The 576716-nt window shown below is 35.7% G+C and overlaps 8 protein-coding genes and 2 pseudogenes across 29 annotated transcripts; 2 read left to right on the top strand and 8 right to left on the bottom strand.

The window, feature by feature from the left end:
• Nucleotides 1-87971: 87971 nt before the first annotated feature.
• Nucleotides 87972-91123, bottom strand: LOC129235479 (protein tailless). Its single transcript, XM_054869345.1, has 3 exons — nucleotides 91008-91123; nucleotides 89854-90375; nucleotides 87972-89514 (listed from the first exon to the last, which is right to left on the bottom strand). Exons 2-3 carry the CDS (start codon nucleotides 89912-89914, stop codon nucleotides 88265-88267), a joined length of 1311 nt encoding a protein of 436 aa, XP_054725320.1. The 5' UTR covers nucleotides 89915-90375; nucleotides 91008-91123; the 3' UTR covers nucleotides 87972-88264.
• Nucleotides 91124-183830: 92707 nt separating this feature from the next.
• On the bottom strand, nucleotides 183831-234880 carry LOC129236087 (streptococcal hemagglutinin). Its single transcript, XM_054870287.1, has 3 exons — nucleotides 234710-234880; nucleotides 187115-189620; nucleotides 183831-184751 (listed from the first exon to the last, which is right to left on the bottom strand). The coding sequence occupies exons 1-3, from the start codon at nucleotides 234758-234760 to the stop codon at nucleotides 184096-184098; spliced, it is 3213 nt and encodes a 1070-aa protein (XP_054726262.1). The 5' UTR covers nucleotides 234761-234880; the 3' UTR covers nucleotides 183831-184095.
• A 99-nt stretch (nucleotides 234881-234979) lies between these two features.
• On the bottom strand, nucleotides 234980-281777 carry LOC129236431 (uncharacterized). Its single transcript, XM_054870824.1, has 3 exons — nucleotides 281618-281777; nucleotides 279620-279758; nucleotides 234980-235402 (listed from the first exon to the last, which is right to left on the bottom strand). Exons 1-3 carry the CDS (start codon nucleotides 281775-281777, stop codon nucleotides 235141-235143), a joined length of 561 nt encoding a protein of 186 aa, XP_054726799.1. The 3' UTR covers nucleotides 234980-235140.
• A 26217-nt stretch (nucleotides 281778-307994) lies between these two features.
• On the bottom strand, nucleotides 307995-397042 carry LOC129235462 (mucin-19). 11 transcript variants are annotated; one of them, XM_054869316.1, is made up of 8 exons: nucleotides 396519-397042; nucleotides 395877-396414; nucleotides 358780-358981; nucleotides 358365-358476; nucleotides 357512-358088; nucleotides 316130-316744; nucleotides 314779-316069; nucleotides 307995-308162 (listed from the first exon to the last, which is right to left on the bottom strand). In XM_054869316.1, the coding sequence occupies exons 2-8, from the start codon at nucleotides 395896-395898 to the stop codon at nucleotides 308114-308116; spliced, it is 2868 nt and encodes a 955-aa protein (XP_054725291.1). In that variant the 5' UTR covers nucleotides 395899-396414; nucleotides 396519-397042; the 3' UTR covers nucleotides 307995-308113. The 11 variants fall into 11 exon arrangements, with proteins under 11 accessions (XP_054725291.1, XP_054725293.1, XP_054725290.1 ...); XM_054869318.1 differs by having other exon boundaries at nucleotides 395877-396401; XM_054869315.1 differs by having other exon boundaries at nucleotides 396528-397042.
• Nucleotides 397043-397582: 540 nt separating this feature from the next.
• On the top strand, nucleotides 397583-399388 carry LOC129235460 (dimethyladenosine transferase 2, mitochondrial). The gene is made up of 5 exons (XM_054869313.1): nucleotides 397583-398132; nucleotides 398195-398334; nucleotides 398386-398547; nucleotides 398602-398756; nucleotides 398813-399388. Exons 1-5 carry the CDS (start codon nucleotides 397691-397693, stop codon nucleotides 399252-399254), a joined length of 1341 nt encoding a protein of 446 aa, XP_054725288.1. The 5' UTR covers nucleotides 397583-397690; the 3' UTR covers nucleotides 399255-399388.
• LOC129235461 (uncharacterized) lies at nucleotides 399258-401155 on the bottom strand. Its single transcript, XM_054869314.1, has 3 exons — nucleotides 400832-401155; nucleotides 399947-400043; nucleotides 399258-399884 (listed from the first exon to the last, which is right to left on the bottom strand). The coding sequence occupies exons 1-3, from the start codon at nucleotides 400946-400948 to the stop codon at nucleotides 399493-399495; spliced, it is 606 nt and encodes a 201-aa protein (XP_054725289.1). The 5' UTR covers nucleotides 400949-401155; the 3' UTR covers nucleotides 399258-399492.
• Nucleotides 401156-401787: 632 nt separating this feature from the next.
• On the bottom strand, nucleotides 401788-404070 carry LOC129252853 (putative OPA3-like protein CG13603). 6 transcript variants are annotated; one of them, XR_008583671.1, is made up of 8 exons: nucleotides 403844-404070; nucleotides 403620-403785; nucleotides 403414-403556; nucleotides 402932-403345; nucleotides 402689-402857; nucleotides 402478-402620; nucleotides 401949-402394; nucleotides 401809-401896 (listed from the first exon to the last, which is right to left on the bottom strand). XR_008583671.1 is itself a non-coding variant. In XM_054890988.1 (6 exons), the coding sequence occupies exons 3-6, from the start codon at nucleotides 403071-403073 to the stop codon at nucleotides 401838-401840; spliced, it is 513 nt and encodes a 170-aa protein (XP_054746963.1). In that variant the 5' UTR covers nucleotides 403074-403556; nucleotides 403620-403785; nucleotides 403844-404070; the 3' UTR covers nucleotides 401788-401837. The 6 variants fall into 6 exon arrangements, 2 of the variants coding, with proteins under 2 accessions (XP_054746963.1, XP_054746962.1); XR_008583670.1 differs by having other exon boundaries at nucleotides 402932-403556; XR_008583673.1 differs by having other exon boundaries at nucleotides 401949-402366; nucleotides 402932-403556.
• Nucleotides 404071-406790: 2720 nt separating this feature from the next.
• LOC129235454 (sodium/potassium-transporting ATPase subunit alpha) lies at nucleotides 406791-536783 on the top strand. 7 transcript variants are annotated; one of them, XM_054869304.1, is made up of 11 exons: nucleotides 469300-469700; nucleotides 473071-473126; nucleotides 496571-496651; nucleotides 502498-502629; nucleotides 502694-502960; nucleotides 503031-504812; nucleotides 504939-505154; nucleotides 508183-508277; nucleotides 531537-531711; nucleotides 532835-533067; nucleotides 533150-536783. In XM_054869304.1, the coding sequence occupies exons 2-11, from the start codon at nucleotides 473112-473114 to the stop codon at nucleotides 533268-533270; spliced, it is 3117 nt and encodes a 1038-aa protein (XP_054725279.1). In that variant the 5' UTR covers nucleotides 469300-469700; nucleotides 473071-473111; the 3' UTR covers nucleotides 533271-536783. The 7 variants fall into 7 exon arrangements, with proteins under 7 accessions (XP_054725281.1, XP_054725278.1, XP_054725276.1 ...); XM_054869306.1 differs by lacking the exons at nucleotides 469300-469700; nucleotides 473071-473126; nucleotides 496571-496651 and adding exons at nucleotides 406791-406879; nucleotides 492216-492559; XM_054869303.1 differs by lacking the exons at nucleotides 469300-469700; nucleotides 473071-473126; nucleotides 508183-508277 and adding exons at nucleotides 406800-406879; nucleotides 522879-522973.
• A 15811-nt stretch (nucleotides 536784-552594) lies between these two features.
• Nucleotides 552595-552781, bottom strand: LOC129236570 (U2 spliceosomal RNA; annotated as a pseudogene).
• Nucleotides 552782-553045: 264 nt separating this feature from the next.
• Nucleotides 553046-553232, bottom strand: LOC129236558 (U2 spliceosomal RNA; annotated as a pseudogene).
• Nucleotides 553233-576716: the final 23484 nt, after the last annotated feature.

Below are 576716 nucleotides of genomic sequence, written 5' to 3'. Positions count from 1 at the left end.
CCATCAGCACCTTCTTCGATTCAGCTTTTATCTCCTCAATCGACTCGAAACGCGTTCCCCGGAGTGGTCTCTTGAGTTTTGGGAATATCCAGAAGTCACACGGAGCCAAATCAGGCGAATGGTGCAGTGTGAGACGGTGCATTATCGTGATGCAAAACCCAGGAGTTGTTGGCCCATAATTCTGGTCTTTTTAGACGAATTGCTTCACGTAAACGACGCATAACGCTCAAATAATATTCCTTATTAACAGTTTGGCCAGGTGGAAGGAATTCATAGTGCACCAAATGGTCTTTCAAAATGGTTTTCACAGATCCTTCTGATATTCCAATCATATCAGTAAGGTCTTTAATAGTCAGCCGACGATTTTTGAGCACTAACTCCTTCACTTTATTGACGTGTTGGTCATCTGTTGACGTCGATGTTCGTCCGGAGCGCTCCAAGTCATCAACACGTTCTCGACCCTCTTGAAGTCTTTGTTCCAATTATAAACATTTTTCTGCGACATGGTCGAATCACCAAATGCCTTCTGCTTTCGAAATTTCATTCCGCAAGAAAAATTTGATGGCACTTCTCTGCTTAATCAAATCAGACATTGTAAAAATCGAAAAATGCACTCTTGGTCGTTTGGTAAACACAAGCGAAAATATATTACTGATAATCACATTCACATGAAAGTTGGCCCAGATGTTATTAACATTGCTGCCAACTCATGAAAAAAATAACTAGAGCGAAATTTTAATCCCGCGAACTTTGACAAATAAATTCACCTTACTTTTTGCCCACAATTGTATATCTTTTATACTTCATGAATAATCGCGGCTCCTTTTTTCTAAACAAACTGTAGATGAGAACTGTGTATTGAAGGTGATAATAAGTAATTATATATGAAATGAAAATAAAATGCTTTACAGAGTCAATTTTGTAATTCGATACCTACTTCTCGATGTACTATATTAACACTATACTCGTAAGCATGTTTCGTTTAATTTCAGCTTACTCGAGAAGGCATCCATACATCTCCACATTTTTAAAGATCTGCTCGTATACCTGTAAGTAACAACTTAGCTCATTTTCAACGTCTCCAGTTAAATCTTTACACCATCTTTAAGATCAGTGTAACTGTACGCAATAGTAACTCTCCGGCCTAGATTTATTATATTAAGAGGTCTAGTATGATATAAATACATGGAATGCTGGAAACCGCGCTAAAGTTACTTTAAATCACCTGCGTTTCAAATCTTAAGGATGTGATAGCCCTGCATCTCTTATTAGTCGAATGCTGTTTTGAAACTTTGACATGGCACGGGTGCCCAAACAAATGTGTGTAATTTATGCGTTCATTACAATAGAGAAATCGTGGAATCGGATAGCCATGTGAGCATTTATTCCATTATTTATGGTATGAAGCGAAGAAGTAGGGAGATATGTACTCCAAATCGAATAATCCCGATTTTATCGATTTCATAGTCGAAATAGCACGAAAAATCGCTCAGAACTTTTTATCTTACTTCCACATTTATTTATTTGTATGTTACTTATTCATTTATTTACTATTTTTCCTAATACAGCTGGATTTTGTGCTCAAATGCACAGCTGACCTAATTACATCGATTAATGTTGGCCTTCATTTAATAAGTATTTTTGTATATAAAAGATTACAAATTTAATTATAGGGGCGAGCGCTTAAAAAATGCATGCGTATAAATATATGTATGTTTGATAAATGTTCGACATGCAGTACACGAAATATAATAGTTTTTACTCGAAATTGGTTTTAGTCTCCTTTTTGGTATTCCATTTATTATTTCCGTAAAAATTTGGAAAATAGCAAATGTTTATTGGCCTGTTTAACATTAATTATACAATTTTATGCATATATCTACGCACAAAAGTCATTAGCTTGCAGTGGTTATGCTGAAATTTGATTTTTGAGACATAGTGTTGTTACTTGTGCTATAATGAACTTACTTAAATAATTAAGCAAAACAATAATAATAGAATCACGATTGTCTACTATTGCCCACGGTTCCGTCCGCAAAGTGTTTCTCAATTAGTATAACACCACCGGAGGCAAACACACAATATGTTTTTAACAACAATTTTTATCTAACAAAAATTGTTCATGCATTCGCCGTCACAAGAACTCTCTAGTGTATGTCGTATTTGAATTTCTTTACATGGATGCAGATTTCTTATACAAAGTGGCGCAAAATTAATGAATTGTTTTTTTCTAATATACATATATATGTGTGTATGCATGTACATATAGTATCTCGCATCTGCTTGTTTTACATGAATGCAGATTTCCTATGGTGGCGCAAAATTAATCATCCTCTCTGTCAGGATGATCCAAAGTCAAAAGGTGATGTAGTGATTAAAATGAGCAGAAAGGCTATTAAATAAACATATTTAAACATATTTATTTAATATTGTAAGCAATGAAATTAATGAAAGAGTGTTAGATGCAGCAAAGTCAATTTCAAAAGATTTGTAGATAACTACGAACTCTCTCAGAGCTCTCATGACGGGTGCATTCCTTGCATATATAGTTCCTATAAAGCCAATAGGGAAAAAATCTAAATTACGAAGCGCTCTAGATGTAGTATTAAGATAGATTTGCTCAAGAAGTTAAGAGCAATCCACAACACCTTGAATAATGTCCAAGACGTAAGTTAAGAGCAAAACAGATCGCCGAGACTGGAGAGATTCCTAATTGATAATGAGGATATGGGTAAACTGGTAAAATTATTGTAATAGAACGTTAGGCAAAGCCAATGAAAACGTTTTGGCTACGTTCAACTCGAGTTACATGACAGACATGATAAGGCCTCCAAATGATTGATGTAATTCCTTTTTAGAACGAACAAATGATGTGTTGAGCAAGATTGCGAGGTTGTAGGTGCCTTTGTAACGCAAAGTAGCATCGGTTCGCGGCAAGTATTTTTTTATCAATTCCAGTCGTTATGTTGTTTTTATTGTCGATTTTGACAACCAGATATTTCAATTCCTAAACGATTTCCTATTTTAAGGCTTTGGCCGATGTTCTGCACTGCTTGTCCTTGTGGGCATGACTCGATTGCCTTCGTCTTGTCTGCATTCATTGGGGATTATCACTTTCTTCTTCTTGCAACTTAATCAATTTTAAAGGCCAACAAGGGATGTCGCTATAATGTCCAAATTATCTGCGTATTCCATACGTCTCACGAGCGAGATAAAACAGCAATCAAATAAAGTAATGAAGATATAAATTTTGATGACTCCGAATTTCCAATTTTAACGATGTTTCTTATATTTGCTTTTGTTAATTTCTTGATAGTCGAATAAGCTTGTGTGGGATTCCAAATTCGCTCATAGTGGCGACGAGATGAGTTCATAAAATACTATCATATGCAGGTTTGAAGTTAATAAACAAATGAAATGTAGTTATGTTGCTTTTTTGGGTAAAAATTGTAATAATATAGCATAAAATTTCGAAATTATATAAATAATATCACTAGTAAAAATGAATTTTGCTCGATTTGCAACGGCATAATTGATTTCTTGTCTGAACGGCCAGTGCTATGCTAACTTTGGGCGAGGCACGTGAGGCTGTCGTACAGATGAGGCGTAGCAAGTTGTCGTGTGAAAGGAACACAAGGCATTATTTTTTGCTTTATTTTAGTACAATTTGTAAAAATGTAAGTCAAGTAACAAAATTCTACAAAATGAGGGCTGAGAAATTCTTAATTCCGCTGAATATTGGGAAATCGGCTCATTGAGTTTATTTTGATTGAAGTACTTGTGGATGACATACAAGGTGAGGTCCAAAATAAACAAGACTAGCGTCATAAAAATGTTTTGATGACGCAATCTTTTTAATGAGTTAGTGCGTTGGAAGTTACATCCCTAGCTAACTTCCAGTGAAAGCTTGGAGGCATTCGGTTCAGTGGAAGCGAAGTTATTGCGTCTAAAGTGTCAGTATGTTTGTGTCATCGGTACAAAAATGAGTTTTGAAAAAAGAGCTAATATCTAATTTTGTTCGTAAAACGTTTACCGAAACATTTGAATTGATGAAGAAAGTTCATGGTGATGATTGTATATCTCGTGCCAGAGCTCTTGAGTGTGAGGACATAAATGACAATGAACGTACCGACCACCCAATATCAGTAATCACCGAAAACTTCATCGAAATTATTCATAATTTATCAAAAACGAACCGAAATTGCTGTTGAAATTTATGGAATCGGAGTTGAATATCTCCAAAACATCGATTTATCGCATTTTAACTGATCATTTGGGCTTACGGAAGGTCTGTGCTCATTTCATTCCGCAAAAGTTAACTGCGGACCAAAAATTGCTCAGAATTCAACCTTCGAAAGACCTCATTAAAGAGGCGAGGAAAGACGAGAACTTCCTTTACAACATTGTAACTGGTGATGAAATGTGGTGTTTCCACCATGAACCTGAAACTAAGCATCAAAGTGCCGAATGGAAAGCCCCAGATGAGGAAAGCACCTTCCAAAAGTTGGAATTAACCCGTGAAAATGTTCGTGCGATGATACATAGATTATCGGGACGGGAGTGCGTTGATCAACTTTCGTCGACTTTTGAGGTTGAAACCCTTCACTTAGCCACTGGTAAACGCAGATACAATGAGTTCCAATGGCGCTGTCGATCCTTGCTGGCTGAATTTCCTGAAGGTCGTCCAGAAACGGTTGTTGTGACGAAAACAATCGTTGCTGGGCGTCAATTAACGTATCGTGAGATAAAGGAATCCTAAGACATTAGTGTAACAACCAAATAATCCATATTTCATGACCATTTTGACATTTGTTGATCAAGAAGATCTGTTCTCATTGGATACCGTATAATTTGTGAGCCGCGGTAGTTCAAAGCACGTTTATGGCATTGTAATAGGTCACGAAATTTGGATCTATGAAGAATCTAAGGAAACAGAAATCGACAGTATGTGAATTCTAAGACGAGCCTAATCCAACAAAAGAGCAAAGCAAATGTTCGCCCTTTTCCCGGAAAATATGGCCATGCCGCAACTGTACCACTAGAGACGCTTAAAACAGTCAATTCTAAGCAATACACAACTATTTGTTAATCAGAAGTATGATATTTAGAGAATTAAGGAAAACCAAGCGCCGAAGACGAATAATTATTCACCAGGGCAATGCGAGCTCTCACGTATCGGCTCACATAAGACAGTTTTTGAGCGCTCAAAATATCGAATTAAGGAGTTATATGTCTTACAGCACTGAACTAGCACCTAATTATATATTTTTGTTCTCGAAGATCAAAAATAAAATGCGATGTCAACATTTTTTGTTGAAGCCTTTAAACAGCTTGTTTTAGAGGTATCCTCTTCAGAGTGGCAAAAGCGCTGTGAAATTTGGTTTAACATCCGAATACAGGAGTGTATTGGCTTCCAAGAAGAATATTTTGAAAAACAAAAAATGGTTTCATTATTATTTTACAATGTATATATAAAAGGCAAACTTCCTATGTAGGTATTTTCAATATGATATTTTGTTCAACTGCCCGAAAATTGTCGCTTAGCAGCTTATGCGACGGCGGCAATAATGACGGCGATTGTCGGATTTGTGGCAGCTCATAAAAATATGAAACTTGCCATGAATTGATGTGAGAATTTACATATTGTCTGAACTAATCCCACACACGTGCTTAACACTGTACGTAGGACGCAATCACATGGGAATGTATGTATGTATGTACACATACACACACTTACCACATACAGTGCCAGCGACGTACGCAAAAAACGGTTAAAGGTCTTCTTAATTACTCGGCAGGCGAAAAATAATGCAGGAATGAGAATGCTCATATGCAAAATGGCGAGTGACAAATGCAAACTACTCGAAAGTACATACATTTGTATTGGTGTGTGTATTTATGTTTCTAGGTATGACAAGTATTTATCTCTACATCTTTCAAAGCTAACGGCGTAAAAGTGCTAACTAAACGCACGCAATGGCACACGAGTGTGTGTTTGTGCGTGTGTGTATGCTGCAACAGCAGCAGCTTTTGGACCAGTTCTAATGCGGATTACGTAAATATACAGGAACACACCTTTTAATGAAGTCGCCTGGTGTTCATGCAAGTACTTGTGGTTAATAGCATTGACTGAATGATTATTGGAATGGAAATTTCGCGCACACTTAAAAGCAATAACAACAAGACCAGCAGCAGCAGCAATTATGACTATTACTATGACTATGACTATGACCGAGTGTGACAATGGCAGTGGCTGGCAATGGCAATGAGCCGCCGTCAATATGACACACACTTAATTTACGCCATCATTCGCTTTGCCTTTTTGCTTTCATCTCTTTCTCACCCGTCGCACAGGCAAACGTGGGCATCAGCAGTACCATCAGCAACAGCAGCAGGGGCGGCCAAGCGACACACAGCGGGTGTGCCAGCAAGCGAGCAACGCTCCTCGCCAGTATAAACATCAAATCAGCGCTGTGGCGATGGTGATGGTGGTGGTAGAATTTGATTTTTTGCCATCTCTTTTCCCCAGACGCACGCACACGTACAACTAGTGCGCAAACGGAAATTGAATTATGAAATGAATGCCATGCAGCAGCAAAACAACAACAACAATGACCGTCACTAACTAACGTTTACGGACTTGCGCGCCATTGCTCGCTCTTCAGCAACGTGCGCGATTAGCCATCAGATTCGTCCTGCGTACGCACGCTAGTGTTGGCTTGCATGTGAATGTATGTGTATGGGTTTTGGTTTGTGTTTTACCATCCAAGGGGGTTGACAATCTTTAGTAATCCCTCGAAAACACAATTGCCTTGCATTCGCATGCATCGCTCACAGTACATACTACACTTCGCTTCCCTTTGCTTGCCACTTGCCCATCAATTCCCTTCTTTCCTCTTTTGGGTGGCTAAAGCGCCTGAAAAAGTCCGCGCAATGCCTTTTTGATTTCGAGGCGTTTGCTTGATGAGATCCTAGCACCCATTAAACTGATTTTTCACTCTCGCTTTTGTTCTTATTCTTATCATTTTATTCATGTTGTTGTTACGCATTTTCACTTTGGAATTTTGCTTGTATACGTGTGTGTGTTTTGTTTTGTGAGATCTCTTATTTTTCTGTTTTCGCTAAAGGCATTGCCGTTGCATTTCATGTACTTTTGCGAGTTAATCACAACACAAGAGATAATGAGGGTTCCACACAATGGGTGCCTGCTGTACTCGTCCTCATTTTCGTCCTTTTGTGCTAAAAGCGTTTCATTGCCGGTATTTGGGGTTGATTTGCAATGCAATTTGTATAAAATTAATATTGTTATGGGAAAATATACCGTAAATGGGAGTTAAATGTCAACAGTTTCGTAGTTGGCTTCTAGAAATTCTGGTTGTCCGCAAAAGAATATACAGTGAAATGTATTTCGAAAAAAATGTATAAATCCTTTGCGAAATGTCTACTCAGAGACTTCGTCAAATCTGCCAATATATCTGTTTCTATTATCCTCTGAAACCTGACCTTCTTCTTAATTGGCGCGATAACCGCTTACGCGATTTTGGTCGAGTTTAACAAAGCGCGCCAGTCGTTTCTTTCTCGTGCTAACCGGCGCCAATTGGACACACCAAGTGAAGCCAAGTTCTTCTCCACCTGATCTTTCCAACGCAGAGGAGGCCTTACTCTTCCTCTATTACCACCAGCTGCTACCGCATCGAATACTTTCAGAGCCGGAGCGTTTGTATCCATTCGGACGACATGACCCAGCCAACGTAGCCGCTGGATCTTTATTCGCTGCGCTATGTCTATGTCGTCGTAAAGCTCATACGGCTCATCGTTCCATCGTCTGCGATATTCGCCGTTGCCAACGTGCAAAGGTCCAAAAATCTTACGCAGAATCTTTCTCTCAAACACTCCAAGCGTCGCTTCATCGGATGTTGTCATCGTCCACGCTTCTGCGCCATACGTTAGGACGGGCATTATGAGAGTCTTGTAGAGTGTCAGTTTTGTTCGTCGAGAGGACTTTACTACTCAATTGCCTACTTAGTCCAAAGTAGCACTTGTTGGCAAGAGAGATTCTACGTTGGACTTCAAGGCTGACATTGTTATCGGTGTTAATGTTGGTATACGAAGTCCTTTACAACCCCGAAATTATAACTATCAACAGTGACGTGGGTGCCGATACGCGAGTGCGCCGACTGTTTGTTTGAAGACAGGAGGTACTTCGTTTTGTCCTCGTTCACCATTAGACCCATTCGTTTTGCCTCTTTATCCAGTTTGGAGAAGGCAAAACTAACAGCGCGGTTGGTAAGGCCGATGATGTCAATATCATCGGCATACGCCAGCAATTGTACGCTCTTATAAAATATAAACTGAAACCTGACCTACCACATACAAATTTCGCAAGGTTTTTATGTTGACTTAAAAATACAGCGGTCGCTGTAGCCGAAAGGGTTGGTGCGTGACTACTATTCGGAATTCAGAGAAAACATAGGTTCGAATCTTGGTGAAACACCAAAAGGAAGAAAATTTTGTTTTCTAAAAGCGGTCGCTGCTCGGCAGGCAATGGCAGACCTCCGAGTGTATTTCTGCCATAAAACGTTCTTCATAAAAAATATCTGCCGTTCGAAGTCGACTTCAAACTGTAGATTACTCGACTTGTGGAACAACATCAAGACGTACTCCACAAATTGGAGTTCCTTGGCCAAACACCCAAAAAAGGGTACGCGCGCCAATCTATATATATAAAAATGAATTGCTGTTCGTTAGTCTCGCTAAAACTCGAGAACGGCTGAACGGATTTATCTTATCTTGGTCTTGAATTATTCGTGGAGGTCTAGGGAAGGTTTAAAAGGTGAGAAAAATTAATATAATTGCCGGGAAAATCCTCAAAACAGCATCAAAACGTGGACCCGGGTAACCTTCGGATGTGTATATACAATATGGGTATCAAATGGAAGCTGTTGGTGAATGCTTTAGTTCAGAGTATTTTTCATACCGCTCTGTGACTAGGGTCTCGAGATAGAGACCAAAACGTGGACCCTAGAATGTGTTTGTACAATATGGATATCAAATGAAAGCTGTTGATAAGTGCTTTAATACGGGGTAATTTTCATACCTATTGATGACTAGGGTCTCGAAATATATGCCAAAACGTGGACCCGCCGTGTCTTTACACCGAATTAAACCAAAGTTACACACATTGTTAAGTAGGTATTGAAGATGGTTTCCGTATAGTTTGGATACCTATTGCCCAACTGCAAAATGAATAGCCCTGATTGTCGGTCATGTCATAGCTACCACATTCCACGGTATGTTCGCAACGTATTTGCCGTTGGCTTATCTCTTAATATTCATTTGCGAGTCGAGTATCTCAATTATTTCAGCTGCTTCTGTGCGCGCACTTCAGCAAAAACCAAATAGCAACAAAAAAAAACATCACAGTAAAGGCAACAAATCCCAAATACATCGAATTCAATATTAATGCGCACAAGCACACACAAACGGCTGTAAAATATAACAGACGTACACAGATGTGCAAAATTATACATACTCGACAGTCTGTCGCGGCAGTCAGCCACCCAGTTGAACTGGGTGATCATTTGAAATTGTAGACGCACTGAGGCATTCAATGAAATCGACGCTGGCCAACAAGCGATGAGCGAAGAGAAAATGCCTTGCTCCGGTTACAAGCGATTGAAGGCAACGGATTAAAAATATATATGTATAGCATATATGGTATGTATATGTGTGCGCTTGTTTGTGCGTGAATTTGTGATTTGCGTGAATGTGTAAAAGTCCTGCTATCCTTTGAGCAGTAACAAAAGTTAGAAGGTTAACAATTTCGCTATTGTGTTGCCCTTTGCCTTTACTGCTATTATTGTTGTTGCTTTTTGCTTTTGCTGTTTGCTTAGCAGAAGCGAGTATGCAGCACTGGCTGTTGGCGGAATCAACGAAATCAAACGTTATCGCCGTAAAATCTATATAAGCAGCAATGATGAAAGTCAAATTCTGCTTAACTAAACTTGCTGGGGAAATTCGATACTGCTGCTTGACGTTACGAGTAGCGCATTGGCGTAGTAAGGGGAGCGCGCAATTACTACGAAATATACAAATGAATATAATAGAACTTTGCTTGATGTAGCCGTAGAAATTTAGAGATAGCCAGCAGTTAGACTTTTTGTAATGTCTACAATTATTATGATGAGTGATATGCGATTTGATTTCGCTTTTGTGCAGAGTTAAAATGTGAGCAGGAAGCATGTTGCTAAAGTCAGATTTAATGCGCACCCATCGGATACTCGTATAAACTACATGTGTGTATGTATATGTGCACACCTTCCTATATATATATTGCATGCACCACAGTGTATTTATGTAATTCGAAACCGGTTGATAGTGACTTTTAATGCGCATCTGCAGCTATTAATGCTGATTATGGGAACCTTTCTCAATAACTAAAAGGTAGACTATAAAAGAGAGGAAAAACAACACAAACGATAAGCATACATACGAGCTGTGCCTTCTGACCTTACTGACTTTTAAATCGAAAATGCGCACCTCTCAAAGCAAAAGTATCGAATGCGCAGCTACAGTTGCGCCAAAAATGCCCACACAAATGCGGAAATCGCTAAAAATATGCTAAATGTTCATATCCTAGTCAAGTTGACGACCTTGAACAAGAAAACGTATTCATATGTATGTCTACATGTATGGTGTGTATAGCCTTCATATGTAGTTGACGACGGCAATGCCCTCGCGAACCCACCAGAAAGAGAACCTGCACTCGTAGCTTAATTGATTTACGCGTGAACCCAATCAAACTCCAGCCAAGACCCTGCAGAGAATTTCGTTGGCTGCAAGCTGACGACTGACAAGTGAATTTGAAACCATTATTCAGGGTACAAGTGCCCTCTGCCGCCATTCTACATATGCTGTGCTGTTATTTTTGCTCGCAACAATGTCGCATTTATATTTCGCACTTTATCAAAGCTGTCCAATTTCCGATTTATTTTCTCAAACTGTTTTACTCTGTGCAGACAAGCGCGTGGCATTTTCTACCCTTTACAAAAAATTTGGACGAGTTTCATTCAACTGATTTTTGTTTACACAAGTTCGTTCAAATTCAAGGTGGCGCTAAATTAATGATCCAATTTTGCTTTCAAATAACTTTTTACTGAATAAAAGACCTCTGTGTGCTCCATTGCTTGCCTGTTTATATACTGCAGCTGTTCAGCTCACAAGAGTACATGTCTAACGTACGACTCCTTTTGCAAAAAATATAGATCTTCCGATAGCGTGATTAATTTTGTGCCACCTTGTAGTTGAACGAAACACTTAATTGTTACAAAAATTGGAAGTGAATAGTTCCATATCATTTCCATTTTAGTCAATATATCTCTAATTTATTAGTGTCGAATGAAAGAAAAGTTTTAGAAGTGTTGAATTTTTCTTGGTCTATTCTTATATGAAAAACACAACCTTTCCAGAGAGCGTATGGAAATATTTTCGTCATTTCGACACTTTTTTTCGAGAAAAGAAAACACTATTAGTCACTTTTGCATTCAGCAAATAAACTCTAATTCACACTTCGTCAGCTCTTTGATAAGCTCATATACGCAAATAGAAATTTTGACTTGATGGTTGAAAACCTTTCATATTGCAACAAATTCTGGAATCCAAATTTAAAAATAAATTTCTTGCTGTGGGAGGAGCGCCAATGCATTGCTATAGTGGACAAATTTTCAAAATTTCATTACAAAAGCTGGCATGAGGTATTACAACTTTAATTTTTTTGTTTTTTAATTCGCAAATCTTTAGCAATGTGAGAGGTTATATGTAAGAGGTTTACAAAAATTATTATAATTTTATGGTTGCAAACTTTTACTTCTCCTTCTTGTTTGGCGCGATAACCGCTTACGCGATTTTGGCTGGGTTTAACAAAACCCACTAGTGGTTTATTTCTCGTGCTAATCGGCACCAGTTGGACACACAAACTAAAGCCAAGTCCATCTCTACCTGATCTTTCCAACGCAGAGGGAGCCTTCCTCTTTCTCTGCTATCACCAGCTAGTACCGCATCGAATACTTTCAGAGCCGGAGCGCTTGTATCCATTCGGACTACATGATCTTTATTCGCTGCGCTATGTTTATGTCGTCATAAAGCTCATACTCGTACAGCTCATTGTTCCATCGCCTACGACATTGGCTGTTACCAACGTGCAAAGGTACAAAAATCTTCCGCAGAATCTTTCTCTTAAAAACTATATACAAGGGGCGCCTCATTAGATATTGCCATCGTTCAAGCTTCTGCGCCGTACGATAGGACGGACATAACGAAAGCCTTATAAAGTGTTAGTTTTGTCTGTCGAGAGAGGACTTTACTACTCGATTGCCTACCATTAGTTCAAAGTAGCACTTGTTGGCAAGAGAGATTCTTTGTTGGAACTCCAGACTGACATTGTTATAGGTGGTAATGCTGGTTCCTAGATAAACGAAGTGTCTTACAATCTGTGTAATTATTACCTTGGAATTGGGTTAATTTAAATCAGCTAAAGTTTTGGTTCTTAACGAGAAACGGAAATGAAGTGCTTTCAGATTTTCTCCACAGACTTCTGCATCGTTTAAGACGACTTGCGACGTCATTTAACAGCACAGGGAGATAAGGCTCAAGTAATTTTAAGACTGATTAATGTTCAAAATGGTTGGAATAAATTTATGAATGGAATGGGGAAACCAGAATTGCATCTCAACATAGCCTATCATAATATAACTTCAAATATTGTATTATATATACTTACTCCTTCCTCTCCATAGTGAATCATTGGGCCACTGTGGTTTTAGTAATCAGTTTTAGATAGACAGCTGATTAAGTTACGCATCCGAATCCGGTACTGGGGCTGCTAGCTTTTAAGGGCAGCTCACAACTAGGAGGCATATGGCTTTCGTATATAAAAAATTAAATTAAAATGTCTGCTTGTTATTGAAATTAAATTCCAAGCCTTTTATTAGGTTACTTTTTTCTGTTGAAAATCCACTCACCTCGCAGATTGTATGCTCAATTTCAAAATAAATTATCTAATTTTGCCAGCTAAGATTTTCTCTGCAGGGTATGCACTTGTGTTCTTACATAAGTATACAAATACACATAAATACACCCAAAAGCGCTTACGCACATGTCACTGCGCAAATTCGAGTTTTAAACTCTTGTATGTAGGATGTGGGACATGTGGGGGTACATAGCGGTTTTGTTTGTGTCAACATTCCAGTGGCGACCACAAGAAACTTAAAACTTGTGCACCAGTTTTCCGATACTCACATACATAGTCATGCACTAACACACTTACTCTTCTGTTACTCTATGTACTTGACTTTATACGCACTAGCAGCATAAGTTTCACAGAACATAGCAGTTCACACGCATACCATACAGACTCATACGCACATAGAGACATGTTTACTGCCTCATTCAGTTGCAACAGTTTTTTTTATTTTTCTCATTTATTTTTCCCCCTCAACTGATTTACAATATCAAGGTCAATATCAATCATAGTAGTGTGCGATTGCGCGTAAATGGTAAATAGCATAGAGTTCACATTGACCAAAGAGTCGTATAGGAATGTGGTCATAAGCTGTGGAAAGTGCATTGACTTGGCCGTTTTCGCCGTTATTAAAAAAAATCTCCAACACAAAAAATGTCATATATATGTAAGGTTGGACACATTTATGAGTGCGAAAAAATAATTTACCATTCAAATAAGCAAGCTTGCAATGGGCCACTACTCTTATGCCAGCTTGCTGGCTTAAATTGCCAATTGCTCTTAGGCTGGTGCATTTTCCTTTTTCGTTTTGGCTTTTCTATCTTCTTTTGCAGTTTCGTTAATCGATATGCCATGAAATAACCAAAAAAATGTTTAATGTTTATACGCAGCATGGCTCAGCAAGTTACATACTTCTAATAGCAGTAAATTTTTTACTTTTTGTTTAGTATTTAATTTTCTCACACACTTCATTTGCTCACAGCTTCCAATTTGATTTTCTAGTTAATCGAGATTACTTTCGATATGCTGCAACTAGGCAAGCAATAATTATTTTAACATTTTTAACATTGACCATTGCGACCTTGACAATCATTTTGAAATGTTTTCAGTACAAAACAAAAACGATGAAGAAAGAAAGGTTATGAATTGTAAGAGAAAAAAATGCTGAAAATCTTTGAAATAAAGATCAGCATCATATGCACAATTTTTTTAAGTATTAACACACTCCAGTGAAACCCATTAGCCAGACAGGCACAGTTTTAGCGAATTTATGTACAATGATGATGACATACACACCAGTTTATTATGCTATGTAAAGTTGGCTTAAGCATAGTGAGCCCACATAGGCCAAAGCTATATACTATTATCTAGTATTGCATTAATTTGATGCCCCATTGGTTTTTAAAGGAGCGAAAATTTCAACCCATTTCCCCAATGCGTAGTAGACTTGAAATCTTTTCCTCTGTCACTATCCCTACCCGAAAATGAAAAAGTGCAATGGAATAAATTGCAAAACATATTTCTAAAGGCAGCTAGGATACAAGAAAAATATTCACAAAGAAATGATATCAGAAGGAACGATCGCACTTTTTCAAGAAAGAAAAGATTTGAAAGCAGGCATCAATGTCGCAAAGACAAGAAATGACAAAGCTCAACTAAAAATTAAATACGCTGAACTAAAAAAAAAAGAAAAAAGAAGCGCCTGTAAAGACAGAAGAAAATTGACTCAAGAACTAGCGGAAGAAGCTCAGAAAGCGCCCGAAACTCACCGATTAAAATACCTATACAACCTAACGAAAAGGCTAATTACCAACAAATTTTCTACAAGTAAACCTCTGAAAGATGACGATGTCGCATTACGACCAACAAAGGAGAACAAATTAAAATACATTATAAAGACATGCTACTTGTGCTACAGAAGAGAACATTAGAGTATGCGAATGTGTTGCTCACACCAAGGCGGAAGACAAAAATATAGATAGCCCAGACGAAGCAAAAATCGTAGCAGCAATAAATAATATACGTATAAACAAATCAACAGGCCCCGACGGTATTCCCCCTGAACTTCTGAAAGCAGAGCTTCTGAACTTCTGCACGGCGAGCTTAAAGAAGACCTAAGCGTTAACATTTCCAAAAAAGGTGATCTGGCGAAATGCAGCCTTCCAAACATGGCGGATTAAGTAATCGCACATATAATAAACAATCGTTTAGCTACGTCCGTAAATATAAGGAAATAACAGGCTCAAATCATGCGTAGATCATATAAATAGCATACGAATATTCGTTGAGCAATCAAATTAATGGCGATCCCCACTTTACCTTACGTTTATTGATTTCGAAAAAGCATTTGACCGCCTAGAACGCAGAGCAATTTGAGAAGCGATGAGATGCAAAGGCGTGCCATCGAAACTAATAAGGTTAGTAAAGGCACTCTATGCAGACGCCAGCTGCGTACTTTCCCCCCTACTATTTAACATCGCTCTCGATGTGATACTGACGTCGGCTCTCAAAATGAAAAGAGGTATTCGCTGGGGTTTAACATATCGTCTAGAAGACTTAGATTATGCAGACGATATGCTTCGAACTTGTTGCAAAAAGATGCGCAAGCACTTCAAAGCTTTATAAACCGCTGTTTGCGCAAACTAATGCACGTATTCTGGCCAAATACAATCCAAAACACCGCGCTCTGGCAAGCCACAAAAAAATACGATTGAAATTGAAATCACTAAACGTAACTGGAACTGGCTTGGCCGCTCTTTACGTAGATCAAACAACGGCAGGGCATCCGCTGCAGAGGAAGACCGTAAAACACATGGAGACGGATGACAGAGATGGAGATGGAGAAGACGAATAAAATATAGAACGAAATTAAATTACCGGCGCAAAACCGGGACCACTAGAAACAATTTGTTGAGGTCCTATGTTCTGTATAGGAATAAAAGGTTCAAATATATAATTGGACATAAAAAACCAGCATTATCACCGATAACGGTCCGAACCGAACGGAGAATCTCTCTTGCCAACAACTGCTACTTTGGACTAAGTAGGCAATTGAATAGTGCAGTCATCCTTCGACGAACAAAACCGAAACTCTACAAGGCCCTAATCATGCTCGACCTGAATTATGATTTTTATACCTTTGCACGTTAGTGGCGGCAAACATCAGCGGTTCCATGCTAAGTGAAACCTATCGAATGGATGCAAATGCTCCGGTTTTGAAAATATTCGATGCCGCACCTCGATGCGGTAGCAGAGGAAAAGGAAGGCCTCTTCTGCGTTGGAAATATTAGTTAGTGAAGGACTTGGCTTCACTTGGTGTGCCCAACTGGCGGCGGTTAGCAAGAGAAAGAAACGACCGATGCGCTTCGTTAAACTGGGCCAAAATAGCGTAAGACAGTTAATAAGGACTACTATTTGGACGTTATGAGACATGGGACGTTTACGTGAAGCAATGCGCCAAAAAGAATAGGTTTTTGCGAACAGTGCCATCATTATCCGTGAATTGTTCAACCAAGATCGAAACGAATACCATCTAACAGCCATCGAACTCACTTGATACGGCTCCCTGCGTCAAAAAACCACTACGGGAAACCCATTTTATAGGTGTGTTGCATAAGTGCGTTGCAGTTGATGGGGAGTACTTTGAAGGCGATAATATCACTAAATTTTTAAGTGTATTTCTGTCAAAATGCCATTAAAAAGCTTCTTATAAAAACCTTCTACTGTACGGAGGCGGCATAAAACTAAAGGACACACATAAGAAAATGGCGGAGAGCTCGGTTTAACGAACATAGCAGATGCTATACTTGCATCAAATATATATATATAAACTAGCTAATTCAATTATTTTACTGATCTTTAATTTAAAAATTTAACCATTTAAAACTGGATCATGACTCATTAATGATAAATCAAAAAATCGATAAAATAAAATATTTGAATGACATTATTCAATGTCACCTATTGGCTTCAGGCAATTATAGAGCTTTTGTTATAATAATTTTCTGATTACGAATGTTTAATATTCATTACGACGCAATAGACCTTTCAGGTCGCAGTGCTAAATCTCCTCATAATAATGTACGTATATATACATATTGTACGCATTTACGTACATATGGCTACTATACGGCTAATAAAATTATGAGCCAATTGAATAATTATCTACATACATACAATTTGTTATTGATTTTTTTAAACCATGATAATCACATAACATTAAAAATAAATCTCGCAACAGATATATTTTGGGCGATCACGGTGACGAATGCACTTAAAAACTTGATAGTGTGCAAATGAACATACTTGGAGAAGTATAAATGTATTTAGTATATTATTGTAGTTATTATTACAATATTATTATTGTTATAAGGAAATTTAGTACAGCGACCTTGAAAGATTTGTGTATCCACTTGATAGATTCAAAATATTTCTCTGAGCCTAACTTTCTCAATAAAGTTTAGTAGTTGTCCTATTTTATTGAGCTTTATTTCTTTCTCTGTTTAATCCGAGGATAGTTCGAAAAATCAGTGCAAAGCCAGAGACATGGAAACACTCACAAGTTTCAGCCATATCTTTGTGTATGGCAATCGTTTGAATCAAGGAAGTCGAGTGATTTTCAAAAAAGTCATTTTCCATCACAAAATTAATGGTCGCAAAATTAATGGGTTTCAACTCATTTAGCATGCCCCTATTATCCAAACTTGCCTCCCTCGAACTACTATTTGTTCCCAAATTTGAAGAAATGGCTGGCGGGAGAAATATTTCATTCGAACGAGGAGGTGATTGTAGAAACGAATGACTATTTTTCAGATTTGGACATATTTTTCGAAGAGATCAACAAACTAGAACAGCTTTAGAAGAAGTGTAAAAGGAGACTTTGTCGAAGAATGAAAAAGGTTTATATATATACAGTCTGTGCCAGAAGAAAAGAACCGGTTTTTTTTTGTAACTTCAAGATATATTTCGTTCTGCTTTTTGCTACGTAATAGTCCCACTCAAAGGCTACGACACCAGTGCTAACCCAGGTTGGCGTCGTGCGAAACTTTGCCGTAAGCGCCAACCAAACAGAAATGAGTGTGAAGTACGCGAAGCGTTTCGAGGCGGTATTTTTTTGCACGCATTCGAAAAGGCCGATATTGTCTTACGCCGCGGCTGCAAAAGTGATTAAAAAATCAAAAAAGTTTGTTGTGATGTGGAATCAGCGGTATATAGTGTACAAAAATGTTGATGACTTTTCCGAGCGAAGTTTGAAGCGATTGACGACAAAAAAGCAGGATAAAGTGATCGTCTAGCTTTTTAAGCGCGACCCCTCTTTGCGACTACGCCAAGCACAATTAGTTCTTGCTAAAAAGGGAATAAATGTGGCTATCAACACCATCGAACGACTACTGAAAGAGGCGAACATATCCTACCGTCCCACATCATCAAAACCACTGCTCTTCTGATTTATGACGTGCGTCTTCATGTTGTTCCACAAACGGAGGGACCTACAGTTTAAACCGACTTCGAACGGCAGATATTTTATGAGGTGCTTTTTCATGGCAAAAATACACTCGGAGGTTTGTCATTACCTGCCGAGGGGCGACCGCTATTAGAAAAAACTTTTTCTTCACCGAGAATCGAATTCTCTGAATTCCGAATGGTAGTCACGCACCAACCCATTCGGCTACAGTCGCCATAGTAATAGTTTTTGTATGTTTATCAGGAAAAATTTACGTCGAAAATTTAAGCCGATAGCCACAGCAGCTACTGCCGGCAACTACTACTACAACAATTATTTTTGATAAAACTAAGGAAATCGTTGAGTCGGACCGGAATGTGAGCACTTGCTCCGCTGCCTAGCCACACAACTGTTGGAAGCCATTTGCATGAGGTTAATAATGTTACCTTCATCGATGCAATCAAACTAACTTTAAAAGCTTTTACTTCGCCTAATCCCGATGGGCGGCCGCTGTAACCGAATGGTTTGGTGCGTGCCTACCATTCGAAAATGCACAGGTTCGGAACATGTTGCCCGACAAACCCATGATAGAAAAAGTTTTTTTATAATATTCGTTAATTAAAACCCTGATAACCCTGATTTCATACGAAAATAAATTCGGAAGATGCCATTCAAAATCAAAAGCCAGAGTTGAAGAAGACTATTAGTTGTCTTATTTGAAAGATATTTCAGTGTTCAGCGTGTAGAGGAAATGCTTATAAGATTTTGCGTTTTATCAAGCGATGAGATATTATAATAAATCATCAATACTTATAGCAAAAATAGAATTTCTGTAGTGTTTGGCACAAAGATTACAAAGTCAAAGATTTATAAATTTAGGGTGGAATTATTGGTACAACAGTTCGATTTTTTATTTTGGATTTTCTTATATTCTTTGCATCATCATTATGGTCAATGGTGAGCTTGCAATATATTCGATAGGTAGAGCGCTATTCCACACAGCCCATCAAACAGTTGATCTTTTGTGATGCTAAGCTCGATAGTTCTGCTAGATTAGCTGCTTTGGCGGAATGAGTTAGTAACCTTGGTTTCTATATATTTTATTTTTATTTTATGGATTGCACTGAAACTCCCAAATTCAAGTAATGTTCAAACAACTGTTGAAATAGAAACAGAAACGATTAACAAACTATTGAAGAATGGATTTTGCCATCATTTCTTTAGTTTCCCAATGAGCTCTGGGTATAGTATAAATAATTTGTAAAACTTAAAAAAAAAAACAGTACTGAGAAAAAAGTCAAAATAAAGTATAGTATAGTAGTAAGTATATAGTAAAGTATTGTTCGAACTACTCGAAAAAGCTCGATTACTCGAGCTCACGCTCTAAAATTTTCGCGTAATGAGCATCGCGTAGGTGTGAAGGGTTCGTTACTTATTTACCCAGACTGCAAACAAAATTGACAGCTCCAGCCTGTACTATAAATAAGTGACTTTGTTCAACAATTTTGAAATATTTGATTATTCTTCCGCTTTACAGGTAGCAGTAGTGGAGTTGCAATTTTGATTTTTTTGTTTTCTTTATTGGGTAATAAGTGATCCAATAAGCTTCCAAAGGAAGCCTACGAAATCGAGATATGGATCTTCTACCTTTAGTAAAAAATTGATTCAAAATAATGCGTGTAAATAAATAAAAAAGTAAAAATATGGTCGTGATGCGCCTGTTCCACCTATTTAAATGTTATATAATTTTTTTACGAATAGTTATATTGCAGGGCAAGTAAACGAACGTGTAAGGTCGCGAAATCCTTCTGGCCACGTTTGGATCGGAGGCGAGGGATATTCTGAGGATGACAAAATCTTAGCTCTCAAATTTTGTGGGCATCCTCACGGGGCACTATCCGCGGGGTATACATGCCGTGAGACTCGGAATTACTTCGAGTCCTTATTGCGTCAGCTGTATGGACGATGAGGTGGAATCATCTCAAAACCTGTTCCTTAGCTGCCCCGCTCTCGCGGGTCTAAGATTTAAGCATCTTGGTTCTCACTTCTTTTCTGCACTTGCTGATAAAGCAGGTCTTGATATCAAAAATCTGATGAACTTCATCAGCAGCATAAAACGGCTAACACAACCGCAAATTAGTCACCGTTCATAGTCCACAAATACTCAACCCTCCCCACCCCTCTCCTTTACGTCCTATCGTTTTTTCCTTCACCTCTTTTTCTCTCTTGAAATGGTATTACAAAGAATGATCCAAACTTCTTTCGTCCAAGTGGGCCCACTCTCTGGGCAACTATTAAAACCTAACCTAACCTATATTGCAGGTGATATTAAGGGTAAAAATTCAGATCTAGGAAGAATTAAAAACCTTATATTGGGTAGTCGAAAAAGTCTTTTCGTATTTTGTCAATAGATGTCGTTGGAGTCATCTATCTCCAGTGCTACCAATCACATTATGTCATATCATATGGTGTTAGAAAGGTGACATTTTAAACTTCATTTAACAAAAAAAAAAAATTAAATTCGGAGAAGCTGAAAAAAAGTTATAGCTGTTCAAATTCGCTATATTTTGAAATTTTTGTATAAAAAAGGGAAGAAGGCCACGCAAGTCACCAATGAAATTTGTAAAGTTTACGGAGACGATGCTGTATCAGTTCGTGTAGCACAACAATGGTTGGCTCGCTTCCGTTCTGGAAATTTCGATGTGAAAGATGCACCTCGCTCCGGTCGACCTATCGTTGAAAAAGTCAATGAAATTATGGAAAAGATTGACCAGGACCGTCACATAAGCTGTCATGACATCGCCAAGGCACTAAACAATCATAAAGGCTGGTTACAAAAAGAAGCTCTATGTTTGGGTACCACATGAATTGTCTGTGAAAAATTTAATGGACCGAATTAACATCTGCGATTCTTTGCTGAAACGAAATGAAATCGAACCGTTTCTGAAGCGAATAGTAACAGGAGACGAAAAGTGGATCAAATACGACAATACTGTGCGAACAAGATCATGGGGCAAGGGTGGTGAAGCTCAATAAATGATCGCAAAGCCAGGATTGACGCCTTGAAAGGTTATGCTGTGTGTTTGGTGGGATTGGAAAGGTTTCATCCACTATGAGCTGCTCCAGCCTGCTCAAACGATTGATTCTACACTTTACTGTCAACAACTGAAGAAATTGAAGCAAGCATTGGAAAAAAATCGGCCAGAACTGATCAGCAGATCGTCTTCCATCAGGACCACGCTAGGCCACACACATCTTTGATAACTCGGCAAAAACTGGGAGAGCTTTGCTGGGAAGTTTTGATGCATCCACCATATAGCCCTGACCTTGCACCATCGGACTACCATTTGTTTCGGTCAATGCAGAACTCCCTTAATGGAGTAAAGTTGGCTTCAAGAGAAGTCTGTGAAAATTACTTGTCGCAGTTTTTCGCCGAGAAACTACAAAAGTTTTACACTGATGGAATAATGTCTCTAGAAGAAAAATGGCAAAAGGTGGTCGACTAAAATGGTACATATTTGCTTTAATAAAGTTCATTATAAATATGGAAAAAAAATGAGTTGAAGTTTGATTAGAAATACGAAAAGACTTTTTCGACTACCCAATATTTTAAAAACTTGTTGGTCGATTTTTAAAATATCGGGGTTATTGTAAAGATGATTAAACTCATTTTTCTTTGACATGCATACTTATGTACTTTGTATAAACAAATTTCAAGAGAAAACTTTTAAAATGAAAAAATTCCTGTTTTTTATAAAAATAAATTAAGCAAAAAAGAAATTACTAATTAATAATACTATTGAATACTTTATTTATATAAAAGGGAAAATTACATTTTCTTTAATATATAACTTGTTATGTTTAAAATTAAAACATTTTCTTGATTTTGAAGGCTAACATCGAAAATCAAAGAAATCGCGTTTTCACTTAAAAAATTAGTATTGCCCAATACCCAGAAAAAAAATTTACTTTGCCGTTTAGTGCTATTGATACAGTAGCTGAGCTCGATATTTATCATTAGCTTTGGGCCTATAAGAATTCCAAAATGAATTCAACTAAGCCCACTCATTCCACTTATGTGCCCGTGACTGTTCACAACAGCAGAGGCATGACAAGACATATTTTTCATACGTAGGTATTTAGCTTCTAAGCTGTTCTAAGTATGCTTTTTAATACTCTTTTTTAAATGTAGCCAATTTAAGATTTAATATCTCATTGAACTGCCGCCACAGTGGCAATTACAGTGCGTTATTTTTCTAAGAGCACTTTATATCTATGTACTTATATATACATACACATGTGCATACACCTATGAGTAGTAGAATGAGTGCTTGCTTTAGCTGCGTAATACGCTTGATTATGAATGAGTAGTTAATAAGTAGCTGCGACATTTCTGTCAGAAGGAATTATAAAGCACATTTGAACATGCATATATGTACATATAATAGGAACTTAAGTATGTACAAGGTGGCGCAAAATTAATCATCAATACTTCATTTTTCATTTATTTAATTAAGTCTATGATTACAAGAACTTAAAAGTACTTCTTTCATGATAGAATAAAAGAGAGCAATTATGAATTGTGGGACAAAATTTTTATATGGGAGAGATATCTGAGCATAGCAAAATTTCGGTCTATTTAACACAGTAATAGGGGCAAAATTATAGTAGTTCGATTTGACGTTAAAGGGATAGTAAAATCGTAAAGTTTGGTGAGCGACATTGAAGCCAGTATGTTCAAGAAATTCGGGCTGCAGATTTATTAGCATACACAATGCTGAAGTAGCATAAGCCTTCGGCAATACCTGACTAACATGATTTACGAATGTACAAATGTCAAATGCCACGCCTAGATCAGAAAACTACTTAACTTTACTTGTATTTCCAGCTCTTTTGTCAAGAGTGCGAAGATTTATAAGGTTTCGACGACTAATGTGGGAGAAGGCAGAAATTATTAAAAGCCCTTTTAAGCAATAAAACGGCATACCAAAATCATTTCCAGAATTTCTAATTAAAATCCTGGAGTTGTGATACAAAATTAGCGCAATGAGTGAACTGCTTTAAATTTAATTTCCTTATATTTAAGCTTTCAGTTTTTAGTTGAGACGATACGTAAAACCTTGTGCAATAGTTAGCGGTCTATTTAGCAGGTCTGAGACAAAAATCGGAAGCTCTACTTATATAATCAGCTTCTTGGCAGTGGTTTCAGATGCTGGCGGCGAAATTCGAGGACATCGTTCTTAGATGGTAATATTGTTGAAGCAGGTTTTCATATCGACGGCTCTTTTTCTTGGGAATGAGGGTAGGAAAAATTAATTAATGCGAACATTTTACCGATTAAAAACAAAAAAATTGATATTAGCTCTTTGTTCGAAACTCATTTTTGTACCGATGACACAAACATACTGATACTTTAGACGCAATAACTTCGCTTCCCCTAAACCGAATGTCACCAAGTTTTCACTGAAAGTCAGCTAGGGATGTAACTTCCAACGCACAAACTCATTAAAACATTTTTATGACGTCAGTCTAGTTTATTTTACACTTCACCTTGTAGACAGCACAACATTTATAAGAGGAAAATCATAGCATTCAGAATTTTTGCAAAGTTGACATGAAAACGTTTCTTTATATGAGGTGTATTCAAAAAGTATGGCGAGGTTTGTGTGTCTGTTTTTTTTAGCTATTTATTTATTCATTAATATCTATTTTGTCCCCTTCAAAGTAATCCCCACTTGTACCAACGTTTTTTCCAATCTTCGAAGCACTTCAAAAAATACAATAATTTTTTTTTTGTTTTCTTGTTCAGCTTCCTTCGATGCCGTCTTTATCTCGTCAATCGTTGTTTAAATTTTCCTATACTAAAAAAGCATCCGATTGGCAAGTTACTTTACTAAACAGTTTCAGATCATCAGCATAAAGTAAGAACTTACAGTAGTTCGAACAGTCTCCAATGTCATTAATAAAAAATGAAAATAAAATAGGGCCAAGCATTTTCCTCTCTTGGGCACTCGAATAGGCTGCAGAAGTGTACAATTTGTTCAAACGATCTTGTTGTGGAAAAATAAGATCTCAACCATGACACGAAAGTTAAACCCAAGCATTCAAGTTTGTCCGAAACCGTGTCGAAGGCTTTTGAAAACTCTCTGCATGTAGTGTCGACTTGACAACTATTCATAAGTGTAGAGATACAGTATTGTGAAAATACCACGAGATTGGTAACTGCGGAGCGCCCGCAGATAAAACAATGCCGACGCGGGTTTATTATTGGTAAACAACAGCTTATTGTTGCCAAACTTTTCTAAGAGTTTGGAATTGTTAGCTATTTTCGAAACAGGTCTGTAATTTCTAACATCGTTGCTATTTCCAGACTTATTGTTTGGAGTGATAGACAAAGCTTTCAGCGGTGAATAAATACACCCGCAGAAAGGGAAAGATTAAAAGTGAGATTTAATAGCAGTTTTGTTTTCGATTAACTTTTTTAGTAAATAAAAAAACTAATGATTTTGAGAATGGAAATCTTTAAATTGACCTTTACGCGCTCCATTGCTTTGTATTCGTATACTGCAGTTGTCTAGTTCACAAGTGACAAATATGATAGGCAGACGCCATTTGCAAAAATTATAAATCTTCCGTTAGGGGGATTGATTTTTCGGCACCTTGTACGAAATATATGTAGAATATTTGTGATGAAATTTAATAGCTGGCAATGAAGGTTCAGGGAGGGTTTATTTACTTTTAATGTTGATTGCTCAATTTTGTAAAGTCCAAATTAATATTAATTGACATTCTTGCCGGTCCTCTTTATACGTACGTATATTTATTAGTATGAATTTAATTAATCAGAGCCCACAAACCCAGCAAGTATTGCAGATCGTGGTAAGGTGTTCACTGATGAAACCGAGTGGTTTCGCTACTTATCAGGGGATAATTAAAAAAAAAACTTTATTTCTAATGATGAGCTAATTTTGAAGGGACTCGCTTTTTGCAGCGAACTAGCGTTTCTAAAGAAGCTACGACAGGTAGAAGAACTGGAGATTCCCCACGAGGACGAGATCGATACATGTTCCCAGCTAGCCGTCCTTCACATGAGTGGATGAAGTGACGACGCTTTTTTCCAAAATAAGATGTATCTATTAATTAAAAATTTACTCAAATAAATTTTAAATAAAAAAGTAACTTATACTAAAATAATATCTACATATAATAATTAGTTTATGTAAGTATAAGTAGTTTGTCAAGTACTATATGTAGTAATGTACGAAAAATCCTGGCTAGATGGGGAACCCTATGCATCATATTATTACGGGTGATAACAAAAAGTTAGGTATTTCACATTTCCGGAATATTTACCTCCCGTAAGTCATAGTTTACTTTTTAATTTGGCATTTCAATTCATTAAAATAACGGAAGTTTAAGTGTGTTCAGTGTATTAATTATTACTTCGTGAGATTAGTCGAGTTTCATGTATTTACAATACTTTTACTCTTCTTTTTCTTCAGTGAACGTACTAAAATTAAAATTGGTGAAAGAAGGGAGCTGCGACCAATCGCAGTGATAAGTGTGAAAAAGAAAGGCATAATGGAGAAAACAAAATTTGCGAAAACATAAAATTTGCTAAGGGGAATAGAAAAACTACCACCGTACAACAAAATCCAACTTTTATCAAAATAACGAGATGCCAACGGATTATGCTGAATATGCAATATGCAAAATATGCAATGTTTTTCTAATTTACGTCTACATTTTTTACAACTCTGACCATAAGAGTTTACTCCCTCTTGGGGAAATGGACAAATAAAATCAGATCCTAACCGTTTACTTTTATCAAAATAAAAAAATAGGTTTACAAATCTTATGTGGAATAAGGTGAAGAAATATTTAAAGCCTCTGTGTGCTTGATTTATGTTTGGAAGAGCTTACATGGACAAAAAATTCGTCCATGCAGAGGAAAACAGATTGAAAAAGGAAAGGGAGGCCTTAGGTAAGAAGGGAATAACAAACGAACGATGAGTAATTGCGATGGCATTTGGCGTTAGCAGCATCAAAGTTACTGATGGAATTCACACATCTGTGTGATATCTAAACCTGTTAAACCGTAGATGTAGCAAAAAAATTCAACGCGAATATGTCTGAATCTCAGCTGGACGAGAGCAAGACAACTGTCAATGATTCCAGAGAGCTGATGCATAAAGGACTCGGTGACATAGATGACGATGTTTTAGCTCTGGTCGTGTACACCACAAAACCATTCAATTTTCCACTTACCCCCAAACGGGTTGAACGGTTTTTCTTAGAAAAATGTAAAAAACTTTACAGTTTTAAATTGAAGAAAATTTTATTACTAGCAGAATCCGTTAACCATATATTAATGTTAAATCATATATTGGATGTTTTTTTAAGAGGTTGAGAACTTAAAATGATTAAAAAAAATGGAAATATGGTTGAAATATATTACAATCTCGTAGATAATTTCATGGTATTTATTTTTTGAATATGATATCCGGTATATGTCCGCCGCGGCTATAAGTTGCATGATTCCTTCAATCAGTATTTGACTACTTTTTCTAATAAATTTGTCGGTATGGTGTCAATGGTGTAGAATATTGAAATAAATCGATTGTTAAGCGCCCTGTATGGCAAGTCTGGCCGTCTTTGTTGGAACCAAAGGCCGTCGATGTGTAGCTGATTAATTTTTGGAACATGTCGCCATTCACGGTAATGTCAGTCCCCTCTTCATTTCGGAAAAATAAAGGCCAATGATGTCGCTAGTACTCTATGAGTTTCCCGAATAGATTTTTCTTTTTTTTCAAAGTAAGTGTCCACGATTTGGAAGCGTTGTTCTGGTGTTAAGCGATCCATGATGATATGCCAAACCTTACTGAACAGAATTGTCAACACAGTTTGCCATTATCAGCTGTCAAACCATAGTTAACGATATCGATGTTTCCCATGCAGCTAAAAAAACATACTCAACAAATACATGTATACTCACAGTAATTACTGTAAGTAATTTGTTACTAGGAAAGCCAACTAATAATATCACAAAAAGTGATATTGAGTAGGCCACTTGTTAAAGTTTACTTAATGCAAAAATTTCTATTCTCATGCGAATAACTTTTATATCAGTAAAAGGATTTTTTTATCTTAAATTTTTTCCAGGTATATTAGATTTAAAACGATTTTTTTTTAAACCGTTTTCTTAAAGATTTTTTACGATATACGAGCAAATTGAATATGCTCATATTTTGTCTAAATAATATGGATTTTTTTAATTTCAATGAAAAGTGGAATATGAGCACGTAATAGAAAATTTAATTATCTTTAATATGATATATAATTGTTTTTTAATCGATTGATGAATTTTGCAGACTTTAGACATTTTTTCTATAATCTTAAATCGTTATTTAGTATTATCTCGATAATTACTAGACAGCAAAGGAAATGATGTAAGTTTTCGGACTAAGCGACTGATTTTATAAATAAATTGGATGGCCTGCTTCTGGGTTTTGTGTTTTTACTGCAAATTGATGTTTTTAATAATTTTTGTGAAAAGAACAAAATAAACTCATATGGATAGAATGTAGCAGATTAATAAGTTTCCGAAAGCTATCCTCACAGTATTCCACATAAAATTGTAGAGCATATTTCATGCCTCAGGTGTAGGGATGTTCGAATTCGGTTGGTGTATCATCTTAAAGGATGTGTAAAACTGAACTTCCTAAGAAAACTTAAATGAAAACTCTACATTATAAATATATATAGAATAACTCCTTAGCTTAAGTCGTTGTCAAAAAAAATTTATTTTTTATGTTGTATAGTGTAATCAAAAAGCTATATTCTACAGTGAAAGATATAATAGGCACATAGTTGAAAATTAAAAGTGAAAAGAATGCAAATAAGAGCTCGTTTAGCCAAGCTTTCGGAAACTGATAAGCAATAAATTGCGCATCAAGCGCCAATAAGACCATAAAAAACCACAATAGATATAAACTTTAAATACGGCACGTGCTTTATTAGGTCAGCTAACATGGAAAGGGGATAGAAAATAATAATTCAAAAATACTCTTAACTTAGTAAAATGTATTATCAACATCAGAAGAAAATCAACTTAAGTGATGACGCTTATTTTTAGATTAGGATGACGCGAATTTCCGGATTTGGAGGGCGGAAAATTCATGGCCGACTCATTAGATATTTAACAGAGATATCCTAAAAAGTCACTGTTTGCCACATATACCTATATTCGAAGATACCGAATTAGTTGCGTTCACTGTCATTGGATGTCATCCAAAATGGCTCACTGAGATGGGCCGGAAGTTGCATATATTTTACACATACAAATGAAAATAATTTAACTTGAAATTTCGAGCGCTCTTAATGAAAAATTGGACGTATCAGCAAAAATAGGCGTGAAGACTTGCATATAATTGAAGGAGGGATGAGCCACCGAAAATGGTACATCCCCTTTTTGATATCACACCTTCATTCGAGTGTTTAAAGAGTGGTATTAGAAATGTAAAAAGGATAGAGATATTCCAAAATGAGCACAGTTCTTCAGTTGCTGGACATAAGTGCCACTGGAAATAGGTGCTACAAAGTGGAAACGAGCTTACAGCAAGGAACAATTCACAACAAAGTACGACTTATAGAGGCACTTCAATCGGAGGTGGACACTGTTTCTGGAGAAATAAGCCAAGTGAAATAAACTCCACTGCAATGGTAAAGCATAACAAATAAATAATTTTTCAGTTATTTTCTGTTTTTTTAATATTCCCCTAACTAGGTTCCTGGTCATAAACTACATAACGGCCAATACTCAATGCGACGCCCCGAGGACTACACTGTACGCAGATGACATTGTGCTAGTGAGCGAAGACCCAGCCGATATTCAAGCCACACTCAATAGAGTGTTTCAGCAGCGGCAGCTGCAGCCAAACAATACGAGTATCGACACCCTGGGCCACGTCTAGTTTCAATCTATTCAACATGAAACAGTGTTTCAGAGGAGTTCAACTTCAGACATACCGACGCCAATTACAGACGCTTGAGTTAAAGACTCGCGACCATATATGCAGACTAGGCGGTAATGCACATGTCATTATTGTACCTTTTCGAAGTTCTATCTGCTTCATAACGAAACTAGGGAAGACTATCAGCTTCGTGTAACCTCCATACGTCATCGCCAATCGATCGTCAATCTCGATGTAGTGCAATTGCGGTCCTGACATGGAAGTCAACCAAATAGTAGAGGTTTGTTTTAGAGGGAACATCACCCACATATCACTGGTGCGACAGTATCAATTAAAATGTTTCTGACATTTTTATCCTCCCCTTCCGCAAAAAAAACTCAACTCAATCAGTGGTAAAACAAACTTGAGTGCTGTGAGTTTTTTACCAATTCCACATCAACAAGCAGATCACCGATCGTGCTGGGTGACAGCCCACTAAACGAGGTCTCCATGTTTAGTCTTAGAGAAATCAATAAAGACGCGTAGCAAAGGGTAATCTTAGTTTGGTTATAATGAAAAACGCAAACGCGCGTGCTATGCGACAGAAGGGTGCAGCTTCATCTAAAAGTCAACATCTCTAAAACGGGTGCGCATAGCCCTGTTATATGGAAACATCACGAAAGAAAACTTCAAGCAGCAGAAATTAAAATGTTGAGAGGATCAACATGGGTCTCAACGTTGGGCAAAGTACCAAGCTCATATATTCGTGGAAGCCTTAAGCAAAATATACAAAAGAGCCATCTGCGCTGGCACGGTCATACCCAAAGGAAGCCTGAATCCGATATGGCAATAAAAGTTTTAAACATCGTGACGACGTCGAGGAAACCAGGGTGATCCCAACATCCATGGACGAAGCAGAACGAAAGCGACATGAAACGCGCGATTGCAAAATTTCTTTATTACGAACTAGGCGAGCTGACCCCAAATTAAATGGGAAAAATAAAATAAGAAAAATAAGAATTGGCCTAATAGTCGTATTTTCTTCTTTCAATGGTTTTGTTTGTTTTTTAGTTTAACTTGTTCATACTTACTTATTAAGTTTTCTTTTTAAAATAGAAACAGCAACGAAATTTAAATAAGAAGAGTTACAAATTTTGCTTTATTTAAGAAAACAAAACTGAGTTTCTCTTCATTTAATAAATGAGGGCTTACTTTTTGGAGCCACAGTACGTATTTCTATTTAGATTTGCGCCAGAAATGCAGGTGTAAGGATGTGGCTGATGTGTTTGAGTGCAACTGGCCATTGTGTTACATGTTTGGTGGCATGCCTTTTGATAATATTTACGCAAAAATCCGTAATAATTGAAACCAATTAGTGTCCATGAAATACAGTTAATTGCCTTTTAAACAGCCGCTCCGAAAATATGCTCAAAACCTATTATCCTGGCTAAAGGAAACACGTTATAACGCACATATGCGCATATGTGTGGATATACTTATGTATGTATATGCATATGGATGCATCCCTGCAGTGAAAAGCCGAAGTACCAAGCAAATGTACTGGCGTATGAACTGGCATTCGCTGGAAGAAGTTCGACTAGTACGAAAGTGCCTAGAATTGGAACAGTTGCGAGGCCAATTCGAGTTGTACAAGTAGGCAAAACAAATATTATTCTATTACGAGTACTATAAACAACTTCGAAAAATACTTGCAGCTCTAAGGATTCAATCACCTGTGAGGTAAATCTTAAAATTTCAATTTTCCATTACTTCAAAGAATCAAATCAAACAAAATTCATTAAGTCGAGCGGCAAGTTTATAAATAAGAAATACTATTTGCACACTTTTCTTTCGAAAAAAAAAAAAAATTTCCAAACCTTCATTACTTTTCCAACTGGTTCAAAACTGGTGAATTTTGCCAAAAATTGTACTAGTATTTTTAGTGTCCACTACGAACTAGTTCGTTAACTGGCATTTTGCTAGTGCAAAAGCTGACTAGTTCGTTATTGTTGTTGTTGTATTTGTTGTTCAAGGAATGCTGCTTAAGTGACAGTCGTTAGTCGAATAAAACTCGTTTGGCCCATTTGTGTAACCCCGAACCGACCGTAGTGGGAATGACTGACCAGTTCTTAAATCGTATGAAGCTACTGGTAGTTGTAAAAAGTCAGTATATGGACTACATTAAACGCAAAATAAACTGGTAGTAAAGTATGTTGTTCAGAACTAGTACTTTTGATTGCAGGGATAAAACTCTTCTCAGACCCATAGACACACATAAGTAGGTATGTATGCACAAACAATTGCACGTCCGCATTCCTGTAGCAAACAATTACATGCAAAATGCGGATAATCCTCCTCATTGTCAATATTCCACCAAAAAGATTTTTTTTATTTGCAAAAACGAAAGAAAAATAATAAAGATTGCAAAATAATTACAGGCAAAAAGAGAAACATATTTTCAAAAACTATAGAGCATAGAGCGAGTGAAAAAGGCATCATCTTCATTAAAATCAACACAGAAAGAATGCGTCCTTTATTGTGTATGTGTGTGTGTGAACAGGATTTGTTTTCCTTGTTCTTTATCGAAAACCAGCAGCCGCTACACCCAAATGCAATGGCAGCAATACAATGGGAAAAGTCGACTTTATCCGACAGTTGAAATAAGAAATTTGCTTTTGCTATTCCAGCTAATGGCCTATTGATTTGTGTACCTACATGAAACCGCCTGTCTAAATACTCACCACATACGCAGACACATACACATACACGCAAGTGCAAAGGAGTCCAAACAGCCGTTTGTAGCAGCCAACAGAATGACTTTAAATTAAAAAGTGAAACGCAGCGGCCATTGCGATTAATGCGCATTGGCATGGATGTTGTTGCTGTGAGCACAGCCTATGAATGCCGTCCCTGTGCGTACGAGACTTTTCATAACTGCGGCACGGGAAATACTTATTAACCGTTCACATTATTGGCATTTAAAGTAAAATAGTCAAAATTCATTATTTGTTGCCGCTGGCTGTTGGCTGTTGGCTGTTGGCTGCTGCAACCTTTCAGCTACTTCTTTTTTGCAAAACCACTGCGGACAAAACAATTTTTTTTTCATCTTTTCTTCATTTTTGCATCGTTTTGCTTTTGTTGCATACTTAAGCAGCGATTGTGTATGCGTTTGTTTACTTTTTGATTTTATGCTGCAGTTAATTGCATCTTGGCTTTGTTTGCCCTGTGTAAACAAATTTTCACATGATGTAATTTTTTCCGTTTCTTCCCATTATTACTTTGTATCTATTGTCGCGTTAGGAAGATGGTAGAGTTTTAGCACATACAGTAGCTCAAAATATTATCGTGATGTGGATGGCGCGCAGACAGATTTATTAAGGTACGAGGATGTGGAACCAAAATAATAGTGGAACTCAATTTATTTATCCTTCAGCTTGGCGCAATTCGTATAGCTATAACTTTTAATAGTTTTGGTGCAATCTAAACACCATTTCAGGTTAGTAACCACTATTTTTTTTCTCTCCGGAAATCAGAAGAAAATTTAGCAATCTCTGCTTTTTTTGGAAGTGTTTCGTTTTTTTCACCTAATTCTAGTACTACAAGGTGGCGTAAAATTACTCAAACTATTACCACTTTGTATTTTTATATTTATAAAAAATTGTACTATTTTAAGAAACTTAATGACTTAGTTCTACTTTTCTCTCATAAAATAATAAATAACGAGTATATACGAGGCAACAGCAAAGCTGCGCTCATGGCCTTAGACAGCCCTCCAACCACTTGAAAGGTAGTTGAGTCCCGTTAATACGGGTTGAACTATGTCGGTAGACATAATATCCTGATGCTAACATAGGCTCCGAGACACATGGGTATCGCGGGTAACGAGATCTCTGACTCTTTAGCTAGGATGGGCTCTAAGGCCAACTTCTTTGGCCCGGAGCCTGTTCTGCCACTGCCTTCTGCAGCCATCAAAGCCACGGTTAGCAAACGGGTTACTTTAACCCACAAGCGAGTTTGCAGAGCTCGGCTGCAGATGCACAAAACTGATGTTACCGGTCATGTCCGACCGACTTTCGCAGATGCTTCTGACATGAAGCAGAAGGGACTGTAGGCAGCTGGTTATACTGATGACGGGTCACTTTCTATGGGCGAGGCACATGGAAAATGTAAGCATCTCAGACATTTCGCTCTGCCTAGCATGTAAAGAGGAGGATAAGACGGCGGACCACCTTCTGTGCGTCTTCTTCCCTCGAATCAGGCTTAAGGTCTTTGGCACTGATGTGTTAAGAAGTGACCATCTCGGCTCATTAGAACCACAAAATCTACACAGACTTCTTCGGAGGTCGGGTAGATTTAAGGAAAATTAAAAAGGGGACCCGAGTGCAGTACAATGGACATAATTGTGTATGAGTGCTGTACTGGCTAGTTTGTCCCGACAAACAAAACCAAAAAAAAGTATGCACGGTGGCGCAAAATTTCTCGAGAAATGTTAAGGGTTTTCCAATAACAGGTGTTACCTATCACTATCGAGAGATGATAAACGATTTTTTATGGCCGAAATTGGATGGTAGTCATCTTTATTTTCAACAAGACGGCACAACGTGCCACACAAACAACGAAACCATTGATATTTTACTAAAAAAGTTTCCGGACTGTGTTATCTTTCGAAGAGGTGATCTCAATTGGCCACCGAAATCTTGTGATTTAACTCCTTGTGACTTTTTTCTTTGAGGCCACGTGAAAGAGAATGTCTACGTCAACAGCCCAGGGTCGATTCAAGACTTCAAAGATGGAATTCGTGAGGCTATCGAGGACATAAGGCAGCCACTTTGCAATTCGGTTATGGAAAATTTCATGAAAAGGATGTTGTCCTATAAGCGTGGTCGTGGTGGTCATTTGCCTGATGTAATTTTCCACTATTAACGGCATACCTTCCTCTTTATAATGAAATAAACATCCGATCATTTATATTAAAAAACAACATTTTTCTTTGAATATCAAAATAACACTTCTTATTGGAAAACCCTATATAATAATATATATAAATATTGTATATTAATATATTGTAAATGGTGTCGTACGTCAATCATAGTTGACGCAAAATAAAGATTAATTAATTAATTTTATCGGATTAAACAGAACAGTTTTCTAAAAGTTCTTTAAAAAAATTGATGAAATTACGTTTGTAGAAATTACAAAGCTTCACGAGAGTTGATGATATGTTTGATGACTAGTACCTTTATGCTCGTATATGAGTTAAAATACATACATTTTTTTAGTTTCTGCGCAATTATTGCTTTTCAGTAGTCTTTTGCTGTGTCCGACACTACCAAGCCTTTTGCTGGACTTACTCTAGTAGACCTAAAACGGCATCTAGCGTAACCCGTTCGAACTTATATTTACAGTAGAGCTCTTGCACCACCCTCAAAATAAGCTGCACTAATTGGTTTCAGGTGAGAGAAAGTTACCGCCCCTTGGTGCGCCAAAGCAATGGTAAACGAGCGCTGAACTTAACAAAATCCTAAAAATTCATTTCCCAAACCCTGAGCGTAATGAATGCACCACGAAGATTTCGAAACAGTTAATTACTCAAACATAGTAGAAGCATTTCCAACCGAAACAACTTCATTACCAACGATTATGAGCAATTATGCAAAGCTTGCCTACAACTAAATGCTTCGAAATTATGAGAATATTGTGACATTCCACGAATTATGCAACCCCCGCCGGCATATTCATGTATGTATGCACGTATGCATGTACATTAGGGTGTTTCACCACAAAATTAACAGTTTTTTCACCGGAACTAGAAAAAAATTTATTATACAAGGTGAAGTCCAAAAAAAAATAAGACTGACCTAAAATAGAAACGACAGGAGCTTTCTTCTGACAACTTCGAGTTTATTGATTCAAAATAGTCCCCTCTGGCCTCGACACACTGTTTTGCGCGATTCAAAAACTTTCCGAAAGAGTGTTTCAGGTCATTGACCGGAATGTCCTTGAGGATGTCGGTACAAGTCTTTTGGATGACCTCTACGGACGCAAAACGTTTTCCTTTCATGGCCAAATGCAACTTGCCGAATAGGTAGAAGACATGGGGAGCCATATCAGACGAATACGGTGAGTGATTGATGGTTAAAATGAGATTTCTAGTCAATAAATCATTCACAATAGTGGATCGATGAGATGGTGTATTATCATGCAATAAGCACTAGTTTCCTCATTCGCGGTATTCAGAGCGCATTTGACGAACGCGATTCCACAAATGCTTTAAAACGCTCAGATAGAAAATTGCTTTGACGGTTTGGCCCATTGCCATGAACTTCTTGTGGACAATTAGCTTGGAATCGTAAAAACAAATGAGCATCGACTTGATTTTTGACTTCTCCCAACGTGATTTTTTGGGTGTTGGCTCGTCTGGTGCCTTCCATTCGGCACTTTGGCGCTTAGTTTCAGGTTCATGTTGGAAACTCCAAGTTTCATCACCAGTTACAATGTTGTAAAGGAAGTTCTCGTATTTTCTCCGGTAGTTTGGTGGAAAGCTCGAGTAAAGATTACAATATCAAATTACTTAGGAGTATACAAAGATCAGCCTGTGCATTTATATCTGGGGAGGCTCTTAATGCACTGACACACGTTATTCCGATAGATCAATATATCCACAAGATGTCGACCATGAGTGCATTTAGTTTTAATGAAGCGGGTCCCTGGAGGGAACAAACGTATGGTTGTGCCAGTCTATTGTTGCGACAAACTCAGTTCACCGCGGGAAGGACTGATTACATTGCTCTAACGGTGTCATTCAATAGGAATTTTGCCACTTTCTTTTCATCTTGAAGAGAAGGTAGTAAAGGGTTTTTCACTAAACAACTTCGACACCACAGTTTACACAGAAGAATAGAATTGAAAAATCTGTGCTGCGTCTTTCACGCGGAGGTATTGACAGTAGGGGAATTCATTTACAACAACCTCTCAACTGGTGGAACAAAGAAGAAATAACCTTACCACCTTGAGTCTAAGCCATAAAGTTACCTTAATGTAGATCCGGGGACATTGAAGGAATCGAAAAAGCGGACAACAGGCTAATCTGCCATGAATAGTGTTCTTGGAGAATCGGTATTCACACTACTGTGTGCAATCAAGATTGCAATTTCTTTAAAATATCTTCAAATGGCGGAACGAAGATGGAGGGACAAGGCAACATGCAAAGATAGCTGAACGTTCTGTCCCAACTACAACCACAAACAAACGACAATACTGACAAATATGAAACGAATTAATGCCTGCAGGTTCACCGCGGTGATAACTGGCTTCTGTCACACTGTCAAAGTTATAAACAACCAGAGCAAATGGAAATGATTTTCCATTTCCTCTGTGAATACCGTGGCTTATTTAAGGTGAGAATGTCAATCCTTGGGAAACCATTGTTCGAGAGTCTCGATAGATAGGATATAGTCATGCTGTAAATAACCATTAAGCAAGTCGGTAGCGAGGATGTGGCAACAAAAGTATGCGGACACGCTAGTTGGATTCTGGATGGATCAGCACTTTAACCAACCAACCACACTAGTTTTAGGAGAGAAAGGACAAGTTCGAAACGCGGCATCCAAATGGGCTATGAGCTTGATGTGTCCCAAGGCGGGTAACCGCTACAACAGAACCTAACCTAATTACCTCTGGGTATGCTACCCGAATCTTCAAGTCCAAAGACAGCATCACTTTAATGTCAATCCATTCGAATTGTTAAATAACCCGACAGACAACAAAGTTAGCAAAATATATATATAATTTCCTCAAATGATCTGACCTTCTTCGACGCATTTAATCTCACGCTATGCAACATGCCAGCCGAAGCCTCCGAAGCTAGCGCTGCATTAGTTTATGTAAATTTTTTTATTAAATAAAAAATAAAAAATTAAATTGAAAACTAGAAATATAAACAAATGATATATTTGAAAATACTTCCAAAGCGGTCCAGCCACGTAAATCTTAGTATTTTTGCGAAATATTTTGGGGAAAGTCATAAAAAAATATTACAAATTTTATAATACCCATGGATAATCAGTACCAATTTTTTGTGTTTGGAGAGTGACGTACCCTAATGTGTGTAGATAAATTCAGTTTTTTAGATGCTCAAAAAAAGTGACATGAAGCGCCTGTTACCCTCATTAAAATTAGACAACCTATTGCACCGTATTATTTTCCTCGCAGTGCAACGGAAGTTTGTAGCAATAGAAAATATCAACAACAACAATTGATACAAATAAACACATACACACGTACATACATATGCACATTCTAAGTGACAGTGAATCAGAAGTAAACTTTTTGTCAAACTTCTTCCGCCTTCAACAGTATTCACGTATAAGCAAAAATATAAGGTGGCGCAAAATCTTCATCCTATCGGAAGATTTATAATTTTGCAAATGGCGTCGTACTCAACGCTAATCCTCAATCATACTAGACACTTTTGACCTAGACAGCTGTAGTGTACAAACAGACAAGCAACGGTGCGCGTGAAAATTAAAAATATATATAAAATCATTTTTTTTATTTAGAAAAACAGTTATTCAAAAATAAAATTGGACGATTGGTTTTGTGCCACCTTGTGTTATACCACACACGCAACGTTCAATCATTTCCCACTTCATTTTGTCATACTTTGTTGCAACATCCCCTTCCATCCAGCGCACTCGTCTTCACGGAAAGCATTTAACTAGTAACTACTACTCGCGCTCTTCATGGGACGAATTTCACAACGGTGCTTAGTGATTATGCATAAACACACACATTCTCATGTACTTACGTTTTATGACACATTGAAGTATCTGCGGTATACATTATTTGTTTTTTTGTTTATTGTCAAAGCTGTTTGTCATCGACTCATTTATCCTGAAAAAATAATGAGCAGGCCAAAGGCTAAGGGGATGGCAGCAGCGGTTGCCGGTGGTGCTGTTGTTGGCAGTTGGCATTGCGATTGTGGCCCACACAAAGCTGACAAGCCAAACCGAGTCAGCGCGCCAAGCCGCCAGGCGATGGCCGATGTTGTCGCTTAACGCGATCTACTCGGAATGACTGCCGCCATATTTCGGCACTCAACGCTAATCCTCACCAGCACCAAATCAGCGCCTTGAATCAGTGTGTCACATCACCCTGCCGCACCACCATCCTACATATGTATGTATGTGTGTACTTATTACAAATAGCACGAGTGAGTGTCATGCAAATATAGTGCGCATGTATGTATGTGTGTATGTGGTATGTACTTAGATCCTCGCAAGCGGCTTTTGGTTGCGCCTGTACTCGAGGGTACTTCAGAAATTATTTCCCATGTAAACGCTTAAATTGTGTAACAGTTTTTATTATTTCACTTTTTTGGCAGTTAATCTGTTTGCTGCATTGCTGGTAGGGCTGAAATATTATGTAATCAATTTTTTTGATGTTTGTTCGATTTCGCTGTTGTCAAATGCCATGTCAAAAATGTACGTGAATTTTATCACCAACTGCCTTTTACTCTTTAAAAAATTTAAAATAACTAGGTGCCCCTTCTCCATACTTTGGAATGTGATTTCTTCATGGAATATCTGTTGAAAATCCTCTTAAGTGAAAGACAAATATTTGCCATTAAAAATGACAAAGCCAGCTGCCAACTGATTTTGAGGGTTAGAAGTAAAATGGAGTTCTTGAAAGATGCGTTACTAATTTGTAATTTTAATTAATTAATTAATTTAAATTAATTTATTATTTAGTCAAGTACATACATAAACAAATAAATAAATAAATAAGTTAATTAATTTAAATTAATTAACTTATTTATTTATTTATTTGTTTATATATTTACTTGACTAATTAAAAAATCAGTAGCACTGCCAAGTGGTCAAAAATCGGTATAGAGATTTCTATGGGCACTAAGTTAGAGTTTAAATCGAAGACCTGATGTTTTGGGATTCACTCAATGCTAGATTATGGATTTCAAAGATATTTATGCTATCAAAGCACCTTTTACTTCTACATGGACTTGGAATATGGTGGAAAAACGTATAAGTAGTATAGAACCCAATGTATTAAATGCGTCGTGGTAGACTAGAACTGGCACAAAAAAAATTTCTGTTATTTACGCTAAGGAATGGTAATGGGATTCATCAGAAAATTGAACTTAAAAATTTTAAATTTTACCTATGCTTCATATTCGCAGAAAAATTCTTGTTCGATAGTAGGTTTTACGCTACCGTAGCGTCCCGAATTAATATCCGACCAAATACTGTCGACCAAGGGAATATTTATGCTGCTACTACAACCACAACAAATTCAACCCAGCATAAAATTCTGGGCATAAAACAATAAATGATTGAAAAAGTTTTTTCTAACAACGGCCACCCCTCAGCAAGCAATGGTAAACCTCCAAGGATATTTCTGCTGTAAAAGAACGCCTCATAAAAAACCTTCTACCGCTTAAGGTCGCCTTAAAACTGTAGGTCCCTTCATGGGGGGAAAAAAATTAAGACGCACGCAATAGGCATTTCTTTAATTTTTATTGGTGAAAGGGTAGAATTGGTTGCAATCCTATGCATTTTGCGGGTTTCGTTCGATGTCAAAGTCATCGCATTTCTCCCTTTGTAGATATTACCACAAGGGGCATCTTGTTTCACGTAGTGATCCATTTGATCATTCCAGTGATTTGATGTCGATCCATCTTTTTGGCAGTTTGGCGATTCGAAAGATTTGTTCCTCTTATCAATCTGTTAAACCTTTCCGTTTTTTCATTATATTCTAAAACTAGCAAACCCGGCCCCCTTTGCTGGGCACACTAAAATAGAATAGATATGGTTTAGAACAGAAAATATATGATTTTCATATTATTTATTTCTTTATTCTTTATTCAAGCGCTTTGGCATAAACAATATTTTTTGTTTTTCTATTTGTTTTTGAGTAAATATAAAATATAAATTGAAAATCAGGAAAAAAGAAGATTGTTTTTAAATTTCAAATCAACGCATATGAATAAACAATCGTCTTTTTTCCTGATCATCCATGAATTTTTCGTTTCAATTTATATGTTTTATTAAGCATTGGAGCTTTTTTAACCATTATCCATTTATATTTTTCAAAAAAAAAAACGAAAAAAAATTTTTTTTCCACGAACACATAATTTCATTCGGATTTCACATTAAATTCTCAAATTTCGTAAGAAATTATTCACTGTTCCAAAATCCACTCCAAAAAAATGCACAAACAATTTTTACATTTTGCACTTACGTTTTTTCCTTATGGCATCCAAATCAGAAAGAAATATTGACACATTGTAACTCACACTGTCAATTTGACAGCTCAGTTCCGCCTCAAGCGTTAAAAAAGTAAGCGACATTATGGCTGGTTCAAAAGAACGCTGTACCCGTTGCCAGTGCTCCGAATTACAACCAAACTTTACGAAACCCATTTTCAATACTTACTTAACAATGTGCGTAAGTTTGGTTTAATTCGGTGCAAAGACACGGCGGGTCCACGTTTTGGCATATATTTCGAGACCCTAGTCATCAATAGGTATGAAAATTACCCCGTATTAAAGCACTTATCAACAGCTTTCATTTGATACCCATATTGTACATACACAACCAAAGGTTACCTGGGTCCACGTTTTGACCTATATCTCGAGACCCCAGTCACGTAGCGGCATGAAAAATACTCTGTACTAAAGCATTCACCAACAGCTTCAATTTGATATCCATATTGTACAAACACATTCTAGGGTCCACGTTTTGATCTCTATCTCGAGACCCTAGTCACGGAGCGGCATGAAAAATACTCTGGACTAAAGCATTCACCAACAGCTTCCATTTGATACCCATATTGTACATACACATCCGAAGGTTACCCGGGTCCACGTTTTGATCTATATCTCGAGCCCTATTTCCAAAATAAAATATAATCCATGTTACTTGTACATGATGTAGCTTTCGAATGGTGAAAGAATTTTTAAAATCGGTCCAGTAGTGTTTGAGCCTATTCATTACAAACAAACAAAGTTTTCCTCTTTATAATATTAAGTATAGACTAAAGACTTCGTTTCAACCTTTTTTGTGCAAATAATGTAGACAAACTAAGCACTTCTCTTCAGTGAATTCATCAATCTTGCACAATATTACAGCTGCTGAAGTTCTATTACAACGCAACACCTTCCGCTGGAGTAATATTTCGGTACGTGAGTATTTTTATACAAAAGGCAGTAAGTAAGCTAGAATTCTCAGAAAATACTTTTTTAACCAGATCACATACAGATGCTTTAATAACCATTTTATTCTATGAAAATTATTGCCTCTAATCTAGTGATCCGGATTGTAGGTAACTCTTAATGTTACAATGAGGCCGGTACGTACGACCAATAATACAAATTTTATATTCATTGCAAAACAAGTTATCAAAAACCATCGCTATTTTTTAGCCACTTACAACTTGCACTGTATTATAATAAAATTGAATGGGCCAAAAAACTGAGTACCATAAATTGTTCTAAAAATTCTGATTCAAATGTTGTAAATTTGAGTAAAAATTCTCGGATTTTCATAATTTTTTATTAGAGTTAGAAGAAACACTTTAAATGGTTTTTACTTTATAATGAGTTAAACTTTTTTAAACAATTAATATACACTAAACTGAAATTGTCAAAACTAGTCAAATGGGGCAAACCTATTTTATTGTCCCTGAGTGTAACTTTTATTTTGCTCATAAAATATTCTTTTAAGAATCCGCTCGAAATCTTTTTCTTACCTAAAATAACATTGGTTGTGTATTCATACGCCTTTTATTGACTTCATATAGTACTCATTTTGGAGGCATATTTGACACGAGTATATATGACCACTTTTTCTCATCAAACATTCTCAATTTTATTTAATCTTCCATACAGTTTTTGCTGTTTTGCCTTATAGATTACAAGGTCCCATGCAGTTTGGAGCAACTTTGTTCGGAAAGTTAATTGAATATTATCGACCTGTGTTATCGTCTCATAGGCAAACGAGCCGTACGCCTTATGTACGTGAGGATGTGGAGTTTACCTCCATTTAAAAAGGAAGCCTCTCCTAAGCTCATCAACACTCTGGTATTTCTGCGTGAAGGTGATTGGGAGCGGAAATTAGCTATAGAACGTTACCGCTTAGTCATTTTGGATTTACCGCGAATTGTGCGCGACGGCGCAAAATTTCGTTGAGCCGTTGGCTTCCTCCCTTTGCCGGCGGCACTCGTACATGCAAAGAGTCCACAAATTTGCCAGCGAATCCTTTTTTTGGATATTCCAAAAGTCGTCACATCCAATGTAGTCATCTTCCAAGCTTCCGGGTTAGACAATAGGACGGGATTTAATGTAATTTTTGTTCTTTGGTGAAGGACTTTGTTTCTCATTTGCCTACTCAGTTCAAAGAAGTGCTTGTTTAAATGTTTTCAAATATTAAATTTCTATATCGCAGCATATAGATGGCTTTTATTCGAGGGGCTTCCAAATCGGCCTCAATCAGTGTTTTAACAATGGATTAAATGATATCTTAAGTAGAGGGATTCTCCGGTGATTGGCCACCTTTTCCTTTGAAGTTGGCAGAGCACACATAAATGTTGGTCACCGTGGACTTATATATGCTCCTCTCGTAATATTCTACATACAGAGCTACCAATTCTGGTCTCCCACCTTTAATAGCTCAAGTGGCAGTCCGCCAGCCTTCATGACTTGATTGTCATTTGTATTGCTATTTTCACTTTTTTTCATTACTATCTGATGGGGCGTTAACTTTGCGACGACTCGATCGAGTATTAGAAAACTTCGTTGATTTCATTACCACTCTGCATCGAGCACAGGCTAACGTTATTGTTTCTACACAAATTAGTGTCTGATATTTAAACCCTTCGGACTTTCGGGCGTTTTTCCTGTTGGATAGCACCTCAAGCTGTTCACTCTTGCGACTTTCTGCTTTTATTTCTGGTGGAGACTTAATTTTTCGACTATTGAATTAAAAATCAACTGTAGCTTTGACTTTGTCAACATTATTTCGATATATTGCTAGGGATAGTGCTCATAGGTGTGCTCCAAGCGCTTAAAGAAGTGGATCTTATATTGATGGTTATGTCAGCCTTGTCTTCTCGAAGGCATTAACCTGCGTGCAGAATCACGTTTATTATTAAGACAGTTAGCAATTCGAATTATAGTTCTTTAGACGTCATAAAAGCAGAGGCGTTTTGTCTCATCAAGCACAAATTGTTTCTTTATACAGGTTAAGCGTAAAAAAAGCACATCGCCCATTGCGCAATACCTCTCTGCGGGGCTTAATTTGCGCGCACTCTCACTTATGATTACAGCCACTTTTTTTGATAGATTGGCACGACAATATCAATTTTTCTAAGGCTTTTCATAGGGTATCTCATCCAATATTAATAACTAAAGTTGAGCGTTTCGGCTTTCACTATCAATTTCCTTAGAGTTTCATTTCTTATCTTAATAATAGACACTGTGTCGTTTGACTCGATAACGTATCGTCTTACTCTTTTGTTGCTTCGCCTGGTGTGCTCCCAAGTATCCTAGGCCCGTTACTGTTTGTTCTTTTCATTAACGGTATTTCCTCCTATGTTTCCTTGTGTAATTAAGTGCCCAGAATATTCATCCATCTCCAGCGTGAGTTGAGTAAGTTTACATGTGACCGAAGGGGAAACTTATAAAGATATAGTCAACAGGTACACCTCATTTGCGACCACGCCCAGTCAGTATTATCTTACTAAACCGGGACTTACGAAACAGTACACCTACGTACTTAACCCTTAACTCCGACCTCTGTAGCTTTAGTTTTGCACGGCTTCACCGCCGTTTAAGCATTGCTTCGCAGGACAAGCTGGTCAGTATGGCTCTTCATATACGCTTCTGTCTACTCTTCGTCACTTGCTTGTCTCTTTTCTTTACTGCGTTGACATTCTTTTTTCCGCAGTTGCTGTAGCGCATTGACGAATCATTCTTTCATTTTGGCCCACGTCAACTTCGGTTGCAGCACATGATTTACAATGTTGTCTACCTTTACCTTCCCTTTTATTATTTCTTTGATCGACGTTCTTTCGCGTTCTTTCCACCTAGTCACCTATTTAGGCATTTGGCTTTGTCGTACACTCTACCTAGTTCGGAGGCCATTATATTATATCTGGTGGCATGATACCCGATATGCCACACACCGCTTCATACCACACTGTCCTGAAAGCGCAGCCAACTCTAAGGACGCTTAGCCTTAAAACTATTTACGCCTTCTTCGTTTTATGTTTTCTGCATCTCGGATGTTCTGCATTGTCCATGCGGGTGTTGCATACATGAGTGTATTACTAATAAATCTCATGTCCTTTGGGTCTAGACGTGTTCTGTTGTCGATGTGCTTTGCCTTTGACACCTGTGCGTGCTATTGAGCACGATTGCCGTATCTGCTCAATAAAATTCATTTTAATGTTCTCTCACGCATTTTTCGTTGTAAGGAATTGCTTTTGTAGGGTATTACTAAAACTCTTTATGGAATGAATGCTCCTTTTAGGAGGATGCTAGCTCAATTGAATGCTTATTTTTCTTCCTCAGACTTTAATTTTTCGTACTCTAAGTTTACTATTAAAAAGTTCCTTTTAAGATTCTTGCCATAAGGTCTTTGTTTGTATCTATATATTTTATAGTCTGTAAGCATCCTGTTGATTAATAAATAAATAAAAAAATAAATAAAATCCATTTGTTGTATTCGATAAGATTACCGATCGCCTATGATGGTTTTTCGCGGTTTTAATAGATTAGGATACACTTTCTTGTTTTTTTTTTTGCACACATATAATAAAATAATTTACTTGCTGATGAAAACTATTTTTATAGATTTGAGTTTTTAGCTCATCTCGCTTACTATCAATAATTGTGATGTAGAACGGACTTTTTCTTCGTACGTTTTTATGTTTTCTTGATCATATATTTCTTGATTTCTTATATTTTTTGCTAGTCGGGACAATAACATTGTCGTTTTCAGAATTAAGTCATGCATTTCGTATTTAATAAAACTCAAATTTATCCAGCCGGCGGCTTTTGCAAGCAAATCCTGTGTGCTGCACCCAGCAACCAGCAACCAGCAGCCAGCCAACCAAAATCACTCGTCTCAATCGCCAAGCTGCAACAAATTCAATACCTTGCACAACCATCCAATTCGTATGCATTTGTATGTGTGTATGTACAACACTTGAATAAGCATATGTGTATGTATATGTGTACACACAGAAGTATGAAATTATTTGGTCCACTTGAGATTTGTAACAAAGTTTCACCTATTCATACAATACCTATGAGCATATGTGTGTGTGTATGTAAGTATGTATTAATTGCAACACTGTGTCGCGTCGCCTCAAGTGGTAATCGCGATTTTATATTTTTTTTCATTTGAAATTTTCCTTTTGTGTGCCTTATTATTGCCGTTGTGGCTAAATGAACGGTAGCACCAGCAAAAATTATAAAACAAAAGCGAATGTAAAATATTGGAGAAAACTTAGCGAATCTACAAAAAAAAAGTTGAAAAAAGAAGTGAAGTAACAAAAGCCCTCAACAATTGTTTGGCAATTGCTTTGCATTTTGCTTTGTAGGCCATAGAGATTTGTAGTTGCACATGTGATTTTTTGCTTTATTACCTTTGTTTTGAAAAAAAAAAAAACCAGAAATTTTGCATTGCAACCCTTTCGGCCAGTCTTTAAAAGTTTTTTTTCTTTCACCGCCGCCGATATCCTGGGAGCGTTGTGTGTCGCGGCATTGCGAGAAAGCGATAAGTGGCACTTTTGATTAAGTGGCGCAGCCGAGAGTGGTACAGGCGCGATGGCAAAAAATTAAATGTCCCTTGCCCTTTTTGCATGTGCACATATGTATTTTGTGGTTTACTACTTTGACACAGCATACATTCGCGTACATCGATATTTCTGATTTCCGAACACTATGCCCTGACTCGCTGAAGCTTTTGTCAAAGTCGATTTGTTACATTTCTGAGTGCTTTCCCTCTGGGCTTTGTACACTAAATTTATTTGCGTTGCACTTCTTTGTTAATCAAATGCTTACACACGCAGAAAGGCGCACGCTCACACACGCACACTTACTTACCTATATTCACATTCACATTCCCTGCAGGAAAATTATGAAATGATGAAACCAATTCTTATTTGGAGTTCGGGTGCAGTTGAGCTGGTCTGCCGACGACGTATATTTTTTAGATATTGCAAATATTTTATTATGATATAATGTTTCCTCATAGATATTGCTATTACCTGGCAACCGTCCTTTGTTCAAATTGTCAGCAAAATGACGCAAAAATTTTCTGCTACGTGTTTTTAGTAAGCCCTATCTCACGGTCTAAACAAATGCTTTGACTGTTATGTATTTGGTAAAGCCAGTTCTGTGTTAAGGCATTGCAAAATAAAGGTAAAAAAGTGAAAATTCTATAAATTTCTCAGTACCACTATGACAAATATAAAAGGCCGAGCCGACGACCAAAAACTGTGCACTGTTTATGAACCTAACACAGTATCGAACGCAATAGCAAAGTGGTGATTTCGACCATCGCATTTTGGTAAATAGAAACAACAAAGATGAGTGGGCTCTGTGAAGCTAATCGGCGAAAATGTCGATAAAATTATGGAAATCATTTAATTAGATGAATGCACTTATCCCATTGCGCAAGAGCTCAAAATTAGCCAGAAAACCATTTAGTATCACTTGCTTAAGGTTGGCCTTAAAAAGAAGCTGAATATCTGGGTGTCAAACGAATTGGCTCAAACCGATTTTGAAGTGGCTAGTAGCTGACGTTGCCGCTGTTGGAATTTTCAAGAGGACAATACTTCGCAAAATTTTTGGGCCAGCTCGCGTAGATGACGGTTCGAATTAACCACGAGCTGTATGAGCTTTACGGAGATAGTGACATAGTCCAACGGCTCGCCCTGCCACGACTAAGGTGGCTGGGCCATGTGCATATGGAAGGAGCACCTGCTCCAGCGAATAAGGTATTTGAGGCAGTAATCGGCTGTTGACGGCGAAGAGGACGTCCTCGTGTTTGGTGGAAGGTCCAAATTGCAGATAGCCTGGTTTGTCTTGGCTTAAAAAACTATAAAAGGTGTGCGGAAAAAAACACTTGGCGAGACATTATTCGACAGGCTGTAACTTGGTAATGGATTGTTACGGCCAATTAAGTAAGTACAATGAGGAAAAATATCCAAAAAGATCGTGATGGGGGCCGGCCTAAATGATCGCCAAGTCTGATTTAATGGCCAACAAATTTTGCTGTCAATTCATCAGTGCAGGCGATCGCCAGAATAAAGTAGTCGATCGACTAGAATTGACGATTAGTAAAGATGTTGATGTACACAATACCGTTCCATATATGATACATCTTTATCGAAGTATCTGAAGCTTCGAGAGCTTCGATGGGAGGTTTTATTGTAGGTGATGTATACAAAAGTATTAGGACTAAGCGATTATCCGCTCTTCAAACATTTGCAAAACTTTCTTGGTGGTACAAAATTAGCCTTAATCGGGGCTAGTGGAAATGAGGCGGTCAAGAAATTATCAATAGCGAAGAGGATGGTTCAATCGCAGATTTATGAAATTACCTTCCATTGCAAAATTAATCGAACAGAACATACTTGATATAACATAAATCGGGTAAACCTACCTGCATATGTGAATTTTATCATCGAAATAAAACGAGAGAATGGTCAAAGATTTTTAATGACCATAATAAAGGTGTGAAATTATCATCATTATAAAATATCAATAACAACTCGCGATGAGCCAGTGCTTCCTCCACAAGCCCGCTACGTACGGCTTGGTTCATTGTATCGCTTCTCCTAGCATTTATAAGGCGTAAATCTGCATGAACATTGTCTACCCATTTTCTTAGTGGTCTTTCATGCTTTTTACTGTTGAAGATATTTTTCATAATTCTGCGGTCGTCCAGAGTAGATAACAAAACCATCTCAGCCGTTGAGGTTTAGCGAAACGCACAATCTTTTGATCTGATATCAGCTGTTCGATCTCATCTTTATATTATATCTGCTTCTGTAAGATCCATCAGCTTCCCTTACTGGTCCAAATATCCTTCTTAGAATTTCATGCTCAAAGCGGAGAAGGTAGTTCTTTATCTTAGATGTAAGGATCCATGCTTCGCAGCCATATGTTGCTACTGGTATTATTAGCGTCCTGTAGATTTTTGGCTTACTCGACCTGGTTAGTAATTAATTTTTGAGATGTTTCAGGCGAGCAAAATAACTTTTATTAGCACCTTGTTGTCTATCATTCACGCCGATTAGGGGTTCTGAAGCGCTGCTAAGGTATACACCCAGATAATTAAAACTCTTTTGAGAAACTTTGTGAAAATTATAATTGCAAATAAACGTTTGCTGTTAAAATATTAAATATTATTATTAAATTAATTTTATTTTCATCTTTCATACAAAAATATCTATTTTGCAACACAAAACAAAAATTTTACCTAAAAAGCAACTTTTGTCCCCAAAATGTCTATATTCTCGACATAAATTGTATCCGTCAGTTATTAGATACTTTCCAGGAAATAAAATATTTATCATTTTAATCAAAATTAATTAAATTTTACCATCAAACAGCACGCTCTCCGTTATACTTCCACCCAGCGACTAGTAAGTTTTCTGGACGATATTCTGTAAAGGGTCAATTGTGCATAACTTCAGAGGAGTGAATGTGGAGTTCCGCTTTTTTGGATTTTCACTATATATTTATGTATATAATTTCTGTTTGCCTTTTGGTAAGTAACTTTTTTGAATTATATTTTGACTTATGGGAATCTAGGGTTCTAAGCTTTAAAACTACATATCAAAAATTTGTCAGACATTCTTATTAATAACCATGGGGTTGGGATCAAAATTTTGTACAATCGTTCTGATTTCTTTACAAAATGTTAAAATTGGATCAATTATGGATTTAATATTTGATTTCAATTAGATTTTTGTTCGACAATGAGCTACATTTTATATAAAAAGTAAGAAAAAATCGAAAAAGGAAGAAAAATAGTCAAAACTCTTGATGCTCTGTCATTTGTCGCTATGTGTACATAAACATTTATTCTAATTCAAATTCATCAGATTTCCTTACAGGGTTTTTTGTATTAAACTATTGGCAAATCTACAATCAGCGCTGCTTCGGAATTTCGCTTCGGTTCGCCACATTGCCAGCATACAACATATTTGTGCAGACGTATGTATGTATGTATGTACGTACATAAGAACATGTTGGATGTACTCAAGTTGGTGGTTGATTGACGAACTACTGCGTTCATGTGGATGTATATATGTAATTATGTGTGGATGTCAGTCTGTGCATTGCATTATTTTGACATATGGCCTCATTGAGGAAGGTGTTTACTGTTTATACATACAAATCTATGTATGTACGACGAGTAGCACGAACGCATTCGACCTTCTGTTGCCTGCTGTAAGATATGCGCGATTGCATTTGCGACTGTCGCAGTTGTTGCCCACTTCAGCCCAGGCAAATATAGTATGCACATTCATACAAGTAATATAATTCCCATATCGCACCGCATCGTCTCGATTGCGTGTTGACAGTACCACAGCAGAGGGGAGTAGCCGGGATGAAGAGGATGTGTTGATGACGCTGCTGGATTTCATTAGTTTTTGGTTAACTTAGGCTTTTGATTCCCAGGCTGTCGTTTCGACATTTGCTGAAGAATAAAATACTGTTGCTAGCAGACTACTGGCCGTTTATTTGTACTATAGTTTGACCCTCGCTCTGGTAGTGATGTCCTGTAATTATGCTTTCCTGACAATGGGATGCACCTGATGGTTGGAAAATGTGCTCATTTGCACGAACTGTTAATTTGTCACTTATGCACTTCTATTTATTTGTATTTGTATTCATATTTTGCTTGATAGTCAGTGGCAGAGCAGGTGGCCTTTGTGACCGGAAGTTGAGAAGTTTGAAACTTTTTGTTTGTTTTTTGTTGATGGTGGGAGATTTCATGCAACTGATGGGTGAGTATTTAAAAATTATGCTTGCATAGACAAATTACTTACAAGATTTGAAATATTTGTGAGGTGTATGAAATACGTATTTGAGCGTTATTTCGGTTGGCAAATATCACTGACCCCGGATTTTTAACTTTTTCTCTCAGCAAAGGTTTTGATAGTTGATCTTACGTAATTGGGGTCTTCTGAATTTTTTTTTTATTTTTCGAAAGTATAGTGATATTTCGTCCAGGTCCAATTCTTAGGGAGGGTCAACTTCAGCGGCATTTTTAAAATTATTAAAATAAAAAAGTATTATTTTTTCATTTTTGTATGTAAAAGCAGTTACATACGATACAAGCCTAAAAATTTAAATAAAATAGATTTTATTGTAAAAAAATTCCCAAAAATACCCTAATTCTCTAGCTCTAGACCACCGGGATCCCTTAAGAAATATTAATACGCGGCCATTTCGCATTTAAGCAATCACTTCCGTGGAAGTTATGTGCAAAAGTGAACCGATTTTGGTGACGTAACTGAGGTTATTTCGGGTGTTTCGCCAGCTTTAGAACTTAAAATGATAATAAAAAACGGAAATATTGTTGGAATAAATTTATTTGTATTATAATTTGATAGATATTTGCATTTTATTTTTCGAATACGATATCCGGCATATGACCGCCGCAGCTTCGAGTTACTTAGTTTCAGTTAACAAAAGTGGGACGCAAATGATGGTTGTTTGGTTTCAGTTTTTACACGAGCTCAGTTTTATAGGCATGTGAGCCAAGATCCTTACGTAAAAAATCCATGTAGTTGAAGGACAAAGGCCTACAAGTTTAGAATGACAACAACACAGTTTACTATTCTCAGCTGCCAAACCTTAGTAATCGATATTGATAGATCTCATGCAGCTAAAAGAAAACTCGATATTAAAAGACAGTCCCATGCAAAAGGGACTTAGCTTAATAACTTAAAACCTGAAGGAGTTGTTTACAATGAAGTTAAAATTGAATGTTTATTTCAATTTATTTATATTATATTAGTAAATCAAAAGTAGCAATCAGATGCATGGTCTGAAAGCTCTGTCCTCGTTCCTTTTGCCCAACCCGTAAGATTATTTAAGCATGTCGTACAACATTTATAAGGGGCTCAGTTCTTACCTTGATGTGCCAGAGGGATCTTATCGCGGTGAGGTGAAGCAGCGATGCATTGAAATGTCCTCGTTGACTTTTGAAAATCAGTTCACCACAAACATAGCAAAAACTGCAGACTTTCCGATCCAGACCAGGCTTTATTCATTTTTAAAATTTTCTGCAGAAAGGAAGAAATTTTTTTAAGAAATTTATTTTTAAAATAAAGTTTTTTTAAGAAATTTATTTTATCCTAGAAAATTAAGAAAACAATTAATTAAGTTGTTAAAAAGAATCGAAGATATCTCCAAAACTTAGACAAAAAACAGTGTTCCCAAACATTTTCTGCAAAAAACTTAAAAAAAAGATGTATAAAAGATTAAAACAAAAACAAAAATTATAAAAATGTTTAAAACAACCGAAGATATCTCACTTTAAAAAATTTTTTCAACAATGGATAAATCTCAAAATAAATTTTTTGTTTTTAATTTTCAGTTTACTTTTATTATACATCCGCACATCGCTGCAGCCTGGGAGAGGGAAAACTTCCCAACGTCTTGGAGGCATTGTGATCAAGCTGCCAAAAAAAGGCGATTGGAGAGGCATCACGTTGCTCAATGCTATTTATAAAATAGTCGCAATTTTTATTTTGGACTGACTTCAACCGGTCGAAACGTCATTACGCGATGAACAAGCAGGCTTCCATCCCCACCGGAGTTGCGGAGATCAAGCGAATACTCTGAGGATAATTATTGAACAATCTTTAGAATGGAACACCCCACTTTATATAGTGTTCATTGATTTCCAAAAGGCTTCTGATACCATCAGCAATATGGGCTTCATTCGGAAAATAAGGAGTTCCTACAAAAATTGTTCAGATTATAAAGGCACTCTACTTTACTGTAGGGCTAATAGTTCTTCACAATGGCGCCACAATCACTCCATTTAGAACATCCGGCGTGAAAACGGGCTGCCCACTGTCGCCACTTCTTTTCGCGGTCACACTTGACGAAGTGATGCAGTATGTTGAAAAAAGCAGCCAAGGCATAACTTGGACGCTATCCCTCCAACTACACGACCTCGGCTATGCTGACGATATTTGCCTGCTTTCACAGAGGCAATCCGACATGCAGGCCATAATAGATTTTCTAGTCACCGCTGCACGAAACGTTGGAGTGGAAATAAACAGCAAAAAAAAAAACGGTAGCGAATCAACAATACAAATCCCAACAATATTGTAATCGAGGGAGGAGCGGTGCAATATGATGAAAGTTTCGGTTATCTCGATAGCATAATTGCAACTAAGGGGGGAGCTGAAGAAGACGCAGAAAACCGTCTTCGTAAAGCTCGGTCGGTTTTGGACAGTTACAGCCAATTTGGAAAAATAGACAAATCACGCAGAAAACTAAAATAAGAGTATTCAACTCCACACTATTATATGGCAGTGAAACGTGGCTGGTGTCGAGAAGCATTACGTAGAAACCAAAAAGCTTCTCAAATAAATGCCTTCAGATAATATGAAAGCTTTTTGGCCGAACACTATCCGTAATATGGACTTGTGGCAAATGACCAAAAGTGATAAGTGGTCGTAAATAGCGATGGATCGGGCACACTCTCAGAAAGGAAAGGGAAAGCTTTAGCAGAACAGCATTGGAATAGAACCCACAAGGACACAGACGACCTGGTCGGTCACGAAATACTTGGAGGCGTTCTAACCTTCGTGAACTAGAAACCGATAGCCAAACATGGGATGTCGTAAAGAGAACAGCGGTTAACAGCAAACGATTTAAATGTTTCGTTCAAGCCCTATGTTCCCAAGTGAAATAATAAAGGAATAAAAAAAAAATATTCAAGTCTACAAATTTACCAATTTTGGTGGATGGCCTATCACTGCGATGCTATACTAGACTAAGTAGACACATTGCGTTTGTGAAGAACACATGACTTTTTCTTTCACAATTCCGACCATACTTCTAATATTAATAAAAAAATTATTATACGAGGTGTGTTCAAAAAGTATCGCGAATTTTGAGTTTTCGCAGGTTACATATATTCGAATTTCGATTTTTTTGTGGCGATATGTTGGTACTCATGTCTCTCACTCATGTCGACGAGTTCGGCCATTTTGAATGTTCAGTTAATTTTTGACAGCTGCTTTTCTTGCACGTGTTTCGGCTCGTCTTCGATTTTTACCTATTCAAAAAGATGTATCAAAGAACCTGTATCTAATTTTGTGTGAAGAACGAAATTAAGTGCGCGGATACATTCCGAATGTTGACTGTGTCATACGGAGAAGTTACTTTGGTCCAAGACAACGTTTATCGGTGGTACAAAATTTTCTCAGAAGACCGAGAAGATGTGAGCGACGAAAAGCGTGCGAACGCTCGAGCAGTTCAACAACAGACGAAAAAATCATCAAATAACTGTTAGAGAAGTTCCTGAGGACCTAGAGATATCGATTGGCTTGACGGGTCGCCGCAAAATTCGTACCAAAACTGCTCAATTTCGACCAAAAGCAGCATCGCAGGAACATTGTTAATGAGATGATGAACTCTGTCCGCGACGACCCAAATTTGCTCCAGAGGGTCATAACTGGTGACGAATCGTGGGTTTATGGTTATGACGTGGAAACCAAAGCTCAATCATCTCAATGGAAGCTGCCGCACGAACCAAGTTCGAAAAAAGCGCGCCAAGTTCGGTCGAATATAAAAGTTGTGTTTACCATTTTCTTCGATTGCAGGGGCGTTGTGCATCATGAGTACTTGCCACAGAGTAAAACGGTCAATAAGGAATATTACCTACAAGTTATGCGCAATTTGCGTGAAGCAATCCGCCAGACACGTCCGGATTTGTAGAAGAACAAAAATGGGCTCTCGCATCACGATAACGCCCCTGCTCACACATTGTTGCTTGTGCGCGACTTTTTGTCCAAAAACTAATGATGCCACAGCCACCGTATTCCCCAGATCTGGCCCCCTGTGACTTTTTCTTGTTCCCGAAACTGAAGAGGCCCATGAAAGGACGACGCTATGCTACGATTGACGAGATAAAGTCGGCATCGAAGGAGGAGCTGAAGAAGATAAAAAAAATGATTTTTTGAAGTACTTCGACAAAACGGTGGCAGAAGTGCATAATACCTCATGGGGATTATTTTGAAGGGGACAAAATAGATATCAATGAATAAATAAATAATTTTTGAAAAAAACACAAAATGGGCGATACTTTTTGAACACATCTCGTATTATGAAAAAATTATTAAAACAAAAACATTCCACGACAGCGAGCGTTATAGAATTCGGGGGAAAGTCTGTTTGTCGAATGTGTACTTTTTCTATAGCAACATCAGGCTCGACATCAAGTTTATCGCACCTCGGATTCGAATACTCCAAAATCGCCCAATTGTGAGCCCCTATCATTCATTGGGGACCCGGTTCGAAAACCATTGTAAGCAAAAAAACATAGGAATGAAAGAAAATGTTTTTTTGTATTGCAGTTCGCCCCTCGGCTAACAGCGTCAAGCCGCCTAGTGTATTTTTGCCATAAAAAAGCTCCTCATAAAAAACAATCTGTAGGTGGCCCTCCATTTGTAGGCCTAAGTTACAATATAAGTTTTTTGTTTAAGGAAATACTTTTCCTACAATATCTGAAAATCTGACCCATAGTGAAGCGTTGATTTTATTCAGAACAGAGTCTACAGAGACAGAAGCTTTCTATGTTTGCATACAGTTTAGTTTTGAATGGAACTCCAGTTTTTATTTAATTTAATACAATAAATGACCTTTTCCTAAGAGTCAATGAAAATCCAACTCATCAATGCCTCAGCTTCCTCAAGTCATCTGCCATTTTTTCATACAAACAGACACCTACATATGCACGTACGCACTCTATCTCATCTCTCATACTCGTATCTATCATACATATAATCTGGGTGAGCTTACGCATATGTTTACCGTTACGCCTAATTGGCGTAGATTTTTCGCGCTTCGCCGCTCAACAAGGGTGGCAAGTGATGTGATGTAACTGAAGACTATCACAGATATGCCAGACTGGAATTTTAATTTAGCATTAATTGTAGGACCCCAGTACCATTAGGCATAAATGCTATCTTTCCATCTGGGCACACATTATCCATTAATGTTTCATTAAACTTTTTTTTGTTTCATCAAAATACGGATGAAGTCGGTTGCTTATTGCTTGGATTATGAAACTAATGATGGTACATTGCAGGGTAGAATGGCTGCAAATTCTATTCATGAAAAATATATTATCTGATATTTCTATGAATTTATAAAAAAAGTGTTAATACATATATGATGAAGTTGTTATTGTAAATAAAAGGGTTTGCTGAATTATCTATGAACTGACGCTATTAGTGGCAATAATTCGTTAAAAATGGCAATAATTTACTATATATAATTGTTAAATGTAAAGGCTATTTGAGTACTCCACGCTGTGTAAATTCTTAGAGGTTTACGGCTTAGAACACGACTACAATTCTCCGTAGCCTTGAGAAGTTATTTGTGGACCTAGCAAGCGCTTTCAAGGTATGAATACTCGTAGTTTTTAACCTACGCTCATCGCGTTCCTAGGCCCGCGAAATTCTTAGTAAGTTGCAAATATCGATTCTTACTTGAGATTAAGTTCTATTCAACCTGAGATATGTGCAATGATCATTAAAGTGAATGAATTATGAGACTTAAGGCTAAGCTCTACCTTATAGTTCTCGTCCACCATTCGAAAGTGGCAATCCAGTTGATTTTCTCAATATTTTCTAACTACCCAGGTAGACCAGCTCTTCGTCGGCAAAAATAGTCTCATGAAGCAGTCAGAGATCCTGGGTCAAATACGCTGGCACTTACCTATCAAAGTTTAGTTCGAACTTCTTCTCCAGTTAGTACTGTTTTTCAGCTTCTTCTGCAATCGATACCAATAAATGAGTGGGAGAAGCTTTTGTATTGTGTGCCGAAGCGCATTTTTTATTATAAAAAAAAGCATATAGTTTCATCACATTTTCCCGACATTTGGCATCTGACTTAAGGGGACCCGGTGGTCTAGAAATTTCAAAATACCTTTTTTTGTTTTTTCGAAAGTATACTATATATATATATAATTGGCGCGTACACCCTTTTTGGGTGTTTGGTCGAGTTCCTCCTCCTATTTGTGGTGTGCGTCTTGATGTTGTTCCACAAATGGAGGGACTTACAGTTTCAAGCCGACTCCAAACGGCAGATATTTTTATGAGGAAATTTTTCATGGCAAAAATACACTCGGAGGTTTTCCATTGCCTGTCGAGGGGCGACCGCTATTAGAAAAATGCTTTTCTTTTTCTTTTAATTTTGGTGTTTCTCCGATATTCGAACCCACGTTTTCTCTGTGAATTCCGAATGGTAATCACGCATCAACCCATTCGGCTACGCCGGGCGAAAATATACTATGTTAAGAAAATACTTTATAGCTTCTATAGCCCATTAACAAGGTAGAGAGCGGCCCGCTCTCATTTATCTCGAATCCACTGTTTTCGGCCTGGTGTTGTCAAAAAAAAAAAAACTATTCGACCGAATCGTCTGAAATTTTAATATGTTGTATAATATCAATGGTTATCGCCCGTACTAGAATCATATTATTATTTCAATTACGAGTATTTCATATATTTTTATTAAAAAGCTAAAAAAACCCGATTTTTAGAGTGCCAAATTAAAAACCGTGCCGTTTTGTCAATTTTTTTATTCTAGTACGGGACATAGCTACAGTCATGCTGATTAATAATTTTTTTGGTTTTTGTGTTTCAGATAAAAAGAAGCGCCAAAATGGACAATAACCGTCCAGGTCCAATTTCTCGAGAGTCAACTTCAGCGCCAGTTTTTAAATTATTAAAATTAAAAAAAAAATGTTTCTCATTTTTGTATGTAAATAAGTTAAATAAAAAGCTTAAAAAATTTAAATATCCTCTTTCATTTTTTTATTGTAAAAATCATTTCTGGAAATACCCTAAATTTTCTAGCTCTAGACTACTGGGACCTCTTAAATGATCCAAAGTGGGCGATACCGAGCGAATTTCTAAGCATATTTTCACTCATCAGGTTTCTTTTTCGAAAGAAAAAAAGTATTTTTCGAACTATTGATGTGGCCTGGGTCACGTGGCGTTTAGAGATATGTCGTATTTTGTCAGACACAAATATTTCCACTATAATGAAAATTTCTGCCGAAAATGTACTACTTTTTTAGGAATCCGATTTGTCAGACATTTCAAATAAAATCTAATTTTTTAAAATTCGAAATACTAAATCGCGTACAATTGTGGATAGTATTCTTGGTCCGTTATTCTAAATACAGGGTGAACGATATGAAGTGTTACCAACTTCACACTGCTTGTATCTGTAAATCATCTCATGGCATCAACGTCAAAATTGTTATAATAACAGTTCAATATATTGTTTATAAGCCAACAAAAGCATTTGCGTCTCAGTTTTGTTGATTTTTTTTTCTGTGATGGAATTCAAACGTAATAGTGTGATTGCGTTATATTTGGCTGGAAAATCACAACCAGCCATTGTTCGTGAGCTCAGTCACCTCAAAGTGAATAAAATGTTTGTGTATCGCACTATAAAACGTTACAATGATACTGGTCGCATTGCAAAACGCTATGGAGGTGGACCAAAAAAAACCGCAACAACGCCAGAAATGGTTCGGAAAGTGAAGGCTCGACTTGAACATAATCCACGTCGAAGTGGAAGAAAAATGGCCAAAGAACTGAAAATATCGCAAGACAGCAATCGACGCATATTGAAAAATGAGCTCAAGGTCAAGGCTTACAAGTTCCAAAAAGCACACCATTTTTCACCCCAGGAAAAAAAGTTCGGTGTGAAAAAGCAAAGGAGTTGTGGCGCTTGCACGAACGTGGCGAATTTTCTAACATTGTGTTTTCTGATGAAAAAAATTTCCCAATTAAGCAGTTCATAAACACTCAAAACGATCATGTTTACTTGTTCGAACGCTCATACAAGAATTTGAGCCTACGTATGGCCACTCGAAGCAATTTCCCATCGCAAGTAATAGTTTGGGCCGCAGTGACCGCTGATGGACGCTCTCCAATCGTTTTTATCGAGCCTGGTGTCAAAGTGAATGCGACTTATTATCGGGAAAATGTTTTAAAAGCTGCTTTAGAGCCGTGGACACGCAAACATTTCGATCGTAGACCATGGACGTTCCAACAGGACTCGGCACCGTCTCATAAAGCTCGTGTGAACCACGAATGGTTAAAAAATCATGTTCCACACTTCATTTCGTCCACACAATGGCTTTCGAATTCGCCAGACGCAAATCCGATGGACTATTCCATCTGGTCCATTTTGGAGAGCAAGGTGAGGACTAAAAAATATGCCAGTATGGATGCGCTGAAACAAGTTACGGTGTTTTGAATAGGTAACACTTCATATCGTTCACCCTGTATTAATTCTATGTAGACGAATTGAAACTTTTTCGCAGAATCTTCTATCGAATGTATTATTATTACAGGAAGCTTACTCATTACCGATATAAAATCCGGTACCATTGACTAGTAGAATACTTCCCGCTTTAACCGATTTCGCATTGAAGTTCTCAGATCAAATTATCTGAATTTCGCGATGTCAAGGCTTCTGTTTAAGCTCCTCATTGGATCTTTTTAATTATCAAATTAACAAACTATTATAGAAGTTCTTAAGTTATTGTTAAGTAATCTTGTAAATCTATTCAATAAAGTTTGTTACTTAATAAATGAAAAAAAAAATAGAAATGAGATTTTATAGGGACTTCGCACTTACACTTTATTCTTATTAGTATCGATCCTAAACTTTCAACTCTTTACTATTGAATAATTCCTTTTATCCTTTTTGATCAGTCTTTCAGCTTTACTTTTGTTAACCACATAAATGGCATCATTCCCAAGGTTAACTATAATCTATATTTTTAAAGCGCCATGTGAGAGATTTTAAGTATCCGTATACTAGAAACACTTCTGTTATCTGAAATCCATTTTATGTCTCCCACTCTGATAGATTTGAGTGAGTACAATGAGTTAATGCTGGTTCCTACATAAATAAACGAAGTCTTAATTATAACTGTCAACAGTGACGTGGGTGCCGATACGCGAGTGCGCTGACTGTTTGTTTCAAGACTTCAAACAACACTTTTGTCCTCGTTCACCACCAGACCAATTCGCTTTGCCTCTTTATCCAGTTTGGAGAAGGCAAAACTAACAGCGCGGTTGTTAAGGCCGATGAGGTCAATATCATCGGCATACGCCAACAATTGTACGCTCTTAAAAAATATTATGCCTGAGCGATTAAGTTCTGCGGCTTGTACGATGCAATATCAGGTTAAAGAAGTCATACGACAAATTCAGAGATTTTAGTAATTTCAATTAGGGCTCTAGTAATAGGAGCATTTCGAACATAAAGAGATTTTGAGAGACCAACATAGACAAATTTCGAACTAAAAGGAGCTCTGGTGGGAATATTAATGAAAATCCTCTCAAGAAGCACGGGAGAGTCAACAGCTCCACTGATCAAATTGAAAATGAAAGATAAAGGCAATATTATTCTCATGTTTTGCAATAATTTTAACCTAATCAATAAGCATTGTACTTCATGGGTAGGAATAGGATCCGAGAAGCGTAAATTACCCAACGGGAAATGTAAGAATACTTATTGGTTTCATTAAGCAATTACGTTTTCATTACTCCTTTTAATTTTAAATTTAATTATGTTTATTTTGCCGCAATTACCAGAGCTTTTAATGAAATTAATAAATTTTATAGAAAACCAGATTTCGATTCTGACATGCCAATGTCCTATTTTGCAGTTGGGGTTACTTCCTATTATTCATAAGAAAAACTTTCTGGGCTTAGTCGTTAAGAAACTAACATTAAGAACTTTCTGTATATCTGGTCTATAAGATTTTGTAACCATAGAAAAAAATAAGTGAATAAATAAATATAAAACTGCATCCCAGAAACCATTCTAGAAGTTCTAATACAATTTATGAAATTGGAATGAAGAGATTGTGGAATTTTTATAATTTTTGTACAAAATTTCAAACTTGGATTTTCATGGCCTTTAATAGTTAGAAAGCTATACTTTTGTATCATAAAAAGAAAAGCCTTAAAAAAGAAAAATAAAGCCAAAACTAGTCAAAACATTGATGTGCTATGGTAGGGTAGGTAAGATTAGCCAGGTTGCTTGTCTAAGGCAAGACACTCGGTGGCACTAGGCCCATCGTGATACCTGTTATTAATTTCTATCTCCAAACTAAACTTCTTATACAACTTAGATCTGTTTAAGAAGGTAACTAGTCCCTCCAGTGGAATGATTTTGAAAATTTCCCAGGTTTTTCAGGAAATAATCGCCGAGATATTTAGGCGACTTCTATGAAGGGCAGGTCATTCCCAGAGGAGGTGTTGTACCGACTCCATTTCTTCTTCAACACCACAACTTCTGCAGAAGTCATTGTGGGGTACACCCATTCAACTGGCTAGGGTGCGAATAGGACAGTGACCCGCTATAACACCTGTGAGGACGCTGTTAGTTGATCTGTTGAACCCAACCAGACATTTTGTTCTTTTAAGATTCAGTTTTGAATAACAAAATAAATAAGGTTTACCGGATGTAAGTCTATAAGTCTTATCGTTTTTGTTGGTTTGCCTATAGCGCAGGTCTCAGCTTGGAGAACGCTACCCTGTTCTGGGAGTCTAAAGAAACAATTTAAGGATAATTATTCCGAGGACACTCACGATCTAGTGTCATTACCCATCTTTAAGCAGTCAGTATAAATATGATATTTATAGATATTTTAACTGATGCATGACCGTGAATGCATTATTTTAGAGTGCCTGTGCTTTAAACCTGAACGCAGATTTGGTAGGATGTATGTAGGATCGCTGTTATTCCGTTATTCCTATAAAAGCTTAAGCGCGTTGGACTTTTATGAGATTCTTTAAGTAGGATTGTGTCTGCACCCCCTCCCACCACACGAAAGCTCTATAAGTGAAAATGGAGCTAAAAATCGTATCGTACGCCCACCTATGGTGCCATGTTAAGTGTATTTTCAATATATTGGTCATTGACCTCATTGTAATTTTAAAAACTTCAAACACGGTATCTTACATATATTATATACCCAGATTTTTAAATTGACTTGCCAAAATCGAATTCTCTCGCCACTATTGGCACATTTCTGTATCAGCTAAGCACATTTGCCGTCGCCATTGTGCATTGAGCAAAACCTTTTCTACCAACACAGTGCCTGCAAATTTGCTGTTACTGTAAAAAAAAATTAAATAAAATTGAATTGGGAGGTTTGTAAAAGTAGAACTAAATATATATATACAAGATGGTGCAAAATAAATCATCCAATTTTGTTTTTGAAATATTTTTTACTCGATGTAAATAAAAACGATTTTAAGATGGACATTTTCGCACTTTAATGTTTGTATGTTTGTAGACTGCAGCTCTCTAAGATAGTTCACAAGTGCCAGATATTATTGACGTACGACGCCATTTACAAAAATTATAAATCTTTCTATAGAGGCATTAATTTTGGGCCATCTTCTATATGTATAATTTTCGCTTGCACCATTTTTGTAGGTTTGACCAAGTTCCTCCTCCTATTAGTGGTGTGAGTCTTGGTGAAAGAGGCATTCGGAAGTAGCCTCAGTAGAAAACTAACTTTTCCAATCAGACCAACACGTAAAACTTAAAAACCTAAGCAAGCTCAGTAAATTTACGTTACTCATTCTAGTTCTACTGCAGATCCAACTTGAGATGCTCTAACGCCTTCGCTCTCCTTACAGAGTTACAGCCACGATAGCAAATGTTCTGTTAGAGTCCCAGTAACAGCTAAAATTTAATTAGTATGGGACATTTCTAATTTTAGGACTTGCGATTGAAAAACAAGATTTACACAGGTCGACAAAATATGATTAACTTTAAGAACAAAGAAGCTGACCGCAATTTGCAGATGGCTTTCGACATGTTGATTCTCAATCTGCTTATCAGAATAGCTCCAGCATATTACACTTTCGAGATACGCTTTTTGGCTATATTTAAGTTTATAAATAATCGCAAGAGATATTGTTTTTAAGATCGGAGGGGTATCTGAAAGTACAAATCTTTCTTTTTCAAAACAATTTTCGTAAGCAACCTTTCCTTTACTTACTGTTTTTGTACCTTTCTATTTTTTTATTTTTGTTTTCCATAACGTAACTCATTGTAAATTTTCACTGACTGAATTTTTAAAAAATTCATATGAAATCCTGTCAAGCCCAGGCGCCTTATTTGCTTTCGTTTTTTTAAGCATTTTAACTATTTCGGCTACAGTGGTTGGGCAGTACAAGAAATCATTTTTTACTTACATAGCAGCGTAGAGACTATTATTCTATGTCTAGGTTGGATTTAAAAGTAGAAAATTGTGATAGAGCGGAAGTCTCAAATTATGGAGGAATATCATTTATAAATTGCAGTGCAAAAATTCTAATGGGTGTACTAAATTCTTGGCTGGCCCAATGGGTTGAAGAAAATAACTTACTCACAGAGTTTCAAGCAGGTTTTCATCAAAAATATTCAACGATTGAACGAAATTAAAGTTAAGGTAAGTTAACTTAATTGAAAAAGTGTATCTAGAGACAAGATCCATAATATGGACAAGTGAAAAATATTCAGATGACTTTGAAACATTCTATGGGGTAAAGTAAGGGTGTTTGACGTCTCCTTCACTTATTGCGCTTTATTTAAATGACTGTCACGAAAATTTGGGTGGTGGTTTGAATATTGACGATCTAAATATAAGGCTTCTTCTCTACGCCGATGATATAGTCATTTTGGCGGTTCAAATAAATGCACTTCAAAAAAACAAAAAATAATAATAATAATCTAGAGGCTTACTGAGAAAAATGGCCAAATCGGCAATAATGGTTTTTCGCCGTGGGGCAAAGTGTCGAAAAAATAAAAACGGCAATATAAACGAGAGGATACTATTATGACAGATACGTACTGCTACCTGGGGGTGGTTGTTACACTCAAAAATGGTTTTCCAGAAACATCTAAGAAAAAAAGGAATAGCGCCGCAATGTCAAGTTTAAACTTCTCATGGAATAACTTTTCTGAAAAGAAAGAAATAAAATTAGATGTGCAATGAAAAATGTTATTGTACAATAATTTGTCGAGCTGCCCAAAGTTATGCGGCACAGGTATTGGAAGACTGTATGTTTGAGAATGTTGGCAAATTACAACTGCAGTTCATAAAGAAAATTTTTAAGGTCACAAACTGTTCGCCTACAACTTTGCATTTTTATTGCAATTTATATTGCTTCGAACAACTAACTGTCGCTATTTTTGTACAATTACATCAGCACAAATGTTCGGCTAACAGATATTGAACCTTCATAAATATTTTCCCATACCCAAATATGGAACCATAATTTTAGCACGAAAAAGAAGTGTGATTCTCAAAATCAAATCATCCCCAAAAACACCGAATTCCGAACACACAAGACGCTCTTCGTGGTGGTCCACTTAAATTCGCGCTCTAAAGCGTTTTTGATTGCCTCAACATCAACGTAAGCAACATCAAAAAGTAAGCATCCCATTCAAAAGAAAAAAATTATCACAAAATGCATTCAAGTAAACCATTAGCTTAAGATCACATGACACTTGTTAACTGTCAGCAAAGCGAAGACCTCATCAACCCTCCTTTCAATATTTGAGTACCGCTACAATACTTCGCAGAAACTTTTTCGTAAATTCAACCACATAAGGATACTTGAAGTGTTAGGAAAAATTTCTCAACATAAAAAATACGCATGCGGGCAAAACTTTTGAGGTTAAACGCAAGCAAACAATCACGCAGCGCTATTACTTGATTAATATATATACATACTTATGCATGTATGAGTATGCGTTTATATGTGTATATTTGTGTGCATATATGTATATGAATGCACACTCGTATGCTTGAGCCTTGATCGTATTGGCATTTCGAGTTGCCGGCTGGTTGGTTGGTTGGTTGGTTGGTTAGAGGCAAATTTGATTTCTTTTTTCTCACCTCCAGGAGGTCCACTCATCAAAACCGATGAGTGCATTGTCACAAGCATTTCAACAATACCCGGAATAAAGTTGCAACAATAAAAAAGTGAAGAGATTTACTTGGACTTATGGATTTCAGGTGGCTTTATAAAGGACGAGGCAACCATACACACATATACATCCACATATTTGTATGTGTAAGAATTTATAGTTAGCGCTTAGAAGAAGCGAGGTGAAGAGTTTCGCATTATATCACATGAGGAGTGCTTGTAATAGTTGCACAATGCGAAGATGTGACAATATGACTATGTGAAGAAGTGAAAAGATCGAGAGTGCAAATCCTTAAAATCTCTTGAACTGCATTGCGGTTGAATGATTTTGATCGACGAATTGCATGCAGGATTAAAGGTGATGAAGTGAAAGAATTTCACGTGCTGTTGCATTGCTAATAACGCAAGTATTTACTGGAGTTGAAGCATCTGAAAAGTTGTATTGTATTTTATTCGTTCTAATTTGTCTAAATCCTGTGACATTTGTCACGTTTCTGATTTAAACTTTCCACTTGAGAAAAATAAATACAGCTGCGGTTTCCATTGCAAATTCAAAAGGAGAGAGGCAAGGTGGGCTTAGGTTAGTATAGATTGGGAGAAAACCTTAGAGTCGCACGCTGGGACATGACTGCCCTTAGGGAATGCCTACAATGGGTGCAGGAAGAAGGGGCATCCCTCTAACCGGGACAATTTTAAAATATCAAAGTACTTTTCAGTACAATCCGAGTTCAGATAATTCTATTTTCCAAACGTTGAAGTTGCTATGACTAGAATTCTAGGCATAAACAGAAAAAGTAATAAAGCGGTTCCACTTTGCCTTGAGCCTTACAACTTCTCCAACGGAAACTTTTGTCTGGGGACCTCATAAATAAATTAAATAATTGGCGCGTACACTTCTGTTAAATGCTTGGCCGAGCTCCTCCTCCTATTTGTGGTGTGCGTCTTGATGGTGCTTGATAAATGGAGAGACCTACAGTTTTAAGCCAACTCCGACGGTTAAATGGTTTTTATGAGGAGCTTTTTCGTGGCAGAAATACAACCGGATGTTTGCCATTGCCTGCCGAGGAGCGACCGTTATTAGAACATTCCTATTATTTAATGTTCATTACCGGAGATTCGAACCTATGCCTACCAACCATTCGGCTACGACGGTCACCGTCATCACTTTCAATTAACATTAAGTATGTATTTTCACTTTAAGAAAGTTATAAAGTTTTTAATTAAGTTTCAATTCTCCTGCTTCTATACTCGACCGACGCTGTCACTCTACTCCCCGCATTCGGGTCTGATAGGTGCCACATTGCACCCGTAAGACTATATAGCTGCAGGGTTACCAGCTCGCTGACACAAGCTACTTGTTCAAGAGGACTGTGTATCAACACGGGTAAGAAGCTTTACTGCAGGTTTTTCGCTCTTAAAATATCTTTTGCTTTTTTGTAGCCCTAGTGACTTTGAAGCCCCATTTTGGGAATGCTGCTGAAGTGACAATTCTTAGCCGGTTATAAATGCGGGTTGTACCGTTAACGTAAAACCGATTGTTAGAGGAACGTCTCGGTTTGGTTGATTGACTATCTCTTACGGTTTATCAACTGGGAACAGCCATTTCAACTGTTTTATCATACCCTACAATATTGTTATGCCTGTGCCCCAAGTTTAAATTTTACTACTGCGGAGCCTATTGTCTTCAGCGCTGCCTTTCTGTCAACGGTATGTGCTACTTCGTAGAAGAATGGACGCCTTTTCTATAGCAAAGATGTATCCCTTATGAATGTTTCATTTGCTGAATGGAGGTCGATTCCAATTATTCTCTTCATCATTCAGTCAATGGTGTGGATGGTAATATCTAGAGTGAAACCGTGTAATAAAATTTCCATTTCCCAAAAATTAGTTTAGCGCAATACTGACTACTGGGCTTAGCGTTTGGATGGAAAACGTCAATATTAAGTGTTATTTTTGCTACTCTAATCAACTAAATGGTCACTGTACCCGAATGGGTTCGTATCTCTGTGCATGAAACGCCAAATGGTAAAAGAAGTATTTTGTAATAGCAATAGCAAACAATGGAAAATTAGCCCAAAAATGAGAGAAGGAAGAATGCATTCTGTCAAAAAAATATCCGTAATTGTTCATTTAAAAGCGTGCTTTACAAGTATGTCTAAATTTTTTACACTTTACAACTGTCCTCTATAGTGTCGTAGAGTTTGAGCGTAATCTGTCAATTAGCTTGTTTTTGTGTGCTCTGCGATTTTCACTAGGGATAAAAATATCGAACAAAGCATTTGTCTTAAATTTTGTGTTTTGAAAGGGATTTCGGATGCCGAATAGTTGAAAATGTTGCAGAACGCCTATGAAAGCTTTATCAAAAAACACGGCTCTATGAGTGGAATAAGGCTTTTGCAGATGGCCGAGAAGTCGTTGAAGATTTGTCCCGATCTGATCACCCATCAATGCGTTCAACGGATAAAAACGTTGACAAAGTCAAGGAAATGGTGCTAGAAAATCATCATTCAAGTTTGAGGGAGGTAGCTCGTTACCTTAGCGCGTCTCACGAATCAATTCGCAACATTTTACACCATCAAATGGGCATGAGACGCGGGGCTGCTCGACTCGTTCCAAGAAAGTTGAATTTCTTTCAAAAAATTCATCGGAAGAAGGTGGCTGAAGACATGCTGGAGCAAGTGAATTCGGACTCAACGTTTATCCAGCGTATCATAATAGGTAATAAGACGAGGGTATATGAGTTTGACATACAAACCAGTCAGCAATTGCACTTGATTGCTACACCTCGAACTTGTATGTGGTGGATTCAGTGTTTGAGAGTATTGCACAAAGGAAATTGGAAAATGTAAGGGAGAATATGCGATTTGTCAAAGTCACTAGTAAAGCACATGGACACTAATTCAGGCGTAGACTAAATTTGTAGCGAATCGGCGATTTTTGATTCCTTGAATTCTTTTGTTATTGCTCATCAATTCAACAATTTAGAAACTACATTTGTTCAACACTCTACTTATTTTCTTGGAATGGTTTGTACGAAAGTTTCGACGGTAGAAATTGTATTCCTTAAATTTCATTCCATCGGAGTCACTATGGTACGAATAGAATTAACGTCATGAAATGTAAGCGAAAAGGTAATGAGAGTACTATGAATGCTCCCCAGCGATCGGTTCTACGTTACCCGGATTTATGCATAAGTATATACGACCAAGGACTGTCACTTCAGCGACATTCCCCAAAAATGTGTGAGAAATGCGTGATGCTATTGCAGCAACAACTCGAACAACAACAAAAATGATTTTCCAATTTCATGCACCCGCGAGGTGTAAATTGGACAGCAGTTTATACGCAGAACGGGAACTTAAGCATTGCAAAACTTGTTCAAGTCACAAACTGGTTATTGTTTTAGTGTTGAATATTCCAATCCTAAAGTATTATTTTCAAAAATTTTACTTATCTCTTTGAAAACCCTATTTACAAATCAGTTTGAAAGCACTTCATTGGAAAAAGATAGGAGGATTTGCGGTCACACGGCACAATAATGAAACATCTCGACTGAAGGCCTGCTTGAAAATACCTCGGAATTCATCAACTCCAAAGGCTTATCGTAAAGGTAAACTTGTACGCTGAAATCCGTCCGCACTTAGCCTGCCAAGCACTCGTTTGCCAAGTCGCGATTAAGCAATTTCGTATCTGATAGTATTCGGTGTTAAACAAATTCGCGCAAGTGCGCTTAACCAGCAGGCCTTCGCCTTAGGCAAATTGTCAAATTTCGGAAATTTGTGGAAGGCAGGTGAGCAAATATATTTACACAGATGTGCATACATACATCTCAAGCCCTCGAATAATATATGTAGATGTATGAATAAATTCGTTGACCGCAACAATGAACAAGGCAAAAACAAAGAGGCCAAGCCAAAGCAAAATATTTTGCAAGATCATCCACAAGACGACAAGTCTGCTTAGAAGAACTTCTGCCTCGTCTGCGACTGTCATCATCCGCTACTTAACTGCTGACCAATTGTCACTAGAGCGCACAGTAGCGCAGACGCAGAGGCTTCATTTCGATGCTTATCCTTTCGCAATTATCTAGTAAAACAAAGATGTGCGCATGCAAATGGATTTTAATGGGCTGGATTACCCTTTGGGCGGTGGAGTTAATCTTTGTGGAAAGTATTAACGATATACTTAAATATAAGATATGTGTATGTATACGTATGAGTATGCGTCTATATATTGATGTGTGTACGAGGGGACTAACTAAAGTTCAGTAAATTGATGGTATTTTATATGCTTTTGAAAAATCTAAAAACGTTATGCGTTTTGTAATAATCTTATAACTAAAAAAAAAAAAATTATATTCTTATAACTACAGCAGAGCGAATGATATCTACGGTCGAAATGCAAACGCTGCGAGCAATAGCTGGCCTTAAACGAAACGTGGAGATACGAGAGATATGCGAAATCACTGACGTAGTAAAGTGGAGCCGCAAAAGAAGAAAAGAATGGAACCAGCATGTAAAGAGAATGGGAGAGGAGAAATCGGTTGGCAAAGATTGTGAAGGAAGGTCAACTTAAAGCACCACGACCTCCAGAAAGACCAACAAAGCTTTGGTTCGATCCGAAAGGTGCAATATTTATAATTTTCTTTTAAATAAAAATAAATTTTCAAATATTTTAATATTTAATATATTGCAATTTTTTTCATTGAAATATAACCTAGCCCTATAATAAGTGAAGAAGAAGAATCGTATGATGTTTCACTCTAGACCTAAGAAAAATCGGTAAGAATGCAGACGAGAATACGTAAAATTACTGATAAAAGGTCAGTAGAAATTCCGCTACCAATACAGCAGGTATAGCCATTCCTTTCAGCTCTCGACGTCAATTTAAGGTCATTGAAAATTTCAAAGCATTCAAAACTGCATATAAAACCAGCATTTGTAACTGGTATCAAAGATTTGAGACTATACATTTTCTTGGGGGTGATCACACTCGGACAGCCAAAATCTTCGGGTCGGTCGATGACTGTGGCCCTGGAAAGCAAAATGTAGCATACACAAATTGATGAAGATCCATCAATGAAATGTGGAAAATGTAAAAGCATGGAAGATAAAAAATATTAATTTGAAAACATGTTTATATGACTTTTTCCAGGTAACGCGCCGAACTTTCGTTAGCGACCCTCGTATTAGTGTTATCTGTAACTGCAGTTCTGATAGAGTTTATGATTTTGTAGGTTTTTCAACAAAATGTAAATGTCTTTAAGCCAAAGTATTACCTCTCCATAGCTTTGTTTATGCCCACATACACACACACATCCATACAAATGAACTACTGTAAGCCAACATTTAGTTAATCAGCTGTAGGTGTTAGCACTCATGTACCAGAATTTGCATATCCACATCCGTTTAAGCTGCAACTGCTACCTGAGGTCACAACGAATTCATTAGAAAATAAACATAGTTTGCTAATAAGCCGAATTAGTTGATCGGCAAGCCGAAATGCAAGATAATTGAAATACTGATCTGAAGACATCTTCCTGCCGGCGGCGAGTTCAAACACTTGGCCGATAGAAGTCAAAAGCTGCCCAAACCGGAATTAAAAAAAAAATATCTGCATCTACCGACAGATAAGAATAATCGATGCTGATCATTTACACGGCAGTAATATTATGTACCTTAGCGCTCGTCTTTCTTTGTCGCATGGCCATCTATGGCCACTAAGACGATCTTGTTTGGCTTGTTTGCTTTTGTTTGTGAGCCTGGTAAATTTGTATTTACTTCTCATATAACTGGAAAATCAGTTTCGGCTACTGCGGAGGGTTTGCTGTGAGGAATAGAATTTTTCACAGAAATGCTTTCTAATTTTTTGCCTTCTAATGGTTCACTTATGCGGCTTTTGTTTTCGTTATGTTGACACAATTGGTTGTTGTAATTGTGTTGGACAATATCCTTTAGGATTTTTATTAGCGAAAACAAAACATAACCAAGCGTTAATAGTGAGAAGCGAAATGTCCGTGTGATCTACAGCCATGAGTCTTATAGTGGATGTATGCGTAGGCATTTGCTTCATCCATTTATTCTATAACAAGCCATTTATTCTACAACGAGTCACGCAGGTCGAACAAGTTTTAGAATGAAGAGTGAATAAGTATTAACACGTTACAATATTCAACGTTTACGTGATGCCCCAAGTGAAGATTTCGTTCGTTCAAGAGTGCGAAGATTCCAGGCAACAAGTGCGGGGTCGGGCCACGGTTAAGGTCAAGTCGCACTTCGATAACAAAGGAAAATATTAAACTCGTCGCTACAAGTTTGCACGATAATCTGCGTCAGTCCATGGGCAAGAGAGCGGCTGCTCTGGGACTTCCAAAAACTCGTCCAAACGCTTGAGCCTAACATAATGATGAAGCGCATTTTCACTCAAATGGAAGCGTACATAAGCAAAATTGCCATTTTTGCTCATCTAAAGGACAGCACCCACTATTAAAACATTAACGGCCCGCAGCCACTTCACAATCCCAATTCAACGGTCTTGCATGCATTGTCCCGCAAAGCAGTGTAATAATAATGATGGCAGAACTTTCTTCTTTCAGTACACACGCATGTGTTCAGCTAAATGACGAATCGCTGTACATGGCCAAAGAGACCATGCCGATACTAGATGATTTCTTCCTTGACAAACCAGATCGCCCGATCTTACCCCTATAGCATTTTTTTAGGAATTAAAAGCCAAATAAAAAACGAGTTAAAGATGATACAAGTTTATTTCAATAACTATACAAAGAAGACAAGTGCGCAAATTAATATCGGGCGGGTAGCCAAAAAGAAAGTGAAGAAATCACGCAGTGTCGCCATGCTCTCTCTGGCCGTGTGCAACGAGGTGTCATCTTGCTGAAACAACGTGTGTGTACTGAAGATATCATCTCCACTCATTATTGGCAGCAAATCATAGCTTAGCATGCGCCGGTAAAAGACACCGTCCTCAGAAATTGATGCACTCGACGATTTTCAGAAATGTATAGCCAATTCAACTGACTTGCTTGACAATGCATACAAAACTATTACTTCGGGACTTTGAAGTGGCTGTTAATGTTTTAATAGTGGGATCTGTCCTTTAGGTAACCAATAATGGTAATTTTGTTTTATATATACATATATATAATAGGCGCGTACACCCATTTTGGGTGTTTGACCGAGCTCCACCTCCTATTTGTGGTGTGCGTCTTGATGTTGTTCCACAAATGGAGGGACCTACAGTTTTAAGCCGACTCCGAACGGCAGATATTTTTATGAGAAGCTTTTTCATGGCAGAAATACACTCGGAGGTTTGCCATTACCTGCCGAGGGCGACCGCTATTAGAAAAATGCTTTTCTTTTTCTTTTAATTTTGGTGTTTCACCGAGATTCGAACCTACGTTCTCTCTGTAAATTCCGAATGGTAATCACGCACCAACCCATTCGGCTACGGCGGCCGCCACTTGTTTTACACTTCCATTTAAATGAAAACGTGCTTCATCATTCCGTTAGGCGTAAGCGCTTGTACGATTTAAATTTTGCACGGGTGAAGCTTAGAAAAATACTTTTGCATTTACTACATACAACTCAGTCTTGGCACTTTCTTATATCCAAAAAAGCACCGAACTCTCTCAGCAAAGGAAAATTCCTTTGAATTATAATCCACCTCAAACCTGAAACTTATCATAGCAAAATTCAATTGGAAACTAAAGAAAATTCAATTGAAACTATTCAATAATGTCGGAAGAGAAAAATTACAGCTATTCGAAAATCATAGAGTTGCAAAAAACGGGTTATCGTACAAACCCGTTCCAAAAACCATTGCTTTGAAAGATTTGTAATATTGTTCCGTGTATAAAACAGCAAAAATCGATCCCAGAAAAAAACAAAGGGCGAAAGACTACTAAGATAGGATGATCGATAGATTGTCAAAACAGGATCCCAAGAAGAGTGCATCTTACATCTATCGAGAACTTGTTCCCCTGGAAAAGCCCATATCGAAAAGAACAGTTGCACTTCTATTGGCAGAAGCAGAAGTCCGAATTGAGTTTGCTCGAGAACACATATTCCAGACTTAAAATCAATGGTGTTATATTTCATTCAGCACTGTAATAAAAATAGAGTTGGAAGTACGGCGGTGGCCAAAACTTGCATCATTCGACCCCAATTCCGTCTCTCAGCTCAGGGGAGGCTCAATAATGTTGTGGTGACCTTTCGGGGAACGATGTCGGTCCAATTAATTGTATTGAAGGTAGTATGGATGCGGTCAAGTACGTGCAGATACTTCAAAATGTAATGCTATATGATTTGTGTGTAATGCTAATTTGAGTTGTGGCAAACCAGTTTTTCGAAGACAATTTGATCACTGTTCTGGAATGAGCATCTTCGAGTGCCGACTTAAATCCAAAAGAACATATTTGGAGCGAAGTGAAAAATTCACACAGTATGCAGAATATTACAAATTCGGATCAGTTATTTGGAAAGGCCAAGGCAGCATGGGAATGCATTCCTGTTGAACTTTGTAGTGGTTTAATAATGCCAATACAAAGGTGCTGTGCAGCAGCAATAAAGCAAAAAGTATCTTCAACAAAATGTTAATATATACTTTTCCTTTTCGCTTATTTTATGATTTTACTATTATTTTTCTTCGTTCTTAAGTATTTTTCTCGCAGAATTTTCGAATTGTATTAACATTTGTAAAGGGGTTTTCAATTGGCGCGGGTCGATTTTGGCGCCCTGTGGCAGCCATTTTGTTTTGGTGACATCTGCCAAATCTTTTGTTTATTATTCAGTTGTTTATGCCAAATCATCGTGGCAAGTTACACGATTGAACAGCATGTTCAAATGATAAAACTTTATTATCAAAATGAGTGTTCATTAACGCAAACGTTGCGCGGATTGCGCCCATTTTTCGGTAGGCGTGGTGGCCCTTCCAATTTCTTATGGCCCATATTGAACCATATGGACCTAGATGACATGACGGCGCTACGTGCCATACAGCAAATGCCATTTTATTCCATTTCAACATCTACCCGCCCTTATTGAAAACCCCTTAAATGAAGAAAAATAATTTATATTTTTCTTATATAACAATCGACTGATACAGATAAAAAAAACATTTAAAATTTATAAAATATAGCCTAATATGCAAAACATTTAAGTGATTGTATTGAAGAAAACTGGATATCGTTCTTAAGTATTTTTGAATGGCTATATGAAGCTCCAGCAGATTGCACCGGATTTTTCGGAAAACCTTTGAACTTGTTGTTAGTTCAAAATACAGACATTTTTTAAACCAAAATCGTATAACAAATGCATTTAAAAATATTCAAGGCTTTCAATTAACGGCGTGGCATGTACTTCATATTTTCCGAAGTACCATCGTGTTTAACATTTAAATAAATTAGTTTAGCTGACATTTTCACTCTCAATTAATTCTAAATATTATTTTCTAATAGGTGCTTGAAATAAAGACATTTTATAAAATAAAAAAAATAAATAAAGACATTTTTTAAATTTTTCTCAAGTGGCTAATTTTTTGCGGTTTATAAAAAAGTAGTAGAATTAAAAAACTTTGCCCAATAAAAAAGAAAAAGCAAAAACTGTTCCCAGTAGAATACACAAATTTATGAATTACTATTTTTCATATATTCTCCACTATTGGCTTTCACACTGCCTTCATTTGTGATTAGCACACAAATTGAATACCTTTTCATTTTGTCAAATTTGCCAGCCAAACAATCAGCTTTCACAAAATGTCAATGAAAACGTCAGCGACGAAAGAATGACGAGGATTAACCCAACAAAACAAAAAAAAAATCAGAGCTCACTAACACTCACAAGCGCAAGCGCACCGTATTTACAAATAATAAACAACAACAAAATAAAATTTCAACGAGTAATGCTTTAAGGAAAATGTACTATTTTACTTTACTTTACATCTCTTTTGCTCTCTTTCCCCTACCAACCGCAGGGATGTGCTGTGTGCGCCGTTCGCCGAGTCTATTAAAAGTCTAAAGGCAGATAATAAAGGGCCATTAGGCCTTTAAAGAGCTCACCCCAACAAATGGTACTATCTACATATATACTATATATATATGTGTGTACATGTATGTGTGTAGCCTAAATTTTTTTGGTTGTTGTTTTCTTTTTTGTTGTGCTAATTTGGTTTTCGCAATAACGTGTATATGTATTTTATGATCAGTGTTGTTACTTTCAAATGAGAAGTATGGAAAGCGAAAGGGGTTGAGTAATTTTGGTAATTTAAAAAAAAAAAAACACAGGGCAGGGATTGCGTTTTAGAGGTTATGAGTAGAAAGTTTAGAAAATATGTGTATGAAACGGGATGAGTTTATTAACATAATTTCAAAACACATGCAAAGTTCTGCTCCCATTTGTTTAATTTCTTACTCTTATGCAATAATATTAACCAAACCAAGCACACCGCTCTGACTGACACCGAGATGTCAAGATTCAAAATATTTCCAGATACAAAAAAGTATCCCTAATTAAAGATGCCATTCTTAAGAAAAAAAAGAAATGTTATATAGAATGAACGTTTGGAAAAAAATTGTCGGAGCACACAAAGGAATAATTGTTTGAAAAGATCTGTACAAGCCCATGTCTTTCACTTCAGCACATAGCAAGTCGATAATCATGGCACAATAACGTCTACCTTTGACAGAAATGTTAATTCCATCATAATTTTCAAACAATGCAAATGGACAAACAATTTCGGCCCTCCAAAATCTGCGCCTAACTGTCACTCTGTGGATACGTAGACTTCCCAACAATCAGGAGTACATAATCAGATTCTCAATTTTGCTTTTAACACCCCGTTGAAATTGAGCCTGGGTAGAAAACAATACTTTTGTATCCTGAAACTGACAAATGGATGGGTATTATAATATTAGACTAAATTTAATCACGAAGAGCAACAAGCTTTAACTTAGGCACATGAGTACCAGAACGCTATAGTGGTCAGGATAAAAAGCAGGCAGATCATTTAGTGAACTGTGAATCTGCTATTCAGCCAATGGGATCAGAGTCAATTAGAAGGCCAAGAACCATTGGATGGATCTCGGTTCCCGTATACAATAGATACACCTTTAAACCTAAATACTTCGTGATGAAGCCGAATAGGTCGATAATGAAATTCCTTAGTAAGCTGAACAGTAGTAAGCTGTCATCGCTAGTTATATTGATTACTTTCTCTGTGTTTTGCTGGATTCGCTGGACTAAGAAGGCAAACTTTTGTACCAGGTTTGTTGAGAATGAATCAATTACATGCATTCTATATCCTTCAACAGACTTCTCAGATTCATTCCATCCATACTTCCTCTCTTAGGTTTAAGTACAATATATCATAGATATATTATATATAATATTGTAGATATTGCGGCGGCCGCCGTAGCCGAATGGGTTGGTGCGTGATCACCATTCGGAATTCACTGAGAGGTCGTTGGTTCGAATCTCGGTGAAAGCAAAATTAATAAAAACATTTTTCTAATAGCGGTCGCCCCTCGGCAGGCAATGGCAAACCTCCGAGTGTATTTCTGCCATGAAAAAGCTCCTCATAAAAATATCTGCCGTTCGGAGTCGGCTTGAAACTGTAGGTCCCTCCATTTGTGGAACAATATCAAGACGCACACCACAAATAGGAGGAGGAGCTCGGCCAAACACCTAACAGAAGTGTACGCGCCAATTATTTATTTATTTATTTATTTTTTTATTGTAGATATTGCATAGCACATGGGTTGAAAAGTCCCGGGCTAACAAAGGAAACACGTTTTTTTTTTGTTCAAAATTATGTTTATGCATCAACGTAATTTCCATGAAGATCAACGCAATTATTCTAACGCCGCTCTAACATTTCAATACCACATTTGTAGAACAATTTATCTTTTGCTTCAAAATAGGCCCCAGTTTCACCGATAACCTCTTCATTCGAGCTAAATTTCTTACCGCCGCGCATTTTGTATGTCTGTGAACAATTAGTAGTCGCTGAGAGCCAACTCTGGCGAATACTGTGGATTTGAGAACAATTCGAAGTTCAATTCGCGTAGTTTTGCCATTGTTTTGAGTGACTTGTGACACGGTGCGTTGTCTTAATGGAACAAAAACAGTGAGCAAACGGAGCACCCACTTTGAATGGAGCTTTTTCATAGTCAAATGCTCATGCAATATAAAGCCAACTCGTTCTTTTGATATGTTTACGATGTCAGCTAACACACCAAACTTCACTTCTCGATCATTCAAAACGATTTTGTTGATTTTTTGATGTTTTCTGGTGTTACCACCTCATTTGGACGTCCACTGCATTGTGCATCCAGCATCGGCGTCTCTTTGACCACGTTTGAAGTCAGCAAACCATCATTTTATTGGGGCAGTTCCCATAAGACTTTTCAAGTCATTGCTTTGCTTGAACGGTATTTTTTCCATCAAGAATCTGTGTAAAATTAAAACCGGAAATTCTTTTTGATTTGAATATAACAAGAGTAGCGCCCCTCTTAGCACAATAACTCACGAACTAATGAATAGAATATTATGAAATTTTACAGCTGTCCGTTTAAGGTTAGTACTAACTGAAAGAGGGGTGAATGCAACAAAATTAGTGCCATCTATGTGTTAGGCCCGGGTCTTTTAAGCCCATGTGCTCTACCGGAGTACATGCATTTTGTAAACTATGATCCCATGCCCTATTAAATGGAAAAGAAATATCCGTTTATCATAATCCAAATCGAGGAGTCTGTAGATATTTTTTAACTCTTAACATCAAGGACTAAAGGGTACGTATATTGGTAAGGGACTGTTGATTTATAAACGTGCACCGAACACTGTAGGGTGGTAGTGGATCAGAGAAATAAAGAGGTGGAGCGAATCGAATAAAATTTTGTTGTACCCTTTTAATTCTATTTGAATGAGAGGCATAAATCGGACTGCAAATCAAAGATGTTGTTTGATCTGATTGCCTGTATTAAGAAAATTTGGGAAGTTCTGTACATATCAGTTAAAGATTAAGCCACATAAAATATTCAAAGCGACAACACTGTTCGCTGTGCCCCAGTTCCATATTGTACCTTGACGGCTGCTCAACACTTTTTGTTGCTTACACACATATACACATACACACACATGCCCATCTTTATGAAGTTGTGAGTTGAGTGCAGTTCATCATCGGCACATCACTTCCACATCAACAGCATTTAGGCATATTAAAATCTAAATCCCTACACTACTTACTGCAAAAAAACAACTTCATTTCACTTCGGCCTTCGGAAGTAGAATAGCAAAATAGGGTAGCTAACATACGAGTATCAGTCACACCGGGCGATGTACACACTTCATAATTGTTGTTGTTATAACTGGATGGATGGAGGGAGGGATGAATGGATGGTTGAATATATGGACGTATGGCTGGTGTGGTGAGCGGTGCATTTGTTTACATTACGCATTGCTCCGACGTAAGCAACTTGCAAAGGTATTGGTGCTTTGGCTTCGAAATCGAAATTGCAAATGCTTCACCTTTTCAACGGCAGCAACAACAGTAACAGCAACAGAAACTGCAACAGCAGTCCAATCTATTCTATTTTAATTTTATTCACTCAACCAGTTAAAATTTGTGTCCTTTTTGCCTGGCTAAGCGCATGCGAAGATTCACATACATACATATATACAAGCATACTTAAAATGCCGCAAGCAAATCAAAAGGCTTAAAGCAGATGGAAGTGCATACACACCCGTACGTGCATACATAACTATAATGCGTACACAACCATCTACATCATGCATATAATGAACTTAGAAATACAATTTCGTGCGTTTGTGTGGATCTGTCGGCATTACATTGTTGACTGTGTGGCAGAGAAAGTCAAAAAAGAGAATGCCTTCCTTTTAACTTTTCCCTGATTAGGATTTGTTGGAGCATGAACTGGAAAACAAGTAGATTTGCAACTTTTATAGACCAGAAAAACGCAGTTTTTATTTTTTATTACAAAATCAGATATTAGTTGGTGTATTGTAGAAAGTTGCGATTTATTGAAAAACGCGAAAGAATTTATAACGCTGCCAATTTTTTTTTTATTATTTGCCATATTAATCATACATCTGTTTTACTGAAGTTAGGAAGATTTGAAATATATTTCATCATGACCAGTGCCAAGACGAATGCAGTCTAAGATAGATAGGTATTTTAGCATACGAGAATACATATTTCATTTAGTAGGTCAATTGGACGCGTCCTCTTCAGACATCGTACATTTTTTGTCATCATTTTTTGTGTACTTGTCGGACATTGTTATTACACGTAAGATTTTTGATTGCTCTCTTTAATTTTTGTTTGTGTGAGTTCCTTTTGCGTTGCATTCACGTTATTGTTGATAGTTATGAATTTGAGGTTGTAAGAAACTTTGTTCCAACGGAGAATCTCTCTTGACAACAAGTACTAATTTAGACTAATGATAGGTAATCGAGTAGTAAAGTTCTCTCTCGACGAACAAAACTAACACTTTATAAGGCGCTCATCATGCCCGTCCTAACTAATGGTGTAGAAGCTTGGACGATGACAACAATCGACGAGGTGCGCCTTGGAGTGTTTAAGAGAAAGATGGCAGATTTAGGGAACTTTGCATGTTAGAAACGCCCAGTATCATAGTAACGGTAAGTATCGATGTAACAATGAGCTATATGAACTTTACGACGACGTAGCCATACCGCAGTGAATACAAATCCATCGGCTACTTTGGCTGGGTCGCGTCATTCAAATGGATACAAACGCTCCGACTCTGAAAGATCCGATGCGGTACCAGCTGAAAGAAGCAGAGGAAGGCCTCCTTTACGTTGGTAAGTTCAGGTGGAGAAATACTTGGATTCACTTGGTGTTTCCACCTGGTGCCGAGAAAGAAACGACTGGCGCTTTTTAAACTCGGTCAAAATGGCGGTTATCGCACCAAGACAAGTGCAGTTCCCCACACCCAAAGTCCGTACATCCAAATTAGTTTAATGATTGCCTTGTACAGTAATACAATAGTTTGTTGGAAATGCTGATTTTCGAATTTATTCCTACTAGCCAATGCAATTGTCTTCATTTTTCCTTTTTTTCTGTTTGATGATATATTTTCAAGTTTATTTTGAGCTCAGATGGAATCCAAAATACTTTGCAGATTATTCAGCTACAATATTTTTATTGTTCAACTTAATCGGCATAGCTGCAACCTTTGTTCTTGTCGTAAATATTACTTGTGCAGATTTTCCTCATTTATTTTTAAACTCCATTATTTAAACCACTTCTTTACATTATAAGTGTATAAGTCTGTAATTTTTTTGGTGCGGTTGAAAAATTTTTGTCAGATGATAATAATATTGTGTCGTCTGCAAATTTTGCTATAGTTGAGTTAGTTTCGTCTGGGAATGGTATATCAGAGGTAAAAAAGACGTACATCAGTGGACCTAGAACGCTACCTTGAGGAATTCCTGCTGTTTTTGGATATCTATGCGAACATTTATATAAAATCAATGACCAGCACTCTTCATTATTAAATAATATTTCAGTGGTAAGTTCTAAATTTATGTAAGAGACTTTTGTACCAAATTTTCTCAAATGCTTTTGCGAAGCCCAAACATACTGCAACGCAGTATACAGTAGATTCTGTTTTTATTCGGTAAATATGTTCCGCAAGAAACAACATAAAAAAAGCTACCAGTTCTATATACTGTAGATACGCATTATAACTATAGATACGTTCCATATACAAAAAAACAGCATAAAAAAGCTACCAGTTCTATATTATAGTAAAACTATAGATAGGTTTCAAAAATGCTAAGAACCGCATAAATCTGAAATAATTAAATAAAATCGCATTAACAAAAAATTGTACATTTGAAAATTATATTTTTATTTAAGAAACGTCAGAATTGAAAAATAAATTTACATCGTCAGAAATAGAATCAGATAATATCCGCATGTTGCGCATTCGTTTAGAATTTGGCGAAAAATCACTTTCGTCACTTGAGGAAATGTACACGTCTGATCTAGATGGTGATGCAGGCGGTTCCATACTTGTAGGGTTAGCATTTCTGATGTAATCTGTGATGAGTTTTTGCTTAGCTGGTTTAGAATCTTGTTTATACAACTCCCGATAGGTCGACATGAATTTTTTAATTAAAAAAAAAACCGCACTATTTCAAAACCGCATAAAAACAGAATCTACTCTAGTTTATTTTCCATATCTGAAGTTATTTTTTTTGTGCAACTCGATGTATTTGTTGGATAGTTGAATATTTTTGTTTGAAAACTGAACTGATGACCTGGAATGTTATTTTTCGGTCAAGAAATGGGGTAATTCTGTCATGTTAAAGTTTTTCTTCAATTTTAGATATAGTCGGAAGTAGGCTTATAGGTCGATATGAAGTTAAATATATGAAATTTAAATACATTCAAAGCTTAAGGTGTGCCGCAATATGTAGCAAAAACCCTGTAATTAACTTTCTTAGTGTTGGCCGGCAAACAAAACGGGAAATAAATTGCTGAAATTGCTATTTTTATAAAGGCGCAAACTTGCTGTGTCCCCTGTCATAGGTCTTTATATTTATTTGAAGGAACGAAAGCCTAAGCTGCTCGTTTTCCAAATTTTATTTACATGTTTTTTTTTTACGAGAAGGAAGCATCGAACCCTGTCAGTGTAGCACTTTACCTGTAGCACTTAAACCGATCCCCTCGCCGTACTACTGACAAGTAAATTGTCGGAAGGCGGTTGAGCATTAGGCTCTACGCCAGTTACACTTCATACACAGTCCGTCAAAAGTTGCATATACTTTAATCCTCCCCCCGTTTATTTCCGTGGGGAACCACACCACTCCAACCCTTCCACTATACTTATAACACTTTGACTTACAGGTAAGAGTCTGATTCCTGATTTTCTTTTTCCTGACACACTGGACATAAAGGAGATTCATGCCTTTTTTCGTTGTTCAGGATTAGCTTATGGGTCCCCCTACCTTTGGAGAGTATTCCCTCCTGCCATTTTAGTGAGGATATAGCCTTCTCTCTTTTTATGATCGCTGATATGTTAGTGTGACCCTGTTATTCTACCTATCGATGATGACTTTGTTTTGTTTTGAAATTTTAACTGGAATTAAAATAAATTCCGTTCGTACACCCGATGTATAGAATGCAGAGGTGTAGCCAACATCAGCCGATAACCAGCTCTAGCGACTTTGAAGTAATCAGCTGATTTGCTGACGTAACTGGGATCGTGACAGCGGTTTGCTTACGAAAAAAATGAAATTTATTCTTGGTGATATAAGAAAAAATCAACGGAGCCATTGGTCATGTTACTTCATTGCCGTCTGAAAAAAGGACTGTTTGGACAAAGGGAAGATTACTTGTGAAATTGCCGGACACAATTTTGCTGGCAAGTCCCCGATGACGTGGTACCGAAGTTATCTACTCTTACAATTTTCATTCGGATGGCCGAACCTTTTGGTATTGTTGTCATTATACGAAATTATGATTTTTTTTCAAAAACATTTACCTCAAGTCAAATATAATTAATTTATAATTTTTGCAAATGGCGTCATACGTCAATCATATTTGACACTTGTGAACTAGACAGCTCCAGTATAGCAATAAATAAGCAATAGGGGCGTAAAGGTTTAAATAAAGTTTTCCCTTACTCAAAATCATTTTTTTTTTTTTTGATTTAGTAAAAAAGTTATTCAAAAACAAAATTGCATAACAGTCAGGTCTGTGCGAAAATATACAGACTCGGATTTATATACGATTAAAGCTGTAAATTCCTAAAATCCATAGAAAATACTTTAAGCTATTGCAAAAACGAAAATCCGAGAGTCGTTCGAAAAGTCTGTGTGAAAATAAAAACTACTTAATTGTTTTGGGTAAACCTTTTTGTTTTTCGACAAAGTTTCGTTTTAGGCTTATACACTTCGTCCAACGCCGTTCTAATTTGTTGATCCCTTCCGAATATGAGGATTTGTCCAAGTCTAGAAAATAGCCTACTCGTTTGAATAAAATCTTTTTCCCGCCAGACATTTCTTCAAATTGACTAACAAATAGCAATCAGAGAGAGCCGAATCTGGAGAATAGGAGGGATATGAAACGAATTACAACCCTATTTTCCATAATTTTGTGACCACAACTGCTGAGGCGTGAGTTGTGGCGTTGTGAACTTCGATCCGTCGACTTCCTCGATCCAAACGAACGCCAAACTTAAAGAAATCGACCGATCTGGCTGAAACTTGGTGTGTGAGATAAGAGTTTATTAAGTAGAAAACGTTACAATATTTATGTTATCGCACAATTTACAGAATATGATATAAATCTTAATTCTACATCATTATATTTGTATATTTATCACAGGTTTGGTTTTTTAAACGATTTTTTCTTTTTTTTTTTCGAAGGAAAAAACTACTATGAAAAACCTCCGCTATACATCTTACAAGCTAGGGTTAATCTGTACGCATTTAAGTACCAGGGCCTAATTGAACATTAAGAAAGTTCAGTTATTAGTAGATTGTCCGAAAAACTGGAACGAATTTTGAATCTTTCAGTCAAATTTTGTATTTGATCTGACAAAATCTTAGTTTTTGATTCATCATGAAGCTTTCTGGTGGAGAAATGCCATGGGAGTCGTAGCATCATTTTGAGTACCTTATTTTGGCAGATTTGCAGTTTCTTAACATGTGACTTTGCGATATTACTCCAGGCTGGACAGGCATATAATATTATTGGCTGAAATATAGACTTATAAATTATTAGCTTATTTTCATCACTTAAGCCTGAGCGTCTATTTATTAGGGGATATAACATTTTAATCGCCAAATTTACTTTCTCCTGTATGTACTTTACATGATCGCAAAAAGATACTTTTTTATCAAAAATCACCCCCAGATATCGTACGGTATTGGCCCACGGGATATCATAACTACCTAATTTCAAACCTGTACTTGGTATAAAGCAATGACTTCTTTTTCTAGTGAAAAAGATAGCTTGCGTCTTACCAATGTTTAATTTTATTTTCCAAGTACACAAGTAGTCTGCCATGTTTTGTAGTGCATCTTGAAGTTTGGTTACGATTTGGTTACCAAACGCATGCGAATAAAATATGCCAATGTCGTCTGCGTACATGGCATATGAACAGTTGGCTAATTTAGGAAAATCAGAGCAATAAATAATGTACAGTAAAGGACCAAGTACCGATCCCTGGGGAACTCCAGCGGGTAATTCGATCATGTCAGAGTATTCGTCATTCAGAGACACGCAAAAGTAACGATTTTTTAAAAAGCAATTTATGATTTTTACTAGTGGTAACGGAAATTTTAAATTTATTAATTTGTAAATAAGACCATCATGCCATATCGAATCAAAAGCTTTCTCAACGTCAAGAAGCATTAAACCGGTTGATTTCTTGTGATCGAAGTTAGATTTGACGTGATTATAGATTCGTTTAATCTGATGAGTCGTACTATGATGTTGTCTAAATCCAAATTGCTCGTTTGGTATAATCTTATGGGTGTCTAGGAACACGGATATTTTATTTTTGATAATTTTTTCAAAAACCTTGCTTAAGCTGCTTAGAAGACTAATAGGGCGGTAGCTATCAGCTGCGTTTGCTGGCTTGCCCGGCTTGCGAATTGGAATTATTTTAGCAGTTTTCCACGCATTAGGGAAATATTGCAATTTGATGCAAGAGTTTATCAAAAAAGTAAAATATATCACGGCCTCTTTGGGTAGGTGTCTGAGCATAATATTTTTTATTTCATCATGCCCTGCAGATTTCCTCAGTGGTGCATCATGCAGAAGATCCTGAACATAATCTGAATCCACGTATTCAGTTAGTGGAGTGTCTACTTCTTGCGAATTTAGTTGGTTTATAGCTGTATCAACTAAATTTGAGACGTGTGGAGATCCTAGTTGATTGGACACCTTATGATTTTCTAAAAAGGTATATGCAAACAAATTTGCTTTTTCGTGACTTAAGATTAATGTCTTATTTGACTCACGCAGAGGTGGGATTTCTGAATGTTTTCTTCGCATTATTTTACAAATGTTCCAGAATGGCTTACTTCTCTTTTCAATTGAACTAAGTTTCTTATTCGAGCTGGCATTTCTATACTGAAAGATCTGTTTGCGGATTTGCACAGAGTAATGTTTTACTGCTTCGTAGTCAGAGACCTGTCTGTAATGACTCCATTGTCTACGAAAATAATTTCTAGTTTTTATTAAATTTAAAATGTATTGGGGTAGTTTGAGAAAATTGGTATTCAAAGTTTTAAGTGGGACTGAACTTCGTACTGCTGCTATTATTTTTTCACTGAACATTATTACTTTTTTATCAATATCCTCCGTGGAATCAATTAAATCAAGGTTGGTTGACCAAGTACATAAAGAATTTTTTAATGAGGATCGATAAATCTTCCAGTTTGTCTTATCGTAATCCATTATAAAGTTGTCGATATGCTGGAAATTTAAACTGAGATCAAATTTTACCGGTAGGTGATCGGAATCAAATTTGTTTATCGTTAAAGGCTGAGATATATACGTGGGTATATTCGAGAGTACCAAGTCAATATTGGATGGGGAAAACCTACTAGTCGAAGGTATATATGTTGGATCGTTTGAGTAGGAAACGCTTGGTGTGTGTTTTTCCAAGAAATGCTACAATACTAACTAAACCTAAACTTGATACGCTCCAGTAATGCCATCTCTTTGACTTTGCACGGACTTTTCAAACGACCCTCATTGCTATAGAGCTATAAAAGCCGTCCATATAAGCTTTATTGGCCATAAAAAACTACAAAACTCAGTAATTTTATGTAGTTTATGGGGCATATATGTGGAAAAATTTATCGAAAAAGTCAAAGCGGGTACCAATAGATGCGTATTGGTCCCAGTAATCTGAAGGAGCGAAACGATTTTTTTTCTCTGTCTAACACACACTCTCCACTATCTACCACTCTCCCCGCGGAACTGCCAAAAAGATATTACCTTACGGGGCTGCTTAGCTCGAGTGTTTTTTGTTAATTACTTTTAAACAGAGAAAAAAATCGTTTCGCTCCTTCAGAATACTGGGAGCAATACGAAATACGTGTTCAACGTCTTCTTCACCCCGTGCCGTGAAAGGAATTGAGTTAGATGGTAGTTTGTTCGCCCGCGGTTCCTTTCTAATCATATTGTAAGGATGGGTATTAGCTCATGCGTCGATCTACCTTGGATTCCACCGGTCCTGCCAGTGGGCGATAGAGTGATGCCATTCTTGTTCAGCGATTTCTTTAAGCATTACTCTTTCGTCGAGTTCCGATAGCCTTAGAAATAATCTTTGCATTTCCTTAGCCATAATTTCAACTAGGATTAGTCCTGCGAAGATGCGTCGTCAGAAAGTCCGCAAAGCGCTTAGCCGATAAACGGCTATTAGTTTGTAGTTGTTTTGCATTATTCATGTCAAACAGGACTGCACACTCAATACCTTCTTCACAGCGTTTTCTAGGTTCGCTTTAAAATTTAGCCGACTATTAATCATCACCATGCCAAAGCTCCTCATAAAAATATCTGCTGTTCGGAGTCGGCTTGAAACTGTAGGTCCCTCCATTTGTGGAACAACATCAAGACGCACACCACAAATAGGAGGAGGAGCTTGGCCAAATACCCAAAAAGTCTGCACGCGTCAAATATATATATATATGTATATTAATTATTTAATGGCGAGTTTTGAATTGATAGTTACAGTCCCAATTTTTACCAATAAAGAGCTTGTCAACAGACTTTTTTTCTGTGTTTGACCTATCCACCTCCATGTTTTTACTTTTATATGTTTAGCCATTGGCTGCAAGCTGCTCTTTTTATAAAACTCATCTCTTGCTGATGACGTTTGGCCACCACAACTTCAGAGAACACGGGAGACAGCTGTTTACAAAATTGGAGTTTTTCCGCTTACATGCCTTAGGTTACCTTAATGATTAAATCACTACGAAATTAAATTCTCTTAGCGGCCAAACTTCATTTTCTCGATGCACATTGTAATATATTTCAACTGTATTCACCAAACACAAAACTCTGAGTTTAGAGTTTAAAAAATAAAAATCAGTACAGCAAAGCACTTAAAGAAAAATAACCGTTTTGTCTTTTTTTTTTCTTTGTTGTTGCCGAAAAACTGGGTTCCTATACACTCTGTGAAAATGTTACGTATCTCATATTTCCTATGAGAATAGAACAAAAAAAATTCAACATTTCCAAAAATTATCTATTGAATATATAATAACAAAATTTGCAAATTGAGTGATTTATTTCCTACTTTTGTTGTAGCAATTGAAGTTGTCGCGTAACCATCTTGACAAACTTGTGGGCACAGTTAAATTAAAATCAGCTAGACAACTATCAACTTCGATTGGTGTACGAGTATGTGATAGAAGTTACAAATGCTCGGTTAGTCCCCATTTACACAGGGAAACATTTGGAAGGGAAAAATTTTGTTCGTGGGAGCAAAGCGGACGGGGTTCTTTCCCCAGTCTCCCGTACGGACGATACGTTTTGTGCTTTTATTCCTATTGTCAAACTTAAAGAAATAAACGGCAAAAGTCACGAAATTTGCCGAAAAACATTTTGCTAGTTTGACCGCGAATGAAATACCAAAGGAGACTTTTCAGTGCCTCCCTTCTAGATGCCTCTGTGTGTAAATCGGCACTTAGAGTGCAAAATTTTGAGACAAGAACACACAAATTTGACATCAGGAATAAGTCCGCCATTGTTACGGAGTAAAGAAAACTCTATTGGTGTTAAAAAATATTCCAAAGATTGAATCTGAAATGCTCTGAGAATACCGATATCCGAGGTAGCAGGAAAATCAAGTGGAGCAAGCCCATTTAAAAAAAACCATTGCATTTTTAAAGTTATTTACATATTTATATATTTGGTGTCGCACTTATATCTAAGTTTTTTATATTACCAAAGAAATCTAAGCAGTACAATGCATTATGTGAAATAGTAAAATCATAAAGAACCATAATAAACCACATGAGAGACAAAAAAACTAAAAACAAAAAATTAAAAACAAACAAAAAAATCGCAAATTCTGCGCCAAATCGAGTATAAATTACAAAAACTCTCACGATTACAAAACTTAATACAAAATCTACATTCATTTAAAAATCATTATTTTCTTGGATAAAAGTTGCTTTGGAATATAAAAACAAAAAATAAAATTTCTAATTTTCAAATCACAATTATTTGTGATGTGTATTAACGAAACCCTTTCTTTCGGGCGAGAAACAATATTCGAATGCACTGTTAATGCGTAGCCTTCTTTATATAACTTATTCACTCTCAAATGATTACTTAAATTTAAAAGTAAAATTGAGCTTTCCCCTGTCAAGTACAAAATTATATCACAGTTATCAGCACTTTTCACATACAAACAAGGCACTGCGAGGGCGAAAGCACTTAATTGAAACGAACGCCCGTTGAGGCAATAATTCAATTTAAACGATCCTGCGCGCATTTTCTGCACAACGAATTGCGGCAGTATAATTGCTATAGTTCCCACAATATCAACAACGATCAGCGATTCTAAAAGGTGCGTTTGCCGTACATATCGGCTATGAGTCTCACAATGTTGACCTCGCCAATTGTCTTCCGGAAGAACAATTCCTCGATACTGAATCCCGACAACTTGCTTATGGCCGGCAACATAGTGATCAACGATTGGAAACGCATCGGTTGTGATGGGTTTGTACGTAACTCGTAGGCTTGAAGGGTATTGCGTGCCTGCTCGTACAAATAAGTCACCCTGTATGCATCCGTGAGGCCCCGAGATCCGCCGGACGAACTTGAATTTGGACTACCACTGGCACCAGTGCCAAAAGAGTTATTGGCCGTATCCTCGTTCTGGGATGGATTGCGGAAGAGCACAATTGCACGTAAACATTCATATTCGCGGCTGTCGATATGCAGTTGACACATTTGATTAAGCACCTCCTGGAAGAGATGAATCTCGCATTTCACAATATTCACCATGTCGCGATTCGTATTCTCCGATTCATAGACGAAGAGTAACTGTTGGAAGTTGACTGGCATGAGGTACTGAGAAATTGCTAAAACAAAAAACTCCTTCCAAGACTCCTCCAGCAGGTAAAATTGGTCGTGTAATGGCAATTCCCGAAAAGCTTGCACACTCTTAATCCAATTAACGTTTTTGAATAGATGTTCAGCTGCTGTCTCTTTTAGATGTTCTGCTGCCATCAGTGGTGGAGTTGGTGGAAAAGCGGGTGTATTAACGAATGCCGAATGACTCGGTCCAAAGAATCCAAGTGGATTTTGATGCAGCGGATGATTGGATGTACGTGCCGATACTGATAAATCCAAAACCATCGGCGGTGGGAATGGGTGTCTTAGAGCCGGATGTAGCGGTTGCGGTGGTGGCACGCCCGCTAACAGCATAGGATTCACAGGAAAACCATTATACAAGTTGGGATTGACCATTAGGTCTGGTCCCAATTCGGTCGAGCTCAACACTGCCTCCTTGAACATGCTCATTTGTCGACGCAAGGTGGAGCTGCGTGGTCCACGTTCATGTTGGACAGCGTCCTTGTTCATGCCCCTATCGATGCACTTGCTCAGGCGGCATGCGCGACATTGATTGCGATGAGTTTTGTCAATCACGCATTCTCCTTGCTTCTGCGATTTGCAAACATATTGACGGGAGCGGCGAATGGATCGTTTAAAGAATCCAGCGCATCCGTCACAAGCGTAAATGCCGTAATGTTTTCCGGAACTATGATCGTTGCAAACTCTGCATGGCACATGAAAAAGTATGCGACCTAGAAAGAGGTAGAAAAAAAGAACAAAAGAAATAATAATGAGTTAGGTTTAGCGGAGAGGAATAGGATGCAGGCAATTCACATTTCAAAGCGAACAGCTGGAGGCGGAACAGCGACGGCCTTTTAGCCGTTTTTGCGCAACCTAATATGAATGCAATACGAACAATACGGAACACGCCTCCAAATTCCAACTCCTCTGTAGCGAAGTGAAAAATCAGAAAGCAACGAAGTGTTGCTGAATTTGTGAATTTGCGCTTTCCCAGTTCCAGCTGAGGGTGTCGAATGTGCTGTTGTTTTTGTTTTTTGTTTGTTTTTATTCCTTAAACTTTGAATACTTACTTGACGAAGGTGATGATAAGCTCTCCGTGACTCCATGTTTATAGTCTTCGTCCGACTGCATGTTTATAGGTATCCGTTTAGAAACTTTATTAAAAATTTCACTTCACCAGAGGTTTTGCATTTGCTTCCGCGTATAATCTGTTTTTTTTTTGTTCTTGTACGTGTGTATGTAAAAATATTAATAAAATATAATAAACGATCGTCTTTAATGCACACTTTGTGCTGCTAAAGGACTATTGCGCACGATATTTGAGAGGTTTGTGAGGCTTGCTTACAATTTCCGCACTGTTTTATAGTCCTTCTAACCACTGCTGTATCCTCTAGAGGAGAATGGCAACACATACTCTGTACAATACCGTTCATTGATGCAGCCACTGATCATCCCTTTTCAAATTGAGTTCGTTCATTGGCTGTTGCAGATGCGCAAACGGGTGTAGTTCTCCTGACTCGCTCACTCTAATGTTTTTACGCCCGACCAGAATGAGAGTTAAGTCTCTCTTCGCCAGATCCTGCCACGACCAGCTATTGTGAAAAATACATAAAGAAAGGCAATAAAAAAAGCAAAATAAATCATCTTTTCTTGGGACGTCAACAAAAGAAAACCATGCGTTCTCAAACGCTACTCAAATGGTCAGTGTTCGTCGCCGTCAACGTCTCAACCAACGTTGAGCTGTGACCTTCGCAGTATTTCAGCGCAACCGGGCAACAACAAAGTACGCAACTTTTACTGTGATGTTGCAATATTGACTCTCTTCTTGCTCCTCTCTCTCTCTCTTATTTTGGCTGTTGTTGTTGATGTCGCAAATTGTTTACGTTCATAATTATGTGTTCAGCTAGCGCCATTGTGTGACAAAGATTTTAATGTCCCTGCCATGCGTGTGATTTAATGGCGAATGTTTGAATGCATCCATATCATCGCATGTACCTGCTCTGGGAATAGGGTTGTTTTTTGTGCAGAGAGTGTGTATATATAGACTCATACGCCACAGTTGTTCTTCACTTTGTATCTATGGGCTGGTGGGTGTTTTACATACATACATACATACATACTGTTTTTTATACCACCTTCAATTTGACACTTTTAACCTTTTTATTTTTGCGCATTTGATTAAATGAATATCAATCTAGTTGTATTACAACGATCATTCAATTACCGTCTGAAAGTTCAAATTTCTCTTGATCTTTTTAGAAAAATGTACGCTGGATTGATAAAATACTAACAATAAGTCAATTAATATGTTAATAAAATCAGTCCTCAGCCACACGTGAGTATACGTCAAAACTTATTATGTTTCTCAGATCCGTTATTCGCCTGCGAAATTCATTGAGTGTGCTAAATAGCGCAGAGTTGTAATTGTTTACGGAAATTTTATCAAAAAATGTATAACATTGTACAAGTCCAAAAATGCAAAATAATAATAATATTAATTACTTTTCCTGGTGAATCGCGGACGAAAAAATGCAAGACGAGTAGGTGAGAAGTAACTAACTATTTAAGAAGAATAAGGAGGTAATTGAAAAATCATGGTAAGAAATAATTTCAAAAATGTGTATCGAGTGTTAAAAATAATTCAGATATAAACTGATATAACTCCTTGATACATTTTACCAAATTCCTTAAGCAACACTTCGATATATGGAAAACAGTTGGCGAGTCTGAAAAAGTATGCACAATTGTACACTTTCTGCTTTTAAAATCTACACCCGCAGAAATCGATCGACATACCGCTCATTTGCGTCAGTAGTGTCATAATCCAAAAAAAACATTTTTTTTGCTGTGTAAAAAGTTCATGGAGATCTCTATTCTATTAACAGTACCGCATTGAGTGAATAATAAATAAATATATTATTTACCTAGAAAGAGGCATAGATAGATAGGGTTGCTGTCGTAATGGCATATTTAGATCTGTCGTAGATTCATTGCGATACTACTGGAACTTCCCTTTTAATCCATCCTGTGGCTTTTATAAACCTTCTTAACTTTGCTAGTTTAAGATGCACTATATCCGCTACATCTGTTTAAAATACACTACCAAGCGTGTAAAGTCTTCTTCTAGCTAATCCTTCCCACTCACATAGGAGGTGTCCGATTGTTTCTTCTTCTTCCGTGTTAAGACAGCTTCTAGAAAAATCATAGTATGGGAGACGCAGCCTTCTGGCATGATTACCTATTAAACAATAACCAGTTAATATATGATTCTTGTAACTTCTCTATTAAATCTCAACAGGCTTTTTGAGCGACCGTTGTTCCATTTTGGCCATGTCTGTTTGCTCAGTTCGCTTGTAGTGAGATTTTGGCAAATTGCATTTATCCTGTTGATGGGTTCCCTATCTATTAGTAATTTACAAGTGGCTATGGACATACGTGCAGGTATCAATATTTTATTTATTTGGCTATCAACAGTTGTTCCTATTCTAGCAAGATTATCTGCTTTGCATTTCCTGCTATGTTCCTGGTACCCAGATTAGGATTACTTTATAGTATTGACATTAAGTCTAAAACATTCTATAACTGTTTTTAACGAGTGTGACTGGATTCTGAAAGCTTTTCCTTTATAGCAGTGACTTCCGCTTGATATACACTGCAATGATCAAGGGTAGGCGAAATAATTGGTTAACACCAAGTTTACCAGAGTAAACCCCTCCACCTACTCTGTTATCTATTGTAGTTTCTCTAAAATCGACGAGTGTCCTCTATGGTTCGTTCTGAGTAGATCGATTTCTCTTAATCTGAGAGCTGATTTGGCAGCTATTTGCTTACTGAATTGCTCTTTGTGTAAAAAGATTAGCATAAGGTTGTATTTAGTGCCTCTGCAGGTGTAGTCCTAAGGGCACCGCAGATAGACTGGCCATCCTTTGTACATGTCCCATAGTCTTTTTGATATATAATATTTCTTATCTAAAGCCAGCCACCATACTAGTAAACAGTAGGTTAGAATTGGTCTTACCATCGCTGTGTAAAGCCAATGTACAATAAAAGGGGACAGACCCCAGCTTAAAACGATTAACCTTTTGCAACTTCTATCTTCAACATTAGACTTCCATCTGAGTCTCACAGGGAGGCATAGTAAAGTGAAAACTCTGTAGCCGTTTTTCTCGATATTGTTTTTTTTTGTTATGTCACTATTGGAGTAAATGAGCGAAATATACATATTTCTGATGTATATATGTTAATATGACATTAGAGTACAAATTTTAATCAATATATGTATGTCATGTTGATACCTTCTTTGAAATATGTATGGTATGTATGAAAACTTCATCGTTCCGATTATGATGAAATCTAGCGTAGAGACTCTACTGCAATAGGGGCTTCCCATCCAATTTGGAGTTTGTGTCTTAAAGTTGTTTTACGAATGGAGAAACTTACAGTCTTACGTAGCAGATGGGTTTTACGCACTGCTTTCCCAAGTTCAACCGTTATTAAAAACACCTTTCCTATCATTTGGTGTTTGGATTTCGAAGTCGGGCTCTACTGTTGTAGCATAAATTGTGCAAAAAAGTGCAAGTACAGCGCTCAGACAACATTAAGGCCATTGTACACGGGTTCCCTTTTTAATTTTCTTTAAATCTACCCGACCGGCGAAGAAATCTGAGTACATCCTCCTCTTCAAAACCTGGGCAGAGTTCACTGTCTGAGATGCCTACCGTTTCCATGTGGACCGTCAACAGTCCAACCAGCTGCATATAGTCCCTTCTGCTTAATAACAAGAGGATCTTTGACAGTGGGTCGGACATGACAGGTAACATCAGTTTTGCTCATCTGCAGCCTCTATCAGCCTGTCAAGCTCGCTTGTGGGTTGCAGTATCCATCTCCATCTGTTTTCCACAACAAAGTTCATTCTTTCTTGAATAGTATACGCCTCCACTTGAAACACAGATGCATACATTTCAAGAGCAGAATATAGTTTTGTCCCGCTGGATTCTAAGTAGGCCCCAGAGCCGGAACCGTACTCGATCTTGGAGCCATCCGTGAAAATGCGAAAACAGTGTTTGCTGGGCTGATTTTCAGAGTATGACCACATTTGAGCCTCTGGCAGCACCACACTGTATCTCTTTTCAAGTACGACTCGAAATCCAGTTGTCAGGCCACCGCATGCGCTGGATTGTTCTAAGATAACGGTTAACAAATGATTGTAAGCTTTGTGTGGTAAATGATGATACCAGGAAAGTTTACAACCGTAGAGAAGAACTGATTTTATATTCGAATTATAAATCCTTACATTTGTGCGTTTAGTCAGTTGCTTGGAGTACCTCATCTTTTTTAGGTTGGCGAATGCGGCTTTGCCTCTTTTTAATTCTGCCACTTATATTTTCTTTGATGCCCATATTATTATACTGCTTGAAGTTTAAACCTATTTTTCCCGTTTTTTTTTTTAGTGAATAGGAATGGTAAAAATCAACTTTCACGAAAATTTGACGTGTTACACATTTCTGGTGGTGCCGATTAATTCAGTAGGCTTGCCGTTATTTGACAGAATTTACTAGAACGTTAGTTAACCCATTAAATCCCAACCTTATATAAAACAATTTTTTTTAAATGCGTTTATAAAACGTTTATTGAAATAGTGTAATTAAGCTCCTTAAAAAAAAAAAACACGAAAAAAAATCAAAGAAATGCATTTTTTGGGCTGTACCCAATCGAGTACAATGGGATAATATGTATATACATTGCCTGTATATGAAAATATGGAGTATTAAATAAAAAGACACTTTCAAAGACTTCCTTGGTTATTAGTTCGGTTAACAGTATGGAAGTTTTTGAAACATTCTCTCTCCACGCAAAGGGCTACATTGCATAACTCGCAAATCCATCGAATTCTTTGGTAGCACTCCCTGCACCTCAGCTGATTCGATATCCTTTTGGGAAAATGGTTATATGAGGAACCAGCTATTGATGCCGTTGTCGATCGTTTTGAAGATATGTCCCGGATATTATAATTGCGTAAATAAAATCGCACAATTTCACGTTGGTATTGCAACAAGTCGCATTGACTCTTACTTGCCATTTTATAAAGCTTCCATGCGTTTACTACGCACGAGCTTATCATTGTGGTGAAAAGAGGCCACCACCATTTCTTTCCTCTAAACTTTATATTGGAAGTATTCAAAGCTTGGTCGTGGAGGTCAACTCCTCCCATTCCTGAGTTGTATTCCGCTATCAACTTCGGCTGATGGGCATTCACCTTGCGCCTCTCTTGTCTTGACCATCGTTTGACGGTATGTAAAGGTTCAATTCTATCAAAGTTTGTTCCCACTGTCACAACGCTATTGTCATTTCACGTCACAAAAAGTATTCCTGAGTCAGAAAACCTACAAAATTTGATACAAAACAACTATTCAAATAAATCATTATGATAAACTTACATAAAATCAAACGGGGAGACCGTTGCTTCTTTGTAGTTCTTTGTTCGTTTTCAGGGGACATTTTTTGGTCCGCCGTTCACAAACAGTCCCAGTAGCCTTAAATCCTTGTTCTTTCAAAATTCTAAGAAGGTCATATGACGTAAAGAAGAATCGAAAAATACGATTCCAAGGTTGGAATATCATCACGCAATATATTATCCTCTTCAATGTCCTCCTCATCTGTGTCACAGTGGATATTTGGCGGTATAATAGCGAAGTCGAAGTGACTACGGTCGCTTGATTCAATATAGTCGGTGGCCGCAGAAAGGTTATGAAACCTCTTTCCGTAAAATTTTTTTACATCCATTACCAAATCTACATGAAATATGCACACAAAATATATATGAATGTTCCCACTGTACCCATGCGAGTACACTAGAATTTAAACCTACCGAAATGCACTTTTCCACAACTTTTTTCGTTTTTTTGGTATAAAGTATACAAATTATATGTATTATGAATATTACAACACTGAACTTTTTCCGTGATAACTTAGATTTTGTCAAACAGAGAGCTTATTGCAAACCAAACCATGAAAAGAAGAAAAATAGCAAAGGTACACGCAAAGACAAGTGAATAACGGATAACGGGACTCAAAAAAAAGAAGGAGAAACATGTGTATTCCTTTTCAACATTGCTCTGTATTATAAAGTGGCGAGTACATTTAAAAATTTGTAAGCGGTGGCTTTTGACGTCGTTTCGAAAAAGATGCTTTTTCTGTACTCAAGCGAGTACAATGGGATGGAATGGGTTAAAATGTTTTTACGTTATGACCTCATTTTTGTTTTCGCGAAACAAATCGCATCGGTATTTACTGTTACTTCAGAAGATCATAACTACTCGAGGCATAGCTGGAGTAGAAGTCGGTGGGTGAACCTGGTGGGTGATATGGTGGACATGGGTGAATCTGGTGGAAAATGGTGAAAAATGGTGAAAAACAGGCGTAGCAGCAGCTGGAGTGGGTGGGTGGACATTGGTGAACCTTATGGGTGATATGGTGGACATGGGGGAACCTGGTGGAAAAAGTGGGCGGGCTGTCTTGTTGGAACCAAATGTTGTGGGGATTAAGGACCTCGGCATCCAAAGGTCGTTTATCATGGCGCGACAGCGTTCGCTATTTACTGTTACATTGACACCAGCTTCGTCTTTGAATAAATGTGAGCCGATAATTCCTCCAGCAAATAGGCCCCACCAAACGGCTGTTTGGTTGTTTTCAAACGATGGCTTCGGGTTGCTCTTCAGCTCAAATATGACAATTTTGCTTATTGACGTAGCCACTTTTCACAGAGCGTCGATTTTCGTAAAACAATTGCTTGATTTGTAAATGTGGTGAGGCGTAAGTCTTTCCACGATGAAATGCCAATGAATACTAAATACTGAAAATGACGTTTTTAGTTCAACAATTGCCACGTGCGATCTGTCAAGAAACCCCCCTATTGGCAAAAGTACCTCCATTCTGATCACCCTTCATAAAAGAGAACTTGCTCTTCAGACATAAATTGCTTCATTAGCATACCCAGCAAATAATTTCTCATTCTTTCAATTATTTGTTATTAATCTCTACCACTGCCATTACTATTTTTTCATATTTTTCTCCCTTCTTTAATAGCTTCTACAAGTTGAATTTCTTTATTACTAACTAAAATTTTAATTTAATTGTTTTATTAATTCTTTTCTTCAGGATTAATTGTGTAAGCCATTAAGGTCAATTATTATATAAATAAACTATGGTTGCATGTTCGACATAAATTAAAAATTAACTCAATAAATAAAATAAATAAATTGATAATATTGGATGTCCACATTTGCTTGCATTATTTTTATATATTAAGTGGAAATAGACATTTCTTTGCAATTGGTTCAGAACAGTTGTCTGATTAGTCTTCAGTGTCCGCGTAATGAAATAAGTGCTTACATATTCTCACGCCTAGATGATTCCGATGATTTTATTGTACTTCATGTGCGACATTCATATCATAACAGGAGAATCTTTGCTTTGTATTCGATACTTTTTTGCGTTCAAAAACAGCAAACAAAATGTTTGACTTCTTGCTACGCCTTTTTACCTTGTTCTTTGTAGTACTGAAAAATATATCACATTTACTGTTTTTTGCTTCACCAACCACTTTTTTGAAGTCTAATACCGCCCTCAAATCGCCATGCAGTATGACCCGATGCAACGTGATGGCTCATTAAATTGTATGTAAAAAGCATAGCAGATAGCGCTCAAAACTTTCGACTTCAAATAATATAACTCTAATTATGAATAATTTTTATTAAAGATCCTCTAACTTTTTATAAAGAAAAAAATTAATAAATAAATCCTCCCCTGTTATTCCTCGATGCTTAATTTGATTAAATTTATTTTTTAAAAGTCGAAGTAACTAAAAGAAGAAAATAAAAATAGGCAAGCTATTTTAAGATTGGTTATTGGTCTTAAACTCTTGCTGTTTATATTATTACAAATACTTCTCTCCAGTTCACCAATTTTTATAAGAAGTTTCTTCGTGAGAACCAACCACTCGGCTGTGAAAATATAATTCACATTTCAAATATCAATTCCACATGTCAAAACATTGTTTCCTACTACCTATTCATCATTAAAAGAATAAACCATAACGTTCGCCAAAATCAATTAAATGCGACGGGAAACTTTTTTCACTACAAATTAAGTAATAAGAAACTGAGCAATAAAACGCTTGACATGAAAATACACAAAAGGTCTAATTAGAATAAACCTACATACATATGGATAGTAGTTACACTACTCAACTCATATTGAATCCACTAACCGTTACGCACCCACAGCTCATATTCCAGTTTGTCTCGACTTCCACTTCCCAATCAATTTGCCACCCCACAGCGACACCAACACAAGAATGAACATCAACCATCAAGGGTTGTTTCAAGAGTATTCTTATGTTCATCAGCCGGTGGCATCACATTGTAGGTGGAAATTAAACAACAACACTAACAAGACTTTAGCTCGGTGATATATGCGCACTTGAATGGTGCCCAACCACCTTTACATTGTCCAGTGCCTGCCAGAAGCAATCGATGTATGGGAATTTGTTGATTTTTCTTTTAATTCTGTGATGATTCGGTTGCGTGTGATGCTATGCGCTTGCTGATGAAAATACAATTATTTCCACCAGAGAGTGGACTACTTTAACTTGTATTCTGTGCCTGGAATTAATCCAGATGACATGACATATGAAAAATTTAAATAAGCGGTGCTGATAGATTGATGCTTCAATGATGACCATTTGTTTGGTAGCAAGAGCGTGGGAACTTTTATGCGGCCTGAGGTATTTTGTTTATTACTTAGTCATTTCTATATTTGATAATAATAAAAAAAATGCATTAACACATTTTTTCCTTATTCAACTTTTCCAAAATCGTTCATCCTGTTGTTCTATAAAAATGTGAAGAAAATATTTGCAAATTCCTCTTATAAACTCACGTATATGCAATGGATACTATAAAAATTTGTATTTGTGCTGAAGAAAAGTAATCAAATATAAGTTTTTAATAAGTGGACATTGGTTTGATATTAAATCAATATCGTACAATAAGTACAAGGTAGCGAAATATTAATCACCGCATCGGAAGAGTTATCATTTATGCAAAGGATGTACAATCAAATTTGACACTTGTGAACAGCTGCCGTAAAAAAGAACAGACACGCAATGGAGTGCGTAAAGGTCAAAATAAAGAATTACATTACTTAAATTTATTTAGTAAAAAATGTTATAAAAAAATTGGATGATTAATTTTGTGCCACCTTGGTCAAAAAATAGAATTCGATCACTAAAAATATATATTTTAAGAGAAAGCTTTTAAAAAACAAAAAAAATTGTGTGATTAATTTTGTGCCACCTGCTATAAAAAAATTGCTTGTTGTCTAAATGAAAAACTGAATATGCAGCATTAATAAATAGAGTTTATTGTTTCACTTGTATTAACACTTTCTTCAGAATAACAAAAAAGAGTTGATTCTTGTCGCACGGTGTAAGTGTCACAAATTGATGGAAAACTGATCACAACAATTGAAATGAGTACAATTTTAAATTCTTAGAATATTGGGGTAGCGCAAATTTGATATGGTATGAGATTACTTGGGCCGCCGTAGCCAAATGGGCCGGTGCGTGACTACCTTTCGGAAGTCGTAGGTTCGAATCTCCGTGCATGAAACACCAAAATTTTTTTTCTAATAGCGGGCCCCCTTGGCAGGCAATGGCGAGCTTTCAAGGGTACCTATTTCTGCCATGTAAAAGCTCCTCATAAAAATCCATTCTGTGCAGCAACAGCAACACGCACATTACAATCAACAGGAGGAGCTCGACCAAACACCTAACAGAAGTGTACGCGCAAATTATTTATTTTATTTTTGTTTTACGAGGGATTATTTGGCAGATATGCTGTTGCTTATTTTGATGTTACACAAAACCGATATTCGAATCAGTTCTTCCGCCAATGTGTTGCAATAAGTTGTCTGTTTAATTGTAAACAATTGACAGTTTTATAAATGTTCCACACTCAGACAGTTAAATCAAAAACAGAAAAACAAAATAAATAATGTCCGTCATTCTTACAATATTTTTGTTGATGGATGACACAACAGCAGACACATCGCAGAAAACGGCGGACTTTCAGAGATAACAGCAATAATCAAGAACAAATATAATCTTGAGATGTCGGAGTCAGTGCAGTGCACAAATGCATTTATTTACTGATATGTAGCGCAATATCGCTTAAGCAAATATGTAAGCGTTTATTTTAGTGTTGAAGCTATTCAGACACAATTGTCTCCGTTCTCGATTTACGCATTTTGTCAATTAGTTGCGATACTACGTCTTTGTAGTCGAAGGATTATTATCAGAGTACTTTGGCAAATGCTACATTATTCAGAGGAAGAAGCTAGCATTCCTTTCTTCCATAGAATCAAACGAATTACGTGATCCGCATCCGACGCGACACTTAATTTATTTACTTAGCCCTTCATTAATCATGGCGCGATAGCTTTCGCCATTTACTGTTACATTGATACAACCTCGTCTTTGAAGAAATATGGGCCGATGATACCTCCAGCTCATAAGGCACTTCAAACGGTTATTTTCAATAGGTGTAATGACTTGCAGTTGCTCTTCAGCCCAAATACTGAAATTTTGCTTATTCACGTAGCCATTAAGCCAATAATGAGCCTTATCGCTGTACACCATAAGTTGGCCTGAGCACGCGATGAACACTCTTCACAGAGCGTCGATTTTCGTAATACAATTGTACGATTTGTAAACGTTTTTGAGGCGTAAGCCTTTCCATGTTGAAATGTCAATGAATATTGAAAAAATTATACATATACATACTTAGTTTGACAGTAGTTAAGCGTGATCTGTCAAAAAACCCTATTGGAAAAAATATCTCCAATCTGAATCCAGACTGATTGATTGGTTTAAGTGGTGATTCGTCCAGAATCCTACTAGCGCTTCCGTACCATTTTGTTGCCACATCCTCGTTTCAACTTGTTTAACGGTTATTTACAGCATGACTATATCCAGGCTGTGCGGTTCAAGAACCTTATTAGGTTGTTGAAATCTAAGGCAGACATTTGTTCGAGTCTCTCGAATAGCGGTTTGCCCAGGGTTGATATTCTATCCTTACATAGGGCAGGGCATTCACAGAGAAAACGGAAGAGTGTTTCCTTTTTCTCCGGTTGTTTACAACAATGTGGCAGAAACCAGTTATCACCGCCGTGAGTCGGCAGGCATCCATTCGTTTCATATTTGTCAGTATTGACGTTTGTTTGCGGTTGTAATTGAGACATAACGTTGTGCGTACTTTGCATGTTGCCTTGTCCCTCCATCTCATTCCGACATTTGTAGATATTTTAAGGAAATTGCAATCTTGATTGCACCTAATGGTGTGAATACCGATTTTGCAAGAATGTTATTCATGGCAGATCCCCCTCTTCCCCGTTCATCTGCTTTCTCGTTACCTTCAATGTTCCGATGTGCCAGGAACCAGATTAAGGTAACCTTATGGTTTTCACTCAAGGTGGTAAGGCTATTCCTCCTTTGTTCCATCAGTTTAAAGGTTGTTGTAGTAGAATCCAGTGCCTGGATTGCAGCTTGGCCATACGAAACAACTGCGATATTGCACTTAAAAGAGGAGTCTGAGATTGATGGTTTACAAGCTTCCCCAATTGCCAGTACTTCCGCCTTGAAGACACTACTGGTATTAGGACGACGTACAGATTTTTCAATTTTAAGTCTATGAGAATATATACCTAGTCCAAGCCCACAATCCATTTTACTGCCATCTGTACAGACTATGTAATGTCGAAGTTGTTTAGTGAGAATCCCTTACTCCATTCCTCCTGAGCTGGAAAGAGAGTGGCAAAATTCGGGACGATGTAGTCGGTCCTCTCCGAGGTTAACTGAGTTTGTTACAATAATAGACTGGCATGACCTCCAGCGACCCGCTTTATTTAACCTAAATGCACTCATGGTGCCATTTTCTTGATATGTTGATCTATTAGAATCACGGGTGTCAGTACGTTAAGGTCCTCCCTAGGACATGATCTGATTGCACCGGCCGTTATTGCACAGGCAAGTATTCTGCCAAGTAATTTGATGTTGTATTCTCTTTTTAGAGCTTTCCATCCAACTACCGATCCACATAAAGCGTTTTCTGTTTTTTTTTTTTCATAAGTTCTTCAATGGGCAATAAACAAACTTGGAAAGGGTTATCTGAAACCTATAAGATAAACCAGAATATGTTAATATGGTACACGAATGGAAACCTTAGAGTTCGTGTATACTTACTTAAGTGACTAACTGTGCTTATACAATACATAACATATTTCAATATCAGATTAAAGAGTATTATTGTAATGATCAATCTAACTAATAGGCTAATAATAGGCTGGAAGGCAAAAATCCACAAAACTGTACATGCACACCATTAAAATGTACATGTGTATGTATGTATACCTGCATACATAAAGCAGACCAATGAATTTTGGCCAATAAACGAGCAACTTTATCATTATACATACATACATATGTACATATTTTCATGCATTCGACTTCGTGAACTGAGTGAGCGCCTTCAGCGTGCACATCAAGAAAACTAAAATTACCTAGCCACCTTAGCACTCGTATGCTCGTATGCATCAAAGGCTGTTGTTGTAGGATTATTAAGGCATACAAACATGCAATTTAACACTCCTTTGTTTGTTTGTATTATCGGTCACGACCTAAAATAAGACAAACTGCTTTAACAAAAGACAGTAACTGTTTAAAAAAGAGGAGCTACTAACAGCCGCAGATTTTGTTATGGTTAGTTTTTGTTTGCTTTCAGAGAAAGAAATTGCTTTTGTGCCAATACAACTACCGAAATCTTTATGCGCACTGGCGACTAACAACTGCAGGACTCACTATTAGGTGCATATGTGTGCATGCTTGGACATGGTTCCAGGGGAATTCCCACTATAAGAAGAGTTACAAAGAATTGAGGGTCAAAAAATTCCCATGTGTTCGTTGTTGCTCGAAAAAAAAAAATGATTTAGAAACTCTTACCACAACAATAAACAAGAACTAAGACTTCTAGAAACAAAATTATGACAGCGACAACTTGACGCCAATTCTAATGACTTCATAGGTATATGTAGATACATAAGTATATACGTAGATACATACATACATACATGTGCACTGTAAACGGACATTTGTTTGTTTACACGTCTTAATACTCGTAATTAAAAATTGTAAAAGATTTTGTGTGTCCTCAGACTTATTGACGGAAAACATTGGATGTACCATAGTAGACGCGCAATAAATGACCTTCGCCGAAAAAGTAGATACATATGTATGTATGTGTGTATGTGCACATTTATGACGAGCTTGTCGTTTAATAGTATAATTGTAGAAAATTGTGGGAGGATGCGCCTAATAAGTGTATCGCAAGTATTTTCGCAAATTGCAACACTCTCATAAATTTGTACATATGTATGTATGTATCTATGTTATGTCCCTACTGTTGCACAGCAAGAATGAACTGCGCAATCTTTCTACCTCGCGTGCTTCTTTTTTTTATGTATGAAGAACTGGTAGCTAAGGATAAAAACTACCAAATGATTTCAATAGCCTTCAAAAGTTAAGAAACCCTGCTTAGAATTAATATTGAAAAGGACGAAATTGCGTGGACTGTAAGCGCAATCATAGCTCGTTCGATGCAGTACAATTATACGTATATATGTACGAGGGCGGTTTAATAAGGACCCGTGTTTTGTGACAGAGGGCGTTCCTGAGAAAGTTGACATTAGCATCGTGTGGTGTCATCTATCAAACGACGGCAAAATAAATTTCGGACTGATTAATGGGCTAGTTTGGGCTAGTGGGGACGCTTCGCTTCTATGACCACAATTAGATATTGGTTCAACGAGTTTAAACGTGGGCGAACATCCGTTTTTGATGAGGAGCGACCAAGACGCCCGACATTCGTGGTTACCGAGGAAATCATTCATAAAGTCCGCGACATGATTCTTTAATAATTCTCTAATTAATATTTTACGTGATAAGTTGGCGATGAAAGCTTGTCAGCCCGATTGATGCCGCGATTGCTCACGGTAGACAACAAGCGGATGCGGATGTTAACTTCGAAGTAGTGTTCGGAGCAATTTAAGCGATATCCGAAGGAATTTTTGCATCGAGTTGTCACCGTTGATAAAACCTTTTATTACACACCGAATCAGAACAATGGATTTCTCTCGGTAAATTTGCTCCAAAGAAGGCGAAGAAAGAAAAAGGAAGAAAGATCACTGGACAATACTATAGCGAGTTATTAAACCTCATTCACAAAAATTTAAGGAGACACGGCCGCATTTGGCGTAAAAGCATAAGCTGTTATACTATAGGTCTATATGTAATATACATATGTGTAAATACGTCACACTAAAATATTTAAAATCGCACGATTTCAATAAAACAAACACCGATTTGAAGAAAATAAGTTCCTTAAGTGCAGAAATATTAACCCACTTATTTAAGGGGGACGTGGTACCTGACACATATGTACTTGTAGATCAAAATGTGAAAACCAATATACGAGTGTCATTTGAGAAGTCCGTGCAAAGTCAGAGAGATGTCACTACTGGCATGTACGGAGATTATGTTTAGGTAGTAGCACACACACAAAGTTTCAGCCAGATCGGTCGATTTCTTTGCATGTGGCATTCGATTGAATCGAGAAAGTCGAGTTATTTTTCTTTTGCACCAGGACAACGCACCAGCTCACCCCTTAGCAGTTGTGCTCGGAAAATTAATGGAAAAAGTATCCCAACTCATTTTACATTCCACCTACTCTCCGGACTGGGCACTCTAGGATCCCTGGGACTACTATTTGTTTCCTAATTTGAAGAAATGGCTGGCGGGAAAAAGATTTTTTTTCAAACGCCATGGTGACTGCAGAAACAGATAACTATTTTTCAGAGTGGACAAATCCTAATATTCGCAACGGACCAGCAAACTAGAACAGCGCTGGAGGAAGTTCATAAGCCTAAAGGGAGACTATGTTGAGAAATAAAAAAAGGTTTACCCCAAACAATTAAGTAGCTTTTATTTTGGCACGGACTTTTCAAAAGACCCTTGTATGCACATATATATGTATGTGTGATAATTTATTAGACATGGCCTACAAAATTAATTAAAAAAATCTGGTAAATATTTTCCTCTTTCCTCCTGTGGAGCATCTTTGAGCTGATGCTTTGTTGCTACAGTTTTCCATCAAGACGTGTTAGCTCCATAAGTTCTTAATATCAACATTCTTGACTCTACCGATTTACATTCGTACATATGCACATTGTGGTTGTTGTTTCTGTCAAAATAATAATTTAATCAGGCGCTTCAAAAGTAACAACTGCAGTGCGATTCACTAACACTTTTTAACGATATTCGCGTTGTTTTCCTTCCTTAACCACCATTTTAACGATTTTGCTATTTGGTAAACTATGAAATTATATTAACAAAAATTTATTATTACAACAATGCGAATATGTATTTCGAGTATTTGGCCTATGAATCAATCAGACAAGAGAAATTAGTTTTATTAATAGATAATATTGAACCTGATAGAAGCTTTTTTCAAAATTAACAATATGGCGGCCTCAGGAAATATTTTTCAGATTTTCGAGAAAAAAATTGAAATTTTTGAAAAAAAAACCCTTCAATTATATGCTTTTCAAAAGCAGTATACGTTTTATTGAAATCAACCAAGCGGTTTTTAAGATATAGTGATCAACATTTTATAAAACATAGTTTTGAGAAAAACAATATTTTTAAGATAGTATACTTTAAGAAAAAGCAAAAATAAATTCAATTTTTTGAAAATTCTGATTACTCCTAATCCCATAAGTTTGTGAATAGCACAATCGATAGTGCAAACGTCAAATGTTGTAGTCAAAAATAAAATCTGTCGAATCGTTAAAAGTTAGTGAATCGCGCTACTGATTATATTTCTTTTTTTCGCAATAATATCGCACTTATTCCACCTTTTTCCTCAAACTCTTGTACTCGCACCAGGTGAATGTGTGTCATTTTCTACCCTCTATGAGAAGTGAAGGCTAGCTTTGATCAGCTGATTTTTGATTATCTGTGTGCACAAGCTTGTCAACAAAGTTGTACAAAAACTGTAATTGCTACAAGAAAATATAAGTTTTGAATGTTTCTGGCTCGCACCTGAAATTCGAAGCATTTTCACAAGGTGTATGGTAATATCGTAATGTCGACATATAAATACTTGTAATACGGTGACATTTTTTTCGAGGAAAGAGGACACTAATTGTAAGGGATTGAGTGGGTAAGAGTATGGCTGCTGCTGGCTTGTTCTAAGAATAATGTTATCTGTTAACACAGATCTAATATACAATTAAATAATCTACATAGTGTTTGAAAATATTTACATCGGCTTCCTCTAATTTGCTTACGCTGCGTCTGGTATCCGAGTGTAACAGCTGGGAGTAATTTAGCGAATTATGTGGAAAGCAACAACACAAATTAGGCTACTCGACAGATACAACCGGTTTGGGTTGAACGCGCTTAACCTATGTACGACTTGATTCATAGGTCAGAACAAAAAAATTATGTTTATCCCTGTGCCTATCAAGCGGGCGAATCCACGGAGACTGCAATACATAGCTTTACGACAAAAGTAAAAAAGGCTCTACTCTAAAAATATAGTACTGTGTGTTTTCATCGATTTCTTGAGGGCTTTTATCAAATAATACAAAAGGCTTTGCTGAGTAGATGCTTTACTGATTAGTCGCTTAGTGATATTAGTCCAGTCAAAAGAGACGAAAAAAATAGCCAACTTCGTAATTTTAGGAGTATGCGAGTTTATGGTTTTATTATGTAAAACCCATCACTGTGAACTTAAATTTGAGTTTTCGGGGTCGGGGGTTGTGTCCCGCGGCCGCCATCTTGGAAATAAGGGTGCAACTGGTTTTTTGCGATTATCTCGTGAATTTCGAAAGTTACGAAAATTTTGTAAAATACTTTTTTGTAGACAATAATATTATCTACAATTTTCATTCAAAACGTTTTATTGTATTATAAAATTAATAATAAAAAAGTTATAAACAAAATTACGCGAAAAATTAAGGGATGAATTGTTTTAAAGCGTAATAACTTCTTTTTTATAGATTTTATGGAAAATATACTTTAGAGCTTTTTTATAGAGCATTCTTTTGTGAACATTTGTGTCTATAAGTTTTTTCCGCTATCTTTATTTAGTCGTATGATTTTGAGCTGCTAAGCGGAGCAACCAATACATTAGCGAAGCGCGTACATGATTACACAGGCCGACAAAATTTAACCAACATTCAGACCCAGAAACTAGACTGTATATTTCCAAAGGTTTATGATGCGCTAAATCCAAATCCGGCCTCAGAATTGCTCTTACCTGAAAATCGATTAAGATAACATAGACATGATATATTCGATTACTAATTTTCTTGAATTGAGTCTTATTTTTCTTAAAATTTTGTCTCACACCATAAGTGTCCTGACTCACCACATCCCTACACTATCTAACCTTTGGGTACCGAGTCACACACAGCCCTAACCCCTAGAAACCACCCCTATCATACCGCGAGCAGGCTTTCCCACAAACTCCAAATTTACATACTATTAATCCATATATTTCAGGCCCTCAAACCCAAGAAAATTAATATAGTAAACGTCTATCATGTCTATGTTATCTTAATCGATTTTCAGGTGTAGGAAACATGAAAATTTCAAAATGCGATATCTCTGCGAAAAAAAATGATATTTGAGCAAACAAAACGCCATTTGAAAAAAGAAGGATTGTATTTAAAGATGCCATCCTTTAATTTTAGTGAAAGAAAACATCTGCAAGGCTACATAACCTCAAATATGGGCAAAAATGGTGTTTTTTGCACTTTTAGGTTAGGATATCTCGAAAACCAGAGCTGATAGAGCAATTCTGAGGCCGGATTTGGATTTAGCGCATAATAAACCTTTGGAAATATATAGTCTAGTTTCTGGGTCTGAATGTTGGTTAAATTTTGTCGGCCTGTGTAATCATGTACGCGCTTCGCTAATGTATTGGTTGCTCCGCTTAGCAGCTCAAAATCATACGACTAAATAAAGATAGCGGAAAAAACTTATAGACACAAATGTTCACAAAAGAATGCTCTATAAAAAAGCTCTAAAGTATATTTTCCATAAAATCTATAAAAAAGAAGTTATTACGCTTTAAAACAATTCATCCCTTAATTTTTCGCGTAATTTTGTTTATAACTTTTTTATTATTAATTTTACAATAAAACGTTTTGAATGAAAATTGTAGATAATATTATTGTCTACAAAAAAGTATTTTACAAAATTTTCGTAACTTTCGAAATTCACGAGATAATCGCAAAAAACCAGTTGCACCCTTATTTCCAAGATGACGGCCGCGGGACACAACCCCCGACCCCGAAAACTCAAACTTAAGTTCACAGTGATGGGCTTTACATAATAAAACCATAAACTCGCATACTCCTAAAATTACGAAGTTAAATCCTCTTTTGACTGGACTATATCTATACTCAAGACAAGAACAATCAGTATATAACTAGGAAAAACACATAAAGCAATAATACCCACCACAGGATGGGAGAGAAGTGTATTATTTTATCTTCTGTGGAATTTAGTCACAGATGAACTCGTGCCCGTGCTAAATGGCACGAGGTTATGCGAACTAACTGGGTATTTGGCTGAGCTCCTTCTCCGATTTTTGGTGTTCGTTTTGATGTTTTTCCACAAATGGAAGGGCCTAGAGTTTTATGCCGCTTCCGAATGACAGATAGCTTTTATCAGAATTTGTTTCGTGGGCGAAATACACTTGCAGCTATGCAAGAAAAAACTGTTTCTATCATTTGGTGTTTCATACCCGAACCTTCAAATCCGTGCACTACCGAATGGTAGTCACGCACCAAACCATTCGTTTAAGGCAGCCGCTGAGTCAGGTTAGATTTAATGCCTGTCCATGCAATGCACCACTTGGACCAAAAATCAAATCCGTCCATTGTGATACCATACAGAGGGAGAAAAGGAAGGGAGGAAGTGGGGCTTTTGGTGAGAGGAGGATGACGGCTAAATTTTAATTACATTTGCCATAACCAGCTTAAAGCGGAAATTCCTCAGGTGTGTGATATTCAAACCTGGTATATGCGCAGGTGTAGCAAAACAGTGAGAGCCCAATAGCTTGAAGCTTAGATCGGCGAGAGTAGGATAGCTGCGGAGATGCTGCCGAAGTGACTCCACCCCAACCTCCATATAGTTGTTGCAGAAAGAACTCGCAGCAAATATCAAGTCTCACAGCAAGAATTACCTTACGGCCAACCGCATATTAAAAGGATTTTCTGCCTGTGGAATGCTGGATAAAGTCTGGAGATCGATACATAAATCCAGATGTATGAAGTTGCAGATGTTCCACGTTAACGTAAAATTGGTGGTCCTATATGGCTGTGAGACTGGAACCCTAACACGTGTGATTTGCAAACGTTACAAACCTTTTTCAATCATGCGGATATTCTGGCCCAAATCCATACATCACATTGACCTATTGACTAGTACTAAGCAAATACCTATCCTCCTCGAAGTACGTCGTCGCAAATGGAAGTGGGTCGGCCATACATTGCGTAAACCCCTGGGCGATATCACAAAAGCTGCGTTGGATTGAAATCCACAAGGGAGTCGCAGGCACGGGAGATAGTTGAAATGGCTTATTGATACTTAATTCCGCACAATATATGCATATTATATGATATCTTCCAGCCTTAGAAAACAATCTTTATGCTGAATATTATATCAACATCTCCCGTTGCAACATAACGCCTCAAACAATATCACATGATTCATCATAAACATGATATCGTAAGACCAGATAACGAAAGTAGGGATAATCAAAAGACAGAATTCTATGCATTATCGAAAGAAAATACCTATTTTGGTATCAATAGTATCACCGAACAGGTATCGAATCGTTATCGATATCCCTAGTATTGGAATACAACTATCGATACTAAGATTATTTCAGTGGGATCGCAACATCTCTAGTTAGGGTGCTTATGGTAATCTCATTGATTTCTTTGCAAATTGACTGTCAATAGAATAAATTGCTTGTTAAAGTTGAGTTGAGAGTTGGCAAGCAATCACATGGTCAGGTTTACCTTAGGGTACCCATTGTGAGCCAGTATTGTTTCTTTTATTATATTTAAGAATGAGTTATCCCATTGCTTTAAGATTGGCATGTGTCTAATATTTACGGATTTATATACATATATAATTGGCGCGTATACCCTTTTTGGGTGTTTGGCCGAGCTCCTCCTCCTGTTTGTGGTGTGCGTCTTGATTTTGTTCCACAAATGGGGGGACCTACAGTTTCAAGCCGACTTCGAACGGCACTTATTTTATTTTGTATGAGGAGTTTTTTCACGGCAGAAATAGACTCGGAGGTTTGCCATTGCCTGCCGAGAGGCGACCACTATTAGAAAAATGTTTTTCTTCATTTTGGTGTTTTACCGAGATTCGAACCTACGTTCTCTCTGAATTCCGAATGTTAGTCACGCACCAACATTCGGCTACGGCGGCCGTCGGATACTGCACTATAATTTGGGCGTTATCTTCAACTCAAACCTTTACTGTACCTTATTGTACTGGCATCCTTTATGATGATTGACGTTGATATAAAAAGAGGAGAGAGAAGTTCCTTTCTGAGGGCATGCTTTAACAAACATTTATTCATATTTGCGTTTTCAATGCGTCCGTTTGAACGGAAAGTTGTCGATCGAATAAAATTCTTGAGCAGAATCTTAGCAAATTACTTTTTGGCTTTTACTATTTTGTTTTTAGCCATATATGTAGATGGTACATGTGCGTTAGGTTAAGATGGTTGCCCCTCTCCATCAGGGAGCCCACTTAAACCTGGAAGACCATTCTAATGCTACTAGTTCGGGCTCAAGCTCCCCCTCTATTCCCAATGTCGTGAAACTACTTCATGCCTCGGATAAACGATAAAATCCTGTAGATGACTGACGATTCCAAGACTGCTAGACATCTATAGAAGTAAGAGTCTGGGCAGCGATATTGCGTTCTGGCAAGAGCGGGATAGGGCAGAGGAAGTGTTCAACGCTGTCCACCATCTCCTCGTTTCTGCAGCTGCGAGAGAAGTCATTTGAGGGAAACTTCATACGTTTCTCATGTATTCCCATTAGACAGTCCCCAGTGACAATGCCCACCCCCATACTAATGGAAGGCCAGTCTAAATTGATGAGGTGCTTAGTTCAGTGCTCATTCCTTCAAAACCAAGTTTCTCTAGTTATCTTGCAAATGGGCTCCATGCTCCACTGTTGGCTTGCTCGATGAAGACCGACTGGATCCAGAGCTTATTTGAGGGTAAAGGGATGAATTTACTGTTATTTTAAGGTGGATCCCGCTCAGTTTCGCAATTTTCATGAATGTCTCTCTGAGCTGAAATACATGTATCATAATATTATCTAAATTTACAAATCCAATGTAAACTGATTTGAGTCACCAGATATAGAAATGACTTTACTTAGTGCAATAGTGTTTACAATCAACAGCAATATAGAATAATTTAATGAATATTGTTATGGAGTCAGAAAATTCTTCTTTTGTGTAAATCTGTTCAATTTATTTTAAATGTTTGCCCCACACCTCATGAAGATCGGATAAAACGACACTCCTTTTTAAATATATTAAGTCTAAATTTTCACCCATCCATCTAATGGAATAAGTTATAACTCACTGAGCCATTGCTATTGTCTCTGAGTTTGTTTGATTCCAAAAATGAACAGTCAGGCCAAATTAAATTTTACTAACACGTGCGTGACCAAACTTAGCATATCTTAATTGTTATATTATATTAAAAGCAGAGACAAAATGTCCATTAGAAGACACCTAGGGTAATACAGTAGTTCGACTCTTCAATTCACACTTAGCTCTTCTTCCTCTTCGCAGACTACTTGCTACCTCATCAAACAAGAAAACTCAAAATAAAACAAAAAAATTGCAATTGCAATTAGGGGTTGTTTGTGTTATAGGTGCATACATACATATACATACATTCATAGAAATGTATTGCAGTTGTTATAATTATACCAGTTGGTGGCTTTACCTTGTAGGTGGAAAGTAAACAACACTAACAACACCTCAGCTCAGAAGCCGCAAAGTGCGGGACCACCTCTACTTTGGTGGTTCAACTGCAGCAGCTTTCATTGCATGGGAATTGCGTGTGATGCTATGCTCACTGATGCAAATACAATTTTTTTAAATAGAAATGATGCAGCTTCATGAGGCTCATGAGAATTAATACACATGACATGGCCAGCCAAACAATTTGAATACTGCGAAAATTATGCATTAATACTTCTATGATGGCCATTTATTTGTTCAGTGGTGGAAACGTGTGAAACTTTGAAGAATAAATACAACTTAGGGCGCGATTTGGTCTTATTGAGCATCAATAATATATTTATCTGAAATACTTAATTTAAGTTGGTGCTTAAATTGGCGAGCTCGGTTGAAAAATACGCCTATTTCATACAAACATACAGTGGCCGACAGAAGTCTACATACACCCCTCCCTTTCGTTGTTTACAAAGTATAAACACTTTGCTTAAAAATGTGTTTATGCAATTTCATTTGAAATCTTTTTCTAAAATAAATCCATTCTTTAATATAAAACAACACAGTTATGCTAAAAAAACGCAAAAAACAGCGTTGACAAAAGTGTACATACAGAACCCGTTTCCTAGCTTGTACTCTGATATCTTATGTTGTGATAACGGTAAAATACCAATTGTCTGTTTCTTTCCTTTTCTTATGTTTGTTGCTTTGCTAATATTGATTTTAGTTGCAATTTGAATACTTAAGCATCTACAATGGCTCCTCGCAAGGAAATATCAGTTGACATTAGAAATTTAGTTATTCAGCACAGGAAAGAAAAACAATCATATGGCGAAATTTCAAAAACTTTAAACTTAAGTCCCGCAACAGTCCAGACCATTGTAAAAAACTTTAAAAACATTGGTTCCACCGAAAATAAGCCACGCAGTGGCCGCCCTAGCAAACTATCTCGCAGAGACGAGTTTGTGCATAACAGATTGATTTATATTAACACTTTATTAGAGGTTACTATAACTCTTAAAAGGCGATACTTGAAGAGTCGAACCAAATTAGTCCAGAATACACAATACAAAAAAATCTTATCTGTATCAAATAAGGTGTGAGTGACTGTATGTAAATTTTGGAAAAGGCTCTTTATTAGTAGGCATTTATCCAAGAGAAGACGTCATCATTTTTGTTGAAACCTGGCTCAATGCTAACTTTTTTGACGATGAATACTTCGACTCAAACTTATTTATATTTAGTGCTTTTCGAAAAGCAAACAATCTCGCAGAGACGAGGATATAGCAAGCTCATCCAACAAGTGTGTTCATCCAAGAACAATTCAAAGAGGTCTGAACAAAAACGGCTTTCATAGTAGATCACCACGAAAAAAGCCTCTTATTTCTGAAAAAACCCCGTAAACTTCGCCTGGAGTTCGCTAAAGCACACAGGGAAAAGGGGATAGATTTTTCGCAAAAAGTTTTGTTTACAGATGAGTCGAAGTTTAATATATTCGGTAGCGATGGAAGAGCAAAAGTGTGGAGGAAAACAAATACTGCACTGAGTCCGAAGAACTGGTATCAACAGTGAAGCATGGTGGCAGCAATGTAATGGTTTGGGGAGCTGTTGCTGCATCTGGAGTTGAAAGATTAGTATTTATTCAAGGTAATATGGATCGTTATAAATACAAATCTCTATTGGAAGTCAATCTGAAATCTTCGGTGGATAATTTGGAGCTTGGTCCAGGTTGGGTCTTTCAACAGGATAACTATCCAAAGCACACAGCACACATGGTGAAGGATTGGCTGCTTTACCATGTTCCAAGGCAATTAAATACACCACCGCAAAGTCCAGATTTGAATATTATTGAACATGTCTGGGAAATTTTAGATCGAAAAATTAGAAAAAATCCGTTTTCAAGCGCTTCAGTACCCAAAGAACGACTAATAGAAGCTTAGAACAACGTAACTTCTGCAGAGTTAACAAATTTGGTCACCTCGATGCCCCGACGACTTCAAGCTGTAATTGATGCTAATGGACCAACTAAATACTAAGCAGCAATATTACTTAGAGTTAAGTAAAGTTTTTCACACTGGAGTAAGATATTTGTGTACTGTATGTAGACTTTAGTCAACGTTGGTTTTAGGTTTTTTTGCCACAGCTTTGCTATTTTATGTTAATGTATCGATTTTTGTAAGTTTATAATGATTAGAAAACGCTTTCAAATAAAACTGTGTAAACACATTTTTCAGTAAAGTTTTTGAACTTTTAATCCAGTGGAAATGGGGGGTGTATGTAGACTTTTGTCGGTCACTGTATATTACAAGGGAAAAACAGTTTTAAAAGTTCAAACTCAACAAACTCCAATTTCGTTTTCATGATGTTTGATATTCTCTTTGAACAAACGCTTTGCTCTTCCCATTATGCATTCAAACACAAAGTATTGCACTCATCGAAAACCGAATAAAAGTTTCACAAGCAATAATAATTGCATGTACGAGTTATTACGTCTATTACTATGATTTCATTAAAAGTTACTGGGAACGACATTAAAGATAACTTTAAGCTTCTTAACTTACAATTATATAATAGTAACCGTAATCTTAAGACCTACAACAATTCTGAATTTCAAGTTTCGCTAATTACAATTTTTTCGAGTAATCGTAATGGAAGTAATTCAAGAAATGTTTTCCAAATATTAATCAAATTTATTCCGAAGCATCCTACTGACTTCAAGTAAAAGTAAACATTATGCTGCAAACGTATTTATTCTGATTAAAACCCACTTTATGAGGTACATATAATAACACTGATTTTTACTCAGATTTATGAGGTGAATGAAATATTGTGGGTAAGTATATACCATATGTATGTATATATCTTGTATGCATTTTTTAATATTAAATTTTTAGTACTTAGCTAATTAGTTAGCTGATTTTCAGGGCAGCCGACTCCCCTACCAAAGCTTCTTAAGAGAGAACATTTACTTCTTTTACCTTCGTTGATTGTGGCATTTTAAGAATCGAATACAGAACTTTCTAGATGGAGTACACTTATTTTAGAATCGAACACAACAAAAATAGAGGGAAAAGAAAACAACAAGCAACATTTTTTGAGGCGAAATCGCCATTCGTTAAGCTTTTAAGCTTAAGCACTTCGTCAAACACTGATCTAGTTTGTTGATCCCTTCCGAATATGAGGAATTGTTCAAGTCTGAAAAATTACCATTCGTTTCTGCAATCACCTGCTTGTTTGAATAAAATCTTTTTCCCACCAGCCATTATATATATATATATAATTGGCGCGAACACCCTTTTTTGGATGTTTGGCCGAGCTCCTCCTCCTATTTGTGGTGTGCATCTTGATGTTGTTCCACAAATGGAGGGACCTACAGTTTCAAACCGACTCCGAACGGCAGATATTTTTATGAGGAGCTTTTTCATGGCAGAAATACACTCGGAGGTTTGCCATTGCCTGCCGAGGGGCGTCCGCTATTAGAAAAATGTTTTTATTAATTTTGGTGTTTCACCGAGATTCGAACCAACGTTCTCTCTGTGAATTCCGAATGGTAATCACGCACCACCCCATTCGGCTACGGCGGCCGCCCACCAGCCATTTCTTGGGGGAATTAGGGAACAAATTGTAGTCCGAGGGATCCTAGAGAGCCAAGTCTGGAGGATAGGAGCGATGTGAAACGAATTAAACCTCTATTTCCTTTAATATTGCGATCACATCTGCTGAAGCGCGAGCTGGTGTATACATACATACATATTAGGCCGGGTCGATTTGTGGGAAGGCAAAAAAATCGCCCGTTGCTCTGTGAAAATCATGTTCTAGGGATCAAAATAAGAAACTTTGCCGAAGGAACCATACCCCTAAAACGAACTCTGATGTCCCCCAATTTGGGTCGAACTTTTAGTGTCTTTTGTGTGGAGGCAAAAAAATCGCCCATTGCTCTGTAAAAATGATATTCTAGGGATCAAAATAAGAAACTTTGCCGAAGGAACCATACCTCTAAAACGAATTCTGATGTCCCCCAATTTGGGTGGAACTTTTTAGTTTCTTTTCTCATGTAAAGACCAAAAATGGTGATATTTTGAAATGATTGTATGGGGAGCCCCCCCAGGGGAGTTCCAGGGGGTGTGCCACTGGCATGGGTGGATAGGCCGTCCAAAGTTAGGTCATACATTTGGACTCGATTGGAGCACTCTAAATGGGTCAAAGTGGGATTTTTCGTTCGAGCCAAATTGGGGGACATCAGAATTCGTTTTAGAGGTATGGTTCCTTCGGCAAAGTTTCTTATTTTGATCCCGGAAAAGTTTCTTATTTTGATCCCTAGAATACGATTTTCACAGAGCAATGAGCGATTTTTAAATCAACCCGCCCTAATACATAATATATATACCTGTGTTCATGAAGACCTGTATTTAGACGTTTCAAGACGAAACTGGGTAATGAAAAGACTTGGGAAAGCTTATGTTAAACCAACAAGATAAACCAGAACATGATAACATGGCACACAGAGGGATCCCTCAACGGGTTCCAAAGTACTAACTTACTGGGAACGACGTAGCAGATAAATAGCCAGGAAGCGAGCGGCTTAACCACTTATAGACCCTGGAAGAGGTAATTTCTCCTATTACTATTATTCAGGAAGTAGAGAAAATACCAATAAGATCTTACTGAGGTAATCTATCGGATACAATCTGTCGAAGGAAGGTGCACACAGTGACCTTGATCATCTAGCTGCCAAACCCGGGCAATTACATAGAAAAATGTGCTCGATGGTCCGCTTCTCTGAGAGATCCCCTCAGATTGTGCAATGAGGGTTATTAGGTAAACGCAGCTTTTCTGCATGTGTGCCGATCGTCCAAATGTCGCAATGAAAAAATAATCATTTTAGAATCTTCACAGAACCTGCAATAGGGCATTATAGATTGAATTATTATCTTACTAATCTGGGAATATACTCCAAAGCACAGTGCTATATCTCCTCATAACAATAATAATAATATTGATCATAAAATATTTTTTTATAAGTATACATATAAATTGATTTAATGCAGTTACAAATTTTAAAATATTAACTCTTAGATGCGCACAGATTCCACGCCGCATAGAAGTTACCTTGGCCCCTAGTGATTTCTTCGAATTGTTTAGTTTTTCGGGGAAGAAGTGTTGTGTGAAGTGCGACAGGATTGTTAGTGACTTATGCTAGCCACTAACGTCGGGTAACTAAGCCACTAACATGAAAAATGACGATAAACACGAACAAATCAGAAGGTCTTTGTTGGTCCTTAGTCCACTGGTTTAACAAACATATGCAGAGCAAAAACATATTTTTGGCATAGTTAGTGGCAAGAATTATCAACTAACTGGCAGAGTGAAGGGGTTATTTACTGTACTCAAACAATGGCAATGCAAAAATATTTATTTTCATAGAATTTACAGAAGTTAGTGTTTGTTTTAAAACAATGCTTTGCGATATCGCCTAACAACATGAAAGGCCCAGCAGCTATAATGTCGGCCACAGTTTGGCGCCAACTTAAATGACTCATTATAGACAATTAAACATTAACATACTATGTACTTAATGCACAGTGAAGAGCATAACAGAGTACATGATTCTAATATTTACAATATTTTTCGAGCAGGTATTTTTTAACATTTTCCAAATATTTTTCATTTTTTCACCAAGTTCAAATACAACTAACTTTCTACGAAATTTAGAAACATTCAACACCTTTTTTTAATCTGAATATTTAACAAATGTTCGGTTACCCAGTACTAAGGTTACCTTTATCCTTCGCTCCTTTTCTGAATTACGCGTGATGAGCTATTACTGCATATTTTTAACGAAAGTTTGGTATGTTTTAACATAAACGTCTTCACTTACAAGCCTGATTTGTTTTTTTTTTCTTAGTTCGATGATTTATTACAATTTTCGACGTGGATAATCAAAACTAGAGGGCACTGATTAACTTACTTCGAACGTCGGCCCACATGGAGCCTCAGTGAAATGCTGGTATATCGAGTTCCAACATGCCGTCGATCATTGCAGGATGAATTTTGTGAAGACCGTCCAAAAACGGTTGTTGCGATGGAAGCAATCGATGCTGTGCGTCAATTCATAACGCAATATCGTGGTGTGACATATTGCGAGATAGAGGCTTTCTTGGGCATTAGTGGGTTAAACATATATTCAATATTGCATACAAATCTAGTTGTCAAGAAGAAGATTTATTCTCGTTGGATATCGCATAATTTGACAACTGTCAAAAAAAGTGTTAGTAAAATCACCACTAAAGAAACTTGAAATAGTCAATTCTGAGTGGGACACAACCATTTGTTTGCCAGAAGTTTTCAAGAAAATTATGGAAAACCAAACGCCGAAGACGGATCATCTTTCACCAAGGCACTGCGAGCTCTCATGTATCGGCTCGAACAAAAGAGTTGTTGAGCACTTAAATGTTCGAATTATTAATTTATTTTTGTTCCCCAGCATTAAAAATGAAATGCCAAGTTAACATTTGTCAACGCCTGAGGAAACTGTTGAATCCTTTAAACAGTTCGTTTTGGAGGTATTAACTTCTGAGTGGCAAAAGTGCCACGAAAAAGTGCCAAGCGAATGCAGAATTATATTGACTTTCAAGGAGAATATTTTAATAAAGCAATGAAGCAATTTTTATTATTATATTATTTTGCTCTGTTTTCGTTATTGAGCGCAAAATGTAAAAGGGTAATGGGTTTGGAAGTTTCAGTGAAATAAATAGTAAGTGCATGTTGTAGGCGGCTAAAAAATCGCTTGGATTCTTAATTTTTTTTTTTGTTTTCGCAGACGGCTTTTGGCATTTTATTCCACATAAAAAGTAGTTTAATGTGGAAGAAAATGCGCAAGACCGTTGAAAAAAAATTTGAAGGAATCAACTCCAGTTTTTGCATTGTTGTCTGAAAAAACTGCGAAAGCAGCACCAAACCAACTTTTTTAAATATCAAAGCGATTCTTTAGCAACTTAAAATTTGCTTTTTATTGTATCAAAATTCAATAGGGTTTAAAACTACATACTTGAAATTTTTCTAAAAATGCAGATTAAAAAGTTCAAAATTTAGATGAAAATTTGTTGAATTTCCCTAAGTTTTGTATAAAGTTTAAAAGTTTGATTTGCATTATTTTGGTTAAAGGATGAATATTTAAAAAGAAAAAAAAATATAAATATTAAAAACAAGCCATCATTCACTCAGTTATGCTCGCCACTGTACATATTAATAAACGCGTCAGTTATGAACCGATCAACGCAAATACTTTGCCGGCGAAAGGTCGATGGCCAAAAATGCGATTTTTCACACCCATCCTTTGATAGATTTTTGTTGGTATATCCTAATGTAGAAAATGTAAACAAAAAATTGCAGAACTATTCATGCATTCACGAAGACAGTAATTTACAAAAAAGATAAGCAATGGAAGTGCAACCATCTGCTGGGCAATCCATATGCTTCGCTGAAAAGGAGAGTGTTTTTGAAGCCGTCTGTTTTTTTTTGTGTTGCCTTACAAGTTGAAAATAATATTAGGCGTACAAATAAATGTCTCGCCTTTTGGCAATAGATGGCACCACCTGAAGGCTAGGTTTAAAACTGTCTGATGAATGTTTTGACATTTGAGAACAACTTAACCTTCAAATATTAGCTACTAAAACCACGGCGGTGGCAACGTTGGGCTTGCATCTCATCAAAAGGAGTTGGAAATTTTATCGGAAAAATAATGGGCAAATATGTTTATTGAAAACTTCAGTAAGAAAATTTGGTTCACAGCGCTAGAAAATTATAAATTGAAGATGGCTTTCGCTTTTATCAAGATAACGACCCTAAGCACAAGCCACAAACAATACAAACTAGGTTAATGTATAAATGCCCCCACATTGTTGAAACTCCTACACAATCATCGAAAATGTGTGGTCGGTTTTGAAGACAAATATAAGAAAATATGGCATCCATAACGAATCTGATCTTAAAAGATAGATTACAATAAATTACGAGTTTTTAAAAAAACTTATTTATTTATTTCTCAATTTTGAATCAAACAATATGACTGGCTTGAAAAGGTTAAGGTATTTCTTCGATTTAAATTCAAAATAAATGCTTACTAGGTAATTACAAAAAAATGCCAAATAAAAATAAAAGTCAATTCCAAGGAATTGTTTACAAATAATATAATAAAAATAAAAAATAATACAATAAAAATAAAATTAAAAATCAATTCTAAAGAATTATTGACCAAAACAGCTTAAAATGAATTTCCAAGAATTTTGTTACAAATGCATTCTGTTTCCGGGTTTAATAGTTTATTGATCTAATTAAAATTAATATTTTTGATGTCAAGCACTCCTGGAATTTTTTTAAATGAATTTAAGAAATGCAACTGCAGAAAAGTGAAAGCATTAAATGTTTTGTTTGTGCATAACAGAATGATTTATATTAACACTTTATTAGAGGTTACTATAATTCTTAAAAAGGCGATACTTGAAGAGTCGAACCAAATTAGTTCAAAATACACAATACAAACAAATCTTATCTGTATCAAATAAGGTGTGAGTGACTGTATGTAAATTTTGGAAAAGGCATTTATAGGCATTTATCCAAGAGAAGACGTCATCTTTTTTGTTAAAACCTGGCTCAATGCTAACTTTTTTGACAATGAATACTTCGACTCAAATTTATTTACATATATTTAGTGCTTTTCGAAAAGACCGAAATGTAGAAAGTACGGCTTGCTCTTTAGGGGGTGGAGTTCTCATTGCAGTGCAACGTAAGCTACAAGCATTCCATATCCCGCTTTTAAATGAGGCTCCCATTCTTGATTAATTGTGTGTTTGTATAAAGAGATCATCTCGATATGGCTCTTTATACTTACTTGTATCTTACATACTGCCTAATAGTAATTTTAATCTTTACAAGTCGCATACGGATTACATTGTTGCCCTAGTTCTAAATAAGGTTGATGATAACCATATTAGTGTTTTTGGGGATTTTAATTTTCCGAATGTTTCTTGATCTACTAACTTCTGTAAGCACAGTCTAATCCCAACTACTGTCACATCATCACTAGAATCATATGTAATTGATAATCTATTAAGCCTTGATTTAGTACAAACTAAAAACGAAAATAAGCTTAATAGAATTCTTGATCTCATATTCGTCAGCGCTAATATTAATAGTTCTATCACTGAATGCTTCTCATCCTTCTCGCCTGCTGATAAACATCATGCCATTTTAATGCTCAACGTTGAGTTTTACGAGTTTGCGATTAGTAAACAAGTCGAGATAATAGCTTTCAATTTCTCCTCTTGTGACTTTCCTAGGTTAAACAGCATTTTACATGACATCAATTGGGAGGATTTACTTTCTGGGTTAGATATTATTTAGTGGTATTCTACCTATAAAGCGCAGTTGCTAAACATTTTTATGAAATATGTACCACAACTTAAAAAACAACCTTTTAAACTGCCATGGTACACTTATCAACTTAAAAAACTTAAAAATAAGCGGAATAAGCTTCACAACAATTCTTGGAATCTAAGAATGAGTCTATCTTTATAAATTACAAGCATTACTTAAAAAAATTAAACTGTTTAAATAAATTTTTGTACAGGAACTATATTCTTAGGACTAAGGAGAATATTAAGGGGGGAGCCTGGTTTATAAAGTCAAAAAAATCAATTTTTTTTTTCATTTTAAGCGATTCCTAATATATTTCAGAATATTCACACAAAGTTACAGAGCCTAATTCTCAATATTTCCGTAGATACAAAGCCAAAGGTAGGCGAGCGTTAGGTAGTTACGCTGCACAGTGCGGCTGATTCCCGAAAAGCTGGCCAAAAACCAAAAAAAAGTTATTGATTCAAAATTTCTTACTCGGGGGTTGTCGGGGTCGCTGATTACGAATTTGATCTTAAAATTTTGAAAATCCACCCCCTTCCACCCCTATTGGCCACCCCCTCACGTGAAATAGCGTATATTCTAGAACATAATCAAGATGCATGTAAATTTATATGTTTTCGGGGTCGCTGTTTACGAATTTAATCTTAAAATTTTGAAAATCCGCCCCCTTCCCCCCCTATTGGCCACCCCAGCAGATCCCCTCTTGAAAGTATAGGCTTTCACTGTTTTCTCTCATTCTCTCTTCGTATTTATTTCTTGTGCACAAAAAATAGCATAAAAACCAAGGTAGCAAGTGGTAGCAGCTGAATCTTGTTTTATTCAGTAACCATTACTTTTTTGAGTAACCTTTAATAGGTTTCAAAGCAGCATATGACGGCGTTGTATTACTATACAGTTTGAAAACTCAAATTTTATAAAAAAAATTGCAAAAAATGTATCTACGTATTGCTGCAGCTAAAAATTCTGTATCGAGGTATTGATATGTACTAAAGATTTCTCGTATTTTACTAACCTTCCGAAGATGATTCCATTTGGTTTTGTTCAATTTACTCCATTACAAAATCTTTCAAATATGTACAACTTTCACTATTCATCGAAAGTAATACGATGCTCAAACGAAGGCCACGTTGCGACTGAAAATACAGAGGATACTTAGGGTGCAGGACGTTGCTATGAACGGTTTTCACTACTCAAGGCATTACTGTAGCCAACCCAAAGACAAAAAAACTCTATCTAGAAACTTTTTTTTTCGACTTTTGGCCAGCTTTTTGGGAATCGGCCACACTGTGCGCTGTGACCGGACAGCTATAGTACAAACTTTATCTTCTTTTCTCGACTTTTCATTTTTATGATTTCTTTGAATTGGCGTACATGAATGAAAAAAAAACTAATGAACCTTTTGAAATGAATCATAGCTTGTTCCCTTCAGTATTAAATTCTCTTCTATTTGAACTAACAAAATAGATTAAAAAAAATGTTTCAAGATTTTTATACCAAGTTGAAGTGAATTTTTTTTTTATAGAAAGGCAGTTTTTTCTTTAAAACCTCCAAAAAGTTGAAATTTTGGAATTTCTCTCAGTTTTCTTAGTTCATCTAGAATAAAAAATCATGATAATTAGAAATCCATTTGAATTTTTTGCTTTAAATAATAATTACGGGCTGTATCTTGTACGCCAGTTGGAAACTCCAGGGTTGCAGCGCTCTACTAATTACTATGTTAAATATTTTTTTCAACTTATTTTAACCAGTACAAAAATTTTTTATACTTTTTAAATGTTCATTAAAAGATAGAAAAAACTTTACAGTGCTAAATTAATTTTTTCCTTAAAAAAAAAAAATCGCAAAGAGATGCAATTTTTAGGCCTCATAAACCAGGCTCCCCCCTTAAGCCTAATCCTAAGGCCTTTTGGCGATTTGTTAAATCTAAAAAGTCAAGCGCAGGAGTCCCTTCTGCGGTTCGTTTTAATAGCAAGTCAGCATCTACTCCTGTGGGCGTAGCCAACTTGTTTGTCGATTTTTTTCAAATCTAATTTTACTAGTGATGATACGTAATCGTTTTCTCCTTGTCATGATAATCCACTTTCATCCTTGAATTTTGGCAATTTAAACCTTGTTTCCCTGGACATTGAGAACGGGATTTTGGGTTTAAAACCTTCTTCGCAGACTGATAAGGATGGGCTGTACGTAATTTTTCTTAAAAACTACCCGGCTATTGTCTTTCCTCTCAAATTAGTTTTTAATAAATCTCTATCTTCGGGAGTTTTTATCAACGATTGGAAAATCACAACTATCACCCCTATTTTCAAGAGTGGCAAAAATAATGATGTGTGCAACTACAGGCCGATCTCGAAGCTTTCTACTATTTCTAAACTTTTCGAAGGAATTGTAAAAGAAAAAATGTACAATACTTTGCAACTAAGAACTTAATCTCGCCCAATCAGCATGGATTTATCTCGGGTAGGTCTACAGTTTCCAACCTGGCTGCTTTTGGTGAATACTACTTTGGAACTTTTACTGAAGGTTTCAAGTCGATTGTATTTACACGGACTTTTCTAAAGCATTTGATAGAGTTTCTCATACAATTCTATCACTTAAATTAGCCTCGCTTGCTTTCCATTCTGTTTTCTTTCAATGGTTGAAATCCTGCCGATAGACGATGTGTGGTAACGATTGAGGGTGAATATTCGGAACCTTTCATTGCATCTTCAGGGGTGCCACAAGGCAGCATTTTAGGGCCTCTTCTCTTCGTTCTATTTATTAATGATATTTTTACCTGTTTTTCATTTGTTAACTTTCTTTCGTATGCTGATGATTTGAAAATATTTTCGGCCATTAGAAAAAAATGAGGATGTTCCTATGTTGCAAACGGAAATTAATGCGCTCGTACGCTCGTGCAGTAACTCTGGAATCCCTCTTAATATTAAGAAATATTTTCATGTCACCTTCGCTAAAACTCAAAATGTTTTCCAGCCATCTTACAACATTGATGATACTTTACTTCATTCCGTTCATGAAGTCAAAGATCTAGGGGTGATCTTTGACTCACATTTTTCTTTCAACAGTCACATTAACTTTATTGTGTCCACTTCTTACTCAATCCTAGGTTTTATACAATGTAATAGCTCGATGTTCTCAGACCCGCACGCTCACAAATTACTTTTTACTTCCTTTGTTCGCTCTAGATTAGAATATGCAACTTCTATCTAGAGGCCTTGCCACCAATTTGCTATTGAGAGAATTGGACGTGTACAGAAGGTGTTCCTTAAATATGCTCTTAGGTCGTTAAAATTCTCAAATCCTATCCCTTCCTTTCATTCCCGTTTGATTTTAATTAACTTAAAGTCTCTAGAGAGTAGAAGGTCTATACTCTCACTGTCTTTTGTTTTTAGTATAATTAAAGGAGAAATGGACTGTTCATCCCTATTACGTTGCATTTACTTTCATATTCCTACTAGACCGTTACGCAATACTTATCCACTTCATCTTAAATTTCTTAACACGAATTATGCGCGTAAAGCTGCTATTCCTCGCGCTTAAGAGATTTCAATGAGATCTCGAGTTCTATTCCGCTTGACTTTTCGGTTTCAAAGAATGAATTTTATAAATTTCTAAACTCTTTTTACTAATTTATTTAATAATTATGGTAATATAGTAGAAATTTAAGCTCATATTAGATCAACGTGGAATGTAAAAACAATAATTATGTTTTAGACTTATAATAAACGAAATAAACGAAAAAGATTTAACGTTTGATCTATGTAGTAAAAAATCGATTATTCTCTCCCTCAATAGTAAAGAAAATGTACATTCAAGTACAGTTCAATTACGATTTTCGCTTTTATGTCACAAGTGAAAATTGATAATTTAGTCACAGGAAAAAAATAATAACAAAATGCGTGTGTCTTAGCCCTACAAGCACTCGCTATTAAGATATATTGATCTCGCTCAACTTTACGGCAGTTAATTCTCCTATCCACCTATTTACACAAAATCAATCAAAGACAAAGGTGAAATCAAATTGTTGTATTTTCCCAACTGAAAATTCATAAGTGAAATGTTACTTTGTTGGTAAAATATCTACTTTCAGCGAGTAAGACATGGCAACGTACTTGGGCACCTTTTAGTCTAGCCAGAATGGATCTTTTGCGAGGGATGACACAATGAAACTATTGTCGTATACAAACAAGTTAGCTGGCCTATATTGTGTGTTGCCTGCATTGTTGTTATGCCGGACTTGCCGTACAGCAAAAGTAAAGAGTACCGACATTTGTCTGTTCCGGCAAAATATGCGGCACGATTTTGGCACTCCTTATACAAATACAGACAATCAATTCGGATGTCAGAGAAATGCGGTGTCACAAAAAACTGATTCTGGCGAGTCTATTAGTATGAATGTATGTTGTTGTAGGGTAACTAAGCCACCCAAACAAAAGTAAGATTAGTAAGCACGCTGGGGTAAATTTAACCATTTTAAAACTAAGGCACGACTTTTATACGGCGTCGGCTGCCACGTAAGAGGAATTGGATAGCAGAATCCTGCCTTCTGATTTCACACGAATTCTTAGGCTCTTTCAATCAATCGTTATTCAGACGGCAACGAAGCAAGCATCCATGAGCACTGGCTGCATTGATTTTTTCACCAAAATTTCTCAATCTTGTCGTAAACAAACCGCTGTCATAAACCTGGTTGAGTCAGCAAATCAGCTGATCCCTTCAAAATCTATGAGAGCCGGTTAACGGTCTGATGTTAGCCACACCTTCTGAATTCTCTCCATCGTGGCGACGTAGTACAAAGTGAAAATACATAGTCAGCCTCTGCAGAAGTTTGTGAAGACATTCTGTTTTGTTTGTATTGACATATTTCTGAGGGGGCATCTCAAAAGTAAAGTCTATGAAACAATCCCAGCGACCATCTGCTGTACTTATATACACCCCTCGTTCGTCCTACGCTTGAATAAGCTGCATTTATTTGAATTTAGAAAAAAGGCAGAATAGTTTTAAATAAAATAAAAGAGAACATAATAAAGTTTATATGTACAGTGAATAAGAAAAGTTTAGACAAAACTATTATTCTCACGCTTCGTATTATTCTGGAGCAAATTAACGAATATTTGTTGAGTTTAGTATTGCATTTGACAGCACCGACAGCAACTCTCTTTGGAACTCATTGCCCAGTAATGATATTTCGGAGAAATTAAACATGATCAAGACACACTTTTAGAATGCAACGTTTTGCACATCAAACAACTCTTGGACCAGATATGCCCAAAAACTGGTATAAATCAAGGCCGTCATGGATCCGTTGCTGTTGCTCATAGTTCTCGATGATTTGCTGAACAAAGCGCCTACCCTGAAACTTCAACAAATATCTAGAAGAATTGGCGTACGCTGATGGCATCGCCCTTCTTTCTGTCAAAAGGTCGGACCTAAAATAATTTAGATATGCTCAGTGCATGTGCGAGCGAAGTTGGCCTTAAAAAATGTAAATAAACCCGAATTCAAAAGCTGTGATAGACCAAAGATCTCCTGGCTACGTGCGATAGGTGCCGACCTAGGGAACTCCAATAAAAATTAATAAATGGCGCGTACACTTCTGTTTGGTGTTTGACAGAGCTCCTTCTTTCATTTGTGCCGTGCGTCTTGATGTTGCCTCACAAATAGATTGACCTACAGTTTTAAGCCGACTCCGAACAGTAGATATTTTTTATGAGGAGGTTTGCCATTGCCTGCCGAGGGGCTATTAGAAAATTAGTTTCTATAATTTCCAACCCATTCGACTACGGCGACCGCCAATATTAACTGGAATACCTTACCTTAAAAACTTCAACTTTTTGCTCTACGCTACACGCGAAGTTGAAGGATATTAAATAGGTATACATAAATAAAAAGCTTAGGAGAGTGATTAACTTAGAAAGACAGACTCATCATAAAGCTGACGACCGTCTTTTGAAAAGTTATCACGAAACCGATTTTCGACGCAGCAAACCTCAATTAAATTAACATAAACATAGAAAGAATTGTAAAATTTTTAATTCAACAAAATTCTTACACTTATGCTCACCTAATTAAGTCGCTTTATCGTTTTACAATATTTGCAATAGTTTTCATGGTAAAATTTTCTCGTTAATATTTCACAAACTTCATTCGGATTCAGTTGGAGTTAAGGTATACGAGGTGGGTTCAAAAAGTATCGCCAAAGGGGGCCAGATCTGGGGAATACGGTGGCTGTGACATCATTAGTGTGCTGTTTTTGGCCAAAAAGTCGCGCACAAGAAACGATGTGTGAGCAGGGGCGTTATCGTGGATGCAAAAGCCAATTTTTGTTCTTCCACAAATCCGGACGTTTCTGGCGGATTGCTTCACGCAAATTGCGCATAACTTGTAGGTAATATTCCTTATTGACCGTTTTACCCTGTGGCAAGAACTCATGATGTACAACGCCCCTGCAATCGAAGAAAACGGTAAGCAAAACTTTTACACTCGACCGAACTTGGCGCGCTTTTTTCGGTCTTGGTTCGTGCGGCAGATTCCATTGAGATGATTGAGCTTTGGTTTCCACGTCATAACCATAAATCCACGATTCGTCACCAGTTATGAGCCTCTGGAGCAAATTTGGATCGTCGCGGACAGAGTCCAACATCTCATTAGCAATGTTCCAGCGATGCTGCTTTTGGTCGAAATTGAGCAGTTTTGGTACGAATTTTGCGGCGACCCGTCTCATTGAAAAAAATCGAATGCACGAGCCAATCGATATGTCTAGGTCCTCAGTAACTTCTCTAACGGTGATTCGACGATTGGCCAATACCATTTTCTTCACTTCATCAATTTTTTCGTCTGTTGTTGAAGTAGCGGGCGTTCGGCACGCTTTTCTTCGTTCACATCTTCTCGGTCTTCTGAGAAAATTTTGTACCACCGATAAACGTTGCTTTGGTCAAAAGTAGCTTCTCCGTATGACGCAGTCAACATTTGGAATGCATCCGCGCACTTAACTTCGTTTTTCACACAAAATTTGATACAGGTTCTTTGATACATCTTTTTGAATAGGTAAAAATCGAAGACGAGCCGAAACACGTGCAAGCAAAGCAGCTGTCAACAATGAACTGAACATTCAAAATGACCGAACTCGTCGGCATGAGTGAGAGACATGAGTACCAACATATCGCCACAAAAAAATCGAAATTCGAATATACATAACTTGCGAAAATTCAAAATTCGCGATACTTTTTGAACACACCTCGTATTTACTAATTTTGTGTCTGATATTTTTAATTTGCAACGTTCTTACACGTGTAACTTTCTCCACCAAATTCTTCGGGAAGCGACCTGTGATGGATCAACTCTCCGAGCTTTTTGTAGGACATTACTTTTAATCCAACTTTTTCCCTAACTTTGAGTGCACTGTATCATAGTTCGCAAATGGATGCAATTATAAAAAGACGGGATAAAATGATATTTTTAATTATATTAATTTAATTATATTTTTTATATACATAAATATTTAATTCTTTTAAATTTAACTTCTACTCAGGTAATCACTAAATGTCCTTTTGATGTTGCTTTGGGGAGGTATTTTTTTGTTTTGGACTTCGTCCGGGGATGTCGTTGCTCCCATTTACTTATGAAAGCCAGCGACTTCTTCAAACATTTTGCTGCAGATTCACGTGACATTTTTGGACCTCTAGGGTGTGTATTTACATAGCAGCACTGCTTCAAATCGCATTTCATACGCGAAATTCATGTTTTAAAAACAACGTATGCCTTTTAAATTTACCGCAAAACTAACAAATTGCACACCGCGTATTACGGCTTCGCTGGCTGGGTCATGTCGACAGAATGGACACAAAGGCTCCGGCTCTGAAAGTATTCGATGCGGTACCAGCTATTGGTAGCAGAGGAAGATTAGCATGAGAAAAAAACGTTTTGTTAAACTCGCGTAAACAGTTATTGCACAAATCAAGATGAAGAAAATTAATATTCAATTAAGTTGTGTCGCAACTGCCCATTTTATCACTTATTGTCGGCGGACGAATTTCGATGGATATCAACATTTTCAGGTAGTAACTTAACATTACATTTTAATCGCCCAATACTCCCTAATTTTTAAACAATTAAAATAAATAGAATTGAAGTTTTGTATTTGTAAATCCCTTTCTTCAAGTAATATGCCTTTAAAATACATAATTAGCTGACTCTTTGTTTTGGCATTTGTGTACCAAAAGCATGTTACTTTTTGTTTGCGTGCTTCTGCTATCATCTTTAATGAATTTGTCTTGTGCAGGTCTCTTTGTTTAGGTTTCAATTGTCTTTTACACTCGATAATGAGTGAAATGAAACAAAACAGACCCTTTCATTTCATTCATTTGCAAAATCTCTTTGTGACGTTCCACTAATCTGTGGACGACCTTAGCCGAAAATATGTTGTTTTAGTGGGCGTCGCACTTTTTATTATGCGTTTATTATGCGCGGGCTTCGTTTCATACAAATATTTTTATTAGTAATTGGCAGCAGCGATTTATTTAAATTTATTCTGCCTGTAGCGCAATATCTGCTAGTGGGATAGAGGTTAAAAATTGTGCATTTTTTAAGTATCTGTTTAAAGGATAAGCATTTCGCAGGTACGCTAACAATAGATGATTCGTGACACCATGTGACCGTACATGCAAATGTAATAGATTCACATAATAAGTTATAATAGCCAACTGTGTCACAGAATTTTTTAAGTCTTGTCTTTACCTTCGTATTAAAATACTGGCAATAAACCCATTGAATATCATCGTTATTGTCTTCACCAATGGAAGGAAGGTCCATCTGACCAAACTTACCTTAGCTGGAGTGAAAGTGAAGCTGTGAGTAAAACTGGGTAAGATCTAATTGGAATTCACAACCCATGGCAACTATCAATAAGGGGCTACCAAGGTAAAGTTAAGGGCTATTGAACTTGCGAGCTATTCAATAAGTTGATTAAGCCGGCTATCACGGTGTAAATTCCATCAATTGAGCTGACTGCCTTGCCAGTTTAACTGATACACCTGACGTTAGGGTGGCCATCTCAATTGAAAATGAGTATTGTTTAGGTAAGCTATTATTACTCATCATACAGAGTAGAGATTTTTGTGTTCATATGGGAATTCTTGAACCATGCCTCAATAATGTCGTTATAAAATATCCTATAAGGTTATAAAAGGCATCAGAATGTAGCGGTAGTACCATTTCCCTGTGAAGGATCCCTAGTTCGGTTCACTGAGGGATTAAAGCTGGAATAAGGGAGTTGAGGCAAAAGTATTCGGATGTAGTAAATTTGATTGCAAAAACTTCTGTCAATGGCTAATATACAGGTATATTATTTATTAGTATATATTTGCCGCTTAAACCCTTTGCTTGGGTACTTGGCGGAGCTACTCCTCAAACTTGTAGTATGTTGCTCCACAAATGAAGGGGCCTCCGAACGGCAGATGGTTTTTATGAGGAGCTTTTCCATTGTCCAGGTTCCAAGTTTGCAATTATCTGCAAAGCGGCGACCGCTATTGTAAGCAACTTTCTCTAGCAATTGGTATTTCGTGCCCGGGGCGCACTTTCGAATGGTAGTCACACACTAAATTGACTGCTGCTCAGGCCGGTAGTATTGCATGTATATATATTCGTAGACATAGCAAGTATAAATTAAGCATTAATTTAGTGCTTACTTGGGGCGAGTGCCAAAAATTATCTATTTGTATGGCTGAATATGCTGACTTACTTACTTATTTAGCTTATGCCACACTTGATCTCACCAACGTAGATTGGAGCACCTTCGATCATCCAAGCCAGCCAAGCCAACGCAGCCGCTGTATTTTAATACGCTTCACTATGTCCACATCTCGGTATAGCTCATACAGTTCGATATTCCTTCGGATACGTAACTCATTCTCGCCTACGCGAAGAAGACCAAAGATATTCAGATATTTCATCGTCCAAGCTTCTGCGCCATATAAAAGGATGTGGATGATTAGGCTTTAATACAGTGTTGTTTTCGTTTTTCGAGAGAGGAGTTTACTTTTCAATTGCCTACTAAACCCAAAGTAGCACTCCTTGGCAAGAATTATCCTTTCTTGAATCCCTAGGCTCATGTCGTTCTGGCTGTTAACACCGGTATCTTGATAAGCAAAGTCATTCACCACTTCAAATTCGCGGTTACCATCGGTAACAATCGGTGACGCGTTATCCAAGGCGCGAGGACTCTTTGTGTGTTGACAGCAGGTACTTTGTTTTATTCTCGTTCCTCGCAATACCCACTTTTTCTATTTCCTTCTCCAGACTGGACTACGCTGAACAGACAATATCAATATCGTCAGCATAGCCTAATATGCTGAGACGGGGAAAAATTCTGAAGTGATATTAGCCCTAGAGTAGTCGCGCTTTCTCGTAGAGCCTGAGTGATCACCTGGGGAGTAGTTTCCCACCCATATTTAAAACGGGTTTTTCTGAAATTATTTTACAAGGAAGTGAGAGGTAATGACTAACACTTAAGCATATTCCAGCAAAGCTTTGCGCACAAAAAAATGTGTGTCCGCGAATGTCTTCGAAGGAAAGAAAACTACAGCGATAAAAACGAGAGTATTATCCACAAATGAAGTCTTCATTTACTCAGACAGTCAAGCAGCTATAAAAGCGCTATAATTCAAAACGCACTCGTCAAAAACAGTCCTATAATGTTTTAAACCACTAAATTGCGTGTCTTAATACTACAATGTACACCTTAAATGGGTTCCAGGCCACAGGAATATAGCAGGAAACTGCAAAGCAGATGAAATCTTGATATCCAATTGGATAAAACGTTCATACCTATACCCATTGCCACTTGTAAATTACTGATAGACGTAGCAAAACCTAACAACATGTGAATTAAGAGAATTGACATGGCCGAAACTCACCAGTGGTCGTTCAAAATACCTGCTAAAACTCAATAGAGAGAATACAAGAACATTGATAGGTCATTCTTTAATAGGTGACCACGCCAGAAGGTTGGGTCTCCCATATTACGATTTTTCTAGAAGTTGTACTAACACGGAAGAAGAGGAAACAATCAGACAATTCCTCTGTGAGTGTGAAGGATTAGTTGCTTCTAGCTTTACACGCTTGGTAGTGCATTTTAAACCGATGTAGCGGATATAGTGCATCTTAAACTAAATAAAGCTCGTTTATGAAAGCTACATGATGATTTAGAAGGTCTAAGTGTGTCATTTTGGCAGCCACCAGACCTACCTACCTGCCTACCTATGCCTTCTAAGATGAACAAATAAGCATAATTTATATTATCTTGGACAGTCAAACTGCTTTATAGGCCTAAAGCGTTGAGTAAATTATAACATAGTCTCAATTTTTGCCAAGGGTCCTATGGATGCGGTTGATCGGATGAAAAATGGAGCAAAGGCAAATCAACGCGACTCGTATGCACGAAAGCAGACTATAAATTATCGAAAAAAGTTTAGCATGAAAAATGTTGCGAATATTGAAAATAGAACAATGTGAGCACAAGGATGCCTCAAATGATCAGACCCCTAATAACCATAAAATTAAAAATGTCTAATCACTAAGGTGATCGGGTGTACGAAAAAACCTCTTCAATTGCATTGGCAAATCATAGTATAAGTAGTAACTATATGTAAGGTGGCTCAAAATTAATCACCCTATCGTAAGATTTATAATTTTTGCAAATGGCGTCGTACATCAATCATATTTGACTCTTGTGAACTAGACCGCTTCAGTATACAGACATCGTAAAGGCTAATATAAATATTTATATCATTCAAAATACTTTTTTTTGGAATGTAGTAAAGAAGTTATTCAAAAACAAAATTGGATGATTAGTTTTGCGTCACCTGACCGGTTTTGTGATAAGCCTATAGGTAAAATTATTAATTAGTCATTAGTTGTACGAATGGTACGAAGACACAACCAAAGTAACGAAGCATAGTACCACAACTTAGGTTAGGTTAGCCAGGTGTACTGTCTAAGACAAGACACTTAGTGGTCCTAAGCCCCATTTTGATACCTGCATTTGATTTCCCTCCCCTTACTAAGTTGCTTAAACCACTTAGATCGTTCTAAGAACGTAACTAGTCCCTTCAGTGAGACATTTTGCAAATTTTCCAGGTCTTCAAAGAAGAAATCGCCAATATATTTGGAAGTAGTGGTGATTTTCTTCCTGATTGGCGCGTTAACCCTTTACGCGGTTTTGGCCGAGTTTAACAAAGTGCGCTAATCGTTTCTTTCTTATGCTAACCGGCGCCAGTTGGACACACCAAATGAAGTGAAGTCCTTCTCCACCTGATTTTCATAACGTAGAGGAGGAATTTCTCATCCTCTGCTATCGCCAGCTGATACTGCATAAAATACTTTTAGAGCCGGAGCGCTTGTATCCACTCGGACGACATGACCCAGCCAAAAAAGCCACTGGATGTTTATTCCCTGCTCTATGTCTATGCCGCTGCAAAGCTCATGCAGCTCATTATTCTATCGCCTACGATACTCGCTGTCACCAGCCTGCAAAAATCCAAAAGTCTTCCGCAGAATCTTTTTCTCAAACACTTCAAGGGGCCCCATCATATAATGTCAACGCCTAAGCTTCTGCGTCATACGTTAGGACGGGCAGGTTGAGAAACTTATAGACTGTTAGTTTTGTTCGTCGATAAAGGTCTTTACTACTCAATTGCCTGCTTAATCCAAAGTAGCATTTGTTGGCAAGAGATTTTCTCCGTTGGATTGAGAAAAAACACAGTTTCGGACAGAGCGCTTTGGCCTGCAGTTGGTAGTCAGAGACCACCTTCTATTGGTTTACGCGAATACTTGACTTGTTTTAAAGGTTTGTTATAGTTCCACACGACACATCCGCGGACCTCAATCCCTTCTCTGCTTAAAATTTATTAGAATGTTATTTGACAGGCTGGCGGCTTTCCACGATCGTGTCATTTTCACCAATCATCCAGCGTGGGTACCTATTGAACAATCCTCGTATTTGATTCTTTCAACCAACAGCGGCTATGCCTATTCCCAACGCCGACAATGAAAATTCATTGCATCCCTTAACTTTTGGTAGAATTAAATGCACTTCACTTGACATTTATAAAAATTGTGTGGATTACTTTCCAAATAAAATTTCTATGCAATAACAAAATATTCACAAAAGAATGAAAACAAGTGCAGCAGCAACAGCATCAGCACCAAGCGAGTGGGAAAATTTTGCGCAACAAAAGAAAGAAAAAAAATTTCAAATGTGAAATGTAAAACTTGATTTGGGAAGCGCGCATTAGAACGCTGATTGCGCTGCATTACGCGGAAAACGCAACTTGGGGGTAACACGAAATCAATTTGTACAACATTTCGGTGGCAGGTTCAACAGTCACGTTCAAAAGTTGAATGAACACAAAACGGCAAAGTGGTTTGGAGAAATTCATAATTTTTGTTGTTGTTGGGCATCAGTGAAACTTAAGTTAACACAATTGTGGTTAATTTCATGGAAGGAGTTTGTAGTTTTTTACTCTATTCAAGCAGATATGCTTTTAAAAATGTTTTTCTATAGAATAGTGAAAGGGTTTAGGCTTTTTGTTTGTGCTTAGCTGAATAAAGACAACTTTTTTATGCAACGAATTTTATTTAATAATTTTCAGTGGAATACAGAAATTTGAAAGGAGAGCTAAGAATTCGTAAGTTATCAATTGTGCAAAAGATTTATCTAATAAAATCACGAACATTTCAATAGCTTCGCTTCTAAATTGATTCAAGTGGGCGTTCAGGCAGCATCAGTCCTTTCATCTCATCCTTTCGTATTCACACATTTTTACATACAAATACGCATGTTTTGCCGAATTTACGAGGAGTTGCGTGAAGAAAGAACCCTCATCACTCCAACCAACGATCGTTTAGTCGCATAAAGTGTTTGCTAGATTATGATCGTATGAAGTCGAGCAACGGAAAAAAACAAAAAAACACAAAATTTCTACACCTTTTCCTGCTTGCTGCTCAGGGAGCACAAGGCAGCTCAATGCTTGTCAACATTTTGATGCCTTATCAAGATGATGAGCTGTGGCAAGATATCAGCTACAAACATACGCACATATGTACATATATAGCGGACTTCTGAAGACATTTCGGAGCATGTAGGCATTTTTATTGTTTTTGCGCGCTCCACTGGCTTTCAAGTTGTCTGCGCAGGTCTCAATCTCTTCTCAATCAATTGTTAATTCATATTCATGTCCAGGCAGCCAACTGGTGGTGCATCATTTAACTTCATTTAATAGTCTGATGGCATTTTGATTTCATCACATCGCATATCGTATGACAAATTCGTGAGAAGCACGCACACGCATCAGTATTTTTTGCATTCTTCTTCTACTACGCTTACTTCTTCTACTACGCTAGTGCCTTTCAAATCGGCCGCTAACCATCGTATTATCCCCCGATCAACTTGTAATCCTGGCAAATCATAGTGCAGCAATCAATTGAGACACTTCAATAATGATTGGAGAATGAACGCTTCATTGTTGTTGGCTGACATGAAAAAGTAATTTGAATCATATTATTCGATATTTTCATTGTAACCCCTTTAAAGTTTTAATCAACGATCACTTACGAATAAAATGACCGCATTGCACATCATCAGTGGCAATCATGCCATATAGTAAAAATAATGGAAATTAAAAAATGCATAAAATTCTTAAAAATGTTTTTAGAAAATTTGTCAATTCAATTTAAAAAAATTAAAAAACATTTCATTTTTTTCTGTATCATCGCCATTGGCATTTCACGGGAATTCTGCGCTAGCTGTTGATTTTGCTCCGATTTTCACTCCCTTTTTAATGTCATGTTCAAGTGCATTAATACAAAAACAATACCAGCGTAAAGGGGTTGGGTTTCGCAAAGGGCGAAGCACCAATATTCTCCGGTTTCGATTGACACTTGCAGATTAGTGAAGTGTTGAATGCGCATGCGCAAATTTTTCCAGTTAATTGCAGTATTGACATTCAATACATTCGTGTAGTGCACACAAACAAGCACACTTGTAAATACGCAGGAGAATGTGTGTATATAATATGTATGTGAAAATTCACAAAACAAAAAAATTTTTTTTTGTCTTCTTTTGCTATTATACATATTTTTTCCTCTTTATTTTGTGAAAATGCTTCATTTGCGAGTAGTGTACATATTTTGTCCAGAATTATGTTCGTAACTGTCCTCCAGACATCTGTACGATGATTTGCATTTCTGGCATGTGCGGAGGAGTATTTTTCTAAGATTTCGTATTTTTATAAGAATTAACTTTTTGGTTCTTTGACTTTTGAAATTGAATTTTAATTCCATCTTCCGGTTTTTAAGTGGTCAAACTTTTTGTTCCATTTTCATAGAATCAATTGAATATGAATGTAAGGAATGTATGGACAAATATATTTATTTACTCTTCCTCTTTTCAAAACAAACATACAGCCAGCCATTTCAAATGAATTTGCATGGAAAATGCGTTACAGTTTCGGCAAAATAAGGAATATTTTGAAAATGTTTTTATTTCGTCACTTGCCATAATGTTCTCACATGCTCATATGTAACAGTAAGTTTGTCATATCAAAGTGAAAGAGAAAAGTAGACCTCCAATTTTAAACGGATCTAAGTAGTCAGCAGGAAATTTTCCAATCATGGAGGATATTTTTTTAATTCGATGCTCTGTCTAATCAAGTCAAATTGGCACTACGTTATACTTCAGCGTTTGTTTGATTTTATAAATATTTTTCAAGTTCTACTTGGCCTGAACAACCCAACTCAACCCAACCCAAATGACGATTGTATGTTATTGATTATTATTATTATTATGAGCCCAATTTTGTCAATGACCGGGGTTGCAATTTAGCAGGATCTGCACCCCCTAGTGAATTAATCATTTAAACTGAAGTGCCGATGTAGATGGTCTCTCAGATTTTTAGTTAAAAAACTGCTTATGCCTAGCTCAGCCTCTTACCTTTATCTCCAATTACTCTCTGACCTCAAGTATGTTTATTTATTGACGATTGGAAACAAACGTCTGTAAGCCCTGTCTTTAAAACTGGCAATAAATATTTTGCCCGAAATTATAGGTCGATCTCAAATCTATCTTCAGTTTCTAAATTATTTGAGATCGTTGTAAATTGTAAATTATGTGAAATCTATAGAAGCCAACTTTCGTTCGTAGCCAATCGCTCAACGGTCACAAATGTGATTGTTTCCAGTGATTTCCATTTCCCTGCCTTTGAAAATAAGTCTCAGGTGGCTACTATCTACACTGTCTTCTGCTGAATTTTACGACTTTTGGTTTTTATTCAACATTCTTGTCCTGGATTAAATTATACTTAACTAAAAGGCGTGGTTTGTAGCTGTTGATAACGTTGTTTCAAAGCATTGTGTCCTCAGGCGTCCTTCAAGGTAGCACCCTCGCACCTATTTTTTTTATTTTTCTTTTCATCAATGATATTAGCTCATGCTTCAAATTTGCCAATTTCCTGCTTTACGTTGATAGGCCAACCATCATAGATTTACGCAACGCAGCCAACGTGAAATCCGACATAAATAGAGTCTGAATGAATACGACTTCAAAAACGGTTGACGGGATCTGTCTTGCAATCTTAGACCCAAATGAAGGAATTTTACGTTATATTTGATGTTTGATGGTAGATGTTGTCTTTTCTCCGCCGAAACAGCGTTAATTTGGAGATCTTACACTAAAATACTATCTGGCCATTTTGAACGAGTTGACATTTTTTTTTAATTTGCTCTACGCTCACTAAATTTTTCTCTACCACTACCTTCGTACCATTCTCGTTGCCAACAAATTAGCCTTTCTAGGGCAGTCCCCTTCTCTTTTAGAAAATATTGGTTTTAATATTCACTCTAGAATGTTTCGCCATTCGGAATTCCTTAAAATTGCTTTTCTAGAAGTAGTTATGGTGCAAACGATCGCTTATTTAGAACCTATATATGTTGAACTATGGTTCAATGCTTTATATTTCGATATCTCGGAATCAAGTCCCAAATAGGAGGAGGAGCTCGGCCAAACACCCAAAAAGGGTGTATATATATATATGTACTCAATATTTGTCCTAGTTTTAAAATTGATCATTGAATCATATACTTAAATAAATATTGCCTCAGTATAATTTTCTTTGTCTTTCCCCTACTTCCTGAATAAAAAGGAAGAAGTTATCTTCTCATACTCATTACTCGGGCATAAGATATTCAGCTTATCAAAACATTCCAGCATCAGTTTGATGCAACCTGAAAGAGTTGAGAGCCTTGATTACTGTCTGCCTATCAGTAGGGGCAGCTTTGCTTCTATTCTTATAGTTAAATTCAAGGCTTTCTACTGCTTAGAGTTCAACTTGAAACATATAAACACTTATATTCATCCTTAACGCTTCCAAGTATTCTTTTTCTGCTCTTCTGATTCATGCTTCTGCACTTTCCTCGGTGAAGGATCCGTTCGTGTACCATTTTGTCATGTTCTGGTATGTCTTGTAATTTCATATAATCCATCCCAAGCCTTCTTATGGCCCAGCTCAGTCTTAAAACGTTTGACGCAACTGAACATCATATCAACAACATATCACCATGTGCCATGGCATTGAGATCTCAGGAGATGGTTCAGCAAAAATATCAAACTTCCTGCGGTTTTAAAGAACGCCTAAGCCAATGGTAGCTTTGGTTGTTCTTAGGATAACTCTCCTCTCTAATACTGAGTGCACTAACTTACCCTGTTCCAGGAACTACATGAATAACTTTGAAAATTCCCAGTGGATCGGCTTTTTCAATTACCTTTTTCAGAGGGGCTTCTTCTTATTTGGCACTAAATCCATTTATCGGCTTGAGCCGAGACCAAAAACTTTGTCAATTTTCCAATTGCCTCTGATCTTTGCGGAGTTAATCCCGTTACTCGCACCAAGTGCAGACATGTTTTTTTGTACCTGGTTCGTCCACTGTGGTGTTCGATTCGCAAGATTCGAAAATTGAACGATTTTTAACTGCAATATCTTCGTCCTTCCACGAGAATTGTCTACCGAGCCCGAAGTAGCCCCTTTCGGCGAGAATTATTCTTTATACACTATACTGTTAGTCATTTACAACTTCAAAGCTATATCTGTCAAGAGGGAGATGTATCTCATGTATGCTGAACATACTCACATAAAAGGTTCCCAGTTGTATGTTGCAACGTTTTGGGACTTTGAACAAGTCCGAGTTGTGTGGCCACTAAAATTATTCTTCTTCCTCTTCTGCGAAGACCTCCTTCCCGGAACTACTTTCTGCATTATTTCAGGGCGCCCAGAACGACGTCCATGAAATGGGCCATACCAAACTTGTAGCCAGCTTAATCCTATAGGCTCGTCTTCTTACGTCTCTATCTGTGAGGCTTCACTTTGTTGTACTCCGTCGAGGTCTATCTTTTTTCTCCGTAATACGCCTTCAACGTATCTTTTAAGTGCATTCCAGTTATCCTCGCGTTCAAACATCTTGTTAGAGCATCTCTTTCCAAGAGCCACTTGTGGTAACTAAAGAAAGTGTGTTCGGCGTCATCGTTCAGTGCTTCGCAGTACATGTGCCTGTATAGGTATTTCCGGAAATATTCGTGGTCTGAGAGGAACTGAATCATGAAATAGCCCACTTCCCCTATTGTAGAAATCAGCCAGACAGCTTTTTCATGGCGGAAATACGCTCTCAGGTTCGCCATTTCCTGCTGAAGGGCCACCGCAGTATCAAAAAATCGTTTTCATCACTGCAGGTTTCAAGACGGACATTACCAAATAGTAGCCAAGTGTTAAACAATTCGTTTGCGGCAACCGAATATTTTTCCACCAAATACAAAATAGTCTCAGCGGCAATTTTTTCGAATGCAAACAGAAAATCAGATCTTAACACAAAAACTGACATTATCGCTCGACCGAGAATAAGTTTACGAATAAAATCTATTTTGCTAATGGTTTGTTGTGGTTTTGCTCACAGATTACCATGCGTACTGTGAAATATTTCAGAGCCGTCTATTTTGACTAATCTTTGCCATAGCAGTCCTCTAAACACGGGTACTTTAAGTTAAACCGCAAAGTCAATGCTCCACATTAATATTATATTATTTTTTTGGGAGTTATTTCTAAAGCAATATTTTTACTATAGTAACTCCACTGCCAAATAAAAGTCCATCTCCATTAACAAGTTATGTAAACGAGGACACAAAATCAGCGACCTTAAAAAACTCTCAGCTTCTGACAGGAAACGAAAGACCGTTGCGCGCATTTCCGATGACGCCGAAATTCACAAAAGGATAGGAAAGACTTTTAAAAGGCAAATCGGCTTATGACGAAAAAAATGAGCAACACCTCTCGAAGGCAGCAAATAAAAAGACATACAGCAAAACAAAAATAAAAAATAGGACAACAATATTTCAGGCGAACCCGTAAAACAACATCAACAGGAAACTCTTAAGAAATCATGTCAAGACGAGGTGAAAATCTCAAATGTAAATGGATCCCAGGAAATGAACTATTAGAGAGGAGCAAAAGTGGTAGCAAAAATAAAAAAATCCCAACGCGATTGCTCAATAGTTGGCCGCGGTGAGCGAGCAGTCAGACAGTGGCAGCAATAAGGCACAAATGACAAGCAAGCAATAAGCGCAACAAGCTAAAAGCCATACGGGAATAAATATGCAACACAAAGCCATACGAGTATTCATATTCGAATTCATAAAAGATAAGCAATCTGATATGCACAAATCATGTGAATTCACGATGCCGATCAAGCCGCCCTGAATTACGTAAAAACGAGGCGGCAGCCATGCGCATAGTCAACTAAGTAGGTATAGGCACGTAAAGGCATGCGGACGACGCTATTGTTCCAGCGTCGAGGCAGAAAGTTGAACAACTTTTGCCGAGAGTGGCACAACACACACAGAGCGAACGGCGAGCATTCCCATAGCTGCACGTGCAGTAGTAGTCTTTTGAGGTGCGTTTGTAGGATCCGCTTGCCGTTGAGTGCGCATTAGGATGTCCCGATTTATTTTTTTTTAGTTTTTCTAAACGCAAGACCTCTTAAAATTTGTGTAATTAATTGTAGATTCCAAAAATAATTTTTAAATAAAAATGAAATTATAGCTTCAGGTCTCTACCGATCTTCAAACTTTAGAATATTTTACCTTTTTTTGTAATTTTTCGCATTTTTTAATTTCGCTGAACTGAATTGAATATACAAAAATATTAACTTTTTTATTACATTCAAGTATAATGTAAACATAATATTTTAATTCGCATGCATTGACAAGTTCCCAATCACTAAATCTTTGCTAGGTTTCAACCTGCAAATACCCTCAATTTTCAACATAATTCGAAGTGTTTCTTACCTTAACTAGGGAGTGTTTTCTTCAAAGCCACTCAGTTTCTTGTGTCGTTAAAGTGCAGTTGTGATTGTTTTATTTTTAAAAGTGGATTAAATAATGAGTTTGAGGCGTAGTGAAACTACTTGTGCTATATTGGGACCTTACGAAGAACTTGGCGATCGACAGCTACCAACCATAAAGGACGTCATTAAATATATTTTATTCGTAAAACACGATCTAAAATTGAAGTACAATGGAAAAGATCCATCAAATTCAGATACATTTGCGATTGTTTCTGAAAAAAAATATGCGATATTTGGACCAAAGCTTCGATTCCAATCGTAACAAAAGAACGAATTATTCAATTACAAAAACAACATTTCGAAAAATATCTCCATTTAAAAAGATACCCTAAAAACAAAAGAAGTGATAGCTATGAAAATAAACTGAAATGTTTCTCAGTGTTATCAGAAAAACTCTTCAACGTTGCTGCTTGTAAATGCACTTCTTTCAAATTTTGTTCATGTTTAAAACCTAAAAAAGTTCCCATCAATGAAAGAAATTTTATGTTGGATCAGAGAAATGACAGGAAAATGGCTATTGGCGGAATTGATAAGAAGGAAACGACTAGATTAATGAAACGACAGCAGAGACAAATAGAAGAATCAACAAGGGCAACAAAAAAGTTCTGTTCTACTCAAGAAACCTATTCGGACTCAGCCTGTTATGAAGATGCGATGAGTGAATCTTGTCTGGAAATAAATCCGATATTAGAGGGATCATCGACCAGCATGCCCTCAGTAGAGGCGCCATCAACTTCAACGGCAAATCGAAACACACTGCCGTTGCCTACCGTGGCTAAGGTCTGTGACAGATACGGCTTATAGTTGCGATCTGCTGCGGCTGTAACTTCGGCGGTTTTGGCAGACGTTGGCTTGGTTTCTACCAAAGAGTTAACTCTGGTTATTGATAAAAACAAGATCCACAGAGCGGTATCTAAAGCCCGGACCGAAGCCTCAAAAGATATTGGAAGCACCGTTATAAAAAGCATTTACTTTGATGGACGTAAGGACAAGACTCTGATAAATGAGAAAATAGGGAATCGCTACCGTCGCAAAGAAGTTTTAGAAGAACACGTCTCAGTTTTGGCTGAACCTGGATCAATTTATTTAGGTCACACAACGCCGAATCGTGGGACTGGGAAGGAAATTCAGATTTCGATCACAACTTTATTAGAAGGACAACGTTGGAAGTTAGATGACCTGATTTGCGTGGGATGTGACGGAACTGCAACTAATACCGGTTGGAAGGGTGGCGTGATTCAAAATTTAGAGCAATATTTAAAACGGCCACTCCAATGGTGTGTTTGTTTACTTCATGCTAACGAATTACCGCTTCGTCATCTATTTTCTACTTTAGATGGCCCCACTTCTGGGCCTAAAGAATATTCTGGACCTATCGGAAAACAATTAGTTGGCTGTGAAACTAAAACCCCCGTGTCTTTCTGTGCGGTGGCTGGTAATTTGCCTGACTTGCCGAGAAATGTGATCGATGATCTTAGTACAGATCAAAAATACCTTTATCAGATGAGTAATGCTGTATCAACTGGTTTCTGTGCTCCTGAGCTGGCAAACCGTCAACCTGGAAAAATGGCGCACTCGAGATGGCTTGCTACTGCTAATCGTATACTCAGACTTTATATAAGTACTCTTCATCCAACAGAAAATTTGAAACTGCTTGTCAATAATGTTGTTAAAGCATACGCCCCGATGTGGTTCCTTATCAAGCAACAAAGTTCTTTTAAGGATGGCGCGAAGCATACTTACCAATTGACTCAGTACTCTCGATTTCTGCCAGAAAGTTTGAAATCTGTTGTGGATCCTGTTATCGAAAGAAACGCCTTTTATGCGCACCCAGAAAACCTACTTGTCAGTATGTTATTTGATGAGAGGGATCACATTCGGGAGCTGGCATTACAGAAAATAATAACAGCTAGAGAAAATGAATCTTCAACAAAACTCAGAATATTCAGGCCACCAAAACTTAACTTCTCGGCCCGAGATTACACTGAAATGATTCTATGGGACGAATGCCTAACTACAACACCCCCTGTTCTTCGTCACATTTCAGACGAGGAGCTAAAAAACATGGCAAAAGATAAGATCTTGGAAATCGATGACTTTCCTTGTCATACACAATCAGTGGAAAGGTGTGTAAAACTGGTAACAGAGGCCTCACAACGTGTAACTGCCGCAAGCTCTAGAGATGGTTTCATTAGAACCAGGCTACAATCTCGAGCAGAAATGCCAAATTTTGGGCACAAAAATCTTTTTAAATATTAAGATTCTTTTATTAATTGACCGCTTTACTTCGTTTATTTTATTTTATTGTTCTGTAGTTCACTAATTTGCATAATAAACCAGCTTATGAATTTAACTTTTGTTTTATTTTCGGCATATGGTTCATTCTTGTAAAAATGTAAGATTTAATAAACTTTAACGTTCTGTAGAGCCCTCAAGATAATATGTAATTCAAATTTTCTGATGATATTCGTAATCTGGGTAAAATTACGCAAATTTTGACAACTCTTGCGTTTGGATATCTTGAAAAATAAAAAATTTCATACATTGACGGGACACCCTAGTGCGCATACTCAATTCTACAATTACTGAGAGACAAACAGACCGACAGACACACGAGACACACCTTCCGAAATTTGAAATACCAAATTGCGCTACCAACCTGATATCCTCGATCGTGGAGTGTCCTTCTCCGCTTACAGCCTATTCAATGTGCATCTTATGCCGAAATTGGTTTGTGTGTATGCGTGAGACTGTGAGAGTGTGTGCGCAATGCTAAAGGAGGAGACAAGTGATGAAGTCGTTGCTTCCATTTTTGGGGCATTCCGTTCTTTACCATTACTCTGCTAAGGGAACATGCGTTTTTTGGCATTTCGCTTTTTATGTCATTTCACCTATTCGGCATTGTTCGCTGCATACAGAGTATTCATACTGCTCTGACTGGAGCTTGTTTGTCGGGAATTCGTATTCGGGCACTCAAGTACCACTTTTTGTTTAAAATAATTCAGCGCTATATTTCTGTGAGGGCGATGTTGGTTAACAATTCAATCTTATTTTGTTGTGAGGTAGGCATCTTACTTTGAGTTTTCAGTCCCTGCAGGAAACATTTTTATTTTGGGCAAAGATATAATTTTTTAAACCCAAATTAGTTGAAGTACCACTGGGATTTAAGTTGGTGCATTGCCCCAGGCTGTAGAAGAAAGGAGCATTCAGTAACCTTAGTCGTCTAGATGCCAAACCTGGACATTTACAGAGAAAGTGCCGTCTCTTTCTCTGAAAGGTCCCCACACTTCTGCAATGGGGACTAAATGGTAAGCCTATATTTTCTGGTTGTGTGTCGATCGTCCAATGACCGGTAAACACTGCCACGAGTGAATGGCGTGGAGTCCCCAAGACTTTCTGAGTCCTGCGTCTATTGTACTGGGGCCAAAAGCTTTTCAAAATATCACTCGAATATATGAACTGTGCTTTCCTGATAAATAAGTCTCCTCTTTAACAATAGGGCACGAGCTGACAGGGCAGGAGATCTCTTAGATTGATTCAGTCGACACCTTCCTGGCAAGCTTCTCGGCAATTTCATTTTCCCCTATGTTTATATGTCCTGGAACCCAGATTAGAGAAGTGTTACTTACATACCCAAGAGATTTGATCTCTTCCTTACAGGAGTTTACCAATTTGTATCTGCACCATGACGTCGTCAGAGTATTGATCGTGGCATGACTATCGGAAAAAATGTTAACACTTCCACGCTCCCAAGTTCACTAAGTAATTTGCATGCGCGCAGGATCACAAAAACTTCTGCCTGAAAAACACAGTCTTATGGAAATAGATAAATTGGCTGATTTAGAGAAAACTCTTGCTTCGACTCCCGATTCCATCTTGGAACCATCAATGAAGACAGAGCTACCAGCCTCGGTACAGGTTTCCCCTCGTTCCAATCCTGCCTACCTGGAAAGATTGCCCTGGCATGAGCCCCGAACTCCAGTTCGCGGATAGAGAGATCTGTCCCAAGGTCAGAGAAATACGATGTTAGCTCCCTGAAAATGCTACCATGTCTCCTGAGAGATTGCCAACCTGATTTCACTTTGAAGCTGCGATGGAAATAACGTAAAAGCCATTAAAAAGTAAGTGCAAAACGACATTAAGAGCAGCACTGGGACAACTTCTACATGCCCCGGTGATGCCAATACACGCAGTCCTTTGCACGCTCTCCAGTTTAGTCTTGTTACAACCCTTCCCATGCCTCGCAGGCATCCATACGTTAAAAGTGGAAAAACCACTACATTGCACGTCCAAACACACAACTTTTTTTGCCGAACATAGATTTGCAGGAGTAGAAAGTTATACTGGCCTTCTTTACCTGATTTTCAATGTGGTTTGGAGTCAAGTACCACTCCAAGATACCTTACTTCCAATGAAAGCGGGATAACGTGGTTGTTTGATTTGGGAAGTTTAAAGTGTGAGGTTTATATTTTCTGGTAAATAGCACCAGCTTCGTTTTTTCAACTGGCAGCCCAGCGACTAAGTACAGTCTCTACAAAATCTCAGCCATGACTGAGAGAACGGTCCGGATACCATTAAAAAAGATGGAATTTACTCGTCAAAATTTGTTTGCTATAGTTTATTAGAATTTTCGATATAGACTACCGATCAACATCGATCAACTTACTTCGATTCTTGAAGTTTGAAGCACTACACATAGCCATTATGCAGTGCTGGTACAACGTGGCCGTTGATCCTTGCAAAATGAGTTTCGCGAAGGCCACGGTGCATACGGTGGTTGAGGGCATGCATATACTCGTATGTGGCTATAACTTCCCTAAACCATTGTTTTTCCAGATAAGACATGAAGGACTACAACTTAACTGACAAAATGAAAGTGCATGCAGTTATTGACGCTATATGCGCCAATCACACCGATTTAGAAATCTCTAATTTTCTTAAGTGCATTCGTTCACCCGTTCATGAAGTTTGCCGTGAATTGAAAGCATCAGGCGGCAATGCAGAATCTGTTTCAACAAGTAAAAAACACGAGGAACGTTCTGACACTGTCCGATTTGCAGAATTTATTCAAGAAGTGCAAGCGATCTTTGAGGAGAATACTTCAAAATCGATGAGGTGCCTTGCGAGGGATGATCTTACCCATCAATTTGTTCATGAAAATCTCCGGTATACATCCTATGTTACCCGTAGAAGACAGTTTATATCTGAACAAACACGAGAACAGCGAGTTGTCTGATCAAAACGTTTGAAATTTGAAAAAAAAATTTTACCAAGGCCAAAAGAGTAACCCCAGAGATGACCCAAACGATAGATGGGCAACAAAGGGCATGCCACGCCATGATGCATATATCGAGGTTTCACAGGCACAAGTGAAACACTGGGTTGGTAGTACACGCGGAAACAACCCATATATCTTTCAGCACTTTACTCCTTCACACAAAGAGATGGCGACACAAGATTCAATGGCTGAAATTTTCCATGACCACATAACACCGAACTTAGGGCCGCCTAACTCGCTAGACCTTGATTCCCTGTATTACTACAAATAAGGAGTAGTTGAGCGTGAAACCAATCAGCAGCCTCATGACACCATTTATTCTGCATCGTTTCCGGACCAGGGTCGAGGAGGTTATTGCAGCTAATGGAAATTTTAGTGAATGATTTAGGCTTATGATAAGTAAATTTTATTAAGCCAATTGGTTACACTCCCAAGTTGTCCTCAAATAGCGTACACATTTTGCACTTAGAAAAAATCACCATGTATCAAGTTACGCTCGCCAGGTTATGTGCGAAAAAGTGAGCAGATAATTTATTTCAAAGCACTTTCTCGAATTTCCTACTGGGTGACTACTCCAATTTAATATGCGTATTTAGCAGCCAGTACATCAGTCATAATAGCGCGCTCATAACATAACTTAAGGACTTTCGTGTGCCTTTTAGTTCATTTTCCGCTTTAAAGTTGAAATTTGAATGCTAAAATATAAAAAAAACCTCTTTTATTTTGCAAATTTTTTACCAAACAATGCAAAATACTTACGGGCATTCAAATGGGATGTCTTGTGACAGCTCGTCTTTGTTTTCTGCCTTTTTGCCTTCTATCGAAACTAAAGCGCAGTCGGCTCAAATATCCATCGGTCCCTTTGTTTTAGGCTCATTCACAGTTCACACCTAGTATTACGATATCCTCGCACATGCACACATACATGCGTATAGGTTCAAATCCATATTAGAAATTGATTTCCCGATGCGATATAAGTATTACGACATCTTATTCCCATCCATTTTCTGATGGCTGACACAATTTCTTACAGCTTGGTTTTTTTTCTGCTTTGTTTACTTCCTTTGCTGGTTAATTTATGCCATCGATGGAATTAAGTAGCTGAGAGACTTTACACCTTCCTTTCGCATGTCGCAAATATCTACTTTCATGTTTGTACAAAATATTTATGCGAATATTTCTCGGCGATCGTAATCTTACTGCTTGAGTTACGCTCACTTTTCAAGGATATTTTACTTTTACTATATCTTCAAAGGGGCATCTTTCTTTTAGCGAAATGTGTATGCACTTAGTATCTACGGTTACTTTTGCAAAAATGTTGCCGCAGATAATTGAAATACCGGCCAAGGTTCACACATTTTATAGACACCAATACACTCGCACACCAGGGAGTATTTGCAAATGTGATAATTATTTGCTCTCGCGTATTGATTAATAAAAATTCTACCTACATTTCATGAGGGCTTATTTTGGTATTTGGCATGAGTCTTCAAACAACAAATAAAAATCGCGAATACTTTTAAAAAGAGTGCTTACTCCAACTCCACCAGAACAGGTAAAAATGTGGTAACTATGTAAGATGCGTAAAATAAAGTTTGGTTAGAGACTAAGAAATGCCACATATCACAAAATAAACATCTTTAAGACAAGGCGGCGCAAAATTAATCATCCAACTTTGATTTTAAAAACTTTTTTTTTTTCTAAATAAAAAAAAAAATGATTTTGAATAATGGAAATCTTTATTTTGCCCTTTATACGCTTTCGTGTCGATTTTTTTTACCGAAGCTGCCTAATTCTCAACTGTTAGAACGGTTAGATGTCACGGCACCATTACAAAAAGTATAAATCTTCCGAAAGGTGAAAAGGGTGCAGACTCAAATTCAAATGCACATTAAATATTTTTATTTTACTATTTTTCTATTGGGTATGCAAATAGGATTTTAAAAATAGTAAAAATAATTTACAAATCTATTACCTCCTTGTTATAAAAAATGTATCATGCAACATTTGCAAAATTGGTGCCAAAAAAGAAGTCGGACATCTGGCATTATTGCGATTAGTTGGCACTTTAAAACGAAAAGTCCTACACTTAATTTTGTCTTCTATTCTTATATATTTATATATTTCAACAGTCTTCTCAAATTGTTTCATTAAAATATATGTCATATTATGCCTGGTACAAGCATTTTGCCAAGGTGCCTCGAGTGTGCATGTGTCGTGCGGCGGGAAAGATGCAGGTCGCAATTTTCATCAGAAACCAAAAACCCAAAATTATTTAGTATAGTACAGCTTCTAGTTAAACCAAGAAAATTAAACAAAAAGTGAGAAGTTCAACAATTTTTCGCTAATTAAAAAAAAAATCATTTTTTGGAAAAACAAATTCACTTTAGATTGTTTAAAAAGTGGGTTCATCATAACTTTCTTAAGGTTTTTTAGGTTCAACTAGAATTTAATTCCGAATACAATCAATGTTATCTCGTTTCGATAGGACGTTTAACTTTTTCCCAATCTTTTCCGCCAATTAGGAAACATCGTAAAAATATAAAACCGAGAAATCGTACTTCGAGCGATCCGGCCGCTCGTATACCTACTCTACGCTTGCTCACAATTTCTTCTGTAACTCAAAAAATATTTTGAATTGCTTCTGAAATTTTGAGGACACATTCTTGGATAGTTTGGGAAGACATTTGTGCAAAAAAAAATCGATTTTTTGAAGCCTCTAAAGCAGGCTCCCCCCTTAAAACTCAATTCAAGTCAGAAATTTAATTAATAGTCATCATGAAAAGGGTAAACGTGATAAAACGTTTCAAAGAAACAAGGAAGAAATCACGACGAAACGAATTAAAAACATCAAAATTTGAGCGTTCCTTAGCTCGCAACAGAAGTCACCCAACACCTTAACATTAACTGCAACCCCGAAGGTATACGTATAGTGCTGCGAAAGAAGAATTATAGTGGAAGAGTTGCACGAAAAAACCTTTCATCAACGAGAATAATCGGTAGAAGAAAATAAAACTTGCGATGCGTCATGGGGATAGGGATTTTGAGTTCTGGAACACTTTTTATTTGCAGAAGTAAGCAAGTTTAACATATTTCGGTCAGAAGGCCAATCATATGTATGGAGATTACTGGAAGAGTCACGTCCAACAGTTAAACATGGGGGAATGGAATAGGGTTGTATGTCCGCTCGCGATACTGGAAATTTAATAACGGCAATATAGTCCACAAACAGTACCTAACAATTATGAAAGAAAATGTGGTCCAAAGTGCTGAAAAGTTGGGAATTAAGTACAATTTCCAGTACTATCAAGACAACGATCCCAAGCATAAGGCACTTGATGTCCGTCTATGGCTTATGTACAACTGCCCTAAATTACTTGAAACACCTCTACAATATCCAGATAGCAATATAAATTAGTATATGTGGTCTCATTTGGAAAACCAACTGAAAAAGCTTGTTATTAGAAACAAGAAAGACCAAGGAGATGCTATTAATGATGAGTGGGGGAAAATAGATCATTTAACATGCAAGGAGCTGCTGGTCGAATCCATGGTAAGAAGACTGAATGCTGTGACAAAAATTATTTTAAAATTATATTGTTTTCTCTTAAATATTATTTGCCTAACTCTAGTTTATAAAATGTCCGAGTTCTTTTTTGTCATGCTAAGTTTTTATGTTTGTATTTTCTATGGAAGAATGAGTTAAGGTTTGTTTATGTTTTTTTTAGTTTTTAAAAATACGCTTGAAGAACGAAAATAAATGTGACACATAAATGCATTAGATTTGCATTTTAATATACAGGGTGAACGATATAAAGTGCTACCAACTTCACACTGCTTGTATCTGTAAAACAGCTCATGCCATCGACGTCAAAATTTTTCTAATGACAGTTCAATATATTGTTTATAAGCCATCAAAAGCATTTGCGTCTCAGTTTTGTTGATTTTTTTTCTTCTGTGTTGGAATTCAAACATAATAGTGTGATTGCGTTATATTTGGCTAGAAAATCACAACCAGCCATTGTTCGTGAGCTCAGTCACCTCAAAGTGAATAAAATGTTTGTGTATCGCACTGTAAAAGGTTATAATGATACTGGTAGCATTGCAAAACGCTATGGAGGTGGACCAAAAAAAAAACGCAACAACGCCAGAAATGGTTCGGAAAGTGAAGGCTCGACTTGAACGAAATCCACGTCGAAGTGGAAGAAAAATGGCCAAAGAACTGAAAATATCGCAAGACAGCATTCGACGCATATTGAAAAATGAGCTCAAGGTGAAGGCTTACAAGTTCCAAAAAGCACACGACCTTTCACCCCAGCAAAAAAAAGTTCGGTGCGAAAGAGCAAAGGAGTTGTTGCGCTTGCACAAACGTGGCGAATTTCCTAACATTGTGTTTTCTGATGAAAAAAATTTCCCAATTGAGCAGTTCATAAACATTCAAATTGATCGATTTTACTTGACCGAACGCTCATACGAAAATTTGAGCCTACGTAGGCCACTCCAAGCAATTTCCCATCGCAAGTAATAGTTTGGGCCGCAGTGACCGCTTATGGACGCTCTCCCATCGTTTTTATCGATCCTGGTGTCAAAGTGAATGCGACTTATTATCGGAAAAATGTTTTAGAAGCTGCTTTAGAGCCGTGGACACGCGAACATTTCGGTCGTAGACCATGGACGTTCCAACAGGACTCGGCACCGTCTCAAAAAAGCTCGTGTGAACCAAGAATGATTAAAAAATCATGTTCCACACTGCATTTCGTCCCCACAATGGCTTTCGAATTCGCCAGATGCAAATCCAACGAAATACTCCATCTGGTCCATTTTAGAGAGCAAGGCGAGGACTAAAAAATATGCCAGAATTCGCTGGATACGCTGAAAAAAGCGATTGTACGATAATGGGCCAAAATACCTATAGTCAAGGCAAAAGGTGATCATATCGAGCTAAAGGGAATATAAGTATGTTAAAATTGTAATCATTTTTGAACAATTTTGCCTTTGAAATCAATAAAAATTAATTTCACAAAAAAAAGTGATGGTGTTTTGAATAGGTAACACGTCATATCTTTCACCCTGTATATAGGTATATTCAACCATATTACTTGGGTGTCCGAGTTCTTTATTGAGCCACTGTAAGTATATATTTGGCGCTCACACCCTTTGTGAGGGTTTGGTCGAGCTCCACATGAAGATACCTGCAGGAGAATGAGGAGAAATACTCTTGGAGGTCAGCCATTGTCTGCCGAGGAGCGACCACTATTGGAAAAAACTTTTTCCCGGAGATTGAAATCCGTGCACTTCCGAATAGGCCGTCAAGCAAGTATTATCTTCTTTCATTTTATGCCATACCATAGCACCAAATTATGATAACAAAAGAATCTTGGAGTCGCCAAGCGTTAGCGAGTGGCGAATAGATGAAGCAACTGGTATAAATGACCATATCTTGGCAAGGCTGGAATAGAAGCTGTCTTAAATTAAATTTGCTTGTAAGACAACTCACTGTCTAGTTTAATGAGGTATAACGATACTCGATAGCGGCGAATCTTATAATACGTTCACATATCAGTAGATGATCTACTTTTTCGTGCTTAACTCAAAATCCGTAATTAAAAAGCGAGATTTTCCATACAAAATTTCTCTCCCAAAATCTGAAATTATAAAATGATCCCAGATAAAACCATACCTTTGACACACAATCCTGTGTTTTCTGTGTTATCGATAATTATTATTAGGAATGTAAGGAGAAACATCAAAATAAAAACTAAATAAAATGAATGCCGGGAAAGAAAACAGGTTTGTAGACATAATTCTAATAAAAGGTTTGTTAGGTATTATAAACTATGCATTCATATAAAAGAAAAAAGCGTGTGCCCTCTTATTACTTATTATAAAATGTAATATCGAATTGCGAATGCGTATTGCTGCCATAATTTTTTGAAACCTCAGTAAACGTCGCATACGGATTTCCTCCAACTGTTCATTACTAACAGCCAATTGCGCAATTAAATTAGCTATTCCGTCTCCTTTTATTTTCTTCATATCGTTAGTAATAATTAAAGAAACCAAAAATACCGAAATATTCCACCAAAATAATTTGTATGAACTCTCAAAGCAGTATTGGCAGCTGATTATAAGTTTTGCAGGTAATCTGCCATATGTGAACGGGTAGATTAATTTGGTGGATTTATAGGTGATTAATGCATAGCTGAATGCATAATTTGTTTGTTGCTTTAAGGGGTTACATGGGTTTCGTTTTTGTTTGGCTTATTAATTTCTACAACATCTCAAGAATATTATCCTAAATTTTCCAGTCGATCCGAAGAATAGTTTCGGAGATACAGGCTTTGGAAGGTGTGCGCTCCAAGCCACTTTTATTGTTACTCAAAACTTTAAACGCGTTTTTCTCGGAACCGTGTTTTCAAAGTCGGTTCTCAAATGTTCAAGAAAACTACTCAACCGATCTTGATGAAATTTTACACAAGTGTTGGAGATACAATTTACTCGTGCTTGGACGTAGTATTTTTTTCCGAAATTTTCATTTTTTTTTTAAATGTCTGCCAAAATTCCAATTTTTACTTTTTTTTCTTTCCTTCCTTCAAGCACGAGTTGATGGTCTTAACTAAAACACTTATTTTTGTTTTTTCATTTTCGATAATCCTGTCAGGAGTTATTCTGACAACGCGGACGCACCTTTTTTCGAGGGGTCACCGGAAATTACGTCACAATGGAGGAGTTTTAATTTTTTTTTTTTTTTGAAAATTTCAGAAATTATTCTTTAAATATGTATCTATAAGACAGAAAAACATTTGATTTAAATAAATAATTTTTTACATAGAAAAATATTGAAAACAGGCCTTTTTTTAGCCGACGGAACCCAAGTAACCCCTTAAGGAATGCTTGGAATGCGATAGATCCTCCTTACATTCAGCTGCATTGTTGTCGTTAGCGTCATGCATAAACGTAATAATAATCAAATATGTTTTAAAAAAACTAAAAGGTAAAACCTCGTAAAAAATCGGGAGAATTAAAATGAACGCAACAAAAATAAAACGCGTTAAAAGGTGATCAACTCAATTTGAGTGCTTCACTGAAATAAGCAAGAGTTTGTAACACACAAAACCAAAACGTTGTGCGCCGGCGTACGTATGAATGTGCACATACACTCATAAGAGCTAAATAGAGCGCGTTAAGTTCTCTTATGTGAGTAGTGTTATTTTTCCAACTATCTACCGCTAGAGGACGTAGAGGTTGTATTGCATACTTTTAGGCAGCTATTGAGATTTAGTCCGCAAATTTCCCTCCAACTGTTTGATCATACAAATTCCCAACACTGCTGAATGATAAATGCCATACATACATGGGCACATGCATACATACGTATATATCTTTACATACACACATATGTATTTACAATGAAATTCCTGATACCACACATGACACTCATCGTAGCGTGTTTAAGGGTAGTCAGAGGCCCGAAAAAAATAATGATTTTCCATAATTTTTTTTGCTAGTCAATTGCTTTATTTTACAAAAATAAAAACACAGCATTAATACATCATATTTCGACCTGACTTTAGCAAAATATCAAAAAAGAAAAACATATGTAATTGTAAATGTTGTCGCTGTTTGTGTGGAGCCCGTTTCTCCAGAAGTCCATTGCGGTGATCATCACAAGTCCTTGAAGACTCATCTAAAATCAATCGAAGAAGGAAGTTAGTTTTATTAATGGATAATATTGTGCCGCCGTAGCCGAATGGGTTGGTGCGCGACTGCTATTTGGAATTCACAGAGAGAACGTCGGTTCGAATCTCGGTGAAAACACCAAAATTAAGAAAAAAATTTTTCCAATAGCGGTCGTCTCTCGGCAGGCAATGGCAAACCTCCGATCGTATTTCTGTCATGAAAAAGCTCCTCATAAAATATCTGCCGCTCGGAGCTTGAAACTGTAGGTCCCTCCATTTGTGGAACAACATCAAGGCGCACACCACAAATAGGAGGAGGAGCTCGACGAAACACCTGATCGAAGCTTTTTTTTCAAAATCAACAATATGGCTGCCTCAGGCATTTTTTTTTAAATTTTTTACAATTAATTGTTAAAAACAAATCGAAAGTTTTGAAAAAAAATCCTCCAATAAGGTACGAGTGTTTTATGTTTTTCAAAAGCAGTATAAATTTTATTGAAATCTACCAAGCGGTTTTTAAGTTACAGTGATCACCAGTTCAAAAACATAGTTTTGAGAAAAACGCATTTATAGTTTTGCTATGGATTTATTTAGAGTATACGAATTATTTAATTACTTACACTGTGGCATCTATTCCTGGGCCATATAATAGTTCTTCAGGCGTCATAGCAGCTTCCAAAATATCGATTGCTGTTGTCTACATACCATTCTACCTGTTATCGTTAATGCTATGTAATCTGTAAATTAGTGTAATTGAAATTCACGTTTTTTTAATAAGTAGCCACGCACAAACTAACTCGGCTATGTCTGTTACACGGTTGTTCTGAGAAAATTACAAACGATTTCTGAAAATATATACTATCCTGTACTTGACCAGTTTCGATTTCATAGCAGTTTTGATCTTTATGTCGGGCCCATTAAACTAAAATTCTAAAACTACAGCTATTGACAAGTTTTTAATATTTATTTATTTTTTATACCATATATTTTCTTATAAAATTAATAATTTCTATTTTTATTTTTTTTTTATATATCTTTTATTTTTTTTGTGTTTTGGTTTGTCTTAATTCTTTTTTATAAAAATATACTTCATTCATCAGTCGATATTACAAACTTTGTACAAGATTCATGAAAAATCGACTAATTTTTATGAAAATTCCTAAATTTTTAAACGGACCTGAAAATTAAAAAATTAAGGTATTCGGTTTTATAGCTCATTAAATTTTAATATGCAATAAAGTGCAAATCTGAAGTGGCTCGAAATTCTCATTGATTTTTGATGCTTTTTTATATAAAACATAGTTTCCTGAATTCGTTATTTTCAATCTTTTACGCAGCGCTGTCAACTTCTGAATTTCGAAAATCATCAAAGTTTAGAACAAGCGTTTGACCATACTAAAAGTACTACATTTTTGATGTAATCAAATGCATTTTTTTCATAACACGGTTTTTTAGCAGAAGTTAAATATAAAAACACTCGTTCTGTAAAAATAACTTGGCGTCTATGCATTTAAAATATGCAAATAATTTCACAAATTAATTTCAAAATCGATTACCTCATCAATTTCAACTCGTGACCATAAAATTGAAGTTGAAGTCTTATTTTGAATTTTAATAATTGGTAAATGATATATAATAATTGGTACAACAAAAATTTTCTCTTTTTATTCCATTTTTATGTGGATCAATGCATTTACTGAAAGGAGGAAAAGGAACAACGGCTACAAATTTTGTCCTGTTTCTGCATTTGTATATGGCAATGAAAAGAGCCGAATTACCAAATTTTCAACATTCTTAAATAGATTCAGATTAGCTGAGTTGTTCTACATCTTAACTTAAACCCATTTTAGTGCATTCAGTAAAATTAAATTCTTGCAGATTCATTTAAGAAAAACATGGCTAAAAAGGGCACTTATTTGGCGTTTTAATTTTTACAAACCAAAAAGCTCAAAATTTAGCGCTGATCTCATCAAAATATTTTACATACTTCAAAAATTGAATAATCAGCGGAAACGATGATGTTAATTAGCAGCTTATAATACGTTCACATATAAGTAGATGATCTACTTTTTCGAGCTCAACTCCCAATCCGTAATCAAAAAGGGAGATTTCCCATACACAATTTCTCCCCCAAAATCTGAGATTATAAAATGATCCTAGATAAAACCATACTTTTTGACACACAATCCTGTGTTTTCTGTGTTATCGATAATTATTATTAGGAATGTAAGGAGAAACATCAAAATAAAAACTAAATAAAATGAATGCCGGGAAAGAAAACAGGTTTGTAGACATAATTCTAATAAAAGGTTTGTTAGGTATTATAAACTATGCATTCATATAAAAGAAAAAAGCGTGTGTCCTCTTATTACTAATTATAAAATGTAATATCGAATTTCGAATGCGTATTGCTGCCATAATTTTTTGAAACCTCAGTAAATACGCAATTAAATTAGCTATTCCTTCTCCTTGTCTTTTCTTCAATCGTTAATAATAATTAAACAAACCAAAAACACCGAAATATTCCACCAAAATAATTTCTATGGAGGAAAACCTTTCACAACAGTAATGACAGCTGGTTGCCAACTTTGCAGGTAATCTGCCATATGTGAACGGGTAGATAAATTTTGTGAATTTACTGGTAATTAATGCATATGTAAACGTACTTTTAGAAATTAAGATTTGACTCTATTAGACTTTTAATGCACTTTTTGTGTTGAAAGATGAAATTGATGTTGCTATTGGTGATATAAGTGCCGAAACTAAAGTGAATCGGGTTGACAGAATGGGCTACTGTACAGCCAGCCTTCACATAAGAGGTTATCATCAACCGATACTGTCCTGATTTAGAAATCGGTCTCTGTTAAAAAATATACTCAGCAGTCATCCTAGACATTGAATGTGCGTTTAATAACATCTCTCCAGAGAAAATACTCTTAGCCCTTTGTAAGATTCCAGTTGATGTGTCAATTAAACTACATAACCTACTACTTAGTAAGAAAATGATTTCCAAATTAGGTGCTTCTTACACCGCCCGCACAGTCAGAGGAACTCCTCAAGGTGTGTTCTTTCTCCTATGCTGTGGAGTTTGGTCGTCAATGATCTGCTTTTCATGCTCGATGGTCGACGGCTTTGTAAAGCCATCATTAAATGGTGTAAGGCTAGAAGTAGAAGATAGCTCTAAACCTTTAGGTATAATGCTCGACAAGATACTAATTGCACTGTGAATGTAGAGGATAGGGTTATAAAAGCCACTGTAGCTCTATTTTCATGCTAAAAGGCCATAGAACCCACCTGCGTCTTTCTCTGAAGAACACTTACCGGCTATACAGAACCGTTGCCGAACCTAACCTTCTTTACGGGATTATAGTTTATTGGGCGACTCTAGACAAGACAGCGATTAGAAATCGGCTTCAGAAAGTTCAACGTTTGGTGTTTATATGTATCAGCGGCGCTCTTAGAACCACACTCTCTGATGCTCCGAATACTCTCTTCTTCTCACCTCTCCTGGACTTTGGTTGGTAAACAGAATGCAGGTAACACTGCTGCTCGGCTTACCGCAACTAATCAATGGCGCAATTTAGATATTGGACACTCGACCATAATACCCGGTCTGGATCAAATTAATCCTGTTGACTAGTGTTTGGTTGAACCATATTTTAATAGATTATTTAGTACAAGAATTTCAGCTGGACGTGAGTGGGTTCACAATATACCTGGTCGAAAAAACTGCTTACAGTTCTTTACTGATGGCTTAAAACTTGACGATAAAGTTGGCTTTGGCGTCTACCGTAAGAAGCTAAGAAGGTAGCTCTGGTTAGGATAAAATATGACTACCTTTAGAGAAATCTGTATTTATTCTGATAGCCAAATGGCGATTAAATCTTTTGATGTGGTTGTCCCGAATTCCATCATTGCTCACAAATGCCGGGCATCTCTTAACGAGATGGCGGAATATTTCCACATCTATTTGATATGGGTGCCTGGGAATTGTTAGGCAAACAAATTAGCAAGAGAATGCACCACCACTCGCCTCCCTCTTGGTCGGAGATCGTAGTTATACCCCTCTCAATCTACAAACTACATGGTAAAAGTAGCATTATCAATTCAGCCAGCACGAGATTGGTTAATACTCTGATATGTAATACTACAAAAAAAATTTGGCCCAAATAAGGACCCAGGCGCTTAAAAGCGCTGCTTAATCGGTCAAGGAAAAACGTCTCTGTATTAATTGCTTTAATCACAGGCTGTCTTTTAAGCCGACTTACTCAAAGCTTGAATATACCTCATTTCGACTATTGCAGAAGCTACAGGAATGAGGAGAAGGAAGAGTCTATCAGATATCGTCTCTGTCACTGTCCCACGTAGCATGCCACTAGGTTTATATACTTTGGCTTATCGTTCTTGAATGATAGTGACGATTTTAGGAATGTTACTGTCAGCCAGATCAGTGGGTTTGTACTTAAAACAAAATGGTTTAACGAGGACTAGGAGATAAACTGCTACTGTGGTATCACAATGGATCACCAACGGTCTCAGTGAGTTGTCTTTAAGACCGACTGCCACTTCTTCCTACCTGAGGCTAAATCCAGCTGTGGAAGTCATTTTAATTCAAATGTGTTCCATGTTTAATAACAGACAAGGTTTAAACTTTCAAATAAAAAAAAACTTCTTGGAGAATTTTGTTTTTTTTATTTATAGGCGCACTGAACTCTAAATGCGAGATAGATCCCCCTGTACTCAGATATAAATATAAATAACTTCAGTAGTAAAACTGTAGTTTCTCATTAATATCCTTCAGCTTTGGCAGGTGAATATGGAAGTACATATATACACTGTACACTTCGCTAATATCTACACATCGCAACTCATCAATCATCGAAAGTATAATAAATACAAATTACTGTGATTTTTCTCTACACCAACGAAGATAGCCTCCTTTCGGCTACATCTGTGTATGTCTTTATTAAGGAGGACGGAAAAATACTTATTTGTGTATTCAAAAGGTGAAACTTTAGCAATAAATTAAGTGAAATGAAAGGGCACAAAATCCAATAGCCCAATTGAGGGCTATGTGTTGAGAAGCGCAAAAATTTCTACCTCTGCCGCCTGTTGCCTGCAGCCTGAAAAATCTACAGTCGATCGGACGTGAAACTAAATTTAGAACAGGCATTTATTAATAAATTAAAAGCAACAGTAAATGCGCAAACAAGCAGCGAGAGGTGGCTGTTAAATCCACAGGACACTGACAGGGGCAACATTTAGCCCAACTACAATGTAAACGACAACAAAAAATGAGCACTCATTCACTTATTTAATTACAAGTAAAGTGGTTTTACTGCTGGCAGGGCGCTACCTCCTGCGGGCCAACTGTCAATCGGCGACGTTCCAGGGCGTTCATAAAAGCAATAAAAGCTTTTAGTCAAGTCAACGGAATGCCTTTCTGCGCGAAAAAAGGGAAAAATGTAAGAATGGAATTAAAATATGTAAAAAAGGGAAAGCAAAATGCAAGCTTACGAAAATTGGTGGAAAAGGTAGGAAATAAATAACTAAAATATTGCTGAGCAATCACAATTAACTGCCCACAGTTAATATTTTACCTGTCTTTGTACATATATATAGGTATTTTTTTTGTACTGTGGCGGCTGGCTACAGTTTGCCGGGAGTTGTGCGATTGACTTGCTTTGGAGGAATAGCGGTCAATCGCTGAGTTCCTCATTAATTGTTGACAAAGGGAGGTTGGTGAATGATAAATGCTTTGTGGCGAAGTTTGAGTGACACTGGCAATTGGGCGCAAAAATTGCGAAATTGCATCAGAATTTCGCTATACATCAATCTGTCAGCGCGGTGGACACAAGAATCCTCCGTCACTGCTCATCTGCCGCAACAACAGCGGGAAGCAAACTCCAACTACTTTAAAGGATCGCCGCAATAGCTGCCACTGCGATTGCCCCAAGCCGATCGCTGTGACGCTATAATTGACGAACGCATACGCATTACACTTCACGCTTTTTGATTTTTGTGCTTATTCGGCTATACGCTAAAATGTCTTGCGACGTTGTCGCATTGTTCTTACCACTCAACATTTATTTGGCTCTCAGGCGATTAAATTGATTTGGATTGCTTGTGATGGCGCATTTACGTTGAAGCTGATGTAATAATACAGGGTGGGCCATGAACAATTTGCTTTTTGAATCGGCTGTAAGAAAAAAACTAATCAATATTTTTTCAAACTTTTTTTTATTTTGAAGATTGAACATTGTCATTTATGAATGAAAAATAATATCGTTCATTTGACTGCCACGACTGGCTTTACAGTAGGCCATTCGATCAACCCAATTTTTAAGCACATTTTCGCTTATTTGGGCTCCAATTTCATGAATGGCAACTTCGATTTCGTGTTTTAAAGCATCAATCGTCTCTGGGTGGTTCGTATAGCATTTGTCCTTAACGGCTCCCCACAAAAAATAGTCCAATGGGCTTAAATCACAGCTCCGAGGCGGCCAATTGATATCGGAATTCAAAAACGGTAGCCAAAAGTTCGAGTGTAACTTTGGCAGTGTGACAAGTTACACCGTCCTGTTGAAACCAAATATCGTCCATGTCATCCTTTTCAATTTTTGGAAACAAAAACTCGTTAAGCATGTCACGGCAATGCTCGCCATTTACTGTAACCGCGGCTCCTCGCTCATTTTCGAAAAAAAAATGGCCTGATGATGCCGCTAGACCATTACCATTCTCAACAAAATAGGTGGTTCAAAAAACAAACGCTATATGGCCCACCCTGTATATGTATGCATTTTTATGCCCTATTCTATAAATATAACCTTTCTATTGTCCCATCCACAGCAACCAGCACCCATTTCTGATGCGAACGCGAACACTACCGTATTTAATTGCTTCACTTACAACCACGAATTATTCTTGCTGTAACAAAGTGGCCAAAATGGTTCAGTAAACTCTCTATACTTACCCGACCTGGCTTGCGGCTGGAATTGCTAGTGAACAATATGGAGCGTGAAACAAAAGGCCGTTAAACAAGATAAAAAACAACAAGATAAAGAAAAAACAACAAATTAATGAAATAACAAAAACATACAGCTTTGCATAAATTTTTGTGTAAGCAGAGTGAAGAATGCAGAAGCCATCGACATCTAAAGTGTTGTTGCATCAGGAATTTCGAGCACAAAGTTATGGAGGCACTGCGCACTGCCCACTCAAATGGACATTCACTTCGGAGCAGTAAAGTAGCGAAGCGAAGAAGCGATCGCATTGTTGCAAATTGCAATCAAAAGCAGAACTTGAACAAGAAGAATGCAATGAATTTGCAGTATTTATTGTTTAATTCGAAAGCAGAATTTTGGGTTGTGAGTCAATGATTATGCATACATGCACCCATACATATGTAAGTATTTGTATATACTCGTACGTAAGAGTAAGAAATTAAGGTTAATAGAATTTACAAGTACATTTAAATTGTCAACAAAGTTGTTTGAGGGTTTTACAATAAATGCATAGTCAATACCTGTTTTTTGTTTTTTGTGTTTTTGAATCAGTTCGATCTTTTAAATTACTTCACTTTTAAAAATGTCTCCACCGAGCTTTAATTTCAATTTGTGCTTAGCTATAGCCCAGTATAGTACGAGTATTAAATAAGAGAGTTCCCGCGATATTGTTGACATTCGTTAGTTTTCCTTCAGTAAAGAGTTAACTCCACTTTACGGGCCTAACAGAATTGTTGTAGACCTAACAGAGTTATGTTAGTAGTGTGAGCCACTTTACAAATGCTGATCATTTTTACAAGACAATCTGAGTAGCAGTAGTTAACAGAGAAGAGAGCATTCATTGGATAAGTTTTGTGTGGTGGAATATTATTACAGAATATTACTTTAGTTTTTCATTTATTTTCAACACAAATTTAATATACTTTCTTTAGCATATGGAGGAACTAACTTTCTTTATTTGGAAATGGAAAACCAAAGCATTGAAAAGCATTTTTGTAAGAGCTCGAGAACTTAAAATGTTAATGAAAAAGAAAATATTGTTGAAATTAATTTTTTTTTATTATAATCTGGTAGATAATTTCGTGGAATTTAATTTTTGAATATGATATTCGGCATTTGTTCGTCGTATCTATGAGTTACATGGTTCAATCAGTAAATCGACTGTTAATTGTATTTTTGAATTATTTAATTTTTTACTAGTTTTGAGTCTTAGAAATGGAAGACCCAGGAGGGAAAAATCAACATTTTCGGTATCTGCCCTCATTTGGTTTTCATCGAGGTCGAAAAGCTGCCGAAGCAGCCTAGGACATTTGCAACGTGCGTGGAAAGGTGTCATTGGCGTGTCTACAGCACGGAAATGGTTTGCAAAGTTCTAAAATGCCGACTTTGACGTCGATGACACGTCCCGCATCTGAATTCGATGAAGAACGTTTCAAATCACTTTTGAAGAAGAACTGTTGTCAAAATAGTCGTGGATTGGCGGAAAAAATGAACTGCGATCATAAAACGATTCTCAATCACCTTGATTCAAAGAGATTTACCGAAAAATTAGGAGCCTGGGTGCCTCACGAGCTCATCGAAAAAAAAAAGAAAGTTGCCTTCAAATTGCTTCTCAGCATTTCGCCCACCATAGAACAGTGCTTTTTGTACCGAATTGTTACGAGAGATGAGAAATGGTGCCTATACATCATCAATTTGAAGCTGTTTCGCTTGGACGAAAGCGGTCAAGCCCCGAACATTGTGTTTTCTGATGGGAAAATTTTTCAATTTGAGCTATGCGTAAACTCTCAAAACGATAGGGTTTATTTGCTCGACCACTTATACAAGAATTTAAGTCATCGATTGGCCACCAGGAGATAACAACCGCACAGGTAATGGTTTAGGCCGCTGCAGCCGCAAATAGGCGCTCTCTAATCGTTTTATCGAGCCTGGCGTCAAGGTAAATACGAAATATTATCGGGAAAGTATTCTGGAGGTTGCTTTGAAGCAACCTGCTTGGGCAGATAAACATTTCGGTAGCAGACTATGGACGTTTCAACAGGACTCGGCACCATCTCACAAAGCTCGAGTGAACCCAGAATGGATTCATAACGTCCACACAATGGCTCTCAAATTTACCAGACGCGAATCCGATGAACTATTCTCTTTGAGCCATTTTGGAGAGCAAGGTCCGAACTAAAAGATTCAGTAGTCTCAAGGCGCTGAAAAAAGCTTTTACCGCCAGTGGACCAAAATACCTGCCAATCACATTCGGACAGCTTGGGATTCGTTTCTGGACCGTCTCAAGGCCATAGTCAAGCAAAAGTAAATTGATTCTTATTTTGTATTATGTCCACACATTTTGAATTGAATAAAAGTAATTTTATAAACTAAATTTATAGCCCTTATGGTTAACTTATTGATATTATTATTGTTTTTTGTTCAAATAAAAGTCATCGGTAAAAACGCTACGCACTTATTCCCCAACCTAATAGATTAGCTGTCTCGGTAATCCCGACTAACGCCACCATCTGTCAATTCTATTATGTTAGATATATTTTTAAATTAATTAGCTCCCGGTGGTCTAGAGCTCGAAAATTTAGGGTATTTTCAGGAATATTTTTTTACAATAAAAAAAATAAAAAAAAAGTTTTTTTCTAATAGCGGTCACCTCTCACAGTGGCAAACCTGCAATGTATTTCCATGAAAAAAAAAAATCTAGTCAGCATAAAACTGTAGGCCTACACTTTCATCGGAAGTCAAGTATCTTGGTGTAATACTTGACCCCAAGCTCCACTGGAAGCTGCACATAGAAAATCGAGTTAAGAAGGCTAATATAGCCTTCTATGCCTGCAAATCTATGTTCGGCAAAAAATGGGGCCTCAAGCCACGTGTCGTACTCTGGATGTACAACTTAGTGGTTCTGCCAATTTTGACATACGGTTGCCTAGTTTGGTGGTTAGCTCTTCAGAAGGGCTACAACTTCACTAAATTAGAGAGAGTGCAGAGAACTGCATGTGTGGGCATCACTGGTGCCTGCAGAACATGTCCCACCGCTGCGCTCAACGTTATACTCCACTTAATTCCTGTGGATCTGCAGGCTAAATCCATTGCTGCTCAGAGTGCTATCAGACTGAGGGAGTTTGGCCTTTGGAGGCAACTCCCTGTTGGGCATAGCAGCATCTTGAAGCAGATCTCCCCTTCCTTCTCTGATATTCGCACCGACCTCTCCATCCGCAAACTGTGCTTTGAGGGTTGTGCTAGAGCTATCTTTCCGAGCAGGCAAGATTGGAAAGAGGGGAGAGTTGTTGCGGATATAGAGGCCTCTGTTTTCACAGACGGATCCAAAATGGAGTCTGGAGTGGGAGCGGGGGTCTACTCCAAATCAGCCAACATCTCGGTCTCCTATAAACTGCCGGAGACAAGCAGCGTCTTTCAAGCAGAGGTCTTCGCGATCCTGCAGGCATGCAAAATGCTTCGGGATCGCTGTTGGGAGGGAGACATAAATATATTTTCCGATAGCCAAGCTGCAATCAAGGCACTGTCGTCGCCGCATTGCAGATCTCTTCTCGTAAACTCCTGTAAGGAGGAACTTAAACGCCTCGAACGGGCAGGAAACATCTCCCTCATCTGGGTTCCTGGGCACAGGAATATAGAGGGAAATGAAATTGCCGATGAGCTTGCCAGGAAGGGGGCGGCAGAACCGAGTCCAGCTGCCCTCTTCTCAGACATCGGTATCCCCTTGGCCGTCGTTAAAGGGAAACTACACAACTTCTTTCTAAGAAAAGCGCAAGACAGATGGAGGTCTGTCTCATCGTGTGCCATTTCAAAAGCACTATGGCCTCAATACGACATAAACAGAACGCTTAAGGTGATGGGAACCCCCCGCCATTCAATTTCCAAACTCATCGCGGTGATCACTGGCCACTAGGTGATCGGCACTCACGCGGAGAAGCTTGGAATTCCGTACAACCCCCATTGCAGAAGCTGTGGGGATCCTACAGAGAAAGAGACTGTGGAACACTTTCTCTGTAGATGTCCGGCTTTGGCGGCTAGGCGCTTGAGATTCCTCAGCGTCCCCTTTGGGGATGACTTGATGAAATTCTCCAGCCTAGATCCCTTTTCTCTCCTCCGCTACATCAACAGCACTGGATGGCTGTAGACGGTCTTATCTCCTCCCTTAATCCTTTCACAGGTAGTGGTCCACTCTATGGTATCAAAACGGCACGTAAGTGCTACTTGTAGCGTACCTGGGGTACTCTTGCCATCTTACCTACCTACCTACCTACCAAAACTGTAGGCCCCTCAATTTTTGGGATAAAATGAAGACGCACACTACAAATAGGAGGAGGATAATGGATATACACATCGGCATGGTTGCTGAACCCGACTATATCAATATATTCGTCAAACGCCACCAATTACATTCCTTGTCAGTATCTCGATCATTACATTCCAGCATTAGATTAAAGAAACTACGCAACGGAAAATCGCTTCTCTTGAAACAATATGACATTTACGCATTTCCTTTTCATGATGTTGTTGTCGTTGTTAGTGTAGCATTAGAGTAGGTTCTGACAGTGCGGTGTAGTCACCGACAGTTATCGTCTAAATTATCTAACGGTAGGCCCAGAAAACGTGTTGTTTCGACAGGTTAGGCCCAGAGGGGGAGAGGTGTTAGATGAGTAGGATTGAGAAGGCATGTGAATAGGTAGTTAGTATCGTGCGATGTGCTTTCACGTGCCGGACGTATATTGAGTATGTCGGGGTCGATTCTGGATAAGTAGGAGTTTGACATTTTACAATACCCAGGCAGGATTTGATCCAAAGTTACGCGGGTCTCACGAGGCAGCTGGAAGATCTTCGTCTGTAATAATCGGCATTCGAGGGTCGGGAGTTTAGAAAGGTTGTGACAGTTGTCTAATGAATGTCGTTTAATTCCTGTCTATATATTGCCCGATACATTAGTTGCAGTCATGTTTAGTATTGGAGCTCGTCGGTGTAGTTGAAGAGATGCCTCCTGACTCGCCTGAGAGGCCTCTAGAAAATGTCGGCAGGGGTTGTTCCTATGATAACACCCAGGCAGAATTGCTTCCTGAGCATTTTACTGTGCTCCTTGACCGGGAGCATGTAAGCCTCATTGCAAGGGAGGCATCAAGAGGCATCCCGTGGCTGTCCTGAAAGCATTATTTTGACAGATCTGAGTCCCTTGGTATATTGGCAGGGTATATAACTTGTTTTGATCAGATATTAGAAATTCGTATAGTCTGCTTTTTTTCTTTAATCCAAACCCGATATCTCGAAAAGTACATGACAGATTAAAAATGATATAAATTTATGGACTAAGAGACCGATTTTGCATATGCTTTATGGCCTGAATGGCTTGGGTGTTGGGTAAAAAAACATTAATTATTTGTAAACCTATGCTATTTCCAGTTTACAATACATGGTGGCGCAAAATTAATCACCCTATTGAAAAGCCGCCGTGGCTGAATGGGTTGGTGCGTGACTACCATTCGGAATTCAGAGAGAAAACGTCGGTTCGAATCTCGGTGAAAGATCAAAAATTAAGAAAAAGTTTTTTCTAATAGCGGTCGCCCCTCGGCAGGCAATGGCAAACCTCCGAGTATATTTCTGCCATGGAAAAGCTTCTCATAAAAAATATCTGCCGTTCGGAGTCCGCTTGAAACTGTAGGTCCCATAGATACATACCACAAATAGGAGGAGGAGCTCGGCCAAACACCCAAAAGGCTGTGCGCGCCTATTAGCGAATGGCCGCTGTACGTCAATCATATTTGGTAGTCATGAACTATATAACTACAGTAGACAAACAGACAAGCAAAAGGTCAAAATAGAGAGCCCATTGGATGATTAATTTTGCGGCACCATACCCGTATAGTATATATTAAAACGCACACCTAAGCAATCGTGTTTTCACCTGATCACCCTAATGAAGGCTCCGAACTTTGGCATGCACTAAGTATGGTGTACGAACCTATTAAGTATTTACTTGTATGAAAGCACATTGCTGTTTTCAATTTATTACATTCTTAAACGATTTCCAAATCCATTAAAGCACTGTAATGAATACCCGTAAGTGATGTCAGCCTAATAGCCGCATTCAAACCTCTAAAATTAGCAAGAGCGCATGCACTTCCCCCAATTGGCTGCCATGGCAGCGTCTTACCTTGATTTCCTTACCTTGCTGGGATTTGCCTTGTGGTCAATAAGCGGAAAATTTTTACAATGCACTTACTTGCTACTCTTATTTTTTCCTTAATATCATATTAAAAGCAAGAACAAGAACACTACAAGGAGCACACCACGTAAAACGGTTCAAATGCGACAGCACGACGCCAAATAGCGAGAAGGCCGGTTGCCAACCACAGGAGGCACGACGCAACAGTAATAAGAGCAACATTACCAGCTACAACAACAATAAGAGCAACGATGTAACAGCAACGATGCAAGGCCGTTCAGCGACCTTCACAATTTTACAACCTTCCTTGCCATTGCAGGCTAAGAACTCCAAAATAAAACTTGTTGCTTTGAAATGGAATACAGAATATTGCGGATTTGTTAGGGCAGTGCGGTAAACCGTTACGGCCACAGTAATGCATTTAACACCAATTTTGTGCACTGTTGTCTTAATTGGCTGAAAATGTTGCACCCGCTGGCTATAAGGCTGGCTGATCGATCTTTTTACTTGCCAACTGCCGCATAGGTTTCGTATTTGTATGTGTGTATGCATGTGGTGTTATAGGCAGATATACATACATACATACATCAGTATGTGAAGATCACTGCTGCGATAATGCAACCACAAAAATTTCAACCTGATTACACCCATCGCAGGACGACAGCCAAACAAAGCGGTGCAGAGAAGAGCAGTGCAAGAAATCCTTCGTGTGCAGATTAAATTTTATTATCGTCGAATGGAAACAACTTTTATGACGCTACGCCGTGATGCAGTATCACTGGCAAAACTTTAAACGCGACACTTAAATTACAACTGTCCAACAGGCCAAACCACATATCACCCAGTAGACGGCGATTGGCGCACAGCGAGCGGTGACAATGCATTTGCCGGCGCTGGCATTTGTCACCCGGTCAGGTGAGTGTGAGTGGTGCCAGCGACTTACGGTATTTATGATTGTGCGGATGAGGTGCATCCTATATTCATTTAGTAGCAAAACAATGCAGTGTTGGCATTACGATTTACGAGTATGCGTGTATGTATGTGTGTGCCTGTGTGAACCCTGTTGACTCGATGCCTCCTTCACTTCGCTGCAATGGTTGAAGTGTTGCTCAGCTGATTGACTGCGTTGAGTTGCGGTACGATGCGATGCTATGCGCTGCATTGTATGCGTGTTTCCGCATTCTTAGTGAAGTGCGAAACATCTTAGATATAATCGAAGCGTGTTAATTATTACCACTCGAATGAACATTCATATGCTGGTACACTCGTCTACTCGTATGTCTTCGTATCTTTTGTGGTTTTGCAACATGTTAACATGTCGCTTTTCCTCTTAATGCATCAAAGGGTATTATTAATCACTTGTGAATAATATCAAATATACTTATATACAAATGTATGTACAATAGGGCGGGGTAATTTTTATTCGACATCGTTCCTAGCTGATTTGGAGTCTACATAAAATTCATAAAAAAACACTAGGGCATAGGTTAACTTAGCCAAGTGGCTTATCTAAGACTTGGCAAATTGCCTATATCGTAGATCTCAGCTTGAAGGACGCTACACCGGTGTGGAAGTCTAAAGAAACAATTGAAGGGTAATTGTTCCGAGTGCACTATCATCTGATATGACTCGGGTCTGCCAATCCTTTCTGTGGGGTATTTGTATTTTATATTCTTTGTTCAGATCTAGCTCGAGAACCAGATATACAGTTTTCGATGCGTCTTGCCAGTATTCCATAGATAGTAGAACTGATCCATGACCGTGTTTTCTTTTATTGGGCCTGCTGCTTTAAACCTGGAAGCAGGTTTGGCCGCCTTCACTTCAACATATAAATACTTAAGTATATCAATGGGTGGAATATGCAGAATCTCTTCCAGTGCTGCCTGAGGGGCCGATCGGAGCGCACCTGTTATTCAACACAAGCTTATCGTTAGACTTTTATGAGATTCTTTAGGTATAATTGTGTCTGCAACGCTTCCCACCACACGAAAGCTCCATAAGTTAAAATAGGGCTGATGATCCCATCCTCTTACAGGTATACTTGGCTTCGTTCGATAGGGCTAGTGTTACTCCATCTACAGATGGTAACTGAAAACTCGGTATTTTATATTTTCTAGTGAACAGAACTAGTTCGGTCTTGTCTGGGTTAACCTTTAGAAAAGAAAAGAAATAATGAAAACCAAAACTAAATTGGGTACAGTAAGGGCGTGTGAGTGTCAATGAATTTCAATAAGTGCGGATACCAGCTCTTTTAAGTACTTTTCTATTAGATCAGTGCGCAAAATATGATAAAATTTTCAAGTGGACATCAAAGGACATCAATATTTTGTTGTTAGTGAGCATCAAAAGTTCAGTAATTTTTTTTGTGAAAGCAAAATTGGCCGCCGTAGCTGAATGCGTTTATGCGTGACTACCCTTCGGAGAAAGGAGGTTCTAGTCTCCGTGAAACACCAAAACACCACGAAGAAGATGTTTTTTCTAATAGCGGTCGCCCCTCGCCAGGCAATGGCAAACCGCCGATAATATTTCTGATATGAAAAAGGTCCTCGAAAAATATATCTGCCGTGCGGAGTCGACTTAAAACTGTAGGTCCCTCCATTTGTCAAACAACATCAAGCCACACACCACAAATAAGAGGAGGGACTTGGCCAAACACCCAAAAAGAGTACGCGCCGAAGAGAGTTTAAGGGTGATATGTATATACATATATATAATAAATTGGTTGTTAAGCGCATATAATGCGTCCATGGTGCAAGCACCAAAAAATATGGTTAAAAAATCTATTTGTTGAAAAAAAATATTATAAAAAGTTTGGGGGTTTACAAACTAAATATACTGTAAAAGACTCGTATTATTTGAATGAATGTCACGCTTTTGTAACAATTCAACACACTATGATAACTTTGACAATCGGCCAATGACATATAAAAAATCGAAAAGTTAACTTTGGGTAACCCACTTAGGAAATCTCGGTTCAATTTGGAAAAGTAACTGTATGAAATTTTTGTTTATACATAAATAAAACCAAAACTTGAAAAAAGCCAAGAACAATTAATATTCACAATATTTCAAAATTTTATTTATATAATAAAGGTATTGATTGTATTGTAGATCCTTTCTACTTTCTATCTTTATTGTCATAACTCCCTCCGAATTTTCGTATTAATTAAAGATAACTTTTTTCAAAATTGGCGGTGCCTGAAATTGACTTTAGAGTTATGTTGTAATGAACTTTTTTTCCTATATCACATGTAGAATGCGAAACTTCTACAAACGATGTCAAAAGAAAAACGTTCATACAAATTGACCCGCCTTAATGTACTTAAAATAGCTAATTATAGATCTCTGTCGGCAATGCTAACAGCTTTGAATAACGTAAGTGTACAGTTTAGGTTTTCATGAGGAGTAGAAATTATTTTAAGACTTAGTATCAACTTAAAATTTGATATTAATGGCACTGTAGATAACGTCACTTACTATATTTTATATATATTTATTACGTGATCAATATGTGGGTATCTGTGTAGTCACGGTTGCAGTTGCACTATCAGTTGTTGCCTCAAAGAACAGGCGTCACTGCATACTGGAACAACTTATGAGCGACCGTTGGCTGTCACACCCAACTGGCGTGAAGTTGGTTTCCAGAGTTAAGACAGAGTGTTTGAGGTCAAGGCTAACAGAGATTGAAAGGTTGATACAAATCTACAGCGTCTGTTCAAAAGGTGGTGTACCTGTAAACGAGAGGGAAATCAAATACAGTTCCCAAATTGTACGAGTAAAACTCTGTTCTAGGCTTGAATATAAAATAAATTAAGTTTCAGATCGGATATATTTTTCAAACTGACTGTCGCGGCTTTTTTTATTTTATTTATTTATTATTAAAAATCTCTTAAAAAGGTAAAGGTCACCTTGAGCTAGGTCCAGACTATGGACTCCACACTGCTAAAGTTGAACCACTTGTGACAAACGCATCACCAGCATAGAATCTATAGGTGAACAAAAATCCACAAAATTTTGGTGGCAACAAGTGCTCTTTTCGATTATTACAATATGGAGCAATACGAACTCCTATCACCCGCTAAACCTAGTAACAAAGACTGGTAATTCTGACTCAGGAACCCCAAAGACGTATATACATTCTGTCAAAAAAGTACAGGGAATTGTTCTATAAAACGTAAAATAATTGTTTAATCATTTTGACGCTGAATCCTCCTTAATGACCTCTATCGACTCAAAGCAATTTAAGTTTTGGGAAAAGGAAAAAGTCACAGGGTGACGGTGGTTGTTCGATGATATTTGTCGAGTTTTTGGTCAAAAATGTGCTCACAATATGAGCCTGGTGAGACGGTGCGTTATCATGGTGCAAGATCTATGAGTTTCCTTTACACAAATTGGGCCGTTTCCTACGCACATTCTCTCTGAAACGTCGCATAACTTCCAAGTAATATTCTTCATTTACTGTAAAACTATTTAGAACGAATTCCGAGATTCCGAGTGCACAACACCATGATAATCAAAGAAAACGACTAGCATAACATTCACTTTTGACCGACTTTGACGTGGGTTTTTGGGTTTCGGTTCATGTGGATAGCGTCATTCAGCCGCCTGTTGACTTGTTTGTATGTCAAACTCATATGCCCACGTCTCATCGCCTGTTATAATGCGCTAGATAAACGTTGGGCCCGACTTCAATTGCCAAACCATGTCTTCAGTCACCTTCTTCCGATGAATTTTTTGAAAGAAATTGAACTCTTTTGGAACGAGTCGAGCAGCCACGTGTTACATGCCCAATTTATGGTGTAAAATGTTGCGAATTGATTCGTGAGGCACGCTAAGGTCACGAGCTACCTCCGTCAAACTTAAACGATGGTTTCCAGTACCTTTGTCTTGTCTTTGTCAACGTTTTTATCCGTTGAAGTCGTTGATGGGCGACCAGATCGGGGCAAATCTTCCAGGATTTCTCGGCCCTCTACAAAAGCCTTATACCACTCGTAGACCCGTGTTTTGGGTGAAGCACACTCGCCATAGGCTTTCTACACGTTTTCAAAGATTCGCCGCACAAAATCCCGTTCAAAACACAAAATCAAAAAATTTAAGAAAAATTCTTCGCTCGATACTTTTATTCATAGTGAAAATCGCAGAAAACACCTGCGATTGATTGATATAATTAAATTCCAAAAACAAACTAATTCACAGATCACGCTGAAACTCTGCGATACTATAGAGGACAGTTGTACCAACATTCCAGCAAAAAATATGCGTATATGTAACGCGCGCTTTCAATTCCCTATATTTTTGTGACATAATGTATCAGTTTTTAAAAACTTTGCAGTGAATACTTTATGTTTTATGTTTGATACTGAATGGACCTTCAAGTTAACCCCGCACGGACAAACAGACAACGAATGCGAACTGGGCAACCCCAGAAACATGTATATCAATTTTTTGAAATTTTTAAGTGAATATTCTGTGTTACTTTGAAAAAAAAAAAATAGTTTTAAGGTTTTAGTCATTTAGGGTTGATTTCTATCCTTAAATGGGCTGAAAATTGCTGGACCTGCCTTGATTACAACAACAATAAAAAATTCCAAACCGAATTTTAATGCGTATAATAATATATATAACAGATGGAAAAGAGGGCTTCATTTTGTACTAGAGAAATTTTAGCCAGCCCAAATTATCCATCACGAAAACATGTGATCTGAAAGAATGTAACTGAAATTCATCACGATCGTATTCAGCTTATTGCAACGTAGAAACGTTTCAAAAACCATCAGTTTTTACGCTTTGCATAGCACAAAAATGTTTTAAATACCGTTACGTTTTGGACATGAAAAATGTTTCAAGCCGTCAATTTATCTGTAATTCTAAATTAATAATTCTTCGATTTTTTCGCGTAAAAACTTTTACTATCATTATTTTTGACAAGCTAAGAAAAAATTAACAAAAAAGTTATCATATTGTCTTTAAAAAACATTTTTTTCCTTATCGAAAAGTTATGGTTTTGTCACTTAAAACGTTTTTCGCCGCAATCCTTCAATTATTGATTTTCTATTTAATTCTGCCAGGAAAGGCGTTATCGAAATCTGATTGCTTTTAAAAAGCAATAAAATACTGCTAAAAAATTAACTTCAACTTGAGAGAGATTGTTTTTCGAAGGCATTTTAGGTTCCTTCTAGCTATGTTCTAACTTCGGGTGGTTGCCGTTTCGAACAAATCAATCAACTAACTCACTACATATTTTAAAATTTACCGTTTGTGAATTTCGACAACTTCTGCTGCTAGTTGCATTTTTTCTTAACATACAGTTTGTCAAGAAAATGTTTTACATACTAAAATATTCAACTTACTTACACTTTTTTAACTAAAACCGTCGCTTCTTATTGAATTTGGATAGCCTTTCAATTATTTCATTAACTTACATAGTTATCATTACTTCGTAAAGGTAGACCTTTTTAATCCACCAAAGCAAGAATAAACTTTTGTTGTTTACAAAAGCTAAGCACATGCTTCTCTCAGTTGTCAAGAAATTGTTTTTAAATATTTATTTTCAGCATCGTCTGCTAACATGATTTGTTATACTATTATCTCACGCCAAAATACCTGGAAAACGAGCATCATTTGAGTAACTCAGTCGACCTATAAAAGTGTAACTATGCAATAGGAAAAATGTGCATCAGTTATCAGAAAATTTTCATTTAACCCCACAAACTAAAGGGTTTTTCAATAACATTTGTTATAGGTGAATGGATTGCGCTATCGAGAGATGATTAAACATTTTTTATGGTCGAAATTGGATGGTATTGATCTGGACAACGTTTATTTTCAACAAGACTGCGCTACGTGCCACAGAAGCAACGAAACCATAGACCTTTTACGGGAAAAGTTTCCGGATCGTATTATCTCTCGAAGAGGTGATCACAATTGGCCACCGAGATCTTGTGATTAAGCACCTTGTGACTTTTTTCTTTGGAGCCACGTGAAAGAGAAGGTCTACGTCAGCAGCCCAGGGTCTATTCAAGACCTAAAAGATGGAATTCGTGAGGCTATCGAGAACACAGGGCAGCCACTTTGCAATTCGGTTATGGAAAATATCATGAAAAGGATATTGTCCTGTAAACGTGGTCGTGGTGGTAATTTTCCTGATGTTAAAAAATTAAAATAGGCTGTAGATAAAATGAACAAGTTGCTTTGTTAAAGTGGTGATCCATCCAGAATCCATCTAGCGCTTCCGCACCATGTTATTGCCACATGTTGTTTAACGGTTATTTACGGCATGACTATATCCAGTCTGTGAAAGACCGCGGAAAATATATGACCGTGCCGAATATATTTTCTTGATGAAATTAGCCGCAAACCCTCAGATTTCGAGAAGAAGAGCTTAGAGTTCAGTATGAGGTCGAAGTGTCCCATTAAACAGTCCGCCAAGAAACAGTTTCCAAAGCTCAATTATACTTCACGAGTTGCTCGACAGAAATTTTTGCTTTCTGCGCAGCATTTTGAAAAGCGGTTATCTTTTGCTAGAACGTGACTAGCTCAACCAGATAGCTACTGGGTAGCTACTACTGTGGTATTCTGTGATGAAACTAAAATAATGCTGTATTGCTACCCAATAGAATGTAGAGGCACCCATTGTGGAAAGGCGGAATAGTATACCGACAATGAAATACGGTCATCTTTCAGTCCTGGTATGGGGATCCATATCCAGCAAGGGAATGGGTAATTTCGTGTTTATAGAAGATAAGATGTCACTGCCATTTGACAAATAGTGCAACAAAATTTGACTTCACTACTGACAATAATCCTCAGTTTAAACTCTACAAGGACAACGATCCAAAACATGATGTTCATAAGGTCAGACTGTGGCTTTTTTAATTGCAGTAAGGTATTGCACTACAAGTGAACCATGACAAAACCAAGTATACTGCGGGCCAAATCAAAAAACAACCTAACCCATCTTGTTATTGGCAATGCGTATTTGGAAGCTGTAGAAGAATTTAAATATCCTAGAGTGCTGCTTAGCGCCAACGATGGTACAACAATTGCCATACAAGAGAGGCTACAAGCAGCACAGAAGGCTACTTCGCGTATATAACACTTTTCAAGTCCAAACTCTTGTCAATAAACCAAAACCTAAGTATGTATCATGCTCTCTTACGCCCAATCATGACATACGGTTGCGAAGTGTGGAGGATGAAGATGAATAATGTGAGCCAAATAGCAAGGAATTTGAAAGGAAAATACGTAGGAAAATATATGGTCCAATCAGGCTGGAAGATGGCGCATATCGTATTAGATACAACTCTGAACTTGAGCACTTCATCCAAGTACAAAATATTATAAAATATAAGTATGTATAAAAGCCCAACGAATATGCTGCCTTGGACGAACTGCCAAAACGAGCCTTCAAGAAACAACCTTATGAGAAGTGAACTAAGAGTAGACCGAATAAAAGGTGCATAGATGCAGCTATCGACGATCTCAAAGAGATGAACGAGGTCGGATATTAATTCAATAGAAAATTTGTGGGCATATTTAAGGAAAAAAATTGTCAGAAAACACTTAAAAGATGGCGTAGAACTCAAAAACTTTATTTCCGAGGAATGGCACAAGATACCCGACGGGCTTGCTATTCCAAAAATTAGTTCAGTCTATGAGAAGCAGACTAAAAGGTTTTATAGATGCTTGGGGTAGCATAAAAATACTGATTCACATTTAATATTTTAAAAGATATAACTTAAAGATATTACCTGCAAATGTAAAAAGACTTTTCAAACAGATGTATTTGCAGTCTATATTGCTTTTGGTTTTATTTTCGTGTTATTTTTGAACTGAATAACTATATTTTCTACTATTGTATTACTTATATTAGTCAAATAAAATAAAAGATTGAAAGAAGACCACAAAAAAAATACATATTTTCCTGAGCAATACGGCTGAACTTCGCTGGTTTAGTAGATGTAAAAACACTTCCTTGGCAAACAGTATACGAGTATTTTATTATTTTCAATAATTTATATTATATTTCATGTAAGTTAATAAGTAATTCGATTCATTTACCAAAATTGATAGAAAATTGACTAAAGTGATTATTCAGCTCATTCATATAACTAAAAGAAATATTTTCGCGATAATTTATATGAATTGAAAACCCCTATTGTTAATTTTCTCTTTTAGCTAAAGTATAAATAATATCCCGCATTTATACGATTTTCCATCCATTGTGAGTTAACTTGAGGACTTCAAATACTTTGTAGGATTAATTGAACACTAAACAAAACAGCAAATTTGCATATTCTAAGCTTAACCAATGTGCATTATTCATTATTTACAATTGAAGTGTTGCAAATAAGCGACAACTTAAAGTTTACTCGAACTCAATGAAAATATAACAAACAGTCGTAAATTAAACCTTCACTTTACCCTTTTTGATATGATCATTTAAATTACCAGCTTTCAGCAAAAATAATTTATTTCATATTACAAAATAGTTAACGGCAAGGAAAGAGCTTAACTGTTTAATATATTTGCATTTGTATTGGTATCTCAATGGAAGTGCGCGTCGATGTAAAATCACTGAGCTATAGACTTGAACTTTTTGCTCTATACTTGAACTTGTACGACGAAAAAAAGGAGATTTAATTAAATACGATAAATCGAGTGCCTAGACATATAAAAAAATATTAAATAAATAATAAATTAGGCTTAATACACGAATTAATTCCTTCTGCAAATAAATGTATGGTCATTTAAAGCGTTATTCGCGGCCGATATAAAAGCATAGGAAGTTCATTCAAATACAAGGTGATCCAAAAAATCAGCTTTATTTTATCATTTTAATATTTAATTAATTTATTTATTTTGTCTAGTTTCTAATAGACTAATTACAATGCACAGTGGAGTAACTATCAACTAAGAATTAAATACTTAGAAAATAAAATATGAAGTAAATGAAAATCCACTTTTCGGAGTCTAGTCGGATAGAGCACGAGATTGAAACAAATCCACTTAAGGCTCGAACAAGAGAAGCATTACATGAATACTCCGTTTTATATTTAACCCCATAGAAAGTAAGGAACTACGAGAACTACAGGTGTATTGAAATAAATTCTTTGCAAAAGAAAGGACTGTCAAAACTGTCATCATCAATTATAACTGAATGAAATCAAGAGGGCCAAAGACTTTATGTTAATCAAAACCCACGGAGATTGAAATTAGGAATTGGCTCAACAAATGTGAATGATCTTAGACGGTATTTTAGAAAATTTTTTTTGGATCCGTTTAATTCAGTTCATGTAAATTTTATAACTTAGTCACCGAATGAAAGTAGCGAACTCCAAATTAGAACGAACGCAAGCCGTATAAGTAATTTAACAGAATAAGATTGAGTGAATTTAGAACTACTCCATCTCACAAACCCTAACAGCGAGTAAGCTGTCGAAATAATATGACTCCTATGTCTATTAAATGAAAAGTTACTCGAAAAAATCATATCACTTTGCAACAAAGAATCAGAAATTTTGAAAAGCGTCGGATAGATTTTGTGAGTTTTTGAATACTTTTCTATTTTAAAGTACTTTTTGGTGTTTAAAGAATGCTTTACTGCTCTAATCCACAAATTTATATGTCCTTGGCCTTATGTCCTACTGGAATAAGTGTTCACATGTAGGCCCGATTCAACGCTATTCTTATTTTCAACTACCATATTACCTGAATGAAATTTTTGGAACCATCGGGTTGCTTTTCCATTCGATAATGTATTGGATTCATAACAGAACAAGCATTTATGACCTCCTACTCTAACGTTTGACCTCTGGTTTGGCTTCACCAAAAAACAAAACAAAGAACTTTTTTTATAGGATAGGCTGCCACCGCGAGGGGCCTACTTGGACAAAGAATCCAAATTCGTCCATTGTAGTGTGTGACATTTAAACTTGCTATATCCGCAGTTGTAGTAAAAAAGTGAGAGCTCAGATTTCTGAATCTTAGCGTTCAAGAGCAAAGCAGCTTAAAAGAAGATGCAGAAAGGAAAGGCAAAGAAAGCAATCCCAAGTATTACCGCATGGATACCGAACGGATAATGCTCGGTAAGGATACCCACCAAATAGGAAAGCTGCGGCTTTGTTAATCTTAGAAGTTCCCTCGAACGCCCCTGATTCACGCGTTGCCAGAAGGATCTAGCGCCTTTACACGTTTGGGTACTAGCCCAGCACTCGCTGAGTTAAGGCGAGGCTCATATTTCCAGCAGTAGACCACAGGTTCTCAAGAGAACCCCAATTTTCTCATTTCACGGTGAATATGTTTCCATAATTCGGTGTCTAGTCAGCTCATCAGCCCAGCAATTTCCTTCTATGCTACAGTTACCGGGGCACAAATGAGCCTAATATGAAAGTATTCGGATGCAGTGAAGAGAGAAGCTGAGCCCTGACTGTCGGAGTAGATATGTACGTGCTTTACAGCAATTACAGAAGTAAGCAAATAATACCTGCTTCTTTAATTGCTGCTACCTCCCCTTGAAAGGCATGCACTTTCTCCAATTGTTTTAGTATTACTATTACATTTTTTTTAACGCTGCCTTTTCGCTGAACAGAGGTCGTTGCGGAGCTATATTTTCCGAATTTCGCAAATTGAAGATGCAGAGCGTTGATTTTATGCATGCCTTGATGCACACCATGAAACGACAAACGCCACTCCAAGTTTGGTTATCGTTATCAAAAGTCAGTTGCGATATGAAATGGCCGCATCTGATCATCCGATTTTACACTGTTGGCCTTTTTTAGTAGGGTGGCTTGAAAGATCGATGTTATGTGGGAAATCCAAGCGATTCGACCCTTCAAAATGGCGACCACAGAGAGAATCCTATAGGATAAAAACTTTGTCATGTTCTCTTGTTTAATTTGAGCGATTTATTTGCAGTTAAAATTATGTTTATGCTGAAATTAGACTCTTCCTAGTTCTTTGCATTATTTTGAAAAAATAAGTTTGCATTTGCACCCTTTATAAAGAAAAACCATTTATTATTTTTGCGTTCGTTCTTTGCTTTATTTCGCAATTAATTATAAAAATTCAATTCATTATTGACTTTATTTATTTAGACACAAATAATAGTAAATTAACATTTTTATATACAATAATATTTACATAATATCATTCGGACATTTAGACTAATTCTGTAATAAATTTCTAATTGATTTAAATAGTAAGTGTTGTAATTAATTACCAATTCGAAGTTACTTCAGTTGTTATTTTCGAATTGTAATGAACATTTCACGCTTCTTATTATGCTAAGTTACGTGTAGAATTACAATTAGTTCAAATAAATAAATTAGAATTTCACGCTTACCTTTAAGTTTCTAACAAATTCTTTTACATGCTACATGGATTTTTCATTCATTTGATGAGTTTTTCTTTAACTTGTTTAGAAAGGAACAATTCAAGGTAACATTGCATACCTTTTGTAGGAAATATTGCAGCTTGCAATGGCTGCTCGAATGCTCTTTTATTACTTATTTATTTATTTACTTTTTGTATAATTTTTTCAAGTATTTACATTTACAAACCACTGGCTATTTATTATTTAGTTAATACAAAAAACTTACTTAAGTATATTTATTTACGAATAGGCAAATCGCTAGAAACATAGTTTATTGAACTTATTTGTTTATAGGGTTAAGTTTTTAAAACCATAATTTCAGATAATGTACGCCTTTAAAAAGCAATACAAAAATTCTCTCCAAAAACTCTTTCATTGAGATTAATTAGCTTATTTTTGGAATTTTCTAAAAAATTCTCTATGCATTTGAGCAAAAGTGAATAAAAAATCAGAAACGAGCCGGATTTATATCCGACGTTGGACTGTCACTCCAGCAGCCTTCCGCGTACATGTATGCTGCTGAAAACCAACAACAATAAGAAGGACTGTATACACCTCTCAATAATTTATATTACATCACGTTTTCTAGACGAAATTTAGTTTTTTTCTGTTAGTTTTCGAATGCTAAAAATGTATCGGAAAACAGTCAAAAAGTGACTTTCTTTTGATATATGCTACCCTTGCATCCCTTTATAGCATCCACGACCAAAGCTCAATGTCAACTGTCATTCTTATTTATGCGTCGAAGCGGCTACAATTTGACTCAAATAAGCTTCCCCATTTAGTCTGCAAAATGAAGCTCGCATGCTTATCGGAGCTATTGATGAAAGTAAGAAGGCACTAAGCTGGTCGGAAGTGGGCACTAGGATCTCGTGATTACAGGCGTTAGAAAATTGTGCTGTGGATGAGCAGCTATGGAGCTCTTGATTTTATTATAGTAAAGGAAGATATTCGTTTAAGCCTTATTAGGTTGGAATAGCCGGTCTTAAGACAGAGCTTATTTAATGGCCAACGTTCATCAAATGTTACGGTGATCAGTAAAAATTACAGTTCTATCGTAAAATTCCCTTTTATAACTTCGATCTTATTTTTACTCATCTCCACAGCTTCTATATAAATCGTTATGCAGGGTTCCAATAGACCGACAACCAGATAGCACTACACCAGCCCTTAATTTGCAGAAACAAGAAATTCAGCTGGGATTGTATACTAAAATTTGAACCACTAAAAGGATCTGCTTTCATTTCGCGTACACGTCTGCTCAAAAGCTTCACTATATAGCAAATATTGACTCTGTACTGTCGAAGAGTTTGTAGGATTCTGAGACATTCTTGAACACATAACAAGCTAATAGTTACCAACTCAATTCGCAATTTGGCTGCTTACAAAGAAGGCGTGTTCTGAAAGAGCGAAGTTCAAAATTCGTAACAGCTCTAAAGCTAGAATTGAAAAATCTGAGCGTCTTCCTAATACCGGCAGTGTCTTCCAGGCGGAAGTACTGGGAAAGCTTGTAGGCTACTAATCGCAGACTTCTCTTCTAAGAACCATATCGCTATTCTTTCGGATGGCCAAGCTGCAATCCAGGCATTGAATTCAGCTACAACAACCTCTAAGCTGGCGGAACAAAGTATGAATAGCCTTACCACCTTAATCTCGGTCCCGGGACATCGAAGCATTGAATGAAATGAAAAATTGGAGGAACTGGCAAGCTATGGGTAACATTCTTGCAGAATCGGTATTCACATCATTGGGTGCAATCAAGAATAAACAATTTCCCCAAAATACCTCCGAATCGCGGATTCTAGATCTGGTCAATAGGAGAGCAGGTAGCCAAAATGGACATCACTTACAACATACTCATATGCTGCCATAGTTGGAATCAACCAGAGAAAAAAGAAACTATCTTCCACTTCCTCTGTGAATGCCCTGCAATCTCGAAGAGCTGGCTGGCATAGACGTAAATAACCTCATAGAGATTCTCAATCGCTCAGACTGGATATAGTCGTGAAAGAATAATTGTAGGTAGCGAGGATGTGGCAACAAAATGGTGCGGAAGCATTAATTGAATTCTTGGTGATTCACCAACCACTCGGACTTGGTTAGTTCTAAAATGTACTTATTGCTCTTACACGAAAAACTTTTACGTAATAAAGCATTCTTTTAGGAATTATGTTTTGTTTAAAACAAGATTTTTTGTTTTGAGATTCATGCAAAAACGAAAATTTCGTATAAAAAATGTATTATTTCAAAATCGCGTAAAAAAGGTTGTTTAAAGAGTGAGTTGGGTGCATCTTACTTTAAATTTCATGCGCTTAGTGAACCACTTTCAGCAATTATGGTAGCTCTTTCTTTAATGTTAATGAACAATTTTTTTACAATTTAAGTAGAAAAAAAAAACAATTAAAAGAATTTAAACCTTGTTTCACACTTTTTCAAATAAATTTTTTCTTTGCTGTAGAAAAGGTTCTCCCACTTAAATTAATTTAAAATCAAATAATTAGTGCTAAATATAAATAACAATTACATTTAACTGCGGCTAATGCCATTTCGCTTGAAATAATATTAAAATAAAATCTACGCTAAGTCCGCGTGTAAAAAATATCGACTTGCTGTATTTGCTAATGAGTATTAAATGTACAAACTTGCATCTCTATTACTTAGAAGAATTGCATGTGTATGTATGTGTGAACATACGATATGTAAGATTAAAACTATTTTGCTAAATTACAATTACGATTAGTTGTTTTTTGTTGTTGTTATTTTTGTTTTTGCTACGGAAATTTATGGCAAGTGGTTTTCATCTGAAATAAATCACTAAACATGAGTTAAACAAAACGAAGACTAAACCATTTCAAATACACACAAATACAAACTGACCCGTATGGTACATATGCCGCTAAATTCAGTTTATTACATGTATTTGCAAAAAAAAAAATGAAAAATAAAAATAAATAAAAAATAAAACTACAATAAATTAAACTCACAATCGATTGCAATCAATGCGCAAAATTGTCGTTTCATAAATTATAAAAAATGAGCGCTAGTTACGAGTGTCTTCTAACTACTTACATACATACAAACATAAGTATATTACTTATACCTACTGGATACATATTGTACATATGTATCTAATAATTTGTGTGTGTCGCTTTATTTGTGCCTAAGTGTGTTAGTGTGCTTGTGTGTTTGTGTTATTTTGTTTTTTTTCCTTCTTAATATTTCTATGTATTTGTAGTAGTGTATTCCTTTTAAACTATCTACAGTACGACTTGGATCACATATTTTTTTAGCTTGTCTAATGGGATTTAAAAAAAAGAAGTACAAAATATAAAAATAAATTGTAAAACAAAACTTTATAATTCACAAAAAATAGACAAGAAATACTTTGTGCTTAAGAAAACTGTCTTTACCAGAGGCGGCAATAGCTGCCACGGCATCGGCATCGGCATTGGCGTTGGCGTTGGTGTTTCTTGGTTGGTACATATTCCCAGTGCAATGTGTTTTAGGCCCAGCTCAGCTCAGCTACGCTATTGGTGACCACATCCCACGCGTTAACAACTCGCATCTTGTCCCTCAATAGAGATGCGCTTGCAGTCGTACGCGCTGATTTTGGCGCCTGCGCACTCGCTTCACATTGCTGCCTGTCAATCTCTGCACTGCTAACTACTTACCATGCAAACTGGCCACCCAACATCATTTTCCATTCGCCATAACGCCCCTATACCACCTCCGTCACCTCCAACGTCGTCCATTTGACTATTTGAGCTTCAGAAATGTTAACAACGCCTTTTGTATCAAACTCCGATTAATGGTCGAATCGGCAGTGTAACGTACGCCTCGCAAATTGCCATCGTTATGATCCACCACACCATACTCGCCAACAATGAAACCATCATCCGTCTTCTCCTCTACGCGATATTTGCGATAGTTACGTCCCTCCACCACATACGCCACCTTGGCATCCTCATCATCGTTTCCAGTTTTGCCGCCATCTGCATCAACACCATCATCGCCAGTGCCAGTGCCATCACCATCCAACCCACCTGCATCTCCACCATTGTCATCGTAGTCGTTGGCCATATTGCCATTCGCGTTGGTATTGCCATGATAATGATGTTGTTGCTGTTGATGATGATGATGTATAGACCCGCGATTGGGTAGCTTTGTGGTGCGCGTTGCATAGGGCTTTGCTGTTGTTGTCGCCGCTGAATTGCCTTGTACACCGTGGGCTCGTCCGTTTGTCATAACACTTACGGACTCTTCAATTTCGTAATTTTGCTCTGGGGTCGGCGTATACAAGTCACCGTCGTCATCGTCGTTGTCATCATCATAGTTGCCACTCTGGCTGCTCTCTGTTGTCGCTGTTGCTGTGGCAGATGGCCGGTTGTATTTGGAAACACACTTGACTAGATCTGCATTTTGGACGAATAGAAGAAAATAAAAGAGAAAAAATATACATAAAAAAATGAATAAAAAAAATTCAGTGGTAAATGGAAAATAAATCGGAAAATGTTTGCAATTCGTGAGATTTTCTTACAATTTCTTAAGTCGGCTTGGCACTTTCTACTTTTTAAGCACTTAACAGCCAAATTCTAAATATAATAATTAATCTCTTATTTTTCCACAGACTTAGCTTAGTGTTCCATCAAAGATTAGAATTTAGTGACAAAAAAGCGTCGACCCTACAATTCAAACATTTATTAATAAATCTATGGAGTCGTACCCAGCAAGACACTGTAATGGTAGAGATTAATCGGCGTAATTGGCGCTAGATTGGTCACACATTCCGCAAGCCCGTGAAACATATTATAAGACAGGTGCTGAGATGGAGTCCCCAAGATTCTTGAAGACCTGGCATTCCAGCGAATACTTGGCGCAGAACCACTGTTACAGATATATGATAATAGAGTGAGATTTAAATCTATTGTACAGGTCCTCTGCTTCACGAAGAGATCAGGAAGGTAGTAAGTAAGTAAGTAAGTAACAACCAATCGAAACGAATGAGTCTGAAAGTGAATAAAACTGTATGAGAGTAGAACGAAGTAGCCTTACTCAACAAACTAATGTCCAACGCTCTCACGCGTCTACTACGTAGAACCAATAAGCCCATTTATGAGCAAGACCTTCTATTTGTGAATAAAAAACACATCATATCAAAGTTTCATCACACCTGTACGCTTGTACGTTGAAAAAATCTTATGACGCGGCCTTCGGGATGCTAGCGAGAAAGGGTTTTCCGGCAGATTTTGGGAGCTTTAAGCATTGACGATGGTAAATATCGTAAACAACGGATCTATGAGCAGCATCAGCTTTATTGCAACATGGATAGAAAGAGTACACCTCCACGACAGTATCTAGGTTGTGACGAGCGAGAGGATCTAAATGTTCCTAGAAAGTATTCTATGCGGCACCATCTGGCGGCAGAATCAAAAAAGAAAGTAGAAAAGTACTTGTTTCCACTTGTTTCTATCTGGTGCCGTTTAGCACGTGAAGGAAATTACTGGTGCTCTTTATTGTGCGAATAAGAAATATAATAGTAAAGCGAAATAAGAAATATAAGCCTATTGATATCAGCTACCATTGGTACCCTAATTCAGTCACTATCGTGAAGCCTTTTATAATAGTTATGTTTTGAGCCAAATGTTTCAGCCATTTTTCCTATCCCATTAACATTTTTCGGTATCTCCTTTCTCTTACGGAAATTAAATGAACTTTCTTTTGGAACTGATGCTCCCATGCAGCTTTCGTTTTGCCCTCTCACGCTGTGGTTCTATACAAATACTTTTTTTGCAGTTTGAGTTTTTCTCGACTCTCTACAACCCAATGTCCGTTCGAGTCTCAGCAGAATCGATGAAAGTAGAATTTTCTGGCTACTGAAGTAATGAGTTTGCAACATTTAAAGCAATCAAAATTGGCTTTAACGCGTACATCTTAGTAGTTACAGCTCACATCTGTTGTACTTATACACTCTTGGAGGTTGGAACGCAAGTTCCAATAACCATCTGGCCATGAGTGTTCACCATGTTGCTAGAATATCAGCAATTGTATCCTCGAGAAAAACCAACTTCTGATCAGAGTCATGCCAATCTTGGGCACTTGTTCCCAATTAAACGAACATTTATAAGAATATTTGGCGTGATTAATGATTAAAGCAAAGAATTCTTCTACTCTCAAGCCAAAGGGCATGCTTAGGACATGCTCGACAGCTGCGTCTGAAATAATCAGGATACGCATCCGCAAAAGCAAACACTGAGTGCAAATTAGGCATCAGAGAGGTGGTAAAAAATTTCATTCAGTTAAGCATACTAGCATGACGCACGACCATGAAGTGATCTGTTACTCCATGTTCATAGCATCCACGAAATTATAAGTATTTGTGGTTACAAGGGCAGAGCACAAGCAAAATATAATATTTTATATATTTTATAATGAGAATAGTCCCCCACTAAAGCTCAGTCACGTTTATTCGACTCTCAAGATCTAACAAGGGATACTGCATACTACTAATAGATTGATTTCGCTGTTAAGAGTATTAACTGACAACATGGGCTTCGAAACTCGATACAATTCCTCCTCTTCCCATCAATAACATCATCATCAAAATAACAGCAACCGCAATGACAAGAATATAAACAATATGCCCAAAACTATTCAACCATATTTATCTAATATATTCATATATACCTAAGTATTTACATAAATTGCTACTGCTGCACACAAAACACAAGCAGCAGACCTCACTTTGTCAGCACCAAACGCTTCGTATTTTACTCACCTCTATTAGGCAATCCTTTGGCATTTTGATTAGAATGTTGGTCCGACAATGATGAATGTTGACGTTGCTGCTGTTGCTGTTGCAAGGCTGATTGAGACAATGACGCTGAGAAGGCGGACTCCAGGCATTGACGTTGTCTGGGCGACGAGTAGGTAACGGCCGCTGGGGGGCTGTGCGAGAAGTCGGGATCCAAGAGATGTTGCGATGATTGTACCGGCGCATTCAATAAATCATACGGCAATTTATCTAAGTTGAAGAGTACACGACGTGGTTGTGAATGCGCTGCATGTGACTGGGATTGTGATTGCGATTGAGCAGGTTGGGCTGCTGTTGCAGAGTGTGACTGACTGGGCGAATGAGTGTGCGAATGCGCATGTACCGAGCCATGCGAAGTATGCGCACTATGCGTACTATGCGCGGCATGGCTGTGACTATGGACATGTGGATGTGGATGAAAACGTGTGTTTGACTCGTGATGTGCACTGTGATGTTGTTGTTGCTGTTGGTTATGATTAGTGAAAACCGCCATTGTAGCCGGTGCGTGTTCATCGACAGCAAGTGGTGCTGCTGTAGAGGTTTGTGCTTCACCGAAAGCAATACGTGACACGATCGCGGGACGGCGTGAAGGCATATAACGTCCTGGCCGCACAGTTGTTGTCGATGTTGTGGTTGTTGTACTTATAGAGCTGGCGGTTGTAGTGGAAGTGGTTGCAGTGGGCACACCAGCGCTTGGCGACCAATATGTCTTAGCCGGTTCGCCATATATTTTGGCCGGCTGTGAGTATACCTTTGCTGGTTCCGAGTAAAACTTGGACGGTTGCCCATACACTTTGGCCGGTTCCGAATACAATTTCTCTGGTTCACCATAGACTTTAGCCGGCTCGGAGTAAACCTTGGCCGGTTCAGAGTAGAACTTGGATGGTTCACTGTACATTTTTGATGGCACGGAATAGAATTTAGCCGGCTCTGAGTTGTGCGCCAACTGCATGGGCTTTAAACTTTCGCTAACATTGCGCTGTGCTTCGGCCAAAATGCCCGAGTGCCGCCACGCATGCAAATCTGCGACATTCTGCGATAGCGAGCTGTATGATATCGATCGTGATTGTGGGCCATGACCTTCTTTCGTATTGTGATAGATCACCGTTTGGAATGGCAACAATTTTTCATCCACATCGGCAGTGGCATCACCGATGGCCGCCGCAGCTGACGTATCCAGCATAACTGTGTCGTCGGTCATGTCATCGTCAGCACTCAAGTGACTACTGGCATGTGACTGTGCTACGTTTGGACTACTGTGATTTATGTGTGAGGACGTGCTGTTGCGATTACTATGGCCACTGCCACTGTGATACGCAGCTGGCGCGGTAACTGTAGCTGTGCGTGTCGATGCGGACTGCACCAGTGGGGCAGCCAACACGTTTTGTATGTTCGTCGAAGCGCTATTCTCCGAGTCGTTCACATCTGGCAGGCTGCCAGCCATTTTCACTGCTCGTCCACTGACTGCATGTGGCATGTGCAGTGAACGCGGACTATTGACGCGTGTCGCATGCGAGGAGCCGCGTAGCTTTTGAGGCGACATTGTCAGCGGCTCGGCTTCCTCAATTGAGAATTCACTTTTGTGCGAGCGATTCACAAAGTCGTCCATTGTCGAAGTGGCAGACGCGATCATTGGCGCTGTTGGTGGCGTTGTAGTTAGTGTCAACTTCATGGCTGACATGCTATCAATGCTATGACTATTGTCAGCGCTGTCATGCGGTGCTTGCTCGTGCTGCCGGCGCATTATGTCACTTTGTTGCGAAAATTTATTACTCGACTTTGACATAACTGCATCAGCTGTGTTGTAATGATTGTGCGTGCGACTTAAGCTGCCACGTTTACTGGAGGATGACACACTCACCGCAACCACCTTTACTTCATCGCCAGGACTGGCTTTATGTTGCGTCGCAGTTTCTTTTAACGTTTGCTTGGTTTGTGTTTTCACATTTTCCTTCTGCAAATCAATATCACGCGCCACTGCATCCACAACGGCATCATTGTCATCATACTCTTCTAAGAAGACTATTTTACTGCCTGACGTCACGAATTTTACCACCTGTTTGCTATCGTCCTCTGTCGTCTTTGCCGTTGTCGTCGCCGTCGCCGCATCGTTCTGCACATTGCGACTCTTGTAATTTAGGTTACGCGCAACCGCACCTCTGCTACCTAAATCAGTTGACCGCGTGGTTGAATCGCCTGCCAGCTCCGAGTGATCAGCGCGCGTCACTCGCCTTTCCCCAACAGCAATACCTCTGCTTGTACTGTCGATACCACTTTTGCTGCTGCTGCCAGTCTGAGCTGCCATCCCTCGCACCACGCGTTCATTTTCGCTGTATTCACCGCTATGTAACTCGCGCTGCGATTCGTCACGCTCGAATAATAACTTGAGAAACTCATTCCCGGCAATGAGATCGGCTGTTGGTGGTGCGATGGCGGGCCGCGTGTCGATTGTCGGTGCTCGCGCCAACATCTGTGAATTGAAGTGAAGAAATTAAAAATTAATTGACGTTACTTTAGCGTTATGGTGTGTCATTTATTTTTTCAAGTTTTTCACTTGATCGTAATGCAACAGAAATAAATGCGATATGGTTGCGGAGGTGGAGGGTCAGTGCTTTTGGTTGCAGCCACACAGATCTGGTCTTGTGAGAAAATCATTTAAACTTCATGTTTATGGTAATTAGATAGCCATAATACTTGTTGTAACGGCACTGAACACTCATTTTTCCTTAACTCAATGTACTTATATTTACATACACACATACATGTAAGATGTTTTCAGATTGGAAGGTGGGTCGGTTAAAAAGCTACTTTCCGAAATAAATTATGGCCAATAAAAAAGTAGTGTTTGTCGTTTATTAAACTTATTTATGAAAGCATGTGTAAATGTGAGCTCATTAATTAACTACAAAGCACAATTCTTGACCATTAAGCATAAAAAGATATTCAAATCTATAATAAATGGAGTGTGGGTAAAAAAAATATTTTTTTTCGTTGGTTACAAAAATCCATATGATGGTTCGGTTATTACTAATTCCAAACAAAAAAATTTTGTAATATTGATTTACAACAAAAATATGTCTCAAACCATGCTCGTTTTTACTAAAAAGTATTAAACTTCCGCCGCCTTAACAACAGCAGGCATGAAAGAATGATAGAATTCAAGATAGCGTCACACCAGGCCGTGACGTCAGCACAGAAACAAAACAAATGAAAAGAGGCGGAAGAATAAGCGAAAATAAATGGGCAACAAAGAGAAAAACTGCACTTGGAGGCTTAGTTACCGTTCATAATTTTATAATTTAGCACGTAGCACTTAGTTTTTCTCCTTTTGTTTAGTTTTAAATTTAAAATATTCACCGATTGATACATAAAGAAGTAACTTGCCCACGAAGGCTTGTTTACTTTCAGTGACGGCAACTAAAAACACCTGATTCTGTCAAACCCTCGGCATCGAAAATTATTTATTTATTTCCACATTTATATGTAACTCATTGTGTAATGTAAAAAGTACTTGCGGACTACTTAAAGCTAATGCTAACAAATAGTATTTGGCAAATTGAAGAAAGCAAGAAATCAACAAAGGCAGAACTCAAGATCTCAATGAGAGGTTAAAGATTTAATAAATACAGCTACGAGGGTAGATAAAGCACCAGGATATCACCTCATAATGAATAACATTCTAAATGAATTACCTTTATGCGGCTACAAATTTATTACCAACGTTTTCAAAGCTATTTTAAGAACTTAGCATCTTCTTGTGCAATTGAGAGTAGCCCAAATTAATATTTTTTTATTTATTCGTTTATTTGTCTTTGAATGGATACATTCTTACAGACTATGTTAAATTACCAGCACCACTACTATGTTAAAGCATAAGAATAATTGAAGAACAAATTAAAACCTGCGAATGCCCTAGAAATCGGAGCATTCACGACGTAATTGGTTCTCGAAAAGCCAATTTTAAATGTTTCGTACCGTCGAAGTTTCTTATTAGGAATATTAAATTGAATTTTACTTAAAACGGAACGACACTCTGGAACTATTGATTGTATTGATACGAATATAAATGAGCACGATAGAATAGATCTTCTGCTATTATCCTCATACCAAAGCCAGGTAAACCTTCAGATATGGTTTCCTCCTATCGGCCAATAAGTCGACTACCCGCGTTATCAAAAGCTTTTGAAAAACTATCCTTCAAAACGCTGTAACCAATTATTGCGCAGAGGAAACTAATTCCCACACACCAGTTTGGATTTCTTCAGCACTATTGGAGAAGTGCTAGAAAAGAGAGAATATTGCGCAGCTGTCGTTCTAGACTTAACACACGCATTTTAGAAAGCTGGCATATTGGCCTGTTATAAAAGCTCAAAATAAATCTACCTCACTGCTATTACAAGTTACTTACCTAGAGAGTAGACCCTTTCTTGTAAAATTTAACAACGAAGTTCTTGACGAAATTGAAGCAGGTGGGCCTCAAGATAGGGCATTGCGATTGGTCCTATACACTTTATTTACAGCCGATCTATCATTGACAAAAAGCATTCACACAGCTGCACATGTGGACGATACGGTTGTAATGGTCAAAAATGATCTTGCCTCTACCTCAACAAAGTTAGTGTCGGGGAACAAGTGGTGGTGAATAAGTGGTCAATCAAACCAAATCAATGCAGATTACTTTCACACTCCGCAAAGACTCATGTCCTCGAGTAACCTAAAATCATTGCCACATACTGTTTATGCAAAATACCTGACTATTTAACTCGATAGAAGCTAATATGGCTTCCACAAATATTTTTGAAGTATAAGCAGCTGGAAGTAGAACTTCGCTCCCTTTATGGCTACTAAATCAAAAATCTGCATTATCATTGTCTGGATAGCAAGAATTATAAATAAGTAAAGTTTACAGCAGAGAGATACGAAGAAAGCGTTGCAGTAAATCTGAGCAATCAATAGTTGCACTAACAATTCTAAAAACAATTCAGAGAGAAAAAACTTTTCTTCTCGTTTCAAGAGCTTGAAGGCCAATCTTATGGAGAAATCGAAGGACAAATTTCACAAACACATTTTGTATGCATTCAAATCTATCTATGAGAATGTGGCCTCCAAATAAGCGCAGCATACTCCAGTTCATAGACAACAAAGGATGAAAATGGCAGTTTTAAGGGTTGAGTCAAAAACTTCATACGATTTAGAGATAATAAAATCAATGTGTGAATTAAAAGAAAAGTTAGAATAAAAAAAAAATAACAACAAGCGGTGTTATGCATGACTAATATTCGGAATTCAGAGAACGTAGGTTCGAATCTCCGTGAAAAACCCAAGTGAAGAAGAAGTTTTTTCTAAAAGCGGCAACCGGCAGGCAATGGCAAACCTCCACGTGTTTGTCTGCCATGAAAAATCTCCTCATAAAAACCATTTGACGTTCGGAGTCGACGTAAAACAGTAGATGCCTCCATTTGTGAATAACATCAAGACGCACACCATAAATAGGAAGAGAAGCTCGCCAAACCCCTACGAGAAGTATACGCACCAATTATTTATTTTATTTTAGGTGCACAAATGGTTTAAAACTGTGTTATGGTCAATCCCTAGCTCCTGGGCGATGCTACGACTACTAACATGCCTACCAACTTCGATTGTCTCTGTGATTTTATCGACATTATCGACATTTTCTTTAACACCAAAAATGCCTGAACGGAATCGACGAAATCAAAATTGCACTTAATTAGCTGTTACAGTATCGGCACCGTAAACACCATTCACAATTCACTCATTCAGCGGCGACTTGCATTTTCGCCTTTATCAAAGAAAAACTGTAAAATGTACCGAATTTTCTCTTTGTTGACTTCCATTGTTAACATCCATACACTGGATGGAACAAACAAGAAACAGAAAAATACTTTTTTTAGTGTGAAATGTCACCTTAACAACGAGCATAAACTGTAAATTGTTTGATTGATACTTTACGAGATATCGATCATTAAAGCCATTTACCAAGAAGGAATGTATTTATTTTTAAATGTCTATACAGGTTGGGGGAAATGTTTTGAAATCGACAACTATCAGAACACAATACCTAGAGAAATACAATTTTATGCGGACTACAAATTTATATGACATTTAATATTCGATCTTTCATTTAAATAAATTATATTTTGATCTGTCATTTACAAGCCTTTGGGAGTTGACTTGCGGGTGTATTTTTACCATGGAAAGAACCGAATGTCATGCAGTGATACAACTATTTATTTTAGAAGGTTTTTAACAACCGAAATGAATGGTGAAAATGGTAATGGGATCTGCTCCTTCTCTTCCAACTGTGAAACATCTCGAAGAGCAATAAATTCTGCACCATAAGCTGCGCAGAAAACCAAATTAACACCAAGAATCCTGGTATTAGCCATATTACCATCGTTAAGATTTAATGACTTTCTGTTTTACTCAAATCCCTCCCCACACAAATACTCTTACTGTAGAAGCAGGGAGGTGTTGCTCAATCCCCTCTTCATACATGAAATGAATTTCAGACATTTGAGTGTGGTTCAATAATACATAAGTATAGCCTTAACTTTACGGATTTGAGCAATCCAACTCTGAGGAACTTCTCATTTTCGGAGGGGACGTAATTTTCAAAACTTATTTTGATACTTTCTTAAGAACTAAAACGCTCTGCAAGAAGTGCTCACCACAGCTAATGAAACAAAGAGTTATTTAAGGGAAACATGTCTATGGAATAAGGCATTTTGGATTAAACGCATAGTTTTTTTTTAATTGGCAAAGCAAAATAATGTCTAATCTTGTCATTGTGAAAAATCAAATCATCAAATGTATTTACCCATTCCGGTTATTCTTCTTCAATTGGTTGCTTCAATCTTCCTAAATTTTTTATGTAGATATTTCCATGGAAATTTTGGCTGATTTCTTCAACTCGTGATAAATCATGCCCTTCATATGGGATTAGCTTCATTGAGCTGTACCCAAAATTTTGTTTTCGCTTGATATTTTTATAGAATATTTGATTTATTTTCATACCGTAAATTTTGATTTCTTAATACAAACCCATCCCTTTTCAAGCAATGGGAGGAAAAAATAGTATTTTTGCATTTTAATCAAAATTTGTTTTTTTTTTTATAACTTTTTTACTTTCTAATATTTCCGTACAGCAAGGACATTCATTTTTCAGTTAGCGCCCATTAGAGATTATGCCAATGGCTATTCTTAAATTCAATTCGTTACTCAACGCCTTCGTTGGCTGCTAAACTAAGTGACGGCAATTGTCCCGGATATTGATGAATTGGTATACAAATAATATTTTTAATACAATATTTATCAACTTCTACTGGCGTAGTAAGACAGAGGTGTGGCTACTTTGACATTAACCTTGGGCTTGGAATAAAAACTCAACGCCAAGAATTCTTGTGAATTGAGGGAATTTTAAATTTGATTTCGTTTAAAATTGTATGAGGCTGGCACAAAAAGTTGTACATGAATTTGTTTCTGACGCAAAACTTTTTTGAAGATTTTTCAACTTACTTAAGTTACTTTTTCGCATTGATTGCTTTGAATATATTTGAATAATTTCTGATTTAAAAATAATATAATAGTTTATAATAATTTTGGAAAAAAAATAAATAAAAGAATCCAAAGTTAGTTAGCATTCAATGTTATAAAATATTTAAAAATTTCTATTTAATCAAAATTGTAGTTGTTTAAAAATATCCACGAAGTATGAACCAATATTTTATATTTATAATATTATTAACTTATTTATTAATATTTATATGAAATATTTTATGAAAATTTAATATTTTTATGCACCTCGAATTTAGTAACCCCAATTTCATCGATTCTATCCAATTTACACTAGGTGAGGTTATGTTGGGTTATCCAACTCATATTACCATTAAGCGAAATATTTTCCAATACATTACATATTCTACAAAAATTCGTTCTGCATTTCCGTCATATTCATTGACACTGAATCAATTTGTATTGCACAGAAAAAACATACGAATGTACATAGACATTTTTTTGCTAAGGAACTCGCTTCTCTCAATCAACTTCGCCTAGCCTTGAGTAATTGACGTTGAACACTGTTTATTAATGCAGTCATTTTTCCAGCTAATTTGACTATACTACACGTACGCACGTATGCATGCATACACATACACATATATACATATTAACTTAGGTTCAGTTACACCAAAGTGCTTAGGTGCTTAGTATGTTATTAACTCAACATGATTGTTGACAAACGGTTCAGGTTACCAAATTACACTTGCGCAAGAACAAAAGACTTAAGTAACGAACTTCGCAAACTGTGAATAAATAATGTCTTTGACAGGTCATTTAAAGTACAATTAAAAAAAAAATGTATAAATTTTACAAAATTTGCGAATAATTTTTAATTGCAACACTTGTATTGGCATAGGAAATTGAAGTAAAACCAATGTGGCCTTAGATGCTTGGCAGTGCGCAATGCAAACTTTATGCTAGTGTAATACATACATAAACATGCATCACATAAACAATATTTAGCAATTTGCATGTTGAAAACTCAAAGTAGTGCAGTAACATAATAAACCTTCCCATATATGCGCGCATTGGTGTGTGAGACCAAAGAATTTATAAGAATTTGTCTCATTGTCTTGCCAATAGCAGTAATAAAGCGCTATGCGTATTAAATATTGGATATGGGAATAAGTCTCCATCCTTTCTTAGCCAAAGTTAAGAATTATTTAAACAATTAAATAGTACATGATATTATGTGAAGTATTTGCCATTGGAAGCTACAACTTTACTCAATATTTCAGGCAGTATACGGATTCCTCTGAAGAAAAATTCGAGTTCTTTTGACTTGATCCATTCATTGAGCCAGTTTGCGATGCTCTCGTAAAAAGTGAACCGCTCTCCAATAAAGGCTGACTCCGAATAGATGGTAATCCGAAGGTGCAATGTCTGGGGAATACGGCGGGTGGGGAAGATTTACCAATTCAATCCTTCTAAGTATTTCTGGACCGATTTAGCAAAGTGTGGCCTGGCGTTGTCAAACAGCAAAATCAGTTTGTCATGTCTACTGTCCCATTCTGGCCACCTTTCTTTGAGAGACCGATTCAAACGCATTAGCTGCAGTTGGTAACGATCGCCAGTGATGCTTTCAGATGGTTTAAAGAGTTCATAATAGATGACACTCTTGTGATCCCACCAGCTGCACAACATAACCTTTAAAGTAGGAATTTTTTTCGCTGTCCATGGACCTGGTTCACCTGCCAAACTCCAAGATTTTCAACGCTTAGGGTTTTCATAATAGATCTATTTTTCATCGCCAGTGACGATCTGCCATTCAAGAAGCATCTCACACGTCACCAAACGTCTCCCGATATCGCAACTCCTTCAATTGATGTGGCACCCAGTTACCTACTTTCTGGACCATTCCAATCGGGTGCAAACGTTTACCGCCGGTTGATCTATCAACATCCAACTCTTTAAATACATCATCAAGAGTTCAACATGCGTCTTCCTAGAATAATTTTTGTAGTTGAGTATCTTCGAATTTTTTTGGTGCTCCTTCGGGATCTTTATAACTCACGTCGAAGTTGCCGCTTTCGAAGCGTCGTAACCATTGTTTACAAGTTGTATTTGATGGAGTGTGATTACCATAAGTATTGATCAATATACAACACGTTTCAACTGCACTTTTCTTTAAAAGGCATGACTTCCCGCAAATTCCGTTTTTTCGGGACGAACGTAGATGTTTTTGACGTCAGATAAAAAAGGATCTTCACGTTTCAAATGAATGTCAACTACTGCGATCGGGACTTCACATACACACCTTCAAATCACCAGTATATTACTACAGCGAACCCAAAAATAGTATCAGCAGGGACACCTGTTCTACGAGAGCGGAAACTTATTCCTATACCCAATACAAGAAACGTAGTCTATACAATTTTGGTGTATATGCTTTAAATTGCTCCTTTCTAATATTAATAAATACAAATCTAATAATCGTCCCATGCACGCTACACGGTATACCTAATTTAGGCTGATCAGGTTGGAGATCCTTTTTCCAATAGGACTTCTTGACAGATCACGCGTGGCTACTGTCAAACTCAATACATAATTTTTTTCTGTACATATTGACAGTTCATCATGGAAAGCCCTACGCCTCAACAAAATCTATAAATCACATAATTGTATTCCGAAAATCGACGCTCTGCGAAAAGTGTTCATCGCGCGCTCAGGTCAACTTGTGGTATACCGAACGCACTATTCGGCAAACCATCCGCAAAATTGGGAATAATTTTAAATTATTGGGTGGCACTCGACTGATTAAACTACACACAACCCCAAGTGAAGAGAATATTGCGACTATACATGAGAGTTTTCCCTAAGACCCGGAAGAATCGATTCGGCGCCGATTTCAACAATTTGACCTATCTTATGCCACTGCTTATGCAATTTTACACAAAGATCTTGGTTTGAGAGCATCTGAAATACAGTTAGTCCAAGATTTGGAGCTGATCTACCAAAGCGTTATAATTTCAGTCGTTGGGCTCTTGAAAAACTCGCCAAAGATCTCCGTTTTGGGACCCGAATTTTTTTCAGCGAGGCCCATTTTTGCCTTAATGGCTACGTCAGTAATCAGATTACCATATTTGGGCTGAAGGGCAACCTGAAACCATTCAAGACCAGCCATTACATGCATTGAAAGGAACCATTTGGTGTGGCCTATGGGATGGAGAAATCATCGGCCCATATTTCTTCGGAGACGAGATGAAAGTTATTCTATTCGCAAAGAAATGTACATAAATCCGCATAACCACGACTATAGCTTTTGTATGTTTTTTTGCTCACTTCTCTCTATTTTGCGGATATAAAGGTATACTTCTTAAGCGCCACGAGAGTCAAATGGGTATGACCGACATATACGTCGCTTACGCTTAAGAGGTTCAGATCACACGACGATTTGCCACTGCGCGCAGAAGGTTGCTATTAAAAATATATTGGAAATTAAATGAAGGATTTATTAGTGGTATTTTGTTGTATATCAAAAACAAAAACAAAAAAAAGGAGAGTAAAAATCAATGGCTTAATTTTACGCCCTCTTTATGTTCGATGTACAAAATCACACCCACTCTGTCTTTGATTTCACCCGTTTGAGCTCTGCTGCAGTTGAGTGGGCGCAAATTCTAGATCGTATTTTAGAGATTAGCTGTTAACAATTATTAGCAGCCAATACAACAAACACAAAAAATAGAAAAAAATAAGAATTAAAAAAAAAGAAAAAAAAATTATTTAAAAATAACAAATGAAATTTTGCTTAGAATACACACATACATAGCCACCACTGCAATGATTAAAAACAATCTAAGCTGCACTGCAATCTATTAGCCCGAAAGCTTGCAGCAATCAGAACGTAAGCAAAAGGTAGCAACCACGACAACAATGGATGAATAACAAAAAATGCGCGCGCACCTTTTTACCTTCGCATAAGTGGTAAAATTACAAAACATTTGCATTTTCTTACGTACTCTAGTGCATGCACTTACTACACATGACCGCAACAAACAACCGTGTGCGAGTGGCCAAGTAGAAGAGGGTTAAATGCGAGCAAACATGCACGCATTCATCCATTCATTCATGCATTTGGTTATATCGAGCGGCTAGTGTTGCTCGTTGTCGTTGATATAAAAGTATAAATTAGCAGAAGTGCTACATATATTGTAATTGAACTGTAAAGTAATGGTATGACACGCACACATAAGCAATTTGCTGGTATAGGCGTACATTGATGTCAGCCTAAGGTACACAGGTATGTATGAATGTATGTATGTATGTGTAATATATATACACTCATATATGTATGCATTGAAAGGCATTTTGTATTCTTTTATTTCAGTGAATTGGAATTTAACATTGACACAAAATCACTCAAAGGTATTTAATTGCTCGCTTTCAAATTGTATATCCATATGAATGTGTACAAGTACATACCCATGTACTCACAAAAAAATGTAGAACTGTAACAAAAAATGTCTTTCTAAGTATTAGAATTCATAGAAACTTATACATTTGTGTGTATAATTGCATATATTTAGAACAAATATTACACAAAAGAAATATAAAACAAAAGCATTCTTCCATTACGTAATCCACATTGCTGGAGCCCTACAAAATGAATAAAAAAAATAAAAATCTAAATTTAAATAAAAGAAAAATCTTAAGAAAACAAAAAACGAAAAACTATGCCAAAAATATACGGTTACCTTTGCATTAAAAAATTGTGCAATTCATTGCCTAAGTGTCATTTATATAGCAAATTTATGCGCACATGTGTGGCGGCATATGCCAACATAGACACCATCTAAACGCTTCATATCACAGATATGTTAGGGAACTGCGACATATTGAAAACAATTAGAAAAAATACATAGCATGCGCATGTTGGCTGTTCTCTTGAATTACCAACTATGACGGAATTTATACCTTTTAACGTTTACGCCACCCGTTACTTATTGTCCCACTAAAACCAAGTTGCCGAAACTATTCAAAGGTTATACGTTTTGATTAGGTGGTCTTTGCGTTACTATGAAATTTATTAAATTTTGTCATAAATAATTGAGTTTGAAGCAATGATTAAACTAATATAGTATTTTAATATTTCCGGCAATCAAAAAGATTAATATATAATAATTGCATTATTTTAGTTATTTTTATAAATAATTTGGATATATTGGTAAATTCCGAAGCTGGGTGCGTTAAGCTATGAGTTACAATGACCTGTGCGGGCACTCAATAAAGTTGTTTATAACTACCATTCGCCCAACAGAGGCGCCACGAAATTGTAAAACTCTACATTTTTAGAAAAACTTGCAGGTGCACAGAAGAAGAATTGCAGGCGGAGCTTTAGTTGAGCACAATTTTTGGAAAACAACAATCTCAGCTAAATTCAAAAAAGCATTTGTATAAAATGAATACCTTATACAAACTTATGCCGTCTCGATGTGGTGGCCTCTAGAACTCAGATAGGAAACATCTAGAGCTAGCTTGTCTCTCAACCACAGGTTTGAAAACAACTTGGCTCTAATTGCAGCTCATTTTAGGCTTGAATATTTTTTGGAATATTAGGGCAATTTTATACGTGGTGGTCCAAGCATTTTGGAGATTGTATGATACGAAAGTTGCTTAATTTAAACTACTGTTATTACTTATATTTAAAAACAACTGTAACATCGAATTCAAGAGATTTAAAAATGCTACTCTTGAAGGCGCAAAATCGAGAACAACATCATTATGAACGGTATTTAATTCCCGTAAGGCACGAATAATGGGAGCATTACTGGCAGACTTAGTTTTAAAGTTGCCCCCATAAAAAGGGTAGAAGTTCCTAAGAGATCGCCGGGGAACAATAAATCGAATCCTCTCCAACAAGTAGGGACAATCAATTATGAGTAAAAGGCAAACACAGTATACGAGTAGTATATGATGGCATGGGATTAATAAGTTTCAGAGACCGAATGACATATTTGAGAAATATCATACATATTTTTTGCACACGTTCGATTCTATTGATAGCTTGATGACTACAAGGTCTCCAAATAAAAGCAGTAAATTCTAAGAGAGACCTAACAAAAGATGTGTCGAGTAACTTAATGGTATAGGGATTAGAGAACTAAGTGGTATTCCGTCTAACGTAGCCCAATAGCGAGGAAGATTTTGAAGTAAAATATTTATTTATAAATATAAAAATTTATTATGAAAGATAACGTCAAGATCCTTAAACTCGCTACCACATTGTAGGCTAGATGTCGAGATATTGTACTTAGTGCACAAAATGTTAGATAAGTTCAGCGAAAGACGTGAATTCTGGCACCACAAGTAAAGCCTATCCATATCGGCTTGAAGTTAAATGGCATCCTCTTGAGTCTTGATTGTGGGGAAGATCTTAAAGTCATCAGCATAAAGCAAAAATTTAGCAAATGAGAAACAATTTTTGATGTCATTAAGAAATAACACAAATAAAAGCGGTCCAAAGATATTTCCCTGCGGAACACCAGAGGGGGCAGCCAAGGGAGTAGATGGAATACCATCAATTGTTGCAGCACAACGTCTATTGCTTAAATAAGAGTTTATTCGTTGCAGAAATGCAGAATGAAAGCTAAAACAAATAATTTTTTAACTAAGATTCTATGAGAAAATTTACGGAACGCTTTCGAAAAGTCAGTGTAAATACAGTTGACCTGGAAATCAGCCGAGAAAGAATATATGCAGTATTCACTAAAAACAGCCAGATCAGATACTGTAGACCGCTTAGCGACAAATCCATGCTGATTTGGGTAAATTAATGATTAAACCGCTTTGCACTGACCGCGTATACTTCAGAATAATAAGAAGTAAACCGAAAAGATATTAAAAAATTAATCATTTTGAGATTTTCCAATGTTGAAAATATACAATAGTATTTTTTTATGTTTTTTGCGGCATTTTATAATTCCATTTGTTTTTCTTTTAGTTTTTTTTTTTTTTTTGGTTGTAATTTTTTTTTTGTTGTAATTTGTATTTATTTTGTCTTTTTTTGTAGTTTGTTTTTTCGTGTATTTTAGTTAGTTTGTTTTTTTTTTATTGTTTATTGTAATTTTTTTTTTGTAATTTGAATTTTTTGTGCGAATTTTTTTTCAGAATTCCTTTGTAATTTGTTTTGTTTTTCGTTGTTTAATATAAAATATTGTTTTTCCTATTTTAATTAATTTATTTTTAAGTTGTTAAAAGAAACTTTAAATAAAAAAAATTTTTTTTAGGTTTTTGTTAAAAATATTTGGAAATACTTTTTTGTTTGTTATTTTTGAAAGCTTCATAGTGAGATTTCCACAACTTTTCGAGTTATATTTAAATATGTACAGCAATCCAGTGAAAAATCAATGCAAAATATTATGTTAGCGAAGCAAATCGATCGAAATGTCGCTACGAAAATTAGAAAGACGATTTCATTGGTTTATTTTAGATTTTTGAATATACCTCGAAAAGTTATGGGAATATCATAATGAAGCTTTCAAGGAACTATTAAAACCAAAATAAAAACTAATTGAAACGGTGCACTTTTTAACTGATAAAAAGTTTTTTCCCTAAAAAAATGTACGAAAAAAATAAAAACATTTTCAAAAAAAAAGTTTCAAAAGAAATTTTTTTAATAAAAATAATAAATAAAAAAACAAGAATTAGAAAAAAATATATATAAAATATTGTATAAATATTTTTAATTTAAAACATTTTTTCAAAAAGATATATTTTATTTAAAAAATTATGTTCATTTTTTTTGTTTTATTATATTTTACCCTAAAAAATTAAAAATGATGCATAAAAATGTTCAAAAGAACTGAATATATCAATTTAAAGACCTTTCACCAAAATTTTCAACATTGAATAAATTTCAAAATTATAAATTTTTCTTAAAATAGTTCAAAAGATGTAATTTACTTCTTATTTTGTTAAAGCTAGCAATTAGACCAAGTTTCATACAAATTTACGACAATGTCGCAAATAGTTGGACTACTTGGATGTATATTTCTCCAAATTTCATTCTTTAATATCTATTTTCTATTTATTGGTTACTTAGCCCTAACTACTCTTAACGGAAACGGTAATATTGGAGTTGGTTTTGGCTCAACATTTTTATTTCACAGCAATTTAAACTACATCAGTACCTAGTTTTATTCTCTGTACGTTAAAAATTGGAGTATACTCCAATAATCGGTAATCCATTATTTTCCAAGGCAGAGCAAAGTTAATCATCCAATTTGGTCTTGGAATAACTTTTTTATTGCATTAAAAAATATATCTAATTCTGAGCGATGGAAATTTTTATTTTGATCTTTAGGCGCTTCATTGCCTGTCTTTTCAATGGCTGTCATGGCTGTTCTTGCATGGCTTCGGGTTGGTCTTCAGCCCAAATACGGTAACTTTGCTTATTGAAGTAGCCATTAAGCCAAAAATGGGCTTCATCGCCGTACACCATAAACGCCTGAACGCGCGATGAACACTTTTCGCTGAGCGTGTTTTCATAACAAAATTTTACGATTTATAAAAGTTGTTGATGCGTAAGTCTTTCAATGGTGGAATGTCAATGAATAGTGAAAAAATTATAGTAGTAGTTTGACAGTAGTCACGCGTGATCTGTCAAAAAAAGTACCTCCTTTATAACCTTGAATAGTTAGGTTGAACTGATGTGACTGACTTCTTCGCCTTTACACGTGAACTTCTCTTCGCTTATGTACTACGCTTTTAAATATGTCACAGAAATGCTTAGGTCCGCTTCAGTTAGGAATTGATCTTTTCTTAACATAAACGTGCCAGCAACTTCATTCTTAAAACTAGATTCTGCTATGAAAAAAAAAGCAATGACCTCTGTTTAGCTCGCGGCGGTTTGAAAAAATAACAATTTATGTTTCAGAAGTATGCGATTATTTATATGTACGAGTATTCATACACTTCCATCTGTCAATAAAATAATAATAAAGTATTTTCTTTTATTGGAGAAAGACAATAGATCAATAAATACTTAGTTATTTTTAGCCACAGCCTGCAGGAAGTGCCATTAACACCTTTAATTCGAACTACTGCAGCTGATCCATTTAACTTTGCTATTCTTGTATGAGTGAGTAGAAGTTTGTCTTAGCCAAAATCTGTATGCTAACAATCATTTATTATTTCAATTATTGAACCTTTTGAAAACTACATAACAATACTTTTATTTGCGACAATTTTCACGGCTGTCAACTTAGCGGAAGTAGCAGACACACATAAACATAGCAAATGCTTACTGCCAATAACAACGGTTTATATTTGCATACCAAGCAAATGCAAGTGCGCGTACTCGTTTCACTGTAATAAATTATAATTCATTGTAATTTTTCGCAAAAACTCAAACAATCAATTGAATAATTCAAAGCGTAATTGAATGAGTATATGTCAAATATTTATTGTAATTCGCTCAATCATTCGATGATGACGACGAAATGATTCTTGTCCATTTGAGCGCACAAGCCACTCAAGAGAAAGGAAAAAAATCAAAAACACAAACGGAGCATGTAAATTGTCACCGAACAAGAAGAATGACCCACACACCTATCCATATGTGTGCTTGTAAACAGGTAGAGAGGTATGCAGGCATGTGCTAGTACCCTGCTGCTAAAATTCATTGCCTTCTAACTGGTGTGCAATGGAAATAATTTGCTGACGATTGAAAATGGACTGGTAATGACCAAAAAGAGGATAGTTCGACGCTATTTAATTAATCAATATCGTGGTGAGTAATAATTGGCGAATAAATTTGTATGATTCTTCGAAATTGATTGAATATTTCACATTCTTACAGCGCCACACGCTGACTAACTCTCACCTACAGGGCGGTCCATCTATCGTTTGGTATTGGAAAAATATATATTTTTTACATTCACAGCTAAAATAGAATCGGTGATATGTCAGAACATTATTTCAAGAACAAACATTTACAAAATGGGCCGTCTTTCACTTGAGCAAAGTAGTAAACTATCGCGGGCCACTTTCTGTGGGCAAAGCACATGGAAAGGTTGGGCATCTCAGACAGTGTACTCTGCCCAGCTTGTGAAGAGGAGGATGAGACGGCGGATCACTTCCTGTGTGTCTGCCCCGCCTTCGCCCGAATCAGGTTTGAGGTCTTTGGCACTGATGTGTTAAGAAGCGACCATCTTGGCTCCTTGGCACCACAAGATCTACTCAGATTTCTTCGGAGATCGGGTAGATTTAAAGAAAATTAAAAGGGAATCCAAGTGTAGTACAATGGACTCAATTAATGTCTGAGTGCTGCACTTGCTAGTTGTCCCGACAAAAAAAAAAAAAAAAAAAAAAAAAAAAACTATCGCAGACAATCAAAAACCTTCGAAAATCGAATAATAAACCGAATGGGTGATGCCAATTGGCCGCCTAGACGCTACGCTACGCTACGACTCCATAAAATAATTTTTATGGGCGCCGTTAAATGCAAATGGTACGTCAACTAAGCAGAGACGAAATATCAAATTTAATGCCAAAATGTACTGAAGAATAAAATTTACAAAATTTACAGAATTGACCAATGTTAAGCAGGCGATGTGAATCACTTGAGTGAAGTTGTAGTCAATTTAATTTGAGAAAATTACTCTTTACAACAACAAAAATAACATTTAAAAATAGTTACTAGATATGCCACCTTAGTATATAAAGCCCACAAACGAGGCAATTACATTTATGTTCAAATAAAATTGTGAATCTGTTTGTGGGTTTTGAGTTCGTACAAACTTTTCAGTTTCTCTGAAAGTTTTAAGGAGATAAAGTTAAGTTCTGAAACTATCAATTGCTCTATTTGATTCATATATATATACCTTCTGCTCAAATATGAACGAGACGTTATCAATAAAACGGTCCGCGGATGACATATGGCAAAAATAAATTTTTTGTTTTTTGGTAGGACTGTTATAAGCTTACATGGCAAATTTCAGCGTGATATGTCACATAGTTTGTTTTCTGTGCTACTGTAAACAAGTCAAGCTCGAGTGTGTTCTTCGAATTTAACGATGGAGATTCAAGTTGAACAAAGAATTTGTTTGAAATTTTGTTATTCCAAAAAAATTATACAACTTAAACCTTAAGACTTATTACAAAACTTTTAAAAATTCGGCAAATTTTCATAAATATTTCTAACTTTTTAGTCAGAATAAAATGAAAAAAAATCTGAGTACGCACTTTTATAGCCCTAATCAATTACAATATATATATAATTAGCTCTTACACCATTTTTGGGTATTAGGCCAAGCTCCTTCTCCTATTTATTATGTGCGTCTTGATGTTGCTCCATAAATGGAGCGGCCTACAATTTTAAGCTGACTGTGAACAACAGACGGTTTTTTATACACAGTTTTTTCATGGCAGAAATACACTCGGAGATTTGCAACTGTCTGCCGAGCAGCGACTGTTATGAGAAAAAAAGTCTATCACTTTTCGTGCCCGAAGCTTCAAATCCTAAACCGGTAGGTTAGCTGCCAAGAGTATCACGGGTACACTACAAGTACATAGCAACATTGTGCCGTTTTGGTACTGAAATGCAGAAGTCTATCTGCGAAAAATTTCACAACTTGATGGAAGAACCCACCATCTACAGTCATCCAATGCTATTAATGTAGTGGAGGAGAGAAAAGCGATCTAGGCTGGAAAACTGTCTCAGGCTATCCCCGAAAGGCGCACTCAAGCGCCTAGACAGCCCGGACATTTACAATCAAAGTGTTCAATAGTCTCTTTCTCTACAGGATCCCCACAGCTTCTGCAATGGGGGTTATACGGAAGTCCAAGCTACCGTGCATGAGTTCCTACCACGCAGTGAGCGGTGGCAACTGAATTGAGTTTGGAAATTGAAAAGCGAGGAATCCCCAGCCATTTAACCATCCTGCTTCTGTCGTACTGAGGCCAAAGTGTTTCTGTGATAACACACGATAAGATATAACTCCATAGGTCTTCCGCTTTTTTAAGGAAGAAATTGTGCACATTCGATTCGTTTGATCTCCTCCTTACAGGAGGTGACCAGAAGAGAGCTCCATCATGGCGACGACAGGGCCCCCATCGGAACTTGACTATCAGAAAATATATTTATGTCTCCCTCCCAACAGCAATCCCTAGGCATTTTGCATGTCTGCAGGATCGCATAAGCCTCTGCTTGAAAAATACTACTAGTTTTCGGCATTTTAAAAGAGACTGAAATATTGACTGATCTAGAGCCCCGCACCAACTCTAGATTCAATCTTGAATCCGTCGATGGAAACAGAAATAACTATGTCCGTGCAGACTCGCCTCTATGTCACTAAAAAGTATAAAACAAATTTGCTTGTAATAATCTATTAAATTTTTGCATAAAAGCAATGCAAGTATTTCTCTTATCATGCGCAGCCCAGCCACGAACTACCAGCAACTGTTGGTACACAAAATATAAAAGCAATTTTATTAGTATTATATGTTTGTTGTTGTTCATCTAGTGCGGTCGCCCACATATATTGACACCTCGTAAATGCCAATCAAGCCATTATCGCCATTTTTCCCCTCATTTCTTATAGCTCACTCACATTCGTTATTCGCCCTTTTTTCATTACTCTGAAATGCTTCACAGGCGAAGCAACTTTTTTTGCTCCATTTGTCACACACTACATTTATTGTTATTACCACAGATTTCTAAACGATTTCCATTTCTCTTCGCTGATTGGATAAAGATCGCGCACATGATACTTATTTACCGAGGGTGAGGTGCCGCTTACGAGTATTAACAGAAATTATACTAAACAGCACCAGCAGCACCCAGCAGCAGCAGCTTGGCAAACAAATGATTTTTAATTAGCCGCAACCAGAATCAGCGACAAACAGCTAAATGCAGGCGAGTGTCCATACGTATGAGTACTTATGTACTTATATACATGTACGTATGTTTGCCTACTTGTGCACTCGTTAGTACATTTGTTTCTTTGTCTATGTTAAACTCGTTTCCAGCTCATGCTCAGCTCATATCAGTTAACCGCCCGCGCAACTTCTAAATATATTATAATTATAAGTCCATTTATGTACATATATGAATATTTGTATGTTTACATGTATGTGTACACATTTGCATTGGTGTGCATTTTTGTGTACTATTCCAATAACTTCAGCTGTCTACCATTGGCTGTTTACCTGTCGATTAGCCTGATATGCACACACCCGTATTACTTACTTGTACTCTTATACATTCAAACATACCTACATCCCTACCTAGTACATATATTGATTGCCAGTTGACAATTTGACATGCAGCTTTCGATTCGCCGCAATGTGCAATTAAATTTGTCAGAATGGCTTAATAAACATTTCGGAAGTTCTTAAGCGATTTGCTAAGTGCCGTGTTAAACTCGTATTCTTTTCCTTTTTTTATAGTTTTTTACCAATTTTGTTGCCTATTCATGCAAATGATTTATTTGTTATTATGTCTGTTTTATTTTGATCAATGCAATGTATGTTTAGCATTAACTACAATTCTCCTAAACATGAGCCCTTTTAAATATCTTACTTACTTCCTCATATCTAAAATATGCTAAGAGAAACGAGGTTGGCGTAGGGCATATGTTCGCAAAAAAATTTATTTTTAACTGATGTTTCTAACAGGACGCGCTTCTACTCATACAAATGGCAGTAGCTCTCCTACGAATATAGCATTTATGACCCCTCTGGTGGGAAAATGATTTTTATAAGCACCCTTTTTATACTCGTAGCAGAAATTCACTATACGGTTTGCCTTGAAAAAAGAGTGGCCTAATGGATTAGCAGAGGAGCGAACAGTAGCAGCCCAGACTGCTTTATAAAGACTTTTCCAATAACAGGTGTTATTGGTGAATGGATTGCGCTATCGAGAGATGATTAACGACTTTTTATGGCCGGAATTGGATGGTATTGATCTGGACAACGTTTATTTTCAACAAGACGGCACTAGGTGCCACACAACCAACGAAAACATCGATCTTTTACGGGAAAAGTTTCCGGACCGTGTTATTTCTCGAAGAGGTCATCACAATTGGCCACCGAGGTCTTGTGATTTAATACCTTGTGACCCTTTTCTTTGGATCCACGTGAAACAGAAGGTCTACGTCTACAGCCCAGAGTTGATTCAAGACCTCTAAGATTGAATTCGTGAGGCTATCCAATTTACATGGGACAGCCACGTTGCAATTCGGTTATGCAAAATTCTATTCAGAGTGGTCATTTGCCTGATGTTATTTTCCACTATTAGCGGCATACCTGCGTCTTTATAATGAAATAAACATCCGATCATTTATATTAAAAAATAGTATTTTTCTTTGAGTATCAAAATAACACCTCTGTTTGGAAAACCCTATAGGATCACAGTCATCATCATCATCATCATCATTACCCTTTTCAGGTGTTTGGCCGAGCTTCTCCAATTTGCGATGTGTGTCTTGATGTTGTACTTCAAATGTGGAGGAATAAGCATACAATTTTATACGACCTCAGAATGGCAGATGATTTTTTATGAAAAGTTTTTTCTTGGCAGAACCAGATCTCCCGAGATTAAAACAAAATTGAACTTAAAAAATAAACACCTACACACAGCGATTCAGACATTTAAAAATGATGCATTCAATCGATTCCTATCTGTGCTCATAGCTAATAATTCCACACAGTATTCTTTATGCACAGCAACTAAATTTTTCAATAGACCAATTCAACACAGCGCTGCTGTTAAAATTTGCGAGAGAAACTGGGCTAAAACAAGCGAGCTAAACAGCGAATCTATTTGCTGAGCATTTGGAAAAGGCCTTTAGCCCTAATGAAGGCACTGATAAAATAGAACCCGTTGGAAACTGCCTTGAGCACAATAAATATATTATTCCAGTTACACCAGAAATAGTTGGTGAGGAAATATACAAAATGAAGCTTAAAAAATCCCTTGGATTTCATTTAATTACGACTGAAGTCTTTCATAAACTGCCATAAAATTGCATTGTCTATTTAACCAGTTTATTTAACAAGTTCCTTCGCTTTAGGTACATACCTAAATATTGGAAATTCGCCGAAGTAATTCCTCCGTTACCAGTACTGCCGAAGCTTTTCACAAAAATTCTTTTAAAACGTTCACGATCGCTCATTAAAAATAAACGACGGATTATTTTCATATACCAATTTGGTTTCAACGCTCAATCAAATATACAGAGTCGTAAGTACCATAGAAAGCGCTATGGAAAAGAAAAAATGGGGCTCAGCAGGTTTTCTTAATATTATATATCGCAAGTTTTCGACAAAGTCTGTCACGAAGGGCTCCTCCAAAAGCTCAAGTCTATGCTGCGAACACAATACTGCAAGGTGCTCTCATCATATCTTAATTATAGGTATTTTTGTGTAAAACACGAAAATTCATATTCCCACTGCATATTTCAGGGCATATAGTGTTTTCCCGAAAAACCTACTTACAAGTCATATTTCATCGACCCGTGGATAGTCCCATACATAAACGAGGACAAATACCAGGGCATAACAATTGATACCAAACGAGGGTGGAAGACTCATGTCAAGGAAAAACGAGAAGAGCTTGACTTGAAATTAAACAGGGATATTATCTTATTGATATTCTTTCAAGCGTATCAATCCGCAACAAACTATTTATTTACCAACAAACACTAAGACCGTTTTGAACTTACGGTATACATTCCTGGGAATGCGCTAGCCAACATCACCTCTATCCAACGCCTGCAAAACAAAATCCTGCATAGTAAACGCGCCATACTATAAGTATACATATAAGAAATAGCAACCTTTGTCGTGATTTTGGCATATCAAAAGTGACTGAAGTAACAAAGAAATTTGACATAGCTCACAAGCAACGACTAAAAAATCATGTCAACGATTCAGCATAGAGCTTACTTTGACTGATTCTTTTCGAAGACTAATTTACCTATATGCGCAATTGGCTGCTAATAACAAACAGTTGGAGGATATCCGTAAACTACGTTTACTGAGATTTCAAAAATGTATGGCAGCAATATGCATCCGAAATTCTATATTATATTTTATAATAAGTAAAAAGAGGACAAAGCGTTTATGCGCACATGCTTTTTTTCTGCTAACTACTAATACCTAACAAACATTTTATTAGAATTATGCCTACAAACCTGATTTCTTTTCCGGCATCCATTTTATTAAGTTCTTATTTTGACGTGCTCCTTTACACGCGTAAAAATAATGACATATTACACAAAAAACACAGTTTATTATCTAGGATTATTTTATAATCTCAGATTTTGGTAGAGAGATTTTGTATGGGAAATCTCGCTTTTGACGTGATAACGTCTTATAATTCGCACGAAAAAATGTGTCGTTACCTTGCTCATTAGTGTTACCTTGCTCATTTGTCGTTACCTTGCTTATTTGTCGTTACCTTGCTCATTTATCGTTACCTTGAATGAACTGCAAGTGAAAGCGCGGAACGAACAAAGCAAACGAACGGCAACGTTCGACATCTTGCTCTCTCCTACTTAAGTGAGCGTATATATGTATGTATATGCGCATATGTACATATATAAATTCACGTATTTGTATTTGCATATGCCTTCTTATTGATTATTATTAATTTGATATAATATACTTGAAGAATTTAAAATAAAACCAAGTTTGTTAATAATACCTGTTGTTTTAATGTTATTATTATTATTAATTTTTTATTATGTATGAAGGAAAAAATGTATGGTAATATTTACCACATACCTTATAAGATATGTTGTATACTAATATATAATATGTATATAAACATGCATATACATATACAATTTCGCGCAATTTTCAAAAAGGACAAATCTATATGTAAGGATGCATACAAATCATATGGACATATCAAATATACGAATCTATTCCGTACGCAAGCAAATGTAAGCTAATGTGCTTGAACTGCAAGCGAGAGCGCGGAACGAACGACAAAGAGCACAATCGGCCCCCGCGTTCGGCAACGTTCGACATCTGGCACTGTCCTACTTGAGTGAGCATATATATGTATGTATATGCGCATTTGTATATAAATTCACATACTTGTATTTGCATATGTCTTCTTCCTGTGTGCATGGTAATGAACCATTTCTCTGTTGAGAATAGGACGATGATGGAAAAAGTAGGAAATGAAAGGGAGTGTTTCCAGTGTAAAGTGTCTTGAAAAAGGCAAATCGATGATGGTGCCTCTTAGTGTTGTTGACTTATTAACGTCTGATGCACAATCGAAATTGAAGATATCTTTGATGAATTTGATAAATGTTTCGTCATTTTTCACGTTTGTGTAAATGTAACTTGACCTATTCCATTGCAATTCCATTTACCTCCTCCTCTATATCCATACAAAATATCTATCAAACAAATAAAATTAAAATTTTGTTTTGGAAATTGCAATCATTCCATCAATATTTTCTTATGACGTTGTCACGTTAAACTATCGTCAGTAAACCGACTTTACAGACAGCCTCTTTTTTAATTAAGGATTGGGAGTTAAGCACGAAAAAGTAGATCATCTACTTACATGTGAAGGTATTATTACATTATAAAATGAAAATTGGTAATTAGTATCCTTTTATATATAGTACTATGTGCAATTGTACAACAAGCTTCTAAATAATGTCTAAGAATCGATAGAAAAAAAAAACACAAAAAGTTAATACACTCGGAGTTTAGTCATTGTCTGCTGAAGAGCAAACGTCATTAGAAAAAATTTGTTTCTCTCATTTGGTGTTTCAGGCAGACATCATTCGCCTACGGCGGCTGTCTCATATAGTTACACTTCCGAAAAACCGTAACACTTTAGGATTTCTAGCTCTATTGAACTGAATATGTTATATGAGAAGAGAAGAGGCTAAACATATATAAATGTGGGCTCTTAACAATTATAAATGAAAAATCACCCCATTTAAATGTCTACACGCTTTTATACAAGAATTAAAATTTTCAAGGACTCGGTCACATTTTATCGCACTGAGCTCAGGAATCTCAATCTTAAAGTTGTGCTTCAGCTCTGGAATCGTTGTTGGCTTTCCTTTTCAAACAACTCCAGTCTGCTCTGCCAGCCCTTTTCTATCCTCGCAGAATGGAACCAGTTTTTTTTTTAATTTTTTCACCAACCTATGAATTGTCGACTCAATCGCCTATTTGCATAATAAAATTCAATAATTTTAACGCTTTGCTCTATTGCGTATGCATCCATGTTTAAAATTGTACATCTGTCTACTTCATGAATGTGAAAGATGACATAAAAAAATATGCCGTCTAGGAGTTATTCACTACTGACATCTAGACGTCACTTTTTAAATACCCTTTATAACACCCAGAGGTGTGAGACAACGAATGCCTCACTGTCGACTGTCGCGACTGTCATAAATAAATTACAGTGATCGTATATTCGAGCTTTTAAGAGGGAACTACAGAGATACATAGAGAGAGAGAGGTACAGAGAGTTAACAGATATATTCTTGGAATGCATTTTTTTTTTATTATAATGTGGTAGATAATTTCTGGGCATTTTTTTAATATCCTAGCCGTCATATGTCCGCTGTGTCTACGAGTTACATAGTCCATTCAATCAGTCCAATAAATGGATTGTTACACGCACTGTATGGCAAGTTGCGCTGTCTTGTTGGAACCAAATGTGCTCGATATTTAGCTGATTAATTTGTGGAAACAAACATTCAGTCAGCATAGCTCGATAGCACTCGCCATTAACCGATGATGCCGCCAGTGCTCTATGACTTCGCAAACAGATTTATTTTTCAAAGTAAATTTCCACAATTTGGAAATGTTGTTCTCGCGTTCAAAGATTCATGATGACTTGCCAACCTTACTAAAGAGAAATGTCAACACAGTTTGCCATTCTCAACTAAAAAATGCAACATAAATCATGCAACTAAAAAATCTTTGATATTTGTTCAAACCTTTTTTGGCATTTTATTTTTATTTTTGTACGGGATTTCATAATATCTTAACAATATTTCTTCAAAATTTCAAGTGGATAGGAGTAAAATTTATGAAGTTTTAAACGTTAATGAAGATATTAATATTAATTTTTGGCGAAAATCGGCTTTTTGGCTTCAAGCTACACGACAAGTTTAGAAACCGAGAAAAATCTTCCCAGGGATACCTCGAAAAACAGCTTAACCACTGTATTCACTGTCATTCGCTCAATTTTCAATATTTTGCATTGAAAATTCAGGAAAATAGTTTGGAAGTGTTGCAATATTATAAGTAAATTTAGGGTACAAACAATAGGCAAAAAATTCTTAAAAGCCTCTTAACCAGGTGCTAACTCGACCAGTATTGTATTATTGATCAACGCAATAAAAAAAATTAAGCCTTAACTTTAACTCACATCGGCCCCTAAACTGTGTACAACCAACTAATCATTTGTATTATTATTTAACTGTTTGTGTGAAATCTTTAATATTATAAGTGTGAAGACATCAAATGCATGAAAAATGTATGCTAAAATAGAAAATTAACTGATTAATTAGTTAATCAGTCAAATGTTTGGTGTTAAATCCACTCCAAAAATTTGATATTATGTCACCGGAACCAATGACCCAAGACACTTCTTTACTAGCGCATAATTAATGAAGCTATTTTGTATTTTTTTGTTTTTTGTTTAATTAGTGGCTGTTTTACCTACAAAACTAGCTTTGGCCTCGTGAATCCAGTTCAATTCATTTACAAGCCTCAAATTACGTTTGTATATCTTTTTTTTCACATTAAACTTCTTGAGAGTTTGGCAAACCATAATTAGTGTCTGAAATAAAGCAGGAAGTTTATTATTACTACTTGCTGTGTATAAAAAATATTTTTGAAAATCCGTAAAGGCTTGCACCAACCTTTTCGCAGCATCAACCTTAATGAGTTTAGTTGTAGCACAACACAATTAATGGACTACACAAAGTGCTTTCAACATTAACTGCTCAGGCTTGTATGTATGTACATATGTGTACGTGTATGTGGCAGTGGGTATGTGTGGTTGTTGTTCTTATTTTTATTGATTTTCTGCGAAATACATCATATGAGCAAAACAATAAAATGTGAAAAGTACCCATGGCAATACTGCATACAATTATCTATGGTGTATGCTATGCAAACTTGTTCCCCACCCTAATATTGAGCTGGTTATTGAAGTTCGTTGCTTAAGTCTTTTGTTTGCGATTTTTTTTTCTCGCAATTAATCGTTAAACAAGAAAATTTAAATTACAATTGAACATAACATTGGTAAATAGAACAATAAAAAGAATATGCAAGAGAAATGAAATCCGTTTGATTTTTTCGTACCTCTGGGCATGTGAGGGGGTGTCACATATTTTACCACTTTTTTTTCTAATTTAGATAGTCAGTTGGATAATAAATTGTGTTAATGTAATTTCGTTGCTGAAATTTCTAGTACGCAGATACTGTGCTGCCGCTGGATACATTACAAAAATAATACTAACATATTACAAAAATAAAATAAAAGTAGCTAAAAATTGATAAAAATATTATGAAGAGAAAAGTTTAAGCGTGCGCTTACCCTGTGGGTTACTGTTACGTGTAAAATTTTGTATGGATGAATAATGTAATAAATTTAAAAAATAAACACCTTTGCCACACAATCACACATCTCTGCATGCGAAAAAAACAAAGCACAAAATAGCATTCCCAACAATTTGCACTAAGTGTAAGTGGTGGCAAACCCCTTCAGGTCGTCGAAAGCGTCGTGGCAGCCAGCTAACAACTAACTATCAGCAAGCAACTGCTAGTCGCTTAGTGTTGACGCTTTGAATGTGGCCTGTCACTAAAAATAGAATCTGCCACACAGCCATGCAGCCAGCGGCACAACGACAAACACACACATACTTCCATAGTTGAAATGCATTATATGTCAGACGGCAAAAGGTTTACAGTGCGGCGGCAAGATGACTGAAGTGGTAAATCAGCTGTCTGCGCACCACAAGGGAGCAGTCGTCGCACTAAACGCTGCGCATTGTCCTCTTAGCCTCCGCCCCCTTTTATGGTCTTAGTGTTATTATATGGCTAAGCATTGCTGTGCGATTTTGATAGCAGTGTTGATCACACAGACACACACACAGATACTGGTGCTGTCCATTTTGCCTTTTAATTGCGCGCGCACGACATTCACATGCCTAAACAGCGACAGCTAAAGCAGAAAGAGTTGCCACGAACATTTTACAAAGTGATGGACTCTAATTGAATTTGTTTACGCACATTGGATGTACTTTTAGACAATTTTTCAAGAAATTTTATGAAAAACTTTTTGTAAAATAGAATTGCAAGGATTCTTGATTCTGAAAATATCTCATCTGGTCCTTTTCAAAAGGCTTTCTGAATTTAGCTTCTAATAGTAGCTGCTCTCCACTTTTCCAGGTGTGTATCTCGTTCGGTCTTCATTCAGCCTTTTGTGTGAAATACCAACGTAGTTCCTCCTTAACCCTTTGACTATGCGGGAGTGATAATATTTCCGTGTCTAAAATGCGAGCCTCTTATCAGACACGTGATGCCTTGCTCTGGGCAAAAGTGAGAACCTCATATCAAATACGAGATTGTTTTTACGCAGAAGAAACGCTTTCATCAGAAGTGGCACACACAGTCGTAGTTTCATTCATAAGGCAAGAGATTAAATACCCAGCGCAGATAGCGTCACTGTTTTCAATTCTTTCGGTCATCTCATCACCGCATATGTTTCTATGTCGGGAGAACCAGACGAATAAGGCACACAATCTCCGACTGTTCTAAAATTTTTTCATTGGAGATGTTTATTAGTTCTTTATTCAGTCGCCTTTGGAAACATAATAACTCTCAAAATGTTCCATGCAATGTTCTCAGAAATCACACCACTATTTCAATTATTCACTGGAGGAGAGCTCATTGTGAAGTCACCATTTGTTGTCATATAAACTGTATCAACTTTTATCTTATGACGAATACTGAAATAGTGGACTACCATTTTCACAAATTCTCATACAGGTAGTTTTTACTTTAGCGAAAATTTTGAAAATGTTTGAAATGGTTATTAACTGTTTGGTAATAGAAGTGAGCTTGTTCGGTAGATCCGATAGAACCTTCATTCAAGATTTTTCAAAATTCTTTCGTTAAAGATATGTGGAGCCTGACATTGCCTTAATGTGACATAAACCCTTTCTATTCACTAATACGTCTGCTTAAATCTGGTCAGTTATTCAGAATAGAGGTCCAAGCTTAGTGTTTGCCCTGATGTAAACAGCTGACAATCCCATTAAACACACCGCGAGCATTTTTTGGTCCGACTGACTGCGATTTTTACACAAAATTTTAGGCTTTCATTTTCGTTTTTTCCTATTACACTTTTTTTTTACTAAGGGAAGTCTCATTTCAGTCGCATATCTAGCCCATGAACCACTTGTGATCAAAAGTTTTATATCTGATATATTCTTTAACAAAATTTTAAGCAATGCAAAAACTTCAGAAAAATTCATCAAATTTTAAACTTTTTAAGTAAAATCTTTGAAAAACTTTTGAGTATAAAATTTTAAAGCCAATTAAATTTTAGTATTAAAGAATGAACATTTTACGTGAATCAAAAATCATATCCACTTTTAACATTTTTTGTTTTTTTTTTGTTTTGATGATATACATATTATATATTTTCCTCCATATACGAGTAAATCTGGTTTTTATATAGATGAAAAGTTGAACACCGTAAGGAAAACGATTTTTTTTAAATCAGCACAATTTTTGAACCACGTCTTAAAGCTGCATACTCCGAAGTTTTCTTTGTCTTGTTAAAAATAATAGGATTGGTAGCGGCTGCCGTAGCTAAATGGGTTGGTGCGTGACTACCATTCGGGATTGCGTAGGTTCCAAACTCCGAGCATGAACATCATATAATAGAAAAAGTTTGTTCTACTATCGGTCGACCCTCGGCAGGTAATGGCAAACCTCCAAGTATATTTTCTGCCATGATTGGTTGTAAAGGGTTAAGGAGTAGCCCTTTAGCACTGCGACCATGTTGATCTATTGTGCACCCTATGCTGTCTATTGACTGTGAAGTATGCTTATGAATTGTACCAGCTCCTTCTGAGGGAGTGATTGAAGGTCTTCATCTGTAAGCATGAACTTGTTTAAAAACCTTTTCCTTCTATGCGTCAACCCCGGACATTCGATAATGAGATGTTCCATAGACTCCTCATCTTCGCAGCAGAATCTGCAGGTGCTGGTGTTAGTTATGCCTAATTTATGTAAGTGTTTGTTGCAGGTGAAGTGACCCGTGAGGGCGCCTGTGAGAGTGCGAATGCGCTTTTTGTTTAACGTGAGGGCCATGTTGGCTCTTTTAGCGTTGAAACTTAGGAACTTTTTGGAGTGTCTAAGACCCTCTACATTGTTCCAATGCTGATTTAATAGAGTTTTGGCCCAGTATTTTATTTTTTGTTTTAGGTTGTTTTTGTTGAATCCGAACATAGGGCTAGGTCCGATGAAGTTTTCATCTGCCCCTTTTTTGGCTTGAGCGTCTGCCTTTTCGTTGCCGTCGTATCCCTCATGTCCCGGTACCCAAATTAATGAAACATTATTTTTGGATGCCAGATTATTGAGTGCCTTGTGGCATTCTAAGAGGGTTTTAGAGTTGTATGTATAGCTATCTAGAGCTTTTAGGACTGATTGGCTGTCCGAGAGTATTTTAATCCTTACTCTCTTGTGGTTCCTGCGTTGCATGATGTTTACTGCTTCCATTATTGCGTATAGTTCCGCTTGGAATATAGTGGTGTCCCTGGTGAGAGTGTATGATTTGTGGATTCTGGGTCCCACTACACCTGCTCCTACACCGTAAGGTGCTTTTGATCCATCAGTGTACCATTTTTGTGAATCATCATTCATCCATTTCGGGTTTGTTTTCCACTCTATCCTCTCTGGAAAGGTAACTGAGTATCCTTTTGTGAAACAGAGGGTTGGGTCAATGTGGTCTGAAACTTGAGCCATGCTTATGGTGTTTTTGATTTTGTTTAGGATATTTAGGTGACCGGTGAGGTTGCCCAATTTGAAATTTACTTTCATGTGTAGCATGAGTGCTTGCGTAGCTGCTTCCTCTTGGATTGCTATATGAAGTGGTGGGAGATTAAGGAGTGCTTCCATGCCAGCTGTTGAGGTAGTTTTCATAGCCCCTGTGATGCATAGGCAAGCAAGCCTTTGTACTTTTCCCAGTTTGGTTATCGCTGTTTGTTGGATAGATTTGCCCCACCATACTAGTGCCCCATACAGTATGATTGGTCTAACCATTTGGGTGTATATCCAGAGGGCCATACTAGGGCTGAGGCCCCAGGATCTCCCTAGTAATTGTTTGGTTGTCCACAAGGATTTCGTGGCTTTTTTTGTTATGTTATTTATATGTGATTCCCAAGTGAGTTTTTTATCTAAGGTTAAACCTAGATATTTGACCTCTTCCTTTAGTTCTATCACTGTTTCATTTAGTTTCAATGCAGGAAACTTTATCTTTCTTTTTCTTGTGAAGGGGATTATTGTGGTTTTGTTAGGGTTGATCGACAGCCCCTCCTTTTTACACCATTCCCATGTTGCATTCAAGGCATTTTGCATTAAGTCCGTTAGTGTCCTTTCATGGTTGCCTTTTATTATAACAGATATATCATCTGCATAACCAATGGTTATGAATCCCTTGTTGTTTAGGTGCTGCACCAAGTCATCAACTAGTAGGGACCATAGCAGTGGAGAGAGAACTCCTCCTTGCGGACATCCCTTTACTGTTGTGACATTGAGTTCAGCTTGGCCTAACGAGGCTTTAATAATCCTCTGATTAAGCATTTGGCTTATCCAGTGTGTTAATATTGGGTTTGCACCTCTTTTTTCGAGTGCTGTTTCCATGGATTTGTAATTTGCGTTGTCGAAGGCTCCCTCTATGTCCATAAAGGAACATAGGGCTATTTCTTTTTGATTTAGGGCCTTTTCTATATTGACAACGAGTGTGTGCAGTGCTGTGACTGTGGATTTCCCTTTTTAGTAAGCAAATTGCAGCTTATGAAGGGGTTTTTTGAAGATTACTTCTTCTCTTAGATGGTATTCGAGTAGTTTTTCCATTGTCTTTAGCATGAACGATGATAGACTGATTGGCCTGTAAGATTTTGGAGAGTCAGGGGGTTTGTTACCTCCCTTAGGAATAAATATTACCTTCACTTTCCTCCATATCTGCCATGATAAAGCTCCTCATAAAAAATATCTGCCGTTCGGCTTAAAACTTCTAAGTCCCTCCATTTGAGGAACAACATCAAGACGCGCACCACAAATATGAGGAGAAGCTCGGCCAAACACCGAACAGTGTACACGCCAATTATTTCTTTTTTTTAGGATTGGCAGCGACATCCACTCAAAGATGCTGCAGCTGAATCCAAGGCCACAGCTACCTGACCATTGCAATGTCTTTCAAGCTGAGCTAATAGCTATGATGTAACAGAAGCTGCGTTGAAGGTCAGGGGCTCGCCCAGAGTAGAATAACTGGTTAGTAATTACTCTGACACTCAAGCTGCCATAATAATTATTTCAAAGTGGCAATTGGATGTAGGGCTTTTCTTAATGAGCTGTCTAAGCGTTGCACCACAAATGATGTTTGAGCCACAGGACGCAGAGACATTCCTGGAAATTGCATTGCGGAGGAGCTGGCTAGTAGGGAAAGTGATTTTAAATCAGTAAGCTCAGCCCAGCATGTGAACATCTCTTAAACCAGGCCTGGTTTTCAATTCATAAAAACAAAACTAAACTCCTTATCAATCTCGACCAACCTTCCATTACACCAGTAGAGTAGTTGGTATCATCACTGGACACTAGCTAATGCAAGCACATGGGTAGCGTATCGGATTTCTCTCCTAGCAGGTACAGGAAAGAGGAGAAAATAATCAATGTTGAATATTTTTTGTGCCACTATTTTGCTCTAACCACAAGCAACACCGCTTTCTAAACTTTTTAGACTTTTAGTGGACTTATAAATCGCAGCCATCCACAATATTCCATGGCTTATTAGAGAGACGAAGTGGTTTCACCACATCGGGAAGTTGAAAGGGAACTTTAGTAACAGAATTGGTCCACAGGCCTAAGTCAGAGCCTCTAACCCCTCATGCTGAGTGATAACCATTGTAACGAAACCTAACCTAACATATTTAAATGTATCTTTTTCATTTCGCAAATAAATGAATCAAAATAGATTGCCTTCAAATGGTCATTATTTTTTTGGTTTTTTACTGCACTACAAAATACTATAAACCAAAAAACGCAAGCAATAACTTAAGACTCATAATTGTGTTTCAACAAAAACCTGTATTTTCATGTGAAGTCTGCGGCAATCCTTTTTAATTAACTGATTTATTTATATATATATGAATAATCGTAAAACTTGGCAATCCTTTAATTGTGACATAATAACACATTTACCCGTTTTAATAACACCCTCACCACAACCGACCACAGCAAAAAAACGATATCAAAAATGAACAAAGCCAAGTGAAAAGCAAAAGTATTCCTAACTAAAACCCTTTTTCGAAAAAATCATTACCGATTTGACAATGGATGCATAAGTTTTGCTGTACTGAAAATTCTGAAAATGCCGTTTCAGGTGTATGTTTTTGTTCAATAGCTTAAAATTACTAAATGAGCATTTCAATACAAACGGGCACTAAATTTTTTTACCAAGAAACCAGACTAAGCAATCCGTATTATTTTACTTTTGATTAAAACTATAGACTATATATTATATATGGGTACATGGATGCCGCATCTTTAAATTTTCATGTAGTTTATTCTTATTCTCGAGAATATTCTGGCTTAATGTTAGCAACGAAAAGCGCCTTGGATTCGCTACTTTTCTGCTTGCTTTGTTTGGACTCTGCTGGTTTAACGAAAAATTTACTTGAGAAAGCAACAACGAGTTATCGAGTACAACTCGTCGCTATCGAGTAAAGTTGTACCTGATAAAACTGGGATATTTGGCAAGGTGCATTATACTGCGTTCATACAGGGCAACTTGTTTTGCTTTAAGTGTTCAAAACAAATATAATTTTTGGCAGCTTCTTTCAAGTACTGTCAATATTTATTGTTTTAAGCCAGTCGCTCCATCTATGTACCTCGATGAAAAAGTTCCCGGAGCAACCGTCATGTGACGCCATAAGTGAACTGATTTGAGTTATTTTTTTGTTACGTTGTCACATCTGTGACTAGCATTTCATCTAAAATTTTAATGCTATTATTTACAGTTTTAAAAATCTGTTTCGCGAATGATATCCTAAAGAAAACAGCGGCTTACGGTCGGCATGAACGCTTCAGAAGATATCGTGAGTTCATTGAGGATAACGAATGCATTGGCAGGCATCGACATCGAAAACTGATGAGACATCAATAAAATAAAAGGAGAGTAGATCAGCCGTTTTGCTACAAAGTTAGTCCGCAAGGACCTGAATTTCATGAAAGAACCGCGTTGATAACGTCAAATACATGACTTCCAAGCCTGAATCTGGCCCAACATTCATCAAACGCATCATTACTGGAGAAAAGACGTGGATTGATCAGGCGAGTGAATGAAGAGCTCCGAATGAACCAAGACCAAAAAAACATGTCATTTTCAGTCAAAATAGAAAGCGAATTCTAACGGATTTTATGAAATACAATGGTATTGTACACCACGAAATTTTACCAGAAGGTAAATCGTAAACTTCAACCATCTTCGTAAACTTTAAAACGGACCAGAGCAACGAACGGACGGTTTTGCAACTCTTAAAGGAAAAAATTATGTTCTATTTTGAAATTTGAATTGAAAACACAACCTGGGAAATAACAGCTTACATATTTAAGAGCTGATCACTTTTGTGTCCAAGCTGCAAAAGAACGGGTGTTACCGTTCTGAGGAATTTCGAAAAAATTTTGGTAAATATGTATATTTTTCTAATATAATATTTACTTTATTTATTTTATTCTGAAACATGAATCATATTTTAGCCGATATATATTTTTTTGTATAAAAAAAACTATGTAATTCATTTTTGTTCCAGTTTTGTTTAATTTACCTGTACTTCCAGCAGTCCGACGTTTAGCTGGAATTTCATAAGTACCTTCCTGGGGACCGATCGCATTTTTCTTACTTTGCAATACGGTCAGCTTACATATAGTTATGAGTTTTCTATTCAAACGGGTTATACCAACTCAAATGGGTTATTTTTCTTTACTTTCCAAATAATTCGCTAAATTTTCTAGTGTACTTTTGCTGGTCGGATGCAAAAACTACATAAACTTACTCAGCTAGGTAGGAAGAAGCAAAGAACAGTATTTAAGCCACGCCATTAGGTCATCACTAGGTCGCAATATCTGCTTAATCCTTTTTGAACCAGTTTGTTCCTGTGGCCAAGCTTTTAAAACTCGTTAGTCTTTTTTTTAAGAAGTCTCTCAGATATTTGGAAAAGAAAATAAATAAGATCGACTCACTCTATCCCACCCACCTCAGTCTGACTGCAGCATCATTATAGTAGCATATCTGCAGATATGGAAAAGTGTCTACTATTTATCTTGCTTTGAAATAGCCTTGGCCCCTCTATCATTAGCGCACTGTTTTACAATAGCCGTAATTCAAGCTTAAGCTCCATGGCTGCCCACGCAAGAACTCACTTGGAGCAGAAATTAATTCCATCCTTTGTGATGTCATACAGAGGAAAACGGAGATGAAAGAATCTAACAGAGGCGAAAGGGCTGAGCGGCTTTGGGTGAGAGGAGGATGACGACCCAACGATGGCTACTTATATTTGCGTTAACCGTTTCAAACTACAGGTGAAATTCACCAGGCGTGTGATATCTAAACCTGCTATACCCGTAGGTGTGGCCAAAAAATGAGGGCCTAGATGTTTGAATCTCAGCCCGTTGAGAGCAGGACAGTTGAGCAGCGGTTGAAGGATAATAGTAAGGTGATTCATAAACCAATTTGTATGCATTGGACCGAATTTTTAAAATTTTATATACAGCGCCCACTTGTGTCCCGCTCTAGTGTATATTCAAAATATATAAACCTGGCATAAATTTACTTTTAATCGCTTCATATTTAAATGAATGAAATATAGGAATTCATAGTTTGCCGTATCCACTTGCGGGCTGTCACGTCGGGTTCAAGTGGTACTCAAATTAAAGCTCGCTTAACCTCTTACATTTGTTGCTAATAGATATAATATTGGTTTACTTTTGTTTTTTTTAATAGGAGTGGCACAATTTCATATTGACAAAACGGGTTAAGGAGTAATGCATTTGATATTGCACTCGCTTTGGCAAACTTTTCTATTTTCTTTTCACGTTCGTGAGGTGTGAGCGCAATTAGATATAAAAGAAATCCAATCTAAGTTTGTATTGAATGAGTAACCTCCTCTTGAAGTTGAAAGAAATAAAAAAAAAAGATAACCAATAACTGCACTCGTGGGACAGTCGGCATCTAGACGTAACAAATCAACTCAATGCACGAAAGCACACGAAGCTATCAGCGCTGCACAGATAGCGCTGACTAGAATGTTGTTCATATAAGCGTGTATGTATATATGAATTTGTGTACAAATTGATAGAAAAGGTTGTAATATTGTAATATTTCGCTTAATATTTATATGTAATTTAGTTAGTTTTTTTGTTTTTTTTTTTCATTTTGCGTCCACTTTGAATTGGCTTCCCTTAGAAGCCTCTGGCCACTACTGACTGCGCTAGCTAAAGCACAGACAGACAATTCGCCACTGAACGGTTAAATGCTTGACTGGCTCACAATAATAATTCACAAATTATATACCAACAACACAATGACTAGATGTATGCTCCGAATGTGAGCGCTTGCAGATCCAGCCACTATATTTACGCTGGCGTCGCGTCGGGTCGATGCAATTGTGATTGTTGTGATCGGTGTTTAAATATAAGCTCACTTATCGAATGAATGTATGTACATACATACATATATGTACATGAATGTATGCGTCGGTGGATTTTCTGGCGCTGCGCATACTCACAATCGCGTGCAATTATTTGTACCTAATGAACGTTCAAAAAGCAACTGAAATTGAGACTTTGGATTTTAACAGCAGCACACACACACATAGCCGCACATAAATCTAAACATACGTACGTAAATGATAACTATGTATCTAATGAGGAAAGCATTGTTCAGTCCAGCACGAAATGAAATTGTAACTTAGCCTGAAAGTATTACTCGAAAATATTATTAGAAGTGAAGTAGCAATGGAAGATGGTGAAACAATAAAAGCAACAAGAACAAGCTAAGAAGAGTCTGCCTTCGGGCGCATTACCCAACACAGTTTTTGAGGAAATTTCAATAGCATAAAGTAAGGTTAGGTTAGGTGGTAATCGGTCTGTAAGACTAACTCACTTAGATCTTACAGGCCGTTGTGATACCACTGTGCGGCACGGGAGCCTCATTTATTTTTCTTCGCAGAACTATTTAGTGGCTCTTATGAAGCGCAGGATTCCTCCCATTCACACGCCAGACGATTCCGTAATCCGAATTGAAAAAAATATTTTCCTAGAAAACCTGCTCTGATTTTAGCTAAGGCTGGACAAATGCAAAGGTAGTATCCAACTGTTTCTTTCTCTTCATCATCTCTAAAATCTTATTGTATTTGCTTTCTACATTTGATCCGGTTTATCCGTAACTCCGATCTCGAGCGCGTCCTAAATATGAATTCGGTAGCAGATACAATAAAAACGCAGCAAAAGCCCACGATGCAAGATTGAAAAACCATGTCAATACGGAGGCCTCGAATCCTGTTAGTCCAACAAATTGGAGAAGAAGATTGAAACGCAAAAAACCCAAAAACTTAATGGACTAAACAGAATCACACCTTAAGTGCCAAATCACCGATTATAAAAGCCGACACCTTCGAGATATCTTGAAAGGCTAAGAAGATCTTTTGTCGTTTCCTTATTAATCTTCATAGTAACCTAGATTTTACGTATGCGTCTCAAAATAAAACTTATTTTAATATTTCGAAATTTCCATTGATTCATTTATTCTGTACACACAATATGAGATTTCAATTTGTATGCGGGGTGTCACGCCCCCTACCACTTTTCACCATAAGTACGGTACATACAATTTATGAATTCGTGCAAGGTTTCAGTTCCCTAGCTGAGTCTGAAATTGAAAGCATCGAGAGATTGGTGGCTCCTAAAACCCTTAGGCTAAAAAGCCCATTGTATTCAAAGCTTTGCCGCCGAAGCCGAATGGGTTGGTACGTGACTACCATTCGGAATTCGGGTTGGCTCAAAGCTCCTCAAAATATCTGCCGTACGGAGGCGGCTTAAAACTGCAGGTCCCTCCATATGTGAAGCAGCATCAGACACATGCCACAAATAGGAGGAGAAGCTCGGTTAAACACGCAAAATGAGTGTAAGCTTTGAATATATATAAAAGGGTAGGTAGACATGGAGAAAAGAAGAGAAGGAACTAAAAGAACAAAGAGATGGGTAGTCCTGTGACAATTTTCCATATTCTTTTGCAAATCTGAAATCCTGCAGCTTGAGAAAACGAATATTACTCATGCTTATGACATCGGAACTCAAAAACTCTCGCTCTAGCATAAGTAGGACACTCACAGAGAAAATATTCAGTTCTATCCGGCTCCTCTAAGCAAGACAAGAAATCAGGTCCTCAATTATTCCAATGGTGGTCATATGCTGATCCCATGTATTGTGTCTTGTAATAATATCGACCATCAACCGAACGTCTTTTCTTCCAAGTTTTAAAAGAAAGTTTGGCAGTTTTTTGTTCCGGCAGTTTCCGGCAGTCCTGCACCGTTCTACACTGGACCATCGCTCTTTATGTAAATTGCAAACATAACCGCTGATCCAATTTCTGATTTCTGTAGAACTGATTCCGATTATTAGCTCTGATCCTTGTGAGGTAACCGCTGATGCGCAGTTGGCCAATTTATCATTTAGAAAAATTTGTAAAGCTTGATGTAGTGTTTTAAATATTAGATGCGCAACTAAGTTATCGCTGTTTGTCAATAGATGCCGCCATCAGCTTGTGCTAGTCGACTCTAACATAACCTAAACAGCATAAACCAAGCTTAAACATCCAAGTATGGTAAACAAACTGCTTCGACACATTAAAGATTTTGTTTTGGTATCATATACTTTTGGTTTTGTGAAAATGTCTGATTTTGTGCCGAATAATCGTCATTTGCTGAAGTGTTGATTTTCCTCTCTCATTTGAAAAAACGGCGGCTGAAGCGCATCAAGAGCTATAAAAAGTTTATGAAGATGCTGCTTTAAGTGAAACAATGTGCCGATATTGCTTCCGTCACTTCAAAGACGGTGATTTTAATGTTGACGACCGTCCGCGCGAAGGAAGGCCAAAAACCTTCGAAGACGCTGAATTGGAGGCATTACTCAATAAGGATCGCTGTCAAATGCAAGAAGAGCTTGCTTCAGTATTAGGAGCTACCCGCCAATCCATTTGAAGCGATTGCATGCTTTGGAAATGATTCAGAAACAGGGGATTTGGGTTCCTTATGAGATAAACCCAGGGATGTTAAACGTCGTTTTTTCGCCTGTGAACAACTGCTCCAGCGGCAAAAAAAGGAAGGCTTTTCTTCATCGCATCGTGACGGGTGATGAAAAATGGATTCATTACAGCAATCCAAAGAAAAGAAAGTCATGGGGACCGCCCCGTCATGCTTCTACGTCGTCGTCTCGGCCGAATATTCACGCTGCGAAGGTAATGCTATGTATTTGGTGGGACCAAGTTGGTGTTATTTATTATGAACTGTTAAAAGCAAGCGAAACCATCACTGGGGATCGGTATCGACTTCAATTGATGCGATTGAGCCGAGCACTGCGCGAGAAACGGTCGCAATACGCGGAGAGGCATGAAAAAGTGATTCTACAGCATGACAACGCTCGGCCTCACATTGCCAAATCCGTTAAAACCTACCTGGAAACACTGAAATGGGAAATCCTACCCCACTCGCCATATTCTTGAGATATTGCGGCGTCCAATTATCACTTGCGATCGATGGCACATGGTCTAGCTGACTAGCAGTTCCATTCATATGAAGACATCAAAAAATGGCTTGATCCGTGGATAGCCTCAAAAGATGAACAGTTTCACCGCGACGGTATACGAGATCTCCCAGAAAGATGGGAAAAGGTAGTAACCAGCGATGGGCAATACTTTCAATGATTCACTTGTAACCATTTTTTCAGAATAAAGTTGTATTATCATCAAAAAAACAGCAAGAACTTAGTGGCTCACCTAATATATATGTTTACAAGCAAGTAATTGTCTAAGAGTCCGTGATGACTCGCTTACTTCCAAAATAACCGTATATTTTTGTTTTTTTGTTTTTGTTTAGAATCAATATTAAAAAAAATGTCAGCATTTTATTTTCATATAAAGTTTCGTTGAAATATCTCAATTCTTGCTCGAATTGTCGTACGCATGAATGCTGGGTTGGAGGCACGGATATACATAAGTAAATCAATTCATCCCCTCCTTCGGAACGTTTTGGTATTCCTGCGCTTAAACCTATCTCGAATCCGTTATGCTGTAACAAATAACCGTTATGTTAGTAAAACTATAATACCCTAGCGCAGTAGAGCGCACGGGTATAAAAACTATCGCAGCAATGCTTTTCCTTCGCTTCGAACGATCGCCTAATCATCAAAATAGCCAACTAACCAACTGACTGACTTACTGAATACCCGATGCAGCAGTATACCAACTATCAGCCACGCAAACGCTAGCATGTATATATGTATGTGTGTGTATGAGTTTCTACTGTATTTCAGCGAACACTTCTTGGTCATTTCTGCTGCATTGTTGCATTACCACAGTGGCACTACAAACTACTATTCTCTATTGTAATGGCAAATGCAATTAACCAATTATGTGAGCTGCAAATAGCCACTACCTCCACCACTACGACTACTCGTCTACAACAACAGCAATCGAACAAAGTAGTAACAGCAGTGGCAGAAGCAGAAGCAAAAGTCAAAATGGTGGCAACAGCAGTGGCGGCTTGCGTTGTAATTGCAACTCAATCAATTTAAATTGCAATAGTCAGCACAACAATGTAATGCGATGCCAACAACAGCAAGCTAGCGCCCAAATAGATAAAAAATATACCAGCATACAAGCAAAGAGAAACACGAGCATCCGTTGAAAGTCAAAGTTTACAAATCCAGCCGACGTTATTGGCTACAACTAATGAAGCATTTATTGACGTTATTTGCATATTAGCAAAAGTCTTCAAAAACCATCAATTTCAAATTCGGAGCAATTAAAGTTGTAGATATTTTTACAATATATAGATTACTTAATTTAGGTGCGAAGACTTAAACTCAAATCGAGATACCCTGAATTTAATTGTTTTATTAGTTGTTGGTGATTCGAACAGTTTTACGATGTTGCATGGATTATGATAAAAAATTTTACAAAAATTTAGCGGTTTTCGATTACGATGATGATGACGATTACGAAATGAAATAAAATATAATAAAATGAGATAAAATAAATCCAAATTAAATTAATAAAAATATGTTAAATTAAATTAAATTTAAATTTAATAAATTAAATTTAATTTCATTTAATTAGCTTAAATTTGATTAAATTAAATCAATTTTGTTTAAATTTTAATTAATCCGTATTAGTTTAACTTAAATTTAGTTATGAAAACTCTATGAAAAGAAAAAACAGAACAAAAGAAAATAAAATTAAATTAAACAAAATTAAATTAAGTTTAAAAAAATTTAATTATATTAAATTATAATAAATCAACCTAAGGTTTATTTAATTGTTATCTATTGTATTATAATTATTAATGAACTAAACTTGAATTTAGGCATGAACACTTAATGGAATCAAAAATTAAACCGAAATAGAATAAAGTAAAAACAAATTAAATTAAATGAACGTAAATTAATCTAAATTCACTTAAACTAAATTGAAATAAATTAACTTAAATTGAATTAAATTAATTACAATTAAATTTAATTAAACTACTTTATATCAGGCCAGTCCATAAGTTCGTGAGTTTTTTAAAGGTGATTTTAAAATTAATAAAAAAGATGTTTAAAGTATTTATTAATCAATAATATATTTTCCTTCATTATTTACAATGTCTTCCTAACGTTAAGGCAAATTTTTAATTCCCTGCTCAAACAATTTTTTGTCCTTGGAGCCAAAATACTCTTCGATATCCCTTTTTATAGCTTCTTTTGAGGAGTAGTTCTTGTTACTCATATGGGATTGAAGTCCACGGAAAAGGTGATAATCACAAGGTGCAATATCCGGAGAGTATAGTGGATGCGGCATTAGCTCCCATCCGAGCTCGATCAGCTTGCCTAATGTTTGCCTTGCGGTATGAGGTCTTGCGTTGTAGTGGTGAAACAAAACTTTGCGTTTATTCAATAAAGACGGTCGATTTGTGTTAAGTGCCTCATTCAGGTTTGATAGCTGATGGGGATAAAAATCAGCAGTTATCGTCTGGTTTGGTTCCAGAAGTTCATAATAAACAATACCGGCCATATCCCACCAAATAGACAGGAGAATCTGTTTGGGGTGAAGGCCATCTCTAGGGGTCGGTTCTGGTGTTTCATCTTTATCTAACCATTGGCGTTTGCGAACAGAATTATTGTAAAGGACCCATTTTTCATCACCAGTAACGATACGGTTCAAAAAACTTTCATTTTCAAGCCGTTGCAACAGCTGAGAACACACATTAACTCTCTGCTGCAGGTTGGCGACGGAATGTCTATGCGAAACCTATTTTCTCAGCTTCGAAACCTTTCCCAACTGAACCAGGTACCTGTGAACTGTTCCATGCAATGAATTTAACCTCTGAGCTATCATATCGACTGTCAAATTTGGCTCAGCTTCCACGAGTTCGCGCAAGGCATCGGAGTTAAAGACTTCAGGGCGACCAGCGCGCGGGGCATCCTCCACGTCGCAGTTAACCCTTGGAATTTTGAAAACCACTTTTGCGCAGTCCTTACACTCACGGTATCCTCTCCGTGAACAGTGTTTGTTTCTGCAGCAGCAGTTGTTGCATTTTACCACTTTTATAAAAAAAATACAAAATATGCCTCTTATACGCGTTCGAAGATTCCATTTCATTTTTTAACAACACGTGCTTCTATTCGCGATTAAAATCACTTGTTGAATGCACAATATATCAAAGAAAATATAAATAGTTCAGTTATATTACACGAATAATTTTTTGTATGCAAAAGCCGTACAAAAGTGAAATTATAGGTAAAATACGAACGAACTTATGGACTTTATTTAAATTAAACTAACTTAAATTAACTTTAATTTAGGCATGAAAACTCAACAAAAAGAAAACATCGAACACAAGATAAAAAACAAGACAAATAAACTTAGATTAAATTAACTTCAACTTAAGTAAATTAAAAATGCACTTAAATTAAATTAATTTTAACTAATTTCAGTTATACTAAATTAAATTAAATGTAGGCATGGAAATTCAATGAAATGAAAAGATAAAAAAATAAAGTCCAATAAGACATAATAAAATAAAATAAAGTGAAATTAAATTAAACTAAATCACTTTAATTAATTTAATTTACTTCAAGTTAATTTAACATAAAAATATTAAATAATATATTAAAATTAATATACAAAATAAAAGACAATCTACACCTCCAACCTCAAAAATGGATATTTCTTCGTCAACAGTCTAAACTACAGGGTGCGCCATCTTTTATGCCGGTATGTAAACGCTGAATAACTTTGTCATTTACCAACCGATCGACTTCAACATATATGTTTTCGATACGTCAATTCAATACAATTTTAACCATGGATCGCTTTACACCGAAGCAACGCGCTAAAATAGTGACGCTATACATCGTTCTATTGTTCTAGTCGTTCTATTGTTCTAACTCAACGCGCATATCGCAAAATTATCGCGGCAAACAGGCACCGTCTGACAATACTACTCGTCATTTGGTGTCGAATTTTTTTGAGCACGGGACAGTACGAGATCGTCAACATGCCGTCCATCAACGACCAAGACGTTCGAATGAACTTGTTGAAGCAGTGAGGGAGAGCGTTACCGAGGAGCCAACAGTGTCGTATCGTCGTCGCGCTCAGTGAAACCACAATGCGGCGCATTTTAAAGGATGATTTAAATTTGTTTCCGTATAAAGTGCAATTGACACAAAGAATATTGCCAACAGACCATTCACGTCGCTTGGAATACGGCCAAACACTCGCTCGAATGGTTGACACTGAACCCAATTTTTGGAAGCAAATTTTTATTGCTGACGAGGCGCATTTTAATCTTTCTGGCAGCGTAAATAAACAAAATTGCCGCATTTGGAGAACTGAGAGTCGAATTGAGATCCATGAAACGCCATTGCATGACCGGAAAATAACTGCTTGGGTTGCTCTTGGAATGCATGCATCTGTGTTTCAAGCGGAGGTGTATGCAGTTCAAGAAGCTATGAACTTTGTTGTGTAAAACTGATGGAGAAGCAGATCTACGCTGCGCTCATGGCCTTAGGCAGCCCCCCAACCACATCAGTGGTAGTCGAGTTCTGTAAATCCAGGCTGAACTATGTCGGTAGATATAATAGCCTGATGCTAATATGGGTCCCGGGACACGTGGGTATCATGGGAAACGAGACCTCTGACTCCTTAGCTAAGATGGGCTCTGAAGCCAACTTCTTTGACTCAGAACCCGTTTTGCCACTCCCTTCTGCGGCCATCAAAGCCACGGTTAGCAAATTGGCTACTACAACTGAGCTTGGTAGGCTGAGAAAGGCTGCAGATGGACTAAACTGATGTTCCTTGTCATGTCCCATCGACTGTCGCAAACCCTCCTGTCATTAAGCAGAAGGGAGTGCAGACAGCTGGTTGGACTGATGACGGGCCACTTTCTGTAGGCGAAGCACATGGAAAGGGTGGGCATCTCAGACAGTGTACTCTGCCCAGCTTGTGAAGGGGAGGATGAGACGGTGGACTAGTTCCTGTGCGTCTGCCTCGCCTTCGCTCGTATAAGGTTTGGGGTCTTTTGCACTGATGTGTTAAGAAGCGACCACCTTAGCTCCTTGGCACCACAAGATCTACTCAGATTTCTTCGGAGATCGGGTAGATTTAAAGAAAATTAAAAGGGAATCCAAGTGTAGTATAATGGACTTAATTAATGTCTGAGTGTTGCACTTGCTAGTAGTCCCGACAAAAAAAAACTGTTTGGCCCGGCATTTGCGCTAAAATCATCATTGGGCCATATTCTTACCGAGAAAACGAAACGGTCAATGGAAACCGATTTCGATGGATGTTGACTCATTATGTCTACCCGCAAATGAGTGAGAAAGGTTTAGACGGTTACTGGTTTCAACAAGACGGTTCGCAATGCCACACTGCGAATGCAATAATTGAATTTCTGCAACGGGAATTCCCGGGACGTCTAGTGTAAAAAAGAGGCAACATCGACTTGCCCCCCAGATCAGCTGACTTAACCCCCACGGACTTCTTTTTGTGGGGTTATCTGAAGAGTGAGGTTTACGCCAACAAGCTGCCGACTATTGACCAGCTTAAGGCAAACATTCGTACCGAAATCCGCTATAAACCCGAAATGCTTGACAAGGTGATGACAAACACAGAAAATAGATCGCAGTTTGTGATTGCTATTAAAAGAGCCCACTTGATTGATATTGTACAAAAAATAGTTTTAATAAATTGTAAATACCCAAACCAAATAAAAATACCTCACTTATACAAATCAGTTGTTTTTTTTAGTTATTCAATGTTTTCATACCGACATAAAAGATGGCGCACCTTGTATGTGATAGTTCAGCTGGTGTACCCCATGACAGTATTATGGGTCCCATCCTATACTTACTATACACAGCTTCTAAAGAAACAGTAATCGCAACGTTGGGGATAACATTACCGTACTCCCACCTTCATGTGGCCTCCCAAAAACTTAAGAAAGGACTTGATAAAATAACTCATTGGTTGAAAGAGTGACGCATTAAGCCAAACGAGACAAATTCTTCCCAAGTCACTTTTACTCTAAATCGAAAAACTTGCCCATTAATCTCAATGATATTATATAATCATCCCCCAAATTAGCGTCACAAAATATCTCGACATGCATCTTGATAGCAATCGTACATGGGAAACCCATATTTTCACCAAACGGAAGGCTCTAGAAATAAAACTCAGTAGCAAATATGGGTTACTACGTACATGGAAATTCTCATGTTTCTCTCGAAAGTACGCTCTCAAACATCGAAATACTTCAAAGAGTCCGGTCGAAAACCCTCAGAATGATCTCAGAAGCCCCTTATTATATCACAAATGCACAAATCACTATCTCAAAGTATTCACAATAATTGAAGAAATAAGAAAATATGCAACATCACACAACACACGACTCGAATCGCACTCAAACCCTCTTGTCACAGAATTAATTGCAGATCTCATAACCTTCATTAGACTCAAGAGAAAGTCTACAACAGGCCTCATATGATAAGAAATTAGTTTAAATTATTATTTATCATAAAATTATTAGATGGTTGCAACGCTGAGTGTATTCGATAAATAGTTTTTCTCTTAAATGAATTAATTAGCTTTAAGTAAAAACATTGCTTAATGTTTAAAAAACAGATCGCAATAAAGAAATTAATTAAAAAATTAATAAATTCAGTAAATTAAAAAAAAGTAAAAAATCAATATTTGTTTATCCAGGGAACATTGTTTTGGTTATAGAACTTACATTCCATGCTTTTAGAATTTACTTTCTCATACTGATTCAAAGTCATCTAGCTCTCCAATTTTTCTAAACAAAACAGACTGGCAATCGCGGAAAACCTCAATAGTTTAGAAAATTTATTTCATCCATAATTATATTAAACCCAGATCATAAAATATTTATAAACTTTACCACATTTTAGTATAAAAATAAACCAGTTTCCTTCACTCACCAATAGCAGGAAGAGCAAATTCACGAACCAACTCAAATGTGATGCTGCCATAACGTTCTCACGATAAGAATTTCTCAGCGCCTTTTTGCTGCTTATTCACTTTTGCACTTGACTTGAACTTGTGCGTGCTTTCAGCTGCTTTTGCTGTCAACTACAACTACAACTACTGTACTCTTGCACTCTACACCGGCGAATAACCACTTTTAGGCCTACACGACGTAGGCCAAACTTCCACGTTCGCTCTTCGCTTCTGCTCCTCCCGCTCCACGCTTAGCGGCTGCTACTATTGCTGCTGCTGCTGTTACTATCACTTCTGCACTTTTAAGTAACGCAAATTTGGTATTCAAATGAGTCCAAAGGAAAATAAAACACAAAAAATGCCAATAAATGCACTTCGCCTTTTATGATTCACGTACACGTCACGCGGTGAATCATAATGGTAATAACGCCACGTAGGTACAAAGTTTAGTTGGGCTACTGTTGCTGTTGTCGCACGAATGCATTATGCAGCACGATGCCGATTGGTGGGAGAGGAATACTTGTGAAGGGCGCTGGATAAACGAGTTGCGTGCGAAATGTTGTTGACTGCTGAATGCGTGCGTGAGTATGTAAGTGAAGGTAATGTATGCTGGACGACAATAGTTGGCGATGTTGATGGGACTCTGCGTGCTACTGTCGTTGTTTAGTGGTTCACTGAAAGAGTGGAAGAAAAGCAAAAACAAAAAATTGTGTTATTAAAACAGGTTAATGTTGAACAAAAAAATGTCAGTTCAAATTCTGTTGGTCAAGTTCTTATCTGCACGTAAATTAATAAATAATAGCGTAGGGGAAATATGTGTGTATGTATTTGTGTATGTATACACGCAATAAAAAATATATTGTACATTTTTAATAATTGATTAGGCATCTTTTACAAATCCATAATGGATTTTTATTTCAACTTCATTGTGAACACCATTAAATAGGCATCATTAAGACAGAGTCGGGGTCCAAATCAATTAGCAGTAAAATCACAGAATTATGGAAGTATAAAGATACTATTATGCATACACTTACACACAAGTATGCTTACATATTTAAGTACAACAGAAAATGTGTATATCAATTACAAGTATTAATAATGGCTTAAAGTGACGCCCCGTAAATGTCTTGTAATCGAATTACACGCCTATTATATTACATATGATTTATGCCTATAGATATGTATATAAAGGTAACTGCATACACACAAAGATATGCTTACTTATAATCAACACAGGTGCGCATGCGCGAACATCACTCATCCACGGCAAAGCCACAAAATAGCTTCAAAAATATGCGAGTACAACACTTCACTTCGGACAACACCCACAAAACTCATTAATTTTTTAATAATAACAGTACATGAATAAATTATAACTACATATGCATGAACTTATCGTAACGTGTGCACACACACCACCACCCATATAAAATATATGCCCGTCAATCAGCGATGATTGTAAACTTTTACTTTTCTCAACGCGAGTAATTCATCGTAACGAAATACTCTTCCTATATTCTTCACAATCGATCGGGCGCTTCAATTGCATAACTCTTCTTTGTATCGATATAACGAAGGTAACAAAGGCCTTTCATGGTTTACTTAAGAGAAAGGAAACAATCAAGTACGTTAACAATTCCAAACAATTACTACTGTTACACTACCTGAATATTCATCGTATTTCATATACAGAAAATATTATAAACCCATAAAAGATGTCAGCTGTCATGTTAACAGCTGAGAAATCACACCCATATACACACATATCCAAGCGGGCCTATAGCAGCCAAAGATGTATGCACCCTTATGCGTGTGTGTGTATTTAAGAGTTTAGGTGCGAGTTCACACACAAAAGTTAGTATTAAAATTCTGTATATGTAGCACACACATCTAAACGTACATAAATGTTGTGTAACTACAGCTGAAATTTCGAAGAAACAAACAAGAAACGCGAATTTGCATACGTATGATTGCATGCGTGTGATTGAAGACACATTACTAAATTACCCAACCTACCTTTTAAAAACTCTATTGGCAAGAATTTAAATTTGCTTATCAATAAATGGAAACTTATGCTCCCATAATTGAGCCAGATTAACATTTTATAATGTTTTGCATTACTTTTCAAGCAAAACTTTTCTCACAAATTTTTTTATAAAAAACCCTTTTTTTATTCACTTTCAAAATTAATAGAAAATTCCCAAATATGTATGTAACAAACTTAAAAATCATCAGCAAAGTCATCAAACTTTTTAACCCTTCAATCAGCATTTTTAGAAAACTTCTAGGTATGTAGTTTTATAGCCCATTCAGTTTCGGTGTGAAGTGTAAGCTTGAAATCGCTCAAAAATCTCAATGAGTTTTTTAATAATTTTTTGTTATTTTTAATCATAGGTATAGGAGTAAAAGGCTTCCGAACATGTGCTTTATATGGAAGAAAATTCTGCACACGTAGAAGTTTTCTAAAAATTCTGAATAAACAGTTCAACATTTTTTTAAATAGTGTTTTGAAATTGTTTAGGCTTTTCATTGATTTTTTAAAAATACGGTAAAAAAAACCAATTTAACTTTAGAAAATAAAATAAATAAAATCGAATAAAACACCTTAAAAGTATGTATAAAACAAAAAAAATCAATAGAAGCAATAAAAATGATAATAAAAAGAAAAAGAATAAAAAGAAAATAAAAGTTAAGTAAAGTAAATTAAAATATAATAAAACAGATATAAAAATAAAACAAAATTAAATATAATGAAATAGATACATTTACGAAAGGTTGAATTAAATCTTTAATACAAATAAAAAAAATCATAGTTAATCTAAAAGAAAAATTAAAAATAAAATAAAAAATATGAAAACTAAATCTTAGATAGCATAAAACTAGACAAAGAAAAATAATAAAAATGTGAATTAAAAGTTAACAAAACAAGAATAGAAAATAAAATAAAACAAAAAAGTAGAAATAAAGCATAAATATAAATAACAGCACCATCGGTACTATTTTCCCATTATAAAATGTATTTGATTTTAAGCCTTCCGCCAAAATATTCCGGACACTGATGCTTACGTGGGCTGGATCGATTTGATTTTCCCAATATCCCATTATTCTCATTCCGTTGATAAAATTTTTAAAAATTTGTATGCAGACCTTTTCAGCTAAAAACTCTGCTATCATCTGAGGTGAGTTTTTAAGAAACATATTTTTACTAAAACTAATTTTATAAAAAGAAACTCGCGCTGGGTGGAGCTGAGGTCGAGGCATTTCGAAAGCTGATATTTAGAGACTGACTGGACTATATTCAGAATATAAGAATACGAGAATTAAAATAAATATAAATATATAATTGGCTCGTACACTTCTGTTAGGGGTTTGGCTGAGCTCCTCCTCCTATTTCTGATGCGCGTCTTGATGGTGTTTCACAAATGGGGGGACCTACAGTTTCAAGCTGACTCCAAATGGCAGATAGTTTTTAAAAGGAAGTTTTTCATAGCAGAAATACACTCGGTGGTGTGCCATTGTCTGCCAAGGGCGACCGCTATTAGAAACAACTTTTTCTACTATTTGCTGCTCCCGTATGGAGTTTCGAACCTACGCACACTCAAATGCCACGCACCAACCCATTCGGCTGCGACGGGTTACGAGGATCACTATTTATATTTCCAGTCTCTTTATTAAAGAATAAACATTGGTGATTAAAAACGGTATTTCTTTTATATTATTCTTGATAATCCGTACACTTTTGCATTCCTGTGAACCATTTTTCATAGCACTTTGACCGGTTGCGTTTCCAGGGCATCGATGAATCGATTTAAAAGCTCAACGTTTTGTACAAAAAGTACCCGAAATTAGTCAATAAAACGAAAGCGGTTAATTTATTCAGTGAACTATTTTGGATAAGAGGATTTTCAAATCACCCTTAATTTCCTCTTTTCATTTAACGTATAAATCGTTTCAAAGCGGTTCTCGCGAAATAGTAATAAGTTTTCACCATATATTTTTTTCTTTTCCACTAATTTTAATTATAAATCCAAGTTTCACACTTTGTGCAAAATTTTAAAATAATATTTCCATCAAAATTTCATAATTTATATATAGTATTTTCAAAGTATCTAGTTTTACTCGGAGTATCTTTTATAACGTATTTAATTCTAGCATAATAAAGTGCAAGTTTGAAGGAACTCAAAATTCTTGTTAATTTTTGGTAATCTTTTTTAGGACGCTGTTTCGCATTTTCTCCATATATGTGTAAAAAATGGTCATTGGACCTTTTCGAAAAAAAATTATAAAAAAAGAGTTCTGAACCATTACAAACTTGCACTCTATTTTTTTAAATTCTGATTAAAAATTTTGAATTTTGATGAAATTTTGTCGAACTTTTATAAATCTTTGACAAAGACTTAAACGGGCAAACAATGGAGCGCGTTAAGATTAAAATAAAGGTTTCCATCACTCAGAATATTTTTTTTTTGTATTCAGTAAAAACGTTATTTAAAAAAGATTAAATTATTAATTTTGTAGCACCTTGCATCATATACTGATTTGAAGAGTACGAATATCTTTAATTTTTCGATGCTTTCTTCAAGACGATTGGAACCTTACTAAAGCCGCTTTGAGTTGCTTGCCCCACTTGTTTGCATATGCTTCCGACATTGTCGAGTTCCTATGAACACGATTAACATAGACAGTCCGTAGCCTATTATGCAATTATTTTAACCAGCTATTAAATATTGCTACCTGTTCTTTGGACTACTCAGAAACTAGTCCTATAACGAGAAGTTGTGGTATTGTATCAGTTCCTGCATACTTTCTTGCATCTCAAAATAAATTTTCATGTTTGCTAACACATTAACTATACGGTGTGCCCATCCGTGAAACACTTAGCGAAGGACCGAGTATTGCCGCGTAAGCCCAGTTGAGAAGATGTTTTCCCCCGGGCGTTTGGGTTTGCTGGGCGAACATTCAGAAATATGTATGTATTTATTTTTAAGCAATCGCTAGCTGGCGTTAAATGCTTGTCAGTCGATTAGCATTTGGCTTTTATTTATAGCTGTACCTCTTTTTTCTAGCCGCCACTAGCATACCAGCACCTTTTTTGTTTTGCCTCTGATGAGAACAATTAATTTAATTAAATGGTTACCTCGAAGGCGGTTACCTGTAGGCAAAAATACAAAAAACGAAATACCCCAAAAAAAATCACCTTCACTTTTCATCTGATATTTTCGCAGACCAGCAGGCGATTAGCTGGTCAGATGTGCACACATACATATGCAGGTATTTAGTATGTGGCTAATTGTTCGCATGCGACTATTCCAGGCTTAATTAATTAAACTTACAGATATGACGGCGATACACTAGGAATTCAATTTGTAGATAATAAAAAGCGATTACTTCAAAAACAAACACAAAATGTTTTTAAACTTAAGGTTCAGTTTGATGCTAAGATATCATTCGTCTAAATCGCATTTTGCATCACAAATACAACAATTTGAAATACATTTGAAGACCATGTCTAAACTAAATATGATTTGAAGAAAAAAACTGGTTATGTTAATTTTTAATTGGTATATTTTTAAAGTGTATCTCTGCATGAATGTATAATAGTTTCCTACTAAGTTAATATGTGTGAACTTTGCCAGTTACAAGCGTGGAGAACAAAAAGCGTGGAAACAAATATACCTGCCGACACCCAGCTGGGAGGGCACAACCCAGTGAGACATACGATACTATACTACTAGTGCACAAACAATGAAGTGTTTTCAAAGAGAAATCGATTTTGTGGCGATTATGTCTGCACTATTTGTGGTGTGCGTCTTGATGTTTCCCCATAAATGGAGGGACCTACAGCTTTATTCTGCCTTCATAGGGCAGACGGTTTTTTTTTATGAGGAACTTTTTCAGGGCAGAAATACACTCGGTAATTTGGCATTGCCAGTCGAGGAACGAACGCAGTTAGAAAAACCTTTTCTATCATTTCATGTTTTATGTCCAGATAGTCATGCACCAACTCATTCGGCTACGGCGGCCGTGAAAGTTGAAAGGATACTAATTAAAAAATGTTAATAAATATTTTCCATTTTTCAAATAGAAAAGAACATAAAATCGAGCATTTAGACATATCGATCGAATAGATTTGAGTAGGCCGAGAGATCATAATTGAAATCCCAAGCACTCAGCCAAGGATGTCATTTAACCTAAGACCTAAAACAAAATAGAAAGTGGAAAATGACAAAGCTAACTCCTCTTCAAATTTAACTGACTGCTTACTGATGCATAAAAAATTTGACTGATCTAGGAACAGTAACTGTTTCCTTTATAGTTTGATAAAGACTTAGGGGGCTTAAGAAAAGGCTAAAACTTACCTCGGGTTGTATCGCTAAATGATGATGATGAAAGACTGAGGTATGGGTTTTTCAAGAGGCACTTAGTTTTTTCGGTAGGTATTTGGGCCGCCGTAACCGAATGGGTTGGTGCGTGACTACCATTCGGAATTCACAGAGAGAACGTACCTAAGTTCGAATCTCGGTGAAACGCCAAAATTAAGAAAAACATTTTTCTAATAGCGGTCGCCGTCGGCAGGCAATGGCAAACCTCCGATTGTATTTCTGCCATGAAAAAGCTCCTCATAAAAATATCTGCCGTTCGGAGTCGGCTTGAAACTGTAGGTCCCTCCATTTGTGAAACAACATAAAGACGCACACCACAAATAGGAGGAGCAGCTCGGCCAAATACCCAAAAAGAGTGTACGCGCCAATTATATATATATATGGGGCATTCTTCGCCAACCGGACACCCCCATCTGCCCAGAACAGTTTATATAAAAAAAATTTTTCCCTATGCCGAAATAAAAGCTTATGTCATGTACTTTAATTTGTCATGTGGCACTTTTTAAATATTCAAGATGGACGACGAATATTGACAAATATGTTGGAAAACACCAAAAAAAATGAAGTAGTTTGTTAAGAAAAGTAGAGAGAGAGATTCTGGTGCAACGTTCGACTGTTTCATTAACAGCACTAGTTCTTGATGTATTTCACATGTCAAACGGTACAGAAATAATTTGAACAAATTATAGAAAAGTCTAAACGAAGAAACTATTAAAAATAAATCTGTCAAACAGTTCTTTTTAGAACTATTATCGCATCTGTTGTCGATATCGCTAAACTTCGTAAAACATTGTTTAACAGTTTTATTGACAGCACAAGTTCTGTATATGTCTTAATCGTTAAACTGTCTGGAGATTATTATAAAAAATTCTGAAAGAATAAATTAATATCTAATACCTGTCAAACAGTTCTTTTCAGAACTATTATCGCCTAAAAAATGTCGGGAAAATCGAGAAGAGATCGATGCATTAATCCCTTTAGAAAAGTAGGTCCATCTTGAATATTTAAAAAGTGCCACATGACAAATTAAAGTACATGACATAAGCTTTTATTTCGGCGTAGGGAAAAATTTTTTTTATAAAAACTGTTCTGGGCAGATGGGGGTGTCCGGTTGGCGAAGAATGCCCCATATACATATATATATATATATATATATATTAGTCCGGGTCGATTTAAAAATCGCTCATTTATTTATAATAATATCTATTTTTTCTCTTAAGAAATTTATTTAGTCAGAACATATGTAAATGAAAAAATTAATTTATGTGAGTTATAGAAAAGAAACTAAAAAGTTCGACTGGATATTTAGAAGAAGCCATGTTAACTTTTTCAGCACTTCTCATTCCCAATCAATCAATTTTAGTTGGCATGTGTATTAAGTACTTCAAATACTATTTAAACTTTCAAAATTCAATGTAATCTTTGCTTTCCCTTTCGAATGTTTTCCAAGTTGGCAACACTGTTTCTAGGGCCAACTATTCACACCATTTGCAGTTGATTGCAATTCATTGTGAAAAAGACATCATGACAAAAACACTCTACTTCCCTACAGGGCACACCTTGTATGTGTATGCGTGTATAAGATAGTACGTAAGAATTTTTCATTATTTTTTGTGCTTTTTCATATTTCTGTGACTGCCATCGACATTGCCTATGTTGATAAGCAGGAAATACCAAATCAAATGAAAACGAAAACAAAAACGAAACTAAGACTCAACTGACTTTAATTAACTCATTGAACTCTGCAATGAAATTGAGAGTCTTAATTAATGAAGAAACATCAGACACACAGATAATTTTCACACTTGTTGTATGAATATAATTTTTTATAAAAGTGTACAAAAGCACAAAGATATATGTACTGGTGGTTCAATATGAAAAATCCGACTTGCTTGTTCCGGAATAAAATGCTGTAGTAAAAAGCATTTGTTATAGCCGAGTAAGTTTGTGCGTTGACTCCGAGTTAGAAGACTACTATGAACACGACACATTGAATGATTCAAAATATTTATTCTAATAGCGCTTTGCGGTCCGCAGCCAGTGACAAGGCTTTAAAACTATTCTGTCATTAAAAAAGGCTCACATAAAGACCGTCAGCCGTTCGGAATCAGCTTCAGACTGGTGATAAGGTTAATGTTGTGCATTGTGATTTTTTTGTTTTATTGTTATTTGATGATTATCTCTATGCTTCATTTACATAAATTTAAGAAAAAAACAACTTATGAAAATATCAAAAACAATTAATATTTTGAAATCTAAGTGTAAAGTTCCAAAACTAAAGTTCCACTATATCCCATGCTTCATACAGTTTTATGTTATAAGTGCGTTCGACAAATCAAAAAATCTACTATCTCAAAGCAATAACAAATGACTGCCTGTGGCATTTGACACAACAGCAGCCGATCAATACAAGAATTGTAAAACGTAAGTCGAATTGGATTGGCCATAAGCTACGCAACCCACCTGAAGAAATCGCTAGACGAGTAATTACGTGGAACCCATAAGGCAGCAGACGCAGAAGGTGACCAGCTCATACCTGGAAAAGGCAGCTTGAAATCGAAATGGAGAATCTCAAGCTAAGTTGAAACGAGATCAAAACCTATGCAAAGGATGCAACAGGTTGGAAAAACGTGTTATGGCCCTTTGCTCCATGACGGAGCTATTGAAACTTACATATGCATATAAGTATTTATATAGTTTTATGAATAAATAATTATTAGAATTTCATATTTTGGTTTTTTCTAAAGATGCATATATAGTTTCTCCTTTGAAAAATATTTTTTATAGCGACTTATTTTATTGATTTTTTTTTATATTACTTATTTTATTTATATTTTTAATTATTTATTTAGTGATTCAATCCTAAAACAGCAAAGTTAAACCGTATAATTATTAGTGCTACTCACCGAAAAAAAATGTTTCTGAAATATAAAATGCATGGGAAATGACTTTACGATATTATTATCAACCTATTTCAAAATAAAAAAAATTAGCATTTAATTTTTAATTAAAGAATATTGCTGGAAGATATCGTAATAAATACTCAGTATCTCGACTTCTTATGGACCACACTAATGTGAGTACAATTTTTTTTTTTTGCACACACTGTTGAGAATTTTCTTCCATATAAACCATATCCTCGAAAGTCTATTTGTTTTTGTTTGTAATTTTTTGCACAAACTGCTAAACCAAGTAGTACATCATCTTTTTAAACGTTCTTCAATTTATTCACCAGAAGTTCTTGAAAATAGTCGGCGATATCCCTTCGACTTCGAGACCGAGGTTGTCCTCCAATTTTATGCCATCTCCGAAAGGTAAATGAGTTTTTATGAAGAGCTCTTTCAAGGCAAAATTAACTTGGAAACTTGCCTTGCCTGCCGAGGAGCAACTGCTAGGTTGGTAGGTAGGTAGGTGAAATGGTTGAAGTGCCAGTCTGGCACTCCTGAAGTAGCACTAAAGTGCCGTTTTAATACCATTATGAGACTTCCAACAGATAGATATCTACAGCCAGCCAGAGTTGTTGATATATGGAGGACATTGATTGCATTTTGGTTGGCGCACTTCCACAGGCTGCCGAAGAAAGGAGCGCCCAGTGACCTTAGTCGTCTAGTTGCCAAACCCGGACATTTATAGAGAAAATACTCTATAGTCTCCTCCTCTGAAAGGTCCCCGCAGCTTCCGCAATGGGAGTTAAATGGTAACCCTATATTTTCCGCGTATGTGCCGATCGTCCAATGACCGGTAAACACAGCTTTGAAAATTGAATAGCGGGGAGTCCCAAGGACTTTCTGAGTCGTCCGCATATCATATTGGGGCCAAAGGGTTTTCGAAATAGCACATGAAGAAATGGAGCTCCATATTTTCTACGTTTTCCTGAGAAATAATTTGTGCAGTTCCCCTTTAACAACTGTCACGGGGATGCCAATTCAGTCCCCTTGCTGGCAAGCTCATCAGCAATTTCATTTTCCTCTATGTTCCTATGCCCTGGAACCCAGATCGGAGAAATGTTACTTGCACAGCCAAGGGATTTGATCTTCTCTCTTACAGGAGTTTACCAAATTTGAAACAATCATACGTTCTCCGTTCATTTTTTTAAAAAGAAGCCATTAGCCAGGCCTGCTATTATAAAAGATGTTTGACTGGACTAGAGAAGTTGCTGCCTCATTACTAATAAGAATCGAGCCCTTTCCTATCGTGTAATAACATACCAGTAGAGAAGATCTCAGAAAGGAACACCCAAATCTATGTCTAGAAGGTGGTACCAAATTGTGGGGCTACGCCGGGCTAAGTTTTCATCTGCACAGGATCTGGATACAGTCCAACGATCCCTGCTGTGACTGCGACCAGTTCCCAGAATCTAGAATAAGGAGGGCACATGTCGATCTGGTGTGGTCAGATGAAAGTCACATACACCTAGCCTAACTTAGCTCCATCTTAGGTTTGCGGAAGGAACTGGGATTGGTTAAGGTATTGTGATAAGTAGAGGGCACAAAAGATATATCAAAGTGTAAACCTCATCTTTGATCTCTTTAAGTGTGGTGTTGCTTGTCTCCCATCGGCCGGGGTAGGTGGGAAATTAAATATCACTCGCGGACCAAAACTGGCAACAACTGCTTGCTGATAGAACTACTGCCACCCCACTAATGTTTTTACACCCACACACTTGAGCAAAAGGGTATTATACATTTGTTAAAACTGTTTATATGTTTAGGCTAAATTCGTCTTTGATATTGCAACATCTAACTTTCATTGTCTATGAGTTTGTTAGATTCCAAAAAATAAATTAAATCAGAATAAAAAATTTAAATTAGATTCTATATTAACTTTTACTAAATTGTGCGCGGCTATATGAAGTTCGGTCTGGACCGAATTTAGCCTTCCTTACTTATTTAAAAAGTTAGACCACATGGCTTAATATATTGTTTTCCCTGCAAATATTTCGTTCAAAAGTGCCTTAATGAGATATAAAAACGAACTTTATTTTGCTAATAAAGAAATATGGCTTACTCAGGCAATTTAAAAAAAGGAATATGGAATACTTGAAAATTTTTAGTGCTCAAACGAATATTAAATCAAGTTTTTATCACATACCCTATAATAAACTTTTTAATAAAGAATAATTCTTAAGCCACTTTGAAAGTGAAAAAAATGTATTTTTAGTACTCAACAACTAAGAGTATTTTTTGCCTTAATTTACTCCTTGTTTTATTGAGCGGAACTTCCTTTTTATTAAGTCATAAACTTATGTACTTTAAATATTTTTAAAAGTCTATTAGGTTTTGAATAAAGTTAAAATCTCTACTATTCTATAATAAAATTATATTGCACTTTTGAGAACTAGGAAAAAAGTAAGTAATTACTTTTAGCTGAAGTACCTAATTAAGGCTAACTGAGAAAAAATAGTTAAAATTTACGGAATGGCAATGAGTTTCCAATAAACTCTTTGATATATTTTTTTGTAACAAAGCAGCAACAAAATTAATTGCCTTATTACCAATTATTGTCAAAGACTATTTATGACAAATACATTCATATGTATGTAATTCTTAAATGAGACATACATTTGTTTTGTTATATAGACATTTGTATCTACCATGTGGCGCAAAACTAATCACCCTATTGGAAGATTTATCATTTTTGCAAATGCTGCCGTACATCAATCATATTTGAAACTTGTGAACTAGACGGTTATAATATAAAAATAGAATGGCAAAAAAGTGTCTGCATATTAGAGGCAATATAAATTAGTAAGATTCTCCATTTGTATAAGAACTTCAAGCCCATTTCACAATTTCGAGAAGAACCTCGGTCAGACACTTCACATGGAATTTGTGCGCAAATAGAAACAGGGAGAAACTATAAATTACATAAATAAAAAATAATAGAAAAAAATGTAATTCTTTTAAGATATATTTATATACGTAAATTTCATAAATAATTTGTATTTTCTTCAAAAACTATACACACTGAATTTTGCACAAATATTGCGCACTTGGCTTTGATCGTCATTGTCTCAAATAATTTGTATACAAATTTCATATATATTTGATAGCCTTATTACTAAATGTAGAAAAATAAAAAAAAGTTTTAAAATCTTAAAAACAAAATTTACAAGATAATGTCTATTTTAGATCGAAAAAGTGTTTAGAAAAATATCTTTAAAAAAAAGTTTAACCAAAAAAAAAACATATCAAAAACAAATTTGTAACCAAAATAAAACAAATTTAAAATTACGAAAAATTAAAAAATTTTGTTAAAAGCAATAATTTTTCTTTTAACCAATTTTTTGATCGAGAAAAATTTTAAAGGCTTTTTCGGATTTTTTTTTTTTTTTTGATTTTTAATAAACTTAAAAAAAACACAACGAAAAGTTGTTGCATAGGACTTTTTGCTTAAAAAATGATTTTCTATTTGTTAAACACCCGAATTAAACACCCGAAACTCTTTTTGATAATCACTTTCATTTTTTCACTTGATATTCTTAAATTTAGATTTTTAAAATGTTTCGTTAAAATCTATGGATATCGGAAATGTCAGGCTGTTTTCACTCAGCAATTCGTACCACACACACAGTGCCAACTTTTGATCGTGGGAGCTTAAAAATCGATGGTTGGAAATGACTTATTCGCATGGAATAATCTTAGTTTGGCGTCAATTATTACATACCCACCAGTAGTGAATATTTAAATTAATAAAAAATTCGTCATAATACTCGAATAAAATAATTTAAGCAATTACCGATTAGTTCATAACAAATAGGCGCTTGGTATTTAATTGCAGTATTGCTTTGATGAATATTTTCATTGCGTTGGTATTTCTATTGTTTCGAAATTTGAATTCCGTTCTTCCATAGTGATACATTCACATCCATCTAAACGTACTTTAACCATGTATGCGTATATCCGATTCACGCCTGCTGTTCAGCCAATTAACACTTCTTCTTAATTTGTTTAATTTCATCAAAACCTTCAACTGTAATTGGATATTAACTCATCTATTTGTATAGACATCTAGTTAGCTACATACATATGTGTGTATGTGCTTGTATGCGTGAGTAGATATCCACTTAGCTGCGTGTGCATGAAAATGAAATATCAAGCAATAATTCAAAGATGCATGTTTAATCATTAAATTAATTAATTTCTACAACAACAACATCGTGAGTGCCATCAAATGCAAATGAGAATCGGCAATCGCTGGGTGAAACATCATCTGCTCATAAATACTCTAAGATGATTAAATACCTACATAAAAATTTATTAGATTTTTAATGCAAATGAGTTTAATTTTAATTATAGTGTCTTTTTGATACTTCACGTATCTGAATATACCGTTAAGGAAATACAAAAAAAAACAACATAATTGTCAATATGAAGATTAGATTTGACCCCATTGCTATGAGTCCTTATGGTGGAGTAAAAACAAGTTCTTATACATACACACGCAAATAAAAGTGGTTCCTTCAAAACAGGCTTCAAATACAAATCACATAAATGTTGGGGAAGTTGATTTGTTGCACGCACTGTGCAATAATTGCAAATGATGTTTTTTAAAGATCTAACGCCACTTTGATGATGGCCGCTACAGCGGAGTGGGTTTGTGCGTGACTATCATTTTGTTGGTCACAAGGTCGATGTTGTGAAGCTTAAAAATTTAAAAAAATAATAATAATAAATTGCAGACGTCTTCGATACTCTGAATGCAATTTTGTCTTAAAAGAGCTTCTCATAAAAGCTATCTACTGTACTGGAGGACGCCAAATTCATCTCTGAATGTTGGTTGGGATTCCATATCTTTAAATTTAGCACTTCCGTGGCCATTTAGAGTTGTGATTTATTCTCTCTCTACTTTTACTAGGCTTTCTTTTTACTTTGCAGAAGCAAGCCCAGGCTTTGAAAGCATTTGCTTTAAAAGTATTTGCTGCCTTAAATAGTTTATAGGGCGGCATCCTCGTTGGCATGGAATATGTTAATATGTCTCATTGTATTAGGGTAAATCAACTTGTACTACATTCTGCTTAAGAAGTACCGGAAATCGGTCAATAAAGGAGAACTATTATTATATTATTTATCAAAATTTATTGTACTGCTTTCAAATCAAACCCCTTCAGAAATAAATCACTTATGTCGAGAAATAATTTGAATTTTTTGAAAAATATTAGTTGAAACTATAAAATATATGGTGATTGTTCAATGGTATTTCTTGAATTTTTAGCTCGAAGTTTTTTTTGACTCATTACTAACTTTTAAACGGACTTTATATGTGATAAATTTGTTTTGAATGTTTAATTAAACTTTGGGTGCCGTAGAAGTTTGTGAAGTTTTTTGAATGCAAACAAACGATTTTTTTTTTAATATAATTTAGCTCTACAGGGCCCGGCACTCGAAGTGTAACCAACTTCAGACCGCTCGCCCAGCTAATGCGCGGGCACCAGGTGTCTGTTAGTTGGCTACATGACAGTCCAGAGTATTGTTTGAAAGTGCGTGGAAGCATTTTGTGGAGAGTAAATGCGAAAAAATAAAATCAGTAATGGATTTCAAACTTAATAGAGTGATTGCATTATATTTGGCTGGAAAATCACTACCGGCGATTGTTCGTGAGCTCGAGCACCTTAAAGTAAATAAAGTTTTTGTTTATCGCACGATTGTTCGTTACAATGGTACTTGTAGCAACGCGAAACGACATGGAGCAACGCGAAACGACAAAAGACTGCAACGTCACGTTGATCTCACAGTCAAGCCTTACAAGATCCAAAAAGCGCATGTCTCACACCAAAGCAGCAAAAAGTAAGACTTGAGAGAGCGAAGGAGTTGCTTCGCTTGGCTGAAAGTGGTCAATTTCCGAACATTGAGAAGAGAAAATTTTTCAAATTGAGCAATTTGTAAACTCAGAAAGCGATAGGGTTTATTTGACCGACCGTTCATACGAGAATTTGAGTCATGGATTGGCCACCAGGAGGCAGCACCCGCCACATATGTGAAACGATTGAGTACATATTTTTATTTATTGCGCATTTTTCCAGTATATATGTAGTTACGGTAGTGAGCTGAACTGAGTGCAAAATTAGTATTATCATTATATTTACAATGTTTTTCGAGATGACATTTTCTTGTTTTTTTTTTAAACCTTTTTTTTTTGTAGAAACCTTATAAATCATAATATCAACCTTAATTGTATAATTCAACAAATTAGTATCTAAATTTTGTAGTTTTTTATCTGAATCTTGGACAGTTCTCGCTTACGCAGCAAATTGGTTCAGGAAATTTTAAGCTTTCAGCTGCTCAAATCACTTAAATTTTCAACAAAATTTTCCTGACAGCTTTTTTCACTTTATTCCTTAAAAAATAAATTTCTTTTCTTCTTTCCCGGTGCAATGTTTATCAGATCCACTTTTCCAAAATTATTCTCACGTACTAATTCCTTGATAAGTCGAACGAAAGGCATACCCACGAAAATAATAGCGCGAAGAAAGGACGTGCCTGACCTTACATCGTTCAGCTACTTATTGTTCAGATCGTTAAAATTACCTCACAACACTGAAATGAAAAGTCTCACCCTACCCGCCATATGGTCCAGGCATTGCGTGTTCAGACTTTAACTGATCGAAGATATACATATGTTTGTGCGACAAAAACTAGATCTATTCGTGGATCGTCTTATCCCCACTTGAAATCTGTATCTGGTCGCCTGTTATTTTCGGAAAATCTCGTCATATCGCAACTATGCCTCATTGAAATCATTTGTTTCCCAGAACCATTCGGACGATTAAGGAAAACCAACCACCGAAACGAGTCATCATTCACCAAGACTCTCATGTATTGACTCTCACAAGAGGCTTTTTGAGCATTAATGGGTCATCAGCCTTACAGCCCTGATTTGGTACGTAATTATTTATTTTTGTTCCCGTATATGAAAAAAAAAATGTCAGGTCAACATTTCTCAATGTCTTTTTGGAGATATCCACTTCTGCGTGGCAAAAGTGCTTTGAGAATTGGCTCAAGCGAATACAGAAATGCATTCCCTTACAAGGAGAATGTTTTGAAAAACAGTAAAGCCATTTCATTATTATCTTACTGCGTTTTTCTTATAGGACGCAAAATATAAAGATATCTCTCTTATGACTGATTTTATTACTTAGTCAACACTGCATAACAAAAGGCAACATATTAAGAATACAAGTGCAATAGAGTCTGTGAAAATACTCATTCACTGCACTAACAACGCTGCAGCAATAGGTAGGTAGGTAGGTAGGGTGGTTGTCGCAAGACACACTTAGACCTTCGGCAGGTCCATTGTGATACCACTGGAGCTTATCCTTACTCTACGTGTTCCTTTTCAAACCATCCGGTTGCTTTAATAAACGAGCAGAGCTTCGTTAGTTTTAGATGGGCTATGTCCGCTACATCGGTTAGAAATGCTGTATCGAGAGTGCGCAGCCTTCTCATAGCTAGGCTTTCACACTCACATAAAAGGTGTCTGACTGTTTCCTCTTCTTCTGTATTAAGACAGCTTCTACAGAAATCGAAGTAAGGGAGTCCTAACCTTCTAGCGTGGCTGCCTATTAAGCAATGACCAGTTAAAACACCTATCATTTTTCTTATAGATTCTCTGTTGAATCGTAGCAAGATCTTCGATCGACCGCTGTTCCAGTTCGGCCATGTCTGTCTGCTTAGTTCGCATGTTGTGAGGTTTTGCCAGATTGTATTTACCTTTTTGATGGTTTCCCTGTCTATAAGTAATTTACAAGTGGCTATGGGCATGGGTATCAGCGCCTTATCCGGTTCGAGACCGAGCGTTGTACCGGTTCTTGCAAGTTCATCCGCCTTACAATTTCCTGCAATGTTTCTGTGGCCTGGCACCCAGATAAGGTGCACCTTGTAGCACTTAGATACGTCATCTAGTAGTTTAAAACATTCTAGAACTGTTTTTGACGAGTGTGTTTTTGATTCCAGCGCTTTTATTGCTGCTTGACTGTCCGAGTAAATGAAGACTTCATTTGCGGATAATACTCTCGTTTTTATCTCTTTAAGTCCCTCTTTTATGGCAGTGACTTCCGCCTGAAATACACTGCAATGATCAGGCAAGCGAAATGATTGGCATACTCCGAGTTTGTCGGAGTAGACCCCTCCGCCTACTTGGTTGTCTAGTTTTGAGCCATCTGTGTAGATGTTTAAGTCATTTATCTTGACAATGAGCCCGTTATCCCATTCCTCTTTGGAAGGAAATACTGTGACAAAGGATTTATCGAAATTGATGTCCTTGGTCCTACAGAAATCCGTTGTGCTGGGAATGCAGGGGAATTGTTCTAAAATTGAGGAGTGCCCTCTTTGGTACGTTCTGAGTAGGCCGATTTCTCTTAGTCTGAGAGTTGCTTTGGCAGCTGTTTGCTTACCGTACTGCTCTATTGGTAGAATGTTAAGAATAATATTTAGTGCATCTGTGGGTGTGGTTCTGAGGGCCCCGCAGATGCAGAGACTGGCCATTCTTTGTACGTGTGCCATGGTTCTTTTGACGTACAATTTATCTAAAGCTGGCCACCATACTAATATGCCGTATGTTAGGATTGGTCTGACAATTGCCGTGTAAAGCCAGTATACGATAGATGGGGAGAGACCCCAACTTAGTCCTATTAGCAGCAATAACGCGCGGGCTTCTTTATGCTTCGTTGTTGCTAAGCCACTTCATGATCGGCTAATCAACTACCAGAGATAAATCATTAACGCAATAAGTCTTAGAGCTTCTTTGGTACGAATACTTTTGGCAAATTTAAATCTTAACTTCTTTTCCCTACTAATGCAGTGAAGTTGCGCAGTCCTAGGAGCTTTTTTTTAACAAATATTTCTTTTATGGAGTCTTGCAAGGCCCTTCTTCAGCCATACACTTCGCTCAACACTTGCCTGAAATGAACTGAATACAGCTTGGCACTTAAATACTTTAGTTGCAAGCATACACTCGTATAGCCAATGAGTTTTGAAATTATTTTTTATTACCGTTTCATTACGGTTTTATGTGTTATTGAACATATGCTTTTACATTCCAACTCCTAATTGAGTAACGACTTTCGAAAACCACAAGAGTTGGGTATTTTTTCCGTTAAATTTTTTTTGATACATGAATATTCACACATCATTTACTTAGTCGTTCTAAACGAATTTTTCCGAATTTGCTTTCGTACTGCTTTTTTTAAATTTAAAATATTGCTATTTCCGTTGACTCATACCAGTTTCGCACACATTTTTTGCGACTGATGCAAATGATTTTATTTAAATGTATATACCTGGCCATTGAATTATGACCGATGGCATTTTTTCTGGAAACTTCAAATATCAGGTAAAATTTTCAATCTAATTTGGGCTTTTCCAAATAAAAAAAGGTATTAAGGGGTTTTTAACCTGTTCTTAGATGTTTTTAAGAATTTCCGGCCAATTGGCCTGCTACGATTAGAAAAGGATCAGGTTTTTTGCTTATAAGTGAAAAGTTAAGTGTGCAAGTGCCAGTGCGAATTAATTCGATCTTGTGTGAAGAGCATAAAAAAACTAATTGAGATCGTCTGAAAAGTGTAAGAATTGAATAGTGAATATTCATATATCCAAAATATAACAACAGCAAGTACAAAATATACATATCTTTTGACGCAACAAATTGCAGTTTTTTTGAAAGCCAAGAACCTGAGCTGTGCAGACATAGCACGAACCGTTGGAATATCCAAGGCATCTGTGGTAAATGTTACCAAAAATGGAAAAATACCAACAACATTTTAGCGGTAACTTCAAACAATCGCAAAATTGTCGCCGAGAACGCATCACCTCAACCAGGCAGGATCGCAAAATCGTCTAAACATTTCTCTGGAACAGAAATACTTTAAGTCGGATGATTTTAAGAGAGGTTCAGGAATCTGGAGTAAATATTTCGGAAAGAACGTTACGACACCTCTTATACGAAAGTGGACTGCAGACGACCAGCAAAAAAGCCAAATAAGCGGAAACTTTGGGAACAGCTTCACTGAGACTTCGACGCAGAATATTGGAAAAAAGTAAGTAAAAAAAAACATTTTTTTCTTTGTCAAATAGCAGTAAGCAGATGTGAATATTCACACTTTTTTGTGGTTTTGTTTTTCTTCTTACAGATCATCTTCAGCGATGAATGCCGATTGGAAAAGGTAACAATAATAACAAATTTTGTTCGCAGAAGAGCCGGAGAGCGATGTTCTGTAGATTGTGGACTTCCAAGGGTCAAACACCCCCCGAGTGTTATGGGTTGGGGCTGTATAACCTCAGAGGGACCAGGTCGGCTACACTTTGTTGAAGGAACAATGCGCTCTGTCCAGTACGTGGACGAGCTGGAAAACGTTTTGCTGCCATATTTAGACACCCTGAAGTGTCCTTTATGCAAGATGTAGCTCCATGTCACTCATCCAGAATGAGCATAAATTGTCTGAATTCAATGGAAATAATGGTTTTGCTATGTCCTGGCAATTCATCGGACCTTAACCTTAGCGAGCTTGAGAATTTAAAATTATAATACAAAACAGAAATATTGTTGAAATTAATTTTTCTTTGTTACAAACGGGTAGATAATTTCATGGCATCTATTTTTTGAATATGATATCCAGCATATTTCCGCCGTGGCTACAAGTTACATGGGCCATTCCATCAGTCCAATTTTTGACTAATTTTTCCAATAAATCTGAACAGTGGCTTTTTTTTGTAGAGGAGGTAAAAATCGAAAAAGTCAGAAACATCATCAAAAGTGCCGTCATACCAGTGATATGTGCTTCGTGCTCCCACTGACACTATAACATTCCCCCCTCTCGGCCACCCAGAGACTGCTAAACGCATTTCATCAAGGTGGAGCTTTTTAGGCACACCAGGTACCTGCATCCAGGTTCTTCTCCGAATTGCATATGGAGATTATACGCTATCAATTGCTCCATTAGTCTGTAACCAATAGGGCATAGAAAGTTGCAATATAGTTGCTCGTCAATATCGACTTGTCGTCTGTATGGGTTCGTCTTGAGGCTTACCTCAGGCGTTCGTGCTTGTGGTCTGTTCGTCAGTCATTCCATAGGAGATCTGCTTCAAAGCGACTTCTTTGGATGATGCATCTGTTGGATGTTCTAGCTCGGTCGCATTCGCCTTGCTTCCGCTTTGCGCTCCCCTTCTAAGTTACAGAGTTTTATTACAATTCTTGCTGCAAACTTTTTTACTGCTTGCCATTTCTTTTTCGAGTTGATACGTTGTATCTTAACCAGTTATTTGGTGTGTAGACGACGCCGATGACATTTTCGAGCTCGGCGCGCTCTTCGAAAAATCTAGTGAAAAGTCACGTGATCTGTTCTCTTATCTTCGCTTTGGTATTCCAGGTAAGTCGACGAAGGTACTTAAGAAAGCCACCTCGTCCGCTAAGAATCTGTGTTAAATATAAATCTGTTTCGCCGTGTTTTCTACTTATCCATTCATCTAGTTTGTGAATTAGCTTATATGCCCAGCAGCCTTTGTATGAGTAATCCCATCTATTTTGCCACTTTGCTATCGAACATGCGCGCTCTGCTATCTGGTCTTAAAGTGTCGTTTTTTTTTTGTCCAAGTGAGTGATAAGTCAATTAAGTTCTTCTACTCGTATATCAAAGGGAGCTTTAATTGCTACAATGTATCATCCGATACTGTTTTGTACGCACAGGCTACTATGAGCGCGCTAGGTCTGTTAGCTTGAAGCACCTCTTTTGAGCTTCTCAGTCCTCTTCCTGACCATACTAGGGCGGCGTATATGGTATTGGAGTCAGTAACTATTGAAATAATCTTTATTCTACCTTCTTGAGGTCCTCCAATGTTCGGTAGCATACGTATGAGTGCGTTATTCACTCTCATTGCCTTGCGACTGGTTATTTTTAGATGATCCTTGAAGCTCCTGGGTCAGTTCAGTTCCAGATTAGAGTTTCTCAACCACCTTTGCACTTTCGCTTCAGTGCACAAGGTTTGGCGTATTAAGAAATATAGAAATACATAGAAACCGTTACATTTATCTGTTATCATTGCCGAAAGCTTGTTATTTTAGAAAAAGTTTGATTTTTTCGGCCAACTTGTGGCTTGACTTGAGTTTACGAAGATCTAAAGAAAGGTTCTTTCTTAAAATCTAATATGCAGCGGTCCGGAGAACTCCCAATTCTATTTCAATAAATCGCACAGACGGTATTTCATTAGCAGTATGAACAGCAGAAAACTGGTTTCAAAAAGTTGATCCACAAGTCACTTTTTGGACTTGAAAAGTTACTTGGACTTACTGGTCCCACAATGACTATCAGAAATTCCACGGTTCGGCAGACTTGTTGAAAGTATTTCCTTGCCGCGCCTGATTACTCCCTCGTTAAAATAAACAAAAAGCAAAAACAAATAATACAAAAAAACGAAATAGCATTGAAAAACGTTTAAAATAACACTTGTTCTCTTTTGTTTTGCATTTCGTCACTTAACAGTCATATTGCATACGACACTGAAAATGGAGGCTATGACTTTTAGAACGTTATTGGCGTAACAAAGCAAAATTAACGGTCAACAACTATCTACGCCGGTGGTTTTCTTTTCATCTCGTCAGCTATGAGTTATAAGGCTTTAAAAATTAAGCCTAAGAATACATCTACAATTCAAAAGTTATTGAAAAATACGAGCGAGTAGACTCAAATTTTACGATGTTGCTCGATGGGCACTGTTACAATGGGACAACCTTGTTATACAACTTTCAGCGATTTTCGCATTGTCTACCTTACGAATTAGCGAGCTTTCACTGTACTTACTTTGAGAGAGATTGAGTTGCTGGATATCTTAATGAAAATTTATATTATACAGGTAACTCTCGCTTAAGACATATCCGTGTCAAGCGAGTCCGTTTCATACGAGGCAAAGAAGGAGTACGAAAAAGGGAGTAAGATTTCGAAAATTTCGTAAATAAAATAAAAAATTTCACACCTAAAAGGTTTGTAATAAATAATACCTATAAATTCGTCAAGTTCGATTGCATCCAAATACTTTGCCATTAAACTCATGTGAGTACCTGGCATTAAGCTGCTGAGCTGATTTCGTCTCGAATTGAAGGGATATTGGTTCCCTTAATAACATGTGGCCTGCTCCTGGAAGTGTGAGTAGTAGGGAGAGGTTTTCCCATCAGTATGTAAATAATTATCGTTTGGTCCTTTCCCTTTCACTTTCCCGCTGAAGTGGACCCTCTCACGGTCAATCAAAAAGCCTAACGAACCTATGAATGAATCATCGTCACATCATCACTAAGCGTTACTAATCTTTGTTGCCTTCTTTCTTTGTTGGCAAAGATATCCTCTTCCTCTTTGCATTTTTCTGCATTCTATTCAGCTGCATACCTTACATTTTGCAAAAACAAAAACTGTTAATTTAGATTACTTGCTTTTGGTTAAGATATTTTTATAAATTGCTCTCCTTACATTTGAAAGATCTTTAGTTAAGAAATATGACTCGAATTTCTTTGTCCTTCAACTCTTAAACTCTTCAACTTCTTCCTCTTCACCCATGTTATCTTCCTCTGAGTTATCATACAGTTGAGACATGATTCCTAGCAAACTGGCTCCCCCAAATTCTTCTTCACTTTAGAGTGAGCCTACGTTATAGAAGTGCCGTGTTATTCGAGGGTTACCTGTATAAAAGTAGCTTGATGCCTTCCAATTTAGCATCAAAATTGGTGTTGTTCTCGATTTTATTTCTTTCTACCAAGAATCTTTAAATTTGCATTTTTAATGCGAATGCGTCAGCCAAAGCAAAAACGGCAAAAAAATGAGACATCCACTAAACCCATTTATATTTATATCTGCAAAAATACTTCAGCAGAACAAGTTTCAATAAGAATAGCAACTAAGAGTTTGTTGTTGCTGGCTATCAAAGCACGGGCATTGATAATTTACGAGTTATGCTAATTTCACTACGAATAGAACAATTCATGCTTTCTCATTAAGAAATGTCACTTTTTCTTGTAGCTCCACAGTATTCTTAAATAGTTAATAAGTATTTATTTAATGAATTTGTATTTTTGAATTTTTTTTCAGTTCATTATCAATGCATTGAGGTTGCAAATTTTGCAATGAAAATGAAAAGTATATTTCTTTTGTTATTCTAAATTGAAGTCAATAATTAAGGATTTCATATTTCCAATTTACATATCAGCTGGGAAGTCAGGCTCCGGCGGACAATGACTTTTATTTGCAAAAGCAAAATGCGTCTAGGCAATTATTTAACAGCTCAAATGGGGGAAACTGAATGAGATTCAATAAAAATATTATGTGAAGAGATCCGACTATTTTCCGTTCGAATTTTTTTTTCAAGTTAACAAGTCCATATTATACAATACGAAAAGGAGATGGAAAAATAGAAAGCTCGATGCATCGCTCGATCGCGACCAACGACAAATGGAGAAATAATCTCAATACAGTATCGAATGCAATAGTAGAGGCGCGTTTTGAAAATTGTGAAGTTGGTTCGGCATGTGACTACTTATTCCGTTGCTTAGGAAATGAAGATTAGCCAGAAAACCTTCTGTAACAGTTTGACGAAAGTCTCGAGGAGAAGCTCCATTTATGTGATTAGATAGCAGTGATAGTTTTTACCATTTTATGTTTCAGTAACTGTCCCTTCATTTGTGGAACAACATCAAGCCGCACGCCACAAATAGGAGGAAGAGCGATTTTAGCGATTTATGGATTGGTGGTACCATCCTTCAAAATAAGGAAAAATCCACCATATAGAGTAAACAAGTAACAGTAAGCTAACTTTTTGTATCCAGTGCTCCACAAAATCGGCATATTCAAGCTGTGATTCCAACAAATAGGCGCTGCACGCCGTACAAGCGACGCGGCGTTCGAATTTATGAAGGGCAAATTTGACTACTCAGTCATCTCACGGTGAACGTTCATCAATTTGGTGACACGATCACGTGACTTGTCATCCCTCGTTTAAATTCTCTGGAGCTTCGTTAAGCCCCTAGTCTACGCTAATAATCCAAAAACGTTGAATGCGCTCGAGGCTAATACCAATTTGAGGCACTATTTCCGTATCAATGCCACCCATATTAGAGTACAAGTCATCGAAAATTGGATCAACGGCTTTTGTGAAGTCTTAATGAAAGCGTGTGTTTCACTGAATCACAAGGTTTACTATTTTTCTACAAATTCCGCACCGCAAGAACCCTCGTCTATTGGGAGGATCCATGAATCGATGAATTTTTTGGCATCTTCGAAAAACTGAAAATGCTGAACAGCCAGTATATGTCAACGATCCAAATATATGACAGGCACAAGGCCTGAAATTACGGCGGATGAGATACAGTCTCCCATTTTAGTGCCTTACCTTCTTGATACCGGTTCTCTTTCACTGTACGCGTACGATACCGATTTCGTGTATGCGCTGTACACTGCGGTTGTTAGGCGTATCTTCCTCTTAAGAAGCCACTGTTTGGTGGCTAACTTTGGAAAAAATTGTATCTAGGGGCCAAATTCAAATGGCAAGTTCAAATGGCAAAACGCATGCTTATCACCAAAGCTCTTGAGGTTCTCTTAGACCTTCTTCTCATAGATATCTTTAGCAAATTTCCTACTTCCAAAGTAGCAATTGATTGTAGAATCATCCATCATCACGCAAGCCAACAGTGGATGGACCTCGGAGTACACTAATGAGATCAGTAGACAGGCTTAGACTAGAAGGAATAAGCACAGAATTAGGTCCCTCATCAATCTAGACCAGCCTTCCTTTGGTACATTGGTTGGTATCACCAGTGCGTACTGCTTAATAGGAACACATGCGAAATGCATGGGGTTTCCCTCAAATGACCTCTTTCACAGCTGCAGGAACGAGAAGGAAGTGAAGAGCGTTGAACACTTCATTTGTCACTTCGCTGCTACTGCCAAAACGCGACATCGCTCTCTAAACATTTACTTCTTTGAATGTCTAGCAGATTTGATATCGGCAGCCATTCACAGCATTTTATCGTTGATCCGAGGGATGAAGTGGCTTCATCACGTTTGGAATTAGAGTGGGAACTTGAGTCCAAGCTAGTGGCATCACAATGGACCTCCAGGCCAAAGTAGGCCCCCTCTACATCCTTAAGCAGAGTGGCAACGAGCGTAACCTAACTAACCCGATCTATTATCTGAAATGTCACAATTGTTCAATGAACCACTATCAAAGCATGGCACTATGCATAGGAATTCACTATAATTCAATGAAACCGATACAAATAATTACTCAATTATACTCACATACATACATGCACACATACATATGCTCAAATGTCACTACTATGCATAAATATGTGGCTTTTTTAAAAACAAGGTAACAAATTAAGGCGGAAAACGAAACTACAACGCGTAACAAAAAATAAATAAAATAAAGTAAATAAATAAACACAAATTTACTAAATGGAGTGCAAGTGCACTAAGAACAACGCACACTCGCATGTGAGCACAATCAAACATGTATACATACGTACATGAGCATGAGTAATATACCTTAACAACAACAATAGCAAGCACAGAATTGGCAATGCATTCGCCACTGTGCCAGCTGATTTGGCTGCTATGATACGACCCATTGTTGTTAGTATTGTTGTTATTGCTCTTTGCCTGCTCACCCGTTGGCAATGAGTGCGTGCAATTTCGCGATCACACTCTCACAGCGATCCACATGTGACGCGAATAAAAGGTGGCTGCTGGTTGCGCTTGCCGACGCAGAAGGCAATGTCTTGACACTTGTGGGCTACCACCACACCAGCAACCATGGCTCGAACAGTTAACTTAAGAGCATAGGTATATGTGTATGTATAGTGGTGTGCAAAGAAAATGTTATGCTGGTATACCACATTTGTTCACAGGTATTTGTTTGGCCTCTAATTGTGGTGATTTATGCTGGCAATACAAATAGTTTGATGACATTTAGCTGACTATATTTTTCTTTGCTGGTAGTTTTTTTAGTGTGAATTCCTTTCTTGCCACTCTCATGGCATTATTTTTTTATAGTTTTGTCTAATTTGTATACAATTTTATTAAATGAAATTCACAAAGTTTATTGCACTTTGGTGCTTTTTCTTTGTTTTTGGTTTTTTGGTTTTGGTGCTTAGGTTTTTGATTAACTTAGGTTTGTTTTCGTATTCCTATAGAAATAAGTCATTGCTTTACTTAATGTTAGACTTGTCATTGTTACGATTTGATATTAACTTGATCTAATTATTTGGTACCCTAACTAAGTAGCTAACTATTATTTCATTTTATGTTTTTGTACTTGACGCCAACATTGTTGTTGTGTAATAAAAGCAAGTGTTGGTGCAGTTCAGCAAGCGATTCACCAATACGAGATGGAGATTGGTGTTTCTAGTGTTTACTTTTATTATTTTTTATTTTTAAATTTTGTTTTTTTTTCTTCAACTGCTTGTTAGTGGCTTCTGTTTACAGCTGTTAGTCAATGGAATGCACCTTCAAAGTCTCTGCTTGTTTGTTTGTTTCTACTCACGTATGTATGTATGTTTGTATGGAGTGATGTGGCTTAGTGTGCGCATTTGTGTGTTGCTGCGCGCGCACCTTAAGAGATTGCTCAAGCTGCAACATTTAATTACTTTACATGCATTTATTGCCAATCGGCGTTTGCATTGTTTTGTATTTGCAAAAGCCAAAGTGAATTAAGTAAAATCAATATTTCTGGTTTAAAGCATACAAAACAAGTTTCACAGACGAACGGAAAATTGAGCAAAATGCGAAAGAAAAAAATTACAAGTAATAATAATAATACAATATTATATTAGAAATTATAAAACATTACAACAATAAAGCTATCAGAAATAATTTCACCATAATGCACCTGAATTTTTATGGAAGGTTCACAAATTGTTAGTCCCGAAATTTAGTTTCTCGAGAAGATGACACTAGGTGACAGTAGAAATAGCATGGAGCTTTTTTTTTAATGTACTTTCAATACTATACCAATGAAAACTGTTCCCACTGCGATATCCATCCGTCGCTCACACATATAAGAATAGATATCAACTACTCGGTCAATACGGTACTTGAGGACATGCATATAACAGGTGGCGCTAAAGTAATCCTCCTATCAGAAAATGCTATAAATTTTGCGATTGGCCCCTAATGTCAGTTCTGTTTTGACATTTGTGTAGTAAACACATGCGAAATACACGTTAATAAACAATGTTACGCTACACTGCTCCAGAACGCGGAATATTGCTGACTATTTATTTGACCAATAATCGGTCGGTGACTTTGGCACAACGTGAATTTCGTCGCAGATTTCCTCGCCGTCCAACGCCTACTGGTGAAGCACTGCGACGTTTAGCCGCTCACCTCGAAGAAACTGGCACAACACGAGATGCTGCCAGGCGTGGCAGACCCCGGAGTAGCCGTTCTGCAGAGAATATTGCTGCTGTAGCCGAGGATGTCATGGAAGCGCTGTCGACATCGACCAGACGACGTGCCACGCAAATGGGTATCAGTCGATGGTCTTTACAGCGAATTTTGGTAGAAGATGTTTCCGTACAAAGTCCAGACGGTGCATCAGCTGTTAGCTGCTGACCGCCAATCGCGTCTAACATACGCTCAAGCCATCCTTAATCACCACCAAGAGGAAGATGATTTTTCATCAAAAATAATCATGAGTGATGAGGCCCATTTCCATCTTATCGGGTACGTAAATAAGCAAAATTTACGCTTCTGGGGCACTGAAAATCCGCGTGTAACCCACGAAGAGCCATTACTCCCGCTCAAAGTCACTTCATGGTGTGCTGTTTTCGCTGGAGGAGTCATCGGACCTTTTTTCTTCGAAGAAGTCGCGGGCCAAACGGTTACTGTAAGCGGTGAGCGCTACAGAGCAATGATCAACGAGTTCTTTTTGCCGCATCTTGATGAATTGGGATTGGAAAATATGTGGTTTCAATAGGACGGTGCAACGGCACACACTGCACGTGCCACAACCGATATGCTGAAGGATGCATTTCCCGGGCGCCTATCGCCAATCGCCCCGTTTTGGCGATTTGCACTGGCCAGCAAGATCGCCTGATTTTACCGCTCCAGACTTATTTTTGTGGGGCTTTTTGAAGTCGCGGGTTTATGTCAAGAAGCCTCAGACTCTTGCAGCTCTTAAAGACAATATCCGTCAAGAATGTGAGAACCTATCGCCGGAAGTTTTGGCCAAAGTGATGGAAAATGCCATAAAAAGGGCTCAAATGGCAATTAACTGTGGCGGCGGCCATTTACATGACATCATATTCTCGACTTGATGTAAAAAAAATTAAAAGACCAAATAAAAATAATCCACAAGAAGAATCAAAGTTTTTCATTTTTTTTAAATTACAGCCAAAAAACATCGCAAGGTTACTTTTGCGCCACCTTGTATGTGGCTATGACTTCCATAAACTATTGCTTTTTTCCAGATAAAACATGGAGGACTACAACTTTACTAAAGAAATGAAGAGATATGCAGTTCTCTTCTCTTCTCTTCTTAGCCTCCGTGGTGGACCATAGCTTCATCAACAATTTTTCTCCACTTTATTCTATCCATGGCTACATCTCTCCAGTTGTGTACGTTCATTTGCTTAAGATCTGATTCGACGTCATCTAACCATCGCTTTCGTGGGCGTCCTCTTTTTCTTCCTCCAATTGGTGTTAAAATAAAAGCTTTCCTAGCATTTCGCTCTTTCGGCATGCGCAGTACGTGCCCAATCCATCTAATTCGTTGGGCTTTGATAAAACGTATTATATTTTGTCCTTGAACGATTTCTTCGATTTCATTATTGTAGCGAATGCGGTAGCTGCCATCTATTGTTGCAACCGGACCATATATTTTCCTTATGATACGTCTTTCGAAGCACATCAGCTGATGAATATCATTTGTTTTCAGCGTCCATATTTCTGCACCATATGTAAGGACGGGTCGTATCAGTACTTTGTACATTCTTATTTTCTGTGCTCTGGACAAATCTTTTGATTTAAATAGTTTTATGTTAACGTAGTAGGCGTTATTTGCAGCTTGGATTCTGTCGTTAATAGCTATCGCCGAATCTTTATCTGCTGATAGTTTAAAACCCAAGTATTTAAATTCAGTGATATTTTCGAAAGCAAAGTTGTTAATACTTAGGTCATCGCGTGTCGTGTTGTTGACTGACCGAATCATGTATTTGGTTTTCTCGGTATTTACGTGTAGTAAGAAGAGATATGCAGTTATCATCACTATATGTGCAAATCACACCGATGAGGTTAAGGAAGAGTACAGAAACTGTCGCCGGAAACTAACAAGATTGAAATGACTAAGCGGTGTACTCCGAATTTTGTCCAGGTCCCTGGAGACAGATAAATTCCTGGGCACTGCATCGCAGATGAGCTGGCTAGGAGGCAATCCTGTACATTATGGAATCATCTCGTTATCCTTGAATATACTATGGATTAGGTAGATCGGCAGATCAGGCCTACAATGAATGAAAACAGAAATAAAACCTGCAATATTGCCCATTAATGACTTCTGTCACAGCAGCAGGAACGACTCTTATTTCTTTGGATATCTGGCAGATTACTCCCTCTCTTGTTATGACTATCTATTCCTACTAAAACCCACTGCCACGTAGAAGAATTATCAAAAGGACTTGGGAAGGAATACGAAAACGTATGCGCTTGTCCATATTACAAGCAGTACGCTAGCCATTAGCGTTATCAATGACGAGGCTCATATTAGTTAGATATTAGAAGCCGGTGTTAATCTCGACATTCAAATCACTAGACATAACACGTTTTGAGCTCACAGCCTTAAGAAGAAACACTGTAACGAGATCGTTGGCGAACTAAACTATTAATATCTCTAGAGCAGTGGCACTACACAGAGTAATTAAGAGAGAACTACGCGAACGTCTACATGAAGTTGAAACAAGAAACGTATTTGCAAATTGTAAAGCAAATTTAGACCAACTACAACCTGTCAACAGCAGAAGATACTTTCAAAAGATCGGGAAGAAATATTTTCTGACTCGGGGCTTGAACTTATTTATATACGACCCTTACAAACCTATACTGATTTATGGAGTTCAACCACGAGCCGAAATCTCAGAAACAAAACAGCTGATGGGTACAACGGTGATTCGATTGTTGGCGACGATGTTGATGTTTCGCAAAGATTTTGAGGAAAACAGGACACCAGCTACATCTTTATTCTGGTGGCGGAACTTGTGCTCCTTTTAGACTCGGAACAGCCTAGTTTTACCAGTAACCCTTTTCTAGGGCTGGTAACGCCACCGTTGGCACACCAGGGGCTCATCCGCCACCATTTCCATAAGACCAAAGGCCCTGGGTTTAGCCCTTGGTATCTATTTTGACTTCTACTTCAAATATGTTAGAGAAGATCAAAACAGATTTGCACGTGGTCGCACCTTTCTCTCTTCAGCTACAACTTGGTGCCCTGTTCTCACCAAGGGCATGCCCGCGCTACGTCCTTAAGCGCTTCTATTAACACAGAGATGCATGATAAAAATATATCTTTAATACGGGCAACATAAAGGGAAACTGTCTGACCGCTTTGATATACCAAGCGGTGTTCGCCAAGGGTACATCCTATTTCCTGTGCAGTTTTTGCTTGTTATTGGTGATGTATTGGAAGCTACCCTGCTACCGCATCGAAACAGCGGACTTAGATGGGAAATGTTTAACTATGTTTAACATCTCGATTATGCTGAAGATGTATGCTTCCTAGCGCACAAAATACCGGAATTGAACGGTATGGCTGAGTCACTGGAGAAAAATGCTGAACTACCGGCTTAAAAATTAATTGCAGTAAGACAAAAATTTTAAAATTGTCTAGCAGCTCAACTGCAACTGTAAATATTTCGGGTGCACCAGTGGAATGTGCTAAGCAATTTACATATCTTGGTAGCAAGGTACCAGCTTTTGGTGTTTCGAATGAAGATATGAAATCTCACATTGATAAAGCTAGAGCCGCCTTTGATATTCTGTTTTCTGTGTGGCGCAATAACAACATCAGCGTTTACATAAAAATGAAAATGTTCAAATCCAGCTTAGTATCGGTTCTACTTTATGCTTGCTGCACATGGATAGTGACCAAATTCATCATTACAAGCCTTCAGGTTTTTATAAATTGTTGCCTGAGGAACATCTTGCTCATTTCTTTCGGCCCAAAATAATTTCGAATTCAGATCTACTGAAAAAGGCGGAAATGGAGCCAGTAGAAGTGCTCATACAACGCCAAAAATGCAGATGGATTGGACACACTCTATGCAAAAATAAGAGCAAGGGAAACTTGGATCTTGACAGTTCAAAGGGGAGCATCGAAAAGAGCTGGAATCAATTGAATTACATTGCCAAAAATCGCAAGTGCAAACATAAACGGGTTTGGTGTTATTCCGATAAGAGGTGTTATTCCGGTAAAAGATCAATGGTTTCGTTGCTTGTCTTGTTGAAAATAAACGTTGCCCAGATCAATACCATCCAATTCCGGCCATAAAAATTGTTAATCATCTCTCGATAGCGCAATCTATTCACCGTAACTGATGTTCCAGCTTCATTTTCGCAAAAGTAAGGTCCAATAACTCCACCGGACCATAAACCGCACCAAACAGTCACACCAACTCTTGGATTTTCTGCGCCCCAGATCCGACAATTTTGCTTGTTGACGAAGCCTTCGAGGCGGATATGGGACTCATCACACGAGATGATTTTTCGATGGAATTTCGGATCATTTTCATGCATTTCAACGGCTCAATCAGCAAAAGACACGACGTTGTTGATGATCAGCCGGCTTGAGTTCTTGTGTTAACTGGACTTTATGAACCTTAAGACCCAAATCTTTATGCAAAATACGGTATAATGACGTTTGTGGAATGTCTAATTCCAAAGAACGAAGAGGAATGGACAAACCTGGGTTTTCTTCAACGCTTTCGGCTACCACAGCAATATTTTCGGCTGTTGTTGACCGACGTGCACGGATTTTATTCTTCACATCACTAACTTGTCCCAACAGCTCGAGTTTTTTCACCAATTTCTGTATTGTGGTCCGACAAGGTGCTTCACGATGACCCAAAAATGTGCGAGTTTCATTTTCATCATTTTATAGTGAATTTTAATAATTTAAAATAATAATTTCGTTAAATTTTTATTAATGGCCTAGTTTCTACTTGTCAAATATCAAAAAACTACATCTTCAAAAGTGACATCTAACGAAATAGCGGACTGTTCAAAATAACACCTGTTATTGGAAAACCCTTTATAATAAAAGACTAAGAAAGAGCTCCTTGTGCTAACATTTTGACATTAAAAATACGATTAGGTGACTCACAGAGTCCTTAGGAGTACCTCTCGCAGCAGGAGCTTCAACTATGTCCTTGTGATTTCCACGCAGATTCTATGTTATCGATATTATATCCGGCCAAGAACTCTTACTTCAGCAGGATTTCCTACAACTTTAACCATGTAAGACTTGATGTCAATGGGAATAAACCAAGAACAAGTCAAACTGAACTGAAATGCCGTATATGCATCAGTCTTAACACGTTGAGCGCGACCCCAGACTCTGGGGCAAGCGCTGATCTTGCTCCGTGGCCGGTTCCGGTCTCTGGGGGCCGTCGTTACACTTTTCATGGAACCGGCAGCTTTAAACTTAAAAGATAAATCTAACCTGAATGCATGTAGTCAAATATAATTTTCATGAGCCTTATTGAAGCATTCTAAGCAAAAGTAGGGCTGGGATTTACAACAACAATGTAACAAAATGTAACAACTTTTTTGTTAAATTTTTGGCTTTCTTAAAGCCAAATAATCTTGTATTTTCCCCACTTAGTATTGCGAACTTTATGGACGTCTTCTTCCTTTTTCTGTAATTTATCAAAAAATGTTCCTTCCTGAAGTGGAATTTGTTCATCTACTCACTGTGTTAGTCCATTTACCAATTGTCTCCGAAATTTCCTAACTGATATTTTTTGTGCGATTACTTTTTCAAAGAGGAACAGAGAATTAATCGCTGATAATATTACATTATCGCATACTTAGAGAGCGACCGCTCTCTGCCGGCCGAGGGAAAAGGTCGGAAATGCCAGCGCCGCGCTCAACGTGTTAATCGGCAAAAGAAGCAAAGAATCACGCAACTTAAATCAATACTGAAAAAGATTATTAATATCGGTATAAACTATACCGTAGCGTAATGTAATCAAAGTTTGAAGTTTTTGCTAATTTTGGAATTAATTTTTTTCTTCTATCTTTAGTTCATATATCACAATTTTATTAAACAATAAAATACTATTTTCCATTAGGTTCTGCGCTGTCTGCGCTTGGCTGTTTAGCTGCCTCACTAGACGGCATTGCATTTCATGTTGCAACCTAGCTGCTGCAGTTCAGTGTTGCTAACATATCGATGATACGTGAGTTTTGCTAACTATATATACAATATATATATATGTATGCGTACATATATACATATAAATATATGCGAGTATAGGCACGTAGTTATACGAGCATGTAAACATATACATATATAAGTATATGCCGACATGTATAGGGTTTTTCAGTAAGAGCGCTTCAACTTTTGAACTGTTTTGAATAAAACACAAACGGTTTGACTTTTTTTACTAATTTTCTTTTTATTATCGACTTTGAACATATACAGTTGTACCTCGGTTAACCGGGCCTCTACTAACCGGGTACATCTGTTAACCGGCATGCTGTGTGTTTGATTTTATATCTCTATTACCCGTGCTTTACCTCTATTATCCGTGCGGCGTATAATAACTTTTTTCAATTTAAGTGAATGTGCAAAGAAATAAAATTCGGGGATTCCCATTTTTTGTTTATGTAATAAGTTTGTATCAAATTTCATTTTCATTCATTCTGTAAGTGCAAAGAAATAAAATTCGGGAATTCCCATTTTTTGTTTTTATGTAATAAATTTGTATCAAATTTCACTTTCATTCAGTCTGTAAGTGAAATTTGATCTCTTAACAGGTGCTTTTGTGAAAATGGCTCCATCAATAAGTAAACTGACAAAAAGAGCAAGAAAAGTTCTTTCAATTAAAGAGAAAATAGAACTGATTAACGAATATCGCAAGAACCCATCCGTTCATTTTTTATCTGAAAAATATGGTGTTGGCAAACAAACTGTACGAGACTTAATAAAAAACAAAGAAAAAATTTTGAAATATGAATCGGAAAGTGATTCAATTCACGGTTTAAAAAATAGACATACTCTGAAAAAATCCGAAAATCCAAAGGTTGATTTTGCAACATATGAATGGTTTCGACAAGAAAGATTTAAGGGATGTCCCATTACAGGTAATATTACTCAAATCCAGACATCCACATAAACTGAAAATTTCCTGCAATTTCTAGGCGAAATGATTACTGAGAAGGCAAAATATTTTCATGGTAAATTAAACATAAATTCCGAGTGTAAGTATTCATCTGGTTGGCTGGAAAAATTCAAAAATCGGCATGGAATTCGTAGGCTGAAATCCACAGGAGAAAAGGAGTGTGCTGATTATGTGTCTGCAACGATGTTTGTGGAAGACTTAAACGAATACATTAAAAATGAACAACTTACAACTGAACAAATTTATAATGCAGACGAAACCGGTCTATTTTGGAAGTGTTTGCCCCAAAATTCGTTGGCGAGTGGTGATGAATATTCTATTGAGGGGTACAAAGAGTCCAAGGAAAGAATCACAGCTTTACTTTGTGCAAATGCAGCTGGGACTCACAAGTGTAAATTGATGATAATAGGAAAAAGTGCTAATCCAAGATGTTTAAAAAATGTTAAATACATTCCTGTAGTTTATAAGTCTAATAAGAGAGCTTGGGTAACACAAGAGCTATTTCTGGAGTGGTTTAACAACAATTTTGTACCAGAGGTAAGAGAACATTTACAACGCATTGGTCTCGAAAAGAATTGCAAAGTTCTTTTGCTATTAGACAACTGTCCAGCACACCCGGATGTAAATGCAATGATATCTGATAATGTTACAGTAAAATATCTACCACCGAATTGTACATCTTTGATTCAGCCTATGGATCAAGGAGCCATTCGGAGTTTCAAATGCCAGTACCGTAAATTTATCGTGCAAAAACTTGTGGATTCTAATAGTCGACACGAATTTGTTAAATCTTTGAACATTAAGTCAGCTTTATGGACAGCAGCGACTTCGTGGGATTCTGTAACCCCACGTGTTTTAAATAAAGTTTGGAATAACTTACTATCTCAAGATGATGAAAATGATTCAACTTTTAGTATTGAGATACAATCAGATGTATTAATACCACCTGGTTTTACAGCTGATGCTATCTCAAAGTGGATGGAGTGCGATATTGATGTCGCACCGTTTGCTATTGTATCTGATGATGAAATCGTTAACATGGTCAATCAAACAGAAGAATATGAGCTTGAGGAATAAATTCAGAGGAATCAGATGGAGGTAATACGGTAGAAACCCCCACATTAGCTCAAGCAATAGAGGCTAGTAGTGTTTTGTTAAAGTTCTTAGAAAACTATACTGGTACAGGTATTTCAGAACCAGACAAAATACAAGTGTATCGCATACAAAGTCATTTACTTAAGGAACAAATGAATTCTAAAAGACAAACTACTTTAAACGAATATTTTAAATTAATATAAATATGCATTTATGTACCTATATGTATGTATATGAAAGTATATTATAAAAACAGTAATAAGATATGTATCTGTATTCATAAGTATGTTAATAGATGCAAATTTACATGTTCTTTTTAAAAATAAATAAAAATAATAAAATTTTTGAATATTTCAAAAAACCTCTTTCAACCGTGTTTTCGATTATCCGTGCTGAGCCCGGTCCCGAGCAACCCGGTTAATCGAGGTACAACTGTACATTTAAGTATGAAATTCGATTTCTTTTGCATGACCACCGCGTGCACGTTTTACGAAGTCCAATCGTTGAACCCAATTTTCGACCACTCTTTTGCATAAATCGGCCGAAATTCCAGCAATTTCGCGTTCAATATTGGCTCTGAACGATTATTTTCATAAAAAATTTGCACGATTTGCAATCGTTGCTCAAGTGTGTAGCGTTCCATGATGAAATGTATACTAATGAAATTTACAAATGACAAGCGAAAAATAAAAAATATTGCGGCGTTCGCCCTCCCTATCGGAAAAAAGTTGAAGCGCACCTATTGAAAAACCCTATATATAGAAATATTTGTCTGCTGTTGCAAGTACACGCGTACTTGCTAGGCAACAATACCACTCAGCAAGCGGTGGCAAGCAACTAAAACAAAGCAACTGCAACGTCTCCATAACAGAGCTTGAAGTCTAATGTTAATGTAACTAACATAACTAAAATGCCAATAACAACATTTTATGTATGTATGTATGTACAAAGCGTGTAATAATCGACTTGTAAAGGCAATGTGTAGTGGAGAGTATGAATGCATGTATGTATGTATGTGCCCATACATACGAACAAGATAAAATTTACTCACTCGTACACCCATACATACATACATATCTTTCTATTCATGTGTATGTAATATACCATTGCTGTGAGTGATTGGTTTTTGATTTGCTTCCACCGCGTATGAGAAACATCGAAAAACAACAACACGCAGCAAGAGTAAAGTGAATTGGCTAGCAGATACAAGCACCAACTGCATTAAGCCTAAACTGAGCGAAAGACAAAAGCCCACCACCAGCACCAAACGCAAAGCGCACCCCCTTCCTTTGCCAAATAATCGCACAGCAACAGCGTCTGAGCGATTGAAACTAAATTTATTATTAGCAAAAATTTATTTCTAGACACATAAACACGCAAACACATATAACTACTACCTGGGTTGCGCCTTCAGTTTTAGATTGCCAAGTATAAATAAATATTTTTAATCAAAAATTACTTTATTGTTTTTCAAAATATTATTCCTGAAGATCACTACACTTTTGCATGGAAGTAACAATATCTATTGTTGGTTTAAATAATTAGTTTTAAATTAGATACAAAGATCAATCAAAATCGATATACATGTAAAAGTGTAAGATGAATATTTTGGCAATTCAAGATTTCAAAAGTTATTATGAGTATTCAAAATAAGATGACTCGGCTTAAACGAATTCTTAGTGGCTTGACCACCGATAGAAAAAAAAAACTCCTTCGACTTCTTACTTCTGCGGCTACTTTACAACTTGAATATTTTTGGTTTTCAACAACTTCGGTGACTTGACGACCTGACCTTTTTGCCTTTCGATCAGTACGATAAGTTGACTTCTTACTTGGGATGATTGGACGACTTCTGGCTATTTAACTATCGATGATGTTGCCACCTTTTTAGAGTGGGTAACTTTAATATTCGGTTTCAATTACATAGACCATACTCAGTTTTTCAACATGAGCATAATGCCCATTTTCTCTGCTGACTATTTTAAATCCTGCTATAATTTAAGTATAATTCCTTATTCGTCATTGCTCCTATAAGAACAATAAAAAAACCCAAAAATTCGTGATGTTTTTGATGGGAATAATCCTTCAAATTCGGCAGCCACCGTAGCCGAATGGGTTGGTGCGTGACTACCATTCGGAGAACATAGGTTCGAATCTCAGTGAAACATCGAAATGAAGAAAAATATTTTTCTGATTGCGGTAGTCTCTCGGCAGGCAATGGCAAACCTCCAAGTGTATTTCTGCCATGAAAGCCTACTGTTCGGAGTCGGCTTAAGACTTTAGGTCCCTCTATTTGTAGAACAACATCAAGACGAACACCACAAAAAAGGAAGAGGAATTCGGCCAAATACCCAAAAATGGTGTAAGCGCCAATTATATATAAGGTTGGCAAAAAAGTCTATATATACCTATATATACATAATATTTGGAATGAGAGTCGAGAATTCAAAGTTTGATGAAAAAATTTGAAAACATTGATATTTTCGAGGAAAAAAAAAATAACTGACAGACCAAAACTGGACGTTTTGTTGAGAACATTGCTGATATAGCGCAACCTTCAACATCGATATCGCGACGTACTCAACAATTAGGCATTCATGAATCGATTGTTTAGTGGATTTTACCTGCCAATGTGCTCATAGTGGGCATTTAAATGATATAGTTGTTCACATATTTTTATTAAGAGTCGTATTTTGAATACAAATAATGAAACCCAAAAGAATTTCAATTTCCAAATGCTTTATTTTAAAACAACATCTAGGCGCACCTTTTGAAATACCCTTTATTGATGCGCTTTGAGCATCAATTCAACAAGCAAAAACAGTCATACCTTAGCACTTCTCTCAAATTTCATAAAATTTTAAAATAAATCAGAAATAAAATTGAAAATACGAAACATATAATAAATTATAAAAAGTAACAATTTGCAGGAATTTTGTATTATTTCCATTTTGGCAAACTAAAAGTATGCGAAATATACTAGAAAGATATCATAAAATATACTTGGAAGCACTGGCCTAAGCATATCGCTTATGAGAAAAGTGGCTTAAAACAAATTGTTCGCTTAACAAGCAGAGAAGTGATGAAGTGAAAACAGTTACTGACTCCCCCGTATGCTTCAATCCTACAGCATGTCACAAGAGGGCCTCACAATTTCAGTTCAAACACAGCATCGATTTTTTTTTGTTTTTTGGTCTCACAAGCGATTTGGAAAGAACTCCACAAAATTTTTCCTGTAGCGAAGTGTGGACACAACTGAATTTCAAAAAAATTGGCAATGCTACATCACCAAAACTCAAAACGAGTTGATCGGCTAACTGTTATTGGCTCGATCCACGTCGAAAGTCATAGAAGTTCAACACACAAAAACATTCACGACTAATTTTTTAACAAGTTTAATGTTTCAAATACCTGTCAAAACCACAAATAGCACTCGTTTAACAAACCATTTTGACCACGAACAGACTAAATAATTATGTTTTTTTGGAATGCCAGGTCTCAGTGTTATTTTATAGGGTTCGGCACTCGAAGTGTAATCAACTTCAACCGCTCGCGCAGCTGATGCCTGCTAGTTGGCTAAATGACATCCTGAGTATTGTTTACAAGCGCGTGGAAGCATTTTGTCGAGAATTAACGAAAAAAAAGAAAATCAGTAATGGATTTCAAACGTAATAGTGTGATTGCATTATATTTGGCTGGAAAATCACAACCAGCGATTGTTCGTGAGTTCGAGTACCTTAAAGTAAATAAATTTTTTCTTTATCGCACCATTACTCGTTACAATGATACTGGTAGCACCGCGAAAAGAGGTGGTCACCAAATAACTACAACGTCGCGTCGGTGCCGGCGTATATTCGAAAGACCTCAAGACTTCCGCCTGCTCAATTGGAATAGCATCTTTCAAGCAGAAGTTGTCGATATAAGGGAAGCCTGCTGGATAATTACAAACCATCCACACAACTATCGGAAGTATGTATTTTTTAGCTCTAAGGTGACCTATAATAAATTGCAAAATGGTCAGAAAATACAAAGAAGAACTGAATGGTTTAGCACGCACTACAGACATCCCTCTCATCTGGGTAGCTGGCCATAGGAACGTAGAATGAAATTAGAAAGCTGATGTACTGGCAAGATAAGGGGCATCCTATAACGAATCCGAAACGATAGAAACGGCAGATGGACTAACCGCGATATCCGCAAAATAACCAAACAAAAGTGGCTCGATTTAATCAAATTCATAACTGACGAGTTCTTAAGATAGCCGCGAGCAGAGATATTCAGAGTTACGTCAACAATAACCAGTCACTGGCCTCTGGGAAACCATGCCAGGAAGATGGAGTAACCGTACAGCGATAGATGTAGAATCTGCCATCTAAGGAAACAGTATTTCACTATCTGTGTGAGTGGCCAAGTTTAGTTCGAGTCTGAATTCTCGATAGTCAACTAGAAAGAAATAGCGGAAAAGAAAATAGACAGCATAGGCAGATTCATAATCAAATCAAGATAGTTCGACTAATAAAAAGGAATGGTTCTACAAGAGATGTATCAAAATGGCAACACCCCCATGCCCACCAACACGAGCACCATTTAGAATGTCAAACTTTGCGATGAGATGTAAAATTTGACATATTCACACTATGTTGCTTTATCTCGAAATTTAAGCAGCAACCCTCGTAAATTCAATACCCAAATGTGTTAATTTTGTTTTTCTATGTATTTTTTTGCATTTCGACCAAGTTTATTTGGTCTCTTTAGCTTTTGCTGTTAATAAGCACACTCGCTGTTTCATATTTGTTTCTTTTAGCCACCGAAAGTAAATAAATAAAAAATAAGAAAAAATAAACCGCATAAACATTTTTTCACTGAATAATCAATATATTTTATTTTCATAGGGCGTATTTGCTTTGGTTAACTATGAGTTTTTGTGTTTCATTTTTCATGCCATACACGCCCGTCTATCATTTGCTGAAGCACTTCCTACCAAACACTTCTCCACTTACATATGCACTTAGTAGGCGAACTGTAGACACGCAAGAATTTGATTTTATTTCATTTGCAGCCACAAAATTTAATCGAGTTTTCATTTTTTACGAATATAAAAACCACAAAAAAAAATTAAAAAACTAAAAAACACAAATAACAATTTTTTAACATTAACAAATGTGTATGTATGCAACTACCTAAATTTTTGCATCTATTTATGTTTCCCACTGGCCTATTGCGCTGAAATCGACACTAGCCCGCATTCATACGAACATACACACACATACACAGTCACATACACATATATATGTTTCACTTCGCTTGTACTTTCATCCATGACCTTGAAGTACATTCACGTACGTATGTTAATGTGTATAAGTCATATAACCAACACTCACACACATATATGTACATACGCACTACACATGTATCATGTGGCAGTGGCGTTTGTGGCTTAAATCTTTGGTTTTCATAGCACATTTGCCCTGTTTTACAGTTTTATATGTTTCCATATGCTTGCTTTTTTCTCAACTTATTGGAGTGTCTTTGACTGTCGGTTTCACTCTTTTCGGGGGCAAATCTCGCATTTGCTGCTAATTCGTTATCTTGACATGGAATTTCTTTTGTCCAACGCCGCACCATCATTCACGCATACATACTTATTTATGTACATTCATAGCCAAGCATGCAGGTTTATTTATAGTAGAGCGAGCATGTGTATGTGTTTATTCAACAACAACCATGGTAGGTGCTGCAACACAAACAAGCATGCTGGAATCGCAAAAGCTGTAGGAGAAGAAGGCCAGCTGATGCCACTATAGTACAGTGGGTTGAAAGTAAATAAGAGTCCTAAGAAATCTATTATGTTTGTGCACGAGCATAGAATTTGTGACTTCCAATGAATTTGAGCACTTCCTCGGTGTTTTTATTCCTTATTATTCCTTTTTATCAGTAATGGATTTAGAGCAGAGCTGGTCATTTCATAGACACGCGTGCTAAGTTTTTCACTTCTGCTCAAGTATGCGCAGAGATGTATAAAGCAGTGATGTCGACGTTTCTTATCTTTTAATCAAGTCGCAGCAACAATCCGACGGACGGATTCACCCTTTGTACTCGAAGGGTGAATTTCGTCCACCATATGTTTTAAAGCCGCTCACCACTTTGTTACATGAAATATCATACGAAGAGAAATTGCATATACTAATGATTAAGAAATTTTCTCTGTGAAGATGTAAAGATACTTGAAATATTAAAATATAAAAGTTTTATGAGTTTCTTTATAAGTGTAATTATTTTAAGTTAGAGATAACAAATTCACAAAAAGCGCTACGAAACACTCCGAGTTGCTGTTTAGTCCACGCGGAAACAGTTTCGAGTGCAAAAAATGAATAATCGCTGTAGCCAAATGGGTTGATGCGTGATTACCATTCGGAAGTGCACAGGTTCGAAACCTCGGGCACGAAACACCGATTAAAAGAAAAACTTTTTTCTAATACCGGCCGCACCCTGGCAGGCAATGGCCCGAGTGCGTTTCTGCCATGAAAAACCTTCTCATAAAAAACCATCTGCGGTTAGGGGAATAATCAGTACTTATATAATGCCGTACGATTACGTACGGGTTGAATCCTCGTTTTAAAACGAAAGTGCTCAATAAATCATTTCTATTTCAATGTAAAAAAAAATATATTGTGATAACAGTTACCAGGAAACCAAACGAATAATTACAAATTAAATCACATTGTTTTGACGTAATTAATCATTCTCCAATTATATTGTTTTTATTGTCTCCAAAGCATTCACAATGATCGGTTTCATTAGAAGAAACACTCGTAACTTCAAAGATCCTCAGACATTGAAGTCGTTTTATATTGGCCAATAGAATCCGTCAATATAGAATCCATACTGTCATTGTGTGATAGAATAATTTACTTCTCATTAATTTTTGTTTATAATGTTATCAATAGCAACACCAACTGCAATGATTTGGCCAATATCTTCCAAGCTCTTATCTCGCCTCATGGCCTTAGATTTCTAAGGCTTTTTTTTCTAAAGCTTTTTTGTTCACTGAACTAACAAAACCAATTATTCAATGAATGAGCCGATTAAAATATGTACTCGATTGTGTAATAATTATATAATAATACTAGATTGTAATGTTAATATTAAGAAATTTAAACTTAATATTTTTTATAAAATTTAATTTAGTGTATTAGTCCGTAGGGGATCTCTCTGTAGACTGGAATAAATAAATAAATAAATAATTTAACATAAAATAATTGTTTGAAAGTATTTGTATATTTCATAATGCATCTAAAGTTTCTGAAGTACAACTGAATAATCTGAAGTGCACTTTACGGTATCTGAAGTACAATTGACTACGCTGAAATATATTTTACAATTATTCTAAGGTACATCTGACTAATGTGAATTATATTTTATGGATTCAGAAGTACAACTGATTAATGAGAAATACAATTTACGCTTTCTCGGGTACAATTGACTAGTCTGAAATATATTTTGTGGACTCTGAAATACAATTGACGATTCGGGAATTGACTATTCGAAAATACATTTTACGATATCTGAAGTACAATTCACTAGTCGGAAATACATTTTACGATATCTGAAGTATAATTGACAAATACGAAATATATTTTATGTTACCTAAAGTACAATTGACTAATTGAAAACACATTTTACGGTTTTTGAAGTACAATTGACGAATCTAAAATAAATTTTATGGTTACTGAAGTACAATGGAATAATATGACGCACGTTTTACCGGTTTGGAATTGAAGTTCAGTAACCTGAAGCGCATTTTACGGTTTCTAAAGTGCAATTGACTAATCTGAAATACATTTAAAGGTATCCGAAGTACAACTGGGAAAGGTGAAGTTGATTTTTCTTCCGACGATTCTGTTATGGAGTCGTTCTTCACTTTACATCAAAGCTGGAGGCTAAGTTTTGATTGTCAAATCAAAAGCTTTTTGCTAAAAACAAAGCGAGCCCTGATGAGCAAGTGTCATTAATCAGTAAATAGAATACGAATAATCTACGAAAGTATTATACGAAAGGAACTGGTGTTCAGTTTTGTACAAGAAATAGTTTAAATTTATAAAAAAGGCATGCCAGCTTACTTTCGAGGCATTGAGAAGCAAACATTTTTGAAATAGAAAATATTTCATTTGGCAACAATAAGCAAATTTAATTTAGTTGCACAGATATAATGATAACAGATAGTTACAACAAAACTTTAAGATTTTGATATTTTGTTTATTATTTGTGTTTACTATTTTTGCAGTTCGGCTACTTTGCTTCTCACAGCTTAAATTTATTAAGAATGCCTCAGTCAAGGGGGCTTGCGCGTGACTCCCATTCCCATGGTTTGGTCCGAGTGCATTTCTGCCAAGAAAAAATTTGTCGTTGAAAAATATCTGCGAAGGACGTATGCACTAATTATATGCCCTTAGGCATGATCCTATGCCAATTCACTTTCATATAAAATTTCACTGGTAAATATATCAAATTTGGCTCTCACCGAATTTAGACTCTTTCTTATTTGATTTTTTCGAACAACTTTGAAAATTCACATCGAACAACAATGCGGCTTTAATTACCTAATTACTCGCTGGCACGAAACAACACACAGTGCAGCAAAAGTGGTGTGGCAACAATAAAGCAGCAGCCGTAGCACAGCATTGAAGCCAGTGTCTTCGACTAGTCACTTTGCAGCGACTTCGCGTCAATCGTGTCGATAATTTCATATCTACTAATATTTACGTTGTCATTTTTTACTCGTTTGGCATTAGCGATTTAAATAAATCGTAATGCCATCAAATTCAAAACAAAAACAAAAACATGAATTCAGGTATTTTAAATATTTTTGCAACATCATTGGCTTTTGGGGCGTAAAATACAAAAGTTTTAATGAACTGAAATGCTTATATTTATTTTAAGATATTCTTTTATGTGGTAAAGTTTTGATAAAAATTTACTTTTTTTCTGATTTTTTCGTGAAAATTTTTCTACTACACTCATACATACGAGTACAGCACTTACCAACAAAGCACAGACGTATTGTGGCAGCGGTTTCCGTGGTTGACGCCGAAGATACGGTTAATGCAGCTGGTTAATCCCAAATTTATTGTATTTGAAATTCCAAAGAAGATACTTTTGTATTGTTCTTTTTTATTCAATGCTGTTGTTTGTGGTTTTTAAAATGCAGTTAATGCCAAGTCTTGCTGTTATTTATTTTTCGAGAAAAATTTCAACTGGAAAGTTGCCTGTCGCTGCCTGCTGCTTGCTATTTGCTGTTTGCGGCTGAAGACGTTTTATTGCTGCTGGTTAAGTTGTAGCTAAGTTTTGTTAAATTTATTTGTTGTTTTTCGTAATTCCTCTTTTTTGTTTGATTTTTCTTTTGCGGATTTCGCAGTGTGTCACACATAAAGCACTTGAAGTCGAATTCGAAATTCTACAAGCGTACACAGCAGCTGTGTACGAGTATTGCGGATTCGCTATGCGATTTTGCAAATAAAATTTTCAACGATTTTTTTGGCACAAATTTCGGTGTTTTCGATATGCTATCTTATTTTTTTTGGTTTTCGTTTTAAAACTTACGTTTGTTGTTTTTTTTTTTTTGATTTTTTTGTTCCTTACACTTTAAACATTGACGTTGACGTTAATATGGCTTAAATGAACTTTTGAAATGTACAAATTTTCGTTGATTTTTTTTTTGTTTTTTGTTACTCTAACTGCAAGAGGCTGACTGATTTAGTGGTTAACTAACTATTTGACTGATTTATGATTGCTGCTTGTGTTTTTAAATATTTTCTTGAGTTGCGCATAAATTCCTTACAGTTCACTTCACGAAGTTTTTCTAATTTATTGTAGTTAGTTTTATATCTTTGCTTATTTTTTTGTGCCATAAGCGCATTTCAATTCCGATCAAGTAAATTTTGTGGAATCTTTTCGTGCATATATCTCGAAAAAAACAAGAATCGAACAAAAATTCAATTAATTAGCGTTTGCTGTTTATTGCTTTGTAATATACAAGAGAGCGAGCGGCACACACTCTGAAAACTAGATATAACTGACTGGTTCAAATAATTTAATTTATGAATTAATTAACACGTCGCGGCATACTCGTTTTTTAGAATGTCCTTAAATCGGTTTTCAGCTGTGTGTTCGTTCACTTTATCACCACCTTCAAGTCAAACTTTGTTCACGCTCTCTGCACACATACAAATGTCCTATTTATAATTATTAATATTAATATAATTTGTTCTCAATAGTCGGTTTGTCGCTTATTGCACTGACTTTTACTTTCGCATTTTTTTGTTTTTTATTTTTTATTTTATTTTTCGCTTAAGTGTGCATATTTCGCCACAACGAATAGCAGTAAATGAAAAACTCCAATAAACAAAATAGAAAAAACGTTTGTTTGTTACGAAAAATCGTACGAAAATTCTCAACAACGACAAAAAAAAAACGCCCAAATTCTCTGAATGTGTTTTATTTGATGCTGTCGAACGAGATACGGCTACTGTTTTTGTAGTTGTTGTTGCGAGCAGAGCCGTCTTTCTAGTACTGTTGGTGCCGTTGCCGTTGCCGTTCCTCTTGCTCTTGCTCTTATGCACTGCTTTTGCTATCGTCGCTGCAAACGTTTTTATGCTTTCCGCACAAGTCAAGTTCTCCGTCCGAATCGCTTCAGCGTCCGCATTTAACTGAATTACTAAAATGATCTGAAACAGAAACTAAAACTGAAACTGAAACTGATAGCAAAACTTGACGCACGAGTATGTATGTATGTGTGTATACGTGTGCCAGTTAGGCCAACGGCAGACTTTGTAATCTGCAGAACGTGAACTCAAGACCAAGACCAAGTCTCAGAAGGCAACAGCAACACCTACAGCAACAGCAGCACCAAAAGCAAAAGCACAGGCGAACGGTAAGCAGTAAACACGAAAAGACGGCGCTCACAACAGCTGAGCTGGCCAGTGTAACTCTTTCAAAAAATGACAGCTCTAAAAAGCAAAAATACAAAACTAAGAAAAATACTTGCAAAAAAATAAATAGTAAAGTCATTGCTTGCAATAAACTCCGCAAAATTCACATTGTTGTTGTAGTCGGCAGTTGTTGCTGTTGCTGTTGCTGCTGCTATTGCTATTACTGCTCCTGCTGCACTTAACTTAATTCGAGCGAACACTCTCTGAGCCATTGCTACCTTACTTGCTCTCAGCTGTTCGAATGCCACTCATTGTTTTTATTATATTTTTCGTTTTTTTGTTTGCTTTTGCCATTTTTTTCATATCCATATTAGCCTTTTAATGTGATTGCTCTAATAGTACTTCTTGAGCGTGGCAAATCGTTGCTTCAAGTTCACTTGAACTGGCCACTTACACGGCTGCGTACATACACATGTACTCACATATAGACAAGTGTACATCACACACATGCACGAGTATGACCGTCTATGATTTTCTATTACCACTTTGACCACTGCATGACTTCACGTCACCCTCAGCGTCATTGTTGCGGCATTAGGAAAATCACTCTCACTCTTGTTCGTTGCTATGCTTTAGTAATTTTCTTGTTTTCGTTCTTTAATTGCTTGTATTACATTTGTTTATTGTATTCTATTTTTGATTTCGTTTCACGGTGGCGCAATCCCTGGCTTAACGGTTTTTTTATTCTTTCTTTCCGTAAATTTTTTGCGTATTTCTCTTAAAGAAACTCTTAAATATATTCTCATAATAAAAATTTATTGCAGCCCCTTTAAGAGACACTTAATAATAATAAAGTCCGTATTAGTCTAAAAGATCAGCCGAAAGAGCAATAAATTTGTCGAAAATAAACCCAAGAAATGCAATTTCTGTCCTCAGACTTCTACAGAAGAAATTAGTGAAGAGTTTTTCTGCTTTTCAGACTTCTCTTTTAAGGGTCATGTTGCTATTATTTCGAATAGCCACTCTGCCACTCCGCCACTGGAGTGGAACAAAGCAGGAATAGCCTTAACACTTTGAGCGAAAACCATATCGTTACCTTAATCTGGCCCCCAGGACATCAGACCATTGAAAGAAACGAAAAATCAGAGGAACTTGCAAGAGGGGGATCTGTCATGGGTAACATTCTTGCAGAATCTTTATTCACACCATTGAATACAATCAAGAATGCAATCTCCTCAAAATATCTACGATGCGGATTGTATATGGAGGGATCAGACAACCTTCAAAGTCGGCAGAACGTTATGGCCCACCTACAACCACAAACAAACGTCAACATTGACAAATATGAAACGAAGGGTTACCTGCAGATTTACGGCAGTGATGACTGGATTGCAGGCAACCAAAATGGGCATCCCTTACAACTCATACTGTCATAGTTGCAATCAACCGGAAAAAGAGGAAACTATCTGCTACTTTCTCTGTGAATGCACTGCCCTATGGAAGGGAGGATGTTAACCCTTGGCAAACCACTTTTTGAAAACCTCAGAGAACTGGCCGGAATAGATGTAAACAACCTTATAAGGTTTCTAAGTCGTGAAGAAATCATCGTATAACTCGTTGTTAGCAAGGATGTGGCAACAAAATGGTGCGGAGGCAGTAAATGGATTCTTGGTGAATCACCTTCAACCAACCAACCTCTACTTAGCTGGGAATTTTTTACTCGCTCTCAAGACAGCTATAATGGAAGGTCGTTAAAAAAGGGAATTATAATGTTAAAATGTTACATGAAAACTTTGGACAGGAACGCTATTAAAACATTTTGCCATAACCACTTAAAATTAAAAGGTCTTTCAAAAGTGACAACTAAATATCAGTAGTGAATAATTCCTAGGCGGTAAAGCCATATTTTGAATAAAAGTAGTGAAATCTGTGCCTCGAAAAATTTAAATTTTTGCATGTTTAATTTGGGAACAACATATAGGCGTGTTTTTTGAAACACACTATTGATAGGTTTCATTTATTTATTTTCGGTATATGAAGTAAAAACTATGTAGTAGAAGTTTTCAGCTAAATATTTAATTAGATTTCCCTGTTTTTAAAGGGTTAGGGGTAGTCCGAGGCCCGAAAAAATGATGATTTTCAATAATAATTTTTTTTGCTAGTCAATTGCTTTATTTTACAAAAATAAAAACATAGCAATAATCCTACAAAAAAACCGACAATTAATTAATAAAAGAAAATCGAAATTTAAGAAAAAAAAGAGGTTGTCTGTAAAGTCAGTTTACTGACGATAGTTTAACGTGACAAAGTCATAAGAAAATGCTCATGTAATGGTTGCAATTTTCAAAACAAAATTTTAATTTTATTTGTTTGATAGATATTTTGTATGGATGTAGAGAAGAAGGTAAATGGAATCGCAATGGAATAGGTCAAGTTACATTAACACAAACGTGAAAAATTACGAAACATTTATCAAATTCATGAAAGATATGTTAAATTTCGATTATGCATCAGACGTTAATAAGTCAACAACACGAAGAGGCACCATCATCGATTTGCCTTTTTCAAGACACTTTACTTTCGAAACACTCCCTTTCATATTTCCTACTTTTCCTCTCATCGTCCTATTCTCAACAGAGAAATGGTTCATTACCATGCACACAGGAAGAAGGCATATGCAAATACAAATATGTGAATTTATATACATATGCGCATATACATACATATTTATGTATGCTCACTCAAGTAGGAGAGCGCCAGATGTCGAACTTCGCCGAACGCGGGGGCCGATTGTGCTCTTTGTCGTTCGTTCCGCGTTCTCGCTTGCAGTTCAAGCAATGTACATTAGCTTACATTTGCTTGCGTACAGAATAGATTCGTACATTTGATATGTCCATATGACTTGTATCTATCTTTACATATAGATTTGTTCTTTTTGTTTGCAAATTGCGCGAAATTTTATATATGTATGTTTATATGTATTGGCATAGGACATATCGCACTTGTTACGTTAAAGCGTAACAACTCAAAAAGAAAAGGAAAAGAGTAACCACTCAAAAATTTGTTATTTTAGCGCAACTACTAAACAAATAAGAATGAAACAACCGTTATATTGTTTTTAATGATATTTTCGTGCAATTACATATTTTTTCCCTTGTAATATCTATATTATGAATATTTACGGAAACAGTTTTTCGTCTCTACTGAAAATGTTCAGATTTTGAGTTGTTACGCTTTAACGTAACAAGTGCGATATGTATATTATATATATATATGGTATATAATTGGCGCGTACATATGTACATATATTAGTCTATGACAATTGCATCAGAGTATATGTATGTATGCATGTTTATATACATATATTAGTATACAACATATCTTATAAGGTGTGTGGTAAATATTACCATACATTTTTTCCTTCATATATAATAATAAATTAATAATAAGAACATTAAAACAACAGGTATTATTAACAACTAGTCACTAATTATAAATTCGGTAAGGATGATGATGATACACTTGGTTTTATTTTAAATTCTTCAAGGAAATCAAATTAATAATAATCAATAAGAAGGCATATGCAAATACAAATATGTGAATTTATGTATGTACATATGCGCATATACATACATATATATGCTCACTCAAGTACGTGTGCAGATGTCGAACGTTGCCGATTGCGGGGGCCGATTGTGCTCTTTGTCGTTCGTTCCGCGCTTTAGCTCCTTCTTCACAGTAAAGAGCGATAGCTTTCCAAAGGTAAGGTGTTTGAAATAAATACTTGAAATAAATACATTCCTAAATGAAAAAGGCATCGAACACCCTGAATTAGAGAATCTAGTAGAATTGGTTTGTTTTGAAGAAAAAATAATTATTTTTTCTTACTTCGTTTTCAATTCCTAAATCAATATAGCGATAATGCCAGTGAACTGTTGACTCGAATTATAGAAAATGGATTTTCTGACAGATTTGAGCAATCCAAAACCAACAAACTACTGTAACATTCATAGTAAATTTTCTCAACACAAATGGCAACGAAATCCACATTGAGCCATTTGGAATTAATACTGTGTTGAAAAGCAAGTTGGAGGTCCCAAAATGTATGAACGCAACGCAACAAAAGTGGACGGAAAAAATTGTGTGGCTCTTTAAAAACTTTGAAATTTTTTAACTCCTCGTAATTTTTTACTCTTCCGGCTCAAAAGAATGCTTGCCCCTGGCCTAACTACTTTAAGAAATTCATTCATTTTAATTAAAATATTTCCAGTGAAAAAAGTATAAGTAAGTGAGGCTGGTCGCAGAAGTTGCAAATATGTGTCCGCTGAGTTGCTAAGGACGGGCTATTGCCGAGAATGTATAGATAATTTATTGGTTGGCTTTTATAAAAGGAACGAGTGGGCTTTTAGTTTTTGCTAAGCTTTGCTATCTTGACGAACTAAGCGAGGTGACAGGAGGACTGGTTTTTCTCCTTTCAAGTTGATTTTTGTATGGCGATGGAAACTGAATAACCTTTTGCTGAGCATTAACTGAGATTGCGTGTTTCATCTAAGTGTGAGATTTTTAGAAATACTGTGGTAGACGTTTGTAAAAGTGTTATGCCTCCGGTAACAAAAAAGCAAAATAAAGTACCCTGGCACAATGCTGCATTGATTCGAAATAGAAAATAAAATTTTATCCGTAAATTCAAAAAGAGTAACAATTCGGAATTCTTTGCTGTGTATAAAAAGTATGACAAGAAATTCCTCATTCTGGATAAATTTTTGCACGGAAACTTGCACGTTCTAAGCTACGAATAAAATTTAAAATCTAGTCCAAAAATCTTTTGGAACTTTGTAAATCCGAAGAAATCTGTTTCCAATATTACCTTCCGCTCTTTTCTTCGGCTACAAAGCTGTTAATGCTCCCGCTGGTGCCGCTAATCTCATTGCAGAATTCGTTAAGTCCAATTTTGCATCTACCTCCGATAGTGATGAAAATGTTTGTTTCGATTTACAACCATCTATTAATTTTGGCAACTTAGTATTGTCCAGTAGTTTGCCTCCCGTTGTAAATCTTTAACAAATCACTAACTTTGAGAACTTTTATTGATGCCTGGAAATGGGCTTTCATTTCACCTATTTTCAAGAGCAGTAATAAAAATAGTATTAGCAACTATAAGTCAATTTCAAAGCTTTCCGCCACGGCAAAGCTCTTTGAATGCATCATCCAGGACAAATAGCTTTTTGCTGTCAATGTGCGTTCGGAGCAGCATGGCTTCTATCCGAACCTCTCAACAGTGTCTCATTTAGCTATATTTTCGGATGATTGCATTGCTGCCTTCCAATCAGAGTACCAAGTTGACACAGTTCATACCCGCTTTTGATCGGGTTTGCCATTTAATAGTAATTAAAAAATTAGCCTGCATTAGCTTCCGCTCAGCCTTGGTTGACAATGTTAAGTCTCTGCCTTTTGTTGCTTGCTCTGGGGTTCCGCAGGGTAGTATTCTGCACCTGCTTTTTTTTTTTTGTTCTGTTCATCAATAATATTTGTATTCTGGTTCCGCTTTTTTTTGTTCTGTTTATCAATAATTTTTGCTCTTGCTTCTTGTCAGCAAGATTCCAACTTAATGCAGATGACGTTAAGATTTATGCGGTGTCCACAAACTTTCTCGATTCTGATTTGATGCAAATTGATTTAGATAATTGCAGTAACTGGTGTATCAATAATCGTCTATCGCTGAACATAAATAAGTGTTTCCAAATTACCTTTTCTAAGCGTGCCACTGTTATTAACACCTCATATCATACATCTAGCACGCCCTTGTCACGGGTAAGTGTAATTAAATACTTGGGTGTAATATTTGATTCGAGCCTTACTTTTGCTAGTCATATAAATTTTCTAGTGCCAAAGCTCCAATTTCTTCGATTCTTACACGCTGAAGTTTTTGCATCCAGCATTTGTGCATTCGAAACTTGAGTATGCACCCTTCATTTGGTCTCCGTAGACGTGCAATGCTGCTAAAATTGAATGAATCCTGAATGTGTTATTTCTGCTTTTCGTAATTTTTCATGCCTATTGATTCACTTCAAATTATTGCAGAACAGAAGAATAATCTCATCTTTCTCTTTCATTTTTGGTTTTATCTGTCGTACTGTTGACTGTCCAGTCTTTCTTGAGAATATAATCTTTAATATTTCAGCCAAAGCTCTTCGTAGTTCGTAGTTTTTCTATGTAGGTATCTGATAATCTCTTTATGCTCGATATGACCCTATTACTAGAGCCTTAATTGAGTTTAATAAAACCTCTAAATTTGCTTCGATAGATTCTGTATTTTCAAAAGATTGCCTTTTAAATTCTTTGAATATTTATTCTGAATAGTTTATTTGTACTTTCTTTCTTTTTTAATGCCTACTATCCCTAAAATATGTCTATTTATCCTATAATAAATAAATGAATAATAAATAAATAAATGAATATTTTATCTGAATTTTCATGCGAACTTGGACTTGGTATGCGTAAATAGCAGCAATTTTCTTTGTTGGCGCGTGAGCTCTTATACTCAACAGTTCGTAATAGCCAATTGGCTCTGTTGTCCAGTGTGCCCATAGGTTCATATAATTTTGAACTTTTTGGTATTTTTAAAACATTTGTCAGAAAGTTACTATTACAAACATTTTGCATTGCAGATGTAATGAACGAACTATCTAGGAGGATAGTAATAACTTTACTTTGGTCACTGCATCGTACTCGTACAACGTACGTACGTAAAAATGGAGCACGACTGTAGGAAACATAGGCAAGTTGCCGGCTTTTATCACAATAGCATTGATCACAACGACAAAATCAGATGTAGCAATCGTTTCTGGACTAGAACTTAAAAAGTTTGAGCTTACTAAGAATATAAGAATTTTTTTTGTTTTTGGTGAACTGGATTTGATATTCGTGTTGATGAGTTGCAACTTATAAGGAATTTATTTGTTTAACTAATTTCACATTTTTGGACCTCATTATGGAGAGTGTAAATTTTAAATTTATTACAAAAATGGAAAACGCTAAGTTTTATTTTGATAATTATCAGCTTATTCGGAAGTTGTTGCTATTGTTTCTTAAGTTACTATTAGACATGAAAGAATTACCATATTTAGTCATCGAAGAAATTTTCACAATTTATGAATTAAACTATTTTTACAAATTAATTATAAATGGATAATGACTATACACTGAATGTGCTCATTACCAGTTTACATACACTACGTACATATTGTATATTTGCATATGCGCAAACGTGTCAGCTCATATCAAAAGCGTTTAGCGCAAACTTTAATATCAAGTTCGTGCCTTAAGTCTTTCGTTTGAAAGTAACTTATTAAGAAAAAGCCGGCCAGTAGCGACAAATAACCCACCAAATCCGTATATTTGAATAGCGAGAAAACGACACATACTTCAAGTGCTTGTGTGTGCCAATTTCATAATCATAATCCCCTTCTTACCTATCAAAGTAGCCAAAAGGCACGAGACGAACACAAACGCACAAGCGAAACTCCATACAATTCTAACAAGAACATTTTTTCAATTAAGCACACAATTATCAAATACTTATAATAACGCATTTTGTGACAGTTGATCACATCGTCGCAGCACTAATAAGAACAACAATATTGGCAAGCTCACAGTTAAAGAAGTTGACGCAAATCAAAACAAGCTAAACTAGCGGTTGGGCAGACAGACGAATGGACAAATAGTTTCAACGTGTGCCACGGCGTGGCCACGGTCGACATGTCCAGCTTCCGTAGGTGTGGAGTCGCCGCTTCGTATGTATGCATGTACGCATGCAAGTATATGCCGTGCCGTAGGCAATCAACCATTCGAAACGGCCACGACCTGATGAACGACTCTTGCCGATGAATATGAAATTGATTAAAAAGTTGCGATGCTGATCACTTATTTGTTTGTATATATAGCAGATACCTAAGTACAAATATCAGTGGGATTGTTGTAGGTTTAAAGTACAACTTTCTAAAGGTTCATTTGCTTATCTAGAAGTTGAATACACAGCAAATTGGATAAATGTATTTCCTTATGCTCTGGAGGGCATACAGCTATTTGTGTATATAGATATATACAAGTACACACTGAGTTTATAACAATGTCTGCGTGACGTATTACAAAGCTTTCACTATTTATTTGTTTTCTTTTTTAATTTTTTTTTTAATTTTTTATAAAAATATAGTTAATATTACAACAAAAGGTTCCTCCTCGAATACCTGACCGCCTTCGAGAGTAACTGTGCGCTTACCGCGGTATGAGGCGCTGCCGCGGAGGATCCCATTATTTCCTCTTTTTAATCGTAAGCTATGGAGCTTGACGAAAGTCAGACAAAACAACCATAAGAACCAGAAGATGTCCACAAAAACAACAAAAACCATATACCTTAAAGTTTTAAACTTTGTACAAAACTAAACAAAATTAACAAATTTTCATCAAAAATCAAACTTTTTAGTCTATATTTTCAGAAAAATTCCGTCTTGCAGTTCTGCAACCCATTTAGTTTTGATTTAATTTTCAGGCTGCGCTACTGCGGGAGATCTACAAAAAAATGCTCCTTTTGTTTCTGTACATACACACATACGTAAGCAATGCTGGTATTTTTTTCAAGTCTAAACTCCCCAAAATTCATCCTAATTTTTCATATAACGAATGATCGAAAATTTAGTAAAATTCTAATTGAAAACTTTGAAATTTTTTTAAATCTTTTTTAAACTAAGTGAAAGATTTGTAATTAAATGTTTTTTGTTGTAGAACAAGGTGGCGCAAATTTATTCATCCATTTCTTTTTTTAATAACATTTATACTAAATAAGAAACGAATATTATTTCGAGTGATGGAAATCTTTATTTTGACCTTTACGCGCTCCATAGTTATCTGTTTGCATACTGCGGCTGTTTCGCTCACAAGTGTCAAATTTGATTGCAATAATTATAGTCTTCAGATAGTGATTAATTTTGTGCCACCTTGTATAAACTATATTAAGGAACAAACAAAAAATAAGAAAACTAAATAAGAATGGCCGCAACTTCGCCATATGTAATGCTGCTATTATTGTGCGCACAGATGTATATATGTTTTATGTAGATACATACATATATACATACATATGTATGTAGTTGCTTGCATCATTCACTTGTTGATTCTCTACGAAAAGCATTGTGTTTTAGTGAAATGATCTTTTGATGCTTATCATTAATATTTCGGTGCATACTTTTAGGCGTAATAAAGAAATTTGGCAAATACATTACCCAGCAGGAAAATCTGCTAACGATTAACTGGCGTACTTCTTGTGAATTCATAATCTTTATCTACCAGCACGGTTGCCACACAAAAAAAATTTTTGCGACCAAAAAAAGGACCAAAATGGTAAACAGTGGACCAAATTATTTTTTTGGGGACATAGTAGTAATGGACCAAGCTGCGATGAATTCAAAATACTTACCAACAAATACTATTTTAAAAGCAACAAGATGTTTTTTCATATAACAATAACAGTTCATTACTAAAAACAAACATAAAACATAAATTTTCCATACACATACGAATATTAATAAAAACAACAAAAGTTAAAAAAAAATCAGTCAATAAAAGATTGGGTTTATCAGTGTTATGCGTTTGCACAAGTTTTCAAATTGCTCACACTTTGCAAATAATTGTAAAATGTAAAAAAATTGAAATTATTGTTGCAACTCTGTAAGCAAAATTGGTAATTATGATTACCAGTATTTACTTTGTTTTCAATTACTTATGCTTAAATATAATTGATTCAAGTTTTTTCCAATTATACATTACATACGTATGTTCATCAAAAATATTACGTGTTAACTAATTACATTATTTACAAGGAAAACATTTGTGTAAATAAAGAAATATATACATATATATAAATAAAAAAAATATATAAAAAGGTATGAAAGTGAATATCACTATTATCCCGTGGTACATTTTTTTAATATTGCTATGAGGTATTTCATTATACAAGTGCAAAAGAAAATAGAATTTTAAAACCATTTATAATCTTTCGCTGACCAAACGTAATGAGGATCTTTGCTTTTTACACAAAGTTCCTTTGATAGCATAATGTGACTAACTGTGCTAAACTCTAGTTTATTTCGAAGTTTGGTTTTTACTAGTGACAGCTCGAAAAATTTGCGTTCTGCCGCAGCGGAGCTAAGTGGTAGACATAGCAAAGTAAATATAAAATCGACCAAATCTTTAAAGCACGGTTCTTCCATTCCATTTTTGTACAATATAAACTTATTTTTTCACAAAAAATACTAATGTCCATATCACTTTTAAGATCTTTGTTTGTCAGCCTTAAAAGCTTCCATTGCGTAGTTATTATCAAAGGTACTATGGATACTTCTGCTTCAGATAATACCATACTAGGAGTTATAATACTTAAATTTTTAATTTCCGTTCTTCCAAAGTCAAATCTTTTTTGTAACTGGCTTAAAAATTCTATATAAAAACTTAATATATGCGTTTTAACCGATATTCTTTCGGACTCGGTAAATTTATCGCTTGCTAGAAACTCCTCAGCTTTATTCCCGATGAATATGTCTTTCGTTGACAGAAAATTAGTTTTACTGCTAAGGTTAAAGTTTTCCAAACACTTAATATTTTTAATAATGCTATTTTGCATAAAATTACCCAAAATTAATTTAAAATTTATTTCTAATTGTGAATATAAAAATGGCAGCCGAGCCTTTTCCGATTGAAACTCTTTGTTTAAATTGTTTATAATTTTCAATATGTAAGACAAAAACAACATGTATACCTTTAATTCAGCATTTGCCATTGAACGAGCTAATTCTCGAGCTCGGATACCATTAACTTCGAGACATGAGGACAGAAAATAAAGCTGGAGCGGTTCCCATTGCTCATTTATTCTTGTAATTACGCTTTCTAATGCAAGCCAACGAGTAAATGATATCCCGAGTATTTTGTGTGGTTTAACGTTACAGTACTCCTGAAACTCTTTAAATTCCCCAATTCGCTTTGGGCTGTGTGAAAAGAAGTTATATATTTGTTTACATAAGTTTTCAATTTCACTAGGAAGTTTTTTGCAAGCGTAGCTAGAACATAAATGAAGGGAGTGACACGTACACTTTATACAAAAGAGATTGGTATTATCCCTAAATCGGGCTTGTAACCCAGAGAAATCGCCGGCCATTGTGTTGGCTCCGTCTGTAGCTAATCCAATTAAATTGGTTAAAGGTACACTGTGGTCTTGAAAAAATGATTTTATAGCCTCGTAAATGGATTCTGCATCAGTTTTGTTTAACTCAATTAATGAAAGGAATCGGTCCCGAATAGTGCAAGAAAGTCGATCGAAGTATCGCACGACTAATACTAAACATTTTTTGGAAGTTAAATCGGTCGTTTCATCGACTATAAGAGAAAACTTTGATGCCCTTAGAACAGTTAAAATTTTTTCTTTTGCTTTGGTTCTGGGCAGCACACAGCCAGTAAATATGGCAAATAATCCATTAACATAAATGGCAGATTATGAGATATTATAAACATAACTAAAGTCAACTCTGCTTGTCGGACTAGGTTTTGAATAGATGAATTCCTGTCATAAAGGAACGAGTCAAGATTAGCTTTATTGCTTTTTTTGTTCACATTTTGAATGTGCGTTATTTGCTGTGAGTGGCGCTGTAGTTTCGATGCGTGATTTATTACAGGCCGTTCCACTTCGTTCTCGCAACCAGGTAAATTTATCTATAATAACCATTCCTTGCGAAATTTACGCTTTTCTTTTAACTTTTGTTCGTCAACTTCGTCGCAGAAAGGTTGATTATATTACTTAAATGCTAGTACATTTCCCAAATCTTTGGCTCTACCTTTCACTGTCTCCACTTTCAACCGGTTGTGTGCACTGTTCTGTTTCTGCCACCTTTTTTAATAAAAACCTAATAAGTACACGAGCAAGTTGAAAACTCCAATATATTTATAAACAAATAATATATAAACTTACTTATCCATATTCCTTTCTTTTGATATGAATGTGTTTAACAAAACTTCTCAAAAATGACCAAATCTTAAAGGAAGTGGACCAGTGGACGAAACAAAAAAAAAAGGGTGAATGGAATTGGTCCTTTATGGATGCCGTTCTGGGCCCTCCCGAAGTAATATAGAAAGCAGTTCCGGGAATTTTGAACCCTAGCTCACCCACCAAAAAAACAAAAACTGCACTATTTGCCAATATTTCACTCACTGACTCGACTTATATAAATATTTTTCCAATTCTGTATGTACTTACATGTGATGATACACCTATAGAAAAAAGTTAGCTTCTTTATTATTTTCAAAATAATTTATATATATTATTTTTTGTAATGTATTAAAATTCCTCACATAAAATTAATATAGTTTTAAAACAGAAAGTACAAGAAATAAGAAACATGTAGTATATTAATTAACACGCTTAACACGTCAAGGTTATTGTGGCAAGGTGGGGTTAGAGAAAGGATATAATTGTCATAGTTTAGTATATTTTTTGAAGAATTTGTTTTTCTTTTTTTATACATATTATCAAATATTTGTAGAACATTAATTTATTGTATTCAACTTGAATTAATTTTAGTTGATTATATTAATAATACAAGGTGGCGCAAAACTAATCACTCTGTTCAAAAGATTCCCAATTTTTGCAAATAGTGTCGTACGTCTATCATATTTGACACTGGCGAACTTGACGGCTGCAGTAGGCAAACAGATAAGCAATGGAGCGCGTAAAGGTCAAAATAAAGATTTAAATTACTCAAATTTCTTTTTCCTTTTTTGATTTAGTAAAACAGTTATTCAAAAAAAAAATTGTTGATTAATTTTGGGCCACCTTGTACATAATCGTACACATATACTTGTATATTCCTACATTATTGTAACTTATGAAATTCATTTATTTTAGTATATTTAATGCTAAATATATTGTATATTATTTATAATTTCGACGAAATTAGTCGTATTTTTTTACAAATAAATTTTTTTTCTATTTCTTTTTTCTCTTTTCACGTTTGTAGTATAGTGTATAGTTATTACTTAGCATTTCGACGAATTTAATCATATTTTTCGTTTGAGAAAACAATTTTTTTTCTATTTGTATTTTAGTAGATTGTATATTATTTATAATTTCCATGAATTTATTGGCATTTTTTAAAGAAATTTCTTTTCAATATTTTTTCGGTTTTTCGGCTCTTATAGAATTTCTAGTAATAATGTTGTATTTTTTGTTATTATTTCCACGAATTTATTACAATACAATATTTTTTTCAATAATTTTTTACTTTTGATTTATAATTTTAATTTATAATTAATAAATTATATTTTTTTTGTTTTTTTTTTTCATAACTACTTTTAACTTTATTTTTTTATTTTATTTATTTATTTTTTATCTTTTTATGCTTTCGTAATTCAGTTTTAGCTCTACAAACCGTTTACATATATCTCAGATACCTTTTCCGCTTTCCGCTACATATACATTTTTGTTTTTGTTTTTGTATTACGACAAAATTCAAACTATTCGCATACATATAAAAATAAAATTTTAAGCTACATAATAGTGTTTTTAACTTTTTCAATTATTTATTTTCATTAATTATTATTATAATTAGTATCTTTGCTTGTTATAAGACATTTTTGTATTTGCTTTCAGCATATTTTTTTTCAACGAAGTTAGCTTTTGTAATATCAATATTGACTAAATAGTTTACAAGTGCTGCCGAAGTAGGTCAAAATGTGTATGTCTTAGGACGAAACAGCATACAAAATCACAAGATTCAGTCACCTAATATATGGCTATTTTTTCGCCTTTTCAGATAAAAAGGCGTATATTAATAAATAAAACTAAAAATAAAAATTAAATAAAGTATAAAAAATAATAAAAACTAAACTGTTTGTCATAACCAGAGCAACTTAAAAACTGAAATATACCATTAGACTCTAAAATTTTTCCTTAAACATAAAATAAAACAAAAAAAATTTCAAATATGCCATTAAACTCTAAAAATATTGCTCAAACATGCTTTTCAAATCCATATAGCCTTAAGTGAAATTTTAATGAAATCAAAGTAAAACAATGGAGAAAATGCGCAACACCGTCAGGAGGGAAAAATTATGAAAAATAAGCGAGAATTTTAAGCCATTCAAACTTACACCTTATTACACTAAAATTTAATGAGCTATAAAACTTGGTATAATAACATGTTTTTTTATTTTATTTTATTTTTTTTTTAGTTCTAAGTAAAAATTTTGAAATTTGTTGACAATCGTCGAATTTTTATAACTTTTACAGTTTGAAACTAGACTAATAGGTATATATTTCTATAAAAAATAATTGAAATTAAAATATAAATACAAAACTTTTCATTATATGGAGGAGCTATATTTTGTGACTGAGTGTAGTTCATTCTCCCATAAAAACCATATACAGTTTGCAAGGAAAATGTGTTGACATACTAAAATATTCAAGTCATTTGCTCTTCTTTAACTACAACCATCGCTTCTTATTGAATTTGGAGAGCCTTTCAAAATTACTTCGTAACCACTAACTTTTCGAATCCACCAACGCAAACGAAAATAAAAATACGAAAACAAATCATATAGTGTTTTTACATATCTAGATATTTTCGGCATCGTTTGCTAAGATGATTTGTTATTCTGGTATCTCTATCACTCAAAAAGCGATCACAACAGTGCCTTTTTGATGAAAATATCAAATCGTGCGTAAATTATAAAGAACGCAAAGATGCCTGTAAAGCGGACAACGGTTTGAGGTGACTCGGTCGGTCTGTTACATTGTAAAGGGTTGTCCAATATTGATATTCAAAGAGAAATACTATTTTTTAATTTATGATAAATTATCGGATGTGGCGGCCGCCGTAGCCGAATGGGTTGGTGCGTGATTACCATTCGGAATTCACAGAGAGAACGTTGGTTCGAATCTCGGGGAAAGCAAAATTAATAAAAACATTTTTCTAATAGCGGTCGCCCCTCGGCAGGCAATGGCAAATCTCCGAGTGTATTTCTGCCATGAAAAAGCTCCTCATAAAAATATCTGCCGTTCGGAGTCGGCTTGAAACTGTAGGTCCCTCCATTTGTGGAACAACATCAAGACGCACATCACAAATAGGAGGAGGAGCTCGGCCAAACACCTAACAGAAGTGTACGCGCCAATTATATAAATTATCGGATGTTTATTTCATTATAAAGAGGAAGGTATGGCGTTTATAGTCGAAAATAACATCGGGCAAATAACCATCACGACCACGCTTACAAGACAATATCCTTTTCATGAAATTTTCCATAACCGAATTGCAAAGTGGCTGCCCTATGTCCTCGATAGCCTCACGAATCCCATCTTTGAGGTCTTGAATCGACCCGGGGCTGTTGACGTAGACCTTCTCTTTCACGTAGCTCCAAAGAAAAAAGTCACAAGGTGTTAAATCACAAGATCTAGGTGGCCAATTGTGATCACCTCTTTGAGAGATAACACGGTCCGGAAACTTTTCCCGTGTTTTCGTTACCTGTGTGACACGTAGCGCCATCTTGTTGAAAATAAACGTTGTCCAGATCAATACCATCCAATTCCGGCCATAAAAAATCGTTAATCATCTCTCGATAGCGCAATCCATTCACCTGTAACACCTGTTATTGGGAAACCCTATAATTATAGAATAGGGCAAAATGTGAAACAGTTGTCAAAAAATGTTTATTTAACTCGACAAACTATTTATAACATAATAAATTGTGGAAAAAATTAAAATACGAGTAGGCTGGAGCCAAACTCTGCAAGTGGAAGAGCATGGAACATATCTGACCATATTTTGTTGAGAAAAGTAGCCGCAAACCTGTTAGTGAACTTAGAGATGAGTGTATGAGCGAAGTTTCTCATAAAACAGTCCGGCAAGTTTTGCAAAAGCACAATTATACTTCACGAGTTACTCGAAGATGTCTGTGCTCTCTGCGCTACATATTGAAAAGCGGTTATCTTTCGCTAAAACGTACCTAGCTCAACCAGGTAGCTACTGGGATGATGTGACATTCTGCGATGGAGCTAAAACCATCCTCTATTACAGCGATGGTAGCCGTTAAAAGCAAGGGAATGGGTGACAAATAGTGGAACACAATTTAGCTTCATTATTGACAACAAACCTCAGTTTAAATTCTATCAGGACAACGATTCACTCGCAAAAGAATTGTAAGTTTTCGCTCAATTCTAAATGACAAGTGCATTTTAAACAAGTGTAAAAAAATGTTGCTGACGTGTTGAGCGGTTTTTTCACGGCGTGAACTGAGTACTACTCTGCCGTGAGATTCATAAGAAATTTCGCGCTATTTTACAGTAATGCAATTTGTATGGATTTTGGCAGCCGTTTTAAGTGAAAAGTGAACTTAGCAATATGCTTTATTACTAACTCAATTTAAACACGCCTTCACTTGTAAAAACTTGACTCATTTCAAAATTCAATAGCAAATATAGAAAGCTATGGCCGTTCTAAGATATTGAATTTTATGTTGAGTGTTATGCTGAAAGTCAGGATAAATGTCATAATTTATATTCATCTTTGCATTTATTGATATTATATTTGATTTCAACCGAAATTGTGTAATTGTTATTGGCAACTAAATTCTATCTCGATTTATGTATTATGGCGAATATTTGTGCACTATACTTTATATACTTTATATACTTCTTGTATGCTCTTGTTTTCTATTTTTCCTGAAAGTGACAAAATATGTACTTGTATACTACTTACAGGTATATCATTAAATATTCCAAAAAAATTCACTTACGCAATATTTTACATAAGATTGCCGAGCATATTTCATACCTCATCTTATGAATTTTCGAATCTTGTTAATTTGTATGCCGCTTCACCCTAAGAAAGTGTAACATTTCCCCACAATCAAAAAAAAATCAGACTGAAAATGGTATAAATACATACAACAGATTTTATTTCATCGATCTTTTTACCAAATTTCGTCAGATTTTGAAATTTTGAAAAAAATTGGATATGGTTGTACAACATTATTGTTCACTCCAACACTGGTCAAACCTGTATATACTACTATGTATTTCTTTAGTTTTTCATTTAATTTCATAATTTTCATTTATCAAACAATTTTATTAGCACTATGAGATCATAAAATAGAGTTCCTGGAATTCTTAAAATTATCATATTAGTTAGCTAAACTACTAAAATATACATTTGATAAGATGTATTTTGTCATATACGCTTTTAAATCAAAACTTGTTTAGTTGCATTACTTATTAGGTATCTTTAATTAACTATTTATTTAAATAAAGGAATCCATTGTATTAACAATACTATTGACAACCGATTTGAATTTTAGGTTTAATACACGTAGAACGTGGTTTAAATAAACGTGTAACTCTACACCTTGAAAAAATTTTTAGATAATAAAATAATCTTATTATTATTTTTTTAATATTTTTTAATAAGGAAAAACACTAACTATTTATAGCAACCACTTTAAGACCAAGGGAAAACAACTAAAAATAAATCGCACCCAATTGACTATTTTTCGCTCCCTTATACCATTTGAGATCAAGATTGAGGTTGGTTGAAGTTAACCGATATGTCATTAATGAACTAAACCATAAAATCGAATTTGTCATTGATGAAATAATTGCTGATGCTACCGTAAGTTTACTGACAAATTAGATTGACGGTATCTGGGTTACCGTAAGGGCAGCCGTGGAAGTCATTTAAACGAAATTGTGTTCCATTTTTATTGGTTTGGTTTACATTTCGAATAAAAAATAAATAAAATTTTTTAGCATTATCATGCGTCTCATACTATTAACCATATTAAATTATGGAGCACCCTGTATTATATTAATTTATTTAAAAGATATTCAGTAAAGGACTTTACTAAGTTTACATACAGCAGCATATTTTCTTATTTATTAGAAAGCATGCAATAATTGGAAAAAAACTGTTGCTGTAGAAATCACTGTAAATTTATAGAAATTAAATTATTTTACTTGGTTTAAAAACAAGAAAATTAATAAAACAACAAAAAAAGCGGAATGACAAAATCTGCATATATCCACCTGATTTGGTTCGCCCAAACAAAGAAAGCGTTGAAAAGGTAGCTGTAAAGTACCATCATTCGAACATTTCGGTTGATAAATCTTCGCTGGTCTTGTCAAGTGGATAAAATAATGAGCCCGAGAAAATAAATAACTTCTGATTTAAGGAAATTGGTGAAAAGAAAATAGGTATATCGGAAAAACTGCAAAAATAGCAAATTTAAGTCGAGCAACGATACAAACGATTGTTAAAAACTACGAAGAGACAATTCGTATAAAAATAAAATGCGAAAAATAAAATCCGAAACTTAGTATTCCAAAATCGGTTCAACACATCGTCAGGACATCGGACAAATATACATATCTTAATAATAGCGGGGATTTCAGCAGGACACCATGTAAAAGGCCTCTGATTTCAGAAAAAACCGTCGCCTTCGGCTTGAATTTGCACGGACACATATCGACAAGGGAATGGATTTCTGGTGATGTCCAGGCTAAAATATTGAGCACGCACGGCGAAGGTAGCGTAATGGTTTGGAGAGCTATAGCTACATCTACCGTTGGAAAGATGGCCTTTATTGAAGGTACTATGGACCGATGTAGATATAAAAGCATATTAGAACAATATTTGAGACCATTAGTAGAATGTTTAGGTCTTGGGCAAGGCAGGGTTTCCCAACAAGGAAATGACCCTAAGCAGCCTAATTGTCAAAGAATGGCTCTTATATTTCGAACCTAGAAAACTAATCACAGCACCGCAGAGTCGATAGAGCATGTTTGGGAGCTTTTAGAGAGTAAAACTCGACGGCATATAGTGGCTGACGTAAAATCGCTAAACAAAGAGTAGATTGAGACATGGAACCAAATAATGCGAAGAGTTACCCAACTAGGCACACCAATGCCATGACGCCTTGAAGCAATGATTGATAACGGTGGTGGACCCACAAAAGTATTCAAAAAACCTAGTTTTGAAATGAATAAATTGGTTTTTTTAACCTAAATAAACTGTATGTTGACTTTTGTCATACCACTTTATAACTGTTTACAAATTTATAAATAAATGAAAATTCCGAAAAAACAACATCAACAGGTCCGTTTTTTTTCTTAATTAATCTCTACTATCACAGCAAGTGATACCTCGGTACCTGTACTTGAAAGTAAATGTTCGATATTTTTTTCAAGAAGCAAATCATTTTTTTACTCAATACTTTTTCAGAGTTGGCACTTGGTATCGATACTTTTTTGCTGTATTTGCTATCTGATGGCGCTATAACAAATGAAATGTTTAAATATGGCGGTAAAAAATTACACCAGCAAATAACAAATTTATTCAATATCATAATTAAAACCGGTGAAATCCCGCAAGGATGGAAAACCAGTATTACGATACCCATATTTAAAAAAAGTGATAAAAAAGATCCACAAAATTATCGAGGTATATCATTGCTTCAATCAACGCAAAAACTATTCTCAAAGACATTATTGGGCAAACTAAACTCGTACTTGGACATACAGGAGGAACAACAAGGTTTTCGAGTAAATAGATCCACTGTAGATGCAATATATATCATTCAACAGATAGTGGAATAGTTAATTGAATTTAATGCACCAGCACATATGTGCTTTATTGACTTAACAAAAGCATTCGACCGAGTCAAACTGTAAGATGTTTTGAACAACTTGGCCAAACAAGGTGTACCAGCAGACATTCTTACCGTCATTAAAAACCTGAACTGTGATTGCAAAATGAGAATAGATGGAAAATATATCAACGAAGTTCCTCGCGCAAACGGAATACGGCAAGGAGACTCGCTGAGCCCAATACTCTTCAATACAATAATGGACCAAATAATGAAAGAAGTAAAGTCATTAGATGGGTATCGTCTGAATAACATGAGCATACCCATTTTATGTTATGCAGATTATGTCATATTAATTGCGGACTCTGAAGACAATTTGCAAAGATCACTACATAAGTTTGTAGTTACAGCCAAACAGTTTAATATGAAGGTCTCCAGAGAAAAAACAAAAAGTTTAGTTTAGCTTGCCAAGAATGCGATCAGATGCAAACTTGAAATAGAAAAGACGATGATAGAGCAAGTGATGAAATTTAAATACCTGGAGATAGTAATATCCAGTAACCGCGACATTATTAAGGAATTCAGAGAGAGATGTATGCAGGGCGCACGTATTGCAGGTTGCATTAGGGATGTTGTATGGTGGAACAAAAATATGACCACTGAAAGCAAAACGCATATGCATATACACCCATCATATGAAAATTGGGTTTGTAAATTTCAATTTTTTTTTTTTTTTTTTTGTATTTGGAAATAATTTCCTTAATAGTTTGCTTATGTTCAAAGTATATTCTGCCACAATTGAGGGATGTGACCAACCTTTTCAACTGAGAGGTGCCAGATCGCCTTCACTTTTCTCGTATCTTCTGCACATAATTGATTTTGAAAAATTCAGATTTTTTTACGCTCCAATATTTTCCGTTTGGAAATGCTTCGAAAAAGTTGAACCCAATAAAATTGCAGCATGTAAAATATTAACAAAAACATTGTAATTTCCAGGTAATGTTTGAAGCATTTTTACAGGAAGTAATAAAACAATCATCTCAACTTGCTGAACAACAACGTTCGAAAAGCAAAGTTAGTAACGCTATACAGCTCAGCTTTGCTGTGCTATGGGCTGTATACGAGTATAGTTTTGGCAGTTGGCTCTTTGAAATTTCGCAGTCAAAGCAGCAAACGAGCGAACTCAAATTTCAGTTGCAGATATGTGGGCAGCAAAGCAAAGCCACAAAAATTTTCGAAAAAAAAAAAAATTGCATTCGCAGCACTGCGTGAGAACATTTTTTTTTAGTGCTGGTGATGTATTCTGTCTCTTGCATAACTTTTCTCGAAAGCAGGTGTTCCAATTACACAGAAAGAAACCGCCTAGGTGGCAAATATTTAGAGAAATGCCGTTTTTTGTACCTCACTTAGTGAAACCAACTTTGTTTCCTCAATATTTTATACTAAATGTAAAAGTGTTCATTTTCGTCATTTCTCTTTCTAAAATTCAAAAAAGTATATGATATAATGAAGTTATTTACCGTTGCCAAATATTTGAAAAGTTTCATGAGTATAAAATAAACCTACATGCCCTCTTTATAGATTTTCTGAAACCGTTCGATAGTACATTTGGAACGAGGCAAAATTGAATACCGCTACGCCTGCAAGGTATACCGAAAATATTAGCTTCGCTAAGTCTAAGTTTTTCGGCTTAAAGATCAACGAAAACAAAACGAGGTATCTCGCAAGGCTTAACACGTTGAAAAAAGCGCCAGATCTTAGAATTGGCGATTATGAATTTGATAGCGTGGATGAAATTAAATACCTCGACTGTTTCTCAGTAGAACAGATGATACAACGATTACTATCCAAGACCGTGTACAGGTTGCAAACAGAACATATTAAAAAGCAAGCTCTTGAGTAGGAAAACTAAAATCAAAATATGTATATTAAACACTGATTCAACTAGTGGCAACGTGAAAACGTGGACATGAAAAGCGAATGCAATGAAACAATCTGGAAAGAAGAATACTGAGAAAAATATTGGGTACAGTACGATAAGAACATGGGGTATACCCCATCATCGCATCAGATATAACAGCGAGATAGAGGAATTCCTGCAAGAAGAAAACGTTGTGCGGTTTGCCAAATCGCAGCGCATCCAATAGCTAGGACACGTTTGCATAATCCAACATGAAAGAATACCTTGCAAAGTTGTAGATGCGCACATGCCGGGTGAAGAGCGAAAGGACGGCCGTGGAATCGGTGGTTAGGCGACGTTGAGGACGACCTCAGAAGCAAAGCACTGACCAACTATCGTAGTCTGACTATGAGACGAGATGCATGGAGAAGAATTGTGGAGGAAGCTAGGGCTCACAATAACCTGTGATGCTATGAATTGTGATGATGAATTACCGTTCAATTAAAAATATGAAAAAATTTTCTAATTTTTATTATTTAAATAATTTACTCGATACTGGCCTGCCTGATACGTTTGGTCGATATTTATTCAGTGCTCCGATGCCAGGAAAAAATAAATCACTAATTACAACTCAACTCACTTTATCATGCCGATAAACAAATTTTTTTTGGGCTGAAAAGCTTACTAAACTCTTGCAACGAAAATGTTGATATGGGTTAGTTGTTGCGCGTTTTAACATTTCTGATAGGTTTAATGAGAAGTAGAGTGTACTTCACTAGGGTAATTGAAGTGACCTAAACAGGTGGTTTACACTTCGGCATTGATAGCCCTGAAAATTATTGAACAATATGTCTTTTTCTCCAGACTTGCAGTAATTTTGAGAAAAATTACATTCATCAGCAGCAACGGAAACTTAAAAGTTAAAAATAAATCATCAGCTCACTTAGTAAAGCTGATTTTATTGGTTAGATGAGCAAACGGTCCTAGTGATTTTTTGTAAAACTGTATACGTACATAACAAGCAGATTTAACTAAAAATAAATATTAAAAAATGTATATTGCGATAGACTTTATTACAAATTTTGAGACTATTATTATTTATTAATATATTGTACACTCGCTTAATTGACCGTCGAAAAAGAATAACACATTCCGAGTTTTTGTTGTTGTTTTGTTTTTGGTTTTTTTTTTCTTGCATATTAACTACAACTACGTTTGGTTATTTAGGTTATTGTTTAACAAGATTTTTAATATTGTTTGCATGTATTCAATATTCTAATAGTTGACTGGCATTTTTAGCTTAATTATATGTAATTAAATTCCCCAAAACTTCATACGTATGTACATACATATTTATACTCGTAAATATATGTACATCCAGCTGCTTGCTTATTTATAAAACAACATATAAATAAAATAGTATATTTAACTTTTCATGGATTAAATGAATTTACTTTTAAAACTCTGGTGCAACTACTTCCGCTTACTCGATTTTCGCCAAGTTTAACAAATCGCGCCAGTCGCTCCTTTCTCGTGCTAACCGGCACGGTGCAACTATTTTGGTAAAAAAGTCACTAACTCTATGGAATAAAACCCGTCCAACAATGGTTACTCAACAAGAACAAACGCAATCAATTATGAAAGAGAATATATTTCTGATTAACTTTTCTGAAGACAGTACTAGTCCAAAGGGTCGGATTTTTCTTTTATGGGGGTTTGAAGTTTTAACATTTTGGCCGAAAGTGCAATTAGTTTATCGAAATGTAAAAAAGGACTTCGAATAAAATTTCATCTTCAGAATTTAATGAAAAACTTTTTTATAGCAAATTTCAACCCTCTAACTCCTACATAAATGGGAACTTTTTACACGCGCTCAAAACAGCTTAAAGATCTTTGAAAAAGCAATTAGAGAGTTAAAATTTTCCGCGGAAATTTCAAGCCGACCATTTTACAAGGCGGTCACTTAAGAGGAGAAACTCGTCTGGGTTACAATTAGTGCGTAAGAAAGCTTTTTTTTCTTGTTCACTCCGCTTGGGAGTATAGGGCCTCGACAAGACTTTTCCAAAATACACGATTCTGGGGTGTTGTTCTTGCCATGTCCTTCCATCGACCTTCTCCAAGTATTCTTTGACCGACCACGACCTCTCCCTCCTTGCGGGTTCCAGCCCAATGCCATTCTTGTGATGCTATCTGGCGGATTTCTAAGCGCGTGACCTATTCGTCACTACTTTCTGCATTTGATTTGCCACAGGATGGGTTCCCCATTCGTTGATCACGACAGCGCGTCGTTGCTACAGAAGATGCGGAAATATTTGTTGGCGAAAGATTGTCGGCTTTGTGTAACGGTGTTAGTAAGTAAGAAAGCTTAGTTCAAGTTAATTTTTACACATTTGGCATAGCTACATTGCCAACACTTACACGTGTGGAAAATTTAACGGACAGAGCAGAAATTTATGGAACGATGAGCCAGCATATGAAGAAAAAATAAAATCGCAACAAAATTACAGCGCTTTGAGGTTGTTTAGCTAATCAAAAAACTGGAGGTTCATTGTATGGAGAAGCAAATACGAAAAAATCAAAGAAGATGCAAAATAATCAGATTGTTTGTATTCAAGTTACTTACAGAATTATAGAAAATTAAAAAAACAAGTAAAGACTTTGGAGAGTAAGAGAATTCGGACGGCAGGGGTGTGGGGTGAGCTCGTTTGCGGTTTATTTGAGTCTCATTGCACTTGGGAACTGTTAGCGCCCAAAAACTTGCTGCGTAGAGACTCAAGGGACTCTTGTAAAGAGTCGAAAGAATCGGACTAGGATTGAAACAACTTTTTTTTTGATTGGATATAGAAGTAGTAGACTTGCTTTAGCTAAGTAGGCTAGAATTAAAGTTAAAAATATTGATTTTGCTATTGAGAATCATTACAAATTTTTTTAAACTATTATTATACATTTTTTAACGTTACATTAATTGTGCCCCTTTAAGTTACCAATCAAATTGGATAATAGTTACTTCTTCCACTTCTTTTTTATTTTTTATTGTTCTTGTTCTTCTTTGCTTTCGTTTCTAACTGCTTCAAATCTTTGATAGTCCCATAGGTTTGCAAAATTCAACTTTTATTAGGCAAAAAAGTTAATGCCTCGTGCTTTCGAATTCATTTCGAGTACTAAATATGAACAGGTGTCCGAAACACTTTCCATCACGCCATTTTTTGAAATAAAAAAAGAGCGATTTTGATTACTTTTGAAAAGCTATAATAAGCGGCAAGCCATGTTCATTACTAGCAAAATTTAAAGAGTGATTAAGTACGTCGAAAGTGATCGAATAGATAGCAGTTTCTTATATGCTTTCAAATTCTCTACTTGGGCTCCTCGGGCTGCGCTGCGTATCGCAAACAAACTTTGCTACAATTTGATTTATTTTTATTAGTCGTTTTTTCAGAAAACGAAAAAAACGAAACTAAACAGCCGTAGCCGAATGGGTTGGTGCGTGATCACCATTCGGAATTCACTGAGAGGTCGTTGGTTCGAATCTCGGTGAAAGCAAAATTAATAAAAACATTTTTCTAATAGCGGTCGCCCCTCGGCAGGCAATGGCAAACCTCCGAGTGTATTTCTGCCATGAAAAAGCTCCTCATAAAAATATCTGCCGTTCGGAGTCGGCTTGAAACTGTAGGTCCCTCCATTTGTGGAACAACACCAAGACGCACACCACAAATAGGAGGAGGAGCTCGGCCAAACACCTAACAGAAGTGTACGCGCCAATTATTTATTTTTTTTTTAAACAGGAAAAACAAAGGGCACTAAGAAGTTTCGAAAGGTTTCTAAGAGATAATGTTAGTTCGTCGGGGTTAAGAATTTCAAAACTTTCGAAAATTGTAAAAATTAGTAAAAGTGCTATTTTCAACCCCATTTATTTCAAAAACGCTATGTTTTAAAATTTTTGTTAATCTCACTTCCGTATTTAGCATACGAAATTTATGTGGAAAACCCGGATTTTGGTGAGAATTAATACTACCAAAAATATTTCGAAAATTTAAAAAATGACTTAAAATGCTATTTTCAGCATATTCAACGTCGGAAAAGCAAGATTTTGTTGAAAATTACTATTACTAAGAAAATTTCAAAAATTTCTAAAATTGTAAGAATTAATAAAAATGCTTTTTTCAGCATACTCAAGGCCGGAATAACAGAATTTTGTTGAAAATTAATATTATTATTAATATTTTGAGCATATTCCAAAAACGCTACACTTTTTGATCTCATTTCCGTATTTAGCATACCAAATTCATGTGGAAACAGGATTTCGTTGAAAACTAATATTACCAAAAAAATTTCGAAAATTTTGAGAATTTCGAACATTTTAAAAGTTACTAAAATGATATTTTCAGCATATTCAACCCTATTTATCCCAAAAACGCTACATTTTTTTATCTCACTTTCGTATTAAGCATACAATTCATGCGGAAACAGGATTTTGGTGAAAATTAATATTACCAAGAAAATTTCGAAAATTTAAAAGTTTCTAAAATTTCTAAAATTACAAAAAAGGCTTTTTTCAGCATATTCAACCCCATTTGTCTCAAAAACGCTACGCCTCATACACTTTTTGTTGAAAATTAATATTATATTGTATTAAATTAATTTTTTCAAAATAAATTTCTAAGTATTATTTATTTTTTTTAACGTTTTAAAATATCATTATCAAAAAATGCCAGCCTAGAATTATGCCAGTATGCCATTTGCAGCGCATTTGAGTGGGTTAACAGATTGTCAAATTATTTAATTCACTTGAATAAATTGCGAAGAAATAGTAATTTTCTTGTATGCTTTTTTTACATATTTTTACATGCGGTTTATTTTATACATAGATGGCTATTTTTATAATAATAATAAAAACTCCTATTAGTATTGGTGTTTAAATGGAAAATAGTGTTAAGTGCAGCATTCATAATTATTGTAAGTTATTGTTGTTGTAGTTGTTGTTCTGGATCATGCTTCCTGCACATTTAATGCACATTATTCCAAACAAACATTTTTCTAAAACATCCAATTATCGAATTTACCACGACGGGAGGTCTGCTGTTGCCTTCAGATTTTTTAGTAGAAAAGCAAAAATAGAGAAAATTGCAGAGAAGAGAATACACATATTTTTAATAAAAAAAATTGTTTAAAGACATTAAAAAAATAAAAACTATAGAAGCTATTTTAATTAGATTTTTTAAGTTAAATGGTTTAAGTTGAACAAGCAAATGATTATTTATTATTTTTAGTTTATTATTATTATTTGATATCAAGTCTCTACAGACACATACATATTTTAGATATATAGTACATATATAAAATCTATAAAATTTCTTCTAAAGAGCAGCACTTAAAAACTGAACCTATTATTTAATTTTCTTTGGGATTTTTGGCTGTATGTGGATTGTACGTAAGATCCTCTTTAGTAGAGAAATTGGTGGCAATAACTTTTAAATAAAAAATGGTAGTTCGCAAAAGAACTAGAATTAGGTGTTACCAAAATTAAGAAATCATATACGAATTTAACAAATAATAAAGACAAATTTATTTATAATTGCTGAAACAATAAAGTTCTGAATATTTGTCGCCGGGTATCTTTAGTGAGCCATATCTCATTTTGTATACATTCCTTTGGGCCATATTATAGGGTGATTGTAAAGTGATTGTAGGGTGATTCATTGTAGCCTGATATATCATTTAAACAAAATTGGTCTCTCTATGACCATCAACTGTCGATTTTGTGAAAAAGGCACTGAAAATCCAGAACACATTCTTTGTCAATGTCCTGCACTGGGCAGAAAAAGGCTACACCACGTCGGCGGTATTGTCATGCTTTAATATAAATTATGAAACAATAAACCCCAGAATGTTTTCCAATTTTTAAAAGGCCTTAAAATATAGTGTACCTTAGCAGGCTTTTCACAATAGATCTCATTTGGTCGCAGCGTACAGTAGCCTAGCAATAATAATAAGATAAAGGAAAAATAATCCTTAACAATTTTTTTCTTCGTGAAGCCTATTCCATGATAGCGTTCAAAAATGGAGGTAAAAAAGCGTAAATTCGATACATTTTTCGCTACCACTATAGCTAAGGTGAAAAATCGGAGCTGGTGAATAAAAATGTGTGCTGTTTATGGTCTCAAGTATCGAATTCAAAACCAAAGTGCCGATACCAGCAATTCTATGCTGGCAGACCAATCGTCGAAAATGTTGAAAAAAATCATAGAAATCGTCGAGTCAAACCAGCTTATGAGCATTGCATTGCACAGCAATTGAATATTTCTCAGATCCAAGATAATATGATTCGACTCTCATAGAGCAAAAACCAATTCAAAAGGTGATAAGAGGTCGTAAATGGTGATGGATCAAGCACACTCTTAGAAAAAACAGCGAAACCATAAGAAAAACAACGTTCAAACGAAACCCCGAAGGACACAGACGACCCGATCGTCTACGAAATACCTGAAGGCGTTCTAACATTCGTGATTTAGAAGCAGTTAGCCAAACGTGGGATTTCGCAAAGAGAACAGCAGATAAAAGAATAAGGTAAATGTTTTTCAATAGTAAAAAAGTTTTTCAATAGTAGCACTTGGACAATAATTTCCCGCTGGTACGACGAGTTTCAACATGGCTGTCGATTTATGGTATTTCGTGAAGGGTAGTTGTGCCAGAAACGATCGTTGCTGTGCGTCAACTGATAACGCAAGATCATTCTGTGCCATATCGCTAGATAGAGGCATACTTGGACCTTAGTGAGACGAGTATTCATTCAATATTACATCAACATTTGGCTGTCAAGAAAATTTGTTCGCATTGGATACAGCATAATTTGACCATTACCCAAAAAAGGACTCATTTCGATTGGTGTAAAGAAATATTGAAGAAATTCAGTGGCGGTGGTTCAAAGTAGGTCTATGACATCGTAACAGATAACGGAATCGTGGGTCTGTGCATATGAGCTGGAAACAAAACAGAAATCGACAGTATGGATGCTCCAAGACGAATTTAATCGAATTAATGGTCGCTTGTTTCGGAAGTGCACGGAAAGTCTGTTCATATCACCACTGTACCACTAGAGAAACTTGAAATATTAAATTCTGAGAGCTACACAACCATTTGTTGAGCAGAATTTTTCGGCCTATTAAGGAAAACCAACCTCCGAAGACGAATCATACTTCACCAAGCCAATGCGAGCTCTAAAGTGTCGGCTCACACAAGACCGTTTTTGAGCACTCAAAAGATCGAATTAATGAGTAATTCATCTTACAACTCTGATTTGGTGCCTAATGATTTATTTTTGTTCAAAAACCAAATGGGAGGTCCACGTTTTTAATTTTTTCATATCAACACCTGAAAAAGCTGTTGAAGCCTTTAAGCAACTCGTTTTGGAGGTATCCACTTCTGAGTTTCGCTTAAGTAAAATGGCAAAGATGAACAGTGAGTCATTTGGGGCACATTAAAGGATAACTTCTCACGAAGTACTCCACAATTCAAAAAACTCGCTATGAATACATAGGCACCTCATCAGTTTTTTTGGTTTTGAGAGTTTGTAAGTTGAAAAGCTTACTACGAGAACAGTAAGAAGATATAGGATAGGCAAAATTAAAAGAAAACGGACGAATTTTGTTTGCACTATTTCGGAGGGAGGTACAATCAATGCGGCCAATCACCGGAGGCACCTTCAATGCGACGCTATAGTGCGCAGAAGTTTCAGACATATCAAGCAATTGCAGCCAGCAGAAGAAGATGTAATAGGTCTATCGATAAGTTCGTGCGGTTTTACAACAGATGGCGTAACTTGATTATTATTCCATCGATCCACATTTCCAAACATTCATTGGAGAGCTACTGTCGTAAGGCACAAACGTCAGTATAAGTTTTTTATTTGAAGCGTAAACAACAATATTTTTACCACACTTGAAAATGTCGAATTTCGTGCCAAATAATGTGTTTTTGCGGGGAATTCTTCTTCATTATTTTAATATGAAGAAAAAAGCAGCCGAAAGTCATCGTATCTTGGTGGAAGTTTATGGTGAGCATGCTCTAGCTGAGCGAACGTGCCAGAAGTGGTTTGCACGCTTTAAAAGTGGTGATTTTGGCTTGGAAGACGAAGAACGCGAGGGTGCGCCGCCAAAGTTCATGGATACCGAATTGGAGGAATTGCTCGATCAAGATCCGGCTCAAACGCAAGAAGAGGTTGCAAAAACTTTGGGAGTTGATCAATCAACCATTTCGAAACGTTTAAAAGCCATGGGAATGATCCGAAAGGTAGGCCATTGGGTGCCGTATGAATTGAAGCCAAGAGACGTTGAACGCCGTTTTATGGCATGCGAACAACTGCTTCAACGGCACAAAAGAAAGGGTTTTTTGCATCGAATTGTGACTGGCGATGAAAAGTGGGTCCATTACGACAATCCAAAACGTCGGGCAACGTATGGATACCCTGGCCCTGCTTCAACATCGACGTCGGCGCAGAATATTCATGGCCTGAAGGTTATGCTGTGTATCTGGTGGGACCAGCTGGGTGTTGTGTATTATGAGCTACTGAAACCGAATGAAACGATTACGGGGGATGTCTACCGACGACAATTGATGCGTTTGAGCCGAGCACTGCGAGAAAAACGGCCGCAATACGCCGATAGACACGACAAAGTTATTTTGCAACATGACAATGCTCGGCCACATGTTGCACAAGTGGTCAAAACATACTTAGAAACGCTCAAATGGGATGTCCTACCCCACCCGCTGTATAGTCCAGACCTTGCGCCATCCGATTACTATCTCTTCCGATCGATGCAACATGGCCTGGCTGACCAGCACTTCCGTAATTACGATGAAGTCAAAAAATGGATCGATTCGTGGATTGCGGCAAAACCGACCGAATTTTTCACAAAGGGAATCCGTGAATTGCCAGAAAGATGGGAAAAAGTAGTAGTAAGCGATGGACAATACTTTGAATATTAAATTTGTAACCATTTTACGTCAATAAAGTTTCAAATTTCGAAAAAAAACCGCACGAACTTAAACATAGTCCTATTATATACGCTCAGCCCAATCCAGCCCAATCCATCTATCTTAAGTTTAATAAGAAAACTGGGTTTGGATGAGGTACTGTGATGAGCAGAGAGCACAAAAGAGCATTACATCTATCTATCTAAATTAAGTTCCATGGATTTTTGAAATTGTGAGATCACTTCATGCAAACTAAGCTAAAAATTCGAAAATAAATTTTTTTAATAAAATAAGTAAAATAAAAACAGAATTAATTCGTACGAATTTTTTTATTATTAATATTATTTCAATTTGCATTGTAATCTAATATTATTTAATCATATTTTTCTTTTAATATAGTACATGATTGCATAGAGAAAATAGCATAAAGAATTAATAATATAATAATAATCATAAAGGTAGCATCGCATATGGAGGTGCACGATGCCTTTGCCAAACTAAAGAAGTAAAATGTTTTGTATGCTACTATGATCAAATTGAAAGGTGAATAATTTTTTCTTTTTAATTTTAAAATACTTATTTATTCTTGAAAAGTCATTTTGTTCGTCGCTTACAAAATAAGCGCCCTACAAAAAACCTAAAACAAAATAAAAAACATTTGTGTCAAAGGTTTTTTCAATTGTCGAAACATTTGCTAAACTCGGCAGTTAACGTCGCAAATTGCGAAACCCTTTTTATATGCCTTTTTTGTGGCATTTGCGTTACCTTATTGAATAATCAGAAGCCAAATTGGGGCTGAATCAAGTCTTCACGGCCGACGTTTTCACAACAATCGGTTCTACGTTACCTGAACGACCCGGATTTAAGCTGCAATTAATGGTACCGTAGCCATAACGTCATAGCCGTAGGTTATGCCATAGCCGCACCATTACAGCAATTGTCGGTGTGTCATTCCGTAACCATAAACAGCAGAGTAGCATAAAGCAGCAAGTAGAATCAATTAAAACATTTGCATTTTGCCATACAAATATGAATAATTATATGCTAAGTCAAGTAATTTTTCGTCGTTCGTTTCTAATATTCAAATTTTTATCGCAAATATTAAAACAAATGTAAAGTATTTCACAGCTGCTTACGCATACGGGGAGCACCCAAAATTCAATAGATACACACGGTTACGATTATGGTTATGGCGTTATAGTGCGGCACTTACAATCGTTCGCAGTGATTCCCATATGTTTGATCAGATCAACTGATTGATACGGCTACGGTACGGCACCACTAATTGCATCTTTATATCCGCCCAAGAATTGTCACTGCAGCAGCATTCTCCGTGCATGTGTGGGGAATGTCTATGCTGCTACAACAACAACAACATCGTTATGGATCGAGTTGTTGAGCAACTAATCATGAACATTAAATAATAAACTTAAAAAAAATATTTCTTGAAACCAATATCGTCACGATGTTTGTGTGTTTGGAAAGTCAGCTTTCAATTTGATCACAATATTATATCGAATAGAGAAACTTTGGCATGCAACGGTGTTAATATCGCGTCACATTTGGGATTTACAGTCGAGTGAAAAAGAGTGTATACCTTTAAGGTTCGATAGCTACAATTCTGTGTGTGTTTACTATGTTGGTGTTCACAACTAGACTAATTCGCAAATCAGCAGTTTAATGGCAAATACTTGTAATTCTAGTATTTTTATAATCAATACACAATACACACGGTCTTAGTTTATTACTGCTAAATTTTACTTTATATGTATAGGTAGAACAATTGTAAATCAGCTGTTTACAACAGCATTTAGTGCTACTATTGTTCTCAACGTTTCACTTTTTCGACAAACTTTAGTGTTTAAGCTATGTTTTGCTTTTTGTTTTTTTATTTTTTAGAAAAATACTTAATTTTTTATGTAGATATTAAATCTATACATCCCAATACACTGTGTGGATATTGCTGTTGTTTCATTTTTTTTTTTTACTTTTTTTTACTTTATTCTAAAGAGGAGCATTCTCATGTTAAGTACTGCGATACAAGACTTATTTTTGTTAGACTCTAATGGTTTTATTTTTTAGAAAATGTCTTGAACAGCGTGATATGTTACATTTATCGTTTTCTAATATCGTTTATGTATTTTACACTTTTATAGGGATGCTTACTACGCATTTGTAATTATTTCAGCAATCGATTAAAGCAATTCATTCGAAACAAAGATAAATGCCGCTTAACCGCTATACGATCCAATCGTGGGCGCAGCAGGAAAAGCATGCAGAAACATATTAACATTTTTGAAAAAAGGCAAATAAATCTAAATAATTGTATACATATGTATGCAAATACTTGGTATAACTACGGGTCCACTTTTCGCAAAAACTTTCGTTATCCTACATGTGGGACTTTTTTACAATGCCCGAAAATTAAATTAATCACATAATTAAAGAAGGAAAATCAAAAACAATACATACATACATACCTACATATACTTGTATATATGTACATATAGCATATAATTAATTGGAATGCAGTAAAATATGCAGGTAAGTAAAAAACTAGGCTCCCTTCCTTCACTCTATCTCTACAAGCGCACTGCAAGCTGGGGCTCTAAGAGACTGGGGCACACATCCACTACCAACCACACCACTACACCAAACACTCTGCTAAACTTTGCTAACAACAACAAGCAGAACAACTATAGGTAGGCAATTAAACTTGCGTCACGCACTGCGCATATTTGTCCAGTTCGCCACGCAACACCTTCACACGATCTGTCTCCTCGCGCAGCAGCCGCATCAGTTCGTCGATGGTACGCTGTTGTGACACCACAGTTAACTCCAATTTGCCAACACGGCGCTCCAGCTCGCCTATGCGCGTATTATCACCGCCCGTTGGCGCTGCAGTGCTGCTGGTCCGTTGATAATAATGGCTATTAGCACCTATTGAATTTTGGCTAGACGCCGCCGCCGTCGTCGCCGCTGACACCACAGGGCCAGCAACTAGTGTGGATGAACTCGGCGCCGCACCGTTAGAACTTGGCTCATTACTGGCCACTGGTGCTGGTGAAGCGTTACTCTTCATTGCTGCCGTGCGCGCACTGCCACTGCCGCTACTTTCCGCTAGCGAAGGTGACATACTGCGATTACGTATCGAAAGGCTGTTTGGTCGCGTGCGCACATCATCGGTGACAGTGGTGTTAGTGGTGGCATGTGTAGTGTTCGCAAGCGTCGATGAGTCAGTTGTAAATTTATTGCTCATACTTTTGGTCATGATGTCAGCAATAGTGTTGGAATTTAGTTCTTTCTTCAATATTTGTTGGCTATTTTCTACAGTCATCGATTGCTGCATTATGCTCGACGAAACCGAGGAGGTCTGTACTTTTGTGGTAGTGGTGGAGCTGCTGCTACTACTGTGACTACTGCTGCTGCTTGTAGTTGTGTGATTGCTGCTAGTCAATTTGGCATCGTCGCACAGTAGTCGTGATGTACGATCGACCACAGAGGTGTTGCCTTGTAAGCGCGGCTCCACACTGGGCGATGTCTTCTTCTTGACTTGTGATGCTTTCAGTTCCTCCATCCACGGTGCCTTCTTCTTCTCCCATTCGCGTGGCTTCGGTTTCGCCAATTGCTCCTCGCCGGTCGAATTATCATCGGATGATAGCAGTTTACTTTCATCTTGTGAAAGTTCACTACTCGATGCAGCGCCACCGCTGCTGCTGCCATTGAGGTAAATCGTATCGTTATTGTTGCTTTCACCAATTATGTTAATAGCCGCCGAGGGTGGACGGCGTTTCGGCGCTTTAACACGTCCAGCACGCATGTCTGTCAGTATGGAGGCGCGTTCTAGATGATCGAAATCGGAGTCCTCCACCGCTATTGTGGCGGCGCGACGCATCACAACCCCATCACCCTGACCACTTTTGCTAGCGCACATGCCATCAGCGAAGTCCTGTGATGCTGCTGTGGCGAGTTTGCTATCGGTGCTTTTCGTCTTTTGCTTGCCAAAGCCAAAGAGGTTGCCTGTGGGAAGATATCAAATACAAATAGTACGTTGTTTATTTCATTAACACAACTACTTACTTGCAACACCCGAAACGCTCGACGGTTTCTTCGTCGTCACGGTGGGTTTCTTCGTCAGCACCGGCGGTGGCGTCTTCGTCTTCTCGTCCAGACTCTCCAAGCTCTTGCGCAACTCATTGGCAAGTGCGGCTGAGCTGGACGACATGCTGGTTGTTGTTGTGGTCGTTGTTGTAATATTACCGTTATTGGTCAATACCGTCTTCGTCTCTTGCAAATGTTGTTGTTGTTGTTGTTGCTGCTGTAACTGTTGCTTCTTCAATGCCAAACGATTGCTTGCATCCGCCGCATTCGCTGCCAAATCTAGATTTTTATTCTCCAACGATTTGCGTTGTGCAGCAACATTGCCGCTCTGTAAGCCTGTTTCAGAGAGTATATCGTTGAGTGAATCATATGAGCTGAAACTGTCCTTACGGTTAGAGCTTTGCGTCGACGAATTACTGCCAGATTTCTTGACGAACACCTTCGATGTAGCAGCTGTGGTGTGCGCCGCCGATGTGGCCGCTGAGCCAATGGCTGATCTCAGATGGGCTGTGTTGGCGGCAACGGTGGCGGCAGTAGCATTAGATGCTTTGGCAGTACGTTGGGAATGTGGTTGTGAGTCGCTCAGTGATGTGACTACAGGGAGGAGAGAGAAAGAGTATAAAATAGTAGAAAGCGTTAATTAGCAATGGAAAAGAATCACAGAGAAAAGTGAGCAATTAACGAACGCTAGAGTAAAATACTTTTAGCTAAGAAAAAATGTATAAACGAGTACTGTAGGTACATGGCAGCAAGGAGAAATGCTAACAAACAACAAACTGCAACAATTTCAAACGAATCAACGTTGCCGGCAAAGCACTAATACATTTTTAGATTAAACAAAAAAACAAAAATACATTTTGAATAGAAAATGAATCAGCAACGAGTTAAGGCAGTTCAAACAAAATTGACTATTAATAAACCTATTTTTTTAATTTTTTCTTTGTATCTTATTTTATTTTTTACGATAAATTAACAAGCAATTCGTAGTACAATGGTAATATCATACACAGTTGTGTGCTAAATTAAAGCAGCATGGAAAAATTGGGTATTTTACAAAACGAAACTCAAACGTAAGCTTTCAAATTAGCTGTACTACAAAAAAAAATAGGATTTACTAAAAGCACGATTTTTCAAGTATATGCAAATAAATAAAAAATGTAGTTTGAAAAAAAATGCGATAAATCAGTTATGTTGACGTTTTAAATATTTGAAAATATTTATATTTATTTATTTATATATTTATATACATTTCTCTAAAAATTCTACAATTTTAAAAATATTTGCGTAGATTTTGAAGGTATTTCATGTTTTTTCTGCCTATATCTCTATTAAAATGAAATGAGAAAACGTTTAAAAATTATAAATAAAAATAAATAATTGGCGTTTACACTCTTTTTGAGTGTTTGGCCGAGCTGCCCCCCTATTTGTGACGTGGTCTTGATGTTGTTCCACAAATGAAGGCAACCGCAAATGTTTTTTATGAGTGGATCCTTCATGGCAGAATACACTCCGAGGTTTGCCATTGCCTATCGAGGGGGGCCGCTATTATAAAAAACTTTTTCTATCATTACTTTAACTAATAACGCCGAAAAGGATAGCGTGTTTTGACTTTTTCCCCACACATTTGATGAAGCAACCGACTGAAGAGTTGTTCATGAAAACTTTTCCAGCAGAAAATGGCAGAAGCGGACATAATTATCGAGACCAATTTCAGCTTAATATATTTTGGCACTCTTTGCCACTTGATGTAGGAGGTCACCCAGAATGCGATTTTTAGACAAAAAATAAAAAGTTTCAGAAAGTAAAAAGTTACAGAAAGAAAAAAGTTGCAGAAATTTAATAAAATCTTTCTTAAATTATTTATACCTTCCAATTTCCAAATTTTATCTTCAAATGTCTTTTTACTTTTATTTTCATCCGCCATCCATCCATTGGATCCATCATTTTAAAATTTGAAAATCTGATGTAAGATTTGTATTCAACGAACGCAAGAACCCCCTTAACAAATCTCATGCATTTTCAGAAACTTTTTCTATTTAAAAACTATTTCACATGAAATTTCAATCTGCACCAAAATTTGGAATTAAGAGTAGATAAAAAATCCTAAATTTTGAGTCCTGTTAGAACGCCGCTTAGCAAACTCATGTTGGAAGAGTGGGGAGTCTTTTACTGACAAATATCGTCGGCACTCACACGATTCCTTCTCATATACCCGCCGCACTTTTTTTAATGTACAAAAACCATCTACTGCATAGTTTCAAAATTTGTAGTAAATGTTTCAAAATGTTTGTCATTATTACTTTCAATTTTTAACCAGAATTTTGAGAATTTAGAGAATTTTTCCAGTTATGCAGTTTTATAGTTCATTGAATTTTATTTTAACAAAACGCAAGTTTCAGATGGCTACCATAAAATACCGTTGCTTTTTGGCAATTTTTTCATTGCTGATGCGAGGCTTTTTTACCATATAAAAAATATCGAGCATCTACTTTAATCGAAGAAAAGGCGTGACATCTCAGCGAAAAAAATGTCAAAAAACAACGAGAATTTTGGACCGCTTAAAACTTTGCTATACTAAAATTTACGCTGAAATTTGGTTGAAATTTACATAAAGTTTGAAAATTTGCTTTAGATGGTTTTTGTTGTAACATGGGTTATATTTTTTTAAAAGGTAGTGTGTTTATAATTTTACAATGAGAAGAAATCGTAAGTGTAGGTTCTTTCAGTTCGGAGTTTCCTTTCAGCTTTCAAGTCCCAGTTCGATGACGTCTCTATCGATGGATGTTTGGACTGATCAGCAATTTATTAAAAATAGAAGGATTTCTCTCTAGAATCATAAAAAAATAATTAAAATCTATCGCAGATATAATCGATCTCTTTAGAACTACATTTGGAAAATTTGTCTATATTTTCAGACGTTATAATCGTCCAGCAGATGCCGAAATCAAAATTTCCAAAAAAAAATATTTGTTTTTTGCTCAAAAGATGATCTAATACCTTTAAAATGGGGGTTAAGGTGGAAGAAAACGCTGTATTTTTTCTCAGTTTGGCGCAACCTATAAAGCTTTATAATTTACGCGCGTTACTCAATCGTGTCGTGTAACTTTCAATTATGAGTTGGCATCAGTGAATAAAAACTAAGCAACATGGCACTAAAACAACATAGCTGCCCCAAAATCAACTGGAAGAAAACAAGAAAAACTTACGAAAAAATTACAAAACACAAATTAAAAAACTAATTATAAAAGTGTTAAAAGGGATTAAAGAAAAAAATTTAAAAAAAGAATTACCAAAATAAAACTAATAAGGCCAAACAAGCAAATTACGAAAAAAAGCCAAAAACAAAAAAACCGTATTATAAAAAATAACAGCAATACCAATTTCCAAAAAAACAAAAAAAAATCCAAAAAATCACAAAACAACAACAAAAAGTTACAAAAAAGGTTAAAAAGGATTAAGAAAAACACAAACAGAACAAAAAATTACGCAAAATAAATAATTCAAAAAAAAAAAATTTTAAAAGGATTCAAGAAAAACAAAAGCAAAAAATTCTTAAAAGCAAAGAGATTACAAACCAAAAAAAACAAACAAATTACAAATAAAAAACCAAAAGTGTGAAAAATAAAAAACAAAAACCAAATTCACAAAAAAAATGAGAAAAGTGTTCAAAAGGATTAAAGAAAAAAAAACACAAATTACACCAAAACAGTAAACCACAAAAAAGGAAAAGGAAAAAAAAAACTAAAACAAAAAAAAAATAAAACAAATACAAAACAAAAATTACAAAAACAATATAAAAGTGTTAAAAAGAATTAAAGAAAAAAAGTACAAAAAAGAAATAAATAACAAAAACAAAACGAATTACACAAGAAACAAAAACATTACAAAAACAAAACAAATTACAAAAAAACATACTAGATATTACAAATAAATTAGAGAGGGTTTAATAACAAAATAAATTACACTAAACAGAACAAATTACAGACAAAAACTCACAGGAAGAAAAACTACCAAACCAAATACAAAACAAAAATTACAAAATATATATTAAAAACAAAATACAAAAGTGTTAAAAAGGATTAAAAATATTTCACTTTAAAAAACTCTATATAGAAATTTTCAACATTGAATAAATCTATTGATTTTTTCTCTGTTTATTTGTTTATTATACTCAAGCCTACAAATAAACTAATTTATTGGAAAAATTAACGACAATGTCCAAAATACTTAGATCACTTGACATACACAACATCACTCACATACAACATCTTTGCTTGCGCTATATAATACCAAACACTTCAGTACTTTTCAAAAAAGCTTTTCACAGCTTTTTTCCAATTTCAGACTCGATATCTTAATAGTACAACGTTTATAATTTCATTTTTCAGCCAGAGCGACCATTAATCAAATTAAAATTATATTATATTAAGTGGAGTTAAAAATTCTTGCCTTACATTCGGTCATACTACTCACCGATTTACCGGTGACATTAAAAGTAAACAAGTTTTCTGACAGTTTTGTGATAAGTGAAGTTTCCGAAATGGAGTTAAAAAGGGGAACATTTTATGCATTCTTCCACACCACAACGATCATGGCAAAAAGTTGTGCGAGGCGGTAAAAAAAGTATGCTCTTTATGGATCTAATTCAGTTTGGAATGCAACAGCAAAGCGTTCTGGTAATATGCACATCCAAAATAATGTACGCTCGCTAGGCCAATCGTGGCGGAATGTGAGCATTTATGCCATTGCCCTTGAAAAAACTATTAGGAGGGAAAATATAACTATATGAATAAAATACGTAGAGAACTTTTTACATCACTTAAAGTAATTTTAGTTATTTAGATTGATAGCAGTCCTGCCTAAAAAAAAAATTAACTTTAAACGGTAGAATATTAAGATCTCTATTTTGAAATTGTTTTTTTGTTTTTGTTTTTTTTTTGTTTTGTATACTTCCAAAAACCATAACGGTATCATGCATTATGGCATTTGTATAATAATTTCAACATTTCCATTGCAAATAAGACATTGCTGGTAAAACAATTAATCAACAACAATTAATCGCTTAACAACATATTTTCAATAAAGATTTATAAGGTTCAAGTTTAAATTGATGTTCAAGATACCGAGAGACCACTGTTTGTCTAAAAAAACATATGCAGAAGTGTGTGTGCGTATGTATTTTCATGAAACTCTTAAGAGGTTGCTAACTCTTTTTATGACACAACAGTTAGTGAAAATAATGAAAAATAAATATGGACTGAAACTTCCACCTCCAGCAATACTGATGGCAATAATTTGTACTATGTACTTAAGAATATTTACATATAAACTATATACATATACCTATATGTATGTATGGATATATATCACCAAATGGACGCGAGGTGGGCTAGGTAAACCGAAATGTAAATATAAAAGTTAAGACTACTACTAAGTTAACCAGTTGCAAAGTAAATAAACAACAAAACAAAGCAAATATGAAAACACAGATATGCAAAGCAATATATGGATACAGTGTGGCTCAAAAGTTTAAAGCCACGTTACGTTCGTAGAAAAAGTTTTAATAACCTCTGAAATTTATGTCAAATTTACGTTCAACCAATTGTTTGTTTGGTTGCATAGCATCTGTGAAAAGTGTTCATCGCGCGTTCACGCCAACTTATGGTTTTCAGCGATGAGGACCATTTTTCTTAATGTCTACGTCAATAAGCTAAATTGACGTAATTGGGTTGAACAGCAACACGAAGCCATTAAAGAACAGCCATTGCAACCATTGAAAACAACAGTTTGGTGCGATCTATAGGCTACAGGAATTATCGGCCCATATTTCTTCAAAGACGATGACTTTGATAAAGGACTTTTTGATGCCGGAAAGTAAAGCCCGTGATATCCACAACATTTGGTTCCAACAAGACGGCACTAAGCACTTGCCATACAGCCCGTAAAACAATGGATTTACATCGTTGTTTTTTCGGTGAGCAATTTATCTCTCGTCTCGGTTCAGTGGATTGACCCCCTCTGGACTTTTATTTGTGGGAGTATGTAAATTCTAAACCAGCTTCGATTGAGGTATTGGAAGCCAACATTACTAAAGTTATTCATGAGATACCGACCGAAGTCCCCCAACGAGCCATTCTAAAATTAGTGTTTACGGATGGCCAAATTACGGCGCAGTTGCGGTCAACATTTGAAAGGGGTTAGCTTTAAAAAATAAATGTCACGAAGGGTTCTACACAAAAATAACAAAGTTAAAAGCATTCAAAGAAAATAAAACTTGTTCACGACAGACCAAGGCTGATCGATCACAAAATTTGGCCGTCCGAAGCAAAATTGTGAGAGTAACTTCGGGTGCGACTTCATGGGAACTCGGCAAATTCTTACGCTCGTCCAATTAGTCGTTCAGACGACAAAGAATTAACATGAGGATTGGTTGCGTTGACTTTTTTCTCATATCACAAGCACAATCTCAGTTTTGTCCAAAACAAAAACCCGCTGTCAGATACCCTACTATGTCAGCAACTCAGCTGATTCCTTCATATTCGCTGAGAGCCAGTTAACGGTCTAATGTTGGCCACACCTTCTGTATTCTTTTCACTGTGCGACAGATCATAAAAAAATACGACAGAATGACATCAGTGAATCGAATGGCCATTGAAATTTATGGAACAAAAAAAGCACAGTTGTAAAAATACAGATTTTTTATAAAATTAAATACGAGTTTCAACATAATTTGGTGGGACAAAATTTTGTAGCTGTTACTTTCGAAGTTCTACTATGACATAAACTATAAAATGTTATCGTGCGGTGAAAAACCAAGGATTTCTCGAAATAAAAAAGAATTTTAAGAATTTCAGAGCAAAAGCCTGTTGCTTGGACAGCTAAAAACATCTGCAGTCTTAATGTTTGCTCTCATTAAGAAGCACAAGTAAGGCTATAAGATGCTATGATACTCCTAGACCTATGCATTGTTGCCTACACCCTTTGTTGGAGTATTTCGCCGAGCTTCCAATTCTGTGCGTGTCGATGTTTTTATAAGGACTAATTAGCAAGGAAAAATATATCGAATATAAATTGTTGCCGTTTATTAAAGAGGAAACACCCTTATATAATCTTCGAATTGGACAACAAGAGGTCATACTCGGCACGTCAAACCAGAACTGTTTAAGCCGTTATAATATTAAAGTTCTCAAGGGGCTACCATCTAGTCGGCATGTTAATATTACTAAGCATTGTTAGAAAAAAAGTTTTGGACGAACTGAAATCCTGATAATATGAAACAAATGATTAAATAGTGTTTAAAGCCAGAAATGATGTACTTTAGTAAATAAAAGTGTGATATTATATTTGTTGAAAATGTGTATCAAAATGTAAATTCTAGCATCATCTAGTGCTAAATATTTGTATTAAAATTATCAAATCTGGCAACCATTCATACACTTGTCAAAAATCTGGAAATAAAATTTGAGTGGGAGCGTGTCATTATTCTGTATTACAAAATTCTGGGTGACAAAATTCTGTAAATTGCAAAAAAATCTGCTTTTTAAAATTCTGCTTTTTTAAAATTCTGCTTTTTAAAATTCTGCTTTCTAAAATTCTGCTTTTTCAAAATTCTGCATGTTTAATGCGAAAAATTCTGCTTTATTCAAGTTTTGTGATTTTCGTCATACAAGAAGTACCAAAATAAACATTTATTCCATAAATATACATATATGTTTAAGCGATAACAATATTTTAGTTTAGCCAATTAAAATATTTTTTGCAATTCTTTTTAAATATGTAGTGTGACTTAATTCATTTCTTTTCTTAATAATTCTTCGCAGCTGTTTGTTTTTTTTAATTATTTTCCTTTTTCTTCTAACTCTTTCTCCATTTTCTTTTCTTGATATTTGAGTTTTCGCTAAAATAAGTTCCTTTTGCAAACTTAGCACAAGATGGTAAAATTGCGAATTTCTTCTTCCAACAATAACTTTCAGCCGCCGATGCCACGCTTCAATATTGTTTTGTGTTCTAGGAAACGTTTCTGTTTGCGATGCATTATGGTCATGCACTGACCAAAACTCGGGAGAATATTTGGAATTATTATTATTTATATCAATATAATTTTTATCAAACCAAACTAGTAATTTTTTTACACTTTCATCATCGCAGTTATTAAGTAATGTTTGAAAGTAATTCGGTATTTCGCTTGGCGGTACGAAAGCTAAGCTTTTAATCATTCGGACTTGCAGTGCGAATTCCACCGAAGTCCCATATTTTTGAGCCAATCTATACATAAAAAGAACATACTATTACTTAGTATACATACACAACCATAAAATAGGCTTTAATTACCTCTCCTTCTGAACCTTTCGCCATATTATTTGTCTAAAATGGAACAAACAGCCGCGTAAATCAGTATTTGGGAAACATTGCTTAATTGCCGATATGATACCCATTTCGAAATCGCAAATTATACGCTGAGGGTATAAATTTAGTTCATGGTTACCTGCAATCGTCAGCAACTCGTTAAAAACAGCGACAAATGACTTCAACGTTTTTTTGCTCATCAAGCAAAAAACGAGAGGCACGATTTCGCCATGTACTCTGCCATGTATGGAAAAAAGTTGCCTCATAACGCGAGGAACAACATGGAAAGTTCCATCAACAGCCCAGCAGTCACTGCTACTCAGCATTTCCAATGAAGATTTTGTCCCCAATATTATAAAAAGTTCATCATCGAACCACTTTTCTGCTAAGACAAAAAGCTCGCCTTCAAGGACATATAAATTAAGTGGCATATCAATATCATCTACAGTTTTTGGTTCTTTCATGTTCCATTTCTTTTTTCTAGTCCGCATTATTTTACTTTTTTGGGCCATTTTAGAAGGTAAAGCATCACGGCTATCGCTCGGAGTTAGCACAATGGTTTCTCGAATTATCTGGCTAGCCGGCAAGCATGTTTTTTTAGATAACTCTTTAAGGGGTTAGGTGGGTTTGAAAATTTCAAAAAATCGATTTTTTTTTTTTGTCTTATTAAATAGTATAATGTGTTTAAAATATTCTCCTAAAATTTCAAATTGATCCGAGTAAAATTCTACGAGATAGACCCTTCAGAAGTTCCACCCATCAGGCCATGTCAGTGCAGCATTTCGCAGGTATACGCGTTTATCTCAAAACTCGATTTTTTAAGTCGGTGGACACGATTTCTCGAAAAGTTATGAAGCGATTTTGTTCAAATTTTGCACACATCTTTGGAATAACATTATCAAGTTATTGAACGAAGGATTTTTTTTATTTTTATTACAACTAATTTTTTCGAGCCAACACATGACGAAAATTTGACCAAAAAATGTGTTTTTTTGTTCAAAGTCTGTCAAAAATTCAAATTAAATTTTATTTTTTTTTCCTTCGTCCAGTAACGAGATTTATCCATGTACTAACGAAATATTTTTGGTTTTTTGATTTTAAATGAACCAATAACACAGTGCGACATCAAAAATCAAACCACACCGGACCTTTTTTTTCTGAAAATATACCTATTCAATAGCAAAACCCTCGCTGGGTTTTTAAAAGTTAGCTCGATTTTTTTTTTATTGCGTTTTGAAGTTTTCTATTTTCATGAGATTTTGGAGTTTTACCTGTACGCTAAATTTGACTTATAAATCGACCTTTGTTTGATTTAATCGATTTATTTTGTCATAGCTTGATGCAGAAATTTCGTACATGTACAAATAAACTTATTTTGAGAAGAACCTATATCTCAATACGCAATTTTGAATACCAAAATTTCGAAAAATTGTATGTTTTTACCATTTTTTACTGTAATTATGAAAATAATTAAAATTTCTCACTATTTCTTCTAGCAAAAATGTTGCAAAATGTACTAAAAAAGTCATTTATAAGATAAAAACATAAAACTGAACTTTAAGTTTGTTATTTTCTAAAAAATTAAATTTTTAACAAGATTTTTCTTCATAAAAATAATTTTTTTATACTCTGCTTTAAATTTTTTTTTTAAATATCTAAAAACTCTGTAGGTAAAAATATTAAATAGATTAAGTAAAAAGAATATAGACTTGAATTCTTATAATTTTTTTTTTATTAAAATGAAGAATTTTTACGTACTAAAACCTTAGAGACGAGCTCTTTTCGACAATGATTGAATTTCAACATCATCATTATCAGAGTAATCAGATTCATCAGTAAAGAATTCCATGCCTGTCTCTTCTTCTTCTACCTCATATTCTTTTTCCTCCTGGTTACTCCATTTTCCTTCATTTTCTTCCTGGTCGTATTGAAAAATATGTTTACTCCACCAACATATTTCGGCTAGTATGGCACCTGGAGCTCGTTTTCCTCGGTATCTTGACTCAAATGGCATCGCAGTTTGATGGTAGCGCTCTCCTTGCTCATCTGATTCTGTCGACAATTGGTACATTCAAAATAACTTCACGATCTAAATAATGTATGTATGCCACAGTAAAACCATCACATCACTGATTGACCCATGCTTTTCACTCGCTGGTGTGAAACGTCCACAACAATAGCAGAAAACGTTAATATTTGCAGGACAATTATACATTTTTTATTTTCTTAATTCATAAAAAATTCACGTAAATGAAATTAATAAATTCAAATATGTTAACAAAAACCGTATTGTTCACAAAATATGTATTTAGCGCGTCAAATGTGTTTTAGGAGTTGTTATGCACGAACCTGATCTCGCAAGACTGCTGCGATCTTAGAACAGGTAAAATCGTTGGGAACAAATTTTGGAATTTCTAAAACAAACATTTCCTGATAAGACAGACTACAACCTTCTTTCTACTTTTTATTTTGGAATGTGTGCTAGCCACTTTTCTATGTAATTACTTAACAGGCTAAAAGTCTTGTGAGACCAATCTTGCTTTTCACTACTCACGATCACATTTTGTTACATCCAATATTCATTGGAAAACCGTATCTGGAAAAAATACTAGCAAAAATAGAAAAATCTGAAAATGCGTATAACGGGTGGTTACGTATAAAATTATTTTCATAAGGTTTTAGTACGTAAAAATGCTTTATTTTAATAAAAAGAAAAAAAAAATATAAGAATTCAAGTCTATATTCTTTTTACTTAATCTATTTAATATTTTTACCTACAGTTTTTTAGATATTTAAAAAAAAATTTAAAGCAGAGTATAAAAAAATTATTTTTATGAAGAAAAATCTTGTTAAAAATTTAATTTTTTAGAAAATAACAAACTTAAAGTTCAGTTTTATGTTTTTATCTTATAAATGACTTTTTTAGTACATTTTACAACATTTTTGCTAGAAGAAATAGTGAGAAATTTTAATTATTTTCATAATTACAGTAAAAAATGGTAAAAACATACAATTTTTCGAAATTTTGGTATTCAAAATTGCGTATTGAGATATAGGTTCTTCTCAAAATAAGTTTATTTGTACATGTACGAAATTTCTGCATCAAGCTATGACAAAATAAATCGATTAAATCAAACAAAGGTCGATTTATAAGTCAAATTTAGCGTACAGGTAAAACTCCAAAATCTCATGAAAATAGAAAACTTCAAAACGCAATAAAAAAAAATCGAGCTAACTTTTAAAAACCCAGCGAGGGTTTTGCTATTGAATAGGTATATTTTCAGAAAAAAAAGGTCCGGTGTGGTTTGATTTTGATGACCCCAAAATTGTCGCACAGTGTAATGAGTTATGCTGTCCACGGCAAGAGCATTTTTTTGTGAGACGTTAAGGGAGATGAGGTACCAACGGCTGAGTTTTCGGAATTTTTAAATAAAAATTTCACAAAATATTGTTTAAATATGTATCTTTGATATGCTGAATTGTTTAAATAAAATATATGATTGTATATATTAAAAAAAAAATAGTAAAAATACCCTTTTTTTGAACCTCTGTAACCCACCTAACCCCTTAAGCTTAATATTAGCATCGCGAACAAAACCTTCCACTGCCTCAGGGCTATGGGTATGTACACCGGCCTTTTAATCACACAATGGATACCGTCTTTTAATTCAGTCACCAATCGAGATTTACAGTGACACGCTATTCTCTTGGAACACGACCAATTATATGTCCTTTGTTTTGTTATTCTTTCTAAATAATAGAAATACCCATCAACACCCAACATTTCCTTATTTTTATTTGTTTTCAAAATTCTTATTTCGGACATTTTTATCAATATAATATTAAACCACGCTCTTTCACAAAAAGTCAGCACTTAACAGAAGGTAAACAAACAATATAAGAACCGTTGTAGACAGGTGTGGTGAAATTGTAATTCCTCATTTGTGATAGAAGTTCTCATCTCCAGGTAATATTTGATTGCAAACATACCTATGTACATACCAATGTATAAATGTTGTCAACTATAATTAACGTAGGTATGTACATAGGTATGTACGAATATGTTAAAAACAATGGGGCGCATATACTCAAATTGTGCAAAAAGTTTTACTAACAAATAACCACACCTAAATTTGACAATGAATATCCCACAATGTTCTGTATTACAAAATTCTGTATTAAAATAATAATGTTAACAATGTTAAAGAGGTAATGTAATTATATTGGAAAAGTGCGCACTTTTTCAAAATAATTACATTACCTCTTTAACATTGTTAACATTATATTTTAATACAGAATTTTGTAATACAGAATTTTGTAATAATATACAGAATTTTAGAAAGCAGAATTTTAAAAAAGCAGAATTTTAAAAAAGCAGAATTTTAAAAAGCAGAATTTTAAAAAGCTGAATTTTGTTTTTAGAATTTTGTACATACAGAATTTCGACACCAACCCATTTGAGTTATTCGTTGTAAATCGATCCACGTGTTTCTTTTATAAAAATACTTAATTAACCTCGAAGCACAACTCACATTTTTAAGTATCCATTTTTTTAATTGGGATATTCAATAAAAAATATAACATTTCAAGCCATATAAACTTGAAATTCTTATATTTTTCGAGAATGTTAATAATTGTATGAGACATATGAGCTGCCACGATCTTAAGCTTTTGCGCAATACTGTATATGTACATACAGCTGTGCTCAAAATAATAGCAGCGCGACGAATTATCAAGACTTGACCGTTTTTATGTTATAAAAGTAGATATTGTGCATTTTACAACAAAATCTATATAACACAAAACTATTGTACAAAATTCTAAAAAATTGAACAAATTAAAAATTAGAAGCACATCAAAATTTCCAATTTTTTATTCATAATTTTTTAGACAAATTCTGGGTACACAGTTGTATAGCCCATTGAATTTTAATGCATGTTTCAAGTACTATAGCTCAAAATTCTTGTTGATTTTTGATAATTTTTTTCGAATGGTAGAAAATTATCAACAATCCCTGAATGGGCTAAAAAAATGCTTTAAATAATAGTTTTATTTTACCTTGAATTTTTTTTTAAATTCTGTTTAAAAAGTTGAACATTTTAATTTTCTTTTAATTTGTTAACTTTGGTGAATTCCGTACAAAGTCTGGAGCTTTGGTTATATGAGTTTTATCGTAAAATGTGCTATACTTTTATAAAAACGTAAAAAAAAGTTGAAACTTGGTAATTCGTAGCACTCCTATTATTTTAAACGCAGGTGTACAACAAAACTTGCATACAGCGAAATTTAATAAAATCAATATGACACAACTCACGATAAATTTTTTTAATCTCAACTAAAGCTATTTGCGGCCAAATGACGGCATTTCACGATATAGTGTTTTAATAAAATTAAAAAGAGATAAACGAGAGAAGAATTATTCAAAACAATTAAATGTATGCATACATACATATGTATGTATATAAATAGCTGTTTGGCGCGCGTTGGCGTTGTTTGCAGCGCATCAAAGCTAAAAAGGTAAATTTGCAAATTATAAAAACAAATACTAATAAAAAAGACTACGAAATTCGGGCAACAACAAAGCGCCAAAAGTAAACACGACAACAGGTTGGTCAGCAACACATAAGTAAAATAAAACAATACAGAAACAAAATCACAATCAACACTTTCAATACAAAAGTACCTACTACTTTTAAAGGTCACTCAACAACACAAGTAAGAAGAAAAGAAAAATATATTTTCAAATCGTTCCACAAAAATGGTGTCTGAGTCACTCAGCAATTCATCGCACGTAGCTAAAATAAAATTCGAAATGGAAATCGAAACCGAAAGAGGCGAAAAATTTAATTCTTCGCTTGCAAAGAAATGTGGAAATGATATATCGGGGGAAAAATGCGATTCGCCTTGTTAGCTATGCGCAACAATAAGAGCGCTAAATGGCAAATTATGTGGCGTCATGGAAGACAAAGTCACAAAGAGGTATTTGAAGTCACTCAAAGACCGCAGCCGTTGGCGCTGCGAGTGTCATTATCACAGTCACTGTATCAAATTGCATTTATTTTATTTATTCGTATTTTATTATAATTTTTCTGAAAAATGCCCACAACTAAATGATTTTTTACAAATACACAACACTTCCTGAATTTCAATAATAAAAGCATGAACAAAAAGTAAATTAACACACTTTCACTAAAACAAAGTGGGCTTTGTTTTCTATAGCTTTTATGGCGGCTAATTATATTAGGAAGTTGATGGGTGTTGGGCGCCTGATATTAGGCAGTCTGCAATTTATATGTTAACGCAATAATTACAAATGCGCATAGTGCACACAACAGAAACTAACCGCTAAAGGCAACTGAACCGCCGATAAGTCTGCGAGCTAGATCAACAGTTAGCAAACGCGCTTGAGCGAGTTGTGAAAATACAAGTACACATACATGCATATGTGTTTGAGTTAGAAACCAGACAAAAAAACCAAACAAAACAATATTTATAATTGGCGCGTACACCCTTTCTGGGTGTTTGGTCGAGCTCCTCGATCTATTTGTGGCGTGTGTCTTGATGTTGTTCCACAAATGAAGGGACCTACAGATTCAAGCCAACTCCGAACGGCAGATATTTTTGTGAGGAGCTTTTTCATGGCAGAAATACACTCGGAGGTTTGCCATTGCCTGCCGAGGTGCGACCGCTATTAGAAAGAACTTTTTCTTCATTTTGGTCTTTCACCGAGATTTGAACCTACGTTCTCTCTGAATAAAAAATTACATAAAAAAAATGAATTAAATAAAGACAAATAAGAAAATGTATTGTACGGTTCTGATATGAATCAAAAACACTCGAAATGTGTATACAAAGAAGACTACTGAAAATTCCGTAGACTCCAAATCTGAAGTACTTCGAAGAGTAAATAGAGAAAGTGAGCTTCAAAGATACATTAAGCGCAGCAAAAGCAGCCTACCTGTGCCTTATAAGTCGAAATTATACGAATAATTTCCTGCTACTTATACTATAAGTACAAGGAAAAACTGACGAAGCATCGGAAGATAGAAGTTTTCTCGACTACGAAATAAATTCAATGGAGTGAAATTCAAAATATTTGTCATCTTTTCGATTTAGCCAGAAACAAAGATGGTTTTTCAAATATTGTAAAAAAATGTTATAGATTTATATTTACACGTTTTATTGTAAATATTCTTTTTTAACCATTTTATTTTATATGTGATTGCTGGCATTCGGTAACGAATTGCAAATAAAGAAGGAGAATAAAATAAAATATAAAAGAAATAAAAGATTAGTGTTCATTTTTAATTAATGCAAATTAAATAGAATTAATAAAAATGAATTAAATGAAATCATTAAAGAAAAACAAGCAAAAAAATGAAAATAAAGCAAAACATAAGAAGGTAAAGCAGAATATAATACGTGAAATAATATTGAAAGTGAAATATTACAAAAGAAAAAATACAAAATGAGTTATTGAAAATTAAATATATCAGAAATAAAAATGAAGAAAAAGAAATAAAATAAAATAACCCAAGACATTTCACGAAAAAAATAAAATAAAAATAAATAACACCAAAAAAAATTGTTTACAATTCTTTTTTTAAGTTATTGAAATTTAAATGTACATCATTTTAAAGTAAATGTATGTGTATCAAAATAAGCAGTAAGCCAATACATTTCACACAGAAAAAAATTTAATTAATACAAAATAATATTACAATATTGTTTTAAGTTACTACAAATTAAATATAAATATATCACAAATAAAAATAAACAAATATATAATAAATAAAATAAAATAAGCAGACAATTCAGGGGAAAAAATAAAATAAAAATAAAAAAGTAAAAAAAAAATATTACAATTCTTTTTTTAAGTTATTGAAAATTAAATACAAATATATCATAAATAAAAATGATGAAACCAAATAAAATAAAAAGCAGAAATCAAAAAAATTTCACAAAAGTAAATTAAAAAAAAATAATAATAAAAAAACGAATAAAAAAACTAATAAAAAATAAATAAAAAAAACAAAATAAAGAATAAAAAATATTTAAAAAAAAATCATTATGTATTAAACTTCTTTTTTGGTGTATTAAAATTCTTCTTTTTTTAATTCTCGAAAATTATGTATATATCATAAATAAAACTGATAAAAACGATAAAAATAGTAGCATAGAATAAAAAAATAAAATTTAATTAAATTAGATAATAGAAATTAATATTAACAACAAAGTGGTGGTAAACAAATAAATTAAAAATTTTAAAAATTGCAATTAGAAAAAAAAATTCACAAAATTAGAATAACTTTTTCGAGGTTTTTTTTTATAAAAACTTGCTAATCAACTTGTGCGGCAAAACTAGACGAAATCACAAAATCGTGTATTAGGTAAGCGCACCACACCTCATACCTCACACATACAAACATCCTACATATCACATGGTACGTACATATGTACATATATATAATTATATCACCCGTAGCGGCACTGCAATGCAGCCGAAACGAAAGACTTAGGCGACAAACTGGCTTGAGCTAAACACAGTGGTGGCCACAAAGCTAGTAACAGGGTTTTTAGTTGAGCATAGTGAAATTAAAGTATGAATTATATAATAAATTAAAATGACTGTAGCAAAATATTGGAGATATTGAAAATATTTCGATTTCAGATTGGTGGAACAGAAACTGATATTACTCCGCCATAATTTAAAATAATAATATTAGAAATAGTGTCAGGCCAAGTTTTGTGGCACCTTAAATTAAAATAAAATTGCAAATGTTGCTAAAGTAAGAAGAAGAAAGAAATGTGCATGAAAAAAGGAGATTAACATTTTTGATATTTCAATGAAGAGATTTTCCTCGAAATGGACCCTTCAAACGGGCAGTTCACAGCATGTGATTCTTAACCAAAGGTAAACTGTATGAAATACGCTTTTATTGTAGAATCGTATAGGCTACTAATGGCAGACTTCTTTTTTAAGGGCAAAATCGCTATTCTTAGTCAAGCCAAGTTGCAATACAGGCACTGGATTCCTCTGCAACCTCTAAACAGGTGGAACAAAGTAGGAATAGCCTTACCACCTTGAGTAAAAACCATAACGTTACCCTCCTATCTCGGTTCCGGAACAACGGTACTTTGAAAGAAACGAAAAAGCAAATGAAGTGGCAAAAGGGGGATCTGCTAAGGGTAACATTCTTGAAGAATCGGCATTCCGACCCATAGGTGAAATGAAGAATGCAATCTCTTCAAAATACCTGCGAACCAGGGATTGCAGATGGAGGGATTCGACGACACACAGTGGGCAGAACGGTATGGCCCATCTACAACCACAAAAAACGTAAACATTGATAAATATGAAACGAAGGGATGCCTGCAGACTCACGGCAGTGATAACTGGCTTCTCACCCATAGTGACAAACAATCAAAATGGGCATCCCTTAAATCCATGCTGTCATAGTTTTAATCGGCCGGAGAAGAATAAAACTGTCTTCCACTTCCTCTGTGAATGCCCTGCCCTAAGCAATGTTATGAGGTTTCTCAATTGCACAGACTGGATATAGTCGAGTAGGAATAACCCGTATCCATTGTTGGTAGCGCGGATGTGGCAACAAAATGGTGCGGAAGCGCTAGTTGGATTTTTTCTGAATCACCACTTAAACCAACCAACCATTACATTGAATAAATTATTACAATAATAGCAGTGCTAGAAAATTAATATAGTAAAAACTTCATTTTTTTGTGTATGCCTATTTTTATGTACACCTCTGTATATTGCGACACTGCGTCGCCAAGTGTCCGCATTGCAAGCGCTCGCACGCATCCATCAAACCAAATATGCCATGTAATTGTAGAATTAACAACAATTTGCTCGGGCGCCAAAAGCTGGAATTTATTGTTTTCCGTATTTTTGAAAAAAAAAAAACATGGGCATTTTAAATATTTTATGCCACTTTTTCACAATTAATGCACTTTTCCACACTATTTTAATAGCTAATGTTGCACGCTCTCTAAAGCGGCAGACAGACCAATTTTTTTTCGATTTCACATGCAGACCGACGACAGGTGTCTTGACTGGGAAATGCATAAAACTACCGATTCTGCTTTGGTTTTTTTCTTTTTTTTCACTTTTTTCAGTTATTTAAATGTATATGAGTATATGTTAGCGTACAAATCGCCGGCAATGCTATTTCATGCTTTTGATGTACAAAAGTTATGTAAAAGAGCCAGTATTTGCCAACTTACGCGAAATATTTAAAACAAAATCACACAAGTGAAATGTAAACTCACTGAACATGAATTTTAATAATAGTGCCACAAACGGTGGCGGCCGCACTACTGTGGCACTGGCTGTTGACTTTCGGACACCAACTAGCTCGCATTGGGGCTGCTGGCGTTTTTCGGTGGAATTTCAAGCACTTAGTAATGGAAAAATGCTGACACTAAGCCCAATAAATGCGTGTACACAATCGTGAAACTATTACATACACATATACATATGTATATACACATACGCAGGTTGCCCACAACTCACAAAAAAGAGCAACATACTTCACGTAAAAAAATGTGGTATAATAAAACACAAAAGCTTACTAAGCGTTCAAACAAACTCGCAGGTAAATGCAAACACAACTGACCAACAAAATCAGCACACAGTCGATGTGAGAATACATACTTACACTGAAAAATAATAATAATAAACAAGACAAAAATGTGAAATAAAGAACGGAATGAGTACTAAACACACTTTTTTCACTCAATTCCCATTGTAATGAGCGTAAATAAATAAAAACGCTCTTAACGTCGCCGAAACAAACGCCAAAGCAGCGTTAGACTTCAGCCACCGCCAGCCACCACCAGCTAGCAGCAGTTAGCCCTCAGCATTAGACGCCCGTCATCAGTCACTAGCGACCCTCATTAAGTTGTCAGCCAACTTGCTAGCCAGCTAACTCTCCTACAGCACCAGTAGTGGAGTCAAGGCGATGATGTAAGCAGTTCGAAGGTACCATAGATGTGTTACTTTTATTGAGTGTTTTTATTTAACACGTTCGTGGACTGAGTGCACAAATGATATAGCGACATGTATGCCATAGCAATCAAATATTAAAAACATTTGCCATACAATTCATTTCACATTAAAGATAAACGGTTTCCGTTACTTTATATTTCATTTTGCATAACCTGAACAAATATGTTTAGTTTGTAGCATGCAAGTACACAGTGGCTTAAAAAAGAAGTCGGATATACCGGAAAATCAAATTTAAGCCAAAAGAAATTTTCAAATAGAAAAAGAAATTTATTTACAACTTTGTCTTAAGCTGCGAGTAGAATAAAATAAAAAATAAAAAATAATAAAAACTTCAGTTGATCATTGCCAAATCTCTACTCAACTTGCAAAAGATCCAACGAAAGGTTCGCTGTACGCGTCAGGCGACATTGGAGATACTCCTGGCCACCAAAAATACCTTAGAGCATTTAACTGGTTGCTGATGACACACAGAGGAAAAGCAGATTCGTTTACAAATACCGACTACGTTCTGGATACTGTAACAGGTTAAACTCCTACTTATCCAGAATCGACCCCGATATACTAAACATATGTCCGGCATGTGAAGGCACCCCGCACGACACTAACCACCTTTCCACATACCCCATAAAACCCACTCATATAACACCCCTCTCCCTCTGGACCCAACCTGTCGAAATAGCTAGTTTCCTGGGCCTACCGCTAGATGAGCTAGACGAAAACGATTGCTGATTACACTACACTGACAGGGCAAAGTTACTGCTACAACAACAACAACAAACACCGACTTTGGTCATAACGTCGACATTCACTTCAAAAACCAGTGTTGCAAGACAAATGTTGTTAACAATTTTCCAAGTGAAGATAAATCTTCAAAAGGCCAATAAGTGGTAATTTAAACTCTAAGAACACCTTTTCCTACTAGAAATACCTATTTTAAAGATTTCAACATAGCAGAATCTAAATATTTTCACAATAATATATTGACAAAATGGCAGTTTTCGGCAGTTACTTTTAGCACTTTATTCCTGGCAGCCCACCATTTCGTCTATCAGCTGTTCATCAGCCTAGGGATTGGCAGTACTCAAGCGAGTTCCTGGGTGCATCCTCACAATCCTCACATAAAATGAAAGAGTTTCGAATCTTGTCATCCACGGTTCAGATGGTAACAAGCAGTGGCCGCGTTGATTTTTTTCTTATATCACCAACACAATCTAACACACTGCTACATTAGCGAATCAACTGATTCCTTGAAAATCGCTGAGAGCCGGTTAGCGATCAGATGTTGGCCTCACCTTCTGCATTCCATTCAACTTTCCACTTTTAAAGTATTTTCATAAATTTTGGTTCTCATTTAAATCTACATCATGACGATCACGGCCGCTCCTTACTAAATAATCCTGTGTAGAGAATACCACTCGAGGTGATGGTTTCCAGCTTATTACGAATTTTTGTATTATGTAAGTTTATCTCTCAAAAAACTCTTTCAGCGTTTGCTGTTGACACTGGCAATGCTAATATAGTCCAGATTTATTTTTTTAATAATTATTATATTCCATTTCTCTTATTTCTCCATTTTCTTCAAATTTAAACCAGTTACCCACGAAAGTTCAAGCGGTTTTTATGAAGTTCTGGCAGATATATTTACAATGAAGATTTTTGTTTTTATTATCTTCATATTAAGATTTTTTGATTGTTTATTAAAAACATCTTCATTTTGAAGATAAATATTTACTTCTGGCAACTCTGTTCCCAGCAGCAGTAACTGAGAATTGATTGTGATAAGGAGATTTCAGGCTTTACAAAATGTTCAATGAGCAGGTTCTAGCGTCTTCTCTCAGGACTACACTATAATAGCAGCCCTCTTCAGACCGAGATCTATGCTACATAAATGTAGATGGCTCCAAAAAAACAAAATAACTACATATATTAAAATAATTTTATTTTATTTTTTTTGATGGATAAGTTCGTGCGGTTTTACAACAGATGGCGTAACTTGATTATTATTCCATCGATCCACATTTCCAAACATTCATTGGAGAGCTACTGTCGTAAGGCACAAACGTCAGTATAAGTTTTTTATTTGAAGCGTAAACAACAATATTTTTACCACACTTGAAAATGTCGAATTTCGTGCCAAATAATGTGTTTTTGCGGGGAATTCTTCTTCATTATTTTAATATGAAGAAAAAAGCAGCCGAAAGTCATCGTATCTTGGTGGAAGTTTATGGTGAGCATGCTCTAGCTGAGCGAACGTGCCAGAAGTGGTTTGCACGCTTTAAAAGTGGTGATTTTGGCCGCGCCGCCAAAGTTCATGGATACCGAATTGGAGGAATTGCTCGATCAAGATCCGGCTCAAACGCAAGAAGAGGTTGCAAAAACTTTGGGAGTTGATCAATCAACCATTTCCAAACGTTTAAAAGCCATGGGAATGATCCGAAATTCAAATTTCGAAAAAAAACCGCACGAACTTATTCATAGACCTATTATGTCTTTCGGATTAGTTTTTATTAATTTTTTAGGGTCGAACTTTCATCCTCAATTTCTCCGACTTCTTCATGGAGTCTCTACTGCATTTGAATAAGAAAAGTGTAAGCAAATACGAGTATACTTTTTCGAGTACTTGTATTCCATGACTTAAGCAGCCTACTGAAATTTTTCATTATCGCGAACGTGTTAAAGCATTTTGAGCGTTTTTTATTTGTTCATAATCGTTTTGGTTTTCTTATTCTTTTCCATATGATTGCTTTTTCTTTTTGCACTTCAACTTATTACTTATCGTGTATTTTGTGAGTGTCTCTTTCAGCGCTCGTAAGAATTATGAGCACAAAACAAAAACGTAAATAACAACTTACTCTAACAAATAGAAAACGAGGGTGTGGGTTGGAAAAAAAATTGATACTCCTAAAACAATGAAGACACAAAAAGTAAATATGAAAATATGAAAGCAATAAAAATTCGAAAAAAATATATCTAAAACCAGTTAGAGCGCCGATAGTAATAGATCAGATAGTCACCGTTAGCAGCGGCGTCAGCGTTATCGCCAACAGCGTCGCACGTCAACGCCAAAAACGTCAGCTTTGTATTTTTCATACCGCTCCGCTTATTAAGGCACTTGTTTTTACATTTTTTGCATATGAAAGAAATTCTAGCATTTTAAATTTAGACTATTTTAAAACAGGCATAGTGCATATGTATGTATGTGTGATAGAATAAAGAAGGTGCGCTACTTCTATTGTTATTTTTCGGTCGCCATACAAACCAACTGATATTTAAACAGGCTATGACATTTAATGCTACCATACTTCTGAAAATAAAAATCTTGATTTATATTCTTAAATTATGAACTCCTTCGACAACACTCTGCACATTTCAAAAATAAAAATTACTCAATGTGGTTGTAATTTAATAAAGTTGGGATTTTTAATTTATCTTAAGCCTCAAACTTAAAATTTCTTGGGTTCAGAAGTAAATATGGACAAAAGCAAATGATGTTTTATAAAATTCGAAAAGCAGACGAAATCCGTAGTCTTTAAAGAGTTAAACGATACTTTTACTTTGCCATTAGAAAAACACGGGGTAGCCTATAGAGTTTTAAGAATTTGATCCGCGTTTTGTTTTTGACTCCGAAAGCTAACAAAACATCCATGATGTCTTAAAAAGTTAGTTTATGGTTTGACAATTACAAAAAATAGTGCTTTTCGCTTGAGTAAATTTGAAAAATATTGAAAAAAAGATCTTCGAAAAGGGCATAACCAGCCGGAAAAGTTATCTCGATTACTCGCCTAGAAGTTGCAATTTGTCTCTACTAAGACTATTTTTGTGGGGCGCCGTTAAAACTAAATGTTACACCAACCGTTTAGAGATGATTCAAGAGTTGAAAGAGGAAATCGAAATTGCGCTAGGTGAGATAGGTGTCGAACTCACGAAACTGTGCTGAATAATTGGGTTGACAAAACGGGCTATTATTGTAGGGCTACCCGTGAGTCATTTGAAAGAAATTGTTTCATATTTCATAGAAAGGTTTACTCTTTCTATCAAAGAAAAAAATTTTAAATTTTGAAAAAATTGAGAGGTATGTTATTTATAGCCGATTTTTTTTTTGTTTTTTTCTTTTGTTTATACCTTGATAAATTATACAATTGCAAATAAACTATTTAAGAAAACCATCATAATGCATATTATATCGCTCCCAGTCGGAAAATAGGGCGGAAAAGCCGAAATAAATATAAATACAGCCGAATTAAACTAAGCCTAACTATGTCTGCGCATGTCACGGAGAATGTGAAGATCCCGATACCCCAATCGTTGATGACGGAATTGTCGTTCCGCTACCCGATCAAGACGAGCTGATAATATCGATAGCGCGTCTAAAGAACAACAAAGCCGCGGGCGCCAACGGACTGCTGAGCTATTCAAACATGGCGGCGAGGAGCTGATAAGGCGCATGCATCAGCCTCTATGCAAAATATGGTCGGATGAAAGCATGCCTGCCGATTCAAATTTAAGTGTGCTCTGCACAATCCATAAGAAGGGTAATCCAGCAATTTGTGCCAATTAACGCGGGATTAGTCTTCTAAATATCGCCTATAAGGTTCTAGCGAGCGTATTGTGTGAAAGGCTGAAGCCCACCGTCAACCAACTGATTGGACCTTACCAGTGTGGCTTTAGACCTGGAAAGTCTACCATCGACCAAATATTCACAATACGCCAAACCTTGGAAAAGACTAATGAAAGGAAAATCGACACACACCATCTTTCCATCGACTTCAAAGCTGCATTCGACAGTACGAAAAGGAGTTTCCTGCATGCCGCGATGTCTGAATTAGGTATCCCCGCAAAACTAATACGGCTATGCAAGATGACGTTGCTCAACACCAGCAGCGCCGTCAGAATTGGGAAGGACCTCTCCGAGGTTTCAGACAGGGTGACTTGCTGTCGTGTGACTTCTTTAACCTGATGTTGGAGAGGATCGGACGAGCCGCAGAACTTAATCGCTCAGGCACAATTTTTTTTTATATCGACATCATCGGCCTTCACAACCGCGCTGTTAGTTCTGCCTTCTCCAAACTGGATAAAGAGGCCAAGCAAATGGGTCTGGTGGTGAATCAGGACAAAACTAAGTACCTCCTGTCATCAAACAAACAGTCGGCGCACTCGCGTATCGGCACCACGTCACTGTTGACAGTTATAATTTCGAGGTTGTAAAGGAATTCGTATACTTAGGAACCAGCATTAACACCGATAACAATGTCAGCCTTGAAATCCAACGTACAATCTCTCTTGCCAACAAGTGCTACTTTGGACTAAGTAGGCAATTGAGTAGTAAAGTCCTCTCTCGACGAACAAAACTAACACTCTACAAGACTCTCATCATGCCCGTCCTGACGTATGGCGCAGAAGCTTGGACGATGACAACATCCGATGAAGCGACGCTTGGAGTGTTCGAGAGAAAGATTCTGCGTAAGATTTTTGGACCTTTGAACGTTGGCAACGGCGAATATCGCAGGCGATGGGACGATGAGCTGTATGAGCTTTACAACGACATAGACATAGCGCAGCGAATAAAGATCCAGCGGCTACGTTGGCTGGGTCATGTCGTCCGAATGGATACAAACGCTCTGGCTCTGAAAGTATTCGATGCGGTACCAGCTGGTGGTAGTAGAGAAAGAGGAAGGCCTTCTCTGCGTTGGAAAGATCAGGTGGAGAAGGACTTGGCTTCACTTGGTATGTCCAATTGGCGCCGGTTAGCACGAGAAAGAAACGACTGGCGCGCTTTGTTAAACTCGGCCAAAATCGCGTAAGCGGTTATCGCGCCAATTAAGAATAAGAAGAGTTATCTGTTAAAGCACCCTGTATATTGAAAATATCCATTTCTAACAGGACAGAAAGAACCAATGATTTTTAAATCATATTAACTCTTTGAATATTCTTAGTTTGTTACAGTGGAAAACAATGAATCTGTCTTAATCACAAGACGAGGTAAAACAAAATTGGTAACAATTAATTTCAATTCATCAGTTTTTGTATTAACTATTTAAATATTTCACCCATCAATATAAGTAAAGACTAACATTAACATATAATCTGCATATAATATTGTTTAAATCTTCCACCAAAAAAATCAAAAGGGGCAATATGATACCGTTATTGTGCTAACCACTCGCCAACAACTTTTATTAAGAATAATATTACACAAATTTATGGCCATAGCCCGCATATCTTACAAGAATTTCGGTTTTATATTAACAATAATAGTTAAAAGTTCCACAACTGTTGCAAAATCAAAAGACCAGTGCCAACACATCCGCATAGCTACATATTATACAGGTTGGTTTAAAAATAAAAAAGCAAAAATAAAATAATGTGACTTTTTAAATGAAATTTATTTTTTGATTCAATAGTAGTTTCTTCATGTAACTGCCCCGACTGGCTTCGCAGTAGTGCATTTTGTTAACCCAGTTTTCCAACACCTTGGTGGCGGTTTCTCGCTCTACGAGTGGCTCTTACGAATGACTTGCTCCATATTTGTGTTAGGAACCTCAAATTGTTCTCACCACATCGGTCTTTCACGGCACCTCATAAAAAAAGTCCGAAATGTCGTTTATCATGCCTTTGTAGGGCTTACCGTAAAACGAAATGGAAATAAAAATGGGCCAATGATTCCACAGCTCTAAAATTCGCACCAGAGTGACAGACTCTCTGAGGATACATTGCCTTCGAAATGATCACGTGCGGGTTTTCCGATCCCCAGAGGCGGCAGGTTTGCAATATACACTCTTCCCTAAATCTACCAGAACGTTCACGACCCTCCTACCACCAAGAAAAGATTGGAAACGAGGCACAAATGGCTCAAAGCTCGAGGGTGCATTTGGGGATCTCTCTCCGCATTAATCTCCTCAATCATTGTTGTGGTTTTCAAGCTGAGCTGATGACAATAATTTGTATCACTTTTCTATAAGATTTTTATGACCCCAATTTGAAATGTTTAAGAGCCTGAAAAAAAGTTTGTTCCACACAAAATGATTAACCTATGATATGTTTTCAGGAATGTAGAAATAACTGCTATTTTGTTCCAATCAAAAGATCTAAATATATAAAAAAAAAAGTTCAACTTCAACTTAATACTAACCTATTTAAATGATTAAATTTTCAGCAAAACAGGTACACAAATGCACAGTATAATGATGAAACTCATAAATAACAGAACATACGAATTTAATTAACTAATTTGTAATAATTAATAACAATTAGCAATTTCAGATTTAAGTTTCGTTGTTCTAAAAAAGAAACAGGCGCCAAAAATATCTGCAAAAAAAGCCATATCCAAAACAGTTGAAAATCTGCATTTGAACAAAACAACAACAGCAAAGATGTATATGCTAGTGTACGGTGCGACATGTCAGCTTTATTGCAAATGGGGTAAATGCGCCATTGGGACAACAAAATGGTAAAACAAAAACACACGCACACACAAAATAAGCAGCTTTCAGCCAGACGATGAATTCAATCAGCGAATCAAAAAAATAATAAAAATCAATTTTAACGGGTTTTTTATTTGCAGTAACTGAAACAGTAACGACAACGGCGACAATTGCAAAATAAAAAAATAAACGTTGTACTGCAACTACGAACAAACACATCCCCATACATAAGTAGATACATATGTATGTATTTATGTGCATAAGTGCATATGCAGCTAGCAGATAGTGGCAGCAACATCGGCAATAGCAACGGAAACATTTGCGGCGGCATTAATGCAAAACAGTGCACACAGAATCGACTACGTCAACAGCGATATGCAATAAACATAAACCAAAACAACAATCACAAAAACAATACGACCCAATAGACACTTTAAAGTTGAGTTTGTCAAAACACTCAACGTGGATTTTTAATACATAGCACCAACAACAGCTAATCATATAATATGATTTGGAAAAGAAAAACAAAAAAATGTGTATGCATTTAAAAGCGATCCTGATCCAAATATTAAACAAACTTTTGATATACGAAAAGTGAAATCCTAATACAAATTTCGTGACACACATAGACCTTCGTTCCCGCAGAAAAACGAACATTGTTAGGACATCTCCCTTGTGTACTTCAAGAATCATAATCCCAAATAAACATTTCTTTTATATAATGCAGAAATGACAGCAAGCTCTTTTTTTATTCTATTATTGACATCTGTTAAAGGCATCTCATAGGCTGGAGATACGTACATATTTAGTTTTACATAGAGAGGCATAAATCGAAAACATTTAACTCATTTTTCTCGACATTCTGGATGTTGGAGTTATGTCATTCCAGCAGTACGTTATCGTAAGGTAAATAACAACGAGAATGTGCGGCTGCGGTGGCCTCAATCCGACCAAACATCGTCGCACCATCGTCTTCAACAACTCAATATTTCACGCCCTATACCGATGAGAATTTTGCAGCAAGATCTCGCATTATTCGCTTACCAGGGCAAATGGATAAAGTATTTAAAGCCAAAGTTCGAAATGTACTCAATTTCAGCTGGTGAGCTAAAAATTGTCAAGAACGCAAAAAAAGGAGTCTGCGCATCTATTTGTAATATAGACAAAAATACAGCCCAGCGGTTATTTGAAGGTATCCCTACAAGCCGGCGTACTGTTGGTCGGGGACCATTTCAACTATGTAGTACATTCATTTTTCTTAATACGCTACTACTAATAACAAGTAATTTTATTGCTAACTTTCTGTAAGGAAATAAAATAAATTATTTTACGTTTTTAAAAACGTCTCATTTCTTTATTTTTAGATTAAAAACTTAGTTATATAAGGCTGACAAAAAAGGAAACCCACTATGACCAACCATTTCGAGGGATATTAGAATGAAAAGGGGATAATAAATAAAAGGATATTTAAGTTATATAAACCTCCTCAAATTAGTATATAGTTTAAACATTTAAATAACTTACGCACGATAAACTATCAACTAACGTACAAGGTGGTGCAAAAGGGTTACCCCTTTCGGAAGCTTTAGAATTTTTGCAAATGGCGTTGTACCAATATTTGACACTTGCGAAGTAGACGACTGCAGTGTAAAACCTGGCAAGTAATGGAGTGCGTAAAGTTTTTCATCGCTCAGAATCCCTTTTTTTATTTAACACAAACGTTATTCTAAAAACAAAAAAAAACATTACTAAATTTGGCCATCTTGTGCTTCCATTTTTCGTCACAGCCGTCAGTTTTAACATAATTACTGAAAAAAAGAGTTTCATGGGTTAAGGCAAATTCAGAACGGAATTGGGAAAACGTAATATTCTCGGATGAATTTTCGTCTTGGGCGAATAGTTCTGTACGTCGGTTCTGCTGCTAATCCACAACTTCAACGAACTGTTAAACATCCAGTTAAGGTTCATGTTTGGGGCTGCTTCTGCGAAAAAGGATTTGCCTGTTTATTTATGTTTACCGCCAATTTGAATGCAGTTTTGATGAATAAAATTTACAAAAAAAACATCATTGCCATATTCGCAGCTTTGGAAGAACTAGCCAACCTTGAATATTACAAGAGGGCAGCGATCCCAAGTATCGAGGTGTATAGAGCGGAAGCAGCAAAATGAGAGTGATATGTTGAATGGATTGCCCTTCACAGGTGCCTTATGCCGTCCCTATTGAAAATGTTTGGGCAATAGTTATGGTATATAGTATTGGGTAAACCAAATATGCACGCTCAGCCAAAATTGACTTGATAACTGTTTGAGCGTTACAACACAACTTGAGCAGAAATTAACACAAAGTATGACTCAGAATGTGCAGCCATTATAGTTAAACCGTCACCACGGTACATTTTATTGAATATATTGCTTATAACAAATATTTTAAGCGCACACAATGCAGTTTGTTAGAATCGAACAGGTCAAATAGTTTCCAAGTTATGGCGGTCACGCTTCCATTAGACAGACTGTAATATAAGCCTTGCTGCTGGCTGGGTTCTGCCTAATCTTCTAAAGTATTCAACAATTCAACAATTTTTTTTGCATCGCATTATATATACATATAATTGGCGCGTACACCCTTTTTGGGTGTTTGGCCGAGCTCCTCCTTCTATTTGTGGAGTGCATCTTGATGTTGTTTCACAAATGGAGGGACCTACAGTTTCAAGCCGACTCCGAACGGCAAATGGTTTTTATGAGGAACTTTTTCATGGCAGAAATACACTCGGAGGTTTGCCATTACCTGCCGAGGTGCGACCGCTATTAGAAAAATGTTTTTCTTAATTTTGGTGTTTCACCGAGATTCGAAGCAACGTTCTCTCTGTGAATTCCGAATGGGTATCACGCACCAACCCATTCGACTACGGCGGCCGCCATGCATCGCATTGCGTGCATGAAAATTGTTTCTACAGCTGTTGCCACCTTATGATCCCTGTGCAGGTCTTCATTTTTAACATACCAAGGCGTATTTACAATGTTTCCAAACCATTTATTTTGAATTTTTTAAATTAGCATACAGCTAATTTCCGCCACACATCCTTACCTTAGATGTTATATGCCCATACTGGTTTAATCATCTGTTTGTAAATGAGCAGATTAGTTTGAATGGAGAGCTTAGACTTTCTTCCAATAAGCCACTTTAAATTCTCGTATTTTGTATTTAGTTCCTTGATTTTGATTATCACGCGTTTTTTTAGCCTTTAGTTGTAAAGAATATTTCCATTTTGCAAATCAACGTCGATTGTCTTGTTCTCATTTAGCTTAGTTCCCCATTTACAAATTAATGAAGTCGTATTCCGGAAATGCAAAATTTTGTTTGTTTTTTTTTTCTAATAAAGTCACAACAGCTAAGACTTTTAACAAGGCAGTGAGAGAAGAATTGTGCAGTCGATCGCTCCGGCAGGCAATAACAAAGCTGCTACAGAAAAGCTTTTCATAAAAAGCCAACGCCTCCTCCATTCGGAGACGCCTTGAAACTGTAAGTTCCTCTACATTGTAGAGATGTATCAACATGCATATCACAAATTGGAGAAAACTAATCGTTCAAGCAAACGTTGAAGCTTTTTGGTAAAAAAATTAATGATATTTATCAGGAAGAATAACTTCCCGTGGCTTACGATTCACATTACGGATAATTAAAAAATTTAAATTCCGAATTTTTTTACTGTCCAATACAATTGAAATTTTGGTTCTCACAAAACCAAAAAAAAAAAAAATATCTGGGAAATATATTTAAAATTGCGTTTTGCTAAACAAGAAAAAGGTAATTTCCAATTTCACCTGTTTCATTAACAACATTTTAATTTACTTTTATTTTTTTAACTATAAATAGTCACTAAAATTCATAAAAAGCATTCGAAAATTGATATTAAGGGGTTAGGTGCAGTCAGAATTAAAAAAAAATGGTTTTTTTTTGCATTTTCTTAAAGTATATCATAAAAATATTGTGTGAAAATTTGAAGTGAATTTGACAAATACTTTTCGAGTTATTGCAGCTGATACTGATCACTTGCTGGCGATCACTTTAATTTAAAAACCGCTTGGTAGATTTCAATAAAATATAAACTGCTTTTGCAAAACATAAAAAACTCGTGCCTAATCGAAGGATTTTTTTTTCGATTTTTTTAAACAATTAACTGTGGGTTATTTCTCGAAAATCTGAAAAATATTTCCTGAGGCCGCGATATTGTTAATGTTGAAAAAAAAGCTTCGAGCAGGCACAAGATTATCTTGTCCGATTGAAATTAGATGAACCTCCAAAGACTTGTGATGATCAAAAAAAATTTACAGTTTTATCAAGCAATCCGTGGGTACGAAAACAATATATATAAAAATACTCAAATTGTAAAATATCGCATTTTATTTCATAGGAACTATAAATGTTTGCTTTTAAATATCGAATTGAAAATTATAGATCGTTCAAATGTTGTGAAAATGCATACGTTCGTGCTTGTTGGGAAACTATAAACTTAACAAAGTAAATAAACTGGCAATAATGTAGGCGATAATTCAGGCGCGCAACTATGCGAATGGGCTGACTGGCTGTGGCTGAGTAACTCAGGCTCAGGCAAGCAGGCAGGCTGGCAATGTAGTCAAGACAAAACTTGGTTTGCAACGAAAACAAACGAATGAATTCCCGCATCTACATGCAAGCAGCATACAACACACAGCATCAAATTGAGGTGCAACATTTAAATGTCAGACATTCGTAAGCAAAATCACAAAGCAAACAACAAAAAGCATAAACAAAAACAATTCATATAAAATCGTAAACAATTTTCTGCATCTACTTAATACTTCAGCATTCACTTTGCCATCATGCCAAGGCGAGTTCATGACTTAAAGCATATTTAGTTACGATTGCACTAAAAATATGGAAGGCTCTTTAAAGTGACTGGAATTGGATGCAATAAGTTTGTGTAAAAAATTGTAGGAATAACAAATCGTTAGCGTTTTGGGAAATGTTCAATGGAAAGCTAATATGTATGGGAAATGAGTAGGCGATGAATGAGGGGAAATTTTCAAAACAGTATTTGGTAGCAACACTTTGTAAGTTTTCAGTTGCTTAATTGGAAAATCATACTTAATGAAACTTCCAATTTAACTCCATGTCAATATTTTGAATGGCAAAGTTGTAATTCATTAACTGCTCATGTGGAATGTCAAATAAATTACGAATAAATGTTGCAGTAAGAAAACCCAATAGCTTGTAGCAAATACTGATTTATTGCTTTCGGCACAAAATTGGATTTATTTCACACCAGCCTTCAAAGTTTAAAGACTATTTTAGAACGTTCCGCGGAAATTTGAAAAAAAGTGCAAACTTAATAATAATATTTCATAATATAAATGTATCAAATTTGCGACAAGAAGAGAAGAAGGTAAATAATCGAGATCCAAGATAAAACACAACCACTGGACCGGAGGTAAATAGACAGACGTAAAACAACATTCATCGGGAGTCTCTTACCACCTTCCTTACAGAGGCATTTCGAGTTTGAGAAGCTGAATAATAGACGTGTTGTTCACGGACATATGCATCTGCTACATCAGCAAAAACAAAAAAAGTACAATCGTCTATAAACCGTAGCAATATTTGGCATCACCGCTCAACAAATATCAAATCAATATTTATTTAAGTGAATATTGAAGCGGTAAGAAAAGTCCACCACCTATTGGAGATGAAGAGCTTCAGCTGCCCCACGAGAACCGCGAAATTTGACTGAATTACGTTCTCAATATTGCAGTAGGTTAAACTCCTACTTATCGAGAATAGACCTCTTCGAAATGAAATCGTAGTTAGTCGGTGAGTATAAGACAAAACTGAACAGTGTTGCAAAACACAAAAAAGTTTGTTTTATTATAGGTGCTTGGACATTGTGGCATTGCGGGGAATGAGTGGGCTGGCAAACTGACTAATGAAGGCTCTGCAAGTATACCACTAAACCCTGAACGCCTTTTAGGCGCCAATTCTGCATCAATTCAACCATGGATTGACGACTTCATGAGGTTTACCCATAGAAGGCGTTGGACTGAGCTGGACTCCTCAGACCACCCAATTGCTTTCTGTAAGATTCAAACAGGACAATTGTGACACTTATTTTCGTCCGAAAGAATAAAAATCAAATTTCAAATTTTGACTAAAAAATGATATATTCATATACTCATGACTTAAATGTCTCTCATATGGCATATTCAAAATAAAAGATGCTTTCTCCATACAATATACGAGTATATTTGCAAAACTAAAAGCTTAAAAGGGTCATGGCGAATATTGAATATAGCGAGTGTGGTAAAAGTATAAAGTTGTTAATGCGAAAAATGGCTAGTAGCTGTTTTACATACTAACTAATTAGCACTTCACAGAAAATGCACTAACAATGCAATATTTATTCCATGCGCTCATACCTAAGAATGCTAAGGAATTAATTAAACAAGCAAGCGAATTGTTATAAACGTGAGTGAAAGGTGAAAACTACTGTTATTTTTCATATGTTATATTTCATGAGGAGCTTCGCTTTAATTCACTCTGCAGGATCTCATTTCTACATTATAAAGTGGAATCATTCGGGTATTTCGTAAATGAAAACAAAACTAAAAAATCTAAAATAATCAAGAAATCACTGCACTGGACAATTGGTAATGAGTTCTTTGCCGCGCTATTCGCGTCTACAGCGAGTGATCTAAGTTGTTGAGATTTTACAACGAAAATTCATTAGGTAAATCAAACAAAAACTAGAAAACAAAAAATATTGGAAACAAACTTAAGTAACAACAAAAATCTAAAAGTGTAATAAAATACGCGCACACTGGAAAAACTCGTTTACATACAAATGAACGTATTGATAAAGTTGGCCATTCGTGAGCCTAAAATCTCAATGGATGATCTTTCCTGCACTGCATCAGCTGTCCATAGCATCCAACAAATGCGCCGAACGAAGAATAAATCGCCAACAACACAGAAATATGTACATTCGTATTTTTGTGTTGTTGTTGTTGAGTTGTTTTTTAGTAATCGTTGTAGTTATAGTTGTTGTTTTGCGTGTGCATGTATGTTTGGCGAGTATTGGTATGTAAAATGCGAGTATAAGAAGAGGAAAATATGTAGTGTTTATTAATACTTCAAAGCAAGTAGAAAAAATTTAGTAAATACAAGTGTTTGTATAAATGTATGTACGTATGTATGCATGTAAAGAGCATAGGATAGGACAGGATAGAGTTAACTCCTTATACTACACTGTACGCACGATGAGCTCATAAATTATGGATTGCGAACTGAATGATTTGGTGAAGGAATGCCAAAAAAAAAGTAGAGGAAATTTTAGTATGTGCATCCTTAGCGTTCAAAAACTGAAATTGAATTTTATGCTTGCACCCAAAAAACAAAAACAATACTCGTACATTTATGTACATATTTCTTTTTAAATGAATTCCTCTGATGTTTGTTTGCATTGCCTTCACTTGACTAACTAATGGCGTTAATGAAAACAAACCCAACATAGCCGTCGCACAGTGGTGCGATTCCATGTATTTGGGGAACAACAGAACATCACTCTCCGAGGCGGCAGCACTACTTAACCACATCGAATTTCGGCCAATATTATGATATCAATGTTCGGCCGAAACCAAACTGAACGACACGGAACATTTTCAAGGGCATAAGAAATAGACCATGAACTTGAAAAAAATCCGTTTTTTTTCTTATTAAAAAGACAAAACAAAGTGTATTGCTTTGAGTCACAATAATTTATTGCTCATATTTAAAAATAACAAAAGGAAATTCACAAAAAAATGTGTACAAATATTTGTACAAAAATATATAAAATATAATATAATAATAAATATAAATAAGTATATATTTTATTTATTCATTTACTTCAATAGTGTTATATCCAAAAAAATTTTTGATAATTTTTTTTTTGTTATCCCCGAGAAGTGATTAGCTGAGTTTGAAAGCTGTGGAGCGCTGAATCCGAAATCAGTCTGAACAATTTTCAATAACGTCAAAGTATTCAAGGAAATTTCATTCAGAATGTCCGAAGAATGCTTCTTAAGTCAGAAATACGAGTATACCGTTACTATTTACTGTTTAACATATCAATTTTTACAGACTTCCACGAACACTATTTGAACTTTCAGCAACCATGGCCAGCCTATGTTAGTTTACAGTTTTATGTAGCACTTGCTGTTAAATTCCTATGGCGCTTCAATAGCACTTGTGAAGATTTTTAGCTAAATGAAAGCTACTGAGCCAAATTATTAACTTCAATTTCAATTAAATTTTGATGTTGTATAAAGTTACTGAGATTCGATTTCGGCATATCAAAATCGTTCGAAACCAACAGCACCATTTAAGCGATTCTGCAAATCTGTAAGGGTAGGTCTATGTCATTGTCTGTGTACTCATTAGTCCCCTTGGTGCCAAATATCGCTAGTTCTTCGGCGCTGCAGTTCCCTTCGATGTCGCAATGACCAGGAACCCATGTTACCTTTCGATGAAATGACTGAGAGAGACAGATGTGCAATAACTTATAGTCTTTTGTCCACGAGGGGTTAAAAATTGAGTGCTAGTCGCACTCGATGGCGGAGCAGATATGTAGGTGTTTTAAAGCCATATTTTACTAAAAAGCCAGTACAAAAAAATGCTAAAAAAAACCAAAAGTGAATCCATCTTTACAATAAAGTATATAGTATTATAACATTTTCTTTCCGTAATGGAAGGTCCAGGTAACTGTCGGATATTTTTTAGCTGCAGCTCTTATCGATATCGATAACTATGGTTGGACAGCTAAGAACGGCAGGCAAACTGTATTGACATTTCTGTTCAGTACGATTTGGCAAGTAATCATGAATGGTTTGTCGCCAGAAAAACGTATCCAAATTGTGGAATTTTATTTTGAAAAAATAAATTTTTTTCGGAAGTTCATAGAGCGAAGTGTTGAAGAAAGCACCAACTAAAATACCGATCATGCAGAATTTAATGCCAAATGACCTTCGTTTCCGTAAAACTTTAGCTAATTGGCCTCATTGAGATTTATTATTCAGATTTATTGGAAACAGTTGTCAAAAATTGCACTGATCGAATGGACCATGTAACATGTACGAGTAGAACGGCGGACATAAAACGGAGATATCACAAAAAAAAGTTCCATTAAATTATGTACCAGATTATAACAAAATTTTAGAGGTTGCTTACGACAGCTATCTTTATAGCAGATGGAACCACGACATACTACACAAATAGGCAGAGAATATGCGACACTTTTTATAACTTTTTTTGTTAATAGCGAAAGTACACAAGCCCGACAACGAAAAAAATTATAAAAAAAAAATTATAATTAAAAAAATTAAAAAAAAAGAAATTATAAAAAAAATAAAACATAAAATAATACATATCAAAAATATTAAAAAAGAAAATTATAAATTTTTTTCTAATTTTTTAGAAAGTTTGAAATTTGGAATTTGTTACGCATTTGTTATGGTTTTTGTTACGCAATAGCTATACTTTTATAAACAAAAAATAAAAATAAAAAACATTCAAAAGAAAATGGAAAAATTGTCAAAACTGGTCAAAATGGTGATGTGATTGTTGCTCTCGCTCTTGTCGCAGACATAATCGCAACATAGTGCACAAATCGGCAGCACTTTGTGCGGTAGTTTGACTGTCGGAGAGCGCGAGATTTACCTTCAAGATCGCCATATTCTTACATTTTTATAGTAAAAACGAGAATATTTACAATTTTCACTCACGATCAAATACTAATAACACTGTGTGACAAAAAAAAAATTTAATATACTTTTATGGAGACCTAGCACAACTTGCAATTTCCAATACAACCACAAAATCTCATTTTAAGGCCTAAAAACCGTTTTTCAGTAGGTTGATGCGAACAATCACTCCTAACTTCGCCAATTTCCATCCGATTTCGACTTTGTTTTGTTTGGTTCGAAAGAACAAAAACAAGCCTTTTTGACAGTGTGTTGACAATTTTTCTAAAATGATAACTAACGAGGCTGTAGACGGAAGTATTTGAAATTTTTTTATTTTTTCTCTATTTTTTCAACTTTGACATCATTTTTACGATATTATCCGATATTGAGGATATTTTTTAGTACACTACTGTTATAGTAAATTTAATTTTGCGTAGAATGAGCTATATTTGACTGTAATTGAATTAAAATTCATAGAGTTGTCTGAGTTTTAAGATTTTTTTTTTTTACTAATTTGGTATATAGGTATAACTGACGCTAAATCGGAATAAGGGCGCTTTTCGAAGCATGAAAATGTTAACAAGTATAAACGAATCATGTTCTTGGAAATTGGCGAAGTTAGGAGTAATTGTTCACATCAACCTACTGAAAAACGGTTTTTAGGCCATAAAATGAGATTTTGGGGGTGTATTGGAAATTTCTCCTATACCATTTTTCTTAGTTTTACTATACCTACAAGTTGTGCTAGGTCTCCATAAAAGTATAATATCACTGTCGCAAAGTGTAATTCTTCAATAAATATTAATAATTAGTACGATAATCCTGCTTTATTGAGTCTACAAAATATCAATTGTGAAAAGCGGTATGGGATTACGAGATATATTCGAGTTTAAATCGTTTCTCGACAATTTGTTACCAAACTTTTTAGTCTACAAAGAAAATGCAATTTTGCAATCTACGAACCACTGTGCAACGGCTGGTTAGGATGAATGCTATTTATTTCGTATGTATTGTAAATATGCGTATATGTATGTATGTAAATTAATGTGTAAAAATGAAGTGATGATATTTTTACGAAGGTGTAAGGCATACATACGTATTTGTTTCCATATAAGGGAATGCATGCTTGTATTTTTTTAATACAAATAAAGACGAGTTGTGCTTATCGATTGGCTAATGATCGGAGAATGTGCATTTACATTTAGAATTGCCAGCATTTACATATGAAATTGTTTACAAATGCAAATTCAATTTTTATTTTTCTTGTTTTAGTTGTGAGTCTTTACGCTGGACATATTTACGCCTACATTGATTTACATACATATGAACGTGACAAGTGATTCGTATGGAATTTATGAGCTACATATCTAAGTATATATTGGTTATATTCTACAAGTCTGCCATACTTGACTTCTGGCAGATATGAGTTTGTAATTTATCATGAAGAGGCGCTAAACAAGATGTTTCGCTGATACTATGAATGCTTAGTGAAATTATTTTAAAAAATATGTATATGCCTGTAAGCAGGTTGCGCTATTCGAATCTGGTCGGTGGAATTATTGAATAATTTACACAATTCTCAATCGAGTGGCGTCAACAATTATGGTTTTAAATATCGATCACAGAATACACTCAATAATCAAAAATATTGTTGCCGTACTAGACCCAAAGCGGACACCATTAGTCGCCTAGCCTAAAAATTCTGCTTATCCTCACATCATCAGATTAGAAATTGTTTCCTTGGACCGGTGTGTGTTCAAAAACTATGTCTGAGTCATTCTTCTGTAGAACTGATGAAACAATCGGTGACGATTGATATCGATAGATGCTCGTTCCGTTTCAGTTACCGGAAATTTGTGAGAGGTGTGCAAAATATTAATTTCTAATAAAGCAGAATAACATGCCAGCCAACAGTGGAACTTTTTCATTGGAAGTTCTCGCGATGCATGTTTAATGTTTTACAAGGTGGCGCAAAATTAATCATCCAATTTTGTTTCTGAACACATTTTTTAACAAATAAAAATATGTTTTTTGTTTACTAAATAAAAAATTTATTTTGGGTGATAAAAATCTTTGTTTCGACCTTCTCGCGCTCCATTACTTATCAGTTTTTATACTGTAGCTGTCTAGTTCACCTGTGCCAAATATGATTAATGAGCGACGCGATATGCAAAAATGATAAATCTTCCGAAAGCGTGATTAATTTTGCGCCACCTTGTATAAGACCAAGATCTTCGGATTTGACCTTATCATCGTACTACTTTAAGAAAAAAACTCGAGACGCCGAAATGGCAACGGCATCACCGGAGACGCTGGCAAATATGATGGAAAGTGCCAGGAAAAAAAAATGTTCCTTCATTTTGCCAATAACTGTGGCCACTTAATTGATATTGCTTTTGGAAGATAAATTAAATTAATGCTAAGAGAGTAAGCTGAATAAAATTAGCACAACTTTCCTAAAAATCTATTGTGAATTGTCAAAAATCACCAAAAAAACCGACTGCATTTACAGCTATTCAAGAACAAAATAAAAAAAAAATTAAGGAACATCCTTCTTCGAAAACTGGACTAAAATAGTTAAATTTTTTCCTAGAATGGACTTTAACTTTTAACTGCACGTGCGAAACGTACCTTTCTTTGGATCTGGCAACGATAACATATTTTATAACAAATTCTGCCAAACTCCAAGTAGATTTATAGTATTTAAAAGTCGCTATCCGAATGTTAATGAGTTAGCAGATACACTGCATGGAACAACCTGAATTTATATCCGGGAAAGGACTGTCACATGTGCAGCAATTTTGGAATATTGTTTTATGCTCTTACTATAGTAATATTCATTGTTATCTTCGACACCAGAGAGGTTAGGTTATGTTAAGGCCGGAGTCACACTATGCGTTTTCACCGGAGCGGTTGAAATGCATGCGTTTTCACCGCACCGGATCGACCGGTCACACTGTACGGTCAGTCAGCGTCAATCTGCGTCAGTCTGCTGCATTCTGTAAGCACAACAAGATGTCCCGGCTTTTCTTGAATGCAAGTTATAAATTTATCCGTATCAAACATGATTGCAAAACGCTGCGTTTGAACTGCACAGTGTGACGGTATTCGTAAGAATACTTGTGTCGTCGATGTCTTCCGGTCTTACGGTCAAGCCGGATCGCCGCAGCAAGTTGCGGCAACCGTTCGGTAGGTGCGGCGACAACGCATAGTGTGACAACTGTCATACAAACGCGTACGTCATTGCCATCCTTTCGCGCCGGAGCGTTTTCAACGCAGCGGTGCAAACGCATAGTGTGACTCCGGCCTAATGTAAGTTCCTGACGGGGCATTCTAAGAAAGATTTTTTAATCGGTAAAACCTATTGATTCCCTTGGAGTATTCTAAAAAGTGTATTTAGTTTTAATTTAATTAGCATGTATTTAAATTATTCAGAAAAGGGGTTCACAATAGAGAAGTAATTTTGTATTTGAAAAAGTTAAGTCGGAATTGGACTAAAATTGAGCCTGAAGGCCACTCGATGGAACCAGATGGTGCACAATTGTTAAAACATTTTGAATTGTTTTACTTTCCCTCTTACCAGGGATTTTTGTTTTCTTGGATCATTTTTCGACTTTCTTGCGCTACTTTTTCTCACTTTCTAATCAGGAATCATTCTTATTTGTCTTATCCTTACGTACACCCATTAATGTTGAGTTTTTAGTACTACTAGTACAACTCTACCTCAGGCATTCATCGTTTCGGCGGCTGTGTGATATTTGTCACCGTTCTGTTAAAATCACATGTCAGTTATAGTGATATCCATATCATCAAAAATAGGGTAAAATTCGGCTTTTAACTGCATTTCCAGATAAATTAGCGCCCGAAGCAGAGACACATAGCGCCCCAAGCAGAAACATTTAGATCATGCAAAAGCTTCTCAATAGTCGCCCCAGAATCTAAAATGCAGGCTTGCTTGTGTGTCCCAATTTTTGATAATGTCGGGAAGTTCACAAACTCGAATCTTTTTCAACAATGAGGCTCATTGCTATTATATTTCTACTTGAACGACCCAGTCGAACACGCATTGCTGTTGGCCAGTCGACTCAAATTTACCGAACCGAATTACTGAATTCTTATAAGCGGTCTCAAAAGGACGACTAAGCTGGCCGAAAATATCTTGAATCTTACAATTGTTACGGTTTAATCCACTGTAACAATTGCCAAAACTTCTACATTGTATGTGTCAAAAAATCGAATATCAAAACCTTCATGACATTAGAATTGAGGGAAAATCCCTGCCTGTACATGGTGGCTCAAAATTAATCACCCTATGGGAAGATTTATAATTTTTGCAAATGGCATCGTACGTCAATAATATTTGAGACTTATGAACTATACAGCTGCAGTGCAGTGCAAACAGACAAGCAATGGAGCGCATAAAGGTCAAAATAAAGATTTCCATCACTGAATCCCACTTTGTTATTTATTTGGTAAAAGTTATTAAAAAAAAACTTATGATTAATTTCGCGTCCCTTGCACCTAATTACTTGAGAGAGCTGTAACTATTATACCTACATATATAAATTTCTGACACTCTCTTTCACTTCACCAACGTAGGTATGTATACTAGTATGTGTACATATATACATATATTACATACTAGCATATTTCACTTAAATTCACATTTATTCTTAATAGCACTTCATAATTAGATTTACACTCTACAATGAAATGCAGCATCTCAAACACACCTATAATACAAGATAGTTCACTTTCACGCACACACTATACATATACATACATATGTAATTACGAATCTCTACTACATACCGTCTAACAGTTTGACGAAATTATCTGGAAATACTCCAACTTTGCCCTGCAACTCGCCCTTCCACCAACCCTTGTCCGGCAATTCCATGCTGATGATCGTGATGATTTCGCCCACTTTCAACTCCAGCTCATCGTCGTTTTGTGGCGTATAAGGATACTCGACGCGACAGTACTCCCGTTGCGGTTTTGGTGGCAACGATGGTGCAACATCATCCATTGATGTGTTGTTTGTGCTGGTCGATGGCGCGATGGAGTTGCCGCTGCTTATGCTACTAATATTCAATAGATCCTCTTTGGAGCTGTGAAAACTAATGCGATTCATTTTTTTCGTTGTTGAACTGGCGGTTACTGTGTTTGTGCTAGTCGATGATGTGGAACTACTAGCGCCGACATTTGGCGTTGCTGTTGCGGTGGAAGCGGCAGAAGCTGCAGCTGGTTTTAGTGTTGATGTAGCGGCAGGACCGGCAGCTGGTCGTTTACTGGCCAAAATAGGTGATGGCTCGATAACGGTAACGAAATTCGATGGAAATACACCGATTTTGTTTTTTAAACGTCCACGCCACCAGCCTTCCTCGACCTAAATGGCGAATAATAATAAAGAAAAGAATATGAAAGTGTGGAAAATGTATTGTATCTTTGAATGAGTTGCTTATGTGAGTATGTGTGCTTGTGTATGTGAAATATGCCAGCCACAGCCACAATGGTTATGCTTTTCTTCTTTCTAGTCTCTATACAATCGTAACCAAGTCCAAGTGACGTAAATGTTTTGTAATACTTAGTTATTGTTGTTACATAGTAGCTGACTGGCTAGCATTCATATTTTAGTTGTTGTACATATACACGTAGTACAAACCTCCCCCAGGAATTCAATGACATCACCCACGGCCAGCGACAATTCGTCGTCATTGACTTGTGTGTAGCTGAAGATGACTTTACAGCGACGATTGGCTGTTGCTGCTTTGTCCCTGCAAGTGAAATGTAGTGAATTAGAAAACAAAATAGAAAAAACACAAAAACACATATGAAAATAATCATCGATTGAAGTAGAGGAAGAATAGAAAAGTTACTTTATAAAAAAAAAATTTAATGAATACTTAGTTGTGTGATAGGAAAAGAGCATGTGTTATTTTAAGTGAAAATTTTCAAATTTGCTTCTACTAAATAAGAACAAAAACTACAACACAATCCTTATCAATTGCACAAACAAAATCCAATTTTAATATTCGCTTATCGTTTGAGTGCAGCACTAAACTCCGTCCGATACAAACCTCATTGTGACTTTATTTTCGTCGCTGTTATCAATAACTCGCACAAAATTATCCGGAAACATGCCTGTTTCGCCTGTAGATTGCAATGTGCCTTCCCACCAGCCACCCGGCATCTGTTTAATGTTGTGTATAAGAGCACCTTTGACTAAGTCCAGCTCATCGGGTTCCTTGGCCACATAATCATACTCGACAACGGCGGAAACTGCAAGAAAAGTAAATGAAAAGAAAGTTGTAATTGTTTATTGTTGGAGGAAAAAACAAAAACTATCATCAATTTGTAGACAGCTACCAGATATAAAAAGAAATAATTAAAAACTTAATTAAGAAACAGAATGCGGTAAAATGGAGTAAATAAAGTGAATGGGTTAATTTGTAACAAACAAAACTTCAGCAGCACTAACACTAACCCTAACAGCGAATTACCGTAATCGACTTGTGCGTAAAAGTTTCTGTTGTTGTTGTTATTTCTATTGCTGTGGTTACCTTATTATGAGTACCACAATTAAGTGAAGATGGCGTCGAAAGCAAAACCGTAAACACCAATTAAACTAAGCTAAGCTGCCAATAAAAAGTGTTGAACTCATTTCGAAAACAATACCACAGCGTGAAAGCCCTACAAGTACATATATACAGTGAGTGCCACTGAAAATCGCACACATTTTTTTGCAATGTTTTCTACATTTATTTTTTTTTTGAGTTAATTTATTATAAAAATATCGCTAAACTTTCAGTAAATATTACATAAATCTAAGCACAACATTTTTTGAAAAACTGTGAGGAAAAAATCTAAAAATTAACAAACATTTAAAAGGATTTTACGAATTGCCTCCAAAGAAATGTGAATGCGTTCTAAGGGGAAATCACGCGAAAAACCATTACTTCTAAATGACCAATAGTAGCGGCATCAAATTTGCATCATATTGGGGGTTTGCGCAATCTGGTGCATACAGTCCTGCAAAATTATGCAATTGCATACAGGGTGGTACATATAGTGGTTAATTTTTAAAAATTCACAAAAATTAGTTAGTTTGATATAAAGGGCATTTTTTAAGAGTTTGAGAACTTTAAATTATAATACAATACAGAAATATTGTTGAAATTATCTTTTTGTTGTTATAACCTGGTAAATAATTTCATGGCATTTATTTTTATTTTTATTATTTATTTTTACTTGATAACTTGAACTGATAATACAAACCAGAAATATTGTTGAAATTAATTATTTTTGTTATAACCTGGTAGATAATTTCATGGCATTTATTTTTTATATATGGTTTATTACATGGTCTATTCGATCAGTCCAATTTTTGAATACTTTTTCCAATAAATCTGAATAATAAATCTAAATGAATCCACAACGCAAACCATGATCATTTGGCTACAATTCATGCATTAGCTGTATTGCGTAAAATCTTCCACGCAGCACAAATGCCAACAAATTGAGAACGACTACGAATCGACTAATGACTCTATGAACTTCGCGAAAAGATTTTTTTTTTTAACTAAATTCGCACAATTTGAAAGCGTTGTTCTGGCGTTAAATGATTCAGGATAACTTACTAAACCTTATTGAACAAAATTGTCAACACAGTTTGTCATTCTCAGCTGTCAAACTATGATTCGATATCGATAGTTCTCATGCAGCCGATATTATTCGTTTATTCAAAAGAGCTAACATTCCCATTATTTATGGAACATGATTTCATTCATTTGGCTGCCTAGACTGCCTTCACAGTAGCGCATCCTGTTAACCCAGTTTTCTATGATCTTTGTTTCTCGCCCTATCTCACGAATGAGTTACCCGATATTCGCCTAAATCGTTGGCAGACTACCCAAAAAAAAAGGAAAATGACGCAAATCACAGCTCCGAGGTGACCAATTCACATCGACGAAACAGCTAAAAACACGATTATCGAACTGAGTGTGTAAAAGATGTATACAATTTCAGGCCACAAAAAATTGTCCATCATGCCTCTGTAGCTCTCACCGTTGACCAAAAGGGCGTTCATTCAGAGTTCATCAGCATTGGCAACGCTCTAAAATCCGCACTTTTACTTTCTGGGGATGTATTGGCTTCTCACGATCACGTGTGGCTCTACCGATCCCCAGATATGCCGGATTTGCTTGTTAACATAGCCGCGTAGATGAAAATGCGCTTAGTCAGAAAAGATGATTTTGCTTTTTCCAAAAAGCGCACTGTGTGGGCTACACAATATTGGTTTAGGAAATTACTTTGCAATAATTCGAAATTAATCACTGGATTCAAAGGCCAACCATAGCCACCTGCCATAGCATTTATAAGCAAAGGATTTTTGGCCTTGCAAATGAAAACACATATTTATTGTAATGCAACACTGCAAGACCATTTGCACCGGATTGCACTGTTATATTAAAATTAAATAATCTGTGCAACTTTTAAAATTTTACCGATTTTTGTAAGGTTTTTAAATATGCAGGATCCTGTTTTTGTTAGAAGATGAGCCATATTTTTTATAATAAATAAATGAATACTAAAAACGGCTTACGTTGCAAAATATTGTTATGCGATTTTCAGTGCCACTCACTGTGTGCATAATTTTATTGCATACAGGGTGGTTAATTTGTATGAAGTTTAACTGAAACATACATAAAAGGTAAACCATCAGCTGTTTTTTTAATACTGTACAAATACTTTGCAATTTGATAAAGATTCTTATTAAAAAGTTGAAAATTTTGAAAGATTTACGAATATTGTAAAAAGATAACGTGACTTAATTATGTGAACACAAGTATGCATACTCGTACACTGTTGGAAAATAAACTATCATAGAAACAAATATTTCCATGTAATTTTTCACAATTTGTTTTTGATAACTCCGGATATTTTGTGCCTGTTCCTCTTTTCCTAATATTCTATACCATAATACAATTTCATTGAGTTTAAGAAATGTTGCCTCGTAAAATAGTAGAAACAAAAAGTTTTGCCACAAAAAATTTAAGTTTAAGAAATATTTAGTATTTCGTAGCACCTCGTCTTGTTTTATGACTTCTTATAAATAGAAACCTCTGGGAACTTGGGTACAAATTGTGGTGAAGAAACTGGGAACCAGGATACCTACGCCGGAACTAAGCTCGAGTGCAATGGACTGTATCTTAAAGGAACTCTCTCCATGTCACGAATTCATAGATGGAATTTAGTGTTAAATAAATGTTACAGAAGAGTCTCCAATATTCACCAATGAGGAACTCCAGTCAACTGCGCGCAAGCTCAAAAACAACAAGGCACAAGGACCGGATGCAGTAGCCGCAGAAGTCCACAAAGAGATCGCAAAAATACGACCACAAGCCTTACTAGACATGTATTTACAACACAAAAATATTTTTTTTCGAAATTTTACAGGTATCTGTCCCCTTAACTAGCCTTTAAGAGGAAAAAACATGTGAACATTATAGAACGAGGGGATGCAAGAATGATTTGTCAAACCTGCAGCGCGCAAAATAAAAGACATAACGATAAGGCTATTGCAAAACCGGTGGAGAATCGAAACACGCGAAAACAAATGGACGGCTAGGCTAATAAAAGACGTCGCTACATGGTACAGCAGGAACTTCAGTGAATTAAATTTTTATCAATCCAAATGCTTTCGGGTCATGGGTATTTCCAGAAATACCTGCTCAAATTAGGGAAATGCGAACACATAACATGCATATACGACGACGCTGAACACATCTTTTTCCAATGCGTGCGTTGGGAACAAGAACGTTGAACGCTGGAGAATGCAGTCAGTCACATAACCACTGAAATCATCAGTAGTTTCGCGGAAAAAATTCTCCGATTGAAAAGGAGGGAGGGGAGTTTTTACTCTATGGACATACCATTGCTGCGACAACAACTTTGATAATGTATTAGCTATATTAAACCTTCACATCCGCCAAAAAAAATATATTCCAATGGTGTATATCTAAAAGTTCTATTAAAATGATTGATCTCCAAAATTTGTTCCCTTTAAGTAAAAATTAGTCTCACTTTTTTCGTAAGTCATCCTAGAAATCTGTGCTCCTTTTCTAAAATATATGCAAGCCACCCTGTTTATTAAGAGTCTATGTGAAGAAAGAAATTGCTTCACATCTACAAAGATAACACATATGTAGTAGAAAAAGATAATGGATAGCAGATAATAACAACACATTTCTTCTTTTTGTTTTAACGCTGCCTTGCGCATCAGCTTTGCCAGAGGGCACGAATAACTAACTATGCAAAGCAGGAGAAAAAATTATGCACACATTTTTGCAACGCAATTATACAATACAAATAATTGTAAAGTGAACATAAATGCATACCTTTGGTATGTGACCAATATAATAACCAGTGTGGCGTGTACAATCTTGAGAGACTTAGGGCGAGCTTCTCCAATTTGTAGTGGAAATTTAAGAGTATTTTCTTACAGTTGGAGTGCCCCCTATAATTTCATTGCACTTCTGAACGACGTATTGACTGAACGATGACGTTTTGATGGGAGAAGTTTTCCATTACATACTTTGGCACTCAGGGTTAGCTGGTTAGCCAGAAAACTTTTTTTATCATTTTAATTTTTCATGTTGAGAAGTTCGTATCGCGCCCACATCGAACAAATAGTAGTCTAAGTATTCTTATATGTACATACAAATATACATAACTACAAGAATATTAGATGTATGCAATTTTGAATGTGCAATAACATATTCATAACCTTTGCAAAATACTTTCCTCCTCCATACTTGCATACTTCCTACTGCATTAACCTCATTTTCATTGCAGATGCATTGATTTAGAATACGAAACACATACGAGGAGCGCCTGATAAGTTCGTGATCTAAGGTAGATAATGACAAAAATACATTTATATGGTTTTGTATTTTTTTACTTTTCAATATAATTACCCTAAAGTTAAATACGCTTTTTACAAGGTGAATATATAGGCATGTTGTACAATCTGAAATCGGTGCGATTTGCAAAATATTTTTTAATATTTGTAAGTAATACATTTTTTTTTAATTGGAAATTGTGAGAAACACCAGTCCAATTTTAGATTTTTTTTGGTAAGAAATCTCCGAAATAGGTTTTGTAAATTGCACTTATTTCTAATTGTGCAATTTGGAGAACACACATGATAGTGTCGCTTTTAGGCCACTCAAAAAATATTCTTTTGATTTCTCTTTTAAAGGGTGTTCTGCAACTTATTTGAATCAGTCGTTTTCTCAGGTCTCTCTTCGCTATTGAAGTAATGAGCTGAGTCCATTTTTCTATCATTACATATGAAGTTGCAGAATCCTCAAGAATTAATAGCATTATTCAGTTTTTTTTTGGTCGACATGGTGTTGTTGCTTGCACAGCGATAACTTTTAGTAACAAATGAAAGAAAAAAGGGGGTTTTATTTACTAACAATGAGTCACGCAATTAGTCTTATCAGTTATCAGATTATAAATTATCGCTAAGTATCTCAGTACCCACCTTCAACCACAAACAAACGTCAACATTGACAAATATGAAACGAAGGGATGTCAGCAGTCTCACGGCAGTGATAACTGGCTTCTGGTTCATAGGAGAGCAGGCAGCCAAAATGGGTATCCCTCACAATTCATACTATCATAGTTGTTATCAACCGGAGAAAACGGGAAACTGTGTTTCACTGCCTCTGTGAATGCCCTGCCCTATGGAAGACGAGGATGTTAACCCTTGGCAAATCACTTTTTGAAAACCTCGAAGAGCTGGCTGGTACAGACATAAATAACCTTGTAAGGTTTCACAATCGCACACACTGGATATAGCCGTGAAGTAATATTCGTATAACTTGTTATTAGCGAGGATGTGGCAACAAAATGGTGCAGCAGCACTAACTGGATTCTTGGTGAATCACCACCTCCACCAACCAACCAGCCAACCTCGGATCTCAAACTTAACAGCTGCTCCTCGTGTGTTCAGATATTCAAAAAAGTATACAGAAACAACATCAATGACGTGACATCATTACATCTGTATGTTTCATTTCTCGGCGAATGAGAGCAAATGCTCACAAAAAGTGATTTAACTACAAAACAAACTTTAGATAACTGTAAACTGTTCAGTGTATTTGCACTCATTTGACAGTGAATTTCAATTTCCGTGAATTCAAAATTGGAAAATGCAATGGGTAGTGAACTTAATAAACTTCGAATAAACTTTTCTAATAAGAAGAGGCAGACTGGGGATTTGCAGAATACTTCGAATAGATATCCTTGCTAGCAAGCAGTTCATTTGGTTAAAAGTCTGTTTCAACAATTAATGCTGGACAAAGCAAATAAGCTTAAGGAAGTGGCAATATACATATATAGAAGAGCTGTTGTAGTAGTTCATCACACCCAGCCGGTACGGCGCAGTCACCGGTCGTCATCGACTATCTCATCTAACGGTCGCCTTGACGGTAAAGTCTTCTGACTCGCAGCATGCCAGTTACGTACAAAATCTTTGACATCCTTAGATATGTGTTTTGACTTCTTTAATTCTCTTTTTACTATAGCCCAACATCTCTCGATTGACCAATTAGGAGGGTTGGTCTAGGCACAAAAGCGATATAATTTTTCTTGCACCATTTAAGAGCTGCTTTCCTGTAATGGCATGAGGCGAGATCAGGCCAACAGAAGGTAGACACGCCATGGTGATGTAAAACTAGCCAAAGCTTCCTTTGTAAGCACTCTTTGATGTAGGTTTCTGTGTTAATAGTGCCTTGTAATTACGAAAGCTTTCCTCTTAAAGTCACAACTGCAGATGGTCTGCCAAATGAGAAATTTATGGAGAAACTTCATGCTTTTTTGTGTCCTAAATTTATCCGGGCCATTTCCTCTTGACTAGGAACTTGAGAAAAGTCAGACAGAACGTACGTTTCATCGTCCATTATCATTATGCAGCATTGATATTTCTGCACGAAATCTATTTACAGCTATCAGCAATCCGGTACTTTTTGCACTTTAAATGTTTTCAGAACAGTTTCTGCTTTATCTATATGTACAAATGACTTCGAACATTCCACCATCCGAGCTATATTTCTTCCGGAGAGATTTGCATTTCTCTTCACCATAGTCACCACAGCCTTTTTTTGATCCCGTTCCTTTCTTTCGCTTAACACTAACATCTACCTTAAACTGCCTTACAGTATTTCTGGAAATTTTTAGTACTTTCGCAATCTTTTTGTAAAACAACGTTCTTCACGTATTTTTTGGTTCGCTGCTAATATCTATTGCGAAATTCAATCTATACTGATAACTGTCACACAATATAATTTGACATGTGTTTCAAAACTAACGCGATAAAAAAAATTTGTTTGCTTTCCTATTAGAGAAATCATATTCGAAATGTCTAATGACGCGCTCTTACTATAAATTTTCATACATTTTTTGTCAATTTAACAAGCTTCAACAACCTACGTGGAATTATTGCTATTTTTTAATGGACTCACACTACATATACATACATACATACGTGCATATTTGTGATTTGTGATTTACTTCTGAAGTGGAATTTCAAATATGAATTTCTATTAAAATTCTGTCTGTGAAGTCGCGCTTGCGTAATTGCTTATTTTACTTGTAAATACACTTAGCTGATAATATATTCGCTTAATTCGTACACGTACATGTTATAGGTTCACATGTAAGTACATTAAGGTGGTCGGTCACACATATTCAGAATAAGAAATTTTTAAAATATGAAAATTAAATACTTCCCATGATAATTTTCTGTTTACTAGGTGTAAGAAATTTTTTTTTATTGTTCTGCAGCAACCCTTAAATAGGCATACGCTTCAGAAAAAATATTATCGAATCTATTGTGGAAGCGACCTCAATCGATTAATTTTTGGGCGAAGCATTTCAACAGTTTCGAGTACCTTTAAGTCAACTGAATTATTTCTGTCCTGTTCTTCTTTTTGTTTTTTGTTAGGTTGTCACATCTATGATTAACATTCCTATCAAAATTTTATCGCCATTGCTTGACATTTTTAAAAGTTACTCCGTTTTGAGTAAATCTACCTCAGCACGTGTTTTAGATTTTTTACAGTTTTAAAAATGGATTTGAATTTGCAACAATGCTTTCTTATTAAATTTTGTGTTAAAAATGGATTCAATGAGGTGAAAATTTAAGAAATGTTGCGAAACTGTTTCCGTAATGATACTTTAAATAAAACAGCCGTTTGCGAGTGGCATGAACGCTTCAGGTCGCGAGTCCATCGAAGATGACGTAGAGAGAACGTAGTGGCAGGCCTTCGACATCGGAAACTGATGAAAACATCAATAAAATGAATGGAAAGTTCATCCATAAGCGCAAATTAACCATCAGATCGCTGGCACAGGACTTGAACATTGATTATGGATCCGTTCAGGAGTTTGTAATTAATGATTTGTGTTTGCGCCGTGTTGCTGCAAAGTTGATCACAAAACTCCTGGCTGCCTGCAATTTTACTCGACTCTCTGTTTGATCGAGTCAAAAGCCCACTACGGAGAACGTTCATATAGCGGGGTGGTGTTGCAGTTTATGGGGAATACTTTGAAGGCAATAATATCACTTTTGAGAAATAAATTTTTGTTTTGAATTTTCTAAATATATTCCATAAACTTTTATTTACCAAATAATTAAAAAAAAATCGATTAATAAGTTTGAAATTTTGATGAACATTTTTCTAATTTTTATACATTTTGTACAAAGTTTTAAACTTTGATTTGTATGATACTTGTTGCAGAATAAACTATGTTTTTTATAAAAAAATTATGAAAATTAAAAAAGTAAAAGAAAAGTAATCAAAACCAGTCAAAATATTGCAGTAGTATAGTTTTCTCACGAGCCGAATTTTAGTCGAAAATATTTTTAAATTTATACATCTAAGTATATTCAAGGATTATTCGATTAGTGATTCAACAAAAATGTATGTATATTTTATATATAATAAATTATGTGCAAAAACCGTTTTAAGTGTTTTCCGTACAAATGAGGTGCACCCTAATGTACAGGTACATATATACATACATATAATCTTTGCAAGCTATTTGTTTACAAATAAAAGCAGTGTCATGCTCTTGTTAATGTGAAAAAATTAGCAGATGCTAACAATGAATTTTAAAAAGGTAAATTGATTATGCGTGGGATTGGGATAAACAGCAAAACAAAAACAAAACACAGCTTACATTACAAAACGGTTTCGTCAAACTACCTTAAACGGATGGCATTTATATGGTAAGTAAAATCATTTTACAAAAATAATTTTATTGAAGTAAATTCTTTGTGAAAGAATCGAAGTATTACCGCTGAAACCTAAGCGCTAAACCATTTTTAATTACTGTCAAACAATTACGAGGTACGAAAAATGTAAATTTTAGCAATTTAGCACACTTTTGGTACATATGTAGTTTTATATTCCTGTAGAACAAGACATGTATATAATTAGCTTAAGTAAATACATACATACTTCCTGACGAATATGTACATAAACAATTATATATGTATGTATGTAAGTACATAGCGAAAAAGTTTCATAGCGAGCAACGATCAAGTGAAGTCGCCAAATTTTATGGTGCTCTTTAATGCCCATAACTGGCTTAGTGAGTTGGTCGTTTGGCCACTGACTGCTGCCGGACGACACAAAAGTATTCATTACATTTTGGATTGCACGAGTTGCACGATTATACTTTGCCACCAAGTGAATGAACGTGACGGACGTAATGCAGACGAAGACGACGAAGATAACGAGCGGAGCAGCATAATTAAACAGTACGAAATTGCACACGAACATGACTACGTATGTATGTATGTATTGACTTACATCAAATTTGTAGACATGTAGATATGTAAATATTTACCCTGCAATTGCAAATCAAAAGATGTGTGGAACGGGAGAAGCGCTCCCTCTCTCGCCATCTCTCTTCCTAACAACTTAGTTACTCAGTTGGCCAGGTGAAGAGTACCATGCGGGCACGCAAAACTAGGCCAATGTAGACATGTTTCTGTTTAACCTCAGGTTAGCCACAATGGCGAATGTTGAATGGCAAACGATGAATAGCAAATGACGAACACCGAATGTTGGTGAACAAACAGCAAATACATACCTATGTATAATAACCAAACTGACACACTGACAGCAAATGCACATGTAACCAAAAAAGGCAGATTTTGTGGAAACAACAACAACAATGCCAACTCGTATTCCCTTTTTTTCAAGTAAAGTGAACTTTTCTCCATATTATTATTACAACTCTACAAAGCAATATGACATTCATATACTGGAATTAAAAAAATATATTCTATTCAAAAAGTGGCCGGAATTTTTCAATAAAATAAAAATGGCTTAATAGTTCAATATTTATTCTATTTTATATTTATTTTACTCCCTTATACTAGATTTTGGAAACGCTTTCAGCTCCGTCTCCGAATGTTTCTTTGTTGTTGTTGTTGTTGTAGCAGCAAAAACATTCCCCATACATGTACGGGGAGTGCTGCTGGAGTGACAGTTCTTAGCCGGGTATATTTGTAGTAAATCCGGGTCGTTTCGGTAACGTAGAACTGAGTTTGTCGCCTTAATCGCCTTCCGCGAGTCGTGAGAACAGATTAGAGTTACACAAGGTTGACAGGCAAACGCAGCGCTTACGAAAGAGTGTTAACCTTGTTCTTTTTACAACAGTCGCTTACAAGGGCAAAACGAAGTATCTGCTGTTATTACAGAAAAAGTCATCACATTCGAACTTTAGCAACCAGTTATTAGCTGGCAGTCATAAATTTGGAAAATTATAGGATTTCGTTTACTTGGAAAGAAATGCCAAGAAATGCAATCTTAGACTAAATAAGCGATTGAAGAGTAAAATCCTTTCTCGACGAACAAAAATCACACTATATAAGTCTTTCATCATGTCCGTCCAATTGTATAGCACAGAAGCATGGACGATACCAACAACTGATGCGACAATCCTTTGAGTGTCCAAGAGAAAGATTGTGCGAATGATTTATGGACCTTTACGCGACGAATAGCGAGACCGATGGAACGATGAGCTTAAAAGATACATGCAGCCATGGACATAGTGCAACAAATTGAGATTCGGCGCTCCGCTGGCTAGTTCATGTCGTACGAATAGACACAGACGCACTGGCTGTGAAAGTATTCGATACAATACCCGAAGATGGTACGAGAGGAAGGTCTCAACTGCTTTAGAAGGACCAAGTAGAGAAGGACTTGACGTCACTTGGCATTTCTAATTGGCGTTGGTTAGCACGTAAAAGAAACGACTTTGTTGAACTTGGCCAAAGTCGCTTAGCCAATAAAAAAGAAGCAGAAGTCGCGTCCAAGTTGACATGTGTGAGCTGGTCTATTGTCGTGTTGAAGAAACCACGATTCCCGCATCTTAAAACTTCTTAATATTTTTTGGTCTGTCGGAAAACTTTGATTTTGAAATTACTTTATCCTAGTTGTTTGGGTTTTGACTCGTCTGATATGCACTATTCCGACGATTATTTATGTGTTTCAAAGTCATATTAATATACCCATGTTTTTTCTTCAAAAATTATGCATTCGGTAATACATATTTTGATTCAAAGAAAGTATTTCTTTAGCTAACGGAATCCAGTAGTTTTTGCTTAAACAAACAAAAAATAATCAGAACTATCGGCACAAACCGCGCTTCACCTCGTTTCTTTCCATTTTTCGTTTCATAATATATTAGTTTCTTAATTTTTGGAATGTATTCGTCAGTCACGGGGGCGTATGCACAGTTAGAACGAAGCAAATCATGAACCAAAGTACGGTCTAATGAAAACTCAGTTGGCTATGTTTTCGAGCTCCCTTCGTATAAATGAGGAGTTCCGGATTTTTTTTAACAGAAGTTACTTACATACGTTTGCACGTTTACATGTATGTATGTCAGTATGTGTTGGATTGTAGCAATTTAAATAACCACAAAAAGTGTAAGCGATAACATGAGACGGTACAAGGCAACGCGCAGCGGAGACAAGAAACCACAGGCCGCAAAGTATGATTAAGAATCAAAAGGCCAGAATTAAGTGTGGGGGTGTAAAGGGGTGAATGCAGGGGAAAGAAAGCGCATAAAAATAAACAAACAAGCGAGCTACACTGACAAACAGATAGATAGAGAGACAGGCGGTCGAGGCGATAGCGCAACCGACGACCAAACGACAGCGAACCTGAAATGAACGAGTCATGAAATGCTGTAAAATTTATATTAATCGAGCAAAATGAGGAAATAAAAACTTGTTTTCTATGCAAAAGTCGAATGGAGTGTCAGTTGGCGAAATGGAAGAGTAGCGACAAGTCAGTGGGACAATTTTGGAGAAATTATGCCCTGTAGGGCAGTGTATCGGTCACAAAGGTTAGACTGAACGATGGCACAGGTCGAAATGCAAATATGTTTCAGATGTTACTTGTCCAAGGGAGAAAAGGGGATTTGCTTTCTTTTTATTTATTGTTATTATTAATTCTTTGCTTTCTTAGATAAATGTAATGGATTCACATGAGATAAATAAAATAAAATAAAATTAAATTAAAAAAAATAAAATGGAATAAAATTAAATTAAAAAAAAAAGCAATTAAGCAATAGCAATCGCATGGGCGTAGAACTAAAATTTTGTCCGGGATGTATAATCTCCGGCAATAGACGAGATGAATTAAACTCAAATAAGGTAAAAAAAATAAAAATAAATAAAAAAAATAAAAAAATAAAATAAAATAAAATAAAATAAAATAAAATAAAATAAAATAAAATAAAATAAAATAAAATAAAATAAAATAAAATAAAATAAAATAAAATGGAATGAAATGAAATGAAATAAAATTAAATTAAATTATATTCGATTAAAAATTTATTAAACAAAAATAAAAATCAAATTAAATGAAATAAAATAAAGTAAATGAAATATAATAAAATAAAAAATATAATAAAATAAAAAATATAATAAAATAGAAAAAATAAAATCAAATTAAATTCAATAAAAAATTGAATTACTAAAAATTAAAAAAATGTAATTAAATTAAATTAAGTTCGATAAAATGCGAATCCAGCAAAGACAGATCTTGTTCTCTTCAATAGGAAACAACAATCTCCTCCACTGCAAACAATAACTTTAAAAGGGGGATCATTAATTCTATCTGATTCAGCTAAATATCTAGGAGTTATTCTAGATAGGAAGTTGAGTTGGAAATTGAACATCGAAAACAGATGTAAAAAAGCTTTCATAGCTCTTTATACTTGTAAGAAAGCTATAGGCAAAACCTGGGGTTTTTCACCTCGGATCATTTATTGGATATATACATACCTCGATCATCAAACCGATACTCTTCTACGGTGTGGTTGTATGGTGGACAGCACTCGAAAAACGGTGTAGAGTAGCCACAATTGATCGAGTCCAAAGAACAGCCTGCCTCCTGATAACAGGATGCTTAAGTACAATACCTAAGGCTCTAAATACGTTGCTTCACTTGTTCCCTATCGATCTGGCTGGCAAAGCGACTGCAGCGAAAGCAGCGACACGCATGAATGCTATATCGAAATGGAATAAGTATCTTGGCCATTCGGCCATACTGAACAGGAACACTGTTATCTCTTCCGACATAGACTATCATGTAAATCTTCCATCACCACCCTTGCTTTTATCCTGTTCACTCCCAACTAGGGAAGAATGGAAGACAAATCTTACCGAAATCGATGGCCCTCTGATTATATATACAGATGGTGCAAAACAACACGTCAAAGTGGAATTTGGAATCTTTTCCAATTCCCCTCACATCAATCTATCATTTAGATTACCCGACTACTGTAGCGTATTCCAAGCGGAAGTATGCGCTATCTGGTATGCTGCGAAAACTCTCTTAGAAAATAGAATATCACCAGAGGATATCCGCTTTTTCACCGACAGTAAGCGGCCGTTCGCGCACTCAGCTCCTCTTATACCCACTCAGATGTGGTTCGATCCTGTCTCTTATCTCTTAACGAGATAAGTGTTCAGAATTCTGTCCAAGTTATCTGGATACCGGGTCACAGTGGATTCGAAGGTAACTGCAAAGCTGATGAGCTCGCAAGAGCTGGAGCTGCGCAATCAAATGTTAGTAACTTACCCACAATCCACTTTCCGCTCTCAACATGTAAAATGCTCATTGATCGAGAATTTCACAGCATTGCTGATCGGAGGTGGCGAGTGGAAACTACTTGCGTTACGACCAGACAAATCTGGCCATCCTACAATCTGAAACAGACAAAAACCCTTATAAGTCTTTCGAAACATGAACTAAGGCATATAATATCTCTTATCACCGGCCACTGCCTTTTGGGCACTCACGCCCGTCGGCTCGGGGTTCCTCAAAACGACCTGTGCAGATACTGCGAGGACGAAGATGAGGAAGTATTGAGCAGGCATTTGCTGTGCAGTTGTCCCGGTCTAGCCAGAAGTCGACTCGCTCTTCTAGGCTCTCCAACAATTGACAATCTTTCAGTACTCTCGAACCTGAAAATCGAGTCTCTCAACAAATTCTCGAAACGAATTAATATCTTTGACCAAAATCTACAATAAAAATCTCGGTTAGGTGGGGAAATCATATAACATAATGAGCTCTAGGGCAACAGAATGGACCCAACTTGCGGTCTATGTGGCACTCCGATGCGGGGTCACCCTTAAACCAACCAACCAACCCAAGTTCGATAAAAAAAGTAATCTAAATGACATAAAATAAAAATTAATAAAATAAGCTAAGCTGCCCCCAATTAATGTAATTTACTCCTTTTTGGGATGCAACAAATTTAATTAAACTAAAAATTTAATTAATTAAAAAAAAGAACATACAATAAATATATAATAATAAAGCATTATAAAATAAAAAAATAAATAAAACTAATTAAGATGGTCTAGAATTTTCAAAAATCGATTTTTTTATATTTCGAAAGTAGACTTTTAAGAATATACAGTAAAATTTTTGGAAGGATATTCCCAGTATTTTCTATTCTACAGCCGTTTAGGTAGAGTCGGATTCGTCACGCGGAGGCATCAATGGAAAACATCCATTAAAAAAAATTTTTTTTTTTTGTCATTTTTGTATGTAAAAGAAGTTAAATAAAAGGCCTAAAAAATTTAAATATCGTTTTTCATTTTTTTATTGTAAGAAATATTCTGAAAATACCCAAAATTTTCGAGCTTTACACCACCGGTACCCCTTAAATCAAAGAATGTCAATAACCTAAGTAGTTTCCTTACATATAGGGTCTTTCAAAAGACGCGCCTTGATGTTGTTTTAAAATAAAACATGTAAAAATTTAGATGCTTTTAGGTTTCACTATTTTTATTCAAAATAAAAAATTACTTCATTTAAATATCCACTATGAGCAGACGCTTACACATCTTTTGAGTGTTGACGAATACTCCACGGGGTTGCCTAGAAAAAGTAGGTAAAAGTCTTGCAGGTATGGCGCATTCTCGAAACTATCATGAAACTAGTCGGTAAAGTTTTGATTATTACTAAGGTCTGAAGAGGTTAAAAATGTTATTGCGAGAACTTTTAGGTTTCGCACACTGATAATTCGTCTTCTCTGAGGGACATTGTTCCGAACTTTTACTATCGAGTGTTCTCCAATTTGTAATGCATGTATGAAAGTTTTTATGAGAATCTATTTCCATGCACTCAAAGGGTAGACATCGCCTACCCAGTGGCATATGCTATTCAAGATATTTTTTTATTTATTTCATTAGTGGCCATTAGGCCATGAACCAACCGCATGCGCGTTATATACACATAATAAAATTATTATATTGGTTTTTATTAAAAAAAAACATAACTTTAACGAGAACATTTAAAGTAATAAAATTTAAAAAATGTGTACCTTCAATGGTATACAATGATATCTTAATAAACCAGCTGTGAATAATGAAAAAGTAAGTAATACATGAGGTATTAATGAACCTAAGTAAGTACCTATGGCACAAAAACAAATTATAGTAAAAAAACGTTGATTCATAAAGCGCTCAAAAATGAGGGGGAAAAAATACAAATAAAATCCTCAAATAGCTTTTGAATGAAAATAGGAGACGAAAAAAAAACATTCGAATGAATCGAGGTGTAAATACTCGTAAGTAAAGTTTTTTATAGTAACAACATGATGACGGAGAATTATATAACAGTAAACAGGAAGACTTTGCAGAAGGGTGTTAGTCAAGCCGCAGATGAGAAACTGAATATTTTTACACAAATACAGAATGGAAAAAATCGTACTGTAGACGTACAATACCAAAATAAAAATAACGCACATATTACCTATATTATTATGCTTCATAATTGTGTTAAATAAAGGGTTTTTCATTAAGCGTGATATCTTGTAAAAAAGAAACACACACGAATTGATGAGGAAATTCAAATGATTTTTATTAAATGCGAAGTACATCGATACAATTACATTTTGATAATATCATTCAAATGGGCTGCACTGCTCTTATTGCACAAACAAATCCAACGAACCCTCCTGCAATTTCGAATAGCAGTTAAATGGAGAAAATGCGCTACACTGTCAAGGAAAAAATTATCCAAAACTCAGCTTGCACTTTATTATTGGAAAAATTAATGAGCTATAAAACAGCGTATCCAATTTTTTTTGAAGGTCTGATTAGTTTGAAATTTTCAAGAGAATTTTTGGAATTTTTATTAATTTTGAAACTTATATTTATATACTATTTGTTGTAGAATGACCTTTATTTTTGTAAAAAATTAATGAAAGTTAAAAAAAAACAAATACGTAGTAGTCAAAACTGGTCAAAATATCACGTTTCTAATTAGCTGTCAATGGATGTTTAGTTGTTGGTATATTCTGTAGTTTACAATGCTACTGTGCCAGATCTAAACAAACCAAATGTTTTTCATCATTTTGATGCTTCAAGTTGACAGTAGGTCTCTAACGTAAAATTGTCTTATATAGGGTGGCCCAATAAGTGTATGGAATTTAAACTAACAATTTTTATGATTTTGACCATATACAGAATTTACGATTTGTATGGCTTTGACCTAGTACAGGGTGGCCCAATAAGTGTTTGGAATTTAAACTAACAATTTTTATGATTTTGGCCATATACAGAGTGGTCCAATAAGTGTTCAGAAAATGAACTAATGATTTTTATATTTTGCCTACCGTCTTCGGAAATCGAATAATGAGTCGAATAAACGCCATACAAAAAGTCATTTGCTTTATTTATAACCGAAGAAAATGGAATTTCAAACTCTAGAAGGACCATCCTGTACCACTTTCAAAACTTTATTGAAACGCATTTTCATGAATCATGTGGATATTTTTTTGGAAACTAACTGTAAATATTTTACAAAATTAACCATTAATTAACAATTAATTTTGTTCGTAAATTATTATACTTTTTTGCTAACTAAAAAAATGATGAAAATCTTTATTTTGACGCGCTCCATTACTTATCAGTTTTATTACTGCAATTGTCTTGTTCACAAATGTCAAATATGATTGACGTACGACAACATTTACAAAAACTATAAATTTGCCGATAGGGTGATTCATTTTGCGGCATCGTTTAAATGAAATTAATTTGGTTTATGAAGCATGCAACCTTAAAATTTTAGAATGGATTGATTAGTATGACCTATTTTTTCTTATTGTATTTATGGTTATGGTATTTTTGGGGTACCACAGTTTGACGGATTGAAAGATATGTTGTTGATGTTGTTGTAGCAGTAAATTTGAAAGTCATCTCAGCAGTGGGTTGGAAATGTATCCTTAAATTCGCAATGAAAAGAGGTACCATACGGGTGGACTAGATATTTCAAAACGCATAACCAATGAACTCCATCTGGTATCGTTATGGACCGAACCGATCTATGCGTGACGTCAACCAGTTTAATCTAACCTAACTTAACCTATGGTTGCAAGGAGACAAGGTTTGTGCAAAAGAAATGCTCCACCAGGTGGCACGAGTCAAGTTATTACTAAAAATTTTATTCATGGCCCATGGGATTCATATTCGAAATGTATATTTTGTTACCAGGAGAAACACTTTTGATTTAGTTATTACTAAAACCGCATATATGACTCACTCCATAGAAGATAACGATAGAATGATAACCTTAAAAGTTAAAAATAAGGTTGTTGTAGTCGTTAACAGCTGGATTGCTCCATATTCGCTGTGATTTCCAAAACATTCAAAACACAATGCAATTTTGAGTACTGTATTTATGTAAAGTCCATAAAATACGTTTGCAAGGAAGTCATAAGACAGTATTTGTTATCGGCAATGTTGGTGAACCGGTGATGTGAAACGATGAGGTTTATCAGTAACAATGAGGCGCTTTGGAGAATATTTTCATTCAATATAATCGAAAGCCATCGCACTATGTTGTTATTGTAGCAGCATAAACATTCCCCATACATATATGGGGAATGCTGCTGAAGTGACAGTCCTTGGCCGGGTATAGGTTAGGTTAGGTTGACCTGGCTGGCTGAAAGCCACTCCCTATGGTTCATTTAGCTGTCTACAATGAGCAACAATTTGACGTTCTAATTTAAACGTGCCCAGATGAAAAGACAAAAAGTATTGTTCATCATCAAGCTTTACGACGAAGAATTAGATTAGAAACACCAACAAATGTTTGTGAAACAATTAAATTTCATTTGATTAATTTTAATGCATTAAAAATCGCACTACAATTGTTTTATCTAAACTCTCGTAAATTTAAGGAAATATAATACTAGTTAATCCTTTCGCGACGAAGATACTGAGCATGCATATAGAGTGCACGATGGAAAACAGTTTCAGAGATATGAACGAAAAGTCAATCACATCAGCGTATTCGAAAATTTATCCCTACATTCAATGTTGAAGTTTGCACGCGGGACACCGGGCATGGGCAACTAGTTGTTTATAAATAAATAAATATAAATGGGCTTACAAACTTTTTAAGAACATTTGTGACTTTTTGATTTCAAAAACGGACTTACACCACTTTCAATATAAATTGTGCAATGAAATGGAAATTTTTTGGTTTCCAATAAATAATTTCATTCATGTATTTTACGTTTCACATACAAACTCGCAGATGTAAAAAATATTGAAATCATCGTAACTTTTAATTCCCTCGTGAAGTAAGCATCGCTTTCAAATGTACTTATTTGCCACACATAATTGATTTAAATGTTGGCTTCATTTCAATTTGACTTTTTGCCTTGAACTACAACATAGATGTGTACACATCAAAATTATAAACACAACTTCAGTGTTTTGCATTGCAACGCAGTTTGTTAACATCAATGACACCCATCACAAACTCAACTACATTGCAATGCTTTTTCAACGCCTCGACAATAGCTGGTACTCGTATGCAACGAATAATTGAACAAACTTTAGAAGGCTGCTTAAAGTCAAGAGCGTGAAATGGGATTACAAAACAAGCAAAAAAAAAATAAGTACATATGTACATACCAAAATTGTAAGCTGATGAGTACCATCAGTACATTTTAGGTATTCAAAAATAACCCAATGAAAATTCGAAGCTGCATAGCTAACCGGATTTTTTTATTATTTTTTTTTAATAAGTAAACTAAAGTATCTTTGCTCACGCTTTATTCAAATACAGACATGTGAAATTCCTTGCATGGCGCCTAGGCACCCTTTACTAGTATTGCTAGCAAATTGTAGGGTAGCACAGTGCAGTACTCGACTGCTACCACAACAGCAACAACAGTAACTGCAGTTTAAAAAATAGAATTAAAAAAACAACAACAATAGCTAGTGCACTTGAGTTGAAGGTGAAATGAATCGCAGCGTTAAGAAGGTAGTTGGTTAGTTGGATGGAGGGAGAGATGGGGGGAATGATGGATGGATGGATGGATGAATCGCTGGTTGGTAGATAAGTTTGTTTTCATTTCGAGGTGCCCACTACCGCAATGAATCACTTGAGATTTCTCTGCCGCCACAAAGTTACTGTAATACGTAGCGCAAAAGTAATAAAACCTGTTAGCACAACTAAGTTTTATCAGCTAGACTCCTATGCATGTGAACTCATACATAAATATCCATACTCATATGGTGCTAATGGCACTATTGTGTCTAATAGGATAATGGATGATTTTAAGCGCAAGTTTTGGATGAATTGCAGCAATTGAAAGCGATTAAAATTAAATTGCGTATCTAATTGATAACAATTGCAAAAATAGTAGAGAACTGAGGGGGAAAAAATGAAAAAGCGATTATGGTTTATAAGAACCATTTCGCAAAACGAATATAGTTGAGCCCTCATAAAACTACAGAGATGAAGATAATGAAGAAAATTTATAATTTGGCATTAAAATAAATAGCATGCAGCTTCAAATTCAAAATTTTTGTAAAAATGCAAGTTAAATATTTTTATTTTTATATTTTCCTATTGGGTATTTAAATAGGCTTCTAAAAATAGAAATCATGATTTACAAATCTATTACCTCCTTGATATAAAAAATGTATCATGCAGCATTCTCAAAATTCGTGGGATTGCGATTGTTTAGCACTTTAAAACGGGGAATCCCACAATTAATTTGCTCTCGGTAGAACAGTGCATAAAAGGAACCAAACGTAATAAATGAAAATAAAATTTGAGTCGTGTTTTGTTGAATAAAAGTTCAAATCATAAACATGGGTAGACAGCGGTGCTAAAGTTCAATTGAAGTCAGAAATTGAATTATTAGTCATCATGAAAAGGGTAAAACCCTTAGGGAAATCGTAGAAATAGTGAATAGAGCGTGTTCGACTGTAAACGACGTGATAAAACATTTCAGAGAAATAAAATCCGTGTAAAGTAAGAAGAAATCGGGACGACCAAAATCGTTTTCGGATGCAGATGAACGGTGGATAGTGCAACAAATGATGAAAAATCAAAATCAACACCTTAACATTGACTGCAACCCGAAGGTATACGTATAGTGTTGCGAAAGAATAATTATAGTGGAAGAGTTGCATGAAAAAACCTTTCATCAACGAGATTAACCGACACCGGAGAATAAAATTTGCAAAGCGTCATGAGGATAAGGATTTCGAGTTCTGGAAGTACTTTTTAATGAAAGCAAGTTAAACATATTTAGGTCAGAGGGACAATCATATGCCTGGAGAAGACCTAATGAAGGGTTGGTGGAAAAAACTTACGTTCGCTCGAAGCAAACAAAGTCCGGTTGAGATTGAAATACGCGAACGAAAGTGGGAATGGATAGGCCATATAATACGTAAACCTGCGACTGATATCAGCAGAATGTCCCTAGACTGAAATCTGCAAGCCTTTCGCGGCTCCAATGGAATTTATTTCTATCAGCTCCTTGCGCCCCAGCCGGCGCGATAGCAAATAATAATAATAGCACGCGAATTGTCAATTTCATAGCATCCAATATTTCATCGCATAACTTCTCATCAAAAACAAAACACTTAGAACAAAGCGCTCCTCGCATTTTCGAGCAAAAGAAAATAAAATCGTTCGGCTTCTTTTTTAAATTTCTCTTTTGACTTTATAAAGGTATGTATATAATTTTATTTATAAAGATTTCATATACATATATGAAAATACACCATAGTGGATGTCCATAGCTTATGCGATGAGCGGTCTCCATTTGTATTATATGCTATAAGATAATTTGCATGCCATCAGCGTCCTCAATTCGAAAAAGGGCAAATAGGAATAGCCGTTGAAGGTGATAGCCACCTTTTCGTTGTGCTTCGTCGGGTTCGACAGGGACCTCACGGTGGACCAGAGCTTGCTCACACCAGTGGTTGGTGATCAGTTGCCAAATCTCCAAATTGAGATCCCTTATGCGGGGATCTTCAGGATCGACCTGGCGTAGGTGATCACGCTCATTTGCTAGTCGCCAGGTTATGCTATTTATCCGACCAGCGCTAGCGAATTGTTATGTCAGGCGAGCTGCTGCAATTGCCCACTGAAGACATGTATATATAGTTGAAGACATGTATATACCCGGAACCATTATTTTTCTTTTTGCTCTTTCCCAGATAAGACATGAAGGACTACATTTTAACTCAAAAAACGAAGAGTCCTGCAGTTATCGTCGCCATATGTGCAAATCACACCGATTTATATAAATTAATTATGTGTAAACAATTCGGTAAGTTGCATTTAAATTTTGTTTGGGGAAAAACTCGTATCATTCCGGCGGGTAGAACTGCCGGTCGTGGTAAGGGCCGATCTGAATTTTTATGGATGCCCATGACCGTGGAGATTTTACATACACCCACACACATACTCATACTCACTTGTCGTAAACAATGCGATAAACAATATGAGTTAAAGCAACAGAGCTAAAAGTCAGTGTGGCAGTAATTAATAAGAGACGTCGGCAGCACTGTTCCCTACTGTTCTGATGCAGCTCCGAGTATTGTTTTCGATCGTAAAAAAGAACCTACACACATACTCATAAATGCATATATATGTATGGGCGAACATCCGCTTCTCAGTGGCATGTGATTACACTCGGCTAAACTATTTGCGTGCATACAAATCTTTGTGCATACTACAAACATACATACTCGTACATATGTATGTATGAGGGTATGCGCGTCAATGCAAAAAAATTGGAAATAGTGCACGCGCGCCTTGATAATGAAAATGGAATTGAAACGTGCTTCATTTAGCGGCCGACAGCTGCAACACAGTCATAGTCAATCGAAAGCTCGCAAACCGAGCCAGCATTGACCGTCGCTAGTTTTGCAAATTAACAGCTTTGAAGTAAGAAATTTCAAATGTTCAAATAGTTCATAGCTATGCGTCTTTTCGTTTTAGGTTGACTGCCCACAGAGATGCAAAGCAATTTACAAATTATTGGCAGTTCGTTGCAAGCAAAGCGCAAGCAAAGCGCAAGCAAAGCGTATTCGTGACGCTTTCTTTCCAGCCATCAACAACACAGCAATGCAAGCGATTTTCACAACTTATCTCACTCCTGCCACACTATCGATGATGACGATTATGTGGTACTTGCCACTGCTGTTGCCACAGATATGGCATCGTTACGCTATAGCTTAGAAGGCTATTATTTTCAATCAGGGTCAGTCGAGCTATAAGTTTTACATGAGTCATAATAGTTATTGAGCGATAATTTTTTTTTGGTTTTTCATGCCGATAAGTGTTATTTTCCAATTTTTAATTTTAGTTTGCCTGATAACTGTTATATCTTGGCGATGTACATATATTTTGCGTTGATTCGCAACTATTATAGTTGGTTTCTTATATCGTAGTTGCTTCAAAAGTGTCGCAGTGTATTTTTAAGGCATTTTTTCCATTATAAAAATAAATTATAATATTATGACAGTTAATTTGAAAAATTATGCAGCCATTTTATCCAATACTGTTTGACCCCTCAAAGTGACGTACGTTTGAGCCATAAATCAATTACACTAGTTTACAGCCAAAAAAGCCAAGAATACACAAGAATACAGTTCTTATGTAAAATCTGTCGCTAAATACGAAAGTCCACATAATTCTTTGTTCTGGCGTGTAATTTTCGCGATATCGGTTTTGGCTTACAAACTAATGGTAGCTCATGAATCTTGACAAATTTTGACTACTTTCTTTGTTATGAATATTTTTTATTTTGTTACTGCAGAATGCACAATAATTAGAAAAATATCAAAAGGAACAAGTTAAAAAAACTTCATGGTGAAGCCAAATCACTCAAAATTAACTCTGCTACTCGACTACAAAAGAACGTAATGTAGTATGGATGTTGATGAGAAGAGATTTGTGTTGCAGGAGCTCGAGCAGATGGCTTAAGGTATTATTTTAGACGGAATCAATAAATTAATTTTAATAAAACCAACTAAGAAAATTGTGAAGATTTTATGTTCATAACATTGCCTTAAAAGAAGCTGATTTACATCTCACAGTGCAGAACTCGATTTATTTATAGAGCAATAAGCTACTGTGCAGCTAACTTGATTTCTTAAAAAACACCAATTAAACAATAATAATATTTTCTAATTTGCATTGTATGAAAATAATTTATTTCGAGTTTTGTTACTTCAAACAGCTATGTTTTGTATAGTAAAGTCTTACAGCGTCATTCCTTAAATAAATAAATATAATAAATAAACTCTGTGCTAGCTTTTTACCGTGACGGGTATTCATATTTGTAAGTACCTAGCGAGTATCGACCGGTTAAGGGAGGAGTCCTCTCCTCGTACCACGTTTTTGCAGCTTTTTTATAAATTTCGCTATTTTATTTTTTGTTATCATTATTTTAAATTTTTTTTATTTTTTACCTTATTTATTTATTTTTATTTTATTTTATTTTTTTAAAATTTTTATTTTTTACCTTTTTTTATATTTTTACCATTTTTTCATTGATTATTTTAATTTAAATTTTTTTTTAATTTTATTTTTTATTTTTTTTTTTAATTGTTTTTATTTTTTTATTTTTTTTTTAATTGTTTTTTTTTATTTTTTTTTAATTTTATTTACCTATTTATTTTTTATTAAATATGAATTTTCGAACTAGTTCTATGTAGTTCCGTGAATGAAACAGGGATTTATGAAGCATAGCAGAGAACAAAGAACAGTTAGAGAGGTCAAAGTCGCAGATGGCCAACCAAATCATGGACAACGAATAAGACCGCACTAGTCATGGCAAATGGCGAATGAATTAGGTTAGCATATTCTCTCACCACAGCATTTTCGGAAAATCGCATTATTTGGATATGGAAATAATGAAGTGTTGCGTGAAGTGCCTTTGTTTAATTCGCCCGCTAGCGAAAATCAGCGACGGATTTGAACCGTAATAACATTATCCGTACTTTCAAGCCGCTTTTCGACTGAAATGTTTGGCAATGTGTCAATGCTTTTCGAAAGTGTCTCTATCATCGACAACATCCAACTTTTTTTAAATATGCGATGGTTTTCTTATTCCAAAAATTGAATTGAGTTATTTTCTAAATTTCGAGTAAAGGTAAACAACTGGATGCCAAATAAATCAATATCAATCAATCACCTATCATAAACAGGGGGGTACGGTGCACTGAAATAAAACTAGTACAGCAATGACTTACTCAATAAAATTAAGTGAATTTTTATGTGTCGCTGAAATTAACACGTATTTACTCTATTTAATTGGCAGCGAATAGGTTGGCAGTTTTAGTATTTGCTGATTGCGGTTTTTAATGGCCGTTCACATCATTTGCATACATACAAACATATTCAGAATATTACTATTTACTTTGCATGGGGACAATTTCTGATGTCGAATGAGTCAGCAGCATCGGTGCAGCACCGTTTGAAGTGACGCCAAGGGTGCCGTCATGCAAAATCACAAAATACGTACCACTGTGTTAAAAATAATAGCAGCGCGACATATTTCAAAATTTTGGCTATTTATGTATTTATTTTTTATCTAATTATTTTTATTATTTTATTATAAAAATATTGTCTACACTACAACAAAAAGTATAGAACTTAAATTTTCAAACTTAATTATAAGAAAGTTGAAAACTTCCTCAAAATGTCGAACTTTTCAATTTAAAAAACAGAATTAAAAAAATTTAATGGCCTAAAAACAGAATTTTTCTAAAAATTCTGAGTTAAAAATTAAAAATTTTGATGAAAATTTATAGAATTTTTTAATTTTATACAAAGTCTCAAGCTTTTAGTTGTATATTTTTTCTTGTAGTATGAACTACATTTTTATTGCGAAATATAAAAAAAATTAAATAAAGAATAAATAGTTAAAACTTTTCAACAGGTCGTGCTGCTGTTACCGTGAACACAAATGTATATGTAATACGTATATTAGGGAAAAGAAAAGGCACAAAAAATATCAATAACAATGAAACGTAAACACACACATATGCCCGATTAAAAACACATACATATTATGGTATGTGAAATTGTATTGAAAATTCGGTGAATACGATAGCAATTAATGGGTTTGGCGATACATTTCAATCCCGTAGTTCGCTTGATCAATTAGTCAGCTCCAAGCGACTCTATTTCAAACATCTCACAGCACTCTTCAATTTTGAAGGATTTTACCCATCTAGAAGAGTAGACGTACGCTGATATCGTGCAAAACACTTTCAGAACTCCAAAGAATGCTAACGAAGTTCCTTAGGGAGCACGGTTGTTTCCTTAAGTACCTACACTGCCTTGGACTGTGCGACTCACCATTATGCCCGATATGCCAGGAAAACAAGGACGTGAAATGCGTTTTGTTTGTCTGTTCCCGATTCTTGGACAGAAGTGCATGCAACTTTCGGCAGACTGCATGTGACCAGTAACGTGTTCAATCCCGATGACTTACTGAACAGTAGTACTCTGGGGATTGGTACTTGGACGGAGTACAGGCTTTCGGTCTAGCTACATTCATTCATTATCAGTCAATTTTTGATCAAGAAGAGAAAGAATACTTCAAAGGATTTGATAGTTTCAGTTTGATAGTTTCTGGTTTTGTACCATACGTGTTAATATAAATGTGTGTTATTATGAATATTAATGCATTCCACAAGTCATTCGCTAAGAGAGCATCGGTGGTGACACATTGACCACATCGACTGAATCGTCAGTTCCCTTTTATTCCTTTGTGTAGCAGCAGCGAGTAGACAGTAATTCATCTATTAACGCCAAGTTTATCTATTTGTGTAGCTTCGTTATGCTCTGCCGCAAATAGCGTGAATTAATCACCGAGTACCCGTGTTTAATTTTGTATTTATGTTTCAATGAGCGATTTGCAATTGTGTTGATTTATTTTTAATTGGTACTACTCGTATATATTAAATGATTAAATTGAAAAATTGTCGATCTACATATGTACTTACAAATATTTCCATTTATCTCAAATTGAATTGATGCAGACACATTTATTTCACTGAGACATTGGCACGCCCTAAAGTGAATATGTATGTTTGTACAGAAATCTCCATATTTTCGAACAAGAAAGTAAAGTCCAAACAAATTTTATCGCTTGCCATGCTTATATACATACAGCCGTGGCCAAAATAATAGCACAGTGACGTGTTGCCAAGTTTTGACTACTTATTATTATTATTTTTATAAAAATATAAATTTGTAACACTACAACTCTTTATATGACTTTCTAGCCCATTAAAAATTCACATTAATTATGGAACATTTTTTGATTTTTTTTTTTTGACTAAAAAATTTTAAATTTTCATGAAAATATGGTGATATTTTTTAATTTTGTGCAAAGTGAAAAGATTTAAGTTACATAGTTATTGTAGGGAATATTTCAATATTTTTATTCAAAAATTTTTTTAAATTAATGAAAAAGAAATAAATAGCTAAAACTTGGCAAAATGTCGCTGTGCTTTTATTGAACTTTTATTTTTGTGGCCACGGCTTTAGGTATCTTTTCAAATCTGTTTGTATTTTGTGGCATTCGTTTTTAAAAATATATAGGCATATATACATACATATCTGTCTATATATCTATGTGAAGCGAATGAACGCAAAATAACGAAAGATAAGATAAAAAGATGGTGCATACTTACATAGGTAAAAAAACGATTATTAACGTTTAACGGTAAATTAAGACACCGTAGCCGCCGTAGCCGAGCGGGTTTGTGCGTAACTTGTATTGTAACTAATATGGGGCTGATCCAGGAATCGATATCTACTTGAAATGAAAGTTGAAACTTCCATTAAAAATTCAAGGGTAGTAAAAGGGGGTACTTGAGACCAATGAAATTTGAAAATTGAATTTGAAATGCAGAAAATATGACAAAAATGTAATGCTTTTTGCAAATGTGTCACTAGTGTGTTTAACCTTTGATTACAACAATAAAGTGTATTATGGGAAAAGTCATTACACAAAGTCTAAAAGGCTGCATTTTCAAAGGTTTACTTGAAATATTTTGGCATTTAGAATTTGGTAGTCATTTTAGTGCAAAATTATCAAGCAGATATTAATAGTTTATTTTTATCGAAACGCCTAGACTGAACTTTGTTTCGATAAAAGAATGAGAATCCGATTTTTAATTAATGAAGGGAAGTATCAAATTGCCAATTTGGTGAGAAGTTTACGGTACGCAATCAAAGGCGCTATTAACCGATTTGCGGAGACAAAATACAACCATAATAAATAAAAAAAAAATAGAAGAAAACGCCTCACTAGTGTACGGGAAGTCCAAATCTTATACTACGCGAGTCTCTCAAGGAACGTAGAACATTTTGTTCTGCCCTTGCAGCTACTCTGTAGGAAGAAATTGTGAAATCCGTTAGTACTCGATCAGCTAGAAGAAGGCTTCTGGAAGCAGGCTTAAAAGAATCTAAAGCCCGAAAAAAACCGTTGCTTTCAGAAAAAAATCGAAAACAGCGTTTAGAACGTGCTTTCCGATACCAACATTTTACGAAGGAAGATTGATCGAATGTTCTCTGTTCTGATGAATCGAACTTCGAAGAAGGCTTGGTTTACATCATTTTAAGATATCGACAACCATAGCTTCTTACTCTAGTCCAATTTCGAGGAAATAACGCAAATCTTACAAAATAATTTTATTAATGGCAGGGCGTCGACATCGAAAACTGACATCGACAACATCAATCAAGTTAAAGTAAAATTGATCATTAACCGCAAATTAACCAACAGAGGGCTGACAGAGGACTTGAACATCGCTTGTGGTTCCGTTCAGGACATTGTAATCAATGATTTGGGTTTGTGCGGTCCCAAGGGACCTGAGTTTTATGCAAAATAAGGACCACGTTGATATCACAAAAATGATTTCCAAGGCTGAATCCGCCCCAACATTTATAAAACTCCTTATTACTGCAGACAAGACGTGGGTTTATGAGTACAACACGCAATCCAGACATCAGGCGAGCGATAGGAGAGCTTCAACGGAACCAGAACGAAAACACCCATGTCTTTTTCAGTCAAAAAAGAAAGTGATGCTCACGGTTTTTATGGAGTGCAACGATATTTTACACCTCGAATTTTTGCCAGAAGGTCAGGTAGTTAAATAAGGAATATTATTTGGGAATTATGAGACGGATACGCGAAGCATTCCGCCAAAAAAGAAAGGATTTGTGGGAAAACAAATCGTGGATTTTGCACCATGATAACGCACCGTCGCACGGTGTCATCATTATCTATGAATTTTTGACCAAGAACGAAACGAATAACATCCAACAGATGCCGAATTCACCTGATATTATATGATTTTTCTCGATTTCCTGTTTGATCGAGTCAAAAAAAAACTGAAGGAAATTCATGGAAAAATCAAAGACGGCTCTGAAGGCTATATCGAAAATAGACTTACAGAAATGTTTCGAGAGCCGGACCAAACGCCGACATAAATGAGTTGCAGTTGACGGGGAGTACTTTGAAGGCGATAATACCACTTTTGAGTAATAAATTCGTATTTTAAATTTTCTGAATATATTACGGGAACTTTATGACCAAGGTGGTATACGCACATATGTATGCACATTTAAATATGTAGGAGAGTGACTCAGAATAGTTTAAATTTGAATTCCCCGTATTCTTATATGCCATCTAATGGAGTATAATGCATTTAATTCCCTTCTTATCGCAAAGCATTTTTATAAAAGGAAAAATTATTAAATAAAAAGAAAGAAAATACATACATTCATACATGCCTGCATGTACACACATATACAAATAACAAAATAAATCAAAATTTTACGACATTTTCGCTTTGTTGTTCCTTTTCAGTTACGACTTTATTGTTCCTTCATTGGTGTGTTCTATTGTAGTTGTTGTCTTTACGAGTATGCGCATAATTCGTACGTGGTTTCGAGCGATGAACGATGAATGAATCATGCGAATGCGCAAGCAGTCAACCAGGCAGGCGAGCGGGCTTGGCATCGGCGCTGTGGCCAGAGCAGGCACTCACTCGTCCAGACCAATGTGTGCGACAACTTTGGCGTAATAAAGTTGTTGATACAACTAGCGTATAGCTCATGTGCCGCAATACCCTCAGATTCCTCCAGCCCAGCAAATCCGACAAAATTGCGGCCTGTTGTTAGAGAGTTCATTCACGTCGCGGCCAACACGAACACCGGTTGCAAAACGCAACGTAGTTAGCCATTATTTTTGTTTTTTTTTCTTTATATTTGTAATGCAACACACATACATACAGATGTTTGTACTCACTTACATAGGTACTCTATGTAGATTTGCATGTTGGCCGTAAGTGAAGAAAAAGCGCGCCTAAATAACCTACGCGCAGCCATTGGCGATATCGAGGGAGTGGCAGGCATAAAGATGATTTAGGCTTATCGCAAATTAACATACATAATCTACAATATTTAGTAGCGAAGTATGCTGTGTATGTATTTACATTGCAAATGCTTTGGTATGTAAGCGTGATTCATTTTTAAAATGCGCACTCCTCAAAAATCCAACGAGTAAGAAAACATTTTTTTATTTTATTATTTATTTTTTAATATGAATATTTTTTTAAAATATATACATATTTAAAAGTAAAGGAGCTTATTGTACATGGGTAAATTTATCAGTGACCTACAACCATAAGGTTACATATTCTGTTACAACAACAATAACCAGCAGGAAACCCACGATGTTCTTCTTGCCTTCTTGTTCGCATTTACACTTTTATGTATTATATCAAACCCAAGCTATAATCTAAAAGAGCGCTACTTTTACTCTCTGTCTAAAAATAATTAAATTCAGATTTTTTTCCGAAATATTAGGTGTTTTCGCCTGTGTTTCCAGTGGATATTACCCAGGAGCGAAATTCTGTAGAATTCATATCTGATCTCTCTCAAAGAGAAAAATATTCAAAATAGTAAACGAACAGAAAACCAGTAAAATTTTAGAAGTTGCCTAGTCAGCTGATTATTATTTGTGAAATAACATCAATACGCACACCAGAAATGGAAGGAGAAGCTCGGCCAAACACCCAATAAAGGCCAAGTATATTCAGTTTCACGGTGTTAACAATGGAAGTCAACAAAGAGATAAATCGGCACATTTCACTTTTTTTTTTTGATTAAGGCGAAAATGCAAGCTAGGCTGAAATTGTGGATGGTGTTTGTGGTGCCTATACTGTAACAGCTAATTACGTGCAATTTTGGTCTCGTAGATTCCGTTCAGGCATTTTTGATTTTAAAGAAAATGTCAATAATGTCGACAAAATCACAGGAATATTCGAAGTTGACCGGCATGTTAGTAGTCGTAGCAACGCCCAGGAGAGCCAAATAAAAATAATGGGTTTCTTTTTCCTCAAACTAATATATGCATGTAGAAATAAAGCTATTTTTCTATAACTTGATTTGTTTTTTCTCTTCTTTTTCTTTTCGTGGGACACATTTTCAGTGTGTACACATTGTTTGGCCCAGTAATGTTGATAAGATAGCAACTCATATAGCAACGTGATAATTCACCAAGGCAAGAAGTAAAAAGTTATTAAGAATATTTTTTCTTCAAAATTTTCGCTAATGATAAGCAGGCATATTTTTAAACATAACTTAGTTATGTCTTGGCTTTACATAGAGATTGTTTTATGAGAATATATATGTATGTGCATATGTACATTCATAATAATTTATGTCTTCGAATAATCGATTAGGTATTAATATCTTTATTTATTTATTCAGTTAATAATCTAAATATGCAGTATTTTTTATAAACTATGAAAACAGATTAATGATAAATAATTCAATTAAAAATAAATTAAACTTATAATTTGCTTGCTTCATTGTAATTAATGAAAGAAAATGTAATATTTCTTATAATTTATAGAGAAAGAATATTAGGTAATACTTAGAATTTATTACAATTCATTTAGAAACAATTTGAAGTGGTACTTTGTTGAAGAAAAATCTAGGCTAGTATGATTTGAAAGGCAATTGAATTCTCTCAAAGGTCTAGAAATCGGGACATTGGAAGCATAATATCTATTGTTTTTAGATTAATGAGCAAACATAGACTTTTATAGGAAAGAATTGGATCAGTGAAATTCAAAGAACGCAAAGCATAAGGCACAAGAGCTTTTTGGAAACGTTTAAGCCTATTAGAAGCATAATATGGTATCCAAATAAAGGCGGCGTATTCCAGCTTCGAACGCACCAGCTTTAGAGTATATGGATCAACACAGTCCGAACTTCCACGTCGAATAAAAGCTAGTACAGAATATGACTTTGCAATGGTGTCATTTAAATGTTTTTGAAAATAGAATTTAGAGTCAAATACCACACCAATATCAATAATCTCACTTCGATTGGATGAACTAAAACCACCAATGTAGTAGGAAGTGTGTATAAGAGAACAAAATTTAGAATAAGAAACAAAAAAACACTTGTTTATATTTAAATCTAGATTTTTTCTTTTAAATAATGCTAGTGCCCCAAGAGGTAACCTTTCCAAGTGCCGTGACGTCAGTGGAGAAAATAAAGAACCAAAACGAAGAGAAAGATTAAGCGAAAGTGAGTGTAAAGCCAATAATGTCCCAATTTACACACAGCCATCTGGAAGAGGATAACACTGGAAATTCTCTTTTGATGTTTCATACGCGGTCACACGGGCAAAATAGTTCTCGGCGACATTCGTTGCTTTTGGCGTTTACATCTTTAACATTTTCTGGTTCGGATATATTCTACAATATATTTTAATGAACAAGGCAAACTGTATTGGTTGAATAGTAAATAACTTTTTTTTGTTTTTTAGATTATTATATGTACATTTTTATATAAAAAAAAAATTGTTAAAAATACCGCATGTAAAAATACATAACTTAAAATTAACTTTAGTATCTAAAACTGGTAAAAAGATGTTCCATAAGTTTTTTAAATAATATCTACTTTAATGCAAAAAGCATCCTATATTTTCCAAGCAGCGTTCTGCTGTTTGTCATCATGAATTTTTTCCATTTGATGGAAAACCAACACAGAACTTTCTCACACAAAAGAAGAAAACGAATGACTATCAACGCTCGTTTTGCACCAACTTTATGTTTGACAATACGAATAAGAAACACAAACCGTGTCGCCAGTGCGGGAGACAAAAACTCCTCTCTCTCGCTCCGTGCGTCCTTCTCAAATGGACAAAATGTTTGTCGGTGTAAATCGGGACTAAAGCGTGCACACAGTCATCTGCACTTGCATACAGTACTAATTGTTCGAAACAGCTGTTTGTCACAAAAAGTGTTTAAATCTACAAAGCATGAGAAATGCTATAATTTCCAACTTTCTAGGCTTTTAGCCGCTACTTTAAGCACAGTAAGCCGTAGAGCCTGAAAAGTTCAATGTGATGTACTAGCTTTTTTTAATGAGTGCCAGTGAAACAAAGATGTATCACAAATGAAGCATTTATTGCTGCCGTTGAACAATAATTATTATCGGTAATTAAGGCTATCTACCAGTACACTTTGGTAAAATTCAAGCTTAGGTGTGTTTTAATTCTCATATAAGTTCCCAGATTGTGGTTTAAAATTATTGGGCACTATTATTTGCGCGGCCGCCGTAGCTAAATGGGTTGGTGCGTGACTACCATTCGGAATTCAGAGAGAACGTAGATTTGAAACTCGGTGAAACATCAGAATGAAGAAAAAGTTGTTTCTAAAAGCAAGCAAATCGGCAGGCAATGGCAAACCTCCGAGGGTTTTTCTGCCATGAAAAAGTTCCTCATAAAAAAATCTACTGTTCGGAGTCGGCTTGAAACCACTTGTGGAACAACATCAAGACGCACGCCACAAATAGGAGGAGGAGTTCGACCGAACACCCAGAAAGGGTGGACTAGTATTTCTAGTTATTTAAAATGGTGCCTTCTAGTTAAGCTTATTCTTTGTAACGGGCCCTGCAAGCATCCATATCATTGAATATTTCACGGGTTGGGTACAATATGATTTTGGTTCAAAATTCTGTATTTAAAATTCTGTATTCAATATTCTGTATTCAAAAATCTGTAATGCAAAATTCTGTAATGTTAAAATTCTGTATTGCGGAACACTGTAATTTTAAATTTTGTAAATCAAAATTATGTATTGTCAAAATTCTGCATTGCAAAATTCTGTATTGAAAAATCGGAAGAGCATATGGATAAATAAAAAAAAGTGCGCACTTTTTTTATTTTTCCATACGCTCTTCCGATTTTTCAATATAGAGTTTTGCAAAACAAAATACTGCCAATACATGACTTGTCTTGACCCATATGGTTTCCTATATTATCAAAACAGATTTACATAAAGCAAATGTACATATGTTTGTATGTATTTATAGCTTCAGAAACAACGTGAATGAAATTTGAGCAACCGTATTCTGCATTATGAGCAGAAAATCACTTACCAGCTATGAGACGTGTTTCATTGAGCTCATTCAATTTGCTCGAGGATATGGCATACAATTAAATCCAAAACGAATCCTTAGTGACTTTGAGATAGGTATTATATCGGCTACCAAAAAATATTTTCCCGATACGAGATTGCAAGGATGGTTCTTTCATTTTAGTCAAATAATTTGGCGTAAAATACAAAAAGGAAGGTATATTGTGTAATATATTGAAATACTGAACAATTTCATCCCAACTACCATAAAGTACTAAATATTTAATAGGTCTATGAATAAGTTCGTGCGGTTTTTTTTCGAAATTTGAATTTCGGATCATTCCCATGGCTTTTAAACGTTTGGAAATGGTTGATTGATCAACTCCCAAAGTTTTTGCAACCTCTTCTTGCGTTTGAGCCGGATCTTGATCGAGCAATTCCTCCAATTCGGTATCCATGAACTTTGGCGGCGCGGCCAAAATCACCACTTTTAAAGCGTGCAAACCACTTCTGGCACGTTCGCTCAGCTAGAGCATGCTCACCATAAACTTCCACCAAGATACGATGACTTTCGGCTGCTTTTTTCTTCATATTAAAAAATTCCCCGCAAAAACACATTATTTGGCACGAAATTCGACATTTTCAAGTGTGGTAAAAATATTGTTGTTTACGCTTCAAATAAAAAACTTATACTGACGTTTGTGCCTTACGACAGTAGCTCTCCAATGAATGTTTGGAAATGTGGATCGATGGAATAATAATCAAGTTACGCCATCTGTTAATTTTTTTTTGTTTGCAGATTGGTTCAGAAATATGGAAATGATTCATATTTTTCCTTACATATTAGAATGATAAAAGCTCTGGCTTTTTTGCCTCACGACGAAGTCTCTGAGTACTATAATCAATTTTATAGTACTCTTGAAGACGAAGATACAAAATAGTTTTGCTCGTGGTTTGAAAGAAATTACATAGCTCGAGACAACTCCCAGCCAAAATACCCACCAAAATTTTGGTCAGTGCACGATGAGTCCAATATCGCTTTCCCCAGAACGCAAAACAGTATTGAGGCTTGGCATCGTCGGCTAAAAGTTATTGTTGGGAAACGAAACTCAGGGTTGTACAAACTAATTAATGATCTAAAAGGCGAGCTGGTTTGTGCGAAAGCACAACTAACTAAAATTCAAAATGATCACAAAATTAGTCAAACGAAGAAGGCTGTAAAATCAAACAACAGAATTGAAAAATAACAAAAAAAGGCTTATATTAAGGCATGTTTCTTTTCTAAAGCGAATTGCTAAAAATTTAATAGCATAATAATTGTTTCGCCATTATGATGTAATAACTTTTGTTTTGAATGAATTTTTGAATTTTTCTTTGATTGACGTATGTATATATACTATGGTTTCTATAAAATCAGAATTCCATTATTCATAAAATAAATGTGCTATTCAGGTAAGCGTGCTTATCAGGTTATCTGCTTATTTGGTTATATTTTTACAGCATTTTGATCGAAAATAATTTTGATTCCAGAATTTTAATATACAGAATTTCAGTTCTCCATCATTTTGATCATACAGAATTTTAAATACAGAATATTGAACCAAAAGAATTTAGGCTGGACAGAATTTTTTTTTTGATTTTTACAGAATTTTCATCCAAAAGAATTTTGAAAAGCAGAATTTAGTACCTCTCCCATATTTCACACCACTGTTAACCAATAATGCAATCAACCAAAATTAAAAAAATATATATATGTATATATGCATATATATCTATACCACTTTGGTATTTTTCTTAGTTTAAAGATAAGAACTCGTTTTTGACTATGCTATGCTTTATCAATTCATTGTCGTTTAAATATAAAAGCACTTACTTAGCCGTATAAGATAACACACAAATTAAAAAGATTTTTGTGTTATCTAGTGTTAAAGTTGTATTGCCAAGTATAGAAGCAAATTGTTGGCCTCCAAACATGTCTATAAAGTCAATAGAAATATTTCACAGTCATAATTATTATATGTGTTGGGTAATGCTAACAAATATTATAAACAACACCGAAATCATCGACATGTTCGATAATTTTATTGCATAAAGGTAACATTTAACAGTAAGTTTATTATTCCTTGAGAGTCCGTAGTTTCTTCTTCACCAGTGCAGATGAGCAGATGAGCTACAACAACAACAGCAAATGAACGTTTTGTTGCCTTAACATATGCATATCCACATATTTGCATACACACATATGTACATATTAACATACATATCTACAAACAAATATGACTAGCAGTATGTGACATCTGACCGAGTTCACCAATAAACGGAAACTTGTTTGTGGCACACCGTTGTCATTTGAACGTAGGAGGTTGGCTAAAATGGCGACAATTTGACGAATAGATTGACACATTTGGGTCAGCAATTGAAATGAGAAATATCTATACATTCTCGTACATGTGTACATATATGCATATGTACATCTATGAACTAATTCTTGGCATTCGTCTACCAAATATTGGCACCCAAATACATATGTGTGTATGTACATAAGTGAGCCAAAGTAATCTTCGTTTCAAATTTCCACGAAATCGATTTTCGAAATAAACAAAACAGTTAACAAAAAAATCAACGTTCAATTCACTGCTGTGCAGGCGATTGTACTACGATACCCACCCTACGCAAATAACACCACACAAGAATCTGAAAAAATTCAAAACAATAGGAAAGTCATAGAAAAAGTACGCTACGCAGCAATACATAGCATCTGAAAGATTTTAAGCATTAGCGAAGTGGAGGCATTCAACTTTCTACACACGAAAACACGATTAAATTACTATATACACTCACCTCCTAGTGATCCAACGTCCATATTGTACTGCGGTAGAGTGTGCCAAATGAAGTTTAGTTAGTTGTTGTAGGGAGAAGGTGCACAGCAAGCAAAGTAGCAGCAGGAATACTGCAATTTTGCAGAAGTTTGTTGTTCTTATCGCGCGTAATACAGCTCAGTACACGCCGGACCACGTTAAAGTAGTCCACTACCCGCTTGAATTGAAATGGCTAGTTGGCAGGCTACTACACGGTTTCGCTTGTGAACACAATAACAGTATATTGTGGTTTGGTGTGACTTTACAGCAATGAATCACCAACTCACAAGTTTATCCACTAAGCCAGCAAGCGTTGATATTTTTTGTTGATTTTGACCTTATTAACCGTTTTCTGTTTCTTTAATTTGTCGCTTTATTCACTTCACTTCATTTTTTAATAGCGGTTGGTTCGTAATTGTACGCTTACAACAAGAAACCACGAAAGCAAGTAAAACTTTCAAAAGGGAATCATTACAATGTAATCCACTAAAGCACCATCAGTAGACGTCTGTACAGACACACTCAAATAAGGAAAAACAAAAATAATTAATTCACATCACGGCAGCCGGGACGCAAGAACAATGAGGAAAGCAACAAAAGCGATGTTAAAACGCGAAGAAATTACCAAACTCACGGACTGATTATTCTACGTAACGCGCAACAGTGGCAGAAAAATACTCGTACCTATGTACACTCGTACCGGATTCAAAACCACCGTATTAGCTAATTCTACCAATGATCCCGTCCAACGCCAACTTCGCGTATATTTTTCATTCAATTTATCAATTTCAAAGGCGTTTAAAAATTTGCACTGCAATGCATTGAAGCAACAATACACTTTCTTATTTTCACAAAATAAAAAATAAAAACATATTTACTCCAGTAAAAATGCACTTATTCCCCAATTTCGTTTTGTTATTGATTTTCAAACTATTCACACCTTTTTTCACACTTCTTATTAGCATTCAAATGGAAGCCGCAACACTTTCTCACTGATCTTTTCCTTATATGTGCACCCCAGATTTAACACATATTTCTTTTGTTTTCAGCGTTTTTTAGAAATATATTTAATATTCCTCAAGTTCGCTACAAAAATGCATTAAGTTAATTCTTCCGCTACCAACATAACTTGATGTTCGATGCTTTTGCTCGTTTGTCACCAACGCTGGAACTAAAGTTGGAAGTTGCTAAAGTGGCCTACTGGAAGCACAGGGATGATTTTTCTAATTGGAAATAGACTATCGAATGTAAAATGATTTACTAGTTTTCAGTTTTCAAAATGATTTATTTTAAATTAGTTCAGAAAGCTTTATTTGAATACTTAGTTATAACATACAAATTGGAAAACTTATCTTCAATTTAAAATATTTACAAGAAGTTAATGCGACCACAGAAATGTGTGCATATAACGAATGTAAGCTTTAGAATAAGAGGCAGATGTATTGAGATGTGTTTAAAATTATTCAGCAAATATTTTATAGATATATGTGAAGTAAATATATATATATATATGTGAAGTGCATATATATCTTTTGTTCAAATATTTGCTTTTGTTTTTAATGCAATCATTCTTATTTATTAACTTTAATTTAATACACTCCGCAAACCACATTTCAGCTATCGCCCGCTAGAGAGCACAAAGTACGTTTCCATTTACGACTTTTTGTTTGGTCTCCGTTTTCTTCCACATTCGTAAATATTGCGAGCTGAGAACGTTTGCGATAGGCACATGCAGTTAAATTTCCATCTTTGTGCATTTATTATACGAACGAAAACACAACCGGCTTTCAACAAATAATGTTGCATTTTCGTCGCTTCGTCCATAAAGGATCACCTTTTGCTAATCTCTTCCCGGATAAACTGTTTAACAAAAGGCGTAAACTTCCCGCACATCTTTATGTTGCCGACACCCAATTGGTTGAACAAATAAACAATAGCATCGAGCCTTTTATGCAACAAACAAAATGTGACACCGCCATTGAAATGAATCCTGGCATTGGCTTATTTACACGTAAATTACTGAATCGCGAAGATCGAATACGTAAAATTGTACTGATCGAGTTTATGGAACATTTTCTGCCGGGACTGCAAGATTTACATACTTTGTATCCAGAACGTGTCAAAGTGAAGCAAGGCGACATTGTGGGTTTATGGAAGTTATCATTTCAAGACAGAATGGACAACGGCACACGTGTTGCAGATATGCTATGTGATTTGAAAAAAAGCGAATATAATGATGGTAAATGTTGTATTAGCTTGGTTATAAAATAGTATACAATTTTGTTGAATAATATATTTCAGAGCCAATCGCAATGTTGTTTGGTGCTGTTGGCTGCTACAACTTCTTCAAGCATCTTATAAATTCCATTGTCTTTCAAAATGGTTTATTTAGTTGGGGACGCTTGGAAATGTATCTGGCTATACCACCACCCCTTTATATAGTAAGACTATGTCAGATGTAGCCTCAGCATTAGTTAAAAATTATTTTCCAGCATCTTACTTGCAGCAATGAAATTGGTTACATGTTTTATAGATCAACGTCAATTCTTTTTCAAATGATGTTCGAGTATCGTTTCATTACGCAATTGCCTCGTGAACACTTTTTACCCAGACAAGGTGAAAATACTGTAGTAAAAGGCAGCAAGCTGCAAAAGGTATAAGTGAGTAATAAAAATGAAAACCAAGTTAAATAACTTATTTAATTGCAGGTGGAATCAATCAATCCAGAAAATTTGTACTTGGTAAGAATAGTGCCACGTCGAAACTTTTTGGATCTTTGTCCGATAGCTGATCTACAAGCGCTTTGGTACTTTGTCAAACAGAACTGTGTTAGTCGGCGCAACCGCATAATACCTAATTTGGAGTAAGTTGGCTTACATTTGGATTTGCGTTAAATGTAAATACCCTAATTTTTTACAGAAAATTGGTACCCCGTTGTGGACCACGACTAATTATTAATAGCGTGGCATCTGAAAGCTTACAACCGCTCTATGCTGATGAAAATGTCTCAGCACTGCCCCAATACTCAAAACGCTGCACAACTATGAGCAACCGTAATTTTTATCCTCGTATGAATATTTACACACAATTTGGCGATTTGTCCCCTAGTCAAATGCTTACATTATTTACACAATTTCGCCACTGGCCTGAATATAGTGATAGTTCATTCCTTGCGTCACTTGAAAGCACTTTATTGAAGATGGAAGCAACAGCCGACGAGAATATCACTGGCATAACTGAAGAAGATGACGTGCCAAGTGATATTACAGATGAAGAAGTAACTTTGGAAGACATTAAAAAAACTGAAAGTAGCGAAGTTAAACTACCAAAAAAGAAACGCAAATCCCAAACAAGCAAATAGCAATTTTGAAAACTTAAAGATTGTGCATGTATATTTTACATAATTTATGTACAGTGTAAATATATTCTAAAACAAATCTTAAATTAAGCGAGAAAAAGTGTCCTTATAAATGCACATACAAATTAGAATTCAAAGTCTGTTTGTTTAAGTTAATTGTGGGGAAAAATGCTTTAAAGACCACAAATTCGGGTTGTCATTTACAATTCTAGGTTCGATACGCTTTAGTAACATTCCTTTTTTATTTAGCGTTTGGCGTACAAAAGCCTTCTATCGAACGTTTACAGCCGCGCGCGCATAAATCAACTTTGCTAAGATCGTATAGCGGGGCATCATCATCGTCGACTAAACCTACACGCGACTTAACAGATGCCGACAACTTTATGCAGTCCAACATTAATGTTTTCGGATCCACGCCAAGCACATATGACAAATGCGCATTCTGACATGGCGCGGCATGTCCAATCTCATAGCAGACGTTGTTAATCTTCACTTGCCCATCGATTTTACACGCATTTTGTATGCATTGGGGTAAAGTTGCATTGGGTGCCAATACAAGCATCTGCTCGTTTTCGCAAGGGCCACGTCGGAAGGCAGGATGGCAGGCATCTGATTCGGGATAATACAATGAACCTAACAAAAAGTAGGTATGTTGATGAAAATTAATTTTCCGTACGTTTAGATATTCAATTTACCTGGCGCACAATCGCAAATCCAGTCATCTGCGTGATCTCCTGGATAAAGTAGCTCATTCTGTTTGCAGCGTGATGGTGAGTAGAGCGGAATGCGGCCCTTTTGTTGGGGAGAGAAATCAAAGTTTAGTATAAAATTCTTTGAATGTGTATGTAATCAGTCATTTTCCAAGTATTTTAAATTGATTCTTATTTGTTAAAGGTGAAGATCATTAAGCTAATCACATTCTTATCAGGCGAATGTTGGTTTCAACTTAGTTATATGTATTTTGAACATGAAAAAAGAAATATGAGACATTTCTGATACTTGATTTAAAGTGAATTCAATTCGCATTTCAAATTAAAAATCAAAAATTGTAATTTCTTATTTTAGAAAATATCGGTTATTAAGTTACTTCTCCCTGTGATTGGGAGGCAGCTTAAAAAACACCAAAATTTATAATAGAAATTGTAATCAGTGTAAAGGAAATGAAATGGAGAACAAGCCTGTAGAGCTTTACTGTTTAAACATAAAGGTTAGGTTAGGTTAGTTGGCATTAAGCCACGCATAGAATCTAAGCAGAGCTGGGAGTTTTAAACATAAAAATGCGGAATATATCTATTTATGTATTATATATACTTATGTACATATACATATATGTACATGCATTAATTATAATATATACAAATAATATATACAAATGCATTAATATTTCTTTCGGTATAATTTTAGTATCCTAAATTTTGATTTAACACTTTCTTTACATTGCCTGCACAATTCCAAAAAATGTATTCATTTGATTTATGAAAAAAAAAACTCAGATTGAATTCTTAACAAGTGGATGAGTGAGGAGGTAAAGAATTCTTATTTACACATACACACACACGCAAATCAAATTCCCAACTCACCGCCAAATTAGACTTCTCTTTATCAACTGGAAAACGTTCTGGATACAAGATTTGTGCATAAGTCACTTGAAATACTGCAACAGCACAACAAATAAAAGCAAATATATCTCGTTTCATTTTTTTTTCTTTTTTTCTGTTTTTTGTTAACGAAAGTTTGGTATAGCCTTAAAGCAGCAGTAGGAGTACTAACGATGAAAATAAATCAACAAAACTGCCAGCGCGTTCACGATTTTATAGTCTAAACGGCACAACGCTCGTTGATAAACAAAGCAAAGTTCGGCAAAAACCAGCATCCAATTCAGACAATACACCCAAATCAACTGAGAATTTAGCTGCAAGCTTAAAAAGATCCCCGCATTTAGAATTAAGTTGAGAGCCGGAGAAAAGCAAGAAAATTATAGCAGATGCTACAACTTGCTGAGGTTGAGAGAATCAGAATGGGTGGAAGCAAAACTTGCACATCAACAAGATCAGATCAGTATTGAATTTGAGCTTATCTACATACACACAAACATTCAATTTGATTGGTATTTGGCGGCATGTTTTTTTCGGCTTTTTATTTTACAATTTTGAAGAACTTATAATCGAGGCGTACCAAAGTTTAGGTTTGCCCTTAAAATCTATAATCCATAAATTGTTATGCATATTTTCTCTCCTTCCACTGATATCATAGTGATTTTCGGTTACTAGGTTTGCGCAGTCAGTGACGCATTTAACTCGACACTGACGGCAATGGCTCAAGCGTGTTGAAGATTTTTTGAGAGAGAACGGGAATTCACACAGCAAATAAAAGAACCAGTTGGCAAAATCTGTTTGATTAATGAAACCACTTTTTTCAAAAATTTTGATTTTATTTATATTTAATTTTTTTTAATTAACGAAAAATAGCTTGAAGTAAACAAGCAATTAAACATTTTAAGACTTTAAAAATAATTACAAAACAATGTAGTGTAATTGTAAAGTTTATATTTCTAGTAGTTGCATATATCTCACTCACATAGGTATATTATTTCGATTTTTCTTTAAATTCCTTGCTTTTAGTTTCCTTTACGTGAATTGGTTTACCTGTAAAAAAGAGTGAAAATAATTTTAAATTACCAAAATATAATACGAAAACCTTTTGAACATTTTATTTAAAGTTAGTTGTTGTGGATTCTATTGTAACAGCACTTTGCGCCCAAAACACTATCCAACAAACTCTTACAACAACAACAGGTGGCTATTTTTGCTGCGTAGTTTGATGTTTGTCTTTGTAGTGCTAGACAAGGGCTGGAGAATTTCGAATGTGCCTGTCAGTACCTTAATTAACGGTTGATATTTTAAATCCACCATCTACACGTTCAGTGCTGGCCCCACTTTCTCCTTCAGCTGGTAAATAGGGATATCTCCATTTTTGGGTTGGAATTGTCATCAATGCTTAAGTCGGTTTTCATTCTTCGCGAAGGCAGCGGGAATTTTGGGAAATGCAGGTCAAATACACCGTATTCTGTTACTCGTTCTCTGTTTTATCCAACCTGACTTTTAATGACTTGTCTCTTGTTATGACAGATATTTTAAAATCGGCTCGTATATTAATATAAAACGAGAAATTCGCATGCAGCTCTTAAATGACGTCTCGAACTCCAGCTATTCATAAATTCACTCACCTAATGCCGCCAACGCTCGTGTGATCTCTTGAACGTATGCATTCTGTTGTTCCTGTCGGTATTTTAACACTTCCATCGCTTCAATTATATCCTTATGATGCATATTCACGCTCAAGGCTTCAATATTTTTTTTCGTTGATTGCCTAAATTTTTTTTAAGTTTTATTTGTTTAAAAATCACGCTCTTCAGCATTTTGCCTGTACATACAAACCTGTTTGTTTCAAAAATTATTGCTGTGCTTGCAGTAACAAATACTATAAATTCACCCAAAACTTCGGCGCCCAATTCGGTGGCTACTGCCTCGTTGAGTGGCGCCACCTTAACGTGTCGGCCCATATTTAAAAGCAACAGCTTTATTTTCACGTCTAGCCAGTGATAACCTTACAGCAAGAGAAGAGAACATCAGTAAAGTTTAATTGGCAAAGATTTTCCACAATTTCGTTTCGGTACTTACACTGAGCAGCAGGCACACACATGTAATTTCTAAAGGTTTTGCTTTGTTTTGCTTCCATGCGTATGAATTTGCTAACATGACTTGACAGTTGTTGTATTCCCAACAAAGACAACTTCAAGATTGGCAGTGTTATATGTAACATTTTGGTTGAGAATAATTTAGTGTGAAATATAGCTTAGAAATATGAAAATATTGAAATTTCCATATGACAAAATATTGAAAAGCATAATTGATGGAGAAACTCATGGTGGTTAAACAAACATTTGGCTAATTTAAAAACCCACTTGAATACCAAAAGTTCTTATTATTTAAATTATTTTGCACTATAGCGTGAAAATTAAGCGAGTTTTTGCACAAAACTCTTATCTGTTGCGTGCGTTCTTTGGGTAACTTGCCGACGTTCGATCGGCCTGCCTATAATGGAACGAAAGAGCCGTTCAAACCTCGATGGGAAGTGAAGCAGGATGTCTCGTCTCTCTCACCAAGTTTTTTCAAAGCTTCAATGATTTGTTCAATGTAAAAATATTGCTCATTTAGCCGACGTTGTAAAACTCCCATTGCTTCGTGCAAATCTTTTACTCGATTCGTTATTAAGCGCTCTTCTTCTTCTTCCTTCTTCGCTTGCCTAAAAGATATGTATGTGCTTTTCTTGATAAATACCCCTCTTTTCAATTATGCGCCTACCCACCGCTTCGATTCCATAAGCACTACTTCGGAACAGCATATAAAAACAACCACTTCCGCCCATATGGCCGATCCTAAAATAATTGCTTCTTCCTCTCCTAGTGGCTTATAGTTTTTAGCAGTTTCCTTAGTTAACAGCATCAGCAGAGAATCTTCACACCAGCGGTAACCTGACCAAATTGTCAATATATCGGGTAGCTTGCAGATTTTATATGCTGAACTTCTTACCATAAGCCGGTGGTTTGCATATGTAATTGCGAAAAAAATCGTTGTGTTGTGCGATATTTACGAACAGTCTTTTAACAGGTTCAGTAAATTCCTTAAAAACAATTATCGCCATACGAAATATTCGTAATGTTGCCAAAGCCATGGTAGTTAACACAGAAAAAGAAGAACTTTGTTTTTAATAAAAATAGGTTTTTTGTTTTGGAGATAAACCGATGATGTTTGCATGCGTACATACGTACGTCAACGTTCACTGGTAGAAAATAATAAAAACAAATCTGAACAGAGAACGTACGTTCATAGAACTTACTTTCGTCGTGTTTTTACGTTCCTTGCTTACGTTCTGTGGTATAAAATTACAATTTAATATTATGGCAATGTTTTTGTATAACAATAAAATTATTACAGTTTCTCTCAATATACTAGCTAAGTCCCACACCCCTTAGGTATTTGTCAGGAAATTGCTAATAGCGCCACCTATTGTATATGTTTTAGCGCAAATTAAAAATTTTACTGCTTTATGGTGCAATTACTCACTTATGCTTCCTGGTAAGGCTTATAATCTATATAAGGCTTTGATCTTTTTTCGTTTATCGAAAATAAATAAAATGAGTTGAGAAAAATATCAAACTTTTCCTTATAAAATTGAAAATAAATAGAGAGCATTGTTCATGTATTTATTATAAGAATTTTATTTCCAATATAAGAAAATTGTTCATTAAAAAAAAAAGAAAGTGTGTGGTAGTTCACGGAACCCGCACGATTGAAGTGAAACTTCTTTTATCAACAAATCAATAATTTAACTATTATTTCAATATAATGCATGCAGAAGTCATGGAAAGCATGGAATGGAATTTTATTAAACAGAATTATTTATTTATTTTAATATAAAAAGAAATGAATTTATTGTACTCAATTACATTTGGTTCTCGGCATTGTCATTATCATTATTGGATTCGTTTTCCAAAAATGAAACAAGGGCTTTATGGTAACTGAAATACGTAAAAAATGATCTACATTATAATCTATCAAGGTATCGATGAAATACTGCATCAATGGTAGTTCCGCATCTTGTTGTTGGTACTTCACCATCATTAACCATATTTAAATTTAATTTTTCTTTGAGGAAACTTATTAGAGTCTTTGATCGCTCTTCTGCAAAATTGACATTAAAGTCGCCACTTAAAATCATCGGAATTTGATGATCATGTTGTCCTAGCAACTCAGACAACATAATTAGGTCCATGATACTGATGAAATGACCGCCCATCGACTGATCGATTTACGGAGAAATGTTCTTCATCGATATCCTGATGCACAGATGACAAATTATCACTTATCGTACAACCGGAGGATTCACTGTCACGGTGTTCAACAGTAGCTCTTAATTTTTTACGCTCCAAATACTCACGTTGCCGTTCAGCACCTGTTTTCGGTTTCCGTTTTTGTTGATTTGATGCCATATTTAACAGAAATCAATCAACAAAACAAAATATGTATGTAAGATTTGCTCAAAACTACACACACACTCTATGACGCGTCTCGCGTTACTAATAATATTGTGTTTGGGAGAACTGTCAACTGTTTCCACCGAAATGCGTTCGCAAAGTGTATGGTCTTTGGTATGGTAAACAGATTTATGATACATTATTTTGCGGCGACAGCACAGCGCAATAGCCCAGCGGCTAGCAATGTGGGCTTCCGATTCGAATCACAAGAAAATTTTTTTTTTTTTTTTTTATACATTTATTTCATTTTGTTTTATGATATGTTTATGAGCAGATTTTTTTCATGGCAGAAATACACTCGGAGGTTTGCCATTGCCTGCCGAGGGGCGACCGCTATTAGAAAAATGTTTTCATTAATTTTGCTTTCACCGAGATTCGAACCAACGACCTCTCTGTGAATTCCGAATGGTGATCACGCACCAACCCACTCGGCTACGGCGGCCGTCAATCAAATGTCATATTGACAAATTGCAATCATTGTTGCCATATTTCGCCAGTCTTTTAACAGATGGCGCTGGCATAGCGTGAGTTTTACGTAGTTTAGCGTAGTTTTACTCCTCACAGCGTTTCATCCACGCCACGCTTTTAACAGATGGCGCTGGCGTAGCGTCACATGTAGATGAAACGCTATGGTTTTACTCCTCACAGCGTTTCATCCTTCGAGACAAAAGAAGTTTCACTTCAAAAAATGCACAAACAAAGGAAAAGATTCTGATCAGCAACTGTAGTTCTCTCTCTTGCACACTTCACCTATTCTCCACTTGATACAACTATTGGTTATCAATATTTTCTGTGTATGTCCATATACTCCGTTGTAAACATTCGCTTGATTCGTGGAATTTCTGTCTTTCTATCCTATGCAGATGCGTCAAGAATTATACAATACAAGATGACGCCTTCCTAAGGCCTCGACGACAGTACATAAAATAAATAAATAAAAAGAATAGGAATAAATAAGCGAAAGCAAGTGGAAACTGCCACACACAAGAAATTTGACACCATTATAAATTGTTGGTACGGCGCCGCTTTTAAGTTAGCACTATTCGGGAAATGCCATGAATTTTATTTAAAAATAGTTATAAGATTTTCATAACCCTTACACGTAAAAAGTAAAGGCCCCATGTTCCACCTAGAAACAACGGGAATATGTATATAAGTGTACATTTACTCGCGGTATTTCATTTTCACTATTTCTATTACTTCAAACATCCTAATTTCAAATTCACTAGTTCACTAAGTAACTCACTGAATATTCATAAAAAAGTAACTTGTTAAGAAAGGTTGATTTATTTTCTGTACTGCCGTCACTTTGCTGTCAAATTCGCCAAGAACACAGTAGCGGTTTTCAGAAGATGGGTAATCGCTCCTTTAAATTCAACTCACGTTCTTTGCAATTTATTTTGTATGCCGTTCGCCACTCGTTACTTTATTGATTCGTTCACATTTTCCTTTATATGCATTTCTGGGCGCTCTCTCGCAATTGGCTAGCATTTGTATTTTCTGGAATATGGCGTTAAGGTCGGATTTCGAGGTGAGTTCGCGTTTTAATTAGCAATTTAATTAATTAATCAAATGGAATCAGTGTAAAATTAAATGATTTCGATTGTTAACATGTGTAGAAGTAAATGCTATATGAATTACAGCTGTACATGTGAGAACTTCCATGTGAAGAGCACTAGAAGTGAATATGCAAGCGGTAGAATATGTAACAAAATACACCCAAAATGCAAATAAAAAAAAAAAAAAACAATTATACCACCAAATAAGCTGATACATTAAGGTGTTTATATGCAATTCATAAATTGTGCTGCGGTTACCAAAAATAGCTTCATATGCCGTGAAACTCTGTTTGTTATGTTGTGTATGCGTGTTTGTGTGCTGGTTTAAGTCGCTAAGGTGCTGATCTGGCTATAATTGTTGTCATGAGCCACTGAGCTGGCTTTGCGGCGACGCCCTTCTATATTGCTTAGAAACATCTGAGTTAATTAAATTAACAAGCCGAGGAGCCACAATATGGATGTACGCTCGATCGTTCATTGTCTGATAGCGAGCATGCAAAATGGGTGTGTGAGTAGGATTAGTCATTTGGAAATTGCAAATCAATAGTTTTTTGTTGAAGTATTAGCCGCTTGGCATAGAAACCTCAAAGGAGTTCCAATTGCTTGCTTTTTGGATAAAGCTCAAAGAATCGATTGCCACAGAGTTGCCTGTGTGAGTGGGAGGGGCCGCATTGGAGCTGATTTTTAATCGTTTGCCACAATATCGACCACATGTGGGTGGGTGGGTCAGTCAGCTTATAGGTATGCAATGGTGGCAGTGTGGAGTAGGAAGTGTTTGCCGCACTGCATCCAAGTATCATTATTGTAGAAAGTGGTTGTTGGAAAACTTTTCTATTTCCCAGCGTTCGTTAATCGCTGCATTCTTTCGCTCTCTCTCACTCTCTCTGATTGCTGCTCGTTTTTTCAATTATTTTGTTTCGTTGTTCAGCCCTAACTCGTTTCAGAGAACGTTAACGTTCTCTGTTGCTTGTGTATGCGCTCCCTCTTTTCGTTTATCATCATTCGTTTTCTTATTGGTATTCTAAGCATTGTTGTTTTGCTGCTTGTTTTTGTTTGTATTATATGATTCGTCTTCCAGTGCACTTCAGGTAGGGAAGCAAGTGTTTGTTACTTGTTATTGCTGCTTCCACATTTAGGGATGAATCGATATCATCAACTCTCGATACTTTTATTTCGATACCAAGTATTTATGTATTCCATTCTTTTACAGCAAATACGAACAGGCAAAGAAGTAGTGTTAAAATGTTTTCATATAACAACTTCTGCAACCTGATATGTGCGTTTCTAATATTACCTAAACAAGCTCGTTCATGTTTGGCTGTGGCTGCATATTCGGGATTATGTGGAAATTTTTTTTTGTACAATAATGTAAGGTAACTCTCATTTCACAATTATTAAAATAAATTTACAAATATAAATTTAAAATCTGCAATATTTCATGAACTTTATCATTTAATAAAAAGGATACGTGTGTTTTACGTACAGAAAGATCAATAAATTTATTTTTTGTATCAAATACTTCATACGATATCTGTCATCTCTACTTACATAAAGATGTGTATGCGTATGTTGGGTAACCTGAATGCCTGCAGGTGGTGTATATTGAGTGGTTGAGTTTGTAATTATTTGTTATTGTCACCACGAGTTTTGTGTTTGCCAACATACCCTAAAGGGCCATTTCATTGTCCTAAGTACTTTAGGTATAACACATTTGTTGTTGTGAGTAGTTCGGTTGACAATAGATGACAGCGGTAGTGAGCCTAACTTCGGATGCCAGTCAATGGAATCATATTCAGGAATTCGTATTCAAAAGATTTGCATCTTTAGTTCATTTAAATGAAAAATGTGCCACTTAATTTTGCAATGGAGTAAGGAATACTTGACACTTCAAGTGTCGATAATAAAGTCCCAAATGGCATGTACCTCGTTTAGTTTGATACTTCAGAGAGCTGTTGTTGATATTGTAGCATTGGTGCCTAGGAACGTTAAAATTGTCATCTAACGATAAGTCCAGCAAACTCTGTCCTGGCTATATTTGGCCAGAGGGCCAGCGGTTTTTTAATCGCAATTTTTTTACCTTTTTCAGTGTTTTCGTATTGATCCCTTTAATTTGTACCACCTTTTGTCATCCAATTTATCTTCAAATAATTTTTTACTAAATAAAAAGATAAACGATTTTAAGTGATATGATGACGTACAACGCTAATTGCAAAAATCATAAATTTTCCGATAGAGTGATTGATTTCGCGCCATCGGCTCTAATCGAAATTACAATCATGAAGTTAAAAGAATAATCCAGCCTTAGAAGTCCTTTGAATGAAATTTAAATCTATGTGTAGTGACAGGTTTATTCTTTCCAATAAAAAAAGTATTAAAAAATCTTAAAATCTTTTCAAATTAATTTTTTTCCTAACGATAGTTGAACCACCTTGTATAATCTGCCCCCTGCTAAGAAAAGATGTTGAAAATAAATAGTAAATTTGTCTGTCGACAGTCGATTATCAAAATATTGAGATATATATTTTATACATATTGACCTTAATAATGCAGTTATAGGTTTTACCATCAGTCTCATCTTATGTGGTAATAAAGAAATTAGATATTTTAAAAATATAAAAAATATTCTGTAAACAACTTATCATATTCGATTTACCAAATCAAAACTCAGTCGTAGAAATAAACGAAAGTGGCAACTCTAGCCTGAACGAACTTTTGAGCTTTTTGCTCACAATGCGCGCTCTCGAGGATTTTCTTCGCTTGCCATTCGACAAACCTTATTTGTTGGCTTATTTTTTATTGGAAAAGTTTCAAATGTGGAATTATATAACTCGTGTTGTATACTGAAAACCATTGGTATTGGTACCATTTTGTGGCGTACCATTTGATGTAACGCTACTCATGCATACACATTGCCTATTGGAAATGACTTCCAGTCATTTGCTACCCTCTGAATTTTCGGTGTTCTAACAACCTTTTTTTCTATGCCGGAATCGGTGTCATTAGGGCGCTTCGTGCTTGGCTAATTATTCACTAGTATCCATATGACCATACACATACCCGTGTCGCTTCTGTGTCCACCTATTTATTGCCTTTCCATGCATGTGTGACTGACTGATGTTTTTTTTCTGTTTTGCTGCTACACATCAAAGTTGTTAATTTTTCCATTTCTCAAAAGTTGTTTTTTCTACGCTACAATTCAGATTTTGTCTCAGCCGTGCCGGTTGGATATAATTGCGACTGTCTCATTAATGAGTTTTCAACCTTGAAATGATTTTTGTGTCTCTTGCCATTTAACCGTGAAATTTATTAGAATTACAGTGCTAATGTGCCACTAAAATTGACAAACAAACATTTACAACGTCCAACCAAGTTTCGATTAGTCGGTACTTAAACTAGGTGAACTACATACATGCATATGCACCTACGTATGAAGCAATCTGGCTATCAACCCATCCAGTCGCACATAATTGTTGCATAAAAATTGCATTGACGTTGATGATGCAATTTCCGTTGGCGCCGACGTTGGCTTTGAGGGCGCACAAACTACATACAAACACATGCTACATATAACTGTATACTTATTTACACATATGCAAGTTTGTATACACAATATAAGGTTAAATGCCGATAACAAAGACAAAGTCGTGGAAATTTGGATAGTTGGCCGCTACATGAAATCTCTTTTCAATTTAGGTTTATTTAAATAAAAATTTAAAATTGAAGAAGTCATTTGTAGGAAACTGGAGTACCGCACCAAGCAGTGCCTCGTTGGGAGTGCATAGTTTTTTTTTGAATGACGTGGATTTTCAGTACCCCAAATGCGGCAGTTTTGCTTGCTAACATATCCGTTTGGGTGGAAGGGTGCCTCATAACTTCGTTCATGATGAAAAAATCACGCAATGCGTAAAATGCACTTTTTGCAGAACGACTACTTTCACGAAACGTTTGGATCACTTTTACCTGTTTTACGCATTGTTCAACTGCGTATCAATCCATGAATAAGTTTGTTAAAGCCAAAAGAAATCGATTTTTCCAAAATGCTACAAACCCCTTAATAAGAAGAAACACGGCTGACATCCACACAAGATTAATCATCAGGGCTAATAAACAAGAGTAAAGGTGTTTGGCGGCCGCCGTAGCCGAATGGATTGGTGCGTGACTACCATTCGGAATTCGGAGAACGTAGGTTCGAATCTCCGTAAAACATCAAAATGATGAAGAAGTTTTTTCTAATAGCGGACACCCCTCGTGCGTCCTAACGTATGGCGCAGAAACGTGAACGATGACAACATCCTATGAAGCGACGCTTGGAGTGTTTGATAGAAAGATTCTGGGCAAGATTTTTGAACCTTTGCACGTTGGCAACGTCGAATAGCGCAGGCGATGGAACGATGAGCTGCATGAGCTTTACGACGACATAGACAATAAAGATCCAGCGGCTACGCTGGCTGGGTCATGTCGTCCGAATGGATACAAGCGCTCCGGACTTGGCTTCATTTGGTGTGTCCAACTGGCGCCGGTTAGCACGAGAAAGAAACAACTGGCGCGCTTTGTTAAACTCGGCGAAAATCGCGTAAGCAGTAATCGCGCCAATTAAGAAGAAGAAGAAGGTTGTCCCTCGGCAGGCAATGTCAAACATCCGAGTGTATTTCCGCAATGCAAAAGCTCCTCATAAAAAGTATCTGCCGTTCGGAGTGTAGTGTGTAAGTGCCAATTATAGTTGGACCTTGGGTGTTTGGGCTTTTACCGCCAATAGCAGGGCAGCTAGTTAGAAAATAATGCGATGATTCTAACTCATATTTCTTGAAACAAGGGCCACAGTATGGATTTAAATTAATATTCAGTTTATCCGCATAGACTCCTATCGGATGTGCAAGCGGAAGACTACGATGAATATCGAGAATTTCGATTGATTTGAATTGCCAATACTTAGCTCCCCCGAACGCCCACTATCCACATTTGACCAGAAGAAGATTGCGAATTTACATGGTGTGGTGATTGTTTAACGCTTGCTTACATGACGAGAAGCGCATCACTCTATTTAGCACATCCACCATGCAGTTGTATTTGATGTCACCAGGACTTGCTACTGTTGTTGTTGTTGTTGTTGTAGCAGCAGCAGCTACCGAAGTGACAGGGTTAGGGGGATGCAAATCCTGGTCGTTCCGGTTATGTAGGACCAACTGCGGTGGAACGAAGACTTGCTACTCATTCCCGCTTGTTAGGAAAGTATTCAGCGGTGTCCGAAAGGAAATCAAATATTCCTCAACTGATTTCCATCCTAATGAACCTAATGTTGACTGTCTTGTGGAAGGCGACTACCTTTGCTTGAAATATACTACAATAATAATACACCTCAAATTTAAGATTGATGAATAGTTCCCGACATAAAATATTTTTCCAATTCCTTAATCCAACTTTGAACTGTTCTTGCATAAGTTCATCGCTCTTTGGCACCAGATATTACGCGTCGACCGCTCCTCACATGAACAACGATTCGATTGGAGCCACCGGAGGTGCACACTAATCCGTTTCATCAAATCAAATTCGAGGTTTTTGAATTTCTATCGTTTTATGGGAAATTTGCTCGGGAATAACTAAACATCAGAAATAATACAACAATAAAATAAATATAAATATTCATTTATGCGTCAACAAATCAGTTGATCCTGTCATATACACTGAGAGTAGTATAGGGATTCGCGGATGTGGCCATTTTCTGTATGTATTCTCTCCACTATGTAAACAGTTCATATTCTAATAGTTCCCCTACCTCAACACGTGTTTGCATATTTATTGACATTTTTAATTATCGCTTAATTGTAGTTAATTGTTTTGAGAGCCGTACTTGTGCGGCCCCCGTAGCCGTATGGGTTGGTACGTGACTACCATTCGGGAGCACGCAGGTTTGAATCTCAGTGCATGAAACACCAAATGATAGAAAACCGGTTTTCTAATAACGGTCGCTCCTCGGCAAACAATGGTAAACCTCCGAGTGTATTTCTGCCACGAAAAAGCTCCTTAAAAAACCATTGCCCAAAACTTGTCCATACTGACCGTAAGCACATACCATATTGTTTTTATTAACTTTAAGAATTAACCTTAAGTTATACTGGAACCTTGCATCCACTTCTTTAGGTACTATCACGACCTATTCTTTTCGTTTCCTAACTCGCTAATACGTCCGTTTGTAGTTCCCAGAGATCTCCCTGTGATTGGAGGTGCATACTACGGGTTTAGTACATTGCGAAATTAGCTTGTTCGGACTCACCTTCATTACATCACTATCATCAAGGTGGAGCGGTTTGCTGGTAGCTTTGCTGTAGATTTAGTAGTAGCTTAGCTGTAGCAGTAAAGTGTTTAAGCCAAAAGGAACCTTCTTGATTACTGTCACTTTAGCCTTAAACACCTGTTGTGATCAGGTGAATGAAAATTTAGATCTAGTGAGAGATCATTGGAATGAATTCCACCACCCGTCCTGTCATTTTCCCTAAATATACCATATATGTAGAAATAATCATACACCTAGAATCCAGTTCAACGACGTCTTATTCCTTACTCGCTGGAACTCTAGTAGACAATTTATTCTTAAAATAGAATGAAAGACTAGTGCAGTCTAGCAGTCGCAGACTTCCTGTTTTAAGTATTTAAGCATTTGACATCACGTAAAAATTAATATATTGCTATAAGTTTCTGTTCCTCACTATAACTCATCTGTTCTTTGTTTTATTTATTTTTGTTTGTCGTCTCCAATAAATTAAACGTCAATTTTTTCTTTTTTTTTCAACTAAAATCCGTTTCTTATTGATGCTCGTAAAATACGAACTCGTGATAACAACGAATTTTTACGTAGCAATACAAGTAAAATTTTCGAACTGATGCGCTTCACTTGTTAAGAATAATGGCTTCCATCTCTTTGTGATATAAGCAACTCATGAATTTTTCACAGCGATATGGATAGTTCATAACTGCAGTTGAGACCTACAAATGGTGATTCGCATCTCTTTTCGATAACTCCCAGTATAAAATTCACCAACCCATAACTGTGAGAAACAAAACCGTAATTTGGGGCTGGCAGCACTCATACTCAACGATAGAGCAAAACATGGGTACCAAACTCGATTGCACGAATATGAAATTTATATCTACTTTCCTTAATCTTCTTTCATAGAACTCAAATATGACATAATAGAAAATTTACTAAATTAAAAACCCGACTCGAACCCGTAACTTCCTATTTTAACTAACGAAGCTACAATCGTAATGGGCGGGAAGCTTAATTTATTTTCCGCAATTAAGGGGTAACACCACTGTAGAAATTTCAAACAATTGATTTTTTTTTATAAGCTTAAAAAATTCTTTGAACCTTTTAAAATACAGAACAAAAAGTTTTATACGTTACCGAAGTTTATTTCATAAATATTTTAAGCTTTTAACCAAGCGCTAGTGACTGCTACCTAACGATTTCTCCAAATTTCCAAACTTTAAACGCGTTTTTCTCAAAACACGTTTTCTGAAATTGGCACGCAGCATAACTCAAACAATTTTAAATATTTTTAATCAGGTTTTTCACTACGTCTGTATAATAACCTTCTTAAGAGAAGAGCGTATGGGATTTTCGATAGATTAATTTAAACGATTGTTATAATTATTTAAGTGCCGTTTTTTTAGTCCAAAATAGAGTTTTTTTCTTCAAATGCTTGCTAATTCCACAAAAATAAATATTTTTTAAATCCCCTACGTGTTTCTCTAGCTATTCTTATCTAGATTAAGAAAAAACAAATTTCCTTGTTCCAGATTAAAATTTGCACCCTCTGTGCTGCGTGCCGCGGAGCTCCTTTAAGAGAAACCACATTGCAAAAATGTCTCCAATACCGCCATTTTGTAAAATTTTTCGATCAAACTTTGTAGTTTTGTATTTTAGTATATAAGTAATAACTTCCCAAATCAGATGGTTTTCCCTTTCTTTCTATACAAAAAAATTCTTTAAAAATCGTGTTTATTTTACGCGTGTAGAGTGGTGTTACCCCTTAATATGTGTCCTGTCAGACTTTGAATATAGGAAATATTATAGTATGAGTTCCGAACTAGAAAATTGTTTTTTCTGTGGTGATTTTTCCTGCTGGGCACTGCGCTACTTCTCATGTTCGCGAGCAACAAATGAAAAACGGAAAAAACTGTACTTTTTAAAGCCATTTTCACAAATCAATGCTAGCCTATAACTTATTTTGCTATTATTTTATTTTTTGTAATTTTTTTTCCACGATTTTTATTTGCGAGTATATATGGATGTGCCTATGTCTCTAATGAAATTATAAGTCAATAAAAATCTAATCAAATGACAATGAATTAACCACCCAAGATTGTTGGTGGTGTTGTTATTGTTGTTGTTGTCCTATATACATAGTTGTTTTGATGAGTAGATAAAATTGTGCAAAAAAGAGATTTATTCAATTGGAATTGAATGCGATAATGAGCGATTGACGATTAACGTTAAGTGGGGCGATTGTGCGATGGAGCGGGATATCGTCGTGAACAGAGCAAGAATTGAATATGACGGGCCAAAAGAGGATGTGAGCTGTGTAGGGGTTGTGTGTAGTTAAGTGAAAAAAGTAGTAAATGCGGATAAAAGTTGACACGGTTTCGATTGAAAAAAATGCACTTGCTTGTTGTTTGAACTTTACTATATTATGTACCATTGAATGTATTTAGGTACTCGTATATGGAGCTTTTAGCGCTTTAATGTGTGATAATTGTGATGCACTGTAAGCACGTTGAAAATGTATGGTGTTTGACCGAAATTAAAAGCTTTATTGAAATAGAAAACGTAGCTTGGTCATACGGTAGTATTTAGAATTTCGACCCAATCCATTTTTATATCAATTAGATAATTCGGTGACTTATAGAGGACAATGCAACATGCCAATTTTATCAATGTTCGGCCGAAACTGAGCCATTTTCAAAGGTTCAAAAAATATACAACGATTAAAAAAATCTGGGAATTAATTTTTTATTGTAACAGAACCGAACTTCGGCCAATTTTAACAATAATCGCCCGAAATCGATCCGAACATGTACTTGCCAGCAATAATCGCCTAACTCGATAATCAAACTTTTGATAGGCAGTACTTTCGTATATGTCGTATATGTCAGAGGGGCCAATCTGCGGCTCGCGCGCCACATGCGGCCCTTAGAGGAATTATTTGTGGCTCTTAATAAATGTACCCGAATTCCCTTTTCATTTTCTCTTGATTGTTTTCTAAATGCATTTGAAAATAACACAATTCAAGGTGAGTTTTCCATTTCCAATATAATTATGACCCAAAAAGCGTCTGGAAAATTAAAATTAATAGAAAATATATTTCGATGTCGATTATTGAATTTGGACCAGAATCGAACTATCCTGAGTTGGAAAGGATTGTTTATTACCCTACTTGTCGAATTATTTCAATATTCGGAACAACGTGAATCGTTTTATTTCACTTTGAAATTCTTGAAATTCACACACCGACCAGAATTAACTAATCAGCAACTCAAAGAATTACTGAGAAGTGCTGTCACCAATTATACACCAAATTTTAAAGGATTATCAAGAGAAATAAAATAAATTTGTTCAACTTTTATTATTAAAATTCAATATCATATACATACTTTCATTTCTATGTTTACAATGAATATAATTTCTGAAAATTTTTAATACTTTTTTTCCATACCTTTTAAATACGTTTTCGTACCCTTTAAATACGTTTTCGTGGCTCGGACTATCAAGGAGTTGTAGTCGAATGAGTTGGTGCGTGACTACCATTCAGAGTTCAGAGAGAACGTAAGTTCGAATCTCGGTGAAAGACTAAAATGAAGTAAAAGTTTTTCTAATAGCGGTTGCCCCTCGGCAGGCAATAGCAAACCTCTGAGTGTATTTCTGCCATGAAAAAGATACTCATGAAAAATATCTGCCATTCGGAGTCGGTTTGAAACTTTAGGTCCATTCATTTGTGGAATAACATCAAAACGCACACCACAATATATATATACATACAGTTATGTGAAAAATAATAGGGACAGTGCCTACCCAAACTTGCCTTATATTTACAACCGAATAAAAAATCGAAAATTCTTTCTTGTTCAAACGATTTATTTTTTCTTAAACGGTAGAAAAAAGATTAATAACAAAATTTTTGCTATTCCTATAATATATTTTGTTTTTTTTTTGTGATTTTATATGAATTTGTATAGTTTAACGTGTGAAAAAAATAAGGACACCTCATGAAATCTTAAAGCTATAAATAACTTAAGTAAAACTAAATAGATATTTTAACTGAATATTGTTGCATAAAGCCTTAGTGCCATATTAGTACTTTGTTGCGGATCCTTTGTTATCCAGAACAGCAGCACATCTTCTAGGCATTGAGTTGACCAAATTTTGACAAAAATGTACCGGTATTGCGTCCCACGCATCCTGAATAATATTCCAAAGCTGGTCGCAACTTGATGGACACTCTCCCCTGATTGCCCTCTTAACTTCGTTCTACAAATTTTCTATGGGGTTCAAATCAGGGGATTGTGCTGGCCATTCTAAAACATTGATTTTGTTGTCCTGGAACCACTTTTTTGTGGACTTTGCCGTATGTTTTGGGTAATTATCCTGCTGGAAGACCCATATGAGCGGCATATTTTCTTTGGCATACGGCAGCATTGTATTTTTCAAAATTTCAATGTAATAGCCGATTTCATTATGTTCTGGATGCGATATAGAGGACCCCAATAAGAGGATGACACCCATACCATGATGCTACCACCACCGTGTTTGACCGTTTTTAAAGTATATTTTGGAATGAATTCTTCTTACATGGTGGACACCTCTATCAGAAGAAAACAAGTTTACTTTTGTTTCATCGGACCACAGAATGTTACGCCATTTTTCTTTAGGCCAATTGATATGATTTTTAGCGAATTTTAATCTTTGTTTTATGTTCTTTTTGGATAACAATGGCACTTTTCTCGCACTACGGGCTCTCAATTCCTCACCTATGAGTGTTTTTCGAATCGTTGATGTGTCAACGTCAATGTTTAAGTCATTTTTTATTCGTTAAGATGTGATAAATGGATCTTTTTTTACGCCTCGAATAATATATTACTTCTCTTTATAGTAGGTGTAATTTTTGGTTTTCTACCACGGGTTTCATCCTTGGGAATCCATTTAATAGCATTTTCGACCATCGTTTTTGAAATACCGAGCATTTGTGCAATTTTTCCGTACGAATTTCCGCTTTTACTTAAATTTTTAATATTATTTCTAGTAGCGTGGTTGCAGTGCGTATTTCTACCCATATTTGCCTAAAATTTTACAAAATTGCAATTTATTTAGCAATTAATGCGAAGCTGTGAATTTGTTTTACGCACTTACTTAAAAAAAACAAGTCTCTCTAATTTTTAGTATTGTATTTTTACCAAAACGAAAAACTGTCCTTATTATTTTTCACAGCAGAAATCACGCACTTCTTAAAGAAAATAATTTGTTATCTAAACGAAAGAAAAATACACACAAATTGTAACGGGATTTCTCAATGTCGTTTACAAGCTTTGTTATACAACTCTCTTTTAGCACAAATTCTTTCCTTTTACATGAATTCGTAAACACAAAAAACGGTGAATACAACTGTCCTTATTATTTTTCACATAGCTGTATGTATGTATATATATATCAAGGAGCTTGGCCACCCCTGGTAAATATGTATCTGCATATCTTAACGTTAATCGTCAATCTCAATACGTTAAGCTAACGTGCTTTTACTACTGCTAGAGGATTTCATGAAAATATCGTGTTTTGTTAATAGATCTTCATACGCGACCTAGACCTTTATTGCCTTTCACCATATACATAAATATTAATGCAATGATTTGAAGAAAAATAAACTGTTTTGTTAATGAAACATAACAAAGGTTTGTTACCTAATAATAGAAGAAAGCCGAAATAATTTTGATTAATTTGTAGAGCTGCACATAAAATATTTATAAGTATATAGAAGGGTGTTTGAAAAGTCCGCGCCAAGAGATTAAGTGTAGTTTGTACCATCTATTGGAAGAATACAAACCAAGTTTAAGCCGGATAGGTATCTTTCTGTGTTTTTCGCATTAAGTTCACGTCTCTCCAGTTTTGGTCGCAAAAATAAGGGAAATAGGGTTTCAACTCGTTTCACATCCCTTCTATTCTCCAGACTTGGCTCCCTCGGACTACTATTTGTTTCCCAATTTGAAAAAATTGCTGGCGGGAAAAAGATTTTATTCGAACGAGGAGGGGATTGCAGAACCGAATGCCTATTTTTCAGACTCGGAAGGCATGCTAAATAAATGAATTATGAGTCCAAGTAAAAACTATAAAATTAATTACATTAAATTATGGAAAAAAGTTATAATAAAAAGTGTTCAATGTGCTATATCCTTGTCGCTCAGTTTAGATGCACAGTCTCCTCTTTTGTTTTCATCTCTGTGCTTGTTTGTGTAGTTAAGTATGTATGGGATAGTATGGCAAAGTGTTTGCGCAAGCACTTAGCGATCGTCAATTTGGCCAGATTTTGAATTCGGTTTGCTTGTGTGCACTCATCTGTGAGCGAAGCAAAGTTTGTGGCTACATTTAACGAGTTACTTCTAGCTTTGCTGCTAATTAAAAGCAACAACAAAAAATGAATACAAAAAGAAAAAAATCAACAAAAAGTATTTAAAAATTGCTACAAACGAACGTTTCTATTCAAATCTATATGTGAATGGCGCGTTTGTTCTTAGAAAACAAAAATACGTATTAGTACTACTATTTTTTGTGAAATTTCGCTTTTTTTGTGTATGTGTTGGTGAAAGCTTCCGAACTAAATTACGTAACTAAATTGACTACAATTTGTCCTATATGGGAGGAATACATATTATATTTGCTGTATACAAAATTTCTAAGGGAATAGTCTTCATACACATTAAACGTTATTCAAAATAAAAAAAACATGAAAAAACATTTAATGTATATACATATCTACATATGCATGTATAATTCATGAGTAAGCTTTCATTCAACAGAAGATTTTAACTCCCGAACGTGTTTTTGGGTAGAATTTTTCTAAACGTGTTTTTTTTTTTATTTGGAATTTGTTAAGTAACTGGTAGTTAAGCAAAGGGAATCACATTTAAAATAGCAACGTACACGACTATACAGGGTCCGGCACGCGAAGTGTAACCAATTAAAAAGGCCATAAATTTAGTTTGAAAAATCTCTTTTATTCAATTCAAAATAAAAAATGTGTGAAAATTATACACAGCTAGCTTTAACCCGCGGCCCCGCTCGCGTAGGAGTAGTTTAGAGGGATTTAGGATATGTATATACAAGAATTACAAACAATAATTTCATAGAAAATATTTTTTTATTAATAACCATAATATTACAATACCCGGCATCCGTTGCTATGCCTCGTTGAATAAAATCAAAACAACCAATCAGAAAAATATCAAGCAAAATTATTTTTCTATCTCAAACCGTTTTTGAACTTTGCATTTGGGTCATAGTTGAACAGCTTATGCGGATTATGAAGTGGGAAATAGGAAAAACTAAGATTTTTTAGATTAAATTTAAGCAAATATTCGATTATTAGTGACGAATGAGAGTGGTGGCGCGGCCTGGGGCTGTGGGAAGGTAGTTCCATCATAAAAGCATGCCTATAACCTTTATTGGGCGAAAATATGAATGGATAAAAATGTTTACTTCATTTGGTGTTGTCGTTTCGTAGTGATGCGCGGACAACGTACAGACATCCACCTTTATAGTAAAGATATAGTATAGATTAAGAATCAATTTACTTTTGCTCGATATGACCACCTTTTGCCTTAACTATGACCTTGAGACGGCCCAGAAACGAATCGCAAGCTGCCCGAATATGACTTGCAGGTATTTTGACCCACTCGCGGACAATAATTTTTTTAATTAATTGATCGGATTCGCGTCTGCTGAATTTGAGAGCCATTGTGTGAACGTTATGAAGTTCGCAACGTTGATTTTTTAGCCATTCTTGGTTCACTCGAGCTTTGTGAGACTGTGCCGAGTCCCGTTGAAACGTCTATGGTCTGCCACCGAAATGTTTGACTGCCAACGGCTTAAGAGCAACCTCCAGAATACTTTCCCGACAATATTTCGTTTTTATCTTAACGCCAAGCTCGATGAAAACGATTAGAGAACGCTCGCCTGCGATTACAGCGGCCCAATCCATTGTGCGGGTGCTATCTCCTGGTGGTCAATCGATGACTCAAATTCTTGTAGGAACGGTCGGGTAAATAAATCTTTTCAAAACGGGAGTTTACGAATTGTTCAATTTGAAAATTTTTCTCGTCAGAAAACACAACTCCTTCGCTCTCTCAAGTCTGACTTGTTGCTGCATTGGTGTGAGATCATGCGCCTTCTGGATCTTGTAAGGTCTGACTTTGAAATCATTTTTCAGTATTTCATCGGGATTTCGCTCAAGTTGCTTCTTCACTTTTTGCATCATTTCATGTGACGTTGTCTTTTGATGACCACCTCCATGACGTTTCGCGATGCTACCAGTGTCATTGTAACGAGTAATGGTGCGATAAACAAAAACTTTATTTACTTTAAGGTGCTTGAGCTCACGAACAATCGGTGGTTGTGATTTTCCAGGCGAATATAATGCAATCACACTATTACGTTTGAAATCCATTACTGATTTTCTTTTTTCGCGTTTACTCTCGGCAAAATGCTTTCACGCGCTTGCAAACAATACTCAGGACTGTCATTTAACAGACAGTAGAGATGATGCCCGTGCATCAGCTGCGCGAGCGATCTGAAGTTGGTTACACTTCGAGTGCCGGACCCTGTAGAAAGTCATTTTCTCGGTAGTGTTTGGCGTTAATCAATTAATGTTTCAATCAGATTTTTAATTGATTAACAAAGTAATTTCAATTATTTTATGAAACGATGAAAAGTAGCAACCTTTTTAATTACTTATCTACTTAATGGTAATGTCCAACTGTATATATCTAATATATTTCTCTTTATATATTAAAAATTAGCAGAAACTTATAAAATTTATGAAATAAAAAATAGCAAAAAGCTAAATAAATGATTAAATATAATAAATAAAAATAAAAATATAATTAAAAGTATAAAATATATAAGGGAAACTAGCTGCTCAGAGTTCGTCCTAACTATTAATAATGTATTGTATATAATATACTTAGTTTTGTCATAAATTCTGTGACAAATTTTACAATACATGCGGCTAGAATAAGTTCGCAGAAAAAAGTTTGGTTATTTTTGCTTTTGTTCGTATGCATTGTCTACTCATAAATTATACCCAGTTTGTTAACAATGGAGTGGGAAGTTAAGGAAAATCACATTGCAGTGATTGCATTACAAAAGTGTGGTAAAAGGGCAAGTGAAATTTACGAATTGCTGAAAAAACTTAATATTTCGAGAATGTTTGCTTACCGCACGATTAACGATCAATCGTTTTTCCCACACGTGCAGCCATAAAGCTGTTCGAGAAAGTATTCGCAGAAGTCCCCTTAGAAAGTGGAAAATCATGTCCCGGGAAATGAATCCAAATGAATTAGATATGATCTCCACATGAAAGCCTTCTGTCGCTCAAATTGTCATCTTTTGACAACGCGCTTCAAGAAAATTGAACTCGACAGATGCAGGGTGCTTCTTTGGTGGCACGCGGGCAACGGCCATGAAAATATTCTTTTAACAGATGGGAAAATTTTCACTGTTGAAGAAGTTTTTAACAAGCAAAACCACAAAATTTATGCTAAAACTTCTAAAGACGCAAAAAATGTTGCTCCAAGGGTTCAGCGTGGCCAACATCCAGCCTCCGTAATCGTTTGGTGGGGAGTGTCTTGTAAATCTGTTGCATCTCTTCATTTCTGCGAAAAAGGGGTTAGGACCGGGGCAAAAGTGTATCAGAAGGATGTCTTCGAAGGTTTGATGAAGCAGTTGAGCAGTACTCTCTTCAAGATACCGCTCGAGCCCATAAGGCAAAAACCACCCAGCAGTGTCTAAAAAACAATATTCTTGGGTTCATAGCCGCAGAAGATTGGCCGTCAGGAAGTCTAGATCTGAATCCATTGGACTACACTTTGTGATCAGAATTGGAGAACATGGCCTGTTGAAGACCCCACAAAAATTTGGAGAGTCTCAGACAATCTTTGGTTCGAGCAGCGACGTCAATATCCATGAGAAATCGTGCGTGCTGCTATAGCTGAATGACCTAATCGTTTGAACGCTTGTGTAAAACTAAATTGTGACCATTACGAATGAAAATTAATTTTTTTTTAATATTTATATGATTAAATAAAACTAACTTCATTGAAAAAAGTATTATAACTTCATATCTCTAACGGAATGAACTTATAATAAAACTTTTGGCAGAACTATGTTTGTATGTTACCTATTCACACCAAAGCTACTTATCCGATGTTTTTATATCTGCATACAATGCGAGGGTCGTTTAAAAATCCCTGTAAAGTTAGAGAGATGGCAATACTGGCGCGTATTGAGGACTTAGTTAGTAGCATATCTTGGAAGAACACACACCAAATTTCAACCAGATCGGACTATTTATTTATGTTTGGCATTCGTTGGAATCGAGGAAGTCGAGTGATTTTCCTTTTCCATCACGACAACGCACCAGCTCATGCCTCATCAGTTGTGGTCGCAAAATTAATGGAAATAGGGTTCCAACTCGTTTCACATCCCCCCCGTTCTCCAGACGTGGCTCACTCGGAGCCCTCCTATTATTTGTTTCCCAATTTGAAGAAATTGCTGTTGGGGAAACAAATTTTATTCAAACGAGGAGGTGATTGCAGAAACGAATGTCTATTTTTCAGGCTTGGACAAATCCTCATATTCGGAGGGGAGCAACTTACTATAACAGCTTGGGACGAAGTGTACAAGCCTAAAGGAGACTTTGTCGAAGAGTAAGAAAGGTGGACCCCAAACCATTAAGTAGTTTTTATTTTTGCACGTACTTTTCAAATGATTCTTGTTTATACTGGATGGTATATGTACTTCATTGTGGCGTCACTACCGTTCAAAGATTGTGCGTGCCGGAGGACCTAACAGATAAAAAATAAAAAAATTAAATAGAAAAAGAGGATTATAATATCGGTATCAAACAGAAAGTGTTGGAAAAACGTTTGATTTAGAATTATCTGTGAATAGAGCTACCACCTATCTTAAATGTCAAAAGTAAAAAGGGTAAATCATTGGTAGGGTGTCTTTCGGTTCCGGAAATACCGGGACTGCCTTGCATTAGTCCCGAGATCCTGATATTACTTTAAAAATATCCGAAATATTGAAAAAAAAATTGTTGCTAATATGGACATGCCGAGCGCCTAGCGAAGCGTTTGAAAAAGCACAGATTTTTGAGACACCTTTTACAGTTTTCCATCACACCAAAAAGCGATAATTATAAAAAATTAAATAAAATTTTTTAGCGCTAAGCGCATATTTCTTATCACACCTGGATCCTCTTCATTTAAATAAAAGACCTCAAACACATGACGCACAACTAGTAGTCGCAGCCAACTACGCTCTTCAAAAACGTGTTACTTTGTGCGCGACTTTCATAAATGTAGGTGTGAATCCTTCAAGATTTTCAAATAAAAGTGAACACCAATGAAATGAAATTTTACTTTACTATTCCGAACTACTAACTGCTAATTAAGATTTTATCTTGCTACTGCCCTCTCGACGTGTCACAACTGAGGTTGTGGATTGCGCCTAATTAGAGTGTCAGGATTATGTGTTGCCGACTTAATTTACTTCGCTTAGATTCCTATTGCCTCATACAAATAAAAATATGTGAAGTAATTTCTTGTCTTTGTTGATTTTTCATTTAGTTCTTGTGTCTTTAATTTTTTTAATATACTTTTTATTTGTTTGTTTTATGAAGTTGATGATGAGCATGCGGTATGCAGTAAGCGATTTACTCGGCTGGAAGTAAGAGTTTCGTTTTTGGGTCTGACTTTGGTTTTGGTTTCGAATTCAGTTTCAGTTTCAGTTACAGTTTAACTCCTCCGGTTGTATCCAGTTGTAACTGAATGAAACGTGTTCTTGTTGGTATTTTCCATGTTTTTCCACAACTAAATACCGCAAGTAAGACGGTATGTGACTTGTGACTTACATACATATGCCCATAATTTTGTGCATACACACATACAATGGACTAAATAATGAAAGAAATGCTCTTTTGCTTTTTGTGCTGGCTCAGTAGTTGATGTAGTTAGTTGTTCTTGTTGTTAGCTATTGTGTCGCTTGTTGTCAAAATTGCTTATACACTCGAATTATAATTGGCTGAAGTGTTGGATTTTATTGTTGCCATAAATGTGCAAATTTGGTTTTTTTTGTTGCTGTAACTTTTCCATAATTGCTATTAACTCGTAAAATTATAAAATAAATCTGTGTGAGAATTTGTTTTTTTTTTTGCGTCTGTTCTTTCATACATATATTTATGTATGGGATCTGTGTATGTGTATTGAAAGTCTAGAAGAGATTATGGAATAAATGGAGGGAAAATGGATGCAAAATTGCAACCATGCATTTAGTTAAACGTAACTTCTTAAAATTAACTTAACAATTTATGAATTTATGAAACTAATTATTATAACCGAGCTAATTACAGCCGTTGAAAATTATTTGAGAACCACATCAATTCCAAAACTCATCGCTGATCGAAGGCCGTTGGTTTTTGACTTTTTCTATTTTCCACAGTTTCTTCCAAATGTCAAAAACCAATGGCATTTTGTAGCTTGCACTTTATTATACAAAAATTGAATGGACTATTCTAAAAATTCTGAATAAAAAGTTTTTTTTTTTGTTGAAAATTTGCAGTATTTTCGTAATTTTTGCACAAATTTTGGGAAACCGATTTATATGGTTTTTGTTGTTTAATGAATTAAACTTTTATAAAAAATTAATGGACATTAAGTAAATAAATGCAAAACAGCCGAAACTGGTCAACAAGTTGCACACCTATTTTATTGTCCATGATTGTGTGTAGTAAAATATATATCGGGTGCTTTTTTAAGAACTGGAGAATTTAAATGATAATAAAGGGTGGTTAAGTTTCAAGGGCCGGTGTTGATTTTGAATAAAATACAATTTTTTTAGGAAATTATTGTCATTTCTCTTTATTATGATAATAATGGTATGGCTCAATTAAGTATGGAAAAAAAACATCGGCCAAATGGCCGCCGCGGCCTCGGCGGCACACCTCCGATGGCCCAAATTTTCGACAACGCTAAGGCATAATTGAGGTTCTATGCCGTTAATGTGCCAAATTATCTCATACTTTAGCTCTTGAATTGTTGCTGGCTTATCGACGTACACCTTTTCTTTCAAATAACCCCAAAGAAAGAAGTTCAACGGTGTCGTCGACGTTTAGGTGTGGTTCACATTCAACATCGGCCCTTGAAATTTAACCACCCTTTACAAAACAGAAATATTGTTGGAATGGATTTTGTTTTTATCATAATCTGGTAAATAATTTCATGGCTACGAGTTACGTGGTTCATTTAAAATTTTTTTTTTTTTTGCAAAGTAATTTGCGATAAAATTTTTTTTTTCAAAGTAATTTTCGACAATTTTGAAGCTTTCTTCTGGCTTTAACTCATTCATGATGACTTACCAATCCTTACAACACACTTTGCCATTATCAGCTGTCAAACCATAATTATCGATATCAATAGTTCTCATTCAGCTAAAAAAACACCCGATACATATATACTGGTATTTATATTATTTGCCTGCTTGTCGTCACACGCGCAATGGATGTGTGGATGCATATTAAATTAAATAAACATTTATTACTGTCGTTATTGTTGTGTCGTTAATATTGTGATTTAAGATGCTGTAGCATCAGCAATAGAGCAAAAAAAAAAACGAAACAAAAAAAATCGCACTTTATGTGGCAATGATCGGTGCCACATATATGTACTTGTATATTAGCATATAAAATGTTGCCATTGTATGCGTACAACAACAATGAATCGACGTCAGCAATTTGTATCCCGCTAGGCTGCCCAATGATGTACGCAGATCCCGAGCAACCGTAAGCGTTGCAACTATCAAATTCGCATGTACATATATTTCTCTGCCAATACATCGCCATTGCCATGATCAGCGGCAAGTGTAACAACAATTTTCCAATTGTGTATGATATTCGCAATGCGCGATACACTCGCACACACAACTGCAATTGGGTTGAAGTGATAGATGACTGTAATGCAAGTAACTAAAAGTAGTACATTATTTGGTGGAAGAAAAAATGCTTTAAAATATTTAGCATCATAAATCTGACACGTGATATGCTGCCAGTCCTACAACAATTTTTTAATATCTCATAAATTTTGTACCCTGAGCTCTCTATGAGTTGCAAGTTTAAAGTTCAGGTGACGAAAGTTAGAAGTCAGGTGACGCAAAAAATAAAAACAACGAGGAATATTTTTCTACGAAATTTTAACTCACTAACTCCTTAAATCTGGTTCATGACCTAGGGAGGCTCTTAATGCATTGACCCATGTTATTCCGGTAAATCTCCATATCAAGACGATGGCTATCATGAGCGCATTTAGGTTAAATGAAGCGGGTTGCTAAAAGGAAAAACTTATAATCATGCCATTCTATTATTGCGACAAACTCAGTTCACCTCAGGGCGGACTGATTACATAGTCTGAACGGTGACATTCAATAGGGATTTGGCCACTCTCTCAAAGACTTAGAATTGAAAAATCTGAGCGTCTTCCAGGCAGATGATAACTGACTTCTGGTCTATCGGGGGCAACAAGCAGCCAAAATGGGCATCCCTCACTACACACACTGTTACAGTTGTAAACAACCAAGGAAAAGGAAAATATTTTCCATTTTGCCTGTGACTGCCTTACCTTTTGTAAGGAAAGAATGTCAACCCTTCGCAAGCCACTGTTCGAGAGTCTCAAATAATTGTCTGCCTTAGACGTCAACCTTCTAATAAAGTTTGTAAACCGCACAGACTATATATGTAGTCGTGCTGTAAATAACCATTAAACAGGTTTGAAGCGAGGATATGGCAGCAAAATGGCATCAACTCCTTAATAGTTTAACCTTTTTGTTTTGTTTTGCAAAAAAGGACGAAAAGGACTCATAATAGAGGGATGTGTCGGGTTAAAATGTACTACTAAAATATTTGTCTTTCAATTCTACTACAAGTCTCTTAATACACCAGAGTTCAAAATTTGACTTAAACTCCAGAAATCGGTCAAAACAGAAAATGTGTAAGGGTTAATTTAGTTAGTGTATATGTATGAAAAATTTTTTTCGTCATACATAAGTTACAGTTATCTTTACCAGATTCCATTGTCAGCAATTTTTTTTTTTTGTTGTACGGTGTTATTTAAGGATTTTGCAGACCTTATTTAGGAAATTGTTTAAATCTGACAAAAACCAACCCCACCTTCCGTACAGTTAAAATTTTGACATCCGTCCGTCTGCTTATCGTACTCGTATATCTAAATACCTCAAGCAAATTTACTTTTAACATCAAGGGTTAATTTAGTTAGGTGTCATTTCAAATGAGCGCTGTCGGTCATCGACGTGGTCTATATATGAGTGATTTTTAAAGTAGCAAAAATGGTACCATTTTGTATATATATCATATGATGAATTTGTATTGTGATTATTACATTTTATTTGTGATTATTTGAAGTTAAAACCTGAGCTGAGTATATGAAATTCGGTATTTTTTCGCCTTTTTTCATTCTGAGCTGATAGCCACATGGACACGGCGAAAGAAAAAAAAAACAACTCAGCTGATTTACCAACACCACCTTTAATAGATTCGCCTTGCACGAATCTTAGACTCTTTTTATACTTGCTTTTTTCCTCCTTACATCCATAAATATGTGGAATATCAAATAAGATGGAATAATGAGCTTTCTAAGCTTTACACCATTGGCTCTACTAGTAAGGGCATGTTTGAATGGATTCAAATATCCCGCAATGCTCCTTGGTAATGGAGAGGCCTCCAGTGCGTGGATAGACCAAAGTCGAGAATATCTTAACTAGTAAAAATTCGTTTGTGAGAAAAACAACGGCTGTTGAGTATTTTTAAAGTAGGCTAAGGTGAATAAAGTGTCATCTAGAAAAAGCATACGAAGAAGAAAAACGTTTTTGGTACAACATAGAGGATTGGGATTTGGTGCTTCTTGAATCTACCAGAATTTGTAAGTAACTTCTGCTCAAATATGAACGAGACGTTATCAATAAAACGGTCCGCGGATGACATACGGCAAAAATAATTTTTTTTGTTTTTTGGTAGGACTGTTATAAGCTTACATGGCAAATTTCAGCGTGATATGTCACATAGTTTGTTTTCTGTGCTACTGTAAACAAGTCAAGCTCGAGTGTGTTCTTCGAATTCTCTTATGACTTCAATTGTCTCAAAATGTTTTCCACGGAGCGGCAACTTGAGCTTGGCAAACAGGAAAAAGTCACATGGAGCCATATCAGGCGAATACGGTGCTTGCGGAAGGCTATTAACATTATTTTTGTCCAAATAATCGCGAACAAGACGTGATGTGTGATGGTGCATTATCGTGATGCAAGAACCATGACTTGTTGTTCCACAATTCCTTCCTTTTAAGACGAATGTTCTCGCGCAAACGCTTTAAAACGTCTAAATAATATTCAGCGTTAACCGATTTTGCGATTTGTGCGATTTTCAAGCACAATTTCCTTTACTTTTCCGATGTTTTCGTCGTTTACTGATGTTGCTGGACGACGTTCATGAGGCAAGTTTTCAACCGATGTACGGCCCTCTTTGAACGATTTGTACCGCTGGAAAACACGTGCACGCGGTAGAGCAGAGTCCCCATAGGTTGTCTGCAACATTTTTAAGGCGTCTGAAGCCGAAATTTTGTTGGAATAACAAAATTTCAAACAAATTCTTTGTTCAACTTGAATTTCCATCGTTAAATTCGAAGAACATACTCGAGCTTGACTTGTTTACAGTAGCACAGAAAACAAACTATGTGACATATCACGCTGAAATCTGCCATGTAAGCTTATAACAGTCTTACCAAAAAAACAAAAAATTTATTTTTGCGTCTCGTTTTTTTAACGTCTCGTTCACATTTGAGCAGAAGGTATTCCTGAAGCTGATCAATACGAAAACTAGGAATGAAAAAATCTCTATAGCTTAGTTCTATTTATTTTTCGTACTTTTACGTAAACAAGTAAGGAAAACTGAACTCGGTCGGCACCAAAATTTATATATTCGCGCACATTTCAGTAAAATTTAATTTGGGCTGGTGGTTAATTTTTTGGAAATTAACAAACTCATAGGCAGTAAGAGTTGAATTTCGTAACTTCGGACGCACGAACAATAACTTAGCCTTAACATACAAAAAACTGGACGTGGTTTTATCCGATGTCGACATTCATTAAGTCATTATCGAGATACAGGAATTTATCCCAAAGTCGGTGTGGCACTGCCCATTTTATAAGATTATACTTGCGTTGTATTTCATTTTAATTTTTGGGCTAATAATTTTTACCAAATTTGAGTGATTTTGCATCATCAGGCCTCTTCTATTCGCCACTTCCCCGCCGCTATCTCTATGCTCGATTAACTTGACGAAAAATTTGCATGCGAAAGCAACACTGCCTTACCGGCACATGTAATTAAAGGCAATTCTTCTCCCGCGTTTCCTACATCTATTCGCCATTTGCTAAGTCTTGGCGAAAAAAAGAGGCCTGTTCTAAATAGAGATATCATGTTTTTTGCTTTTTTGAAAATGACCATTATACGTAAGGTGGGCGTGGTTATTGACTTATTTCGTTCATTGTCAATACCAAGCTAACTTGGACAAAGAGTAATATGTGAACAAAGTTTCATTGAAATATATTAATTTGTATAAGTATAATTTATATACAGTCCTACCTCTATTTAGCGGACACTTCCCTTGGGTGCACATTGTTTTCTCTTGGGCGGACACTCACCGTCAGTCAAATTTTGTGCGCCCAAGGGAAGTTTCATTGTAATTGTATCGAGTTATTGTGGGCACGAACAGACATACATGAGTAAATCGATCGCTACTATTTCTTCTTCCTTACACTTCGTTGCGAAATTATAAACACACCACTATATATACATTTTTTTAAAATATAGTCCATACGAGTACTATAACAAAAACCATGTAACACCAAGTTTTAAATTTGAACAAATTTTCATCAAAACTTTCTATTTTTACCAGACAATTTTTTCGTGCATTCTTTTATGTTTACTTTCTTACTTTTCAACCAACCTGTACAAATAAATTAGACATCTTTCTACGTCAAAGCAGTTCTTTAAAAAGATATGCTCACTTGAATGTTCTTTATTTAAATATTATATAGGTAAATACGTAAAAAAAGCTTAATTTAAGCACAGCTTGAATAGTCTTCCATTTTTTATTCCACGCCTTGTCCAGTCGATGATTTATTCACCTCTGGCGTTCGCCATTTCTTACCCTTTCAACGCGAGTGCACAAGTAGTGTAACGCTGCGCTAGAAGTTCATTACAATGTTATCATTCGTGAAACGCGAAATAATAATCAGTCCGGCCACACATTGGCAATGAATCTTTGTGCTCATTACCTGTCAACCCCGTTTCCTTCGCAGCGCATCCTCATTTCGCCTTTCGATGTATTTGCTATGCTTTTGGTCGGTCGCTTTATTCCAACAAGGTCGGCTATACTTGTATGTGTGTATGTACATGTACACGTTGAACGGTTTTTGTGTCACAAGCTTTGTTTTCAGCACCGGGAAAAGTGCATTCAGTACTCAGGTGGAAAGAGCAGTATAATATTTGCTACATTGTATTTGTAAAAATATATTACATACGTACATACATATATAAATAAGTTTATGCTGTGTAGTAATGTTTGCATGTATTAGTACTTGTATATTTAGTAGTATGTGGTTCTATGCTAAGGCACACCGTTCGTTTGTAGCCAATTCAAGAGCCGGTGAGGTCAAAATGCCACAGGCATGGAATTTGTGAATTGTAGTTATAAGCTTTAATCAACTGTAAACTGAACGAATAGTAATACACCCACGTACAAATATTTGCTTCTGTATGCGTTGCTATTATTTTCATTAAAATCATAGTCACATGCTTACTTCCATGGGAATCATATATTGCGGAAATAGAGAAAAAAGTCATTATCATTATACAAAAAGTAAAAAAAAAAATCGTTTATTAAAATGTAGGATTAATAGAGTCGGTAAAATTTTGGGTAATTAGATTTTTCTAAATTTCATCATATAACCCATTGTACTGTTGTTCTATCATGAGGCTAACGGTTATGCAAGGTGGCGCAAAATTAGTAGATGCACACTCTGGCAATAAAGAATAGTTTTCTTGTTATTGTCCGTAAAGATCTGTTTTCAGCGAGCTTGGGCTCATATCAATATCCATCTAAGACAGAAATTTTAGGAGTCGCTTAAGCTCCAGTTCAGTGATAGATTCTAGTCTTTCAAAACTGAGAGCACCCAGGTAGTATAGTCTAGTTTTCGAGAGAGCCGGACAGTAGCATTAAAGATGCTCCACGGTTTCTCATGTACTCTCATTTTAAATTTCCTGCAAGCATCGTTAAGTGTTAGATTTAGCTTGTAAGTACGCACTGCAACTAGTCAGTGTCCTGTTAGTATACCAACTAAAGTTCTAGAGTTCCTTCTATCGAACGATATAACTTATTTGGTATACCTGTCATCATATGCGTGTTTACACGTGACCATGAAAACTTTGCAATTGGTTAGACTAAGCCATCTTCCTTTCGCCTTTCTTAACATGTGCTCCTCTAGTTCTTTTTGAATTGTATGCAGGGGCTTAAGTACCTGACTTATTTGATCCCTTGCAAGTCTCGTACCTAACTTTATGTTAGCCGAGTTTCAGTATCTTAGCCTCCAGCCACAGCCCCATGCATTTATGCTGCAATTTCTGTGATGGTTGGATCTACTGCCGAATAAGTGATAGATACCATCTGGTTCATACACGAATCGCATAGGAAATTATATTTTAGCTGTACATATTTTTCTATACTCAGTGTTGCCTGAGGTAGGATGAAGGTTAACCTACTTGACGGAGGGTGATTAGTTTTCTTTTACTATTTTTGCAGGATAGCACAACTGGTATGATAAGATAACTAGTAGCAGAAACCAGCATATTTAGTGGGTTTTAAAAATTGTAAAATATAAATTCCCTGAATTCTATCGACTACCAATGAGTTCTGTGGAGAATTAATGCATACTTGAGTACTTTTGCACGTGATTGAATGCAAATACATAAATCATAGCCTGTCACAATTTGCGTCGAATTGAATGGTAAACACTCGAGAACTTATTTTAAACTTGATATTCACGTTTATCAATTGACATCTCATAGCTATGTTTGCATGTATGTTATCTAAGTAAAAATAGAAATTATAATATAGTTACATTTACAGTGAGTTAAAAAAATTTTGGCACAGTGGGGTTGATTTTTATATTTTACCAATATTCGTAATATTTTTCATGCCCATTTTTTGCAAATTTTGTATGAAAATATAGTTCAAAAGCAACATATTTTAGTTTCATAAGTTTCAAACTTTATACAACACTAGAAAAATGCAGACATTTTTAATAAAATTTCTAAATTTTTACAAAATTTCGCACTTTTTACAAATTTCTAACTTTTTCCTCAGAATTTTTAATTCTTTTTGTGGTATGCATTTTTTTAGCTCACTTAATTCAAGTTTGATGAGAATTCTCGCTATTTTCAATACTTTTTTTGTTTTGCTGACCGTCTTGTATCTACTTACAGTGACCCACATACACCCCCCATTTCCACTGGATTGAAAGTTCAAAAACTTTACTGAAAAATGTGTTTACACAGTTTCATTTGAAAGCTTTTTCTAATCATAACAAACTTAAAAAAATCCATACAGTAACATAAAATAGCAAAGCTCTTGCAAAAAAACCTAAAACCAACGTTGACAAAAGTCTACATACAGTACACAAATATCTTACTCCAGTGTAAAAAACTTTACTTAACTCTAAGTAATATTGCTGCTTAGTATTTAGTTGGCCCACCATTAGCATCAATTACAGCTTGAAGCCGTCATGGCATCGAGGTGACTAAATTTGTTAACTCTGCAGACGTTATATTGTTCCAAGCTTCTATTAGTCGTTCTTTGAGTACTGAAGCGCTTGAAATTGGGTTTTTTTTTTTATTTTTCGATCCTAAATTTCCCAGACATGTTCAATAATATTCAAATCTGGACTTTGCGGTGGTGTATTTATTTGCCTTGGAGTATGGTAAAGCAGCCAATCCTTCACAATGTGTGCTGTGTGCTTTGGATCGTTATCCTATTGAAAACCCCAACCTGGACCAATCTCCAAATCGTCCACCGAAGATTTCAGATTGTCTTCCAATAGTGATTTGTATTTATAACGATCCACATTACCTTTAATAAATACTAATCTTCCAACTCCAGATGCAGCAACAGCTCCCTAAACCATTACATTGCCGCCACCATGCTTCCCTGTTGATACCAAATTCTTCGGACTCAGTGCAGTATTTTTTTTTCCTTCGCGCTTTTGCTCTTCCATCGCTACCGAATTAAACTTCGACTCATTTGTGATCAAAACTTCATCCCCAAAAATCCATTCCCTTTTCCCTGTGAGCTTTGGCGAACTCCAGGCGAAGTTTACGGTTTTTTCAGAAATAAGAGCCTTTTTTCATGGTGTTCTACTATGAAAGCCGTTTTTGTTCAGAGCTCTTTGAATTGTTCTTGGATGAACACACTTGTTGGATAAGCTTTCTATATCCTCGGCCAATTTCGGAGCACAAACTTTTGGATTTTTGCCCACTTTTTTTAGAATCAAGCTGACGTCTCTGCGAGATAGTTTGCTCGGCCGGCCACTGCGCGGCTTATTTTCGGTGGAACCACTATTTTTAAAGTTTTTTACAATGGTCTGGACTGTTGCACGACTTAAATTTAAGATTTTTGAAATTTTGTCATATGATTTTTTTCTTTACTGTGCTGAATAACTAAATTTCTAACGCCAACTGATATTTCTTTTCGAGGAGCCATTGTAGATGCTTAAGTATTCAAATTGCAATTAATATCAATATTAGCAAAGGAACAAACATAAGAAAAGGAAAGAAATAGACAAACGGTATTTTGCCGTTATCACAACATAGGATATCACAGTACAAGCTAGGAAACCGTTTCTGTATGTACACTTTTGTCAACGCTGTTTTTGCGTTTGCTTTGCATAGCATAACTGTGTTGTTTTATGTTAAATAATGGATTTGTTTTAGTTAAGTCGATTAGAAAAAGATTTCAAATGGAATTGCATAAACACATTTTTAAGCAAAGTGTTTGTACTTTGTAAACAACGAAAGGTAGGGGTGTATGTAGACTTTTGTCGGCCACTGTACACCTTTTCCCATACGTACATGCGAGTATAGTATTTTGAACGCTTACACGCTTGAAGGAAAACAATGCAGATACCGGCAGCAGAAAAATTATTAAAAATCAACAGGAATTTTCGGCTATTTCAAACTCGCATTTTGTTACACTTTTATTAAACTGTATACCAGAAGAGAATAAGATACAAAAACATTTTTTTAAATTTGGATTTTGGACTTGTTATTGACTTGGTATTATTCGGCTTCTATTAAAATAAAAACTGTATTTTGATAAGAATTTATTGTAAAAATGCAGCATGAAAAATCACTCTTAAAACACTTTTTTGACTAACTGTATATACAGAGAACAATAAAAAAAATTATAACTTTTTATCAAAGTTGTCAAATTTACACATAATATACATATGTACATACATATATACTTATTTATCTCAAACCTTGAGTGGCCATTTACGTCGCCCAGATTTATTTTAAATCTATTTGTAAGGGTTATACTATCTTATTATGGTTTTAGTAACTATTTTGTATGTAAAGGTAAAATCACTACATATCATAGTTCGCGCCTTTATAATTTCAAATTTAATATTAATTTCTATTATAAGTTCGTGGTGTTTATCGTTATTTGTAGTTATTGTGATAAGATTAGGGACTTGAAATTGTCAATTGTTTTACGTATGCGCGAGTAGATAGCAGCGATTGAATAGAGTACTTGAAGTTTTTAATGAAATCGCAAAAATGGTAGCACATTTATTGAAAACTGAAGTGACCAAGTCCCGTTAGCTCTTAAGAATAATTTGCTTAAGTAACTGTATTTGGTTTGGTGGCTGTTGTAACCGGTATGCAAAATGGATCAAATTTGTTTGAACCAGTTCCTGTTTGCTATTGAATTGCTTCTGTAATTTATTGCCAATCGAAAGGCGTGAATTTAATAAGTGGTGTTTGATTTGCGATAGTAGCAATATTTTTCTATTAATTTCATATCTAATAACGGTGGAGAAGGTAAAAGTTATTAGTTAAGCAATTGAGATTGTTTGCTGAACCAACTACTTATTTGTTTTTGTTTTTGAGAAGTTCTTTCAGTGCAGAAATGCTGCTGGAAGATTGTCATTGCCTTCCGAGTGGTGAAAAAGTTTTCCCATTGAGTTTTGATAGTTCAATTCTTGGAACCTACAATTTTCATATTGTCACGCCCACTCTTTAAATAGAACAATGACCGACAATACGATCTTGCTGACTTTATTCATTAAAAACCTTTGTAGAAATGTAGAAAATTAGTATTGGTTATAGGGCAGTTGTTACATGGACTTGCTAATGGAGGGATCTACAGTTCAATGGCGCCTCCGAACGGCAGATGGTTTTTTATGAGGAGCTTTTAAATGGCAGAAATTCATTCGGAGGTTTGTCATTGCCTGCCGAGGGGCTTCCGCTATCAGCAAATCTTTTTCTATCAATTGAAGTTTCCTTATTTTCATTTCATACTTACTATATTTATATGCTATCACCCCTAATATTATACATATATATCTATGCCCATCCTCAGTGATGGAGCTCTTATTCCATCGGCTCTTTCAGGCATGAGTCGCTTTCCCTTTCGCAGCTCCAACGTACTCAAACGTTTCCATGACTATGGTTCTACGTTAACGGAACGATCCCAATTTATATCCGGCTAAGGAATGTTACTTCAGCAGCATTTCCTTAACTTTTATGGGTAAAAGTTCTCATACTTTCGGTGAGAGCTCGCATTGCTTTGATGAAGGATTGTTCTTCTTTGGCGGTTGGTTTCCCTTAAGTATCCGACAACTTTTGGAAAACAAATTGTTGTTTACCACTCAGAATTTGTGAATTCAAATTGTGACATGACCAGATTTTGCGAAAATACGAGCAACCATTTGCTTTTAGGTGCTTCTTCCGTGAACAACTTTTGTTGGATTAAGTTCGTCTTGAAACACCTATACTGTCGACTGTTGTTTCCGGCTCATATACATGGATCCAAGGTTCTTGTTCTGTTACGATAGCAAAGAAGTGCTTTGAACCACCGCGACTGAATTTCTTCAATATTTCTTTACACCAATCGAGACACGAGTCCTTTTTTGGGTAACTGTCAAATTATGTTGTATCCAACTAGAACAAAACTTGACGACCAAATTTTCATGCAATATTGAGTAAATGCTAGTTCAGAATCGATAGTTTCTGGCACAACAACCGTTTTTTATCGACGGCCACGTTGGAACTCGTATCAGCATTTCACAGTGGCTTAGTCTGGTGCTTCAACACTAAAAGGTAGTTGATCAATGTACTCCTGTCTCGAAAATCTCCGTCAAAAATCGTAATAAATAATCACACGGCAGTTTGCACGAGTTAATTCCACTTTTTTGGACGAGTTGAAGTTTTAAATTCATTGAAAAAAAGTAAAACTCGTAAGCGAAAACGTTATATTTTTATTTAGTGCCAAAAAACTCCAAACTTTTCGAAAAAAATATCGAATTACAGCTCATCACACGTAGTGTGAGACCTCGTAGTACGAGGCAACCCTCGTATAGTACTCCGCCTCCAACCCTGAGATATCTTGTCGCATCATCTTCAAAGGAGTTCAAATTGGAACCTTAGTTCCAGTTAATAAATACTCTTCCTCCTGAAACTCTACCATCCGATTTCGCCGCATCTTCATAGCAGCTCACGGGTTCATAGGTTCGAATCAGTTGTAATATCATTTACCAATGCTTCCGTGAAGGCTTCGGGGCGAAGAAGCTGCAGCTCAAAGCCTACGCAAGTGAGCTGTTCTGCCCGGGAGTTTGTTTAACAATTTGAGACTTGCATCGTCCAAGCAGTACTTTAAATTCGTAACCCCTGGAGAAATGGACTATGGTGAGTTCTTAAACCTCACTTAACAGGTAAGCTTAATTAAGCCCTTGTCTTACGAATAGAGCGACCTTTGTGTGAGCGAGTTTCGATTAAAGCTTTTCCCGAGCTTAAAAACAATCTCGTATTTGATACGAGGTTGGCCAGAAAAGTGATACAAAAGTGAAAACATTTTAGACCAGAAAAAGACATCACGTGCCTGATATGAGGTTCTCATATTAGGCATGGAGTAGGATCACGTCTTCCGCAAGTTGTTTTAAGGCGAAGGCTTAAACAAGCACCAACGAGCTCCGTCTCACAAGAATTAATAGTCGATATCTAACAAATTAATTCCTATTCCGAAATTGGCTATCCGTGGGGGCATTCACTTTGGAAAATCTACATACATAGGAGTGGGTGTGCGTCATTGAAACTGCGTACACTCTCATTACATACATATCATATCTTTCCTTTCTTAGTGTGGCTACTATATTTGCAGAGCATTGACAAACACACACAAACGTAAATGGCATTGTGGTATGCCACGGCAATGTGACGGCACTTTTTCGCAATTTAGTAATAAAACCAAGATTTTATTCTTTGGTCGACGTGTGGGTTGTACTTAATTAAAATTGTATTAAGAAGCGCTGAGCCAGCAACTGAATTCAATTGCAGAAAACAAATCCTAATCAAAAAAGTTTGTCGGTACTGAGGATGAATTTGAGAAGGCAGACGTTAGAAATTGCAGAAGTCAGAAAAGGCCAGATACAACTGGCTACCTGCGTTTATACTCAAAATTAACACTTCTTCAACTGAAGTACTTGGATGACTAGTACTGGCATGTGTCGCTTTGTATGTATGTATGTATGTATGTATATATAGAACTTTTCCTCAAACTAAATTCATTTAAATTTTCAACTGCAGTGGCTCTTCAGAAGTAACTACTTTTTGCTACAGAGTTGCATTTACCTTTGTTTCTGTGTTTTTAGCCAATATTTGTGAACGCGTGTTGAGCGAGCACCGTCATTTGTACATAAATGGGTACGTTTGTACTTTTGTTGGATTGTTTATATAAACACTTGCCATTTTCTGTTCACTCGCTAGCTGCTCAACTTTGTTTCCGTTTAGCTCTAGTATTTTTTCGTTCAGCGCCACTTTCGCTTTATTAAGTCTTTCTAAATGTCAACTATGAAATGCACAAAAAAAAAAGAAATATTCTAGAACATATGTATGCCAACGCCAGACATCTTTTTAACGCAGTTATATTGCTATTTGGCAGGATTGTGTGGATTTGAGTTTTGCTACTCTTTTATTAAGCTTGAATGGGGATGAATGGAAAAATTAATTGAATAATTCATCGGATGCGGCAGCCAGATACCACTGAGACGCTTGAGGTCAGATTTGTCTGGTCATTCTCAATATGAATTTGTAATTTTTATTCGCGTTTAGTTTTGGCACGAAATATTGAATGTTATTATAATTTTTTAAATAAACAACAAATGCGTGATAATTAAGTAAAAAATGCGTAGTGGAACTATTTGCTTATTAACAAAACAACAAAAAAAAATCGGCACTTGATAAAAATAACATCTTCCACATGTAGCAGTGTGTTATTTTGACGTGATTTATTTTTTTAACAATTTTTTTTAAATTATTTTTTTAATAATTTATTATATTTATATATATAATATATATTTATTTATTTTTTTATATTCTTTTATATTTTTCTTAATTTTTTATATTATTATATATTTTCGTATATTATTTTTTTAATTTATTTAACTTTTTCATATATTTTTTTATTTAATTTTTTGTATATTTTTTTAAATTGTTTTTATACCTTTTTTTAGTAATATTATAAAGGGTTTTTCAATAAGGGCGAGTAGATGTTGAAATTGAATAAAATGGCGTTTGCTGTGTGGCACGTAGCGCCGTCCTGCTGGAACCACATGTCGTCTAGGTCCATATGGTTCAATATGGGCCATAAGAAATTGGAAGTGCCACCACGTCTACCGAAAAATGGGCGCAATGTTTGCGTTAATGAACACTCATTTTGATAATAAAGTTTTATCATTTGAACGTGCTGTTCAATCGTGTAACTTGCCATGATGATTTGGCATAAACAACTGAATAATAAACAAAAGATTTGACAGATGTCACCAAAACAAAATGGCTGCCACAGGGCGCCAAAATCGACCCGCGCCAATTGAAAAACGTTTGCGTTAATGAACACTCATTTTGACAATAAAGTTTTATCATTTGAACGTGCTGTTCAATCGTGTAACTTGCCATGATGATTTGGCATAAACAACTGAATAATAAACAAAAGATTTGACAGATGTCACCAAAACAAAATGGCTGCCACAGGGCGCAAAAATCGACCCGCGCCAATTGAAAAACGTTTGCGTTAATGAACACTCATTTTGACAATAAAGTTTTATCATTTGAACGTGCTGTTCAATCGTGTAACTTGCCATGATGATTTGGCATAAACAACTGAATAATAAACAAAAGATTTGACAGATGTCACCAAAACAAAATGGCACAGGGCGCCAAAATTGACCCGCGTCAATTGAAAAACGTTTGCGTTAATGAACACTCATTTTAATAATAAAGTTTTATCATTTGAACGTGCTGTTCAATCGTGTAACTTGCCATGATGATTTGGCACTGAATAATAAACAAAAGAACATCGAGATGCAAACCTACGTTCTCTCTGATTTCCGAATGGAATGGCCGCAGTTATGTAGTCCGTTCAATTTTGGTATAAAGTGCCAGTTTAAAGTGGCTCAAAATTCGTATTGACTTAATAATTTTTTGTTGCCGGTGTTATGAGTTTCTTTCCATAAAAAAAAAATTGGAGCAATCGTTATATGGAATAAAACCATAATACTGTCAACAAAATAAAATTATATAAAATCAGGTGTGAAACTTTGAGTTATACTTGTATGTCTATTATTGTAGCATAACCTATGTATACTTGTATAATAGAATATTTTTGTGATACAAAAAAATTACTAGTCAAAACTTTGCAGAATATCGCATTGATATTATTGTGACTGCCTACTGTAAGCCTATTAATAAAAAACACATAAAATCACATACGCAGTTCCATCAGACCTAGAAACACATCTAAGATTATCGATTAATTGTTTTTCGTATATTTTTGGCAAATGATCGAGCAACATTTTATGGCTGCTGATGGAACTAAGTAGCTACGGCTGTTTTCCGTAGTTTCCGGCTCTATTAATGTTTTCCGTTGCAACAATTGATATTGAGCGACCTTTACGAATATTGTTTTTAAGCGAAGGACGTCCACGAATCTTTAAAATCCCAAGTTGGCATTTATTTTATTTAGTTACATCTTCCTCGAGGCTACTGTTCACTACAAATAGTCAACTGAGAAAACAAGCGCACCTTGGGCTTCAGCAACTTACTTCCACTAGTTATGACTGTTCCTGTGATCCACTAAGGAAGCGCTCCGCTTTTGCGAATTCGTATTCCAAAGGGAGTCATATCGCTAAAAATGGTTATGCTTGAAATCCGAGATATTAGAAATCCATGCTTTACTTTTCGAATGAGAAGACAATCGAATACGAATACAATTACAAGCTCGGAAGATGCTGCAGGAGTGATAAATCTTGTCCGGATATAAACCGACATAAACGGGGGAAACCCTTGGTTTAAACGTATTTTGCCAGAGCAGGAAAGAAAACTCAATAAAATAGGACAAATACTAATATTCATTTCGAAAGTTGGGCCCAGAGAAATATCCATGAAGTGACCACTATAGACCTTTCAGGTCGCAGTGCTGTGCAATGCTCTTAATAATAACAAGAAATAAACAATCTAAATTTTTTTTCTTAGGCTAACATTATTGAAATTTATTGCCCCATGTGATTTCACGATGAATAATCCACGCCACAAAATCACATATTAACTTAGTGGATCAGCGGATGCTGAGTGTCGGCGGTCGGTCGCAAAGGCGATACATTTCAATAAGTTCAGCTCAGTTCGTCCACATATTTAGATGGTTGTATTCTCCGACACTATCGTCGTTTTCGCTAAGTGAAGAATTTGCTAAGCATTAGATTGCCGAACACACACACATGTATATGCAAATATAACATACACACATACCTATACGTACACAAATGTATCCTCGCAGACAATATTCCACTGCCTTTATTCCCTTTACACCACCCACCTGAGATGACTTGTGCGAGGTCGCGACCTACACGTTGCCTGCCTTGTAAATTAAACACACTACAATTGGTTTTTTCCGGGCGTTATTCATTAAACTTTAAGATTTCATAAAATATTTCTCTGTTGTCTATTTTGCCCGTTGCCTGTTGTCCACCGCCCGCCGGCTTGCGCTGTTGCTTCTTCGTTAGCAAATTAGACGTGCAATGATTGCGATTTTGCCTTCATGTCTGTCTACCATGCCAGTCACTCCGTTGGCGTGTGTAGGTAGGTATCGCGTAAATACAGGGTGAGTCAAGTTAGAGATTGGATTTTGCAAGGAGAATCCATTACTTGTTTATTGGCGTATGGTATTTAGTAGAGAGTCTGAAATTTATTGACCGTAAAGGTATTTTCGGCCGCCGTAGCCGAATGGGTTGGTGCGTGATTACCATTCGGAATTCACAGATAGAACGTTGGTTCGAATGTCGAAGAAACCAAAATTAATAAAAACATTTTTCTAATAGCGGTCGCCCCTCGGCAGGCAATGGCAAACCTCCGAGTGTATTTCTGCGATGAAAAAGCTCCTCATAAAAATATCTGCCGTTCGGAGTCGGCTTGAAACTGTAGGTCCCTCCATTTGTGGAACAACATCAAGACGCACACCACAAATAGGAGGAGGAGCTCGGCCAAACACCCAAAAAGGGTGTATGCGTCAATTATATATATATATATATATAAAAAGGTATTTTCGTAATGTTCCGCGATCGGACAAGAACGTCGGGATGACTGTTCATTGGTGTTTTTATGTCTTGCACCCTTCGATTAAATTTTCTTTATACCGGACTCAATTGGACAATTATAATATCTGAAAATATCTACAATTTGGGAAGAAATTGGAAAACTGCAATCGAAAATTCTTTTCGAAATTTTTTAGGTTTGAGTTGATGCTTGAAACGAAACTGCTCGAATATGGAACATTTATATACCATTCAAAGTTTTCAAGGTAACCCCAATCCTTTCGTCTTGCGATGAAACCGTCTCCAGGGTCCCCTGTCCAGCCAGCTCATCACCCTGCAGTTCCGCTCTATGCCGCTGTGATCGGGAACACAGATGAACCTAATATCGAAGTATTGGGATGTAGTCGAGAGAGAAGTCAGGCATTCCCCGACAAATTTCGAAACCACAAACAACGAGTCTAAGGCCCTAATTGTCGATGGCTGTCGGAGTAGATATTTACGTCCTTTACTCTAAATACAGAAGTAAGCGACCAATCCACTGCTTCCTTAATTGCGGCTACCTCCGCTAGGTAAATACTACAATAGTCCGGTAGCCTAAATTCCTCGCAGAAAATTCTCCCACGAACTCTTCCGTCCAACTTCGAGCAATCCGTGAACATGTTTGCCATTATGGCTCGAACGTCTCTCAAATATTTTCCTTATACATATGTATGGGAAATGCTGACAGACCTTGGCTGGATATAAATCCGAGTCATTCCGGGTTGTCTATAAAGCTCGTTTGTGCTGTGGCTGCTGCCGCTCTCTACAGGGTATAGAGATTTCCACTTAAATATTTAGACTTCATTGGATATCAGGTGATTGAAATTCATTTCCTTGTCCCTGAGTTTCAGTTCGACAGGCATTCAAAAAGAGTTTGTTGACATATTGACGTCTCGGTTTTGGCAGAGCGTTGCAGTGGACGGGATAAAGCTCACGTATTGTGCGTCGGGAAATGCTTACATACAAAGTAGTGATAGTAACTGAATGGAATACTTGGAATTTTTCTATTCCTTCCTAAATTTAGAATAAGAAAATATTAAAGCCCGCAAATTTATATACTAAACAAATAGTTAATAACATTTTTGTTATCTTTAGAATAGTACTTCGTTCTCCTAGCTTGCGCTAGTTTCGTCTAAGTTATCAAAGAACAAATTCCGAGGAGAAAGTAGAAAAACATTTGCCAACTAAATTTGGGCTTCCATTTTGCGACACAAAGTTTAGTTACTGTGAAATCGCATCAATGATGATAAATCAAAGAAACCCTGAGGACGAAAAGGACTTGAATGGAGCGCTCGATTATATGTACTTTGAGTTGCATTTTTGATTTCTTGGTGTTAAATATTTGGAGAGTGTTATAAGCTCCTGCGAGTAGCTATTTGTTCAAAAATAATTAATGGGTTCGATCGAACATAAAAGTGATAGAAAAAGTATTTTCTAAATTTTATAGCATCATTGAGATATTTTTCGGCAGCGAAAAAGGTAGTCATTAAAAAACTACAATGCCTTAGTAAAATACAATATTGAACCGACTTAATTTTTTTAACCGATCTGGTCTAATAAAGTACAAATGTACGTACATACTTACACTTATCCCACTTGTTGGCTGTATACATTTCTTATTCCCCTCGCTGACTGCTGACCTGGGAAAAGTTGAGGTATCACTTCAGTGAGCTGGACAGCCACAGCAAGTGATGTGTACCCAGCTACAACCATACGCACATGCATGCATAAGACGTAGAAACACACACTTACAGTTATCTCACTTAGCAGCAGCTTAGTTTCATACGACAATTTTCCTCAACTTGCTTTTTTTAAGTCAGTTGCTGGGGATCGGTTGATTCTGGAAATTGCTCGTTTCTTGTTTGTTCATATTTAAGGTTGTTGATTTGAATTTATTGTGACTTTTTTATGATATGATAATCTAAATCTGAATCCCAGCATTCAGTCATAGGAACATAAAATCGTAAGAGTGTGTTATACCCATACATACATATTTGCATATGCCTCGCATGCGTAAGTGACACTGGCTGTCTTCGAATCTGTGGTTTCCTTTCTATTTCTATTTTTTGTTGTTTAATATTTTTTTTAAGTTCGTGTGCCGCATCCGCCATTGATAATTAAGGCTTTGCTATTGTCTGCGGTAAATCATATATTAACATAGTCTGTGTCAGTGAGAGTTTCATTGCTATAGCCTTTTAGTTTGCCATTACTTTGTCCATGGTCGTGAATCACTATGCGCGAGATTTTATGAAAAAAAATCTCAGTGCTCAAGTGGGCAAACGCTCTGGCCGGTTGAAGTTTGCACCATAATGAACGTTGTGGAGCAATGCGGAATAGATCCTTTGGAAAATATGTACTGTGACACATGGGCTTAAGAGTCCCGGGCCTAATAAAATAAACACGTTCTTTTGTTCAAAATTTGCTTTATTCTTCAACGTAATTTCCATCAAGAACGACGCAATTATTCCAGCGCGACAGTCAGGCGGCACTCAGCGCATTGTCATCCTAAGTCATGTTAAGTCCTCATTGGTCCTTGAGTGCATGGAGAAACTAAACTTACTAGCGGATTTATTGGCTAGAGAGGCTGTGGCCCCATAATTAATAGGTCCTGAGTCCTTCTTTGCTACTAGGCAACACACCATTAAGGAAAAGCTTAGAAGTAAAGAGCTAAGGGTGAGAGGTGTTGTGACGCTATAGTGTAAAAAGGTTGAGACATCTCGGCCAGATGCAGTCAGAAGAAAAGCATATACGCTCAGCCCAACACAGCCCTATCTGAAGTTTATTAAGGGAAATGAGTTTGTGATGTAATGATGATCTCAGATGCAAAAAAAAATGACTTGTATTTAGACCACTCTATATAAAAAAAACCTGGTAAAATTAAATACAGCTTGTCAGATATAAATTGAGATCGAACACCATCACGAAGTGTGTATATCTATTATATGTGAACCTCTATAAATATCTAGGATGTAGTAAAAAATAAATAAATAATTGGCGCGTACACTTCTGTTAGGTGTTTGGCCGAGCTCCTCCTCCTATTTGTGGTGTGCGTCTTGGTGTTGTTCCACAAATGGAGGGACCTACAGTTTCAAGCCGACTCCGAACGGCAGATATTTTTATGAGGAGCTTTTTCATGGCAGAAATACACTCGGAGGTTTGCCATTGCCTGCCGAGGGGCGACCGCTATTAGAAAAATGTTTTTATTAATTTTGCTTTCACCGAGATTCGAACCAACGACCTCTCTGTGAATTCCGAATGGTGATCACGCACCAACCCATTCGGCTACGGCGGCCGCGTAGTACATTGCTTAATATCGTGGCTTGAGAAAAAGCTAGGCGTGTCTTTCCGAAGATGTGGCACCAGCGATGAGCGGAGAAAGAAACACACTGTGCAAAAATAGGCTTTTGTGGCCACAATGCACAGTGGTCCGACCAGAAGGCGTTGGCGGACAAAATTCAAGAACTCATTTAATTAAGCTGAAAATATATATTTAGGTGTTTTAAAGATCAGTGATGACGAATCTGACCTTAGTTTTAGCAAATTTTAAACTCATTGAATACTATAAATACATTTTTACTTCCGTAATTAGCTGGTGAGTTCATTTTTACATTTTTCACGACCCCAGAGAGTACCACGTGGAGATTTACGGTAAGGTTATTCTCTCCTCATTTTTTTTTTGTTTTTAGATTTTTTTTTTATTTTGTTTTTTTAATTTTTAAATTTTTTTTTTATTTTGTTTTTTTAATTTTTAATTTTTTTTTTTTTATTTTTAATTTTTTTTTTTTATTTTTAATTTTAAATTTTTTTTTTTTATTTTTAATTTTAAATTTTTTTTTTTTGTTTTAGTTTTTAAAATGTTTTTTGGATATTTAGTTGTTTTTTTGTTTTTCATTTTTAATTTTTTTTTATGATTCAGAATCATCGGTTTCTGATGAGCTGTTTTCTGAGGCTGGATCATTTTTCAAATTTAAAAGCGCAAGTACCTTTTTTGAAAATGGTTTTGGCTTGTTTTTCGGAACCTTCGTTTTTGATATTATAACTACATCTAATGAACAAAGCAAAGCATTTAATAAATCTGTCATTGTGTCAGTTCTCGACATTTTTCGTGTATTGTTTTGTCTAAAATTTTTCCAATCCTTATTGCGTGCTTCCTGAGCCTCTTCGGAGAGTTGGCCAATAGGCAACAAAGCATGTTTAATAATAAAACTCCCATGAATTAATATTTTGTGCACGGAAGCCGGTATGTAATACCAATCATTAGTTTAGCAGAATCAAGGGCATATTTTTGAAATGCTTCAATATTAATATCAAGACCAGACGATAATGTTTGTAAAATAGTGGCAAACCGCTTGATTAAATGAATATCAATTCCAGTAATTTCTGATGATACTTCAGGATCATTAAAAAACCTGCGAGCCGTGTTCCCATCATTTGTCGTTCCACTACCACCCGTTTTTGGAATATCCACCAATAATCCCATTCGACTTTTGAATGCTGCTTGGACAGATGTCTCTTTATTTTTTAAACTATTTTTTTCTTCTAGACTTCTAGCCTGCCATTTTTTGAACTCTAATCGATATGATATGTGTAGTAAACATTCGAAAAATCTTAAAAATCTGTATTTTACACAAAATTGCATAAGCCTTATGTAACGTTTTGCCTGTGGGTAAATTCACAAAAGCTACATTATTTTTAATTTGCGCAACTTTGCGCAACAGGTTTCAGTTTGAGATCATAGCTGAAATATGTGGCTACATCACTCATGTTGATTTCAAGTGGACCGGTGTGGACCACTCGAAAAAATGATCTTGAAAAAAAAAAATTTCGAAAAATTTTGAAATTTCAAAAAAAAAAATTGGATTTTGTACCACAACTTAAGAGAATTATTACTGTTTCCGTTAATATATTCAATTTTCTTTTTTTTTCCAATATTTGGTTAACAATCAAATGGTAATATTTATTTGCAGACATGAAAATGAAACTCTTGTATGAAGTACGATTTGCATACAATTTCATGTTTAAAGTCAAAAAACTACAATGAAAAATTTTTTAAATTAAGTAATGTTTTCAGGAAATCTGCCTTGAATATTTAAAAAAACATCTGCATTATCAAATTTTTATTTCAAAAATGTTGAAAAATTGAATTTTGTCCGCCCGCAGGACCACTGTGCAATGTTTAGCTAGTCTGAAGCAAGTGGCGTGTATTGATGAGATTTATTCGAACACTGAATAGTTCGAGAGACGAATTACATAATACTTTCATTTACTTTTTGCCTTTTCTATCATTTTAACGTGTGAATAATTTCATTTCAATTTTATTTGTATACAGACGAGTACAAATATTTCTAGTTTAATTATTCACGGATGCATACTTACATTTGTCATTCTACCATTGATGAAATTCGATATAATTAAAAAGCGTTGACTGGTTTCGTTTGATACGGTGCATCGGTCCGTGCATATCGTAGTTTGTGTCAATTAACGCTTTCGCTAGCCTATCTGCCTTCTGATTGCCAATTTTTTCTGCTCTACATATATTTTTAATTTTTTATTTATTTACTTTTTGTAGCCGTGCTTATCGTCTAAGTTAGTTCATGAGGCATCGTTTGGTGTGAGTTTCATATATATTTCACACATTCACGAGCCTATGAGAAAATCGGTGAAAAGAGTTAAACAAAATTATTACAAAGTACAAGGTGTGGTTGTTAAATAACGAGACTGGCGCTGAATAGCATTTTATTTTGACTTCATACGTCGAAAGATTCAAAAAAGCAGGTGGAAGGCGCGATACTTAATCGAAGTGCCTGTTTAGTAAGTTTACTGTGGAATGAGCTGGCCAAGTGTATTAGTGAAACACTTAACTCCCTGTTCTTCGGCTCGTTTTTTTTTCTTATTTTTTCTTATTCCACAGGAACGTAAAGCTGCACGAATATTGTCGATAACCAATTTTTGCATTCCCACTGGGATTTATATTCGACCAAGAACTGTCGCTCCAACATGTCACTCCGTAACTATGCTTCTACACCAACAACAACCAATTTTTGCGATATTGTCATCCATTTTTGACTTGTAAGGACGACCCGTGCTTGAATCATCTTCATGATCTTCCTGCTCACCTTGTATTTACTTATACTCCCATTCCCTCTCGTTTTGCACACTCAAAAATATGTACACAACAGTCACACTTTTTTCCATCTGCCCAGCAACATTCGAATTACGCTTTAAAATAATTCTTAGCAAAAACTGAACCCAATGTTTAGCATTTTCGAAAGATCGGAACTCTGCTTAAACAATTCATTCCTCATAGTTCGGAACAGGTTTATTAAGTACGCTACCAAAGTTGAGGAAATTTGAGAAAGTGGTGGATCATTGCTGTGCTGGAAATTACTTTGTCACACGCCCGCCGTAGTCGAATGAATTGTTGCTTGATTGCCATTCGGTAGTTCGCAGATTCAAATTTCGTGCATGAAACATCAAATGATAGAAACATTTTTTTTTAATAGCGGTCACCCCTCGGTAGGGAGTGGCAAACCGCCGAGAGTATCTATGCTATAAAAAAGCTCTCTATAAAAATCCATATGCCGTTCGGATTCGGCTTAAAACTGGCAAAATATCAAGATATACTATACAAATAGGAGAAGGAGGTTGGCCAAACACCTAAGAATGTAAGCGCCATTTTTATTAATGCAAGGTAAAGTCCAAAATAAACAAGACTGGCGTCATAAAAATGTTTTTGATGGCGCCATCTTTTTAATGAGTTAGTGCGTTGGAAGTTACATCCCTAGCTGACTTCCAGTGAAATTTTGGTGATATTCGGCTCAGAAGCTATTGCGTCTAAAGTGTCAGTATGTTTGTGTCATCTGTACAAAAATGAGTTTCGAACAAAGAGCTAATATCAATTTTTGTTTTAAAATTGGTAAAAAGCTTACTGAAACATTTGAAATGATGAAAAATGTTTATGGCGATGATTGTCTATCTCGTGCCAGAGTTCGTGAGTGCTTTACACGCTTCAGAGATGGTTGTGAGAACATAAATGACAATGAACAGTAATCACCGAAAACTCCATTGAAATTGTTCGTAAATTCATCAAACATGAACCGAAATCATCGTTGAAATTCATGGAATCGTAGTTGAATATCTCCAAAACATCGATTTATCGCATTTTAATTGATCATTTGGGCTAACGAAAGGTCTGTGCACGTTTCATTCCGCACAAGTTAACTGAGGACCAAAAGTTGCTCAAAATTCAACATTCGAAAGACCTCATTAAAGAGGCGAGAAAAGACGAGAACTTCTTTTACAACTTTGTAACTGGTGACGAAACGTGTTGTTTCCAACATGAACCTGAAACTAAAGGTTAAAGTGCCGAATGGAAGGCCCCAGACGAGCCACCACCCAATAATCGCGTTTGGAGGAGTCAAAAACCAAGTCGATGCTCATTTGTTTTTACGATTCCAAGGGTATGGTCCACAAAGAGTTAGTGCCAACGGACCAAACCGTCAATGCAATTTTCTATCTTGGCGTTTTGAAGCGTTTGTTGCATCGCATTCGTCGAATTCGCCCTGAATACCGCGAAGGAGGAAGCTGGCGCTTATTGCGTGATAATGCACCATCTCATCGATCCACTCTAGTGACTGATTTTTTAACCATCAATCACTCACCGTATTCGTCTGATATGGCTACCTGTGACTTCTACCTATTCGGAAAATTGCATTTGGCTACAAAAGGAAAACGTTTTGCGGCCATCCAAAAGGCTTATACCGACATCCTGAAAGACATTCCGGTCAATGACTTGAAACACTCTTTCGAAAAGCTTTTAGATCGCGCAATACAGTGTATCAAGGCCAGAGCGGACTATTTTGATTACATACACTCGAAGTTATCAGAACAAAGCTCCTGTCGTTTCTATTTTAGCTCAGTCTTGTTTACTTTGGATTTGAGCTTGTATATATCTATATATTTTCGTATTCTGGTCGTTGTTTTCCATGCTAGTTTCCAATAAATACTTTGCACTCCTTAGCTGCAAAGCAAAACTCAACACATTCCGCAACTGCTGCTTATTTGACTGAAATAATGACGTTGCGAAACCGCATTTTGCTCTTATTAAGGGGTTACGCCACTCTAGCTACTGTAAAAAAGCAGTTTTTTAAGGATTTTTTTTACATTGAAAGAAAGGTGCCAGGAAAAAACTTTTTAAGTATATTATTAAGCATGTATTTAAGTGTAATTACAAATATTTTTATTGAAAAATATTACAAAATGGCGCCTTTGGAGTGAATCTCTGAACGCGCCCTGCGAAAAAGGCACTTCACGGCAAGCAGTACAACTGACGTAAATGTCCACCTAAACCAAATTAAAAACATTCTTCTCAATCGACGTGAGTATAGCTGTAGAAATACGTACGGGATTTTAGAAATATTGAAATTTGTGTATTTTGCAGATGTTTGAAGTCAAAAGTAGAATTTTTCGTCTAAAATGGAACCGTTAATTGTTTATAAAAATTTTTCTAATTAATTAATAAAAAAATCCGTACGTATTTCAGTGCGGAATAATGTTCTAAAGATCCTTGTACAATTACAAGTGAAAATATTAAAAATTGTTTGTGTTATGCTGCTTGCCGTTTTGAAAAATCACGTTTTGAGATAAACACGCTTTAAATTTGAATAGTCGGTTCAGAGACGTCAGAGGCGCTCGCGCAAAAGTGCGAAATATTAGAGATAAACATTTTTTTCACGCATAGGACTTTTTGTTTTATATTCTAAAGAGTTTAAAGCATCTTTTAAGCAAAAAAAAAAAATTTCGATATTTTGAAAATCCTAGAGTGGCCTAACCCCTTAAACCCAGTATTCTTTTCATTTATTCCGCTTGCGCTAAAGTTCACTCGAGAGTTTACTGCCGGCACTCGCATTATATCCGTCCAATGATGAACTTTGACTTACTAAGCTCAAGTTAAAGCTAAATTAATACCATTTCATCTATTCTAGGTATCATCTCTCTTTTCTGTACATTCAAAGTCACCTAAAGCTACCTAAGTTTATCTTAACTGCATTTGCACTTTACCGTCAAGACAAATATAACATTTTTATTATGATTGATTGAGTAATTTGAGCTGTGAATTAGAAGAACTTAGAAAAGCACAGTGCACGTGTACTTGAGCTGCTGTTTATTTATAAATACACCCAGCTTATTTAATATATCACTGATCACTTTTCGCCCAGACAGCCCAGCATCCATCCTAATTTTCACACAGCTGCAAACTTCAGAATAGTCGTAATATGTAGCACAAATAATTCACATCTGGTTACGAAAAAAACTTGGCAAATAAAAAAATTAAAAGAGAATTTTCACATTACTGTAAACTGATTTGGTAACTAAAGATCTAACTATAAATTCAAGCTTAGAAAAAAAGCGTTTAGTACTTTTGGTTTCGCTAAAAACTTTTGAGTTGGGGAAAAAAATACGCCTTCCGTAAAAGTTTCATTAGTATGTGCAAACTCTTCTCATTATCGTGACTTAAAATTCACAGCAGGTCATAAAATCTTAAGATTTTACAACAGAAAATAAAATGATTAGACTGAGATACTGAGAATGTTTCAAGGGGTTGAGTGTTTAAGGTTTATTAGTGTATTCCTTTCACTTTAAGCAGCCCCACAGGAAAAAGTCCGAGGCTGTTCAATGAGCCGCCGAGGGAGCATTGTCTTAATTGTCTTAATTGCCCCAGAACTGACAATTTATAGTTTATTTATTCTTCCGCTGAGAGTGAAATGTACGCACACCTGGATATTCGATATTCGAAGAGCTACGAGTATTTTCGTAAGAAAATTGCAGATTTCTGCTAGGGTCACAAAATCATACTTTAACTGAAAAATTCGACTTTTTTAGTTTCAGATGATTCTACGACGAATGCCGATTGGCACCGCAGAGCACCTCTCGAAAAACATATCTCCAAAAAAACTCTGTCATGGGCTTATTTGTCAATATTTTATTATTAATATTTTTTAAAAACTTATTGAAAAGATGTACAATAACATGCAACTGATTTTATTAAAGTATCTTAAGCCATATTTCTGTAAAAAATTAAAAAAAAAGTGTTTTTTTTTTAGCGCTTTTGGTATGCCTCCTTTTTGTAGCATTTCTGTACACGTATTTAAGATGGCCGTGAACGAATCGACAGTAGGCAAATATAGAAGAGCATTAAAATTCCTAAATGTTTTATTACCAATAACAGGTCTACAAAATTCACTTTTTATGCGCCGAAAGTGACCATCAAATTATGGTTTTGTGATAATTTGCAATTTGATCGTAATCACTGGGCCTTAAAGTGTAAACCCATTTTTTTTTTTAACCGTCTTTTTTTAACTCGTATATATTGTATTACACGCAGTGTACGATTCAAGCTTTAATTTGAGTATATATTGAAATTTCTAAGATATTAGGTTTTTGTGAAAAGTAGGGATAAAAAATCCAAAACGCATTTTCATCGGTTTTTCCCCCACTTTCCTCAAAATCATAAGTAATGGGCATTTTTGGACTCCTGAAATATGTCCAGTATACAAATATACATCGAAAACCAGTCTCATATCAACAAAAAAACATAAATAATAATAAAAAATTGAAAAAAGTAAAAAAATAAAAAAAAGTAAACAAAAAGAATAAAAACAAATAATAGAACAAAATTTAAATAAAAAAGGTAAAAAAATAAATAAAAAAAGGTAATAAATAAAATAAAAATAATGAAAAAAAAACATAAAAAATACCATGTAGATTTCTGTAATTTCTCCAGGCAATGCTCCTTTGAAGGATTGAATTTTGTGCAAAAGACGTAAACTTTGTACGAGATTTTTAAAAAATTTAAAAAATTGAAAAAATGGTCAACACCATCAGGGGGGGAAAAAATTGTCCAAAATCAACGAAAATTTTGAGGTACTTCAAACATGCACTTAATTATACTAAAATTTATTCGGCTATTACACTCAATTTTTTTGTAGAGGTTGAAAAGTTTGAAATGAAAATTTATCGATTTTTTATAAATCTTATAGAAAGTTTGAAACTTTGATTTACAGGATATTTGTTGTAAAATCAAATACATTAAAACAAAATATGAAAGTCAAACAAAAAAAATAAAAATAAAAAAGGGAAAAGAATAAAAAAATCAACAAAAAAAAAAAACAAAAGTAAATAAAACAAAAAATAAAAATAATAAATAAAAAAAAAATATAAATAAAAAAAAAATAAAAAAAAAATAAAGAAATAAAATATTGCAAGCCATTTTTCGAGAATGCCTCTTCTGTGACTTTTTTCGCCACATCTGGGACTCCTCAAGATAGCAGCTCAAACTTCTCAAGATCACATTTTGGTTATTACCTCGCTATCTGCTCTGTAATAATTAAGCAATTATTTTGGCCGATGCTTCTAAATTAGTTTAGCACCAAAGATTTTTCAAGGATAGTAGATTACCAGGTTTGGCCTTCAGCTATAGTGAACACCGAAATGGAGCGAGTAACTTCGGCTGCCACGTCACCGGAGACTCGGTAGCAGTTTTCGGCTCGCTTATTTCACACACGCGTCCAATCAGTCGTTGTTGAGACGGCAACGAAGCATCATGAGCGAAGACTGTGTTGATTGTTTTCGTATATCACTAACACAATCTCAGTTTTTTCGTAACCAAACTGCTATCATGACCCCGGTTGAGTCAGCCAAATACCTGATTCCTTCAAATTCACTGAGAGCTGGTTAACGATTTCATATTGGCCAAACCTTTTAATTTTTTCCCCCATGAGATTGTTATGGATTTTGGTTTTGCAAATACTCTTTTCTAGGCTTCTAATTATTATTATTTGCCAAGTATTCAAAAGATGTGCACGTTTGCAAACTAATTTTTATGTATGTTAGGTCGATTTGCGCAGACTAAAAATTTATTCAATAGAATCTATAGCCGATAAGTGCAGATTATATAACACACATGTGAATATGCATAAATATGGATGCACGTATTTCTTTTCACCTTGAATGCTAAGCTATTATAAATATTGCCAGTTTTAAGTAGTCTACTCGTCTGCCAACTTTTCGTTTACATTTAAATTTTATAGGTTTGTGCAAGCAAATTTATTTGCGCAATAATCCAAAAAAATATATATATATTATATGTAAGATGTTATTCATTCATTATTGTTGGAATATTAGTTCCTGTAATGCTAACTGCTTATAAGTGAAATATGCTCTCACATATTTTATAACTCTTTTCGGGTTCACTGCCACACTACACCCACATCCCACCCATTAAGAGAGCTGTTAAACAGACAAAAGTTTGACAATTTGGATTCCCCCACTTTTTCGCAAATCATATCTATTTTGCCCATTATGTGACCTTTATTCACCACATATCGCTGTGCAGTACAATAAATGTTGCATAATAAAGGACATCTCGACTTTGTGCCAACCATGTCAAATAAGGAAAATTCAACAATGTCATCCAATTTCGGTTATTTCGGTTTTCTTTCCACGCCAAAATTCGATTTTCAGTCATTTATATGATGTATAAGTATATACATATGCCAACAATAGTGTTGGCGCATTTCCCACAAATGGATTAACCTCTTCAGCTCGTCTCGCCTCTCTTTCTCTTGCAGTCGTCATGTCACTGATGGCTTGAAGAATAAAAAGGACTTTTTAAAGCCAATAATACTCATTTCGGCAGCGGGGTTGCTTTTGTTATTTATGCTATTTGCTTGTTTTTTTTTTTATTTTAACGTACACCGCTTCTTCCGCTTGGAATCACACATTTTTCTAACAAAGTGCAGCTCAATTTTGGTATTACCGTTATCAATCGAGCCATTTTAGAGGAGCTTTTATTGCTGAAAGTTGATCTTTGACAAGACGCTAAGCAGTTAAATCAATATCTCAAGTCTTCCACGCTATTTTCGATGAACTTTCGAATCCTCTTATAAAGCCTAAAAGTTTTAGAGCAACTTCTTAGTGAACTTTTTTCATGCGATTTTTGTGAGCTCCGTGCTGTCTTGCCGGTTTTAAAGCCGGCGCTTAGCTTTCATTTCTTTAATTTTATTTTCATTTAAATTACAGTTAACTTATACGCTCTCTCCTTCACCCTATCGGAAGATTTATAATTTTTGCAAATGGCGTCGCAGATCAATCATATTTGACACTTGTGGCTAGACAGCGGCAGTATGCAAACATATAAGCAATGAAGCGCGTAAAGGTCAAAATAAAGATTTCCGTTAATCAAAATAATTTTTTTTTTAATTTTTTTTTTTATATATATTTTTTTATATATATATTTTTTTTTATATTTTAATTTTGTTTTTTTAATTTTTTTTTTTTGGTTTGACATTTTCACAATTGCTCCTTTTATAATTCGTATCTGGCGGCAGATTCGTCAGATATTCTTTTTTCGCCAGTTAAAAGTCTATTCAGCACATTTTCAAAAGTTTTGTAGTCAGCCAACTATGAAGCCAAAAGTTTCCATTTTTTCACAAAAATTCTAAAGCACTTATAACCGTGGTGAAAAAATTTGTAGAGGTGTTCTATTTAGTAGACCGTTATTCAGCTCTGAGCGAATTTGACATAATCAACTGATGGGTTTACGTCACTTGAACTGTGTTTACAAAAAACAAAAAAATGAGATTGTGTTGGTGATATACGACAAAAATCAACCAATGTCACTTCAGTGTTGTCTGAACAACGACTGATTGCACGAGTGTGTGAATGTACCTGAAATGATCGTGCATAGTTCGGCTGACGAATTTCCCGAGCGGCATGGGAGCCAAAGTTCCCCTCACAAGTTTCTTTTTCATCATAGCTAAATATCAAGCCTGATAATCTATCATCCTGGCTTATAACACCATGGAGTGTGGTGTAAATATAATATTTATTCATGCACCCAAATGTGTTCAATACCCAATTTGAGCCATAATGCTGGTGCTGCTTATTTCAAGGGGCACTATTTACTAGTGTAGCAACTGTGGTACAATTATGTTCTGGATATTATAGCAAGTTAACCTCCTTCCTGACTTGAATTGACGCCAACATACTCAATATACGCCCGGCATGTGAAGGTACCTCGCATGACACTAATCAACAAGAACAGCAGTAAACTATGAAGTTGAAAACTTCGCCATTTTGATTTCGAGAAGGTAAAATATTTATTTACGAGTATATTTATTTTGTCAAGTAGAATTTCGCACAGTTCTTTTGTTTTCGAAAAGTAAATAAGCACCGGCTGATTTGTCTCTTTCCGTATGATTTAAATTCCCATGCTTTACTTAAAGCACAGACACTTTATAAGTGAGAAAGTCACATTTTACCTCTGTTTGTTCTTAGAGTAACTTCGCTCGCCACGTCAGAGAGGATTCCGTAGCAGAATTGTGCCATTTTCTTTATTATATAGCTAAACTTCCCTGCTATGAAATAATGTATACAAAAAACGTAAAAAAAGAAAAAAGTAAAAACAAACTTTTCCGGTATAACAAATTAAAGTTGATTTTTCTCACACGGCGTTATCTGATGTTATTTTTTGCACAAAATATTTTTTATAACAAATTTTAATTTATTAAAAAAATTCAGTCTCCGAAAATATTTTGGAATATTACCTTAAAATAAAAAAGGCCAGCCGCACTATGTGCGCATATTTGAAGTGAAACTTTTAATTTCTGGATTAAATATTTTAATGAGGATTGAAAAGGAAGGATAATAGTGGATAATATTATTAATCATTTATTTCTGAAATTTGTACATTAGTCGGTGCTTCAAAGCCTGTACATTTTGTATTGATGGTGCAATAGCAGCAGTGGATACAATCGGTTTGTGGTAACTGAAATAGGATGTATATGTTCTTGACTCGATTGTGTCGATATAGTGAGAAAACACGGCATCTATCGTTGTTCCTGATTTTGTTGTTGAAATATAGCGGTCATTACTCATTTGTAAATTCAGTTGCTGTTCTAAAAATTCTATTAACTTCATGGAAGTGCCCGATGCAAAATTGACATTGAAATCTCCAGTTAATATGAGAGAATTTTCAGATCGTCGCGTTGAGGAAGAAGTTTACCACCATCACGAGTGTATCTTAAGGGGGTCTTCTGGTCTCCAGTGAAAAAAAATCGATTTTTTTTTTTTTGCATAATTTTGTTGTATGTGTATGCGAGAATACGCCACAGAAAGGATTTTTTGAAAATCGCATTTTTTCACATTTTTCTGGGCACCGAAGTGTACCCTCCTCCGGCCGTTTTATCATAAACTTTATCTTTAAACGCGTTTCCCCGAAAATCGTGTTTTTTAAGCATTTTGGTCATACTTTTCATAGTAGTTATACTCCGATTTCAATGGTTTTGGTCTTAAAAGGTTCGGGAAACTTACCGCTAAGTTTCCCCGTGTACGATTTTTGAAATTTTTTTTCATTCCATTTTAATAACCTTTTAAAGTTCAAAAAATGAGCAAAAAAAAATTTTTTTTGCAAATTGTTGCATAACTTTTGAAAAAAAATTTAAAAAAAAAAATCTGTCACGGGAAAACTTAACCAGGGCAACTCTGAAGACAACGCATATCTAATTTTTGCTTTCTGATTACCCAGGTGGAAAAACCGTGACCAAAATGGAGACCTGTTTTGTTTGGAGGTGGACGTCTTCAGCGCCATTTCAAGGTCGCGGGTGTTAATTTTTTTCAAAGTCAAAACCATTTTTTAAAAGCCAAGACATGTACCTTTAAAATAAAAAAATTTTTTTTTTTAAATATTCACAGGATTTGTCACAATCAATCCCCAAAAAAACCCTTCATTTCAGGGCCTCGAGACCAGAAGACCCCCTTAATAACAAACCAAGTAAAAATGCGATAGTGTCGTTGATATGTGAATTCGGAGTTATGTAGACACCCACAATTACTATGTTTTGTCCATTTATCGCACGGCACACAGAAATACAAATATCACCAACATCTTCTGCTATAGCTGCATTTGATGTTGACTGTACAGCGGTAAATCGTAAGTATGGTGTGAGGACATTCTCGGTATCATTTTTGTTGTGGTACATAGCGACTCCTCCGGTTCGAACATTACTTCTTTTACACTGGATGATGCAGTTAAAATTCGGTAAACTGATTTCCTCGTCTTCACGCAACCAAGTCTCATGAAAAAGTACCACATTACATGTTTCCATAACTGGATTCAATACGTCAGTAGCATGAGCACGTAGACTTTGACAATTAAAAGAGTATATCGACAATCCTTCTTCTTGTTGTGTAAATTGAATCATTTGTTGATCAAGAGTTTCCAAACAATTCATCGACAATCTTCGGAATTCTGCTTGCAATGATGTCATTGTTGTTGATGGTCTCCGACCATGGTAGAATTTCAAATCATCATTGCGTGACATACACTAGCGATTGTGACTGCTTTTTATCGTATTCATAGACTATTTCAGAATATGTACCGCCCTGAGATTTGTGTATGATACTGGCACATGCACAAACTACAGGAAAATGTGTACGTTTTGCGTTTATAATTTTATTGTGATTAAAGGTATTGTAGCTAATCGTCTAGCTATCGGTACTGCTGTTTTACTAATATTGTTAGCTATCATATGTGCACTGCATTTTTTTTCGAAGTTTTTGTCCTGTTTTCGGATCATCAGTTGTTGGTCAGGCACCCTCATGTGCAATTATCTAGCTGCTGCTTGCATGTGTGCTACATTTCCACATTTATTGATTTTAAACGCTACTATTTCGTAATTATTGCCTCGGTTCGATATCAGTATCGCCAACGGTCCACTTCCCGCACACGTCATTGTCTCTGTGATATGCCAGTATAGGTAGTACCTCCACATTTACATTCGGTTCGACACACATATACCGCCATTAGCGCCAGTTAAACCACGAGTTACATACACAGCCACAAGTATGTTGGTTTGTTTATGCATTTATGATCTTTTATTCTTTGAGCCCTACCCATTTTGATATCACACTGATTGATAAGTACAATATTTAGTTTTGCTTTTGTTTTTATTGAGCTACGTTCTGGCATGACAAGTGCACTGTGGCTATCGGCATGAGTATCTTGTAGATTTGGAAATTGTGTATAAGATATAATATACATTTATATGTCAATTAATCGATCACACATGTCTGGCTTAGGCATTGGAATATGAATTTATGTACAGTCTCTGTTACACAAAAAAAAATGAACTTTTTTACAATGTACACACAGGCAGTGAAGATTTCGTAAAAAATAATTTTTATTGATCAATATACAGTGTAACCTCTCCTAAGGGACACCTCGCTTGTGCTGACATTCTTCCATACCGAATCTTATGTATCGGAAGAAGTTACCTTTTGAGTGGAAACTCCTCTCCTCTGACAGACAAAAGCTGACTGTGAGTGTTCTCCCAACATCGGTTTCACTGAATTCACCTTCTGCTTCATATTCAAAATTTTTGCATTCATATCCAAGTTATAAGCTGAGCTGTTAATGCGCTCTTTGGGAATGTTTTTAGAATGGTGGTCATGGCATCTGGAATGTATTTTAACGGTTCATGACGCTTTTATTTCCTTGTATAATAGTCGCTTGGTAGCAAATCAGGTGAATGCCGCGGAATGGTATACCTTTTTCAGAAATTAAATCACTATTCGGCGAATTCGTTCTCCGTTAGCTTGTGTGGCACAAATCTGGAATTGACGTTGAGTCGTTTAAAATGCTTTACAGAGTTGCCTAAAAATTCCCCGATTTTATTTCGATTAGTTCTAAAGCCGATTCCTTATTATTTTTAATGAGGTCACCATTTTATCGATGCTTTATTTGGTGAATCCACCCTTACTATTATTTATTTACGTTCTTTTTTTATTTTTATTATTTTTTATTTTTTAATTTTTTATGTTCTTATTTTTAGTCTGATATTTAAAATGCAACGATTTAAGATAACAACGAAGCTTGAATTTCTCATGCAATCTAGATTCTCGTTAGTTTGGCAAACAAGAGTTGTGTTAGAAGTTGTTGTGAGACATGAATGAAAATAGAAAAAGAAGGTAGTGAAACTAAAATTAAGAGTGGTACTGTATGTGAGAGAGACTAGTACGAGCATATGAAATTCAAGAATACTATTTAGGCCCACTCTACACAATATTTGCAGACTTCACGGTGTAGCCTGAACATAAAGAATGTGTTTTTTGGAATAGAAGGTGTAAGTACAAACATTAATTTACCTTAGATTAAAGTTGCGGCCCATTTTTGATCTTCCTTTGTCTTCAAAAAACTGTCTCTTAGAAGGAGATTGTGTTTTATTATAGTTTGAGCAGAACACAAATAGAGGGATCAACTGTTTTATGCCGCTTCGCACCTAGATTGTTTTTATGAGCAGAAATATTTGTACTTAGCACAAATACACTGGGGGCTCTACCGCATGCCATGCGGCGCATGGGAGTCACAGCGACCGCAAAAAGCAGATCTTCATAGTAGATTAGTCCATCTACCGTTACGAATACAATTAAAGTCGACTGCAGATCAAATACGCCTGATTTTGTTTCTTTATTGCAAAGAGTAAACTTTGCCTTTTTGCATAGAATACAATTCCATCCAAATCAGTGCCAGGACTGGTTTTATAGCCTCCCATTGTGTCAACAAAACTTTTCGTGAGTTTCGGCGCTGACTTGAATGTCGCAAATATCAAATTACGTTTCAACTCTTTAATTATTTATCCTTTATGGCGTCTTACAAAAAGTAATCTAATGAAGTCAGCTGAAGTCGGTCGCCGTAGCTTAATGGGTTGGTGTGTGACAACTATTCGTGAGTGCATTGGTTCGAAAATTATAGAAAAAGTTTTTTGTCTAATAGCGGTCAGCTCAAGCTCCTCATAAAAACCATTTGCCGGTCGGAGTCGCCTTAAAACTGTAGGTCCCCTCCATTTGTGGAACAACATCAAGACGCACGCCACAAATAGGAGGAGGAGCTCGGCCAAACACCTAACAGAAGTACGAAGATTGACATCATCGTTTCGGCAGCTTATAAAATTTTCGAATGTTTTCAATATTCCGCACCTTTGTTACAGAGAAAAGTGACCAATTTCTTTAACTATAAATTAAATTTATGACACTTTTCAAGTGCTGTTTCAAAACCCATAATTCAAAAGTCCACCTAATTAATTTCAAAGATCACCCTCTATAAAGGTAACAATATCTAGTTTCTTCTTATTTATTGGACAATTTGAATCTTTGCAAAAATAATGTATATCATACGAACTCTTATCTAAACACGCAGTTGCCATAATTTTATCAATTCGAAGGCTCTTAAGTCTTTCTAGTTAAACTACATTCAAACGACCAAGTTTAAAAAACTCACCTCAGTTAATCTACCATTGAAAAACTCACCAAGTGTGAATTTGCGTCACTTTCTAATTTAAGGCTATATTGCTTGTTGTTGTTGCTGGAGCAGTTCATCCAGCCCTGCCAGTACGATGTGGTTACCGGCCGTCATCGTCTATCTCATTTAAGGTCCAGAAACATGCTCTCTTAAAAAGAGAGGGATGTTAAGTATTATGAAAAAGTTGCAGAAGGTGTGACCAATATCAGACCGTTAGGCGATTCTCAGCGAATTTGAAATAAACCGGGATCAAGACACAGCGGTTTGTTTACAAAAAAAATGTAGATTGTGTTGTTGATATATGGAAAAAATCAACACAGCTCTTTGTTGTTGTTGTTGTTGCAGCAGCCCTCGGTATTTTGCTTCGTAGCCATCTAAACAACTACTAATTGGATAAGTGTGAGAATGCGTGTGAAATGAGCGGGCAGAATTCTGTCGTCGAGCCCCCCCATGACGTGCCAGCCGAAATTACTCGTTCAATTTAGTTTTTCACCATAGCTGAACGCCAAACTTGGTAATCTATTTCCCTTGGATGTTTGGTGAGTGGGTTTAAGGTGGTTAGTATCGTTTGGGCTACCTTCTCAGGCCGGACATATGACGAGCATGTCTCGGGTTGATTCTTGGATAGGTAGAAGTTTTTTCTAATACAATGTCCTAAACGTAATTGGGCCAAAATGACGCGGGTCTCCCATGGCATGCAGCTCTTCGTCTGCGATAGGTGGGGGTTGGACTCCGATAATGGCATTTGGGAGTTGGGACTTTAGAAAGGTGATAAGAGACTCCCGCTGAATGTCGTTTAGGGCCTGTCTACATACTGTGCAAGTTGCAGTTGTTCGTTTACGAAGAGTGGTGATTGGGAATTCAAGAAGAGGGTCGGGAATTTAGGAAGATGATAAGAGATTCTTGATGAATGTCGTTTAATGCCTGACTACAAACTGCTGTTGTTGTTGTAGCAGCATAAACATTCCCCATATATGTTCGGTTAATGCTGCTCAAGTGACAGTCCGTGGCCGAATATAAATCTGCATCGTTCGGGTAATGTAGAACAAAATGTCTGTTCCAGTGGTTGATGTTGTGGTGGATATGACTTTACTGCTCACTCGAATTGCCTACTCAGAACAGCTATAACGTACAGAGGTTAGGTCTGATCAGCGAAAATTATAGAAATAATTTGAAGTATTTTATATGATACTGTTTATTTTATATTTTATTTCTATCGTTTGTAGGTCCTTCAATATCCAGAAAAAAATAACCTTATGTTGTTGGTATAATTGTTGGGTAAGGATTTATTGCAGTAGGCGCTGTCTGATTTGTACCACGTTGCCAACCGCGTTTATGGAGTCAATTGAGATTGTACTTAAATCGAAATGAGTATTGACAATGACGCATTCAATCTTTTCACCACATCGAAAAAATCAACTACTCGCCTTGAATTAGATCAAAATTAAAAAATGAAAATGATAGAAAACTTCTTGATAGGCAATAGAAAACTTGATAATAAACTGAAACTATGAGCTAAAATTACCATATTTATAGCAGAGATATGTACACACACACAATATTAGAAAAGGCCATGTTTCATTTTATAACTCAGCTCACCCTTAAATGGCTCATAAAAACACATTAAGTTGATTTTTATATTCTCTTCCTTTTTGCCACCGGGTTTGGAATCACGAAGCAATTGAAATAACAATGCCAACATGCCAAATGCACGCATGTTCGCCGTGCCTCTGGCCTCATGTATCGCATGCCGCATGTCCCACGCTATGCGTCATCCAGTCATGCCCCATTTCTCTGCTTCTTCTCCACAAAATACGTATATGTATATGTATACATGCGTGTGTATGGCTATGCGATAGATGTACAAAATATCGATGTATGCATATACATACATAACGTAAAGTTCGGTATACTTTGTGTTACCAATTGGTAAATTTAGCATTTTATAATGAAGCCAACGGGCATGCTTTTAGTGAGCTGTCGCACACATCATTCTTGGCTGTACTTATAACCTTTTGCCTTTGATTGATTAGAGCAGCGGTTGACAAGTGATTTGTGACGTCACTAATATTTAACTTTTTTTATTGTGTTTTTTGCTGTTAGTTTCGTTGCCAACATGCAGTAATTTCCGCTATTTTATTCGTCCTATATCACTTTCATATGTATTGTATGTATTGAGCTTGCATAATTTGAAGTTATTCGCAATTATTCTCTTCAAATTCCTTTACTTAATTCTACTTTAGCTAAATTTTCCCTTCCAGTATAAGTTTCGCAATGTGTCGCTGTGTCAAATGCTAAAGCACACACGTACGCACTTGTATGCATGGTTTTAGTGGAACCAGATTGCTTTTTATTTCCGTTTCTTATTATTTTTTCACACACACAATGTTGTACTGCTCTACATTCGTTAAGCCAAGTTTTTCATCCCTTAATCCGGCTCGCTAAGTTGGTATGCTGAGTATACAAGCATATGTACAAATGTGTGTATGCATGGAGTATTTCCCGCTGTGTGTTTGTGCGCATGTACATTGATGTTGCTCTCTGAGGTGGTGTTGCGGCTGTGGTCAAAACTGGTAAGCAGACCCCAGCCTGCAAATTGTGCGCATGCGCCGTTCGCACACATACACAAAAAAAGGGGGTAGACATTACTTGTGCTTTAAATAGGCGTTGCATTCCGTTGTACTCGTATAACGATTATGCATCTTACCAAATAAGTGCCTATGCAAATATTTGTATTAAATTTTTTACATAATTTTATTATTATTTGTTTTTTTGTGTGGTCGGAAAGGTTTTTTTCCCTCTGTGGTTAATACTGCAATTCGAAATTCTTTTTGAACAAAGTCATGAGCGCTGGTTGTTTCCTTCTAAAAATTTATCACATAATGTATAATACTTTAATTGCATTTTGCGGTCCTTGGTTGCGCAGGTTGTGGAACACGTCATCACCTCCAGCGTCAACATGTACCGCCACGCTACTGCCTTGCTACCCACCCCCACCCTCACTTGGCAGCAAACTCAATATACCAACGCGCGTCGCATACATAATTTATAATACCACCCGATCTGCTCGCATACGTTCCCGCTGCCTATTTGCTTGACTGCCTGCCCCACTGTAGGAAGATGTGGTAGGTAATTGTACAACTTGCCACAGCGTTGTTCAATTGTCACAGTGCCATACATTTTAACTCGACAATCACGTATACAGAACAATTCAGGCGCATGGATGCATTTGCTTGCTGGCTATGTTTGATGTATGTATAATGTGTATGTATGTATGTATGGACGAGTACTACCTACCTACAATCAATTTTTATATGAAATGTGTGAGATTTTTTTCCTTCTGCCTCGTTTCTTCGTTTTCTGGCAAACCAATCTGTGCAATTTCTCGAATCGTGACTTCTTGCTTTGCTCTACTTTATGCATACCCGTTGGTCGTTCTCCTTTTGGGTGTGTTTCCCCGGCCCCAGCTCACCTTTTAGTTCCAACAATCCCACTTTATTTGCGCTGATTATTTGTTTGTGCTGGAAATTGGTTTTTATCAGAGAATGCGAGCAGGGAGTTCGTGCGGCATGTGCTTTGTATCGCCAACAAAGCGATTAAACTAACAAATCGCGGCAAAATCTCACACATCGGCGATTCCGGCTGATGACGACAGCGCGTAAATGAGGAGAGATGTGTGAAATGCGGAGCGCTTGAGAAATAGAGAGCGAAAGAGAGTCAGTCATTTATTTCATGAAAAGACGATACTTATGAGAGTATATAAAATATTCTAACAAAGCTACAATGGGTTGTTTTGAGGGGAGAAAAGCGTTACATATTATATATTTAAGGAATCTATTGGATAATATAATATAAAATTTGGAGCTAGATTTCTCACTAGAAAACTACTTTTATTTATTTATTGATTATTTACTATTTTTACTTATTTAAATATTACTTACTTCAAAGGAAGAAACAGTTTTTTCTTTACGGCGAAAGGCAATTACAAAAAAAAAAAAACTATTATAATTTTTCTACAAGGTAGTTTGTTGTGTCTCAAAAGTTTCAAAACCAATAATTTAACTACATATTGAACTATTACTAACAGCTCGGGTGGCGGCCAATTACTTTTAGACGTATTTGAATAATTGCGAGTAAAACCAGGTTCAGAAATCGATTCCGCCATCGCATTATCATTTTTTAGGGGTTCCTCAATAAGCACTAAACAAAACGTTTGCATAGCTGAATCGGGGAATTGTTAACACTTCCAGTGATCCAGAGTCTTTGAGATTGTAAGGGGGCCAAAGAGCCAAAAAGCCGTCTTACACGTAAGCCGACACAGCAAGTATGCACTGAAAAATTACCAATTCTTGTAAATTGGGTGGAATCGACTAAGTCGGCTCATTTGGGACTAAAGCACTTAGCGCAGCCATATGGTATTTCGCCCAGCGCGTTGTTTGTTTGTGAATTTGAAAATTTGCAAAACATCTGCCCAAGGGAAGTATCCGGCTAATAGTCCCTTAAAAGAGGTTACACTGTACATAAGCTAATAATCCAGACATTCATCTCTCCTTTCAAAAATTAATCATTTTGTATTATATTCTTTAAAAAGATTTCAGTGTGATTTACAAAACCTTTTTTTTTTTTTTGAAAATTAGAAAAGTAATGAATTACAATCACAATGAATTAAAAAAGCATTAGCGGCTAGGCCATCAGCTTATTTACAAAACCTATTTCGTAGATTTCTTAATAAAAAATACAAAATTTAACACGACGTGACGTCAGTGATGTATTTCTAGCAGTTGCATTTGAAAAATGTATTAAAATTTAAACTCTGCATATTGTGGCGGATGTGGACTGTTTAAAAAAAATTGATTTTGAGAAACCAAGTCATATGGATGTGCCCATAATTATGAAAGTGGTCTAGGTCAAAAATTGGAAGAAATTACATATAATTTATATTTAAGGAGGTCTTCCAACGTGCAAAGGTCCAAAAATCTTCCGCAGAATCTTTCTCTCAAACACTCCAAGCGTCGCTTCATCAGATGTTGTCATCGTCCAAACTTGTGCGCCATACGTTAGGGTGGGCATGATGAGAGCCTTGTAGAGTGTTAGTTTTGTTCGTCGAGAGACGAACTACTTAGTCCAAAGTAGCACTTGTTGGCAAGAGAGATTCTACGTTGGATTTCAAGACTGACATTGTTGTCGGTGTTAATGCTGGTTCCTAAATACACGAAGTATTTTACAACCTCGAAATTATAACTGTCAACAGTGACGTAGGTGCCGATACGCGAGTGCGCCGACTGTTTGTTTGAAAACCGGAGGTACTTCGTTTTGTCCTCGTTCACAACCAGACCCATTCGCTTTGCCTCTTTATCCAGTTTGGAGAAGGCACTTTCATACTAAGACCACTTTCATAATTATGGGCACATATTATTCTTATTTCTAAAATGCTCTGCATAAAATTATTTGTAAAATGACAACAGAAAGTCTATAACGGATCCGAATTAAAGAATACCTATTATTATATTAGTATTGTAGTACAAGGCTATTTTATTATTTATTAGTAATAAAATAAAGCCGAAATGCTTAAATATACATTTAATTAAGTCAGTTTATATTTTTACAATATTCGCAATATTTTTCATGCTGAATTTTTTCGTTAATTTTTTATAAAAGTATAGTTCATTGTATTGGGAAAATCTAATAAATGCAATATTCCAAAGTTAAGTTTGAAGTCGCTAAAAATCTGGTTAATTTTTTACAGTTTTTTATACTATGTTAAGTATTTTCTTCCATATAAGAGACTGCCGAGCCAAATTTTTGCCAAAGTTGAAACATCAAAATACTCTTTTTTTATACATTTTTAATTTTAGCACACAGTTTTTTGTTTTTGGCAATTTCGTTTTCTTTTATTTTGGTGACTTAAATAATAGGCCCCTCAAATCAGACTTAAAACATTTTTGCAATTTTCTGTTTGGGGCAAACTGACATTTTCAGTAAAAAATATTAAGTCAGGGTGAAGTGCAACTTAATTTTAGAGTAGTTGTGTTTCATAACATCAGATCAATAGTTGCACTGAAAAATATGTACAAAGAAGCATATAAGCAACAATAAAACGCGCCACAGTACATATTCGCCGTTTATTTCTAAGTGACGCTCATACCGGAGTGCAACTGCCATCGGTTGCTATTTCCCACCATACTACCACTAGTATGCATGTATGTACATATGCACATATATAGTTGTGAGTAGTGCAGCTGCTCTGAGACATCTAAAGAGAAGAGAAAATAGTGGGATTTGGGGAGATACAAGCAAAATTATCGAAAACTTTCCGTGCGTTGTGCGCTCGTTTCACACAATACCTTATACACAGTACATATGTATGTATATGAATGCTTCCTCCCCTCTTCAGCCCATTTCTATATTTGCTCTTATTGCTACTCATAATTGTATAGAATGCTTTGCTTGCTTGCATTTGTTGTTGTCGCCGTAATTGTCGAGCGAGCACACTCGGATTCTCGTGCTGCTTGCCGCTGCTGCCTGCCACTGCAAGAAATAAAAAAGCTGGTCGGTCGATCAGCTTTCGGCAACGTACAGCAGCAGTACCAGCAATAGCAACAACTATGCCGAGTGTGTTGGGATGTCAACGAAAGCGCAGGCTGGCTACGGCTCCCCCGTCGACCGACTCGTTGGCCGACCATTTGTTGGATTGGTTGGTTGGATGTTTGAATGGTTGGCAGTGAAAGCTTAATCGCTCGGTAAGCGTTGAAAATTTTCAGTCGAGCGCTGATACCGAACTGGGAAGGTCGGTCTAGGCAGAGATTCTCTACTCGTCTCGCGGGCTTCTTACACAACACTTAAGCGCAGAGCAAAGAATAGAAAAAATATTGTGGCGGTGGAAAATAATTTGAAAAATAACTACACAAAAGGATATTGAAAAGTATTTAAAAGAAAGTAAAACATCGAGTAAAACCGCTACTTATAAGCGGGTACAGTTTATAGAACAGAAAAAAGTGTAAATTAACGTTAATTATACATATACGTCCAACAAAGGCGGAACTAAAAACGCGCACGGGGGTACTTTGTAACCCCTGAAAAATAACTATAATATCGAATTAAAAGAGGAAGAATTATTGTGTAATACCATCCCGAGTGCTGCTGCTGCAGTAAGGTACCCCATCAGAATCATCATATAATATAGAAAATCGTTCGCAACACCAGCGTTAAATATTTAGCCCGGAATGTCTTTGTGAATGTCCTCAAAACGCCCATTTCTCGAGTAGTGCCCTAAGGCTTTACAATTTTTCACAAGTTCTGCAAAGAACTAAATGTAATTTTGTGTAGTACCAATATATAGGCAAAACAAGAGACTTGGGTCGTAACGCAGGCATTAGCAAAGGCAAAGTCAGAGGCAGAGGCGTACAGTTGGTGCCGAAGTGCTGAAGAAAATGTCCTTGTTCAAAATCGATTTTTCTCAACTCAACATACCCATAAGCTCGTTACACATCTCATATGCGAGATTTTGTGTATTTATGTGTGTGTGTTGCCAATTGTTTTAGTGTATAGCGAAAAGTGATGAAAATTTCTTTAAAAAAAATTTTAAACGATTTTAACTAACGATCGCAAATTCGTTGTAAACTAAAAATTAATAAAATAAAACAAATTTTCTATGGCAGAAGTGTATAACTAATGGTTTAAGAAAAAATAATCGATCGAAAAGTGTGCTGGAAGAGCGAATAGTGTAAGAAAAGCGTGCTAGAGGCGAGTTGTTCTGTTCACGTGAAGCGGTGAGGAAGTGGTGCGTTGCTGGCGCTGTGGTGTGTAGTGTGTGAGGTGTGTTGTTGTAATCGATAGAGAAGGAAACTCAGTAAAGAAGGGCAACTGTCAAAGAACGAACATTTGTACATTATCTGCGTAGACGAGTGAATCGCTCCAAAGCGCCGCCAAAGGAAACGAAAGCTACGCCGATGATGATGTTACTCATACGTCGTGTGGGTCGCGCTGTGCTGGGCGTGCGAGAGGGCACGGCCGCCACCATGAGTTGCACAACAGTTTCGATTTTTCACAGCCAAATTTTTTTAATGAAATTCGAATTATATAGTTTGGGTTTGCTTGAAAATTGCTTTGATTTTATTTGTTTTATTTTTAAAAGTTTAATTTTCTCTCTTATTACTCAGCCGGCATCTAAACTAATTTTTGCAGTTCTACTGCTAAGCAGTCTATCTATAACTTAGACAATCAATACGAAAGCTTATTAAAATTAAACAAGCGAAAAACTAAATGATAAAAAATTTCATAGAATTAACAACGGGTACGAGTTGGCTGAAGTAGAGCTAACGAGCAGAGTGTGAATAATTAGGATACTATTTTATACAACTTTTTTTAATATAGTAAAATCCGGGTAGATTCAACTAATTTGTGTTCACTCAGCCGAGATTGTTCCTAGAACACAAATCAGAAATTTAAAGACTTTTTAAGTAATTTCATTCAATAAATAAGCACTTTCTTTTTAAAATGTCGTACCATATTCAATTCAGACTTTTTTTGTTCTAAAAAGAATTTACTGGTCAGCCTCTTCTTATGTTTAAGATACTCCTTTACACCTTCAACTCTAAAATTCTATAAAATTTTTTCCTTTCAATTCTTAATGTTTGTTCACTCTATTCAGTACCCAAGAAATTACGCCTTCACTTTACAGAATACTCATTGAAAGAAAGCCGGAGTTCATTCAGCACGGATTGTACTGTATTGCGTTATCGAAACTATATGTGAAATTTCAAGCACTTGCGTGATTTATAAAATGAAAAAAAAAAAAAAATATTTTTATTACAAAGTTTGTTTTCCCCAAATGTTAATTTTCAACAAATGCAATTAATATGTATACATATTTTATATTTTTATTATAAAATTTGTTCCTATATTTTTTTTTTGAAGTAGACTACATTTGGAAATTTTTTCGTGATTTAAAAAATGGAAGAATAGAAAACCTATTTTTGTATATTATTTCAAAATTTTTTGTAATACGATTTAGGATGGTTTTTTGCTATTAAAGAACAATTTTTTCTTACATCATTTTAAAAATGAAAAAATTATATTAATATTTTTTATTTCAAAATTGTTTTCTTATTTTTACTTTTTTTTATTCCAAATTTTTTGTTAATATTTTTTTTAATCTTTGTTTCCTATTACGTGATTTATTTTATTATTTTTTATTATAAATTGTTTTATGTTAAGATTTTTTCTTTTAGTTTTGGCTTGGTTTTTTTGCTACGCGACTTAAAAAATGGAAAAAATTTAATTACATATATGTTGCTAATAGTTTTTCGTTTTCTCCAATTTAAATTTTCAACAAATCCAATTAATAAATGTAAACGTATTTTTTTAATAAATTTGAAAATATCATAAATCTTTTTAGCCACGTTGTCAGCGGAAACCAAACCTTTCCTTCCTTTCTATCAATTTAAAGAAAGCAGAAAAAAAACTTAAAAACTAAGTATGCAATTCCTTTATATTCTTCTGTGCTTGCTGCTATTTGATCCACTCTTGAAATTTTTTTCTTTAAGTGAACGAAAAAAAAAACGTTAACGAACTCTCCCAATCCTCCCAGTTCATATGTCTTATGTAAAAGAGCATTAAAAATATTAGTTCCACTTTCTTACTTATCGAATTACAACAAACACATATCCATACTTAAATATACATCACATGATTTTTCATGCAGCAACCTTTCCCATGCATAAAATAAATATATTTATAATAGTGAATTGAAAATTTTCAGCAAATTGTAGATACTCGTATCGTTATTTCAAGCTACCTCAGTTCTTCTTAATATAACATTAGTTTTTTGGTGTAAAAAGCTTTCACCTCCTTTTACTAGCCCGAGAGCGTTTTTTAAGTTACTCTTAACGGCTTTCCAGCGCTCAGCCTCATGCGAATTCCTACACATGAGTCTGACCCAAAATGCCGCTCACTGCTGCTGCTGTGTCACTCTTTCTCTCTCTTGTGGAAATTCGGCTTTTTCCAGATTTCCATTTTCCACTTCCAATTTTCCAAAATGGAATTTTTCAAAATCACCACCTTCCTCACATCTCCATATAATGTAAGCATTCGTTTAATCCAGCTCACATACGGGAATTTCCTCACCTTCGCGCGCGCGCTCAACTCGTGTGGAACTTGTACGAGTCCTTGTTGCATTACAAACGAAAAAACTTTGGAGTGAAAAGAAATAAAAAATGTGTTACATGAAAGGCCAATTTCTCATTTGCTCGCGTCGAATTTGCAGGTTAAATTTGCATTTCCACACACATACATATTTGCATGGCAGCGATTGCATAATTCGCATGACCCGCTTTCACATACATACCTACATGCATGCATGCATGCAAATAGTATGTGTGTGTGTATTGTGCAAGCACAAAAAGGATATGCACATCATCAGCGCTTAACGACTACTTGAAACGAAACATTCTTACCTTTGATAATTTTTTTTTCGCTTCGCAAAACGGTTTATATATTATTTCGTTGTGTTATTTGTTTTGTAGATCTTCCGCCTATAATTTTTCAATAAATTATAAACCGCAACATGAGTAACGATGAGGTGGGTAAACATAAAAAATAAAGTGTGCTTTTAAAATTTAAATACATACGTTACAATATATTTATAAATATATAAAAGCAAATGTTATTTATGTATATTTTTTATTTTATTTCATTTTAGTCGTATTTGTATTTGTAGTATTCGCCTTGCATTGTATTGTGTTGCAAAAGTATACTTTTTTCATTATTTATTATCAGTTCGACATTTATTGTAAATATTTACGTTTATGAAATGCTGCTTAATAGCAGCTTGTCGCTCAAGTTATTGAAATGCCAAAGAAGTGTAGTGGAATAGGTAGTTTGTTATTAGAGATGGCAATAGGCGTAATCGCGCGCAAGGAAATTGAAAGCCAATTGCTGAATTGAAGTAACCATAACAAAATCATATATTTATGTAAATCAAATTTCACAATAATAAGGCTTCGGCCAAGCTACTCATCCATTTTGTACTGGCCACTTTTATTTTATTATTTTTTTTTTTTTTTTTTGTAGCGACAAATGCTTTTGTCTTTGTCCTTTTGTTACTCGAAAAAGAACTGTTCCTCTCATTTTTGACTTTTTATGACAGAAGCAGTTGGGTTTTATACCATGAAAAAGCACACTTGGCTGCGATGACCGGCAAATTACATAAGAACACAAAATCACATGGAATTGAAAAATGAAATGGGCTTCAGCCAAGTTACATAAAATGAATATACATATACGCATATAATGCATGAAAAAAAATAATAAAGAAATAATTAAAAAATACAAAGTAATAAATTTGTCTAGAAAAAGTTTCTAATCACTAACTAGTCTAGTGGCTATTAATCGCGATAGTCACAACCGACTGTCACTTGTTAAAACGGCTCGTAGTCATAAAGTAATTAAAAGCGGACCTTAGCAATATAAATTGTGTTTTAAAATAAATACAAACCTTTTTTTCTCTATTGCAGCCAACTTGAAAAGGGTTTTAGCTCTAAAAAGGCGTTTTTAGTTTAGGGTGAGATTTCAAAATTTTTAAGAACAGGTTTTAAGTTGAGGTTTTGCTGGCAAAAGTTGCAGACAATTTTTAATTGCGCCCAGAAAAATAAAAATATGTACACAAGAAGTGCTACGAGCCTTCGCCACCGCTTCTAGACTTCATTACTGAATAAGAACTCATAATAAAGGGTCTTTCAAAACATGCGCCTAGATGTGTTTTAAAATAAAACATGTGCAACTTTAGATTTTTACAGGTTTCACTATTTGCATTTAAAATACGGTTCTGTGAAGGACTGAAGGTTCGCACATTATCACATTGAGTTCAACAATCTCGATCCGAATGTTTTTTTTCATCTCTAGAACCGTTGTTGGCTTATTCCCCTAGATTTTACTTTTCAAAACACCGTACAAAAGGTAGTCTAGTGGAGATATATCGCATGATCTGGGTGGCCAATTTATGTATAATCGAGCGGAAAACTTAGATCGCAATAATGGAATATTTTTCCGTGTTGTGTGACTTGTGGTTCCATCCTGTTGAAAATAAAGATCGTCTATATCTATTCCCTCAAGTTCAGACCACAAAAAATCTTGAATCGATGTTCATTGATATTTAGTAACAGCACTTTCATTTCGAAAAAAACGGGCCAATTATTCCGCACTGATTTTTTTAATAACTCGAGGGTTTTCTTCTTCCCAGATGCGGCAATTTTGTTTGCTGACAAATCCAACCAGTGGGAAATGAGCTTCATTTCTGAAGATAATTTTGCGTAAAAAACAGCTTCATGTTCAAAGAACCAATTCACGAAATTTCAACCTTTGAATTTTCGACTCATTCGGACGATTATTTCCACAAAAAAAAAAATTACGAATCTTGAGATTGTTATTCTTAACATGAAATCTCATACAAATATCAAAGATTACATAGAAAAATTTACGGTCTAGGAATTATTCACCACTGACATGTAGGCGCCACTTTTGAAAGACCCTTTATATAAGTGGAGGGCACATCCTTTGTTTGTCATTTGGCCGAGCTCATCCTGACGTACTGATGTTGTTCCGCAAACGGTGCGACCAGCAGTTTTAAGTCGCCTCTGAACGGCAGATAGTTTTTGTTTTTATGAGAAACTTTTTCGTGACAAAAATACACTTGTAACCTCCGCGGGAAAATTTTAGTCTGGTAGACAAGGGGGATCTAAATTTCTAGAGACCAAACGTTCTCTAAATATTTCGCGTAGCAGCTTCTTAGTTGGCATAGCCGTGTTTGCAATCGCTCCATCTTATTGGAACCACAATTTAGGATGCTACTGCACTGTAGATCGCAAAAAGTTTTCGGTCATTGTTTTGTTTTGTTTCTCCGGAAATCGTTCCTAGCATTTCATTCTCATTCTCGAAGAAATACATATGTGCCGAGAACTTTTTCGCATAACACCATCTCCACTGTCTTCGTGCGAATATTTTGATGAGCATCTTATTCTTGTTGTAGCAGAATAAACATTTTCCACACATATGCACACCACGTTGCTGTAGTTACAGATTGGTCGGATATAAATTCGGGTCATTCTGTTTACGTAGAGCCGACTGCCGCCCAACCTCCTATACATTAAAGCTGTAGGTGCTGAGCTTGAATTAAAATATTCATGATAAATAATAAAACGTCGTCAGTTCTGCATTCAAAATCTAGAGTAAAGATGTTTATTGTATGCCTAAAGAAAACTAAATTTAAATTTTATGTCTCGATTTTAAATTTCCCGGAATTATAAAGTAGATAAGTTACAAGTACGCGTTTAATAAAGATTGATTTTATTTGGCTGACCTTCGTTTAAGTAATGATATCACAGAAAGGAATACGATTATAACAAACTGTCTTATCTATTTTCAAGTAAACAAAGAGATACGGTTTATTTGAAATTAAAAGTGTGCCGGTTATATAAAGTTCGTTTTCACCCGTACTGGTTCTAATTTTGTTTCAAATGCGATACAGCCTTTCCACACAACCTTTGGTTTATCGACAAGTAGAAAAATATTATACACATACGTTAGGGTGCACCTTATTTTACAAATATTTGTGTTGCAATTTTTGTACTTATTTTTATTTTTCAAATTGTTTTAAGAAATAAAAAAGTCAAGCATATTCTTTTGCAATTTTAAATTAATATTTAGAAAATAAAAAACTTTAAAAAGTATTATTTTCGAGATTTTTATGAATTCAAAAAAAAAAAACATTGACAATGACAGTGTAACATAAATCAAATGATTATGATGAGGGTTGCATAGGGTTAATATTACGAACCGCTATCAGTAAGTAAAAAATTTAATATATTATTTTCAAAATTTATATTAATTAAAAAAAAAAATAATGACGATGTAACATAAATCAAATGATTATTGCGAGAAAAAAATAAGTACTTCATGCTAATAATGTACATTTTTTTGTGTTAGAATTTTTCACTACCCAGCAAAACAAAACTGGCATGGGCTGCTTTACTATTTTGTTAGTGTGCGACAGAGCCGTGCCAATTCTTGTGGATGAACGGATAAAAACTTGCCGTTACTTTAGAATATGGCTGCCTTAGCCGAATGAGTGGGTGAGTGACTACCATTCGGGAGTGCATAGGTTCGAATCTCCGTGCATGAATGAATAACCAAAATGATAAAAATAATGTTTGCTAATAGCGGTCGCCTTTCGGCAGGCAGTGGCAAACCACCGAGTGTATTTCTTCCATGAAAAATCTCCTCATAAAAAACGATTTACCTTTCTGAGACGGGATTAAATTGCAAGCCCCTAGATTCGTCGAAAAACATCAAATCCCACGCCATAAATAGAAGGCGGAGCTCGGCCAAACATCCAAAAAGGATGTATTATATAATATTATATATAAAAGAAGTAATTCAAGTGTTTCTAATACGATAATTTGGAAGCATATTAGCATAGAAGCGAATGGGTAGTTGACTTACATAGCTACTTTGCTCAAGTTAAAAAATAAGAACTACCCTAATATAAGAGACGTATGTTTTCCTGTTAACACTGTTATTTCTTTTTTATGTTATGCAATATTGTCAACACAACTTAATTATTGTTTTATAGAGGCTCATATTAAAGGTAAACATTTTTGGTGAAAATAAAAATTGTGATTTAAAATAATACAATAACAAAAATAGTCAAGGGCTAAAACTTGGCAAATTTAGGCGGAATTTCTCGTTTCAAATCAGATTTCCGATTTTTTTCCTCGATAGAAAAATCTAGAGTGAAAATTTCCGAAGAATTGACTTCTCAGGCCGCCTTTGGTAACTTTAATTTCTGTTCATAATTAACCAGTTTTTATTTTATTTATACAATTTTATTGTTTTATGAGTTTGTCCGTTAAGTATCGCACCGTGAATTGCTTGCATTTGCGAAGTTTTATTTTTTTATTTTTTTGCAAATTCACCTACTCGCTGAGTAAATATCATAAAAATGGCGACAAATATGCTTTTATAGTTGATTGCTATTGCCTGTCAGAGGCACGTTCTGGCGAAAAAGCCGCACTGTACTCGTATTGTAAGGTACGCTTGTTTGTTGTTGCTAGGTGAATTGTAGATATGAATTTTTTATTTTAGCAAGTGAGTGAAATGCCTCCAAAGTTATTGCATACTGTGAATGCAGTTTGTGTTAGTTAGTTCCCTTTCAAATGCATGATACACACACTAATTGTTTATATAAATTAGAAGTGCTGCAATAATACTACCAGAATATAGATTTTTTCGAGTTAAGCTATATGTACCTGGTTTCTTTTTAATTGCAAAGTATTAGTTTACTAGTATGAAGTTTTTATAATTATTAAGGCAATTTTTCATATTTACACATATTTTGATAAGCCTATTTATGCAATATTGTTTGACATTTCATCATGCAAAAATTGTATGTTATTAAAAAATTATAAAAATTGTTCCAAAATCGATTTGCTCAATTCACTTTCTACTCGTCGCTCATCATTCGCCAACTGAGGTGATAATTGGCAACGCTGCTGAAAAATTTCGCACTCAATTTTCGCTTCTGAACTACTCGCACGCTCGTAACCAAATTGCGTAGAATGCGCACTGAAGTAAATTTAGTAGTAGTAGATTAGTATAGGGTTATTCAATAGGTGCGCTTCAACTTTTTTCCGATAGGGAGGGCGAACGACGCAATATTTTTTATTTTTCGCTTATCATTTGTAAACTTCATTAGTATACATTTCATCATGGAACGCTACACACTTGAGCAGCGATTGCAAATCGTGCAAATTTTTTATGAAAATAATCGTTCTGTTGCTGCTACTTGTGCTACTGTGAGTTCAGAGCCAATATTGAACGCGGAATTGCTGCAATTTCGGCCGATTTATGCAAAAGAGTGGTCGAAAATTGGGTTCAACGATTGGACTTCGTAAAACGTGCACGCGGTGGTCATGCAAAAGAAATCGAATTTCATACTTAAATGTATATGTTCAAACTCGATAATAAAAAAAAAATTAGTTAAAAAGTCAAACCGTTTGTGTTTTATTCAGAAAAGTTCAAAAGTTGAAGCGCTCTTACTGAAAAACCCTAGAAAAACATTAAATCGCACGCCACAAATAGGAGGAAGAGTTCGGCCAAACAACCAAAAAGGGCGTAAGCGTTAATTATATATTATGTATATATATTAAACGGCATTTATCGGGAGTCTCTTACCATACCAACCTTCCTAAACTCCCGACCCCCGAATGCCGTCATCGGAGCACAACCAAAACCCATCGCAATCGAAGCACTTCAGCGGCGACGTGCGTCCTCTCAGCACAATTAAGTAAAATGCAGTAGGCCAAACTCTTACTTCTCCAAAATTGACCCCGGTATACTCAGTATGTGTCTGATAGCAAAATTAGGTTTTTGATTTAAAGTTTCTCCCTAGAATATTCCAACTTTATGAATTATTTTATGCTTATGTAAGAACGTGAACTAAGCCCATCGATTTTGTACCTGTTCGGTGTTTCAGTACTGGGTTGGAAGTCAATCTATAAATTTACGATGCAGTTTTTTTGGCTGTTGGGAATCATTACTGGCTCAATACATATGTGATCGGTCGAAATATTCTTGATTTTGGGAATGATATCATTTCATGCCGAAAATTACACTGTTTGGCGCGATTTGTAGAAAATCGAGTTTACCCCATGCTTACTATTTTTTTCTCAAACATGCGTAATTGCAGTCTGGAAGAGCCTCGGTATCAGCAGCACTGTGACGCTTGTCATTCTGCAAATGAAATTATCGATTTGTTGAAGGTTGTTTTCGGTTATGAGGTTATCTTCAAAAAATTACCTATCTTTACACTGACCTCCAAGGTTAGCGATTAGACAAAGTTGGTCTATATATTATAGGACTACTGCATTTGAATGGCTACCTCGAACAACATCCAGCGCAGCATTTCTGAGACACGAACAGCAGTGCTCCGGTATGACGTATCTCAGATGCTACCGACTATGCGGTGAATTGTTTTTAATTGTACATGTGAATAGCTATAGAAACAGGTGACATTCTTTAAAAAAAAAAACGCAAACGAGAATTAAGAAAAGACACATCTATTAAAAAACAAAACTCGTTTAATTCAATATTTTCATTTGTGGAACAACAATAAGAAACACGCCACAAATAGGAGGCGCAGCTCAGCCAAGCAACCACAGAGGGTATAATGTAATATTTTAATAATGATTTAATACATTTAATCGCCAAGTAGAAAGTTGCAGCTTCGAAAAAACAAACTCATTGAAAGTTTTCTGTGCGATACAAATAGAGAACTCGAGGGAAATCTCCTTTAGATGCACAATCGCCGTCAGCCAACTTTTGTTCGCGCAAAAGAGATGCACACTCAAGGGAGGATAGTTTATTTCAATATCTAAGTGTCCGTCCAATCGAGGTTTCCGCTAGGTTAGGTTAAGCTTTATTTAGACATTTTTACCAGCAGTAAGTCATTTATAAAGTATTAGGGATTAGGGGTAGTCGGAGGACTGAAAAAATGATGATGATCAATAATTTTCTTTTGCTAGTCAATTGCTTTATTTTACAAAAATAAAAACATACATCATGTTTCGACTTGACTTTAGCAAAATTTCAAAAAAAAAAAAAAAATAGTAATTGTGAAAGTTATCGCTGTTTGTGTGGAGCCCGTTTCTCCATAAGTACCTTGCGGTGATCATCACAAGTCCTTGGAGATTCATCTAAAGTCAATCGGACAAGAGAAATTAGTTTTATTAATAGATAATCTTGTAGCTGGTCGAAGTTTTTTTTTTTCAAAATTAACCATATGGCGGCCTCAGAAAATATTTTTCAGATTTTTGAGAAAAAAACCGACAATTAAGTATTTAAACAAAATCGAAATTTTTTCCTTCGGTCAGACACGAATTATACATTTTATTGAAATCCTCCAAGCGGTTTTTAAGTTACAGTGTTCACCAGTTCAAAAAACATAGTTTTGAGAAAAACGAATTTAGCTACTAGCTACTGGCTCTCGAATGCTCGGAGCGCCCGAACGCCCCTTGTTAACTGTTGAATAACTCGAAAAGTATTTGTTGGATTCACTTCAAATTTTCACACAATATTTTTAATATAATATATTTTAAGAAAATGCAAAAAAAAAAAAATCAATTTTTTTGAACATTCCGACTACCCCTAACTCCTTAAGGAAAAATCAATGTTTATAATTTCTAAAGAGCTCTTAACGCTTAAGATAGCAACGTTCTTTAAATCAGCTTACATAATTTGCGCATATTGATATTTACATTTTTAAAGAGAAGTTTAATTTCGTAGAATCTTTGAAGTTTCGCTCGCTTGCAATTAGTAAATAGGTAAATTTATTTTGTAACGTTTTCTAGGTAAAATACGAAGTGTACATTAGATATATCACTCAAAAAATCTGTTTATCTGTTTATCTGTTTTTGTTTTTTTGTTTTTTATTGTTTTTTATTTTTGTGGAGCTACATATGTATTTCGTTACAGCTTCTACCTTAGGTACTTCCCTTTAGTTACTACGATCACCTGTAGATCACAAGATCGCTTCCATACTCGCACAGTGACAGCCTTTACTAATTACTATGCAAATTAATGCGCATCTATAGAAAAATTTAAAAAAAACTAGTAATACTGTTATAATATTTATTTAGCTTTATTTTAATTTCCCATAGATACCAAAGCGCTTGCTTGTAGCCAAGTACAAAAAAGGTACTACTACAGTAGCGTTCAAACAACAAAACAATTCGTATCAGCAGCCGATGTGACGGTGGCGCTCTGTGAACTGAAAAAATCCGGTTTTCAAAAGCGGTTACTATTACGAGCCATGTAGTAATTTGCAGCTTTGTTGTCTCGCCCAGCACCTGGCACCTGGCATATTTGCATGCTCAGATAGCCTGCGTCGCACTCGCTGTGGCTGGCTCACTGTTTAGTATAGGCAAATGTAGTACGAGCTTTTAGATACATATGCAAATGCATACACATACATATGTACATGTGTGTGAAAAGGCTATGGATTTACAATTTGTTTTGATTGCCGCATTTCGTATTTTCAATGGTATCTGTTTGCCTATTCATTGGGTGTGTTTGTCGTCGTCTTATTGCAGCACGCATGTTTTGGTTTTGAACCAGTTCGATCCGGTTGCAATTTTCAAATCTCAAATAGTATTTTGTTATCGGCTATTGCTCCGCAACTATGTGTTTTTATTCTTATTTGCTTCGTTATAAGCTGGACATGGGGTTTTCTCATTTTTATGACGCATAGAGGAGTATATTTGTTTTTGTTTTCTTTATTAATGTTTTATGCGATATCTATTTGTACACATAATATAGGGTCTTGCAAGTACGAGTTTCATGTGTTTTTAATTAAAATTAAACCGGTTTTTTTAATAAGCACTAATTATCGGTTTATTACACACATACATTACATGTGTAGTAGAGGCTCTTCAATTCATGAATAATGCTTGAAATGATTCTTTGGGTAGTATTTTCGTTTACATTTAGGCATAACTGTAGTTCTATGTCGTAATTTCACACCAAATGTTATCTAGCAAAGCCTCAAATGTTTCTAGTTTATTGATATAAACTCTCTCAATGAAACGGCTTGGCAGCAAATAGTTCAACGGCCTTAAATTGGGCTATCTTGGCGGCCAAATTTCTGCAAAATATGGTCAAATTATTCTTGCCAGAAATTTCGTTTGCAATAAATTACTTGTATCGTTAACTGTATGGGATGTTGCATCACCTTGTTGAAGTCACTTTACACCAGAAAAAATCTTTGTTAGCATATCTCTGATTAGCATATTTAACTGCATGTTCGGAGGCAAATGGCCCAGTGACATCGCAGACTGCGATGGCGTCTTACAAAACTTTTTTGGGTATTTGACTGAACTCCGCCTACAAGTTGTGGCGTGCCCCTTGATGCTGTTCCACAAATGAAGGGCCTTACAGTTTTAAGCCTATTCCGAACGGCAGCTATTTTTATGCGGAGCTTTTTCATGGCAGAAATGCACTCGGAGGTTTGCCATTGTCTGCCGAAGGGCCACCGCTATTAGAAAAAACGTTTGCTATCATTTTGGTGTTTTATTCATGCATAGAAATTCGAATCTACGCACTTCCAAATAGTAGTCACGCACGAACCCATTCGGCTACGGCAGCCGAAAATATCCAAAAGTTTACGAAATACCAAATTTTCACAAAACCACAATTTTCTTAGTGTATTTTAATTATGTTTTATATCATTCGCGATCGAAATCGAATCTATTTTAGCAAATTTCACATTTTCCATTTAAAATCTGTCGAAAAAAAACACTGTAAAAACACGCGTACTTGAAAGACCCTGCACAATTCTCATTCAAATGAGTACTACTGTACTCGTACTTATACGAAGAACGTTTGCGTCTAGGTTTTTGTTTACAAACAAATCGTATATTTTAGTCAACAATAGTGAGGCGCAGGGAGTCACCGTCGACCCGGTAAAAAAGAACGTAAACCAAAAAATTTGGCGAAAATGACGTTGCCTGCTGGGCAACGGTCAAAACATGAATTCTGGTACGCGTACGTTTTTGTGTTTTTGTACTTTATTATTCTAAAGTACCTTCAACTCGAACACGAGTTTCTGGTTGAGAAAAATATATATTTGTACGTATGTATATAATATTTCGAATTTATTTCTTTTACATTCGTATTTAGGTGGCTATCTGCCCATGTATGTTTGTGTGTGCTAGATGGTAAAGTACCAAAACAACATGAAATCACGTTCTATGTTGCGCCAAAGAAACTGGTACTCGTATTTGTTTTGGTTTTAGGTATTCTTTGGTTTTTTCACTTTCTTTATTGTTAATGGGAATTTAGATCTCGCTCAATATTTTTACACGGTTTATGGGTTTTTTTTTTCTTTTTTCTTGTTGATTTGACAATTGGCGTCATATCTTCGTTTAGCTTATTTGTCGTTCTTTTTCTGTATTTGACGTCACTACTTGTTGTGTTAGTTCCCATTGATCGTAAGACGCAAGCACCACAATGTCATTATCGCACCCCGTCTGGCTTGTACAAACATACATACATACATATATAGCTCGTGTGCTTTCGACAGCGGTGCGTCACCGTCGATTTACTGCAAATGTATTTCATTTTCATTTCACAATCTGTAGTCATGCACTTTCATTAGTTCAAATAGTTGGAACAATTAAACATTTATACACAATTTAATGAACAAATCGTAAATTTACATTTACACAGTGGGGAATATTGAAATTTTTCTAATTCTCTCCTTTGCATTTTAATTGCCATGAAAGTGAAGAAGAGTATTCGGTTATGTTCGAACAGATCGATTAGTGAGGAAATTAAGCTTAAAATTGCGTCACCAAGTTTGGTGTTCACACGCATACAATTTAGCTCACACAATTAGTATTTGGTTGAAAGTGTTTTGATTTTCTTTGTGAAAAATTCTGCTTCCCTTTGAAGAAAAACTTAACTTTAGAACGATTTTTAGTAGTTGATAATAAATACACTGCGTTAAATAACTATAACACAGAAACTTATTGACCAGTTTTCACAACTAATAAATAAATTAATAATATTTTTATGAAAATGAATGAATGAATGAACTATTTCTCCTAAAAAACCAAGTTTCAAACTTTGCGACAAATTAAAAAAGAAAAAAACTAATTTTCATCAGTATTTCACACTTCCATCAGAATTTTTGGGAAAACTTCGAGTATGCAGTGTTATCTTCCTGTGAATTTTAGCATAGTGAAGTGGCTGAAATTTGCTTTGATTATTGCTTATTTTTCGGTTTATGTATTTTCTCTCGAATGCTCGAACATTGTTTTATATGGAAGAGAACAACATGAAAAGCTGAAATTTTTTTACTTGCTTATTAGATGTCTGTTTTAACACGGTTTTATATCGAGGATAGGCAAAGTTCTAAAAATATCACATAACAAACATTTATGTATAGAAAAATTATATATAAACTCTCAAATAGTAATAAAATTATATGAAATAAAGTCAAATGAAATAAGACAAAAAACGGTTATTTATTTATTTATTACTCAAAATAGTATTATTAAATTAAAGTAAAAACATTAAAAAATAAGAAACAAAAACATAAATATTAAATTACATTAAAAACGTAAATAAATTGAGATAAAATGGAATAAATAAATAAAATTTAACAGAATTTAATTAAACAAGAAAAATAAAACTAACAAAAAATGAATAAAATGAAAAATGAATAAGAAAATTAAGTAAAGAAAAAAATAACTAAATAAAATGAAATAAAAAACAACGAAATAAAAAAAAATAAGATAATAAAATAAAAAACAACAAAATAAAAATAATATTGTATAATAAGATAAAATAAAAAACAGCAAAATAAAATAAAATGAGACAAAATGCAAAGAATTAAAAATGAAAAAAATTACAAAATGAAAAAACTAAAATAAAATATAATTAAATAAAATAAATTGAAAATATTCAGCAATGTGGAACATAAACACCATAAAATGAAATTAAATAAAATATTCAAGTGAAGTAAAATAAAACAAAATAAATAATATAATTAAATTAAATTATTTTAAACAAATAAAATAAAATAATATAAACTAAAATAAAATGATATGAAATAAGATAAATAAGTTAAATAATAAAAAATAACAACACATAATAAAATCAAAAAATTAATAAATTACAATACATAATAAAAAAGCAAAAACAATAGCTATACATAATATAAAAATATAATAATGCATAGTAAAATCAAAAGTAATAAATTAAATGAAATAAAAAAATAACAAAAAAAGAAACAAAATAAAAAAATATATATAATAAAAAATAAATCAATAATTCATAATACATAATAAACAGAAAAATAGAATGAAATAAAAAACAAAAATAAAATGAAATAAAAAACAAAAATAAATGAATATATAAAAATTTAAAAAGAAAAAAAATATAAAAAAATTAAAAAGAAAAAAAAATAAAAAAAAATTTAACAAATTAAAAAGAGAAGTTCTAAAAATTTTTTAAATTATAAATAAAATGAAAAAAGGTAATAAAATAAGTAATCTCGAAAAAAAAAAAAATTATGAAATCGAAAATTAAAACAATTAAACAAAGTAAAATGAAATGGAAGCGAATAAAAAAAAATAAAGGACAAATAGATTAAAATAAAATTGAATTAAATAAAACCAAAGTAAAAATTTAAAAAGTTAGCGGAAGAAATTAGGAAATTATCAAATTGATTTCGAAGCTTGTTGTGCGTTTTGATACCGGAAAATGTGGTCAAAATCCTAATCAATAATATTCATTATTTGGATTCCGATTAATTTATTTAGTTCTAAAGCGATGCCTCTGAGTCGTATTGCTGAAATAGATCGATTCGATCTTACTCCGAATTGAAGCAGCGAGAAGAAGAAATAATTGTATTGCCTCGCCTTTCAAAACTGAATTGGAGAGCGGAACAGAGCTGAATAACCCGAAAGTAGAGTTATAATCCTACTTTGCACATGTTGAGCAATGGAATGGCAATGAAAAAAAAAAACAGAATTTTAACTATACGCACGGAGGTAAATGACTTCACGTGCGTCCTTCTATATGCTACGATTTTAAAAGCTTCATTTTAATGTATAATTGATAGTGCAAGTTCGTTTTTGGCTGGCTGTAGCTCAAATAAATAGATCCCTTTTGAATTCCACAAAACAAATGAATTTATAATTTAAACACGTACTCGTACATACATATGTATGAGATTTTGTGTATGCAAATTGCACATGCAAAAAACGTGATTTTTGTTTACGGCATTTGCCTCTGGAAGAGGCATACTATATATGTATGTATGTATATAGTCGATTTTTTGTTGCTTTTGCTCATTACCTTTTGTTCTTTCATTTCATTGTGATTTTTAAATAAAGGAAAGGGGTGCAACTACACATTAGCACACAATTAGTACAACGTGAATTAAAAAAAATTTGGAAATACTTTTAGAAGTACCTAAGCAAAGTGTTGAAATAGTTTCCCCCCTTTTATTATTCTTAGTAATTTCTATAAATCATTTCTTAGCAACTTAATTCTTAGAAAACCTGTTGTAAATATTCTGTTGTAGATATAGTGTTTGAATATGTAGGTATGGAGTCGTCATAGATATTTGTTTATTGAATTTCAATGGCGCGTTTTGTGGCTACCGCCAATTGCTGTCCGTCTGATTGTTACCGGGTAACATTCGTCTCCAATGCTTACTTGTATTTTACATGGGTACTCGAAAGCACTTGACAACAATAGCTGCCCTACTGGAAATCCGCAAGTTCGCAACTAGTGAGCTTCTAGGAAATTTGAAACATGTTTGAATTTTTTTCTATTCTAACCCTTTTAAATAACTCTTAATCAATTTGAAACAAGTCAACATTGTAACAACAACATTTTGAAAATGGCGTTATACGTCACATATGATTGACTTGACTTGTGCAATGGAGTGTGTAATATTTCCATTACTAACATTTTCTATTTAGTAAACAAATAATTCAAAAATAAAATTGTGTGAATAATTTTGCCCCACCTTGAAGTAAAGTTGAAATTCTGAGCTTAATTAAAGGGCTCTAAAATATTTATCTTTTCTCTCATTTTCTCTGCAGAGTATTTCCCTGCTGTGCGTGTATGTACATATGTATTGAATGTATGTAATATATAAATTGTATTTACTGATTTTGTGAATTGATATTCAAGTTCAACGTCACCCAGTGTTATACAATTTCAAATATTCAGTTTTTATTTGCACTTCCCCAGACGCTGTACGTGTAATACATACATATGCACTTATCCAGGTATTGGTTTGTATATCTATCATTATCAGATAAGTACCATATAGAAAGTACTTATAGAAATAAAAGTTCTTTTTCTGATTCTCACTTAGAAAGTTGCCTAGAATTTTTATAGAAAAAATTTTATACGCAACGATCGGTTATTGAAAATTCCATGGCTAACTTTGCTTTGTGTTGTTGTTATGCTTCAGTACATTTCTGGACCTTTATAAGTGAAAAAGCGCGAGTAGGTACTCAGTGTGTAGAATTATTTTCTCATATGACGCTCATATACATATATTCCCCTACACTGAGGTGTACATACATATGTATGTGTGTATGCACTTGAATCTATTTGCATATTATTTTATCTCTCTAACATATGTACATAGCTCGTTTTTCTAAATTGGAATTTTGTTCAGCGCCTGTGTTTCTTGTGTGTCTATATGTGTGTGCGTGTGTTCATTTACAAGTAACTGGTATTGCCGCTCACCATTCAACTAATTGCAATTGTTGCTGCCCATTTTTTTATTGAAACATTTACAGGCTATTCGGTTATTTTCCCTTTATTATTTGGCCACAATTTGATTTGGTATGAGTGCACAAGTAATCATCCAATGCTGACATTGAATGCGGGGCAAGCACACGAGCCACTTGCTACTCAATACGAGTACTCGTATATACATATACGTATGTGTACCATTAAGTGGTAGCGGCCCAATCACTTTTGTTTACTTCCCTGCAGAGAAATTCAGTGGCGATCTTGTTGTTTGAAAGCGTGACTAGTTGGCGTTGTTTTTTCCAATTTTTCAGAAGTGGCATTTGCCGCACGTTGGATAGTTTGAATTTCTGATCGAAGCTTCTGCTAAATTCCGATATTGAACACTTTTTGAAGGGAAGAAGAATTATCTTAGAAGTTATTTATGTTGACATACGCCTAAAATTACATCTATTGTACTCCAATGTTGATGATAACTCTTTGCCTTACCCTGCAGCTTCTTATATATTTTTCCTCTTAAACCATTTTAGAATGGCATACTTTCATAATAACTAATAATAATTATGAGTTATAAATAATTGAGATAACGGTGCTTTGACACGACACTTAACTCCAGTAGTTACCAATTTATCTCACACCTTTGAGAAATATATCGTTCTCAAGCTTTCTCAAGTTGAGATTGATTTTTTTTATTATAACTAGTTTGATTGCGGCCGCTGTAGCCGAATTCGTTGATGCGTAACTACCATTCGGAAGTGCGCCGGTTTGAAACCTCCGGTATGAAATATTAAATGAAAAAAAAAGTTTTTTCTAATAACGGTCGCCCTTCGCCAGCCAATGACAAATCTCCGAGAGTATTTCTGCCATGAGAAAGTTTATCATAAAAAACCCATTTGCCGTTCGGATTTTCCATTGTTCGAGGCAGTGCTGAAAGTATTTTTCTATCAGCACAAATTTCACTTCCAACAGTTTTACCGAGCTCAAATTCTGTTTCCTTTAACACAGCTTTCACCCTAAGAAACAGATACAAATCTCTGTGATGCCGTGCTGGCTTAGAAACTTCTTGAAAGGCAATAGATACATATTGCATTTTTCGACTCTTACACTTTCGGCGCAATAAAGGAGTTATTGTATTGCGAACGATTCTATACTGATTTGTTTACAAAAACGAGAGGTGATGCTAAGAAAGAGAACGCTTCACGCTAAGCAGCTGGTGGTCGTCGGTGTTTGCCTCTAGCGTATTTTTCGCGATAGCAGCGTCAGTCTCTCTACTTAATAGACGCCCTTCGTAATTTATTTCTAAACTAAAACTCAAGCATGGATATTCGTTAGGCTGTTTACTGGGCTGGTCCAGGTTTTACCCAAGAGTGATAGATTACAAGATTTTGCAATACAAAGTCATAGGGGATTTGGCAGAGAGAGAGGCGAATCAAATGAAAATAAAATGTGTAAAGTGGGGTTAGTTGTATACAATAAGTCCTCTAATCAGTCGTTGTTCAGGCGGCAACGAAGTAATATAATATGGTTGCTTTTATCGTACATGACCAACACAATCTCAGTTTTTACTGACCTCTGTTGTAAACAAACCCCTTTCGTGTCCTTTATTAGGTCCGCAAATTCTAATTCGCTGAGCGTCCATTAACAGTTTCATGTATGATGCGCCTATTTCCTCATATAATCGTCTGTATATTATTCATATGTATTTGAGTTGGTAAATATTTGGTGGTCAAAATGAAAACTGAGCAATTATGATTGTTTCATTTTAATATCTAAGCAGGCAATACAACTTTGTTACGCTAAATCTTCGCAAGACATGTTAACAATCGAAATAAAAGCAATATTATAATATTCTATTTTTATTTAATTTATTTATTAAATTTATTATATTTTATATTATTTTACATAAAAAGCTATAAATGTATAAAAGATTACTAAACTTTAAGGTTTTTGCATATATACATATATATATTAAAAAAAAAAACAATATCAAATATGCTTAATAACCAATCATTTTGAAGGAACTGTTAAGTTCAAATTAGCAAATTTTCTTATATTTTTAATATTTTAGAAAACATATTATTACGCCCTTATGCCAAAAGCGTGAAAGTGCAAATTTTGCAATTTTGATTTGATGTGGTGATTTGTCAACCCTTGGATATGCAATGTACCAAAGTCCATAATACCCAAAAAATACATTTTTTATATGAGAAACTAGCCCTTCTAATTTTACCAGACCAACAACTTTTTTTCAACGTTCTCATTTTTACACATTCATGTTTCTGGCATAAGACGGACGATATAGGAAATCCTTGTTAGGAAAACAATAATAATAAAAAAGAATCGTTTAATTTTTGTAAACCTTTAGCCTGGTAAATTTCTACCATACTATTGGTAAATTTCTACCATACCTGGCGAATTTATACCATCATAAAATATTCTAAATTAATACGGGCGTAGGCCAATAAGTCGCTAAAAGTATGAAATAGTAACACATTTTTTCGAAGAAACGTTTTACTTTGCAGATAGTCCCTTTTGGTTCCATTTACTTCATCCAATTCATCGTTTTTAAAAGTTTTTAGTTTCTTCGAATAATACATTTGCTCGGGTCCTTAACACAGACGGGTCCATCGGACGGCCTCTCTTTTCCACCCAAATTTCTTACCGCCGGATCATCTCGCACATTTGGAGGTAGAAAATAGTTGCATGGTGCCACTTCCTCATCAAAATGATGTTGCGCACCATATGCGCCGGTGATCGTATGACCCTTTTCACAGTAATCAATGTAAATGACACTGTACCTACCCCAAAATATTGTCACTATCACTTTATTAGCATTCGGCGTCGGTTCGCTAGGAAAATGTCAAATGTTTTGACTGTTTCTTAGTACCTGATGTCTTATGCAGAGACGGCATTTCATTAAAAGATTTCAAAGAAACCTTAGAAGTGTTAAAAGCATTGTATTTTGTTTGTTCATTCTAAGCGAACCCGTAGCACATCTTGCGGACAGCTTTTTCATTTCAAAATCAGCTTCTGAAACAGAAGGAAAAGAACCAAACAGGTGGAAAAAGGAAGAAGGTGTTTTAGGTTAGAAGATGACAACCAACAGTGGCTATTTACGTTTATAAAAAGTGAGAGCCTAAATGTCTACAGGTAAATCTTTGTCTGACGAGAGCAGGGCAGCTAAGCAGAAGGTGCTAAGATGATTCCACCTCATCCTCCAGATAGCTTCTGCAGAAAGGACTTGAAGCAATCCCAAGTTTCACCGCATGGACACCTAACGGACAATGTTCGGTAAGAACACGTACCAAATTCGAGAGTTGCGGCTTTGTTAAAGTTAGAAGTTCCCTCGAGCGCCCCGATATACCCGTGGCCAGAAGGATTTCCTAGAACAGGCCACAGAATCCTCTCGTTTTGAAATAAAACCGTCGCTTCATAGTCTCCTGTTTAGTTAGCTCATCAGCCCAGCAGTTTACCTCCATTCCGCTGTGACCGGGAACTCAGATGAGCCTAATATCGAAGTATTCGGCTGCAGTCGATAGAGAAGTCAGGCATTCCCCGACTAATTTCAAACGCGCAAACAACGAGCCCCATTTCCTAATTACCGCTTGACTGTCACAGTAGATATTTACATGCGTTCTTTACAATAATTACACAAGTAAACAAGCAATCCACTGCTTTCTTAATTGCGGCTACCTCTGCTAGGGAAATACTATAATGGTCCGGAAGCTTAAATTTGAGCTTGATGGGGTGCTCCTCGCAGAAAACTCCCCACCAACTCTTCCGTCCAACGTCGAGCCACCCGTAAACATGTTTGCCATCCCCTGTCTACAAATGCTGCACCCCGCCCTCTCCTCCCTTGCATAAATCACAAGATTAGGCTGCGTTCGTTTGAAGAATCCTTCGGGACAAATAAAATGTGAAATTTGAGGTAGCAATGACATCTGTTCTAATTTTGAGGGACTTATTGAATCACACCAGTATTCTTTAGTGGCCTCCCTGAGACCGAATAAGTATCGCAATCCGCAAAATTTGTTTAGCTTTTCAATCATTCGCTTCTTCAATATGAATTTTTTTTACAATTTGTAGAAACATGACTCTATTTATATTTAATACAATAAATATTTAGTAGGTAATTATTAAGAATTTTACATTCTCTTTTTAATTACAATATATTATATATATCTCTCTCTCTCTCTTTCGCCTTCCTTACTGCACTCTATTTTCATGGAACAAATAAATCTTGCACTATTGATATTATATTTCATGGATTCTCTCTAAATGCACAACAAAATGTATACGAATATACGAAAATATTTACGAAAAACCTCGCAAGCAGTTTCTTTAAATTAGGCCGCAGAAAAGAACCGTGTAAAGCAACAAAAATTAAATAATTGCGCCGCGTGCGTCCGTTTGTTATGCGATCCACACTTTTAAAGTGCATATAAAACGAGGCGCAGAAGCAAGCAACAACAAAATTACGTTTAATTGCAAAACAAAAATCACATAACAGAAAAATCAAAACGAAACAAATTAACGCATTGCCAATTTTTTAAGCGAGGTGTTTGAACTTTTTAGTGAAAGCGTGCGATCGACCGGCCTTTTCTGTGTTGTTGATATACAGCAAGCGGCAAATAGTAGAAGTAAAAGATCCACAAACAAGCGACAGCGGCTAAATAAAAAGTGCGTAAGATGAAATGAAGAGACTGCAAGCAACTAAAATGAAAATATAAATAACATAAAATAAAAATAAAATGAAATAAGATTAAATATATTAAAAAAAAATGAACCAAACTAAAAGTCAGGGAAAAAATAAAGAAAGCGGTTAATTGAAGAAAAAAAAAAGCTTTTTTCTGCATTTAAATGCATTTTGGCATGGCTTGCCGTTGTTGACAAATTTAATGCTTATAGGTATGAGCAAATAATAATCTTTTATGGCATAAATAATGACTAAATTGCAGCCATCAACAATTGGAAATAATTTTCCGCTCACAAATAAATGCCATGGATACAATTTTTTTTAGAAAATTTTAAAACACTCACAGTTGATGATGTTTCCCAGAGAAATATAACCGCAGCGGCGGTTAAATAATAACAGCGCGACGTATTGTTAAGTTTTTACTAAATATTTTAAGGAATTTTTTTTATTTTATTTTTATTGAATTTTGAAGTTTTATTTTCTAAAATTATTATTTAATTTTTTTAAATTAATTTTCCTTATAAAATTATAGTTAATACCACAACAAAAACCAAATCACTCGTAATTTCAAACTGTGTACAAATATTTCTTTATAATTTTTTGTTTTTAATTCTTTTTCTATTTAATTTATTTGTTATTATTTCTAATTTTTTTATTTACATTTTAATAAAAATAAAGTTCATACTACAGAAAAAAAACCAAGTAGGTAACTCATAGCTTTAAAGTTTGTTCACATATTTATTTATTTTTTTCTTTTAATTCTTTTTTACTTTTATTTTTTATTTAATTTTATAAATAAATTTTTGTATGTATTTTTTATATATTTTTATTTTTGTTTTATATAAAAAAGTGGTTTTATTTATTTTTATTTTTTTTATTAATTTAATTTTTATGTTTTATTTTTAGTCAATTTTATTAATTAAGTTTATTCTATATTTATTTATTTATTTATTTTATTTATTTATTTGTTCTTTTTTTATTTATTTTTTTTATAAAAATATAGTTCATACTACAATAAAAACCAAATACCTCAGAGTTTCAAACTTCGTACTTCGTTATATACATTTTTTTTTATTAAAGTTTTGTATGATTACTTTTTAATTCTTTTTATTTTTATATTGTTTAAATCTCATTTTTTAAATTAATTTTTTTTCTTAAATTTTTTATTTATTTAATTAATTTCATTTTTTTGTTTCTTTTTTATTAATTAGTTTTTTATTATGTATTTGTTTTTTTGTTTTATAGAAATATGGCTCATGAAAAACTAAATAACTCAAATCTTCTTTTTCTATCAAAAAATCAGGGCGAATTTCGAGCAACTTTGCACTTCCACAATATTATACCAAAATGGTATGGAGTAGAAAACAGCATAGAAATATTTTTTTTTTTTTTTTGTTCTAGAAATATTCACTAATAATTTAGAAATTTTAATGAAAATTTGCTTAATTTTTTTTTTTTAATTTTATGCAAAGTTTGAAAATTCGAGTTATATGGTTTTTACTATGATATAAACTATATTTAAAAAAAAGTACCTTAAAAATAAATGAAGAGTGCAAACTTTACAATATGTCGTGCTGCCATTGATTTCACCGCCGATGTATGTACCATACATAAAAAAAAAAATAAGAAAGATACTAATTTCAATTATAGTACCAGAAACACCCAATTTTTTACCACTCGTGCCGCCTGATTACAAATTGTGGCTGCTTAATTTCATTACCATTTCAAAATCTATTTCGCTGTTTATTTTCATGTTATTTAGTTTAAGATCCTCAAGGAGTAAAGTTTTGCATAGACTTTTACTGAATTCTGATGCCAACACCATAAAAGTCGAACTTCTCTTCGTTATCGTAAAATTTACTACTTCAATTCAGTATCGTTGGTTTGCATTTAACTTTCTCGTTATCGCTGCTGCTATTTTTGTTCTACAAACAAAAAAACTCATAAAGACTTCATTTTGCGTTGTTCTTGTGTTTCAAGTTGCGAATCCTTGTTCCGAATGCATTTTTCTTGTATATTTTTTATTATTTCCTTTTTATTTATTTTTATTTCCTTTTTCCTCACAATCAATTTCTTCTTAATTTATCGTTAATTGTTCTATTTAGGAATTCTTTGTTTGTTGTTATTCTGTAGTGATACCTAATTATGCACAAATAGTGCTAATAAGTAAAATAAAAAAAATATTTAATGTTTGTTGTTATAATTAGTATTTGTACAATTGCTAAGTTCTTAAACTGGTTCTAAAAATACTCGCACATGATCAGACATAGTATATATGTATGTAATTAAGACTAGTGTAGCGCTTAGATAAATACTTATTTCTATTAACAGCCTACGAAAAGTAAACCACAAAAAAACTTTTCCGATTATACAAGTGAGTGGTTTCTTATGGCATAGTATAAGCTAGATCTAGCTGTAGATATACCTTATTTATCTAACTGATTAGGAATTACAAAATTTCCAGCTGTTTGTTCCTCTGTCGGTACGTGAGCAGTACTCACTGTTTCACTTCCACTCTCCAACCAATGAGCGACGAGTTCTTAGTGTACTCTGAGCTCGTGTAAAATTCGCTTAATGAAAATTCCGCTATTATTCTCTTAAGATTCGCTGGCCCCGCATATTGATATATGTATGAGCATCATTCAAGCTTTTCTGTCAAATATTCAATTTCTTCGTGGAATTTTTGTATTTACTCGCACAATAATTGTGGAATAGTTTCAATCCCCCGAGCGTGTTATTATCTTTGCATGATTCATTCATATGTAAACAAATAGGCAAGACTTGTATTTAATTCTTGGGGCAATTGAGTAATCAAATTAATAATTTTTAGTAAACAAAACTGAAGCAAATATTTCAGCGTTTTCAGAAAAAATGTTTTTTTTTGTTCTCGTTGTGAACACCAGTTGTCAAGTGCGTGTTATTCTGCCATTTTTGTTTGTGCATTTTTATTTATTTTAAATTGCTTTGACTATAAATATATTTCCTGTAGTGGTCAGAGGTGGGCCGGCGGTAGATTGGAGTTCAGGCAATATAGCTGCGGGGTGGTTAGTACCACTAGATTACAGACACGCGACTGGAAAGTAGGTTCTGATTCTATGCCAATAAACTTTTCCAATGCCTCAATTCCAGTGCCATTACATATGGAATACTTGACTTATTCCAGTGAGGCTTTTAGCAGTAGACACCTAATAGTCGTTTATAGTATTATTGATTGCGAGTTGAATACTTAGTAAACAGTCTTCTTGAATTTGTAGTGTTTAGAATCGATTTGGTCGACAGCACTGGTGAAGTGTGCTTTTAGGCGTTTACTTAGTGTCGTGCTAACTGCTGGTGAGCTTGTATGTATTAAGTTGACCTACTTAGTAGAAAATATACACATACATACATGAATTTATGCATATGTAGGCATGGACAAGTTACTGACGCCAAGAAGTGTTGGCGAGCCATGCAAGACAGAGTAACACGATATACATATATAGTAATTTTATACAAAAAATAAAAAAAAAACTGTTTTTTATTATACAATCGTGTATCGATATGTACAGGCTAATTTCAGGTTAAAAATTTTATACTTTGCAACACTATATATTTACATATTTAAATTATTATTTTTTTATAAATTTTAAATCATATATAGTTTATTTAATTATTTAATACTTTATTATTTAACTTAAATTGCATGCTCATTCATAGTTTAATTGCTACTTATTTTTAAAATTTAGCTATAAACGTTTATCGCTGTATTTTCTACCATTCACCATTTACTACTTACCACTTACCATTTGTCATTGCATTTTTTTACAATTTTATATTTTTTTCTTATATTCCTATCGCTGTCATGCCTGCATTACGCTCCCTTGCGTTCCATTGCGTTACGTTATGATTGCGTATTTACGTTGTTCCGTCATTGTGCTCGTTTATCCAACGTTATGCTCCTGTGTTTGTTGTTTGTAAATTTATTTGTTGTACTCTCGATTGCTCCTCCGATTCTTTAGCATGGGAGGGCAGACTCTTATCGTTTCGCAACGGTTATACCAACCGATGACGATAATCGTACAGCCGATGGTCACTTTAAGGTAAATATACATACGTACATACATATATTACTCATACGTACATAAACACTTGTCATACTTATAATTTCAATAAACGTCATACATGGCATATGAACATACATGCATACATACATACATACATAATATAGGTATTTTAAAATATTTATTATTAATTTTTAAATTCACGCTCAGTGTCACTTTTTTTTGTGTGTTTGTTGGTTATGGGCAAATTTTGAAAATCAATTAGATACTCATGCTTACTTACATGCATATATAGATATTTATTTCGTGCACACTTACACACATACAAACCTACAACTTATTACCAATTTTTGGTTGTGCAAGATGTAATCATCCAATTTGGTTTTAGCACAATTTTTTTTTACCAAATAAAAAATTGTATGATGGAAATCTTTATTTTGACCTTCACGCGTTTCGTTACTTGTCTGGTTGTATACTACAGCTGTCTAGTTCACAAGTGCCAAATATGATTGACGTGCGATGCCCTATACAAATATTATAAATCTTCCAATAGGGTGATTAATTTTGCGCCACCTTGTACAAAAGTTAAAAACTTCCACACAGAAACATACAAAAAAAAATACTAGAATATAAATGAACTAATCAATAGTAGTTGCTAGGTAAAATGTCTGAGAGATACTAATTAAATGACGGTCCTTGCTTGGATATAAAACCGGGTCGTTTCTGTGTCATAGAATCGCCTGTCCGGTGGAACATTGAAACACGTAACCAATATTTTGGTTTTGCTGGCTGGCTTTAGTATTTAATTAATGCCATAATTAAATAAAAAAATATTAGCTTAGATTTCGACATAGATAGATTTGCGGTTTGCACTTCGACCTCATGGTAGGATATTTTGTGCCCTCTACTCATTACAGTACTTCATCCAAACCCAGTTCCCCTTAATAAACTAGAGATTGAGCTGGATTGGAGTGAGCGTATGTGACTTTCTGCTGGCTGCAATCGACCGCGATGTCTCAACCTTCTCCGCATTATAGCGCCGCATTCGAGAAGAAGGTGCTTTGAAGTCTTCTGGGATTGGTTGAAAAAATAACAAGAATACATGTATAATAAATATTAGCTAACTTTAGTATTTGGAAATAAATTCCGACATCAAATTTTATAAAAATCAACCGCTCGCTTCTGTTTTAAAAAGTCAAAGAGTCAGAGCAAATGCCTTATTGGCAGGTCGAAGTACCTTAAGGTCGAAGTACACAACTCGATTTCGTATCCTTATCATTGTCAGGTCTATCTAGTCCTCTACCTCTAGGTTTATTTCCTCTAAATGTTGCACCAACTTGCTGGAACCATTCAGCACCTAGACAATTACAATTGAATACCGGAAACCAAAAAAATCAAATCATTTGCTTGTCGCTTTCAGCATTGCCAGTGAATGCAAAATCTTACAAAATCTTACGATCCTCAAAAACTCTCCCTTAAAGCTGTAATGCGAGTTATTGACGAAGGCATCGAATGGACAATTTTAGCTGTTTGCTCTCACTTCGAATTTCCATTTGCCATGAAAAAGCTGGTCATAAAAAACCATTTGCCGTACGGAGTTGGCTTAAAACTGTAGGTCTCTTCATTTGTGAAACAACATCAATGCGCTCTCCCCAAATAGGAGGAGGTACTCGGCCAAACCTTGAACAGAAGTGTACGCGCCAATTACTTATTTATTTGTTTATTTATGTTTTTATACTGAACAGAAATGTCCAAAACATGCCTTTGTTTGAAGAGCCTAACAGGCAGACATTCCAATCTTTATGGGAATTCTTCAGCACGCCCATAGCATGAAGTGTCATATCATTAAAAAATTAAAATTTTTTTAGTGTATTTCGGATAATAAAATTATGTTTATAATTTGTTTATATAATATTTATTAAAAATCAACATAATTTTTTTTATTTATTTTGTATAAAAGAAATTGTATATCTATTAAAAAAATAATTTTTTGGTTGTAAATTTTATGTATTAAAATTGTTTTTAATTTGTTTATGCCTATAAAAAATCAACATTATTTTTTTGTTTTTATTTATTTATTTTAAAAATGTTCTTATAGAATAAAAAAAATCTTACAAATTTTTAATTAAAAAACTATTACCTATAATTATTTTTGTTACTACATTTGTTTTTGTGCATATTCAATTTTTTTTCCTTAAAACTTTCTGTTTATTCCTTTAAAGTGGTGATCTCTCTATTAAAAAGTCATTCGATTTTTTTGATTTCGGAAGACTTAGATTTGAAAAAAAAAACAGTGTGTCAAAAATACGATTTTCACTATTTTTTGTAAAATCCTATTTCAACTTTTAGCTAATATGAAAGATATCTGATATATTATTTAAAATGGCATTTTTTTCATTTTTTTTATTTAATTTTAATTTTTTTGATGTTAGACGAACTCTTAAACAAGTGAAATGTGTCAGAAAATAAAATTTTAATAAAAAAAATTAAAAAGTTCACGGTTAGAGATACTTGTAGTTCCCCTAAAAAAAAAACCCCCAAAAAAGCAATAAAAATGTCATACCCACAATATTTACCCCTTAACCTGTTTTTTTATTATTTTTTATACATGCATACATATGTTCATATGTACTCATAATTTTTTTAACAATTGCTTTCGAACGCTCAGCAAATGCGCTCATTTTCTGTTACGTAGTTGCCTTGACCATTCTTATTTACCGTCTCTCATTAAAAACAAAACAAATTAATTCTATTTTGTTTTTGTGCTTTATTTATATATATTAATATTTCCCAACTAATTTTGCTTGTGACTTGGTTGACGTGTTTTCTTCTCCTCGTGTTTTATTTTGTCTCGTAAATTATTTTTATATAAAAAAATTTTGGGCGAAAATTCACATTTCCTTTCTATTTGCTTGTCATTGACATTGCAAGAGCTTTCCCTTCGGCTATTTTTACCACATAGATTTAATGATTGAATAAAAACTAGAATAATTTGAGAATCCAAAACAATTTGAATATCCAAAAAGAGTGAGCTCTAGACTTAATTAAAAGTAGTAGTGGTTAGCAATGCAAATACCGCTAAAATAACCTAAAAATGCATATTGAAAATATCGATCAGATTAAAGGCGGAAATAGAAAGCGGCAGAAAAAAAAACAAATTAATTAAAATAGAAATAACCAAATATCGAAGTTTTAAATTTAATTAAATCTTAAATTTGAGTACAATATTTTGTTGAAAATTTGTGGGTGAAGCATTTTGTGTTTGTTCGAAATTTTTGTTTGTCATATTTGTATAACACCCCTCTCAGATTAATATTAAGAAATGCGTGTGCCAAACAAAGATATCCACTTACTCAGTAAACATGCCTTTTTATTTGGCAACAATTTTTCGTAGAAACGAAAAAAAGCGGACGAAGGTGTTTTCACCATTTAACTTTTTTTTATTATTAACTCGCGAGTGATTACAATGGTTTTTCCATGGAAGTTCAAGCCCAGATCTAAACGAAAATATTTATAAATGAATTTTTAATAATTTTCAATAAGATCTGAAATGGGTGGTCCCAAAATTTCAAACAGAGAGAGACGAATCATCATCCAATTGCTACAAAAAAAATAATCAGCTCCACACAGACATTTTTTTATATTGATTTCTTACTGATTAAAAAAAAAATGGAATTCGGTTGTAAATTGAACGCTATTTCTTCCCCTTTTTTTAATCGACCGTCCATTAGAAGTCATCAGCACAACTTCGAGTCATTTGCTAAAAAGTTTCTTTGATAATTTATATATTATACAAGAATGGTATTAACTGTATAAAATTCTGTATGCAGATAAATGCTTGAGTAGACAAAATGTTTTACAATATTTTGTAAAATAAGTTGAAAATACTAACAATTTGAATACCTAAGCCCTAATGAGCAATAATAAATGTGTAATAAGTAGACATCGGATTTTTATGGAAGTGCATATTTTTGTTTAACATCACATGAAGTTCGCACCTAGGTACATACTCATTATAATAAAAATTGAATTAATAGGATCCTATATTTTGCATATTTCCATATTTTTGCATATTTTTGCATATTTGCATATATTTTGCATATTCAATTTGCATAAAAATCCGATCTCTATTACTAATAAGTATCCGAATATATCGCAACTGCTCGCAGATAGTCTTCATTAGCATTTACTTATATACTCCTATACCACTGTAGTCAAAATAACAACGCTACACCTGCCAGTCCATACCCATTACTCAACTGCACTCTTGACTCTAATAATTTGTTTAATTTTACTGCAGTTGATTTTTGTTTGTTTTATGTTTTGCACTAAATTTAAAAATAGCTTCAAAATAGCGCTTTTATTGCAACTGCCGCGTCTGAGAGATTTTATTTAGTCTTCGAATAAGTTTACAGCGTACCGGGTGCGCACAGCTGGCGTTTATGTGGGCGTCAAGCACTCGCTGCCGTTTGGTTGACCAGCGGGCGGGCGAACTGGCTCGTTGACAACTAACTGACGTGTGTTTGTGCTAATTTTAAAGAGGGCGCACTTCCGAGGTCAACAGCGTTAGCAGCAGCCAAAAATGTTTGGTATAAAGAAAATGGAAAGAACAAAACTCACAAAAACAGAGGCAGATGGCAAAGTAAAGAAAGAAGAAATTAGCTTTCAACAAGACATTTTTTATGCAATTTTAGTCAATAATACAGACTGAATATATGTATGTATTAGGTTCAAGTTTCCTTAAAAAAATATGCCCACCATAATGTGAAGTGCTGTGCTTCTAGCAAGTGAAATTCGGTGGCACTCCTAAGCGCAATAACTAAGTTGCGCCTAAAAGATACAATGAGAAATATTTATTTAAGTTCTAATGATTTACCGTATACAAATTTGCTTGCTGTGTATGTTTATATGTAGGTTAGAAATGTGTGGAAGCACGCTTGCGGTGGAGTTAGACCTTTTTTCTATTCACTTTATATTGTTATTATATATTCTTTCACTTCTAACCACTTTATTTCATTTACCTATTATTTATGTAGTTAAACTTAACATTTTTTTATATTTTAAGTAACTAACTTAATTTTTAATTTCGTGCTCGTTTCGTTTAACAAATCGCTTGAGTAACTGCCTCACCACTGCTACACTCATTTATCCATTTCATGTATATTACTAACGGTTTTTATTTGTTTTTACACCACTTAAGTATGTATGTAAATGTGCGGTAAGTAAGGTAGATTAGGTACACAGATTTACTTTTTATATGCTGCAAGTATGTGTAGATATGGAAGTTGTACCATAAGTACTTATTTGCGCCTCGCTAACAAAGGTTTGCTAATGGTTATTATCGAGAATTCATTAATTCACAAAACAAACAAAAAAAAACATAATAAAATAAATAAATATAGTAAATAAAAAAATAAATAAATAAATAAAATAAATAAATAAAAAAATGAAAATAAAAAAAAATAATAAAAAAAATTAAAAATAAAAAAATATTAGCTACAGCATAAAACTAACAAATTTGGTGAATTGGAGCTTAAATCTTCTTAGCAAATGTAATCCTTTTTAATCAACATTCTTGGTGCGCGGTGGTGCCTACAAAGTGCTCGGCGCAAGACAGAAAAAAAAAAAACACACATATATAAAACCAAAGCGCGTAAAAACTAACTATTAAAAAAGGAATAAAATTCAAAATAAAAATAAAAAAAATATTAAATATCAATTTTGCTGGACATTTTCTACAGTTTGTCTTAATGGTGTTGGGTTGAGAGCGTTTTGGAAGTGAAAATAATTTATTTTTTTGTTTTTGGTTGCTAACCTTCCAAAATGCGCTTCTACCACTCTTGTACAAATTCCCAGTTATTTATTGGCACTATTTTCTTTCGCAGTCTAAACGCAGAATGCCACCAAAACCGGCTAAGAAGGAAAATCTTGAAGATCTCAAACAGGAGTTAGATATCGATTTTCATAAAATCTCTCCTGAGGAGTTATATCAGCGCTTTCAGACGCATCCAGAGAATGTAAGCGTTATTAAATAAACATCTTACTCAAATTGTTATGGTTGAATTCGTTTTTTTCTCCCAGGGTCTGAGTCACGCCAAGGCTAAGGAGAATCTGGAGCGAGATGGTCCTAATGCGCTCACACCACCCAAACAAACACCCGAATGGGTGAAATTCTGCAAGAATTTATTCGGCGGTTTCGCCATGTTGCTGTGGATCGGTGCTATACTCTGCTTCGTGGCCTATTCCATTCAGGCCAGTACCAGCGAGGAGCCTTCGGACGACAACTTGTATTTGGGTATCGTACTTTCGGCTGTAGTTATAGTTACTGGCATATTCTCATATTATCAGGTTTGTAATTAAGAAGCTTATGATTTTCTGACATTTAGCAAGTATTTCAATTACTTAAATTATCGTACAGGAATCGAAAAGTTCAAAGATTATGGAATCGTTCAAAAACATGGTGCCCCAATTTGCTACTGTCATTCGTGAAGGTGAGAAACTTACCTTACGTGCCGAAGACCTAGTGTTGGGTGATGTGGTTGAAGTGAAGTTCGGTGATCGTATTCCCGCTGATATACGCATCATTGAGGCGCGCAACTTCAAAGTGGACAACTCATCGTTAACTGGCGAATCTGAGCCGCAATCACGTGGTGCTGAATTTACACATGAAAATCCCTTGGAAACCAAGAACTTGGCTTTCTTCTCCACCAATGCTGTTGAGGGTACCGCTAAAGGCGTTGTCATCAGCTGTGGTGATCACACCGTAATGGGTCGTATTGCTGGCTTGGCATCTGGTTTGGACACTGGCGAGACTCCCATCGCTAAGGAAATTCACCATTTCATTCACTTGATTACCGGCGTCGCTGTGTTCCTGGGTGTTACTTTCTTCGTCATCGCTTTCATCTTGGGTTACCATTGGTTGGATGCTGTCATCTTCTTGATTGGTATTATTGTAGCGAACGTGCCAGAAGGTCTGCTGGCCACTGTGACTGTGTGTCTAACATTGACTGCTAAGCGTATGGCATCGAAGAATTGCTTGGTAAAGAATTTGGAAGCTGTGGAAACTCTGGGCTCCACCTCGACAATTTGCTCTGATAAGACCGGCACCCTCACCCAAAATCGTATGACCGTCGCCCATATGTGGTTCGATAATCAAATCATCGAGGCCGATACAACTGAAGATCAGTCGGGTGTGCAATACGATAGAACCAGCCCTGGCTTCAAGGCGCTCTCTCGCATTGCTACCCTCTGTAATCGTGCCGAATTCAAGGGCGGTCAAGAAGGTGTACCAATTTTGAAGAAGGAAGTCAGCGGTGATGCCTCAGAGGCTGCACTGCTTAAATGCATGGAATTGGCGCTCGGCGATGTAATGAATATACGCAAACGTAACCGCAAAATCGCTGAAATTCCATTCAATTCAACCAACAAATACCAAGTCTCCATACATGAAACTGAAGATCCAAGTGATCCACGTTATTTGCTTGTCATGAAGGGTGCACCCGAACGTATCCTAGAGCGTTGTTCGACTATTTTCATTAACGGCAAAGAAAAGGTATTGGATGAAGAGATGAAGGAGGCTTTCAATAATGCGTACATGGAACTTGGTGGTTTGGGTGAGCGTGTGCTCGGCTTCTGCGACTTTATGCTGCCCTCCGATAAATACCCCACAGGCTATAAATTCAACACTGACGACGTTAACTTCCCTATTGACAATTTGCGTTTCGTTGGCCTTATGTCCATGATTGATCCACCACGTGCTGCTGTACCCGATGCCGTCGCCAAGTGCCGTTCAGCTGGTATTAAGGTTATTATGGTGACTGGTGATCATCCGATCACTGCCAAGGCCATTGCTAAATCGGTGGGTATCATTTCGGAGGGCAATGAAACTGTTGAGGATATCGCACAGCGCTTGAACATCCCTGTCTCGGAAGTTAACCCACGTGAAGCCAAGGCAGCTGTTGTGCATGGCGCTGAATTACGTGATGTTACACCCGAACAGTTGGATGAAATTCTGCGCTATCACACTGAGATCGTGTTCGCACGTACCTCGCCTCAACAGAAACTGATCATTGTGGAGGGTTGTCAACGTATGGGTGCTATTGTGGCTGTGACCGGTGATGGTGTAAATGATTCGCCCGCGTTAAAGAAGGCCGATATCGGTGTTGCAATGGGTATTGCCGGTTCCGATGTGTCGAAGCAGGTGAGTAATGTGAAAAGGGGTGCACAACGGAGTATAGACAAATAATGGTTCTAATAAACATCAATAAATATTTATATACATGGTGCAATTGAGAGCGTGATGTAACCAATACCCATTTCTGTTTAGGCTGCTGACATGATTTTGCTCGATGATAACTTCGCTTCAATTGTGACTGGCGTTGAAGAGGGTCGCTTGATTTTCGATAACTTGAAGAAATCCATTGCCTACACACTCACCTCCAACATTCCCGAAATCTCACCATTCTTGGCTTTCATCCTTTGCGACATACCACTGCCACTGGGTACCGTTACCATTTTGTGCATCGATTTGGGAACTGATATGGTAAGTGTGACAATGTCCGTATAGCATTCTTATATATATATATTTTGTGGTTGTGCGAAAAAATCGTAAATTACTTTCCAATTGAGTTTATTTAGTTAAGATTTTCTTGATTTTCTCTATTTTTTTTTAAATAATTTCTCAACTTAACTTTGAAAAATTAAAGAACACAGAAATATTAAGTGAAAGGTATAAATGAGAAAAAAAAAAATTAAGAGTAAAAAAAATTATATTAATATTAATATTAATTAAGTGAAAGGTATAAGATGAAAAAAAAAATTATAATAATTTCGTGAAAGGTATAAGATAAGTTAGGTAGGCTAAATTTACCGTAATCTGAATAATTTACATACATATGTGATATACAAACAAAAATATGCCTTATATGTACACACTTAAAACAAAAAATGCCGCTATGTAAAGGTGCCCGCGATATCACTTGCCTACGAGGAAGCTGAATCTGACATTATGAAGCGTCGCCCACGTAGTCCGCTCTTCGACAAGCTCGTCAACGAAAGGTAAACCAAAGCTTGATTTTCAACAAAAACAAAAACAAACAAAAAAAAAAATTGCTTCGGACGTACATTTATAATTCCATATACGTGCTACAATGGCTAAAGCTTCATTTATGGGGAAAGTTATATGTTTTCATTACCGCTAAAAAGCTAAGTATAATAAAGCCAAGAAAATCATACACAAATTGCGCCGACCTGAAAATGTGTTGCTACTTCCTCCTTCAACATACAAATGTACGCTAAATGCCTCAACATTCGTGGCATTCCAACTATCGCTAAACTATCGTAGGCCAGGCTGGCCGTTCATGTATTGTTAAATTTCTGTTTTCATATGTAAGCAGGGAAACAAGGTGCTATTTATTATTAAGAAAATGCTATGATAAATCTTTATACATATTGTGTGTTACGCCATGCTATAGTATGTATGTACGCTTGATGAAAATCTTTTGGAAATATTATTTAAAACATCAAAATTGTGCAAACGCAATGTGAATGGAGCTTTCAAGGAAACGAGGGACAACCTGCTGCCGTATGCAACTCAGTTTTAGCTTGAATAAGCGTGAAGTTGGTAATGGAATCCGAAAGTGGCAGCCTACATTATATGTACATATGCGCAAAATTCTACAAATCTGCTAAGCTTAGCTCTTTAAGTGTTGGACGGGTGCTACCTATGAATCTGCTGTACCATATAATTTTTTATGACTGTGTATTTCAAAATAATTATAACTGTGTGTTTTTGTAATATAAATACAGATGCATTGAAATTGCGCCTAGGTTATGTGGCTTTAAGCGATATATGTATTTTTTAAGCAATAATAACCTAAAATTTCGTTTAACTCATTTGTCACTAATAAAAAAAATAGCATAAGAATATTCTCGTGTATCGTATATATTTATGCTTTAAGTATTTATTCCATTGATCGCGTTAAGAAAACATGTACGAGTATAGGTTCATAATTTAGATGTCACCTACAAACTTTCTCGCCCCCCTATCTCTTCGTGTTACGATTTCCGTTTATCAACATTATTCATTACATATACTAGTATTACATATAAGTTTTAACGTTTTATATTTGCCACACTTTCAATGAAATGAAATGAATATGTAGTCTAGAAGTGAAGGGGAACACAATTTTGTCCGTCTGTTGTAAGACTGTGGTGCTAAGAATAAATAGCTTGCCCCTATTTTATAGGTTAGTTTGAGTTAAACTAGCTGGGCTGTTGTAGCAGCGAAAATATGACAGTCCTTGACCAGATATAAATCCAGTTCGTTTCGGTAACATGGGACCGACTATCTATGGGTTACACTCATCGATTCCAGTGCCCAGGAAATATCTATTTTATTGGCATTGACCATTGCGTGACCAGCCGCTAGATAACCGAAGTATTAAAATTTGCAAAAATAATAGTTAATCGCAGTGCACTTGATTGACATTACGCTCGAATTTTAATTTTCAATAGATATGAATGACTCAAAATCGGCGCTTTACTCTGAATAATTTTAGGAGTTTCTAAATTATAATTAAAATAAAAATTAAATGATTTGCTCCATAAAAATGGAATTACAGGCCTTTCGAATTCATTAAAAAGCTTAAAACAAACGAAATCTTTTCTTTTAATTTAATAAAAAAAAAACCAAATTAATTTAATAAAAAATCTAATAAACAATATTTTTTTAAATAAAAAAATTAAAAAAGGACTTATTGTAATATAATTATTTTAAAACTAAAACAAAATTATTTATATAAAAATTTTTAAATAAAAAAAAAATAATTATGTAAAAATTATAAAATTAAAAGAAAATTGCTTCGGACGTAAAATTTTTATAAAAAAATTTTTTTTTATTTAATTAAAAAAAAAGTTTTAAAGTTTCTAAACTAAACTAAAAAAGTTTTTAAGTTAAAAAAAAAAAGATATATCATAATTAAAAAAAAATTAAGAAAAAGAAGTTAAAAATTTTTTTTTTAATATATAAAAAAAAATTAAGAAAATGTAGTTAAAAAAGTTATTTTATATTTAATTTCTTTTTTATTTAAAATTTTTTTATATAAATAATTGTTTTTTTTTTATTTTAAAATTTTTATATATGTAAATAGTTTTTATTTTTTTTTATTTTGAAATAATTATATAAAATTTTAAACTTTAAAACTTTTTTCTTAATTGTTTTATGAAACCAAAATGCCTGCATTACATTTTTATTGCAAAAAATTATTTAAAATAAGTCGTTGTTTGTATAAAAATTTTAAAATTAAAAAATTTGTTTTTTTTTTAATATTATTAGGAAAAGTTTTACTAAGCCTTTCATTTCCTGGAAAGTAACTTACCTTCGGCCGTAGTCGAAGTTAAAGTCAAATATTTTTAACGCAATTTTTTTTTTCTATATTCATACATTTACTCGTACATACATATTTGGAACTCCTTTATTTAGTTTATTTGTCAACGTTACATATCTCCAAACAAATATACATGTATTTAAACGACTTTTTTGTTCATATATGTTAAAATAAAAAAACTAGGTGCCTGCCATTTCCTTGGCTTATGAAGCTGCTGAGGCCGACATTATGAAGCGTCCACCACGTGATCCATTCAACGACAAATTAGTCAATTCAAGGTGCCAAATTAAGCAAAAAAACAAACAAATGTTTTTTTTGCATTTGCTATAAAATTTACATACATATAACACAGCGGTTTTCAATCCACACAAATTTGAATTCCAATTCCTATGACACAATTTAAAGATCACTTTTTTCATGTAACACAAATATACGCTGCAATACAAATAATATCCACATACGGGTATAACTGTTCGAAGAGTATAACAGTTGAATATTTTTAGTGGAATAAAACGTCAATGGCTTTACCGTTTAGTATACTTGTATTTAATTGCATTTGTTTCTTGTTGCAGTTAATTGACGCCATTACATAGCTTTTCTCGTTGTTGTATGCAATTGCATTGATAAATTCTTCGCTTTTATTTCCAAATGAAAAATGATTGAAAACCGCTATTTTCTATGCCTAATAAGCATTTTATTACAATACAATAAATAACGAAAGTGGTCCCCTTAAAATACTAACGTGCTCGATTAACATGCCTGGTTTTTTTCTCAATTTAGTTATTACTTGTATTTTTTTGGTAAAGAAATGTATCCGAATTGCCGTATGAGGCACGGCTATATTGAATTAAAAACAATAATGTTCCTCATTTTAACATAAATAATTTTATTTAGCAATCGTTTAACCTTTTGTTGACTAGTGTAAACAGTACATATCCATGTTTTTTCTTCATATTATTTACTCACCCGCCATGTGATACAAAGAAAAAAAAAAACAAGTACACTCGTAAATGCAAACTGAACTAACCTTCAGTAATTGTTGTGATTTTAAGAAATACTGATATTTTATTTATGCGAACAATTATACAAAATCATCATTATGCGAACAAAACCAACTTCATCCATCAGCCATCGAAATAATCGACATCAACATTGCCAACAACATTTACTAAGTGTCTACGTGATGTGTTCGTATTATTGTAATTTGACACCTTATTTGAATAAATCTCCAGAGCCTACATTTGTTTTCACCGGAATAAATACTACTTATATATATTATACATATACATATACATACATATACATATGTGTTTTATACCTACATACATAATACATTAAATTTACATATTTAATTAATGAACCGTTACACATACATAATTTGTATTTATTTACATACAACCTCGATTATTTATTAACCGACATACCGCCATACGTACACACATACATACTCAATATCTTGATTTAATGTTAAATTTTTTGTGTTACTCTAAGCAGCTTTTTTATTTGTGCGCGCCACTTATAATTGTAATTGTAAAAAAAAGGCAAAGTTATTTTTAAGCGTCCTGTTTTATGCATTAGAGATGTAGGAAAATGTGCAATGCTTTTCGAAATTAACTTAAATGTTATTTAAGCGGGATTAAAAAACAATTCAGCATGATGCATATTTAGGTTGAGTGGTCCTGGTAGTCTAGAGCTGGAAAATTTAGGGTATTTTCAGGATTTTTTTTTTAATAAAAAAAAAATGAAAAACGATATTTAAATTTTTTAGGCTTTTTATTTAACTTCTTTTACATACAAAAACAAGTTTTATTTTTTTATTTTAATAATTTTAAAATCGGCACTGAAGTTGACCCTCCCGAAAAATTGGATCTGGACGGCGTTCTCCATTTTGGCTCTTCTGTTTATCTGAAACACAAAAACCAAAAAATTGTTGACAAAATGGCGCGGTTTTGAATTTGACACTCGGTTTTTTTCAGTTTTTTAATAAAAAAATAATTGAAATAATAATATGATTCTAGTACGGGCCGAAAAAAGTTGTTTCGAGATAAATGAGTTTAAAGTTTGAGGTACAGGAGCGCCCGGATCGCTCTCTCGACACATTCTGGCCTGAATAGGATTATTGTGATACCATTAGAGCTCGAGCTTTACAATCCTGAATCTTCTCTGAATCAACCTGTGGATGTAATTTAATTTTTTTAAATAATATTAATTTAATTTTGAGATACCTTTTCAATGCTGTTAAGAAAGGCGAATCCGAGCGTGGAGAGTTGTTTTCTGTATACAGGAGGTGTTCCACTGCTTTCTCTTCTTCAGTAACTTGACAACTTCAACAAAAGTCATTAAGTGGTACTACCAGTACCCATTAAACAATGTCCTGTTAGTACCCCTATCGTATTTTTCATTTCCTGTCTCTTAAGATTCAGTCGCAATTTTGTGCGGCAGTGGTTTCATTCTGTCCAAGTTTGCCTGCTTATTTGGCAAAAAGGTGATTGCCTGCAACGGGCATTAGCAGCATTGGCATAGTGTCCATCTATTAGTCATTTAGGAAGGAAATCGGCATTATCTGGATAAATATTTCGTGTTGTACGTTCCCTTGCTGCAGCTCATCTTCTTTGCAATTATCTTCTATATTTCTATGGCCTGCCACCCAGATCGGGTATATATTTTAAAATATTGTGATACTTCGCATAGTAATTTGTGGCATTCAAATACTGACTCTAACAATTTCAGAGCTGCCTGACTATCTGAGTAGACATATATAATAGATACTTCCCTCGTAGTTGATGGTCTCTTCTTTAAGACCAATAAGTCTAGCTGGAATAGTGGAATATTTTTCTAATATAGTCGAATGACCTTTACTGAATGTCTCTACGAGGGCTAGTTGTCTGAGCCTCAATGCTGACTTGGCAGGCAGTTGCTTACAACATAAGTCAATTGGCAATAACTATGAAATTACGTTTAGTGCTTCTGTGGAAGTGGCTCTAAGAACTCCATTTATACATAAGCTTGCTTGAATACGAGCCAATCTGTTCACAATAATATTTTTATCAAGTGCCGGCCACCATACTAATATTCCGTACAGTCAAATCGGTCTTACCACTGCTGAATACAACCAGTGTACTATTTTCGGAAATAAACCCCAAGTTATCCCTATGGTTTTCTTGCATGAGTAAAGTGCGGCTGAGGCTTTTCTCGCTCTGTCTTCTGCATTTAAATTCCAATTTAGCTTTCTATATAATATCGGGCTTAGGTAGCGATCACTTTCGCTGAACGATAAGGTGATTCCATTCAATGTCGGGGGCCTTACATCCAGCAAATAATATTTCCAAGTAAATAATACCAGTGCAGTCTTGGTAACATAATTGTATAATTTTACAGCTTGACCAATTTCTGGACACGAACTCGTTTCGGAGTCGAAGATCCAGGTTCACAGCACTCGTTAGCCTCGTGTTTTGATTTAGTATCATAGTGATAGACCGAAGTCTCATCCATAGTGATGAATTGGCGCATAAAATCCCCTTTATCCTTTCGAAAGTGCTCTAAATGTGGCTGAGAAAGTCGCATTCGAATGAGTTGTCGTTCCATTGTTAGCGAATGCGGCATCCATTGTGGACAGAGTTTTCTGAAAGCCAATACTTCATTCAAAATATTGCTTACACTGCCCAATGAGATGCCTAGAGCTTCTACTAAATCTCTTTCAGTCACTCGATTATTTGCTCGATTTGTTGCTGTTTTTGGACGTCCTTGACGTGGATCGTTTTCAAGGCTTGTACGGTCACGTTTAAATTCGGCAACCCGTTTTTCTACTGTCCTAATTGATGGCGAAAATTCCGTATATACTTTCAACACTCGTTCATAAATTTCCTTCAATTTTAAACCTTCCAAAAATAAAAATCCAATCACTGCACGTAACTTGATTTTTTCCATTATAGAAAATACTGACACGTCGATACTAAATGGCTTGTAAACAGAGAATGAATTGACAGATTGAAATGAAACTGCACACACGTTCATATGAAGAGTGTACCAACATAAAAAAAGTTAGACTAGTAGCAACGCCCTCTCTTATCGAACCGTAAAACTTATTGAACAACCTAGTAATATATTTTTAGTACTTGTAAAAAAAATTTGTTGTTCATGCTCGAGGTCCAAACCACATGAAATCTGGTTCACATTCCAAGACATCCCAGATCTCAAAAGGCACTCTATACCTTTAGATTAACGACAAAAGTGTGCAACAAAACATTTCCAAGTGAGAAATAGAATATACATATATGGAAATTCTTGTAAGCCAGTGGTACATTGCAATTAAGAATTCAGCTCTCAACTGAAATTTCAAAAATGTTAAGAAAAATTCCAAATTTGTAGAATTGTAAAAATTCGATACTCGATACAATACACCCTGCTCATCTCTAATGCAATAAAACGTCGAATTAAAAACTTTCTTACTTCACTTTTGTCAATGTGCCAAATCATTTATGCAGCCGTTTATTACAAAAGTAAACATTTTTTACATGTCATATATTTTTTTAATGAACAAATGTTATGAATTTGTATAAATAAGCCACACGCTAACACTTTTGTATACATGTGAAATTATATACGAATATTAAATTTAATAATACCTGCGATCTTTGTTTGAATATTTCGTAACATATCCTGCTGCGCACTGCTCCAATTTGCTGCAAAATTCAAAAAGAAAAACATTCGCATAAAATTCATTTTCGAGCATACGGCGCCTCACATTATTTGATGTACCTGAAATAAAAGCGCGATTTATTTTAATTTGGTTGTTTGACTGACTATCGCCTTTTTACTTTTACTAACGCATTTTTAAATTACAACATTGGCCACATTTTCATTATACATATTAACATGGTTGTTGTTTAGTAAAAAGTGAATTGCGTGTTGGTGTGCGTATTGCAAATATGTTTTTACGTACAAAATGTCGAAAACTGTTTTTTTCCACTGATCTATCATACAAGTGTATGTAGCAACTTGCAACTATTTTCTACTTCCTTTTTTATAATTGTGTATTGTAAAATTGAACCCTGCAACAAAAAGTTTTGAGAAAATGAGTAGTAGTGAAAATTTTTGAAACAGCGTTGTTAAAAAATTATTTTATTTTATTGTATTTTGTTTTTGTAAACGGTGATACTCGTATAAATTGATATACATATTTTATGAAAACGGAATTGAGAAAGCCTAAATATGTATATTAAAACAACTTATTCACTATTTTTTTTATTAAACCTATTATTTCGAGTACAAATGATTTTTCGCTACATTACCGACGCTAAACTGCGTTAGCTGCAGCAGTGGTCGATATGCCTGTTTCTTGTGTTTTACCAGCTGCGCTGTAGCATTGCACATCGTGCAAGAAAAAAATGAAAGAAAATAAGAGTGCACCAAAACTTCGTATATGATTTTTAAAGCATTTATCGTCTTCTCTACATTTAAAAACAATTATATTTTTTTACATATTTTTTTCATATTTTTACAATTCTCATAACCACACAACCACATGCATTTATATAAACATATATCTACCTACTATGTCATGCCATATGGCTGCTACTATTTTTATTTTTTATAAATTTTTAATTTATAATTTTTCTTTAATGTGTTCTTCATTTTTGCTATAAACAAATTTTGTATGCATCTATTAAAAACCATAAAATATGTCTGTATGTATGTGTAATCACAAATAGGTACCAGCTATTTCCTTAGCCTATGAAGAAGCTGAATCTGATATTATGAAACGTCAGCCCAGGAATCCATTTTGTGATAAACTGGTGAACGAAAGGTAAAGTTATTTTGACGTGCTCTTGCCGTTAGTGTGCTTCTTAATTCGAGCCAAAAAAAACATCAAAACATAAGAGAAAAAGAGTTGAAAAAAAAAATTATATTTTAAAGGAGTTATATTTAATTTATGACACCTGAATGCCTGAATGCAAAAAAAAAGACCACCTGTCCGCAACCCAAAAACAAAACAACCTAATATCCTTCATTCTATAAATGCTCCTAGTTACGCTCAAGTACTTCCACACATATCTACTTGTTCCGCCTCCACTCAAATTGATTTCTCACTTACCACTTTACTACTTAGTACTTACTGCCCATTTTTCCCACGTCCACTTTGCCAACCGCTATACCTTTCTTCTACTACTACTTAATATTACGCCTACTAAAGTGTCTATTATATAAATTACAAAATACAAAAAAAAAAATAAAATATGAACTGCCACCTCTTACAGTATCTACCTTCTAGTATTTTAATGAGTTGCAATTTACTTACTTACTTATTTGAAATATGAGAAATAAGTTTTCAATTTTCACTTTATTCCTAAGTAAAAAAAATCCGAAATGCAATTAAATCGATTTGTATACGAATTCACTTAAGCGAAATTGCAAAAACACGCAACGAGGGGTTGGAAAGTTTATCAGCGCCCCCACTTTTGGCATTACCAATCACAGTGAAAAGTATAAAAAATATATACATTTATACTTATTTGCATAAAAGATTTGATTAAAAAGCAAAGTACGTTATCACGGTATTTCAACAGTCAGTTACTCGTACACTACAACTCTACTAACTTTTAGTTGATTTACACACCGAATTTTTTTTCTTCAACAAGTTGCATACATATAGTATATTTATACTGATATATAGAGCAGTTAGATTTTGATCATTTGGTATTCCTCTTTGTTTTTTTTTTTTTGCTTTGCGATACTTCTTTGTTTCGTCCTTAAAGGCAGCAGATTTAAAATAAATGTTTGTTGTGTTAGACTCATAGGTGACGGGTGGCCCAATTACAAGTTATATGATGCTTTGAAAATAAAATATAAGTAAACAGAGATGATTTTTTTCTATATTCTTGTATTACCAGCCTACAGCCGAGGCTCTGAGAATGTTCCATAAAAGAAAATAGCATATTCAGGGTTTGATTGAAAAGTAATGAGCCTTCCCGCGCGGAGCGTCTGCCAAGCGATCAACCGAATCGACTGGTGGGGGAAAATGATCTTTGGATCTTCCCCTTCCACTAGAAACCGGTCCCAGTTCGTTGGCAACAGCGGTGCAGCCAACATCGCTCCGCGCGTGAAAGCTGTTTTAAAAGTGTTTTTGCAGTGGCGAAAATGCAGCGATCGTTGGAGCAAAGTTACTCGATCAAATTTTGCGTAAAAGACGAAGATGTGAACCGCGTTCATGTATTTTTGAACATTGACCGTCGTGCTAGTCTACGTGAGATCAGTGAAGAGTTAAATTTAAGTTATTACAATGTGCGGGAAATCGTGACTGGAAAACTTGAAATGCGCAAAGTGTGTGCCAAATTGGTTCCAAAGGTTTTGACTTCCTCTGCACCTTTGCATTGGCCCAGATGAGAGTTCCGGTGCTTCCCCACCCTCCCTACAGCCCAGACCTGTCCCCTCCGGACTTCTTCTTGTTCCCGCGCCTGAAAAGAAAGCTAAAGGGGCGGCGTTTCGACTCCATTGAGGCGATCCAAAAAACTGTTACAGCCGAATTGAACGCGATTTCGGCGGATGAGTTTAAAAAATGTTTCCTGCAGTGGAAGGACCGCTACCAGTGTGTTGACGCTCAAGGGTCCTATTTTGTAGAATATTAGTTGTATAAGCCAAAAGGTTTAATAAAACTGCTTAAAAAAATAAGGCTCATTACTTTTGAGTCAAACCCTGTATCTAAAACGCGTACAGTTCCGCCCTATGCGCCGATTAGGAGCGATAGTACAAGTATGTGCAGAGAGATGTTTTTTTTGTAGTGGTTCTTTAGTTCTTCTTAAAAATGTCGTCTAAAATCTATATTATCAGGGGGAAAAATACGCGTACAACGGAAATAATTTTAAAAATTATTCACCTAAACGCCGCGTTGCTTCACGCAGTTTATTTATAAAAGGCAGGCATCGGCTGCGTTGTTTCTAAAAATTCTATGAAAAAACATTTTTCTATTCTTTCAAAATTTTTGCTTTACTGGAGGTAGTAAATCTTCCAATAAGTTGTATAATATGGGGTGGGTATATCCTATAAGACCCGATTTACACACGGACATATGGAAGGGAGGCACTGGAAATTCACTTTTGAAAATTGAAATTACTTTTAACAACATTCGTTGCTTTTGAAGTTTACTTCTTTAGCATCTTCTCTCAATCGTATAGCCGTGATTTGTGTGATTTTCATAAAGTAAAGAAAATACTTTCTTTGTTGTACTTAACACAATTATTTGATTGAAAGTGGCGAAACGTACGCTGAGGTAATGCGGAAGCTGTAAACAATAATCGCCCACGTTCGTCAACAGTTTCATGAATAGTTAAATGAAGAAGGCAAACTGGATTGGTTAAATAATAAATATTTTTTTTTTGTTTATTTACATATAAATGTATATAAATTTTTGTACTTGAATAACTTAAACTGAATAAATGAATTAAAATTCACGGATCCATTAATTAAATGCAGTATTACTTTTTTTAACGTTTGATAGCAGCTGGCGATCGCTGGCGTTTAATGCATTCAATATTGTTGTTGTTGTTCAATTAAGCCCTGCCAGTGCGCTGTAGTCACCGATCGTCATCGTTTATCTCATCTAACTATATGCCCAGGAAACCGGTTGTTTCGACAGGTTGTGTCCAGAGAGAGGGAGAGCAGTGTTAGGTGAGTGAATTTGAGGTGGCATGGGTGGTTATTATCATGCCCGGCACCTTCACATGGCGCACATATATTAAGTATGTCGGGGTCTATTTTGGATAGGTAAGAGTTTAACCTGTTACAATATCCCGAACGTAATTGAACCAATTGTGTACTTCTTCCCTTTCGCTGGCAGTGCCATTTTTTACTAGTCATAACTTCATTTAAATCTCTTTCTCGGCTGTACCTGCAGCAGCTCACCTGGTTAACCTAATTTTCCCAGACCATATTGATGGCTTCAAGTGTCATCACACAAATAGTTGATGAATGATTCGTACAGCATCGATCGAAAGTCTTAAACTCCCCACCTTGGTGACACCCCACATCCCCACCTATGACATCGCCAGTAGGGCTGAAAATACAACCACCGAACTTAATGCATACAAAATAACTGATTGATTCCTTTTTGAGCTGTATGGCTTGTATGTGACCACCTGCTGTCACCAAAGACCGCTCACTTGTCAATTTCCGGTCACAAAATGTCGGTAAGCGAATTGGCATTTCCACATGCAGTTCTACTTTTTGGGTGTAAAATAACTTTCAGTGTCAAAACAAAATGTGATTTAATAAGAAACCCGCGGAATTATGGTACTTCTTTCCTAGTTTTTGTGGCAATGATGAAATTCAGATGACTCGTTTAATGAATCTTAATCGGCATCTAAAAAATATTTTGCCATCATGGAACATTGATTATTGAGCGATTGTCCTCACCTTTTATGAACCTTCAATGCAAATAGAAGCTGAACCAACGTGAAAGTATTCAATAGAAAGCAAACATTTTCTCCATCTGACTATCGGTGCTTCACTTGCTTGATTGGTGCGATAACCGCCTACGCAATTTCGGCCGAGTTAACAAATCGCGCCTCGTGTTAACCACTTGGACACACCAAGTGAAGCCAAGTTCTTCTTCACCTGATCCTTCCAACGCAACTTCGCTCTAAAACGATCTATGTGTCAAAAAAAAACTTTTATTGGGCCACCCTGTATACACTAGGTCATAATTGACACATAATCATTTGACGTTAGTGCTTATTTGGTGGGAGAGTTTTTAAAAAGTTCATGTTCATTAAAATTTCGTAATCAAAATTTTGTGCTTTATGCAGATTTTATACCTTTGGTATAATTTTTTTGTACTTAAAATTGAGTTTACATACAAAAATGTATTAACTTCTTAGTTCATCTTCTAATATTCGAATATTCTGTTAGCGTTTATAACTGCGCATGTTCGTCTAATATACAGTATATCTATGAAAATATAAAGTACTTCGTTATATACTAAATAATTCTGATTGAGAGACTTTTGAATGTTTGTTGAATACTTTCCTTCTGCTAAACTCTATCTTCAAATATATCTTAAATGTTTTATTTCTAATTTTTCTTTTCAAGTAAAGTCTCTCTCTTCTAGTTCCTAAACAAATATTAAATAAATAAATATATTTAAATAGCATAAATGTGCTCGACTCATTATATTTTTAAATATTTAGTGATTGAAAATATAAGAAAAAACGTTATGGGATTTTTCTTTTTTATTTACATCCAGAAATGCTTTTAACCGAATTGGCAATTTTTTCGTACTATGAAAACGGGCTTGTCCTCAAAAATTCTAAATTTCTGATATTTAAGCTCTAAGGAGTTCTAAAAAGAAAATATTTTCGATTTACATCCCTTTAGTCCACATTTTATTTGCACGCCCATCAATTGCGTCGAAATACTTAAAATTTATTTGAAGATGCTTCCTAATTATTCCTCTTTACCACTTAACCATTTTAAGAATTCATTTTTTCTGTACATGTTTTAAGTATGCGCCTCTTCTTCTTCTATATATATATCTTTATATGCTTTATTAAGGGTAAATTTTATATTTTTCCATTCACTAACAAAACAAAAAAAAATTCTATTGATATTTTCACTGGCTCAGCAGCTTGAATTCCTGAAGAAGAATCATTTATTATTTGAAAATATTTTTTTTCACGCCTTAAACGCTTTTCCTCAGAGCTATTAATTTTATAATCAATCAAACTTTTTTTCTATAAGTTTTCCTCCTTCACTTATTTTCTCAATATTAATTATTTAAAATTTTTGCTCGAACTCTTGCCATTTTGAATAAAATTGTTTACTCTTCGCTACGGCAGCGCATTTCTAAACCTCGCTATCTATCACAAAATCACTTATGTATAAGCTCGCCTATACCATATGAAATTAAAAAAAAAGAAGAAATCGAAAATGTCCAAAAATAAAATGTCACCTAATAAAAATTAATACATTTTTCATAAGCATAAATCGAAAATGTCCTAAAAATCTGGAAAATTCTCCTAACAGATGATAAAAAATTAAAAAAACAAAAATGTTTTAAAACATAACAAATTGGTGGTTAACAACACAAATGCATATCTTTCATTTTTAGTTTTTGTTCTAAGTATCTATACTGCAGTTTCACGACAAAAATTCTTAAAATTTCTTATCTTTCATAATAACTCATTTACAGTTGTACTGTTGGTTTTATATATTTTAAAAATTTTTTGTTTAATCATTTTACATCTTAGGTGTAAGGAATTTCTAGCTTCTACTTACGGTTTAACATTAACCTGCTGAGGCTTTGTTTTTTTATAGAAATATATAAATCATACTTTTTTTTAACCACAGAAATTCTCAACTAATAGAAATTTGGAACCTGCCACAAAAATTTATTTGTATTATAATCCCTGTGACGAAACGATACTACATCAACATTTTGACCAGTTTTGACTATTTTTGACATTTTTTTTTAATGGTCCTTATTTTGGTTTATAAAAGTATAGTTACCTGTCGAACGAAAGCCATATAAATCCCAGTTTCAAGCTTTATACAAAAATTTAAAAAAATTCACAAATGTTCATCATAACTTCACAATTTTTAACTTCGAATTTCTAGAAAAAAATTTTCTGGGCAGTTTTATAAATTATAATTAAAGTATTTTTTTTTTTAATTTCAATATAATAAAGCTGCTAAGAAATTATTTTATTAATTTTTTGATTTTTGCTTTGATGGATTTTTTGTAATATTTCCCCTGACGGTGTTGCATATTTTTTCCATTTAGATAAAAAAATTGCTTGCATTTGTTATAAAAAGATAATGAACATTAAAAAGATATTATAGTAATATAGAAAATTAGTCAAAACTGATAGAAATCTTGAGGCACTGTCGTTTTGTTGCGGAGTGTATACAAATATTATAATAATTTTGTTTTTTTTTTTCTCGCTCCGAATTTCTGACTTAAATTAATAACATTTCGAACGAAATCTGAGCTTCTGGCTTTGAAGCCCGAAATTCTGGAACTAGCCAACAAATCTGTATAAAATTTGATTCTTTTCAATAAAATATTTATTAAAATTTCCACAAATATTCCAACCAAGAAGTTATTAGAATAATTAATTTACTTCACAAAAACAAAAACTTTTGAAATTGAAAATTAAAACTTTCAAAATCGTCGCACTGAATTTCGAATTATCACAATCTGATACTCTTCTTTTACTTGCTTTAAAAATTTAGAAAGTTACGAGTGTATTACTAAAAGAGTTACCTTAGTGTATTAGGGTTGCCTTTTATGTTTTGCGCCAAATAATGAAAACACACATAAAATAATAATGAAAATGGTTTTATTGTTTTTAAAATATTTTCCTCGGAAGCCAATACACTTCTGCATTCGCTTGAACCAATTTCCAAAGCTTGTTTGCCACTTGGAAGTGGATACCTCCAAAACGGGTTGATTAAAGGCTTTAACAGTTTTTTCAGGCATTGAGGTACTTCTTTCGCGAACAACTATTGTTGGATTAAGCTCGTCTTTGAATTTATATGCATGGGTTCAAGATTCTTGTCCTGTTACGATGGCAAAGACGTGCTTTAAACCACTGCGATTAAATTTTTTTAACATTTCCTTACACCAATCGACAGGAGCCGTTTTGTTTTTTGTCAATTGCCATATTATGCGATATGCAATGAGAACAAAACTTCTTGACGACCAAGTGCTCAAGGCTGTCACTATCTCGTGATATGTCACATGACGATTTTGGGTTATTAATTGACGCACAGCATTGATCGTTTTTGGCACAACAATCCGTTTGGGGACGGATTTCATGAAATTCTTCCTGTAAAGACGGCCAGATGGCCAGTTTGGAACTAGTTGTACCAGCGCTTCATAATGGCTAAGTTTGGTGTGCCAACAGTCGAAGTAAGTTGGCAGTGCACACCGGAATCGAAAATCGTCATAAATCATCGCCCAAATATTTTCATTTTTTATATATATTTATTCCCATCTTTTGGGTGAGATGAATTTTCCAATTCACTGAAAAAAAGAACAAATAAGTAAGGGAATGTATGTAAGTTTGTGCTAAAAAATGTAAAATTTTTTTATACACCTCCTCACACGTAATGTTGCAAAGGCGCAAAATATAAAAAGCAACCCTAGTATTTCGAAATAGCAGTATTCAATCTGTGTGAAATTTAGTTTTTATACCTAAGACAACTCACTCTCTCTCGGTACACTGGACTTACGCTCTTACGTGACAGGCTGTAACCCAGTAGTTTCCGGGCAGACTTTTGCAAAATAATGAAAATGTGTGGGAGAGCTTAATGAAAATGAAACGCTTAAGCAAGGAGTAATCATGACATTGCAGAGTTCGTTAAACTGGATTGTTTCTTTAAATCTATCTAAGTACTTAAGTATTCTTTATGTATTTCGTTGTTAATCTAAAACTCGAATAATGTATTTTTTTTTTGGATTCCTTTTAAGTTAATCAGTTAATGAATTAATCATTACACTCGGAATGTGTTGAATTCTTCATACATTCTTTTATATGAAAATTTAATTTCTATGACTTTTTTCGCTGTAGAGTTTTCAACTGACTCGTTCGTTGTTTCTCGTTTTACCCTCATTAATTTGTGAAACTGTAACGCGCCCTTGCATTCTCAAACTCAATTTTGGGCTATATCAGCCACGCTCGCATTAATCCCATTTTTGTTTTTTTTTTGTTTTGTTTCAGTTTATGCGTTGAGATAAATCAGTTTCATTCATCAAATACTCAAATTAGTCATTATGTAGTTTAGTGAACTGAAATGCAGAAAATTAAGTTTGACATAAATGAAAATAGTTAAATGTGAAACTGGAAAAAATGTAAAAATAAAAAATATTAAAAAAAATTAAGAAAATCGGTAAAATTAGCTGAGTTTAGTGTTGTTGGTTGTTGTAATTGTAATAAGTTTCTTCTAGACTCTCTTTCACAAACAGAAGATATTAGTAAAAAATATATATATATAAAAACAAAAAAGTTACCAAAACACTTGGATATGAAATGAACACACAGACCACGAAATTCTAGTGAAAATTAATAAAAAAATAGTTATTAATAAGTTTCGCCTTACGTTAGAACACACAAACCCAAACAGAAAGCAATTAAACGAAAACCCCAAAAAAAAGAGAATCTAATAAATGAATGTCACATGTCGTACCACACTTTTATTGCTGTCTATGCCTAGTAGCGTTTTACTTACATACACACATACGTTTACCGAAATATTTACCTAGTCTATTTGCCATTGCGTGAGCATACATACATATATTTTAACTATCTTAGCTAGTCTAAATGAGTTTTCAATCTATTAAAAGCCATTGCAGAGTTGTGAACCTACTATCGTTTGACTTTTGGTTGAATTGACTTTCTATAAAACAATAGTTCGACTATTTCTAGCCAACCTTTTTGAATTAATATAAAGTTTTATTTAAAATTTTGCTAACTTTCAGATTTCGTATACTAAGTTTGAGAATAGTTAAGACTCTTACTTTATTCCGTTACTTTTCTTTATTCTCTTATAAATATTGAAAACTATGTTTTTTTATTCATTTCAACTTTGTTAAATATTGTGTATGTTGTACCAGATTTTTTATAAAATGTTTTTTTTTTTTTTTAATTTCAATTTCTTCTTAGAAGTCTGTTTGTGTGTATGCGTGAGTGCGTGTGCGTGTGTGTATGTATATGTGTGCGTAAAATTTGCTTTGCCCAATTAACATACATTTTTTAATAATCACCGCACCACTCTTTGATCAACAACAAATTCTAAATAAAACAAAAAAAACTGTGAACAAAAACAATTCAAAACCGAATCAAATCAAAATCTAAAACCACAAAAATCAATAACATGACGATCAGGTGCCAGCGATCTCACTCGCTTACGAGCAAGCCGAGAGCGACATTATGAAACGTCAACCCAGGGATCCCTACCGTGACAACTTGGTCAATCGCAGGTCAGGAAAACAAAACAAAACTAAAGAGAAAACAAAAACAAAACAAAAATTTTAAGACATGAAATTTCAGCAAAAAACAAAAACAAAATCAAAAAAAAATGTGTTCAACGTTTTAATTTTAGTTGATTGTATGTCGTTTCCTTTTCATAATTTAGAATGAAAAAGTACAAAAACCAGAAACAAAAACAAAGCAAACAAAAAAAACTATTTTACTAATGTGCTAATTAGTGCTTTAATAGAGCGACAATTTTGTATTTGTTGTAGTTTTCAATTCAATGTACACAGACCCACATACCTACCTACCATCTGAGTCCATCCAATATAATACTCGTGTCACGAAGCCATTTTCACATAACTACATAGCTACTTACAATACATTGTTCCTTGCATTCGTTGTACACACACAAATGAATAGATGTAGAGTTCCATGTTGGATTGTTAAGTCATCTTAGTGTTAAATTGATGTATGTATGTACATTGATTGAACAGTTATTAGATGTGCCATCAAAAGTCATATGCAGTCACAAAATATCGCATCTACGAAAAGTTTATGCATTTTTTTGTCCTACAACATTTAGAAGAATAGTTTTACATATTAAAGCTGTCAAAGATTTCACAGATTCTAAACTCATCCGAAAGAATTTCATTGGATTTATTAAAAAGCAGATTAGATGAAATGCTTACATATGTATGCCCATTCATCGTTTCGATGCAGCAAGAATCACGTAAATTCTATGAGTGCAGTGTTCATTATTTGGATGAATATTTCTTGCTAAGTTGCTACACCGAAATTTGTTCATAATTTATTCTTACGCTATGCGCAACCATAACGATTTTCAGTGATTGTTGAAGTGCTAAAATTATAATGTGAATATCCTTTTCTGCGATAGGTTGGCAATACATTTTAGCAGTTCAGATTGTAATTGTTTGCAGAGCATTTGAATATGTTCAATGCATTGCCTTCAATGCGTGAAGTATCGCATCAGAAATGGCAGCTTCATCCATTGGACGAATTTATGCAACGCTCGAGAATAGGGCAAGTGATCACTACCGAATGCAATCGTGCGAAAAATTGCCGTTATATGGCCACTTTAAAGAAAACAAAATGTGTACATCAAATGGACGAATATTTGTTTTCCAAACACTCGGTGCTTAGGTGAATACTTGCGCACAAAGTGCATTCAAATACATCAGATTTCAAAGTCTTCAATTAAAAAGTGTGGACCTCTTCATGAAGTACTCTCAGTTTTTATGTTTTTGAGATATTGAAAGCCAAATGGCGATGAAATAAAATTAAAAAAAAAAAAAAAGTGTTTAATCTTTAACTATTTGACAAATATTCGTATAAAAAAACTTGGCGATTATTTTAATATTTCATTGTGCAGTCAATGCTTAATCACATAAAAGTTGTGCTTCGATTAGAAGAAATTTATTTTCATACAATCAATTTGCTAAATATTTGTGAAATAATAACATTTCGATGCTTCGGGCTTGACGGTACTCAGTTAGAAAAGTAAATAGGAATAAAATGTCTTTCGGCTGTTTTGTCAGAAATATAAACTTTGCATTGACAAGAAAAAAGAAACACAACGCATTTACATAACACAAACGACATACGACACACATACATGCACATTAGAATTTAGAAAGCCATGCGATTCTAAATTTTTTAAAATAAAAATTGAAAAAAAAGTGTCCGTTTTCCAACTCGCAACCTAAATTTCTTGACGTATTTCTTTCTAAACGTTCGTTAAATAAAATTTTTATATTATTTTGAATGGAAATTTTTTTTTAATTAAATTTGTCAGTGTATTTTGCCATAACTATTAATACTTATTTTCTCAATTGAGCAAAAAAAAATTCGCTGATATTATTTATTTTCGATACCGAACTCGTAAACAACATACATATTTACACACACATCTTTACATACAGTCGATAAAAAATTTCGCAAAACATGTAAATGTCCTCTTCTTCCATCTACAACAACTCGTCATTCATCATTTAAGTTTGCGACTGGTGGAAAGTGAGTACGGTAAAAAGTCGTCATTCATCGCAATGATGAATTCAAGAAAAAGTTAAATCTTAATGCTTTCAAGCAAATCTTATGACTAAATAAAAGAATAATTACGACTAATAATTTTTACTTTGTAATATAAGAAACTTTCGGAGAATGGCCACTTACCCTACTTACTTTCCTCCATCCCTGCAACATTTGTCGACATCATCAAATTAATGCCGTTTCTTTTAGATGTTTAGTGAGCTTCAATATTTAACGCGAATAGTGCTAAGTAGGTAAAAATAGTAAACGTTTGCGCACAATTTCGAAATTCAAATAGCATTTTATTCGAACATAACCCATACAACGTACATAGTATCCCTTCCCCCTTGAGTAATTATGCACACACCTATGTACGCTAAATAGTAACCTATCACGTAATGGATGGTTCGAACTGAACTCTAGCGCTTAACATACCCCTAACTACACACATATACGAGTATGTCTGCGAAAACTGCGTTTGTGGCTAGAAAATGAAGCTTAATCGTACCAATTGTTTGTTGCAAGAGGCTGCCTGCCATAATGCCCACGTCTGTTTCAATTTGAGTATGCGCGATATGTAGTGCGCGTGCGCTCTTTAATTTTAATTAATTTTCGTTTTTGCTGTAGTTCAATAAACTCGCTAATAGTAGAGTGCCCGTTTGACTTTAAAAAAATTTATATACCCCAAAGCTAATACTGCAAGAGTTCAAAAATATGCATTGAAATGTGAGTATAGTTTTTCATAACTTCGTAATTGCGAGAGTCGTCCCCAGGTGAAGTTCAGAGCTTTTCCTTGCACACACATCCGCTCTTTCATTTCCCTACACTCCAGAGTGGCTGGGAGCCTAACAACGTGTCGTACTTAATAAACTATACAATTTCTACCGTGATTTTGGTATTAGTTTATGATACTTGACAAACACTGCCTCTAAGTGCCAAATTTCAAATCACTTTTCTCCAAAATTAATTAAAATTCAATCGTGTCATCGACTCGTGGCCTGTTATATCTACATACACATAGAAATTAGTTCAATGGCGTCAATTGATCATCATTTATTTCTGAAATATATTTTTGTGTGATTCGGGATCTAAAACAATAAATCTCAGAGAACAGTACCAACTAGATTATTATTATTATTATTATTAGAAGGTCATTGCGCACTGCGAACAGAGTTGATCCATTGTGCAAGGCCTATTTTTGTAACCCTAGAATTTTAGGCTTTTTAAAAATTTTATCACAATTTTGAGTTTGTTGTTTCAAAGATTGCATGGAAATACTATACGGTGTCACCAAGGCGGTGAAGTCTTTGTCTGCCTAATGCAGGACATTCAAAAAGCACATGTTCTGAGCTTTCTATGTCAATTTCGCAAAAGCGGCAGACATTGGTCTCAGATATACCAATATTATTTAAATGCTCACTCAGGCTGCAGTGACCTGTAAGATATACTGTTAAAAAACGCGGATCTACTCTGCTTAGTGAAAGTATCTTATCAGATATTTTTTCGCTAGATTAAAAAGTTAAAATTAAAAAGTTACGATTATGAAAATGTCGAAAAAAACCGCAACCGTAGCGAAAACAGCCGGATTCGGCGAGGCCAGAATGTTTTGATCGTACTCCATGGCACTCCATACATCGCCGAAATATTTTGATGAGCTTTCTATCCTTTTACTCTTACACCAGTTCTTATGAAAAAAATGATTATATTATAAAATAAACTTTGATTTTTAATAGAAAAATTCAAAATTGAAAGTGTTCACTGAATCCAAATCAGCTGAAATTTAAATAAATGTTTTTCAAGGACGTTCACAGAGATATTAATGAATTTTTTAATTAATCCTTAACAAACTCATTGGATTGCCTTTTTAGAAATATGATTGTAAATCCATGAAAATTCTCAAGCAAACAAGAACCCTTTGTTTCAACACAAGAAATGCTTCTAATTCCATGTGGACTATCTACGAGTTAGACATAGATATAGGCTAGCTATGCATCTCAAATCGTTATATTTCCATATATAGCTATATACTCGCCAAGAGCGCCAATAAATTCTCCTAAAACACAATCAAATTAAATATGAAAGGCAGTCGCCAATTCTGTTAACTTTAATCAGCATTTATCGGCAAAGTCGTTTAGTAGGTCAAGAGGTTTTTAACAAGCACTTAGGATAAATGGCTGCCCAAGTGAGAGCCCACTGGGACACAGAATCAAATTCGTCCATTGTGATTTAACAACAACTTTCTTCTGTAAATTAAAATTTTTAAATAAAGCAAATCTTTGAAATGAAATTGTGTGCATCTATAAGAATATTTCAATTGAAATAAAGGAAAAATAATAATATAGTTTCGGGCAAATACTCATATTGGCTCTTATTCACAAATAGCCATTCTTTTATAAAAATTTCATTCACTTTTTCACATAATTGAGGCTCTATCTCTCTTTGACTTTGAGTTTAAAGCCCTCAGCGATTTATGGCTTATCCGCGTAGATTTTTTATATCCCCCTCATCAGCCTCAAGATATTTAGAAAGTATCGTCTTTGCGAGCACAGAATGTCATTTTACGAAGTGATTTTTTTCTGCAACCTGATACTCTCTTCGCAAATATATCGCGTCTGCTCTTTTTGTATTTATGTTTATCAGTTAGTTGCTCAGCTTTTTCTTGCGCCCAAACTGTATGCATATAGTATATTACATACATACCCACATATGTATGTTTGTGTTGTTGACTAAGTGAGCAAATGTTTGCAAACTTTACTTCCACGTGTCTGGTCTACTTACAGTAGCAGGCATAACTGAGCACGTGATGGATTTTTCTTAATATTTTTAATATTTTTCGAATTAAAATTAAATATATATTTTTTCATATAATTGTTCATGCTTTAACCAAAACAATATAAATCAAACTTTCAAGCTTTATACAAAATAAAAAAAAAAATCAACAAATTTTCATTTAATATTTAAATTTTTTAATCTGAATTTAAAAAAAAACTCCGAGTATGCAGGTTTGTAGCCCATTGAATTTTGGTACAATAAAGTGCAAGTTTTAAATGACTAGAAAATTCGAATGCAATGATGTTGTTTTTGTTAATTTTATTTATCAAAACTGCATTCAAATGGGCGGTAAATCGAAATTAACGGCGAAATCCTTTTTCACAGATGCAGCTCTAAACATGAATCTTGGATACTTAAGAGTTCGTTATCAGCAGAACAGCGGGACCCACTTATACGTGAATATTACGTTTGTCCAATTCCGTTCTGAATTTGCCTTAGTCCATGCAAGTCCTTTTTCAATGTAATAATTGGAGCAGCGGCTTTGTTTTTTTTTTCAATGTGCTCCAGAATTTGAGGCTTTTTGCACGTAAACATCCTCAAATCGTGTCTTTGGATATTTTAACACCACTTACCCATAAAACTGTTTCAATTTCATCCAACTATTAGTTCGGCTTTGTCCTAAAAAAATCTATGATCTTCTGATTTTGCTTTGGAGAGGTATATTTTTTGGACTTCATTCGACGAAGTCGTCAACATTTTTAAATGAACTATTTTTTGTCAATGTGATTTTTTAGCTGCTTAAAATTTGCACTGCATTATATAAAATTCAATAGGCTATAAACTGCATATTCGAAATCCTTCAAAAAATTCAAAAAAGATTAAAATTTAGTTGAAAACTTGTTGCATTTTTTTAAATATTGTGTAAAGTTTCAAAGTTTGATTTTTATGGTTTTGGTAGAAGAATGGACAATATTAAAAACAAAACAGAAAAATTAGTTCGAAAAACATTGCAAATATTCGAAAAAAATCATTATGTCCTTATTTATGCTCGCTACTGTACATATAAGGCTTTCTTCATTTCATTTTTCGCTCTGCCATCTACAAATATTTCAAATGCTTTCACAATTCTTAATGCATTTATGCTCTACCACTCTCAACTTATGCTGCATGCCCGCTATTTATTATTTGACTTTTCTTTGTTGTAAGTATTTACAAATGCATGTTAATGCTTGTTGGTATGCAAATAATCGCCTTTACTTTGGTTTTGCTGTAAATTGCTCTCAAATACACTTGTAAATAAATGTACATATATAAAATATTAAAAGTCGTACAAGTATAAATACATATGTGTCTGTACATATCTGTATATCTGTAAGTATTTGTATTCCTAATATTATAAATTTATTTCTAAGTCAGTTTCTACTTCATTGCATTTTCTAGTTTGTTATTGGTGTTTTGGTATGATTAGTTTAGCTTAATTGACTTTGCACACAAACAACAAAAAAGTGCTTTGCTTTTTTCGCACTAAAAATGTATACCCAAATGCATTCAAAAAAAAAGGGAAACAATGCATTGCACTGCCTTTCGCACGCATACATAAATATGTAAATTGAAAAATCACTATATACTCTCTGCCCTGATGAGCAGACAGCCTCTTACCCTCATCACTAGCAATGAAAGCTTTCAATATTCAGCCGTCAATTGTTGCTTTCTGTAAAGTAGTACTTCAACGCTATAAATAAAATAAATACAAATTTGAATTAAATTTGAAATGCTCAAATTACTAACTACAAATTGATTGAAAAAAAAACTTAGCTTAAACGCTTTTGCTTTGCGTATATTTTTATTTTTTTTTACTTATCAGAATTTCAAATTTTCTAAAACTACCGTAAAAAATGAGCAGTATAAATTAAAAATAAATTTGTCGAATTAGATTAACACAAATTTACTAACGTGCACATCAAACCTAATAGTTTATGTCATACCTGAATGTAACTAATTGAATGAAAAAAACTCACAAAAATGCCTCTAATATTTCAAAACGAAATTTATGTACAAAATTATGTGCATAAATCTTGTAATCGCATATATTAGAGTGATATTGTGTGTCTTAAACGACGCCAATTGCTGTGGAATTTTTTTTTAAAGGCACAAAAAAAAAAATTTTTTTTTGAATAAAGTAAATTCAAAGCTTTAATTTTTTTTCCAAATCGCTTAACTAAAACTTATAATTTACTTATTATAATATACAAAATTCTCGAACATTTTTTTTGTTTCATGTTTTTGTCAGAAATGTTTTATAACAGCGGATAAGCAGAGAAACAGTTTTAAGAAATTTAATAATCATTATTTTTATCTGGTATTTTGATTAAAATAATTAAAATTAAAGCAATTTGAATTAAAAAGAAAACAATTTTAATATAAAAATATATAAATTCGGAAGATCTATTGCTATTTCTCACTAATAACTGATATGCCCTTGATTTTATATAAAGAACAATGGCTGGATTTAAAAAAACAAATCATCTGAAATAATTGGATTCAAAATTTATTTTACTTTAGTTTTGGTCGTAAATATTTTACAAAAATAATTTTAAAAAATATTTCATCACACAAAATTTTTTTAATAGATTTTCTGAATTACGACAGGTTTTTTAATTTATCAGTTAAAGGATTAAAAAAAATGTTGGTACAAGAAACAGTGTAATTATTAGTAAAAGATGTAAATTTTAAAGAATTTTTTATTTGAGTAGAAATTTATTTTACCATAAGTAAAAAACCAAAAGCAGTGTCTCTCTAAAGTAAAAAAGAAGTTGAAACAAAAGTTTTTATTTTATCTTAGATTTTTCAATTACTTTTTAGCAAAAAAAGTATGAACACAAAAAAAGCAAAATTAAATAGTAAAATGAATAAAAATATAATATCTTCTGTTTAGTTTGTAAAGATTTAATAATTTTTTTTCCTGAATACAAAAAAAACTAACAATTTTCAATTAATTTTCATAATTTTCAATTAATTTTCATAATTTGTTTTTTTTTTTTGCATAAAATAAGCAATTTGCCTTATGTTCCGACTAGCGACATTAAATTGTAACGTTACATTGTTTTTTGTTTTTTTGTTTTTGTTTTTTGTTTTTGTATTTAATTTATTGTTAAGGAAAAAAAATTATGACAAACTAAAAGGAAGATATTTTCAGACATTTTACCATTTAATTATTTCTTTTTGTTCTGTTTTGTTTTTTGCTTTCTTTTATTGTAAAAAAAAAAATATACGCGAAAATCTTAATCAGTATCTTTCTAAATTTTACACTTCTTGTTCTTCATATTCGATAATGAAATTTGATTATTGCTTTGAAATTAGCAAAAAAAAAATTTTTTTCTTCCATACTTCATATTTTTTCATCAACGCTAAAATAAAATATCATAAAACTGCTACGCTAAATTCATTAAAGCATTGCTCTGCGTTGCACTTAGTTTGTGCATAAAGAAATGATCAAAAAAAAAACAATAATAATAGTAATAAAAAACAAAAAAAAAAACATATTAATTAAAAATAAACCTCCAGCAGTTGGCTATCGTTTTCACAACAAATATTTTCGTAGTTAGTTCTAACCCAAAGTAACAAATCCCACTTTCCTCCTTAAAAAAAAAATACATACATATTTACTATTTACACCTGGAAACAGCAGCTATGAATTTTTTACTAATTTCATCTATTTATTTTACCCCCCTAATCACCGAATGAATACAGATTGATTTCGATGGCCTATGGTCAAATTGGTATGATCCAAGCTGCTGCCGGTTTCTTCGTGTACTTCGTCATCATGGCTGAAAATGGTTTCTTGCCAATGACGCTGTTCGGTATTCGTAAGATGTGGGACTCAAAGGCTGTCAACGATTTAACCGATTCGTATGGACAAGAATGGGTGAGTTTTAACTAATGAAATGTGATAAAAAAAATTGTTTATTCAAAAAAATAAAATAAATAAAGTAAAATAAATAAATAAAAAATAATAAAACGTTAATCTGATGGGTATTAACCAAGATAAACTTGCTACTTTCTTCCTCTTCTTCCTATAGTATGAATGAACATAGAATTAGAGGTTAGAATGTAATTGAACTGAGTGGCGCTGCGATATAAGAAAGTGGCGCCACAATAAGATCTGAATTAAATTTGTAGATAACAATAGGAGCTGAAATGTACAAGAGAATAAACGAACAAATGAGATTATTCGATAAGCTCCAATATTAAGTTGAATAGTTTTGAAAACAAAAAATATTAATTTAGCGCTAAAGTTGAATGAACCAACTTTTCATTTACTTACACCCTGTAATTTGGCGACCGCTTTGGCGAATGGGCTGGTGCGTGACTATTATTAGTTAGCGTACGGGCATGAAATACTAAGTGATATCAAACGTTTTTTCTCATAACGGCCGGCTCTCGTCAAGAAATGGCAAAGCTCCGAGGGTATATCTGCCGTTCGGAGTCGACTTAAAACTGTGGAAAAACATGAAGACGCACACCAGAAATAGATGGAGGAGCTTGACCAAACACCCGATAAAAGTTTAAGCACCAACTGTAGATAGGTTGGGGAAAAAGAAATGCACTCTCGTAAAATATCAATCAAACAATTTAAAGGGAATGCAGGTATTTGCAATTTTGGCTTCGTCGATTTCGTTCAGGCATTTTTAATGTTAACGAAACTGTGATAAAATCACAGAAATAATCGAAGTTGACCGGCTGTTAGTAGTCGTAGCATCGCCCAGGATCGACCATAAAACAGTTTTAAATCATTTGCGCAAAAATGTTACACAAAAATTAGGATTCTCTTTCCCCAAATTAATGCGAATTTCTACATCAGACATACCAAGCACTTAAATTATATTTAGTTGTTGTTGTTGTAACAACATAAAACATCTCTCATAAATATTTTGGTACGGCTGCAGGCGTGACAGCCCTTGTCATAGATTATTTAAAATATACTGTAGTCATTTTTGCTTTTGATAATTGAATTGTTAATTGCTTTCCTTTCTTTTCTCTTCTCTTAGACCTACCGCGATCGTAAGACACTCGAGTACACTTGCCACACCGCTTTCTTTGTTTCTATTGTGGTTGTGCAATGGGCGGATTTGATTATCTGTAAGACACGACGAAACTCCGTCTTCCAGCAGGGCATGCGAAATTGGGCATTGAACTTTGGTTTGGTGTTCGAGACGGTGTTGGCGGCCTTCCTGTCCTACTGCCCCGGCATGGACAAGGGTCTGCGCATGTATCCACTGAAGTGAGTTATAAAACCAATGAAAATGCAGAATACATTTTCTAATTTTTTTTTATTTTAAATTTTTAATTACAATTCTCTATAGATTCGTTTGGTGGTTACCAGCCATTCCATTTATGTTGGCTATTTTCATCTATGATGAAATTCGTCGATTCTACTTGCGTCGTAATCCAGGCGGCTGGTTGGAACAGGAGACGTACTATTAAGCTGTATGTTCAGATACATAATAACAACAAAAACAAGAAAGCAACAACACAACAGCGAGCGCATTTGCAAATATACGAGAGTACTATAACAAAAGCAAAAATAACAGCAAAAGCGAAAACAACAGAAGCAACATATTTGAATTTTACGATACGAGTGCGAAGGTGAACGAGCGCGCTGTGGTCGCTCAGGCAGCAGAAATTAAATAACAGCAACAACAACGATAGTAGCAATAGCAAACGAGAGCCATTTACTGCAGCTAAAACAGCTAAGGCAATGTTAAAAGGCAGCAACAACAACATTATTTAATATGCATGCATGCAGCGAATATCTTAAGCGACCACCATCACCACCACCACCACAACAACAACAGCAACAACCAGAATTATATTTTTTTTAATTTTAATTATTTAATAAAGAAAAAGATAATTATTTTAACGATTAAGTAAAGTTAAATTATAAATTAAATAATGGTAATAATACGAAACAAAATAAAACACAAAAAAAAAAAAACAAACAAAAAAAGTAAAACGAAAACCCAACCACACATTACCCAATAAATAGCAGTTGTTTTTTGTAAGCAAACTTTAATAAATTGTCCCTTAAAAAGCAGAAAAATGGAAGGAAGATGATGCGCTATAACAAATCGATTTAAGGTCGTTAGACTATTGACGTTGAGTGAAAGTTGCCGAAATCTAATTGAGTATGGAAGTTAGTCAGCAGTCGGGAGAAACAAAGCAGAGTTGGAGATTTGTTGCCAGCAGTTACAACTTTGGCCATATTTCTATATCCGCTAACGAATCAAAAATGTTAGCAAAGACAACTTTAAACAATTTGATAGAAAAAAACTTAGTTGAAAATTTTTCTGAATTTAAATATGTAGGAAAGATAAGAAAATGGATAAAAAAATATTTAGATAAATACACAAATAAGACACAAAAACAAGTACTAGATAAAACTGAATAAGCATGAACATAAATTTAGCAAAAACAAAAACAATTAAATAAATAAAAGTGGCATGCAAGTAAGTGTTTATATGTACATATATACATATATATACATACATGCATATATCCCTGATAATAATGCAAGCAAACAGGCAGTAAAAGAAATTTTATTAATGCAATACACTACCACTACCAAACGAAATGGAAATCAAACACACCACCTTTGAAGCTAAAAATTATGCCCCAACTAACCCAACGCTGTTCTACTAACTTGTAATAGTATACAAAGTGAGAATAAAGCGATTGCAGCAGCAGATATGCGAATTAGGCTAGTATTAGTGGTTTTACACACACACATCTATCCAACATACAAGCATTTTGAAAGCAGGCAGATATTGGTCAAACGCTGAAGTATAGTATTATTGGTATGAAAGCAAGAAAAAAACAAAAATAAAATAATATACAAATTTAGGTAATGTAATAAGTAGGTGAGTACATAAAACACACACACACGCATACATGCATTCATACAATTGTATCAAAAATGGGAAAAAATAGCTTAAGGCAGGGGGCAGGAAAAGGCTGAGTAGCTGAAATAGCAGCAACTCTGAGGCTTTGAGGCAGAGTTTTAACGTTAGGCGCCAGCTGCATATAGCGCATGCTTAGACAAATACATACTTATTTACATTGACATTTTTGAGATGAAAATACATTAAATAAAAAACAACAACATATAAACTGCCATTGCTCCCTTGTGCGCAGCACAAACTCATCTAAAGTTTCACCCACACACACACACGCACACACACAAATGTATGAATCAAACATGCACGTCACTTAGAAACAAACCAATTTTGCTAAACTTAGCAAGAAACTTACACTGTTGTTCATGAAATACTAGAAAACACAGTTACATCCACATCTACATACATCGACGTAAGCTTTTCCTACAGAAGCTGATTTTTCAAATGTTTTGTCCCATTTTCGAACACACACAAACCCCCTTCTTCTTAACCCCAAATCCACGCAGCATTAATCGTTTTACTTGCTAGCGGCAAGCTTCGGACAGCAACGCGTTTATTGTTGATTGTTGTTTTTGTGATTTCCTAATTCCCTCTGCGTTGTTTGTCCTGTTGTAGTTATCCTAATTTTTTAAGCAACTAATGAAGAAACAAAAATAAAATGACAAATGCGAGTAAACTAAAGCAAAGGTAAAAAGAAGAAAAAGTGAAAAGAGAAGTAAAATAATTGATTTGTTAATCTATTTGCCTTTTTATTGAGAAATTAGAATTTATAATTAAAGTATAAAATTGTGTGAAAATATAAATACAAGTGAAGGTAAAAAAAATATAAAAGCAAAAAGTTATTATTCGTTAGACAAAATGAAAATACAAAGAAAGCAAACAAAAACACAAAAACAAAAAAAAGGAAAATAAAAATAAAAAATGTGTAGCCAATAACATAAATATAAAATGAAATTATTTAGTGCATGTCTTTCGCTCTTAAATGACGCTTCACAACAGCTGCACGCACACCCACACACACTTGCGCAGTGTGGGAACCTTAACGAGACCTTTTGGTCTACGTTTGGTTTCCGCAAGCTGTGCATAGAGTAGCTGCCGGACATGCGTGCATATGATTTCTGATAAATGCAAATAAATTTAATAAAATGAAATAAAATTTATTCATAAATAAAATAAAATGCAGATAAAAACAATTGAAAGTATAAGAGTAATGCATAATTCACACTATATAACAGCAAGCAGTAAGAAAATATTTCGTAAAAGTGTTCATATATAAAGAAAACCAAAATGTATAAGAAAACCAAACATTTAAATATTTAAAAACAAATTACAAAAAAAAAAGAAAAATTCATGAAAACTATTTTATTTTTTCGTTTTTGCTAAAAATTAACACTCTGTTAGCCGTACAATAAGTAATAAAATAATATATTTTCCAACGCGTTGTTTGTGTGGCTAATTCTTAGTTCAAATTAAATAAAAAATATTTCTTAAAACTATTATATACATTTGATTTTAGCTGAGTTCAAATAATACACAACAAGCAAAAAAAAAAAAATGCAAACAATTTAAAGTACCAAATTTGTGCTTATAGCATTGAGCGCGCACCTTCAGCCACTTCCACAATCGCCTTAGCATACTTTGCGGCTAACAAGCAAGGCAATCTGCTGCCACATATTCTATAACACATCCAAATTCACACGCACACTTCTTGCCATGTGCGCGTTTGTGCTCTTGTGCACGCATAACCATGGCCTTCTTGTGGATGCGCGCAGTTTTGAAAGAGTGCGATGTGCCTCCTTATCGAATCGAATCGAATTGAAAAATTCAAACAATGCAAACAAAATTTGTAATTAACTACTGCTAAAACTCTTTTAAAACTACATTATGGTTAAATTTTTTTGATATAAGGTTTCGTTTATAGTAGTTTTCGTTGGTTTATTGTATCGCCCTCCGCTGTAAATGTATTTGTAGATTTAATTAAAATTTAAAATTAATACAAACAAAAAACAAGCATATAAAAATAATAAAACACACAACAGAAACAGATGTGCATTTTTATTTCTTACGCAGCAGCAAATGAGGATTAATGAAAATGCCGTAGCAAATTAAAGGGTGCTAGAAAAATTCTAAATATGTAAAATCTATCTGTCTATGGATCTCGTCCCTGCTTGGCTGTAGCGAAATTAATACTGCGGCGGGAGGGAAGAGAATACTAGATTCGGGCATAGGTGCATACTGTAGGGTGGTGTCCTCTCGCCTCTCCTCTGGTTAGTAGCTATTGACGAAGCTCTAACTCGTATAAATGGGGGTAAGGTAAAGGTAGTAGCATACCCCGTTGACGTGGTCCTAATGGTATCGGACCGTTTGGCTCAGTCATGTCTATACTTAATTGATGGGCTGCCAGCTCTGACAAAACAGAGTTGGTGTTATTTATCAGAAAATATAAGTACTTTAGACTTCCAAAATTAAATAACCACGTTCTTCCACTTTCATCGGAAGTTAGGTAACTTGGAGTGATACTTGACTCCAAACTCCATTGGAAGCTACAAATTGAAAGTCGGATAAAGAAAGCCAGCATAGCTTTTTACTCCTGCAAATTGGGACTCAAGCCACAGGTCGTGCTTTGGTTGACCAACGTAGTGGTTCTGCCAGTCTTAACGTATGGATACCTGGTTTGGTGGGAAGCTCTTCGGAAGGGCTATAACATCACTAAACCGAGAACGGTGCAGAGGACTGCAAGTATTGGCATCACCTGCGAGTGCAGAACTTGCTTCGGTGCTGCCGTTTTGCACATCCCATCAACTTTTACGTTATTACGTTATTAAAGGAGGTTGGCCTCTGGAGGCAATTTCTCAATTGACATATCTGAATTTCCGACAGATCCCTGTATCCGCGCCAAAGCAATCTTTCCCAAGTAGGCAAGATTGGAGCGTTGGGAAAGTCTGCACCGAAGCTGGTACCTCTGTACTCACTGTCGGCTCCAAGATGAAATCAAGAACCGGAGCAGGGGTTTTCCTTAAATCAGTCAATTTATCTTTTTACTTAAAATTGCTCAATACTGCTAGTTTTTTTCAGGCAGAAGCCTTTGCGATCCTGCGGGCATGCAAATCACTTATTGCCAATGCCACATGCAAAAGAAGGGTTTTAAAAATTGTATCCAATGGAGGGTTAATAGTGTGTTCTCCCCTCAAGACGAACAAAGGCAATTTTGGTTATTCACACGTCCATTTAATTGAAAATGCCACCGAACTTGTTGCCCGAAATATTTGAGCCAATGAACGGGTGAAATGTTCAGATAAATTATCACGTAAACGTTGAATATTTTAATGTGAACAAAATTTACCATGAGCAGTTCCACACGAATCATTGGCTTTCAAATACGCTTCGATTGTGAACGCTTGTTATTCACCCGTCCACTGCGACAACGTGCAGGGTTTGATTGAAAAGTAATGAGCCTTCTTGCGCGAAGCGTCTGCCAAGCGATCAACCGAATCGACTGGTGGGGGAAAATGATCTTTGGATCTTCCCCTTCCACTAGAAACCGGTCCCAGTTCGCTGGCAACAGCGGCGCAGTCAACATCGCTCCGCGCGTGAAAGTTGTTTTAAAAGTGTGTTAGGATTTTGCAGTGACGAAAATGCAGGGATCGTTGGAGCAACGTTACTCTATCAAATTTTGCGTAAAGCTAAACAAAACGAGTACCGAACCCATTGGGCTACTCAAGGAGGCATACGGAGGCCAATCTCTGTCCAGCGCCCAGGTAAAACGGTGGCACAAGTCGTTCAAGGAAGGCCGGGAGGACGTCGAAGACTTACAGCGATCATCTTTTTCGACTCACGAGGCATTGTCCACAATAGGACCCTTCAACACGACAATGTTCCGGCGCACACCGCCTTCCTCTGCACCCCTGCATTGGCCAAGATAAGGGTTCCGGTGCTTTCCCACCCTCCCTACAGCCCAGACCTAACGCCTCCGGACTTCTTCTTGTTCCCGCGCCTGAAAAGAAAGCTGAAGACGAGGCGTTTCGACTCCATCGAGGCGATCCAAAAAACTTTGAAAGCCGCGATTCCGGCGGATGAGTTTAAAAAATGTTTCCTGCAGTGGAAGGATCGCAACCAGCGGTGTATTGATGCTCAAGGGTCCTATTTTGAAGAATATTAGTTGCATAAGCCAAAAGGTTTAATAAAACTGCTTAAAAAATAAGGCTCATTACTTTTCAATAAAACCCTGTAACTAAATAATCCGCACGAATAGCAAAGCTAACGCGGTTCCCTTACGCTCATTCGCTCAGAGGTTAGGGAGACGCTTAAAATATAATTCTGCCACTGAATGCACTGAGGGTTTCTTTCAGCCTTTCTAAATAACGAAAAATCATGAAAATCGTTTGCAATCAATAAAACTGTGAAATCTCCTCGGAAAAAGTGCTGTAACTCCCTCGATTTTCCTCTGATTGGCCTTAAACTTTGACATATATCCTTCCAGTAAAATATCTATAGCTTCTCACCTTTGCTGGCGTAAAATTTCGGCACGTATTTGTAGAAGCGGCAGGCTTTTCAAATATGCAAGGATCCAAAAAAATCGGTTGACAAACAACAAAACTGTAAAATCTGCACGTAGAAGGTACGGTAACTCAGTAAATTTTGCTCTGATTGGCCTCAAACTATGACACACTACCTTCCAGTAAAAGCGCTTAAACTCTTTAAAAGAATGAAGAAAATCGGTTGGTAAACAGAAAAACTGTGAAATCTCTTCGGAAAAAGTGCTGTATGAAAGTCCGTTGACAAACAAGAAAACTGTGAAATCTTCTAAGTAAAATTGCTGTAACTCTCTCAATTTTGTTCTGATTGGCCTGAAACTTTGACATATATCCTTCCAATGAAAGAGCTATAACTCGCTCAGCTTTGCTCTGATTGGCTTGAATTTTCGACACGTAATTGCGAAAGCGCTAGCCTTTCTAAATATGCAAGAATCAAGAAAATCGGTTGGCAAACAACAAAACTGTGAACTCTCCTCCGAAAAAGTGCTGTAACTCCCTCGATTTTCCTCTGATTGGCCTTAAACTTTGACATATATCCTTCCAGTAAAATATCTATAGCTTCTCACCTTTGCTGGCGTAAAATTTCGGCACGTATTTGTAGAAGCGGCAGGCTTTTCAAATATGCAAGGATCCAAAAAAATCGGTTGACAAACAACAAAACTGTAAAATCTGCACGTAGAAGGTACGGTAACTCAGTAAATTTTGCTCTGATTGGCCTCAAACTATGACACACTACCTTCCAGTAAAAGCGCTTAAACTCTTTAAAAGAATGAAGAAAATCGGTTGGTAAACAGAAAAACTGTGAAATCTCTTCGGAAAAAGTGCTGTATGAAAGTCCGTTGACAAACAAGAAAACTGTGAAATCTTCTAAGTAAAATTGCTGTAACTCTCTCAATTTTGTTCTGATTGGCCTGAAACTTTGACATATATCCTTCCAATGAAAGAGCTATAACTCGCTCAGCTTTGCTCTGATTGGCTTGAATTTTCGACACGTAATTGCGAAAGCGCTAGCCTTTCTAAATATGCAAGAATCAAGAAAATCGGTTGGCAAACAACAAAACTGTGAACTCTCCTCCGAAAAAGTGCTGTAACTCCCTCAATTTTTCTCTGATTGGCCTGAAACTTTGACACATTACCTTCCAGTGAAAGTGCTCTAACTCGCGCATCTTTGTTCTGATTGGCGGAAAATTTCGGCCCGTAGAAGAAACGTCAGCCTTTCTAAATATGCAAGGATCCAAAAAATCGGTTGGCAAACAACAAAACTGTGAACTCTCCTCGGAAAAAGTGCTGCAGCTCCCTGACTTTTGCTTTGATTGGCCTGAAAATTTGACATATAACCTTCTAGTAAAATACCTATAACTCGCTCGGCTTTACTGTGATTGGCCTTAAATTTCGACGCATAATGGTAGAAACGTCAGTATTTTTAAATATGCAAGAATCATGAAAATCGGTTGACAAACAACAACACTGTGAAATCACCTCGGAAAAAGGGGTGTAACTCCTTTAATTTTTTCTGATTGGGCTGAAACTTTGACACATTTCCTTCCAGTAAAAGTGCTCTAACTCGCTTATCTTTGCTCTGATTTGCGTGAATTTTCGCCACGCAGTTGCAGACGCGTCACCCTTTCCAAATGTGAGAGAATCATGAAAATCGCAAAAAATATTTGCATTTCGGAGTCGGCTTTAAACTGTAGGTTCCTCTATTGGTGGAACAACATCAAGACGCACACCACAAATAGGAGGAGGAGATCGCCCAAATACCCTGCGTCAATTATATATAAAGGTTGATTGTTTAGCTATTATCTTTTTAAACAGTTGGTTTAGACAGCTGACGCACGTTTCGTGTTTTGTTTCACTGCCAAACATCTTCAGTTGGTCTATAATTTAACCATGAATCGTCTTACAAACGAACAACGCTTCTGTTAAGAAAGTTTAAGATCCTCTTTTTTATCGAAAAATTGTGTTCAGCGACGAAGCTCATTTTTGGATCAATGTACGTACCCAATAAGCAGAATGGTCGATTTTGGAGTGAAGATCAGCCAGAAGAATTGCAAGAGCTACCAATGTATCCAGAAAAGGTTACAGTTTGATGCGGTTTATGGGCTGGAGGTATCATTTGACCGTACTTCTGCAAAGATGCTGCGAATCGTAACGTAACTGTGAATGGTGAGCGCTACCGTGAAATGATATCCAACTTTTTTTTGCTCAAAATGCAAGAGCTAGACTTACATGACATGTGGTTTCAGCAAGACGGCGCCACATGCCACACAGCACGCTTAACAATGGACTTGTTGAGAGGCGAGTTCGGTGAACATTTTATTTCACGTTCCGGACCTGTCAATTGGCCACCCAGATCGTGCGATATAACGCCTTTAGATTATTTTTTGTGACGCTATGTCAAAGCTCATGTCTATTCAGACAAGTCTGCTTCAATTAACGCATTGGAAGTCAACATTAAAGCATTTATATGTGAGATACCGGCCGAAACATTGGAAAGAGTATGCCAAAATTGGACTAAGCGGATGGACCATTTGAAGCGCAGTCGCGGTCAACATTTGCATGAAATAATCTTCAAACATTAAATTATATGGTCTGTACTATCTATTTAAATAAAAATTTTAAGTGTGTTTTTTTGAAAAACTTTCCTATAGCTCATAAAAAATTACCCTTTATATATATACTAGCTTTAACCCGCGGTCCCGCTCGTGTACGTGTAGTTTTGAGGGATTTAGGATATGTATATAAAAGAATTACAAACAGTAATTTCATAGCAAATAATTTTTTATTAATAACCATAATATTACAATACCGGGCATCCGTTGCTATGCCTCTTTGAATAAAATCAAAACAACCAATCAGAAAAATATCAAGCAAAATTATTTTTATTAATTTTCTATATCAAGCCGTTTTTGAACTTTGCATTTGGGTCATAGTTGAACAGCTTATGTGGATTATGAAGTCTAGAGAGTGCTATAAATAGAGGGAAATAGGAAGAACTAAGATTTTTTAGATTAAATTTAAGCAAATATTCGATTATTAGTGACGAATGAGAGTGCTGGCGCGGCCTGTGGGCTGTGGGAAGGGAGTTCCGTCATAAAAACATGCTTATAACCTTCATTGGGTGAAAATATGAATGTATAAAAATTTGTACGTCATTTGGTGTTGTCGTTTCGTAGTGATGCACGGACAACGTACAGACATTCATCTTTATAGTATAGATAATTGCATAAGCGTCAGCCTTTCTCAATATGCAAGAATCATGAAAATCGGTTGGCAAACAACAAAACTGTGAAATCTGCACAGAGAAGGTGTAGGAAAGTAATTTTGCTCTGATTGGCCTGAAACCTTCCAGTAAAAGTGCTCTAACACGCTCCTCTTTGCTCTGATTGGGTAAAATTTCGGCATGTAATTGTAGAAGCGTCAACCTTTGCAAATATGGAGGAAACATGAAAATCGGTTTGCATACAACAAAACTGTGAAATATCTTCGGAAAAAGTGCTGTAACTCTCTCAATTTTGCTCTTATTGCAGATTCTTGTTGTCAGATAGGTATCATGCCTCTAGTGCGAGTTTTGAACCGGCCGCAATGCAAGCTTAAAACAACAATGGAGCACTTTGAAACACTTTTGAGGAAGTTTGTGTGTATATAGTGTGTTAATAAAGGGTCTTTCAAAAGTGACGCCTAGATGTCAGTAGTGACGTACCTTTTTTATGTCATTTTTGACGTTCAATAGAACAAGGCGGTAAAAACAGCATTTCCCAAATTCGTGAAAATAATCGCCCGAATGGGTCACGAATTTCAGGGTTGGTAAAGAAATGTTAAGAAACTGATTCAGTCGAGGTTGCAAAAGTGGTGGTAGACCAAAATGTGGACGTTTTGTTGCTGAACAACCTTCAACATCGATATCTCGACGTTCTCAACAATTAGGCATTCATGATTCACCTTAGACGTGCTCATGGTGGGCCTTTAGATGTTGACACTTTTCACATATAATTGTTAAGAGCCGTATTTTGAGCAAAAATGGAGCATATTATAATTTTGTCTCTAAAGATAAGTTTATACAACAATCCGTTTGCCCAAAATATTTGGGCATTGCATTTGAAATAGCGGTGCCCCTTGTTACAGAGACCGAAGGCTGCACACGAGAAAGTTACCAAATCTCTTCAAGGAGTTACACAGAGAACATCGATTCTGATACAGAAACACCATCTATACTTACGTACATCAATATGAAAATTATATCTACAGTTTGATGCTGCCTCTGAATGGCAGTTGGCTTTTTTATGAAGGGATGCTTCATGGCATAAATACTATCGGAGATTTGCCATTGCCTGCCGTGAAGCGACTGTTATTATAAAAAACTTTTTTTATCATTAGGTATTTTATGCCCGATGTTTCGAACCCGCACACTACCGCCCATAGCTTCATTAAAAAAATATCTTGTATTAATTCCTGAGCACAAAGAATATGTATTCCCTTAAATTTTTACTACTGGTGTATATTATGCTATCAGATTTATTTCCCCTTGATATATAAAATGATTGCGTAATTTGTCAATTATAGTAGGGAATACAGAATAACGGATACTGATTGATTGGAAAATACACCAACAGCACTTAAAGTTTCTTAATCAGAAAGATGTTATCAAACAACTTTTATGTAAAGTAATAGGCAAGCGCGTTCGACCACGGTCGTGACGGTGTGTGTCTAATATATTAAAACCATTCTTATCAAAAAAAAATTATTAATAAATAAACACTAATATAAGATCTTTGAGCGACGTCTTTAATTATTTTTTGTTTACGACTGTTCTGATATCTACAAGTAATAATTACAACCACCACGCAGTGAAGAGCCAAACTACGCACCAAACTGCTCAGAAAACCTTCTATTATTAGGTTGCGGAATAAGTTCGTAGCGTTTTTACCGAAGACTTTTATTTAAAGAAAAAACAATAATTATATCAATAAGTCAATCAATTATACATTCGTTGTTGCTGTTTACAACCTCTTCACACCTCTCGACCAATTTCTTGATGCTGTTCCGCCAAAAAGTCGTCTGGTGTGGTGGTTTGTTATCGAAGGGAGCGGAAAAGATAGTAATCGATCGGTGCAAGGTCCGGAGAATATGGCGGATGCTGAAGGACCTCACACTCGAGTTATTGGAGTGCGGCTTATGCAGCTTGGAGCCTGGCGTTGTCGTGAGGAGTTTGACCATGTCGATCAGGTGTTTTCAGTCGAATGGCCTAATTCTCGCGGTGTAGCTGGGCAATGTTGTTCTTGTTGATCGTGACATTCTTTTCGAACATTTCCCAGTGTACCATGCTCTTCCAGTCCCACCAAACACACACATCATACAAATAAATACTGAACACTTACCCACACACAGCTCAAATAAAAGAAACTAAAGCTGGGGAAATTGGAACGTTGATTGGTATGTTAGTCCAAATAGCTACATTAAAGAATAATCACCTCACATGTGTCGAGTTATTTGATCCGATTTACTCTGGGTCTGAACATCTTTCTAGAATGACTCCAATAAGATACACATTTCTAATGTCCTGCTTGCGATTTGTTAATAGAGCAATACGCATACAGCTTCCAGCAGACAAATTTGTTCCAGTAAGAAAGGTATGGGAAATTTTTATTCAGAAATATCGGGATAATTATACACCTGGGTCCTATGTGACTATATAAGAAGAGTTGGCAACTAATGAAAAAGGGAAAATTTGCGCGATGTGTCCAGCAACAAAATCGCGAATGGCTTAATCTCATGTGCCAAATGTTAAAAAGCTTGTCTGTAGAGCATAAATTTGATCTCTGTTCTTCATGTGCAAAATAAAGTTTAAAACTGAGTTTTTATTTCAGTCTTAAGCATAAGGGGTTAGGGGTAGTCAGAATTTTCAAAAAATTGAATTTTTTGTTTTGGCATTTTCTTAAAGTATAATATCTTAAAAATATTGTGTGAAAATTTGAAGTGAATCCGACAAATACTTTTCAAGATATTCAACAATTAACAAAGGACGCTGGGGCAGCCGACGTACGAAAGTGGCAGATAAGCGCGAAAACAATAACACTGGAGAAGGTAGAATGCTACATAGGTAATAGCAAATCGATATTTTTGAAGCTGCTATGACGGCTGATGAACTACCTGTAATATATGGCGCAGGAATAGATGACATAGTGTAAGTAATTAAATAATTCGTATACCTCTACATAAATCGATAGCAAAACTTTAAAAGAGATTTTTTTAAAACTATGTAAAAAGGAATACTGCTTTTGAAAAACCATTAAAAACTCGTGCCTGATCGAAGGATTTTTTTTTCAAAATTTATATTTTTTTCAACACTTAGTTGTTGGTTTTTTTCTCGAAAATCTGAAAAATATTGCCTGATAGAAGGATTTTTTTTTTCAAAATTTATATTTTTTTCAACACTTAATTGTTGGTTTTTTTTCTCGAAAATCTGAAAAATATTTCCTGAGGCCGCCATATTGTTAGTTCGATCAGGCATAAGATCAGGCACAAGATTATCTATTAGTAAAACTAATTTCTCTTGTCCGATTCATTTTAGACGAATCTCTAAGGACTTGTGATGATCACCGCAAGGGAGTTCAGGAGAAGCGATAACTTTTACAATTATTAAATTTGTTGTTTTGAAATTTTGCTAAAGTCCAATCGAAACATGCTATGTTTTTATTTTTGTAAAAAAAAGCAATTGACTATAAAAAAAAAAACTGATTGAAAATCATAGTTTTTTCGGGCCTCTGACTACCCCTAATCCCATAAAACGTACTTTTAGATCCAATTTGTGAAATTTAATTTGTTCAGTGTTACTTTTTTTTGTCAGAGGATATAAACAAAAAAAAATGAAAATGAGTAATTCAATTTTTAAGTTTATTATCACGTTAAAATGAATAATCAAGCATTCAAATTATGAAATAAATATTCCGAACTGGCATTTTTATTATATGATGTTTGGGTCTAAGTGCAATCTAAGGTAAGTTTAAAAGTGGGTGTCGATGGTTCGACGAAGATTGTTTTTACCGTCTTAAAAATATGAATACCTTCTACGGTTAGTATGATTTTTAATAAGCAGATTAAAACGCAGAAAAAGGACTTCAAACCTCGATTAAACACCTGTAGATATAAAGACAGCAACGTCTTAACCGAAGAACGCTCTTTCATCGAACGCTGGAAATAATTTTTTACTGACCTGTACAACCCTTTTTCAACAAGAACTCTTAACTGGCTCAGAGTCCTCGTCCAAGGAAATAACAATGAGCTTCAACCGACACTGGAGGAGCTCGAAAGAGCTATACACCGCGCAAAAACAACAAAGTCCCCGGTGAGTATAGTTGTACAATCGAAATGCTTAAATCTCTAGATGAAGAAGGGCTTCAAATTATGCATAGTTTTATCCTACGACTATGCCCTTTAGAATACATTCCTGAAGATAGGCCTGTGGGCCTGATAACGTCCATCTATAAAAAAGGCGGCAAAACCCCCAGGAAATATGCTGTTTCGACAAGTTAGGTTCAGAGGGAGAGCGGTGTTAGATGAGTAGGTTTTAAAGGGCATGTGAAAAATTGGTTAGTGTCGTGCGAGTGCCTGCACATGCCGGACATATGTTTGGTATGCCGGGGTAATGTTTAACCTGCTACAGTATCCAGAACGTAATTGTGCCAGTGTTGCGCGGGTCTCACGGGAAAGCTATAGCTCTTCATCTGCTATAGGTGGTGGTTGGACTCCGATTACGGTATTCAGTGGACGGGAGCTTAAGACGGTGGTGACGGTCTCCCGTGAATATCGTTTAATGTCTGTCTAAACACTATCGGGTCCAGTAGATTTCAGTTAGTTTTGTCCTGGATCTCGTCGACGTAGCTTAAAAGGTGTCTTCTAACGTGCCTAGGAGGTGGCTTCGGCTCAAGCAGGTGTCTGCAAGGGCGAAACCTGCGGTAGCACCCTAACAGGAATTGCTTGCTGAGCAGTTTGTTGTGCACCATTACAGGGAGCATCTGTGTCTCATTGTGAAGGTGTTGAATGGCAGTAATTTGGCATGCCTGTAGCTTTATCCACTGCGTGCCACTGGTTCCAGGCGACCAGACAGGCACAGCATAGTTTATAATCGGCCGGCCTATTGCCTTAAATGTCGATAGCAACAATTCTTTGTCTTTGCCCCAAGTGCTGCAGGCAAGCGATTTGAGGACCTTGTTGCGATTTTCGACTTTAGTGTGCGCAGAGAAGGAGAGCAAACTGTCGAAGGTCACACCCAAAATTTTGGTGTGTCATCGACTTTTACCTTGAGAAGCTGTTTGACCTCCTGTGTCCAGGTGGTGGAGAGGGCCGCCATGGACTTAGTGTGGGAAAATTGTAGATTCTTCGTAGTGAAAAAGCGAGAAAGATCGGTGAGGTCGTTGTTCACTTTGGAGCACAGGCCATCGATGTTATATTCGTCGTTTAGTCCGCTATGACTGCAAGATGGTATCATATTTACCGAACACGCTACAATAACGAATTGCTGCAGCTATGTTATGACGAGGATATCGCGAAATACGTGAAGTGCCAAAGACTGTGATAGTTGGGCCATATTACGCATATGCGAAATGACTGCTCCCAGAAATCAATCATTTGATACAACCCCGTAGTATCTAAGGCATGAGGACGTCCAAGACTAACATGTATTCAAATTAGGGAATCGTTTTATCAAGAGGGAGTAGGAAAGCTGCTTACTTATCTAAGCTTAATTATTCAGAGGCTGACAATTGACATTTGAACGGATATCGCCTTATTGAGAATATCAGCTGCTGGCATTGATAAAGTATGGAAGATGAACTCCTTCAGCTGCAAAGCAAACTTGTTGAAAAGTAATTCAGAGCCACCGCAGGGCAACTACCGCACAATTCAACAAACGAAACCAACTCAGTTGTACCTGTTTGCATGTAGAACTACATACAGTTATACATACATACATACTTTTGTAATTAGGCGCGTGTGTTCATATGTAGGTGTTTGCTAGTTCCATCAGACACTCAAAGCACGGTCATTTAGCAATTATTGTAGATTTTCTTTTAATCTTTGAGTGCGCAATTCAGAAACTAATGAAAACCGGCTACATTGAATGACAGTTAGGAAATATCCAGATAGTCGAAAGTATGGCGCATAATTTCTTATCAGTTTTCATTATTATTTAAGTGTTTTATGTCACTTTCAACTCAAAGCACCGTGAAATATATGGAAGTGGCAAATAACTCATAAAGTTGGTATCAAGGTGCAATAAAATGTCTACTTGTTTTCGGGTTTGTTAAAAGTATTTGATAACGGCACACCAAGATTACGAAATAACTGTAATTTTTTTAGTAATAGTAATAGTAAATACTTTATTTATTACACATTTTATTTTACATATTTATTGATAGAGGTTTCTCATTTTGCAGAAAGTTATGAGCAATCAAATAACAGTAGCCGTGATTTTAGTAAACCCGTCGCCCCGCCCAAACGACACGCGAGCGTAATTATCATGACATACGGATCATATTTGTTCTAGCATAAGGTCAAGAATGGCTGGAGTTTGTTAAGCATCGAGATCAGAAACTGATTATCTACAGAAAAAATCATGAGCTGAATAAACATTTAAAATTATATCACCGTCAATTATTTATTGCGAGTAGAACCCATCGTTTCCTTATTATATCTTGGCATAGTGATCGGATGGTCCATTAAGTCCATTATTATCATCATTGTTGGGTGACCGTCCGGATTGAGCCTTAGCCTCCCTCAGTAGCTTCGAAGTTGCAGACATCCTTCAGTCTTAGCGTCGTCATCAACTGTGTCAATCGAGGTTTTCTTGGGCGACTTCTTTTCTAAAGAGCATTCAGCTTACTACCTTAGATCTCATTTGCTATTTCGTTGAGTTCATCGTTAGAACATGTTCAGCCAACTTAAGAAGCTGGTATAACCGATATAGTCGGCGATTGGGTAGTCGTTTAGCTCATCTATGCATTCGTCGTTGTAACGTATGCGATTGCTGACGTGATCTATCCGATAGTTGAAATGATCATCGGTCCAAGGATGCAGCGTAGGATTTTCGCTCAACCACTTTCCAGGCTTGGAGCCTCTCACTAACTTCTTGTTTGGATGTTGCATCCGCAGAGACGATGGATCCAAGATACTTGAACGACGCCACCCAAATACCAGATTTACTTCAATTGTTTAGTTCATAATTTGGTTAAAAAAAGATCTGAGAACCCTTAGTACTCAGGGGAGAATACTAAGCTTAACTTAACTAAAAATCGATCCCGTGGACATTTTTCTACGACTAACAAGAGTGGAAAGATTGATGCGCTTCAAGCGACTACTGTATGAGAGAAGCCCATACAGGGTGAGCGGAAAAGTTCTCCTGGTAATTTAGGGGTATTATTATTTCGGAAATTTCTGATTAATTTAATTATATTGAGAGGGTGTTAGTATATGTTTTATTGCTCACAAGCAGCGATCAAAACCCAGTTCAAGAGCCAAGTCACACAGTTAAAAGAAGAAAATCCGAAAATTCAAACCAAGTGATGTTCTTACGGATACTTTCCAGGAGCACGGTGCTCAAATCGATTACAGATGAATCGACGGAGACTAATGAAAAATACAATGCTAAAAAAACAGTGAGGCATGCACACATTGTGAGATTCGCGACCAAATTGTTGGCCTACCTACATTATTCTTAGAATATTGATTGGGACCTGTTGTTTTCTAGTTAAGATGTCTCAAGTTGTTTTAGTATATTTAAATAAAAAATCAAATCTCTGCGATTATAAAGAAATAAATGCCATGTTAAATTACTGAAATAATTACCGAAATTAAAGAAATTTTTAAACTAAATTAAGGAAGAATTCGTTCCCCATTCGTTTGTAAAAACAAAATTGTTTCGGCGGTGCTGCATAAAAATTGGAGTTCGCTTTCCCATCCTCTTCATTTGATCATAAAGAAATCATTAACTGCAGATAACATTACACCAATTTTTAAAAGCGGAAGCAATATGAGCAATTCTAGACCAATTTCCAAATTTCGACTACCTCTAAGTTGTTTGAATGCATTGTTAAAGAGAAGATTTTTTTGCAGTCATATGTCCCAACCTGTACGGCTTCGTCCATGGTAGATCGACCATTTCAAATGGCTGTTTGGCTATTTTCTCAGAAGATTGCATATAAGCTTTTCAGAAAGGTTTCTAGGTCGATGTTGTATACACAGATGATGTCAAATATCTGTCATTTTGAACCTATTTGTATGTACTGATAAATTTGGTACGCGGGTTTCAGATTATTGAATAATTTTTCAGTATCGGTCTTACTAAAGTTGCAAAACTCGCTTTAGTGATATACGGATCACTGAATTCTTTTGACTACCGTAAAAGTAAGTAAGTAAAAATTTGTCAAAAAAATAAATAAATAAAAAATCTTACAGACTATTATAATAAAGAATAATAAATAATACTGAAAAATAATCTCTATCTGCGTTACTTGAAGCAGTAATCTTTGCTTCCCAGAAATGTAGCAAGCACTTAATTTGCACCGATAGCAAATCCTCAATCGAAGCTATCTTAAACCCCACAAATGACACCCCGATGATAACAAAAATCCGCAATATAATTTCAATACACACAGGTGCAATCAAAATTATGTGGATTCCAGGGCACTCTGGGATAAATGGTAACGAAAAAGCTGACAAGAGAGCGAACGAGGCGAATAAGGAACCTCTACACACATTTAACTATATCACTTGCAATGACATAAAGATACTAGCGAAAGAACTTGCCGCAGATAACGCAGCAACTAAATGGAACATTTATCAGCATCCTTAAAAAAACTTTAACCCCTTTGGGGGAAAAAATATCTACCTTCCATCTGCATTATGTCACCAAGCAAAAACCTTTACTCGACTGAGAATCGGTCACACACTCATGACACATGCCCACCTGCTCAGCGGTTCACCGAAGCCTACATGCCCTTTTTGTGGCTCCAACGAATTTACTACACTTCATCTGATAGATACTTGTCCTTCCCTACAAAATATCAGAACATCCTTCTTCTCAAGCATCAAACCATCGGAACTCCTCAAACAGACAACGGTATGCAATTTAAATAAGATTTGTGATTATGTATCCAGATGTAAGTTAAGGCTATAAGACACGCTGTCATTTTTTATTATACTAATAGCCGAAGGCCATAGTAGCCAGTGCTTTAGCTCTTTAAGTGGAATAGTTATTTATAATTGTTACTCTTTTAATAAATAAAAAAAAAATACCAGTCTAACGGTTAGACTTGATAGAAGTGAAACCTTCCGTAAAACAAACTGAGAGAGAATAAGACGAAAGCAGCATTAGGAGCGGGATAATTATAGGTTCATTATAATATTGCTATAAAGTTCATATTTTATTTTCTTCATTTTATCATTATTCATCCTCAATGTTTTCAATTTCAACAAATCGCACCCTAAATACAAAAGGGTCACAACTCAAAATACCAAGATTTTCAGGAGAGACGAAAAACGTTTTATGTAAAAATTATTGTAATATTTAAAGAAAATATTGTTCCATCATGAAAATATACAACATTGAAGAAGGTTCTACTATATTTTTCTCAATTTTATTTTATGTTTGCGAAAATAAAACAAAATTTTGATTTATGACTCTTTAACTGAAATTTTTTCGATTAAGTAGTGATATTTTCTTAAGTTGTGCCTTTTTAACTGATAAAATGTTTTAATTTTATAAGTTCCCTAACCTAATTGAACTCACTTTTCACAACTAAAGAGGCACAATGCAAAATAATATACCACGAAATTTATCACTTTTTACAGTTATAGAGGCAGAACTCAAAATAAAACTCTTTATGTGTAATAAAAGTAATCAGCTGTTCTTGAGCCCATTAACGCAACTAAAAATAATTCTCTTTAATTGATCGTGCAAAAGCAACACACTTGACATAAAAATAGACATAACTGTATTTTTCCAGTTAAAGAAGATAGTTATGTGAACGAAATATTTGCAGCAGTTAGAAATGTGTACTCTGAATTAATTTATGCAAAAAACTCAGTTTTGGAAAATTTTGAGTTGTGACCCTTTTGTATTTAGGGTGCGAAATGATACGAGTGGCTTATGATAGATAAAATATGATACAAATGCTTTGGTTTCGATGTTGTCAAAAAAAAATACCCAAACGGACCGAAGAAACAGACTTACAAATTTCTTCCATTTTCGTCCACTTGTATTCATATAAAAATTTATGCCTCTTCCCACCAAAGCTAAATGTATTAGTACATTTTTTCTTGTATTTATTCAAGGCTGAAATCCCGGCGGTAATGTAATACCGGGTCAACCCGTGGCAGAGAAGGAGCAAGCCGCCCCTAAAACACTCCGCCCATTTCCAAAAATTAGTTTAGCATTTGTTGTCCTCCGATGGAGGATCTATCAGATGTTAAGCTGATAACCACACTACCTAGTCAATACATTTTAAATAATAAACCTAATAAACCTTTTGAGAATTACACGCTCACAAAAAAAAAATTAATGTACGAAATATTTATACCGATTCACTTAAACTGACTTTCAGTATCTAAACCAAAAATAGAAAAGCCAAAAAACTGTTTTCAATAAATAATCAGAAATGTCCTACAATGTAAATTTCAAAAAAAAAAAAATTCCATTTTCGTCTACATGTATTCACATAAAAATTTATGGCTCTTCCCACCAAAGCTAAATGTATTAGTATATTTTTTCTTGTATTTATTCAAAGCTGAAATCCCGGCGGTAATGCAATACCGGGTCAGCCCGTGGCAGAGAAGGAGCAAGCCGCCCCTAAAACACTCCGCCCATTTCCAAAAATTAGTTTAACATTTGTTGTCCTCCGATGGAGGATCTATCAGATGTTAAGCTGATAACCACACTACCTAGTCAATACATTTTAAATAATAAACCTAATAAACCCTTTTGAGAATTACACGCTCACAAAAATTATTTATATCAACATATAATATAACGCTTCGTAACTAAATAACTTTTAGGCCAACAACGACAGCATGGCGCGGTAGCCGAGCGACTAGCAATGTGAGCTTCCGATCCAAAATCCTCGGTTCGAATCACAAGAAAAAATAAAAGTTATTTTTATTTAGTTCGTCGCTACTTTTATATCAACATATAATATAACGCTTCGTAGCCAAGTAGGTCGCTTTTTTCGTTTCACTTTTCCTCAAATCACTCCCAACGATTCTAAAGAAGTTTTCACTTCAAAAATAAAAAAAATCTCTATCTATAACAAAAATATAATTGAATTATGATTTGGAGGGATAACCTATTACGTTTTGATTTTATTAATTATAGGCATAATTAAGAAAGATTACGAAGGAGAGTTTTGAGGAGTAAAATCAGAGTAAAATATTTCCAGATTGTTTTAAATTCTATCAGAAATCTCGTGGTGAGTCTATTTCTTGCATATGCAGCTTGAACTATGCTCTCTTACTCACCTACCTCAACCCGTACGAGTTTTTCCTCTTCCCCCAATAAAATTGTATGCTTAAAATTTCTGTGAAACAGTTTAAGCATCTAACTACTTTTATTAATGGGCTTTCAATATAAGTACCTCCTTTGAGAAAAGATCAAAAATTACCAAATAGGTCAGAGATAGAGAATTGTACTACCAAAAAATGCCTCATTAAATTGCATTTTAGAAGCCTAGGAACAGAAATTACATTTTTAGTTGTTTTATGCATAATATTTTCCATAAACTATTCACACTTTCGCCCAAAATTTTAAAACTTTTACGCTCCGCTTCGTTGAGATCCTCTCTACTAGTACTATCTTCGACAAAGTTGATCCGCATCTTTGCCAAAAAAAAAGCACTAGTTAGTAGATCTGAAATTTAAATAACAAAAGTAGGTTTTCCATTTTTCCTTGCAGGTAAAATATTATTGTCAAAATCGTGAATTTCTATAATTAACTAGAGAAAAATAACTATGAAATCCATTACTTTCTTGGTAGATGGCTGTAGTGATCGATATCTCGTAAAGCAATTTAAGGTGTATGCTCGCTGTCAAGGTGACATTTCATACTAAAACAATCGTTTGCCGTTTTTTGTTTGTTTTATTCAGTTGAGAGTTACAGGGTGTTTACAATGGAAGTCAACAAAGTGAAAATTCGGTACATTTTACAGCTTTTTTTTGATAAACGCGAAAATGCAAGCCAGGCCACTGAATGAGTGAATTGTGAACGGTGTTAATGGTGCCGATACGTGCAATTTTGGTTTTGTTGATTCATTCAGGCTTTTTTGATGTTAAAGATGCACTTCTCACAGGCGAAAATGTCGATAGAATCACAGAAATAATCGAAGTTAATCGGCATGTTAGTAGTCGTAGCAACCCCCAGGAGCTAAAGATCCACTATAACACAGTTTTAAACCATTTGTGCAAAAATGTTAAGGAGAAATAATGGATTTCCTTTTCCCCAAACAATAACAATAATAGTTGGCAGCAGATGTGTTTTTTTTATGAGGAGATAGAAAAAAACTTTTTTTATCATTTGATGTTTCATGCCCGTGATTTCTAGCTTGGGCTCTACCGAATGGAAATCACCCACCAACTGTTTTTTACAGGCTTTAAGGAAAAGTTGAAATAACAAAAGTTGTGTTTCCTTTTCTTTTTACAGGTAAAATATTATTTCTCAGAATCTGGTATTTCCATAATAATTTGGTCAGTAAAGAGCCCCGATCCTAAGTCTATGGTATGCGTGATAACTCCAATAAAAAAGTGATGGGCCCAAAACTTTAGCTGCGTTTAGTCAGTTCAGATTGTTGAAGAAGTTTGATATTAAATGAAAAATTGAAATATTTAAAATATTGTTTTATTCCTAGAACAATTCCAGTATCTGCTTGGCAGCCCTGTTCATGATGTGCAAACTGCACTTGAGTAAAGTTGGCCTAATTGAAAGCAAACGGAAAGACAACAAACAGAGCGAAAATGTGTCAAAAGAGTAAATTAGAGAGCGAAAGTAGGAGAGAGAATGAGAGACAGCGAGACGGAGAGAAGCAATAAAAATTCGAGTTGGTACATTTTGAAAAGCGTTACATTTAAAAAATCAGCTCAGCGCACGCTTATGAGCGAAAGTTAATACTCTCCATATATTTGTAATTTTATTTTAATTTTACTTTTTATACATAAGTACATATGGTAGGCACATCCATGTGTGATATCACATCTGCTCGGCCTTTCAAAGCATTTTGAAATTTCGCAATGTGATTTATACCTACATACATACATACATTAACACAAGTCGCGTTTACCTCTGGCCGGTCTTCCTATTGTGAGTGTGCCACACTTCATTGCGACTATCATACGAGCGACCCAACTTCAGAGCCTTTCGGGAGAGTTCGGGTAACGACAAACAACTCGCCATATCCTGGCGCGGCTTTTGGGTTGCTATTTTGCACTCCCATTGCGATAGTGACAGCAGTCGTGAAAAGTAACTCGTACGCACAAGTTCGGTTAGGATTTAAGAAAGCGCGTGAACTCATTTCCAATCTGTGCTATGCTGTGCTGTGCTAATGGACACAATCAGCCACTACAAACATTAAAGTTTTCCAACTACTAATGCTATCTATTTAGCAGTGGAACGCTAGGCAGCTGTTACATCAGTTTCTCAACTGTTTCTGTTTTGTTTTCTGTTTTTTAATGTGGAGTGTTGCGAATATCTTTGACAACAATATTACAAACTACTACTATTTTACTAATCTACTACTATTGTAATTACTGTTGTAACTTTTACAATTATCTACTACTATTTTATGCTATGAACTGTACTCAACGACTGGCAATATTTTGAACAATTTTTTTTAACCGATTATGGAGAGTGAAATTTTGTAAAATAAAAAGTAAATTACCATTCGTATTAATGTGAAAGGACTTCACAATTATCCTATTTAAATAAAAAAGTGATTGCAGTGGATTTTGAATGATTTAGTCTGTGAAATATGAGATTTTTTTCCTCATGGAATTTAATTGAAATTTACAATTAATCATTAAATCTAAAAATACGTACAAAATAATTTATGACAAGTTTGAAATATATCTACATAAAAGTACATACAAACCAGCGCTGCAACCTAAAATACTGTAGCAGCAATGCAATCACTTCATCTCCCAGTGAAATTGCTTTTCGCATATTTCTAATCCAACCGCGACTCGCATAAAACTTGAAACGAAAAATGGAGCAGAGTAACCAAAGTGGTGCTGAAAAATGAAAGTCCATAAATTTCATATAAAGTAGCCGCCCAAAAAACAACGAACGCCCCAAAAAGGCGAGTAACACAAACAAAAAGGAACACAAAAACAAAAACCGAAAATAAAAACAAACAAAAACAATTGCAACAACACTAACCGATATCAAAAACGAAGCGCAGATAGTACGTATACAACTCAAATGCAGATCTCTCACTTAAGCGTTGCATACATTTGGGCGGTAACGCGTAGCATCTTCCGCACATTTCACTTCTAAACGTAAAAAGTGATGAAACAAAAAGTTTGATAAAAAACTTCGAAGTGCAATCGCAGCGAAATCCTTCCAAACGCAGAGTGTGCAAAAAAAAAGGAAGAGAAATATTGTCGAAAAAAAATTGCAGCGCTGCCAAAGAAGTGCAAGAAGAGTAGCCGGCGTATATCGTGGTGCTATGCAGTGTTTGTTGTTGGCCCTTGGTGTGCTTTTCAGAACTAGTGTATGCATGTGTGTGCGTGTGTAAGTGTGCGAGTAAGTATACGCTCTAGTTTTGCGGACCAGCAACGACATACCGACAAACTGGCCGACCAACCAACGGATCGAGTGATGGTCTGGCATGTGGCGGTCGACGACATTTGAACCGTATTTTGGGTGTTGCTGCTGCATTCACTAACACAACGCAAACACGCACACATATATATATATATATATATATATATAAACATATATATATATTTATATGCATTTACAAATATATACATGCAAATATATATATACTTTAATAGGCACGCGCACATTTACTCACATTTTAGTCACGTTTTGTTGGTTATCTTCCGTTTTTTTTTTTTGATTTTTGCCCTAAAAATTTTCCCACTGCTGATGTTGATGTTGCTAGTGTTCCGGCTGCAGTTTCTGTCAATGTATCCTCTGCTATTTGGCTTACTTTGCTTTACGGCGAAAAAGCAGCCGCACACGTTGCACGTGGCATGCATTGCCATTCTGCTGTTGCGGCAAGAGGTGGTGGCGGCGGTCCATTGGCATAGTTCCATTGCATCCCGTGAGACCACAGGTCACAGACACGAACTCTTATGCACAGTATATATGTATGTGTGTAGGTATAGGATAGTGACATATCCAAAATCGCTTAAAATAGCTACATGAAAAACGATGTGGCACAGTATGTTGTGCTTTGCAACCCAGTGGATTAAAATAAGTAACAGTTTTAAGTTTCAAATAAATGGGACCAGTGGTCTAAACACTTTATTTCTTTTAAGTTATATAAGAATATAACCTAATTTATATTCAGAATACAGAATTCAACCTGAGTTGAAAAAATATGAATTTGTAATTATGAGGAACTGAAAAAAAAAATATATTCATATAACAAGTATGCACTTTATTTCCCAATATATTATATAATATTAGGTGGTGCTAAACGAATCATTCAATTTTATTTTTGGATGTACATAAATCAATTTGACTGATTGAAGTCTTTATTTGGATCTTTAGCGCTCCATTACTTGTCTGTTTGTATACTGCAGGTATTCAGTTCACTAAATATGATTGGCTTGCGCCGCCATTTGCAAAAAGTTATAACATCTTTCGATAGGATGATAAATTTTGTATAAGAATCCTGTGCCTTTGTTCATTTATGGTAATGTCCGAAACCGCGTATTCGATTTAAATGAAAGTTTATGAATATGTATTGCTAGGTGGGGCTGTTGTCGAAATTTTTTTTCAACATATTTTTTGACTTTTTTAGATTCCCGACATACCAGATTTTGGACCCAATAGGTGCCACCATTTTCCAGATCAAATCTATTTTTGAACGAAATTTTTTATGTTAATTTCTGAAACCTCCCATCCCATTTCGAAGATGGGATACTTTTGAACCTGATAGGTGGCGCTGTTGACACAGCCATTGCCTCAATATAATATTGTAATAACTTTTTATTATATTTTATTATGTTTCGGCAGCCGTAGCCGAATGGTCTGGTGCGGGACCTCCATTCGAAAGTGCCTAGGTTCAAATATCCGATAGAAAAAGTTTCTTCTGCTAAAAAGCTACTCCCAAAATCGCAACTGCCGCTCAGAGGCGAATAATGGAAGTCCCTGCATTTGTGGAATAACATCAACCCTTTGGCTGGTTAGGTCACGTCGTACGAATGAACATAAACGCTCCGGTTCTCACTGCAAGGGCCAAGTGGAGAAGGATTTGTTAAAAAAAACAATTACCATTTTTAATTTTTTTATTAATGTTTTTAGTTTGAGGATGGAACTATAAAGGAAAAAAATAGATGACGTGTGGGTTGAAATTTCTTTTTTCCTAGTGTTATTTTCCTTGGTAAGCAGTAAAGTGACTTCTTGGATAATGTCGAAAAACTGTCGAGCTGTCGAAAAACTGCCTAACATTTTCACCATAAGCCTCAATTATTTTTTCCTTCTAACACTTTTCGTAATATATTATAGCATATAATTTGTGAAAATCAAAGAAAAGAAATATTTTTTTAAATAAATTTTTTCAATATTCAAATACTAATTAAAGCCCCCATTCAATATTTACGCTATACCAAAAATTTAATATTTACGCTTTTCGTTTTTTCCAAAAAAATTTGTTAAAATTTTCATTGTTTTTTTTCATTCCAAATTTGCTTAGCTAAATAAGTTACAAACAAATTAACTTTGAAAATGGTGTTAGTCGACTTTCCTCAAAGATATGCTACTATTTAGTTCAAAATTTTATAGGTGTGGCAACATTGTAAATTACTTAAACATTTTGATAATTTCCCGGATTTGCGGCTTTTCCGGTATTTTTGCGGTATATTATAGAATATAATATATACAGCGATATGTGTATTGGACAAAATAGAAATTTGAAATTGGCTTTAATGTGGCTTAAAGTTGCTCAGTCCCCGAAGAACGGCGTCGAAATTCTTCTTCTTGATTGGCGCGATAACCACTAGCCCGAGTTTACCAAAGCGCGCCCGTCGTTTCTTTCACATGCTAACGCCAGTTGGAAACACCATGTGCGCTGAAGTCCTTCTGATCTTTTCACCTGTTGTTTCCAACGTAGAGGAGGCCTTCTTCTTCCTCTTCTACCACCAGCTGGTACCTCATCGAATACTTTCAGAACCGGAGCGTTTGTATCCATTCGGACGACATGACCCAGCCAACGTAGCCACTGGAACTTTATTCGCTGAATTAAATCTATGTAGTCGTAAAGCTCATAAAGCTCATTGCTTCATTGCCTCGCTTACGATACTCGCTGCCGTCGAAGTGTAAAGGTTAAAAAGTCTGCCATAGAATTTTTCTCTCAAACACTCCAGAGATGGTGTTAGTTTTGTTCGTCGAGAGAGGACTTTACTACTCAATTGTATGCTTACTCCAAAGTACCATTTGTTGGCAAGAGTGGATTTCAAGGCGGAAATTTTTATCGGTGTTAATGCTGGTACTTAAATAAATGAAGTCTCTTACAATCTCAAAATCATCGCGTAGAGTTTATCGACCATACATTTTTATATTCTAGGCACTTTTATCTACCACTTGATATCGATTTTGGAAGTATCGAGAGTACTATAAGAAGAAAATATCTATTGTATGCCCTTAAAGACTATTTATTACACTAGCATAAAACAATACCGAAAATATATTACAAAATTTATTTTGCATGAAATGAAACAAGCTGATTTTGTTTCTACAAAATCCTTGGAAGATACGATTCGAAGAAGGCGAAAAAATATGAATGAGGAAGATGTAAATTGGTTGAAGATATGTTGGATAACGGATTTGGAAAGCGAAACAAGCGCAATGCTCTATAAAATCTCATTGAGTGAGAATGAAATTGAACTTTATTGTTCTCACTGGAAAGACTACTGAGCTTTAGAAATATAGTACTAACACGTTTTTGTGATCATTTCAGACCCAACGCATTCGAAAAATTTATAGGTATGATTAATTTATAGCCATATATCCCTCCAATACTTCATGACTATTTTCCAAAAATTGATCATAGTGAAAAAAGTTAAAATATATAATATTAGTAATAAAAGTATAAAAAATTTTGGTTGAACGGTAAATGTTGAAATAAATTAGTTTTATTTTGTAATTTTTTTATTCTTGAAGAATTTAATAACAAAAAATTCATAAAAAAGAAATCGGTTCGCTTCAACTGAAATCCCGTAGTTAATATTTTGGAGATGTAAAATTTTTACATTTTGCTGACTTAGAAAGTGGTTAAAGTCCATTTGAAGTAATTAAAAGTATAATTTTGTGTAACCACCTTAAGAAAAGTATTATATAATAAATTTAAAAAAATTTTATATTAAAAAAAACATTGCAAATTTAAATTAATAACATTTATACATATTTTTTCAAATTATTCTAATGGGAAACTTTATATATCTCCACATGAAATAAAATAATATTACACCACTTTCAAAGCTCCACAGCTCATGTAAGGGTTATAACCTTATTTGAAATCACCAAAAGCTATTTTAAATATTTTTAAATCTTGCCTGTCTTTACTTATAATTTGAGCTATAAAACTTGAAAATCTGTTTAATAGCTTTTGTTTTATAAGTAAAACTGTAAAAATGTTAATCTTGGATCTTTATTATGTTGCACTGTGTAATCTGGATGCTGCAATGCAGTTCATACAATTTTAACACAAGAATTCCCGGTAGAAAATAATGGAGGGGAAACGAGCGCCCTACATCTGATAACGCAGCCGTTTATACAGTTGGTTCAAGGAATGTTTCGCGAAACCTAGCACTAAGGCCCCTTCCTTGTTTATCAGGTCGCAGCAACAGGTTCTTAGCTGAGTTTTTAGTGATTATGAGCGGTTAGACTAACATGGAAAATAACCACTAGGAGAAGACGCATACATACATCCTTACTCACTGTACTGATAACTTGGCTGCAATTTATTCTAAACTTCTAGAGGAAATGGCTAACAGGGCAAAATCCATCAACTGAGTTACAGAGGTATACAGGACAACTACAAGACATATTAACTTGCTAAGGAAAGTATAACCACTGGGGATTCTTTTTAAGAAACACGCATTGTTTTGTTATTCTGGTATGCCAGTTGTCAAGTGATACTCAGAGATTTCAGTCATCAACAAGTAGGTAAAATATTGAAATACTCGTAATATCGAATTTCTTCGAAAACGAGCTCAACCCCTTTTACTCTCTAAGAACAACTGTAGGAAAGGAGGAAACGTTGTCTTCATCGCACATATACATATGACTGTCCTGCACAGAAAGCCACCTCTTCTAGTCGACGTAAATCAAGTGGCGGATATCGATTTAAATTGCATGATGAGGTGATAGGATTTATGAGCTGTACTGGATGGCTCAGGTTTGGGATCGAATGGATGTATCACAATGAACCTTTATTTTTGATTAAAGTGAGCCCATTTCCCAAGCACTCCAACCTACTTATCTAACCCCTCCGATAGAAGCGTTTCTGACAGAAAAATTGTATTAAAGAAAAAGTTGTTTAACGTAAAAATGAGCAAAGTATCGAGCTTCTGTCGAGCCTGTCACGCAGCCAAAGGATTCATGTCAATTTTAGACACGATTTTATTGACACAGTACCGTGCAATGCACTCGATTGACCGAATGGGCAACCGACCTGTCTTTCGCCGTTTGGCACGCATTCTTTCCACGTAGGCAGGTAGACAGAAAGTGCTGACGGCGACGTTGAGAGCAATTCGGAAGTTCGAAAACTTTTTGGTGTGAAAAGGAAACAACAACAAAAGCCACAATTACAACGGAAGCGCACCTTGCTGCAACGGTGAAATGCTTAAATAAAAAATAAACAACAACAATGTACAAAAGAGCAACAAATGCAACAGCAGTAACAGGAGTGACTGCAACAGCACAACAGCGAAATGGCGGATTGTTAAGTAAATGAACATAACTACGTAAAATACAGCATAAAAAAATGAGAAAACAAGACAGATTAAGACAGGTGAAGGAGCATTAAGCACCGGCAAAAAGGTGGGGTCTGCCACCAAACCCAGCAACAATAACACCAACAAGTATTTAACTACCACAACAACGATTGTGTAAAGTAGATAAAGATAAGGAGAAGTCGGATGCAGCGTAGTGCAAAAACGACAACAACAACAAACACAGCAATAAAGCATTAACGGAAACCTTATCTCAGTCAGCCGAGTTTAAGCATCGTTTGGTCTTGTCAGGCATGCTCTCACACACACACACACACACAAGCATCTATGGGAATACCATTTGTTTTCTTACTTTTCCACTTCCTTCCTGCTACTGGTGCGGTAATTTAATAGTCGAGGTGTCAAAGGTGTCCGTTGCGGCCGAAGTGCATTGGCAACTGCTGTACGCTGGCGTCATTGGCACGCCTGGTGCTCTTTCCTGCCACCACTAACCTGATTTTAAGCGTAGCTGCAAGTGCCAGACTACACTGTACTGCCACAAACTGTGTTGCAACATCTATTTTTTGTGTTCTTTTTCACAATTTTACTTTACTCTATTATACATTTTTGCTTTATTTTTATAGTTTATGCATTTTTTATTAGTTTTTACTTTATCATACCTACATACATGTATCGCTTTTTAATTTTTTTTTACATTGCTGCTTTTATTTTGCCATCGCTATACCATTTTGTTTATGTAAACGATATTTACAAAAGTGTGTCAGCTGCAGCAATAACAACACACCAGCTCCAACAACAAGCAAGAACTGTCATTACAGTGTTCCAATGTTCCATAAGTAGAGCAAAGTAGGCAAAATCTTTGTCAGCAGGGAGTCTGCCAACAGACTTCATAATCAGCATTATCATCATCACCATCATCAGCTATAACAAAGGCAACGAATATACTAGCCGTGGTAAGCAAAGGAGGTGCTCACCGACCGGCTGGCCATTTAGACGAAGCCTAACGGTGGCCCAACTTTAGCATAACGCATCTTCAATCAACTTCACCTCCCTTCAATTTCCCTCTGCACTTCCTGCACTGGTCAATTTTCTTGGGAAGGGTCATCGAAAGGCATTATTACCCTTCGCCAAGCTGTACGCCTGCCAAGCTTCCAGCCAGTCAGTTTGCGGGTAAGTCACTATTACTTTTTATGGCATAGAAACCAAAATTCATTTCCACTGCGTTGCGCTGCAATGCGAATAAAATAGAAATTATGATTTGCCGGAACGAAATGAGTCGGCATTCTCTTTCAACGTTTAGCGCTTGCACAATTTTTGTTAAATTTTGCATTTACCGGAAGATTCGTGTAGAAATGGATATGTTTTAAAGGAAAGACTTGTGGGCAGAATCAAATGCGAAAATGCATAATCTTAAGCCAACGTGGCACATAAGGAGAAAATAGGGTTAATTTAGTTTATAAATAAGTAAATGGTGGTCAGAAGGAAAAAATGGAGGAAAATACGTTTTTAAATTAAATCTGTTTTTAATCATCATTTTCTGTATAGACAAGCCACACTAAATATTTAAACCCCTTTTCTGAGTCTACCGTTTGCCCTATTTGGAATGAAACTGCACCGTTTTGAAGGAAATAACTTCCTTTAGTGTATAAATGTTAACCCCGATATATAGGGGCGTGGCATCTGACATATACATCAAAATGTGAAAACCAATGTATCTATAAAACCAATTAAGTTAAGGAACCTAAGCTTGGCACAAATGCATAAATTGTATCATACTAGGTTATTGTGCTGTTTGATAAGAGCCGTCTAAGAGCTGTGAGCCTAATTTGTCACTCCATTCTTTGTTTACAAGCCATTTAGTATCGACGTTTCGAAGTATTTTCTACTATAGAAAAAATCACATATCGTACAGTGATTGAATTTTCATTTTTGGAAGACTTAAAAGCAAAGGAAATTTATGAACGAGTGTTAAAAGTGTATAAGGAATTTTCGCCATCAATTATTAAAGTAAAAAGATGGGTCGCTAAATTTAAACGTGGTCGTACAAACACAGCTACAACAAAAATAGAAATATAAACAAAAACATATAAATGTAAACAAAAATATAGAATATTGTATTGGAAAATAGTCGAGTGACTGAAAGAGAGATTTAGTAGAAACTCTAGGCATCTCATTGGACAGAGTAAATAATTTTTTGATTGAAGTATTGAGTTTCAGAAAGCTTGGTGCACAATGGGTGCGGCATTTGCTAACAATGGAACCAAAACATATTTGAATGCGTCTTTCTGAGCAACACTTCGAGCATTCTCGAAAGGATAAAGTGGATTTTGTGCATCGATTCATCACTATGGATTCATCACTATCACAAGATGCTAAAGAGTGGTGTGAATCTGGTTCTTCGGCTCCGAAACGAGTTCGTGTCCAGAAATCGGCCAAAAAGTTGTTAGCATCAGTTTCAGAATTTTGTTTGTAGATTACTTGCAAACTAGCACAACAATAAATTATTATTGTTTACAATAATTATTGTAATCTTTTAGACTGCAACCTTTTAGGCTGATGGGAAAAATTCGTAAAGAAGACTTCCAAAAGAAAAATAATTTTCATCAGGACAATGCATCGTGTCGTAAGGGCATTTTGGCTATGCCTAAAATTCATGAATTAAAGTTCGACTTGTTGGAGTATCATCGTATTCACCAGGTTTGGCCCCTAACGACTTGAAAAGTGTTATGGGGACTCCGTTTCATCAGAAAGAACAATAAAACGATGGTTTGCTGGCTTCAACTCGTCATAGAGACACCGATGATACACAACGTAGTGGACGTCCAAATGAGGCGGCAACGCCAGGAAGCATAAAAAAAATCCACAAAATTGTTTTGAATGAAAACAAAGTGAAGTTGGTTAAGTTAGCTGAGGTCGTAAAGATAGCAAAAGAATGTGTTGGTTTTATATTGCATGAGCATTTTTACCGCGTTTGCTCACTGTTGACCAAAAACAAGAACGTGTTGATAATGGCAAAACTATATGAATTAAACTTCGCACTGCTCCCACAACCACCGTATTCGCCATATTTGGCTCCAAGAGACTACTGGCTGTACGCAGACCTAAAACCAAAAATTATCGACAGTACAAAAGCTCGCTCGAATGAAGAGGTTATCGCTGAAACGCATGCCTATTTTGAGGCAAAAGATAAATCGTTCTATAAAAATGTTATTGAAATGTTAGAACGGCTCTGGAATGATTGAAATGATTCATGGAAATTACGTTGATGAATAAATATAATAAAGCAAACGTGTTTTTTTGTTTGGCCCGGGACTTTTCGGCCGACGTGCTATATGCCGTACTTATGGTGAAAAGTGGTAGGTATTGGAAAGTCGGCGTAGCATGTCTCACCTACTTATATCTTTTCTCTGGATCCGTTTATCCTAAGGTACTGAAATCTAGTTTTATGAATCGCTGCCAGGGTTTGAAAAAAACTCAAACGGTCTTCAATTGATAAAACCTTCTAGCGAGCAATCTAGGTTTATGCAATTCTTCGGGCTAATTATTCAATTTTGAAGGTATACCTACCAAGGGCGTGGTTATTGAACTTTTTAATAGGAAATCCTATTAAGTACAACAAGTTTCTCTGAGATTTCTAAATATTTGTTCACGTTATCCTGACCAACCAAAGTAATAATACCTCAGCACACTTACATATACGGACGTGCATAAAAAAGATGGTGAAATGACAAGAATACTTTGCTGATGTCCTACGTCATGCGTAATGTTTTCATATACTAATCAAAATGATGAAATATACAACTAATATATATTTATATATATATATTGTATATGTACGTATGTGCCATATGTGAAAGACACATAATCCGCAATTGATAAAATGATTTATATCGCTTATCCTACAATTTACTTGACTGAAACATGGCCAATTATAGATACACACTTGCGTATCTAGAAATACATAAGAAACACAAATGCATACAAATGTTTATGCGCATATGAAAAATATTTATGTACGCACGTCATAATGACAGCATTTGCGATTTACTTATTATCATTTCCTTTTACTAATCTCATGATTGGATTCTAATACTTGCCATACACTTGCAAATTATTGTATGTATGCACATGACAATGTGTGTTCCTAAGTAAATCATGTCGTATTAATAATAGCGCTATAACGTATTTATGGTATTTTTTCGCAGATTTCTTAGGTTTGTGAGTCGAATATTTTTGTATTACTGTCATAGAAGTGTACCCAACGCTCATTTAGGATCCACATCCAATAATTTCATATGCGGACACTGTCAAGAGTTAGAGCATAAACTGATTTTAGTTTGGAGAGGAAGATATTTACACAACAAAAAGGGCAATTCTCAAATTTTCTTTAAATATAGATGTCTAATAGAAAACTTAAAATTTGTATTTCGCTCATAAATTTTATTGGGTTTGGGAATAAGTTTCCGTGCTTTCTTAACGAAAGTTACGTGTTATTTAAACAATTAAATAATACTTGATATTATGTATTACTTTCCATCTCTCCATCTTTCAGGCAGCATACGGATTCCTCTGACGAAGAATTCGAGTTCTTTTGACTTGATTCATTCATTGAGCCAGTTTACGTTACTCTCGTAAGAAGTGAACCCCTCTCCAATAAGGGCTGACTGCATTGATCGGAACAGATGGTAATCCGAGGGTGCAATGTCTGGGGAATACTACGGGGGAGGCAAAATTTCCCAATTCAGTCTCTCTAAATATTTCTGGACCGATTTATCAACTTACGGCCTGGCGTTGCCAAGCAGCAAAATCAGTCTGTCATGTATATGGTCCCATTCCGGCCGTTTTTCTTTGAGAGCTCGATTCAAACACATTAGCTGCAGTCGGTAACGATCGCTAATGATGGTCTCAGATGGTTTGAGGAGTTCATAATAGGTGACACCCTTCTGATTCCACCAGATGCACAGCATAACCTTTGCAGCAGGAACGTTTTTTATCGCTGTTGATAGGCCTAATTCACGTGGGCTTAGGGTTATCATAATAGATCCAGTTTGTCATTGCCAGTGACGATGCGATGCAGAAAACTTTTCGTTTCTGCCGTTCAAGAAGCATCTCACACGTCACCAAACGTCTCTCGATATCTCTCTCCTTCAATTGATATGGAACCCAGTTACTTGCTTTCTGGACCATTCTCATCGCGTGCAAACTTTTACTGACCTTCGATCTATCAACATCCAATTCTTTAGACATATCATCAAGGGTTCGACATGCGTGTTCATTTAATAATTGTTGTAGTTGAGTATCTTCGAATTTTTTCGGTGCCCCTTCACAATCTTTATCACCCATATCGAAATTGCCACTTTGGAAGCGTCGAAACCAGTCTTTACAAGTTGTATTTTATGGAGCGTAATTACCATAAATATTGATCAATATGGTATACGGCATGTTTCAGCTGCACTTTTCTTTAGAAGGTAATAATGAAGCATGACTTCCCGCAAATGCTGTTTCCTCCGGACGAACGTAGACAGTTTTGACGTCAGATAAAAAAGGATATTTACGCTTCAAACGAATGTCAACTACTGCGATCGAGACCTCACATATACACCTTCAAATCACCAGTATATTACTAAAGCGAACACAAAAATAGTATCAGCAGCGACACCTCTTTTACGATGGCGTAAAATTATTCCCATACCCAATTATTAGTGCTGGTAAAGCCTTCAAATAAACGTAAATATTATGCACTACCTCGAAAAATGCCAAACACAGCAAAATCTTGCAAAATATATGGTAATGCTGCAACTTTCGTATTAAAAGATTGGACACAAAAAACAGTAGTCGATTGTGTTTACTCATCACTAGCGAAAAATTAACTTTATATAAAAAATAAGTATGTATATTCGTGTATTCACTTTTCGTAACTTCTACGTATTCTTCAAATTGTATTCGGTTAAGTGTGAGCTTGCGAAAAAAAGTTGTTCGCAAAAAGCAACAAAATGGTCATTTGTCGCACAATGCCAAAGCAGAAAACCTAAATTGTCCAAAAAGTGCGGTAACTTATGTGTTAAAAAAGTTTAATGAAACCTTGTCGGTACCACTCGCAACAGAGCATCAATGGGCAACTCAGACAGGCTTGGGGATAAACACTGATAAAACGGATATGATACTTTTTACTCTGACAGCCAAGCGGCAATAAGAGCCCTCGGGTCAGTGACGGTGCACTCGAAACTGGTCAGGGTATGCCTGGCCTCACTTTCGACTGCGTCCAAATTCTTTGACATTAGCCTCATCGGGGTTCCTGGTCACAGCGACATTGCGGAAAACTGCGAGGCAGATGAGCTGGCCCTACAAGGGACACGTGAGGTGATCTCCCCTCGAAAGGAGAGAATTGGGATCCCCCTGACTACCTGTGGTTTGCTCCTGGAAAGATGGGCATCGCGCCAACTCAGCGAGCGTTGGGCAAGTACACAAACTTGTAAGGTCGCGAAATCCTTCTGGCCACGTGTGAACCGGGAGCGCTCGGGCGAGCTTCTGAGGCTGGCAAAATATCAGCTCTCAAATCTCGTTGGTTTTCTCACAGATCATTATGCGCGAGGAATGCATGCTGTGAGACTTGGAATTATCTCAAGTCCCTTTTGCGATGGATATATGGAGGATGAGGTGGCATCATCTCAGCACCTACTCCTTAACTGCGCTGCTCTAGCGGGGCTAAGATCCAGGCATCTTGGCATTTACTTCTTTGCTACGCCTGCTGATATAGCAGGCGTTGACATTAGAAATCTGATGAATTTCATCAGTAGCACAAAGCGGTTGACGCAAACGCAGCACAGTCATCGTTCGTAGTCCATACACCCCAACACCACCTCTAAGTGGTGCTTTACTCTGTGGTGCTTTAGTGTAGCATTAAGAAAAACGACACACAAAAAACCTATGGAAAGTATTCAACGTTTTGGTGCACTCTGCACTACAGGGGCAATTAAAACTTCTCCTACTGCAGCACTTGACCACCGATTGACGTTGCGGCAGAAGGTTGTAGCAGCTAGAGTTGCCGCAAAACTTAACGCAACAATATTCGGACATAGCTCAATAGGTATGAGTAATCGGACCAATTACAATACAATTGGGTGAAGAGATTCCGCAAGCAATAGAAGAAGAGGGGTGGAAAAGAGGTATGAAACCTAGCCCCAATGCGCTTAATATATGTATATTATTTATCTATGTATTTACCGACGGCTCGAAAATGATAAACGGAGTAGATGCAGGGATTTATTGCGCAGAGCTGAACATCATCTCATCTGAAAACGTTCTTAGGACCAGGGAAGCCATAGAGAGACTAGCCGCAGATAGACGGTTGCACATCTATTGGGTACCCGGACATAAGGACACTGCAGGAAACTAAATTGTAGATGAGATTGCCAAAAGCACTGTTTATATGCAATTCGAACAATAAAACGACATACTGAAACCTTTAAATACGGTATATAATGACATCGCTGCGTACATGAAAACACGGATAGACAGGAGGTGGAGTAATCTAGCCACTTGTAAAACCGCAAAAATCATGTGTACACAGAATGCTGATAAATACGCCAGCTTCGTATTAGCCCTGTCTAGAAAGAAAGCAGAACTATCGTAGGTACAATGACAGCCACAATTTATTAACGGTACACGCATACAAGATGGCAATGATAGCTGCAGATTTTGCCATGAACTAGAACAAAAGGAAACTCTTGAACACCTTCTATGTTCTTGACCTGCATTAGCTAGAATCCTAATGAAATGTTTAGGAGCTCTACAATATGAGAGGTTGAAATGTGGCTCGGGGTTAGAACTTCAGAGTTTACTTAGATTCGCGAAAGACGCAGGCTTATTAAAAGAAGGCTACTACAAGGAAACGTAAGGGACAAGCTCCATCTGGTACCACTAAGGACCAATAGGTCTATGTGATGGCTTTCAGCCAGCCAGGTCAACCTAACCAGATTTGAGTCAGAAACAAAAGCCAAAGAATGCTGTCATTATTTCGAGAAAAGCTAACTTTCACTTCGCTGCAAAACAGGAGGATACGCCCAAGAAGATTGCAAAAGTGAAGTTTTACGATCATATAAAAAGATTATAGGACCCAATCGAAATAATAAACAAGATAAGAGTTTTAAAACATGTGCTCGAAAATGATACAGTCAAAATCATACAGAGAAGGAGTCCCAGGTGCCTCTAAGCTAAAAGTATTGGAGAAATTCCCTAAAAATGTTTGGTTTAAAAAGCCATCTGCCAGTGTGGTATGAAAAGCAAAACGTTCATTACTACAGGCACTAAAAATCAAGAAATTTATATGAAGAAGTGTTTGCAATGTTCTGGTATGAAAATCGCGGGGTAAATATTGTTTAAAAGGGTCACAACCCACCAAACCGCCCACAATTGTGATCTATTGGAAAATATTGGGCAATTGCGAAAACTAAAAAAAGAAATGAAAAACAAGTAGCTGTTTAAAATCCATTGGCAGAGAGCAGCAGATACCGTAACAAACCCGACCCGATGCCCGTCCCCTATTTAGAGGAGCTAAATCTAAATTGCGCTATTTTCTTTATAAAACGGAGAATGTTTTGTTTAATTTGAGCCTTTTGTTACGCTCAATAACAAAGGAAATAAAATATAAATTGTTTTGATGGCTTATTTAAATTTTATGTCATAACGATATTCGCCCGATCAATATTTTTCGTGTCCATTATTTTATCTTGATAGTTTTTACTATATAATACAATATATATGTTTCTTAAATATAAGTGACAACAATAACAAAAGATTAAAAAATGATTAGAAAAAACTTGTTCAGTCTTTTGGTGTTTCATGCCCAAGATAGTCTTTCTTGGAGATTCGAACGTGTGCACTTCCCAGTGGTAGCCACGCACCAACCCATTCGGCTATGGCGGCCGCTAAACTTAACGTTTGCTCATAATTCTAAAGCCTCTTCTGTGTGTGGTATACTTTTGCATCAACCATACTCTTAAGTCGAGTTTCCATAGAAGACAACAGCTTTTTTGTTTCGTATGGAGAATTATTTTTCCAATTTTTTGCAATAATCAATTTCAATGGCTTCCTATTTGTAATTGGGTATTTTCTACTTTTTTCCAAAACATCCCACAAATGTGTAATAGAATTAAGATTCTAGATTGAGATTCAGAGCAGGTCTACTATTCTAAAGTAAATAAGTTCGTAAAGAATGATCACTTTAGAGGTATCGGATTTTATTATTTATTTTTTTTTATTTTTGTATAGAACCATTAATGACATTTATTTTGTAAAGGCAATCCTTTTCAAATGATGGCCGCAACATTGAATTACTCGCTGGAGGACTTCGGTCGGTATCTCATGAATAATTTTAATAATGTTGATTTCCAATACCTCAATCGAAGCTGGTCTATCCGCAAAGCATTTAGACTTTACATATCGCCACAAATAAAATTGCAAAGGTGTGGTATCGTACGATCTTGGTGGCCGTCTTGTTGGAGCTAAATGTTGTGGGAATCACGGGCTTCAATTTCCGGCATCAAAAAGTAGCTTGTCATGGCGCGACAGCCAATAAGCCCAGAATGGGTCTCATTGCTGAACGAAATTCGGGTCTCTGGGCGCGCAATGAACACTTTTCATTGAGCGTCGATTTTCGTAATACCATTGTACGATTTGTAAACGTTGTTGAGTCTTTCCATGATGAAATGCCAATGAATACTGAAAAAAATCATGTATTTAGTTTGACAGTACTCAAGCGTGATTTGTCAAAAAACCCAATTAGCAAAAGTACCTCCAATCTGATCATTCTTCATAAGCTCGGAATTGTGTTTGGGGTCTTGTTCTTGCACCACCTTAAAATCTGAGCCAAGGCCAAATTTCTGGGCACTTGGTTTTAAACTAGTTTCTAAGATAGGTAATTATTCAAATCTACAAAAGAAAGATTTCCTACTTCGTTAGTTTCCCTTATGCCTCAAAGACTAATTATGCCCATTAGATTGAAACCACCATATTTGATCGTAGGAGTAAAGTTTTCCTTTCTCAGCGCAGTAGTCGCTTATCTCTATATAAACCTTCTCCCACCCAAATATATTGTATTTAACCTCATCCATTAATATGACATCTTTCTAAAAGTCATCTACTTATCCATGTATGTAGGTTTTCGGTTACTTAAAGCGCTTTAATGTATTCTTCGCTGATATAAAAGGCTTCTTCTGTGAAACACGCTGCTTGTATGCGTTTGATTTAGGTAATTTCTTATGGTTTCCGGAGTATTAGCTGGCACTCTAGTTTATTCAAAGATTACTGCGATCTTTGTGTCAATCATTCAATTATTCGCGGCCATGTCGTCCGAATGCATACAAACGCTCCGGCTGTGAAAGTATTCAATATGCTACCAGCTGGAGGTAGCAGAGGAAAAGAAGGTCTCCTCTGCGTAGGAAAGATCAGGTGGATAAGAACTTGTCCTGTCTAACTGATGCCGTTTAGCACGGGAAGGAAACGATTGGTGCACTTTGATAAACTCAGCCAAAATCACATAAGCGGTTATCTCGCCAATGAAGAAAATAAAAACTGAAAACCAACATATGTATGTATTTTAAAAATCATATTTCCGTTTTATATATACAGGGCCCGCCATCTATCGTTACGGATTTGAACTACGTATTATTTGAAGAATGGTAACACTCAGCTGTCATCTGATTTGACAGAAAATTAGTTTTATTCTTCACCTGAACGAAAATGGTTGTGTATACGCTCAAGAAACGCTGGAAAATATTGCGACATTACTTTGAAAATCATGGTAATGTTGCAGAATGTGTACGAAAATTACGTACGGCAATGGGAAGAAGAAAAGCACCGAATGAAGCGAATGAGCGAGGAGTGACCGTAACCGTCAATGGAGAGCGTTACCGGGCCATGTTGAACGAATTTTTGTTCCGAGAAATTGAAGAGGAGGATATTGGTGGCATTTGGTTCCAACAAGATGGCGCTACTTGCCACACAGCGAATGCTACGATCAATCTTTTGCGCACTGTCTTCGAAGATCGCATTATCAGCCGAAATTCTGATATTGTTTGGCCGCCTCGGAGCTGCGATTTGACGCCGTTGGATTATTATCTTTGGGGTGCCGTCAAAGACCAGTGTTATGCCAACAAACCAGCAACAATTGATGCACTGAAGACCAACATACGCGATGTCATAGCTGTAATACAGCCACATACAATCGAAAATGTGTTGAAAAATTGGACCGATCCTATGGGATGGTGCATGACTAGCCGAGGCAGCCATATGAATGAAGTTGTATTCCATCATTAACCGGAAGGATTGTACTTCAAAATAAAAAAAAACAGTTTGGAAAAATATTGAGTAGTTTCTTTTTTATAGCATTTTAAATTCCGTAAAGTTATATGGCGGACCCTTTACAAGTATATATACATTGGCGGCCGCCGTAGCCGAATGGGTTGGTGCGTGACTACCATTCCGAATTCACAGAGAGAACGTTGGTTCGAATCTCGGTGAAACACCAAAATTAATAAAAACATTTTTCTAATAGCGGTCGCCCCTCGGCAGGCAATGGCAAATCTTCGAGCGTATTTCTGCCATGAAAAAGCTCCTCATAAAAAATATCTCCCGTTCGGAGTCGGCTTGAAACTGTAGGTCCCTCCATTTGTGGAACAACATCAAGACGCACACCAGAAATTGGAGGAGGAGCTCGGCCAAACACCCAAAAAGGGTGTACGCGCCAATTATATATATATATATATATCTTCTGCTGAAATATGAACGAGACGTTATCAATAAAACGGTCCGCGGATGACATATGGCAAAAATAAATTTTTTGTTTTTTGGTAGGACTGTTATAAGCTTACATGGCAAATTTCACATAGTTTGTTTTCTGTGCTACTGTAAACAAGTCAAGCTCGAGTATGTTCTTCGAATTCTCTTTTATGACTTCAATTGTCTCAAAATGTTTTCCACGGAGCGGCAACTTGAGCTTGGGAAACAGGAAAAAGTCACATGGAGCCATATCAGGCGAATACGGTGCTTGCGGAACGATATTAACATTATTTTTGTTCAAATAATCGCGAACAAGACGTGATGTGTGAGCTGGTGCATTATCGTGGTGCAAGAACCATGACTTGTTGTCCCACAATTTCCTTCCTTTCCGAATGTTCTCGCGCAAACGCTTTAAAACGTCTAAATAATATTTAGCGTTAACCGATTTTGCGATTTGTGCGATTTTCAAGCACAATTTCCTTTACTTTTCCGATGTTTTCGTCGTGTATTGATGTTACTGGACGACGTTCATGAGGCAAGTTTTCAACCGATCAACGATTTGTACCACTGGAAAACACGTGCACGCGATAGAGCAGAGTCCCCATAGGTTGTCTGCAACATTTTTAAGGCGTCTGAAGCCGAAATTTTGTTGGAATAACAAAATTTCAAACAAATTCTTTGTTCAACTTGAATTTCCATCGTTAAATTCGAAGAACACACTCGAGCTTGACTTGTTTACAGTAGCACAGAAAACAAACTATGTGACATATCACGCTGAAACTTGCCATGTAAGCTTATAACATTCCTACCAAAAAACAAAAAATTTATTTTTGCCATATGTCATCCGCGGACCGTTTTATTGATAACGTCTCGTTCATATTTGAGCATAAGGTATATATATAAATATTGTATATATAGCAATAGAATTTTAAATGAGCCAAATTGGCTCAGTCCGTACATCTAATGTTAAAGATTTATGCGCATTTTTATACCACACTCATCAAGACACGACCGCCCTTCCATTCAAACCAACAAGTATTTTGAAACTGGACGCATATCAACAGCTGAAATTTGAGCTGCTTCGTCTAAAGAAATATTGGAATGAAATTGGCGAAAAAAGGTTGATTGTTAAGATACCCAGCACCTTCCATTCCCACCGAAAACCAGTGTCTGACTACGGCCATGTTTGTATAGATGTATATAATTTGTTAAATCGTTAAAATCAATCAAACGTGTGGGCGTTTAAAATATGTACTCGTATATGTATGTGTTTGTAGTCATGCATGATTGGCTTGTAAACGGACTGGCTGAGACAAATCCACTCAGGCACATGCGGTATTACACAATAATACGTAATAATAATACATATGTATGTATGAAAATGTGCATATGTTTATGTGTATATGTGTTTAGCTGTTTGTGTAAGCGAGTGTGTGCTATTTACCTCTTTGTGGTTAAGTCAGTTGCCTTTTAAGTATACATCAAACTTTTTCAAACATTTGCGAATACGAGTATAATCTGATAGAGCGATATCTTTCTCTCAACACGCACACACACAGTCAAAGGCATGTTCTCACAGCACGTTAATCTATCGGTGCACTAGACAATGGTGACGAAAGGAATGTCAAAGTATTGTAAGAAAGGACAATCACGCATGCCTGTATGTACAAGGGCGAGGGGGCGAACATTGAATTGTTGTCACCGCTATTGTCAGTGTCATTGTCAACGAAATTCCTACATGTATTAATTTATGCGTAGATATGCACATACATCACATACATAAATATATATGAAAATGTATATGAATGTACATATTTATGTGGGTATCCTTTGTTATTGCGACAGTGTTGATATATGTTAGCACTTTATACCAGCAGTTTGAAGGATACTTACTTGCGTGCTGAACGCACGTACGTGTTCGCCTTCGTATGGGACAAACACTCTCTAGACAAAAAAAAATTAACTTTTTACGAATTTAAGGAACTAGGAATTTAAAGAACCTGCTTATTTTTCAGGAAGTCGGAAAATTATGCTTTTCCTTCCTTCAGGAATATATAATAGTTGCACGGTGCCAAATGAGGTGAATATGGACAGAAATTTACTCGCAACTCTTGCCGGATGAGATGGTGCAAAAGTGACCAGCTGCCAATAACTCGATATTCAGGCCAAACAGGACGTAAGACTTGGCCAAAATGCGATTTCGAGCCCCAATTGCGTTTCAATGTTTTTCATACACGGTTTTTTGTTTCTGAGCAAAACTTCCACTGAGAAGGATCTGGTATTTCATCGTCGCTAAGCGTGTCTCTATTCGACACAAAACCCACTAACAGCTGTCTGTTTCGCGGAAAAATTGAGAACAAATGAAAATATTCAACGCGCCGCTTAAAATTTTCATGATTATCCGTGTCAGCCCGTGCACAAAAGAGCGGATGTCCTGGAACTTCTACAAGTATTGCTCATGGAGTATTGAGGCAGAACCTTAGACTTCACCCATTCAAAAT

This window comes from Anastrepha obliqua, chromosome 1 (assembly GCF_027943255.1).
Source record: "Anastrepha obliqua isolate idAnaObli1 chromosome 1, idAnaObli1_1.0, whole genome shotgun sequence".
Taxonomy (NCBI): Eukaryota; Metazoa; Arthropoda; class Insecta; order Diptera; family Tephritidae; genus Anastrepha; species Anastrepha obliqua.
Note: the sequence above shows the minus strand (reverse complement) of the source record. Positions and strands in the feature narration are given on the sequence as shown.

Bases quoted from the DNA above. Each gene is read 5' to 3' on its own strand.
- LOC129235479 (XM_054869345.1), bottom strand. From the start codon at position 89,914: ATGCAGTCGGACGAAGACTATAAACATGGAGTCACGGAGAGCTTATCA. The intron at 89,515-89,853 runs GTAAGTATTCAA...ACCTCTTTCTAG, and splicing joins CTTATCATCACCTTCGTCAA to GTCGCATACTTTTTCATGTG.
- LOC129236087 (XM_054870287.1), bottom strand. From the start codon at position 234,760: ATGGCAGCATCACATTTGAGTTGGTTCGTGAATTTGCTCTTCCTGCTA. The intron at 189,621-234,709 runs GTGAGTGAAGGA...TTCAATTCACAG, and splicing joins ATTTGCTCTTCCTGCTATTG to ATGTTGGCGCGAGCACCGAC. The intron at 184,752-187,114 runs GTGAGTAAAATA...TCCAAAATGCAG, and splicing joins CAAAGGATTGCCTAATAGAG to ATCTAGTCAAGTGTGTTTCC.
- LOC129236431 (XM_054870824.1), bottom strand. From the start codon at position 281,777: ATGGCTCAGAGAGTGTTCGCTCGAATTAAGTTAAGTGCAGCAGGAGCA. The intron at 279,759-281,617 runs GTATTTTTCTTA...CACAAACAACAG, and splicing joins TACTATTTATTTTTTTGCAA to CATTGAATAAAAAAGAACAA. The intron at 235,403-279,619 runs GTAAGTGCTGTA...CCACTCTTTCAG, and splicing joins AATACGTCTGTGCTTTGTTG to TGAACCACTAAACAACGACA.
- LOC129235462 (XM_054869316.1), bottom strand. From the start codon at position 395,898: ATGGACGTTGGATCACTAGGAG. The intron at 358,982-395,876 runs GTGAGTGTATAT...CTTTTCTTGCAG, and splicing joins GGACGTTGGATCACTAGGAG to TTTCCGCCGTTGTCGAGTAT. The intron at 308,163-314,778 runs GTGCGTGACGCA...AAAAATCTGAAG, and splicing joins GAACTGGACAAATATGCGCA to GCAACAGCAGACCTCCCGTC.
- LOC129235460 (XM_054869313.1), top strand. From the start codon at position 397,691: ATGTTGCATTTTCGTCGCTTCGTCCATAAAGGATCACCTTTTGCTAAT. The intron at 398,335-398,385 runs GTAAGACTATGT...ATTATTTTCCAG, and splicing joins TACCACCACCCCTTTATATA to CATCTTACTTGCAGCAATGA. The intron at 398,548-398,601 runs GTATAAGTGAGT...ATTTAATTGCAG, and splicing joins AAGGCAGCAAGCTGCAAAAG to GTGGAATCAATCAATCCAGA.
- LOC129235461 (XM_054869314.1), bottom strand. From the start codon at position 400,948: ATGAAACGAGATATATTTGCTTTTATTTGTTGTGCTGTTGCAGTATTT. The intron at 400,044-400,831 runs GTGAGTTGGGAA...CCCCAACAAAAG, and splicing joins AAGAGAAGTCTAATTTGGCG to GGCCGCATTCCGCTCTACTC. The intron at 399,885-399,946 runs GTAAATTGAATA...ACTTTTTGTTAG, and splicing joins GATTTGCGATTGTGCGCCAG to GTTCATTGTATTATCCCGAA.
- LOC129252853 (XM_054890987.1), bottom strand. From the start codon at position 403,985: ATGGCTTTGGCAACATTACGAATATTTCGTATGGCGATAATTGTTTTT. The intron at 403,557-403,619 runs GTGGGTAGGCGC...CATATCTTTTAG, and splicing joins GTGCTTATGGAATCGAAGCG to GCAAGCGAAGAAGGAAGAAG. The intron at 403,346-403,413 runs GTGAGAGAGACG...GTTCCATTATAG, and splicing joins TGAAGCTTTGAAAAAACTTG to GCAGGCCGATCGAACGTCGG.
- LOC129235454 (XM_054869303.1), top strand. From the start codon at position 406,856: ATGGCGTTAAGGTCGGATTTCGAG. The intron at 502,630-502,693 runs GTAAGCGTTATT...TTTTTCTCCCAG, and splicing joins TTCAGACGCATCCAGAGAAT to GGTCTGAGTCACGCCAAGGC. The intron at 531,712-532,834 runs GTGAGTTTTAAC...CTCTTCTCTTAG, and splicing joins ATTCGTATGGACAAGAATGG to ACCTACCGCGATCGTAAGAC.